This window comes from Tursiops truncatus, chromosome 15, assembly GCF_011762595.2.
Source record: "Tursiops truncatus isolate mTurTru1 chromosome 15, mTurTru1.mat.Y, whole genome shotgun sequence".
Lineage (NCBI taxonomy): Eukaryota > Metazoa > Chordata > Mammalia > Artiodactyla > Delphinidae > Tursiops > Tursiops truncatus.
In genome coordinates this window covers 9,994,573-10,571,288 of record NC_047048.1, presented here as the reverse complement: position 1 = coordinate 10,571,288, position 576,716 = coordinate 9,994,573, and the positions used below count along the sequence as shown (strand labels likewise).

Genomic DNA, 576,716 nt, shown 5'->3' with positions numbered 1-576,716 from the left:
AGAAGTACGTAAAATTGTAAAACTGAGGAGAAGGAAGGGGCATGGACTGGAGCAGTGTCCTTAGGCCCACAAGAACCCACCTTCCACGTGCAAAACAAATCATGAAGAAAGGAGTTCAAATTCCTGTGCAAAGATGTGCTTCCCTCACCCCCTTCCAGCGCACTTACTTTAGAACCCCAGTCCACCAATTTTATTAATTCCATTAAATTCATTAATTCCACCATTTTTTCATGACCTCGATTTCTCACATTTCTCAAGTTCTCACTTCCCTCTTTACACAGTTTAGGTTCTGTGTGTCTCTAACTATAACGGCCTCTTTACAAACACCTCTTCTGCACATCTCTCATGGCAAGATACTCCACTGTCAGATCCCATCCCTCACTGAGACCAATCACCTGCCTCCTCTGTGCCTGCACTCAGGAAGCCGAACACCGCTGGAAAAGAAATCCCACAATTGTGCTAACTCGTCTCTCTTTCAATTTGTGACGGTGTATCTCAAACCAACACTCACCGACAACCTGCCCTAGGACCCTGGTAATTTCACTTTCGGAGATGCTATCATGGCTTCTTCTTGTCAAACCTCCAAAATACCTCCCTACCACCTGGAATGACAGCATCATCTTGTGATTCTTTGAGAAAAATAGGAACCATCAGGGAAGAACAACTTCCCTCTCCCATTATCAAATCCAGCTGTCTCCTTGGCATTCATGTCCCTGTCCTCTGCCTCCCATCCAGTTACAGGGGATGAATTGTCCTTGATCCTATCACAAGCCACTTGAGCTGTACATTCTCTCCCCTTCATCATTCAAGGGCTTTATTACTACAACTCTCCTTTATCTTTCTATAAAGTGTTCTATTATCTTCCATGGTAAAGTTACCCTATCCTGACTCCAAATTGTCCTCCAGCTCCTGGCTCGTTCTCAGCTCCTCTTCATGGTAAAATTTATCAAAAATATTTTCTATGGGCTTCCCTGGTGGCGCAGTGGTTGAGAGTCCGCCTGCCGATGCGGGGGACACGGGTTCGTGCCCCGGTCCGGGAAGATCCCACATGCCGCGGAGCGGCTGGGCCCTTGAGCCGTGGCCGCTGAGCCGGCGCGTCCGGAGCCTGTGCTCCGCAACGAGAGAGGCCACAACAGTGAGAGGCCCGAGTACCGCAAAAAAAAAAAAAAAAAAAGCTGAGACCCATTCATATGTCTTTGTGTGAGGTTCCCACAACCTATAAGTGGCAAAATCAAGACCAGAATTCTTGTCTCTGAACTCCTGTTCCTTGCAGGATGCCCCCTCTCACACCTTTGATCTCATCCCTTATCCCGCTGACTTGACTTAAAACTGATATCAGAAGAGCTTTCCAACTGGCAGTTCCCTGAAACAGACCCGGCTGAGTCAATCACTCACGTAGATGCTCCTCCCCAAGCCACGCCCAAATTCAGACTCCGCACAGCCTCCAGGCAGGTTCCGCAGGTACCTGTGAACTCCCGAGAGGCGGAAACGTGAGTTTGCCAATCACATTATCTTCAACACCTCTTGTTTCCCCAAGCTCAAATTGAGTAAATCATATCCGCAATTTAACTCTTAATCAAGAGGCCCTCGAGTCTGACTTCGGAGACTTACTTTAGGGCTCCTCATGCGTCAGGTATGAAAATGAAGAATGTCTTATTTGCTCCGCGGCGATGCTCAGTCACGGTAAATCACAGAGGCCCAGCGGTGCAGGGAGGCTGTATTTCAGGAAGCCAAATGCGGAGGGAGGGACCTGGCACAGTGAAGGCGAGGAGAGAAGAGGGAGCAGGACGCAAAGCCAGACGCTCAGGTGTTTGGGAAACGTGCGTTCTGGAATCCAAGCTGACACAGCACAAGGAGAAGGTGTTTCACTCCCGCTGTTTTCCCAGGAGCAGTCCTGGGGCAGCTGAGTACAGCTTCCATGGGCCAGGAACTCTACCACTTCAATTCACCTCCACAAACCAGAGGGAGGAATCTGGCCAACTCCTGCCTTTCAGTCTGCTAGGTCCCCATTTATTATGCTATCATTCATACAATTACAAATACCTTGACCTTTAATATACCTGTTCCAGGTGTTTCCCCAGATGTCATCCTCTCACACTTCCATTCCTTTTTCTCTTCGTCCTCTACTTCCTGCTCCACACTTAGTGGCCTTATTTTATTTTGGTTTCCAGGATAAGTAACCCACTTTCTGGTAACAGACTACATGCTCAATCCTGAAAGCCCTTCTGATTTTATTGCTCAATCCAGAAAGCCCTTCTGTCTTTTGTAGTTCCACAGGTCCCCCACTCTCCTTTACTTTGTCAGAGAACTGGTGGGCATGGAGGTGGAGGAGAGCTCTTACAGAAGCTTCTTCAGAGAAAATTGTATTTTTAATTAACCAGATTTTCAGATAGGAATATCATAACAGAAACCCAACCTACATACACTGGCTGAACAAAATAACATTTTCTTTTTCTCATACAACACAAAGTCCAGAAGTAGGGTTTCCAAGGCTAATTCTATAACTCCATGATGCCATCAGAGACCTTAGCTTCTGCTTATCTTTCTGCTCAGCTGTCCCCTAGTGAGTGCTTCTTGCCTCATGGACACAGTATGGCTGCTCTGCCTCCCACATCACAACTAAGTTCCAGGAAGGCATCAAGAGAAGGTTCTCCTGCTGATCTTTGGTAAGCTCACTCATGCCTCTGAGATCAACTGGTCCATGATGACCTCGCTCTCATGTTTGATGGTTGGGCTGGCTGTCAGCAGAGGCAACAAGGAAAACAGTACTATGTGTCTCTCATCATCCAACAGGCTAACATGGGCTTTTTCACATGGTGGTGGTCACAGTTTATCAAGAGATGCGCAAGCACTTTTCAAGCCTCTGCTTGCATCTCATTTGCCATCATCCCATTGGCCAAAGCGAATCACAGATTCCATGTGGGGAGGGCATGGATGCAGCAATGGGAAGAATTCATAACCATTTTTGCAATCGAGCACACTACCCTGAATAAACTTACATTATAAACAACTATAACTGCTGTAACCTATTTTGTTCCAACAGAAATTAACCATTCGTGAGAAAAATCTTAACTTTAAATAATTTTATTTATTTATATACATCCTTCTTTGTAAACACATTCACCTTCGTCTTAGATAAAACATCTCATGAGAGTAATAACAGAGCTTGTAGAAAACAATATGTCATTGTCCTATTTAAATACCAATTTTGGAAGAGTTAAGGAGTTTTTGTCAAAAGCATGTCTCTAGTTGTATAATTCTTATAAACCTTTTGTGCTTCCCGTGTTGAGTTCAAAAGAGGTGACTTTAATTTTATACTTTGCAAAAATCCTAAGATTTTAGTTTTAAAAGACTAAGAATGCACTCAATTCTTATAAACAGTTGCATCCCTTTTGGCATGACTCATACACAATCACAGATGCTGCTGCTTGCCCAAGAGTTCACGCGAAAATCACGCCCATGGTATCGCTGGGGAAGTATGCACAATCCTTGGCTCAGTGGGGACTACTGAGAGAAGTTCAAGTGCTACAGGGAAGACAGTGATGGGGGGAGGGGTCAGTTAATACACCTGGCCTGGCCAGTGGCCCTGGTGCCCAGATCTGATTGGCACAGGGAAAAGTTCATGTTGTAACCGTTTAGGATTGATGGACACAGCAAGGTGAGGGTCTTGAAGCAAGTCTGGATAAGTATACAGTTGTTTGATCATTGAGCTGTTTGCCCAGATGAACAAATGATTGCCTGAACAAATTGGTTTTGAGAAATTTTCTGATCCAAGCAGTGAAGTTATTTATTGGTTTACAGCCTCTCCTTCTGGACAAGAATTTCCTGGAACAATTTAACAAAGTCATATTGACACAGAGGTAGTCTCAGTTCAGTCCAGATAGTTGAGCTCTGTGTATGTAGGTGGTCTCCATCCTCAATACTGAACCAGAGTACAGCCCTGCCCCAGTGGTGGCTAGGGACCTGCATGTGTCCTGAGAGCACAGGGCTGGTTAAGAGCCCCTTTACATTCATCGGGCTTTGAAAAAACCAGGCCAAAAGATATGCAGAGTTCACAGAGAAGCTCTTTTAGGGAAAGCTGTCCTCCAGCTGCCTGAGAGTCAGGGCTGGCATCTGAAGAGAAATGCTGCCCTGGGGGCACCCTGAAATATTCCCAGCCTTGATCCAGGACATGCAGAATATTTCCTTGGACACTTACAAGTCAGCCTGTTAAGTTCTTTAAAGATAGATGCCTTCAGACATCATCATGAAATGAAGCCAGGTAATACTGGGCAGTAGAACTCTTATGAGTTAGTAGCATTTGACAGTGTAGCAGGTGGATACTTGGGTTCTCCATTCAATGTGTATTATTGGTTGCCCCTGGCCCCAGCTATTAAATGCTAATACCTGAATGTAAAAGTTTAACCCTGAATGTACTTGGAAAACATATGGATGAGTATGTATAGTTTGTTACAGTCAATAAGACAATAAATCATAAATATAGCATTTACCTATAAATTGGCTTTCTCTTCTTGGTCTTGTTATAATTTCCTCATGCCTGATCCTGCCCTTCAAAGAACAGATGGAAGTGGGAGGAACAGAGAAGGAAGATAATACTTATCTTAAGTTGCACTGAGGGCAAGCTAAGGTGCTTGACACCTCAAATTCTGAATGCATTTTCTCCCAAAAATATGACTAATAATAGTGCTTGTAGGAAAGATCTTGTTGGAATAATTTGGGAAATTTCAATATGGAATATAAATGAATATTTCTTTTCTCAGGTGTGATTATGTAAAGAATGTAGTTGTTCCTTGGAAATGTATGCTGATTTATTGGTTGGTTAAGTTGCATGATGTCTACAATTTATATCTCATGGTTCATCAAAACAAACAAAAAGAGATATTTACATACATAAAATAAAACAAACACAACAAAATAATATCAATGTTGAATGTAGGTGAAGAATATAACATATAAGTGGTTCCTGAATTATTCTTCCAACTTTTCAGTAAATTTGAAATTTTCCTAATGAAAAGTTGGGAAAAAATATGGCTATAGGCATTACTGCAGATGGAAGGGGGTCAGCTGTGAGTGGGTCTTCTTCCCTACTACCAAGAAGCTAGAAATAAGATTACAATCTGAAAGTTAAACTATGAAATCACCCAGAATGAAACAGAGAAGAGCTTTGCAAAATCACATTAAAACAGAGTGGCTCCCAGGCCAAAGACTGGACTAAAGCTATTAAATCTAAAGAAAGCATAGGCTCATATATGGAAATGTAGAAAAGAGAGAATCAAAGAAACAAATGCTTGGGTGGCAGTGACCACCCAGGCTCTATCCAGAGGACAGGACACCTTGTCAAGTGGGCTTTGGACGTGATGGTCTCACTGGCAAGGAAGTCCCCTGTTACAGACATGGATTCAGCAAATGTCCAGCCCTAAGTCTCTTTCAAGATCACATAATTAAAAACCCCTTTACTTAGATTTCATGCTCAATAGGAAACCTTCCGATTATTATGTGGCTTCCCACAGAGATTGCCTCCAGGGAGACAATGTGCTCCAGGACATCTTAAGTGTCCATTCCTTCAGCAGTTACCAATCTCATGATAAATTATAAAATTGGCATTCTGATTTTACGTAGCAGACTGTTCTATCTGAATGAGTCCTTACCTGAGAGATAAATCCACAATTGGTGTGCAAATAAATTACATTTCTGAACCTGCAAGACTGAAAGATTTTGAATGATGGAGAATGCATCCTAAGATAGCTACCTGGGCCTCTCCTAATGAAACCCACACCTTGTAGCTCACCTGTCTTAAGAAGTAAAGCTTGCACTACTGTCATTTATCTAACCACCACACCACTCTCTTTGTATGGAAAAATATATTCTGACATCACAATTACTAACTTATAAATGCATATTTGGAGCACAACCCATGTGACTTGGAAGCTGCCAATAAAGTATTGGAAGGGATTTCAGGTCAAGGCTGTGCTCATGCATGAAGCCCGCCTCACTCTCAAAACAGAGAAATACTACATAACGTATATGGCTTTTAAAAATTCAAAATACATTGCACGTTTGGTGGGAATGTAAATTGATACAGCCACTATGGAGAACAGTATGGAGGTTCCTCAAAAAACGAAAAATAGAACTACCATATGACCCAGCAATCCCACTACTGGGCATATTCCCTGAGAAAACCATAATTCAAAAAGAGTCATGTACCAAAATGTTCATTGCAGCTCTATTTACAATAGCCAGGACATGGAAGCAACCTAAGTGTCCATCGACAGATGAATGGATAAAGAAGATGTGGTACATATATATACAATGGAATATTACTCAGCCATAAAAAGGAACGAAATTGAGTTGTTTGTAGTGAGGTGGATGGACCTAGAGTCTGTCATACAGAGTGAAATAAGTCAGAAAGAGAAAAACAAATACCGTATGCTAACACATATATATGGAATCTTAAAAAAAAATGGTTCTGAAGAACCTAGGGGCGGGATAGGAATAAAGACACAGACAACGTAGAGGATGGACTTGAGGACATGGGGAGCGGGAAAGGTAAGCTGGGACGAAGTGAGGGAGTAGCACTGATATGTATACACTACGAAATGTCAAATAGATAGCTAGTGGGAAGCAGCTGCATTGCACGGGAAAATCAGCTCGGTGCTTTGTGACCACCTAGAGGGGTGGGATAGGGAGGGTGGGAGGGAGACACAAGAGGGAGGTGATAAGGGGATATATGTATACATACAGCTGATTCACTTTGTTACCCAGCAGAAACTAACACAACACTGTAAAGCAATTATACTCCAAAAAAGATGTTAAAAAAAAAGAAAGAAATTATGTGAAAATGAGTCTTGGGTTTAAGAAACTTAAAGTGGGTCAGCAACTACAAGGAAGGAGCATTTTATCCCCCAGGTTTCAGGATTTGGTCAAGGTCAGTAATAGACACTGTATCCAAAAGCTACCCAAGCAGTTCCCAAGTCCAGTATTATATACCCAATTCTGAAGTTGTTCACAGCTCTCACCATGGCCTTTCTAGCATCTCAGACTATTCATCCCTGAGCATCAAGGCAGAAGAAGCAGCCAGAATTTCAGAATAAAAAGGCAGAATTTTAATTGCCTCTAAAATGTGACAGAAGGATCCCAGCTTGAGCCTTAGCCCCTAGACATCTGATAAGTGGAGGGTTGAATGAAGAGGGCACGTGGGAAAGAATTGCAAAATCTGATTCAAGGGCGATGATCAGCTCAGAAGAGGAGGAGATATTCCGAGTCGGGCCAGCTGCCCATCACTCTGACAAGGCTTTGGCCCAGGCCCCCGTTGGCTCTTGCCTCTGTCCTAGAAAAGGGATGTTGTAACCAAAAGGCCAATAAACACAAGACAGCCTGACTTCATCTGGAATCAGGAAAGACCGCCTCCTCCCGATGACGTCATGTTCCCCTCTCCACCTATGTGACATTATTTACTCAGCAAAGCCACTCCACCTTCCCCCCATGTTAACAGGTAAGACCTGCATGATTCTAAGTATTTGCTGACTATAGCTGCTGGGCCTGGGAAGGGTGCAAATATGCAACTGTCAAGCCGAGTGTCTCATAATCCAACAACTCGCAAGGAAAAGAGAGAGTCTTCCCAGGACAGATGTGTCTGAGCTAAAAGCGACTCTCAGTGGCAGGCTAATTTCTCCTTTCTTTCCTGATAATGGTTCATTACCTGACATAGGATGGGAGCTGTCAGCGTTGCAAGTGGCTGAAAGTGGAGAGCAATGCCTATTGAAGACAATTTTCCTTCCTTCCGTGATCTCTGTTCAGAATGTTCACTTTGCAGCCCTGTTTATGTCCTGCCTCTCACGACGCTTGGCTTGGCTTTCCAGATGAGCAAACCTACCAGTCATTTCTCAGCCAGAATGGCCTGGGTCCTCTCTGAAGTTCCCTCCAGACAACAAAGAGCCGTAGCTGCCTGCAAACAGATCCTCGCATGGGTGTGAAAACATCAGACCCTCGGCTTCAGCACAGGCAGCCTAGTGCTTCTTACGATGCGTGCGTGTGTTTCCTACGGTCAAGGCTCCGGGTTGTGAGGTAGTGGACCCCCAGCCCATTCTTTCCCCATTTCTTAGGTCAGCTTGGACCTTGGGAGGTGGCGGAGCATATGAGGAGGTACAGACTGCTGCAAACCAGCATCATACCAGTGCCGAGGACAGGATCAGAATAGGGAACCCAATTCACATTCCCGAATATGGTGGAATGCCGGGTCAAGGGCTCGGCTGCAGCATGAGACACCCCCTCCCTGCTATCCCTGGATGCTGGGGAAGTCAGAGGCTAGACCTCTGGGCCCCAAACTCTGGGGATGGACTGAGACACACTTAATAAACACAATAATGAAAGCTGGGACACGGGAAGAGGGAAGAAGGCCCTCTGTCAGTGCATAGTGTCATATATAGCCTATAGCATCAAGCCATATAATATCAGGTCTAGCATGTACAAAATGATGATTCTTTTTCATATTATTTTACCATGGACTTTTTTTAAAGTGCCTGTTGGTAGGCATTTAGGCACCATTGAACTGATGAGTTCCCTCGTTCTCTCTCCATGTTACACTATGAATCCATCACTTGGCAAGATCAGGGCTGCGTGTGGTTAAGCTAGTTTGGACTGGCTGTTTATAGTCATTGCCTAATCATCAAGATCATTTGCCCCACAGAAAGGATCATAGCCACCCATTCAACATGAGACTGTGGTCCGACATGTGCACCATTTGGGGCCAAAGCCCCCTGCAGACCTTGGCTTCATCTCCTCTCCTGCCTCCCAGGAGAATTGACAGAGGCTATGCAAGGCCCTCCCCTCCTGGCTGAGACCCTAGGAAACTACCAGATCAAAGTTTCATTGGTTAGAGGGCACAGCCCTGACTACCCCTGCAGAAACTATCTAATGATGCCACAAAAATGCCAGCCAGGCTGGGGGTCACTGCTTAACAGGTGCAGATGTGGACAGTAAAGTTCCCTGGGCTCCTAACCTGTTGCCCTCCCTGAGCCTCCCTGCCTTTGGTCCATCCCATGCACTCCCTACTTACAGTGTTGGATGACTTCCCATCCAAGCTCAAAATCTTTACAGTCTGACCCCAACCTGTCTCATCTCCCATCACTCTCTGCATCGTATCCTTTACTCCAGCCATACAGAGCTAATCTCCATTCCCCCAAATACACCACGCTTGGGTCTCATGGCCTTTGCACGTGCTGTTGCTTCTGCCTCAAATTCCCTTCCCTTTGACTGTGCCTCTCCAACCTCCGAGGCTAACTCCAAAGAGCATCCTCTGTGCCGCTTCCCCTCTGAGTTCCTACTGAACACTATTCATGCTCCTGGCACCACGCTAATCACAGTGTGTTATAAATTCACTTTCTGTCAGTTCCTGAGCTCCTCAAGGACAGGAGGATGTATGACTCACGCTTCTAGTTTCTGCAAAAAAAATTCTGGCACGAGGTCCAGTACAAATCAGTCAACAAATACTTTGGAATGAACTAGAGTTTGAGGGTCCATTATCACTTACAAAGGACTTCCCCACCCAGCCTCTAACAGGGCTGCAGATGGTACCTATCCTAGTACTTCTGGGCCTGAGATAGTCCCTTGCAGATTTCAGTGAAGTTGAGAGGCCCTAAATTATTCCACTGATCAACAAATGCTGGATTTACTTTACCCTCCTATGTATTTAGGACTGAGCTAATTAGTGTGGGAACTTCAAAAGCAAGACCTTGTTTTGAAAAGATTTGCATTCTAGGACTCACACAAGCCAAACAGTGACAGAAAGGTACTTGGCAAATGACTAGAGCTTAAAAAGGTAGCCGCAGTGCTTTGAAAATTTCAGGTCCTGATACATCAGTGGCCTGTGAAATCGATTTGTTAAAACATGATGAAAATGTTGGGATGAAATGGAATAGAATATGATGGGATAGGACAAGACAGGCTTGCCTGGCATAGCACTGCATAGACTAGACAATGTAAGACCTAGTGCATCAGTGGTAGTAAGTATCATAAGAGTGTTTTGAGTCATGATATAGTAAGTGTTTTTTACTATGGGTCATGGCCAAAACATTTGAAAGCCACTGTCTTAGATCTTGGAAATCAACAAGGAATAAGCAAGGAGTTGACCAAAGTGCCTTGTATAAGAAATTTGCTCCCAAGAAGAATGGAGAAGAAAAGGGAAAAGAGAGAGCAAAACAGGGAGTGATCTATGATCAAAGGTCAGAAAAATTTCCCTGGTGATGCGTTGTCAAACGACATTTTAAGAATGAGATGCCTAATGTTCAATTAGAGGTCATTTCTCAAAAACAAGAAAGACTTCTGAAGTCTACTAATCCTACTCTGCCCTTCCTTGACCAAAATACACACATGAACCCACTCTGCAAATAACAGGTTAATCTCTGTTTAAGCAGCATTACCACTGATTTAAGCTAATTATATGTAGAACAGAGACAGAAAAACAGCCGATAAGATGGTCCAACCACAGCATGAGGGAGAGGCACTCACAGTCAAAAGAGCATAGCTGCAAGCCCTCTAAGAATCTGTACAATCTTAGCAAGGTCTTCATAAGGCACAGGGGGCAAATGAGGATCTGGCCTTCTTCTCTAGCTCTCAAGGAGACCCCAGCCAACATCCAAGTCTTCTGTGAATAGTCACATTGCCTGGTGGTGAGAAGTGCAACAATCAGGTTGCAAGGAAAGAGAGCTAAATGACAGGTCACCCAATCCAGCCATGTATCCCTCTATCCCCTCCTCCGGAAGCCAACCAAATGCCACCATATGCATCTGCAGAGATGGAGATGGCGCTGTTCCCTGCACCCACCATCTCGCCATCAGTTATAGCCCTGAGGCCACACAGAACAAGTCTAATATAACATCTCCCCCAGATCCTGAGTGCACACTCTTTGCCCTCTGTCCCGAGCCTTTTCTCCTGACCGAATCCCCCAGGCTTTCCTTGGAGGACATGGCGTTTATTGCCCCTCACCAGCTGGTCACCGTCATCCAAACACACTTTAATTCATCCGTGGTTCCTTTACAGCCCTCTAGTTATGGGTGGCTGTGCACAGGCTCCAGAAACCTCAGCGCCCTTGTTTCAGATGCTATATTTGTATTAAAGCAACCTGAGCTCCCAAGAATGATTGCAGCTGGTGGCAATCATTGAGTTTGTCTAATTAAGCTTGTAGGAAGTAAGAAATTTATGCACATCTTATCTAGCTGCCCCTTGGCTTTTAAAGCACAAGTTCTTCTTGCTAATGCAGTATAAAGGGTCTGTATTTCCTCTACCGAGATCCAAACAACAGAAAACGCGATTTCCGGCAGCTTATTCATGATAACCAAGTTCCACCACAACAAAACAGTTCAGTGTTCCTGTGGTTATAATAGTGTTGTTATTATTTTCACCCGACAACCAGTCTCATGGAACTTTCTCCTTGCTCTGAATTTTTGAAATCATGCTTTCAGCTTTGTGTAACAGAAAGAGAATGGGGCATGAAAGAGGCTGTCTGGGCTCAAGGCTTGACTCCATCCTTTATCAGCTCCGTGACCTTGTAAGTGACTTGACCTTGACCTAACCTTGACCTCTCAGTGCCTCAGTTTTCTCACATATAAAATAAGAACAGTAAAAGAAACCATTGGCTGCAGTGAGGTTTGCGTGCAATAGTGCACGTGAAGTGCTTGGCACAGGGCCTGGTACCAGAAGAGTGTCCCATAAGCAGGGTGGCAATTTAAATCTATTGCCCCAATTGGATAATTCTGGAAGAAACACTATTAAAAGTTATGTACAGACATAGTATTAACTGGGACATAGGACCTACGTGTCCCTATGCATCCGCCATGATGATGGTGATGATATGCCTCACACCTAAGCCCTCACTTCCCAGTCCACGAAAGAAGGATCATGCTATCTATCTTCTAGGATTATTAAGAGAATTAGAGGCAATCTGCCTAAATTGCCTGGCACAGAGTAGTCGATCAATAAACAGCAACATTTAAAATATCATTTTTATAGCTTCCAGTCCAAAGTTCATTTCCTTCATGATGTACCTCCTCTGGCATCATAAACAGGAGGAAAACCCTGCATCTGGTGGCTTTATTTCCAATATAACCAGTTAATAACTGAAGAGGAAGGAACAGCCATGCAGTAAGAGTCAATCTGAGTCCTTTCTTGTCTCCAGCTGATGAATATAAACGATTTGAAAATTAAAAAGCCATTAGACTATTAAAAATAGCTTCTAGGAACAATCTCTCAATAAATTCTTTTCATGCTTAAAAACCCGACTAGAAAGAATATAAATGGTAATACAAGCCATCTGAAAAGTCAATAACCAGACATAATGGTCAATTTCTCTGATATTATTGTCTAATTAAGCAATTTTGCTATAGTCGTGATTGCATTTAACTGAGTCAGTATAGTCTAAAAGTGATGTAGAACCGATTCCTTTCAAGCTAAGGAGAAAAAAATAAAACTTGAGTACAAAGAGGAACAAATTCTGATTTATGTTTTATGCTCAACTGGCTGACTTTCCAAAGTGCAATTCAAGAGCTAAAAAGGAACCCATCAAACGAGCCAGGTGCCCAGCCCAGAGACTCAGACACCCAGGCTTCAGGAGGTGGCAGACCTCTGCAGGTCTGTGTATGTGGGAGATGGGAAATGCTCTCCCTTTATGGCCTCTTGCCTACAGAAGCAAGGGGCCCTGGATGGTTCCTTCTCAGTTCCGTGATTCTCAGGCTTTGGGAGCTTTTAAAAATCCCAATGCCCAAACCACTTCCCAGACCAATCCATTCAGAACCACTGGGAGTGGGACACCAGCTGTAGCATGTTTTAAAGCTCCCCAAGAGATTCCGATGTGTACCCAATGTGGAGAACCACTGTTCTAGATGGTTCCTGAACATCTATAAACACAAGTCAGGTGGTCAAAAAATTCCTTAAGGGCTTCCCTGGTGGCGCAGTGGTTGAGAGTCTGCCTGCCAATGCAGGGGACTCGGGTTCGTGCCCCGGGCCGGGAAGATCCCATATGCCACGGAGTGGCTGCGCCCGTGAGCCATGGCCGCTGAGCCTGCACGTCCAGAGCCTGTGCTCCACAACGGGAGAGGCCACAACAGTGAGAGGCCCGCGTACCGCAACAAAAAAAAAAAAAAAAAGAAAAAGAAATTCCGTAAGAATATGAACTTTCCAGTTTCTGGCCTCAGTGTCCTAAAGGAGAGTCAGTAGGTTCTCCCCATATCTTCACTCACACCCCTTAGGATGCTAGGGGAATCCACCCAGCAAGAAAACTGCAGCATAAAAGATGAATATTTCTTGTGCTGACAGCAAAGTCCACCTGGGCGAGTACGATGGTTACCTTATGCATCAACTTGACTGAGCCATGGGGTGCGAAGATATTTGGTCCAACACTATTCTGGGTGTTTCTGTGAGGGTGTTTTTGGATGAGATTCACATTGAAATCAGTAGACCAATCAGATTGTCCTCCCTAATGTGGGTGGGCCTTATCCAATCAGTTGAAGACATGAATAGAACAAAAAGGCTGATCCTTCCCCAGTAAAAGAGAATTTCCCCTGCCTGAGTGCCTTTAAACTGGGACGTTGGCTTTTTCCTGCTTTTGGACTTGAACTGAAACATCAGCTCTTTTTGGGTCTTGAGCCTGCCAGCCATCACACTGGAACCACACCACCAGCTCTCCTGGAGCTCCAGCTTACCTACTCACCCTGCAGATCTTGGGACTTGTCAGCCTCCATAATTGTCTGAGACAATTCCATATAATAAATCTCTTTCTATGTATATACATCCTATTGGTTTTGTTTCCCTGGAGAACCTTGGCCAATACAGTGAGTCTGCTCCTTACCGCTATTCCCCCAAGTACTCACCTGCCTAAAAACTGCATCCTGGCCCTGAACCAGTGGCATAACCAGCAATGTGTATGTGCAAAGCAGCTCCCAACATGGTCCGCATAATCTCCAACTCCTGGTGTTCACACCTGTGTAGTCCCCTTCCACACTATCTGGGTTGGTCTGTGTGACCAACAGCATAAGGCAGACCTGACAGTGTGTCACCTCCAAGGCCAGGTCCTAAAAGGCATTGTGGCTTCAACCTTGCTTTCACTTGTATCAGTCACCCTGGAAGAAGCCAGCCGCCATGTTGTGAGGACACTCAAGCAGCCCTATGGAGAGATGCATGTGGCTAAGAACCAAGGCCTCAGTCCAACAGACGGCAAGGGGTTGAGGCCTCCTGCTAATAGCCATTTAAACCTTCAGATGATCTCAGCAAGTGGCACCAACTCCTACCCCGCTCTCCAAGCTCATCTCCCATAGCAGTGACCCCTGTCAGCTCTCTGTGTACAAGGTGTCTCGGGTGCATACAGTTCTTCGCGTTTCTTCAGTCTCCTTCCCAGCTCATGCCAGTTATGCCTCATTGGGTCGACATCAAAAGTCTCCTGACTCCTCTCCCTGCTTCCACTCTTATGTCCCTCTCAGCTGTTTTCCACACAGCAGCCAAAGGGAATTTTCTAGTACAGAGGTTATATCAAAGGTTCCCAAACTTTCTCAGTTCAAGTCAATCTTAGTGACTCAGCAATTTTTTTTTTTACAGCATCCCCAGTCCAAAAGGAATAGCTAACAGTCCTGCTTGGTTAGGGTCAAGCAGCTTAGTAAGTATTTATGTTCCAACAATTTAGTTGCCGTTTGAGAAAATCATCCACATAAATTGAAAGAAAAAATGAATATTTTTGTATCTTTCTTATATAACCACAATTACTCACCAGTGGTATGGGCGCACCCGTTGGGCACTGCACAAGGCCTAAGACTTTGGAATCAGATTAGACCCTGCCATCCTCACTTCCTGTTTCATGTCGATTTTGGCTTTTTATCACAGCAACCGCCAGCCTTAATGATAGGGTTACATGTGTCTCCCTTGGGTCTAATCACACTGCTCAATTCTACAGTGAATAATATTTACATAATCACACTATTGTAAATGCTGTCTGTGAGTTCTCAGTGTTTTTCATCAGCCTATAGTCAAAGCCTTTTCTATGGTTTCAGAAGAGAATATAAGTATTATAAACCCGTAAGTGCCAAAGTGATATGGGGCAGGGGAAGGATAGGCAGCTGCATTAACCATCTAAAATTATGGATCAAAAATCAGTTGTAGGGTTTCCCTGGTGGCGCAGTGGTTGAGAGTCTGCCTGCCGATGCAGGGGACACGGGTTCGTGCCCTGGTCCGGGAAGATCCCACATGCTGCGGAGCGGCTGGGCCCGTGAGCCATGGCCGCTGAGCCTGCGCATCCGGAGCCTGTGCTCTGCAGCGGGGGAGGCCACAGCAGTGAGAGGCCCGCGTACCGCAAAAAAAAAAAACAAAAAAAAACCCCACCAAATCAGTTGTAGAGTATTTCATGCAGGGTTATGATGGAAACCAGTACAAGAACTAAAGGCTGAAAGGCCACTGAGTTTACAGTTTGAGCCAAAGATGGAGGTCGGAAAGACTTTTACCATTCACTGCTGTACACTCTTCCTTTTCTATCCTTTGGAACCACTGTTTAACCACATGAACATTAGTTTAACAAGGAAAACAAAACCACGTCTTTCCATCCAGATGGGATTTTAATACCTCCTTTCCACAAGCCTTCCTTCCATCCATCCTCCCTGCTGACAAACCAGTTTATAGTGACTTTTTACTTATGTGCCAGGCATGGTGTTTGACTGCAAGAGTTCACGAATGTCCTGTATCATATTACTTACTCTCTTCTGGTGCCGCTCTTCATGTGGTTCCTTTATATAGCCCTCTGCAAATAGGGCTTCCAACTCCTCTATCCAACTCCTCAGCTTCTAGAAAGCAGACTGTGTCTTAAGTCTTATTTATATGTAATCCCTTCTCTGTGCCCAGGGTAGAGCCATTCACAGAAGGTATTCAATAAATAGTTGTTTCCTGACCCCAAGTCCATTTGGCTACAAAAGGAGAGGTTGAATATTAGCCTCAAGGGAATGCAGCATTTTTTTAATCTGTCTTCTCCACTGGACTCTATTCTCCTTGAGGGCAAGTGCTCGATTTTTACACATTCTCAATTAGAGACTGATACATGCTAACAGACAAAAACTACTCAATACCTGAGTATGGAACGAATAAACGAATGAGTGAATTCAGCCAAGTTGGAGGGAGAATCATCTAGAATCAAAATCCTTGTTCCTGCAGAAATTATCCAGTAAGGCTCTTTCCTTTGAATTCTATTGTTCATTAACCTCTGACATTAAACACTTATCCATTTTGTCTGTATCTACTATGTGTTCAAAACCCACAGTATTTAAAGGAGGTCTTTGGTAGAGAACACAACACATGTATCAAAAGCCTCCTTCAGATCTGAGTTTGAATGAAAAAGGAGAAATTCTAGATTTGTTTTCTTTTTCATGTTTGTTTTAATTTGCCTCAGGAACAATACACAAAATTTCGGGATGCAGCCAAGACGGTGTGTTCATAATCAATCTCTCTCTCTCTCTCTCTCTCTCTCTCTCACACACACACACACACACACACACACACACACACACACACACACACATCTGTCTCTCAGCCTTTTGAATCCCATTGAAAGCCCTGAGAATATGCGAGATTTTATGAAAGGTTGTCTTTATGTGACACATAGTCAAGGTTTCCTCTGAGATGAACCCAAACTCTTGAAATACTCCAGGCTGAAAGCTATTACCTACATCAAGTGCAACTGTCTACCTCTTCAAGGTCTTTTGACTTTCCAAGAAGGAGTATTCTACATTGCCTTTGGAGCTAAGAAAACCTCCAACTACTGGTAGACAATATGACAATGAAAATATGCCAGCAGCTCCTACCATATTATCCCAGATATATTTCCTCTGCCAGGCCCAGGGCTGGCGGCAGCATCCCATCCTGTATCTGTTGGATATTGTCCTCTCATGACCTCAGCAGAAGGACCAGTGAGAAGGTCACCGGCTGCCGCCATTTATCAAACATCTGTCGTGTGTCAGAAACTGTATTGTGAATATAAAGAACCTAAGAGAGTGGCCACACTGTAAACGTCACCAAGGACCAGGGGTGACTCCTCGGTGGGTCTGTAGGTGCCCAGCAGACGCCAGCATTACTGTCAACTGGCCGCTGGCTCTTTGGTGGCTCGGCCTGCCTCCTTGTCGTCCACACTGGAAGAACCAGGCATCCAGCATCGGCACTGGAGGGCAGGGCTGGGGGCATGGAGGGGAGAAAGCCTCCCTCAGCCAGGCAAACAAACGTGTGTGAATTTGGATGAAAGATTAACCAGGTTCAGCTGTTCTCCACTGCAGTTTCAAGCAATGAGTCCATGTACAATGAGGGATCGGGGTGGGAGTCCCCACTCTTGCTGACTTGTTCTCAGGCCCCCTTCTCTGCGTGCATAGGACCACACCCCTAGACTCCCAGTGTGCTTCCAACGGCCTCCCCTCGACCAGCAAAGAGGACCCTCCCTGCCCCCCATCACCCCCATGCTTTTTTCCCCTTCCTTCTTCTCCCCCAAATCCCCCACTTCCTCATCTGCCATAGATGTCGTCATTTCTACTCCACTTGACAGAGAGAGAACATTTGAGCCCTGAGAGGAAGAGAAGACGCTCAAGGGGAGAGGTCTTTTCGGGTTAGGCCTCCAGGTTCAATACCTTACGAAAAGAAAATAGTCAGATGAGTTGCCCTGTGAAGGTTTATCCTTTGCCAGCATATCCTTGGACGGGGCAATCCAGGGAGACGGTGGGCAGAGAAATCCCACCCCAAACATAGAAGCACTGCTGCTGCTGCTGTTGTGTGCCTTGTGTGTATTACCTCATGGCAGCCACAAAACAACTCTGCGTGAACAGCCCTATTTCACAGATGAGGAAGTCATGCTCCGAGAGCTTGCTGGGTTATTCCAATGTCAATTGTGTTGATTATGTTCACCATTAGCCCTTCCCTATAGGGTTCTGAGTTAGAGATGGCCACAGGAGGAAGCTATGGAAGATTGGGGGGCAGTGTGCAGAGGGGAAGTGAAGCAGAGGCTCTCTGAAGGAGCTCAGGGTCAGGTTTGGGGACACACAGAAACAGATGCCCATCAGGTTCCGGCTTTTTCTTCCTTTCGTCCATCCCATGTCCTGCTCTTCTTCCAAAATGCTAACTCTGCTGACCAGAGTGACCCCCCCCACCCCCCCCAGATGTTTGGCCGCAGACCCACAGAGGGAGGAACTTCCTGCCACCCTCTGTATGAGCTCCCTTTTGCTGTCTCATTTTGGCAGCTGGATATGCCTGACCAACTCATCACCAGAGCTTCAGGAAGCCAGTTTGTGACTTCTCAGATCCTGCAATTCCCCTTCTAGATCTAAAGTATAATTTCTATAATTTACCCCTTCTTCCAAATACATCTAGTTCTGCTTCCCAGACTGAACTTCAACCAGTAAAGAGAAAATTAACTTATATCCAAAGGCCACAGACCTAGGAAGTAGAAGAAGCAGAAGCCAGGAAGGTATGAAGTCGGTGGTCAGCACTGAGGGTGGGACCAGAAGTGGCAAAGCTCATCTAGCCCTATAGGCTGGTTCCAAGGGAGCCCCTGGGGCTCCAGGCATGTTTTCCAAGTCACGACAAGTGCCAGTGGGCACTGAAGGCCCTGGTAGTAGAGTGTCCCATCCAGTGGTGGCATCTAGTGTCCAGAGTAAGTAGGTGAGCCCCTCAGGCTTGTGGACAACCATCCTATCCATCAGAAGACCCCATCAGTGACCAGGTAACAAGGGGCATCCTTCCTATCTCCTCCTTTCCAGGAAAGAGGACAGATCAGCTATCAGTATCCAGCCAAGCAGGGCCACCACCCCCATTTGGAACTAGAATATGAGGCTCAGGAGTTGGACTTCAGGAAGAGGAAACAGCCAAACCCCAGCTCTGATTTCCAAGCCCCACCCCAGGGCAGGCTGTGGCTGTTAGTGACCGGTCTGCCCTGATGAAGCTTGGTTCAGGAACCAAGGAGCCTTTGGAAGGAAGCCTTAGTAACACCCCCTGGAAGGGCAGGACTGGGGAAGGGTGGCAAGGGAGGTACTGACACCCTTGGATTTTCCAAAAAGAGCCTACGGAGAAACATAGCAACAGAATTGAGAGCTCAGACCCCAGAGACCAACAGAGCAGGGGGGAGAATAGGACACATGTTCCTCATGGTACCAAAACCCTCCTGTATGAGTGGTAAAGGGCTCTCAGCCTGCTGTAGACAGTGTCCTGTATTCAATGTTGAACCACAAAGTACAAGTAAAGCACATCACTACTAGAAAGTCTAAGCAAGCTGCCTGGTTTTGCAAGTGAAACCTTTGAAGGCATCTGTCTTCCTCCCTGACCATCCCTACCTAGAAAGCAACCTCCTCTCACCAGTCCTGCCTCTAGTCAATGCTCAAGATCAATTCATCTAATTTGTGGATAAGCGCATAGGCTCGGTCACCACGTCCACTGGCTTAAGGTCCCAGCCCGCTCACTTCCTCCTGAGCCGGTTTCCTCCTCTATAAAATGTGGATGAAAGGAATATCTGTCAGAGCTCGCCTGAAGATTAAGTGACTTCATAGTGTAACTGGCTAGGAATACACAGGGCTTACTATAAGGGTTTAATAAATGCTAGCTCATAATTAAGCACTTACTGTTTTCCAGGCAAAGCTGCAACTGATGTAATCTTTGACCTCATCAAGGGCTGGTGGGAACTCTGTTGTGTGTAGCAGCAGCCCCAGCTCAGAGGCCACATACCGGGTATCCTGTCTGCCCAGTCCGTGGGCAGCACCTTCCAGACAGCCACAGCTGGATTTGCATTATGGATGGAATTGTGTCCCCTGCCCCCTGCAAAAAAAAAAATAGTTGACGTTCTAACCACCAGTTATCACAGAATGTGACCTTTTGGGGAAATAAGGTCTTTACAAAGGTAATCAAGTTCAAATGAGGTCATTAGGGTGGGCTCTATTACAATATGACTGGTGTCCTTATAAAAACAGGAAGTTGGGTCACATAGGCAGACAGGCACAGAGGGAAGATGACATGAAAACACACAGAGAAGATGGCCATGTGACTGCCGGGAGGCGTCTACAAGACTAGTGCCGGCAAACACCAGAATCTAGGAGAAACAAGGAAGGATTCTCCCCTAAAGACTTCAGACAGAAATCAACACCCTGATTTTGGACTTCCAGGCTCCAGAACTGGGAAACAACGCATTTCTGTTGTTTTAATCCACTCAATGTTGGTACTTTGTTATGGCCGCCCTAGGGAACTGATATAGACTCTGTGGCCTTGACCCATGGCTAGAGCTGCCTGGACTCTGGAGTGATGGGGAGCCCACCTCCCACCTGACATGGGGATAGGGAAGCAAAAGAAGCTAATCAGCAAAGAAAATAGAATCACAAAAAAAGCAATACATAGAGAAAGCCAGTTTTGGTTGCTGTTAGATTCTGTTTGGTTGCTTTTTAAGTGTTGACTGAATTCCTTCCCTGAACTCTGAAAGCACCTAAACGTCCTCGTAATAAATTTTCCTCTAGGTCTTAATCTAGCTCAAGTGGGTTCTTATAATGTGCAACCAAAGAAACTTAAAAAACATGACATCCAAAAAAAATGCAGTGGCCACTACGGTTCAACATGGTTAATGTCACCTCCCAGATACGGCAGAGAGTGTTAGCACCAAGAATGTGTGGAGGACAGAGGTTCCCTCCATATGACAGTGGAAGGAGGTTTTCATGCCGAGACTTCACGGGATACCTAAGAGCTGGCCAGCAGAAGAAGCACTCCAGGCAGCAGGGACCACGTTTTAGATTCTTGCGTTTCTGCAAGATTAACACTGAGCTGGTTGATATCAGGAAGGTTTTTATTATTCTTGAGCTGAAAAGCAATCAACCTGGAAACAAAACCACTGCCCAGTTGCCATGTTAAATTGAGCTAGGCATCGAGAGCTGTCCTGCATCTTCCTGTTTTCAAAAGAAAGCCTCCAGGTCTCTGCCAACTGAGACCACATCTATTGATCCCACAGCAAATGGACTCCCCTGCCTGTGTATCGCAATTCAGACATGGACGTTGAAAGATGTTACCTTCTAATCACAAGAGCAGCAGTCGAGCTGCACAAATATTTGCTTTGTTCCTTGACACTCCACCAATTAAGACAAAGTAGAGAGGAAAATCTCATTATACAGCAGGTTGAATGAACGGAATGCTGTGGTTTGCAGGCACCCTCAAGGGATGCATGGACTTGGGAGACAGGTCTCATGGTCAGACAATAGATCCTTCCCTCTCATCCCAGGATGGAATAATGTAGGATGTTTCTTTAGAGTATATTGTGATCCAATTGACTCTTAGTACAAGGGTCTCTCCCATAAATAAGCATCCTTTTCTAATCCCGGCCCAGAATCTCAACCACCCATTGTGTCTTGCCCTCAAGTTCTTTTGCCTTCTCATTTCCTCTGTTTCCATTTTTCTTTCTCTGCTTTTCTGTTCTGTTTTTCTCTTACTCCATCTTAGTTGGTGGTCTAGTGGGAAAGCAGCTTCCTGCCAAAAAAGAGGGAAAGGGAAACAGTGGAAGCATTCTCCATCTGCCGGTGACATCAGGGGAAGAAAAGATGAAAAAAATAAACGTGTGATTTCATTCCATTCCGGCGTCAGGCTTACTGCTGCCGACGTCCTCTTGGTCCCAGGCCAGGGCATCCTGTGTCCACGCCAGGCTGAGCCAGGTGTAATGGGGAGATTAAGAGCCCAGCCCAGACCAGAGCAGCTCAGGCAGTCTGGCAGCTCTTATCACTGTCAAACTGCAGGAAAACAACCCAGTCCACCCGTGTGCGCCACCAGGAATCTCAAAAACCGTGTACTGGAGAGAAGGGAAGGAGAAGCCTTTTGGGAAATGACTGCTCCCTGCGGTCGGGGCACCTCAATGGGCACCACCAAAGCTGTCTGCTTATGGCAAGGTGGTCTCCAGTGAATGATTGACACTTGCTCTGTCTGGGTCTGAGAGCCGTAGAAGCAAACAACACACTCACGGGGCCTTGAGAAAGCTCCAAGTCTAGAAAGAGCCTTGCAGACCAGGTCCTCCATGCGGACACCTAACGTGAGCAGAACATACCCAGCCACAATAGAGTAAGGTCGGAAGGTGCATGGGAGGGAGGCTGATGAGGAAGGAGAGAAGAGATTCCAGCAGAGGGAACAGCAGGAGAAAGTAGGGATACAGCAGGAATACATGGAAAAAGCAGGAGGATCAGAGATGATCAGCTGGCCCAGGGCGCTGGAAATTGATTGGCCCCGAAGAGAATGGAGCCAGTCCTGTGTCCTTACACCTTGTCCCCTAGACGTTTAATATAACATGAGTAGCACTGTTCACAGTAGCCAAGACATGGAAGCAAACTAAGTGTCCATCCACAGATGAATGGATAAAGAAGATGTGGTATATATATACAATGGAATACTACTCAGCCATAAAAAAGAATGAAATAATGCCACTTGCAGCAACATGGATGGAGCTAGAGATTATCATACTAAGTGAAGTAAGTCAGACAAATACCATATGATATCACTTACATGTGGAATCTAGGAAAGTAATATACATGAACTTATTTGCAAGACAGAGAGAGACTCACAGACATGGAAGGCAAACTTGTGGTTGCCAAAGAGGAGGCGGAGGGAGGGATAAACTGAGAGTTTCGGATTAGCATATGCACATACACGCACTGGGACCTATTGTAGAGCACAGAAAACTATTTTCAGTGTCCTGTAATAACCTATAATGAGAAAGAATCTGGAAAAAAATAGATATTAATAGAGGTATATGTATGGCTGAATCACTTTTTTGTACATCTGAAAGTAGCACAGCATTGGGGATCAGTTGTACCTAAGTTAAAAAAAAAGAAAGAAAAACTATACATATATACATAACACAAAGCGCACCACCTTAACCATTTCTAAGTGCACACTTCAGCGGCACTAAGTACATTCATGTTGTTGTGCGACCATCACCGCCATCCGTCTCCAGAATTCTCTTCCTCTTCTCCAACTAAAACTATATCCGCTAAACACTAACTCCCCTTCTGCCTCACCCCGCCAGGCCTTGGCCACTATCCTGCTTTCTGTCTCTGTGAATTTGACTACCCCAGGGACCTCACATAAGTGGAATTGTGCAACATCTGTCTTTCTGTGAGTGGCTATTCCACTTAGCATAATGTCCTCAAGGTTCACGCATGTTGTCACGCTGACAGAATGTCCTTCCTTTTTCAAGGCTGAATAATAATCGTAAGAATGTTTGTACCGTGAGCATGGAACTTGTACAATTAAAATAAGTTGAACTAAATAAAATAGGCATGAAAAATGCAAACAATTAAAATTAGAAAAGGAAATCTTTTGCTCTCCAGGACAGAAAACCCAGCCCAAGCTGACTGAAGCAGAGAAAAGGGCTTGGTTGGCTCAGGGACTGAGGAATCCAGGGCAGGGCTGGCCTCAGTCACGGCTAGGTACAAGGGCTCACTGTTAACACCACCTGGACTGGCAGGGGCCAAGCGCTGGGCAGGATACTAGGAATAGAGGGGGGATTAAAGCAAGCACAGCCCCAGCCCTAACAGAGCCAGGGCCTTACTTGTCACCTCTCCTAACAGCTGCACCCATGGCAGACATCTCTAATTGATCCCTGTACTCTCTAGCCTGAGATCAGCTGGGCCTTTGGGTCTGCCTTCACACAGAGCTCCAGAAAAGCATCACTCATGGATTGGAATTGGCTCATGACATAAACCCACCTGCCATTCTTCCCCTAGAGCTCAGTGATGATAAATACAGCCAACACTTATTCAGGGCTCACTGTGTGTTCCAGGGGGTCTAGCTATAGTAACTCGTTTAACCCTCAGAATAGCCCCATGCAGTAGGGACTCTGTCACTAATCCCATTTTACAGATGAGGAAACAGAGGCGCAGAGAGATTGTGTAACCTCTCCACGGTTACAAAAACCAACAGATTATTGAATCCAGATCTGAACCTAGGCTTGCTGGCTACCCTGCAGGGTGTCACCTTGGGAGCCAGCCAACCCCCAACACTCTGCTGAATCCTCGACCCTTCTTCAAACCATCATGGAAACATGGAACACAACGACAGGATTCTAGAGGAAATGACACGATTTTCTAAACTGCTTTCGCTTTTTATCCAAACTCAAAGAGAGGAGCTCAAATGAATTAAATTATAATTGGACAATATGAGGTTTGGGCTTGTAATTGTTGTAATTAATTTACCATCAATATAATCCAAGGAGTTAAAAATAATGGATTGAAAATGATTGAAAACCCATTGAAAATGTAATACGTACAAGTGAAATACTCGTCTTACATAGAAAGTACTTAACCGAATATGACACAAGCTAATAAATCTCTTTCTTATTCATTACGTGCTGCCTATGTTACAGTTCGCAGGCAGCTTATCAGTGGGGGATAAGGAGTGGCACAATTGCTCTTTAAATCCTTCTCAAGACCCCCTTTTGGCATCAGAATAAATTTCGCAACAGCCTTCTTTTAACGCCTCTGCTTCTCATGCTTGGATACATATTCTCACGGGAGCCCTCGGCTCAGGGCCCCATGCAAGGGAATCAGAGCATCAGAAGCTCTGGAAACATGGGCTGAGGTAGCAGAGGAGGGAGTCAGTGTGGTGAAGGGCACTGTTCTGACATCGGCCAGAGCTGGGTTCCAATCTCTCAGCTTGGCCACCGATAGATAGCTGGGGGACTTTCAACCTCTCTAAACCTTGGTTTCTTGATTTTTAAAAACTGCACAAGTAAAGTGCCTTCTCAAAGGGTTGTCATGAGAATTTAGAGAGATAATTATATCTGGGAATGAGTCCAAGCTTCCTTTCCTCCCCAGAGGCCACAGTTCAAAGGCCAGCATATAAATAGGGATAGTCATGTGGGTCTCATAGGATTGGTGTTAGGATGAAAATTATCATCCAGGATTCACTGGTACCCTTTGAGGTGCCAGGAACACTGCTGAGACCCACACAAAGCAATGAACAAGAACCCTCTTACCTTCAGAGAGCTCATAAGCTAGCACGGGATGAAAAACTGACAGTGCGTAAGGGCCACAGTGAGGTGTGTCCTCTGGGAAATCCTGAGGTGCTTTAATCGCTCAGAGCGCCCTGCCTTATACCTCCTCAGTGATGTCCTGTGTCTGACATTCCAGCCCCGAGGGACAACAGGAGAAAGCTGGAAGGATGGGGCTGAGGGTAGAAAGAACAAAGGCAAAGCTTTAGAGAAACCTTCGAGCAGGCTGGTTGAGGAAGTAGAGAGCTTACTGGAACACCAGGGGGTTGGATGGACTGGACCCTGGGCCAACTGAAATCAACATCTGCTGGGAAAAAGAAAGTCAGAACTGGAAGAAAAATCCATTCCTGACTTCCAGGCACTCCAAACACAAGGCTGGTGGCAGCCACCTAGTCACAGGCCCACCTGCTGGAGCACTGAATACAGCTCAGACAGTACCTGCTAAGTCCCCAGATGGCGGCCACAGCAAGAGACACTCTCTGTGGCCAATGACCTCAAATAAATTCACCTTCCCCAGACCAGAACTGCCAAAGGGGAAGCCCCATTCTGTGCACAGTCCTTAAAAAGGGAAGGGAGGGAGAGAGGGAGGGAGGGAGGGAGGAAGGAAGGAAGGGAGGGAGGGAGGGAGGGAGGGAGGACAAATTCGCGTGAGAACCACAGGTCCAGGCAGCTGTACAGATGAGGCTGTTGGAGAGTGACAGCCGCTGCTTTTTACTTCAGTTTTACCACCAGTCAGGGAGATCCTCCTTTGCTCTGAATAAATCCGCATTTAGATGAGAGAGATGTCTAGACACCTCTAATCCAGAAAATCCCTCCTTCTGAAAGGAAATCATTCTCTACTTGGTAGGGATATCAAAAGGCAGTTGTAAGGTGATATAAAAAGCATGGATTTGGGCATCAGACAGATCCATGCTCCAAACCCAAGTCTGGCACTTACTAAATACCTTTGTTCCGGGAAAGTCAGAACGTCCCTGAGTCAGATTTTCTAATTACAAATGGGGTGTTGTTAGGATTCCAATTTCATTCAGTATTCACTGAGACCCTCCCAGGAGCCAAAAACTGTGCTCGGACACACACAAAGCAATGAATGAGATGAGGCTCTTGCCTTGGGAGAGCCCGTATTCTAGCATGGGATGGATAGCAGAGAGCCGCAGTGCAGCTGTCTGGCTTGTGCAGTAGAATCTGCATCGCAGAATCATTAAGCATGGGGCAAAACAGCTGTGCTGGAGAGCAGGGGAGGGAGGGAGAGTTCACGGAGGAACAGTGTTGAGCTTGTCTCAAAGGACGACTTAGGGCCTTCTGGTAGACCAGATGCCACTGGTATTCCAGGCAGTGGCACCTGCAAGGGCAAAGCCATGTACGTACAGGGGGAAGAAATGGTAAAAACAGTGGGAGGTGACAGCAGAGGGGGAGGGGTGGGCACACAAGGAGATGAGGAGGGTCTCATTCGTTGGACTCAAGCATCTGTTGGTGCTTTCCTGCTCCAACATGATGCTTTCGCTCTATCTTGTCTTATTCACAAAGGCTTTGAGGGAGCCAAGTGTGAACTCTATTCAAAGGTCATTGAAGAGTGACATTGGTATCCAGAGAAACTCGAATTCTAAAAGGTACATGCACCCCAATGTTCAAAGCAGCACTATTTACAATAGACAAGACACGGAAGCAACCTAAGTGTTCATGGACAGATGAATGGATAAAGAAGATGTGGTATGTATATAGAGTGGAATACTATTCAGCCATAAAAAAGAATGAAACAATGCCATTTGCAGCAACATGGATGGACCTAGAGATTATCATACTAAGTGAAGTAAGTCAGACAGAGAAAGACAAATATCATATGATATCACTCATATGTGGAATCTAAAAGAAAATGATACAAATGAACTTATTTACAAAACAGAAACACTCTCAGACATAGAAAACAAACTTATGGCTACTAAAGGGGAAAGGAGGAAGGGATAAATTAGGAGCTTGGGATTAAAATATACACTACTATATATAAAATAGATAAACAACAAGGACCTACTGTATAGCACAGGGAACTATATTCAATATCTTGTAATAACCTATAATAGAAAAGAATCTTTAAAAAGAATATATATATATATATATATATGAATCACTTTGCTGTACACCAGAAACAAACACAATATTGTAAATCAACTATACTTCAATAAAAAAATTTTTAAATTTTTTTAAAGAGTAATATTGAAGTAACACAATTAGTCATGAAGTTTAGTAAAGTGTCTGAAATTAGTAAGTGCTTAACACATCCTGGTTTCCTCCTATGCACTGAGATGGCAAGCATTTCATTTTCTGGATGTTTCCATCTTTTCAGAATTTCATGTGATTGACTGTCTCAACATTGCCTGTAGGGGGCAGGAGTAGAGAGAGGGGTCACGTCAAAGAAGGTCATCAAGCTTGAATGGAGCCATCGCCACAGGCAGGGGAGGGGTAAGGGAAATGACCAAGCAAGCTGCTGCACAAGAAACCCCTGGATCCTGTGGCTTTGACGAGATAGAAGGGCATTTTTCTTCCATGTAACAGTCCAGGAAGGGTGGATAGGATCTGTGCCACGAGGTTCCTCAGGGACCCAAGCCCTTATCTTCAATCTTGGGCCTGAAGCTGCTGCATTTCCACATATGCATTTAACCAAAGAACAGGGAAATTGAGGAAGTTTGGGGCAAACTGCTTGAGCTTGGAGGTACTTCCACTCACGTCCTATTGGCCTGAACTTAGTTGCATGAGCACATGTATGTTGAGTTGGATGCCACCAGGCTGTCCAAGCAACAGCTAGGAAAGTAAGACTCAAGTTCAAAAACTTGCAGGGGGTAGGGGTGGGGTCCTCTGGTTCTTACGGAGCCTGGAACCTCCCCCCGCCCCCCCCCCCCACCCCGTCTTCTCACAAAATGCCCCGGAGGTTAATGAAGGCGTTGTTGTCAAATCATAATAACACGGCCCTGGGGTGCAGTCACTGCTTAGCTGCTTGCCAGACCTTGTACACGTCGCTCACTTGACCTCTCTGAGACTTTCCTCCTCTGTAAAAATAGGTTATGACGACGATGCCGGCAATTTAAATAAAATACAAAAAGCACCTGGCTGATGGTAAGTCTAATGAATGCTGCCTCCCCTTCCTTGTCAAGAGAGGTGATTGAGTCTCTGAGTGAGACTAGGATTCACTGAAAAAGTCTGGGGGGGTCACTAGAGTCTTTCCATCAGGGGGACCTCACTGGAGCTGGGAGTTACAGTACATGGTCACAATCATAAGCAGACAGAAGTCACAGAAGCAAATAAAACACTCCATCTTTCAAGCAACATCACTGAGCACCCAGGGACCTGGGCTCAGCTTAGGACACAGTGAGGCCTGGAGGGAAAAGGACCAGCGTCGGAGGTGGAAAGTTTGGGTTCAGTTCGAATTCTGCCACCCAATGGTTAAGTGGCCTCAGGAGAGTCCCTGGAGCTCTCTAAACTTCAATTACTTTATTAATAGGTGACAATAATGATACTTACTGCTATGGAGGATGGAGCCGCCAAAACAAGATTAGCGCCCTTATAAGAAGAGACCAGAGAACTTGCTCTCTCTCTCTCTCTCTCTCTCCCTCCCAAGTGAGGACACAGAAAGAATGCAGCTGCCTGTATGCCAGGAAGAGGGCTCTCACAATGAAAGGAATCTGCCAGCACCCTGATCTTGGACTTGCAGCCTCCAGAACTGTGAGAAATAAATGTCTGTTATCTAAGCCTGCCAGCCTGTGGTATTTTGTTGTAGCAGCCCAGGCAGACTAAGGCAACTTACTCTGTTGGGATAGTGGATGAGCTGCTGAAAAGGTAAGTAAGGTGCCTAAATCAGAGCTGGCCCATGGTAGGTGCTCAATATATAGGAACGATGGTATCATCATCGCAATTATTTCCATCATCATTTTTATCAGGTAACCCCTGCCCTCAAGGAGCTCACTGTCTGGTAGGGGAAACAGATATGGAAAACAATGCCTGGCATAATAACAGAAGCATGTGCAGGCACTGCGGCAGCCCTGGGGGTTTCAGAAATAAGGGGATCTTCCCCCAGGAATAAAGTTGGACTCACACCAAAAGGCATGTAGGCTCTTCTGCTGCACCAGGCGCTCTGGTACAGCTGAGCCTGGAGCAGGGGCTCCCAGGCAGGTGAGTGGAGCTGCCAAATGCATCCGGCCCCTTGGCCTCGCAACTAGCCGGGTACCGCTCTCCGCAGACACAGCAGGCACGGAAAAGCCGGCCATCTCCCGAGTTGTGGTACACGATGGCACCCTTCTGGGTGCACAAGCTGTCCCCGTTCTCATGCCAGAAACATAGCTGTGGCAATGTCATATGGAGATGGGTTTCGTCCCCCGCCCTCCCTCTCCACTATGCCTGGCAAAAAGTTAACTGTGCTTTATTTCACTTCAGGTCCATATGGCGTCTCAATTTCTGATCAGAGGTATTACAAATTACAGTCTGTCTCTGCAGAACATTAAAGTAGGCTCATTTCTTTTTCTGTGTCAACACGTTTGTTTCAATTGTTTGAGAGAATAGGCTAGATGGCGTTCTCGTCCTTCGAAGATCATTTCTTTTCTCTGCTCCCCAGTGACAGGACCTCGGTTAAGATGTTCACCTCCCCTCCCTACTCCACGTCCTTCCCATCATTTAATCTGCCCAGGGCAGGCAGGTTGTTTTGCAATTAAAGTTTGCCATCTACCCATCGGAAGAGAGATTAATTAAGGAAGAAAGGATTTTCTCTCTTTCTTGTGTATTCAAATGCTTCTTTAATAAGAGGAATCAATGGAAATCAAAATAAAGGATTGGAAACTGGGTCCCTTGAACCTCCCCCCGCCCCGCCACTCCCCAGGTCTCGGCAGTCAAGCCCTAAGGCACGTGGGTCTTTGGCAGTCTTTCCCCCGTAGCCCCCGTCAGATACCCTCAGAGAAATCAATTGGGCGCCCGTGGGGATGAGATGGACAGAAGGAAACTTAAACAGGATTTTTATAAATTTCAATACTAGCACAAAACAGAAGCAGGACAGCTTTATTGATTTAAACGTTAAAATAACATGTGCTTTCTTTGCATTTTCCCAGAGGTGATAATGTTTCTTATTTTTAATCTAGATTGAAATCTCGGAGACTTTCCACAAGCCTCTTGTGGTGATTACCAAAGATTAGTAATAACATGTCTAATTAGTGTAGGAAGACATAAAAATCAATGGCAGTGTGAAATGTTATACTGACTGGCAACGCTCAGAGGAGAGCTGGCATGTGTCTCCAGAGATGGGGCAGCACCTGGCAGCCCCCATCTCAGCTCCAAGCCCCAGGAGTGGGCTTACGCCCATCCCGAAGGAAGCTGAGGCCTTTGCAGAGGCTTTCCACGTTCCCAGGTCCCCTTTGTGTGAGCTTCTGATGTCTTTGTTGGAGGAAACAATAAAAAGGGAGCATGATTCATTGGCAGGGGGGCCAGCCAATTCAGTGAGCGCCCTGATTCCCAGTTCTGCCTCTCAGCGCAATTCAACAATATTTACCAAGCACCCTACCCTTCACCATGCCCAGGGAGCAACGGAGGAAAGACCCAGCCCCTGTTCTCCACAAGGCTCTGATCCACTGAGCAAAGGAGGGTCCTATGGATGGTGGAGCCCCGTGTGCCCCATCTCAGGCTCAGAACTCAGGAAGAAATTCCCAGGTTTGTTCAGTTCCATCTGGGCAGGAGGTAAGGGTCCCCTTTCCATCCCACAAAAGACAGCCATACCTCCACCCACTGTCCATCTCATCCTCTAAGACCCTTTCCCTCTTCATCTCATGGCCTCCCATGCTCTCTTCCCCAAGGCCCAGGGTCACCCAGGCCAGACAACAGGAAACAGCCCTGCAAACTCTCCAGGGAGAATCTTCCTTCCACACCCAAGAAGGTATTTTCTCAGAGTCTCTGTTTTTGCTTCACCATATGTCTCTGAGTGGGGGAGACAGAGGGAGGGAAAGACACCTAGGATGTACAGATACAAATACCTGGATTATAGATTACAGGTACAGCTCACCATTCAAGCCATGCTAATAACTTAACACACTGTCCTAAGATGTAGAATGAAGGGCCTCAGAAACGGGGATGAAAGAGGGGTTAAGAGGTTGGAGATGGGCCTCGAAGGATGCAGGGGTGGGAAATGGTGGTAAGGCTCATGAGAAGCACATGTACAGGGGCAGAAGCATCAGAATGAGTGGGGAGGGAGAGTGAGGGATCCATGTGGTTGAGGAGTGATGGCCTCCCCTCCCCTCACGCCTCATCCCACCACCATCTCCCTCTGACCCCAAGACCAGGGCATCTCTCTACCAGGACCACCAAAAGCCAACCAAGGGGCAGATATTCCCAGGGGTCTCTCCCAGCCTGGGAGATTATGCAGGACAGAGTGACAATGAGGACACCATGTGGCCCTAAGAAGCAACAGCAGTCTCTGACGATCCTGAATGTGGATGTGGGGTTAAACCAACTCCATTTTGGATTGTGACGCTCAAAAAAGTCAAGACTGGGACAAGCTTCAGAGAGAGATACAGACTTCCTGGAAATAAGGCATGTTGGCTCTTAAGCCGTTGCATGGGAAAATAAGACCTACGTCTTCACTTGCACTTGGAGTTTGGGAAGCTATTCATGCTGGTTCACGAAGGGTAGGGGTGTGGAGTCTGGGCAAGGTGCAAAGGGCAGTGAATGTCACTATGGAAAGTTCACCGTTTAAATTTTAATTTATTTTTTAACTTTGAAATAAATTCAGACATTTTAAAAAAGCTTCAGCAATAGTACACATAATCCCCATATACCTTCATCTGCCCTCCCCTAATATTAATATCTTATGCAACCACAGTACAATGATCTAAATCAGGGAATCCAAACTGACACATGCTAGGAATTAAGCTACAGACCTTATTCAAACATGTCCAAGTGTTTTGTTCATGTTCTTTTTCTGATCCAGGACCCTGTGCAGGATCCCATATTGTATTTAGTTGTTGTGTCTCCCCCAGTTGAGACTGTTCTCAGGCTTTGTCTTTTCTGACCTTGGTATTTTTGAAGAGTATTGACTAGTTATTTTGTAGAACGTCCCCAAATTTGGATTTTTCTGAGGCCCCCTCATGTCTAAATTCAGTATCTTTCAGCAAAAGGACCACAGATGTGAATGAGGATGCCCTAGTTGGTACATCGGATCAGAACACACCTGATGTCATTATGTATCTCAGCCCAGTCAGTTTAACTTTGGTCACTTGATAAATTGGAACCTGCTGGCTTCACTGTAAAGTTACTGCTCTTCCCTCTGTAATTAGTAAGTATCTTGGAAGGAGATACATTGAGATTATGTGAATACCCTGTTTCTCATCATGCATTTTCCCCATTCATTTTACCATCCTTTGGTTATTTTTGCCTGAAGTAATTATTACTGTGGAGTGTGCCTGCGTTCCTTCCTTCTACCTTTGATAATTAGAATTCTACTGTAAGAATTCACTTTCCCTCCTCTTCAGTTTGTGTATTTAATGATCAACTAATGGATGCCGGTGTGGACTCCTGGGTTTTGGTTTTACTCCATGTATTATAATGCATTTCTAGCATTTCTTCCATTGCTCAGCCTGTTTCAGATTTGGTCCCTGGGAGCTCCTTCACGCTGGTTCCTGTGTCCTTTCGACATGACCCTGTGGTTTTATTTAAAGCAATTGCTTACTTGTTGGCACCAAGGTATTCTGGGCTCATCTTGTGCTTTTCCTACCCCAGCCTTGAACCAGCCACTCGCTGATGCTCTTACATCCGATAACAAGACATCACTAGTAGTGTGGAAGCACTCTGAAAACACACCCTGTGGTATATGTTATAATATCTCCCTCTGCACCAGCATAGAGCCCAGGCTCTGATCATTTATTTGCTCAATAAATTACTGGTTATTGAGAGAAATAGAATTTGTCGCACCTCTTCCTTGGTCCGGCAAGAACGCACCAGCCCTTACCAGGCGCTAGGCCCTGTGATGGTTGTTAAGATAGAGGTTAACCAAGCCCAAATCCCCCTTCCAAGAGCTCAGAAGCAAGTGGGGAAACAGGAAGCCATTATAGCCAGAGGACAGCATGTGCTCAAACAAGGCACCAAAGACCACAGATATCACATCCCAAAGGAGATCCAAGGCACATGCAGAATTTACCAAAGAGCGATCTAAATTTTAGGAGTTTAACAGCTCCTAAACCTCTCACTCAAACCAAGGGTTAAGAGTTGGAGATAAGGGAGGACTTTTGAAGACAGCTTCTTGGGAGAAAGCTATGCTAAGTCCCAACCCCAGCCCTACCTCCAAGGGGAAGGGACACTATCTCCTAACCCAAGCCTGATGTCAGAGACTTCAAGGAAAGGAGATTAAGAAAGGACTTGTAGAACCAGCTGCTGTGTTGTTAATCCCAGCCCCTACCAAGGGCGAGGGTTGGGGCTGGGGGGGTTGTCTATACTTCACCTTGAGCTTCAAGAAGGGGGCTATGGGGTTTCATCAGAAGCCAACAAAGCACTTAATACATATCCCCTAAATTGGGAGACATAAAGGGCTGGTGTCTGTTTCCTACCTGAGAAACACAAAGGGTGAGAGATGAGTGAGCCAGTCCCTGATAGACAAACCCTAGGAAACGTGGTGACAGTCGGGTTCTTTCTCTGCCGAAAAAGCATACAGGACAAAACATACAGGCATCTCCCACGGACCAGGTAGGGTTTTAGATCCTATCCTGCAGAGCCACTTAGAGACGCAATGGACCTCCACAGAAAGACCTAGAGGTACCCCTGGAAGTATAGCGGTCACGTAAAGAGTAAGCAACAGGAAGATGCATCACTCACATCAAAGGAACTATAGCTGAGAGGGCCTCAGAAATCAGATTAGGGTCTCTGAAGACGCGAAAACCCCACAAAAGTGCCCCCAAGAGAAAGACCCCCTTAAACCTCTTCAGGGACGGAAAGTGTGACATCACAGCCCTCAAGTTCCAGGCACACAGGCTGTGCGGCTCCCTCGTTACCTCTTCTTCCTCAGACCCCAACCATGCAGGGGTCAGGAGATGGTAGTAGAAGGATCAGGAGGGCTAGAAGGAAAAGCAAGAAGAGGGGAAAGAGACAAGACGACACCCACCCCGTCCCCGGATTTCCTGTCTGCACCAGGCTCAACATAGAAGCGTGGGTTTGATCGACCTTAATTCAGGTTGTGACCTTTTATTATCATGTGGGACTGGGATTCTGTTTTATAACTTAGAGTGACCACGAGAGTGTTTCTTCCCTACCTGGCCCAGAGGTCGACTGGCAGGGAAAGACCTAGCCCCACAGAACAGGGAGGCAAACATAAAGTTGCGTTAGGATCACAGCCCATGGTCTGTATGATTTATTTTTATTATTGAGCGCAGTGACTTTATGAGGTAGGCGCTATTGTCCCTGGTTTACAGCTGAGGAGACTATTACTTTTTTTTTTTTTTAGAAGATGTTGGGGGTAGGAGTTTATTAATTAATTTATTTATTTTTGCTGTGTTGGGTCTTCGTTTCTGTGCGAGGCCTTTCTCTAGTTGCAGCAAGTGGGGGTCACTCTTCATCGCGGTGCGCGGGCCTCTCACTATCGCGGCCTCTCTTGTTGCGGAGCACAGGCTCCAGATGCGCAGGCTCAGTAGTTGTGGCTCACGGGCCCAGTTGCTCTGCGGCACGTGGGATCCTCCCAGACCAGTGCTCGAACCCGTGTCCCCTGCATTAGCAGGCGGATTCTCAGCCACTGCGCCACCAGGGAAGCCCTGATCTGTATGATTTAAACAAATCCTTCAAAGGATGCAGGAACAAAGCACCGTTAACAGCCCAAAAGGAGAACTTTAAACAAACCATTAATTTCTGGGTGCCTCAGTGTCCTCGTCCAAAAGCAAAAAGAAAGGAAGAAATTAGGGTCCTAAGAGCCATCGGAAGATACCAAGGAGGAAGGGGCATCCATGCTCTGGGTGAGGCCTCTTACCTACATCACCTTATTTAATCTGTGCCTAAACACAGAGAAGTGTGGTTGGATGACAAATAAAGCTGGATAAAAGGAAACCATCTGTCTCGGAGGACGCCTCCACACCAGAAATCTTCACATGTGGCTCGGCTGATAGAAAAAGAGAAACAGCTTTCCAACGGTGACGACCTCCCCACGAGAACATGCCTCTCACAAAGGATCTCCTTCATCCCTTTCCAGAAGAGGAGAGGAAACATAAGAAGAAGCGCCTGGTGCAGAGCCCCAGTGCCTATTTCATGGATGTGAAATGCCCAGGACGCTATAAAATCACCACCGTCTCTGGCCGTGCACAGGCAGTAGCTTTGTGTGTTGGCTGCTCCACCGTCCTCTGCCAGCCTACAGGAGGAAAAGCAAGGCTTACAGAAGGGGCTCCTTCAGACGGAAGCAGCGCTAAAAGCCCCTGGAATCAAGATGAACAGGAAACCATCCCAATAAACACATTTTGGATTTAAAACAAAAAAAAAGAAAAAGAGAAACAAAAACTCAAACCTCCTGGATTCAATCAGATTTCTCTCTCCCTCTCTCTCTCTCTCTCTCCCTCTCTCTCCCTCTCTTTCTCTCTCCCTCTCTCTCTCTCTCTCTCCCTCTCTCTCTCTCTCTCTCTCTCTCTCTCTCTCTCTCTCTCTCTCTCCATCTCCCTCTCTCTCTCTCTCCCTCTCTCTCCCTCTCTCTCTCTCTCCATCTCCCTCTCTCTCTCCCTCTCTCTCTCCCTCTCTCTCTCTCTCCATCTCCCTCTCTCTCTCCCTCTCTCTCTCCCTCTCTCTCCCTCTCTCTCCCTCTCCCTCTCTCTCTCTCCCTCCCTCTCTCTCTCCCTCTCTCTCCCTCTCTCTCTCTCTCTCTCCCTCTCTCTCCCTCTCTCTCTCTCTCCCTCTCTCTCTCCCTCCCTCTCTCTCTCCCTCTCTCTCCCTCTCTCTCTCTCTCCCTCTCTCTCCCTCTCTCTCTCTCTCTCCCTCTCTCTCCCTCTCTCTCCCTCTCTCTCTCTCTCTCTCCATCTCCCTCTCTCTCTCCCTCTCTCTCTCTCTCTCTCCATCTCCCTCTCCCTCTCCCTCTCTCTCTCTCTCCCTCTCTCTCTTCTTGCAGGAGCACTTTTCACCACCAGGCAATATTTTAAGTCCAGATATGTGCTTTTAAAGCTTTACAAAACGTGTGGTGGGAGCTTCCTTTTCCTGGCAGGTGGACTATTCCCAGGGCCCACAGTCCCCTGCAGCGGGCAGTTCCCTCTGGCCAGCGTCACCGGGGCGGGGAGACAGTGCTTTCGCCCATCCCCAGAACGCATTCCCTGAAAACCGAGCCAGCAAGAGGCTCCCGAGGAGCAGATGTTTCTGTTTAAGGCTGATAGGAACTGCAGGGACCACTTTTCTCCCCATCAGTTTTCAAGTGCAAGAGGCAGCTGTTTGCCAGGAACACAGACCTGGATTCTAATGAGGTTCGTGGCTGAGCCAGGCCTGCGAGAAGTGGGCCTGACCAATACCAGGATGAGGTTATTAACGAACCCACAGAAAGCTGGCAAAGGGCCATTTCAAAACAGTCTGGAGGAGAAATGTCTTGTTTCCTAAAATGGAGTTTGATATTTTTAAAAGCATAATCAATGGGAATTGTCGATTTGGTCTAATTTCTGCCAGGGATTATTGCTCAATTTAAAGAAAGAGCTGTCGATTTTTCAGGGTATTGGTTTTCCCCCAAGGTGCATGATGCAACAGTCACACACTACATCCCCAGAAACCTGACCTACAGGCTCCTTGTGAAGCTGGGCAGGTGGATTGGTGTCAGTCCGGCTAATGACCACCCCCAGGGTGGGTACCTGCTCCATTCTCTTATAACTTTGGAGAAACCAGGAGCTTTCACATCTCCACCTAGGAGAGAACGCTCCTTCCAATGAAGCGTTTCCCATACTGATTTCATCCACAGCGTCAGCATCTGCTTTGCAGACACCCTGCTCTGTTCAAATAACCAAATGTGACTTTGCTAATACAGATTCTCATTCATGGGAGTTTCTGCTATGACCATTTTGGGAGCAAGAGACAAATGTTTAAGGACAAGTTTCTGATGTGGTTTTGGAGTGGAAAAATGAAAATTGAAAAAATTCCTAGGCACTGACTTCAATTTTTCTGCAAACTGGAAAACGGCTGCAATTATTCTTTAAATAGAAAGTTATAGAAACAAACCTTTTCATTTTACAATGAAAACCCCACAGACTTAGAATAAAATCCATCTGGAGAAAAAAAGACATTAATTTAAAGTCACTGTAAAATAGAACAGCTTAATATCAGAACCTCTCCTGTGCACACGTTTAGATAAGGGAGAGAGAATATCCCTGAGAAAATAAGGGGCATTGCGTTTATTGAGTGATTAATATGGATCAGGAGTTTTCATATATATGATCCCACTTTTTCTGCACCACAGTTTTAAGAGATTGATACTATTATGCAAATTTTGCCGATGCGAAACTGAGGCTCAGAGAGGTGAAGTAATTTGCCTAAGATAACACAGTTAATAAATAGTTAAGTTCAGGGTTTTTTTTTTAAATTAAATATTTGTTTCTAAATCTGCATACATGAGTGAAAGCTGTATATGAAAAACACTGAAACTTACTGAGAAGTCACCCACAATACCCGAAGATAACTACCTTTCTTTCTGCGTATACTCGTGTGCACACACACACACACACTCATATACACACTTAAATGGAATCATACACACTATTATACATCTGCTTTTTCCCTTTCTAATGTGTTCTAATGTATTCTAATCATGATTCCCTGTGTTCCACACTATTTTTCATTGTCCCATAATTCTCCATTGCATTGCTGTACCAAATTCTATTTAACCATTGGATAATTAGGTTGTTTCTAATTTCTTTCTATTATGAACAATGATGTAATGAATATCCTTGCAAATAAATCTTTGCCTGCATCCAGAATTGTTCTTTAGGGTAAATTCCTACAGATGGAATTTCTGACTCAAAAAATAAGAATATTTTTAGGCATATATATATATATATATATACAAATATATACACACACACATATATATACACACACACACATATATACATATATATACACGCACACGTATATATTGTAAAATCACACTCCAAAAAGGTTGCACTAGGTTAAATCAGTGTATGCAAATGCCCCTTTCCTCAAACTCTAACACTGGCATTGTCTTTTTCAAAAATGCCAATTTTTGAAAATTGTAAAAGTGCAAAAAATGACCTCCTGTCTAAACTTTTATTTCCTTAGTCAGTAGTGATAATGACCTGTTTTCCTGTTTCCCTACCATTTGCATTTCTTCTTTTGCGAATTGTTAAGTTTTTTTTGCCCATTTTATAACCAGGGCAATCATTCTTTATTTTAATGATTTGTTAACACTCAATATATTTAGTTGATCACACCTTTTTCTGTAATATATGTTGCAGATAGATGCCCCAGCTCATATTAAGCTCTTTTTCTAGCTTATGGTGGTAATTTGCCAAACTACAACTTTAAAATTTTAGGTTGTCAAATGCACCAATCAATCTTTAAAATTCCGCCTTTGACCGGAACTTAAAAATCAACATATATATTATTCTAACATTCTTATGAGTTTTTAAAATAACGCCTTTAAGGCATCCTGAAGTCTAATTTCCAAACTGTTAATAATTCATTGACTAAAATCATTCCCTTCACTTTACCGTACACTCAGTTGTTACATATACTGAGCCTGTCCTGCACTTCATACTCTGCTCCTTTGATTGACTTGGCTTCGAGCCAGGGCCACCTGCTTGAATCATCATAGGTTTGCAATGGGCTTTCAAATCCAGTCACTGGAAGCTACTGCTTTCTGACCACAGAGCCTGTGTTTTTCCGCAGTAACCCATCTGGGGGATCAAGGAGGGAATCGTCACCATGCTGAGAAAAGCTCTTACAGAAACACAGCTCTGCTTTCCACTTGTCACCAGAGCTGGTCTTGCCGAGGAAAGTGAAATGAACAGAAGACTGGACTGTGGATGCCGGGTTGAGACTATGTTTATGGAGAGTCAAAAGATTCATCTCATCTTAAAAACATGAATGGATGTTAACGGAGGGCTACTATGTGCTGAGAGTCGTGCTAGGCTCTGGGGAAATGGAGATGAATAAGATGCGATACTTGGCTTCAAGAAGGTCACAGAGTAAGTACGTATAGGAAATCAGACACACTGACCGCATCTCGTGGCTGAGTCTCCTCAGCGTCTCTTCGCTGGGGCCACCAGCCCCGAGCTCAGGATTCTTTCTGCCCTGGCTTCTGAGGAGGCAGGAATTACCCAAGCAGTCCATCTTCCCTTCCTCCAGTGACTATGCTGCTAAATCAGTTCCCTACTTTCCACTAAGTGCTAAAGGATTTTAGTTTGTGTTCTAATTGTTAACGTGGACCAAACACAACAAATTAAAAACACAATTGCAAACCCAAATTTAAAATTTTTTGAAATCAATAAATCAAGTTCCCTCTGAGACTTCCCCAGGGAAAAACAGTGCCCCTTCCCTGAAGACTGAAGCTCTGAATAATGCTGACCTTTCCTGAAGTCAAAGTTCACCACTGCCAACCCTGCCATGGCAAGATCCAGGCTCCTGCAGATGAGGACCTCCAGGTCACTCCCACTCCGTGTGGTTCAAGCTCTAGGTTTCTTCTTCCATCTTTGTATAGATGTCATTAGTTCACCAAACCAACCCCCTATGCTTCTGGCTTTTTCCCAAGTCACCTTCTTTGATGGATCTATGGGAAACCACCTGACCCAATTCTGTTGTTGATGAAGAAGCCTCCAAGAAAGCTTATTTTAAAAGTCTGACTCTTGGACTCAGACTGGAATGCCCCTTTGACTCTTTGCAACTTCTTCCTCCTGCTCTTCCATGGATGTAATGGCTGGGATGGCAGCAGCCATTTTGTGATCATGAGGCAACAAGCATGAATACAAAAAAGAAAAAAAAACCCTGCATATTAAGAAGAGTGGAGCAGAAGAATGAGAGCGTGGGTTCACGATGTCACCATTGAGCCATCATATCATTCCTGGGCCACCTATCCTACCCCAGACTTCTGAGTGAGAAATATAAACACTCATTTATTTAAGCTACTGTTAATACGATTTTTGTTATCTGCATAGCCAAACCCATTCCTAGTCTGATCCTCATTCTGGGTTCTCATTTCAGTAACATAACTAGTCTCTCAGTGCATCTTTTTTTTTTTTTTTTGAGGTAAAATCATCATGGCATAAAATTAACCATTAACTGTTTTAAATGGCATAATTCAGTGTTGTTTAGTACATTCATAACATTGTACTACCATCATTTCTATATAGTTCGAAGACAAAAAACAAACAAACAAACCAAACTCCATACCCATCAGCAGTCACTTCTTACTCCTCTCTCCCTCCAGCCCCTGGAAACCACTAATCTACTTTCTGTCTCTATAGATTTACCTCTTCTGGACATTTGATACAAATAGAATCGTATAATATGTGTCCTTTTGCATCTAGCTTTTTTCATTAAGCATAATGTTTTCAAGGTTCATCTGTGTTGTAGCATGTGTCAGGGCTTCACTTCTTTTCATGGCTAAATAATACTCCATTGCATGAATATACCACATTGCATTATCCATTCATCCATTGATAGACACTTGGGTTGTCTTCACCTTTTGGTTATTTGCTGCCATTCATGTACAAGTTTTTGTTTGAACATCTGTTTTCAGTTATTCTGAGTATTTACTAGGAGTGGAATTGCTGAGTCATGTGATCATTCCATGTCTAACCTTTTTTTTTAATCTAAATTCTTTTATATATTTTATTGATGTGGACCATTTTTAGAGTCTTTATTGAATTTGTTAACAACATTGCTTCTGTTTTATGTTTTGGTTTTTTGGCCGTGAGGCATGTGGGATCTTAGCTCCACGACCAGGGATCGAACTCGCACCCCCTGCATTGGAAGGCAAAGTCTTAACCACTGGACCACCAGGGAAGTCCCACATGTCTAACTTTTTAAGGAGACATAACCTAACACAGCTCTTTTCCTTAGAATCCTGGAGGATGCCCCCTGAAGGTCAAACTGAGACCAGAGTTCTGCTCCCCAGAGACCAGTCTGCCCAAGGCTATGCATGCTGTCCAATTGGAGATATTCCCCCATCACCATGTTTCCCCTACAAATGGTCCACCCAGTACTTCAGCTTCAGCCCTGGTCTAACCACAGGCCACTCTCTTGACCAGTGGCCCTATTACTCTGGAGCCCAGTGTCCGCTGGACTAGACTGCCTACCCAACCCCAGGTATTGGAAAGAGAGCACTTCAGGCATGAGAGAAAAATGAGATGACTGAACGCTCCCAGCTCTCCTGGGTAAGCGGACTCTGGTGGAGGTTTCCGGAGTTAGAGTGAGGGCTGGAGAGGGCAGGACTGGACAAAGGGGAGCAAGGGAGGTGAAAGACGGGTCCAGGGAAAAGCTGAGCCACAGAGGAGAGAATTATGTGTCAGACACCGGACAGATTCCCCAAATGCTGAGATATCTTAGGGTGTCTGAGGGTCCCAGAGTGGGGTCTATAGCACTCAGATAGCAAGCCTTTGTCATGCCCCAAAATGTAAGTCTGGACCTGAGACGATTCTGCAATCCTCCACGGGCACCCACTCCTTACTAAATCGTGTTATAGTCTCTAAAAGAGTCCAAATCCCAGTCAATCTTTTCAGTGAAAGGTCCACATAAGAGCGGTAATATGTTTCTGCTGTGAGTGGATATACCCCTGCATTTTTCATATTACAGAGACAAGAGTTTCGGGCATAGATCTTTGCTTTATGTAATCCGTAAGTGCTAGGAAAGAGTGTCAAATTTTAGAAAAGATTACACACATTTGTGTATTAACTCAAAATGATGAAAAATGAAGAACTCAAAATTTCATCTTCTCTGTTTCCAAGGATACTAGCAGTTTCGTTTCACCGCATTCTACTACTCTTTAAGTAAGAGAAATACACACACTTCCCCCTCCCCCATAAAGAAATAAAGCTCATCACTCATAGGGAAGGGGGGGTTGGAGCCGTGTTCTCTATTTCACGGAGTAACAGAATCACAGACGAGAAGGGTCCTGGGAGGCCACCTGGTCCTATCAACCCATTTTGCAAATGGGGAAGCCGGCCCCTGTAATGTTAGGTAACATCAAGGGCATACGCAGGTCGGCAGCTGAGCAAAGGCAACACAACAGCTTGGGTCTTTCCCATCATACTGCCTCCCTTCTTACAGTTCAAGACGAAATTCCAAACAAAGCTAGGAATTCACCATTGCACGGCAGCAAACCAGCGGCCCCTGATTTCGCCGTTGTTCACGGTACAACTGCCAAAACAGTGTGACAGCTCCAGACACAGTTCGTGTTCCAAATCATGCCTTCCCATTAGAGCTCTGATTTTCTTCCTCCCGGTGTAATTACCCATCTTATTCAGAGATGTCAAACCGTGGGTGCTTGTGAGGCTAAAAGACAGGCCACTCCCAGGAGTCTGAAGCTCTAGGTTGATGGGTTGAGACTGTCATAACGTACAAATGAGAGCTACTATTTTGAGAGCACTGACCTCCTATCCGGCACAGACACAAACTGATTCCTGTAAATCACTGCAAAACACTACAAGTGGCTGTGATCGTTATCCGCACTCTTCATCTGACAAAACGAGGCACAGAGGCAAACGCTTGTCCGAGGCTGTATAATGAATAAGCAAAGAGCTGGGATCCCTATGCGAGGCATTTGCCCCCTGGCTGAAACACAAGGGAGTGGGGTGGGACCACTTGCTGATTTGTCCAGTTCCCACTACATAGTTTCCATGACAACAGAGCTGTTTCACCAAGGTCAGACACACACTTCACAACCCTGAGGGGTCCTTTGACTTAGGACTTTTTAAAGAAGAGAGAAAGTTTGACTGAGAAGGGTTGAACCCACGTGTGGAATGGAAACTACATTTAATGCTAAGTTAAAGGTAGAATCACACGGAAACCAAGCTAAAGATGGGAGCACAAGTCTCCAGATTAATCTTCCCCTCCTCCTCTCCCCTTTCCAGTTCTCAAGTGCCTGGTTTAGTGGAAGGAAGAGTCAGACAAACCTAGACTTAAATCCAGCCCCAGCTACAAAGATACGGAGCATGGTAGCCTGACAATCATTTCCAATCCATCTCTCCAGCGAGAAGACATGGCGACCCCCAGCTAATTGGGGATGCGAGAGTCACCTTTTTACTCCCTTGCCTCTTTCATTGTGTCGCCCGCATCCGTGGCTCCTTTATAAGATGTCCCATGCTTTCCTTGTTCCAAGCCGGTGCAGGCTAGGAGCCCCTCTCTTCATCTAGGGGTTTGTGACGCTTTGCAGAATCACCTTACCCCTATGCTTATTTGCAGGCTCAGAAGGCACCTTGAGTACTGACTCTTTACCCAAAGCGTACCTAAGGGAACTGCTTCTGCCCAAGGCAGCCTGTGACGTGGCCTCCACTGATGACTGTTTCTACAAGAGTGGCTTTGCTCTGGGTGTGGAGCACTGCCCTGCTGCCTTCCTTCTGCAGCTCTGTGCTCTGTCCCTGCGTGCCGGAGGGTGTTTCCACTGGATATCCCGACGTGGTCATGTTTAACGTCTCTACCACCACGCACGCCTCACCCTATGAGCCCTGGAGGTGTAAATATTGAAGGACTTCGTGCCCCTACTCTGGCTGCCGTGTAGCATGGGCGTACACACTTGCATTCGTGTATGGAAAGGCTCTCTTAGCTTCTGTGGTTGACAGCCCATGGGAGCCTACACAGCCTTTCTCTGGATGTGTCTGCAGAGACAAATACAGTTTTCATATGCCATACAAGTGTTGCAGTGAAGAAACGGTGACCGGGCAGAGGAACTCAAATGAATGGTTTGGGACGTGGTCCCTCTGTGTGCCGACAATAATGGGTCAGATATCCTGCCTGAGGCTCTGTAAGTACAGTGGAGGTATTGCAAGTGCAATTCCTGGTTATTATTGTTTCCATTTACAGACATTTAAGTATTAAGGAAATGCACACCTGCAATTCCATTTCCCCCTGGAAGGACAGACGGTTACCATCCTTGCCCTTTGTATCACCCCTCCCTCCCCCACGTCACCACTCTCTCCCTCTCTGCAATATCTTTCTCTTTCAGAATATTAACATGCTCTCTATTTCTTAAATATAAATAATCCCTCCCTAATCTTCAGTAACTGTTAAATTTAACTAACATGGAACCATCTAGACTCAGTAAAATAGGGGCAGAAACAAGCTTCACACATTCTCCCATGGCTGGGCTCTTCCAGCCCACTCCCTAGAGTAGCACTTTCCAATAAGGTTTTCTGTGGTGGTGGAAATGTTCTAGGTCTACACTGCTCAGTAGTGTAGACGCCAGCCACGGGTGACCATTGAGCACTTGAAATGTGGCCCATATGACCAAGGAACTGAGTTTTTTCTTTTATTTAATTTTCACTAATTTAAATGGAAATAGCCCCATGTGGCTGGTGGCTACCGCGTTGGGTGGTCCCTGCCACCCCTGGATCTCACTGCAGTGCTCTGCCATCGCCTTCCAAGTCACTTTCAGTGAGAGGAAGTCTCATCTCAGTATTGAAACCGTCTTGCCTGGTGTAATAATCACATTATTACAGTCAAGTCTAGGCTAATAACAATACTCCATACTTCATACTTTGATCCACTTAGAACCCCTCCTCTCTGCCCACCAGGCCAGCTTTCTAGAGTGTATGGTGTGTGTTTGGCGTGGTGGGGAGGGGTAGTCTCTTACTTCTTCACTCCACCCCCTCCTCTATTCCCCAGCTGCACTTCCCTCCAGGGTCAGAGCAGGGGATAGAGGAGAGGGGAAGTGTAGACAGGATCCCATGGGTCCCTGCAGAGGTGGTCCAGTCCCAGGGCCCTCTGGATGGGGGGACCCACAGGTGTGACCCTCCCTCTTCTAGGACATATTTGTGGAGGTTTTGCACATCCCCAGTGGGGTTCTCTTGCTGTACTTTCTCGACCTGGGCAATGCCTCACCTCCTCGGTGGACCAGTTAGTTCAGTGCCCACCTCTCATGCAGGCCTCTTAAGACTCCTTTTTAGACAACCCCAGGTGGGCTGTATTCCTCTGAGCCTATAGCTGAACCCCAGAAGCGCAGCCCTCAGTGGAGAAGCAGCTTGCTTTCAAGGTCTCCCAGCTTCTACCCTTGTCCCTGGCAATCTATTCTCAACTCAGCAAACCTAAGGATCCCATCAAATGTAAGTCACATAAGGCCACCCCTCTGTGCCATACTCCCTGCTGGTTGAAAGCAGAACCCTCACAGCGGCCCAAATTCTGGTTCTCAATCTTGGCTGCACAGAACTGGGATCTCTTGGGAGACCTTTAAAATACTGATTCCTGGATCCCACCCCCAGGGATTCAGATTTACTGGGATTCTGGTATGAGGTGGGGCCTCAGCATCAGGATTTTTCAAACTCCCCAGGTGGTTTTAATGCACATCCAAGGTTAAGAACCATTGGTCTGCCTACACAGCCTGGACCCTGTCTCCTCTCTGTCCTCATCCCGCACTGCTCTTCCCTGCATCCTCTCTGCTCCGTCCACAAGGGCCTCCTTGCTCTTCTCAATCACCCTGGGCTTGCTGCAGCCCCAGGGCCTTTGCACTTGCTATCCACTCTTCCTGGAACGCTCCTCCCTTACCTCCTTCAGGTCCTTGCTGAAATGTCCCCTTTTCAGTGACATGTTATTAAAAAACGGAGCCCACCCCATGCATCTACTAACACCTGCCTTTTCTCTGCTTTCTTTTCCCCATTGTAACTAACACAATTTAGTATACAATGTATTTTGCTTGTTTATTATTGCCCTCCATTAGAACTCAAGCTCTGCCAGGTGAAGGATTTTTGTCTATTTTGCTCACAGCTGTAGTCCCTGGACCTAGAACAGTGATGACACATGATAGGTGCTGCATAAAGTTTTCTCAGATGAATGACAGAGACTCTGTCATATTCATGATAGAATCGTCAAAGTGAATGAATGAATTCATGAATACAGACTGGGCCTGGCCTGAGCTTGTCAGAGACTGTCTTGGACGTGAGGAGATGCTAGAGGGAAAGAGCAGCCCACTGTGAGTCTCTGGAGAGTCCAGGTGAGTTCTGATCCCCGTCCATCTTCCATCCCAACAGACGAGTACTTCAGGCAACATCCCAGGCAGCAGCTGGTCAGCCTTCAGCCAATGAGTCTCGTTAAGTCCTGTCTGTGGTCCACACCACGTGTCCTCTCGTGTCCCTGAGAGACATCCTTCAACTGGCCCAAGACCACGGGAAGGAAGTAGGAGGATCCGGATTTGAAGCGGGCTCCTGCCTCTGTCCTTTCCAAACACTGTGCCATTTCCTTGCGCTCTGGCAGCTCAAGGACCTGCTTTATTATGATTGTCACCATGTGCTGCTCCTGGTTTATTTCACATCTCCCACCATAAGAAAATGAGATCAGCCTTAGTACTCACAATTGCTGTGACTCTTGGGAACCTGTTTGTACTGAAACAGTATAGATCCTGTCGCAACACTGGGATTTAGTGCCGGTCACAGCATCACTCACGACACTGCATCCATCCTCCACGGGGCTGCCCATGAACACTGCTTCCCATGACTCTTTCAAATGTGGTTCTGTACTTTGCTGAAGGATCACAAATATGAGTGTTGCCCAGAGGATGCAGGGAGATGTGAGCAATGATTCTTTTCTGGTCATGTTAAGTGCACTGTTCTGAATTTTTTTTTCAGCCTTTTTGAGGTAGAATTGACAATAGGGATCAGATATATTTAAGGTGTACATCACCATATTTTGTATACATCATCAAAGGGTCACACAATCAAGCTCATTAACATGTCTGTCACCTCACATAGTTACCATTTTCTTTCTTTGTTCTTTTTTTAATGATAAGAACACTTAAAATCTACCATCTTAGCAAATTTCAAATACATAATATAGTGTCGTTAACTATAGTCCCCATGCTGTATGTTAGATTTCCAAGGTTTCTTTACCTTCCGTAACTAAACTTTGTACCCTTTGACCAACATCTTCCCATTTCCCCCTCCCCACCCTAGCAGCCACCATTCTACTCGCTGCTTCTATGAGTTTGACTATTTTTAATTTCACACATAAGTGAGGTCATGCAATATTTATCTCTCTGGCTTATTTCACTTAGCACATGTCCTCCAGATTCATCCATATTGTCACAAATGGCAAGATTTCCTTCCTTTTTAAGGCTGAATAATATTCTATCATTCCATTATGTGATATTCATATATATGTATATATGTGTATATATATATATATATATATATATACACACACACACACATTTGACCCTTGAACAACACAGGTTTGAAACGTGCAGGTCCACTTATACACAGACTTTTTTCCAATGGTAAATACTATAGTGCCACACGATCCACAGTTGGTTGAATCCACAGACATGGAACCACAGATACAGAGGACCAACTATGAATTATACGTGAATTTCCAACTACATGGAGGGTCAGCGCCCCTAACTCCCAAGCTGTCCAAGGGTCAACTGTGTGTGTGTGTCTGTGTGTGTATATGTCACATTTTCTTTATCCATTTATCAGAAATTTAAGTTGTTTCCATATCTCGGCTGTTGTGAATAATGCTGCAGTGAACATGGGTGTGCATATATCTCTTCAAGATCTAGATTTCATTTCCTTTGGCTATATACCCAGAAATAGGATTGCTGGATAATACAAAAATCAACTCAAAATGGATGAAAGACTTAACTGTAAGACCTGAAACTGTACAACTACAAGAAAACATAGAGGAAAAGCTTCTTGACATTGATCTTGACAATGATCGTTTGGATATGACAACAGAAGCACAGGCAACAAAAGCAAAAATAGATAAACAGATTGCATCAAACTAAAAAGCTTCCACACGGTAAAGAAAACAACCAACAGAGTGAAAGGCAGCCTACAAAATTGGAGAAAATATTTGAAAACCGTATCTGACAATGGGTTAATATTCAAAATATATAAGGAACTCATACAATTTCACCCTTCACTGATGGGGGCCATGCACTTTCCTGCCAGCCCCTCAGCCTGTACCCTAGCAGGACTCTCAACTCTTGTAGCTCTTTTCCCTGGGGTCTCTTTGCCCAGGCAGGTGGTCCTCTTACCTGAGGTCCTTTCAAGACGACACCAGCCCAGCTATCCTCCCCAAGTCTACTCAGCTCGTGGGGAACACGGACCCTTGCCCAGCAGCTGGTGGACGGGCAGCTTGCCCCAACTTGAGCCTTTCCTCCTCACTACACTTTCCACTTCCTCTTAGTAAGTTGCCCCACACCTTACACTTAGTAAGTTTCCCCACACCCTGCTGCTCTGTTCTTGAAGCAGCATAAGCTCTCAGCCAGATCATCAGGTGGTAGTCTCCCCATCTGGCAAGTACCCCACTCCCCACATGGGGGTATCCTAGGTTATCCCTCAGATGACTTAAGTTTAAGCATGGGGATGAGAGGAGCACACCCCATAACAACAGAGCACTGTTCTCCAAGACTGGTGATATGGCTTCAGAGTCCCAGGACCACTCTTGGGCCACCTGCTCACTGGTCCTGCAGAAGTGGCTCTAGCACCTCTATTTGGAGATGTTGTTTGAGGTCCGAACGGACTCCCCCAGACTTTTAATAATTGCTGACCCTTATAAGCGCCTACTAAGTGAATGTACCGTGCAGTCCCATCAATTGGGTGTCATTGCTGCCAACTCCTTCACAGATGAAGACATGGAGTCTTCGAGATGCCACAGAATGTTCCCAGGGGTTACACAGCTGATAAGAATTGAAACTTCAGTCCATACTGGGCAGTTGGACCCCAGCATCTGTGCTCTCAAACCACTGCCCTTAGCCTCCTGAACTAGGTACCCTGTGTCCCACAGAAGTCAAATAATTAATTGTATTAGTAAATGGTTTAATGTCTATCTTTCCTTCCTTCCCCTTAAGGTCAAGGGCCTCTGATTCACTGCTGAATTTTTAATGTTTAATAGTCAACTGTTTATATAGTGAGGGCTCAGTAAGTAGCTATTCAATGAATGACTGTACTCGAAGACAAATGGGAGAGAAGTTGGTTACGCCTAAGACCCCCAGAGATAAAGGAGCTGATTATCCCAGCCATAAGGATTTATAGCCTGAGTCAAGTGGACGCAATACCAAAAAAAGAGGAAGTTCAGGAGAATGAAACACAAAGGCCCCTGTCTTTCAGATGGCATCAACTAGGCTCATTAGCTCTGGGAGCTAAGGATTGCAGCCTCAGTCCCCAGTTCTGTTTTCTTGTTGGGGACCTGTGAGCTCCTGGGGTAGTCAGGCGGGTCCCTGGACAGGCAAGTGGAGTCATGGTGTCAGGGTATTGAGAGGGCCTTTGGAAGTGTAGGAAGAGACACGGCTCGTGAGGAATGGGGTTTTGTCCCCTTTGTTCTTCCTGCTTCTTTCCCAGAAAGGTAGTGCTTTTCCAGCGTCTCAGAATATGTCTTTCATAGGAAAACAATCTGTCTGATAATGTGCTACTTTTATTGGAAAATATCACCGCTAAAGGCAACAGCAGCAACCTAATATGTTTTTTATGAATATAGTTGAAAACTAGAAAGTCAATGCCAAGTCAATCCCGTCTGTGAACCTGAAGATGTTGCCATGTATTCCGCAAATTAGTGAGAAAGTAGCAGTTTAGAAGGTGAATACGCAGAGACTGGTCGTCCTTGCTAAGACTCAGGGGCTCTGGCTAATCTGAGACGTGCCGCTGTCTGCTGGATGCGCCACATGCCTCCCCTTTATTTCCAGCGAGGTGTTCGGCTCCCCTCTCAGATTGCAACAGGCTTCCTGTGCTGCTGCAAGAAAATAATCACAGGCTTGCTCCACGGCTCACGGCCTGATGGCAGCAAATGCCTCCTTTTACTTTCCCCATTGTCGCCGTGGCTTCTTCTAAGGAAAATCGTGTTCAGTCGCTATGTCTCACTTATGTCAGGACTCATAATAAGGAATTATCACCCAGTTCTTCCCTTAGGTCTGCTATAAACTTGGTCTTGGGATCACAAAGGTCAACCAAGTTGTCCCCAGAGTTAGACATGCTCACAAAAGTTGCAATGTCACTCAAGATGAGCTGTAATAACCACTTTGACACAGTGTTGCAGGAACACGGGAGAGTTAAGGAACTAACTCTGCCTTGAGGAAAACAGAGAAGGCTCCCTGTAGGAGGTGTCATCTGAGCAGTGTCCTGCCATAGACAAGGTCAGGAAAGTGCGTCCAAGGAAGAGGAAACAGCTGAGGCGAAGGCACAGAGGCACAACAGCATGGGATTTATCAGAGAAGATGCAAGTGGTTCCTGTGTGGCTAGATCATAAAGAAATGGAAAAGGATAGATATAGATTTTTAAGGGGTGGGCATGTCATGTGACTGAGTAACATTGGTCACATAGGTGGTTACCAATTTGCCTACATGTCAGACTAGCCGTGAATCTGATTCTTATTAGAATCACACTGTTACACATTCATAACATCTTTAGGGCTGAGTCTTGATAGAATCAGAATAACCCGTGCATTTTACAGATTAAGAAATTTAGGAACAGAGAGGGTAAGTGCCTTGCCAAGAAGTCACACAGCAATTTAGGATGGTGCCAAAGACCTTGAGTTGGTGTCTATCAACTCAAGGTTCATATAGGAGGAACACGTGTAGGTTCTAGAGGTGACATCACCAATTACGAGTGTGTTGTTAGACATGAAAGTTCTGCTCCCAAATATAAACTGTGGTATGATTTTGAGTGGTTCTTATTACATTTTTATATTTTTCTCTATTTGCCAAGAAGTTCTACCATGAATATGCATTACTTCTGCAATCAAAAAAGTACATACTGGTAAGGGGAAAAACTAAGTCATTTTAGTGCTTTAGACACTAAGAGGCTTTGGCTGTGGCTCACAGCAGACCTGCCCTAAAATGGATTTCACGTAACAGGGACGAGCATTCAGAAGAGGTTCCCGCTAAGTGGGAAGAGGTGCCAGGAAGGCGAGTTTTCATGCACGTATTTATGTCCACTTGAATCTTTGCTACTTTACAGTATAAGATACATTCTTCGGCTTCTAGGTGACTTCTTTCTAAAATAAGATGCATTGCTGGCTCTTAACATAAAATGTGTGTATAGTTCTTTAAGAGAGTAAAAAACAGTGGTTGTGACAGTGTATTCACCAGAGACAATTTGGTAATAGCTCTCAGAAAACTTAAAAAGTCCCATCTGGGTATTTATGCTATTGAAATAATCAGAGATGTGCATAGAAGTTGTGTGTAGGTCACACAGAGCATTGTGCCTGGAGACCCGATTTTGGTGAAAGGAATAAAGAAGGAAGGGAAGGGGGAGGGAAAGTAAAAGATTAGAAATTGCCTAAAATAGCTAAATGTCTAATAATCAGAGGTTGGTGAAGCTAACATACATAAATATCCTGTTATAGATTATTTGTGTCTATGCATACAATATAATGAAAGCAGAATGTAAATACTCTGTGAATTTTGTTTTCAAGAATGTCTATGTGTATGTTCATGTGCTCAGACACAGGACCAGAGCACCGTACTGGCCTGGTGATTTCTGGGTACTGGAATCACAGGTGACCTTCATTTCCTCCCTCATATTTCCGTATTGCCAAAGTTTCTGCAACCAACGCCCTTCTTCTACCATCAGAACATTCACAAAATGTACTCTGAAAGAGCATTGCCTGGACTGGTTTAAAAAATGTCAACAAAAATAAAATTAACCTTTTCTGTGTGTGCCTACAATGGGCTAGGCACTGTGCTATGTGCTGGGGTTGCAGGGAAGGGTCAGATATTGTCCCTAAGTCCTTGACCCCAGAGTCCAGTGGAGGAGAAAATTTAGACAGATAAATACACTGCAACATGATTAAGTATTGCATAGGACAATAAACAAGAGGGCTTCGGGAAAGCAAAGGGAAAAGCACTCGCTCCTCCCTGGGGGAGGGTGCGGGGGTGGGGTGGGATGAGTGAAAGCATCGAAAAGGAAGGCATTTTTGAGCTGGGCTCTGAGGGGATATTTGAGCTGGGCTCTGACAAAGGAAGAGGAGTTCGTTAGGAGAGCAAGGCATTCCTCATAGCCAGAGCAGCACGAACAAGGGGAGAAGAGCAAAGTAGGATCAGTTTTGGGGAACAGGGAGGAGTACAATGGGGCAAAGTCCTGGATGGCCACTAACAATTCTGGACACCATCCTGTGGGCAAAGGGGAGCCCACGGCAGATTTTAGGAAGATCACTTCGGTAGCAATTTTGAAGACAGCTTCCACCAGACTCCACTGGAGAACACTTATTTAGCCAAATCATTTTTTAACAGTTAGTTGTCTTTGGTGTTTTCTTTTTTTTTTTTCCTTTAGGATGATGAGATTATGGGTCATTTCCTTATTTTCCTATTCTCCCCTTTTTATATATGTTACCCTGTTGCTAAATTAGTTTCATAATTTAAAATATTGGGGGAAAATAGTTTTTCTAGCTAATCAACAAAATTTTTCACTTTCCACTGCGATTTCTTCTCATGATTGAACAGTATAAATCGGATTGGAAATATCTCTTCCTGGAAAAATGTTGCCATCAACCGGCACATTAAAAACTGATTCCCCAGAGGAAGTCATTGCTTCTTCTCCATTTGCTTCTAGATGTTCAGCCATGCATCTCCTGTGTAGGTGCGAACACCCTGGGTGGACGTGTTTGGAGCCCATTCTTTTCATTTTCTGTAAGCATTTGCCCAGTGTTGTCATCCGTTCTCTGAAGCTCTACGGCAAGTGGGTCCTTAATCGCCCATGAGCAGATGCTCCATCTCTTACTTAAATATTCCCCCACCAGCAGACTGGTAGTTTGCATCAAATGTGTTAAAATAAGGCTTCCATGAACCTCTTTATATGTCAACTTATTTCCTTGGAATCGGTTACTAGAAATGAAAATCTGTGCTAAGGGGGGATAGAATCAATCCCAAAGGAGTTTAGGGAATAAGGACATTTTTTAAGACTCTGCATACATAGTGCCAAAACTGCTTTTGTGCGTGGGGTGTTTCAAATCACACTCCCTGCAGAATATGGTTTTTAGCTGCTGCTCTTTTTTGTGGCAACCGGCCTGGATTTTAGTTGTCTGTCCATCAACCAGGGGGCAAGTCCTCCTTCATTTCTGGCCCTTAGTTGCCTCAACTAAGGGAGACGGGGGCCAGGGGAGGGGAAGGTTTTGCAGCTAAAATGTTTATTTCTTCTCTCTATGACTAACAAATCTGGACTTCAAAGAGTCTGGGCCATTATTTTGAGCTACTGCACGTGTAAACAACATTTATTTTTGGCCTCCCTTATTTGGCTCCGTTTTTTCAAGGTGAAACCAGGCATGAGACAGATCTCTACAGCATCTCTCCCACACACCCACACACAAATCTCATTTTCTGCCAGATTTAAAATGCAACAGTTACAGAGTGGTGCCTATTATTCTAGTCAACATGGTGCCCTTACCCAGAAGTCTGGTCACCCTTATATATAATTTATGAATCCAACCCAGAAACAAGGCAAAGAGAAAATGAACATAGACTGAAGTGTCTGTGGTAATGAAATCACTTTTCTGTATCATGTCCCCATGAGTTCAGGCTCATTTCCATTTCTCGATTTCTTCCCAAATTTGTTACCCCAGTGACTGACACACCAATTGCAATTTCCTCCGCACGCTTGCTCCCATGTTATCCAATAAATGCCATGGCCTTTCGCTGCACTGTGCACTTATTTTCCAATTACTGTGGGTAAACAGGGTAGAGTAAAAGCAATTGAATTGAAGCTTTTAAATCATCTGATTCGGTCCCCAGCAAAATTTCAGAGATGGAGACATAAAACTTCAAGGCCATCGTCTCCAGAAATTACAAGGTTGGGAGAAACTACCATGAATACATCCTCTTTTGCAAAGAGCCATTTCCACTGGGATCTTTACCCCAAAGTGGATGGACGCCACGTACCAAAAACACATGCTTCCGAGTCTGTCAGTGTGACGCCCTCATTTGTTTAAATTCTGAGCTACTGCCCATCGGCTTCTTTCAATCTCCATTAGCAGGTTGGAAATTTGTTTAGAAAGCCGACAGGTACTATTTAGGGGATTAATGACCACTGATTTATGAATATTGAGAAGCATTTCAATAGTCGGAGGCAGAGACATCACTGGTGCTGCAGCCAGCTCTCCCTGCCAGTACAGTCTACGGCAATCACTCAAAGCCAGTTAAATGATTCTGATTTATGACCTTAACCTTCAGGGTCCACTCCATTTGCTCTCTCGGTGTGTAAATTCTAAAAATGCAATTCCCTCCACCTCCAGAGAGCCAATTTGAGTCAACATTATGCATGAACCGAGAATGCGGGAATTCTCAGATCTCTTACTTCACTCATTAAATTTGCACCGAACATCTTGCAATTAAAATTTCATATAGATTTCTTCTTATGATTGACATTTGGCCTCGATGAAATGAGTTCAAATTTGGTCTCTCAGAAGACTGAGAAGGAGAGAGATGGGTCTGGACATTGTTTCGAGAGAGATGATGACGGGGCCCTAATTCTTTGATTAGCATTTTGAACAGACTCGTCAGGGAAGGGCTGCCTCTACCACACAGTGAAAGATATTGGGGCGTCAAGCCAAGAAAGAGAAGCCAAGCCAATCTGCTCACTTAGTTTGGCAATAATGACATATGAGACTCAAGAACTCTTAGAAGAAGAAGAGGCATCACGGATCCCATAGACCAAGGCCTCCATGTTTCAGACACAGAACCTGGTATCCAGAGGGGAAAGGACTTCCCCAACATGGCACAGACGTGGCTCTTCATGAACCCCTTTCTCCTTGGGCAATGTGACCATGGGACCAAATTCTGGCCCATGGAGTAGTAAAGAAAGTGATGACTGCCACCTCCTGGCTGGCCCATAAGAACCTTTTAGACCCTGTCCTTACTCTCTTTCCCCATCCTACTGCGTGGACAGCTGTGTGAGTGAGAAATCAACATAGTGAGATAAGCCATTGAAGTTCAAGGGTTGCTTTGGCAGTTAAACAACTCTAACACATGCAAGGCACACTGTGGATCAGTAACACCCATGAAAGCACACAGTGAGCTAAGGAGTAAGAGCTGGCGGCCAAGACTCCAGAGTGAGGGCCCAGTGCATTTCTCTTCCATACAAAGTGCCTTGGACTCTTTTGCTTGACTGATTTTTGAGAAATCAACATTTCTAACGTACACATCTAACTAGGTGTCAGGACCAAGCCGGACCTAAGACTTGGGAAAGTAACTCCCCTCCCCCATGCATCTATTGAAGTGGGTATACATGCACAAGGGCCATTGTTTTGTTTCCTTGGTGTGTGCCCTTGCTTTACTTTGGGTGGGGGCATTTTGACAGGAGGATACACACTTTTATTGTTGCAGGGTTATTTGTAGGAAGGGGTCCTGAGCAAGAGAGGAAAGATGGAAGCATTGACATGGCTGCCTAACTTTGCAGAGGAGGCAAGGGGCTAAAACAGCACTGCAGCTGAAGGGGCAAGTCTGGTGGAAGGCTCCATGGGACTCCAGGCGGCCCAGGGCTGTTGCAAGGCCCAGGGCAAAAAGTGCAGCAGGAAGGGGACAGTGATGTGTAAATTTTAACTACAGGCTGGGGGAGAGGGATCCTCCATAGGTAGTATTTGCCAATTTCCACGGTGTAAGTACTTCCACCGTGGTCAATTTCAAGCTACCAACATGATGTCATTGGGAAGAAACACACACAGTAGGCTCAAGTCAGCTCTGGCACAACACTGGGATGGAGTCGAAAGAATTCAGTGTAGTTTCAGCATCCTGTAGGTTTGAGGGGGCTTTGGTGAAGAACAGCTGAGCCAGTGAGAGCAGATTCTCATGGAAGGCACAGCAGCAGAGGTGGGAGAGGCCCCTTCCCTAGATAATCTGTGTGCAGTGGGCTGCAGACAAGGAAGGGTGAGATGGCAGGAAACAGAGGGACACATCCTAGACACAGGGACTCTGTTACATGGAGATGGGAGCAGGTCAGAGGCTGTGGACCTGGGATTTCATGGGTCAGGGAGAGAAGGTACCTTAGTTTGAGCATTCATGTTAATCATCTTCATCTTTACCCCCAAGCTCCTGAGACCTGAGCCATTCTGAATACGCAAGGAAGACACTGTTGACGGTTGGAACAATAGGTTTTTCCCAGCCTAGAAGTCACTAAGGTTTGCCATATATTTAGGGGGAAAAAATCAAAAAGAAAAAGCGTACACAAATGCTGCCTGGTAGAAAGCGAGCCGGAATTTCAGTGAGAATATCTGATCCTGGTCTCAGTCCTTCCACTTTACATCTCAGATGTCGTTTCTTCCACTGTAAAATAGGAAGGGACCTCCCTGTAGTTCGTGAGTTTCCCGTAAAAGTTCAACGAGACAGGAAACAAGAAACACCTCCTGCCCAAGAACCGTCTCACCATCACTCAGAAGGTGAGCTCAATCCAGTTCTGAGCCAGAAGAGTTGTCTCTCATCCAGATTGAAGACGGTGCCCGGGATGCCTCTGCAAACCTCAGAATCAAGCTGGAGGCAGATCAGCATTTGACTTACCCGCCTTCTTCTGATTGGCCCGGGGACCCCAAACCCAACCCAAGCCCACAGCGAGCGGTCAGTTCTCAGCCAATTGGCTTCACGGATTGAGGCCAATTGTTGTTTGCCGTGTGGATTCCAAAGGCTAGGCAGAACTGCACTGGGGACATGGGCAGAACTTCAGCAGACAAGCACCCACCAGGCAGACAAACACATTAGGAAGATTCTCTGGAGCCACAGGTGGAGCCCTGCTCCCTGGGACTCAACGCCCACCTGGCACAGGAGACGGAAGCGCATCTATCCTGTCTGCTAAGCTCCGTGGACAAGACGGAAGGGAAGCAGTGCGTTCCCACGGAGCATCCTTCTCCTTGACCAATGCCGCTCTCAGGATGTCACCCCTCCTCTACCTCACCAAGCAGAAGTGGACGGAATAACAGAGTAGAGGAGGGTTGGTAAATATAAGACAGGGCATATGGCTCAGCACACAGCCTTAATTCATTTCTTTCATTTGCTTATCAGTGAGTGAGCATTTGGTGAGTGTCCAGGTCCCAGGCTCAGTGCTAGGATCTGGGGGCACGGGCTGGATGAGGCAAGGTCCCTGCCATTGTGTAACTCAGCTTGAGAGGAGCAGAGGGAAAGGGAGACACATCTGTAAACAGATCACAGCAATAAGACATTAAAGATTCCAACCCATTATACAGATGAGGCTTGGTGGGAACCCAAGGGGCGTTCAGCGGGGACAGTGGTCGACCTCACCTGATGGGGGAGGCTCAGGATGGGGTCTCTGAGACGCGCATCACGTAAGCTGAGTGTGCATCATGAAGGAGATGATGAAGGAGACGGAGGGAAGCAGTGTTTGGGGCAGAGGGACCAGGACAAGGAAAGGCACTGATACACGGAAGGGTATGGCAGTGTGGAGAGCTCCTGGAAATTCAGTAAAACCAGAGTGTTGGTGGCAAAAGGAGGGTCCCTGAGAGGCTGGAGAGGTGGGCAGAGGACAGATCTGGGTTAGCCTCATTTTGGCCCCAGCTGGCAGGTGCACCCCAAGCTCCTCTGACCAGCACAGCCGTCAGACCTTTCTCTACAACCAAAGAAAAGCATCTGTACATGACTCAGGACCCAGGATCATAGTGAAGGGAGGCAGGATGGAGAGGGGCATGCATCTTCAAGCTATGGGGGCACACAAAGCTGCCCTTGTACGGAGAGAAGGTGCAAACGCAGTGCCTACCCCTGGGAGCCAATTATCTGGGCCAATTATCCACTGTCTGGCATGATGCGAGGGGCAAATATGGGCCCAGCTCTTAGGATGCACCTACACTGGATATTGGCCCTCAGGGCGCAACATAGAGCAGATCACAACCTATCAGCTCCCACTGTCACTTGTCCATGACATCAGCTATCATGTGATGGATCTGCCAGCGTCGTCCCACTCAGCAATGCTTCTGAAATGCTGCCCTCGCATTGCATGACCCTATCCGTGCTGTGCAGTGACCGTGTGCCATCCTCCCCTGGACACTAGGAAGTGGATGGGACTATGAGAATAGTCATCATGTAACGGTGATCTCACCCTGCATCCCTACAGCACCCCAGGGCCCTGACACCCTTTTGTGCACTTTATCTCTATGGCTCCCGCCCCTGGGCCAGCAGCTCCCACGTGCTTAAGTCAGACCCTGCGCAGTCAGGGCTGGGGGCTCCCGAGTCCGCCTCTCCATCCTTCCCCACATCGGTTCAGTGCTTAGCATGGAGTGTATTGTCATTTCATGGATAAGTGCAACTCTTACAATAACCACAGCAGCAATGAGATCCAGGGCTAACAGGCACTGTGCAAATGTGTGGACAGGGTCGGCATTGTTGTTCCCATTTTACAGAAGAGGAGCCTGAGGCTGAAAGATGCAACTCGCCCAAGACTCACAGCTTGACCCAGTTTTTCTAACACTGTCTCCTAATAAGGAGGCAATCAAGTGATCGTTTGCTGTTCACAATGCTGCTGCCCTGAGACAGCAGCCCTGCCCAGCATTGCCGTAGCTGTGTGCAAGGCCTCCCTGTCAAACAATGTCCAGGCGAGAGAGCCTGGGGGGACACGCCACCCCTGTAAGTGGCTTCAGGCAGAGCCAGGCCTCTGAGAAGAAGATTGTGAAACACCTTTGTCAAAGTGCAATAATCTTCTCTATCTAAGTTCTTTATGGACTCAGAGGACCAGAGTGTGTGTGTGTGTGTGTGTGTGTGTGTGTGTGTGTGTGACAGAGAGAGAGAGAAAGAGAAAGAAAGAGACACAGGGAGCTCTGGACCAATCAAGAGAGAAAGAGGGCACCTCCATTTTCAAAGTAACATTTGGCACAAATTTTTTCAAATTGTAACAGGTCCCCTTCCATTGGAGTGAGTATACTGAGCTCTGTGCATATCCGCAACCTGGGACCGCCCCCCTCCAATCCTCATAGTGCTTTGTATCCCTGTCACAGTTCTGATCATCTTCCAGTGTCACCTCACACCACATCCATCTGCATTCCCGTGTCAGGAGGGTAGAACAATTCTAAGTGTGTTCCCAAAGGGCAGGACTTCCAGCTTACACGTCCCTTAACCCCAGTGCCCTGCAGAGTGTCAAACATACAGCAGATGCTCAACAAATATTTGTTGATGGAAAAGTTCCCATTCCAGCAGGAAAATCCAGCACACAGACAAATGGGTTTCGATATGGCCCGGTCGCCGCTGAGGAAGAAGCAGGGACAATGCACAGGAGTGGACCAGACAGATCCTTCCACACCCATGTTCGAGGCAGCATTATTCACAAGAGTCCAAAATGCCATCGATGGCTGAATGGATAAACAAAATGTGGTCTGTCTGTACAATGGACTATCATTCAGCCATAAAAAGGAATGAAATTCTGACACCTGCTACAACATGGATGAATCTTTGAGGATTCTGCTAAATGAAAGAAGTCAGACACAAAGGGACAAATGTCATATGATTACTCTTATATGAAATAATCTAGAAGAGGCAGATTCATAGAGACAGAAGGTAGATGAGAAGCTACCGAGGGCTGGGAGAAGGGAGGAATGGGGGAGTTATTGCTTTAAGGGTACAGAGTTGCTATTTGGGGCAATGAAAAACTTTGCAACTAGAGAGTTGTGATGGTTGTACAACATTGTGAATGTCATTAATGCCATTGAATTATACACTTAAAAATGGTTAAAATGTTTATGTTGGATATATCTTGCCACAATAAAAAAAATCCAAAAAAAAAAAGGAATCAGGGATTGATGGATAGATGACAGTGGCAATTGAGGCTGGGTATCAAAAAAGAAGAAGCAGAGCAGAGTATAAAAGAGTTAATTCAGTCCAAAGCATCAGAGAAGGCTTCTAGGAGGTGGATAACTGGATGTGCTATCAAAGGTATTAGCCTGTGCAGATAGGAGAGGATAGGTCATTCCACAAATAGTATGTGAAAGGTTTGCCTCCTCTAATTCGTGGTAATATGACCTGTGGAATCATAAGTTTATTCCTCCCACAAGGGCTCTCTGGGTCCCAAGAGAAGGACCATCCTCATCCCCCAGGGACACCGCTCTCTGCCCTTACCACCCACTTAGAAACTGCAAAACTCAACTCAGCTCCTCCATGAAGCCTCCCCACTTGCCCAGCCAGCACCAGCTTCCCTGCTCTGAACCCTTTTGTGCTCCCGAGCTGTTCCACACACTCTAAGAACTTAATCACACACTGCTTTGCATTACTTCCTCATCAAGTGTCCCCAGAGCCATTCTATGGTTTATCAATCCCCTGAAATGCTCTGTGAACAAGAGCTTCCATGGTCAATAATTTAGGGAAACAGCAGACCATCTCTGCCTCTTAAACACTTCAATGTACATGAGCTTTTTAAAGACTTGGAGAAGTCTTTGACTTTGTATTGTCCAGTGTGCTTTGCAAAATTATTTGGCCACACAACCCTCTCTTTATTAACACTAGTTAATATCTCGCTGGACTCATGCTCCCCAGGTCCTAGGTAGGGAAAGCCTGCCCTAAGAGATTCACAAACCACAAACTTGTCTTGCCAAGAAGAATGTAGGCTCGTGGAGGGTAGGATCTGCGTCTGCAATGTCTTTTCTCCCATCCTCTCCCGGTGCCAGGCACACACCTCGTGGTGCATCCTGAAGAATCCTGTTGCCTTGACGACCGGCGCTGATTTGCTATTTCAGTTCTCTCTCTCCATCTTTGGAGCCCCAGGAAAGCAGCAAATGCCATAAGGCATTAGTCTAAGTGTGCAGCATTTTCGGCAAAGTGGTGTTAACAATATTCAGCTCAGCTCATCAGCCAGGGCTCTCCAAGATAGGCAAGGACGAGATGCCACTGGTGACACGTCACCGAAGCCACCTCCTTGAGAGCCCACTGCTAACAGGATCACTCCATTTTATTTTTCCAGCTAATTTGGAAGGTGGGAAGTGGTGCTGCATTGTTTATGGTTCTCGGAGGTAATATGACCCCTCCGGTGAGTAACTCCAATCTCTGTCACACCATCTGTTTTGTCATTTTCAACAGCTCCACTGTGCTTATGGAGCACCTTATGGGGATGCTGAGGCCCAAGGGTGTTCTTCGTGCCTCTAATTATAAGGAGAGCATGATTTCCACCTGGTCCCAGGGAAGGAGGCTCAGATGGGGCTTCTTCCCTCCTCAGCCCAGTGCCGGTGGCAGCTCCCTCTCTCTGGACCCTCAGCTCTTTCCCCTCCATGCTGCAGTGAGCCCGTGGGCTCTGCCTGGGACAGAGAGAAGCCTAAAGCTCTTCCTAATAGCACCAATTTCCCACAAAGCTCAAAGAAACAGACTTGGCCAACAAGTGGAGGGGGTATCTACAGCCAGCTTATTAGAAATGGTCAAATAGGGACTTCCCTGGTGGTCCAGTGGTTAAGAGTATGCACTTCCACTGCAGGGGGCATGGGTTCAATCCCTGGTTGGGGAACTAAGATCCCGCATGCCATGTGGTGCGGCCAAAAAAAAAAAAAAAAAAAGGAAATGGTCAAATAGCTGTACTGCGACGGATAAGCAATATTTGTTTGCAATGGAATTTTTTAAAAAATAAATTTAGTTATTTATTTTTGGCTGTGTTGGGTCTTCATTGCTGCGCGCAGGCTTTCTCTAGTTGCGGCAAGCGGGGGCTACTCTTCATTGCGGTGCTCGGGCTTCTCACTGTGGTGGCTTCTCTGCTGCAGAGCACGGGCTCTAGGCGCGTGGGCTTCAGTAGTTGTGGGACGTGAGCTCAGTAGTTGTGGCACACTGGCTTAGTTGCTCCGTGGCATGCGGGATCTTCCCTGACCAGGGATTGAACCACGTCCCCTGCGTTGACAGGTGGATTCTTAACCACTGTGCCACCAGGGAAGTCCCTGCAATGGACTTTTATCATGGGTTATGTTTATTTCTTTGATGATCTTCCTGGTTTCTAGCACCAGAAACTGTTGGTGCCATGATGTGTGTTTGGTCCCGTTATCTTGTGACTTCATAACACATTGTCCCGCAGGACTTAGTGGCTTAAACACCAGTCATGAAGTTTGCTCACAAATCTTCAATTTGGGCAGCTCCACAGGAGCTGGAGGACCCAGTTCCGAGACAGTGCACTCACTTGCCTACAAGTTGGACCATAATACAGGTGCTGGTTGTTGGCTGGTAGCTTAGCTGGGATTCATCTGAGAACCTTGGTTCCTTTTCTCCTAGGCCTCTCTGTGGGGCTGCTCAGGCTTCCTCATAGCATGGTGGCCCAGGACAGCTCTAAGTATTCCAGGAATAAAGAATAAAGCCACAGGCCTCTTAAGATCTAGGCCTGGAAATGCACAGCATCGCTTCTACCATATTTGATTGTTCAAGCAATCCCAGAGCCCTCCCAGATATAAGGGGAGGAGCCATATACCCCCTCTCTCAATGGGAAGAGCTTCAAAGAGTATTTGGTCATCTTTCACCCACTACAGTGCTCAGCGCTCACAGGTGATTTATGAAAACACCCTCACTTTGGTCCATGTGAGCCTGTACCGAAAACAGCTGTGTTGTCCATCCTCATCACAAATTCCCACCTCAAGAGTTCAGCTGAGCTACTCCATGGTGTTGCCGCCTCGGCATCCGTTTTGTTTAACCAAATGTTTCGCGGGGGCCTTACACTGACATTAGCCCCTTATGATATTATTATATTATATATGGTACATAATAGACATTAGTATTATGTTAGCAAGCACATCCCCTAGATAACAGCCCGCAGAGTCACAAGCAAATGTACATTCCTGCTATGGCTTCTCCAACAGCCTGGCTTCTCCCCTACGTACCTGGACCTTCCCCTTGTAAGCACCTTAGATAAGAGTCACAAGAAGCTTACCAAAACCCTGCTCTTTTCGGATTGAATTGACCAAAGCAGACTTAGCCCAGGAACCCCAAAGCACTCCCCCGATGGACTCTAAAAACAGTATGTGCCCCAGATCCAGTATCTCTCTCTGCCCGCACCCCACAAGTCTGTCTTGACGTCCCCATGGGGCCCCTTGTGGCCTGCCACGTACCTCCTCCAGGACCTGTAAGTAATAAACTTCTCTGTTTCCATTCCCTCTGTTCTTTATCGAACCCAGCCTCATCATCCGACACCCCAGAGCTCTCTACTTAACAAGTGTTAGTTTAACAAGGTCACAAAACCGTCTCTCAGGAGGCGAGAGAGAGGATTATCGTTTATGAAGACCCCACTATGAGCTGCCATTCATCATGATTGGGTCTTTCCAAACTTCATCTCGCTTATTTCTCACAATGACTCTGGCTATAGAGATTTGCTCCCTCATTTTACAGAAGAGGAGAAGAAAAAGTTAAGAAAATTAAGAAAGTTAAGAAATTTCCAAGGTCCCACAGCTAGTAACGGTAGCCAGGATTCCAACCCATGTCTGCTGGGTCCCCTAGGTTCTGCTTGTCCTACCTTGTCCGGGGGACAGCATAAGTCTCACCTGAGCCGGAGCATCTTTTGGTTCATCTTGGGGGTCTCCCCCGAAACCCCTGATAGCCCTTCTGAGAGGTGGCTCGGTCCACACTGCAGGTGTTAGGGTCACTCCTTGGTCCCTCCCCTACCTCGCCCCTGCCATGGTCATTCTGGTGATGCCTGCTGCCAGTCTCCTGTGGGAGGGTAGTCCCACATTGCACTGCTGGCCTCTGGCACCCAGCAGGCTGGGAGCAGGCATTCCATGCCCTTAGGCTCCACCCCCTCCCCACGGCCTGGTACATGGGCCTGGCTTCTATGTCAAGGACCTCACTTAGCACTTCAGTTCTAGTTCTCAGGCTGGAGCCCTGCCCAGAACTCCAGGCTTCCTGGCCAGGACCCTGAGACCCGGCCCAGCTCTCCCCAGTATCCTCCTGGGTGGGATCGCTGATGCATGTTGTTCCCACTCTCAGCACTGTGCTGGAGTCCTTCCACAAGTGGACAAGGTCCTCGTAAACCCTTCGATGATGCCTGGCACGCCGATAGAAAGCTGGCACACCAGCTGCTGCTTGGAACCTCCCGCCATCAAGACTCACGTCCAGCTTACAGCCGCCCTCAGTGATCTCCACACCTGCCCCAGCCACCCCTGCCCTCCCCCTTCCACACCTCTGTCACTCCGTGACAAAAGAGCTTCTGTCCAGCCTCTTCTGCAGAGCCCAGCCAGTCCCCAGCCAATCGATCTGAGCACTCAGCCTAGTGTCGGTGTGCCTCAAGGAAGGGAGAAATGGCGGGGACGGGGGAGGGAGGGCCGGTACATCAGGACTGTCGAAGCCCCTCTGAGCTGCACACACGCCACTCGCGCCCTCACCTCACTAGAGGACCCACCCCGGATTCCCAAGAGCTGTCTTGCTCCACCCGCTGCTTCCTTCTCTCTGGGGTTTTCGCCCTCTTCCTATGGCTCATCCTCCTTGATTTACAAGCAACCACAGTCTCTCCCGTCCTACAGTCTCCCCCTCAACTGCATGTCCTCCTTACCTCTCCCTTCTGAGCCACATCTGCTTCCATCCACAGTGCCTCCGTTTCCCAGCCTTCTAGGTACTCCGTGACCCACCGAAGTCTGCTTCCCTCCACGTCACTGAAACCACTCTTGTCAAGTCACCCATGGCCATTCACTGCTAAATCCCATAAATGCTTCTGCATCCTCATCTTTCTAGAACCCGTGGGCAGTGGTGACCATCCCTCCTGCTCTTAACCCCTCCTCCTTTGGCTGCTGGAACATGACACTCTCCCCTGGCTTCCATCTCTCTTTCACTCCATCCCTCTTACCCACGCCCAACCCCAAATGCCCTGCTCCCCAGACTCCCTCCCCAGCCCCTCTCTTCTCACTCCACACACTCCCTCTTCCCCCGACCCTGCTGACAACTTGCTACTCCACACTCCCAGCCCCTAGAGCTCTGCCAAGCTGCAAACCCAGATACCCATACCCCCAGGCACCCTTAGAACCAACATGTTTCCACCTGAACTTGTCAGCTTTCCCCAGACCCCTGTCCCCAGCGATGCCCCACCATCTTTCCTGCCGCCTGAGCCAGAGCCCCTAACCCTCCCACCCCTTCACACCCACATCCCACCAGGCACCCCATCCAGCCAGTGCCACTTCCTCCCCCTGGAATCTGAACTCCAAATTCTGTCTTCATGACCACAGCCTTTGTTCTCAAGCGTTGTCATCTTTGGGGCCAGGCTCCCGTAAAAAACTGCTAACTGGTTTCTGCCTCGCAGAGTTCTCCATCCATCATTGCCACGGATCACTTTCTAAAAGACCAACATGATCATCCCGCTTCTAGCTTAAATCCATCACCGGCTCCAGGATGGGTTCCGGGAAAAATTCCAAATTCTCCATGACCTGGACCCTGAATTTTCTCTCCAGCCTCATCTTTGTCCCCCACCGTCACCCCACCCCTCACACTTGGCCTCCCTATTTGCTCAGCACATCCACCCTCCTTTACTCCTGCTGTGACTTCTGCCTGGAAAGTCTCCTCCGTCAGCCTTGCTCTTACTCATTTTCTCAGACTTGTAAGAAAAATAGTACTCCTCCAGGAAGCCTCCCCTGATTAGCACCCAAGCCATATGCATTTCCTCCATCCCGGCTCAGTCACGCTGAGCTGCCATCTGCTTTATGCGTCTCTCCAAGGAGACTGAGATCCCTGAAGGCAGAAACAGCCGAGAGCCCAGCACCGCACCTGCAAACATTCAGTAAGGGTGGGAAGCTTGGGGGAAGGGAAGCACAAGCACAGAGAATCACATGAAACCCTGTAGAACAACGAGGCGTTTGCACAGAAGGCCCAGCAGCACGTAGAATTTTCTAGTGTCTCCTCCAATTCCGGTAACCTAGCGCTAGTCCACTCTTGTCTTACTTTTGTCTCCTTGTCTTTTTTCCTGGCTGCTCTTGTTGCGGGGAGGGATGGAGGGGAAGATGCAGCAGAGAATGTGGGGCACCCCTTTCCTCTGTGATATCTGCTGCTGTGGGCCAGCACCGTCACTCCCACTTGGAGTTTGTTTGCTCTAGTTCAGCAGATCTGTGGGCAGCAGCCCCAAAGTGCAGCCGGCAGGCAGATAACTACAAATGCTTCTTCCTGGGAGATGCCCTAAACAGGAGCATCTCTCTATTTCAATCTCCCTCGCCCCGCCTCCCCTCTTCTCCCCCTCTCCCTCCTCCTCCCTACTGCAAATGGGAACCACAGATTCCCTCCCTGTCTATCAGTAGCGCTGCTGGAGACAGGAAGCCCATCTGTATTTCAGGCTTCCCTGCACAGGCACCAGGCCAGGTGCCGACCATTTATGAGACACTCATCTTCGCAGGATTCCGAAGAAGCAGGGATCCTTAGTCCCATCTACAACTGAGCTGAATTTCAGGGAGTGGCATTTCTTGTCCAAAGTCACAGGGTGAATAGATGGCAGGGCAGGAGTCCAGGGTAGTTGGACTGGAGCCCACACTCTCCAGTTTACCTCCTAAGTCATCCCTCAGCCCCAGAACCATCTCTGGTTTCCCCAACCTTTGAGTGCAATGACGACATTTTCACATGAACACCAAACTACCACCACTCTTCATCTCCACTGGCTAACTTGGAATCCCATACGTAACCCCCTCACAGTCTTTCCAAAATAATTCTGGAAGTTCCCAGGGGGTATTCTAAGAAGATCATCACCCCGATATCCAAATGCTTCAGATGCCGCCACGCCCAACTGTTTAAATATGACACCATAACTCTACAGGGCAAGGGGACCCCTGGACAAACTTCCAAATCTGGAAAGACAGGAGGCAGGGGTTGAGGTAAATCATAAATCAGGCAGGTATGTGAATTCCAACTCTAGCGTTCTCGGGTGCAAACCCCGCTCACTGGGCCTCAGTCTCCTCCTCTGCACAATGGTTGGTGTGGGTGCAGTAACAGCACCCCTTTGGGGGGCCAGCCTAAGGATGAAAACTCAGGCTCGCAAATGACTGCACTGTCTCTTGAACAAGGTGTGAAGGTATGTCCTAAGTAAATGAGAACTCTTGTTTTAAAAATTATTATTACCTTCATTGTTTTTATGAAATGACAGGAAGGAAAGCAGACAGAGCAAGGCTAGGACTTTTTTCTAATATATAAAGTAATCAGCCCAGATGTGACAATGAATTGGATATCAAGCCATGATCAAAATATCCTGCACGGACTGCTTTTTGTTAAAACAGCATTTTTCAGAAGCAGAAGGGGTGGCTCACACGTCAGTTAGGATTTGTGAATACAGTGGGCTGCTCCCACCACTCATGTGACAGAAATCCAGTGCCCAGGAGGCAACCTGTAAGTTGCTGGCCCTGCGGCCGTATCCCTGGTCTCTTCTCGTCTGCAGTGATGGCCCCCAGGTCCAGTAGCACATGACCTCCAGCTCATCTCTGCCTTTGTTTCCCCTCTAGAGCAACCAATAACCATAACTTGAAATCCTGCTTCTTCCTCCCCTCTGGAACCTTCTGCCAATCTCCTTTCATTGCTCATGCCAGCTCCCCCACCCCAGTATTTTCATTCTTCATTCTTCATCTGATTCACCTGAGGAACTTGAAAAATGAAAATTCTTGGGCTGTCTCTAACACAGAATGAATCAGTCTCATGGGATAGGGTCCAGGATCTGATCTTAGTAAGTTTCCCATGGCCTCCTTGGTCCACCAAAGTTTAGGGGTCACTTCTCTAAACCCTACACATCATTCAAGAACCAGCTTAAATCTCACTTTTTCCAGGAAGCCCTTGCTGATTGCTACAGTGGGCTGTCCTTTTTCTACATCAGAGAATAGGTAGTCTTAGCAGGAAACTGTGCCATGATTGATTATTCATGTCTACCATGAGAGGAGGAATGGGTGAATAATGTCTCCCATGCCACGCATCCATTATCTCTGGGCTAGATTATCACAACAGACGTTTCAGGCCTGATCTTCTAAGACTCGTGTGTGTGTGTGTGTGTGTGTGTGTCCACTACTTTATTTCCCCTATGGGAACACAGCATAAATCTTGCCACAAAATATGGATGCCATCACCTGTCCCTCTATCATTGCAGCATTTTTTCTCCCTGTTTCACAAACTTTTGGCCCTTTTGAATCCTATACCACCATACAAAAATCCCCAATAGGTATCATCACCTGACTTTTTCTCAGTTAATGCCAATACTAGCCAGTTAAGTGAGGGCCTCAACTCATTAGCATATAAACATAAAATGGATTTTAGTTTTTCTCATTAGTGCTACAACTCTTCTTTGAAGCCTCCCTCCCTCCTGGGCTGTAGGCTGCTCTTTTAACAAGATGTAATTCAGTTTCATCATTTCTGATTCAGCTCCATTGAATAAAACAACCTTGTTCCTGTTGCTAAGGTAGCCCTATTTGTCCTACAACGTTACCCTTGTATTTGAGGCTAAACTTCCCTTTCTCTCCCATGTCAGTGCTGGCTGACTGGACACTCAGGGGTTGGAGGGGGTGCGGTTCTGTTCTTTCATATGGGCCACCGCCCAGCAGCCTCTTGCTGCTGGGGTCCCCTTAAGCAGCACCATGATGGCTTAAGTGTGAATGTCCACTGGACCAGGGGGGAGCTTGCCACTGCCTTCTGTGTTCCCCACCCCACCTCCAGCACTCCCTCCACCCCCTCCTTTCCTTACTTCCTCTGTCCCCTGCCCCAGCCTACCGGGCAGCTCTACTGGCCAGCACCTGGGCAGGTAAGAGCCACTTTCTAGCCTCTGATGTAGACCTACAATGCTCTTCAAGCACCCCAACCACATGGGAAGGCATAGAGAAGGCCAGAAAATTTTCGAGACACATGCCCACAGGGAGTGATTGCTCTTGTCCCACAGATACCCTCTTCTCCCAAAAGGCTCCATCTTCATGGCCCTCACACAGCTTCTTCAGTGACTGCAAGTAGGATGAGGGAGTGCAGCTGGTTCTGCTGAGTTGGCAACTCTCAGCCACCCCAGGGCGTGTGGTTCTCTGAACTCAGAATTCGGGGCACTAATCGAGCACCTTGTGTTCTCATCTGTGGCCTTCATAGGCAATCTCGGGAAACAGGAGTAACACCCCAGGCCCCGCAGACCATCAGGGTCATGAGTTACCCCCCGCAGACATCACCGATGGGTGACGGTGGGGAGGGGTCGCAGGTGTGAAGGAAGCTGAGGGCAGACAAGGAGGAGGCTGTTGGCTGAAGCCAAAGGTGACCCAGCGGGGGCCCAGACATCTCAGGGTTTCCAACGCAAGCCGGTGTCCACGGCGGAGGACTGCAGGCCTGAACAGGAAGCTCATAATTCTCTCTTTCATTAATTAGCTACCTTGGATTTGCCCCTCAGTGACTCCAGTGCAGGAAGAGGAAGCAGGCAGCCCGAAAACCTGAGGCTGGGGACTTTCTGTTCACTCTCTTTCTGTTCACCGAGCTGCCCTCAGTGTTATGGGCTGAACTGTGTCCCCCCCAGAATCCACATGTTGAAACCCTAACCCGCTGGGCCTCAGAGTGTGACAATTTGGAGACAGAGACTTTAATTGAGTTAAAATGAGGCCATTAATGTGGGCTCTAATCTAATGTGACTGGTGTTCTGACAAGAAGAGGAAATTTGGACACAGAGGGAAGACCCTGGGAGGACAGAGCAAAAAGGCGGCCATCGGCAAGCCAAGGAGACAGGCCTCAGGAGAAACCGTGCCTGCCCACACCTGGATCTCGGACTTCCAGCCTACGGGACTGGGGGAAATCGATGTGTGCCGTTTCAGCCGCCCAGTCTGTGGTGCTTCGTTGTGGCAGCCCGAGCTAACCAAGCCCCTCAGGAATGGGTGGGGTTTCCATTTACTTAAATCTGACAGGCCAGCCAGCCCTAAACCAGCCTCCAGGAAGTTGGGAAGGGTCAAGAAAGTGTAAAAACAGCCATGAGAAAGGCAACGGCAGCTTCTCCAGAGGTCACCCCAAGCAGATGGCAATGGCAGCGGCTGGGGTCTCCACAAGGTCGGGAGGCCAAGGGCTCTCCTGGGGCGTTGGGGGTTGGGGGGGGCCATAGCCCTGTTCCACCCGACCCCCAACCCTGAGTGGCCAGGGTCTCGCGGCCTGTGCATCCATGAGTGTATGCATTAAAGGAGCTTAAATTCTCTCAGACTGATATCACCACCCTGGTGTGACAAACACAGAGAAAAGAGTAACCTCTCTCTTTCTTAATAATCTCGTGTTTGTTAGGAGAAATCCCAGACACGACTCGTATAGATTATCCTAAAATGTCCCAGTTGCACTGAACTCCTCCATCCGCTCACTTGTCCAGAGAGGTGACTGTAGTCAAGACAAATGAACTAAAACCAATACATTTTCTTTATTCTCACAATATTCCTTTCACTGTCGTGTCAAAAACTATAAAACAGTTACGAACACACTCACGAAGGAAGGTACAAAACACACATGAGGACAACAATAAATGATTATTAAAATGCATAAAACAAATTCCGAACAAATGGAAAAATATGATATGGTCAGTGTTCCCAAACTTTAATATATAATTTTAATGCAATTCTGCATAGAATCCTGACAAGGGCTGTTTTTTGTTTGTTTGTTTGTGTGTGCATTTTAGTTTTGGGAATTGTATAGATGTCTTGAAGAATCATCAGTCAATTTAGTTTTGACAAAGGAATGGATAAGTCAGTGGAAGATGGCAGAGAACCCAGAATTAGATGCCTCTGTATGTGAGAAATTCATTTATGACAAGGGTGGCAGTTTAATTCAAGGAAAATGGATGGATTATTCATAAAATGTGTTGGCAAACTCATTATCAACCTGGGAAAAAAAGGGAAAACAGACACCCCTTATGATCTCTTGTACAGAAAAACAAAACACAACCTTCTAAATATATTGGAAACAAAAAAGTAAAACCAAATCTCGGTGACCACATGTAAAATCTGAGAGTCAAAGTGAATTTCTTAACTAAAATTAGAAACCCAAAAACAATAAAATAAAAACACACGAATCAAACAACATAAAATCTTAAATTTTAGTGTGCAAAAAGAACCATAAACAAAGTTGAGACAAATAATAGATCTGGAAAAAGTATTTGTAGTACAGATGCTAGACAAAGGTTAATAGCTATGATATAGAAAGAACTCTTGGGAATTTAGAAGAAAAGATAAACACAACAGAATTGAAATGGAGTCAACCATGCATTCATAGACAGTTCACATAAGAGCAAACCCACATGGCTGAGAAGTGTATGAAAAGATGCTCACATCCTCAGCAAATTAAAGTCACAATGAGATATCACTTTACACTCATCAGTATGGAAAACACTGGAAACAGCTATAGCATCTATTGCTAGCTGGAAAGGAGTTTCCTTGGAGGGGAAATGTTTCCACCTTTGGGAAATGCAATCTGATAATATTTATCACGAAATTAAAAATCAGATATCCTGTGACCAAGGCTCCCACTCTGAGAAGATTTGCCCCAGAAATAAAAGCAACAATGAGTTAACTGCAGCCTACTTCCTATGGCAAAAATCTGGAAACAGAATGAATGGTCACAAATGGAATAAAAGTTGAATAAATGGTGGTCCACCCACACCATGGAGTAGAGCACATCATTTAAAAGAGAAGATGAGAGTCAGAGCAGATGATTTAGAGCAGTGCTTCCCAAGTTTTTTCTCATGATCACCCACCCCATGAATTTTAATACCACAGATACACTGTACAACTGTTTATGTTGTCAAATAGAATTGAGCTTTAGAGGGGACATAGACCATCGTAATACCTAAGTTTTTTCATGCCCCAAGAACCAATTTTTGTCCCCTTGGGGTCAATATTGCCCCTGTTAAAAATGCATGATTTAAAAGGATTTACGCAAGGTCCTACAGGGTAATGCAGAAAAACGTTTATAAAAAGATACCATTATTTGTCAAGTAAACAATATGACCTGAAACACGTCTATACATCTGTATAGAATTAGATAAATACCAGGATACGGGTTAGTAACATGGGGGTGTGGGACAGGTACAGGGGTGGAGGCAGAAGTGGAGCAGGGAAGAATTGATAAGCCTGCATGGGGGAAGCCAGGAGTGAGAAAAGGGGGGAAGAAGTATTTTAGTGAATGCATTTATGTGTTGTGCAAAACCATGCATGGATGTGAATGTACAAATAAAGGCTGGAAATAACAAGTAATGATTATTTTGAAAATTGTAAGAACTCACTTAACAGCCTTGAATGTTCCTTTAGAGAAATCCCACATGTGACCAGCCTAAGTCACCTATGATCCAGCTACATCATGTCTCTCTGTTCCCCAAATAGGCTGATCCTTTCAGAACCTCATGCCTTTGTGTAGCCCTGAACACTGTTATGGGTTGAATTGTGTCCCCTAAAAAATTCATATGTTGAAGCCCTAACTCCCATACCTTGGAATGTGACTGCATTTGGAAATGGGGTCTTTACAGAAGTAATCAAGTTAAAATAATGTCATTAGGATGGACTGTAATCCAACATGACTTGTGTCCTTAGAAAAAGGGGAAATTTGGACCCAGAGACTGACATAAATTAAGGGAAGATGATGTGGAAAAACAGGAAGAACACCATGTGAAGATCAGAATTATGCTTACCACAAGCCAAGAACTACCAGAAGCTAGGAGAGAAGCCTGGGGCAGCCCCTGCCCTAGAGCCTTCAGAGGGAGCAGGACCCTGAGGACATGCTTGATCTCCAACTTCTACCCTCCAGAGCTACTAAAAACTTCATTTCTGTTGTTTAAGCCATTTAATCTGTGGCACTTTGTTATGACAGTCCTAAGAAACTAATACCATTTCCCTCTTATCTGGTGAACATGTATGCATCCTACAGCTCTGTGTAAAATTTCATGTCCTCTGCAAAGTCTTCCCAAATTAATCGCCCCCTCCCTCTTCCGTGTTCCAATAATATTTTGTGTGTGCCCATCCTATAGTACTTCCACAGACTATTTAAATTATTTAATAATTATATTTAATTATTTAATAATGATTTAATTTAATAATTAAATTATATCTAAATTATTTTTTCTCTGCTAGATCTTGATGCCCTTGAAGACATGTCACATGTCTTTGCATCTACTTTTGCATCCTCCGTAGCCCTGCACAGTACTGAGCACAAAGTAAGTGGTTCACAAATATTTGCTACATGAATGTAAAAAATCTAAAATAAAGCTTTCCACTCTGTCACCTCAAAGCAGGAAGACACGAGTAAGAGCGGGAGGTTCCTTGGACAATAATTCTTCCATCTTGGCAAGGCTCTTCAATTCTAACAAATCGACTTAATAATGAAAATGTCTTTAATGGGGGCAATATGGCAAAAAGTAATTAACTCCCTAATTGAAATCTAGAACTTTAGAAGTAATTAATGGGAGGGCCAAATTGTCCTTCACTGCAAGAATGCAGGTGTAATCCCACCAGCGGGGGTGAAGAAGGGCCGGGGAGGGCTCCAGAAATATGTCATCTGAGCAAACCACGTCGGAGGGCAGCGCGCACGTCCACGTGATGCGTGTTCCGCTTAATCAATGCGGCGATGCCATCAGCCAGGGCTGGCAGGTGCCGCTTTGCTCCGTAAGAAGGAACACTTTTTTTAATGAGCAAAAATTTCCGTCACCGTTTCATGCTCAGGCTTGGCACTTGCAGGAAAGGTGAGGAGAGCCCCTCTTTCTGAGCCAATGAGCATTACGCAAGTGCCTGACTATTCAAGACTCAAAGAATCTTGGGACCCTGGCATCCTTCCATCATCTTGGAGGCTCTGGAGTCAGACCCGCCCGCGGGATTTTCTCTGGCTCCTCATTGGCTGAGCCCCACGCGGCGGGCGTGTGTCCCCTCGGGTTTATGCAGCCTTTCTTCCTTGCCTGTAAAGATGCCACTGTTAAGTGAGGGATCAGTGATAACATATTGCACAGCAGCAGATGGCATCTATATTTAGAGGCCCTTCAGAGGAAGGATTAATGCCATTTAGAACACACCGCAGGCCAAAAAAATGAGAGTTGAGTGTTCCAAATGAATCCTTATAAAACTTCCTTTTGTTCCCTATTATGGGTTGAGTTGTGTGCCACCCCCCACCCAAAATTCATAGGTTAAAATCTTGACCCTCAGTATCTCAGAATGTAACAGTATTTGGAGATAGGGTCTTTAAAGTGTGATTACGTTAAAATTAGGTCATTAGGTGGGCCTAAATCCAATAGGACAGGTGTCCTTATAGGAAGAGGAGATTAAGACCCAGACACACAGAGGGAAGCTGATGTGAAGACACAGGGAGAAAACAGCCATCTGCAAGCCAAGGAGAGAGGTCTCAGAAGAAACCAACCCTACGGACAACCTGATCTTGGACTTCTAGAATTCCAGAACTGAAAGAGAATAAACTTCTGCTGTTTAAGCCACCCAGTTTGTAGAACTTTGCTATGGCAGCCTGAGCAGATTAATATAGCCCACATGCACACAGGATGCAGGACCATCTCCTTAGCTTAGCACACGTGACCCTCGGTAACCTGGCCCCACTGACTCTCTTGGGTCCCCTCTCCCGCCCCTTTCCAGTCCTCCCTTCCCCAGGCAAGTGGCCCTCCTTCCCAAACACTCCATGACCTTTCATGCCACTGGGCCTTAACACATGACCGTCTCTCATTGGGGATCACTCTCCTCACCTCCACCCTCCTCTTGAAAAGTCCTGTTTACCTTCCAGATTCAATTCAAATGCCCCCTCCTCAGAGAGGACCACTCCAAACCTCTCACCTCCACCCACACTAGAATCAGCTGCTTCCTGTTCTGTGTTCCTCTTATTTTCTCTTCATGCCTCCAGTCTGGCTGGAGCTCCTTTGGGGGCCAGACTGTGTCTTTCTCACTTTGAGGTCCCATCCATAATTGTCACAGTCAGGGTCTGGTGGCATGAGGGAACTCATCGGTTAAGGCCATATCTTATGAAGGATCATGGTGGGGAGAGAGGAATCAGCATGTGGCCAGTCTTTGCCACCTGAAATGGCCCCATGGATGTGACAGATACAAAGAGAAAAACAAATGTCATGACAGAGGCTGTAACTGAGCAGGACACTGTGGGGCCTTCCTGGGACAAACCCCCTACTGCATCCCACCCCCATCCTCCACCTGCCTCTTGTGTGTAGAAAAGCTTTAGCCTCCTAGGCCTTCCCCAAGGTCCAAGGAATAAATTTAATCAGAGAAGTGAGAAAATGCAGAAACAAAGGAAAATAATCAAACGACAAAATAATAATAGTTTAGCCATTAAACAAAGTCCAGGACCTTTGGTTCCTCCTCAACGGCTGTAGATAATATTCTGAGCCATGTCGTCTGAGCTGTTTTGCAGATACTGAAACCCGTACCTGGTGGAATAAGGTAACTGTATGCTGCCCACAAGCACATAGACCCCAGACTCGTTGAAACCAGAAGGTTGATAATGTTGACTCCTAGTTGCCTCACCACCAACTCATCAGAGCTGGTCATTCACCCTGCAACCCTCTCCCCAACATGTAGCCCCTTCCTCTTTTCCCTATATAATTTCCGCACAAAACCTGGGGAGGGAGCTGTTGGTTCTTGGGGATATGAGTCCACCTTCTCCCCAGCATTACCAGCTTCCTCAGTAAAGCTATCTTTCCTTTTACCCAGCACTTGTCTCTTAGTATTGGATTCTTGCGCGAAGCAGCAGTTCGGTAGCAAAGCTACATGTCAGAAAAGAAAGAGCTTGGGACTCAGGAATGCTGTGTTGTAGACCTAGTTCCAGCACTAACTTGCCATGTAACTTTGGCCAAGTCACCTAACCTCTTTCTCAGTCTGAGCTTGGACTAGTTCATCTCTAGCTCTGAAAAAAAAAGAAAAAAAAAAACCCTAAGAGATTGTGACTCTATAGCCATGACAAAATAAAACAAAAAGATCACATTCCCTTAGACTCCCCAGATTTACTCATGCTTTAACTTACTGAACATTTATTGGGCACCTATAACTTGCCAGGAGGATTATTAGAAGTTTCCAGGGGGAAGCAATGTTTGGGCAGGAAATTGCAGAAGAGTCTTAGAAATGAGAAAATAGCATTTCCAGAAAATTAAATCTCCCAACTTCAAAGAATCCTTCCAACCCTTAACAAGATTATGCTTTGCCATTCCAGCACAGAGCATTATTTCTGTTAAGCATGAGTGGGTGGGAGGAGGACGAAATGAAACAGTTCCAGCAGTGCAAATATGGTGGACAAAGGTCAGAGGTGAGAGAGCAAAGAGCATGCTGGGGAGCATGACAGCCACGTCCTGGAAGAGTGAGGAACCCACGGGGAGTGGGGAAGAGGATGCACTTTGGTCGTGGATGGACTTTGAAGGGGTTTAAATGTTAAACTGAAGAGTCTTGATGTCAATCAGTGGCAGTGGGCAGTCCATGAAGGTTTCTGAGCAGGGGAGTAAGCAAAGCAGATTTGTGGGTTGGAAAAATCCTGTTGGAAGATGTTTGGAAGTGGGGTGGAGAGGGTGATTCTGGGTGCAGGAACCAGTTCACAAGCCAAGGTTATGGCTCAGAAGATGCATGATGGGTCCTGGGATGGGGCCTCAGGCTGGGATGCAGGGAGGGCAGCTGAGGTCTGCCCAGGATTGCTCAGCTTTCAGAGACCTGGCTTCCCCACATCTCTGCCTCTGACTGAAGTCATGGCAGGGCAGGCCCAGCAGGACTGCTCATCATTTCATTGAATCCCACATCCCTGGTAGAAATGAAAGAGCTTTAAATTCAATCATCAGTTGGAATGCATCTCTTCTCATCATCCCCAATCCATTGCTACCACCACTACACACACACACACACACACACACACACACACACACGTGCACAAGCAGAGTCTTTGTCTTTTCATGGGAAGCCTGTTATTTCATTTAGAGAAGATCTATGTGATTTAAATTGGAGGCTTCGGACAAATTGCATTTGAAATTGAAAGGGGGTGAAGTAGCCAGATGTATCATCAATTTAGGAAGATAAGTGGAGTCCTCGGCTGCTACCTTGGCCTGTTTTATCCCACTGTTACTTAAAATAAAAGACCACAAGCTGAGTAACTCTAAATTTCTCAATCTGGGCCTTTGACAGGAAACTGAAGGATTCATCTGTAGAATTCTTTATTTTCCATTAAGACCCCAGCCTTTTCTTTCCCAATGAATGAAGATGATGCTTCTGAATTGCAAGCTGAGCCTCATTCCCTTCCTCCCGTCTCAGCAGAGTCGATTCGGAAAACAGGCTGGCTAATTGGGTTTATGTAGAAGGGAAGTGAGGGCCAGGATATCTGAGAACAGCGAGTATTCAAGAGTCCAGGAGACAGCCCTGCCCTGCTTAAAGAAGGAAACTAGAGTGTGAGTCTGCGAAAAACTATATTCGGAGATCCTTGAGCAAAGCAGTCTCTTAATGTCCTAGCATATCTGCAAGAGCATCTTAAAAATGATTGACAAATGTAAATATTATTGCTATGTATATTATTATGAAAATGTTTATCAGAAAGGGACTTCTCAGAATAATGGGGCCCTAATTTTACCCAGAAGGAGAAAACTAAATTTTCCTCTCTCTGAGACATCACCCTTTAAACACTTACTTCTATATGTCATGAATTTTAGATCCTGCAATATGTTAGATGTTACAGTCAGACAACCGGGTCAGAATCCTGGGTTCAGCACTTAGAGTCCGTGTGACATTGGTCAAGGGAAGTAGCCTTTCTTAGATTTGGGTTCCTCATTTGTGAATTGGAATAATAATCGTCCTTATAATAATACTCCCACAGTTGTTTTGAGACTTAAATGAGAAGATGCCGGTAAAAATAATTTTCAGTAAAATGTTGAATATAGGGCCCAACATATAGTAAGTGCTCAACACTGTTTCCTTTTATTAAATTTGGAAAAAACCAACTTGGCATCTCACGCTAGTCTCTAAAAAAAGCTAGAGCTAGCCCTGCTCTCAGTTCTAAGTGTTTAAAAATATTTCAAATGAAAGGCAGACTGGTTGGAGGGGGGAGAGAGGACTGAGGTATCTGGGAAGGAAAGACATCACAGATGGCCCATCAGGAACTTCACAGAGTGTCACATCCAGAGGTACCTGCCAGCTCAACCAGGGATGAATCTTCTATGAGGACCAGATGCTACTAATTGGCGAGGAATCCTGTGGCTGCCACCCAAAGAAGAGAACAAATTCTTTGCCACCACATGGTTGTTTTTTCATTCCAAGTGGAATGCATTAACTCTTCAAACAGGCATACCAGCTTCAGTCTCCAAAAGCCCATGTCCACATTTAGGAAATACTTAAGCAAGATACTGGGGCATTTCTAGTTCACTGATCCTGATTCTCTGCTCAACCAGCAATCCTTGGACCTATATGACCTTTGGGAGGACCACTGATGACGCACCCTCCACGTGGGACTTCAACTGAATGTCCCATGTAGGACCTAGGAGCTCAGTGTTTCCACTCTCTGCCCATTCCTCCTCTTACATCATTTTTCTCCATGTCTCTCTCTCTCCCTTCCAAACTGTCATCTCTTTCAAAGACAAGGTCTGGTTCTCATCCCCTCTACTGGGGGCTCCCAGAGCCCAGCAAAGGACTGGCCACATGGTAGAGATTTGCTCAACAAGCAGGTAAATATGGCCTGGGCCCCAGTTCCATTTTCAGCATTTCCCAACTCCTCAATTCCCATACCTCAAATTAACACCATCTGCTCCTGTCTCATCAAATTATTTTCCACCTCTTGAATACATCATGCCCTCCCACACATCCATACCTTCCCACACGCTTGACTTGCTGTCTCGAGTCCCCTGCAAGGAGGAGGCCAAACCCCATAAAAGGAGAATATTATAGAGCAGAAGTCATCAAAACTACAGCCTGTGACACCATCCCACTGCCTGTTTTTTGTCAATAATGTTTTATTGGAAACATCCATGCCTATTTGTTTACATATTGTTGACAGAGGCTTCCACGCTACAATGGCAAGAGTTGAGTAGTTGCTCTAGAGATCGTATGACCTGTCAAGCCTAGAATAATCACTTTCTGGCCCTTTTGCAGAAAACATTGCTAACCCAGGCATGGGCTGCAGAGTGAGACAGACTTCAGTTTTAATTCTGGTTCTGCCAATGATCAATAAGTAGCCATGGGAAAGTTTCTTTACCCCTCCGAATTGTGGTTATTTCCCTCAAAAAAGAAGAAAAAACCTATTTGACAAGACGATTATAAAGACAGGATAAAATAATATGAGTAAAAGGTCCCAGAGTGGTCTCTGGCAAAGGGTACAGGCAGACCTTGTTTTATTGCATTTTGCAGGTACGGCATTTTTGTTTTTACAGATTGAAGGTTGGTGGTGACCCTGCGTCAAGCAAGTCTATCGGCACCATTTTTCCAATGACATTTGCTCATTTCATGTCTTTGGGTGACATTTTGGTAATTCTCGCAATATTTCAAAATGTCGTTATTATATTTATTATGGTGATCTCTGACGTTACTATTCACAAAAAGATTACGAATCACTGAAGGCTCAGGTGATGGTTAGCATTTTTAGCAATAAAGTGTTTTTTAATTAAGGTGTATATATTGTTTTTTTAGACATAATGCTACTGCACACTTAATAGACTACAGTATAGTGTAAGTGTAACTTTTTTTTTTTTTTTTTTTTTTTTTTGCGGTACGCAGGCCTCTCACCGTTGTGGCCTCTCCTGTTGCAGAGCACAGGCTCCGGACGCGCAGGCTCAGCGGCCATGGCTCACGGGCCCAGCCGCTCCGCGGCATGTGGGATCTTCCTGGACCGGGACACGAACCCGTGTCCTCTGCATCGGCAGGCAGACTCTCAACCACTGCGCCACCAGGGAAGCCCTAAGCATAACTTTTATACACAATGAAAAACCAAAAAATTCTTGCAACTCACTTTATTGGGATATTCACTTTATTGCGGTGGTCTGGAACCGAACTCACATCTCCGAGGTCTGTCTGTATATGCTCAACAAATACTTTCTTCTCTCTCCCCTTTCCTTTTTCCTCTATGTATTATTCTGCTCAGGCTGAATCGCAAAATACCACAGGTGCGGGGGGAGCTTAAGCAACAGAAACTTATTTTCCCACGTTCTGGAAGTTGGAAGTCCAAGATCAAGGTGCCTCCCTTCTCTGCTTACAGATCACCAGCTTCTCAGGTGTCCTCACATGGCCTTTCCTCTGCACACATGTGGGAGCAGGGAAAGAGCTCTCTGGTGTCTCTTCCTCTTCTTATAAGGACCCCAGTTCTACAGGATTAGGGCCCCACTCTTACGACTTCATTTCATCTTAATTCCCTTCTGAAAAGCCCTATCTCTATATACAGCCACATGGGGGATTAGGGCTTCATCATATTAATTGCCAGGGGGTTACAAGTCAATCCATAACACTCTACTTGATTCCCTTTCCTTTTTCTCCTCTAAACGTGTTAGAAATCTACCTGGGCTAGTTTGTATTACTGGCCTCAATTCTTCACCCTCCTTTTTTATATCCATACCCTTTGCCTGTGATTTTGCATCTCCCCTCATTGAAGTAGCAGCGTCCATTTCCTTACCCCTTGACTTTGGGTTCAACCATGTGGCTTGCTTTGGCCAACAGAATGAGGTAGAAGTGGAAGTGCCACGGCTCCAAGCCTAGGGTTTAAGAGACCTCACATATTTCCCCTTGCCCTCCTGAGTCTTCGTCATCACCAGGAGAATGGCATTCCCCAGGCCAACCTGCTGGTCCCGGCAAGGCAGCCACTTAATTATAGTAAGATCAGTCTTTCTTATACAATGTCTGGCTCTCTAGGGGCTACACTTTCAACGCGGCAAGAACAAGAGGAAATCTCCCCTTGCAAGGGAAGATGAAGAGGTAACTTGCCATCTAAGTCTTCCTTAGAAGGAAGGAGGTAGTGGGTGGGAGGTGGGGATTATTTCTTAATCTCTCTTGAGAATTCTCAACCACAAGTGTGCACTCGAAGGGGTTTGGGGACTGAGTTTACACTGCTTGATTTTTTTTAAAAAAGCCCAATGTGAGAATTTAGTTTAAGGTGGTCCTGAGTTGGTAGCACCCAAGCAACTGGCACATAACCGAAGCAAATGTGCAATCTCTGAATATACCCTCAAAGAATGATCACAGATACGTATTTCAATAAATATGAGTTTACAATTAAAACTCAAAAAGCTTATAAGGAAAAACCATGAGACTCAAAAACAGCAACAAAAACCTAGCAGACTCAGAGCCACAAATGACGGCTTTGCTATACATACAGAATGTCCTGTATGGACATCACAAACATGGCAACCCCAGAAGACAGTGAGGAGGCCCAGTCCAAGAAGAGGGCGAGGGGTGGAAAGGAAGTACCAAAAATGGGCCAGGGGTCTGGAGTGGTGTCTCTAGCAGTAGTCTCAAGAGAAGTGTCCCCTGTTGTGAAAGAAAACCTGAGAGTGATTAGAGGGTCGTAGCAGTTTCTGGAAGAGTGGTCCCATAGCAAAGGAGGCAGAGGTCACCCACAGGTTCACAGGACATGAAAAGCTGGTCAGGGAAGTCAACACCTGTGCCCATCCATGGTCATGAGTCTAGTCCACAGTGGTGTGGGCTTCTCCAGTTGGCACTGGTCTGTCCCACCCTCCCCTATGTCAGCAAAAGTAGGCAGGGTAAAGAAATGCAGCCCACCAGCAACTAACAAACCCACTGGCTTAGTCCAGGCTGCCATGATAAAGTACTATAGACTGGGTGGCTTATAGACAACAGAAAGGGAAGTTATTTCTCACAGTTCTGGAGGCTGGAATTCCAAGATCAGGATGCTAGCCCGGCCGGATTCTGGTGAGATCTCTCTTCTGGGTTACAGACTGCTGACTTCTTGTACCCTCACATGGTGGGCTGAGAGAGATCTCTGGGGTCCCTTCCTTAAGGGCACTGGTCCCATTCGTGAGAGCTCCACTCTCATGACCTAATCACCCCCCAAAGGCACTGCCTCCAAATACCATTACACTGAGGTTTAGGATTTCAACATATGAATTCGAGGGAGAAGTAAATATTCAGTTCATAACACTGATTTATTTGACTATGGGTAGAACACAAAAACTCAGAACTGTGAAAGCAAGCAAGTTGGTGAATAATGTAAATGAATTAGCCCAACTCTTTCAAAATGAAAAGGCAGAGAGAGACAAAGAGATATCTGAGTTCAGAAGCGGCTAAGATCCAGAGTAAATAGTCAGCTTCACAAAATTACCCCTTTCAGTTTCAATCTTTTATACTTTAATCATCTCCAGCCACAGACACAGTTCTTACCATGAAGACAAGGGCTCAGAATGAACACAAGGATAATGAAAGTGAAATACTATTATATTTAATACTATAATATCATTAATGCAACTGCAGTCAGAGATCAAGGACTTTTCAAATTAATTATTTCTTGTTCCAACACACACCATGAAATGGGCTTTCTAAATCAGAATGACACATCCCAATCTTTTCTTTATTAAGATAATTCTATTTTATTTCTTGGATCTTTGCAGCCTGGGCAAGTTTTATAAATATTTAAGAGAAAAATTAGGCGGGAAAATGCTGGGTAATGCATGCGTAGCCACCAGTTTGCTTCGAGACAGAGGTACACTGAGAACTTGCTGTAGAATCTTCCTAACTTTAGTACACAAAGTCTGCAAATATGGACAGTCTTTTCCCTACGTGGGAAGATTAGCAGTCCCTGTGAGTACACTGAGAGTCTGTTTGTCCTTCTGAATTTGCATTTTCCATTTTATTGCCAGAGTAAGGAGGAAAGTCACTGCTTGAAATTTGCTCATTATGACTGAATTGAGGCTTTACGGTCAGCTGTAAAGATTAGGCAACATGTTGATAACTTGCCTATTAATGGTCTCTCCTAGGTGGACCTCTAACTGCTTGAATGACGGATCATCCATAGAAACCACTTTCACCCCTTATCTTGGTTTCCAAAGAAATCTCAATGTGCACAAAGACCATGATCCTTGGAAATATCTGAGGAGCTTGTTACCGGTCCACTGAGAGCCACTCGTGTGGAGTGGCTGGGGATCCTGTCCATGGTGAGTGTGACGGTCACCTCCATGGCTGGCACAGCATTCTATAGGAACACAGTTGCGATTTCCAGGAAGGGACCATCAACTTCCCCCACACTGAGGTACTTCTGGTCTCCGGACAGTTGGACAGCTTCTTCAAAGCAGACGTTTTCTGTGAAATGCCTCCCCAGTTGATGCTTCAGAGTTGACTAATTGCCAGGATAATCGCTTCTCACCATTTACCTTCTGAAAGCATCACTCTTGACTCGATCATGTAATTCTCACAGCACTTTCGACTGACGGGAAAGTACGCTATTTTACTTGCAAAGCTGTTTGCAAATTATTTTCTGATTGCAGATTTATTTTGTTTGTGACAAATGTTTGCCGCTAATTGCTAAAATAATCTTGTAGGAACCTACAGTTGAACGCCTAATTTATTAACCCACTATAGTTTCTCCCTAACCCCTATTTTTATCCTTTTATTTATTTTAAACATACCTGTTTACAGGATGACTAATCCTCACCAATATTGTCTGAAATCCTTGAGCAACTACCAGGGCTGTTTCTACAAAGAAAACCATACAGTCACTGAAACTCGACACTCAAAAATCTGCCCTGCTCACCAAGCTTTCCTTTGGGGGGAATGAGGATAAGAAAAGGAAAGCCCTCTTAGCTTGATCCATGACAGAAATGGAAAGCAACAGAAGTGAATCTTGTTGGCCTATAAAGAAATATCCATTCTTCATTAGTGTCTGGACGGCCAGAAAATTAAAGGTTGCCAGATTCTATTTTTGAATAGTCACAGGTAGACAGAGCAGTAAGACAGTGTTTCAACAATATCCATATCTGGATAACATTTTTTTTAAGACCTTTTGACCTAATATTAAGCAGGATGAAGATAAATACAGACTCATCAGACCAAAAAACACTAGTGACAGAAGTGAGCAGGTACAGCTCACTTATGACACAAGTGAAGAAGCGAGGAAGGGGCAGTCAAGGGACTTGAGCTGAGATCCTGTGCTAATTAAGATTGAGTTGGGACTGCTGATTGGAAGCTCGCTGCAGCTCCAATATTTGAAGTTAGCTTCCATACTCAAGATTTCCTCAGTTATTTTGCATTTGCGATGGAAGGAAATAGTATTGCATATAAATGTTCATTTTTCTAGGGGCTTGTGCACAATTACAGAAGATAACTGACTTGTCCTAAATACCTTGGAGATGAGAGCTTTATTTCTTTAAATGTTGCTGAAGGTTAAAACACGTCACATCTGAACCCAAAGACCTATCTTGGCAGTGTCTTGACAAACGTCAGTCCGTGCCAAGCACCAGAAAGCCTTCTCAACACTGCCTGCCCCCTACTCAAAGCCCAGCAGAGAGAAGGAACTCAAGCTTTTGGTTGAACAAACAAGTGTATGACAATTTCTCTGAGCTTTGTTAGGAGGCAGTAATGCTCAAGAAAGGACTTTTATCTGACACTAATTTTCCCAGCTCTGCTTGACCAAAGTTGATGACAAGTTGACCTTAATTCATTTACTTTCTTGGATATGCTTCAAGCTTATCTACATTAACTCTCCCTTCCTGGTGGCTTTCTGTGCTCATTGCAAACCCCTTTTCTGGATCTGGTAGGGAATTGCCTATAATTACCCTTAATGCACTCCTGGAGCAAAGATATGCATGTTAAGAGCCAAAATAGTAGGTTAACTACGAACTGTGCAGTAATGCAATTACCTCCCAATTATCCCTTTCAATGCTTAGGGAATGAATAGGAGACATTAAGCCCAATTTTGTGGCAGAATCCCTGGTTATTGGAGGTCGGGGTGGAGGTAGAGAGGAGCAGAAGAAGGGAGAAAAAGAAGTAAGGCTGCTATGGGTAATGAATGCCAGGGAATACTGGTGACACCTTACTGGAATCATTCCTATTGGTATTGGATTTCTTTCAGATTCTTCTGGTTGCTATACCCTGCAGAAGGTGGATTGGATTAGCAGAGTATCCATATCTATTTGACCAAGATTCTCTGCACAGCATTGACCTAGTGTGAAAGTTTCTGTCTAGAGGGGTGCATTACCCCAAGAAGTGCCTACCTGGGGGTTAGCTTTCGGAGACAAGCAGTTCGACAGACATTAGCTAGTCATTAATTTTTGGCTGGAAAAATAAGGTACATACCCTGTCTGCCCAGGTTGAGTTATACCACAGAATAGGAGTGCTGCAAAACAGGGGAGACCTGAAAAAGGCGTTTAGCCAAGGCAGCCTAATTTTAAAGCAAAAAGGAAGGACCCTGGTTCTGAGAGATGGAGGCAAGCATTTCAGAACTACGTCCATCCAGAGAATGCTGGCATTCCTCTTTGGCTAGAGCATGGTGCAGGACTTTGGAGATGACTTAAAGGAACAATTAGAGCGGGGGAATTAAGGCCGCTTGTGTGCCAGCTTCCCCAGCATCCACATTCCCCTGATGTCACACGTGAGATCAACTACTCCTATCAACAGGACTTTACTGTTGGTCCCTGCAGCAAGCGAACCAGTATTTAAGACACGACCTTTACCTCTTAAATTTCCTCTTGTTCTTTTTTATCCAATTAACAGAGATGATTTGTAATCTTCTGTGATCATATTGGCTGCTATGGTTATCTATTGCCATGCAATAAGCCGTCCCAAAACTTAGTGGCTTCAAATAGTAACTGATCATTGTATCTGGTGGCTCTGCAGATGGACTGGGATCAAGTGGGTGGCTCACGCGGATGGCAGCTGAGAGTGCAGTCATCTGAAAGGCCACCCAAGTTCAATGTCTAAGGTGGCTCATTCACAGGCCCGGCTATTGATTAGGAGTTTAGCTGGGGCTGTTGCCCAAGATACCGATGTGTGGCCTCGTCACTTACCTTGGGCTTATTACAGCCTGGCAGCTGGGTTCTGAGAGAGAAGAACGTCCCAAGGACAAACGTTCCAAAAGACCCAGGTAAAAGCCACAAGGCTGCTGATGACATAGTGTCAGAAATCCTAGAATGTCACTTCAGTACATTCTGTTGATCAAATGAGTCACTGAGGCCAGCCCAGATTCAAGAGGAGGAAAATATTCTCCAGCTCTTGATGTCAGAATCACCACTTCTAGGGAGGGAAAGAATTAGTGATGGCCATCTTCAGGGACTATCTACCACATTAGCAAGAATCCCAACTTCAAGTCACCTGAAAATCTGATATAAACCGCTTCTTTCTTCAGAGCCATCATTGAGATAAATCAGTGACAATGCAGGATCAAGGGAAAAGTCCAATGGCACATTGTTGGAGTCCTTCTTCCAGGCTAAGGTTTCTCAAATTAATTTGAATCCTTTATTAGAGGGAGTTAGGTTTACCTATGAGTCACAGGAAAACCCAAAATCACAGTGGTTTTAAAATAATAGTAGCTGTGATGACTCATGTAAATCTGTCCAGTGGGGAATACCCATCTATAGGCTTTGCGCCACAATGTCCCAAAGGACCCTGGATCCTTCCAGTTCAACACTCAGCCATGCTTAGGACATGGCCCTCATCCTGAAAGTCCAAGATTGCTTGGCATTGCGCCAAGCAGCAAGATGAAAGTGGGGCTAAAGAAAAGCCAAGAGCTAATGCCAGCTTCTCTTAAAGGAAGTTCCTAGAATCTGCCATGCAATACTTCTGCTTACAGCTACAAAGGGAAGCTGGGAACGTAACCTTTATTCTGCGCCTCCATTTTCCTGTTGAAAACTCAGAGGTTTAGATTCAAAGGTAGCGTGAAATGTTGGCTATGGGGGGTTCACTAGCACTCATTGGTATATCCACCCCCTTGTGAGTAATCACGGAATTCACACACATGATCTTCCCTGTAAGATACCCTTACAGCCCCTGGAGAGAGGTGGCTCCCTCTTCCTCAAGAATCTCTGCTCTTCCCATATCTCCATCCAAGACGTTTCGGCAGAACTTTACTATCTACAGTCTCTATTAAAGTAAGTAAGTAACAGGCGTTTTGTGTTTCCGACCATAAAATTATATCGTAATATTTAATGTACCCTTTCAAATAGTCCTCCTCTCTCAGGTATTCTCTTTCACCTGGCCACTGTTACCTAGACACAGGCTTTCGTGATTGAGAGCCAATCCTTCAGGCCAAATACAGCAACAGACTTCACTCAGTGCCAACTCAGATTGGAAGGGGTTTCCTGGAGGATGGCATCTGGGCTTAAAGGGATGCCTTGGGTTCATGTGTAATACCCAGTTCCTCCCACTGAGAGGGTCTCCATCCCGAATCCCCACTAAGTGGGCTGGGGCCATAACATTCTACTTCAACTGTCAACTTCTCCCCCACCTCGTATCGACCCACATTTACCAAGTCATACTGGCATCGTGCATCAGACTTCTGCCCACTTCCTTTGAAGGTCAGTTTGAGTAGTTTCCCAGCCTCTAACCTGCCTGATCCCCAAGCTTCTGCCTCTTCACTTCCTCCCGAGAAGTTGAGGTTTCAGTATACTTGATACTCAGTACCCAGGAGTCATGGCATCCAAGGGCTAGGGTCTATGGATAATAATAATTAATAATAATGACTGGGACTTTCCTGGTGGTGCAGTGGTTAAGTACCTGCCTGCCAATGCAGGGGACACGGGTTCGAGCCTTGGTCTGGGAAGATCCCACATGCCTCAGAGCAACTAAGCCTGTGCGCCACAACTACTGAGGCCGAGTGCCACAACTACTGAAGCCGGCGTGCCTAAAGCCTGTGCTCTGCAACAAGAGAAGCCACCGCAATGAGAAGCCCGCGCACCACAACAAAGAGTAGCCCCCGCTCCCAGCAACTAGAGAAAGCCCGCGTGCAGTAACGAAGACCCAACGCAGCCAAAGATAAATAAATAAATTTAATTTTAAATAATAATAATAATGATTAAAACAGAAATCCCGAAAAGGGGGTTGGTGTGGTTGAGATGTCTCAACTCTCACTGGAGGGACGACTGACAATGGATAGACGTAGGATGATTACTCAAAGATCAGCCATCAACAGACAGGAAGTGAACGCAAACTGGATCCAAATAAGAACCCGGAAAAACTGTATCAATCATCAGGGACCAGAAATAGGAGACAAAACCTGTAGGTTAGGGGCCAGATGAGCACCAGACCGAGTTGCGGATAAAGAGTGTGAAGGGGAGAATAAAGAACAGAGTCCAGGATGCCTGATGTAAACAGGGCTAAGGGACCAAAATGCCATCTCACCGGGCACGGAACATGTGATAAGGGGATTGTCAGCCTAGCCGAGGGGTCTGGGGTCGGTACAGCCAGTGCAGGCGGATGAGAAAATATTCAGTCGGGGCCAAATTGAGAAGGGAAGGAAAAGAGCTTATTCCAAGCAGGTCTTGACTCACTTCGAAGAGACAAGAGAGCCAGCAGCCACTTCAGATGGAAAGCTGCCCGGGCAGCATCGAGCGTTTTTCCAAATGCAGCCCTGGGAAGCCACGGCCGCGGCTGTAACAAAGCCAGCCGGGCCCCAGATAAGCCTTTTGTAAGGCTGGTTGCTCCATTTTGTTTCACATAATTTATTGCTCAGTACATATCGATAATACAATTGTCAGCCCAGCAGACATTTTCCATTTTAATAGTACGCATGAGATACCACATTATTGATCCTGCACCACTAAATAAAAAACTCGTTTGTCAGGGGAGCACGGAATGGCGTTTAATGGACACAGCCAAACACCTGCTACTAGTTAGGGAAGAAAAAGAACCATCCTGCTGCAAGGACATTTGGAAGCAGCATCGAAATGTTCCATTTTAGGGATTAGCAGGGCTCTCCGAAAACAGAGGGTGCTTTCTCCAAAGGTCCAAAGGCTGACTTTCTCATTGATAACAGGAAAAGCTGCCATTGACCGGGACTCTATTACGTGCCAAGCATTTTTAGTTTCTGTGCTCTATCTTGTGTGGTCCTCACAGCGACGCTGCAGATGCACGTATTGCCACATTGCACAGGATGCTCTGGGAAGCGAGGCACAGATGCACAGCAAATGGAGCCAGTCATCACGGCTGTGTGTTTCTCACTAAGCGGAGGTGTGATGGTTGATGCTCCCAGGGCTGGCACTGCTCATTCATTACAGGGCTGTACCATCCTCTCTATTTTCCCACAGGACAGCTGCGAGGCAAGCACCCTACAGTGCCTGCCACTTTCAGATGAGGGAACTGGAGGGTCCACGAGTAACTTAAGTGACTTGGCCGATAGTCCGTGACTAAGAAGGAGCAAAAAAGCTGGAATCTTTATCTGCTTGATTTTAAGATGAGTTTCCTTGCCGTGCAAGACACTGTTGCTTTCTCATATACACCACGTTATGGGCTGAATTGTGTCCCCCCCCCCCCCCGCAAAATTCATATGTTGAAGTTCAACTCCTAGTGCCTCAGATGAGACTGCATTTGGCAGTAGAATCTTTAAAGTGGTAATTAAGTTGAAATGAGGTGATTGCAGCGGGTCCTAATCCAATATGACTGGTGTCTTTATAAGAAGAGGAGATTAGGACACAGACACGCATAGAGGCCAGACCATGTGAGGACACAAGGAGAAGACAGCCATCTACAAGCCAAGGAGAGAGACCTCAGAAAAAACCAACTCTGTGGACACCTTGATCTCATACTTCTAGCCTCCAGAATCATGAGAAAATAAATTTCCCTTTATCTGCTAAATCTCTTCTCTCTTTAGGAATTTCCCCCACCCAATGAATGTGTGTTTTTTCCTCAGTCACTAATTAATCTTTAACAGCGGGTGTATGTCTAACTTTTGAAGAAACTACCAAACTACTTTACGAAGTGGCTGTATCATTTACATCCCCACCAGCTGGGTATGACGATCAGTTCCTCATCAATATTTGGTGTGGTCAACCTTTTATTATTTTAGCCGTTTGAATAGGCATGCAGGGGTATCTCACCATTTTTTTTTTGACATCTTTATTGGAGCATAATTGCTTTACAATGGTGTGTTAGTTTCTGCTTTATAACAAAATGAATCAGTTATACATATACATATGTTCCCATATCTCTTTCCTCTTGAGTCTCCCTCTCTCCCACCCTCCCTATCCCACCCCTCTAGGTAGTCACAAAGCACCGAGCTGATCTCCCTTGCTACGCGGCTGCTTCCCACTAGCTATCTATTTTACGTTTGGTAGTGTATATATGTCCATGCCACTCTCTCACTTTGTCACAGCTTACCCTTCCCCCTCCCCATATCCTCAAGTCCATTCTCTAGTAGGTCTGTGTCTTTATTCCCATCTTACCCCTAGGTTCTTCATGACTTTTTTTTCCTTAAATTCCATATATATGTGTTAGCATACGGTATTTGTCTTTCTCCTTCTGACTTACTTCACTCTGTATGACAGACTCTAGGTCCATCCACCTCACTACAAATAACTCAATTTCGTTTCTTTTTATGGCTGAGTAATATTCCATTGTATATATGTGCCACATCTTCTTTATCCATTCATCTGTCGATGGACACTTAGGTTGCTTCCTGGCTGTTGTAAATAGTGCTGCAATGAACACTGTGGTACATGACTCTTTTTGAATTATGGTTTTCTCAGGATATATGCCCAGTAGTGGGATTGCTGGGTCATATGGTAGTTCTATTTGTAGTTTTTTAAGGAACCTCCATACTGTTCTCCACAGTGGCTGTATCAATTTACATTCCCACCAGCAGTGCAAGAGTGTTCCCTTTTCTCCACACCCTCTCCAGCATTTATCGTTTCTAGATTTTTTGATGATGGCCATCCTGACCGGTTCTCACCGTAGTTTTAATTTGCATTTCCTAAGTGACAAATGACGTTGAGCATCTTTTCATGTGCTTATTTGCCATCCATACATCTTCCTCGATCAAATGTCTATTCTGGACACAATTTGGTGATTCTGGCCAAGCGCCTGCCTGCTCAGCTGGTGCAGAAATGGATACAAAGCATTGCCAGCACATTCCTGTGAGATGGGTGAGTTGAAGGTCAACTGTCCTGACAGAACATGCCCCTGGGGGTCCACCCTGGTCCTTTTCCCTTGTCTGAAGTGTCTGCTGGCTCCAGGCCCCTCCTGCCTCGGTATCCATGTTGACACCTTCCCCTGGAAAATCTGCTTTTAGATGATCAAAGCTTTCCATGGGGAAGAGCTAATAAAGGGTGATTTGGTGATATATCTTCTCCAGTCTGTGGCTTATCTTTTCATTCTCTTAGTATTTTTGAAAGACCCAAAGATTTTAATTTTGATGAAATTCAACTTAGCAATTTTTTCTCTTAAAAATCGTACTTACAACATTGTATCTAAGAACTCATTGCAAACCCAAGGTCAACTCTGATACCAAAAAGCCCTCCCTTCACTGTCCTTCACTACCTTCCAAGCCTGTGAGCATCCTCCCAAAATCCAGACATGAGGCTTAAGTAACCTTTTGAGCTCAGATGGGAACACAAAGTGTGATGCTCTCGCGCTGGCCCACGTGATGGGTGCAGAGGCCACAGCTTAGGATCTGAGTGAAGGAAGCGAGGAAAGAGTTAAAGGAACTATGGGAGATGAACGGTGCCTGCAAGGCCTGACTAATGACAGCCAGGACTGGCCTCCAAAAGAAGAAAGCCCGGGGCAGAGGCAGGTCAATCCTCCTGGGGCCAGATGGCTGCTGCCACTGGGAAGAGGCATTCCTCCCAGCGACACAGAGTCAGGGGCTTCCTGATGCGGCTGGTTTGGAAGGATACTCAGAACAATAGGGATTTCTCTCCCGCTCTCTCTTTCTCTCTCTTCCTGTTTTTTTCTCTCCATCCTCCAGTTTCTACCTGTGCCCATATAGAAAATAAAAGTCCTGCCCTAACTTATTATCTGTGCAAAAGAATGCAATGTTTAAGGGGGCACATCTGGCCCCCTCCCCACCCTTTATTAGCTCCTTCCCATGGAAAGCTCTGATCATCTAAAAGCAGATTTTCCTGGGGAAGGTGTCAACATGGACACCGAGGCAGGAGGGGCCCGGAGCCAGCAGACACTTCAGACAAGGGAAAAGGACCAGGGTGGACCCACGGAGGCATGTTCCGCCAGGAAAGTTGACCTTCAACTCACCCATCTCACAGGAATGTGCTGGCAATGCTTTGTATCTATTTCTGCACCAGCTGAGCAGGCGGGCGCTCGGCCAGAATCACCAAAATGTGCACATGGGGAAGTTGTGCCAAAACGGAACGGAAACCTCTCTGGGCCGGTCAGGCAAAGGCTGCTCCGGGAAGCGAGGCACAGATGCACCAGCTGTGTAAAGATCTGTGTAAGATCTTCACACCACGCAGATGGCATCAGCAGCGGCTGCATGTCTTCGTGGGGGTTGGGCGGCTGGGAAGTTCAAGCCACCACCTGGGCGCTTGCAATGTTGTCTCCCGCTTTACGTAAGTGTCTCCATAAGTTCTCACAGTCTTTGCCATTAAAGAAATAGCACGTCCTCTAATTGTGTCTGTTGGCACCTTTCCATCAATCATGTCACCACCCCCATTGTAGCAATGACATGGTGACAGAGGGCACCAATGTCTCAGCTTGTTCGCTCTCCCAAGCAGCCCATTAACAGGCATGGATTGCAGGTCGTAGATTCCTCCCAGTTGGAAGCCATTAATTCATATGAGCAAGGCCTTGGTTCACGGGGCAGACATACGCTTGCAAGAGTAGGGATCAGTCTGTGAAACTGTCTGATGGCCTGGAGGCTATGCCTATCGTGGTCTTGATCAGAGGTTCTCAAGGACTGGTCCCCCAAACAGCGGCATCAGTAGTTTAAAAATTGCAGATTCTCAGGTCCTGCTCAGAACAACTGAATCAGAAACTCTGGGTGTGGGGCCTGGCAATCAGCATTCTCACGAGCCCTCCAGGTCATTCTGATGCTCTCTGAAGGGTGAGAACCACTGGTCTGCGTATCGAGGGAGAAGCCTGTCCCTAAGTTCCCCTCAAGGCTTCAGAGAAAGTCCTTATCCCCAGGGGCTGAGTGTGGTGAAAACACAGGACAGTCCCACCAGGTTCACCCACTGTCAGCTGGGCAGGTCCGCGTTGGCAAAGGTCACACTGCTTGTGCATAGCCTTCCCCACGGCAGCCCCTGGATGAGGAGTCATGACCATTCAAGCTAGAGAGGGAGAAGCAGAGTCCCTGGAGCTCTGGCTGGTCCATCAGAACTTCCATGGGGCTTTTCTGGAATTGACCTGAAAACTTAGATCGTTCTATTCTAGCACTAAAGTCAGATGAGCAAACTTAGAAGTCACCGTGGGCCACCAACACTCATCCCTTGCTGGAGCCTGGACCTCCCAAACTCCTGACCAGCCAGCACATCAGGAGAGCTGAGCAGTGTCTGGGGAGGAGAATGGCCCATCAGCCTTCAGTCTGTAATTTTGTAGCTGGAGAAAATTAAATGAAGTGGCACAGAGGCTGCTTAGAAAAGGGAGAGATGTACAGGGTTTCATAGTTTATCCAGACACAGTAAGAGCTAGTATTTACTGCGTACCCACTCTGTGTGAGCACCAAGCCTCCCACATTCTCTCCTGGTATCCCTACAACAGCTTAATGAGCACCATCTATCCTCATCCCATTGTACAGACAAAGTAACCAAGGCACAGCAAGGTTAAAGGATTTGTCCAAAGTCACACAAATGAAAAGGTAGAAACCAAAATTTGAACTGAAGTGTGTCTGACAGTATAGTCTGCAACTCTCATGGCTCTTAAAAAAAAAAAAAAAAAAAAGGTGAAGTTGAATATATATATTTGAGTGGGTATGTGTATATGTGGTGTGGGGGATGGGTTAGAGATTACAGTTCTTCACAAATAACCCTTGTGGTTGCCTCTTTATAATCTTGGTGTAAACACTCCCCAAGGGAGTACAAAGAAACAATAAGTGAGGCACGGTTGTGCCTGAGATGGAGCGTAAATGGGGCTGGTTCAGACCAGGTAGACCAGATGACCAACACAGGGTCGTGGGCAAATGGGGCCTGGACCTATTTGAGTGAGACGGGTAAGCAGCCCTTACATGCAGAGCATGCACAGCACAAGGACAAGCCCTGGCAAAGGAGCACACCCACCTCCTTTACCATTTCAAGCATAATGACGTTCAGCGTGAAACTAGAGAAGTAAGCGCTGCCCCTCCATGCAATTCTGGGCTCTTGACAGTGATGAAATGTTCAACCTGTGAGCAATGATTTAAGTAGTCAGCACTTTGCGTGCATGACTGGACCAGCACTGTGATCAGCAGCACAGGAACATGGAATTTTGGAATGGAACAAACCTTAGAGGCCATATAAAGCAATACCTTGGGCTTCCCTGGTGGCGCAGTGGTTGAGAGTCCGCCTGCCGATGCAGGGGACGCGGGTTCGTGCCCCGATCCGGGAGGATCCCACATGCCGCGGAGCAGCTGGCCCTGTGAGCCACGGCCGCTGAGCCTGCGCGTCCGGAGCCTCTGCTCCGCAATGGGAGGGGCCAAAACAGTGAGAGGCCCGCGTACCGCAAAAACAAAACAAAACAAAAAGCAATACCTTGATTTTTGCAGATGAGGAAATGGAGGTCCAGAGAGGTCCTGTTATTCTCCTAAAGTCTCTGGGACAGGAGCCCAACCCCTCTGACTCCTGATCTTGTATCATTTTAGAGAACAGGACAGGGAGAGCTGAAACCTTGCTGCTGGATCAGTTTTGATCTGATGCAATCATCTTATAACTGAATGCAAACACACGTTTGCCAAATAGATATCCAATTTACAAGTTAGACAGCTATGACTCTATTCTCAAGAATTTATGACATACCCCAAGTGTAGAATAGTATAACCATGGAGCCATATAATGCTTAATTTTTACTAAAAACCTATTGATGGAACCAATGAATTAATTTTTACAAAATCTTAGCTACCTGGAATACATAATAAAATATAAACAGTTTATATGTCTTTTCATTTCACAAAAATCTATGTCTTCATATATTAATAAATTGTTCCTTTTCATCTCTCTCTATTTCTAGTCTTGCAAATTCTGGTTTCTGCGTATTAGAACACTCGTTGAAATTCAACAGATCCCAGCATGAAGAAGAAGAGGAAAAAGAAAGCTGATCATTTCTCAGTGTTTCTTAGCTCATATACACACAAAATTTTCATCGGAGGGGTTGTATGTATGTTCAAACATAGACACATGGACTTGTTAATTAAGTTAGTGAAGACAAGAATGTTGATTTATTTCAGCAGATGTGCCTCAGCTCTACCTTAAAAGGTGCCACAAAGAATTTTGAAATAAGAATACACTGTGTTGTGCAGGGTGTGGCCAAGTGGACATGCTCATATGCAGCTAATGGAAGTCTAAGTTGACATACCCATTTCATACTACTGCTGAAGTGAAATTAATCAAGGAAGACCTGCTGGAAGAGGTGGGCTTTAAGCCAGGTCTCAAAGAAGGTTATGGACTTGGAAGAGAGGTGGAGGGCACAAAGTCAAAATGGAGGGAGGTCGAGACCAAAGGGAGGTTGCTACATTTCTTGGCTCGTGGCCCCTTCCCCCATCTTCAAAGTCAGCAGTGTAGCAGCTTCAGATCTCTCTTGGACTTTGACCTTCTGCCTCCCTCTACCATCTTTTGAGGACCCACAGGATTACATTGGGCCCACCTACATAATCCAGAATAGTGTCCCCATCTCCAGAGCCTTAACTTAATCACATCTGCAGTCATTTTGCCATGCAAGGTAACATTCCCAGGTTTGGGGCATTAGGACATGCACATCTCTGGGGGCTACTATTCTACCTCCCATGGTTCTTAACCTACCATACCTCTATTTCCTCAACTGTAACATGGGTTTAGTAATATGGTATCTACTTCATAGGGTTGTTGTGAGAATTAAATGACTTAATACCTCTCAAGTGCTTAGACCAGTGCCTGGCACATGGTAAAAATTCAGAGTTGTGGCTATTTCTATCTGCCCAACTGAACAGATCGGTAGGACTCTTCCTTTACCCCTGGATTCCTTAAGCCAGTGGTTTTAAAATCTTCTTGACAATTACCCCCAGTAAAAAGCACACTTTACCTCCTGACCCAGGACACCCAAAGATTTACACATTTACATAACTGAAATAAAAGTTTCACAAACAAAACTTAATCCCACTCTGTGCAATGGATTCTGATTATTCCTTTTCATTCCATTTCATTTTCATGCAAAGAAATAAGCTTGAGGAGGCCTAGTCAAGACAAACGCTGGCATCCAAACTCAACACCTTTTCTTCTTCCACCTGGTGCAACTGACAACTGGCAGAAGCTGTGTGAGGCTGGGGAGATCCTGGTGCTTCTTCCAGTGGTCCTGCTTGACTGAGGTAAGTTTGATGAACTGAAGGAAGGAGACACTGGAACATAGGATCCACAACGAACACTGCAGATTCCTGCCTTCGTACGTCCACTTCCAAAATCGTATGATCACTGAGTGGCTTTCAGGAAACCGACAAGCTTTAATTTGTCAACTTTCTTATGTTAACGCTGGAGAGCACCTAATTGCCCTGTCCTCCTTATTCACACCGCATGACGGATGAGGTGCCGCTGGCTCATTGAGTCGACAAGGTTTCTGTGACAGCTTCTCTTGTCCACGCAGAACCAAATCTGGAGAGGCTGTCATTCGATGTGACAAACTGACAAGACAGTGTTGTCTGTCTCCCAGATGGGCGAGGGCCTGTAGTGACTGTCAGCATCTAAGGGTCACTGTGAAGCTGATCGTGACTGTGTTCGGCGGCTGACAGCTGATGAAGCATTCCTCCAATGGTTCAAAGCCTACACGTTTTTCACCTCAACTGGCCTGAGCAGTACATAACTGTGACCAACACATGAATGTAATTTCACTTGGGCTGTGACAAGCCCTGCCAAGGCTTGTGAAGAGTCTTCCTGCTACCACCAGCAAAGCAGCCAGCCTGGTTCCCCTTCATCCTTGCCTCTGACTCCCAGGTCACTTGAGATTGTGAGCTTCCCTGACTCACAGATGCCTGGGATGTTAGGTTTCAGGGGACTTAGAACCCCAACCTAACTCCACAGAGGGGAGGTAACACCCAAGGACACTCAAGAGGAGAGACCTAAGGGTGCACAGATATAATTAATAATAATCATGGACGTGGGTCTCACTTGCAGTTACATTATATCAACAGACATCCAACACATAACTAGTCGGTCGTTCTCAATCCTAGATGCCCGCTAGAATCCTCTGGGAGCTTTTAAGAGGTATCCCCATCTGGATCCAACCCCCAGAGACTCTGATTCTCTTGATGTGGGGTGAGATCTGGCTTTCAATGTTGTCATAGCTCCCAGAGGATTTGGTTGCACAGCCAGGGTTAAGAAGCCCCTGGAACCTGACCACCTGGGTTCAAATCCAGATGCTACCACTTACCAGCTGTGCAATCTTGGGCAAGTTACTTAATTTTTCTGGGCCTCGGTTTCCTCATCTGTAAAAATAGGAGTGATGATAATAATACCTCCTAGGATTGTTCCAGGGCCAAATGAGTTATTAGATATAAGGCCTTTGTACACTGCCTGATGGAGAGGACCTGATCAATAGATGTTAGCTATTCCTGTTATTTAAGGATTTCCTATATTTAAAAAGGCTCAAAGAGGAGACTTGACCAAACCATACAACACTGAGCTTCTCTTTATGGGCTTTTTCTAGTACAGGATGTGTCTGAGAGAGATAAGTAAAGAGCAACTCGAATGCTTTTGGCCTAAGCAATGGGAAGAATGTCTTGTTTTGCTTCATTTTGCCTTGTTCAATCCTTGCAACATTCCCATTAAATAGATGAAAACACTAAAGCTCAGAGAGGCTCAATAACTTGTACCAGATCAGAAGATCTTCAGGACTTCCCTGGAGGTCCAGTGCTTAAGACTCCGCACTTCCAATGCAGGGGGCGCAGGTTCAATCCCTGGTCAGGGAACTAAGATCTCACATGCTGTGTAGCACAGCACCCCCCCCACCCCCCAAAAAAAGAAAGAACAGCCCTCAAAAGAAACTATTAAAAAAAAAAAAACAGAAGATATTGGGGAGTAGCCAACCCAAGAGTCTGACTCCAATATTTCTAGCTCCAAAGTCCAGGCTTTCTTCCCACTCTCTCATACTGAGTTCTCAGGTGCATCTGAGTCTGGTCTTTAAGAAGGTGATGAATATGTATGAGAGGCGGTGAAAGGAAGGACACTGCAGTTGGATGGGAATCACGGATACGAGATTGACTCTAGGTCCTTTGCGCCTTAACCGTCTGTGATTTTGTGAAGGAGGTGGTGCTATACCAGGATGACAAGCAGGCTGGCCTAGCTAGAGAGAAGTACCCTCAAGCAGAGAGGTGTGTGAGCCCTGCTGGAGAGCACACCCACGAAGGGGCCCAATGCCACAGACCTAGGAGACTGGATGATACACTCTAGGGAAATAAATGTGGATCTCTGTTGAAAATCCTTATTAAGTTCTGTTTAAATGTTATGCTAAATCATGCAAACTGCAAAAACCACAATGTGAGAAATTACATAGCTTGGATGACCCATTTTTCTTCAACAAGTAAATTGCAAGAAAAACGAAAAGAAGGCGGGAGAAACTGTAGACCAAAATACTAAATGTAATGGGTGGGCTTTGATTAAATCCTGGTTCAAACAAACTCACACACACACACTTAAATAATCATGGAAATGTGGATGCTGACTGGATATTTGGGGATCTAATGAATCCTTCCTTCAAGTACATTACAGACCAGTAAGCAGATATAAGGAGGTAAGTCATATATCTGAATTATTATATGATACAAGGAAGGAGTAATAAGAGTTCCAGAGAGAAACCATAGAATGCTGTGACAGTTCTGAGTAAGGAGTTTAATGTCAGAGCAAGAGAACGGGAGCTCCTTTTGACTGAGCATCTTCTGAGCACAGTCTGAGCCAGGTCCTGCCCTAAGGTCTTTCATAACCAGCGGTGGCTTTCAAACTATGCTTGGCCAAATCCAGGGGGCTTCTTGGGAGCCCTGCCCAGGGCCACATTGCTGGCAGATTTGCCAAGGTCAATGGAAGGGCTTCTTTAACTAGAATATCTCAGTTCTTTGTCTCTCCTGGGGTGATTTCAGCCTGTAAAAGTATATAACTGGAAAGAAGCTTGAAACTCCCTGGTCTATGGGCTTCCTGGTTATCTCCCCTCAGCAAGCTGCCCTTAGCTCTTTCAGATGATCAAGTTTACCATTAAGGGCTTGGCTGAAGGTAGAAGAAAGCCTGCTTTTCCATGAGCACAGACAACAGTCAACTACAGTTCAGCTGAAATCCCTGACTTAACTCACACAAAGCACATTTAACTAGAGTCGCACTATCTACTTTGCCTTATTAGAAAGGACACTGGAGCGCATAAATTTTATTGCGATAAATCTCATCATTAGCAAATGGCATATATCTGCACAGTAAATCTGATGATTAAAAATTGTTTCTACTACGCAGTGGGCCAATGAGAAAGACATAATTCACAGCCAAAAGCTGCAACCAGACATGTGGATCCTGGAGGGAAGGTCCTGGTATCTTGTCTCCAGATGGAAGAGACCTGCTAGAGAAACTGGAATTTTAGAAACACAGATAGGTCCTTCCAGGGTACAGCTGTTGCTTTGGAGCAACAATATGGCAACGCAGGGGGGAGGCAGCAGAAGGCTCTACCCTACAACCATCACCACTACTGTGAACTCCTACTTCAGAGACCCAGAGCCCAAGCCACCAGCCAGAAACCAAGGCAGTGAGTCCCTCTCTAGTGTAAGATCTGCTCCCTTAGCTAGCCTCCACTTCCCCATGCCCACCCCACTACCTTCTCCACCTCTCCTTCCATGTCCTTTACAACATCACCCCCAAAAGGCATTCCTCACAATGCCAATTCCCAGGATGCACCTCCAAAATAAACACCTGTGGTAAAAATATCTGGGGAAAAGTTGCACATAACAGGCTCCCTTTTTGGAAATCCATGTCACATTTACTCTGTATAGCGGGCACACTCCTTTGCCTCTCCGGTCCCCTTGGCTCTTCTGGAAAGTGCTTTTCCTCCCCCATTTCTCCCCTTCATGTAGCTACTCAGGGAGCAGCCATTTTGTTCAGTGTGATCAGCTGCACTCTTGGCTGCAGTTGGTTGGTCCAAAAGTAAGCACCTGACCTAAGTTTAGGCAATCACAGTTTCTTTCCCAGACCCCCCCTACTAGCCACATTTGACTGGTCCCAGGATGGATGATTGATTCAAGTTAGGCCAGTTTTATTTCTTGGAAATTCTGGAAGGAAACTGAGAAGTCAGTGTTTTTCTAGTGTTCGAAGCTGTAAGATACAAAGCTCTGAAACCTGTCATCAGTACATTCCCCACCATGATGACTAGAGAGGGGAAGGAGGCTAGGATGTGAGGGGAAGAAGGGGAAGAATGCCCAGTAAGGAGCAGAGATGCGAGACAGAGTCTGTGAGCTTTTGAGTGCAGGTTAAGTACTTTTGGAAGCCCACTGCATTGCCATCCTGAGTGCTGTGAAGTACCCCATGTCCTTGTGATGAATTTCCCTTTCACAAGTTTGGTTTCTCCACTTTGACCAAAGGGGTTCAGAACAACTTACTGCAGTAAATAAGCCCATTTAGCATTAATGAATCCAATATTTCCATAAGTATTTGGCCACTGAACCCTTTTTCAGATTAACTAGTTATCTAGTTAATTGAATGTTCTCTTCTATCATTCTCCCTTAGAGTTTCTAGCCCTTTCCACAAAACACCCTTTGAGAAATGCTGTCTTACAGAGAAAACTCCCCAAAACACAACACAGGCAAAAGTGAGATGTGTCTGTGAAAGTTTATTTCATGAATGTGAACTGGGAACAACAGACTCTGTGGACTATAGATTTTTTTCCGAGCTTACTTGTAGCAGAAGAACTATTGACTATTTCAATTATCTGGAAATACAATCACTTTCTGTCACTTAAGGGACCAGATGAAATTCTGTGAGTTATAAAGAGCTGTACTAGGTAAATGTTTGCCATTAACCATAAATGTGGCTATGGGCTGGGCACATCAATCTGCCTCTGGCCTGAGATCCAAAAAGGAAATTCTGGCAGAAGGCAGGCAGCCTATGAAGGGGATGAAAGAGATAGATACGCTCTATCAGCTAGCAAACACTGACCTGGAAAACATCTCTCTTTGCTCAAGGATATCCTTGAGCAAAGAGAAATTATATATATATATATATATATATATATATATATATGAAATATATATATATACAGATATATATATATATGGAAGGATACATATGCAGAGGGGAAAAGTTGGGTCTATAAAAAGATTGTATAATACACACATGAAAACTTTGCCCTAGGTGTACAGAGGAAAAGCTTACCTGGGAAATCAACTGATTACAGGAAACAGAAGAAATGTTTAGAATACATCTGTTTTATGTCCTTAACTTTTAAAAAATTAAAAAAGCTCATAAAGTAAGTTTTGAATGATGAAATGAAAAATCAGAACTGTAGGCTCAAATAAAAAAGAAGCTGGCAGAGACAGGAAGAGCGCCAGGAAGCTAAAAACAGTAAGAAAATTAAAATCCACGTTGGAGGCACTAAAAAGCAAACATCAACGATGGGGGAAAAAATAGGTTGGTGGTGGAGATGATTAACCAGGTAAATGCAATAAGACTGAGGGGGTGGGAGTGAGAAGAAGCACAGAAAGATAAATATAATAAGAAAGAAGATAATATGCAAGTAGGCTAGAAATCCAATATTTAATCTCTGGATTAGCCGTATTCCTAAATAAGAAAGCAGAATAAGTGGAGGAAGCAAAAATCAATGATTTAGTAGGAGACGATGTTTCTGTGCTTGAAAAAATGTCTGAGCATATAAATCAAAAGGATTCACTGTTTGAAGGAAAGTTATGAAAAGAGACAAAGTAGGCATATTTTAGTGACATTTTTCAGTATCAAGGTTGGAGGGAAAATGCCACTAAACTAAGCAAAAAATAAATATAATGACAGGTCGCTTACAAAGAACCAAAACTAGGCTGACCCCAGATCCTACCAACACCAATATAGAAAGCAAAGCAATGTCTGTAGAATGTTAAGGGGGAATTCTGTGACCCAAGAGTTCTTTGCCTAGCCCGGATGCTGTTCACGTATATGCCTTTGTTCAAGACAAAGGAAAGATAGTCTGAGAGAGGTAATGCCACAGAAAATTCTGTTACTGACTCATTTCTCCTGAAAACATTAACCGAAGTTATAATCCCTAAATCTACCTGAGGAATCAAAACGAAGGACTCATCTGAAAAGTTATAAAATGATTGTCTAAATAATTGACAAAAATATGGTACATAAATGAACGTCCAAGTCTACAGGGATGCCTGAAAAACAAGTTATATATTGTAAAAAAAAAAGTCAATATGAATAAGCACCTGCGTCCTACAATGTACCCAAGGTGACACTGGCACATCTAGGGAGTTGAGTGAAGAGAGCTACAACACATCATTCACTCCTCATTTCAAAAAGAGGAGTCCAAGTTTCTTATACTATTCCTCCATTTAATAATTATAGGAGATGTAAAAGCAAAGATTTTTTTTTTAAGATTTTTATTTATTTATTTATTTTTTGGCTGTTCTGGGTCTTTGTTGCTATGCACAGGACTTCTCTAGTTGAGGTGAGCGGGGGCTACTCTTCGTTGCAGTGCACAGGCTTCTCATTGCGGTGGCTTCTCTTGTTGCGGAGCACAGGCTCTAGGTGCAGGCTTCAGTAGTTGTGGCATGTGGGCTCAGTAGCTGTGGCTCGTGGGCTCTAGAGCACAGGCTCAGTAGTTGTGGCGCACGGGCTTAGCTGCTCCACGGCATGTGGGATCTTCCCGGACCAGGGATCGAACCGGTGTCCCCTGCATTGGCAGGCGGATTCGTAACGACTGCGCCACCAGGGAAGCCCAAAGATGTTTTTGAGAAGTGTAAAATGAACAACTTATTAAAACTAAATATTTGCGCAAACCATCAACTATCACAAGAGAAAATAAAAGCAAAGAAAAAAATTACCCATAAAGCAAAATAATGGAATGTGAATGAGTGAATGCATGAAATAATATGATAAATAAAACAAAACATATTTATTAGTTATGATAATAAGCAAAAATGGGTTCTATTCGCCAATGAAGAAGTTCAAATCCAATTTAATTAGCATTACGCTGAGGGTCCCCGAGAATATATGCATCAACAAACCTCCAATATACCTTTTCTTTCCAGATTATTACAGTCCAGAATACATATGTCTAAACTGTATGTTTGTAATTATCTATTTATTTTGATTCTTAGATATCAAAGATACAGATGTGTATATAAAATATATATGACGGGTCACTTTTAAAGAAAAAGATCATTCGAACTCCCAGGTAAGCAAAACCACATTAAAAAATATATGTACATTGCCAGTGTTTATTAATAAACACTCACAAATATTTAGATATCAAAAAGAAAACAGGGACATTTCCGAACATATGTAAATGTCAGATTGAAACTGACATAATATTGTACATCAACTATACCTCATAAATAATTAAATAAATAAATGAATAGAAAGCAGGGGCAGCTTGTATGCAATGTACATAAAATTTATTTTAAATACCCTGTAATTTTCTAGTCAACCTGTCTTTATGGCCGCTGAGTGTTTAGCTAATCTCCAACCTTCAAGCTCTTTCTTCAAGTGCCTACCAGCTTGAAGGTAAGTGATTCTCCATTCCAGGCCACTCTAACTGGACTAGGGATTCTACCCATTCATGCCTAGGGGTAAAACAAGCAACAGAGTGGGGTAGAGAGACACAACAGGATCTCTCCTTCTCCAAATTTTGGTTGAGTTAATGGTATCCACCTGAGTTGTCCTTTGTTGGTCTGTCAGTGGCCAGTCTCCCAGTGTGCAAACCTTGAACACAGCTCTTAAATTACATGTTAACCCATCTGCATGAATCTACTCCAATCAGTTTCCCCGAAAAGAAAAACTGTACCTTGTTTAGATTGAACGTCCTAAGATATATAAAGACTCATAAACATTTCAGTTTGGAGGTTGAAAAAAAAAGGAAAGGATTAAGAGGACAAATGGTTGCTGTCCTTGGAATGCTGTGTTGTCAGTGGGACTCCTGGCATCCAAAAGTGAGAAAATGCAGACAAAACGCCAGGCGGTATGCAAACACACTTGTCAAATTCACAGAGCCAGAAAAAGCTATTCCTGCAGTTTATCTGCCCCAAGTGGCTTGGATACTAGCAGAGACGTGGAGATTTTGTTGAGCTTACAATTTTCATTTTTAAATTTGAAAAAAGGAGAAACATGGGGAAAATAAAATGAAGAGAGGAAACTGGCACGTCAGAGCTGGAAAAGAGCTGAAAGATTTAGTCCAACTCCTCCTTTGACAGATGAGGAGGCTGGAGACCAAATAAGTAGCTTGACTTATCCCAAGTCCTTAAAAAAATTTAAAAAAAAAAGACCTTACATGCATATGACTAATAACAGACACTGATAACAGGAAATGGGAAAATTAACCAAAGTTCGACCTCATGGGCTGTTTCTCCCCACCTGCACTGTGGACCACAGTGGTCAGGGGTGAAATAGACAAAGGGTGAAAGTTTATTCCAAAATACATCTCTCCCCATATCTGCCAATGCCCTCTTTTGACTTTGATTCCAGTTACTGTTGCTATGTACAAACCCACCCCAAAATGTAGAGACTTATCAACAATCACTTATTTTCTCGTGGTCCTGCAATTTGGGCAGGACTCAGTGGGGACAATTCATCTCCACTCCAGGATGTCTGGGGCATAGCTGATAAACCACTGGGGGCTCTGAAGGCCCATTCACGCCTTGTTGGTAGCTGATGCTGGCTGTCGGCGGGGACCTCAACTGGAGCTGTTGGCTGGAGTACCTACACGCGGTCTCTCCTTGTGGCCTGGGCTTCCTGGCTGCATGGTGGCTGGGCTCCAAGAATAAAGTCCCAACAGGACCACATGGGAACTGCATGGCTTGTTATGACCTAGCAGCAAAAGTCACACAGTGCCTCTTTTTCCATAGTCACAGGTGACCCAGATTCCAGTGGAGGGGACATAGACCTTGCCTCTCAGTGGGAAGAGTTATGTTACATTGTTACAGTGTTTAAAGAACATGCGGAATGGGAGAGCTTATTGATGCCACCTTGGAAAATATATTCTGTATAATTTGAGACAAGGATCTTCAACTGATGGTTGGGTGGGGAGAGAAATCTGCGCTTTTTTAGGCTACTTTGGGGTTTCAGGGGCCGAGGCAGTGGCGAGGGGAGGGTTGAAAAAGCATAAGCAAATGTTGTAATTCGTGTTTTATTTTATTTATTTATTCATTCATTTGGCTGCGTCAGGTCTTAGTTGCGGCACGCGGGATCTTTGTTGAGGCATGTGGGCTTCTCTCTGGTTGTGGCGTGCGGGTTTTCTCTTCTCTAGTTGTGGCACTCAGGCCCCAGGGCACATGGGCTCTGTAGTTGTGGCGCGTGGGCTCCTGAGCACATGGGCTCTGTAGTTTGCGGCACGCGGGCTCTCTCACTGAGGCATGCGAGCTCAGTAGTTGTGGCACGAGGGCTTAGTCACCCCGTGGTATGTGGGATCTTAGTTCCCTGACCAGGGATGGGACCCGCGTTCCCTGCATTGTAAGGCGGCTTCTTTACCACTGGACCACCAGGGAAGTCCCAAGGACGTTCTTAAGTGAAACTGACGTTTTATTTTTACTGCGAGTATGTGGTAGTAAAGAATACAATGATATTAGCATGGTTTGATGCCACTGCTAAGGCACCATTGCTTTGGCACCATCAGTGCAAATGGCAAATAGATAACAGTCATAATACTGTGAAAGTAGTTTTGTCCTGAGAGTATTTCGGGCACCCTCAGGGTTCCACGGACCACACTTTGAGAACCTCCACCTGGTGTACCATTTTCATTTTGCAAATGCAGAAACTGGGGACTGGAGAGGAAACAACTAACTCCAGCCTTCAGCATTTTATCGCCACTTGTCACAGGTTGGGTTTCCCAGGAAGCAGACTCCAAGATGGAATTCCTTGTTCAGGAAAGTCTAACATGGGGGTCCTTACCTGTGGATTCTGGCTTCCCCGAGGTCACATATTTTCTCGTTCCAGGTCCCCCGCCTGCCAGTCACTTTCCCTCTCTATTTTGCCTTTGCCCCGTGCACAATGCCCTTGATAATGAGACTGAAAATAAAAAGCTCTGTGTTCACCAGGCAGGCCTCTGATTCAAGGCTTTGCCTAAGAATATTCTGCCTTCAAAATCGACAGGCTAGGGCTTCCCTGGTGGCACAGTGGTTGAGAGTCCGCCTGCTGATGCAGGGGACACGGGTTCATGCCCCGGTCTGGGAAGATCCCACGTGCCACGGAGCGGCTGGGCCCGTGAGCCATGGCCGCTGAGCCTGCGCGTCCGGAGCCTGTGCTCCGCAACGGGAGAGGCCACAACAGTAAGAGGCCCGCGTACCGCAAAAAAAAAAAAAAAAAAACCGACAGGCTCTAACTTGTGAACGGGTCCATAGACACAGAGGCTTAAGGATTTCATTTGACCCCACTTCAAAGCCATCTCCTGCTTTCCAAGGTGTCCCTGGGTTCCCTGGGACCTGGATAAATATTCTATTTGCTTGCACAAAAACCTCAGAGAATGACTCCTAAGATACTCCCAGAAGGTCAGATCCACCTGACACTTTCTGCATCTCACTATAGTCCCCTGCATTGAGTTCAAACTCCTGCTCCCTTCTCAAGGCCCTCCATCACCCTCTAACCTCTAATACACACATTCTGCTCCAAAGAAACTGTGCCCTCTGCTCTCCCCACACCACACTGTGGTCACTCAGGCCCCTGCCATGATGCACACTGCTGCCCCACCCAGACCCCATCCCTATTTCCCAATGACCTTTTCAAAGCAGGCTCAGTCCAGATCACCTCCTCCAAAAAGCTCCACCTGTCATCTGGACTCTTCCTGTTCAAATTATGTGCACCATACGACGTGGGACTTCATTATACACCATCTTGAAAGTTCACCTTTGTTTCTTGTGTGATAGGCGACTCAAAGCAACTCACAGAGCTGTTATCATGTTCCAATGGCTGAGCTGAACAGGAGGGGCAAAGATGAACCAAGCAACGCTTCTGTCCTAAAGGGGCTGGTGGTGAACCCACACACACACCACAGTCATGCTCCCGAGCAGGCTGTCACTCTCTTCAGAAGAGGCCACCCCTCCAACGCCTGGCCTGAGAGGCAGTGTGGACAGTGAATGCCTCACCTTGGGAGCCCAGTCCATCTAGGGTGCACCCGCTGTCCTTCCACCTGCCAGCCTCAAACTACTCACTATCCAGCAGGCATTATACAGGTCTGGACACCAAAAGGCAGCCACCTCCTCCACCTATGGATAAACTCACAGCTGAACACGAAGATAGATAATAAATATACTATGGGCCAGGCACTACGCTGAGAGCATTAAATGTATTAGGACTCTTAATCTTCTTAATTCTCCAAACTAGGTAAATCTATTATCCTCATCTTATACATAAGGAGACTGAGCCTTGGGAGGTATCAACTAGCCCAAGACCACACAACCAATAAACAGGAGAGCCAAGAGCCGACCCACTCACGTGGTCTTATTCCAGAGACTCAGCTCTCAATAATAATTATTATCATACTTAAATAGCAGCTAATGTTTCTAAACATCATATATGTGAGCACTGTGCCAAGTGTACTATGTGGATTAGTTCATTAATTCCCCCAGAACCCTATGAGATAGGGTTACTAACCCATTTTACAGATGAGAAATTGAGTCTTAGAGAGGTTACCTGGCTCAAGGTCTCAGCTATCCAGAAATCAGATGCTGGCATAGCTGCCTCTTTTAGCCAACTCACCAGTAACCCAAGGGTCATGACCAGTGGCTGGGTCTGAATTGGTTTCCGGCCTTGTCCACATGCACCTTCTGTGTTCATAGGAAATGACCACCTTGCTCTGATGACAGTCAATGTCTGTGGCTGGTGGGCCACCTGGCTACACAGCCCCAGATAGAGCCAAAGGATGGTTGTCCACAAAGTCCTGTACTATAGCCTGAATGTCTGTCTGTGTCCTCCCAAAATGCATATGTGGAAAACCAATGCCCAGTGTGAAGGTATTAGGAGTGTATCTGGAATGTGGTGAGTTCATGAGGGTGGAACCCTCATGAATGGGATTAGTGCCCTTATAAAAGAGGCTCCAGAGAGCTCCCTTGCCCCCTCCACCATGTGAGGACACAAGGAAAAGGCTGCAGCCTGGAAGATGCTGCACCTGACCATGCTCACCTGACCATGTTCCACTCTGATCTCAGACTTTCAGCCTCCAGAACTGTGAGAAATAGATGTCTGTTGTTTATGGACCACCCAGTCTGTGATATTCTGTTAAAGCAGCCCAAACAGACTAAGATACCCTGGCTGGGAACTTGCAGGCTGCCCTACACATCCCAGGCCCGTAGGCTCAGCAAGACCTCAGGGCCAGACACTAAGGCATCAGACTTCAGTCATGCAAACCTAGACTTCAAGTTCCTTCCTAGACAGAAGTGCTGTTCTGAGAGGCTGGGAGACCTTGGGACAATCCCTTCCTTCCCTGGCCCCTGTTGCTCTGTCACTGAAATGAGGATTAAGTGAGAATGTCCACAAAGGGCTTGTCCTCTCTAGAAGCTCAGCCAACAGTGCTATAATTATTTTAAATTGATGTTATCGGCTAAGTGCCAGGTTACCTGGAAAATTCCTTCAGTATCCTCTGGGGTCCAGGGAACTGACATCAGGGAGGACCTGGATGGATCCAGTCCCTTCCACCCAACACTCGGCCCTTCCAGGCTGCCCTCTTCTTCACCGCCTGCAACCTCAGACTGAATTTCCATCTCGAAAGAAAGCTCTCAGCCTCAGCCTGCCCCTCCCCTTCGTCTCTGGGGTGGGCTCTGAAGATCTCATCTGGACAGAATCAATTTGCTAAGTGCAGGCAGAGACTAATGCTCTGTTACAATTTTTCTACGTACCTCATTTATCCTAATGGAAATATCCTAAATTTTAAATATCCTAATACGATATTTTTTTAAATTTATTTATTTATTTATTTGGCTGCATTGGGTCTTTGTTGCTGTGTGTGGGCTTTCTCTAGTTGCAGTGAGTGGGGGCTACTCTTTGTTGCTGTGTGCGGACTTTCTCTAGTTGTAGTGAGTGGGGGCTACTCTTTGTTGCAGTGTGCGGGCTTCTCATTATGGTGGCTTCTCCTGTTGCAGAGCACGGGCTCTAGGCACGCGGGCTCAGTAGTTGTGGCTCGTGGGCTCTAGAGCACAGGCTCAGTAGTTGTGGCCCACAGGCTTAGATTCTCCACTGCATGTGGGATCTTCCTGGAGCAGGACTTGAACCTGTGTCCCCTGCATTGACAGGTGGATTCTTAACCACTGTGCCACCAAGGAAGTCCCCTAATACGATATTTTAAAAGTTAATATTGTAATATGTATCTCAATTAGCTTAGCGCAGCCCCTCTCAAGCAGAGGCTGCAGGCTCCATGCCGAGGGACAGGGCCCTGCGGACATCATAGGAGGTGGGCCAGGGCCAGAAGGAAGCCCAGATCTGGCATGAAGTGTTGAGGAGAGCTGCTCGAGAACTTTCACACTTAGAAGACCCCTGGGCTTCATTACGTTAACAACGTGGCCTCAAGGTCCTTCCATCCATAGAAGAAATGCATTTCTCAGCAAATTATTCTACAGCCAGTATTTCTCGAAATTGCATTATAATATCAGAAATGTCGTGAACAGGACAGAGAACAGAGCGATGCGTACTTGGGGTCCATGGTGGGTTCTGAGTGAGTTTCTGGTTTTGCATTAGGGAGATGGGAAAGGGAGCAGATTGCTTTGAGGGGGGAGGGGCATGAGGGTGTTTTTTGCCTCTTTAAATGCACACACATATTATTGGCTTTTCTTTTCCACCATCACTTTACTCTAAGCAAAGCCTCATTACTTAAAAAAAAAAAAAAAAAGCTGGAGCATCCTAACAATAGTCCATAATTACTTTGCAAATGGTTCTGTGGAGTAATTATGCCATTAGTCCAAGTGCCTTCTACATCAAAGATTTCTCTCTCTCTGCAGTGCCTTATCTATTTGGGTTAGGGAATGAGAAGAAGCTCCCAGGAGCCTGAGTGATGGGGACCCAGGCTGTGGGCACGGGGATTTAGAGATGCCCATCTTAGCACGTCTATTGTCAAACCAACAATTCCTACAAATGACACCTCCCCGCGGGAAGGCAGGATGCTAAGGCAGAGTTCCCAAGGAAAAGAGATTAACCATCAGCCTTTGGAGAAAGCGTATTCGGGCAGCTGCCTCAAAGGATTTCTGGCCACACTAGATAGAGAAGGGAACCTCACAGCCATCTTTGGCTTTACTCACCAGTTCGTTACAACAGGCTGTGGCCATGTGAAGGTCGCCCGTCCTGCAGTTAATAGATCCAAGTAGGAAAACTTTCTGTGGTTCCCATACATCCTAAGGAGAGAGGAAAAAAAGCATAGACCGCATTTAGTTGAGGACCTGCTCCATGTCAGCTGCTGTACTTGGCATTTCACTCCTAGTATCTAGTAATTCACACTATATTTATTGCTTCTATTCTACAGATGAGGAACTGAAGCTCAAAAAGATCACCAATGCCCAGCCTTCTCCAATGTTTCTATCCCAGTATCCTAAGCGAAGTGGCTTTTATCCTCAAGGTCACTCCCATAGTCAGAAATGGCTGCAGGAGCTCCAGCCATCACATCCATAGCTCAGACAGAAAGAAAGAGAATGTGGGGTAGGGGAGAAGGCAAAAGGGCACTTCAAGGAGATTTTCCAAATCCCCACCCGATGGCTTCTGCTTCAATCTCATTGGTCATCCCATTGCAAAGGAGATTGAGAAAAAGAGTTTTTAGCCAAGCAAGAACTACCTTTAAAAATATAGGGCTCTGTTACTAAGAAAGCAGAAGAGATTGGGACAATGGGTAGGTAAGCCACAATCACTATTCTGCTTTACACACTTTATTTTGTTTAAACACTCACAGTAATCCTGCAAGGTGGATGGTGTTACACCCATTCTGTCAATTAGGCTCAAAATGTGTAAATCCCTTGCCCAGCACAGAGCAGTTAGTAAGTGGGCCTGACCCAAAGCAGGGTTCAACCACAGTGCCCACTGCCCATCACTGCAACTCCCTGGCAGAGGCCTGACAACAAAGGGCAGGGCAGCAAGTGGGACAAAGCAGGGCTATACAGTGATGGGAAACGAATGCACACTGGTGGCGAGGCATCTCACCGTGTGCACCGGTGCAGGTTCCTGTGGGGAAAGAGGGGACAGCACGGAGCTGGTGAGACACATGGAGAAGGGCAGGTGCTACACACCTTCTGTGCAGCCTACAGTCCTGGGAGCCCCACAGGAGCCACCTCCAGGAAGGGAAAGGCTACAAGGGTCTGTCTGTTTCATTGCTCTATCCCTAGTTCTCAGTAGAATCGTTAGATCAGTGAATGAATGAATAAACAAATGATTAAATTAAGAAGATACTTTGCAGCCTACTGCCTTCTTCCGGTTTAGATGGATTTCAGAAAAAAAGCTATTCTGAAACAGACATTCCAGACTCAGATTCTGGTTGCCTCAAAGCACAGACCACACGTGTTGTGATAAAATGTAGAGGCACACAGCAGATCCACCCCCTCTGAACAACCGGTGATGCTTTTTGTAATTTTGGTAGCTATTTAAAACTGCATCGTGCAATACATAATTTTTTATTGATCTGTAATTATAAATGTATCTGATCAATTAAATAAGATGATGAATCCATTCGCAGGCTTCTAAGGCATGTGATTCATTTTGATTGATTGATGATTGATTGATTTTGGTTGGTTGCCCTCCCAGATTTGGGTAGGTAGGTAGGAGGTACCCAAATGTCAGTAGAGAAGACCCCCTGAGTCTCCCAAAATCCTTGACCCTGGCGCCAAATATTCTACTTCATTACACCCTCCAACCTCTACCGTTTTTTAGGAAGTTGCCAATTAAAGATTCACCTGGCACAGTCTGGGAAGGCTAACCCTTGAGTTTTCTGACATCCCCACCAAAGAGGAAGAATTCCTCAGATCTCCAGGGTCCTTTCCATCTCGTGAAAAGCCAGGGGCTCTCAAGCACTGAGGGACTGGGTGTTTCTGACAGGGGCAGGAGGGGCGACCTCGGAGCCTGCAGCTCTCAAAGTAAAGCAACCTAAATGGTGAGCGACACCTAGGACAGAGGGTGCCTAAGGGCACTAGGCAGGAGAGCAGCAATGCTTCCCTTTTTCCTCATCAATTACACCTTGACCTCGGGCTCAAATCCCAGGGTTAAACAACGCATCTGAATCAGCTCATTCATATTCAGATTTCTGTTACTCACCACCCCAGAGATTCTGATTCAGTGGGTCTGAAGGGTCCCCAATGTACATTTTTAACAAGGAGGTGGTGACTCTATTGCAAATGAGAAAAACTGCCTTACTCTCCGGGCTACTCCTTGTGACTTGTTAACTTTTCAACCTTTCCACTACCTCTAAGAGTTCAAGGCCATTCAGAAAACATTTACTTATAGGAAGGCAGTGACATAGACACAGTCTGAGATTTACAGGCAGACGGAGGTAGGAGGCGGCATCACGGGCCCCCAGGACCCCAGCCCTAGAAGGAGAGGCAGGCCTGGAGCAAGTACCCCGTGAGCACGGAGGAGGTGGCAGCCGCACCCTGCTGCCGAAGAGGGAAGTGCAGCTCCAGCGGGAAGAAGCAGGGGTGGCTTCACAGGAGACAGAATTTGAACTTGTGCCCGAAGGGTGCAGAGTTTTAAAATCAAGGGCAGGCGGGATGGGTCCTGGGGGAATCCCGCAGTGGCTGCTCTTGTGTGGAGTTGAAATCTACTTCTCTAAGTAAGTCCTTCTGACAGGTCCCAGCTCTACCCAGTTTTTCTCCTGCTGCAGCAAGAGCTCTGCATCTCCACCCCAGGGCCACGCAGTCCGGCTTCCCTGCTCTACTCGAGGCTGGGAGCACAGCTGGAGAAACCCTCCCAGCTCCACGGACTGGGGCCCTCAGGGCTGCACCCCCTGCTGGCTCTTGATCAGCTCCCTTTCCCCTTGGTAGCTGCTCAGCCTCCTGTCCTCTCTGCAACATCCCTACATCCATCGCAGCCCCACCCGTAACTCCATATAGAAAGTGGGACGGCCACTTGGGCAAGAGGGAACACCGGGGATTCACCTTCCAGCCTCGTTCCCCCCTGCTTGTCCCCCAGCGCCGGTACCCACAGCTTCACAGCTGGACTCTGACTTCCAGTGGCGTCCGCAGGGCTAGGGAAGGCCTGGCTTATGATGGACATGGCAAACCAATAGGATTTGGTGAACTTCAATCTGAAAGAAGCCTCCGTCACCACCCCCACCCCCACCCCCAAACCCACCTACCCTATCTGCACTCTCACCTGATCCCACTCAACGCCATTTCCAGGGAAAACACAGTCCATTCCACATGGAAAATCCCTCCCTTCTGCCCTTGCCTCCCCAGCTCCCCCTCGTCCCCATGACCTGTCCCTGTGGATTTGTCTAAACCAGCAGCTGCCCTCACCTCCCGTCTCCCGGAAAGAGGTGAGCTGCCTCCTTGGTAAAGCTCATCCCCACCGCAGGCTCCCTGTCTCCGGCTTTCCACCGTCTTATCCACCCTCCCTCCACACCGCTGCTTCTCAAAGTGTGGTCTGAGAACCGCCACACCTGAATCGGCGGGGATGCTTGTTAACCATGCAGATCCCAGGCCACCCACTCGATCTACTGAACTAAACTCTCTGCAGCTGAGGCCCAGGAGTCTGGATTTTAACAAGCATCCTGGTAATATTTTTTCAAATCATAAACATCCCCCCCCCATGACTCCCACACACATACACTTCCCATCCTCCTAGGGACAGCAGGGTAAATACCAGCTATCGCAGCCTCATCACTGCCTCGCGGCCACATCCCCCGGCAGCCATTAGAATCTGCGGTACTGAGCCCTGAGCGACCAGAGGGCTGCCAGCTTCCTAAACCCACACTGTTTGTCGTACCCCTGTGTCTTCATCCCTCCTTTCCCCTCTCCAGAGCATTTTTCCCACCCACTCCCATACTCCAACTCGAAACTCCTGAGTCCCCTCCCCAAACATGCTAAGCCCCCATGCTTCCCACTTCAGTGAATGGCATCCACCCAGTTGCTCAAGCCTCAAACCTAAAAGTCCTGTTTGGTTCCTCCCCGGCCCTACAGCCCAGTCTCAGGAAGCCATTTGGTCCTACCATCACGATGCAGCCCAAATCCACGCAACCTGGACCACGCCCACCATTGCTCAGCTGGCCTGCGCTCGGCACATTCTACCCCACGACCTCCTCTTGACCAGTTCATCCCCATCTCTGGCAAATAGCATCTCAGAGAGGCGTTCTCCAACCTCTTGTCCCAAAAGAACTATGTAAAATGAAATCACTTCCTCTTTCTGCACGGGAAATAGCACTCCCTGAAGTTGTAAGAAATACCTGTGTTTACTTGTCCATCTTCCAGCTCTTTCACTATAAGGTAAATAACATGAGGGCAGGGACCCACTTCAGGCAAGTCACCTCTCAGCCCAGCATCCCCTAAGTGCCCTACCATAGACACCCAGTAAATATTCATTGAATGTGAAATGAACTCTTTAAAGTCTTTACAAAAGTTAACTTAATCCACACAGGACCCCCATTACTGTTCCTTTTATTATAGAGGAAGAAACCAAAGTAAGGTGAATTGCAGAGACAGCACAGCAAGTGAAGGACATTGCTGGGATTCGAACCCAGGACAGCCAGAAGTCAGAGCCCAAGCTTCCTTAATCAAACTGCCTCTTCTCAAGGCCAGGACCTGGGGCTTAGGACAGTGTCCAGTCTACTCTACAGATGGTATCAGCTAGCTATGGCTGCATAACAAAATGCCCCACAGCGTATTAGCTTAAAACAACATTTATCATCTCAGTTTCTGTGAGTTAAGAATCCAGGCTGGTTCCTCTGGCTCTGGGTCCCTCAGAAGACTGTAGCCAAGCTGCCAGCTGGAAGGAATTTGCTTCCAAGCTCACTCCCATGGTTACTGGCAGAATTCTGTTCCTTAAAGGCTGTTGGGTGGAGGGCCTCAGTTTCTCCCTGGCTATTAGCCCAGAGGCCACCTGCAGGTCCTTGTCACATGAGCCCCACCGTGGCACAAGTCACAACATGGCAGCTGGCTTCACTGGAGCAAGTGAGAATGACCAGAGAGGGTGAGAGTGAGGCAGAAATCACAGCCTTTTTGTAACTAGATTAGACTGCTTGGGCTGCCAAAACAAATACCACAGACTTGGGGGAGACAACAGAAATGGACTGTCTCACAGTTCTGGAGGCTGGAAGGCCAAGTTCAAGGTGTTGGCAGGGATGGTGTCTTCTGAGAGCAATGGGGGAGACTCTGTTCCATGCCTGTCCCCCAGCTTCTGGTGGTTTGCTGGTGATTTTTGGTATCCCTCAGCTCGGGGATACATCATCCTTCTCTTTGCCTTCCCCTTGGCATTCTCCCTGTGTGTGTGTCTGTCTCTGTGTCCATATTTCCCCTTTTTATAAGGACTCCAGTCACACTGGACTAGAGCTCACTTGACTGACCTCATCTTAACTTGACTGCACGTGCAAAGACCCTGTTTCCAAATGCAATCATATTCAGCAGTACTGGGGGTTAAGATATAATCTTTTGGGGGGAGGACACGATTCAACCCATCACAGTAACCTAATCTTAAATGTGACATCCCATCGTTTTTCCAGAGCCTCTTGATTAGAAGTGAGTCTCCAGGTCCAACCCACACCCGAGGGAGGGGATTATACATGAGCCTGGATGTCAGGAAGTAACCATCATTAGAGCCATTTTAGAAGCGTCTCCCCTACATGTATCCATAAAAATTACTTGAATAAGTAATCTAGCATCTATCATAGTTGTACTGTCATTGTTTATACATTTATTTCTCCCCCCACCCTGGGCTGTGGGCTTCCTGGAAGCAGGGACCATGTCAGATTCACCACTAGAACATTCCTGGCACCTAAAACTGGACCTGCCACATGACAAGATAGGTGCCCAGTCAATATTTATTGAATAAATGAATATATAAGTAAATGAATGAGAAACAGATAATGTTTCTCTCTGTCCAAGGGAGCAATTACTTCTAAACTCTATACTAGGAGAGCATCACAATAGGACATTGCCTTTATGTGTCTGGGATTAAACGGATTCTACTCCAGCCAGCCCAATCTTAACTATTGATCAGGAAACTAAACACTTGTTTATTTAAGGGGGAAAAGGCAGCACTGGCTGCATACAAAGAATTTGTGAGACAAGTCAGATGTCTGATGAGTAATTTTCTCTGCCATTTTGATAAGACCCACGAGGTACATCTGTTTCATTCACTTTGATCAGAACTAAAAACAACCTCAAACATACTGCCTAATGCAGCATCTACCTGACAGGTGTGTAGGGAGTGATTATATTGTCTCTTTCCATCCCCGGAAGCTATTAATGAGAGCCAACATGACTGGCAGCCTAAGACACGAATTCTGGAAGGGGTGGGGAAAAGACCCAATCAGAGCAAACAGACTCCACAGAGAAGCTATGGGGTGGAGAGCACAGAGCCCACATGGAGCTCTTGATAGGATGAGAAATGAGGGTCAAAGCCAGAGCCTTCACTGGAACCTTGTCCAAACCACAGGCCAGGTTCTCAGAACAGGAATCGGGCAATTGGGTCTGCTCTTGACACTCACAGGAAATCTGGCGGATCAATTTTAGAGAGCCGATGTGTCAAAATAAAATACTCATCGACAGAGCATGCGTGGGAAGCGGTGTCTGTATTATTCTGGAAAGAAGTGGACCGGGACTCAGGAGGTATGTGTTGGAACCCTGTCCCTGTCCCTCGCTAGCTCTGTGATCTGGAGAGACCTTCCTGAGCCTCAGTCTCTCCGGCTGTAAAATGGGGATAACAGTCCTCAGAACACACTTGGTCATCAGCTTCCTGTTACAGGACTCAAGCTTAGCGTTGGTTTGGGAAGTAGCTCGGCAATGATTTCTAAAAACTAATTTTTTGGCTGAATGACTAGGGAGAAATCAGTGTGTCTGTTCTGCAGAGCTGTGTCACGAACCGTTGCTTCTGTGGCTTCTTGAGTTATGTCCTCTTGTCGTGTGTGTGTGTGTGTGTGCACATGTGTGTACGTGTATATGCCTGTGTGCATGTATATGTGTACGTGCACACTCACACCTGCACATATGCATGGATGTGCTCAGTTCCTGGGCCTCCAGCGATTTCTTGTGCTGTCAGACTTTGACAAAATCCTAATAAAAGCAGGGTGATTGCTAATCAACTTCTAGGGGCTCCACTCAGTCCACTGGATGGAAAATCATCTATATTCATCCACCACCCTTGAGGGATATAGTGCGAGGCTTAGAAGCACAGACTCTTTCCAAACGGCCTGAGTTCTAATCTCTGCTCTGCCCCTCTCCTCGTGTGACCTTGGGCAAGTTACTTATCTGCTGTGCCTTTGTTTCCACATCTGCAAACTAGAGATAGTCATGGAGTTGTCATAAGGATTAAATGAATCAGGCTTTAGTGCAGAGTCACAGCCCGCAGGAGGCCTCCTGGTCCTAACACGGCCATGTTCTGCTTTGCTTGGATGACTCTGGGAGGTGGAACATTGTCAGTCCTTTCAACATGCCTTCCAGGGCGAGCAAATTCATCCAGCACCCAGTGCACAATCAATGCAAGCTTGGCAGATGAAAACGAATTCATGAGTAAATGCAAAGACTCATACTTGCTGTCATAGAGTCCACTGAGAAAGAAAAACCAGTCTGTGTGTTCAATCTTTTAAAGGACATGTGCCATCTAAGAGTATTTGGTATGGTGGAAACTACTGGAAATCAATCCCTTCTATCTTTTGCTGGGGCTTTGGATGTTCTCATGCCGAGCAGGACTGAACATCGTATGGGGAGAAGGGAAAAGGGGTGTCCTGGGCAGCCCCCCAGAAACCCAACCACAAGCCAGCTTCCCCATCACGGCCAAGACATGGCTACTCTCAACGGGACACCGCAGGGCCCGAAGCCCTGGGGCAGCCATTCGCTTCTGGCCACCCCCAACACAAAACTCTCTGAAAACGTCTCCTCCCTCATCTTGTCAAAATCCCCCTCCTGCATGACTGAGAAGCTGTCGGTGTGATCTACAACCCCCAGGCAGGCCTGGAGAATGAGCTAAATTGCCTGAGTCACTAGCAATGATAGAATCATTCTACAGGAAATTGGAAATCAATTCTTGTCATCACTGTACAGAACTCCTTTATCAAGAGTTCCAGCTCACCCTGTAATGCAACCATGAAGGACTTGAAGGCCAATATGGTAACAACAGGAAGAGAAAGGGCCGTGTGTGTGTGTGTGTGTGTGTGTGTGTGTGTGTGTGTTTATGTGTGTATGTGTGTTTATCCAAAAACACATCGACGTCCAAAGACAGTGCCAAACCGCTCAGGCTGGCGGAAGACCTCGGCATCCGGCATATGGAGATATTGCATCCTAGGAAGCTGAGAACTAAGTTGTGCATCCGCTATGGAGTTTAATTGAAAATGAGATGCTCTTCCTGGAACCTGGTGCATGCCCTCCTCAGCAGAGCACCTCTGCCTCCGCTGGGCTAGTGCACAACGAAGAACAGTAATAGCCATGGTCCCCCCTTCACAGAGCACGTGGACATCCTCGAGGAATCTTCAGGTATGTTGTCCCAACCGACATCACAAAGAGTTTTGGTTTGCTTTTGATTTTCCATGGGCTTGGCTTGCATGGTTGGATTGTTTTGTATCTTGAGAAGCAGCAAGGCCATAAAAGTTATCCAAAAGATCTGTGTTCAAGTCCTGACTCTTTTACTTACATATACTCACATAGAGAGTATTAGAAAAAATGCTGAATTTCTCCGAATCCCACTTTTCTACATTGTCCATAAAATATAGAAAGTAGCACACATAGAGTTGTGATGAATGAAGTAAATAAGTTTGTACATGGAGAAATGCCATGTAAATTTACAATGATACATAATGATGAGTTATAATATTGGTGTAGGCATTTACACATTAGGTCACTGGGCAAACTGAGCCCCAAAGATGTAGAATGACTTGCCTAAAACTCGTTCATGTGAAAATAAGAGTAATCACTGGGACTTCTCTGGTGGTGCAGCGGTTAAGACTCCAAACTCCCGGTGCAGGGCACCTGGATTCGATCCCTGGTCAGGGAACTAGATCCCACATGCATGTCGCAACTAAGAGTTCTCATGCCACAACTAAGGAGGCAGCGAGCTGCAACTAAGGAGCCTGCTGGCCACAACTAAGGAACACACTGCCACAACAAAGAAGCAGGCGAGCCACAACTAAGGATGCTGTGAGCTGCAACTAAGACCTGGCACAACCTAAATAAATAAATAAATATTTTTTTTTAAAAAAGAGTAATCACCAAGATTTATGCTAGACTGTAAAACATTTGCTTGTTCATTATGGATTTTGGAATAAGGATGTAATAGGGAGGATCATTCTCCTCCTTCTCATAAGGAAGACATTTGGAGAGCATCAGGGAAGAGTTCACAGACTGAGGATCAGGGACCTTGGTCCTTTTCTCCACTGGACTCACTCTTGCTTTAGAGACCTCTGGGACCCCAAACCTCACCCTTCTTAGTGGTTCTAATAAGCTCCCCCATAAGAATCATCATCCTAGAGAATTCTGAATATCATAGGCTCACACTATCAAATTCCCCTCAATGATCACTGACAGGAGAACATAGATTGGAAGAGGGGCAGCGGATGGCTGCTCCCATACCTATGCTTATCACAGGCACCCTCCCATGGCTTGGCTCAAGTGCCCATCTCCCCCAGGAAGCCTCCCTGATTGCACCAACCCTCAATGAGCTCTTGAAATCATTGCCTTGTCTATCCCATTATTTGCACCTATTTCTTCTTTTTTCTTTCTTTCAATGTGTAAATCTTGCCTCCCAATCTGACTGCAAGTCCCTACAGGAAGGAGGCCACACCTCTATCCTTGAGTGTCCAAGTGCTATGCTATGGATTAGGGCCACCAGGAGATGCCTAAGAAATCTTTGATGAAGAGGAAGAGGATGAAGGATTTTCATTCCTCACTGGATGCAAATAGTTGTAGGTCTAGTGGAGAGGCCAGGGCTGAAAATCACAAATTTCGCAGACTTCACGGCATGATTTTAGTACACCACATAGGTACTCACCCCAAAAGCTGCGACCACATGGTTCTGTGTGATACCTGGGTCTTAGCAACTCAGCTGGCAGAAAAAGAGAAGAACCAAACCAACCAGCTGCAGACCAAATGGCCCTGGGAGGGTTAACCAGGGTCTATCTAGTAGATGAAGTCTGGACTGTGGTGAACTAAAATGTGGTTCATGGGAGTTCCCTGGCAGTCCAGTGGTTAGGAGTAGGCGCTCTCACTGCTGGGGCCTGGGTTCAATCCCTGGTCAGGGAACTACGATCCCACAAGCTGCGTGGTACAGCCAAAAAAATTTTTTGAATAAATAAGTAAATAGAATGTGGATCAGGAGCACGTGGAGAGTCAAGGGAATGCATTCAGGGGGCAGGGTGTTGCTGAGGAAGGTCAGGCAGCAAGTGATACCCAAAGTCAGGAGGAAGCATCTTCCCTGTCCTGGGCATCAGGTCACAGCCCAAGGACCATGTACATGAGGGAAGCCCAAGGCAGTCAATGTAATAAAGAATCTGACTCCATTTTGGACGTTTGACTGCTGCCAGCTTCCAAATCCCACCACTCTCCTTCTCCACCTGCCCCACAGCTAGGCAAGATGATGGGAAAGCCAAGGCATAGGTAGGAAGATCAAACCACATGTGCACGGGAACACTCACTTTGGCCCCACCCCCTGGCCACCTACTGTGGACTGAATTGTTTTGTCCCCCCAAAATTCACCTGCTAAAGCCCCACCCCCCAAAGTGATGGTATTGGGAGATGGGGCCTTAGGGAGGTGATTAGGTCATGAGGGTGGAGCCCTCAGGAATTAGATTAATGCACTTATAAAAGGGATCCCAGAGAGCTCCCTTGCCCCTTCTGCCATGCGAGGACACAGTGAAAAGATCACCATCTATGAACCAGGAAGCAGGTTCTCTCCAGACACTGAATCTGCCAGCACCTTGATCTTGGACTTCCCAGCCTCCAAAACCTTGAGAACAAATTTCTGTTGTTGAAGCCACCCAGACTATGGTATTCTGTTATGGCTGCCCAAGCTCACTAAGACACCACCATAAAACCCCAAGCCAGGGAGATCCTTTCCCTGTGTTCTCATGCCATTGTCAGAGCAGCCTGGGGCCCTAGCCTCCTCTCTCCAGAAAGCCTCATTATGTGAATAATAAATCCTTTCCTATTCTCTTAGTGCATCTGTGGCATCATGAGCCTCGATATCTGAGCCACATTTTTTAGGAGGAGGGGTTGATCCCACCTTGGTGGGGTAACTGTAACAGCCAGCAAGCCTCAGGGAGGATTTCCAAACCCCAACAGTCAAACAAGCTGGGGCTTGGGGCTTGGAGCAGGGAAACTGGAATTCAACTCAGTGGTTCTAATTGGGCTGACATGGAGCAGAGGTGAGGAAAGACTAAACTTGAGAAACCCTGGGTTCCCACAAGACCAATGCCACAGCCCACCCTCTGGTGCTGACTCGGGCAACTGCAGGGCTGAGCCTGCAAGTAGAGGCACGCACACTGCTACCCAGGAAGGACAAAGGAAAGCAAGGGCTGACTTGGCACAGCGTGTTAATGTAAAGAAATTCTCACTCTAAGGAAAACATTGGCTCTGCCCCAGCCATGCCCATCAGTAACTTTTGGAGCAAAGCATTCAAGGTGTAAGCTGAGAAGAAACTATAGATTGGCTCCTTCTAACTACTCCCAGCCCTGTGTTTCTTGCCTTCCTTTATTTTAGAGGTGAGAAAGCTGAAATATTCCATCTTTAGTCTCCTTTTCAGCTAGCGATGACACTGACATAGTTTTGGACAAGGAGCTATAGAAAGAAATTTTCTAAGGAAACCAGCTCCCCCAAGTTAAAAAGATGACGCCCAACAAGGAAAAATCCCTTTGTCTCTTCCTACTTCCTTCTGCCTGGAATGCAGGTGCAAAGCAGCGAAGCGCAGCAGCCACACTGTGACCATGAGGGTGGAGGAGACATGCTAAGGATGATGGGACAGAAAGATAGAAGGGCCTGAATCAGCCCTGAACTGCTCTCCTGTGAGCTTCTGATTACGTGGGGAAAATAAACTGTTGCTTGGTTAAGGCACTATAGTTGATTTTCTCCTACGCACAGGCAAACTGTGGGTAAAACAACTGGCACATCAGCAAAGCTAGAGGAGGTACCCATTGGTGGCTGATCAAGAGCATTTACTTTAGTGTCAGATCCGACAGACCTGAATCAGTGTCCCATCTCTGACTTCCTATAAGCTAGGTGAACTTGGGCAAGTTACTTAATCTCTCCAACCTTTAGTCTCTTCATCTGAAGAATGAATATGATAATAGTACCCACTTCAAAGAGTGACTTAAATGCAAACTTCAATGCAAAGCACTTAGCCCAGGGCCTGGCACAGAGTGAGTCCTCAGCAAATGCGGGTTATTTTTCAGTTAAACTGGTTCTTTCCACAAGGTCAATGCTCCATTTTCCTTGAAGGAACAATTATGAATAAGCTAATTATACCTTTTTTCTTTCTTTTACTTTTCAACCACTTAAGGGCATTTATGCTGCCATGATATTCATGTTCGGAGGCCAGTGGGTCACATAAATGAGTCTCTAGAGGCTCACTCAGAGAGACACTGGAGTTGTCGACTGTTGCCCCTTCCCTGACATGAAGAGTGGAGACAGGTCTTTAGAAGGGCTTTGAGTGTGTCCCAACAGGAGTGTCAGGATCGAGCCCCTGTGTTCTTAGGGACAGTGGACTGGGCCAGTTTTCCAATTAGGAAGCAGAGAGGGAAATCTAGGGGGCAGAATATCAAAGAACCCCTTCCCTGACCCCTCTGTATGAAATCTTTCTAACAGATGATGGAAGCTTTCCTTCCATAATGAGCACTGATTCTCCAATGCAAATCCACTGGGGACAGAGGACACACGAACCTCAATTCTCTTTAAAGTATGGATGACTGTCATTGGGGTCTTTCTGGAAAGCAGGGTTTCAATGCATTGAGGTCTTTGCAGAAATCAGTGGAGGAAGTGAGAAAACTCAAGTGCAGAAAGAGGGGGTCACGGCCCAGTGACGTACTTTGCAACGTTCACAGTTTTGCCAGAAGTCACTCTTCCCTGTTGGCCCAATAACAATCCCCGAGTAACGTGTTCTGTCCATGTAGGGTTTTCCAGGCCTTAAACTCACCCCTTCCTCTCCTTCCAGAGATCCCTAGCCATTGGGAGCCAAAATAGCCGCTGGACTCATGCCGGGGAAGTGCCCAGTCACCACCAAAACATAGGGCACAGTGGAACTCCCACCTCCCACCTCAGGACCATCACAGTAAGGCTTGTCCAGGGATGTGCTGTGACCTGCAGACCCTGCATCCAATGCTGCCCACAACCGGCTGAGTGATGAGGTCCGCTGAGGCCAGCTGGCTCCATCAGGCAGTCAGGGCTGGAGCAGAAAGGGCTTGCCGAGAACCTGGGGACTCAATAAACCTCAGCCAATGGATTCCAAGTTCTGACCCATGAGACAAGCCTCTCCCCTCCCGTGGAAAAGGAGTAAAAACACAGGAAAAGCAGAAATCCTCTCTCTCAAGCAGGAATGGGGGGGGTGCGCGCGCACACACACACACACACACACACATTTAAACACAACCTCATTTGATCTTCTCAACAGGCCTGTGAAACAGTCTGGGCAAATATTATTATCTCAATCAATAGGTGATCAAATTGAGACTCAGCAAGTTTAAACAACTCGGCCAAACCCAATCCCACCAATAAACGCAGGCCCAGGCTCTGGGGCCGACCACTCTCTGCCTTTCTGCGTAATTGCCCTAAATAACTCCCATATGCTCCACAGGGAGGATCGAGAGGCCACCTTTCCCCTCAACGGCAGCAAGGAGGTTTTAAATTTTTATTTTTTGAAAGTGCAGAGATGTTTTCAATAGTTCCTGCCTCGGTAAGCCTTCTCCTCTGGATGAAAAAGAATCCGGTTGGCGAGCCTGCCCTACAGATGGCCACAGCTAAATGCCTAACAGCTTGGGTCCTGCATCTGATTGCAAGTGATGAAGAAAAACAAAGGAGGTCTTAAACCGTGGCAAGGCCTGCCTGGCTTCGGCACATTCTTTTGCGACGATATTCAAGATGTGTGCGATGGCCGCCTTTCAGTAATTTTTAGTGTGTTATTCTCTCGAATCTTTGAAGTTTCTCTTATGGAGAAAACATTTTCTTTCTTGGCTTTTTAAAAATGCAAAATATGGGAGCCTTACGATCTTAACTCTCACAGCTCATAAAGACTCGCCCAGAAGCGGTAGCCAGGCCCGTAAGGCCTATTTCCTGTTCTCCAGGAGAAATAAAACCCCCTCTCCATGTGACCCAGCTACCACGGCCTCTTTGTCACAGGGAGAAGGAAACGCTTGCTGTCTACTGGAGCCTCCAGGCCTCTCTTGGAGACCAGAAAGGGGCTGAGGATGAAGCCACTTTCCAGGAGGCAATAAAGTCTAGATTCATCTGAGAATCAAGGCGACGCACAGAATTCCTCTTAATGTGTCTCCCTAATTCCTCCTTTCCTTGAAATACTGCCTTGCACCCAATTACACCAACAATCTTTTTTAAATACCATTTCTGACCCCGTACTCCCTTTTCAGGAAACTTCTGAGGCTCTCTACGGCCCATTATGTCAACACAAAACTCTCTGACCCCAGGCCCGAGCATCCTGCTACGTGTTACCCACAGTGTCAGCTCTGCAAGGGTCCCTTCTCACCCAGCCTCTGCCCCTTTGCCTAAGCAGTCTCTGCCATCTGTTATCTGCTCTGTTACTGAATCCCCAGCCCAGCTTGTCCCTGGGCCTTCAAGGGTTTCCTCCACCACTGTGTTTATCCAGATGATGCCTTTGGCCTGGGAGTCAGGCAAACCTGAGTTCAAATCCTCTGCCACTTAAAGACAGGTCATACCTTCTGGACAAGTTTATGAGAGTTAAAACCGGTAGGATGATACAGGTATGCCTTCATGCCTGGCACAGAAGAGGCATTTTACCACATCTGGGGGAAGACGCCCAAACAATTCCATCCATCCACGTGGAGAGAGGCATGGAAGTGTTGTATGACATTTGTTGGCTCTTCTTTATCGTAAAGATGCTTCAGTGCATGTAATGTATGTAATTTTAAGGTTCACCAGCAACGCTTTCCTCCAAGCAGCCTGTCCTAACTCACCTGACATTTGTCTACACCCCCTTCCTTTCTTCCTAATGAGACTACCAACTTGGGGGTTGCATATGCTTGCTAACCAGTCCTTCCCTAGGTAAGTCTTCACTCCTTTGCTTTGTGCTAATAATCCCTGCCCTACATCAGGGCAGTTCGGCATCAGAGCGCACGGGACTGAGGCCACACTGATCAAGGAGAGAAAGAGGAATGTTAGGGTGTGAGGAGGGGGCACTAGCGTGGGCCCCAGGTTCAGGAACCTCATCACAAAGGCTGGTCCCAGGGTTGGAGCAGCACAGGAGCTAGGATCCAAAAGATCATGATGAAGTCTAGCCTGTCCCCAGTGGGCACATGCCATCTGGCAGGCTGGTAGGGCCCATGGAAAATCCCCACCTGGGAAAATAAGTAAATAAATGAGAAAGAAATGGACTGCCAAAGTCTGGATCTTCCAGATCAGAGTAGCCACTTTCTACTTCTAAGCAACACGGAGATATGTCCAACCCACCAGATATTACTCAGGTACCTGAAAATGTGAAGCCAAGTTCCTTCAACGACCTTCTCCCTAAGAATGCATGTCTGGAGGTGGGCTCACAGGGGATAGTGGGGTCTTGGGAGGGCTACAGGGTGGAAGGAAGAGCCACTAAGGGCACCTTGAGGAGAAGCCAGGAAGCCAGAGGGTTAAGACACATGTCCCTGCCCCACCAGAAGCCAGCAGTCCATGTGATCAGCTCTAAGGGGTACAGTGAGCTCAGATTCCACGGGTGAGGCAGGTGCTGGCTTCCAGAGGATATATAATGTAGTTAGGAGGTTAAACAGGGAGCTGATATTCAAAAAACCATGCAGAATTGGAATAACACATACAGCAGCCTAATTCCAGGCCACTCAGTTAGCAGAGAAGGTGCCTTCAGTTCACTGTGTAGACCAAGCTAGCAGATGGCAGTAGTGGTAGGGGTTTTTTTAACGCTTTCTCTGGTAACAGAATATATCCTACTTTCAAAGACACCCACAGACAAGACAGATCCCATCTTCAGAAGTAGTTATAAGTCTCAGATCTGTATAATTAGACTCCCGGATCCCCCTCACTGCAGTGATTGGTTGGTGAAGGGTCACATGACCAGAGCTGAACCAATGGGAGTCATCCCTGGAACTCTGGCTGGAGTTGTGGCTGGCGGGCCGTGCTTTCTTTTCACTGGGATTCCCCAGCTTTAAGGACAATGTGGATCTACAGCTGTTGAAGGCCGTCCTTGCCAGCACATGGGGAGAGCCTGCCTGAGAATGAAACTCGTCCAGAGAAAAAGAAGCAGGAAATGGAAAAGAGACAGACTCCCAATGATTAATAGTTTAAAACCCTGGATCCAAATGTACCTGAAGACCATATTCTTCTCCCTTGAACACATCTTCCCTGGGACACAGCCAGTAACTCTCTTTTTTCTTCTAAGTCAGGTTTCTGTTACTTGTAACTAAAATCATTCTGCCTTATACACCTGGCTCATTGGCTCAGGGCCAGGCTGATTCATTCTTCAGGTGTCTGGTCTTCACTCCTGGATGCTAAGCAAGATGGAGGCAGGCAAAAGCGGGACTGGGGAGCTCATGGCACCCCTGAGGTTACCCGCCTTGGCACAATGAAAAGGACCCAGAATTTGGCATCAGGCCGACTGTATTCAAATCTCTATCCTTCCATTTACAAGCCGTGTGACCCAGGTTGGTTATTTAATCACTCTAGGCCTTCATTTTCCCAACTAAAAAATGGTAACAATAACGTTTCCCTCGTAGGCTTTCTGTGAAGTTTTAATGAGATTGGGAATATAAAGGACTTGATCCCGCGTCTGGCTCACAGCGGGAGTTTGATAAATGGCGCAATTTTATGTCACCGTGGTGGGTTTGTCCCAGCATGTTCAGCACTGGGAACAAGAACGGCAGAGATTATTGAAATTTATAAATAAGGTCCTCAAAATAGCATTGCCGCCAATGATTTCAATCTTCTCCCGTGTCTTTTTTTCTCTCTCTTTTTTAACCAGAGCTGCTAAATACCAACCAAGTTGCCCTGAGGGATATGAAAGGAGAAAAATCACAGTGCTGTAGCCTCCGGGTGGTGACAACTGGAGCCAGGGGTGGCATCCCGAGCTGCCTCCTCTTTTCGGCTACAGAATGGAGCATGCGGGGCCCCGCGTCACCCACAGTCTGTGTCCCGGCCACTTTCCTCCTCCAGCTCGGGCGCAGGGGCACATGGAGCAAAGGCACCCACTCTGGACTAGGAATCTGGAAACCTGGGTTCTATGCTTGGTGTCATGTGGCACCTTTCACAGCCAACTGTGCTTGGCTAGGCCTCAGTTTCCCCATCTGTAAACTGGGAGTGCAAATCAGATGATCTCTGAAGTCCCTCTCAGATAGGAACCTTTGAGTTTGTAGAGGCCAGCCTTCACTAGGGATCCCCTCTAGGAGTTTCGAAATAACACTCCCGCCTAAACTTCCCACAAGCTCTCCCTCGATGGGACGCAGTTTGCATGCCATCAGGGGTAAGGTCGAATCAAATCATAACATTGGTGCGGCGTATAGCCTTTGGTCTTACTGCAGGCAGCATCCAGAGGTGCTCAGGGATGGAGATTAGTGGGTGGCGTCATTCTCAGAGTGCTGTCCCCGACCCACAGAATCAGCATCATCTGGGAACCTGTGAGAGATGCAAACCCCGAGACTCCCAATCCACAGCAACGGCAGCGGGGGCGGGGGACAGCAATTTGTGCTCTCACAAGGCTTCTGGGGAATTCTGATACACTCTACAGTACATTCTAGAGCTGTGCTGTCCAATATGATAGCCGCTAACTATGTGTGCCTGTTTAAATTTAAACTGGTGGAAATTAAATTTTTTTTGAAAGTCAATTCCTCAATCACACTAGCCACATATCAAGAGCTCAAGAGCCACATGGCTAGTGGATACCATGCTGGACAGTGCAGGAATAGAATATCTCCATCATTGCAGAGAATTCTGTTGCATACTGCTTCTCCGAGTGTGGTCCGTAGACCAGCAGCACTGCCTTTTGCTGGGAGCTTGTTAGATGCAGACTCTCTAGCCCTGCCCCAGATCTGCTGGATCAGAACCTGCATCTTCACAAAGCACCTTAAAGTCTGCAAAGCACTGGGTTGAACCATCCGGAACAGAAGAACTGGGTGGCTGCCACACACGGCCAAGTAGAACAGCACAGAACGCACCAGCATTAGGACACGGCGACGTCGCAGCCTCCATGAACCAGCACGGCCATGACTGCACAGCCCAACACCACAGTGGCTTCCAAACAGCTCAACTTTGCAACTGCCATGAGTCACAGGCATCGTGGCCTCCACAAATGACAACCACGTTGCTGTTACTATACAAACAAGGTCATGGCTACATTCGATACCCCGTCACAGTTGCCAGAAGCTACATTATTGCCCTCTATATCATAGTATCCAATTGTCAGCTACCCCGCAATGGGGGTTCCAAATTGGACTTGGGAAAGAGGGCTTCTCCAGAAACCTATGAGGGGCAGAGACCCTTCAGGACTCATTGCCACAAAGCTCTCGATGGCTGTGGGGTTTGCCAAGTCAGCCTGTGGTGTCTGATTCCTGCCGATGCTGAAACTTACATTCAGCAACAGGCTTCCTGTGTTGCCATGGAAAGGCTCCTTATCAACAACCCCCAAGCCCAGAGTGAGGCTTCGCTGCTCATCCCAGAGAAAGAAGCCCACCAGCTTGTTATCCAGACTCATTGATAGACTGTGGCCCTCCCACCAGGAAGAGCTGGTCGTACCCAAATCTGGCTCTGATGAGAACATCCACTGACAAGACCATCTCAAGGTTGCTTCACCACAAGATTATTAATCGATCTAAGGGAGATTCCTGAAAGGGGTGTTAATGGCCAAGACGAACGGATAGCAATTATGTCTTCATAGCGATGTGTGGTTTGCTGGATTTTCCCTGCTCCCGTGGCCTCTTGGGTGCCCCCTCAAATACGGCCCATTGTGATAATAACATCAACTAACCCCTACACTGGAGTTGTGACTCTTCACGAGCCAACTGCTGGTAGGTTTGCAGGGCTGTGTGGGCAGCAGCCTTTAAAGGGTCCCAACACTGGCCGATGTTCCTGAGGCCACTAGTCTCAAGACCAGTAACTGTAAGTTGCCCTGGACCAGAAACCCCAAACTGCAAGCTGCACTTTCATTCACTAGACCCCAGACAGATCTCAAACCCTGCATTCCCACTTTGCTGACCTACGAAGAAAACCAAAGGCTTCCCCCAGCCTCAGGCGACCTTGAGCTGAGTCCGTGACTCTTCTTCAGCTCCACCCTGGCCGTGAAAGCCGACATCAGGAAAGATGCTCTGGGGGCCAAGAGAGCAGGGTCCAAGTGTCAGCTCATCTGCTTGTTAGACTAAAGTTATCTCGCCTGAAAAGGGGAGGAGGGGAGGAGACTGTTCTATTGCTATGGTTGTATTATGAATCAGTCCAAAACAGTGCAGCATGAAACAGCCATTTGTTACATTCATGGATTCAGGGGGTCAGGAATTAGGACAGAGCGTCATAGGATGTCTCATCTCTGTCCCATGGTGTCTGAGGCCTCAGCTGGAAGATTCAAACAGCTGGAGCTAGAACAGCTGAGGCTCCTCCAGCTGCACTCTCTGTCCCTTTGTGTTCTCACCTTCTGATCTGTTCTGCGTGGAGGTTCCAGGGTAACTGGATTTCTTCCATGTCAGTTCAGGGTTCCCAAGACATGTCTTGATTGGTGGTGTGGTGGGAACCCTCCCCCTCCACACATTGGAATTGTGGGCGGAACCCCTTTTAATTGGTGTGGCCATCTTTAAAAATACAATCTGCCCCAATAATATCTTCCTTGAAGAGGTGATGAGAGGATTAAATGCCATGATGATCAAGATCGCCTGGAAAAAGTGCTTCACATGGGCTCATGCATCCCACAAACATTGACCAAGCACCTGCCTTGTCCTAGACACCACAGGATGCCCTCAAATACTCCCGTCCAGTTGGGAGGTAGAGCCTGTACCTCAATGGGTCTAATTCAAGGGGGAATGACAGAGTGTTAGAGAGGAGACAGAAATAAGGAGGTAGGGGAAGCAGGACAGAGCAAGGGATGAACAGATGGGCAGGCAGGTGGACAGATACGGATAACATGAGCGAAACCCCTTTGCAAAACCACAAAGGGCTGACGTCTTGGTGGCAGCAGTAATGATGGCAGAAAAATCCTAGAAAGGCTGGAAGATACTTGAACTCACTCTTTTTTTTTTTTTTTTTTTTTGCTTGTTTCTCTCAAAGAGCCTTACTCTGTTCTTCCCCCAAGTCTAAGATGCATGCATTCAATCAGTCAATCATTTATTTCTAACAATCATTTATGGCGTGTCTATTACATGCCAGGTATCATGGAAAACCCAAAGATGAAGGAGTCTTGGTCTGGGCCCGCCAGGGGGACTGAAACTCACACTTTGAATAACTGTCACAAAATGGGCACGGAAGGAGGGAAGCAGGAAAGGCCCCACCACCACCCCTGCTGTCCCCTCCCATTTTTCTGCTGTTGAATCCGACTCTGGAAGACCAGATCCCACCGACTGGGGCTGGTGATCCCTGTCGAAAGCCCCGAAAAGCCCTGGGTCAGCAGAGCCCTCAGCCGCCAGCCAGGAGGACGCCAGCCCCCAGCAGCTTGGCGTTCTTGCAGCTCCCTTTCCTCACTCCATTCTGGCCCCTCTCCCGGCCCCTGCCTTCTTCCAGGCCTGGCCTCCACTGTCAAGGTCCCCACGTCTACCTCCAGCCCAGGTTTCCCACCATTTGGGGGTTAACTTTTTCTGAGGTTCCCAGCAGGGTTTGAAAGCACAGCTGTTATTGCCATTTGGAAATTGCTTTTTCAGATTGATTGGCTCCTCTTGGAAACAACCACAGTGCCATCCTCTGGCCAAAGTCTGGATTCTGCTTGCGGCGGGCTTCCCTATGTAGGTGGAGGATGGCTTTCAAATCACTCCTGGGGCTCCATCTGAAGGACACCCCTGCTCCCTGGGGGACATCCCTACCCTCCTGTAGCAGGGGTTCCGCAAGGAGAATTCTGGAAATGCAGAACAAGTCACCAGGAAAGTTGGGGTGACTCAAAGCAAAAAGAGAAAAAAAGAATTCTTGGGCAAGGGAATAGAACTCTGCGGCCACACTTTCGCTTGGCAGGAAACTTCGCTGCGGAGTGCAAGTGACATGGGCTGGAACTTCTCTCCTGAGACATGGATTCACTGGCAGGGCAGCCATACTTGGAAGGGCAAAAGGTAGTGTAGCCAGGGGTCCAGACTGGAAGCCAACAGTCTGCCCTCAAGCTTCCTGCTGGGGAAAAAATTAAAACATCAACAGCTGTTTACCTATATATGTCACATATATTTGTGTCTGGCATTTTGTCAACGAGTGAATGTTATTATTGTGTTAGAATATGAGGGTGATGAGTTTCTCGATTCATTTATTCATTTCTCTAGATTCATTCATCTGTTCATTCAATGCATCTTTTATAGTGCCGGGCACCGATCTAAGTGCTACGAATATAAAATCCACAAAAATGCCTGCCTTCGTGGGGTTTGCTTTCTAGCATGAAGAGACAGACAAATAAAATATGTAAGTAAAACGCACAGTGTATTAGAAGATGCTGAGGAAGGTGATGACAGCCATGAAAGGTGATAAGGAGTGGTGGGGGCGATGTCATTGCAAAAAGGGGTTCAGGGAAGGCCTGAAGGTGATACATAAGGAAAGACCTAATGATGGAGAGAAAATAAACCACTGGCTTCTGGAGGAAGGGACTTCGAGGCAGAGGGAACAGCAAACGCTAAAGCCTGGAGATAAGAGTATGCCTCCCATGTTTAAGGACATTGAGGAGGCAATATGGTGGGAAGAAAGCAAGTGAGGAGAAGCGAAGACAGAGAAGAAGAGGGGGTCAACGGGGCCCAAACTCTATAGCAACTTAAAGGCCATTGAGTAGCCCTTAGCTTTCACTCTGATGCAAGGAGAGGTCCTTGTAGGGCTTGAGGACGTGACCTGACTAATGTGAACCTCCAAGCACATTCTGGAGGCTTATTGAGGTTGGAAAGAAGGGGGACAATAGTAGAAAGAGGTGGAGTAGTTGGGAGGCTATTGCAATGATCTGAGCAAAAGAAGAACATGAATTGGAGCAAGGTGGTGGCAGTAAGGGGCATGAGAAGTGGCCAGATTCAAGATACAGAGGGGAGGGATGGCCGAGCCAAGTACTGATACTGCTGAGAGATCAGATAGCATATGAAAAGAGAAAGAGTTAATAGGAGGACTCCAAGATTTTTAGACTGAGAAGTGACAAGGCTTGAGCCAGGTACCAATCAAATTCTTCCTCCCCAAGAATCTGAAATAAGAGATAGAAACTTTTGACTATCAGTGGCAGGTGCTGGAATGGAAGGATCGGTCAAGCGGGGAGAAAGCCTGATGGGCAGTCATGTTGGGCCACAGGCAAGAGGAATAAACAAAAGACAGATGAAAGAGAAGAATGGGGCAGACACACAAAGAAGAGCAGAACTGAAAGGCATCACCTTAAACCTGATAGATGGAGAAAAAGGCCCCGCTCCCCGACTCTCCAGATCTGCTCCAACGCAAGGCCACCATGTCATACAACTCCAAAGATTACCATGTACATCACAGTCCATGCAAATGGTGCCTCTGGGATTGTGCAGTGCACAGCTTGTGCAACGCAACATGGCAGTCCTGTCCCCAGCTATATTTTACGCCTGTAACAAGACATCCATGTCATTGCCTGTTGTACTGATATCGTCATCGTAATCCTTTCCCTTGAGCTAGCACAGTGAGTTTCTGTTTCTTTCCAGCAAAAGAGTTTGACAAAAAACAGGCTCAGGAGGCAAAGACCATTATGTTGACCCCTCACTCCCTTGACTCACTGACTCACTCCCAGCCCATCAGTATCTCTATGTTGCACGTCTCCAAGGAGCATCATTCATCCCGAGACGCTGGACCTAACTGTTTGAGGATCTGAAAAACAAATGCACATTATGTGCTGCTGTTGGGGGGACTGTTCATCCTCTTCTTTAGTGGAATTTATGATCATGGTCTGTCTCTTCTATATGTTTGCAGTGTTTTGGCATTATAGACTTCTAAGGATAAGACCATGAAAGACAGTGCCCTAAGGCTCTCACTAGACAACTAGGAAACTGGTTTGGTGGGGGAGCTGAGTTCTCCCACACCAGGGATTTTGATTCAGTGCTGAGTGGCTGATGGGTTCCACACCTCGGATTATCTAAAACCTGCATGAACTGCCCATCACTTTTAAGCAGACTCATCTGTATACATCTCACCATCTTTTCTCTGGTCCCTGCCGTCTTTGCCTGGGAGAGGAGCAGTGCGATACAGAAGAAAAGCTATCGCCAGGCAGTCATCTACAATTAGCACCTACACAGAGAGAGGTCGCTGGTCAAGGATATTGAAAAATCATTTCCCTTTTCCCATCTTCTTCCCTCACCAGCTGCATAGAGCCTGAGGTCCCCCACACTTAAATCTCCAATTTATCTATGTTGCAGCTCATAAAAAGGAATTTTTTAACAGCAATCTTACGTTTATTCACATTTTACGTACCTTCTGGGTTTTGGATGAAATACATCCCCGCAAAGAAATCCCTCCGTGTATTCTAAGCACATTGGAAAGCCCACTATCTGCATGCTTGCTGGTTTTCTGAACATCAGAGTGTCCTCCTCCTCTCTGGGCTGCCACTAGCACGTCAAATAATTTAATGCTGTTTTTAATAAATAGATCAGAGCACAATTCGAATGCCTGGTACTAGGCATTTGTTTGATCGAGGTACCATTTTTCACAACAAGACATTTCTCTTTCCTAGGGTTATTAAAAACAGAAACTGAGCCATGCGTTGACGGAATCAAACTGCAGCACATACATTTTGTGGATTCTAAAAACAAGAGAAAAAAATGAATACTCTCAAGGCCTGAGTGTTGCCCAGCTTCCTGGTACATGAAGTCTCAGGCAAAGGTTCTCAGGGAGGTCCCAGACCAGCCACAGCTACATCACCTGGAAGCTTGTGGGAGATGAACATTCTCAAACCCTCTCCACGCCTCCTGCCTCAGAAACACTGGGATCTGTGGTTTCACTAGCCCTCCATTCTGGTGAACGCTCAAGTTGGAGAACCAAAGAGTTCTAGAGATTGGGACTCTTTAAAGAGTGGCAATAAATTATTACTCGAGGAAAGCATAACGAGTTGAGATTTTAAAAGTGTATAGACACAGTCTCTGAAGAGAGGTGATGTCCCCAAGCAGGGGTATGTGATAGCAGGAAAATCCTAACCGTATTGTGCTTTGGGGAGGGTCATTCATCTAAAAACATGGATGACGGTCCCACAGTGTGCCAGGAAGTGGGGATTTGGGCCAGAATGAGCAGTGGGTGTCCAGTTTTGAGGGAGAACAAGAGCATCCTAAGGAGAGTTAGATGTTGTTAAGTGTTAACTCAAGAGATGTGGGCTAAACCATGGGGCCAGCACAGCAGGAGGCCTAGCTCTGGCTGGGGCAATGCAAGAAGTATGCACAGGGAAGGGGACCCTTGAACTCAGCCTTGAAAGAGTAGGAGGGGTTGTCAAGGAAGAAGTGAGAATTACCTGTAACGCAAGGAAAACTGAGACGTGATAAAAGGACCTCCAGGGCTTCCCTGGTGGCGCAGTGTTTGAGAGTCTGCCTGCCGATGCAGGGGACGCAGGTTTGTGCCCCAGTCTGGGAAGATCCCACATGCCGCGGAGAGGCTGGGCCCATGAGCCATGGCCGCTGAGCCTGCGCGTCCGGAGCTCCAGGACCTAGGGGAGCACTGAAAAGTATGTGGTAGGCTTGGCTGCTTTAAAATCATGCTCTAGGCCCAGCAAAGGGTGTCATTTTATGTGGAAGAGGTATGTCAGGGGGTTCAGAATCATGTCCCAGAACCAGTAGTCAGACCAGCTATAACCCTACTTTCTGCCCAGGCAGGATTTTCAAAAGTCGCCTCCTCATCAGATGCCTGCACTTGCTTTTATAATATTCCTGCTAGTTATATGCCGCCTTCAGGCTAACCGCTAGCACTTCTGAATTCAGAAGGCCAGACGCATGCTGAGCAGGACCCCTCACAGGAGACAAAAGTACTAACACAAGGGAAAGAATGAAAACCAAAGACCATAGGGTCAACATGGTATACTGGTCAGGAAGTCTTCCTTGCACACCCACTAGATGGCCATCCAGCTCCACCATCTACTGGCTGATCAGCTTTGAGTCCATTATGTAACCTCTCTCTGCCTCAGTTTCTTCATCTGTAAAATGGGCATAATAACAATCTCTACAGGATCATTAGGAGGATTAAATGGTTTAATATATATAAAGTACATAGGATAGTGCCGCAAATAGTAAGTGTTATACATGTGTCAGCTATTATCATCACCACCACCACCATCATCATGACCATCATCTTCATCATCATAAGCATCACCATCACCACCACCATGATCATCACCATCATCATCATCATCACCATCACCATCACCATTACCACCATCAGCACCATTACCACCATCAGCACCAGCATCATCAGCACTACTATCGTCATCATCAAGTCTGCTCAATCCCAGAGCCTGACGCTGGGGCAGGGAACACCAGGCTAATAGTATGACAATAGCTGATCACACCAAACTGATAAATATAACTAAATATATTTCCTTCACCTCAATCCACTCCCATTCCTCATTGGCAGCTTGACTGCTCTCTACAACATCTCTCCAGAGCAGCTGCTGATCCATGTTTGAATTCCTCCCCTAGTAGAGAGCTGACTACCTTCCCAGGAAGCTCATCCAACTGCCAGATGCAGCAACTTGACTCTGGGGCTTTAATATTTCTGTGATTCAAGAGCATCCGTGCTATACCGCTGTGGAATTACTTCTGTTGGGAGAATAAAACTAGAAAATAGGCCATTATTTGTGCCACCTCCATCCTTGTTTTTTTAAATTTTTATTGGAGTACAGTTGCTTTACAAAGTCGTGTTAGTTTCTGCTGTACAGCAAAGGGAATCAGCTACGTGTATACATAGAGCCCCTCTTTTTCCATACTTTTTTATACCCAGGGCAAAATTTTTGGTACTCTCCCCAATGAGAGGTGGAGTCTAATTCCACCCCCACCTTTGGATCTGGGCTGGCCTTCATAACTTGCTTGATGGGTAAAATATAACAGAAGTGGCTTTCACCCAGCTTTCTTGAAACCCCCCGGGAACCCAGCCATCACCTCGTGAGAAAGCCCAAGAGGCCACGTGGAGATGCCCATGTGCAAAGGAACCGAGGCCCCTGACCAACAGCACCAGCTGAACTCTAGCTGGCAGCCAGTGCCAGCTTGCCAGCCATGTCAGTGCACCATCTTGGAAGTGAATCCTTCAGCTGGCCTACACAGTCCCTCCGCCCAGCCGATGCCACTCGAAGCAGATGTAGCCATCTCTACCAAGTCCTGCTCAGATTCCACATCAGTGAGCCAAAGAATAATCATCATCGTCTTAAGCTTCTAAATCTGGAGGTGATCTGTTAAACTGCAATAAATAACTGACACGTCCTGAAAGAACTGAAACATCTTATGCCTTACTGAGAAGCACCCTTAAACTCCTTCAGAACAAGTAAGGGAGCCACTTCCAGCTGATCTGAGTTGGCGCTGGGAATTAAATACTATAATCCTAGTGTTGGGAGTAGCATTGACATATATGCAATACCAAATGTAAAATAGATAGCTAGTGGGAAGCAGCCGCAGAGCACAGGGAGATCAGCCCGGTGCTTTGTGACCACCTAGAGGGGTGGGATGGGGAGGGTGGGAGGGAGACGCAAGAGGGAGGAGATATGGGGATATATGTATACATATAGCTGATTCACTTTGTTATACAGCAGAAACTAACACAACATTGTAAAGCAATTATACTCCAATAAAGATGTTAAAAAAAAAAAAAGACTTCTTTATGATGAGGCACAACCTTGCTCTCCTTAACTTCATTCATCCATTCAACAAACACTCATAAATACCCACCACCCACCAGGCACTATGCTCAAGACTATGGAGGAGGGGCTTCCCTGGTGGCGCAGTGGTTGGGAGTCCACCTGTCAATGCAGGGGACACGGGTTCGAGCCCTGGTTCGGGAGGATCCCACGTGCCGCGGAGCAACTAAGCCCGTGAGCCACAACTACTGAGCCTGCGCTCTGGAGCCTGTGCGCCACAACTACTGAGCCCACGTGCCACAACTACTGAGGCCCATGTGCCTGGAGCCTGCGCTCCACAACAAGAGAAGCCACTGCAACGAGAGGCCCATGCACTGCAGTGAGGGGTGGCCCCCGCTCGCCGCAACTAGAGAGGGCCGCGCACGGCAACGAAGACCCAATGCAGCCCAAAAAAAAAGACTATGGAAGAGAAAGATGGACCAGCCATTGTCTTAAGAACTTTATGCTCTGGTGGAGGATGAGATCTGAACCCTCCCAAATGAGGCAATGTGTCAATTGAGAAGTATCACGCAGTTCTAAGGAAACTCAGAGAAGGGAGAAATGTGTTCTGCCTGGTGGCGGATGACAGTGAACTGACTCCAGAGGGGTGAAAAGGATTTCCCAGATGGAGAAGAGAAGAAAGGGGTAGAAGGAATGAGGGTCCATGAAAGGACCTGGCACTTTCAGGGTCAGTTAGGAGGCTGAAGTGATGGGGGCAGCAAAGAGTGTGAAGCAAAAACTAGAAAGATGAGGCTGTGAAACTAGGCTGGGGTCAGATCAAGAAGGACTTTGTAAACGAAGAGTTTGGGTTTTACCTCGAACACAATAGAGAGCTATGGAGGGAGTTTAAGCAAGGGCACAGCAGACCCAGATTTGCATTTCCGAAAGAACAGTCTGGATGTGGTGATAAGAGGCAACTGAAAGAGGGCAAGCTGGGAATCTTTCCAGTAGCCTGGTCGGGAGGTGAGGGGATCCTGAAATAGGACAGTGGAGATGTGGAAGACATTTCTTCGGAAAGTTTACAAAACCCAGTTGGAGATCAATTGGGTGGGGCAGAGAAATCTGGCGAGGATGACTTCAGATTTCTGGCTGGGGGGGTGCCACTCAACCAGCTGCCAACGGCAGCAAGAGCAGCCATGATGGAGGGGCAGACAAACGTCCCCTTTTGTTCTTTTTAGGCAGCTCTCACCTGGCCCTTGGGACATCCCAAGGCCTGATTCCATTTCAAATGCTTGAAGACAGTCATAACGTCTCAAGCTTCTTGCCTGGTATTGGCTTGAGCCTCTTCATTCCCATAGTCCTCTGGTTTCCTCATTTCCGATGGGATCAGAACGTACATCTGACCAGTGGGGAGGGTCTGTTCTCCTAAACCCCACGCCAAGAGAAGATGGACGCTGTTAAGGTTTTTTCTATTTTTTAAATGTCTTTTTTAAGGATTACAACATCAGCATATCATGTACACGTAAAAGTACAAAGAATAACACAGAAATCACCCATAATCCCATTTCTCGGAGAGATTATTAATATTTGGGGATATTCCTGTCCACTGTTTCTTCTGTTTATACATATTTGTTTTATCTGATTAATTTGTAGCCTAAGCATTTGTCTAGGTCTCTCATATTTCCTGGAAAATATGCTTTTTTAAATGGCTGAAGAGAGCCCAACATGGGTATACCTAAATTAATTAATCTAATCCCTATCATTAGATATTTAAGCTGTTTTCATGCATGTGTGTGTTTTGTTTTCTATTTGGTTGTTTCTGCTATTATAAAAACCTTATGTCAAGCATGTTTGTATATAAATCTTGGGTATTCTTTTATAATTATTTCTTTAAGACAAATTACCAGGGGCTTCCCTGGTGGTGCAGTGGTTGAGAGTCCGCCTGCGATGCAGGGGACACGGGTTCGTGCCCCGGTCTGGGAAGATCCCACATGCCGCGGAGCGGCTGGGCCCGTGAGCCATGGCCGCTGAGCCTGCGCATCCGGAGCCTGTGCTCCGCAATGGGAGAGGCCACAACAGTGAGAGGCCCGCGTACCGCAAAAAATAAATTAATTAATTAATTAACAAATTACTGGAATGGTCCAAGGATTAAAAGATTTGAACACGTCCAAGGTTTTTGGTGCTTATGACCAAGTTCCTCTCAAGAGAGAAAAGGATGGTTTTGTCAGGTCCTCTTGCCGAATGTGGAGGACTATACGTGGCCACACTTTTTGGAGCCTAAAGTTTGTGGAAGACATTTACTGACTCTTTCTTGGTGGAAATTTGAAACTCTTTCCTCCCCCTACCCTGTGATTTACAACTGGCCTGAGCCGGCTCAGCTGTCATAAACACTGTCATCACACGCTATCAACCAAATGGAACAAAACCTCCAGGGTCATTGGACCTCTGAGCAAACACCGGGGAACAGTGGCTGGTCTCTTCTGCTTCCAAAGGAACATGATGTTTTAATAACGCCCGAGAATGCTTTTGTGAAGTCCTGCTCCCCAGAACTTTCCCATCAGGCCCGGGGCCCATCCAGCTTATGGTCTGGGCCTGTCTTTCCTGAAATGTAATGACCGGCCAGCCAAGTCCCTGGCCACCTCCCCTGCAAGGCCCCCAAGCCCTGTGCAAGGACCATAGCGTATGCTAACCAACTGGCATCCAAGGAGCATTAAGAGTGTGCCTTGGCCCAGACCGTGGACTCCCTGTCCAAGGGCTGGATGAGTTTCAGCTGGCTGTGTGCAAACCAGCCCTTTCTAGTTCTTTCTACACGATGTATGGAATGTCCTCCTCGAAATCAGACTCACTGCTTAGTGGGGGCCCAGGAGGGAAGATGTAGGATGATTTCAATCCCAAGTGAGTACAGATCACAGCAGAAGAGTCTAGTCCAGACCTGGAGAGAAGGGCTCCACTCCAGGCATGCTCAGACTGCACCACGGCTCAGCCAGCAGGGGAAGGTGCTGGTATGGGGAGGGGCCACACATTCTCTGGACAGGAACACCCACCACTTTTTAGAGGTAACCCCAGAAGGGGTGGCTGGTAGAAAATGGCACAACAAAGTGGAAGCAGGCGGTGCAGTAGTGGCAGGCCGCATGGCTGTGTTCAGGATAAAAGGACAAAGACAAGGGAAAATACCTTCATCTCAAACTTCAGTCCAAGCCAGACAGACATAATAGTATTTGTTTTTAGGAAGATCACTCAGTGCACTGAGAAGACTTGCAGAAGGCAAAACCTCGAGGCTGTAGGATGTTAGGAAGATGCTGCTGTTGTCAAGGAGAGAGATGCTGAAGGCCAAACGAGAGAAGGGCGAGGAGGTGGAAGGAAGAAGAACTCAGGAGATATCAAGGGGGCAAACCTTACAGAACTTGAATACTATGGGACATTCCGGTGGGAGAGCTAAGAGACTCCAATTTCCTCAACTGTCAGTGACAGTCACAGGACCTATTGCAAAGGGACTTTGTGGATCAAGCTAAATGACATGTGCAAAGTGCTTAGAAAAGTGTCTGGCTTAGTCTAATGCCTTAAAGATTAGGTCCTAAATCACTATTCACAGTAGCCAAGAGATGGAAGCAACCTAAGTGCCCATCCACAGAGGAATGGATAAAGAAGATGTGGTACATATATATATAATGGAATACTACTCAGCCATAAAAAAGAATGAAATAATGCCATTTGCAGCAACATGGATGGACCTAGAGATAATCATACTAAGCAAAGTAAATCAGACAGAGGAAGACAAATACTACATGATATCACTTGCATGTGGAATCTAAAAACAAAATAGTGCAAATGAACTTATTTACAAAACAGAAACAGACTCACAGACATAGAAAACAAACTGATGGTTACAGAAGGAAAAGGCGGGGAGGGATAAATTGGGAGTATGGGATTAACGGATGCACACTACTGCTACATATAAAATAGATAAACAACAAGGATTTACTGTATAGCACAGGGAACTGTATTCAACACCTGTAATAAACTATAATGGAAAAGAATCAAAAAAAGAATATAGATATACACATATATATGTATAAGAGAATCCCTTTGCTGTACACCTAAAACTAACACAATATTGTAAATCAACAATACTTCGATTAAAAAAAAAAAAGATTAGGTCCTAAAATAGGTATGACTTGTAACAAGATCATTGTTTTATAAGTCTGCAGGTCAAGACCAAACATACAGAATCAGGAATCAACATGTAGATGGCAGGTGAAGCCACAGGAATGGACAGACTACCCAAGGCAAACATACACAGGAAGGAAACAGAGGAACAGACACAAATGCTGGGGGCACCAATGCTAAGGAACTGCTTGGGTGGTATTTGTGGAAAAAGAAGAGTGAAGAAGAGCGGCTCCAGTTGAACCAGGAGAGAATGTGTCACAAGAGCCAGGTAGGAAAAAGCGTGTTGAGAAGAAGTTGCCCAGTGCAGCTGACATGTCAAGTAAGCCAAAGATGCATGAGGGTCCATTGGATTTGGCCACAAAGAATTCACTGGGCAGGACGTTTTCAGTGGTGAAAGTGAGGTTTCAGTAAATGGAAAGAACAAGAGCGTGCATGGGAGATGTTCATCGCCATATTAGATATCATGGAGAAAAGGGGGCACAACCTATGTGCCCAACAATAGGGGATTATGTATATCATGGTACATCTATTCTGTACTTTTCTTCCTAACATTGTATAACAATCATAAAACAATTATTATTACGTAGCAAAGTTAATAGACACAGATTAACAGTGAACAAAAGAAGCCAAAAGACACAAGTGTCAAGGTAACACGGACTACATTTTTTTCAAAGTCCTATGATGATATAAGGAAAAAAACAGGCAAGTAGAAAATGGTTACTTCATGCCCTAGCTTGAGAGACATGTTGAGACTGGAGAGTTCAAGAAAGGCAACAAAGATGACTCAAGAACTGGCAAATATAATGGAAAACAAGTAACAATAGAACATGGTCCAAAATATTACATGGTGTAGAATGCATTTTTGTGACTGTATCAAGGGTAATGGAAAAACCTAGGAAATGCAAATTCTCATGAGGACTCTATACTATAAATGTGTGCAATTCTCCACTAGCCAGAAAGCTCCATGAGGACTGGGGCCTCACTCTCCTGTTCTCTTTGGGATTCCCGGTGCCTAGTACATTGCAGGGCAGACCTAAAGTAGAGTGTCAGAATTCATGGAAGATTATTACAACACAATGTGAAGTGAACAAATCAAGATACATAAATATAGCATCTAAGTTAGAACTGCAATCATTAAAACATGTACACGAGGGAGAAAAAGACAAAAATTTTAAAAGTGTACTAGGGTGAGGGATTGTGAATGTGGACTTTTTTTCTTTTTATTTCCCTAATTTTCCATAGTGGGTTTATGCTACTTTTATAATGTTAAAGCATATGCAGTGAAAGAGAGAGAGAAGAAGGAGAAAGAAAGAAAGAAAGAAAGAAAGAAAGAAAGAAAGAAAGAAAGAAAGAAAGAAAGAAAGAAAGAAAGAAAGAAAGAAAGAAAGAAAGAAAGAAAGAAAGAAAGAAAGAAAGAAAGAAAGAAAGAAAGAAAGAAAGAAAGAAAGAAAGAAGGAGAGAAAGAAAGAAAGAAAGAAAGAAAGATAAGAAAGAAGGAAGGAAGGAAAGAAAGAAGGAAGGAAAGAAAGAAAGAAAGAAGGAAGGAAGGAAAGAAAGAAGGAAAGAAAGAAGGAAGGAAAGAAAGAAAGAAAGAAAGAAAGAAAGGGAAAGAAAGAGAGAGAGAGAGAAAGAAAGAAAGAAAGCGAGAAGAAGCGAAGGAGAGAGGGAGGGAGGGAGGGAGGGCAGAAGAGGATAGAGCCAGCAAGCGTGGACCTTGAAGCCAAAGACTTGGCTTAGACCCCAACCATGCCACCCACTAGCTGTATAACCTTGAGTGAGCTCCTTAACCACTCTGTGCCTCAGTTTCCTCATCTACAAAATGGATCCACAGAGTTTTCTGAGGAAGAAAGCCAGCAAAATACTGTTTGTCCATCCTTTCTCACTGTGGGTTCCTGGGCCCCAGTCTGTGCCATCAGCACATTGATGCTGTGGGGGCCGAATGGTGCCAAACTCATCCTCAAGCTCTGAGAATGGGTTGGAGCTCTCCTTTTTTGTAGAAACGTCCAGCCTGGGGAGTTTTTTTTCCCCAAAGCTCCAGGAAGCCTTGCTCGGCTTCCTCAAGTCTGACCCAAAAGACCTGCTTTCTATACGAACGGCTTCCCTATGGAATAGGAAAAGCCAGGGACAACCTGGGCCCCCAAGAGCAGCTCTTTTCTGGCAGAGGCTGGAGGTATGTAATCCTGCACCCGGCTGAGCTAGGTGTTCAGCTTTGACCTCCGGACTCTGCACACATTGGCAAACGGTGAACAGTTTCTTCTTCCTAACATCCCACAACAACACTGTTTTACTGCTAGAAAGCCTAAAAAATCCTGACAGAGTCAGCTCAGTTTTTCCCAGTCACCCCGTGGAGAAAAGCATGATGGGGTAATACGTCAAGGTCCAAAACAGCCCAAGAGGAAGTCTCATGGCACGATTCCCCTGCACCATGTGTGGGTATCAGAGGTCACCTCTTTCCCCTTTCACAGTAGTGGGGATGCATGCTCCGTGACCCATGTTCCCCAGGCCCTCCAAAAGGGAGTGGATCCAGGCAGATTCTCCACCCCTGGACTCAATCCTGAATGCCTCTCCTCAACCCTCACACTTCACCCTGCTGACTCCCAAAAATCCCAGCCACCACCTCCAACTACTGCCCTTTCTTCTTGCTTCTCATCCTCCATCTACAACACATGGGCTGCACTCCCAGAGCCCTTGGCTCAAGTGATGTCTCTGCTCTGTGGGACATGGGGACAGGCAGAGAGTTGATCCCACCCAGGCATCTTGTCCTTACAGAGTATGGAAACCCCCTGCTTGGGCACTACCAGCTCTGCCCCACCCCCAAGCCTTCCTTTTGCAAGGGTCTCTGCTGACCTTTCCCCCGAGCACTCCAGTCAGATCCCCCAGCTGACCTTCTCTCCGACTCTCCCTTTGGACTCCACTCCTACTGTAGAGGGATCCCACATCACAGCCAGCAGCCTCGTTTCTGAATGTACAGTGGGACTTCCCATCAGATCCTCCCAACTCAGCGTCCTGGGCACTCAGGTGTCCAAGGTACCAGGCTTTGCCCATGGACTCTCTGCGGGCTGCCTCAGACCAAGCCTCAGCTGGGAGGTAACAGTTGGTAATCTCCCTTATCTTCCATTTGGCTTTATCTTTAAAACTAACTTCTCACCTGACCTTGCTCCCCTTGGAGAGTCTATAAAAATAAGCTGGGAAATGAGGTGCAGAGAATTTGGTATATAATACCATGCCCTCTGGTCTCCAAACAAGTTTTTGAAACACTTTGACATCCATTTGGTCACTAAACCTTCAAAATCACCCTGTGAGGTGAGTACTATCCCCAGTTTTTGGATGAGGAAACTGAAACCCACAGAGATGAAGTGTATTTCCCAAAGGCACAGAGCCAGCACGTGGCAAAGTTGACATCAAGAGCTAAGTTTTCTGATTCAAAACTCAGTGTTTCTCTCCCACACCATACTCTCCCTTTGCAGGTAGCAGGGACCAAGCCCTGGGCTGTCCCCAAGACCTGAGGCCCCAACTTGGTGTTACTGGCTTCCAAGTGCAGATATCACGGCAGTGACAGTTCAGTGACTTTATTGCTTCCGTGGGGCACTGACTGCCCACCCTTCCAGACATTCCTCCCCAACCTGGCATCTCACCTGGATGGAATGAATCATGTTGAGGCCTTACTGCCTGAAAACAGCTCCAAGGCCCTCCTTCTCATGTTTGCATTTTACATGAGGGAGCTAGAAGACACCGTCTTAGCCTGGATCCCCGCAAAAGCAGAGTCTGAGACAAGGAGCTGGGTGCAGGGAGTTTGTTTGGCAGGTGATCCCAGGTAAAGAAGAAAAAGGCAGGGGGGAGAGTGAGAGCAGAAGGGAGGAAAGAATAATAAAGGATGAGTTACAGAGGTCACCACTATATATAGTACAGCAGTTAACACGTGTTCTGCTGTCCCTAGGAGAACTCAGTGATAAAACACAGCTGTCACCACACTCCAGCACAGCTGAAAACAGTCTGCCACATATAGACAGACTCTGTTCCACTCAACCTCTGATAGATATTCAGAATGTCCTCAGAATTACCATTCAGGACAGGGGGCTGGGGCGTTTATCCACAAGTCCCTACCCCATTGGCCATATTACATCATCTAATCAAGAGAATGACATCCCATTATCTTTGCCACATGCTATTGGTTAGAAGCTAGTCACAGGTTTCATCTGCTCTCAGGGGAGGGGATGGTACAGGGCATGACTCAAGCAGGTCACCTTAGGGTGTGTCTACCACACCTGGTCAGCAGTTCGCCACCTGACTGCACATTAGAATCACCTGGGAAGCATTTGCCAATAACCAGTACTTGGGCCATGCTCCAGAGATCCTGCTTTAATTGTCCTGAAACGGGCCTGGGCATCAGCATTTTTAAGGTCTCCAGATGATTCTAATGGGCAGCCAGGGATGCACTGGCCTGGATGTGGGAGAGCAAATGGAGTTCCCAGAAGAAAGCAGTCTCAGCCTAATCTAGGAGTCCCAGCCATGACCTTCACAGGTCAAAAGCAATCTATTTTTCATCCCCAGTAAAACTAGCCACCCCCACCTGATTCTGCACACAGTCTCTGCCTTTGCTGATAGAGCTGATTGCCGTCCAGCTCCTCACCTCTGTCTCTCCCAGTCCTTTTGCCCCTGCCCATACCTCTCAGTAGTTACACACCACCCTGGCTTCATACTCTTTTCTTCTACAATTATTCTCACTCCTGGCATTTTCTTTTCTTACTCTCTTTCCCTTTCACCTCCTGTATCAGTCAGGGTTTGCTCATAGAATCAGAACTACCAGGAGAGTATATAGTATGGAATGTATTATGGGGAGTTGACCTTGGGCACCTGTGGGAGCTGGTTTCACGGGCTATGTAAGGCTGTTGTTTCCGTATCTTGTGAAGGAGCCTGAAGCCCACAGGGTGAGTGGTGAGGAAGGAAAGATGGACATGAAGCAAGGAAAAACAAAGACAACCTGCAAGCCGTAAGGATGGGCCAGAACTTGCACTGGTCTCTCACCACCTCTGAGCCTCCACCTTCGATGATGGGGCTGATTTGCAGGAAAAGCTGGTGGCCTTCCTTACAGAGCCAAACACACACCTGGCCCAGGAATCAGAGAAGCCGAAGCCAATTAGGTGAGCCAGAGACCAGCACATGGGAGCTGCAACAGGGCCCAGGGCCTGCTCCCACCTCCCAAGTGAATAAAGAATGTGGCTGCTGTTCCACGCCCACCTTCCAAATATCATGCACCACGTCCCTTGTGCCCTGGCTAACCCAGAACTAAGCAGGGAAGGGGATTGTGGGAAATGTAGTTCTGGCTCAGATAAGTTGATGTGGCACAAACCCACCATACTTCCCCTCTTTCTTTCTCTTTCTCATTCTCTCCTTCGCTCACTTGTCTTTTTTCCCTGCATGTATCCAAAGGCACTTTCAGTCATGAGAATTCACTCCTATGTGAACCTAAATATTTAATAAGAACCTATAGGGTTCAACTTTATGCTAATACTATCGGCGATGGCTATCTGGCAAAGGTAGTAGGGGAAACTATCTTCACCTTCTCACCCAGGCCAGAGGTGTTACAGGGACCCACACTGATCTAGCCCTGTTTGTTGCCTCCCTGAAACCCCCCAGGGTCAGGGCCAGGGCCAGGACCCCTTATTTCCACTTATTATATCTAGGCCTATGCAGTCCCTTGGGTTTTGCAAAACTGAGACATTGTCCCTGGCCTGGGGCCTGAGGATATTTGCCACCGTACTTCTCTATGCTTATACCTTTTGCTAAAGAAGTTCAGGCTGGCGCCCACTGCTCTCAATCACTGAGAAAACTGTAAATTATATACGCAATGAGCAGCAGACCTTGAAAAGATACGATCCTCACAGGTCACAAAGGAGGAAACCTAAATGTCCGTCAACAGAGGAATGGATAAAGAAGATGTGGTACATATATACAATGGAATACTACTCAGCCATAAAAAGGAACAAAATAGTACCATTTGCAGAGATGTGGATGGACCTAGAGAATGCCATACAGAGTGAAGTAAGTCAGAAAGAGAAAAAAATATATTGTATAATATCGTTTATATGTGGAATCTAGAAAAATGGTAGAAATGAACTTATTTGCAAAGCAGACATAGAGTTACAGATGTAGAGAACAAACTTCTGGTTACCAAGGGGGGAAATGGGGGTGGCATGAATTGGGAGATTGGGATGGATGTATATACACTACTATGTATGCAATAGATAGCTAATGAGAACCTACTGTATAGCACAGGGAACTCTACTCAGTGCTCTGTGGTGACCTAAATGGGAAGGAAATCTAAAAAAGAGTGGATATATGTATATATAGGACTGACTGACTTTGCTGTACAGCAGAAACTAACACAACATTGTAAGGCAACTATACTCCAATAAAAATTAATTTTTTTAAAAAAGTTACAAATGAGGAAATTGAGGTCTGGAGAATCAAATGTGTTGTCCAAGACCACTCAGCCAGGAAGCAATAGATTTCACGTTTCCAATTCAAGTGTCCCGACTCCTGGCCAGTGATCTTTCTCCTGTGCCAAGCTTCTCTGTGAAATAAAGAATCAGAAGTAATGCAGTTTGTTCCCCGAGGGGAGGGCCAAGCCAGGCAGCCCTCCTTCAGATCTAGGGCAGACATCTCTTTGAAATGAGGGTAACACCTCAGGGAATAAAAGTCTGTCTGCTCAGAAGCAATCATTTGGAACTTGGGGCCCTCCTGTAGAATCCGCTGGCCTCTTAGCTCAGGCAGTTAATGTGTGCTGCTGTCTCTTAGAGGGCTCTGAGATGAAACACAGACAGCTGCCACACTTCCTAGCACAGCTGACAACAGTCTGCAGAGGCCTATCTGCAGCAAATCAGTCTCACTGGAGTGAAAACTAGCAGACGTCAGAGTTAGCCAGCAGCCCCGGGAAACCCAAGCCCGGCTGCCCTCAGCTCTGCCCTCAGAAATCATCCTCAGTCAAGTCGCTCACTCACACAAGGCAGCCTCTTGGCTTCTGCCTTCCCTTCTGCCCCCGAGGCCCATCTGTGGCTGCCAAACAAGTTGGAAAGCTGGAAAGAAGCCCTAGAATCTCCTCAGGGGGGCTGTAATCCAAGAGGTTTCCTGGCTCCAGGTCAAAGACTCATAGACTCATAGGACACTTAAGCTTGCAGGGACTGTTGGGGGGTGTCTTACAGATGAGGAGACTAAGACCCTGACTCAGGAAGTCGGCTCTGAGGCTTTGACAATGACCTTCACCAAAGCCAACCTTGGCAAAACTCAAACACCAGTGAGGTTTGTGTCAACTCTGAATACTTTCTGCTAGGGCCAGGGATGCGTGGATAGAAAGGATGGATGATGGCTGGATGGGTACTGTGATGGATGGATAGAAGGATGCATGAATGGATAATTGGATGGGTAAATGGATGGGGGAGTGGATGGATGGATGGATGGATAGACCGACAGACGGATGGGCAGAAAGGGGGAGAGAGAGACAGAGGTAAACAGAGATAGATGGAAAGAAAGGAGGGAGAAAGGGACAGAGAAAGGAGGGAGGAACAGACCAGGGCGCTCACCTAGAATCTTTGACCCATGGGAAATAGTCTCAACTCCTTGGGTGGCCTCCACTGTGGGTCCTTCCACCTTGTCTCCCAGGCCAAAAGTGTTACAGGGGCCTGGATTGACCTATCCTCCTTGGTCGCCTCCCTGAGCCACCAGTGTCAAAGCCCAGGACCCCTTACTACCTCTCACTGTCCCTAGGGATTGCCTAGGCAACGGCCCACACCAAAAAGTTCTCCTTGTGATTTCGCCTTGTCTTTGGAATTTGCCAGAGCTTGCTTTCCAAACAGACGTACTCTTCTTCACTTATTTCCATGACAAATGATGCCAACTTGACCATGTCAGCCAAGGCCAGGTCTCTCTGAAGTTCTGCCCCCACCCCATTCACTGCCACCATCCCAGAGCATGGCTTATCAGAAAGTGCTCACTCCCAGTGCAGGTCAGAGTGGCAGCCTGGCATCGGGACAGGTCCATGGGATCCCGCCCTGACTCTCTTATTCACCAGCAGGGTAATTTTAGGGGAGCCATGTGATTCCTCGCCTATTAATGGGGGATATAACACCCAGTGTTGTTGGGAAGATAAAATGAGATTAGTATTTAGCACAGAACTGGGCACATACAAAAAGGCCCGACAAACAGAAGACACTGTTACAAAAGCATCAGGCACAAAGCCCAACAGAGCAGATTCACGGCACCTACAAGTATTACGGGACGCGGCAGACCCTTTCTGATGGATTGGCTATTGGCTGATTTGCTATTTTCTCCAGCAGGCACCAGCGAAGGAAAGGAAAAACTGGCTTTAATCTCTTTGCAGCAAAATGGCCAACTCTGCAAAGCCCATGGGCTATATATTTTTCCAAGGGGACATGGTTTTGGTCTCCAGTCCAAATCCCTGCAAATCATTATGTTCTCATCCACACTCCACCTCCTGTGACCCTTTAGCACAACTCCAAGAGCAGAATGTCGAGCAGGAGAAGCCGGGACATGTGACGTGGATGGCTGTGCCCTCTGCACTGGCATCTGGGGCATGCGGGTAGTGGGCACTTCATCAAAATGGTACCTAGGGGCTTCCCTGGTGGTGCAGTGGTTGAGAGTCTGCCTGCCGATGCAGGGGACACGGGTTCGTGCCCCGGTCCGGGAGGATCCCACATGCCGCGGAGCGGCTGGGCCCGTGAGCCATGGCCGCTGAGCCTGCGCGTCCGGAGCCTGTGCTCTGCAACGGGAGAGGCCACAGCAGTGAGAGGCCCGCGTACCGCAAAAAAAAAAAAAAAATGGTACCTAGGGTTGTGGTGGGCGGAGTAGTTTGTGTCCACCAAAATTTAGGTACTCCATCTATAAGCTGGAGCTTTCAGGAATGGGGAGGGGGGAAGGCAATTGAGAAGAACTAAGAGAACCTCAAGCGGGAATGTGATTTCTTTCAACAAGTATGTCTTGAGCCCCTACTGTATGCTGGGCCCAGAGGCACCCTAAAGGGTCCAGAGATACAGACGCACCCAGATCATTTCTCTCTCTGGTCAGTTCTGAGAAAGGGGGCTAAGGAAGGAAAGGGAGGCGGGGGCACTTAGCACATCCTGGGATTCAGGGCCCTAAACAAATCACCTGGGCTGACGTGGAACCGCCAGGTTAAGCCACAGCACACACAGGTGCAAGGAAGCACCAAGTGCTTTTCCATGAGGAGCAGCCAGGTCTTCCAGCCAAAGTCTCCGTCCAGATTCTGGTCCCCACATCCTCTTGGTAGCATCTTTTCCTCGGGGCCCCTGGACGACCAGGACCGGCACCTTCTTAAGGCAATCATGTCTCTGGAGGCGGGACCCCCAGATCCCCACATTCCCCTGGGCTCACTGTCTAAGGTGTAAGGGTTTCTGTGTGACCTGCTGCAGCTGCCCGTCACAGACACGTCTATGTCCACCTCTGCATTTTCACATCTGTGCTCTGCTTCAGGCTGCTGAGTGGGGGGTTATCCCTCATCAGGAAGTCCTGCTCTCCTTTTCTACTATTGCACTTGGCTTTGGGACCCCCTGTTATCTGTCCTGAGCTCCGTTTTCCTGGGATCCTTTAGATTCCACTTCTCAAAGCTACTCTTTTTCCTCGGTCACCTGCCTTAAAGGGTAAATTTCAAAAAGACATCACGCAGACCTCAAGAGTGACCTCCCTGATGGCACGTGCCTGTAGACCCCCTCCATCCCTACTGGGGCCGTGTTGGTCCATGGTCAGTCCTGGGCTCACCCTGGCTGTCTCATCACTCTGAGTCCCCCAGCTCTGAGGTCTTCAGCACGTTGGCCCTCAAGAAATTGTATCCCTATAGCCTTTCCTTGTTCACTTCATGCAGAAACACTCTCTTCCAGTCCCTCTGTTGTCCCAGTCATGTGAAGATTCTCTCTCTGCCTTTCTACTTCTCCTTCAAGAAGTGCTGAATTCTGACACTCCACTGAGGATAGGAACTTAGACACGAACATCCCAGATGGTCACCAAACCCATACCCGGCTTACTACCTACCTGCCTAGAGCTATGACTGGTCAGTTTCAGGCAGGTCAGGGAGGCAAGGGGCACAAGGGTGTGGGTGGTACCCATGAGGACTGGAAGGAGGCAGCAGATTAACTTATTCAATAGCCATTTATTACACACTTTGTCTATACCCGGGGACCAGACCAGACGCTGGGGATTCCTGGTAATCAGGACAGATGGACTCTCTGCCATGGGAAATATTTTAGTTAAGTAGAGGGAAACACATATAAATAAATACAATTATAATTTCAGATCACAGCAAGGTTTATGAAGAAGAAACAGGATAGCAGACTGGAAAGTGATGGGGGCCAGGGAGATGTGCTACAAAGATAATGTGACATAAGCCGAAGCCTAGGTGGTGAGAAGGAGGCAACTGGGCAAAGATTTGAGGGCAGAGATTTCCTGGAGGCGGGAACAGCATGTGAAAAGGCCCTGGGGTTGAGGGGGTTCAGGGAGGAGAGATCAAGTTAAAGTGTAGCAGAAACAGAAATAAGGCCAGAGAACTGTAGCTAGAGGAGAGTAAAACAGGGAAAAGTGGAGAAAAGGCTTCAGTGGGAGGATGAGGGGCTCAAAGGGACTGGAATTGTATTGCCAGTGTTTGCACTTTGGGGTTGCTTCAGGCTCTGAGATGGATGCCTTGCAATTGGTGTGGTCCCTGGAGTGGGACAACCTGCGTGGCTTCTTGTGGCCCTAATCATTCATAAGTCAGTCCCACAGCTATAGATCTGCTCAGCCACCAAGGGGCCAGCCAGGCCAGAGGGGAGTGCTGACCTCTGTAATGTCCCCTCCCAGGGGCTAGATGACGCTTAGCACTGGCCCAAAACAAAAACAAACCAGCCTGCCAGGGCCCTGGGCATTCTCGTCACAGGCTCTGGTAGTAGATCCTTGGCAAGAGGGAAGGGGATCAGTGCACAGAGGCCTCACCCAAACACCCGCATCCTCAACCTGGCCAAGGTAATTAACGCATCTCATTCTGGAGGAACGTTCTCCGTTCCCATCCTCAGAAGGATTCCTATCTTATTTTGCCTTATCAGATGTTCTTGTTTCCGATTTCACATCTAATATGCATTCATTGTAGAAGATGGAAAAGTCAGAGAGTGTAACAAAGAAGATAGCGATTAAGCACAAGTCTAACACCAAAAGAAGCCTCTAACCTTTAGCACAGTGGTCCTCCAACTGGCAGCATCAGCATAGCTTATCAGAAATGCAAATTCTCGGGGCCCCCCTCCACCCTAGGAACTCTGGGGTGACGCTCAGTCTTTCAGGTAATTCACACTCGAGTTTGAGAACCGCTGCTTTAGAATACATCCTGTCTTTCTTCTATGCTTTTTCACATCATTGAGTTCATTCTATGAATATAATGGCACACTCTGATTATTTTCTGCCACCATTATATCAAAGGACGCTCCCAGGACACTGAAAACTGTTCAAAAACTCCTAATGAACATCGTTCCGATGTCTGTATGACAACGTGTCCTGTGGTTCTGCCATCACTGACTTCACCAGAATTCTTTTCTAAACACGTTCTAGGGAGTTTAATAAGTCCTACCTGCCCAGCTGGATCCTGCAAAGTCAGGATGATAAGGGACAGAAGTAGGAAAGAGCAGCTGCTGACCCTGAAGAGCCACACCTGGATTTTGCTAGAGAGGAATCCTGACCAACACCAACAAAGGTCCATGTGGTTCCAGAGAGGGTGCTGACCAGGATCTGGGAGGTGTGGGTTCCAGCAGGGCTCTGTGGCCTTGAAAAAGCCCTGTGCCCTCCCTGAGCGCAGGTCTGACCGCCGAGAGGCTTGACCTCCACACCACCAGAGTCTCCCAAATGTCTCTTTCTACGGATTCTGGGCACTTCCAGCCGGCTGCCCTCCCAGACGGTCCCGTAGCTCTCAGCATCCCAGAAGCACAGCTGCTGCCGGCAACAAGACTGTTGGGTGGTTCTCCCACCCAACCTCCCCCTGCTTTCCTGCCTACCTGCCACTTACTCTGGTCATCTCTGTCACCAACAAGAGAGGTCTGTGACCTGACTGTCAGACACCTGTGACCTGTTCCAGGGTCTGCCCAAATCCCACCCACTACTGGCCGAGAGAGGACGATGACCAATGGCCAGGGCCACGTCCTCAGGGTCAGCACTGAGTCGTGTTTCCTCCCCCCAAAAAACCCAGCAGCTGTGGGGCAGTTGACTTTGTCTCAAAGTCTTTGAACACTGAGACTCCATCCACGCTTTACAATGCTGCCTAGTGGCCGTTGTCCACCGAACTGGGAAATAAGCAGCAGAGGCCCTGCTAGGCCTCTCCCAGAGGATAGTTTAGAAGAAGGTTGGATAATCCTTGCCCGATCCCCAGCCCCCCTCCCTCCATCTACAACCACCACCCTCCAGCCAGGACCCCTTCCCCCACTTCAACCTGTGCACCCAAGCTCTGCCCCTTCCCTGACCCTCTCCCCCAGCAAGTCCCTTCAGCAGCCACTGCCCTTAATTAAGAAACTTCTTGGGACTTCCCTAGAGGTCCAGTGGTTAAGACTCCATGCTTCCACTGCAGCGGGCACGGGTTTGATCCTTGGCTGGGGAACTAAAGATCCTGCAGGCCGCGCCGCCAGAAAGACAAATAAATAAATAAAACTTCTTTATTTCCATAAACACTTCCTGGAATTCTTCCCCCCCGCCCTCAACTTCACCAAAACCCCAGATCCCACTTGCCTCAAGAGTCTTCCAAGTGGAGGCTACCCAACCTTCTGCCCTCCAGCTCCACGTATTTTGGGGCCATCAGCACATCACCAACTCACCACTTCTGCATCAGGGCCACGGTTCCCACTCAACCACTCGTACCAGCCGGCAACACCCACACCTCTCTATGGCCACAGACTCTGCGTCCACCCCGGTCCTGCTCTCCTCCTGCACGAGGTCTACCAGGCCTTCTTCAGGTCAGTCACTGCCTTTTCTCTCTGTTCCCACCACCCACAGCCAAGGGCACTTTCCAAGCCTATCACTGGCCACCTCTGAAATCCTGAGCTCTGAAACTGCCTTCAGTCTGTCTTCTGTCCCTCCACCTCTGGCTGAATCCCCTCCTGTAACCCAGTGCCCCTAACACCTCCCTCCTCACCCAGTCTGACCGCCCCTCCAGGCTGGGCCTCCCCACATCTTTCACTTCAGCTCTTCTCGAACCGACCCCCCAAGTCTCCCCATCCCTGGCCTTCTGCTCCCACCTAGTCGCCCCTAACACAGAATCAAACCCAGTATCGCCCATTCTCCGTGCACTCCAGGGCTGCAGTGCCTGGCCTAGGAGAAATGCCAAAAGTAGGCCGACTGGCTCCTTCAGACACTCGGATGTCCGGCTGCCTCTGGAACGTCAACCCCACCACTCTGAAAGCAGCTCTTTTGCCCCCTTTCCTGTTTGCCCATTTCTGTTCCCCTCTAAAGCAATTGAAACTAACTCCTGACTCTCGCTCTCTCTAATGCACACCATGTCTTGTCTGACCTGTTGATTCTTCTCCTAGATAAAAAGGAGCAAGATTAGCTCCCCCCACCCACCCCCCACCCCCCCACCCCGCCAGTAGCCGCCTAAGCAATCCTGCAGGCAGATCGCCCAGGCGAGATAACATCTGAAGACACAGCCAGCCAGTCTGTGCTCAAGGAGAAGGATACAGAACCCAACCTCCTGCCTCGATGATTCACTGAGATTCTTCCCCACTCCATTATTCCCTTTGAAAATGTCATGGCTGAGCAGAATCTTTGGAGTTGGTCTCCGGACACGAGTCCACCATCTCCCCAGATTGCTGGCTTTTCTGATGAAAAAAACTTTCCTATCTACTGAAACCTGCCTCTCAAATTATTGGCTTAGGAGTGGCTAGCAGCCGAACCCGGGTTCGGTTACAGTTCCACGGGCTTTGCGCACCCTCATGAATTCCCTTGGCTTCATCCCTAATACCACATCTAGAATTTCATTTCTCTTCTAAATCCCAGCCCCATCCCAGCCCTCGCCCTCATGGAAGGGCCTGGCTCTGGTGGCCGTCCCTCCCCATCCCTCCCATTCAACTCCAGACACATCTATTTCCTCATCTGCTATCACCTCCTCTGTCCCCCTTGGGCAAGCAACCCTCCTTCTATGGGACAGAGACTCTCTCACCTGACCAGGAATCCACACTGGCAGATCATATTTCCCAAAAGTGGCCACAATGATGTTTCTGCTCCACCACACTCTTCCAGACCATTGCCAACCCCCTTGAACTTGAGCAGGCCTGCATGACTCTCTCACTGCACGAGAGGATACAGAGGAACGTCCCTCAGTGACTTTTGAGGCGAGGCAGCTCTTGCCCAGCTCCCCGAGAGCATGCACTTTGGAGCCCGTGCTAATCCAGCTACCCTGAAGTCTCCAGGCTGAAGGGACCACGTGGAGACAGAGAGAGAGATGCCCAAGAAGCATTCCCAGCCCAGGGGTTAGGTACAGGAGAGAGAAAGCCTTCGGGGTGGCCTCAGCTCAACTACTGCTGCTGCTGAATGAGAAATGCTGCAAGAGGACCGCTGAGCTCAAGCCCATCCAGCCCCCAGGACTACAAGAGGAAAGAGCAAAACGATTCTGGCATTTGAGGTAATTCGTTATGCAGCATCACCAGCTGGACTCCCACCTGTGCATTCCCCACAGGCCCCATTCCGTCGCCAACAGCAGTGGCCCTGGTGGCTGCAGCCTCTCATTTTCCACTGGCTCCTGCCTCTCCCCAGCTTTCTAACGTTTTGTCCCCTGACCCCTCGTGCCATCCAGGTGGGGCCCCTCCTCTCTTCTCACTGACGTCACCAGGCACCTTGTAATGCACATCACAGCTTTTACATCTTCACTGCTTACTCAGTCTGGCCTCGTGGTGTAGGTAGGACAGCGTGCTGGGAGCTGGGCGTTGGGGGCGGGGGGGACATTAAAATGATGCTGCAATGGTCCAGGGGATAAAGGTGGGCATGTGGGGACAGAGAAGGGTGGAGGAGAGAAGTTCTATCAGAAGCCACTGATTACTGCTAGGGATGGGGCCCAGGAGAGAGAGAGAGGAGCTCAGCATGACTGCCAAGTTTGTGCCTCCAAGGATTAGTGCCATTTTTCAAGGGTATCCAGGAAGATGATCAGGCTCTGGGGATGCAGAAGGAACATTCATTTGACCTTACCGCAAGGCATCTGCCTCTTCTCGGACCCCTCCTTCAGGTCTGCTCCTGGTCTCCCCAAACCCCAAACCCAACGTCCCCCCACCCCACCCCCAGCCACTCATTCTAGGGGTGCCTAGCTGACAACCAGCTCTTTCTCAGGGCTTCACGTGCTCCTGCTCTGCCTGGCTTCACAGAGGCCAATGAGGATTCAAGCAGCCCGATTTTCAGGGCTGGGGACAGCTGGAAGGATGGGAAGGGGACAAGCCTTATGGAGCAGGGGCATGTGATCCGCCGCCACGTTCCCTCCACACGAGAGGCTGGCTTCGGGGTCTGCATTTTAATCTGGAAGCTCCGGGACAGGACAGGAAGATGTAAGACACTGGTTCTCAAACTATAAAGGTGCACCAGCATCACCAGGAGGGCTGTTTAGCACAGATCGCTGTACCCCGCAGCCCCAGAGCTCCTGACTCAATAGCTCTGTGAGTGGAGCCTGAGAATTTGCATTCGTAACAAATTCCAGCTGCTGTACTGCTCCCGGCACTTAAAGAAAGAGGGAGAGAAAGGATGGTTGCCCTGGGCAGGGAGTCCCTCTCCAACTTCAGGGAGAATGAATCCCATCTTGTTCACTGCTCTCTCCCCAGTGTCAGACGCAGAGTAAATCTTCAATGAAGATCTGTTGAGCTGACAACCCTAAATCAGAAAATAATGGCCCCAAAGCCCAAGACCAACCTCCTCTCCTTTTGGGTGGAAAAGGCAGCTCTGAGACAGACGGCCAGTTCCTCCCTGCATCTGTACTGCTCAGCTCCCGTCCCTGGTGTTCAGCTCAAAGAATATACATCCCCACCCCATCCCTTCTGCCTGCCTTTCCCCTGAGCTGGGAGCTGCCTCATTGACATGCAGCCCACACAACTGCAGGGCTCACTTCTGGATCACTGAGAAATGGGTCCGATTTGAAAATGTCAGGATCTCGTTAGCAATTCCAATGGCCACCGCGGTAATTATGCCCTTTCATGTTCCAGCGTGTTCCACCGCATCAGAACTGACACAAACACCTGCTTTTATAATATCACTGCCTGGAAATAAATGTCCAAAATGATATGAAAATGTACTAGGAAGAGATTAATAACTGTTCTTCCAGGAAGAAAGATAGCCCTTTTCAACCAGTATATTATATATTTTTTCCTCTTAAAAAAGCCTCTCTGATAGCATCTCCCCTTGAGGGAAACTGAATTATATTATCACTCACCGGCAGTAATCAGTTCTGTCAGCTGCTAGGCTGAGCTGCTGAAGGCAGGAGGTGGGCAGGAGACATTGGAGAGAGGCAGTTCCCAGGGGTGGGCCCTGGAAGCGACACCCCAATGCCCTCACCCCGCTCCCAGTCCAGAGTGTTTCTTCTCAGAGCAGATAGAACCCGGATCTGCTGATTGATGAGCAACTTGTTACAAAGCTAGGAGGCTGGATAGGAGAAGAGTGGCATCTGTCCACCTAGAAAGACCCTGTCTGGCCACCTGGGAGAGCTTCCCTGTCCAGTCCCAGCAAGGACTGTCTCCTTTAAGGCTCAGTTCACGAGCAGGAGCTAAGAGACGCCCAAAAAGGAGCCCAAATCCCATTTCCCGAGCCCCCTGCCAGAAGTTCCCACAGTCCAGCTGAGCAGTCAGAAAAGATGGGTCCGCCACATGCCCAGGAGGGGCTGGGTGCTTTTTTTTTCAGGGTTCAAGCCAATTTTCATTGGAATCCCCAAAAGATACTGAACCTCAGTTGAGGTTCATCTGGGTTTCACAATAAATTCCACCTCCTTTGCCCTTCTCTTAAATTAGTAAGACTGACTTCTGTTTCAATAAAAGTAGGGTTTTCTCTAGAAGCGTAATTTGATTTTTTTTAATTGGAGTAAAATTGCTTTACAATGTTGTGTTAGTTTCTGCTGTACAACAAAGTGAATCAGCTATAGGTATACATATAGCCCCTCCCTCTTAGACCTCCCTCCCAGCCCCCATCCCACCCATCTAGGTCCTCACAGATCACCGAGCTGAGCTCCCTGTGCTATATAGCAGGTTCCCACTAGCTATTTTACACATGGTAGTGTATTTATGTCAAACCTAATCTCCCAGTTCATCCCACCCTCCCCTTCACCCCCCCCCACCACGTGTCCACATGTTCGTTCTCTACATCTGCATCTCTATTCCTGCCCTGGAACTAGGTTCACCTGTACCATTTTTCTAGATTCCACATATATGCATTAATATATGATATTTGCTTTTCTCTTTCTGGCTTACTTCATTCTGTATGACAGACTCTAGGTCCATCCACATCTCTACAAATGACCCAATTTTATGCCTTTTTATGGCTGAGTAATATCCCATTGTATATACGTACCACATCTTCTTTGAACAAATGGGACCTACTTAAACTCAGAAGTTTTTGCACAGCAAAGGAAACTGTAAACAAGACGAAAAGACAACTCTCAGAATAAGAGAAAATATATGCAAACAAAGCAATGGGCAAAGGATTATATACAAAATATAAAAACAGCTCGTGCAGCTTAATATCAAAAAAACAAACAACCCAACCAAAAACAAATGAGTGGAAGACCTAAATAGACATTCCTCCAAAGAAGACATACAGATGGCCAAGAGGCACATGAAAAGATGGTAAACATCACTAATTATTAGAGAAATGCAAATCAAAACTACAAATGAGGTATCACCTCGCACTGGTTAGAATGGCCATCATCAAAAAATCTACAAACAATAAATGCAGGGGCTGGGTACTTTATGTGCATTTCCTCGTTTAATTATCTCAACAGCCTTAGGAGGTTGGCATAATTATACCCATTTTATTGATAAGGAAACTGAGGCACCGTGATGTAATAGTCACGTTCCTAAGGCCACACAGGTAAAAGAGTTGCAGCACCTGGAATCTAAACAGGTCGCTCTGACTTTGAAGGCCTCTCTCTTCCAGTATTCCATGTTGCCTCCAAGACAGCAAATGCTAAAGGCCACACAGGGACCCAGACAGAGAGCTGATGTCTGAGCTGGAGGGGGCAAACTTCAAAGAGGCAACCCAGCCAGGGCTGGGCTAGGTAAAAGATCAAGATTAAGATGAAACGGGGGTGGGTGGGAGCTGGGTGTGGTTGCAAAAGGGCCACACGAGGGATCCTTGTGGTGATGGAACTCTTCTATATCTTGACTAAGGTGATGGATACTCGAACTTACCCATGATAACGTTGCATAGAAGTAAACACACACACACCTGCACACACACGAGTACATGTAAAACTGGGAATAGTTAAATAAGGTCAATGTCCATTTCCTGGTTGGGAGACTGCACAACAGTTTTGCAGGATGTCACCGTTGGGGGAAATGTGGAAAAGGGTATACCAGATGTCCATATTATTTCTTCCACTTGCATGTGAATCTACAATTATCTCTAAATAAAATGACTTTTTTTTTAGAAATTAAATGAGGAAAGTATGCCAGGTAAGGGGTATCCCACGACCAAAAGGGCATGGGCTAGGAGTTGAGAATGGACAGTCTGGATTGGGAACTGTTTTTTTCTAATGGAAACAGAAACTTCACGTGGTAATAGGTGATATGATTAGCCGTCTGCGAAGGCAGGGACCATGCCTTCTTCCTATAACCCCTCCAGCTCCTGATACAAAGACAGGCAGGTTTGCTTATTTGTGGTTTACCTCCTGGTATATATCAGTGCCAAGCCAGCCATTTACTTGGTAGATGGTACGACATAATGGAAAGGTAAAGCTTTAGTCACACAAACTTGATTCAATTCTTGGCTCCGTTGGGACTTCCTTGGTGGTCCAGTGGTTAAGAATCCATCTTGCAGTGCAGGGGACATGGGTTCTATCCCTGGCCAGGGAACTAAGATCCCACATGTCTCTGGGCAACTGAACCCACACCACAACTAGAGAGTCCACGTGCCACAACTACTGAGCCTGCTCACTCTGGAGCCCACACGCCCACCACAACTAATGAGCCCACACTCTGGAGCCCGCACGCCACAACTAGAGAGAAGCCTGCATACCACAACAAAAGATCCTGCGTGCCACAACTAAGAACTGATGCAGCCAAAAATTAAATAAATAATTTTTTTTTTTAATTCTTGCCTCTGTCACTTAATCATGTTGGCCCTTAGAAAAAATGTTTAACCTCTTTGAGACGTTACTCACCTGTAAAATGGAACTAGTACTGCCTACCCCATTGATTTGGAGGATTCAAGGAGAAAATGTCTATAAAGTGAGATGCCCAGCACATGGTGGATACTCAGTAAATGGCAGCTATTGGTAGTACCACGTGGTGATTTACCTGTACAGGGGAAGGGAACACTGAAAGAAGCTTCTCATGCAACCCTTAGTGGGGACTCGGTCTGGAGCCCACCAGGAGCTGTCAAAATGGAACATCAAGAACTCACTTTGCTAAAGACACAGACCTACTGGAGAACGGACTTGAGGATATGGGGAGGGGGAAGGGTGAGCTGTGACAAAGCGAGAGAGTGGCATGGGTATATATACACTACCAAACGTAAGGTAGATAGCTAGTGGGAAGCAGCCGCATAGCACAGGGATATCAGCTCGGTGCTTTGTGACCACCTGGAGGGGTGGGATAGGGAGGGTGGGAGGGAGGGAGATGCAAGAGGGAAGAGATATAGGAACATATGTATATGTATAACTGATTCACTTTGTCATAAAGCAGAAACTAACACACCATTGTAAAGCAATTATACCCCAATAAAGATGTTAAAATAAATAAATTAATTAATTAATTTAAAAAAAAATAACTCACTTTGCATGAAGGGCTCTCAACCTCTTGAGATGGATCATAAAAGAGATCTGAGACCAGGAGTTTATAACGTCAAATGGAAAAGGCGGAAAGAAGGGGAGGCCCAACCTCTCCAGGAGCAGCAGGGAGCTCTGCCTGGGACAATGGTTTGAGGTCCAGAAGGAAGGGTTGAGCACGATGATGACCAATGTCCAATGTCAGCCCAGCCCCCGGGGAACATATTCTCGTGACCGCCTTGGATTTTTAACTGTCTCTGTGCATCTACCAGTCTCCACAGGAAAGAAACTCCAATGTTCCTTCACTCTTTGCAGCCCTGGTTCTGCACTCAGCTCTGTACAAATATATGCAAATGAGACTTCATATATATATATATATATATATATATATATATATACACACACACATATATATATATACATACAGACTCACACACATACACATGCAAACACTTACACACATGCATATGCATACGCACACATACAGACAAACATGCACACACATATGAATATACATAACACACATATACACATGCAACCACATACACACATGCCTCTGCATATATACATACATACATAAACATGCACACATACATACACATGTATGCATGTATATACGCACACACACATGCTCACACACACTTCGTGCTGCTCCCAGCGTCCTTGCTCACACCGTATTTCCAGCCTCAACTTATCCCACAGTGGACTCTCAGCACCGAGTCTCCATCCAAGACCACAGCCTCCCTCATCTGTATACTGATTCTCACCCTTTCCTCTACATTGCCTTAGTCTACCCTCAGCAAACACTACCCAAGTCATCCTGGTTCCAGGACTTGTTATCTTAGCACCTGAACCGCATAGATGCGCCTGCTGGCCCCATTACCACAGACCCTATAGAGAGGAGGTCAAATCCTTGGAGCCCAGGTGGGAAGGAGATATTGGACAGCTTGGAATCCCAGTTGCAAAATCCCCCAGTGGTGGGAGAGCAGAGTGGAGAGAACACCCAACATTAAAGATTTCATTGATTGTACCTGCAGGGGCCTTGACTCTCTCCCAAGGCCGGGGGGAGACGAGATGCTCCAGGCAGAACTGGGTGACACCCTATGCCCCATCTTCATGTTCCGTGACCTCAGAGCGAGGCCTCCCAGCCACTCGCAGGGAGAGGCACCTGCCCCCACCCCAGACCTCGGATCAAGTGAGAGGCACCAGGAGCGGTGGGGAGGTGTTGACGAGCTCCCAGGCGCTTGGCCACGTTTTCACTGCAGAACTGGGACAGGTGATGGAGAGGTGGGAAACGGCGCTGAACAGAGCATCGTTTCTAAAGCAAACCAGCAGTCTTCAAAAGATGGGAATCAGCAAGATTAATGAGGCCGATTACTGCCAGCTGCTTAAAGGGATTTGAAGGCTTTCGATGTCAGTACATTTATGATGACAGAGTAATTAGAGCTAATTAAGAAAAAATGAAGCTGAGAACACTGCAGTTGGTTCATACCGGCTGAGTCTCAAGGTGCCTCAGACCCTCTCCAGAGCCTCCAGAAATGCTCTCAGGGGAGCAGCCTACAGCCAGTGGCCCCCTCTATTTGCCCTCTGGAAATACCGGATCAACCGAGCAGGGACAGAGCTGCGGGTGAGGTCCCCTCAGGCTGGCTTGACCAACCCAACAAGTTTGATAGGATGCACTGAGGGGAAGGAGGTCCCGTTTAACCCAACATCAAGACTGTCTTGTCTAGGTGAAAACCAGTAACCATTTTAAAGAATTTCTCTTTCAACCAGACGTGTTGAGGACATACAAGGTTAGCTAAGAAAGAGAGCCCTCAGTCAGATTTTGTCCCACCAAGATTGACAGAAAAGCTGCATCCTCTGTGGACAGTGTATCCCAAGGCAAAAATGGACGCAGCAGCCCGCTATCAATTACGGTCACATGACAAGCAGCTTTTCTAATGGGAGGGTGGACCGTCCCGAACCACCAGCACCCCTTCGCTCCAGCTTCCATCTCCAACCACAGACACAGATTTGCAAGGAGGCCAGTGGGACTGGGCTGAGCTGGGGGTCTGGACTGCTCTACCCCAAAATTCAAAATGCAGAAAAGCAGATGGATTGACAGCTCAGTGAGGCTCATGACCCTTGGTTTGTCTGCCACCCTCTACCCTGATCTTCCCAGGGTCATTTGAGAAAGCTATTCCCTCGGCCTTTTTCATAGACTGACATAGGGAACGTTGACATAAGAAGATCAGGGGAGCCCTGGAGAGCTCCCAGACGCCCTGCCACCATTGGCTTTGCGATCCCCAAAACTTGCTACCAAGAACTGAACCCCTTACCCCAGCAGGGGGAAACCCAGCCTCAACGCAAATCCCCCCAGGTATGGGGCATGAGAACCAAAATTCTAACTCAATTGGCTGCTACGCCCCATCCAGCCAACATGCAGTAAACCCAGCCCCTGGGTCCTGTCATGGCCTTCACCTCCCCACCACACGGGCTCGGGTGGACCAGGGGCAGGGTAGAGATCAACGGGGCTGCAAGCGGGGCAGACTTTCATCACAATCGAAACAAAAACAAAGAGTAAACTCCAAAGACCGACCTCACCAGATGGAAGTAATATGCGCGTCTCAACCATTTAGTTATGGTCCACCTTTGTGCTCAGAGCTCTTTATGGCAAGAGCAGAGTGAAAAATAAACACAAGCTCACAAATGTCAAAGGCAGATTCTTTTCCAACAGACTGAGGAAACCAAAGCACATGTGCTAATCCCACTGCTTGCCCTTACAAACTGCTTCCGCGGGTGGGTCCCTCTGCCTCCCTGGGCCAATCACTCATCCGTAAAGTGCCAGGGCACGTGATTTTAAGCTCCACCCACCACCATGAGTCCACGGCTCTGCACCCATCTCTCATTCGTAAGGACTTTCACTTAAGTGGAGTCACGGGTGGGGTGGGGGGAACCCTGCAAGAACCAATGGATATATTTCTTGGCTAAAAAGAACCATTTATTCTGGAAAATGAACTACATCCCTGATGTGGGCATTAAATCAAGCAGCATCCTGAAAGCATATGTTCAGGGCCACAAGAGGCATGTGAGTCCAATTAAAATATTTAAGCTCGTTTTCCTTCTTCAGAGAATCACTAAGTCTAACTAGGTACATATGTCTGGCATTTTCTGAAACTCATGATGAGGTCTTTGCATGAGTTGTTTGGAGTTTGAATTGTATTGGATCAATACCAGGTGCGGGTGGCGTAATGAAAAAAAATTTTTTTGGAAAAAAAAAAATCTGGTGTGCTATTCTTTCCTTATGGTTTCTATGCCTTCTTTTTATTCCTTGAGCAATTTAAAGCACGTAGGACTTGTTCTGTAGTTTCCTTCAGCCGTTTGCCCTGTTACTTCAAGTGTTCTTATTCTCATGATCAGAGCTGGCTTTACTGGGTATCAAGTCTGATGCTTTATCTGCATGGTACCAGGGTAGGCAACCAGGAATGCTATCGTATGAGGGGCTGCTGGGCTATCCAGGAGAATCATGAAGAGGCCCCTGCATGAGGGTAACTACCTTAATGTTGATGATCCAGGGCATCCTATTTCTGAAGAGTGTCCTGAGTAAGGAGACCAAATTGAGGTATAAGAGAGCTAAAGACTGGATTCTCTGCCAGCTAACTGGTTCATCAGTGGCAGGAATATATCTGCTAAGGGACAGTCTGAGCTGCTGTAACAAAGAGACCCAAAGACACAACGGCCTCACCAACTTAGAATCATATTTAGTTCTCACTTAACAATCCAGAGAAGTCATCCCAGGACTAGGAGAGCAGCTCTGCCATCCCCAACATACCTTCCCAATCTGGGTCCAAAGTGGCTGCTTCAGCTCCTGCCATTACATCTGCCTCTTAGCCAGTAGGGTGGGAGAAGGAGCAAGGCAAGTTCATGCATACTTTTTTTAAGATTATATGATAAAGACTGCTAACTATTCAAGAAAATCTGCGGTCCCTTCTTCAGTTGGTTATGGCCATGTGACCAAAATATATATATATATATATATATCTGATAGAATGTAAGCAGAAGGGAGGATTCAGAAAGAGGACCTTAAGGACCGTGTATAGAAATGACCTGCATTAATTCTGCCCCATTCCATTGGTGGGAGCTCAGTCACATGGCCCCACCTACCTGCAAGGTAGTGTGTCCTGCTTCTGTACCCTGCCACTCCCTCTGCCTCTGTCACTCAAATGTCCCCTATGCAAAAGAAAAAGAACCAATGCTTGGGAACCATGCACATGCCATGAGTCAGTAGCTAGGTTAGGTCATTTGTAGATATTAGCTTCATTAATTCTGTACAGTAAGAATAATAGTTTCCACTTTGTAAATGAGGCTCAGAGAGCTTGAGAAATTTGTCCAAAATCACACAGCTAAGCAGGGCTGTGATACAGCCCTTGCAATGTCTTCCACACCAGGATGTCTCCAGGTTCTTCCTACGCAAAGCACCTTTTCCTGGCACCACAGAAGGGGCTGCTTTGACCCTCTACATTGACTCACACACGGTCTCATGGGGACTGGGACCATTGCTGATAACATAAAAGTATTCCCTTGGGGCTTCCCTGGTGGCGCAGTGGTTGAGAGTCCGCCTGCCGATGCAGGGGACACGGGTTCGTGCCCCGGTCCGGGAAGAGCCCACATGCCGCGGAGCGGCTGGGCCCGTGAGCCATGGCCGCTGAGCCTGCGCGTCCGGAGCCTGTGCTCCGCAACGGGAGAGGCCGCAACAGTGAGAGGCCCACGTACTGCCAAAAAAAAAAAAAAAAAGTACTCCCATGAAAGATATTTGTCCTCATATGAAGGCAGAAAGTGATCCAGGAAGGGGCCCTGGGCTTTATGGGTCACTGCCTGCAGGGAACATTCCAGAACCCCTCAGGAGACTATGAACCTGGGCTTGTCATCACAAAGGCCTGGAAGGGAAGGGGACAGAGGCGAGGTGTGTTTACAACAGGAGGATTATGGGGATGGAGATGGTGAGACTAGTCTCACCCACAGGTGCCCAAAACAATCCCTTCCTTGTCTTCCCCAGTCTACACACATGCAGACACACCCCAACCTCCCTTGCCAGGCCCTGGGGCTACCACGGAACATTCCAAGAAGAGCATGCTGAGTTTTGGGCTGTATGAATGGAACAGCTCCCTGATTTTGAGATGTGTGTGCCTTATTTTGGCATCACCTAATGGTCCTCCCTGAAGCCCGGGATGAGAAAGCATGAAATGGGATCATTTATTCGGTCATTTTGTTAGGAGGTAGAATAGCACAGACTCTGGAGACAGACTGAGTTCAAAACTCAGCTCCAGGGCTTCCCTGGTGGCGCAGTGGTTGAGAGTCCGCCTGCCGATGCAGGGGACGCGGGTTCATGCCCCGGTCCGGGAAGGGCTGGGCCCATGAGCCATGGCCGCTGGGCCTGCGCATCCGGAGCCTGTGCTCCGCAACAGGAGAGGCCACAACAGTGAGGGGTCTGTGGACCGCAAAAAATAAAAAAATAAAAAATAAGACACCTGGGAGTTAGCAGTGCTAGATTTGGTACAGTGGCTCAACATATCTTCAAAGACACAGGCTCCTTCTATCTTCCTGCCCTGCCATCCCCAGGACACTGTTGGCTTTGTGTCCTTGAGCTTGTCACCTCACGGTCACAAAAGAGCTGCTGACACACCACACAACCTCATTTAAAGCAGAGAGATGAGAAAGGGCAGGAAAGGAGCCTGGCCCCTATAGAATCCTCTTTTACTAGAGGAAAACATCTTTCCCAGAAGCCCCAGCAACTTGCTTCATGTCTTATTGGCCAGAATTAGTCTCATGTTCACTCCTAGACCAATACTATGACTGATCTAGGGAAGTTGAGGTCCATTCTCTGGGTTGGGGGAAGGTTTACCTTCCCTCAGCACATTGCTGCCTGCCTGAATGTGGAATAAAACTGGGACCTGTTAGCACAAAAGGAGAGGGTAGGAATGGCTGCAGAGTGGGCCACATCCTGGCATGGATTGTTCCTGCCTGGAGTTAATGCTTCTACTCCCCAGGCAATGAGGGGATTAGAAGAGCCATCTCCAGGGAATCAGGAGGTGTCCCCCAAGAGATCAAAGGGGGCCAGAGTAGGGATGGGACTTGCCGGGGGTTATTCATCGAGAGCCTGGCAGAGGACTCCCAGCCAGCTCAACCTCCCAAGACTACATTTGGTTTGGGTTTTTTTTTAATTTTTAATTGTGGTAAAATACACATAAAGTAAAATTTACCATCTTAACTATTTCTAAGTGTACAATTCAATAGGGTTAAGTACAATCTCAAAATGGTCTCAGTTTTTAAAAAGCCAAGAGGATTTTCCAGCAGATCCCAGCTAGACATGTAAGGAAAATGGTGGATAAAATCAAAAGCTTCTGCTTGGTGGTAGTTAAGATTGGTGCTAATTATGGTCTTAGGATGGGTGTTAATTATTCAGAAGGAGACAGCATGGTGCAGAGGCCAGAGCACGGCTTGGAGACAGACATCAAAAGGCCTGTGGTCTCTGGTCCCCATCTGGCCAATGCTCAGTTGCTCACAGCAGGGCCGGGGGAGAGAGACACGTTGCGAAAACACTGTCATCTCTCGCTCTAGAGGTGGAACCAGCCTCCGGGCACAGCCAGACCCCTCCAGACATACTGTCTTGTTCACCAGCTGACAGCAATGCCTGAAACACCACCATACAAGTTTCACGCATGGTGACACATTACACTGGGGCCAGCCCTTGTGTGTTCCTAAAGCAAAAACCTTCTCTCCCAGAGAGTTTATCCTATAGTGGGCTGTTAAGGCATAACTACTTTTCTTCTCACACCACTTTCTGTATAATGCACCGCCTTCTGAGCTGAGCACACAGTAGGCACACAGGAGAGACTTGTGGTTTGGTAAAGGAAAAAGGACCGGGCTGCGAGAATAGCAGAACACAAACAAAAGGCCTTTGCCATCATCTCTCCCAGCTCAGATAAGCCTAACAAGTCTTATAGCTTCAGAAAAAGAAATCTTTAACCCAATTATGTCAAACCCCACTGGATACATTTGATCCGGGAAAAATATCATCTCTGGCAATCATAAAGAATATTAAGGTATTAGCAGCCGTCATTTTAGAATTGCATTGGAAGGGGAGCTGGAAATAATTGCACATCAGTTGCTCAAAAATCAGCAGAAAAAGAAATTTACATTAGTGTATAAATTACCCCCCCCCCCAGAAATATAAATTAGGATTTTATACCTCCTAATGACAACAGCACGGGCCCTGGCTGTGCTAAGTAGAGATTTCTTGAAGGAAAGAGTGGCTGTGTTCTGAATCCAGCATCTGGGCCTCAGTGCTGAGCTGGGGAGCAGAAGTGATTTGAATCTGATGGTCACCCGACTGGAAGCCGGCCCTGCTGGAAGATTCTCCAGTCAGCAGAGCACCGGGGAGGTGGGCAAACCCGGAAGAGGCTCTGCAGTGAACAAAAGTAATTTGCTCTCTCTCCCCACAGCACATGTGGCCCTCCCCAATTATGCCTTGGAAACAGAAGGCTCTGGATTTACTTGGAAAGCTGTTATGTTATCAACACTTTTGTTAAGAACATTTGGTGGCTTGAGTTGCAATTCCTCAGCTTTGTGGCAGGAGAGACAAAGCAATTTAGAAGCGTGGACCGTCTTTGCTGGAAGGACCAGCAGAAAACATCTAGAAACCCCTTATTGTCAGGAGGCCAAGGCCCAGGGCAGGGAGGGTGAGTGGATGGGGTACGGTGGGAAGAATGGAGGGCTTTTCCTGTGAAAAGAGTCAAAGCCAAGCTCACTTCACAGAGCAGATGGCCAGAGCACGAAAGGCAGCCTCTGGCTTTAGGGACAGAAGACCCAGGAGCTCAAATAATGGGGCCAGAGTTCTATCATCTATCATCATCTTTTCTCTTTCAGGTGCATATGCCTCTGTGTGTTGCCTTCTTTCTCTCCTGTTATATAGTCTGACTTTTCCCATTCAGCCAAGCCAGATGATTGCCAAGCAAAAAGAAAACCAAAACAAACACACAAACAGAGCTGCGATCCCCTCTCTGCCTGAGGGAGGGACTCGGACTGGCTCTCCTTGGGGAAATGCCCAGCCCCTGGGCCAATCACTATTAAGAATGGATGGAATATTATGATTGGCTAGGCTTGGGTCACAGGTTCGCCAGTGCTGATTGGGTGGGCCTTGGTGGAGGTGGCAATGATGCGTCTGGGATCCTACCAAAAACCACAGGGAAAGGGTGAGGAGCGGTTCTCCCAGAGGAAACAGGGGTGCTGGGCCCTCTAAAAAGTGGCTCTTTCAAAGGGCCTAAAGAAATCAGTGATGGGGCTTCCCTGGTGGCGCAGTGGTTGAGAGTCTGCCTGCCGATGCAGGGGACACGGGTTCGTGCCCCTGTCCGGGAAGATCCCACATGCTGCGGAGCGGCTGGGCCCGTGAGCCATGGCCGCTGAGCCTGCGCGTCCGGAGCCTGTGCTCCGCAACGGGAGAGGCCGCAACAGTGAGAGGCCCGCGTACCGCAAAAAAAAAAAAAAAAAAATCAGTGATGGAGCCAGAACCTGGCCCTCCATCCTCTCCCCGTGGTCCTGAGCATTTTCTCCCTGGCAGTGTGCCCAGTGAGGGACCCTGGTTTGGGGCTGATCTAAGGAAGAGGAAGCCCCAGGATGCTCCACCTCTTGACTATTTAGACACCACAGTCCACGTACTACTCTGCAGGAGAGAGAAAATGGAGCACAGTGGGCCACGAAATACAGTCCCGGACTCAGGCAGACCTGTGCACCTATGATTTTAAACCATGCCCCAAGCACTCTGGATGCCCAGCCAGCATCAAAAGCTCTGGGCTAAGGCACTGGGGTCTCCTGAATGGCCCCATTCAAGTTGCAAACAGGGTGAAGGAACAGAGTGGGATGTCAAAGCCACATCACACAAGCACGGGACACAGACATGTCTAGAGACTGGGATTGTGCAGTGTCATTTCCGATGGGGTCAGTATTACTAATGGGTTAAAATGAATCCCTAGAATAGCAGATTCCCAGCCTCTCCCAGGAAGAGGACGCTTGGTGGTGAATCGTTTCAGAGGCTCTGAGATGAGGAGGGGGTCCAGTCAAGGTCATACCAAGGTTATGGGACTAGAACCCACATCTCTAGCCTCCCTCCCCTGTGCCTTTCTAGACACTCATCTACAAAAAAAGAGTGGAAGCAAAGTAACATCTGACCCTCTGTCCTGCCCTCATTTAAATCCTTCCTGATTTAACCTGCAGTTTCCCTGCCCCTTCCCTGTGGGGCCTGAGGAACCTGGGGGAAGGGGTCCCTGAATCAAGGAATCAGAGCCAATAAAATCTGGGGCCATAACTGCTTGTTTCTGCTGCATTGGGGTCTTACATCCCCAGCTAGATCAGAAACCCTTTGAGGAACCCAGGGTGATGGTGATATTGTGGGTATTACAGGGAAATGTGCCCCCCTGGGAAGCAAGAAGAAGCAGGGTTGGTGCCTGCTTTGCTGTTTACAGGCTGTGTGTGAGTATTCTAATCACTGAGAATTCTGGAGCCTCAGTCTTCCCCTCTGCAAAATGGGGATACTGGTACCCCTCTCCCAGGGCAGAGGTGAGGCATAAGGAGACCTGTACAAGGATCTAGGCCCTGAGCACATGGGAAGCCTCTTGCTTCCTGCCCTCCTGGAGGCTCAGGCCAACTCTTGTCTTCTCTGTATCCCCCATGGGCCGAGAACCAGGCCCTGATTGACTGGTTGGTTAATTAATGTGGAGACCAGGTCTCTACGAGGACATTTTCTGATGGTAAAAGATCCCTGGAGAATGAAATGTTACATGTCACTTGTCAACAAGTCCCAGCACTTCTCAGTGAAATAAGCATCTGATTCTGGAAAAAACTTAATTAAAACTGCTGTTGGCACTCAAGTGATTTACACCATAACTCCCAGCCTGCGCCTGGTGATTCCCTGGGGAGACACCAATTATCTCCTGGGGAGGTTGTGAAATTCTCAAAATACTCTTCTAAACAATATGAATCTTTAATTCACTTTAACTATTAAAAAAAAAAGTGAAAAGGAAAGAAAAGCAAATCATGCAGTACTTTTTCCAGAAAAAGCTCCAAAGTTTGGAGCCAAGTGAAACCTAAAAGAAATGGGAGGTTCTTGCAAACAGGCACAGGATGATGGGTCAAACTCCAGTGTTCCCTGTTTCAGTGCTGGCTGAAGGCCCACTATGTGTTGATCACTGGGCAAAATCCCAGGCCTACTCTTTTCCCCTCTGACTTGAAAGGAAATGGACTTTGTAAACAGAGGTGGTCAGCCTCTTGGTTTCTCTGCCCGCAGCAGCAAAGCCTGGATTATCAACTTCTTGCATGGACCCAGAACTGGCAAATATCCTCAGGGAAATAGCAGCTAGAGATCATTAGCTCCCTGCCATCACCCCGACTCCAAAGTCTTAGCCCCGCTGGTTCCTGTTGCTTCCACGGTTTTCTTGCCTTTAAACAGAAGTTTCTGTATTTTTCTAACTTTTGTGATTGTTCTTAGCAAGACTGTTGACCTGCCCTTACTATTCCATCCTCCCCAGAAGTGAAGGTTCAAAATTATATATTTGTACCCATGAAATACAGGCCTGAGTTTGTAGGGAATAAATTCATTCATGCATTCATTCAACAAACATGTAGTATGTGAGAGTTGATGTCTCTGAGCCAATCACTTTGTGGGAAAGAGGACACCTCCCCATCAGAGAGTGAATGTTGGCCCTGAGTTGTTACAAAAGGCTGAGCATCCACCACTCTGGGCTGCTGTAGAATCGGACGTTCCACCTTCTTTCAGCTGTTAGGGTAGTATTTGGCTCTTTGTGACCCTATTTCTTTTCTAAGCTGCCTTCAAGGCTCTTTGTGACCTGTCTTCATCTGGAAAAATAAAGTGTTATGTAGGAATGGAAAATACCTGGCATATGTGTCACCTTATCCATTTCTGTACCCATGACAGGCATCACTAATCAATCATGAAAATTTTCTCTCTGAACTAAGATATGGCCTCAGAATCACATTCCTCACAGTGCTCCAGGTAGCCACTACCAATCGATTACAGAAAACAAGCAAGACTAAATACTTTTGCCAACCCTGGGTGAAAGAAATAGTCTTATCCCTCTCTACACCTTAAGGTTCTTCCCAGATTCCACACCTGACCTTGACTCCTGGCACCTGGTGCTTGAACTTCAGTCCCCAGCTCAGTCTCCAACTGCTCTGACCTTCCACGTGATTTACCCTACAGCTGCAGACAGCCCCCTGGATTTCAAACCTTCAGCTCACTTCAATCACTTGTTTCCCAGTCTTAGTCCATGTTCACCTGCCCTGGTGACAGACTGCTTCTTGTAACCCTGGCCAAGCTCAGCACCAGCTTCTCACCCTTTATCCAGAGCCCCTCCACGCTCTTCCTAACAGCCTGGGTACCACTCGACTCAATGCACTGCCTTGAAGATTATAAGCCAGGGCTTCAGACTGGCTGCTTTTGAACCACGGATCAGGAGGCCTGACTTCTAGGCCCAGCTTTGCCTCTAGCCAGGGGACCTCAGATGAGCACTGTCCCTTTCCAAGCCTGTTTATCTTCATGGGGAAATTGAAAGGTCTGAACTACAGTCAGGATAACATGCTGCCCCCTTCTATTTCCAAGTCCATGGCAGACATTGCTAATCAGTCTTGAGACTCTTTCCCACTAAGTTCAGAGACACTAACCCAGAGCTCCAGGAAACCACTCCAAACAGCTGGAGGAGGCCCACAGGAGAAAATTTATTTGCCATCCCTGTGCTATTAATACCCTAATCGTTTGTCCTGCAGCAGCCCTTTGAAACTTTCTCCAGCCTCTCTAACTCTCAGTTCTAGCCATTCCATGTGTGGGAGGCCGAATAATGGTCCTACAAAGATGCCCCATTCTAATCCCCAGAGCCTATGAAAATGTCACCTTACATGGCAAACGGGACTTTGCAGGCGTGATTAAGTTAAGGATCTTGCAATGGGGGATTATCCTGGATTATCCAGTGGGTCCAGTTTAATCACAGTGTCGTTATAAGAGGGGGGCAAGAAGAACAGAGTCAGAGAGAGAGAGAGAAGAGGTAAGGACAGAACAAAGATCAGAAAGGAGAGAGAATGTTTCATGGCTGTGAAGATGGAAGAAGCAGCCACAAGCCAAGGAATGGAGGTGGCCTCTAGAAGCTAGAAAAGGCAAGAAAATTTCAGGGAAGCCTCCGAAAGGAATGCAGCCCTGCCCACAGCTTGACTTTAGACTTCTGACCTCCAGAATGGCAAGAGAACAAATCTGTGTTATTTTAAGCCACTAGGTTTGTGGCACTTTGTTACAACAGCCACAGGAAACTAATCCAGCATCCCTACCGCCAGCTCCCCATCTCTGGATCTCTGGGCTGTGACCCTGCCTTCCCTCCACCAGGCCCCAGTGCATCTGTCTGGAGAGCACGTGTTCTCTTGCCTTGTTCCATAGTTATCCAGGTTTGTGCTTTGCCACGACTACTAGCAGACTGTAACCACAGGGGAAGAGCTGTGTCTTACACCCTCGTGCATCCGCGGTGCCCGGCAGCGGAAGAAACCCACAGAGACCGGCTTTGAACATATCTGGGTTTGAGTCCTGGCTCTGCCCCTTACTAACTGTGTCACTTTGGAGATGCTGCCTCCTCATCTGTAAAACGGGTGAAGGAACAGTATCCACTGGGATGCCTTGAGGGTTTAGTGAATGATATTCAGCAGTAGTCCCAAGGATCAATAACACAAGGAAAGCTGAAAACTTCCTGGCCTCCTGATCTGAATCATGATGATCAGAGGCCCAGGGTGCAGCCCAGCACTGCCTCAAAGCCTCACTACTCCATCTGGTTGCTCTTTTGATCCTTAATCCTCATGACAACCCTGTAAGGTAGACACTGGCAATTCCATTTGAAGGTGTAAAAACTGAGGAAATTATTCATGACCTTGATTATGTAGTGTTGAAACTGTACAAGGAAGTGGTTACAACCCCAGATACTAAAGCCACACCATTTGAGTTCAAATCCCAGCTGCATATTAGTCATAGAACCTTGGGCAAATTAATAAACTCTCTGAGCCTCGGTTTCCCCTTCTGTAAAATAGGAATAACAAGAGTGTCTACCTCATAGGGTTGTAGTGAAAATTTGGTGACCAGTGACAGATAGGAGGCCCTCTTCCTTCTCTACTCCTACACAGGTTCTCAATTTTCTCAAAGTCTTAAAAAACTAAAAATAGAATTACCATACAACCCAGCAATCCCACTACTGGGCATATACCCAGAGAAAACCATAATTCAAAAAGACGCATTCACCCCAATGTTCATTGCAGCACTATTTACAAAAGCCAGGTCATGGAAGCAACCTAAATGCCCATCAACAGACCAATGGATAAAGAAGATGTGGTACATACATACAATGGAATATTACTCAGCCATAAAAAGGAATGAAATTGGGTCATTTGTAGAGATGTGGATGGACTTAGAGACTGTCATACAGAGAGAAGTAAGTCAGAAAGAGAAAAATAAATATTGTGTAATAATGTATATATGTGGAATCTAGAAAAATGGCACAGATGAACCGGTTTGCAAGGCAGAAGTAGAGACACAGATGTAGAGAACAAACGTATGGACACCAAGGGGAGAAAGCGGGGGGTGGAGTGGTGGTGGGATGAATTGGGAGATTGGGATTGACATATATACACTAATATGTATAATAAAATAGATAACTAATAAGAACTTGCTGTATAAAAAAATATTAAATTTAACTTAAAGAAAATTTTTTGCCCAGAGTCAACTGATTCCTACAGGCCTCCTCCCGCCCTAAATCCTGGGGTTCTGTGCACATCCTGATCTCTTTAATGCCCAGCCACCTTCTAACGGTGATGGACATGGGGTTAGCTGAGGTCCACAGACTCATCAAAGTCCACTCTGTACTCAGCTGCCAGGAAGACAAGAGGCCTGTGCCTCCTCTTCCTCCCCACCCTCCTTGGCCCCAGCTGCTGTCCTCATCTGTTGGGTCATATTCCCTCCATTGTTCAAGATGTCATCTTGGAGTCAGCTTCCAGGTCCAGAAAGCTAACAGAATCCTCCCTGGTGTGCAGCAGCATCCCTTTGCTGAGGTTTCACATACCAGCTGAGGCCGCAGCTCTCAGAACTGACCTCGGGGAGCTCCAGCCACCACGGCTCCTTGCCTGGCTCCCCTGGAGCCTGGAATCATTGGAGGCCAGAGCAAGCCTCTTCCACAGTTGCCTCCTGTGACCCCGGGTGTGATGGACAGGAACGGAGACCCAGGGACACATGGAGCAGTGGCCCTTCATTGCAGGACCCAGAGGTCCCAAGTGTGAAACTGTGCAGCAGGGACCTGCAGTGAACTGATAAGGTCTTACCTCCCCTCCTGAGCTTTGATCTCTGAGAAAGCAGGTACCCTTCTGCTGCTCCATGTCACCACAAACATGGGGCCTGCTGTGCACAAGAAGCCCAATAAATCCTAGTGGGATGACTGGCTGGGTGGATGGATAGATGATGGATGGGTGGATGGATGGATGGATGGATGGATGGATGGATGGATGAGTTTGTGAGTGAGTGAGCAAATAAATGAGGGAATGGATGAAACATCTGTTTCCAGGCAAGTGTCCTTGAGTACGATTGGGTTTCCTGCCCTCTTTCCACCTAAACTCCTAGGGGATAAAACATCTCATCCCCAGATAAAAGGTGTTTGAGGCTTCAAGGGACTGGCGTGTAAGATACTGGGGCTTGGAGAGGGGGGACGCAAACCACATCGTGAGACCCACGCTGTCCCCAAAGATGGTAAGGGACCTGGGTCTGACCCTGCCCAGCTGTTAACTCAGATTGTTAACCAGAGACCTCGTGGCTATCCCCCAGATCCTTAGAGAAAAGGGCCCGAGTCCCCAGAAACAGGGGCCTCAAAGCCATGGCTCACTCAGAGCCCTAGGCAGGCCCCAGAGAAGGGCTTCCAAAGGGCATCCACCAAAACAACTTGAAGAGGCAGGAACACTCTGTGCCACCACTTGAAGAGACCTTCCAGGGCATCTCCAGTCCTGTCGTACCCATGGCTCAGCCAGCTCTGTGGGATTAAGGGTGTGAATCCAGGAAAACTCATGTAAAGTGTCCTTTTAAAGGACTCCAATCACCCTTGAAAGGAAAAGATAAGAAGCAGGAATATACAGAGATGAAGAATTAAGACTCTGGACTCAAAATGGTTTGGCCCAGCTCCACCGCTCACTGGCTGTATGACTTTGGAAAAGTCACTAAACTATAAATCAGTTTCCCTAACTAACTACAGCATGAGTGTAATTCTCATCTCATGAGGCCATTTCGGGAATTAACTGGCATAGGGTCTGGAAAGCCCCACATGGAAGCACCTGCATGTAGCCAGTCTCCAGCGGTGGCCGCGGTGACCATGGTGGTGGCGATGATGACAGTGTGGTTTCTGGCAGGGACAACAAGCCTGAACCCAAACCACCAGAATGAAAGGAAGAATGTGATCTGTAACTGTGGCTTAATAAAAAATATCTTTGATCCTTTGTTTTTTGTTCTCGGCTCCTTGCACAAAACTTCAAAAACGCTTGGAATTTCTTACATGATTAGAAGTGTCTTTTATTATTTATAACAAGTCCCCTTTGACCCATGGCTGAGTCCCTTAGACAACTTCAGGATTGGGGCTTGAGCTCTAGAAAAACCGATTTGATTAGAGGGTTGTAACTTTCAACCCCACTCCCTGACCTTTGGGGAGGGAAGAGGGGCTGAAGATTAAGTTCAATCCTGTGGTCAGTGATTTATTCAATCGTGCCTAGAGGATGGAAACTCTGATAAAAACTCCGAGACACAGGTTTCCCTGGTGACGCAGTGGTTGAGAGTCCACCTGCCGATGCAGAGGACATGGGTTCGTGCCCTGGTCCGGGAGGATCCCACATGCCATGGAGCGGCTGGGCCCGTGAGTCATGGCCACTGAGCCTGCGGGTCCGGAGCCTGTGCTCCGCAACGGGAGAGGCCACAACAGTGAGAGGCCCGCGTACCGCAAAAAGAAACACAAACAAAAACAACAAAAAAACTCCGAGACAATGACACTGAGTGAGCTTTCAGAATGGTGAATAGATCCCCATGCTGGGGAGGTGGCACCGTGGGAGAGGGCGCCAAGGCTCTGGGCCCCTCCCACCCCCCTCCCACCCCCGGCCCTATGCATCTCTTCCATGTGGCTGTTCCTGAGCTGTATTCTTTCTAATAAAACTATCCTCACAAGTATAGGGCTTTCCTGAGTTCTGAGAGCTGTTCTAGCAAATTCTCAAACCTGAGAGGGGCATGGGAACCCAAGAATTGTAGTCAGCCAGGCAGAAGGATGCGTGGCCTGGGGATACCTGCAGACTTGCAGATGGTGTCTGAAGTAGGGGGCAGTCTTTCAGGCGGAGCCCTTACCCTGAGGGGTCTGTGCTAACTGCAGGTAATCAGTGTCAGAATTGAACTAACTTGCAGGACACCCAGTTAGTTTCAGAAAGCTGGCGTCGGAGCAGAGTGACATGAGTGGGGGGCAGACGAAGAGTTTGGGGGGTCGGGGACAGGTCCAGAGGAGGAACAAGGAGAGGAGAGCTCGCAGTTCAAGGTGTTCAAAGCCTCCTCCCCCTTCCCCTTCCCCCTGCTTCTCTCCTCCAGCCTCCCCTTGCCCCACCTTCCCTAAGTCCCAGGAGACAGAAAGACGGGTGTGAAAAGAAAATAGGGCCAAAGCCAGGGCTGATGTGAGAGGGAGAACATCAGGCCCCGCTTGCCCATCCCAAGCTGAAGACAAGTCCCCTGCCATTTTTCTGCACCATTCACAGTGGTCCTTTGTTCAATCTGCAGACTAGTGATTCCATGGAAAGAGGGGGTGGGGCCCCAGACAGATGAGGAGAGCCAGGCCGGGGAAGACAGATGCCCGAGGAATGGCAGGCATCCTCCCAGGACGTGACAGAGCTCAGAAAGAAGATCTATCCCAAGGAAGATCTGTTCCATGACAAATTCCCCCACAGAGTAAAACTCGCCTTAAGTGTTAACAGCAGAATCCGTAAGAAAAAAGTTTCCTGTGAACAGAACATATTCCTGAGGGGCTACTTTGCTTCTTGCTGTGTAGTTACGACCCTCCAAGGAAGGCTGTCTTCCCATCCGTTGCTTTTTTCCAGAGAGAGGGAGGCCCGAGTTTGACAGAACAGGACAAACATCTTTTAGCCAGGCAGGCAACAGGGAAAGGGGGCAGGGGAGTGGGGGGGAGCCAGTGGCCAAAACGGTGCAGTGAGTCTGGAAGACCTGGGTGTAAAACACCAATCTGTCCCCTACCAGTGATGTGACCCTAAGCAAGTCAACCCTTCCCTCTGCCTTGGTCACCTATTGGAAATCAAATGAAACAATGGGAGGGAACAAGGGAGATAAAATGAAATGAGGGAAGCCCGGATATGAGGATTTTTAAAAGCTCCCTAAGTACTTCTCATTCCTGATAATATGGAGTAGACACACTTCTGCCTGCCCCTCCCATTAAGTACAGCTACATAGTACAAAAAGAGAAAACTACAGGCCAATATTCCTCAGCAACATAGACGCAAAAATTCTTAACAAAATATTAGCAAATAGAATTCAGCAATATATAAAAAGAATTATATATTGTGACCAAGTCGGCTTTTTCCAGGGATAAGAGGCTGGTTCAATATTTAAAAATCAATGTAGGGCTTCCCTGGTGGCGCAGTGGTTGAGAGTCTGCCTGCCGATGCAGGGGACGCAGGTTCGTGCCCTGGTCCAGGAAGATCCCACGTGCCACGGAGCGGCTGGGCCCGTGAGCCATGGCCGCTGAGCCTGCACGTCCGGAGCCTGTGCTCTGCAACGGGGGAGGCCACAACGGTGAGAGGCCCACGTACCGCAAAAAAAAAAAAAAAATCAATGTACTTCACTGTATTAATAGGCTAAAGAAGAAAAATCATATGATGATATAAATAAGTACAGAAAGTCATTTGACAAAATCCAACACCCATTTGTGATAAAGACCCTCAGCAAACTAGGAATGGAGGGGAACTTCCTCAACTTGATAAAGAACATCTACGAAAAACCTACAGCTAGCATCTCACTTAATGGTAAAAGACTGAATACCCGCTTCTAAAACCGAGAACAAAGAGAGGACAGTTACTCTCACCACTCTTATTCAACAAAGGGCTAGAAGAGTTAGCCAGTACAACAAGGCAAGAGAAGAAAATAAACAACATACTGATCAAGAAGGAAGAAATGCAACTGTCCCTATCTGGAGATGACAAGATTCTCTATGAAGAAAATCCCAGGGAATCTACCCAAAAAATCCCTCCTAGAACTAATAAGTGACCTCAGCAAGGACACAGGATACAAGATCAGTGCACAAAAAATCAATTGTTTTTCTATATACTAACAACACATGGAAACCAAAATTAAACACACAATACCATTTACAATTGCTCCCCCAAAGTGGTATACTTACCTGTATATCTAACAAAAGATATATAGGACTTGTATGCTGAAAACTACAAAATGTTAATAGAAGAAATCAAAGAATATATAAATAAACAGAAAGACTTGTGTTCACCGGCTGAAGGCTCAACCTAGTAAAGATGTCAGTTCTTCCCAAATTGATCTGGTGGTTTAATGCAATGCCTGTCAAAACCCAGCAAGACTTCTTATAGACATAGACAAACTTATTCTAAAGTATATGGAAAGGCAAAGGAATTAGAATAAAGTCACTTTGAAAAAGAAAAAGAAAGTGGAAGGAATCAGTCTATGCACACTTTGTTTCTCTATAGCTACAGCATTCAAGACTGGGTGACATTGGCAGAGGTACAGACGCATAAATCGATGGAACAGAATAGAGAATCCAGAAATAGACCCACAGAACTACAACTACTACTACTTGATTTTTTACAAAGGTGTAAAAGTAATTCAATGGAAGAAAGATAATCTTTTCAACCAATGGTGCTAGGGCAACTGGATATCCGTAGGCAAAAAAATAAAACTCAACCTAAGACTCATATCTGATACAAAAAAATAACTCAAAATAGATCATAGACTTGAACGTAAAACACCAAGCTCTCCAACTTTTAGAAGAAAACATAGAAAATCTTCAGGACCTAGGGCTTGGTGAAAAGGTTTTGGACATGACATAAAAGCACACTCCATTAAAAAAAAAACTGATAAATTAGACTTCATCAAAATTAAAAGCACTTGCTCTGTGAAAGACCCTGTCAAGAAGCTGAAAACACAAGTTACAAATGGAGAGTGGGGAGGACTTGGTAGGTCAGAGGGCAGGGGCAGGACCAGGACCTGAGTGGTGGGGAGAGGCGCCCAGGAGGAAACAAGAGAACCCTAAAGACAAACCCCCACTACTGCAGCTTCGCCAGGTGTGAGTCCTGTGCCCCTAACAGGGTTTACGGTTGAAAAGGTGGCTTCTGCCCGCCTTGCCCTCTCTTCCATAGGTGTTGAAAACTTTGACATTTGTTCACTTGGAAGGACCTGCAACATGTAAAAACTTCAGCACCTACAAAAGATGCTTCCAGTCTGTTGAGAGGCACAAGTGTCCTTATAAATACTTGAATCGATAAGGACATTGTGGGGCAAGGTCTGGAGCATAGGATTCCAGCTCAGCTCCCCTGCAAGGGTGGGGTCTAGGGCGAATCCATGAGCCTCTGTAAGCTTCAGTTCCACCAAATGAAAGATGGAGGCCAATATCTCTCCCACGAAGTTGTTATGAAGATTCAGGGAGTTCAGAGATGAGGGTGTCAAGAGGGCTGTCCAAATCTGTCGTTATTATCCCCAGGAGCAGGATAATATTTATTACAACATTCAGGCAGGACTCACTATGTACTTTTCTATACATTCTACACATAGTAACTCACTGAATTTTCACAAGCAAACCACAAGGTAGAGACTATTCTTAATTCCATTTTACAGATGAGAAGGTAGAGACACTTCGCCAAGTTCACACAGGTGAGAAGGGGCAAGACCAGGACTGGAACTCAGTTAGTCTGGCTCCGAAAACCAGTGAGTTTTGAAAGCCACAGACTCAAGGCTGCTCCTTGCTTCACTGAACGCAGACCCACAGACACACATAAACAGTGCAGAGCTTGCTTTTCCATCTCAACTATCTACAAGGCAGTAGGCAGCAAAGCAGTAGCCTCTGATCTTAACTTCATCATCAAGTGACTGTGTGACCCTGAGGTCAAGGTCACCATGTGCAGTTGTGCAGGCTGTTCACTGCACAAAGTCAGCTATCCCAGTGGGCAAGTAGGGCCTGAGAGCCAGCTTGCATTCCGCTCATCAACCGTTGCCCCCTAGCTTGGGGCTGTGTCTGCCTGGAGCGGGTACATTTTTCTAACTCTCACAGATGATTGAATCAATTCTACTTAAATCAGTTTCTCCTCCTTCCTAGATCTCAGTTTCCCACATACAAAGTGATAGCATTCTATTGAGATGACCTCTAGGCCCCTTACAGCTATGAAATTCTCCGACCTGACAATGAATCACGCAGTGGGCTCAGGAAGGGGCCGTTCCGAGCCCTCTTGGCCATAGGCAGCTTTTCAAAGCACTCAAGCTGGACTTTCTTGGACTAAATCCCCAATGATCTGCTCCCTCTTGCTCCTGAGAGCTCCGACTACAGCCGCGGATTCTGATCACACAACTTCCTCCTGGCCATTTCTCCCTGGCATTCATTATATTGCTCAGCGCCGCAGACGTGCAGGGAGGAAAAGCACACCAAATCTCCCACTGGCATAGAAAACAGAAGCATCTGCCAGTGTCTGTGGGCAGCTGGCTGTGGGTATCCAGTGGCAGAGATGTTTGCACCGAATCAGCTCCAACTCAGATCTGCACACAGCTCTGCAAGCAATAAACCTTCCAGATGGGATGGCTGCATGCAGTAGGAGAGTGTTGGCCGGGCTTCAAAGGACGCTGTGGAAAGTGCAGGAGAAAATGACATGAAGTGGGAACGCCCCGGGAAGCATTATTGTGCTCCCTCCTCTGACCACTGCCGAATATCTCCAGTTTCTAGCTGTCACGGCTTCTTTTAGCCATTCCTTTTTCCCACAAACATTTACCCAGCACCTCCCCCATCCAGGCACTGTGTCAGGCTACACGTGCCACTGGGAATCCGGGTCCCATTCTAGAGAGGCTCGCACAGCAGTGGGGGAAATGGGAGGGTTGCTGTAGCTTTAGCAACCACCATGTGGTACATTGTTGAACACACGGTCCCCAAGAGGCTGGATGGATGTATCAGGAAGAACGTGGGTCATGGAATCCAGCAAAACTGGCTTTAGACACCCACTCCATCATCACCATTTCTCATTTCTAAAATTACAAGGGCAAGTCAGGCCCCCGCCCAGGAACTTGCCCCACTGCCCTCTCCTTTCTCTGAGTACCACACAGGGGAGCCCTCACGTGGTCTCTTGCTTTGATGGTGTGCCCCCTCCCCTGCCATCTGACAGGCCTCAAGAAGGCCGGCACACCCCCCTCTGCCCCTGGCACAGGGCCTGGCATCAAGGACCCCTCATGAGCCTGCAAGGATCCAGCTCTGACCATACCACCTGCTCCACTGGGCCAAGCAAAGGGGCCCAGTCAAAACAAACAGGCTCAGTGAGGAAGAAGTTGTGAGTCCCCATGGAGGCCTTCTACCCTCCTCAGGTGGCACAAAGAAGACTAGGGGTCCCATAGCCACCAGGTGTGATGTCAGATCCTGGTCCACACCCTGCCAGGACAAGAAGTAGAGCTTCCATGAAACTGTCAGGGTCTGCGTCACTTCCTCTTGTGTTTTCTTTCCCAACCTGGCTGTTATAGGCTGAAGAGTATCCCCCCAAAATGCATATGTTAGAATGCTAACCCCCCAGTAGCCCAGGATATGACTATATTTGGAGATAGGGTCTTTACAGAGGTAATTAAGTTAAAATGAGGTCACTAGGGTGGGCCCTAGCCCACTATGACTGGTGTCCCTATAAGAAGAGAAAATTTGAACACAGACACATACAGAAGGAAGACCATGTGGGGACACAGAAAGAAGGTGGCCACCTGCAAACCGAGGAGATCAGCCTCAGAACAAACCAACCCCACCAACACCTTGATCTCAGACTTCCAGCCTCCAGAACTGGGAGAACAGAAATGTCAGTTGTTTAAGCAGCCCGGGCTGTAGCGTTTGATTACGGTGGCGGAGCTGACTGATATGTCGGTTGTGTTGCCTTTGAGTGGCGTTTCCATTCCAGGTCATAAATGAAAACAGCTGTTCACAAAATGGCTCTATCCCCTCTCCTGCTCTCGGTCCCAGAACAGGAGCATTGATTTCCCAGTTGGGATCTTTACTGTTGAAGGTATACAACATTCTCAGGCTCCCTGAATACCTGGGCTGAGAAAAGCAATGGTAAGACTGGGGATGTGAAACTGCAGGTCCCATCCCACCCTACCCCTGAGAGTCGTGCATCCAGCCAGCCGGCCTCTCCTGTCTGCTCCACCTGCTGTGGGCTCCACCTGGACCAGAGAACCTAAAATCACAAGCCTTCCTTCTTCTCGCCTGCATCTCCCAGCCTCTCTCTGTCGCATTTCAAATTCTCTCAGGGCTCCTGAGTACAAACAGAGGAAGGATCAAGGGCCATTCAGCAGGAGGTCTACAAAGGGTTCTCTAAATGTTGATGAAGCTGCAGCTCATCCACAGTGTTGAATTTTGACTTATCATCACTTTAATATCTTAGCAAGTGAAGGGCACCCTCGTAAAGCATCATCGCCGCCTTTAAATAGAGAGAAATCATTTCCCCTGTGCCAGGGCAATGAAACTCCACTCGCGTGAGCTGCAGTCCAAGAGGAAATCTTCAGCAGAGGTTGAGAGCGTTAATACAAATTAAGTAAAGGTGCTTTCATATCCGAAGGAGCAAAAACCACTTCACGGCCATAAACAGGCTGATATGTAAACACACTCGCCTCCCATTAAGAGAGGTGGCTGGAGAGAGCGGCTGCTTTGCACCAGGTGGGTAGAGAGGATTGTGGAATAAGGTAGCACCGTCCAGGACCTACTTCCAGGGAGCCCCTGATACCTAGCTGAGGGGAGCATGGGCAGTGGGCAGCCTTCAGCTATTCAGTTCTTCAAGATCTGCCAAGAACCAAGGTCACGTCCTTCCCAGGTAGCCCGTGCCCAGTGACCAAGTGAGGCGGAGATATAAAGATCCAGCCATTTGGGTCCAACACGGGACACCTCTGAAGGATGATGCTTTCTCCAGAGCCCCCCACCAGGGTGTCTGCAGCTTTGTCAGGCCTCCATCGCCACTCAGCTTCTGCCTCTGCCCAAAGCTGCTTCTTTCCCCCTTCCTTCCATTGATATGAGTCCTAATAAACACCTTGAACCCCAAACTCCATCTCAGCTTCTGCTTCTGCAGCATAAGACAGATTGGGGATACCAATGGGAGCTGGAGCCACAACTGGCCCAGCCCAGCAGAGGCCTGGGTACAGGGGAGTGTGCAGGGATGGTGAACCTGATCTACCCTGGAGGTGATACCATCCTGCCTAAACTTTCATGACACTGAGAAATGCATGAGACATATAGGCAATACCAGAGGAGAGAAAGGAAGTCTGGAGCCCAGGTGCTGTTGGCCAACTCCCATCCCATATTGGGAGAGAGAAGGAGGAATGACACATTGGAACTGCAAGAAGAGGAGCTGGTTGGGAGAGGAAGGAAGTGAATTCAGTTCCGATGAGATTGATTCTGGTGGGATCTGGAGTGGAGGGGTCGGGGAGGAGGGAAAGTCTAGGAGGTAGAGGATAAAGGGGCCTGGAGCTCTGAGCAGCAACCTGCCCAGGAGGTATAGATCTGGACGGTATCAGCATTTTGATGATTCAGCTGGGAGCGTCTGAACATAGGAGCCTGCCCAGGGAGTGTGCAATGTGAAAGAAGGGGAGGCCCTGGGACAGCCACCAAGAATAAGGATAAATTGTGTCAAGCATGAGGCTATGGGAATCTAGAGAAGAAAGAATTCCTATAGGTGGACGTGGTCATCCAAGAGTTCCCACAAAAGCAGCTGCATAGCACAGGGAGATCGGCTCGGTGCTTTGTGACTGCCTGGAGGGGTGGGATAGGGAGGGTGGGAGGGAGGGAGACGCAAGAGGGAAGAGATATGGGAACATATGTATATGTATAACTGATTCATTTTGTTATAAAGCAGAAACTAACACACCATTGTAAAACAATTATACCCCAATAAAGATGTTAAAAAAAAAAAAGAGTTCCCACAAAGACAGGGGTCTTGAGCTGAGCCTGGAGGAACAAGTAGGATGAGGCCATATTTAAATCCTAATGGAGAAGGTGTGATTAAGAGGTGACCTGGGGCGTTCTGGAGATGGAAGGTAGTGATTGTAGCACATTGTGAATGTATTGAATATCTCTGAAGTTTACATTCTAAAATGGTTGTGATGATAAATTCTATGTTTGTATATATGTATCACAATTTTAAAATTTGGGAAAAAATAATTGAGAATACATGGCATGATACAATGAAACAGACATAGGCCAAAGAAGCTTTGAGACCTTATGTGGGGATGCTGGGAGGTAAGAAAAACAATAAACACCATAGCATCTTTTAAACTGTGAATCCGTCAAAACTCCAAGCTGTAATTACTTACAGTGGACCCTTGAACAAGACAGGTTTGAACTGCATGGGTCCACCTATATGGGGATTTTTTTTTCACTAAATATATACCACGGAACTACACCCCCCATGGTAGGTTGAATCTGGGGATGCAGAATTGCAGATTTGGAGGGCTGCGAAGTTATATGTGGATTTTCCACTGCACGGAGAGTTGGCACCCCTAACCTCCACATTGTTCAGCTGCTACAACCTAGCTCTTGAGAGTAACAAAGATGAGCTAAGAAATACAGACGAATTTATTTCAAAATGGAGTTTCAAGAATTAGGGGATCAAATTCCCATCCTTAAGTGGATTCAACTTGTCCCAAATCAAGACATGAATGGGAAGCCAAGAGTTCCAAGAAAATTCTTGCAAAGCCCCTTATCTCTAGCCTATCATACACTCAGCAGGAAACAAGGATTGGTCTCTCTTCCTTTTTGTGAGCTACCCTGGCCCTCATGAGAGACCTGGAAAGTAAAGTCGAGAATCAGCCATATATGGCGGTAATTTAAAATCCTAGGAATTGGGACTTCCCTGGTGGCACAGTGGTTAAGAACCTGCCTGCCAATGCAGGGGACACGGGTTCGAGCCCTGGTCCAGGAAGATCCCACATGCCGTGGAGCAACTAAGCCCACGTGCCACAACTACTGAGCCTGCACTCTAGAGCCCACGAGCCACAACTACTGAGCCCGTGCACCTAGAGCCCGTGCTCCGCAACAAAAGAAGTCACCACAATGAGAAGCCTGTGCACCAAAACAAAGAGTAGCCCCCGCTCGCTGCAACTAGAGAAAAACCAATGCAACCAAAAATTAATTAATTAATTTTTTTTTAATCCTAGGAGTTGTTTTTCCTATAAAGACAATCTTGCAGAAAATGTTTCCTTCCTTCTAAACAAAAATGCTAACAATAGTTATTGTTTAAAGAACAAGAAGTTCAACCATGTTAAACAATGGGTTTTTAATGCAAAAAAAAAAAAAAGAGGTGAGGATGGAAAACACAGGAGAGAACAGGATATTCAGTGATGGTAGCCACTCTCTGCTCAGTGTCCTTGGACCTTATATCACCAAGCCTCATTCTTCATCTATAAAATAAAGCCACAAATGCCTGCCTTGCCAATTGTTGTAAGGATTCGAGAGGATACAAGGAAAGCACTTGACACAGTGCCTGTCACTTGTTAGGTTCCAAACAAGTCGTAGCCAGTTTTATGATGGGAGAAATCTTGCTTTTTAACATGCAGCAGCAGACACGGGGGCTTCCTTTTAAAATCATTCTCCAGGAACAGAACTATTACTCCTCATATCAACAGAAACCTTTGGGGCTGGAGATCTATCAAATACACTTCAGCGGACTGTGGGCCAATGATTTGATCCTGAGACACAGAGAAAGATGACCCGAGCAATGGCAGTGTAAAGGGGCTGCTCCAGAGTGGCCGTCTTACAAACACCACCCCTACCTGCAGTCCGCAGAGGAAGCCCGACATCTCAGAAGGCAAGATCACTTTTCGTAGTATGGAAGGGCATGAGGCGCCAGATGCCTCATTTTTGTGCTCCATTTTGTCCCCAAGATAACCTTGCTCAGTCGTTGCTATCATCTCCCTTTTCACAGCTTGAGGAAATTGAAGCTCAGAGGCATTAAGACCCTTGCCCGAGGTCACACAGCAGTAAGCGGTGGGACTTGGATTTGAACTCATCTGCCTGAAGCTGGGATTCTGAGCATTCCGCTATACTACAGGGCTTTCCACGTTCTTTCCAGTTGTCCTGCAATGACCTCACTGCTCTGTATCCCTTCCCCTCTCTTGGTTTCCTTTCCAGAAACGCATCTTTACTCATATCCCTCCTCCGTGAATCAGTCCTGGTGACACTGCAGGTTAAGCCCAGGCCCCGGGGTCTCAGGCAACTCAGATGTGTCCATTTTCCAATCAAACTGTTGCCTTTTTGAGTCATTTCTATTTAGCAGCTGAAAACTTAATCTTGTTGCTTCTAGACATCCTGGTTATTTCTGATTTAAGCCAAGTCTTGGGGGCATAACTCTCCCAGCAAAGACAAAGGTCATCACCTTTGACACCATTCCCTACCTCTCTGAAGGTCCCTTCTCATGGACCTTCCCCCACCTGTCCTGCTTCTGATTTCCCACAGCTTCCTGTGTGCGTACCACCCAGCAGTGCAGGGAGGGAGGGGGCTCTGCTCTGAGGCGGAAGCAGAAGCCATTGGGCTTTCTGGGCTGGTCTACTTCTCAGGCTTCGGTCAGTGCCCAGTATCCTCATGACTCATTCTCTTGGTGAAGGAGGGTCCAGAGTCCACTCTGTGAGGTAGCAGAGTCAGTGGGCAATGGATCCGCACTGGGCCACACTCACTGCCACCATGTGGGAGACCAGTAGAGTGTGGTAAAAGTTAGATCCTCCTGTCCTCTCAGCACAGGCAAGTGTCTTCCACCCCACAACCCCACGAGTGAGGTCCTTTTGCCCCTCCGTGTAACTTCTTAGAGGGCTGGCAAGCCAGGTCATGCTCCTAGCCATCCCCTTGCTTCACTCGCTGCCCAGGGGATGCTGCCTCCCGTTCTTTGGCCCCTCCTGCTTGGCTGTGCTTTTTGGCTTCACCATCCTAAGTGTCTCCGTGACCAACAGTGCTGGATGTAGCTCTCGGTTCAGTCATGTGGCACATTCCCTATTTGATGTGCACCCCAAGCCCCTGTGATCGGAGCCTCCCCAGAGATGAAAGAAGATTCTCTTGGGTGGCTCCTGCCCACCCAGCTTCTCTGCACGGAGTGGAAAGGACTAGACCATCATTAGGACTTTCCTTCTTGATCACTGCTCCCAGGTTCCCCCACCCCACCCCCTGCCTTCCCGTGGGGGAGCGGAGGCTGGGAAAACAAGTTCTACTGGCGCGCATCACTTTCAAACTCTAGGGACTCTGAGGTCAGGACAAAGCCAAAGGCCAGCCCGACCCCCCTCCCACAGAGCCCCCGGTCACCTGTAGGTTGGGGTTATTTCCGTCCCCCACATGGCAGTGTTTCTCACACTCAGCACATACACATCACCGGGGGCTCCTGTCAAAATGCAGATTCTGCGTACGTAGGTGGGGCAGAGGGCAGCCTGAGGATCTGCATTTCTAACAAGCCCCTGGGTGAGGCGCTGCTGTGGGTCCATAGGCCACACGAACATCAGGGTGCTGCCAGGACAGGACCTCACACAGGATGCACACACTTGCCACCTGACTCCTGCCACCGGGCAGGAGGGGTGGGAGGGACGGTAGGGATGGTGGGGCAGATTGCCACCGTCAACTCCACAGACACCCACAGCCCCGCTACGGTGAAGCTTGGCGGGGCTTGTCCCCTCCCTCGTACAGCGATCAGAGAGGCGGACCCCCAACACCAGCTGTTAGCCGCAGCCGTGAAATATGAGTCACACCAGCAAATGTCGGGCCCGCCTCCCAGCTCTGCGCCCTTTATCATCCACTCCTTCCTCCCGTTGCGGTAGGGGGAGTGCTCTGACCCATTAAAACACACACACGCATGCATAAGGTACACACGCGCGGGCCACATTTGCTGCATGTTTCCTCAGCCTTGCTCTTGGCCTGCAGTCAACTCACCGATCGCCTGCTTGCTGTAAGGATGCACAGCCCCACTCGGCCCCGAGGCCTGACCAGACGGGCTCAAAGGGCTTCATCAGCCCCTCTTCCCACACCCCGTCCTTTAGAGGTTCCAGTCAGACACCCCAAAACACCATCTCCAGGAAGGAAAGGTAAGATTTGGGGGAGGAGGTTAACAAGCTTAAAATCCTAAGTGCTAGGCAGTCAAGCAGAAAAACTAAGAAGGAAAAGATTAAACTTCGGGCGAGAAAAATATTCATCAGCACCAGAAAAGGAACTGCTTCTCTGAAGCCCCAGTGGGCAAGGAAGTGGAGCAAAAGAGAGCCAGCCCGCAGCTGCAGGGAGCGCTGCACACATCCCACGTAGGAGCTGGCCGGCATGAAGGCTAAGACGCATTTACGGCCAGAGAATCAGAAAGACTCTTTCACTTTGGGAAATCAACTTCTCCCTGGAACATCTTGATGACGGGAACTCCAGGCAACTGGGTGCCCAGCCAGGCTCACCTAGCTGCTTTCTCATAGGTTGGCAGCTCAAAGAACCCTCCTCCATCTCCCTCTCTCTCAGGGCAATGTCTTATTGGCCCATTCCCTCTGGCACCCCCAGACTCACACTTTGTGATTATTGAAAGGAGCTGAGGGGGCACCGTATTGAAAGGGGAGTGTGGACACGTAAATCTCTTTTGCAGGGTCATTCCCAAAGTTCTGGCGTGGAGAGTGTATTAGTCAGGGGAGGTTAGGTGATGCTGCGGTAACAAACAACCTCGAAGTCTCCGTGGCCTGGAACAGCAAATGTTTACTATCTTTCTCACTGCACGTCCAGCGTGGGTTGGTTGGAGGTTTTGCTCTGTGTCATGCTCATTCCAGGGCCCAGCTGATGGAGCAGCCAGCATCTCAAACGACACTAGTCACCACAATAGGGAAAGAGAAACAGGCAGCAAGGCACTGGCTCTTAAAGCTTCTGCCCTAAAGCGACGCACACATGTTCACTCACACTTCACTGGCCGGAGCAAGTCGTGTAGCCAAACCTCACTTCGAATGAGAGAGGAAATGCAGTCTTGTCAGGCTCCCAGAGGAGAGAGTCAGAACATTCGTGAACAGCCCGGATAACTACCATGGGAGGGGTGGGGAGTGGGGAATGTCAGAAAGAGATGGGAAGAAAAGGTAGAGGGAGATGAGGGGATGGGGGAGAAAAAGGGGGTGGAAAGAAACCGAAGGGGAGAGGAAAGGGATGTCCAGTTGACCAAGGCTAAGATGTCTCCTGAAAAATTTCCTGAATAATTGAGAACTTGCTTGGCTACATGGATCTGTAGGGAACCTGAGCATTTTGACCTTTTTCTGGCTCTGTGGTAAGAGGCCCAGGGCCCCAAGAAGGCTCTGCTGCTTCCCCCACTCCCGGAGGAGGGATGCCTGGCCACCGCAGGCTGCCGCCCAGATCATTCCATCTGAGTCACCTTGCCTGTTATCCTCCTCGGTCCCCAGAGGCCCCTTCAGCCCACTGAACTCCTTCTGGGAAATCTCATTTCTCACCCTAGCAGCGACCTCAATTCCTCCTGTCAGATCCTCAAGGCTGCCTATAAATAAGGCCCAAATTCTTTATCGCTGGAGTCAGCAGAGGATTGCATGTGGGATGCTCTGACCCACACTATAGTCATATTTTCATAAAACCTGCGCATAGAGCTTCACATGAAAAGGAACATGGCGGGGGGGGCGGGGGTGATGAACCAGGTCTCTCTCTGAAGCCAGGGCCCCTCCCCTTTTTGGGGAAGGTCTCAGGCTAGCACTGAAGTCTAGAAATAAAAAACATTGTCAGTCACCTTGTCCACTTTCAGACAGAAGGCACGACTACGGATGATTCACAGGGACTGCTCTGACAACCCTGCCCTGTCTCCCGGCGAGCCAGGCCCTGCCACAGTGTTCCTGTTTAAGCTGGGCCACCTGAGCCCAGCCTAACTCATTCTCAACCCCCCACCTTCTCTGACCTGGGATCATCTCCCACCTACTTCCAAAGAGGCAGGCAAAGTACCAGTGAAGGCTTCATATATTCAAAGTCAAGGTCTCGGGAAAAGAAGAGTATAGTCCCCCAGACTGGACTCTAACAGTGGAGCGAGAACTGGGCATCACAGACCAAGCAGAGCACAGAGCAGGGAGAGGAGCCTGCAGGCAGGTGGCTGCAGGCAGCAGGGACGGGAGGGAGGTCTGTGAACTGGAGGATCTCCAGCACCTTCCCTGGGCCCCAAATACATCATCAGCTGTAACCCTCCCAGCAGCTCTTTGATGGGGTCTTGTCTTTCTCATGTTAGAGATGAAGAAACTGAGGCCCAGAAAGGTCATTTATCCCAGATCACACAAGCTGGGATTAGCAGCGCTGGAATCTGAATCCTCTGTCTAGCTTTCCGCTGCCCTCGGGCCAACCTACGAAAGACTAATTTCTCTGATGCTCAGGCGTTAGCAGGTTTGCTGCAATTTTATTTCTTACTCAATATCATAGACACTCTCAGGATCCTATAAATAAGAATAGCTCCTAGGCTCTCAGCTCTGCAGATAAACAGACTTTTGATAGCCTCTCCTTCACCGTGGTAAAGAAGTTTATGAGACTAGGATAAAAATCCTTGGAAGAAAGCCACCACCTGCCTCCCAGCTACAGTTGTGATTCACAGGAAAATGTCCCCATGCTCTCTCGAACCCCCCTGTGTGTGAAAATAAGAGGTGGCCCGGCAGGAAAGTAAACAAGAGAGACTACAGGTGAAGCACAGAGAAAGAATGAAAAGAAGGTAAAAGAAATAAAAGGTAGTACAAGAAAAGACCCACAGGAAGTGGGTCAGCATCTTAGGGAAGGATTATTATGTGGTGTTGGGTCCAGTTCAGTGATTTACCAAAAGGATGTGTTTCCCTGAGTAGGTTAACAATTTCCTTCAGTGCAAACCAGTATTATCTAATAAGTTTCAACTCCGTCTGTCTTTTTTTTTTTTAATTTTTATTTTTTTAATTTTTTTTAATTTTAAAAAATTAAATTTTTTTTAATTTAGCTTACGGGATCTTAGTTCCCTGACCAGGGATTGAACCCACAATCTCGGCAGTGAAAGTGTGGAGTCCTAACTACGGGAGCACCAGGGAATTCCCCCTGTCTGTCTTGTATGAGAAGACATATGCTTAGTCAAGGAGGATTTGGATACAAGCCTCTTGGGTGGGGTCCAGAATGTCTGGACAGAATCCATGGCACAGGCTGCCAAGAGCTGATGGGAGTGTGGCTCAGGGGTCACGCAGGGGGAGAAGACCCCAGGAACGGAGCCCAACTGGAAAGTGCGTCAATCTTGGGGGCTTGGAATCAGAAGGAAACTAGGAACCACAGTTGTCTTCGTGTGGGTCCTCCAGAAGCAGAGCCTGAGACAAGGTTTGGAAAGCAAATCGCTTATTGGGGACATGGTCCTAGGAAACTCTGATAGGAGGTGGGGCAGGCAGATGATAAAGGGTGAGCTATCAAGCAGGTTAGCGGTGAGCTACACAGGCAGCTGCAAGAACAAAAGATTTGACCAAGAAGTTTGCAACAACCAACAACACTCCCTCCCCTTTTAGTAAAAAAGAAGCCTGAATTCTAACTCAGGGAAATGGTTCTTTGGGACACGAGTCCACCATCTTCTCCATCTGCTGGCTTGCAGAATAAAGTCACTATTCCTTGCCCCAGCAGCTTGTCTGCCGATTTACTGGCCTGTTGTGCAGCGAGCAGTACCAGCTTGGACTCGGTAACAAGGGTGAATACATATATATATTCATTATGTCGTATACCTAAAACTATACAATGTTACATGCCAGTTTTATCTAAATTTTTTTAATTTTTAAATAAAACATAAGAAAGAGTGAGCATCAGATTTGAAAGTGAGCAGCTGACTTACTTCACTTAGTAAGATAATCCATCCATGTTGCTGCAAATGGCATTATTTCATTCTTTTTTATGGCTGAGTAATACAGAGAAAGACAAAATCATATGATATCACTTATATGTGGAATCTTAAAAAGTGATACAAATGAACTTATTTACTAAATAGAAACAGACTTAGAAAACAAACTTACGGTTACCAAAGCAGAAAGGTATGGGGGAGGGATAAATTAGGAGGTTTGGGATATACACACAACTATATATAAAATAGATAATTAACAAGGAACCTCTGTATAGCCCAAGGAACTCTACTCAATACTCCGTAATAACCTATGTGGGAAAAGAATCTGAAAAAGAATAGATACATGTATATGTATAACTGAATCACTTTGCTGTATGCCTGAAACTAATACAACATTGTAAATCAACTATATTCCAATATAAAATTAAAAAATGTTTTTAATAAAAAATTTTAAAAATGAAGAAAGTGAGCAGCTATAACAGAACATGACACAAGCCACAACCCAGAAGGCAGGCTGGGATTCACGTCAGTTATGATAAGACCTGTGGAGGATGAGATGGTGCTGGAGGGCTGCATGGGGAGGGCGCTGCTGTGTGCTCTCGGGGTCAGCAGCAGCTCTCCGACTCCTTGGGCTTCCAGGACGGCAAGTGGTGGATCCCAGGCCCCACTGGCCCCCTGCACTGCACAGGCTTATCAGCTAGTGAAGGGACAGGTCGCTTTGTACTAATGATCTAATGGTACAGGAAGGTCCACAGAGCACAGACCCTAAGGTTAAGGCAGCCTGAGCTCAGATTTCCTCCTTGCCATTTGCTTGCTCTGGGACATCAGACAGGTCAGATCCCCTCACCCAACTCAGCCTCTGTCCTCTGATGTGTAAAATGAGAAGAATGACACCTGCAGTGATCACAGAGCCCCCAGCCCAGCCCCCGGCACGTGCTCAGCATCAATAAATGTGCGTTCCATCTCACACACTGCTGGTGGGAGTGAGAATTGGTGCAACTCCTTTTCAAAACTATTGGACATTATCAACCACAGCTAAAAATACTCCTACCCTATGACCCAGCACTACCCTATGACCCAGCACTACCACTCCTAGGTGTAGGACCCACAAAAATGACTGCACACATCCCCCAAAAAAGTTAGGCACCAACTGTATTCACCATAACCAAAAATGGGCAACAGCCAATGTCCATCCACAAGAGAACAGGTGCATAAAGTGTGGTATAACTATACACCAGAATACCGCCACCCATGGCAACATGGGTGAAAAGCACAGAGAGTTCATTACACATATGTTGAGATCCCTGAAGAATATGAAGCTTTCAAGGCCAGGGTCCAGGCACTATTCCTCCCTATATCCCAGCACCATGTACAGAATAGGTGCCCACAAAGTAAATGGTTTGTGTTTTTTTTTTTTTTTTTTTTTTTTGTGGCACATGGGCCTCTCACTGTTGTGGCCTCTCCTGTTGTGGAGCACAGTCTCTGGATGCACAGGCTCAGCGGCCATGGCTCACAGGCCCAGCTGCTCCGCGGCATGAGGGATCTTCCCGGACCAGGGCACGAACCCGTGTCCCCTGCATCGGCAGGCGGACTCTCAACCACCACGCCACCAGGGAAGCCCGTAAATGGTTTTTTGAATCAACCTTTGTGTGTGTGTGTGTGTGTGTGTGTGTGTGTGTGTGTGTGTGTGTCTACATCCCCAGCCTTCTGATAATCAAGCAAGATGACTGCCAGCTGCCACCATGACCCACGTCCCAGGAAAGGGCCACAGGCTGTCCATGCAACCAGTAAGCCAACATGAAGAGTTTGTCTGTTTTTAAATCTTTCCTGTTTGACTTATTCTTTTCCTTTTTTTTTTTGAGGTATAGTTGATGTAAAATACAAACATAAGGGGGTTTGAATGGGCTCATCCCATCTCAGCCTGCCTGCTGCAGCCGGTGAACCCTCATTAACCTCACACACCCAGGCGGCTAAGAGGCCCCAGAGGTGCACTTGGCTGGGGTGGCAGCAAGAAGCTTCTGGGTCCCTTCACTTCTCCGTTAGGTTCACGACTCACCAAGCTCTAATTCACCCACCAGTCGCTAGAGGTTGAACCAGCTTGTAACAGATTTGTTCACAGATCAAAGTCATCTGGCGGAGCATCTGGAGGCTGACCCCAAGCCCAGCACGCGTGCTTCTGAGTCTCTGCACTCAGCCTGCGTCCTGGCAGATGGATTAGCAGAGAGGGAGAACCCGTGAGAAAGCCTGATGACCCCACTCTCCCCGCGACCACCGGAGCACTGTGTTTGGACTTCTCATATGTACGAGCCTTTTCACGCGTTGCCACAGATTATAGTGTGACAGGAGCAAGATTTATTAGCAGGTGAGATTTCCTCCACCTCCCCATTTCAATGCCTCTCTCCCTCATCCTGCTGGGAAAAAAAAAACCTCTTTCCAACTGGTTCCAGGACAGTCGGTGATGCCAAACGAAAAGGAGCTACACTGATCCACAAAGTGAAAAGCGGTGAGAAGGAAAAGGGGCTTGGGGTGGGGGCGGGGACACATACACCAGGGCTAAGAAGGAGAGAGCTTGGATCCGGCAGGTGATGGTTCTGGAACTGCCGTGCAAAATGAAAACGGGGGCAGGAACGGCAATTCGGAAAGTATGACTCAAGATTATATAAATTGGGACCTCGCTGGTATTCTTCAAGACACTTAAGTGGGAATTTCGCTTCATTGCCATGTAAGGGGCTGGATTCTACAAAAAGTCTGAGTCCCACGAACCCCTGCTTTCACTTCCGTTAGATGGTATTGGTGTCACTGATTCTCACACTAGACAGTGAGTTCCCGCCCAATTGTAAACCAAGTCGCATCTGCTTCGTCTCTGAGGGCAGCCAGGTCAGGATGGTGTGTGCCCACAACTGAGTTCAAGGGCAGGGCTCAAGACCTCCCTGACAACTTGTACACATCTACATGCAGCATAGGAAGCACCAGAAGGACAAAACAGCCCACTCCGTCCACCTCTCCTTGACGGCAGCCTACGGACACCTTAGGATTGTCAAATAAAAACAAATCCATGTAAAGCAATTATACCCCAATAAAGATGTTAAAAAAAAAAAAAACAAACAAATCCAGACCTAGTAAGGAAAGATTTATTCAAAAGGATTATGGGGCATGGCGGGGAGAGGGGGTGGGAAGTATTGCATCAGGAGGAGAGAGATCTGTTACAAAAGGGAGAAACTCTGACCATAAGGTCTGCAAGCTTCTCAAGAGTTAGGCAAAAAAAGTTTTCCTCTTATAATGAGGGCTTAGCAAGGCTAGAAAGAACTATATGTGGGGAAATAGGATGAAAGGGTGGAGTGATCGGAGAGTAGATCGGAGAGTGTTTGACCCTGAAGCCACTCTACTCTCAGGAGGAGCTGTCTGCTGCCAAAGTTCAGGAGCCTTGGAGAAGAAAAGAAGCTTGACCAAAGTTTGGTTGACAAACAGTTTGTTCCAAATGATCAGTGGGGACAGCATTTCAGCTAATCATCTACGAAGAAAAAAATGGGAGTTTGGAGAGTGTGTATGTGCCTATCATTGGTAACCAATGGGGACATCGGTAAGTCTTATCTAACGCATACAAAGAGGAGTGGTTCTTTGCAGTAAGCCATCTTTCCAGAACACAAGGGGGGGATTTCTTAGCCATCAGATAAAATTCAACATTGTCAGGATGGACTTGAGTTTTGAGTCTGTGCTCTTTTCCTAAAGGAGGCCTGTTGTGGAACCAAATGTGCCCTGCCGGTGGAGGGACTCAGAGGAGGTTCTTCGCCAACAAGCATCCAGGAACCACATGCTACAGCAGAGCCTGCTCACCTGAAAGGGATGGCTGTGCTCAGGACATGTCCCCAGTCCAGTGCCCCACATGTGCTTAAGATGACAGATGAGACCCATGTTAGGAGGAGCTCTCAGGCCAGTCTTCAGCTTCCCAACAGCCTTCTCCAGCCACTCTCCAGCCCTCCATCCTGCTACCTGGTGACCCATGCTCTCTGCTTCACTTCCGTTGGCCTAAAACAGACTGCCAGTTATTTCTTCAGGGGAAAAAAAAAAAAGGTTAATTTGGGATCAACAGAGAATTTCAGTTTGGGTTCCGCAACCGTGGTGAGCAACTTGCAAGTCCCCAGCAAAAGCAGAGAGGAAAACTCTTTTATAGAGGAGAAAAGGAAGTTGGGAGGCTTATAGTAAGCAGAGGCCATGGCTTTTCATTGGCTGAGTTGTGACTGTCTCTCATTGGCTGAGCTCTTGCTGGGCAAGAATAGGGAGTCTTTCTTCTTCCTGTTGGTCTCTGAGATCATCACAGGGTGTGAGAGCTCCACCTTCTGGTCTCCTGACTATTTAATTGAAGTTTCTGTTTATTAATTTTTTACATTTTCCCCTTTTGTTCAAGATCTTTCTCTGAAACCATCTTTGAGCAAGAGTCAGGCTCCCTGGTTTCAGTGGCTTTTTGTCTCTCAATGTCAGGAAGGACCCTCCTGGGTGTTGTGTCTTACAATGGAGGGAAAATGCACAGATCAGAAGCCTAATAGGCTCACATTCGCGTAACAAGGAGGGGTAGGAGGGAGAGTTCTCAGGCACTTTTTATCTAAAGGCCATTTTATCAAGACCATAGATATACAAGGAGATCATCTGAAGCATTATGTCATCATCAAAGGTTTGGGGACAAAATTCCAACAGGACTGGTCCAGATATCTTGAGAAAGCTGTCTCATCAGATGTCGTCTGCTTCAGTTCTGGGAAATCTTTACTTTCAGGTCACCAGATGATGTGAAATTCTGGTCAGGGTTTGGCCCTCTCTTTAGGTGTGTCACATGAATCCAAGAGTCTGTTCCCTAGAGTTTCATGGCGCAAAGGTTGGCTAGCATTACCTGATAGGGCCACTTCCAAAAAGGTTGAAAGAGCATCCTTCTGGAGGTGTCTTTTCCAACAGACAAAAATCCCACATCACACGTCACAAGGTGTGATGCTCAAGGTCTTCGTCTCCCAAGAGCACACTGTGAAAAAATTGCTCTACCAAAACGTGGGTATTTTTATTAGACCCATTTAGACCTTAGCAACACTGGAGTACCTCTCCTTTTATCAGTTGTGGGTCAAAAGAGGCAGCAGCCAAGTGCATTGGGCATCCTGTGACTATCTTAGAGAGTAAGAGTTTATGAGTTCCAAAAGGGGTGGATCTGAAATTTAGAAGGACCAATGACAATGCTTTTGGCCAAGGTATTTTGAGGACCTCTACAAATTTTTCCTGTTGAGTCTTAATAATGCTGTTGGTGCATTCGACTAACCCAGAGGATTGAAGGTGGTCAGCCCAATGGAAGTGTTGTAAAACCAGCCACACAGCACAGACTTGTCAAAGTATTTGACCAGTAAAATGGGTTCCTTGATCACTGTGAAGTTCGAGAGGAGTTCCCCAGATAGGGATAATCTTTTTCCAAAGGGACGTTAGCCACAGAAGAGGCAGGAGTCTGTCTGCAAGGGGAAGCTAAAGGAGTTTCCTGCAGATTTTCACAAGGAGTCAAGAGTGTTAAGCAGGGGACTTCATCAGAGACAGAGGGAAGAGTGGTAGCAGGGTTAAGGTTACTGCAGTGCGGAAAGAATTCTGTGAGGAGCAACCAACAAAAGAACTTCGTCAGAGAGGAAGCAGCTGTCAGAAATGTTGAGCGTGATGAGAATTCAGGGGATCTTCTACTGCATGAGGTACAAAACTGATTCAAGAGAATCCCACAGTGGTTTTCTTGGTGGTCTTAACCAAAAGAGCAGTGGCAATAATGGCTCTAAGGCAAGGGGATGTCCCCATGCCACAGGGTCCAGTTCTGGCTATATGGCTCCATGGTGGTCCCTGTGTTCTTTGGGTGAGTACCCCGAGGGTATTCCCTTCATTTTCACATACAAAATGGAAAAAGGGAATCTGATCTTTGAGATGCTCAAGGACAAGTGTGTTCATCAAACTCTCCTTTAAGGCCTTGAAGGCTATGTTGTCTGGTTCTTCTCATAAAATTGGGTCAAGGTTGTTATTCTCCAGTAAAACGTACAGAGGTTTGGCCATAAGAGAGAAATTTGCAATCCAATTTTAGCAATAACAAACTAGCCCAAGAAAACCTCACAGTTGGTGCTTAGTTTTGGGTTTCGGGAAATTTAGGACACCATGAAGCCTGTTTGAGTTGAGATGTAGCACTTATTCTGATATCAGATGCCTTAAATATCAAACCTGGGTTTGGGCAAACTGCAGTTTTTTTCTTGGTGACCTTAAGGCTAAAATCTTTAGCAGGTGGATGCTGTCCTCCTGTGAGGAGGTTTGAGAAGGAGAGCAAAGAAGTAAATCATCCCCATATTGCAACAAAGTAGGACCTCTAGGGAGCTTTATATCATCCAGATAAGCCTTCAGGATTTGTGAGAAGTCAGAAGGACTCTCAGTAAAACCCTGAGGCTTTACTGTCCAGGTGAATTGTTTTTCTTCCCAAGTGAAGGAAAAAAGGCATTTCTTAGCTTCAACAACCGGAATACTAAAGAATGCACAGTGTAAATCCATTATTACAGGCTGGTCTCCTGGTTGCAATTCTAGAGCCCTTTCAGAATTTTCCCAGTTAGTGGTTTTTGTCCAATGCTGGGTCTTCACTGACAAGCATATAAACTAGCTGACATGAGCGGGAGAAACCAGGTTGGTAAGTCTGAATGACTATATTAAATTCCTCAGCAAATCCGTGGGGATCTTCGGTTACTTTGGGAAAATCTTTGACCATGGCTCACAGGTTAGCTTGAGTCCAGAGAGCATAGGAAATTAAGGGTTTAGTTTGTGGATCCTCAAAAGGCTTAATTTTAAAGGGCCGACTCTGCTAAGTTCAGAGAAAAGGGGAAGTTTGGAGAGAGAATTAGTAAGGGGGAACTGAGGGTGGAGCAGAGGCATAGGAGGCATAGAAGGGAAGGAGGAAGATGGTGCTGGAGGTGGGGCCTGACATAAGCCAAGGGAGAGAGACAAGATGGTGCTAGAGGCAGAGCCTGAGACAAAGAAGCCAAGGAAGAAGAGCCTGAGCATTCGGAAGCCAGTTTTTCTTTCTTTAACCATTTATTTGCCTGAGTTAATCTTAAAATCTTATTTTGCAGAGAGGCAATTTCAGGCCCCTGATAACATTTGGAAGTTTCAAAACACCGATCAAAATAGGCATTCCATTCAATTTGGGAAATTTTAGAGCTGTGGTTGTCCAATTCGGTTTTAAGAAAAGTAAGTTTGGGGATTTCAAAAGTTCCCCATAATGACCATTGATGTTCTAAATTGCCTTTGGTCAGCTCAGTCCACTTAGTTAGAAATGCACATGAGGAAGGACTGTGGTTTTCAAACATAAGACCAGCCAGGGTTCCTACGGCAGGGGTCACCCTCAAAATATTTAGATAACTGGGATCCCATTTCTCAGAGGTTTTTCTCTAGAGTACAAGGACAATTTTCAAACAGCCTAAACAGCTCAAACAGCTCAAATAGCCTGAAGGCCTAACACCATCCAGTTCTAAGGGAACAGTCTGGCCCCAGAAGAGTCAGGCGGAAAACTGCTCAACACAGTTCCAGTAGAACAGCCCCTATTCCGAACAAATTGGGCCAAGGCTGAGCCGGCACAGTTCCAACAAAACAACCCCTGTCCCCAAAGGAATGGGCCAAAGGCTGGCCAGATCCAGTTGGGACAGTCTGATTTCAAAATCAGGCCAAAACTTACATTCAGAGCAAGCCCTTAACCAGAAGGGATGAAACCTTAAAATAAATCCCAAATAAAACCTGGAGAGCTTCAAAATGCAAGGAGGGCAGAAGCTCGGATCCAAAAGAAAAACTTACCCTCCAAGTCCAGGGTCAGCGAGCAAAGCAGTGAGCAGCAGCAGGCTGAGTGCCGGTACTGCACCTGTTTGCTCGCTGGCCTCAGAATCCTGGGGCGTCTTGTCTGGATCCCTGTATGGGTCGCCAAAATGTTGATCTTAAACAAATAGACTGCCAGTTATTTCTCCAGAAAAAGGAAAAAAAAAAAAAAACTTTATTTGGGATCGACAAAGAGTTGTAATTCAGGGTCTGCAACCCTAGTGAGTCACGTTCAAGTTCCCAGCAAAAATGGAGAGAAGCACTCTTTTATAAAGGGGAAGGGAAGTTGGGAGGGCTACAGTGAGCGAAGAGTCCATGGCATTTCCTTGGCTGAGTTGTGACTGTCTCTCATTGGCTGCGCTCTTGCCAGGCAAGAAAAGGGAGTATTTCCTCCTCCTGTTGGGCTCTGCTATTGTCACGGTGCGAGAGCTCCCCCTTCTGGTCTCCTAACTCTATCTAATTAAGGTTTCTGTTAATTAATTTTTTACACTTCCTGCCTTCTGGGTTTCGTTTCCCCCTTTTATGACTCCTCGGAGAACCCCTAACAGCTCCCTCCAACACATGGATGAGCCACTAGGCCACTTATTTCAAAAGTCTTTCATAGAGAAAGGCCCATTCTTGCTGTCAAAGTTTTGCCAAAGCTCAATCACAAGGTAATGGTATTAAGATGGTAAATTTTATGTTTTTAGCCCCATTAAATTTTTTTTCATTTTTAATTACCAGTATTTCATCCCCAAAGAACAGCATGACATACCAGAAAGCCAGAGACCCCAAAACGAGTTTGGTGGTCATTCAAGACAGCCATGATGCTGTCTTGGAAAAGGAGCATCATTGCTGTCTCAGGGGAGCAGTGCGTCATCTGGGTCCTGGGGTGTGGACTGTCTCACCCTTGTCTCCCAGTGTTCAAGAACTTTGGCCCACATGGCAGAACCCTACCAACCAATACAACATCCTTGTGCAAATTAGATAAGCACACTCCTTCTTGTTAGAACCAGCACTCTCTACACGTAGCCTGCTTGTAGAAGGAACCATCATGCAAAGAAAAAGCTACCCTTCCTCTGGGTAGAAGGAGGCCTGTGTCAGGGTGCATGACTTGGCCAGCAAAATGCATGCTGGAATTCACCCACCCCTCTGCCTGCTGCCTTTGTTCAACGCACAAACCTCATAACCATATTTGGCAGGCCTGCCCATGCCTTCCTCCAACCAGCACCTCCAAAACCTGATTTGACTCTCTAGGACCTAACCACCCAACAAGTAATTTCCTATTTGGCCTTTCTTGGGTCTCAGCTGGGCCTTCCTCTATTTCTGGCATTTCCTCCTGCTAAATCCATTGGCTCAAATTGCCGGGACCCTCTAGGAGGAGCCACCATTACCATCGACACCATCCAAACTTCCCACCACTAACCCCACCACTACCATCATCGACCACTACCATCATCACCATCCAAAATTCTTCCCCAGCTTATAGTGCATGAAAGAATCAACCAATGTGTTTACAGCCAAGCCTAACGTACAGAAGTTCAAGTACATTTGCTTTCAGATCCAGGCCTTCTTTGTCTTCAGAGCTTTTCTTCCTTGTGGAACACCTGGCAAGGGGTGAAGTGATTTCCCTCTTTCCAGGTGGCCCTCCACCCACATCATCAGCCAGGTTTATTGGAAAATGCCTCATTCCCTAGGCCTTGTATATTACTTCTTATGTTGTATAAAGTGTTTAGAGCAACAAAAACTGAGACCCATTTCCCAGCCCAAAATAGAGGAGAGTCGTTTTAGCTGGTTATTGAACTGTTATGAAGGGTCTATTCTAGCTGACCCCACCAGGGTCAGCCTCCTTTATCCATTTCTTATCTCAGCGGAAACATCATTTTCATGGAGCAAGATAAACACTTTCCCATTTCTTTTAAGAACGGGAGTAGAGAAAGAAAGTAAATAACTGCTGACATCCAACCTGTTAATGACTTTGTGGCTCCCCATAAAAGCCTCTTACAGAATTTGACTTTTCCTCTCTGGCTCTTAAAGATTAAACTAAAATTAGTCTGGTATGAAATGCTGTAGCCCTGTCATTGCTTATGAAAGGGAAGCCATCTCCCTGCTCCCGTGCTCCTTTCTCTGCTCTTGCAGGAATAGGATCAATGTCACCGCCAAGGCTGGCATGTCATCAGTGTTGGCAGGTACCACCGTGAGCGTGGCAGAGAGGCGGCTGTCCCACTGACAGCATCAGCTGTTGTTTCACGTGTTCCCAGTCGGGATGTCACATCTAACAGAAGGAGACAGCAGGGAAGAGCCCCAATGAGGAATGAGTGTCACATGGAGAACTATCCCGAGCCATCCCCCTGGCCTCTCCCTCCTGTTTACAGTGGAGATGCCCAGACCCCCTTCACTCGGTCCCTCAGCACACAAAAATGAACATCTAAATCTGCCTAGGACTCACCTCACTCATTCATTCACTATTTATTGAGCCCTACTGTTATGGGCTGAATTGTGTCCCCCTCCAAATTCATATGTTTAAGTTCTAACCCTCCAGTAACTCAGAATGTGATTGCATTTGGAGACAAGGTTTTAAAGAGTGATTAAGTTAAAATTAGGCTCTTAGGGTGGCCCCTAATCCAGTACTAATCCTCACCTGATAATATATGATACATTTCTTGTTCAGCCTTCTGTTGTCTGTTTCCCTACTAGACAGGGATCTCCATAATGCAGGTACTTGGACTGTCTGGTCCATCGCTATATTCCTAGCACTTCAAACAGCGCTGAGCTCATATTAGGGCCAACAAATATCTGTAGAATGGTTGAATCTTATCTGCAAACTGACCGTAAAAGGTGCTTAGTAAAGTTAGAGATGATGATGATGGTGATGGTGATGATGATCAAAATTCAATGAAAACTAAATGATCTGGGGCATCCCCAAAGGATGGTGCCTTTCCTGCAGGTGCGTAAGGAGGAGGTCTTTAAATCCCGCTCCTTAAACTAGCCCAACTGAGGGGTTGGGTTGCCAAAGGTGTCCAAGTTCAGGACTTAAGAGCAACAGTCGGGAACAAATTGAATCCTTAGAGGTGGAACCAGCAGAGAATACACACTGGGTTTGGCTAAATCTCAGGGTGACAGGTCATCAAGCTGGAACCGTGTGGGGACACCCCAGCCAGCTTCCTTTCTCCCCTGGGTCTGGGCCTCCACCAGCCACCACTTCTGGTCCAGGGGCCAAACTTTCACCCTACTTCTGCTAAGTGTCCTTCCACAGGCACTGAAGTCCTCTCAACCACCAGGCACACACACCTGGTGACTCTTCTTTCTTGCTTTGACCGCGAGGACACTTAGGGCCAATTAGCAGTGCCCTCCCCTTGGCTCCCACCTTAGTAAAACTATCGGACTTTATAGTTTGTATCCCTACATATCATAATTTGCATTCTGGCCTCTCTTTCTCTTCTACTTTTATTCTCCCTTTATCCTGATGCAGTCTTCTCTTTACTTTCTATTGTAAGGTGTTGTTTTTGTTCGCTAAGCTGCCTCAGGTATTTTGGGAACGAGATGGGAAATGAATAAATCAGTAAAAAAGTAAGAGCTCATGAGAATAGCCAGCATTCACAGAGCCTTCACCATGGGATGACACTACACTAAGCCCTTCTCTTTTCATGCACTAACTCATTTACTCTTCACAAGGCCTATTCAACAGAAATAACAGAAGACTTGTGATTAGATCCATTTTATAGATCAAAGAAACATAGACTAGTGAGACTACAGAATTTAAGCAAGATCAGACAGTGCACGACAGGCCCTGGGCTTACCCCCGGGCAAGCAGCTCCAAGTTGGGCTCAGTGCCATCGGGAGACTCTGCCAACTCCACCCTCCCGCAGACACGTGCAAACACCAGCAGCTACTGGGCTCCTGCCTCTTGACTCCGCTGTTTATTGAGACTACTTCTGAGAAACCATTTTGCAAGTTCTCAGAGCAGATAGTTGGGAGAATTGGTCACTAATGAAAGTATGCAGCTCGCAAATGTCACATTAGCCATAGATGGAAGTACACTGGTGAGATTCAGCCGTTGCAAGATTAATCACCCTGAGTGGGCATATTAACATTTACTATCACAAGCATCTTGCACTTAGCTGTATCCTGTTTTCCACGCCATCATGTTTGCATCATCCCAGCTGCACGCTACGGCCTTGTCTCTGGCAGGCCAAGCTCTCCTAGTCTTGCTGATGTGAAATGCCTCTAGCTGCCTCCAGAAGCCCCTTTGGCAGCAACCTCTGCACTTACGGGCCCCTGCCCTCCACATACCGTGCCAGCCAGGGCCTCAAAGCCTGCAGAGCCGGCTCTGAACAGGGATGGGGGCTACTGAGGAAGAGCCGGAACCCAGGCCTTCTGCACTTCCTAACTGGGAGCCTGGAGATCGTGTTCCACTCATCCCAGACACACAAAACCTCCTGAATCCCTAAGAAAATGTCAAGTGCCTCCCAAGTGTCTGATTTCAAGGGCCAAGCTCTATGTTCCCCACAGAGCCAGCTTCCCTTCCACCCAAACATGAAGCCCCCTAGGGGCTGGTTGCAAGTACTAACATCAATAGGATCTGCCTAGAGACAGTCAAGGGAGACATACTGAGTTTGCAGGTGCCCTCCCCCTGCCCTCCCAGGAGGCCCACCCCACCTCCATCTCACATGCACGTATGCCCGTGCATGTGTACACACACGCACAGAGCACACACACACACATGCCTGCACACACCATGCCCCACACGCACACGTGCCTGCACACGCCATTCACACACATATTCCCTTAGACTCCCTCCCAGGAGCTGAAGCATCAGTCCACAAAGACCCTGGAAAATACAAGATACTAACTGATCTGCCCAAATTTGCATGAAGAGCTCAGGCCACATGGAAGTCAGATGTGCGGAAAACGTACGTCAGCCTTGGAAGACGTGCGTGGAAAATACACATAGGTCCTGTCTACACAGTACCGGAAACCACTCTCCCTGGCACATGGAATCCTTAGCTGGAAATAGATCAGAAAATGAACAGTGCTGGTGGGAGAGAGTTCCAGATAGGCTCAAATTTCTTCTGGCTGGTATGCAGACATGAGTAGTAGACAAGCCAACAGAAAAGTGGGGTTCCTTTACTCCAGAGTGGATGGCGATTCTGGATCAAAGAAGCGCAGGGAGTGAACCAGAGGGAGGAGGGCCTCCACTATTTTCCAGGCCAACTGGCTTCTTTTACAGACAAGGAAACTGAGGCTCGGAGGCCTGTCATCTGCTGACTGCCAGCTTGGCAGGCTGCCGTCTCCCTGCAGTCCAGCCAGCCTGGAGCCTTCCCCACACCCAGAATGCCATACTCGGAGGGCTCCCAGAAGCTTCTTTCAGTCTGAGGGATCCTAGGTTCATTCCTTACCCTGCTTCCCAGTATATCCAAGCACAGAGCCTGACAGCCCCATAGGAGCAGGGAAGAGGCACAACTCAAGGGAGAAGAGTCCTGACCTAAGCAATTTGCACCCATCTCTGGTCCTCGGTTTCTCATCTGTAAAATGGGAGGATTGGATAAGCCCCCTTCCAGCTCTACTTCTCCCTGACCCGATACCATTCCAGGGAGCCAGCAAAACTGGGATGCTCATGAACTTTGCCCTCTGCTTGCCATTAAGTACCCCCTTTCCAGGACATGCTTCCCTCATTTGCTCCTGCCCCCGCAGAAAAGCCCAAAGTTCTCTTACTATCCTAGTTTCTTGAGTCATGGAGAAAATATCATTAGGAAGAATAATTTACAATGAAGGATTTAAAAAAAACAGATTCTGAAGAGGGCAGCGCTGAACCCAACAGAGTGGCAGGAAAGCTGAGCCCAAGCCTAAAACTGGGTCATCTGACCCCCAGCTCGGCGCCCTCCCGGGGTCACCTTGGCTGCCTCCGGGGTGCATCCCTCAGGGCTGGGATGACCCCACACTCAGCTTGTCCTGCCCATGTCTCAGCATCCTGGGACCGCGTCTCTGGCACACACACACAGTCCTGAATGTTCACTAAATGAAGATAAGTTGCCTTGTGTGGGAGACACCCACTGTGCGCAGAGTCTTTGCCAAGCCTCGGCCAACCCTCGGTGCCATTCCTGCCCCAGCAGTGACCCTCACACGGGGACTGAGACCACCTTCGAGGGGCCCCATCCACTGTGTCTCAGCTCATGGCATCACACTCCTCTCACCTCCTCACCAGGGCTGCCCTCTTGCTACGTGGCATAAGATTCTTGAGAACCAGACCCGCTCCAGGCCCACACGTGTGTCCCCTGGAAGGAGGGGTAGTGAGTGCCCCCCTTGCCCACAGCTTTCCAGGGAAAGGGCAGAATCACCAATCTGGCACACAGAGCCCTTCACTGCTGGGGCCCAGGTCACCCCTTCAGAGCGTCTCCCCATGTCCCCACTGGCGATCGACGCCCCACTGTCCTGAGTCACTGTTCCCACCACCAGGCCTTTGCACAGGCGATGACCTCTGCCAGGAATGCCCTCTCCCTGCTTCTAGAAAGCCTCCCCCAGCCCCAGTATGAGTTGGTTGCTCTACCCCCTCAGCCCCCATAGCACTCGGCATGTGCTGTCTCAGAGGGTTGTTTGGTAACCCCCGGCTTCTCTGGGTCCCTGCAGGACCATGAGATCCTCTTCTGGGCTAAGTGGGACCCCTGCCTTGGTCCCCACAGCAGCCTGGGACGCCCTCCATGCCAGCCCTGTCATCATCGATTTACTTCTCAGTGTCCCCTGCTCCACCCTGAGACCCCGAGGACAGGGACGTCTCCCCAGTGCCCAGCACAGAGCCTGACCAAATGTTGCCAATAGATCATGCCCTTTATTTTGATTAGGATCATTATTGTCTCATCTCAAGAAAAGGGGAAGAACTCAGCACTTCCTCCGGCAGAGCATGTTTTGCTCATTTTTCTCCTGTCTGTCTCGAGGCTAAGGGAAGGCATTTGCCAACCATCCCCCAGGGATAAGCGGAAGGTTCTGACCTCAGAAAGAAAGAGTCATCCAAGTCAAACATTGCATAGAAGAGGGTGGCGACTGAAGTTCTCAATCAAACGGGGACACAGCTGAAAGGGAAGGGGACACTGTGAATAAGTAACTCCACAGGGACAGCAGTTGTACACAGGGACTGGCCTGAGCAAACCTGCCTGTGCAGACACCCCACCTCAAAGCCAGCCGAGGGGGCGGGTCCCCCACTGAGGACGAGCGGGTCACCCAGAGCTAACCTGGCCACCAGGGCCCTTGTCTCAGAGGAAATGACACAGATCAGAGCCCAAGCCCTGTTCTCCCGGCATCTCCACGTTGCAGCTCAGAAGGGATGGGTCTCGCCCACAGAGCTGCTTTCTAAAAACAAAAGAGACCATCCAGGAGCATTGAGGCCTCCCTGTGGGAGGCAAAGGATTTCAAGAGACCAGCGGTCTCCCCAAAACGATGCTCAGAAGTCCTACAGGCGTGAGCCAACCTGGTTCTCGGCAGGTGGGGATCTCCGTCCTGGAAGCCTACCAGCGGGGAGCGCTGGTGTCCTCAGGCTGGAATGGTGGCCCTGCAGGGTCCCTCCAGGAACATCTATTCACCCACGGTGTGAGGCCTATGACCATGAGACCCTGATTATCGTCAACAGTTTAGAAGGAACATGCTGTCCCCATCTGAAAAACACGGGTCCATTTATTGGTCTACTGGTTTAATCTCGGCTACAAACTCCTTGTGAGCTGATCCTGTGTCTGTCTGGTTTACTGCTGGGTTCCCAACACTTAGAAGGGTGCCTGGCACACAGTACGCCCTCAGTGAATGTGGGTTGAATACACAGACAGACAAAGTGCTGCTGGGCTATTCTGTCTTGCACAGTGGGGCAGACTAATAGTGCGTCTTTCTAGAACAGAAAGGAACAGACACCACCTCCCTGTCTGCCCTCCCAAGCTGATCTGCTGGGGTAGGGGGAGGAGACACGAGGGGAAACGGGAAGGGCCTGGGTCTCCGACATTCTCCCCACTGGTTCCTTGAGACCTGGAATCCGGACCTAGGAGCTGAGCCTTCCTGATGAGGGCAGGCAGGGGGAGAAGGGCTCTGGAGGGGCCATCCCAGCCCCTTCCAGGAAGATACAGACCAAAAAACCAGTGACCCACCCTCTGCCCAGCTGCACCGCAACGCTCCTGCAGAGTTGGTCACTTTTTCTTTTAACTGTGGACGTACCAGAAAGATCCGCACCTTCCAAAGCTCATGTTCCCAGCTGAGGCCGGATGTGTCACTCCGGCCCTCTCTGCTTTAGGATCCCCTGATGCTCACTGTTCCCCGGACACCCACAACCTGAGCCTTGACCTGTGCCAGCCCCGGGCTCCGCAGTCTGCACGTGCAATCCCCTTTAATCCTCCCCACACTGCAGGCACCAAAGCAAGGGATGTAGTGCCAGCCGCCCAGACTACCAGCCCAAACCGAGCCAGGCGGGAAATGGTGACGCTGATGGGGGCCGCCCTGCTCAGGGTCCCGAGATACGGGGTGTGGGGGGGAGGGGCCCCATCAGGCATGGCTGCCGAGCTCTCATTCCCACCCCACCACCAAGGCGCCAAAGACCACGCATTCTGAGGCCTCCCCCAGCTGCAGACAGGCTGAGCACAGGGAGCCTGCAAACGTCTTCCACGAATCAAGAGAGACACCTGGTGGCTGTCAGGAGCGCTCCCACTTCAGGCCACCAGTGCCTGTCCAGCCTGGACCCCCGGCTCTGCCGCCCGGCTCAGCCAGTGCGCCCCCCCCGAGGCCAGCCGTCCTCCCAGAGGATTTCAGGCGTCCTACCATGCAGGGGGATCTCAGCCCTGCATCCCCGCTCTTGTGGAGCCCTGGGGTCCTCCAGCTGAAATCGTGGCACTGCCCCCGGGAGGAACTCTTCCTAGTCAAATGAGATAGATAAACCTCTTGTTAGTAGAATTTCCCCGGTCAGGGACCCCTCAGAATCCCTGCTCGCGGCCCAGGAGGCCCTGCACACCCCTCTGTCCGGCTTTCAACCACCTCCTCTTCAAGGTGCAGCTACAGGGCCACCTCCCCTGAAGCTTTCTAAGGTCCCCCACGTCCCAGAAATGCATCTCCCTGCAGGGATCACACCCTCCAACTGAATCTCGGGACTCCAGGTCTGATAAGGCACTTGGTTCTTCATCTCTAACTGGACTGGAACTTTCTTAATTTTCTCCCAGCATCATCCGAAACTGTATATTTTTTTCAGTGAATGATTTTGAACGCATCGATGTGAATGGTGGGTTCTGTGGAGGCAGTTTTATTTAGAAACAGGGGATTTTTTTGACTTGCGGCAAAATACACATAACATAAAATTTATCATCTTAACCATTTTTTTAATTAATTTATTTATTTTTGGCTGCGTTGGGTCTTCATTGCTGCACGCGGGCTTTCTCTAGTTGCGGCGAGCAGGGGCTACTCTTCTTTGCGGTGTGCGGGCGTCTCATTGCGGCAGCTTCTCTTGTTGCGGAGCACGGGCTCTAGGCACGCGGGCTTCAGTAGTTGTGGCACGTGGGCTCAGTAGTTGTGGCTCGTGGGCTCTAGAGCGCAGGCTCAGCGGCCATGGCGCACGGGCTTAGTTGCTCCGCGGCATGTGGGATCTTCCCGGACCAGGGCTCAAACCCACGTCCCCTGCATTGGCAGGCAGACTCCCAACCACTCTGCCACCAGGGAAGCCCCTACCATCTTAATCATTTTTAGTGCACAGTTCAGTGGCATTAAGTACAGTCACGTTGTTGTGTGACCATCTCCACCATCTGTCTCCAGAACTTTTTCATCTTCCCAAACTGAAACTCTGTCCCCATTAAACACAAACTCCCCATCCCCCTCCCCCAGCCCCTGGCACCTACCACTCCACTTTCTGTCTCTGTGGATTTGACTACTGAAACTGTGAATTAACAGTTTTCTGTATTTTATGTTATTCTCCCCCTTCCACTACGAGTGGGAGAGGGGGCGTGGCTGGGTGATCTCCTCACACAGATACACTTCATTTTCAGCCGGCAAGGCCTGGCCCGCGGTAAGAGTAGATACAGTGGAAGTTAGTTTATTTCCGCATTTCACAAACATTCTCTGAGCCTCTGTGGAGTCCAGCTGATGTGTTCAGTGCTGAGACCCATCGGTGAAGAAGACGGTCACGACCCCTTGGAGCTGAGACTGGAACCAGCGAGAAAACATTAACCAGTCTTGACGCAAAGGTTTACATAATTTTACAGCTGTGACATTGCTCTTTGAAATCATCCACGGAGCTACGAGGGGTATCCGGTGGGGGAGATCAGAGAGGCTTCCCTAAGGAAGTGACATTTCAACAGAGACTTCCAGAAAGAGAATGAACATTGGATGGAGGTGGGAGAACAGAGGGAATGAGAGGTTTCCCTTCCTGCTGTTGCTGTAACAAATAACTACCGAGGGAGTGTAAACCGATACAAAGCTGTTCTCTGACAGTTCTGGAGGCCAGACACCAAGACATCAGCAGGGCTGGCTCCTTCTGGAGGCTCTAGAAGAGAACTTGTCTCCTTGGTTTTACAACTTCTAGAAGCCACCTGCATTCCTGGGCTCATGGCCCCCTCCTCCATCTTCAAAGCCAGCAGCATAGCATCTTCAAATCCCACCCCCCCCCCCATCCCTCTCTCTGGCTCTGAATCTGCTTCTGTCATCACACCTCTTTCTCTGTCTCCAATTCCTCTGCCTCCTTCTTTCCGTTATAAGAGACGTATGACTACGTTGAGCCCACGTGAATAATTCAAGACAATCTCTCCATCTCAGTCTCACATCTGCGAAGTCCCTTCTGCCACACAAGCTACCGTATCCACAGGTTCTGGGGATTAGAGCAAGGACATCTCTGGAAGCCATCATTTTGCCTTCTACAGAAGGTAACGGCACAGAGCTAGACACCTCCTTTCTCGGGGGGGAAGGAAACGCTTAGGAATGGCCTGTGCCCCCGTGATGCCACGGTTCTTATTTGTTGTTCATTCTGCCACTTGTTAAGTATATTATCCTAGCTGCAGAGTCACACTTAATCCTCCTGGGGACCCTGGGAGGTAAGCAGTGCAATGACCACCACCCCCAGTTTTCAAATGGGTGCACAGGAGCCCCACAGGTCACATCAAGGGTGCGCTTAGCACTGTGCCTGGCCAATGGCAAGACCTCAGCAGATGGTAATGGTCATGGCGACGCTGGCAGCCGTGCTGGTCACCTGTTGTAGGTGCCCCGCCCCTTCCATACACTGGCCCCCACAGGCAGCAGTGGGATATGACCATGTTGCCCACCATCCCTGCCCCGACCACTCACCCTTCCTTTCTCCCCAACCCCAGCCCAGCTCACTTCTGAGCCTCCAGCCTCAGATCGTCTAATCCAGGGGCCCTCAAATGTGCTCCTCGGCCCAGCAGCACCAGCCCCAGCTGGAAACATACTGAAAATGCAATCAATTCCTGGCACCCCCCCCAAGACCCACTGAATCAGAAACTCTGGGGTGGAACCAGCATTTCTAGTTTTAACAAGCTCTCCGGGTGATTCTGACGCAGCTCAAACGTTAGGCTGCTTCCTCGTCTGGCCCTCTTCTCACTAAAACTAAAACAGAATGGTTTACAGTGTGCAAATATACTTTGTAACCTCCACCATTCAACCTAGAGACAGCTACGTACAGTGAAATACAGGTAGACTAAAGTGAGTTTCGCTTTGTAGCTGACGCTCCTTGTACCAGTTCTCTCGTTAGTAAGTCACTGTTTAAATTCTGCCAAAGTCAGACAAGGCTCTCTGGTTAGTGCAAGCGAGGGTCTCCATCCCGGGCTGCAGTCTGACCCGTCAGTGCTCAGAAGGCGTGCTCGTGACAAACTCGCACACTTTCCAGTTCCCCACCTCCAACGGCGGCCAGGGTCTCCAGCCTACTTAAGCGCTCCAGGCTTCTGGAGCTCAGCTGGGCTCCTTCAGAGTCGACTGCGTTTCTGTGCTGGACCGCAGTCAGGATTCTCCCCGTACCAGGCCTGCAGGGACCCCCACCACCCCACCTCACAGGGACTGGGTGCAGGCCTCATACGGGGTGGGTGATGTCTCCCCAGGGCCCCTCTAGCCCAGGAGCGGGACCTAGACCCCAGACTAGCACTTTACTCACCACTCTGTGTTTGTCCCTTTGTGTGCGTGTGTGTGTGTGTGCGTGTGTGTGTGTGTGTGTGTGTGTGTATGTGTGTGTGTGTGCAAGTTTCTCTACCTTCCCCGTCCCAAGCTCTAAATTCCTCTGGGGCAGGGAATGAGTCTTAGCAGAAGATCCAAGAAACAGACAGAAAGCAGATGTTAGTCACCCAGATGTTAAGTGCAGGCGACTCGACCTATGTGACTTGGATGTCGCTGATTCACTAATGGTGGGATTCCAGCATCAGCTCTAGGGATGGAGGGGGGCATTGACCTCGGTCACAGCCATCCTGACACCTTCCTCTGTGGCTTTGGAGGACATGGCACAGCTGGTGGGTGGAGAGAGAGGCTTGGCTTCATCCGTCCTCGGCGCTTGGATCCCCAAGGCCGTTGGGCACCATCTGACACGGAAGCCGTGATGCTGCCTTGGTGTGAGCTTCCTGGACAGTGAGGGAGGTGGGATTCTTCAGCGCTTTTCAAACCATGCTCCACAGAGTCCGCGAGCACCCTCAGAGGGGCCTCAGGCCGCAGCATGCGAGGCAAGGAGAGGGCCACAGACGGGGGCTCCACGCCTCCACGCCACCCCGGCCTTGCTCCCTCCAGATCATCTTCGTGTGGCCTGGGAGCCTGTCTAAGAAATACAAGGAGTGTCCCATCGAGGAGAGGCAACAAACATGGAACAGCCTCCTTTGTCTCCAGTTGCCACCCTGGCCATGCTCCATGGGATAATCTCCCTTTCCTGCCCTTCAAGGACTTCCCGGAGGATCCCAGTGTTCCAGGCACTTCCGGTTACCAGAAACCCAGTTCAGTCCAAAGTTCAATCACATATCACAGTTAATATGTCTTTTCTGCTTCCCCGGGTGAGAACAGGCTTCCTCCCAAGGGTCTTGAAGTGGGGAGAGAAGGTGGTCTTCCAGGCCCTGGGGCTCTGCCCCTCTGCCGTGTTGGAGGCGGGGAGGAGAGACAGTGAGAGGAAGAAGGGGGGTGTTGTCTTGGAAACGGCCTACCCCAGGTGGTGCATCCTGCTCTGCCCTGCGCTTGGGTCCACCGTGGGGGTCCCTGCATAGATGCTGGGGATGTTGGTCAGGGTAAGGAGTGACCGCAGCCGCAGGAGGCCAGCCCCACCATCGGAGGTGGTACCCAGCAAGGAGCACTTCCCCTCACATCACAGGTCGAAGGGCTGGGGCCATCCTCCTCCGATGGGGAGCTGCCCAGTCTGGATGTTACTCAAGCAGAAGAGAGAGGGAGAGAGCAGGCACCCCCATCTTCACTGCCTTGGCCCAGAAGTGGCCATCACTTGGCCAGAACTAGTCAATGCCCCAACTAAGCTCGGAGGGAACGCTGGGACCAGCGCACGAACTGTTGAGTGAACATTAACTGCGTTCGTCCGGCGTGCATGGTTTGCTTGGGGTGGTATAAACCTTCACCCAGTTTCCTCCATCCTTGGAGACTAACTAACTCTTAGAGAGGGGCAGCCAATGGGCTATGCTGCCAGCCCCTTTCTGACCATGATGGCCTTTGGCCTGCTTGCTCTGGGTCCAACTTCTCCTCTGTGCCCAGCATTTCTCCCTCATGGAGCTACAGAAACCTTGAGATCTCCTCCCAGAGCTGCAGAGAACTGGGGGGAAGGGGGGCAGAGTGGAGAGGAGAGGGGGTGTCTCCAGCCAGGCTGGCACCTGCGGAATTCTCCAGAACACAGACAACAGTCACGCCAGACTCTCCCAACAAGCCCACCGGCCCCTTGCACCCCGACCCGATGGCAAGGCCAGAGCACAAGTGCTGACTTAATGGCCTAGCAAGGGTGGGGGCAGGGAGTAAACCAGAAAACCCTACCAACCTCCTCCAGAGATTCTTTCTCACTGTCTCACTTGCTCTGGGCGCAGAGGGAGGAAATGCCACAGGGAGAAGCTGGAGAAAGCCCTTTACCTCAAGTTCCCCTCCTTCCCCTCCATCATCAGATGCTAGAAACCCGGGGAGAGGTGGAGAGCAAATACCGTTTGGCTCTAAGAGGCAGACTGGCCCCGAATTCACAGCTCTCTGTGCCAGGTGGGCTATACAAGAGCTTTTTGCCCCAGTCAAAGCCTTCCATATACCATCTCATCAGAATGAAAATGTCTGGAATTCAATAATGGTGATGGTTTCACAACCTTATGAATATACTAAAACCCACTGAGTTATACACTTAAAAGAGGGGAATTTTATGGTATGTGAATTCTATCCCAATTTTTTTTAAGTGTGTGTGGGGCGTGGAGGGGAGATCTCATCACAAGGAAGGATTTCAAGGCTGAAAAGAGCACACAGCCACTGGGCTGGCTGACATCCAGGTCTTTGCCGCCTGGGCAGCCTGTGCTGGGGCGCGGGGGGTCAGCGTCCTGAGCGCTGGGATTCTCTGGGTTATTAACGGGGGACAACTGCCACCTAGCGTTCACCTAGTGGGATAAACAGCAAGGAAACGAGAAGGCCGGGGGCGGGAGAAGCCGCATAGGGAGAGAGGTGGGCTGGAAAGGGACTGAGACACCCCATCCTACCCAGGGACATTCTCACCTTCCCCCCTCCCAGAATTACACACCAGCAGGGGTGCCATTGTTCAAAAAGAGCCAATGCCCCATTCCTGTGTTAGTAAAATTTGACGAGTAAAATCTGAACCCACCCACTTGTCATTACACTAACAAAATGGGGGCCGCTGAAGGCCCAGAGGGCCCCCGGACCAGCTGTGAGACCATAGATCACTCACTGGCCCTCTACAGGCCTCTACAGGGTCCCATCAGGAGTTACACACCGGGGCTACCTGGCCAGGTGGGCTCACCCAGGTGAGGGGCTGACACCCTAGGGCACCCACCAAACCAGCTCCAGTAGGATCCCAGGCCCAGGGGCCCAGAATACAGCTATTTGTCCATAAGAGGATCCAGAAATGGAGACAATATATCTAAAATCTCTCAGGTTTTTATTTGCAACTGGTTCCATTGTTTTCAAAGACTATGGGCAGAAGACAAAATGTCAGTTACTAATCACTCCTGCCAGAGACGCAGTAACCTACCTGGAGAACAGCAGACGACCCCAAATCAAGGGATATTCTACCAAATAACTGGCTTGTGCTTCGCAAAAATATCAAGATGAAGAAAGACAAAGGCTGTGCTCCAGATGAAAGCAAAGGAAAGAGACAGGACAACTCAAGGCAGCACATGGTCTTGGATTAAATACTCGGCAAAATTTAAATACGTCTGTATATTAGATAATAGGATTGTATCAGAGTGGAATCGGATAAGGGTACTTTGGTAGGGGATGTCTGAAATATTTAGGGGTGAAGAGTATGATGTCTACAACTAACTCTCAAGTGGTTAAGGAAAAAAATATGTACATATTGAAAGTAAAATGTGGCAAAATGTTAATCGCTGGCCTTTATATGATCGTTGCAACTCTTGGTCTTTGTACAATTGTATACTTTGTACTACTGTTGTTATACTATTGTTTGTACTACCCGTTGCAACAAGTCTGAAATTATCTCAATTTTTTTAAAAGACAGCAAGAGCTAGCCTAGGACCACCAGTTGCCACCCTCAGAGCTGGGCACCTCCCAGGGGCTTGCAGGTCTGACTGGTGTGGAAGGGGCCGGCTGGCAAAGCCGGGGTGCAGGGAAAGCCCCGGCCCCCAGCTCAGCTCAGCCTTCTCTCTGCTCATTGCTGTCCCTTCCCCTCTTTCATGGGGAGGGTGGCCTCCTCCTGTCGTTCCCCAACTCACTGGCATGTCCTGTGTGGCGGCCAAGAGTGGTGTCAGGGACAGTCCCAGACCACGGTCAGGTGTGGTTCTGGTTGCATCCCAGTCCCAGCAGGGCCTCCAAGTCCCCGGGTGACCTTGGGTAACTGGCTCAGCCTCCCTGAGCTCTGGTTTGCTTAGTGATAAGATACAGCAGCTATGACAAGATGCTGTCCAGGGACGGGCAGGGGACCAGGCCAGGGCAGGCAGAACCTTGGAGGAGCCAGTGGCCCAGGAGCCAACATGGAGAGCGGGGGTCACTGGAGAGGGGCACCTTGGTCACCTCGACAGGGTGTGCTGACTCAGAAGATAATGTTGATTAAGCACCCGCCTTACTCCGTCCCCAGGCCATCTCCTCACTACCTGCCATGCTGTAGTCACCCCAAATCTCTGCTTCCAAGACCCAAAACCCTGCAGCCTCAACTCCATGAGTTTTCTTCGGCTGCACTGAGTTTCAAAAGCATCTGAACATGAACAGTTCCTCATGGGCCTGCCCCTCCCTCACATCCTGTACCAGCCACTTGTTCACACTTCCTGCTGACGCTGAGGCCGCTGGAGTTGGGAGTCCTGGCTCTAAGTCCTTGCACTTCAGTTTTTAGTGCCCCGAGCTAGGAACCAGGTCAGCCCAAGAACCTCTCCCTCGTGCCGCCCCACACCCCATCAGTCTCTCCAACTCTTCTCCAGTCCCGCTCTCTTCTGCATCCCCGCTGCACTGTCCTCGTGCAAATCTTTCACAGCCATTTCAGCATCACCCTTCTGCTCACTGGCCTCCTGCCCCCAGCTGCCTTCCGCAACGCATCACGATCCATTTAAAAGCACGTGTCTGACCCTGTCATTCTTTTCCTTAGATACGTTCAACATTGCTCCCGGCACTGGGCTCCCCCACGCCACCCGGAGTGCTCCAGATGGTCTCATGGGAGGAGAGAAAAGACTACAAATTCTATCTATGTTTAGTTTATGTCTCACTCCTTATTAATTGCTTTTGTGGGTATTTTATCTTGAGGGATACGTGTATCACTTATAAATCACCAATATACCTACTATGGGGGAGCCTGTCCAAAGTTTTTTACCCATCGGGATGCACCATCAGAAAAATCAATTGATCACAGCCACGGGATGAAGGCGAGGGTCCTCAGGCAGCAGGAAGGGCGCCCCCTGCCAGACCCAAGCCCACTCTTCAGCGCTTTTGCCTCATTTCTCTACCCCGCCCCCCTCCTCACTCTTGATGCTCCCTCTTTCCCAAATAGTGTTGATTCTGCCTGAAATTTTGCTGATTCTGCCTAATTTAGCATCTCAGCAGCTCACAGAGCTGTAGCACCTCCACCCATTGGTAAAGCATCCTCACACTCGTTATCTTATCTCACAGTCCTACAGCTAGACCACTCAGGAGTTATTGTCTCCATTCTCCAGAGGAAGAAACTAAGAGTAGAAGAAAACAGATGGTAAGCCCCTTGACATCGGTCTTGGTGATGATTTTTTGGATTTGATGACAAAAGCAAAGGCAACAGCAACAACGAGAATAACAACAAAAATAAACAAGTGGGACTACACCAAACTAAAAAGCAAAGGAAACCATCAACAAAATGAAAAGGCAACCTACAGAACGGGAGAAAATATTTACAAATCATACATCTGATAAGCAGTTCATATCAAAAAATATATAAAGAACCCATATGACTCAGTAGCAAAAAAAAAAAACAATTTGATTGAAAAACAGGCAGAGGATCTGAATAGACATCTTTCCAAAGACATACAGATGGCCAACAGGTGCTCAACGTCACTAATCATCAGGGAAATGCAAATTAAAACCACAAGGAGATATCACCTCACACCTTTTAGAATGGCTATTCTCAAAAAATAAATAAAGAGATAACAAGCGTTGGGGAGGGTGTGGAGAAAAGGGAACCCTCGTGCACTGTTGGCGAATGTAAATGGTGCAGCCACTGTGGAGAACAGTATGGAGGTTCCTCAAAAACTAAAAATTGAAATATCATAGGACCCAGCAGTCCCACTTCTAAGTATTCAACCAAAGGAAACAAAAACACTAAATTGAAAAGATATCTGCATCCCCATATTCACTGCAGCATTATTTACAATAGCCAAGATATGGAAACAATCTAATGGATGTCTCCACAATGGAAAAGGTAAAGAAACTGTGGCATAAATACACAAGGGAATATTTTTCAGCCGTAAGAAAAGGAGGAAATCTTGCTATTTGCAATAACATGGATGGACCTTGAAGGCATTATGCTAAGTGAAATTAGTCAAACAGAGAAATACTAATACTGTACGATCTCACTTATTGGTGAATCCTTAAAAAAAAAACAACTAAGAGTGTAAAATATTGTCCAAGGTCACACCCACATTGGCAATAGAGCCAGGACGAGAACTCTTATCTCCTGACGGGTGATCCCAGCTTTTCCCATGAGCTACGATGTCCCTTAAGGACCCTCTGGAATGTCTCCAAAGAGAGAAGAGTGGGTGTGTCTAGCGCGATGGTGAACTTTGGGGAGGAGAGCTGGCTTCACCCTCAAGGAACTTTTCCTTTCTTGCCACAGGGAGCCTCCCGAGGCAGCCCTGCAGCTGGCCGCTGCCCCTGGAGACCATGAGGGAAAGAAGGACCATGCCTGGGCAGTCTCTCCAGACCAGGCCAAGCGCTAGGTGAGGGACTGAGGCAGCGTGGAGGGGTGCTGCTCAGACCTCCCTGTGCAGAAGGACAAGCCGGCTGCCCAAGGAGAGCAGGCAGCTGACAGCCTCCAGCTGCAACCCCCTTGGGACCTGCTATGTATGGCATTCAGGTCAAGGCCACTCTCTTCCCGGGCAGCACCCATCACGTGCCCAGCCATTTCTGCCCACATGGGGCTCCTCTATGGGGAATGTTTACTCCACAGCGTCCCACTGGGGTGGCCAAGACTGCACCTGTGTCTCGTCAGAGGCACTCCCTGCTCCCTTCTGCTTTCTTCCATCTTTCCTTTTACACGTGTCAGACCCTCATCTGGCCAGAAGGCATTCCTTACCCGATGCTGCTTTCCCTACCCCTCTGTCTTTCTCAGCCATCCTCCCCCTGTGAACCTCTTGCATGTCTAACTCCATCTCAGTGTCTGCCTCCTGGAAATCCCGACCCAGCACCGGGAAGCGTGATCATTCTCTCCTTAGAGATAGAAACACCAAGACGCCGCTTTGCCCAAAGTCATCCAGTGATGGAGCCAGATGTCAAACTCAGGACTGTCTGACTCCAATGTCAGCAGGTGATTCAGGAACAACCTGAATGCTTAACGGATTCAGATAATGCCCATTGTGAAGGGGGCAGCCCAGTCTAGAGGAGGGCTGCCTGCCTCCACCAAGGACAGGGCGTAACTCAGGCCTCTGACCTCACTGTGGCTAAAATCCACACCACCTAGGTTCACCACGGCCAGCCACTGCCCCCGGCCCATTAGCACCACTCCCCGGGGCCACAGGGAAGAGGAAGGAGAGAAAATGGGGCTGGAGATCAGGAAAGCTGGGTTTGAGTCCCAACATAGCCACCAATTTTCTGTGTGACCCTGGGCCTCCCTTTTCCCACTGACACGAGAGGAGATTGGTTAGGAGGTGCTGTGTCCGTTTCCAGCTCTCAAATGCTAACTCTCCCTGGATGGTCAATCAGCCTCATCCCTCCTGACCTGCCCTGACTCACCTCCCAGCGTGACAGCAAAAATATGTGACCAGACCCTTCACCCATGTCACCTCATCTTCCATATGGCAGAAACTATTTCTAAAATCAAGACAGTTTTATTTTCAAATGCCTGTATTTATTTCTATGAGGGAAAGTAATAAGAATAAAGTCCATGGAGCTGTGTATTATCATCTATTATTCTTTGTTGAAAGAATAAAGTCATCTAAATTTTGGCCTTTCTAGAAAATCCTAGGTCTACCCACCATCTTCAGCCTTTAAACAAGCACAAGTCCTATGGACCCCTTAGCTCCATCCATCCCCCCAAAACATCAGAAATTAAAACCAAGAATATTTTTTTAAATGTATGTATGTGTATAACTGAGTCACTTCGCTGTACAGCAGAGATTGACACAACATTGTAAATCAACTGTACTTCAATAAAAGATATATATAGTTAAAAAAAAACACCTGAGAGGGCTCTGGGTAGGCACAGTTGTGAATGCATTGGGGGTACTTTTTAAAGTGGTTTCAATCCACCATGGAAAGTAGTTTATTACGTCACCGATGTCTGTTTATACACACTGACATTTGCATGTAAATGACCTGTGCACATCATTTCAGCTTGGCTTCCGTTTTGTACCTTAATTCATGGGCCATGTGGAATAAACCAAAAAAAAAAAAAAAGATAAATTTTAATTTTAAATGATTTATTAATTCTTCCTTCCCAGAGACAACACACAAATAAAGCCTGATCGAAAAACCCAGCACAGGGCCACCCCTGGTGCTGCCTTGAGGGGAACAGAGTAAGCTGGGGCCTGGGGGCTATTCCAGGAGGGCTCTCATGTCTGGTTCTTGTCCACCCCCACCTGGGCTTCCTTAGTTCAGAACTCCAGCCTGGGGGCTTCCATGCCCTGTTCTAACAGGTAGGGGTGCTGCCCAGATGAAGGCCAGAGGCCTGGAGAAGCATAAAAGCCTGTGCCAATTTTTTTCTGCAGCATATACTGTTCGTGGCCACTACACCCTGGGTCTGTGCAGTCTCTGATGGTTAGAGCTCTGTGCAGGCGTTGGGACTTGGGCAGGGAGGTGTGACACCAGTGACTATGGGCGGGTCTCTCAGGACAGAAAGGACAAGACCCTGCCTTCTCTCATCACATCAGCTCTGTGGCCCACCTCGGAAGAAGTGTTTGAGTAAGATGGGTCCCTTTGCCACCACAGACCTGTATCCCAGCACTCAGAGACTCAGAGGCAGATGGGCAGACAGATATATGCATGCACACATGACTCCTACCCAGCCAACGTCCATCCTGGAGGGAGGTTCTATTTATTCCCATCTTACAGATGAGGCAAGTGGGGGCACAGAGGGGTTGAATAACTGGCCCGAGTTCACACAGGTAGAAGTAGAAGGTCCAGCTCAACAAGCCTGCTTATCAGCTCCCAACTGACCCCCCCGCCTTCGGCAGGCAGGAGGCCATTGACCCCTCCCACCTCCTTCCTCACTTGGTCAAGGATCTGGGTAGCCCTATTCTTCCCGAGAGGAGGCAACAGCGTGGGATGGTCCCCAAAGATCTCATAAGGTATTTTATGGCCAGATGAGACTGTTCCACCTTACCTGGGGCACAGTGTTTACACATGAACCTAAGCCCTTGATTTCTGGAGCTCAGTGGAAAATATCTCCCAGTCCAGGCTGGAAATCAGTCTGAGCCCAGAAGTCATCTCTGCTCAGGAAAGAGATCACAACGGTGCAGCCATCACTAGCCAAGCCCCACTCCCTGCCCAACCCAGCCCAAGACAGATCAGGAGGCCAGCTCATCCGCAGTCGTGTAGGACTAGTCCTCCCAGTCCTGCCAGGCCAGAGCCATCCAGGGTAGCCCACACAAAGCCCAGAGCTCAGCCTGGCCTGTCAACCAGCCCATCCCAACAGCTACAGAAGTTTGGTATGGAGCCTTCCAGATCCCAGCCCTATGCTTAGCACAGCCCAAAGAAGGGTTCAGCCAGGAGTCAGAGCCCACGACCAGGCCAGCCAGCCATAAAACCGGAGCTCAGCGCTTGATCTTAGCCGCTGCCCAGCAGACAGCACGTTCACCCCAGCCTGGGGCCACCACCTCCTCCCAGGACTCCAAGCAGCTCAAATTCTCACCAAGGTCCCTCGCTGTGTAGCCCAGCCCAGAGGCTCCCACCCGGACAACCTAACAAAATACCCCGGCAGAACGCAGCACCCCTCCGCCCAGCCAGCCTGGCCGACAGAGCACAGGGAACTCCTCAGGAGACAAGCAGGAGGCCGGGGCCCTGGAGGGAGAGCCAGCTGAGCAAAGCTCCCTCCAGGCTTCCGCCACGGCCCCCAGCAGGCTGTGCCGCACTGGTACCACATGCCCATCAAAGCAGAGAGGGTGTCCCCTCTTCCTCCCCACATTTGTGCAGGTTCCCAAGAAGAAGCTAAGAATGTCAGAGACATCCAAGAAGACCAGATCTCTGGACATCAAGGTTTTCTGAGTAAGGACTGAGTGTCCAGCGGCTTCTCTGAGTGGGGAACAGCCAGTGGGGCGGCGGTCCAGCAACTCAGAAACACAGCAAGATCCTGCCTCAAGATACTTAGCTCATCCCTGCTCTAACTAAAGCTATGAGACCCCAATTCCAGAACACCCCGAGGTGGCTGAAAGCCCAGCCAAGTGGATTCAAGAACGACCACCAGTGACCACGCTGTTGAGTTCCTCCTCCTGAGTCTGGGGAGTGGACGGTTAACAGAACTGCCTCTGGAGCCAGATTACCTGAATGTGAATCCTGGACCTCCTGCGTCTACCTGTGTGACCTTGGACCAGTGTCCCAAACTCTCTGTGCCCTCACTTCTCTCCGCTGTAAGGTGGGAATGAATAGTGTCTCCATCCAAGGGAGCAATTCAAGGTATTTAACCACCAGTGTTGCCCAGCCACCGACCATGTGAGACAAACCTATGCTGGGACAGGGTCCCCCGAAGGGCTCTTGTGGGCCAGGAGCTGACCATTCCGGTGGTGGACTATGGGAAAGTCCAGTGGCCGGGAGGGCTGCAGCCACACAACCCCAGTGTGAATGGAGCTATATGATACAGAGGCCTGGTCAGCTAGGACTATTGTTTACCAAGGAATCTACCAAATTTATTTCTAATCCAAAATTAGGTGTTCTCTCTGATGCATAGAGAAGTATTATTAGCATGAGATTACAGCTGAGCAAAATCAAGGCTCAGAGAGGATAAAGGCTCCAGGAAGAGGTGAAGCCACAATTTGAACCCAGAACTACCCAAGGCCATGCTGACTGTGGAAGGTCAGACTTGAGCCCAGACTGGGTGCTGGAAAAGGGGGGTTTTCTCTTGCTGTAAGGTGGGAGATGCTCTGGTGAAGGTGTAGAGAGGCAGGTACTGACCTATATAAAGAGGACTCACCCAGGAAGAGCCAGGTCCCTCTGAGGTAGAATACCTTGATTTTAGTCTGATGAGACCCATTCAAAACTCCCGACCCGGGCTTCCCTGGTGGCGCAGTGGTTGAGAGTCCGCCTGTCGATGCAGGGGACACGGGTTCATGCCCCGGTCCGGGAAGATCCCACATGCCGCGGAGCAGCTGGGCCCGTGAGCCATGGCCGCTGAGCCTGTGCGCCCGGAGCCTGTGCTCCGCAACGGGAGAGGCCACAACAGTGAGAGGCCCACGTACCGCAAAAAATAAATTAATTAATTAATTAAAAAAAAAAAACTCCCGACCCATATAACTGTGAGATAATAAATTTGTGTTGTTTAAGCCACTAAACTTGGGGTGATCTATGGTAGCATCAATTGAGAGCTAATATAGTAGAGATGATGGAGACAGAGATGATGTAGTGGGGATGCTAAGACAGGTGATAGAGACGGAGGCTAGAAACGTTACAGATACACCCACACCCTGAGATTTATCCTTCGAGTGTCCTGGGGACTTGCTCAGACTTCCTTGAAAGCTATGGTCACAAAAATGCCAGAACAAGATTCGTCCTAAGTAGGGGAAAGGACAATTCCTACAACTTCCTAAATCCCCACTTTAGAAATCCCCAGCAGGGAAAGAATAGAAAGATAAATCACATATGGTAGGTGTCGATTATATGCCAGGCACTGTGCTGGGTTCTTTACCCACGTTGTCTCATTTTATGTACAGGAACCCTACGGGATAGGCATTCTTATATGCATTTTATACATGAAGAAAGATAAAGCCACTTGCCCCAATTTACAGAGAAGGGCTTGAGTCCAGAGTCCACTGGGACTTTCCGTGGCCTAAGAAAACAGGTCCCCATGGCAGGGCCTGGGGAACTACAGAGAGGGACAGAAGCAATGGAAGCAGCAGGACTGTTGCCTGAAGCCCAGGTGGTGGGACAGAAACACTGGGGATAGAAAAGCTGTGGATCCCCTGGGCTGGAGGACACACAGGCTGGAGGCCAGGCAGCATCACAGGGTGAGTGCTATGGGCTGAACTCTGTCCCCACAAAAAACTCATGTTGAAGTCCTAACCTCCAGTACCTCAGAATGTGACTGTATTTGGAGTTAAGTTATTTAAAGAAATAAAACGAGCTTGTCAATGTGGGCCTAATCCAATATGACTGGTGCCCTTATAAGAAAAGGCAATTTGGACATAGATACACACAGGGGGATGAACATGTGAAGCCACAGGGAGAAGGCGGCCATCTGCAAGCCAAAGAGAGAGGCTTCAAAAGAAACCAACCCTGCCCACACCTTGATCTCAGACTTCTAGCCTCTGGAACCGTGAGAAAATAAAATCCTGTCGTTTAAGTCCCCCAGTCTATGGTATTTGTAAAGGCAGCGCCAGTAGACTAATGCAATGGGGATAGCTTAGGGTAAATGACCACTGATTTTGCTGCCCACATCCACAGAGAGACCGGGCTGGTGTAGCCTAAGGAACAAGGCACATGTTTTAAGAGGCTTGTCTGGAATTACCATGTCCCTAAACAAATATGCTTCCCTCATGTCAGGACCATCACGGGGGCCAAGATGGAGAAAACTGGTATTTGGGGGCGGGAGGGGTGCTTGATATAGTTTAATTTGCACCCAGCATCCACTTGCAATACCTTTTATATTTCTACATCCCCCAACGCAAAGGGAGAGAAAGCTAAAATTTACATTTCCAAGACCCCCCTGCTGCAAAGCTTCTGCATGCAATTGAGGTTCAGTTAATGAGACACAAATGCATGAGATTTGGAAGGGAGGCAAGAGGAAGTTTCAACAACCTGACACACAAGCTCCAACAGATAGGGATTTGTGCCATGTCTGGACCCCAAGCATCACTGTCTCCTCCAGCTTCCTGACCCTGAAGACAGAAGCTGCCTGACCTCTGAGACATCACAGATGCAGTGGCAGCCCCTCAGTCTCATTCCTCCAGCCCTTCCAACAATTTTGTAAGCACTTAATAATGGTATTAAATGCCTTTCTGCTTATAATACCGAGAGTGTGGAGATACCAGTCAACCATAGTGAGAAAAATGGCTGTGAGGACCCTCAGCCTGAATGAAATACTTGGGATAATGTTCAGACCAGAAATAAATGTGATTTTGGATTTGATGCCATTTTTCTGAATAAATAGACTCCTCCAGAGCTCCTTGGAAAATACCAGGGAGGAAAAACAGTGCCCAGAAAATAATCTTTAATTGTCTTCTCCGGAGGGACATAAAATGCTTCAAAAGGTTAAACCTTTTCCTAAAGAGGAAAGGAGAAAAAACTCTAATGCTTGTCCAAAACACATTTATTGAGTGCTTACTGGTCATGCCATAAATATTTATTACATATCTACTATGTGCTAAATGTTGTACTAGGAAAATTACAAAAAAATATGTTAGTGATAAAAGAACCCTAATACTCATTTCAGAGTTTTTCCTTAAGGTATTTTTTGTTATAGGGCGTAAATATGTACCTAATATTTTTCCAAAACGGTAATCAGCTCTTCAATACTATAAATTATGTAGTCCTTTTCTCATTATTTGTGATGTCTGCTTTCGCATAGAGTATATTCTACTAATTGGCTCTGATCTGAGTTCAACTATTGGGTCTACTATGTTCAACAGCTTCCAATGCTCTTCTTTGCTTATGTGGGAGGAAAATAAAAATGAAGTCAGTATTGATAAGAGAGCTCTCCAAAACGAAGTCAGGAGGCCACTGAGGAAGTGTGACATATGCATGTCTCAGCCTGGATGGATTCTGACCTTCTGACCACTTATTGTCCTAAGAAAGCATCCAGAAGATCTTTCAGAAACTCAAGATACTTATCCTAAAATTACTCACGATAGTCTACCTTCTTATCAGACCCCTGTCCTAAAATAAGCCTTGATTCCTTAAGGACAAATATTTCCTGACTTAGGTGAAAGTCGATCACAATTCTAACTGGGCAACTTTAACAACCTGGTGGCTTTATGTCATTATAAGCCCCAGACTCTTTCTCTTCTCTGGAACACTCTGTTTTACCCAAATCTGGATCTCCTGAGTTGCAATTCTTAAGACCCCATATAAAGCTCTTTGCTCTTTGCAGCCTCAAGATTGCTTATTGCTCGACACTTAAAATATTATTTTATATTCTAGCCTTTTTGTTCACTGTATTAGTCAGCTTTTGCTAGACGGCGCTACAATAACAAACAGGCCCCACATCTCGGTGGCTTACAATTGCAAAGGTCAGCTGTGATGGTTCTTGTGGCATTGCTCCATGAGTCTTCTCAGTCCAGGACCCAAACTGAAGAAGCAGCCCCCATCATGCTCTGCTCGCAGCAGAGGGAAAGGAGCAAGAGGATATTAGGAACTCACAACTCCTTGTAAAGCTTCTGCTCACATGCCATTGGCCAAAGCAAGTCACATGACCAGGCCCAATGCTAATGGCTATGGGATGTATATTCCTCCCACAGGAAGGCAGGCAAGCCCCACGGCAATGCACAGGATGTATGGTTCTCTCACAGAAAGAGGGAATGCTTTTCTGGGAACAAAATTATAATCTACCACATTCCTCCAGGTGAATTGTAACATCCTTTTGACACAAATCCACTAAAAATGCCTTTGGGACTTTTTAAATTTACATGATATTGGGGATGAAATGGACAGCTTGGTGACTCTAGATAATAATGCTGTATTGTACACTTGAAAGTTGCTGAGAGAGTAGATCTCAAAAGTTCTCATCACAAGAAAAAAATTTATGTGTTTTGATGGATGTTAACTAGACTCATTGTGGTGATTATTTTGCAATATATGCAAATATCAAACCATTATGTTTCTACCTGAAACTAACATAATGTATGTCAATTATATCTCCATTTAAAAATTGCATTTAGATTTTTTTTTAATTCACATGATATTAAGTATTTACACTAACTTGGAAATAATATACTTCTTACAGTCTTTAATTTCCCAACCAGAAACATGGCATTTCCCCCATTCATTCAAGACCTGTGGTCTTTTCATAAAATATCCTGCCTCTCATTCTGTGTGTGTGTGCGTGTGTGTGTGAGAGAGAGAGAGAGAGAGACTACCAGAAATACTGTCATTTTTCCCATGTAGATTAAAGAGCTAAATATTAAAATATCATATGATAGAACTTAAAAAAAATAAAACTGGGTAATTATCACTTCTTTGATGGCATTATTACTTTCCAAGCTTTGAAGCAATTGAAGAAATCACAGATGAAGAGAACATCGGTGTAAAACACATAAAAGGCCTGAAAGTAGTACAATTAAAATTAAAAGGGAACTACTGGAGTACACAATTGCTTGAAATACAACCAACAAAGTGTTAATTTCCAAGTCTTGGGTGTATGTTTGTCCGTGGGCAGTGCACTGGGGAAAGGAATGCTCCTCAAAAGAGGAAACTCAATTTGCAGAAAAGGGAATGCCTATTTTTAAATGGTTCAACCTCATGGCAATCAAAGAAATGCAAATTAAACTACCATAAAAAATCACGTATACATTGCAAATGAGCTCAGAATCCTTTTCATTGTAATATCCAATGTTAGTGAGGAGGCAGTAAAAAAAAAAAAAAAAAAAAAGAATCTCACATAGGTTCCTGGAACAATGTACAGGAGAACTGCTTGAAACCCCTTTGCAAAACATTTTGACTATGCACAGGGAGAACCTCAAAAGACGTTCATACCCTTTGACCCAGCAATCCCACTTCCGGGAACTTGACCTCAGGAAATTATTCGAAAGAAGAGAAAAGGCTATTTTAAAATATTCACTGCAGTTTTATTTGTAAAATCTGAAAAAGCAATATAGTATTGTGGACAGAGTAAAGGGTTTGGTTTCCAAAAGAATGGACTCAAATTCTGTTTGGCCTCCTTCCTTCCTTCCTTTGTCACCTACAGTCTCATAAGCTGTTGGAAGGATTGAATGAGATGTATGTGCCTGTTTTGTAACTGAATATAAAAGACAGTTTTAGGGACTTCCCTGGTGGTCCAGTGGTAAAGAATCCACCTTACAATGCAGGGGACACGGGTTCTATCGACCAGGGGAACTAGGATACCACATGCCATGGGGCAGCTAAGCCCACATGCCACAACTGCTGAGCTCGCATGCCTCAACTGGAGCCTGCCTGCCGCAAACTACAGAGCCCACGTGCTCTGGAACCCCCGCGCCACAACTACAGAGCTCACACGCCCTGGAGTCTGCACGCCACAACTAGAGAGAAGCCCGCACGCCTCAACGAAGATCCCATGTGTCACAACTAAGACCTGATGCAGCCAAAAAATAAATATAAATAAATAAATAATAAATAAATAAATCTTTTTTTAAAAATTGTAATATGCCAATGGCCAATCTTTTTTTAAAAACACAGTTTTATTATTTCTAATCATCAAAATGAAGACTTGGAAACAGCCTACGCTGACAGCTATAGGGAAAACGTTAAGTAAATTAGGATACCTCCAGCCCATGGAGAATGGTGCAGCCATTAGGGACTGTAATTATGAAGATAATGGAGAAAACTGAAAAAAACACTACTGATTTTTTTCAAAAAAAAAGACCAGGCCTCTGGTCCCAGTTCCTTCCTCCTGGAAAGTGTGCTAGAAAAAGGCCCTACCGGTCCCCTAAAGTCCTCCAGATCTTTTATATTCAATAGATGAAAATTCTAGACCTGAGGAATACTGACAAAGAACACTCGCTGATTTGCAGTCATTTGTTGAAAAAAAGGGGGGAAAGAATTCCTGCAGAGAAACGAGAAATGATCACATTTGGGTTTAGATTTAATGAACCACTTTTCTTGAAAAGGACAAAACTACACATGTAGAGAAGACTCTAAGATTCCAGGGAATAAACAGCAATTGTGTCTGCCTGGTCTCCTTTGTCGCCTGTCCTCTGCAGAAGCTGAAGTTGCATCATCCCCCACCTGTTTGTGTGAAGGGCCCATTGTGATCAATAATCGCTTATTCCTCTTAATGTTTTCAAGTAGTACCTCTTGAGAAGCCACCTAACAATTTATTTGGCCAATCAGTGGACATTTTCCAGCCTGCTCTGGGGAGCAGTGCTATCCCACTATCACACTGTATGGAAACGTTTGCCTGGGGGTGGTCACCTTTCTTTTTTTTTTTTTTTTTTTTTGTGGTATGTGGGCCTCTCACTGTTGTGGCCTCTCCTGTCGCGGAGCACAGGTTCCGTACGCGCAGGGTCAGCGGCCATGGCTCAAGGGCCCAGCCGCTTCCCAGCATGTGGGATCCTCCCAGACCGGATCCCGAACCCACGTGCCCTGCATCGGCAGGCGGACTCCCAACCACTGCGCCACCAGGGAAGTCCGGTCACCTTTCTTTAAAAAACAAAATTCCTCTTGCACAGGTAGACTGGCAATAGGTTTCTTTTCCCTGACCTTGTTATTCATTTTTATGCTGAAATAAAATTTTATAGCAATTTCAAACACACTTCAAGCCATGTCATATCACCAGGTAAAGTCAGGGAACAACCCACTGGGAAGATGGACCATTGGGGTCCCTCTCAAACTTGGTGGCCACAAGCCCTATTCCTCAATTGTCAGTGCTTTTAACACCAGAGCCGAATTCCTGACTTTCCTCCTCAAAAATGCACCCTGTGTGCTCATATCCAGGGGTGGGCCTCTGGGAGTCATTGATGTGTGAGTCTAGATTTTACTTATAATGCTTTATTCATTGAGGTATGCATTCTCCAAAGCATTACAACTTCCGGGGCATGTTGATGGTGTTGCAAAGCCAAGAGAGAGAACATGTGAAATCAGGAAGACTGTTCAGAAGACTCGGTGTGTAGGGAGTTGTAAACACAGTGTCCTTGCTCTCATCTTGGGCACGAGGGACACCTGGGGACAAAATGGTACCTGGAACTGAAGTCCATCCACCCATTTCTACATTAAGGGAGAGGCATTGGTTGGAAGAGTAAAATACAATTCCATAGAACTGGACCCTTCTTTGCTCTCTCCTGGGGTTTAAAATGATTCCACAGGGTGGAAGGTCCTTTCCCCATAAGAACAAAGCTGGGGGTCAGAGAGAGACCCAGGAGAGGGAATCAGAGAGAAGCTGGCTCCTCAGGGCTTGTTTCAGCTGGCTACTGCTGCATAACAAACCACCCCCAAACTTAGGCTTAAAACAATTTCTTTTTCATAATGAACCTGCAGTTTGGGCAGGGCTTGGCCAGGGTACCTCATCTCTGCTTCATTCGGTGTAGAGAAAGGACTAAGACGAGTACTGCCCAGATCCTGGTTCCAGTCTCTTCCTGATGCCCAGTTAGTCACTTTTCTGGCCTTCTTGGGTTCTGGGAGACACTTCCATAATTTTAGAACAAATTCCAGTTTTCCAGTGTAAGAGGGCTATGCATTGCCCAGCTCCAGGGGAGACCACTCACATAGTGTTTCAATGCAAATGCTGTTCATACGTAATGCAAAATGAAGAGCGCCCCTGGAGTTGTGCAATGGAGATGTGCATAAGAGCATCCCTAGAGATGGCTGGACCTAACATTTGGCCTGATCATCCCTCCTGACAAATAGTGGAAGCCGGCATTGTCAGGGAAACAGAGACTGGGTCTCCAGTCCCCCCAGTGACCTCGGGCATCACTGAGATCCCCTCTCTAGGACTCAGTCTCCACCTGTCAAAAGAGGAGCCGCCAGGGATGGCCCTTCCAGCCCTGACGCTCATGATCTTGGTGCCTGTTTTGAGAGTGTGTCCTGGTAAAAACACCGTGCGCCCTTATCTCAGGAAAGACTCCATTTAGATTCCTTGTTAGAAAACCTGTCGGCCTTCTTGTGGACAGTTTGTGCTGAAAGTCGCCTCTGCAGCAGGATGCTGAGGTTCCCTCTCTGCCCCGTTTTTTCCAACTCCTCTGGGCTCATTTGGCCTGGGACCAACAGAATGGAATAGGGACGTTTAATATCAGCCTCCCCAGGCTCATTTTTCAATGCCCACTTAGAGTTAGCCTTAGGGTTAGGGTTAGGGTTAAGGTTACTTTTAGGATTGAGGTTAAGGTTTAGTTTAGGGTTAAGGATAGGCCTAGGCTAGGGGTAGGCTAGAATTAGGTGAGAGCTAAGGCCAGGACTCAGGCTAGGTTTAGGGTTACAATTAGGGTTAGTCTTCGGGTTCGGGTTAGGGTAGGACTAGTGCTAGGTTTAGGGTTATGTATAGGTTTACTGTTAGGGTTACGCTCAGGCTCTGTGACCTTGCCTTTATTTCTACCTATCTCACTACTTTCCCAGTCTCCTTTGCCTGTCTCTTCTTCTTCCCAGTCTTGAAATACTGGTGTTCCTAGAGCCTCCATCCACCCTGATCGCTTTTTTAAAAGCCTCTAGCCTGTATCATGCCTTTGCACAAATTAGAAATAGTGGCTATCATTCAAGTTCCTTCACTTCCTTCCACCTTCCAGAAAAGTATCTTAGTATACGACATTTCTCTTTAGAAGTTATTTACTTACAGCTAAATACACAGATCTTAAATTTACAACCCAATCATCTTCGACAAATGCACATTCCCAGGTAACCTGCACCTCCATCGAGCCCCAGGACATTCCATCACCCCAGAAAGTCATCTGTATTGCTTACCCCAGAAGCAGCCATTCATCTGATTCCTATCACTATCTATTTGTTTCACCTGTTCTAGAACTTCAGCTAAATGAAATTATACATAGTATACTCTTTGGCGTAAGTCTTCTTTCAAACAACAACTGTTTTTCCGATTTACTCATGTTGTATTATACTGACTTTTTTAGGACAAGACTTATATTCTGAGTTTTTAGCATGAAGCAATTTATCACTATCTGACTAAGGCTTGTCACGGTAAATGAACAGATCTATCCTGCCTACAGGGTTTGCTCTGACCTCAGCTCTTAGGCAAAGTGCTCTGCTGAACAACCTCAAGTCTTAGATGATGCCTGCCCTTAAATTTACTTTGATTGAATACAAGGGGGACTCATCATTTATTCCAACCATGGTTTGTAAGAAGAGACCAGATGTCAGCTCCTTCTGCATCAGCCTGTTCAAGAGAAATTGGAATAGGATGTGACAGGGAAGGGTGGGGAGAAAGCTCTTCTGCAGGAAGGGTGGGGTGCAGTATCTTTCTGGAAGCAGAGAAGCTAATCAGAGATGGCTTGGCATGGTGGAGAGATTAGCCGATATGAAGCTGGGAAAAACAAGTTTTAGACCCAGCTTGATCACTTGGCTTCACAATTTTAGGCTAATCACTTAACCTCCCCTCATTCATAAAATGTGGAGAACACACTTGTCATAATAATAATAACTGGTGCTTGGCTATTGCCACGGTGAGCAGATGAGACTCTGGAAAACTGTAGGTACCTGGTAAAAGTGAAATGAATGTAATCAGGAGTGCATTGTAAACTGTAAAGTGCTTGTTGAAGCGTCTGCCCATGGTCTGCAGGGACCTGGACAGGTTGCACCGTCACTTCTTAGGAATCTTGCAAGGTGGCCCCGCAGAATGATTCACCCACAGACCTTCCCTTGTCTGCACTGTCAGCCCGAGAGTGCAGACCCACCCACTAGAATCTCCAGGCCAGGGCTCCACAGCCAACTGTTTTTCAGTTTCTCAAGTGATTCTCGTGACCCATCTTGGGACAGTACCGTGGAGCCACTGCTCCTTTGGGGAGGATGGATTTTATGTAGTCAGTAGGAGACAGAAGCCCCTCGGTCTGCACATGGATTAGTGCATCTCATTACCTTCCACAGGCGGGCTGACTCCTAGGGGCCAGCTGGTGGCTACCACCCTACAGTGAGGTGTCAATGGAGGGGTTCCCACCATTGCCAACAAGAACTGCTGTGACAGAGACATAAGTGCTCACCAAATATGCCACGTGTGCCCCTGTGTTTCCCAGCCTCGCTTCCAAATAGTTTGGGAGCGTGTAAACGGCTTTGACCAATGGCCTGTGAGTAAAAGTGACACGTATCACTTCCAAGCCAAGGCAGCTAAAGCCAGCATGCCTCATCCACCTCTCCCTTCTCCTTCCATAGAAACCTCAGGGATGACAGGACCTCAAAGACATCTCTTTTCAGCCTGGGTCCCTGAGTGCCTGTGTGGAGCGCAGGCTCCTGTTGGCTCTCACTGGAGATGTAACAGGAGTCAGGAATGAACCTTTGTTGTCCAAGCCACTGAGATTCAAGTTTCTTTTGTGGCAGCAGTTAGCAATAATTATCCTGACCAATGCAACTACATGTCAAGTGGCAAGCTCCCCCGTTATCCATGGGGAAACGTTCCAAGACCCCCAGGGGACCCTGAAACTGCAGATAATACCAAACCCTACGTATAACATGTTTTTCCTACACGCACATACCTATGATAAAGTTCAATTTATAAATCAGGCACAGTGAGAGAATATCTGAATTGCCAGCATCACTACTCTTACTCTTTGGGACCACCATTAAGTACAATAAGGGTCACTTGAACACAAGCACTGTGATACTGCAACAGTCGATCTGATAACTCAGACGGCTACTAAATGACTGATGGGCAGGATACGCTGGACAAAGGGATGATTCACGTCCCAGGCGGGGCAGGGCAGATGGCATAAGATTTCATCACGCTACTCAGAATGGGATGCAATTAAAACTTATGAATTGTTTATTTCTGGAATTTTCCATTTAATACTTTGATGCTGCAGTTGACTGTCGGTAACTGAAGCCGCAGACAGCGAAACCATGGACAACAAAACCACGGACAAGGAGGAGAAGACTGTATTTCCAAATATCTCTCAGAAACTGAAATGCTCTGCCTCAAAAAAGCTAAAAATAGAACTACCATACGATCCAGCAATTCCACTCCTGGGTATTTATCCAAAGGAAATGAAAACGCCAATTCAAAAAGATACATGCACCCTAACGTTCATAGCAGCATTACTTACAGTAGCCAAGATATGGAGCAAACTAAGTGTCCACCAACAAATGAATGGGTAAAGATGTGGTACATATATACAATGGAATACTATTCAGCCATAAAAAAGAATAAAATTCTGCCACTTGCAACAACGTGGATGGAACTAGAGGGTATTATGCTTAGTGAAATAAGTCAGACAGAGAAAGACAAATACTGTATATTATCACTTATATGTGGAATCTAAAAACACAACAAACTACTGTATATAACAAAATAGAAACAAACTCACAGATATAGAGAACAAACTAGTGGTTACCAGTGGGGAGAGGGAAGAGGGGAGGGGCAAGATAGGGGCAGGGGACTAAGCAATACAAACTACTATGTATAAAATAAATAAGCTACAAGGATATATTATACAGCACAAGGAATATAGCCAATATTTTATAATAACTTTAAATGGAGTATAATCTACAAAAATATTGAATCACTATGTTGTACACCTGAAATTAATATCATATTATAAATCAACTACACTTCCATTTTTTAAATACAGCCAAAAAAAAAAAAAGAAAGCAAGAAACTGAAACGCTCTCAATGTTAGCAGAAGAAACTGAGGACTTTTAGCAGCCTCAATAACCACCAAAAAGAATTCCCTAGTAAATAACCAAGTTTATCTCCTAAAAGCTTTGGAACAGTTCCCAAAAAAAAGGCCATCAGAATGCTCAATGTCAGCAATGTTTAAGACACCTCCCTGCCTAGGACCCACCACCCCACACAGATGTGAACCACAGCCCAAAACCAAGAGACTGGCCGCCCATTCAGTCCCAGCGATTGCACCTAATAAACATTTTATGGACCTGTTCAATTGCAGAGCGATGCAGGCAATTAACTTCCATCATGGTTTTATTGTGGAAAGATGTTACAAGCTTGGGCCATGAAAGTGGAGCCATGCGTCAGTTCAGGAAACACGGCTGCCAAAGCCCAGAGGGGTCCATCGTCAGAGCAGGTGCAGAGATCAGAGGGGCTGCTCGTGGCTAACGGGCCACTCCCGATCTTGCCCACAGTCGGCTGGCACTGAGCCTGAGGCTTCATTCTCCCAGCAAAGCTCCTGGAAAATGCTGGACCAAACCAGCTCCCCACATAGTATGGGGTGATGTTGAATTCACCCCAGAGGGCTGCGTGGATCATAAAAATCTGGTATGTCAGCCTTGCTGGCCTATTCCTGTGCCTACTACAGACTCACTTCCTATGACTACTGATGCAATGTCACAGAAGACATCTGTGGGGTAACATCTATTAAAGAATGGCAGAGAGAGAGAGAGAGAGAAACAGGACTTGGGCCACTGAGAGGCCAAGAAGAGGGGTAAGAAGAGGGCAGGCTGACTGATGCCCCCTCCCCAGTCCAGAGGAATGTGCATAGAGCAGTGTTTCCCTAGCAACAGTCTCTGATTGGTCCCCATCTGTCCACCAGCTGAGTTGGGTCCTGACCAGTCTGTTCTCAGTCCCCTTGCTGGGCAGAAACATGCAGAAGAGGATGGGAGATCCAGCTCAGGCTCTCTCTGGCCCCTTGAGTCCCCGGGACCAGATTAGATCTTTAGAGGCTCTAAACACTGAAGATGGTAATGCCCTATCCACTCCACAATTCACGACAATATGGTACTTTTAGGAATGACATGAACTTACGTTACTACCAGAATTAAAATAGGTTTTTTTCTTGATTTTCTGATAGCAAAATTCTAGATAAGCTTGTCAAAAGTGAAGTCTTCTCTGCCTCTTCGTGTGTGTGCTTTTATGAGTGGATGTGTCTGCGTCTGGGTGTGAGTGTGAGTGAATGTATACGTGTGTGTGCGTATGTGTATGCGTGTGTGTGACTGTGTGCTCTTGCTTTGCTGGGCTCCTAAATCTGTTCCCTCATCCCTCCTGCAGGCTTCCTCTCCGTCAGAGTGTCCTCTCTAAGGAGGGCCCCAGACAGGCTCTGCCTCCCCAGGAAACCAGGTAAAGCCATTTGGTTTGAGGATGTGGCCGGAGGGCCAGGAAAAGCTGCAGGGCAGGAGCATGCCAGGGGGAGAGAGTGGAAGGGTGGGGCATGGAGGCAGGATGCTCGCAGGAGGAAGGAGGTCCTGAGGTCTGTCGCGTGATGACACTTTCCTGGATGCCTGCCCAGCCCCATCAGCCCCCACCAGACAGGTAGGCTGAGACCAAGGGCCCGGAGCCACCACCACTGTTACTCCACCACCCCCATCACCATGACGAGCTCCTACTATGTGCCTGGCGGTTTGCATACACTGTCCTTTTAATCCACACAATTCCTGTGTACTCTTGTCCCCCATTTTACAGATGAGGACTGAAAGCTCAGAGAGGTTAAGTGACTTTCCAGGAGTCACACAGCTAGTAAGTGGGGGAGCCAGGATTCCAACCTAGTCCACCTCACTCTGAAGGTGCCCCTTCCACTATGTCATGCTCCCTCCAGGGAGTAACAAATCAGGGGTCAGAGTGGCAGGACTGAGCAGAGGCCAGTGCCAAGGAATTCACGTGCGCGGACAATGAAGATGCAGGGAAGCAGGAAAGTTCAGGATAAAGACCCTACAGGCTCTTCCCAGGTCAGACCAAGGAGCATCTTGGAAGGAATGCTGGGACTCAAGCCAGAGACCCCTGTCCCTGGGCTCTGCTTTGAGGTAGGGTGGGCAACTGGACCACGATCTCTAGTTTGAAAAACTAAATTCCAGCAAAACAGGATCCTCTTTTAACTGTGTGCCGGGAAGCAAACAGTTGACATTGATGACCATCCATTTTCTCCATCGGCAAAATGGCGGCAATGGTCAACCAACCCCAGAGATGGAGATCTGCAGCAAGAGAGTGATGTATTTCCAAAGTCCTTGGAGCTCCTTGGGTGCTCTGAAAATACAGCTGCTGAAATGGCCAGAGCAGTGAAAGCCTTGCATGTGTCCCAGGTTTCCATCCACATCCACACTTGGGAAAAAAAACATGGAACTCTCCTTGGAGAACATGGCCAGAGGGCGGGACTGATGCTATGTCAGCTGTGGGTGGCTTGTCTCTCCTGCAGCTCATCGTAGGCAAACCTTACATTCTCTTTTATTGACAGTTTGCAGTCATTCTTCTTCATTACCTGTCGTGCTGACATTTGGCACTGCCTTGATTTACTTTGCTTTCAAACCCTTCACTTCTCTCCCTGCCCTGACCACCCCTGTCCCAGGAGGGAAGGACATTTGTTGAGGCGCTCCTCTACCGTGGTCAGAGTTAGCTCATTCAATTCTCAGAGTAATGCTGTGATGTAGGTAGAGAATATCTCTCTCTGACAAAGGAAGTTGCGGCCCACAGAGGTAAAGGTAACTTACCTAGGTCCCAAAATGAAGGCGAGCTGAGAACCCACATCTGTGTGCCTGGTTATGTGATTTTTCCACCCCACAGAACGAAATTTGCTTAGGTGAGCTGCAGGGTGGACAATCCACCCACAGAGATCTTTCCTCTCTACTTGTCCTCTCAAAAGTAGAGGAGAATCTGGTCATGAGGAGCAACTGGGAAAGGGCCATTTGCTCACCCTTCCCGAGTCAGGCCTCACAGTGTGGCTTCATTTGGGGTGTGAAGTTCTCATGGTCTCTGACCCATTCAGACTCAAATATACGCATGGTGATCTCAACTATCAGAGGTTTTTGGAGAAGCAGTACAGGGTGGGACAAGAGCTCTGATGAGCTGGATTCCTCCATTAATCATCTGTGAGCAAGCCCCCTCCCTGCTCCTGGTTTCAGTTTTCCCAGGTATAAAACAAAGGTGCTGCGCTAGGTCAATGGTTCTCAAACTCTATCTAGCAGGCATCAGAATCCCCTGGAGAACTTGTAAAAACACAGATCTACCCCCAGAGAGCTGGGCTTCAGGGGAAGGGATGACAGGACATTCCTGATGAGTTCCCAGGTGGCGCTGCTGTCACCGGTCCTGGTACAGGCTTTGAGAACCACTGTCCTAGACCGTCCCTAAGTGCCCTTTCATGTGGTCTCCTCCTCCATGTGGGACCACCACCCCGCTTCTTTCCAAACATGAGGGATTGGTTGTGATGAGGGCGGGTAGGCTAGAGCTTGGAAACTAAGATGACTACCCACTGACAGCCCTCCCGGGTGCTCTCTGCCTGACTGTGTGTGGCTCTGCCATCTCCTAGCTCTGTGATGTGGCCAAGTTCTCTCTGCAAATGCCAGTTTCCTCTTCTGCAATATGGGTCTCACGTGAAGATTAAAGGAGCTACATATGGAAAGCGCTTAGCGCCTGGTACGTGCTATGCCTTAGTAAGTGTTAGCAATTATTAGTTTCGGGTGCCTAAACACTAATCCTGGGAGGCCAACCAAAAGAGAATGTCCCCACATTCCCTGCATGTTATGGAGTAGGAAGCTTCGTATGAGTCTCAAATTGGAGTATGTGAACCCCAAGGGCCTGGTACCAACAGGGTAAAGAGAGTACCTCTTCCAGGATCACACTCAGTGATAAGCCATTTCAAAGTGCTTCTCAAACTTTAATTCACAGGGACATTTGGTAAACCAAAAGAACAGGCCACAAGAGCCCTTGTAGAAGACAACTCCTCCCAAGGGGAAAGGAACCAGTATGACCCAGGAGCTAAGCCTGCTGCACTTCTGATTCAGTAGGTTGGGTATAGGGCCCAAAGTTCTGCATTTCTAACGAGCTCCCAAGTATGACCAAGTTCCTGGTCCATAGGCCATACTTTCAACAGTACAGTTCAAAGAGTATTTTCTTATAAAGCAAGTGTAAATATATTATGAAATGGAATACAACATGTTTGTGGATTTTTAGCATTGCTTTAAAACTAAATTCAACTGAGTACATTTTAAAGATATTAATGGCTTTATTCAACTTCATGAATCAGTCAGCATGCAATCTAGCAGATAGAAAAGAGCTCCAAAGAGCTGCACCAGAAAAGAGATTTTGTAGGCAGAAGGGCGTAGGAACAAGGAAATCATGCTAGGCAAAAAAAAAAAAAAAAAAAAAAGCAGATTGGTTATTGCAAGGTTTACTTTCTTTTCAGGGGATGGAGGGATCTATCGGGCAGATTACCTAACCAATGCTGATCAGGAGATTCCTGGTTGGCTAGTTTAAGATTCCATTTCCAGGAGAGCTGAAACTGTAATTAAGTTAAGTCTTGGTTTGGTGACATGGGGATCAGCATAAGTGATTCCATTTTGGGCCTGTTGTCTTGTTTTTAACAGTATAAAACACCAAACACCCAGTAAATATCACTGTGATAGCCCATTTCAGATTATACCACCACCATCACCCCCAGTCCTCTCAGGATACAAATTCTCTGCCCTAAGGTCTACTTTGGGGAAAAAACCTAATGAGCCTTATCTGAAGCCACAGTGCTCTACAAACTCACATGGATAGACTGAAAGGATGGGCCAAAAGAGCCCTCCCAGAGGACAACTCGTCCTAAGAGGAAAGAAACCTGGTTGCTTGCTTGTCCCAGCAGCAACGCTTTAAATGACAGAGAGTGTGTGGATCCCAAGTACACTGCAGTATCTGCTGGTTAAATCTGTCCCTCACCAGCCCCCAGACTCATACCAGTGTCCAAGAGAGAGGAAAGGCTGCAGGTTAAAAGTAAACTAGTTCTTTCAAAGAATGCAGCATCCCATAAGGGCCCAGGTCATACTGCAGTGGGACCCTCTCAGAAAGAGGAATCCAAGTGAAGGGAGCCTTTCTCCCTAACCCCATCATTGGCCTTGGATGGCCTGGAGTCCTGGAGTGGCCACCAGCAGAGCAGAGCTAGAGCAAATGTGGAGCACTTTTGGTGGCCCCAGGAAAGGATCAAACACCCACTCATTAAAACCCTTCAAAGAGAATGCACCTAGAATGTACTGGGCACATAGAGATAGATGAATCAGCAACCTCATGGGGGTCCTCAGGCAAGGATATACTCGATACAGAAAACCACAGGCTCCTAGAACAAGAGCGTCTACCCCAAGGGGGTCTGGAGGGCATCCCACCCTGAGGATGCAGCAGCAAGAGTAAATGCTGCAGAACTAAGGAGAACTCCGCAGCCCCGTAAGAGGAGAGAAGAGCAGCTGGGGGAAGAGACGTGTGGCGAGAAAGAGGGGCTTTAAGAGGCTGACACCCCACAAAGCCAGCGAGTACTCAGTGAGGCTATGGCTTGGGGAGGAACTGGAGAAAGATGGAGCCAAGTTCGGAGAAGGGATCCAAAGCCCAGTCATGATAGACTTTCACATCGCGAGACAGAGTTTGGACTGCGTCCCGGGGACGATGGGGAGCCATGGAAGGTTTTAAGAAGTGACATGGTCAGCCTCGTGGTTTAGACAGATCACTCTAGAGGCTACGTAAAGACTCAGGGAGGGAGTCGTCATGGCAAAGCCAAGGAGTCCAGGTGGGAAATGAGGGCCTGAACTGAAGCAGTAACATTAGAAGTTTTTTTTGTTTGTTTTTTTGAGGTACGCGGGCCTCTCACTGTTGTGGCCTCTCCCGTTGGCGGAGCACAGGCTCCGGACGCACAGGCCCAGCGGCCATGGCCCACGGGCCCAGCCGCTCCACGGCATGGGGGATCCCCCTGGACCAGGGCACGAATCCGCGTCCCCTGCATCAGCAGGCGGACTCTCAACCACTGCGCCACCAGGGAAGCCCAACATTAGAAGTTTGAAGAGAGATCGTTTGATCCACTGGTTCTCAAAGTGTGCTCCCCAGAGCAGCAGCAGCACTTAGGAACTTGTTGGAAATGCAGATTCTCAGGCCCCACCCCAGACCTACTGGAGTGGAGTGCTGCCATCAGGGTTTTAATAAGCCCTCCAAAGGATGTTAGTACATGCTAAAGTTTGAGAACCACTGGCTTAGAAGGAAGAACAACTCAATTAAACTTGGAGATCAGTGACCCATGAGAGAGATGCAAGGGTCAAGGCTGACTCCCAGGTGTCTGGTTTAAGGAACTCAGCGAAAAGTGGTACCTTCTCTGAGAGATGAAACACAGGTAAGAATGCAGGTTTATCAGGGAGGGAAGGAGATCAATATAGGATATGTCGAGTTGGAAAAACCAATAAATTATCACATTGAGACGCCTAGTAAGTAGAGGCTATGTAGCTCCAGAGACAAAGCTGGGGTCATCAATCTGGGGATGCATCATTTGCAATGCTTGTGCTACAAATATAAAAAAAAATAAAAACAGCAAAGCATGGTTTTAACAATAAAGACATTTAGAGTGACTTCACCTCCAGTTGTCTGGAGGTAGGTAATCCCAAGGCTAGTGCAGCAGCTGGGCAACATCACCAAGGATTCAGGCTCTTTCTCTCTTTTAACTCCACTGCGTAGGAAAGAATCTAACCTTGTCAAGAAAGAGGTCTTGGCACTGTCCTCAGTTTCTGGAAGGTAGTCTCTAAACTCTTAGAATGTCTTGCCTAATAAGAGAGTATTCATTTATCTGGGAGCCTCAGGCCAACCAGATAGTTACAGCAGGATTTAGGGTGGGGAGTTTGGGTCACAGAGTATCAACTGACCTCCAGAGGGAGTGGAGACTGTGACCACAAGCAATCTATGCCTACGTGATGGAGCCTCAACAAAAACTCTTGGACACCAAGACTTGGGTGAGCTTCCCAGGTTGGCAATACTCCATGTGTATTGTCCCACATCAATTCTGGGAGAATAATGCTGTCCTGACTCCACAAGGAGAGGACAACTGGACGCTCCACGTGTGAAACACTTTTGGACTCTGCCCCATTCATCTCTTTCATTGGCTGAAGTTAATCTGTATCTATTCTTTTTTTTTTTTTTTTTTTTGATGTGGACCATTTTTAAAGTTACTGAATTTGTTACAGTATTGCTTCTGTTTTAGGTTTTGGTTTTTTTGGCCATGAGGCATGTGGGATCTCAGGTCCCCAGCCAGGGATTAGACCCACACCCCCTGCATTGGAAGGCAAAGTCTTAACCACTGGACCTCCAGGGAAGTCCCTGCGTTGTTATTTTCATCTGTATCATTTCACTGTAATAAACCACAACTGTGAGTACAACAGCTTTCAGTGAGTTCTGCTGAATCATCAAAGCTGAGGGTGATTTTGCGGACCCCCTCAAATGTGCAATTAGTGTCAAAAGTGAGGGCACTCATGTGTGAACTCTCCCCTCTAACTTTACAGTTGGCCAGAGTTGCATATCCACCATCCTCATTACATTGGCTTTTAATCCCAGGCTAGTTACCTCATGGTCACAAGATGGCTGCCACTGCAGATGATATCACATCCTTACACAACCAGATCCGACGGGTGGGGCAGGAAAAAAAGGACTCACAAACATCCCTCTTTTACCAGGGAGGAAAATCTCTCCTCAAAGCCCCAGGAGATCTCCCCTTACTTAACACTGCACTGAACTGGATCACATGGCACCCTGAGCCGCATGGGAGGCTGGAGCAGCAAATGTCTGCAATTTTTATCTTTTATTATAGAATAGAGGCAAGGAGGAAAGCAGAGGGAAGGTGATGGATGTTGGTAAGCAACCAGCAGCATCTGCCATCAGGAGTCACTAGTGTTTGGTGCCACTTGTAGCCAGGGAAGGAGGAGGTCACCAGGGGAGAGAGTACACAACAGGAAGAGGAGAGAGCTGAGGACTAGGACTTAACGACAAATGTGTGAGAATCAACAGCAAAGGAATTTCACCAGAGATGAAAAGAACCATCAGAGGGCTTCCCTGGTGGCGCAGTGGTTGAGAGTCCGCCTGCCGATGCAGGGGACGCGGGTTCGTGCCCCGGTTCCGGGAAGATCCCACGTGCCGCGGAGCGGCTGGACCCGTGAGCCATGGCCGCTGAGCCTGCGCGTCCGGAGCCCGTGCTCCGCAGCGGGAGAGGCCACAGCAGTGAGAGGCCCGCGTACCGCAAAAACAAAAAGAACCATCAGAAAAGTAGGAGGAAGTTATTAAGGAGTGGTGAGCATATGCTGAGAGAGGGGAATTTCTAGAAGGATGGAATGGCCCTCAGGATGAAGTGCCGCTGAGAGGTCTTACACTGGAAAGGCTCAGGAGGTTCAGCAAAAAGGAGGCCTTTCATGACATCCATGGGGATGCTCTCAGGGCAGAGAGGGAGCAAACGCCAGACCTCAATGGGCTGAGGAGTGGCTGGGTGGCAAGCCGCGGCGGGGGCCTTGCACAGAGACACCTCTCCCAAGTCCATGGTTAGGGAAGAAAGAAAAAGAGGCAGTAAGGGAGTCTCTCCTCTCTCGAGGGAGACCTGGGAGTAAGGGGAGTAATTTTATTTTTTAATACAGGAAGCATTTGAGACTGTTCAAATGATGAGAGGAAGGGTGAGTAGAGTATGAGAAGTTGACAAAACAGGAGGGCAACCACATATACATCTAAAACCCACTCCAAGAAAAGCTTGAAATATTCAGGAATCCACTTGATTATTTATCAGAAAAAAAGTATTATTTACTTTTCATAAATGCTGCCTTTGCCTAGGCATAGAGCAGCTCCTGGGGGCCAAGAAATATTGTTTGTGTGCCTTGTAAGGGCTTTCTGGCTTCTCACAGAGCAAACCGTTCCAAGATTCTAGACGAATGTACGAGGACTCAGATGGTATCGGCACAGAGGGCATGTTCTATCAGGAGGCTGAGCAAACGGCTGCTAGGAATGCGACGTTAGAGACTGGAAGAGCCGCTTTCCTCTCTCCTCTAGCCAGAAAACTCTCGGAGCACCTGGAGCCCCACTCTCAGCTCTTTTTTTATTGTTATGTTTAAACAGCTTCATTGAGGTATAATTAACATATCATAAGCTGCACATATTTAAGATATATTATTTGGCTGGTTTTGACACATGGAGGCACCCGTGAAACCATCATCACGATCAAGATCGTGCATTTATCCGCCAACCCCAAAGGTTCCTCAAGTCCTTTGCAATCCCTCCTTCCTGTCCCTCCCTGCCGTCCATCCCTGTCCCCTGACAACCACGGCTGTTTTCTGATGCTGTATGAGTTTGTAATTTCTAGAGTTTTATATTAAAGGACACTTACTGCATTACTCTCCTTCACGTGGCTTCTTTCACTCAGCATCATCATTTTAGGATTCATCCATGTTGTTGCCTGTATCACTAGTTCATTTCTTTTTCCTCCTCCGTAGTGCTCCTTTGTATGATTATACTACTATGTGTTTATCAGTTCACCAGCTGCTGAACATTTGAGCTGTTTCTAGTTGTGGGCTATTACAAATAAAGCTGCTGTAAACATCTGCTTACAGGTTTTCGTATGGACACATATTTCTCTTTCTCTTGGGTAAATGCCTAGGAGTGAGACGGCTGGCTTCAATGGTAGGAATGTGTTTATGTTTTAGGACACTGCTAACCTGATTGCCAGAGTAGTTATACCAATTCACATTCCCACCTGCAGTTCCGGTTTCTCCGTATCTCGACAACATGTATTTTATCCGTTAGCTCTTAACCACTCTGCAGCTAGATGCTTGTCTATCTCCAAGAGAAATCTAGAAATACCTTAGTAGTTTTTCACAAGCGCTGAGGGTGAAGCCCCAGGGTTGAAAGGTTCTGGAAAGGTGTTTAGAATTCGGAGGATGGGGACGGGGGTGCCTATGTCACAGGATTCTTAAACCAGCAGAACCCACCTCTCATATCACACACACACAGTCCAGCACAGCTGAACCTCAGATACGTAAGACAGTTCAGCCAGGACCCTCCCCGATCACTCCTTTCCTGCTCCAGCTCAGCCCATGTCCTCCCAGCTTTGACGCTTCATCCACAACCCCAACGTGCCCCTGTCTTGGACCCTTTGGACTTGATCTCTGCAGGCTCCCACCCACCCCCAGGACTCCCCCTCTCTCCCCTCTGGTTTTGTTCTCACTGGGGTCCTTGCTGACCTGTGCTACCTCGAGAGGACCAGCTCTACCTCAGCCTGTCAGCACCCCAAGTGGACATGGTCCCTGGCCAGTGCCAGCAGGTCCAGAGCTGCTTGCCCTGTGCCCCTGGACCTACCTGGAAGAGAGAGACAGAGAAAGGCAAAGGGGGGTAACAGAAGCCCACCTTCATGCAGCTCTGAGGTGGGCCCAGAAAAAGCTCCTTTCAGGCAGAGCTAATCCCTTGCCTCTTGAATAATGAAATGATTTGGGAAGCACATGCCAACCAGGGAGGTAGCAGCAGATTTGACCAACCTTCCCAATAGCTTGGAGATGTGGTCAGGTGCAGCAGGGGTCCTCCGGGACCCGCAGCCTGGGTTCAAACCCAGACTCCCCTACCTAGTACTTAGTGAAGCTACTTAACCTCTATGTGCCTTAGTTTTCTTATCTATTAAAAGGGGATAATAATAGAACTTACCTCCCAAACTTGCCTCAGTGATCAAATGACACATATCTATAATATATTTTACTTCAATTAAGTGAGATTAAGTTAATTTCATTAAATGATATATATTTTAATAACAATGCCAGTTACATAGCAGCAAGAGCTCAGTAAAAGTGAACCATTATTACTGAGGCAGAGACCTTGCTGAGCGTTTACGTGTTTCACTTCATTTAATCCTCATAATAACCCCATGAGAGGATCACCATTATTATCCCCATTTCACAGAGAGGATGCTGGGGCACAGAGAAGTTCAATGCCTTGCCCAAAGTCACACAGCTAGCAGATAGAGGTACAGGGTCTCAACCAGGTAACCTGACTTCAGGCTACACTGCTAACCCCTTCATCATTCCACCTGTCACCAAGCACCAGTCAAGATGACAGGTCCCTGAGCTGGCCCCACACCTCACATGCAGAAGGCCAGCGCCTCTCCTCCAGGGATGCCCTGGACCGACACAACTCATAAATTCACCAAGCACGGGAGCATCTCAGAAACCTTCCACTTTAAAGGCTTTGAGGAAGGGAGTTGGTGACATTTTAGCTGGGTCTTGAAGGATTAGTCAGCATTTTCTGATCAGACAGGTGAGAAAACATTCCAAGCTGAGTGAATCCCATAAGCAAAGGTTCAGAGATGTGGAATCCATGAGAAAGAGTTGGCTGTGAGGTGCAGGAATCCCTTAAGCTTAAGCAGCAGGGACATAATTTAAGACGTCTAGAGGTAAGTGATTTCAGACTAAGAGGAGCCAATGGGTGCTGTCACCAATGCCCTAGGATCTTTCTCTCTGCCCTCTCACCTTGGGACCTTTTGTCTTTCAACTCTTGACCTCACGGTTCCGAGATGGCTGCCACAGCTCCAAACATCATGTCCTCACACAACTGTGTTAGAAATATGAAGCAGGAGGCAGCCAGAGCCTAAGAGAGATCTCCTTACAAGACTTTCTCCTTTTATTAGGAAAGAAAATCTTTTTCCAGACGCCCCAGCCAACTTTCTCTGACATTGGCCAGCACTGTATTAAAATCCAACCTTAGACCAATCACTGGCAAAGAGAAATGAGATTGCCAATTACAAATCATCGCTTGGGCCCGGAGGGGGCTCCCAAGTTCCCTGAGCACACTGTGCTCCCTTGATTCTGGGGTAACCTTAGTAATAGGATGGTCAGTTGAGCAGGGCGGAAGTGATGAACATTCAAGCTGCAGCCCTGAGCTGCCATGTAAACAGTCTGAGTGCCCTGAGGCCACCAGGCTGTAAGGAAGCTCAGACTAACCCTGTGATGTGCCTACATGAAGCGGCATCCCCAGACGGCCCCCAGCGACCCCATCCCCCCTCCTTCCTGCCCCTCCCACCCCTCAACCTCTCCTGCCCCGCACCTGCCTAAAACAGCATGAGAGTCTTTTCCTGCCCAGCACAGCCCAGCCAAGCACTTCCAGAATTCCTGACCCATACAAGTCACGACAGGCATGAGGTTTAGGGTGATCCGTTTTATTCCAGTCCATTTTGGGGTGGTTTGTTCAAGCAGCAATAGATAACGGAACACTCCTCAAGGTCATACAGTGGCCAAGCTGTGATTTGAACCTGACCCCACAGTGCCTCTCAGATTCACAAGCAGGAGAGGAGAAATCTCTCTTTGAAATGTCAGAAAGAATTTTTAAATCATCACGGATCGTGGGGTCATGTGCCTCAGAGAGGAAAAAAAAAGCCCTGTTAGGGAAAGAGAGGAGGAAAAAAAAAAGTCAGTGGGAAGACAAAGGAGGGTGGACACAGGACGTGCAGTGCACTGTGCGGGGACGGGTTACTCGGGATGAAATGCTGGGAAAGGCCATGTGGCTCTGGAATAAAAAGCAGGTTAATAATGCTGGTAGATGCGAGGTGAGTCTGAATGCCTTACCCCGTGAAGGATGGCTGCTTTAATGAGGAGAGAGGCGGGCAGAAACCCCACTGTCAGGCCCCAAGCGCTGCCTCAGCGTCCACGCTGCTGCCGTCTTTGGAGGAAACCATGGCAGGGTCGAGGTCTCTGACCCGTGTGTTAATAATCCGTGCCTTCTGCTGGGAAGGCGCCACATGCTGCCAGGTCAATGGGAGGTGGGTGGCAGGCCTAGTTGGGAGAAGGGGGACATGGCCAGGCTCGCAGGCTGTGTCATGACAGAAGGCACATTGATCGCTCTCCGACGACAAAGGGGAGTCCCATGGGGTCAAAACCTGCTGAGGGCTGAGGAGTTCCCGAGCTCCCCATGAAGCCAGCCCCATGGAGGGCAAAGGAGGGATGAAGGAGGCCAGGGGGCCCTCAGCGCACTGAAGCCGCCCCTCAACTCACCCCTGGCCTCAGCTTTCTCCTTCTTTCCTTGAGTCTCAGACTCGGCCTTTCTGGTAGGGTCCGGGGGCCGGCCAGCTGGAATAATGTCTGCAAGCCCGAGCAGGCTTTGTCAGCTCTGACCGAGCGAGTGACCGTGGAATTCGGCCACACTCAAGCCTCGGACTCGGTCTGGGGTGGGAGGGGGTCTCTTTCTGGTTAGTTTAGTGTCTGTATCCGTTTCTTGTTGCTGCTGTAACAAATTACCACAAACTTCATGACTTAATATAACACACATTAGAATTGAAAACAGATCAGCAAATGCTTATACCCAAATGTCACAGCCGCACTGTTCACAATAGCCAAAAGGTGGAGACCACCCAGATGGGTATCAACCGATGAATGGACTGACGAAATGCGGTCAATCCATACGATGAAATATTATTCAGCCCTAAAAAGGAATGAAGTTATGATACAGGCTACAACACGGATGAACCTCAAAGCATTATGCTAAGTGAAAGAAGCCAGACATAAAAGGTCACAGGTTGCATGATTCCCTTTATATGAAGCGTCCTGAATAGATAAATCCATAGAGACACAAAGCAGAATCCTGGTTGCCAGGGGCTAGGGGGAGAGGGGAGTGAGGGTTTACTTTGGAGATGATGAAAATATTTTGGAACTAGATAGAGCTGGTGTTTGCACAACATCATGAATGTACTAAATGTCCCTGAATTGTTCACTTTAACATGGCTAAATTTATGTTCCATGAATTTTGCCTCAATAAATATATAAATAAGTAAACAGTATTTTTTTTAATCTTAGAGTTCTGGAAGCCAGAAGTCCAAAATCAGTCTCATTGGGCCAAAGTCAAGGTGTTGGCAGGGCTGGTTCCTTCCGGAGGCTCTGGGTAGAGGCGGTGGGGGGATCTATTTCTTTGTCTCTTTCAGCTTCTAGATGCCACATGCATTCCATCTCCACGTCCTGCAATCTGGCAATCTCCCTCTCCCTCCACTTCACATCACTTTCTCTTGACTTTGACCCTCTTACCTCCCTCTTCTTAGGACCCTCGTGATTATATCAGATCCACTTGGATAATCCCGGGTAATTGCTCCATCCCTGGATCCTTAATCACATATGCGAACCTCTTCTGCCATGGAAGGTGATATTCACCAACCCCAGGGATCAGGAAGCAATCATCTTTAGGGGCCATTATTCTGCCGACCATGGTATCAGAGCCTTGTTTCCTTGCCTCTTAGATTCCCTAGGAGCAGGGATCCTGCCGGTGTTTGGGCAACAGCCTGTGCCAGCTTTGTCCCAGGCAGCACCCTGGACCCTCCTCCCAAGACACTAAGGAGAGGCCTGCAGGGCTAGGTAGGAACTGCTTGGTCTCCCCTCCTGGGGTTTAGCCCAGTGACCAGCACAGAGACTTCAGACCCTGGGCTGGGTGTGTTGAGGGCTGGCAGTGGGTGTCAGCTGCTGGCAGGAGTGTGGTGATAAACCAACTTTCAGGGGGAGAAGCTCTGATCTGTACTGTGTGCCAAGGTGTAAATAACCCCACTGTGGCCAATGTCATGCTACTAGTGCAAGGTGACTGCAGATGGCTTTGGGACGAGACAAGTATCGTCATGAGCTGTCAGAGGGGCTGCCGCCCACCACTGCCCACAGGGACACCAGTGCTGGCCAAGGTCCAGCTGCAGAGACACAACTGAAATGTGTCGTCAAAGCCACGGACCCCAAGTGAGTGACGGGTGTTTGGACACAAAGCCAGACAGCTTCAGAGAACAGAGCAAGCCATGCCCGGGGAGTGTCTTATCCAAGGGGGCTGATGAGCGTTCACATCGTGGGTCTGGCCTATTTAAAAGGGCAGACTTACTGTGCTGACTATTATTTAGACCCCAAAACTACTCCTCTGAACCTGTGGGCTCTCCATAGCTCCTTTCTGAGGGCGGGAATGGAGTTGAATCAGGGGCATCTTTGAGATGCTATATTAGTTTGCTCGGGCTGCCGTAACAAAGGACCATGGACCAGGTGGCTTAAACAACCAAAATTCATTGTCTCACGGTTCTGGAAGTTGGAAGTCCAAGATCAAGGTGTGGGCAGGGTTGGTTTCTCTTGAGGCCTCTCTCCTTGGCTTACAGATAGCCGCCTTCTTGCTGTGTGCTCACATGGTCTTTCATCTGTGTGCACACGTCTGTGTCCTAATCTGCTCTTCTTATAGGAACACCAGTCAAATTGCTTTAGGGTTCACCCTAACAACTTCATTTTAACTTATTTACCTCTTTAAATGCCCTGTCTCCAAATTCAATCACATTCTAAGGTACTGGGGGTTAGGACTTGAACGTATGGATTTGGGGAGGACCGTAACAGATGCTTACAATAGGCTTGATGTTGTGACTACACACAAGTCAATCTGAGACTGCCCTGCCAGCCCCTTCTTCCCACATCCTTGTTACTTCTGCAGCTCCTTTTAATTGGGCTTCACCCCTTCCCCTTCCCTCCCCTCTGAGAATCAAAGCAAAGGGTGGCCCTAGGAGGAGCCCATATCTGGTGTAACCGAGCCTGGTGTGTGGCTCTGAAGCTAGATTAGAACCAGATGCTTTTTCAAGTTTGTGATATGGTCTGGAATCGAGAGACCACAAACAAAGAGGTCTGTCCATGGGTGGGGCCGGTCGGGGGGGACCATGGTGAGAATTTGCAGACATGTTGTCAGCGGGTTAGGATGTAGCAGTCGACAGCAGGAAGCCATTGCCTTTGGTTTTGCCATTTCCTCTGTTACTGGACACCAGTGCAAGGGCCTGGGTTCCTCTTTGAGCAGGAAGAGCCTTGGAGCCCAGCTCTGAGCCTCAGTTTCCAAACATGAAAATGGGCCAGTGCAGACCCACTATGCCTTAACCAAAACCTCAGGGTCAAATGTGTTTCAGAAGTCAAAATATTTTTTATTTTAGAAAGATGATACAGTACACATACCATCTGTTGCACAGGGCGCCTGGCAGGGTCTAGAATTGCATTCCATAATCCAATACTGATAGCCCTGCAGCAAAGTGGATGAATAGCCACATGACGTAGGATGTATAAGGACTACAAACGGCCTCACATCGGCCCCACTCGGATTTTACAGCCAAATGAGTAAGGAGAAATCATTGTATTTAAGGAGCTTTATGGATTTCAGAATTGAAAAGTGATTTTAAACCTGTAATGTACATTTTAGAGAACTGCTTAGAGATTCAGTGGAAAATGGCAGTGGGGAGAGGGGAGTTCACATAATACTTGCTAGGAGAAGACAAAGGAAGCCTCTCTGTGCAGCCACTATGGAAAACAGTACGGAGGTCCCTCCAAAAATTAAAGCTCCCATATGATCCAGTAATTCCACTTCTGGGTATAAAACCAAAGGAAATGAAAACAGGATACCAAAGAAATATCTGCACTCCCACGTTCATTACAGGATTATTTACAGTTGCCAAGATGTGCAAACAACCTAAGTATCCACCAACAGATAAATAGATAAAGAAGAAGTGGTGCATATATACAATGGAATATCATTCATGAAAAAGAAGGAAACCCTCCCATTTGTGACACCATGGATGCACCTCAAGGACACTATGCTAAGTGAGATAAGCCAGATAGAGACAAATACTACAAGTTATCACTTATAGCTAAAAAAAAAAAGATTTTTGTCCATACTACATGGCTTCCAGGATCTTAGTTCCCTGACCAGGGATTGAACCTGGGCCCACAGCACTGAAAGCACAGAGTACTAACCACTGGACCACCAGGGAACTCCCTTAAAAAAATACTGAAAAAAAAGTCACACTCATAGAGACAGAGTAGAAAAGTGGTTGGGGGCTGGGGGCAGAGGGCAAATAAGGAGAGGTTGGTAAAAGGGTACAAACCGTCACCTGTAAGATGAATAAGTTCTGAGGATCTAATGTATGACATGGTGGTTATACCTGATAACACTGTACTGTATAATTAAAATTTGCTAAGAGAGTAGAACTTAAATGTTCTCATTAAAAAAAAGATAAATATGAGGTGATAGGTGTGTTAATTAACTGGATGTTGGGAATCCTTTCACAATATATATGTGTATCAAATCACCACGATGTACACTTTTTTTTTTTTTTTTGCGGTACGCAGGCCTCTCAGTGTTGTGGCCTCTCCTGTTGCGGAGCACAGGCTCCGGACGCGCAGGCTCAGCAGCCATGGCTCACGGGCCCAGCCGCCCTGCGGCATATGGGATCTTCCCGGACTGGGGCACGAATCCGTGTCCCCTGCATCGGCAGGCGGACCCTCAACCACTGCGCCACCAGGGAAGCCCGATGTACACTTTTAAGATGTATATCTTAAAATTTTATTTGTCAATTATACCTTAATAAAGCTGGGGGGAAACCTCTCTTGCTTCTATCTCGTTCTAGCGCAAAGGTGGGTTCTGGGGACCATCTGCTGCCTCCCTGGTCCCCATCCCATCCCAAGGAGTCTCCCCATGATCCACCGGCACCTGCCGTGGAGGCTGCAGACTCAGGAGGTCTGGTCAGTGATGTGAGGTCACAGAGCGCTGCCCACCAAGGCCACGGCCCTCCTGTGTGCTGGCCCCTGGCCATATCAGCCAAATAGTCACCTCCTCTGCCTCTGACTCCCACAGACCCTTTCTTTCCCCATCTGAGTGGTTGCTGGGGAAACTCTCAACCATCTGGTCAGAGTTTGGGTGTGGACCTGGCCTCTGAGGAGCTGTCTGAGCCCCAGGGAGCCCCCAGAGAGCCTGTGAGTCAAATATTGAGATACAATCAGACCAAAGCCCGAAGTCCAGAGAAGTCAGGCAGAATCTGCTGTGGTCCGCCCCTCACCTCCCAAGCCAACCTGGGGACAGGCTGGGGACAATGCTGATTGTATTCCAACACAAGGACATTAGGAAAAATCAGCAAACACCATTATATCCAGGCTGTGTGATATTTTGCCTCTAAAAATAAAAATGTCAACAATAGATAATTCACTGGACTTTATTAAAAGTTAGAGAGGTTGGGAATTTGGGGGTTTCTGTTTAGTCTGATTTAGACACAAAAGAGTTGTGTGGTCTTGGGCAAGTCCTTTTATTTCTCTTACCTCTGTCTGCTCACCTCTAAAATGGGGGGCAACGATGCTCGCCCTCCCCCCAAGGTACACAAGGATTAAATGAAACATTGAATGTGAGGGATACACTCGGCACCCACCCCTCTATGCAACTGTTGACCCCCAGGCAGGGCGGTGACACAGTTCCCAAGGCCCCGTGTGGCCTGGGTGAGGGCACCTTCCTGCCACCCCTGCCTCACCACCTCCCCCCTACCTCTCCTTGTTCCAGCCTCACCAGGCTCCTCTTGAGGCTCTGGAAAACACCAAGCTCTTTCCTGCCTCAAAGCCTTTACAGAACCTCTCCATGGCTCCTTCATATCGTCCAGGTCTCTACCCTCATGTTCCACCATCAGCCAAGCCTTCCCTGACCCCATCTCAATTAGCACTCCCACCACAGTCACCCCCTGGCCACAGTTCACAAGCCTGATCTAGCCTCACGATGATGCCCAATTAACCAGGTAGAATTTCTGTGCACAACTCCATGCAGACATCATCAGAGCCAAGGCCAAAGACAGGGGTGAGGGGGGCTGTAATACACACAAGGGGGTCGACAAACTTTTCCTGCCAAAGGTAGATTAATAAATATTTGGGGCTTTATGGCCACATGGTCTCTGTCACAGCTACTCACCTCTGCTACTGAGGCGCAAAGGCAGCCACAGGCAACACATAAGCAAATGAGTGTGGCTGTGTCCCAGCAATATTTTATTTACAAAAACAGACAGCGGGCTGGGCTTGGCCCAGGGGCCACTGTTTGCCAATCCTGATCTAGGAATCTAGTCGAGGAATTAGATCATCCTCAAGTACAGGATTCCCAAAATCCAGGCACATGGAGAAACAATGGAAAAAGAGGAGACAAGAGGAGAAGGGATAGAGGGAGTCAGGAAAGTACTACAAAGATCTAAATGTGCTTTAAATACACATTCAGGCCGGTGCCTTGGATTCGCTCACAAGCATTTCCTCTTGGTCTGCTGGACGATTTATTTTACAGTAACTTAAATCTTATTTTACAATTACATTCTAAAATGTAATAGAAAGATACGACTCAATTTCCAGAAACTTACTTTACGGTCGACTTTGTTAAGAGCCACCATAGAATTGAATTTCCAGCCACCTTCAAAATCAATCAGTGTTTGAATTCCTCCTTCCGACTCCTCTAAGTGATCTGTCTGCCTGTGCTTGAACATTTAGCAACGGGAAACTTATATCCTCGCAGTCGGGTGCTTCCGCAGTGGCAAAGCTCTCCTTTTCACCGAACCGTCCCCCTGCATCTCTTATAGATTGACGCTAGCTTGATGCTCCATTGCCTGTGGTTTGGGGCACGATAAAGGAGTCTCTTCAAGGCCTGAAAGACCTTCTCCCATTGCCTAAAAGGTTATTCTTCCCTCTGCTGGAAACACCTCAACAGCATCAAGCAAACCCTGCTACCTGGCTTGAACTGACCGTTCGTGGCGAGCTGTTGATCAGACATTTCATGTCCAAACAGTGGGCTCCACCATCGGTTAAAGGCATGTGGATGACAGAAGCAGACACTAAGACGTTCTGGAGCCCTTCCATAAAGGGGATCAGTGATGAACATTTCCAAATTCCCGTCCAGAAGTTACAGGAGTTGCCGAGTAAAGCAGTAAGCTTAGTGCTCCCAGAAGCATTGAAGCAGAGGATGCTTCTCCCGCCTACCAGAAAAATGCTGAACAAACTGAAAATTGACAGCTCTTCATAATGCATCGGAGTACTGAGGTCACAGGGCAAACCGCTGCCCCCAAAGCTGGAGAGGCAGGCAGAGAATCGCAACTTACCAGAACAGAAGCCCGGGGGCAGAAACCTTCATGTGAACCAGGGGCAGGAAAACCTAAACAGCAGTTGACCGATTGCTGGAGGCTCAGCATGGACAAATCTGAGAGTTAAAAACTCCCAGGGGGCCCAGTCATGAGACAGTACCCCCAGTTTTGCAAGTGTTACCCCGAGGAGCCCAATCAGGTTCTCATAGGGAAGAGCACCGGCTTCATGCTCTCAGCACTGGGAGGGAGAAAGTGGGCCTCCTGATACACCCAGAGCGCTCTGTTCTTCTTAACAAGGATGGCCATCAAGAGAAACTATTTTATCAGCTAGGGTTTTGCCAGAGTTTAAATGGCCTGGGAGAAAGAAATACCCAACCCAGACCGCTCTAGCCTTCCACATGGGGGAAAAAAATACCTTACTCCAGCCCCCGCCACCGGCTAGGCTTCTTGTCCCACCTAAGTGGGGGAGGGGTGGAACTGAGAAGCACATGTGACGGTCACAGCCCAGGGTCACAGACTCACTAAAACTGAGACCTCATCACAGACTACTCAATGCCTCCTCTCCCCCCAAATATCACCACCACATCAATCAGACTCCTGTATAATAACAGAGGAATACAACTCATATCTCAGACCTTATTTAACAATCTATCTCTAGGGAATCTCAGAGACAGTGGGGGAGACAAGAATAAGGACATCAGAGGAAATTTTAGCCTCTGACAGCTACAGTAACAGCAAGCAGTAAACAGGGCCTACCTCCTAGCCAGACGAGCATAAAAGTTCACACTAACGGCCTACTTACCCCCGTGCCTTTACCCAGTACCTCCAAATTATAAGGCATACGAAAAAACAAAACACTTGGTTTGAATAAACAGAGCAAGCATCAGAACCTGACTCAGATATGGCAGAAATGTGGGGATTTAAAGTCAAGGACAATCACTCATAAAAAGAAGTATATTTAGGGACTTCCCTGGTGGTGCAGTGGTTGGGAGTCTGCCTGCCGGCGCAGGGGATGCAGGTTCGGGCCCTGGTCCGGGAGGATCTCACATGCCGAGGAGCAAATAGGCCCGTGCGCCACAGCTGCTAAGCCTGCGCTCTAGAGCCCGCAGGCCACAGCTGCTGAGCCCACGCACCGCGACTGCTGAAGCCCATGCGCCTGGAGCCCGCGCTCTACAACAGGAGAGGCTGCGGCAGTGAGAGGCCCGCGCACCACAATGAAGGGTAGCCCCTGCTCGCTGCAGCGAGGACCCAACACAGCCAAAAATAAAATATAAATAAATAAATAAAGTTATAAAATAAAAAAGTATATTTAATAGACAAAGAGAAGGGAAAAAATGAAATTACACAAAGTGCTCAATTAAAACCAGAGAAGTCCGAAAAAGAGTGGAGAACAAAATAAAACAAAACAAAAAAGAGTAAGGGCAACACATAGAAAACAATAACAAATATGGTAGATAATTTTAAACATCACTTTAAACATCAATGGTCTAATACACCAACTGAAAACAGAGACTGAGTGGATTTTTTTTAAAAACCCAACTATATGTCTATAAGAAATCCACTTTAAAGACACAGATAGATTAAAAATAAAGGGAAGACTACCCAATGTAATCTACATATTCAATGCAATCTCTATCAAAATCCCAACAGTGTTTTCTACAGAAACAGAAAATTCTATCCTAAAATTCATATGGAATCTCAAAGGACTCCAAATAGAGAAGATGATCTTGAAAAAAAGAACAAAGTTGGAGGTCTCATACTTCCTGATTTCAAACTTACTATAAATCTACAGTAGTAAAAACAGTGTGCTACTGGCATAAAGACAGACATATAGACAAATGGAATAGAATAGACAGCCCAGAAATAAACCCTCACATATGTGGTCAAATGGTTTTGACAAGGGTACCAAGACGATTCAATGGGGAAAGAACAGTCTTTTCAACAAATGGCTCTAGGAAAGTGGCTATCCACATGCAAAAGAATGAAGTTGGACCCTTACCTCACAACTGTATAAACATTAACTCAAAATGGATCAGAGACCTAAATGTAAGACCAAAAACTCTAAAACTCTTAGAAGAAAACGTACAAGAAAAGCTTCATAACATTGGCTTTGGCAATGATTTCTTGGATATGACACCAAAAGCAAAAATAGGCATGTTGAACTACATCAAAATTAAAAACTTCTGTGCATCAAAGGACATGATTAACAGAGTAAAAAGGCAACTGACAAATGGGAGAAAATAAGTTACAAATCATATATCTGATAAGGAATTGATATTCAGAATACATAAATAATTCCTACAACACAACAACAACAACAAAAGTCCTATTTAAAAGGGGCAAAGGACTTAAATAGACATTTCTCCAAAGAAGATATACAAATGGCCAACAAGTACGTGAAAAGTTGCTTAACATCACTAATCATTAAGCAAATGTAAATCAAAACTACAATGAGATACCACCTCATACCCTTAGGATGATTATTGTCAAAACAAAACCAGAAAATAACTAGTGTTGACACGGATGTGAGAAATCCAAACCCTGTGCATTATTGTCAGGAATGCAAAGTGGTGCAGCCACTATGGAAAACAGTATGGCAGTTCCTCAACAAATTAAAAGTAGAATTATCATATGATCCCGCAATTCCACCTCTGGGTATATACTCAAAACAGTTGAAACCAGGGTCTTAAAGAGATATTTTCACAAGCATGTTCATAGAAGCAATTCATAATAGCCAAGAAATGGAAACAATGAAACTTTCCATTGACAGATGATGGATCAACAAATGCAGGATATGCATACAATGGAATATCATTCAGCCTTAAGAAGGAAGGAAATTCTGACACATGCTACAACACAGATGAGCCTTGAGGACATTATAGCAATTGAAATAAGCCAGTCGCAAAAGGACAAATACCATATGATTCCACTTACATGAGGAACCTAGACTAGTCAATTTCATAGAGACAGAAAGTCGAGTGGTGGTTGCCAGGGATGGTGAGCAGGGAAATTGTTGTTTAATGGGTATAGAGTTTCTGTTTTACAAGATGAAAAGAGTTCTGGAGACTGATTATACACCAATGTGGATATATATAACATTAGTGAACTGTACACATAAAATTGATTAAGATGGTAAATTTAATGCTATGTGTATTTTACCACAATTAAAATCTTTTTTAATAACAAGTTTTTAAAAGTAAAGGGATGGAGAAAGCTATAGCACACTAACACTAGTCAAAAGAAAGCTGAGGGCTTCCCTGGTGGCGCAGTGGTTGAGAGTCCGCCTGCCGATGCAGGGGACGCAGGTTCGTGCCCCAGTCCGGGAGGATCCCACATGCCGCGGAGTGGCTGGGCCCATGAGCCATGGCCGCTGAGCCTGCACGTCCGGAGGCTGTGCTCCGCAATGGGAGAGGCCACAGCAGTGAGAGGCCCACGTACCGCAAAAAAAAAGAAAAAGAAAAGAAAAAAAACGAAAGAAAGCTGAGTGCCTCTATTAATCTCAGACCAAACAGACTTCAGAAGATGGAAAATTATCAGGGATAAAGCGGAGCACTACCTAATGACAAAAAGGTCAGTTCTCCAAGAAAACGTAACAATCCTTAATGTGTTTGCACCTAACAACAGAGCATCGAAATACATGAGGCAAAAACTAATAGAACTTCAAGGAAAAATAAAGGAATACACTATTATAGTTGGAGACTTCAAAACCCCTCTGTCAGTAATTGACAGATCTAGCAAGGAGAAAATCAGAAAAGACACAGTTGAACTGAACAGCACCATCAATCACCTGGATCTAATTGGCATCTATAGAATATTTAATCCAACCAAAGGAGAACATACATTCATCTCTAACTCATATGGACCATTCGCCAAAATAGACCATATTCTGAGCCATAAAACACACTTTACCAAATTTAAAAGAATGAAATCATACAAATTATGCTGTGAGACTACAGTGGAATTAAACTAAAAATCAGTAATTGATAAATAGCTAGAAACTTCCAAGTTGTGTGTTTAACACTTGGGGATTAAACAGCACACTTCTAAATAACATGTGGATCAAAGAGGAAGGCTCAAAAGAAATTTTAAAATATTTTGAACCAAATGAAAATGAAAATACAACAATCAAAATTTGTGGAATGCAGCAAAAGCAGGGCTTAAAGGCAATATAGCATTGAATTCACATATTAAAAACTATCTAAAATCAATAACCTAAGTTTCCACCTTAGGAAACTAGAAAAAGAAGAACCAATGAAGCCCAGATTTCTGGCAAACAACATTTGTCAACCCTTGGTGAGGTCTGCATTGCCTGGGGAGGAAGATGAAGAGCTCTGTATTTTTTGACCAGAGTTGAAGTGACAAATTTTCAATGGGGTTACTCACTAAAGTTGTATCTTGATGAGAATTCTCTTGGAAATAGAGTGCCCTCCACAGAGTTTCATCTAAGAATGGTGCGCTATCATCAAAGTCAACTGAAATCTGTGGAAATCTAGGAGGAACTTGGCCAAGCGTCCAGGCAGGGGCTGAAGATGCCAGGCAGAAGAGACAGCACGAGCAGAAGCGTCTTCCTTTGCCTGCTGAAGCAGGTTCAGGTGAGTTAGGACAAGCCATCAAAGACGGTATCTGGCCAAACCCCCTGCAGAACTGGTATGGAAGATGTGGAAGACTGCATTATCCAAAGACAGCCACAGCAATCTCTCCCATACCACATGTTCTTCCTCAATGTGGCCTTGCCACTCCCCGCATCAAGAGGTGGGGTCCAGGTCCCCTCCCTTTGAATCTCGGAGGGCTTGTGACTGCGTCTACCAATAGAGTATGGCAGAATTGACTGTGACAACCCCCCCCGCCCAAGGTTTAGTCAGAAGGAGCCATGCAGCCTCCACCTGGCTTTCTTGGGACGCTCACCTTGGAGGAAGCTGGCTCTTACGTGAGAAATCAGCCCCCCAGAGGCTGCCACACTGGAGAGGCCACTTGGAGCAGCCAACAGCGAGTGAGTGCGCCATCTTGGATGGCCAGCCTAGTCATGCCTTCAGATGACTGCATTCCCAGCCAGTAGAGACCTTAACCAAGTGGGAAGCCCGAATCAAGAGCTGCCCGGTCAAGCTCTTTCACAATTCCTGACCTACCAAATAGAGAGCAAAATAAAAGAGTTATTTTAAGGTGCTCCATGTAGGGGGAATTCGTTATGCAGCAGTAATAACCAGAACCAGGAGAGAAGGGGAAGGTACAGTGGACAGGGAGGCATGGAAAGGGAGGGAGTGTTGGCCATGGCAGCTTGGAGGACATTGAAGAAGGAGGAGGTGAAGATGAAAGCGAAAGAAGATGAAGATGATGGGGAGCGAGAAGAGAGAAAGACAAATAAATCACTGATGGAGTCCAACCTTCCTTTTCCAACTAGCCTTTCTAATTTTCTCAGGACCCTGGCAGCAAGGGAATAGTCTGCCCTCTCCTCTGATGTTTCATCCCCTGGCGCTCCTGAAGTCTCTCTTGACCTCTTTACACCTTGATACACAGTTTATTTGGGGCAGGGAGGAGAGGAGCTGTTTTCTGTTCCAACTCCCTTTTTATCCCTTCCTTTCTCAACAAAACCCTTACAGAATGCATACACCACTGTGCTCCATGAGAAAAAGGACAAGGTGCACCCCTGTGGCCCTGGAGGCTGCCAGGCACCTGTGGGGAGGCAGGCAGAGCCCCAGTGCTCTTCTTTCTTTCCCTGTAACTGTATCCATGTGAATATGGACATCAAGCAAATACCAGTATTTAGATCTCTACTCTTTCTGTGTAAAACCAGAAAAGCAGGATTAAAGAAAATCATCGGAAGGTGATTTGAGATGTTTGGGAGGGTTAAGCGGGCATGTTGACAATATAGCTTCTTCTTGGGTGATGCTTAACGGATGTTCTCACCACTGAAACTGTTGCTTTAAAAATAAAATCCTCTCCTAATGATGACTGGAGCCCTGCCACTTGATGGAGAATCAGCCGAACATAAAGGATCTTATTTGGAAATGACATTCTGTATTGTAATTTTTGTTCTGTTTTATTTTTAAATTTTCTTTTTATGACACGTCTACATGTGCTTTAAAATATTCCAACCAAGAAAAAGAGGGGATGGGGAGAAGGGATGAAGCAAGTTTGGCAATATGGTGATCATTACTTAAGCTGGGCAATGGGTCTATGGGGGTTCATTGTACTACTTACTTTACTTTTGCAAATGCTTAACATTTTTCCATTATAAAAAGTTTGGGGGCTTCCCTGGTGGCGCAGTGGTTAAGAACCCACCTGCCAATGCAGGGGACACGGGTTCAAGCCCTGGTCTGGGAAGATCCCACATGCTGTGGACAACTAAGCCCGTGCACCACAACTACTGAGCCTGAGCTCTAGAGCCCGCAAGCCACGTCTACTGAGCCCGCGTGCTGCAACTGCTGAAGCCCGCACGCCTAGAGCCCGTGCTCCACAATAAGAGAAGCCACCGCAATGAGAAGCCTGTACTGCAACCAAGAGTAGCCCCCACTCACCACAACTAGAGAAAGCCCAGCAATGAAGACCCAATGCAGCCAAAAATAAATAAATTTTTAAAAAATTGTTTAAAAAAAAAGTTTGTTGTTTTTCTTTTAGTTCCACTGGAAAGGAAAAAAAGATGTTCTGTTTTAAATGTTAAAATGTGCACATTGCCTTGTTACAGTAAAACCAGTGTGTACACAACGATTTCCATGCCTCTCTCTCAGAACATATTATACTTCAGACCTTCCCTTTTTGAGTCACTTAATAAATATAGTCAAACGTAGTGTCTCTAAATTCTAGCACAATTTTGCACTGTGCACATTGCAGGGCCATAAGGATTGATCTAATTCAACCTCTCAGTGGGTGTAATTCACCAGCAATTATGTCATCAGTACAACCCTGGGGACACCGCATTGCTCAACATTTAGTCCTTGGTTTTTGTATTTAATTTTTATCTCAAATTGGTTGTTTTTCAAAAGGGGCAATTATATCCACTGAGATGCTAAGATCTGTAGCCCCTAGATGGCTCTTAGGTGCTCTAACGCCTAGGGATAATCGGGGTGTTTGTTGGCAGGTCTTCCTCTATAAACTGTGTCCGAGGAGAAAAAGAGGCTCTCAAGAGCAAGGAATCAGTGTTGGTGGAAAGAATTTGGGTAGATAGTACTTATTTTCCTTTACTTAGGTGCCACTTGTCAAGCGCAAAGCAAACCCAAATGGAATTAACTCCTGTGACTTGGTTGAGGTGAAGGCCCTGCTTGGTCTGCTAAATGCCATTGTGCGTACATGAAACGTTTTAAGAGATGTTACCAAGGGCATGAGCTTTGCAAGCTATACAATTAAGTAGCTGAAGTTCAATGCCACAATGTTTTTGAAGATGTGCTTATGAGCTTAGCTGTATCTCCTCAAAACTCATATGTTGAAGTCCTAACCCCCAGTACCTCAGAACGTGATTCTATTTGGAGACAGGCTCTTTTTTTTTTTTTGATATTTATTTATTTAGCCTGCACTGGGTCTTAGTTGCGGCACGTGGGATCTTTGTTGCAGCATGTGGGATCTTTAGTTGCGGCATACCGACTTCTTAGTTGCGGAATGAAGACTTCTTAGTCGCGACATGCATATGGGATCTAGTTCCCCGGCCAGGGATCGAACTCGGGCCCCCTGCATTGGGAGCGCAGAGTCTTACCCATTGGAGCACCAGGGAAGTCCCTGGAGACAGGATCTTTAAAGGATGATTAAGTTAAAATGAGCCCTTAGTGTGGTCCCTAGCCCAATATGATTGGTGTCCTTATAAGAAGAAGAGATTAAGACTCGGATACACGTGGAAAAGAGACCACGTGAGGACACAAGGAGAAGACAGCCATCTTCAAGCCAAAGACAGAGGCCTCCGGAGAAACCAACCCTGCCTACACCTTGATCTTGGACTTCCAGCCTCCAGAACTATGAGAAAATATATTTTTGTTTTTAAGTTCCCCAGTCTGTGCCTTTGTTACGGCCGCCAGAACAGACTAACACAAAGGCAAAGCCTTTTGATGTATAAAATGTAATTAACGTGGATTATATCAAATTTCTTACATGTCCAAAAATATTTTCTCTAGTAATCTGTTGATTAAATTATGTTGATTAACTTCTTGAACCACATTTGCATTTCTGTAATAAACCCTGCTTGCTAATAGTGGATTATTTTTGATATATTGTTAAATTCTATTTGTTACTATTTAGAAATTTTGCATCTCTATGTATACGTAGAATTGGTATATATTTTTCTTTTCTGATAATATCAAGTTTTGCTATTAAGTCGCTATGAATTCCATAATAAATCAGGGAGCTGTTCATCATTTTCTTTGCCTTGGAATAACTTATGTAACTGAAATTATGTGCTATGTAAAGCTTAAATAAAGCTTATTCACGAAGCAAAAAATAATAATAATAACAAACAGGACTAGTCCATCAAGAGACAAAACAATATAACAGAACCTACTTAAATGGAATTTCTCTTCATGGATCAGGAATTTTTGAAATAGTGAACATTTTTGAAAATAAAGGAAAGGGAATCATTTCGTCCAATAAAGGAAATAAAGATTTTAAAAAAAGAAAGCAAGTACACTCTTGCTTTAGCGCTTGAGGGTGCTCTGGGGTTGTCTGCGTCCCTTGTCACTGTCTGAATTGCCTTATTTATTTATTTAACTTTTCCTGTCACCATGACAGCAAGGCCCTTGCCTGTATTGTCCACTGTTGAAATCCCAGCACCTCAACGGGCAGCGAGTTGGCTCTCAATAAATATTTGTCTGTTGAATGAACCAGGCCAGTGTTCCTTTTGAAGGCTGTGCTGTCCCATTCAGTAGCCCCTGTTCACATGCAGCTATTTACATTTAAATTAATTTAAATTTAATTTTTAAAAACTGTTTTTTCACTGGCCACATTTCAAGAGGGCCTGCCAGCATATTGGTCAGCTTAGACAGAGAACATTTCCACGACTGCAGAAAGTTCTACTGGGCAGCACTGCTCTCGGGGGTCCAAATGTGAGCCTCACGCAGCAGCACCTCCCGGAGTCAGGTGGAAGCCAGAGAGATGGAGAAGGTTGTTAACACCAGGAACGATCATGGCCGCCTTTCACAGAGCACTTGCTCTATGCCAGAGACTTTGTTACATGCACCAGAAACGTTTTCATTGTCCTTTCCGACAAAACTGCAGGGCAGCTGACATCACCCCTATGAATGATAAGGAAACTGAGTCTCCCAGTAAGTGACCTTAGAGAAGGGATAGTCCCCGATTCAGGGGCTGGCAGGAGCTGGAGAGGGGCATCAGGGGCCCAGCCAAGGTGGCTAGACCTCAGGGACAAACAACGGGCCGAGAGGGGGTTCTAGAGCATGGGATGGGAAACTAAGGCAGGAGCTGCACCTGTCACTGGGGAGACTTGACAAGAGAATGGGGGGGTCTCACACAGGGGACCCACAAGTGCCCAGGGCTCCCCCACCCACTGGGTACCAGGCTTGAGGCCATGAGACCAGTGCCAGCCCCAGCTGCTGGAGGAGCTGAGGCTGCGATCCATGCTCTGCCCTGGCCAGGACGGGGCCCAGAGCCCCCAGCCCCCGTGGGGAGGCCTCGGTGACCCTGGATAAAGATAACAGAGTGGCCAGAGTGACAGGGCACCCTTGAGACCCCAGGGTAGCAATGCCCGGGCCATTCCTGGCCTGCTGCCATGCTTCACAATTGGTTTGTAAAGTGCCTGGGGCAGGCAGCCTCCTGGAAGCAGAGCAGGGAGCGTGTCTGGATTCCATGTCTCTGCCGCGGAGGGCCTCCATCTGAGGGTGGAGTCACCCTGCTCTGGACAGGAAGTGCCTAACCTCAAGGGTATGCTCTGGATGGTCACTCAAAGCAGCCAAGGGGCTAGAGGGGCAAAGGATGAAGCAACATCGTCAGACTCCCGCAGTATCAGCAAACCATTGCAGGGGCTCCAAGACACATGGAGCTCTGACTCCTGGCACCTCCGCTTTCCAGAGGGGTGAGGGGTGGGGTCAGGCACCACGCTGCTCTCTGGGCAGCCCCCTTGGCCTGATCCTCACCTCTACCCCCCGGACTCTGGGGAGCCAGGCAGAAAGGAGGAGGCCCTTTATGTGCCAGACAAGACTGCTGCCAAGGGACTGCAAATCTGCTTGAGGTGCTACATGTCTGTTTTTAGAACAAGAATGTCACATCAGCAGGAACCGGTGGCCAGAGATGGAGGGGGGACAAAGCAAAAGAGATTACCGTCTGTCTCAGAGCTTTGGGTCTGCTGCCCACATATCTAGGGCACATTTGCACAGCACAGAGAGCTACTCGCCCTCCTTAGCCTTGTCAGGCTGCTCTACACCCAGCAATGTTGGGCCCTTTCCGTGTGTTAAGTCACAGTGTGCTCACAGCAAGGCGAAAGGCAAGTAGCATTGCCCCTGCTCTGCAGGTGATGGAACAGGAACTCCAGCTTCTGGGTTAGGATAAGAGGGTGTCCCAGGCTCCCCATTCCAGGGCCAGGATCCAGCATCTGCACCTCTTTGCTGAGGCTTTCTCCAGCTTCTGTGTCTGCTCTGCCCAAGCAGGACAGGCGCAAAAACTGGGGAATGAAATGCCCCCGTGGCTGCCCTTCACCAGTGACCGATGGGAGTTGGTTCACATACACCTGAATGACCTCACCCCACAGGTGGAACAGCTCCGAGTCCCTGCATTTACACGGTCTCCTGGAGGTCCCCACTGGATTCAGCTCAGCTGCCTCTGTGGAGACTTGTTTGATAGCGTCCTGTGCTGGCTGCCTTCCCTTCCCTATATTGACACAACCCTACCTGGGTTTCTGGGACGACTTGCCCTTGAATCCTTGTCTCAGGGCCTGCTTCTGAGGGAACTCAAACTGAGCAGATAAGGAGGAGAAAGCTGAGAACCAGTGGGGCCACTTGCGGCCACCTCATTGCAAAGCCTGGGTGGAGGTGGTCCAGGGGTGGGGGAGCCAGGCGGGACGTGACGTCCAGGCTGGCCACTGGGATGTGTGGCCCAGCAGCAGAATCTCCAGGGAGAAAAGATGTTCGAATTGATGCTGGATCAGGACTCTATTCCGAGTAGCCTGTCTAGATTAGAGAAGGACCTGAAGACGTATAATCAGCGTCCAGCCCTGGGAAAGGGGTCTGGCCAGGAGCTGGACCAGGGCTCAAGGTATAACCACAGTGTCCATCCCAGCTGAGGCAGAAGCCCAGAAGGATCATTCAACACATCCAGTGGATCAGAGGAGAGGCTAGTACTGGGTGGACACAGGATTCCTGGGACCCACAGCACATCTGACCCACTCAAGACCCCATCCCCAGGAGCCAGTCTAAAATGGCTCAGGCAAAGAGCAGGTGAATTCTGTGCAGGAGGGTCTCACCTGGACAAGAATAAGCCAGACAAGGATTTACACCCAAACCTCCGTGCCCTCCTGTTGGCGGCTGGGCTCTGGACTCCCCTCGTCACCACCAGCCTACTCCCATGCAGTCCATCACATCCAGCTTGTGTCCTAAATATCTCATCATTCATCCTCTCTCTCCATCCCCACTGCCATCTGCTGGTCCCAGTTACCACCCGTCTGTAACTCAGGCTGCAGTAGCCTCCAGGCTGGTCTCCCTGCTCCTGCCCTGCCCTTCACCTGTCCTCTGCTCCACAAGACAGCCAGAAAGGTCTGCCAGTGGATCAAGTCTTTTCTTGGCTTAAAAGTTTTGGTGCCTTCCAATTTCCAACCCTCTCTTGCTCTTCGTGCCATGCACCTTCTCACCTTGGGACCTTTACAAATCCCGCTCCCTCTGCCTGGAGGAATCTCCCCTACCTCACTTTTCTCCGTTCCCACATGACATTCTTCCATCCCCTTCAAATCTCAACTCAAACACCACTTTTTGAGCGCTACCTTCCACGCACCCCGTCCAGATGACAGTTCTGTTACCGGAGGTGTCCTGACCATTGTGAGAGCACCAAGAGTCAAAGGGACAAAATAGACAAAGGAGCAGTTAAGAGACCTAGAGGAGAGTTGGAGGGACTTCAAAATATGTCTAACAAAACTTACAAAAAAAAGAGTAGGGCTTCCCTGGTGGCGCAGTGGTTGAGAGTCCACCTGCCGATGCAGGGGACACGGGTTCGTGCCCCGGTCCGGGAAGATCCCACATGCCGCGGAGCGGCTGGGCCCGTAAGCCATGGCCGCTGAGCCTGCGCGTCCGGAGCCTGTGCTCCGCAATGGGAGAGGCCACAACAGCGAGAGGCTCGCGTACCGCAAAAAAAAAAAAAAAAAAAAAAAGAGTAAAGAGGAAACGATGGAGAAGCAGTGTGTAATGGGACGATAAGGATTTTCAAGAGTTAAAGAACAACATGAAACCTCAAATCAAAAATATATCCCAAGAATAGATAGCATAAATTAAGTCCATATATGGCTCTACCATAAATAAACCACATAAGATCAAGGATAAAAAGGAAATTTTTAAAATTATTGAACATTAAGCATAACCATGAAAAAAGGAAAGAAATATAATTTCAAACTTCCAAACCAGCAAAGTTTTATACCTCAAAATATGTCTGTATATACATGTTATGTATACATATAGAGCCCACAGAAGACAAAAAGGAAAAGATAAAGTAAAAAACATACATACAATGAGGTGGTATAATAAATCCAAATATATTATTAATCATACTGCATGTCACTTGGACAACACAAATAAGAAGTTTATACATGAGAGATGATAGATAGATACTATGCCACCCAACAAATTGAGAACCCAATAAACTGAGAATACTCATAATTTTCACAAAAAAATTATAAAATGTTATCATTTATTAAGTCATAAAGAGAGCTTTGCCAAAATTTTTACAAAGATGCTTACCATCCAGACCACACTCTCTGACCATAATTTAATTTAAGTGGGACTCAAGAATAAAGAGATTTTCTTTAAAACCTTGGAAATCTAAAACTTCATCCTAAATACCTCCTGGGTAAAAGAGGAAATGGTACTTAAAATTACAAATGTTTTGTAACTAAGTGACAATTAGAGTAGCACTTATATAATGCAACTAATATCGTTTTTAGAGGTAAATGTGTATCCTTATATTCATGAATTTAAACATCAACAAAGATTAAAATGAATGAGTTATGTGATCAAATAAAGGAGCTAGAAAAAGGACACCAGAGCAAACATAAAGAAAGTACAAAGATGGAAATAACAAAAATAGGTCAGACATAATGAGCTAGAAAACAAAGAAGAAATAGAAAGGAACTTTTAAAAAAACATATAGCAGAAATGGCCCTTGCTCCCCACTTTCCATTCTTGTTTTCCTATGATGTAATAGACTCTTTAGGAGGTGCGTGGCAACCCAGTAACCTTTGCAGCCAGATACAAAACATGGAAGTGGGCAAAAGTACTGGGTCATATCTGTAAAATGAAGTCGTTTGCTCTCCCTTCCCCTTTTTCTCTTCCAGCTGGCTGGGATGCAGGCATGAAGGCAGGTCATGTTGAAGAGGGCAGAGCAAAAAGATCGAAAGAGCCTGGGCCCTCAACTCCATAAAAGCTGGGACTTTATGTGAGATAGTGTGTTAGTTTGCTTGGGCTGCCATACTAAAATATCACAGTCTGGGTAGCTTGAACAACAGAAATTTATTGTCTCACAGTTCTGGAGGCTAGAAGTCCAAGACGAAGGTGTTAGCAGGGTTGGTTTTTTCTGAGGGCTCTCTCCTTGGCTTATAGATGGCCCACTTCTCTCTATATCTTCACATGGTCTTTTCTCTGGGCACACTTATGTCTGGTTTCTCTCTAGGTGTACAAATTTCCTCTTCTTATAAGGACACCAATCAGATTGAATTAGGGCCCATCTACCCTAATGGTGCCTCATTTTAACTTAATTACCTCTTTAAAGGTGCTATCGCCAAATACAGTCACATTCAAAGGGCTTCAACATGTGAATTTGCAGGGAGCAAGGGGGTGGGGTACACAATTCAGCACATAACAGGTAATAATGCATGACTTGTTTAAGTCATTAATCATTTCAGGTTTCTGTTGTAGCAGTCAAATTTATATCCTGTCCAAATACAAAACCAAAAGCTGGTTCTTTGGGGGGAAAATGATCATATAAAGACACTACTAGTTAGCCTATGCAAGAAGGAGGAGGGAGGAGGAGGAAGAGGGTATAAATAAGCAAAGCAAGTAATGAAAAGAAAGATACTCATTCGAACAGTAACTACACTAGTAAATACGTTTAATCCATCCAGAAGTTGACCTCCACCATCCCAAGCTCGGAAAAGCTTAGAGGCAAATTTGTTGAAAATTCTGAGGACCAGAAAATATATAAATATTTATAATGTTATTATATAAATGTTTTATAAAAACATTTCAAAGGACAGAAAGAATGAAAGCTACCTATTTCATTTTCTGAAGCCAGTATAACCTTGATGGCAAAACCAGACAAGGATAATTTTTTAAAAGGCAATTACAGATCCATTATACACTTATGAACATGTATTTCAAAATCTTAAATAAAATATCAGCAAATTAAATTTAGCAGCTAATTTAATTTAATTTCAGTGAAATATATATATAAAATAGTTGCTGGCCAGGTGGGATTTCTCTCATGAATAATAAGTAAATCTATTAATGTAATATGCCACACTATAGAATTAAAAGAAAAAAAGAGCATATGATCATCTCAATACCTGCAGGAAAACCATTTGATAAAAGTCTGTACTAATTCATACTTTTTAAAAGATTTTTAAAAAGCAATCTAGAAATAGAATATAATGTCATAGATGTGATAAAAAGTAATTGTTCAAAACTCACTGCATATATTATATTTAAGGGTAAAATTTCAGAGGCAATTCAATTAGGCTCAAAGCAATAAAGGATGTCCTCTGTCATTGCTTCCTCTTAGCACTACATTAAAGTACCCGGCCAATGAAATAAGGTGATTAAACAAAATAAAAAGGCATTAAGTGAAAAGGAAAAGTATATCTGGAGAAAGTATAATTGTCTACACAGTGAATCCAAAAGAATCTATACACAAACTTGTAATCAGCAAGATTGCTATACATGAGATTGACATATAAACATCAACAACATTCCTATGTACCACAAACAAGTAGAATATATTACTTTTAATTCTGTTTACCATATCAAAAAAATTAAAACCATAATGTGCTTAAAATAAATGGAGCAGAAAGTTGTGCAAGAACCTAATGGTCTAAATTACAAAACATTATTGAAAGACTCAAAAGAGTATCTGGTAAGTAAAGAAATATATACCCCAGACATGGCCAGAAAGATTCAGTATCATAAAGGTACCAATTCTACCTAAATTTATGTATTAAATATTATAGAATTTCAAAAACATCCAAAACTCTCTTTGGGAACTTGGCAAGATGCTTCTAAAATTTATAGAGAAGAGCAAAGGGCCAAGAATAGCCCCAGACAGATTTATTAGATAGAAAGGTTTATTACATAATTAAGATGGTGTTGTAAGGATAGACAGCTATACCAATAAAATAGAATAGAGAGCACAAAAGCCTATATAAATCAGTGGGGAAAGGGTGGACTCTTCAATAAATGGTGTAGGGTTATGTATAAAAAATAAAACTAGATCTCCACATCACACAAAAAGATCAATTCCAAGGGAACTAAAGACATACATGGGGAAAGCAAAACTTTTTAAAGTTTACAGGAAAATATCTCTTGACCTTGAAGTAGAGATGGATTTCTTAGAAAGGGCACAAAAAGCATGCACAACAACAAAAAAAGACTAAGAAATTTACAAATTTCTATCAACAAAAGTTATTATTAAAATTTTTAAAAGACAAACTGCAGACTGAGAAGATATCTGCTACCCAACAGGGATTACAATCAGGAAGAGGTTAGGGGGAAAACAAAAAAAAGGGTACAAATCAAGAAGAAAAAGATGTGCAACACAGTCGGGGAAGAAAAAAAAAAAAAGACAAAGAATATGAAGAGGCAATTCACAGAAGAAAAAACCCAAATGACCAACAAACATATAAATCAACCTCACTAGTAATCAGGGAAATTGTGAAATAAAACAACAATGAGATACCATTTTATATTCATCAGCTAAGCAGAGTTAAAGTCTGATAATACAATTTTTGACGGAGATATAGAAGAAAGAAATTCTCATATGCTGTTGGTAGAGTCAGTTGCATAAGCCCTTGGAGAGCAAAGTGAAGATGCTCACGGTTTTTGTCCCTATTCAATTTACTCTTTTCAGTAAACATCCAAGAGAGAAATCTCAGCACCTGTACTCCAGAATACATTTACAGGAATGTTTATTGCAACATTGTTTAAAACAGAAGGAAAAAAACAGGCACAAAGGGGCTTCCCTGGTGGCGCAGTGGTTTAGAATCCACCTGCCAATGCAGGGGACACAGGTTCGATCCCTGTATCGGGAAGATGCCACATGCGGCGGAGCAACTAAGCCCGTGCACCACAACTACTGAGCCTGCACTTTAGAGCCTGCGAGCCACAACTACTGAGCCGGCGTGCTGGAACTACTGAAGCCCCCCACGCCCAGAGCTTGTGCTCCACAACAAGAGAAGCCACCGCGATGAGAATCCCGCGCACCGCAACAAAGAGTAGCCCCCACTCGCCGCAACTAGAGAAAGCCCGTGCACAGCAACGAAGACAGAACAACGAAGAATGCAGCCAAAAATAAATAAATAAATTTATTTATTAAAAAAAAATGTCCACCAGAAGAAGAACGAATAGATAAATTAAGGTATAATGTATACTAGAATGTGATGTAGCAGTTAAAATGAATGAACAAGAGCTACACGTATCATTATTACATACATAGTGTCAACTTGTATAAATCATTAATGGTAAGCAAAAAAAAAAGCAACTGAGGAAGGATACCTGCAGTATGATACTACTTATATAAAATGCTTTTTGGTTCAATACTTTTAGTACAGTTTATTTGCATACAGTAAATTTTACTCTTCTTAGTGTACAGTTCTGAGTTGTGGTAAGTGTGTGGTCACTATCACAATCAAAATATGGAACAGTTCTATCACCTCCCAAAATTCCTTGGTGCCCCTTGATAGGCACCAAATCCCTTACCCGACTCCCAACCCTTGTAATCATATAGCATGTAGCCTTTTGAGTTTGGTTTCATCCACTTAGCATAACATGTGTGAGGTTCATCTATGTTATTGAGTGTATCAACAGTTTTTTATTGCTGAATCATATTCTATTGTATGGATGTATCAATTTATTCATCCATTCCCCAATTACAGGGCATTTGGGTTGTTTCCAGGAAGGAAAATTATGAATCAATCTGCTGTAAACATATGTGGGCTGGTTTTTGTGGGAACACAAGTTTTTATTTCTGCTCGGTAAACAGCTAGGAGTGGGATTGCTGGGTCATATGGTGAGTGTATGTTTACTTTTATAAGGAACTGCCAACCATTTTCCAAGTTTTCTGTACAATTTTGTATGAGTTCTAGTTGCTCTGCACCTTCACCAGCACTTGGTATTGTCAAGTTTGTTTGTTTGTTTGTTTATGAAATCATTGTAAGAGGTGTCTACTAGTAACTCATTTGGGTTTTAATTTGCATTCCTCTAATAGCTCATGATGCTCAACATCCTTTCATGTGTTCATCTGCCATCCACATATCTTCTTGTCTGCAGGGTTTGTTCAATTTTTTGGACCATTTTTAATTGGATTATTTGTTTTCTTATTCAGTTTCCAGGATTCTTTATATTCTGGATCCAAGTTCTTTATCACATGTGTTCTGTAAATATTTTCTCCCAGTCTGTAGCTTGTCTTTTCATTTTCATAAGAATGTCTTTTGAAAATCAGATGTTTTTAATTTTGATGAAATCTAACTTAGCATATTTTTCTTTTACAGCTCATGGATATAGAAGCTATAACTAAGAAAATTTTGTCTAACCTGAAGTCACAAAGATTTTCTCCTATGTTTCCTCCTGGGGAGTATTTTAATTCTAGGTTTTACTTTTAGGTCTATGATCCATTTTGAGTTAATTTTTGTATAAGTTGTGATAGGTAATCAAGAGTCCTTTTTTTTTTTTTTGCTTGCTTGCTTTTTTTTTTTTTCCATATGGGTGTCCAGTTGTTCCAGCACCATTTGTTGAAATGATTATCCTTTCTCCATTGAATTGCCTTTGCACCTTTGTCAAAAATCAACTGGCCATATATGTGTGGGTCTGTTTCCAGTTTATAATGTTTCAAAATGTGAAAAACAGGATAAATTTTTTTCAAAATATTTCAGCCATTCTAGTGGATGTGTAGTTGTCACTGGTGAGGTTCCCCTGGACACAAAGATAGAGTTTAGCATGCAGGACATTTATTAAGAAGTGCTCTTGAGATCAACACCTGTGGTCAGGAAGGAAGCAGGTACAAGAAGAGGGAGAAGGTGAGCCTCCACTGACCCCAGAGGGAGCACTAAAGAGGGAATGGCCTGAGTTGGCAAAAAGGCTGGTGGGGTCACATGGAAGGTGGTCTGAGAGAGGCACTTTTGCATTCAATCACAGTAGGGGTGTGCTTGGCGTTGTTTGTTTGTTTGTTGTTTTGTTTTGTTCATTTGGCCACGCCACATGGCTCGTGGGATCTTAGTTCCCCGACCAGGGGTCGAACCCAGGCCCTTGGCAGTGAGAGGGCAGAGTCCTAACCAGTGGACTGCCAGGGAATTCCCACTTGGGGTTTTAATTTGCATCTCGTGGCTACTAATGAGGTTGAGTGCCTTTTCATATGCTTATTAGCCATTTAAACGTATATCTTTTTTTGAGGGGAATCTGTGAGAGGATGATGAAGTGGCTTATGGCCTTAGTGAGACACAAGGGGAGCCCTCTGGATCATCAGCCTCTGCTCATAACACAGAGAAGCAGCCCTCAGGGTAGTGGAAAGGCAGACAGACGTGGATCCAAATCTCAGTCTTCCACTTCCTAGCTGTATTCCCTGGGAGAGTGATTCAATTTCTCTGAGCCTCAGTTTCCCCCTCATAAAATAACTGAGATTGTGACTAGGGGAGGATAAGAAGGAAGGAAAGGAGATGTCCCAGCTTTAATCTAAACTCTGGTCCTCCAGGATTTAAGGATGTCCAGTCAATTCCAGAGGACCAGTGAAGTTGCCCCCATGGGTCAGTTTGCGAGAGGTACCCAAGAGCTTCCCAGGAAGAGGCTCAGCCTGAGGGAAGGGAAATGTAATTCCCAAGTGGATGGAGCCAGATCATTCTTTTAGGTTGGCCCTGGGCTCAGTCCCACAGCTCCAGGTCTGAGTCCCAGGGAGGGAGAATACAAAAGAAAACTGGAGGAATTCTGTATCCATTGTCCATTGCAGTGAAACAAACCAAACTTGGCGGCTTCAAACAACAACAAACATTTATTCTACTCATGAACCCATAGTCTGGGCAAGGCTCAGTGGGGACAGCTCATCTCTGCTACAGTTGGCATTAGCTAGGGTGGCTGACTAAGGCTGGACCGTTCACTTTTTAAGATGGCGTACTCACATGGCTGGAAGGTGGGCGCAAGCCATGGGAAGGGAACCTGAGTTCCTCTCCGAGTGGACCTCTCCATGCACTGTTTGGGCTTTGTCATAGCATGGCGGCTGGGTCCCCTGAGCCAGCATCCCAAGCAAACCAGTGCAAGCTACATCACTCTTTACGACCCATTGTGTCACTTCTGCCACAGTCACAAATCCATCCGTATCCGAGGAGAAGGAGTGTCAGAGTCACATCGTAGGAAGACCACGTGGGATGGGAGACATCATTGCTTCCATTTTTGGGAGAATACAGTCTGTGGCCAGCCCTTTCCCTAAGATATCTGCACAATACTGAGAGCTGACATGGCACATTTTGCAGCTGTGTGACCATGGAGAGCAAGCCTGAAGGGACAAGTGCGGAGAGGAAACTCCCTTTTAGGCTCAGAGGCCTGGGCTGTGGCGGAACCAAACTTCACCCTTCTGAGGAGCCAGGGCCACAGCAAGGGGGAAGGAGACAGCAGAAAGCTTGAGAGCAGCCATCCCAGCTTGAAAGTCAATCATAGGAGGAGGAAAATGGCAATAAGAAGTGATGGAAGAATGTTAGTGAGCACTAGTGAGACACCCCCCCGCCCCCCGCAGGGCTCCTGGAAACTTTGAAAGGCAAACAGGTCCCATTAGAGCAGGAAGGAAATAAGCCAGAGGAATACTTTTTTTTTTTTTACCAGTTTTATCCCCAGACTGGAGAAAGGTAATAGAAGAGACAATGTATATCAAGCACCCATCATATAGTTCGCACAAGGTAGGACCTCAGCCAATGCTCTTCTGAACTGTCTGATCTGCTCCCCACCTATAATGAGCCTTGATTATTCCACAGGGGAGGAGGGATAAGCTTAAGGTTCTCTTGGAGGGCCTACCACCCAGTGGGTCCTGGGGTTGATCGCCAGCAGATAACACCTATGCAGCTGATTCTAAGGTCCCCAAAGCCCCTGTCAGGAGTGGGATCTGGCACTGCGGCATCAAGTGTCCAGGCCCATCCGAAGAGCTAGGGAGCTCCCTTCAGGGCCAGGACCATGGGGACCAAAACAGAGTCAGGGCCTAGAGCTAAGCTGGACCGGGCAAAGGATCTCCCCAGAGAGGATGAACACTGATCTAGTTTCCCATGGCTGCTGTCACAAATGACCATCAATTTGGTCTTAAAGCAACAGAAATTTATTCTCACACAGGTCTGGAAGGCAGAAATCCAACATCTGTATTACTGGGCAGAAATCAAGGTGTCATCAAGGCTGTGCTCCCTCCAGAAGCTCAGGGGAGAATGCTGGTGGCTGGATTCTGATGGTGGTCAGCATTCCTTGGCTTGCAGGCACATCACTCCAATCTCTGCCTCTGTGTTCATGTCACCTTCTCCTGCCTGTGTCGAATATCCCTCTGTCTCTCTCTTGTAAAGATGCTGTGATTACATTGGACCCACCTGGATAATCCAGGGTGAACTCCCCATCTCAAAAGCCTTAACTTAATCACATCTGCAAAGACCCCTTTTCCATATAAGGCACCATTTGCAGGTTCCAGGGATCTTTAAGGGCCATCATCAGCCACCACAGGTACCGACACAGGGTGAGTCTGGATGCTGATCAGGAGGGAGGCAGCAGGAGCAGGTGAAGAGCTATGTATACAGAGTGAGGGGAGGAGGGGGTGTTGACAGGAATCAGTCTGGGCTGGAGACAAGAGCCGGTCAGAAAGCCAGCCAGAGATGAGACCAACAGTGCGCGTCCTGGCTGGTCCCCCCAGGCCAGAGAAGGAAACAGAGGACAAATGCCAGAATCCTACTGTAAGGGGAGTGTGAGGTTGAGCTGGCGAAGGCCACTGGGGCAGGGGGGAAAAGAAGGGTAAACCGTTCATCTATAATGACCTCTGGGCAAATTAGAAAGTACATCCCTTTCTCAGAATGCTTTACTTGCATCCTTGGAAAAGTATCATAACATACTGATATTGTAAGAGCAATCAACTTGACTGCTTTGTGGGGAAAGTATTGTGATCAACACAAATCTGACGAGGCCCCTTAGACGTACCCAGGGCTTGCACCATCATGTATGTGAGAACTAGGGTGGGTGAGGTCAAGGAGCTCCCAGGCCCAAACGAGAGGCTGGAGAAGGCTTGGGCAAGGTCCAGCATGGGCTCTGACGCTGCCCACGGCTGAGTTTTTACAGCTATCCATCCATCATCTATTTGTCTGGGTGGGCGAGATCCACTGAAATGGTCAGGATGGGATGGGCGGATAAGCAGGAGGTGAAGGCCTTGAAGGCTGTTTCATTTGGTGCTGATGGTGTGATTCCAGGGCAGAGCCATGGATGTGAACGTTCCCCAGGACCAGCAGCAAGAACGACTTCCTCTGAGGTCTCAGGGCTCGACTTCACTACCCAATGACAATTGTCATTTATTGAGCATCTACCCAGTGCCAGGCACTGGCCTCTTAGCCATATCATCCCTAATCATTACTACAACCCTGCCGCACCAGTGTTACCATCCATCCCCATTCTACAGATGATGAAACCGAGGCTTCAAGAGAGTAAGTGACTGGCTTGGGGACACACAGGAAGGAAACTGCAAGACTGGGATTTACCCTGGGCTGCCTGGGGCTCCATGCCACCTCCCAACAGGAGATGGGCAGCTCCAGGCTGAGAAGGCCATGACGACACACCAGGTGCACTGGGCCTCCTGAGCCTGGGTCCAGCCTTCTATCCCCTCGGGCCTGACCAGTTCACTCTGTCTGGGAGTTGAACAGTAAATTAAAGGGCTTCATTATCTCATTTGAGGGTGGAATAAAATACTTTGGAAAGGCTGGTACATTAAGTGCAATCAAGTTCTGAAAGGTTCTCTGTCACTGGAAGGAACGTCCTCTGATAAATTGCTCTTTTCACCGAGATGTGGCTAATATCTCATGAGCAATCCCAGCAGTCTCCACTGCAGATGTTTCTGCATCTTCACAAAGGATATTAAAGAGACCAGATTCCTTCCCAAGAGAGCAAATCACCTTTGCAATGTGCAAAAAGATGTCCTGAGTACAGCTCTCTCTCCTGTGACCTGCCAAGAAGGAACTCTGGGGCTACTTTGGATCTAGGGTCACTCGGGACCCTCAGGCCACCCCTACTCGCCAGTTACCACATGTGCATCCTGAGTCACTCCACAGGCCTTGAATGAACACCACCCCAGGGAAGGCCACACATCACCCCAGCCCTGCCCTCCCTGAGCTTACAATCCAAACTAGGCTGTGTGTTAGTGCCACAGGACTCAGCTGTCATTTTCCCAACAACTTAATGACCAGCGGCTCACCACTTTCCTGGGAAGCAGCCATCCAGACACTTGCATTTAAGTGATCACGAAATTGATGCACAATTTACCCCAAATCATACCTTCAGAATCTCAGACCTTGATGCTCTCCAGAATCAGTTCCCACGACATTAAAGAGCTGCAGTGAGGCCTGCCTTAGGCACAGGTGAAATAACACCAGCAACACTTCACACCCATCAGGCTCTTCCCATCGGTCAGGCCTGTACTCAGCACCTACACATACCACCCCAAGTCCTTAAAACAAACCAATTTACAGATGAGGAAACTGAGGTGCTAGGGTGTGAATGGTAGGGGTGTGGAGGCCCCTCAGCCTCTATATTCCAGCATGTCAACCTTTTGGTTCTTAGACGCTATGCAGTCTGGTCCTCAGTCACAGATTATAACAAAAGGTCGGGGGGGTGGGGGGAGAAGGAGGGAAGTAGGGAGTAAGGAAGAATGAAAGAAGGAAGAAAAGGAAAGGGATGGGAAAGGAAAGGAGAAAGGAAGAAAGAAAGGAAGGAAGGAAGAAAGGAAGAAGGAAAGGAAGAAAGGAAGGACGGAAGGAAGGAAAGAAAGAAAGAAAGAAAGAAAGAAAGAAAGAAAGAAAGAAAGGAAGGAAGGAAGAAAGAAGGAAACAAAAACAAAGAAAGAGAAAGAAAGGAAGGAAGGAAGGGAGGAAGGAAGAAAGAGAAAGGTAGGAAGGAAGAAAGAGAGAAAGAAAGGAAGAAAGGAAGGAAGAAAGGGAAAGAAAGGAGAAAATACTGCTGAAAGGGCACAGGCTAAGGAGTAGAAGGGGAGGAGGCAGGAGGAAGGTATGAAAGGAAATAATCCAAGACAGAGAGAGAGAGAAGACAGACTCTGGTGCCTCTTGTCCTGCCCTAGCCCTGCCCAAGGATGTCACAACAAAGGGGATGGGGCTCCCAGTGTCATCACGGTGCCTGATGTTCATGCATTGACTCAACCCGTGGGCCTTCCTTTAGTAGCACTGTGTTCTCAGCCCTGGTGCAGGCCCTTGGGAGACCCAAGAAAAGCTGTGTCCTCAGGTCCTCTCCTCCTGACCTTCCCCCAGCTTCAGTTCCCCATGTGTAAAATGAGCATATGAATCCCTACCTCTCCAGGGAATCAGATGCAATGAGGCACACGCAGGCAGAAGCCCTAGACACACCCATTTCCTTACTTTCTTCCTTCACTGCGGGGAGCCGCAAGCCGGGAAGGGGTAGAATAGAAACCACGGAGGGGGCCTGCCCTTGAGGACAGACTGCCAAAGAGCTGCCCATCCACACATTGATTCATTAATTCATTCAACAAATATCTACTGAGCATCTACTGAGTGCCAGGAGCAGCACTGGAGCCTACACATGAATGCCCTATGAGAGAGGCACCATTATGCCCATTTTGCAGATGAGGAAACCAAAGCAGAGAAAGATGTAATTTGCACAGCACTGAATGGGATAGAGGCCAAATTCAGACTAGGCCTGGTTCTCTAGGATGCAGTATTGGTTGGTTGGTTGGTTGGTTGGTTGGTTGGTTGGCTGATTGGTTTCCCATACCACACACTCTCTCCCTTGGGGGGGCTGAGTGACGCCTGGTGTCTAAGTGTGGATTTGCAGCAGAGAGCCGGGACCTGGTCTCTGGGGGCTCCTGGCAAGGCTGGGCAGGCCTGGGAGCACCAAAGAAGGGCCTCTGCCCGAGACCAGGATGATGGCTGACGGGGATTAAGCTGTGACAGTTTATAGTATAGTAATTCAGCCCACTGCACTTTGGGGACCAGTAATCCTTTCCTGTGGGAGTGCAGGTGAGCATGTGGGAGCGCCCATCTCTAGCAAAGAATCTGAGGAATCGCTTCTTCCTGCAGTCCTGTGGAAAAGTGTGAGAAAGGGAGGTGGCTGAGGCTCCCTCAGAATAGGCCAACAGGGCGTCCATTTCATCGGGCTCCTCCCTACTCAGAACTTTCAGTGACGCCCCACGGCCCTCAGTGTTGTTTGTCAAACCCAGGGAAAGATATTTGAGGTCAGCTTACCTAGGGACTAGGGAAGGATCCAGAAAGAATCAGAGCCCCAGAAAAAGATGCCCCTTCGTTCTCCTGGCCGTCTCCTCCGTCTCTTCTTTTTCCATTCCTATGCCATCTGAGCAGCCCACGCTGGTAAAACCCATGCTAGGCCTTAGCCAGGCAGAGAGAGAAGTCCTGCCGGTTCTTGGGCATTGTTTCCTTAGGTCCAGAGACCCCAGACTTAAGAGGAAAGGGGTTGCTGGCATCTACATTCCCACACACTACCCCACCACAGCAGGGTGATTGAGGCCTGGAGACCTGATGAAGAACAGAGACCCAGGCTCCTCAAAGCAGGACAGGGCCTGGGCCTCAGCATCTTTACGAAGTGCCCCTGTGATTCTGACACCAGCCACAGTTTAAGAACCACTGCTCCAGAGCACGGCTGCCTAATAAAAATATAATGCAAGCTATACGTGACTTTAAATTTTAAAAAGTAAAGAAGAAACAGATGGAATTAATTTTAATAATATATTCTATTTAACCAAATATCCAAAATACTATCGTTTTAACATGTAATCAATATATGAAATTTTTAATGAGATATTTTACATTTTTTTTTCATACCAAGTCTTTGAAAGCCAGAATATATTTGACATTTACGGCACATCTCCATTCAGATGCTTAATTCTCATCCACAACACTTGATCTGTATTTGGATTTCATAGATTTCCATAACCAAGTTGTTTCAAAGTAGTGTCACCAACTCATCCCTGTTTACCCAAGTCCTGGTTTTAAAACTCCCAGTTCCACATCCTGAAAGCTCAGTCCCAGGAAAACCAGGACAGTTGGCAGTTCTTTCCAAACATCCTTGAATGTTTTCCAATAACTGAATTGAGTATCAGTTTTTAATTTTAAATTAATTAAAATGAAGTAAAATTAAAGTATCTGCTTCTCATGGCATTAGCTCCATTTCAAATGCTCAAGAGCCATGTTTGGCCAATGACTACCATGTTGGAGAGGGTGGGTCTAGGAGCCAGGAAGCCTCCTTCCCTTCACATTAAGACCATCTATGGAGGATCCGAACTTGGTTTTCTTAAGAGAGCCATGGTCGCTGCAAGAGTTACAGGTGGTAGGGCCACAGCATAGAACAGCTACCTTGGCAACACGAGGAGGATGGAATGGACATTAGGCGGCCACTGTAACAATCTAGGACATGGGAACATGATGGTCAAGGTGAAGAGACAGGCTGGATTACAGAGGTGTACAGTAAACAAAATCATTAAGACTTGGTGACTGATTAGATGGCAGAGCGGGGAAGAAAGAGGTATCAATTATCTGACCAGGATAATTCCCAGGTCAGCTCTCCCCTGTCCCCCAGCCCCTCGTCACCACCACCAACCGGGTTGATTCTAGAATATTCCAATAATCTATTGCTATTTAAATGCAGTGGTTTAGAACAACAATAATTATTTTATTATCTCTCATGAGAGGCTGATTGGGCTCAGCTGGGTGGGTCTTGCTCAGGGTCTCTCATTTGTGTCAGGTGAAGGCTTCTTCCCAGGTCTGGTGATGCTGGCTGTCAACTGAAACCTCAGCTGGGGCTGCTGGCTGGAATACTGCTATGGGCCAAACTGTGCCCACCACTCCTCAAAATTCATATGTTGAAGTCCTAACCCCCACTGCCTCAGAATATGATTGTATTTGGCAATAGGGTCTTTAAAGAGGTAGTTAAGTTAAAATGAGGTCATTAGGCTGGGCTCTAATCATTATTACTGGTGTCCTCATAAGAGGAGGAGATTAGGACACTGATACACACACAGAGGGAAGACCACATGAGGACACAGGGAGAAGGTGGCCATCTACAAGCCAAGGAGAGGGGTTTCAGAAGGAACCAACCCTGCCAACACCTGGATCTTGAACTTCTAGCTCCCGGAATTGTGAGACAATAAGTTTCTGTTTTTTAATTCCCCAGTCTGTGTTACTTTGTTACGCAGCCCTAACAAACCAAACCAAATTTCCACTTGTGATCTGTCCATGTGGCCCATGCTTCCTCACAGCATGACAGAGGCGTTCAGAGAGTGAGTGCCCCAAGAGGACCAGATGGAAACAGGATCAGCAGCTATGACTGAGTTTCAGAAGTCACAGGTGTCGTTTTCTCTGTGGTCACAGGCCTGCTCAGATTCAAGAGGCAGGAACATTGAGCCACCACCTAATGGGTTGATGGTCAATGTCATGTTGCCAGGAGAGCATGCAGAATAAAAAATCTTGTTGCGACCATCTTGGAAATCACAACATGCCATATCAGGCTGGTAACTTTAGGGATTGGCGATGATGTCATCAACCAAGACAGAGACTACAGGAGGAAGAGGAAAAGGGCTGGGGCGGGTTAGATGATGAGGTAAGGTGTGAACAGGTTGGGCTGGTCAAGCCTGTGAACATTTAGGTGGATGTAACCAACGACTAGGAAGTTAGATATGTGAATCAGGGCCTCCGGAACATGTTCTGAGCTAGAACTGTCAATTTGCGGGCCCTCAAAATATTAGAAGCCAGAGACTGAGTCCACCCACAGAGTGAGAGAAGATGAGGGTTGAGGGAATGTATCAGCTAGGTATTTCTGCATAACAAACCATTCCAAATCTTAGCGGCTAAAAACAACTACAGTTGACCCTTGAGCAAGGAGAGGATTAGGAATGATGACCCTCCTTGCAGTTGAAAATCTGCTTATAATTTACAGATGGCCCTTCATATACGTGGCTGCATATCCACGGCTCCACAACCACAGATGCAACCGATCATGGATCTTGCAGCACTGCATTATCCACTATCAAAAACAACGGTGTATAAGTGGACCCGAGGAGTTTAAACCCATGTTGTTCAAGGGTCAGCTGTATTTATTCTTTTTCTATAGGTTGGTTGGGTAGTTCCTCTTCTGCTTTCACCTGGCTCATTCATGGGGCTGCATTCATCTGGACAGTGAGCTAGAAGGTCCAAGACTCACATGTCTGGTTGATGCCAGCTGTCGGCAGGGGACAGGGCTCAACTGGAACAGCTGGAACACTTGGGCCTCTCTTTCCATGTTAACTTTCACTGGGGCTTCTTTACAGCATAGTGGCCTCAAGGGAGTATCCAAGTGGGTGAGTCTCAATGCACAGGACTTACCAAGTACATGTGCTACCAAGGTAAGACTTCACTGGCCAAAGAAATTCACGTGGCCAAACCCAAAGTCAGTGTGGGATGGCTTACCGGGAGGCATGATTCACTGGCAGCCATTGCTGTAAAAACACACTATAGGAAGGAACACCAGGTGGGCCTCTGCTCATTTTAGGGTTGGGCGGAGGAGAAACCAAAGCGGGAAAACCAGAAGAACCAGGATAGGACCAGAAGAGTACAGTGCTAGGAATCAAGAGAGGAGTGAATTCCATGAGAACACGCCACGCCAGTACTTGCATGACCTTCAGAGTCAATGTCTCACCCTAGCCCCAGCCTGAAACCATCCTCTGGATTTGGCGACCTAGAGGTCAGTTTCCTCAACATCCCAACATTCATTTCAGGTGTCAGTGTCACAGAAATCTTAAGCACCAGATATAGCTCAGTGAAAGCAATTCTATAAATCCAACCAACGTGGTCTAAATTTGCAAACGTGACAATAGTCTGGCTTGATTAACTAGAAAGCCCAGTGTTTTCAAATGTTTTTGACCAAGACGCACAAAAAGAAATACCTTTGCATAAAGATCCAGTGCATGCACACACAGAGACGCACACACACGCCTGCGTGCCCACACGTTCACGTGTGGCCAAAACGAAAGTTTCCTGGAACACAGAAAAGATAATAGTAACCTACCCATACCACGTGCAAAGCTCTGTGTCATTTTCTATTCAATATAATTTATTTTTTAATCCTAGTCATGCCCGGCTAAATTGATTTCACCACCCACTCATGGGTCATGGCTTGCAGATTAAAAACAACTGACTTAGGCCATCTAAGGCAGAAGTCAGAAAACTGACCAAATCCTGCCTTTAGCCTTGTTTATTTGGTTTCACCTGTTGGTTTTTTGTTTGGGGGGGGTTTTGTTTTAATAAATTTTATGCCTTCAGGTTGGCCTCCCTTCTCCTGTACCATTTCCACCTGTCTGATACCCAGCTGCTTCACACATCTTCACACTTGCCTGGCCCCTGAATGCATTTCTTTTTGGGCCTTCTAGGCCTCTAGATGCTAAAGGAATAGATGTATGCCTTTATGCATTCCATGAATACTGAATGCATGTCTCTCACCTGCCAACCACATTTCAGGCACTGGAAATACAGCAGAGAACAGACAAAAACCACTGCCTTCGTGGAGCTGAGATGCTAGAAGAGGGAGACAGACAAGCAAAACAAAGAAGAATATTCTTTATTAGATGGTGATAAATTCTTTAGTGAAAGTAAACCGGGAAGGGGGTCAACACACTTTAAGAGCCACCAGATTGCGGGCTTCAAGCCCCTTTGTGGAAATGAGGTAGCCTGATGTGTCCCTACTTCACAGAGGTGGGCTGAGAGAGGAATGTGAGAGGGCATGACCAGAATCTTCCTCCAAGAGAGTTCCCAGACAGGCCCAGCAGGTAAACCTGACCCATCACGTCCCCAAATTACTCTGCCAAGGAGCAGAGCACCAGTAACTTTAACCTAGAAAATTTCAAAATTCCAGTCAGCCATTAAGGGGGAGCCGTTGCGGGACGTAGTCACGGGCACACCGGCCCTGGGGTGGGAAGCCCTTCGGGTGTATTTCGGACTTTTCCCTAATTCGCAGTCCCCAGCACCCTCTCCCCCGCCGGATAAACGGCCACCTCATTAGCTCTGCACACATGACCCTCTCGACCGGACTCCTGGTGACTGCGCCTGCCTTATCTCTTGCCTCTCCTCCCTCACATTTTCCGCTCCAACAAAGCCAAACACAGCACCGTGGGGGCTTTCACGCTTCTGTGCCTTTGGACACGCTGTTCCTTCTGCCTGGAAGGCTGCTGGCCTCCAAGCCCGCGCGCCCCCTCCCCCTCCTCAGCGAGGTCCCGTTCATCCCTCAGAACCCAGCCTGGATGTCCCCGCCTCCAGAAAACCCCCCAAGGCCCCGTCTCTGTCCCCCGCACCCCTCTCTGTTTTGCTTCTCTGCACTGTAATTACCGGTTTCTCCAAATCTCTCCCCTCCCAGACTCAGGTCTCCTCCAGCGCGCGAGTTCTGTGGGCGACTCGCTTTGCGCCCAAAAGCGCCTAGTCCTGAGCTTGAGGGACAGAGCTTGCACTCAGGCTCAGCCTGGCTCGAAAGGCCCCCGCTTCTGCCCTTCGCCTCCCCGTGGGCCCGTGGGGGCCCGCGCTCCAGCATTTTCCCTCAGCGCATCGGGCGGGCCCCTAGGGCGGCCGCCCAGCCCCTGACATCAGCGGCCGCCGGCGCCCGGGCCGCGCGACTACAAGTCCCGGCACGCCCCGCGGCGGCCGCGCATGCCCAGCGGGTCGACGTTTGAGTGGCAAGTTGTTTGTTACAGCGAACACCAGCTGCTCTCCGCGCCGGGCGCCGCGCGCTGCTGCTCCGCCAGCGCTGCCGCCCTCGCCCGCCGCCCGCGGCCCCTCGCGGCTTGGCGGGCCTCCCCTTTGTCCGCCCCGGCCCGCCCGGCGCCGAGCTCCTGGTCACCGGGCCGGCTGCCCGCGGCGCTTGGTGCCGGCTGGGCGTGCAGGGGGCGGGGGCCGCGGCTCGCCCCCCGCGGATGAGCTGCCGCGGAGCGCGGGCGGACGATGGAACTCCACATACTGGAGCACCGGCTGCAAGTTGCCAGCGTCGCCAAGGAGAGTATCCCGCTCTTCACCTACGGCCTGATCAAACTTGCCTTCTTGTCCTCCAAGACCAGGTGAGCGCGCGGGGACGCGGCGCCGGCCGGGGAGAGACAAAGAGGCGCACCCGGGCGGCTGTCCTCGCCGCCGCGGCTCGGAAAACAACTTCGAGCCCCGGGGAGCGCCCCCGCCCCGCCCCCGCCGCATCGCTCGTCTTGTGTTTGACAAAGCCACCCAAAATGCCCTCCAACGGGGTCCTTCCCCCCTGACCCTCCCTACAAGATGCACCCCTGCCGCTGTCTCCCCCACCCTAGCCCCCTCCCATCCTCTCCCCGAGATCCAGAGGGCCGGGGAGGCAGCTGTGACGAATCCGCTAATGAATGAATGAACGAACGAATGAATGAATGAAAAACAGGTGTGGAGACGCGGCAGTGTAAAAAACAAACTAACGCCCCCCCATCCCCCAATCCCTCCGTTGGGCCGGCCCCCGTCGCCTGGGCGGGGGAAGGGATTCTGCTGAGCGCGGCTACCCAGAGCAGAAAATCATAAAATCATTAGTGGGTGTTTATCTCAAGGTGCCTACGAGGATTGCGGCCGGCGCGGGCGGCTGGGGGAGGGCAGAGGAGGGGGCTGCGGGTGAGGGTCGCTGTGGTTCTTTCTCCTCTGGGTCCGGAAAGGTTGGGGGGGGGGCGGGGGGGCGGTTGCCGAACCGTGGAAGGGGGAGGAGCAGGCGTGTTTATGGCTCTGCCTTGAGGCTGGGCTTGGATGCTGCAGGAGGAAAAATAGTTGAAGGCCTTGGGAGGTTGAAAAAAAAAAAAAAAACCAAGTTGGATTTTTCCCACTGCCGGTCAGGTTCTGACTTTTGTGAGCCCCAGTGGGTGCTTGGATTAGAGTGGTGTTTTTTTAAGGAGCCCTAGCCCAGTGGAGTGTGAGTGCAAGCTAGCCGCTGTAACTTAAATCCCTTGTTTGTCCACCATTGTGACTGTTGAAAGGGATGAAGTTGTTGCTGGCTGGGTTTTCCGGGCGCTGAGGCGGAGGTAGTTCTCCTTCTCTGCAAAATGAATGAATAAATCACAGGTCAAGGTTAATGTTAAAATGCCGGAACCCTAGGCTAACACCTCTTGGGTGCTGAGTTCAGGGGAGCTCCTGGGATGTGGGGAAATAATTCAGTCCGAGCCTCTTATCTGCCTGTTAAAGTTCTTCCCTGGAAATCTCACTTCGATGTGTGTGTGTGAGCGGGCAGCTCAGTCCCGCCATTGTTTGCGAGATGGAATGAGAGCCAGTGGCATCTTGTTTACTTTCTTCTCTGGCTGCTTGCTGGGGTATGGAGGGTTGGAATCCTCACCTTCTCTGGGCCCTGGCTCCTTTGATTGCAAAGGTAATTATTAAACAGGTCATTTGAAAACAAAAGCCAACAGCTCAGATTCTGAACCTCCCCCTCCTCATCGCCCCCCACCCCAGCCCCATCTGGTTGTTGACACCCACCCATTCTGCATTTACCTGCCCTCTGCTCCCCACCCCCTAGCCTGTCTTGAGATTCCAAGGCTGGAGTTAAGAGAAAATGGCCTTGTTTTTCCAACCCTTGGCCGTCAGCCCCAGGCAGCCCCCTGGCTGATTTCTCGGCTACCATTCAAACCACCGGGATGATGACTCAGGCTGCTGCTGTGCGGGGCCTGGGTGCTGGGAGGAGGGGGCATTTGGGGGCTTCTTAGAAAGGCAGCAAAGGGCCACTCCCTCTGCCCCTTTCCCTTTACAGAGGGATTGGCCCTCTTCCAGCCCCCAGCCCAGGGTCCAGTTTGGAGGACTCATAGATAGGCCTGTCCTGGGGGTGAGCTCCTGCTGACCTGTCTGACCACAGAAACCGCACCCCTCAGTGGGTCCTGCTTCTCCCACTCTTGCAAGAGGCAGCTGGTCTGAGGCCCAGGTGACCAGTCCAGTCTCAAGATGGCTCAGAGGTCAAAGGTCATCTCCATGTCTGCAGGGTCTAGCCCTAGAAGGTGCTGAGCACATTTGTCAAGTGGCCAAAGGCCTGCCTCCCCAGCACTCTGGGCCAGGACACTGGCTTCAGGTTGTGACTAGCCCCCTCATTGCCTGTGTGACCGTGGCAAGGTCCTTTCCTTCTCTGGCTCTGCCTTTGTCCATCTGTAATGAAGACAGCACCACTTGGCCCCCTAGGTTTCACACAGCTGTTGTGTGTGTATAGCATGGAATGATTGTGGAAATTGGCTTTTCTGCAAGTATAAGGGGTAGCGGGCTGTGGATATATTATTTAAGCAATTTTCAATGATCAGTCATCCAGGTAGAACTTTTGGTCCTTTTTTTGATCCTTCCATCAGTTCCTGCCCCCAAGTGGTGGCCCATAGCCCTGTCATTTTTGTCACTGTGCCTTGTTTACAAGTTTTCAGTTACTCCCTGTAGGGGTGAATCCTCAGCATGGCATTTGAGACCCTTTGGGATCTGAAGCCAGAATTCTCATCTTTAGTCACTCTGGCAAATACCGTGTGACCCACAATTTACTTCCCTTCACACCTCCCTGCTTTAGTTCTCTCCCTCCCTCTCTCTCTCTCTCTCTCTCCCTCTCTCTCTCTCTCTCTCTCTCTCTCTCTCTCTCTCTCTCTCCCTCTCTCCCTCTCCCTCTCTCTCTCTCTCTCTCTCTCTCTCTCTCTCTCTCTCTCTCTCTCCCCCTCTCCCCCTCCCCCTCCCCCTCCCTCTCCCTCTCCCTCTCCTCTCTCTCCCTCTCTCCCTCTCCCCCCCCCCGCCTCCCTCCCTCCCTGGAACCTCCTCCTCCCACCCCCCAGCAGTAAATTCCTATTCAACACTCAAGATCTAGTGCTATCACCCAAAACTTTCCTGAACCCCTCTTGCCTCCACCCCCAGCAGACTTAGTCACTTCCTCCCTCTCATGTCTACCTGGGTGGAGGCTTGGGGAGGGATGTGGCATCAGTAGATGCCCACTCCGTGTGCGGGTGCAGCTAGGTTCAAGAGATGCTGAGATACCCTGCCTCTTCCTCTTTGAAGCCCAGAACCTGGTGGGAAAGGAAGAAGAGGCGATCACAATACAGCAGGGAAGGGAGTACCTAGGGGGTAGGAGCAGGATCTGGGGGACCGCCTGAGGGAGCCTGGGAGGCTTCCTGCAGGAGGTGGCACTGTATCTTAGGACTTTAAAATAGGATTTAGTTCAGTATCCTGCATATGCCACGGTACAACTCTGTGAATTAGATGGAATGAAGGAATCTGCAGTGAAGGAATCTGAGGCTCAAATGTTAAGTGACTCATTCAAGGTCATGCTGTAAGTGGTAGAGCCCAGATTTGAATCAGCATCTTTCTGGCTCAGGCTCAGAGATTTGCTATTACAGGTTCATCGACACCCATATTCAACAGTTATGTCCACCCCTTGTATTTGCAGCGTACTGTTCTAAAGCTTTAGGAGCACAGGATGGAACCTGTAGATCTTTCTGCCCTGCCTCTGTGGCCCTTATCTTCTGCCAGGAATGCATGTCCCTCATCACTTCCCATCTAGACTTACTACTTCCTCCCCTTAACCTTTCATCACTTCTCAACTTTTTTCCATAACAGTATATCGTTTGCTTGTCTTATTCTCCCACCACCTAGATTACAAACCTTACTTTCAGGAAGTTTTTTGTGCATCTTTTTATCTTTTCCTTCTCCCCCCACCCCACTTCCAGTACCAGAGATAATAGAGCTACCACTGATTTCACCATCTGTTCCAAAGAGATGAAGACACTGGGTTTGGAGAAGTAAAGTGGCCTGCTCAAGGTCACACAGCTGGGAAGAAACAGGATTGGGATTTGAACCAGGTCCTTTCTCTGCTGTGCTTAGCACACTGCTTTGTAGGCACTTAGTAACTGCCTATCTGATGGATGTCTGACTCGTGCAGAGTGACCCAGATTCCAGCCAGAGTCTTTTCTGAGTGCCTTGGGGGCTGGAAGAGGCTCGGCAGGCTGAATCACACCTGGAGAAACAAGGCCCAGTGCCCCTGCCCCAACTCTCAGGGTAGCATCTGAGTGTAGCTGGAATAGGGGGCAGAAGGCAGGCTGAGTACACTTATTCTAGACACAAAGCTGGAGGCGGAGACCCTGGCTGAGCAAAATCAAGGCTACCGCAGCGCTTCGCCCTATGATAGCCTGAGGTTCTGTAGCCTGGCCGAGGCCCCGCCGCAGCCCACCCCACCGTTCCAGTCTCATCTCACATGGCTCCCAGCCACAGAGAGTATTTGCGTGCATACACACACGCTATAGTGTCTCTAGCCTCAGGCCTTTGTCTGTCTGCCTGGAATGTTGCTCTTTGCCCTACCCCCCTTGTCCACCTGCTCCTTCTTTTAGATTCCATTTTAGCCTCACCTCCTCCAGGAAGTCTTCCCTGAGAGCACAGCTGAGCTCAGACCCTTCCTCTGGTATGATGGGCTTAATCTCAAAAAGATGTAACGTGGCCAACCGTGGACTATCAGCAGGCTCCTTTGGGCTGCAAATAAGCTGGCCCAAACAATAAGAAGTATGAACTTTGCACGATGAGGTCATGAATCGGGCTGTTTGAGGGTTGGTAACTTAAAGGCTTGATGATGTCATCAAGGGCCCGGTCTTTCTCTTTGGCTCTGTGGAATGGCTGGGGCAGCTCCAGGCATTATGGGCAGTCACAGGACAGGGTGGCAAGGACTCAGGGAAGCGAAAGGGCTGTTGCCTCCCAGGGTCTATGAGAAAACCTGTCTGGGAACACACCCCCTCACACACAGACTCTCATCTCATTGGTCAGAACTAGGCCCATGAGCATTCCTCCACCAGTCACAGTTACAGGAAATGAGACTGTCACGAACTCTTCAGGATCCACCACTGCAGCTGGGGCCGGCTGCCTGGAAGCTCGTGGCCTCTGGGAGGTGGGGCTTCCTGGGGACCCCAGTTTGCTGTCGCAACCCCGGAAGGGAAAACTGGGAATAATTAATAAGTGTACGGTAAAAACAACAATGACAACAATAATAGCTGACACTTATAAAGCATTTACTACATTCCAGGCACTGTTCCAAGCACCATATATCTGTTAGTTCATTTAATCCTCACAGCAGCCCTCTAAAGTTGGAGCTGGATTGTCCCCATTTTTCAGATGAGGAAACTGAGGACCTTGAGTACCCAAGGACACACAGAAGTGGCAGAGCTGGGATTTGAACCCAGGAAGTGTGGTCGCAGACCCTGTCCTGAGACCACTCAGCCAGGTCTAAAATCACACCGGTTTGGACACCCACTCCCCAGGGGCCACTAAGCAGAGGTGTCACTGAGAGTCCATGGCAATGAAGCGGGGGCAGGGGCAAGATCATTATCCTGAAATGCAAGTTCAGGTGACAGGAAGCTGCAGCACCGTCTTTTTTTTGCCTGTGAAATGCTTGTGTCCAGAAAGTCCATCTCATTTGATTGGCAAGAAAAAGCACCGAAGTGATATGCAGTAAGCACGTGCTCACAGCAACCCACACTGCCCACTCGGGCCAGACCCGCAGTCTGCAAGTCTCGGGTAGAGGCATTTACAGGAGAAAAGCTCAAAGTTGCAAAAAGTCCATTCAGAGTCCACTGTTTTCTTGAGTGCATGGGGCTGAAGCCACTGTTTGATTGCATTAGAGAAAGACAGGCTGGCAGGGGAGTTAAGGCCTGGGACCCGGCACCTGGGATGGAATCCCAGCACCCCTACATCCTGGCGGTGTGACCTTGGGCAAGATGCTTGACCTGTCTGTGTGCTCAGTTTCTAAAACAGGGATAGTGATCATGTCCACTGCTTAGGTTGTTGTGAGGACTTAGACAAACCATGACCAGCACTTCAAATGGAGCCTGGTCCACTGTAAACTCCAGTAAGTATTAGCTGAGAGAGAAAATGCCCTTTAAGCTGGTCAGTGACAGTCTGCGGAGGCAGAGTTTGAAAAGCCCAGGGTTAGGGGATTTTTCTAAGGCTTCTCATGCGCATACAGTCACACTCTGGACGTGGAGATTCTGTCACTGCCCTCCAGGTACCTCACCAAGGACGCCAGGCATTTAGGGCTCTGAAAGGGGCAGCCAAAATGCTGTAGCATGCCACAGCTGCAAGCAAGTAAGGCTTCCTAGAAGAGGTGGCACTGGGAGCTGAGTCTGGGTGGAATAGGGAGATGTCAGGCGGTAGAGGTGCTGGGGATGAAAGAAGACAGGCCAGGCAGGGAGCAGGATGGAGGAGGTGGGGAGGGCACAGGGTGAGCCCCAGAGCCAATTCCCACGCCCGCCTGGGGTATCCATGACCTGTTGCTGCCCCAGAGAAAAGGGCTGGCTCAGCCCCAGCTCCCAAGCACCAGGTGTGGAAAGCACAGAGTTGTCCTTGGCCTGCCCCACACCCAACTGCTTAGCGAGGTCCGCCCCTCCTCACCCGAGCCCCCTGCTTCTGCCGGCGCCAGTCCTTCTCATCTCCCCCCTGAATTATCCAAACAGCTTTGCCACCAGTCCCATCTGCCTCCAGGACAGTGCAAATGGTTAGCACAGCCAGAGCCCTCTGGGCAGGAGGAACCACAGGAGCAAAGGCCTGGAGGCTGGAAAGAGAAAGGTGTATGCAGAGTGCAGGCTGGGACTTGTGGCCCGTGTGACCACAGCTTGGGGTTGGTGCAAATTGGTATGTTTTGTTCACGCAGAAACCCTGCAACGTGCACCTGCTACGTGCAGGGCCCAGTGGAAGACACAAAAGGAGCTTTGGTCCAGTGGGAAGAAAAGGTGTGTTCTCTGCCGAAGGTAGAGGGTGAGAGGCCCAAAGACCCAGAAGGAGGGGACAGCTGGTACTGCGGGGGCTGAGTGGAGGCCCTGTGGCCTCTCCAGAGGTGGTGCTGGGGTAGATGTCATGGTTCACTCTGAATCTCTGACTGTATCTCTGCCTTGCTCAAAACCGTTCTCAGACTGCCCCCCGATCCTTATCTGGCGTTGTGAATATTCTTTGGTCTGACTTCTGTCCTCTCTGGCTTTGCCGCATCTCTCCACCACACATGCCCTAGCTTTAGAGTAACCGTGGTAGTTTTTAAATACCCCAAATTCTTTGACACTGTTCCCTTCAAAAGCTGGACCTCCCTTGCCTTTAAGTGTGGGGTCTGGATTAGTGACTTTCTTCTAATGAGCAGAAGGGAATAGAAGCAATACTGTGAGGCTTCTGGGGCTAGGGCTTAAAAAGATAGCTTCTGCCTGGCACTGCTTTGCTCTGTGGGAAGCCGGCTGCCATGTTGTAAGGACACTCAAGCATCCCTGTGGAGAGGCCCACAGTGGAGTGGAACTGAGGCCTCCCACCAACAGCCAGCCTGTGAGTGAGTCACCTTGACAACAGATCCTCCTGCCCCAGGCAAGCCTTCCAATGCCCGCAGCCCCAGCTAGCACCTGGGCTGCAACCTCATAAGAAACCCTCAGCCAGAAGTGCCCAGGTGTGCCATGCCCACATTCCTAGCCCATAGGAGCTGTGAGGGATACACAAGTTTGTTGTTTCAAGCGACTAGGTTTTCAGGTAACTTGTTATGCAATGGATAACTGATACGGTGACTATGTAATTTATCATCCAAATGGGGACACTTCTGAGAATAACAGGGAGCACTAAAAATAATTACCCTGGACAACAGGGCAAACCAGAATGTGTGATCGCCCTAGCCAGCTTTCATCCAGCCAGATAGCTCTTGAAGCCACCCTGGGGCTGGGTAAGTGGCTTTCTGGGATCACCTGTGCCTCAGGGTATAGGGTGGGAGAGCTAGTCTCCCTCTGTCCTCACGCCGGGTGCATGTCCAGGCCTCCTCAGGACCAGTGCTTCACTGCACTGACTCGTCTTCTGTTGCAAAGGACTGAGCTTGCGCTTCCTGGCAAATGTTTTTCTTATAACAGACCTCCGGTCTGAGGAACCAGCCCTGAATAAACCAGCCTAGCCCCACCGGTGCTGGAGCAGTCAGGTTCTGGTTGTCCAAGACCCAGTGTTGCACCTTGGCACAAGCAGACAGGCCTACCGGCATCACCCCCAGCTGCCAGTTCCCCCAAACCTTTAGCCACTCAGTTTGTGGTGAGTGTGTTAAATTACACCTTCTAAGGGGAAGCTCACCTCTGGATGCCTTACACTCTTCCTTGCCTTGATTGTAATATATTGGACACACTCGGACCTCTGAGATCTCTAGGCTTACAAGCTTGGGGTCTCATCTGCCCACCCATGTTCCTGGCAGCATCATTCACAATAGCCAAAAGATGGGAGCAACCCGAGTACCCATAGACAGATGCACGGATAAGCAAAATGTGGTCTGTACCTATAATGAAGTATCATCCAGTCTTAAAAAGGAAGGAAATTGTGACACATGCTACAACATGGATGAGCCTCGAGGACATTATGCTAAGTGAAATAAGCCAGCCACAGAAAGACAAATAGCATTTGATTCCCCTTACATGAGGTACCTAGAGAAGTCAATTCATAGAGACAGAAAGTCAAGTGGTGGTTGCCAGGGGCTGGCGAGGGGGGGTGAGTGGGGACTTGTTATTCAGTGAGTATAGAGTTTCAGTTTTGCAAGATGAAGAGTTCTGGAGATCAGTTACAAAACAATACGAATGCACTTACTACTGAACAGTAAACTTTAAAATGATCAAGATGATAAGTTTGATAGCATGTATGTTTTACGGAAATTTGGGGGACAAGAGAAAAAGGTAGGAGCCTGGCGAGTGTGCAGAACCAGAGGGCAGTGTGGTGGGTGAGTGGATGGCAGTGAGCCACGGCAGCGTGGGCAGCAGAGTCAGACCGAGGGAAAGAGCTGGCACCCAGTGAGACAGCGGCTTGGAGCACGTCATGCATTAACTCGCTTGATCCTCACAGTAACCCTTAGCACGTAGGTACAATTACTGGCCCCGTTTTGCAGATGGGGGAACTGAGACACGCACTTTGCTCAAGATCACAAAACCAACAAGTGAAGAGTAGGGTTTTTTTTTTTAATAACAGCTTTATTGAGAGATAACTCACATACCACACACTTCACCCTCTTCAAGTGTACAACTCAGTAGCCTCTTGTGTATTCAGAGCTGTGCAGCCGTCACCACGGTCTAATTCCAAAACTCGTCCATCGTCACCCAAAAGAAACCATAAGCAGACATTCCCTAGCCCCTGGCAGCACTCATCTACTTTCTGTCTCTAGGGATTTGCCTGTTCTGGACATTTCTTATCAATGGAATCATACAGTATGTGGTTCTGTGTGACTGGCTTCTTTCACGGAGCATCATGTTTTCAAGGTTCATCTGTGTTGTAGCCTGTGTGTCAATACGTCATTCCTTTTTATGATAGAATAGTATTCCATTGTATTGGATAGACCACATTTTGTTTATTCATCCATTGATGTATGTTTGGATTGTTTCCACATTTTTGTTATAAAGATCACTGCTGTGAACATCTGTGTACAAGTGTTGGTGTGAATGTGTGTTTTCATCTCTCTTGGGTAGATCCCTAGGGATGGAATTGCCGGGTCACGTGGTAACTCTGTGTTTAACATTTTGAGGATCTGCCAAGCTGTTTCCCACAGCGGCTGCACCATGTGACACACCTGAGGAGTAGGGATTTGAACCCAGGACCTCTGGCTGCAGAGTCCATGTTCGTAAACCACCACACTAGCTTAATATGGGCAGGAGCCTGGAGTCCCTTACCGGCTAGGTGACCACAGTCTGGGCTACTGAACCTCTGGGAGACTCGTTGTCTTTGTGGGCAAACAGGATTATGGGGAAGGGATAGCCCAGGTTAAGCACCCGGCCACAGCAGGCTTTGCCCATGGTCTTCCTGGTACAGCGCTCGCTGGAGCTTGGTGTCACCTAAGCAGACGCATCAGTGGAGGCAAGGGGGCCTGGGCAGCTGTCAGTGGAGAGGGGGCCTCCCCAGCTGACCCAGCCTAGGCTGTGGCCACCTGATCTGAGCCTAGGCTGCCGGGAGGTATACAGTTCTGGCAGGAAGGGAGTGGGGGGCAGTCAAGTCAGGCCTCCCTCCTCCCGCACAGGCCTCGGACCCTGGGCAGTACCAGGTGCATACGTTCAAGGTAGGGTTAGTTTTCCCTCCAAGGTGGGCCTCCTGGACGCTCCCCTGGACTTTCCTCTCCACCCTCAGGACCTCTCCACCAGGCCCACCTTCCTTGAGCCCCTCCCCACCCCACAATTTACTCCCTTTCTTGAGCAGGAAAGGCAGTGGGTGGAAATTTGTTCTCAAAGTTCAATCTTTTTCCTTCAGAGTTCAAAAATCACTGAGGCAGTGACTGATAGGATGGATTTAGAACAAACAAAGCTTTTAGCCTCGGCGATCTTTCTTGAGAGCCTACTACGTGTCAGGCTGCAGTAGGGTTTTCCATCCTTTTCCCTCACCAGGCTCCATAGGAAGGAGGGCTCCCACCCGACGGTGGAGTCAGCGGCTCGTAACTCACCCCAATTCACACAGCAGACACCTAGCAGACTGGGGCTCAGGCCTGTGCTAAGGCCCATTTCTCAGGGGGCGTACACACTTGTAAGAGTCAAGAAAACGTGTTTTTAATCCAACGTCCACCATTTACCAGCTCTGTGACCTTGGACAGCTTGTTGAGAGCCTCAAAGGAGGCTCAGTTTCCCCATCTTTCAAATAGGCACCATGTTATCGAGCTCTTTGGGTTCCACTGAAGATTAAGTGGGAAATTTTACATCAAGGGCTTAGGCGTCTGACCCACAGTGAGCTGATCATTCATATGAATTCGACGGATAGCTTTTGAGGACCGAAGTGCCCTGGGCTGGACTGCACCCCTTGGCGAAGGGCCTCTGTCCCCGAGGTGCTGATGGTCTGTTCTGCTTTGAAATTGTTGGAAGGGCTGAGCTGGCGGTTGCAGGATAGAATGACTAATTCTGATTTTTATTTGACCAGGGGTGTTTTTTTTTTAATTGAGTGAGCTGTGGGGACTGACAGACTGGCCCAGGGGGCCGGGGATGGGGAGGCTAAAAGCAGAAGAGGAGTCTGCAGGCATGTGGACCCGAGAACCTTTGTGGTTAGGCCGGCGGCCCACCGTAAGGGCAGCTTGTCAGAGCCGAGAGTGCTGGTGTCCTTTCAAAGGCATGAGCTCTCCGCTCCCAGCAAGGTCCTGGGAGCCCTTCTCAGATGGTGGCGATCGCGAGACCCCTCAGTGCCCACCTGTACTGCCGGCCTCGCTTGGGCACGAGCTGTGTTGTTAAAACGCCCCGTAAAAAATCAAACCATTGGAAGGTTGCCCTGAGTTAATGCCCCGAGGAGCACTTGTTCTCAGAAGCCAGGACCCCTGAGTCCTCCTGCAGAATGAAGGTTCTTGCATCACCCCCACCCCTACCCCGCACACACACCTCTGTCCCATGAAGGCAGGTGTCCTCCGCAGACTCATCCCTTCACCCACCAAGGGCAGGGACCGGCCAAGGGGGATCCCCGTGGGAGCAGTTAGGTGCCTGTGAGGTCTGGAAGCCTGTGCCTCCAGCCTCCGAGGGCTTGTCTGCCACCCCAGGGGGAATCAAGCCCACGGGGCAGTGGCTCGGGAAGGCAGAGGCTGCACCGTGGAGAGGGTTCATTCTTGCCTTCTGGGGTTTCCTTACACCTGGCGTGGATTCTTGGCCCTTGAGGCTTCCTTCATCTCCACTAGTTCCCAAGTGTGTCTCTATACCCATTCTGTACCACATGCTGGCCCTTTGAGGGCTTGGACACCAACCCTGGACTCGTTGTGGACAGCACGGTGGGGAAAACGGCTCTCCAAGATCTTGATTACACTAATCTGGTGAGAGGAAAGTCCTCAAGGCTCGGGGGAGCTCGAGGTACAGGGGAGGAAGTACAGTTGAGTCCAGGTGGGTCGGGGAGGGCTTCCGGGAGAGGTGGCATTGAGCCAGGCTTGAAGCATTGAGGTAGAGAAGGGACTTCCAAGAAGGTGGCACAGCATGTGCAAAAGCACAGAGCCCTGGCCAGTGTGGCCCATGGTGAGCTGGAGCAGCGTGGGAGCTGGAGGGGATGGCCCTGTTATGAGGGGAGAGAGGGCTCTGTCCAGCCTCCTCGGTCAGGACCTGGTCACTGGTGTAATCCCAGGGCCGAAGAAGGCTCGTGGGAGAGGGGAGGGCAGGGCAGGTAAGGAAGAGGACAGCTGGGGGAAATGGCCCAGTGGAAAAGGAAATGAGAGAGAATGTGGTGTGGGAAATCTAGGCTAGCGAAATGCCACTTCTGGGTGTATACCCGAAAGGATTGGAAGCAGGGTCTCAAATATTTGTACACCCATGTTCACAGCAGCGTTATTCACAACAACAAAAACATGGAAGCAACCCAAGTATCCATTGACTGATGAACTGATAAGCAAAATGTGGTGTATGCGTACAGTAGAATACTGTTCAGCCTTAAAAAGGAAGGAAATTCTGACACCTGCTACAACACGGATGAACCTTGGGGACTGAGTGGTATAAGCCAGTCACAAAGGATAAATACTGTACAAATTCATAGAGACAGAAAGTAGAATGGTGACGCACAGGGGCTGGTGATGGGGAGAATGGGGAGTTATCGTTTAATAGAGACAGAGTTTCAGTTTTACAAGACGAAAAGAGTTATGGGGATGGGTGGTGGTGACGGTTGCACAACAGTGTAAATGTAGTTAATACCACTGAGCTGTATACCTTAAAGTCATTAAGATGGTAAGTTTTTTGTGTATTTAATATAATAAAATGCATGCTGAACAACAGACAACAAATCCAGGCTAGTGAGAATGAGAAGAAAGTTGAGAGGTGGAGGTGTTGCAGGGTGTCACGGGGGTGTGGAGAGGATTGTCACTGACAGAGCATGAGTCTTGATGGATCTGAGTTTGAACCCTCACTGTGCCGCCTGTATTAGTCAGCTTGCGCTGCAATAACAAAATACCACAGCCTGGGTGGCTTAAACAACAGAAATTTATTTCTCAGTTTTGGAAGTTGGTAATCCAAGATTAGGACGCCAGTAGATTCACTTCCTGATGAGGGCTCTCTTCTTGGCTTGCAGATGGCCGCCTTCTCCCTGTGCCCTCACATGGTCTTTTCTCGGTGCAGGTGCATGGACAGAGAAAGCAAGCGATATCTCTCTCTTCCTCTCTTAGGGCACTAGCCCCATCACGGGGCCCCATCCTCATGACCTTATCCAAACCTGATCACCTCCCAGAGTCCCCACCTCCAAATACCATCCACTCGGGGGTTAGGCCTTCAACATATGAATTTGTGGCGGACACAGACATTCAGTCCATATGCCCCATTTGGAGTCATTTCACTTCAGTAAGTCTCAGTTTTCATATCTGGAAAGTGCTGATGAGCCTCTGGAGTCCTGTTGGAGCCTCATGTGCTCTTGTGCATCCAATGCCTGGCCTCTAGGAGTTGCTCATCAGGCCTTGGCTGTCATCAGCTAGGCTTCCCTGAGCATCTGCCATTCTCCATAACCCCTCGATGTCCCCAGATGGTCGGGGGCTCTGGGAGATGCTCATTTCCCCCCTTGCAGGCTGTGCTTTGGGCCTCTCTGACTGGGTCTGGTGCTGGGGTCTCTAAGCAGGAGGGTGAGCACAGACCAGGTCTCAGGAAGGCTTAGGTGGGCTGTTTGTCTTCACGTTGAGGCTGGAGATCTTGGGATACCTTCCCCATTCTTTGTTTACCCACCCCTGAAGGACCTAGGCTTACTTGGGTAGTGGGGGCGGTGACCAAGCAGCTTCTAGCTGGAGAGAATGCAGAGTGCCAGGGTCTGCTCTAAGATGACAGGTCACCTGGCTTCTTAGGTGGGTCAGGGTCAGGCCCCCTCCCAAACAGAGGGTTGCAGGTGGGCAAGAGAGGTTGTACCCCAGCCTGGGGGAGGCAGAGAGCCCCATCATCCTCTGATCCTCCTCCATTCTTGTGGCATCAGGCTATGTCGGGGCTGTCGCCTGGGTCCTGGGCAGGAAGGAGGAGAGGATTGTGACTGCCAGGGTCACAGCACAAGTGAACAGCAGGGCTGGGGTTTGATCCCCGGGATAGTCTGGCCCCCAACGCCATGACCCTGGCCATGACACCCTCCTTCCTGCACCCTCTCAGTGGCCCCTGCTGGCATGCCACTCTTACCTGGCTCCCCTGCCTTGGCAGTCCACCTTGGCCCTATCGCCTCCTTGCCTCTGTTTTTTTTTTCCTTCGTTTTAAATGTTTGGATAGATAGCAAATTCACAATTTATTAGAATTCCAAAGTTACACAAAGGTGCCCAGTAAAAGCTTCCTCCCACCCTTGTTCTTCAGCCAACCAATTCCCGCCCCCACGGACAAGGAGATCAGTGGGGATCTCAGTGATATTTCCTGTGTGTGCGTGTGTATATATATGTGTGTGTGTGTGTGTGTGTGTGTGTGTGTGTGTGTGTGTGTGTATATGCAAATACGCATATGTAGTATTTTCTCTCTCTCTCTCTCTCTTTTTTTTTTAACATAAATTGGTGTTAAACCTTGCTCACTATTCCCATTCTGCACCGTGGTATTCTTCAGCTGAAGTTCGTCTTAGTGGTGATTCACATCCTTCATTTTAACTGTTGCACAGTTTCCCAAGGACCAGGTGACCATCATATCTTTAAACTTACTCCACAGGTGGACCTTTGTTCCCAACCTTTTTTGTCAGTATTTACAATTAATGCCATAACGTGTAACTTGGGGCACAGGCCTTATTTTTCATGCGTAAGAATGTGCCTACAGGCAAATGCCTAGAAGCAGAACCCGGGGTCAGAGCACGTGTGTTGGAAAAGTCCTCACGTAGTGGCTGCGGGAAGGGGTTCCCATTGACAGCCCTGTCTGGGGGTCCTGGGCCTGCTTCCCACCACCCAGTGTGTCATCAGATAGCCCGGTAGGTAAAGGACCCCTCTACGTCCCCTTCCATTCTGGGGGTGTGTGTTTATGCACATACATGCCGGCCCTGAGGCATTTGCTTGTCTGCTTGTTTGGGGCCCTCTGTCACCGTTCATCTTGTTTCCCCCAGCCAGCTCACAGGACCCCAGTGGGCTGTGGCAGGTCTTAAGCCTTTCACCTCCAGAGCACCCAGCCTCTAGTCGGCCCACCATAGTTAAAGCCCTGATTTTATTTGCTCTCGTATCAGGGTATTTGCCCATCTCTGTGGCCAGCTCCCCCGCTCTCCCCCTCCATGTGCAGGTGAAGACATCTGTCTGCAAGGCCCTGGGGCCCAGGTAGCCACACCTACATTCAAGCATCCCCAGTGTGCCCAGCCCTTGAAGCTGAGTCCACACCTCCAGGGGCTGCCCCCTCACAGGTCCAGAGCTCTCTCACCTCCACAAATGTTGGAAACTGGCCCAGGTCCCAGCACCCGCAGGCCTTTCCACCTTCCTGCCAGATTTAGCTGATGGAGAGGCTCCAGGCTCTGGGAGCAGCTGGGCCTGAGCAGTGCCCTCCCTGGGGCTTCACAGCTGTCCCAGAGGTAAAGTGTGCCAGACCCCATAAAGATACCCACCCGCCCCAGGGCGGTGGGTAGGCAGCTTCTGGCCCCTGTTGCCCTCAGAGAGCTCTGGAAGAGCCTTCTTGCCGCTGCCAAAGATGCAGCAAGAAGCTCACCCCCCTCCTGTGCAGGTGGAGGATGCTATCATCACAGAGGCCCAGGCCTACCCGCTTACCAGTCACATGTAGCATGTTCTGCCCACTTAACTCACGGCCTTTGGTGGAGTGTTAGCCTTTCCAGTCCTCAGTTTCTTCATCTGCAAAATGGGGTGATAACACTGACTTGGCCAGCTCATCAGAAATTCCTTTTAACATCATTATGTTCTGATTACTTGAACGGCACTGTCTCCCTTTCTCTCCCTCCACGACTTTGGCAAATTGGATGTGGCCCTGGGATATAGGCCACAGCCAAGTGAGAATTTTAATAAAAGTGAAATATTTGGCCCAGAGCCCATGGAAGGCCCTTGGGGCCTGGCCCTTCTCATTGTGGGGCAGGGCCACTAGACTGTCATTGAGCTGCTCCAGGCAGCTCAGAGAGGTAATGACAGGTACAAACCCAGCAAAAGAAAACACCGCATCCCTCAGGAGAGGTTGGGTAATAAGGAGCTGACAGTGGGTGCCTGTGTTGATTTTCGGCCCATCCTGACTCTGGGAAGTTGGTGTCACCATCAGCCAGGAGTGCAGGACAACGCGACAGCTTGGGCCGGGGCTTCCCTTGCAGGCATGTCTCAGCCATAGCTGGACCCCCAGGCCAGGCGCACTTTGGAGGCAGCAGGGGCTGACGACCCCTGTCCAGGAAGTAAGCGTAGCTCTGCTGCTGACTGAGCCTGCCCCAGCCTGGGACAGCTAGGGAGAGTAGACCGACCAGAGGGTTCTTTGCCCCAGGGCAGGTAGGTGCAGGGCTGGAGGCTGGCCACAAAGGGGTCCCTTCCAGCCCTCTCCTGCCCCAGCCTAAGGTCTGGGACGGCACCATTTGGGTGTAAGCGCTGCCCTCCCTGGTGGAGAATGTTAGCACACTGAATATCTAGTTCTCGGCCACTCTGGGCTGGACCCAGCCTGACATCTTTAGTTCAGCTCTTTTATTTCATGGATTTGGAACTGAGTCCATAAAGGAGAGGACTTGCCAAGGCACGTGGCGGTCACGCTGATTCCCCCAGGTGCAGACAGGCCCTGGGGAGCTAGGCTGTGGCTCAGCTCAGAGCCCCTTCCCTTCAGCTTGGGAACCATTCTGTACCGTTTCTCATGGGCTTATGTTCATTGCAGCCCTTTTCCCATCATCTCTGGTCATTTGTCCAGTTGTTTCACGAGTCTCTTCTCAGTAGCCGGCAGCGTCTTTAAGGGTATTGTGGACTGAATGTTTGTGTCCCCCCAAAACTCATATGCTAAAGCCCTAACCCCTAGTGGGAATGTATTTGGAGATGGGCCTTTAGGAAGTAATTAAAAGAGGTCATAACGGTGGGGCCCTGATCCAATAGGATTAGTGTCCTTAGGAGAAGAGGCACCAGAGAGCTCGCTTGCTTTCTCCCCACGTGTGCACAGAAGGAAGGCCAGGCAAGGATGCAGCCTTCATCAAGCCAGGAGGGAGCCCTCTCCAGAAACGCTGCCAGCACTCCGTTCTACTTCCATCCTCCAGAACTGTGAGAAAATAAACTTCTGTTGCTTAAGGCCCCCAGTGCTTTGTTCTGGCAGCCCTGGCGGTTGTTGCCCTATGTGTCCCCCATGCCACCCTAGCCCTCCTGGACTGCTGAGATTGAGGACCAGTGGAAAAAGCCCCGACAAGACTGTCCCAAAGCCTCAGTGAGCCCATCTTGGTAACGGGAGGGTGAAGAGAGAGGCAGGTAGGTCAGGTACTTGTGGGCACAATAGCAATTTTCCTGCCCTTTCTCCCTGGCTCAAGGTTGAGCTCATTAAAAGAGCTAAGTGTCGGGAATTCCGTGGTGGTCCAGTGGTTAGGACTGTGCGCTATCACCAGGTTCGATCCCTGGTCTGGGAACTAAGATCCTGCAAGCTGTGCAGCGTAACCAAAAAAAAAAACCAAAAACAAACAAAAAAAAGAGCTAAATGTCAGTGCTAAACATTTTACCCCCTGAGCTAAGTGAACAACCGGGGGGCTTTTCCTGGGGGAAAGTAGTGGTAAACTCGAGACCCTGCCTCATGCCAGCAGCTAGTCCTTCACTCCTGAGGACCTCAGTGAGGTTCCGGACATCATGGAGACAGATGGAATCTGGACCTGGAATGGTCCCAGGGCCTGTGGCTTGGGGGGTTAACCGCAGCCGAATGACCTGGAGCTGCAGGCCCCGGAGGCGACGTGGACATTGTTTCAGGTGTTGGGGGGTTAACCGCAGCCGAATGACCTGGAGCTGCAGGCCCCGGAGGCGACGTGGACATTGTTTCAGGTGTTGGGGGGTTAACCGCAGCCGAATGACCTGGAGCTGCAGGCCCCGGAGGCGATGTGGACATTGTTTCAGGTGGAGGCTGCTTGCTCTTGAATGAGTGATGGGTAGAAAAGTTCTAGAACTGTACTGTCCAAGTTGGTAGCCTCTAGTTCACATTTAATTGATATGAACTCTAGCTAAGTTCATATTAATTAAAATCAAGTCAGATTTTTTTAAGAATTCAATTCTTTAGCCACACTAGCCTCATTTCATAGCACTCAGTAGCCACACGTGGCTGATGGCTAACCCAACTGGACAACGCAGGTGTAGACCATTTTCATCATTCCAGGAAGCTCTCCTGGATAGCACTGTTCTAGGTTTGTTTGGACTCAGTAGAGAGAATGCCAGGTTCATTTCAACAATGGCTGTCCTGACTTAGGGTTGGGCGGAGTGGGGTCGCACCTGGCTGTATGTGCCACCCTTTGCAGGCAGATGCCGGGGGTACACCCCGTGGGCTCCTGGTCAGAGCAGTTGGGTACACTGTAGTGGGGTGTGGTTGAACCTAGGCTGGCCTGGCCAGCAGGAATTGGCTCCGTCTGGGGATCTCAGGGCTCCTTTCTGACATCCTAGCCGCCCCCACACTTAGCTCTGCTTCAGCTTTCTGCTCCGGCGCCACCACCTCCAGGGTGCCCTCCCTGAGCCCCAGACCCCCAGCACTCCCTCGCTTCCCCTTCTCTGCTTATTCCCTGCATCCACCCCGCTTATGTAAACACATCATCACGTCTGCATCCCCAGCTAGCGCAGCGCTGGGCCCGTGGAACTGCGGTGGACAGGGCAGCGGCTTGGCGAAGCTGGAGCCGCAGTCCTTCCGACGTAGGCCCTGTGTTCTGACTCTGGGGGTGACAAGGCACCAGCCCAAAGCACGGGGAGACGCAGGGCATGCCCAGGGTCACCCAGCTTGCTAGGAGTCGAGGCTGAACAGGCCCAGCTGGAGGTGCTGAAGCCCCGTTGGAGCAGGGAGCAGCTGAGATGCCCAGGTCAGCATCCAGAGCGGGCAGGTGGTCACAGGCCATCTTCTGCTTCACCTGGTTTACATGTCGCTTAACCTACTCCTGACCCCACCTCAGAGGCAGCCCAGTGAGCTCTAAGGGGTCCCAGGGGCCGTTAGCTCGGGACCCCGCCACCTTACTCCAGGCACCGATCCCATGAGTGGTCACACACACAGACACCCCTTCATCCAGGAAATTGACTGCCCCTCAATCCCAAGACATTTGAGAACTTCAGGGGGACTAGGAAGGGAAAAATGGGGAATCTGTAGGCCAGACATGTGTTCTTTGGCCCACGCGGTGTGTTTTTTGAAAAGTACACCAACATTTAGCTCTCTCCTCCTCGCTTCCAAGATGACCAAGAAAAGAAGGAATAACGGTCGTGCCAAAAAGGGCCGCGGCCTCATGCAGCCTGTTCGCTGCACCAGCTGTGCCCGACGCATGCCCGAGGACGAGGCCATTAAGGAGTTCGTCATTCGGAACATCGTAGAGGCCGCAGCTGTCAGGGACATTTCCGAAGCGAGGGTTTTCTGTGCCTGTGTGCTTCCCAAGCTGTGTGTGAACCTGCATTACTGCATGAGTTGTGCCGTTCACTGCACGGTAGTCAGGAGTCATTCTCGGGAAGCCCGGAAGGACCGAACACCTCCACCCCGATTTAGGCCTGCGGGTGCTGCCCCACAACCTCCGCCAAAGCCCATGGAAGGAGCTAAGTCCTTAAAGACTGAAGCATACTGTCCCCTGGAAAGAAAATAAAGTGGAAATTATACTTAAAAAAAAAATAGGGACTTCCCTCATGGCGCAGTGGTTAAGAATCCGCCTGCCAATGCAGGGGACACGGTTCAAGCCCTGGTCCGGGAAGATCCCACATGCTGCGGAGCAGCTAAGCCCGTGCGCCACAACTACTGAGCCTGTGCTCTAGAGCCCGTGAGCCACAACTACTGAGCCTGTGCTCTAGAGCCCGTGAGCCACAACTACTGAGCCCACGTGGCACAACTACTGAAGCCCGCGTGCCTAGAGCCTGTGCTCCGCAGCAAGAGAAGCCACCACAGTGAGAAGCCTGCGCACCGCAACGAAGAGTAGCTCCCGCTCACTGCAAGTAAAGAAAGCCTGCGCGCAGCAACGAAGACCTGATGCAGCCCAAAATAAATTTAAAAAGCACACCAACATTTAAATATTGAGAGAGATCACCAAAATCTGGATTTCCAGCTTTTCTGGAAAAATTGGAAAATCTTGCAACCCAGGGCCCACGTTTAACAGTACATCGGAGCTGAGTGGCAGCTGCCCCTCTTTGGTAGGAAAGGAGCCGCCGCACCCGCCCCCAGGCAGCCTCAGTCCCTTCCATACCCTGGTGTCCCCCACCGCCCCACCTCCACTGAGACCAGGTGCCAGGCCCATTTGTCATCGTGCTGTTACTGGCCTGTTTCTTGGGTACAGAAAAATATGTCTCTGCTATTCTGCCCCAAAAGTGCTAGGAAGAAAAAGAGGCTGAGAGGGCCATGGGCTTCTTGGTACAAGTGAAGAATGTTCCTGGGTATGGAATATGCAAAGCGTGTCTGACCCCTGGTTCTCTTCACCTGAGTATCTTGCACACCTTTGAGCTGTAACCCCCTGTTAAGGCATTTCCAAGCTCTTCCTTGATGTCCTCCTCCCATCCTCCGTCCACCCCCTTTGGTTTCTTGTCCCTGAAACCCCTGCAGAAACACATGTGCGTCTGTGTCCGACTCCCTATCTTGGGGGGCTCGGCTGACACTGCTGACTTGGTAAAGTTGGTAGCAGCTGAGCAGACCTCCTCTTGGGGCTCCTGACCGTCCTCCCAGGCTCCCAGCTGGAGGGGCACAGGGGCCAGGGGTCTGATTGGGCAGGCTCACGGGCTTCGGTTTCTGGGTCCTGCATCCCCTGGGCGGCCCCCCGGTGGTCCACGGTGAATGGAGTATGAAGCCAGCTCCCCCCACCTAAGAGAAGATGGGACTCAAGCAGATACAGAGAGGCAGGTGCAGAGATAGAACAGCGAGATTGCCAGTGAGATGTGGGAACTGCTCTCCATGCAGCCAAAGTGAGCTGCTTAAGACACAGACCCTCAAACATTTCAAAGCCTTCTTTTTCCTTTTTTTTAATGGACCTCAGGTGCACAGAACGCAATTACTCATGATCCTTGTTCTGTGACATACTTATCGATCCTAGCTTTCAAGTTACGTTTGTTTATTGTTTGAATAAGAATACCCCCCACTGCGACCATGACATGATGGTAACTGCTGTCCACCCACACTTATCTTTCCCTTGACTTTTACAAACAGTTTTGTCCTGTGTATACACCTGACAAGGGCATCTGACTGTATTTTCTGGGGCTTGCCTTTTTCCACTCAACGATGTATTACAAAGTATAGATGATATTCCATGTTTCCCTGGCTGTACACAATTGGACCAGAGCGCCGTAGAATATTTCTCTTCCGCGAGTTAGGGGTCTTTCCTTCTGGGGTCCGCTGCGTCTGCTGCTTCCCCTGCCTGGATCTCATCCTCTCTGAGCCCTTCCCAGACACCCCATCCAAAGGAAACCCTCACAGCTGCTCTGTTTTTAAAACAAAACAAAACAAAACAAAACAAAACAAAAAAACAAACCCTCCTTGGGGACTTCCCCGGCAGTCCAGTGGTTAAGACTCAGAGCTTCCAATGCAGGGGGCACAGGTTCGATCCCTGGTTGGGGAACTAAGATCCCACATGCCTCGGGGTGCGGCCAAAAAGTTAAAAAAAAATTTTTTTTCTTTTTAAATAAATAAATAAGACGCTTCCTTGTTCCACAGCCCTTCCCGCAGTCAAACTATGGTAATGCTTGGTGTGCTTGTTTTTGCCTGGCCCCATGTCAGCGGGGTCCTTCCCCATCTCAGCAGATGCTTGACTGCTGGTGCTCTAGAACCCACCCCGTGGAGAGGGTGGGACTCAGGCGCGCTTGGGTGGGAGTTCTTGGGGGCAAACCTGAGCTGCTTTTGTGGAATTACGGGAATTTGGGGCAGAGGAAGCCAGCCAGGAAATCTTTTTTTTTTTTAATAGGATGTTTATAGCAGCTTTATTCATAATAGCCAAAAACTGGAAACAACCAAATGTCATCAACAAGAGAAGGGATAAGTTAAACTATATTATAATACATTATAAATATATATAAACGTACACATATATTCAGCAATAAAAGTGGCTACAAAACGATGTAAAGTAAAACAGATGAATCTCAAAAACAATACACTGAACAAAAGAGGCCAGACACAAGATAGTACACACCGTATGACCTCACGACTGTGAGGCACACAAGCCGGCAAATGATCTGTGATGATAGAAACTGGCACAGGGGTTGCCTCTGGGTGGTCTTAGGGACCCACAGGCAAGGGACAGAAGGCTTTCTGCAGTGATGGGAATGTTCCATATCTTTTTTTTTTAATTGGAGTATAGTTGATTTACAGTGTCGTGTTAGTTTCAGGTGTACAGCAAAGTGAATCAGTTATACATATATCCACTCTTTTTTTTTTTTTAGATTCTTTTCCCATATAGGCCATTACTGAGTATTGAGTAGCATTTCCTGTACTATACAGTAGGCCCTTATTATCTATTTTATATATAGTAGGGTGGATGTCATTCCCAATGTCCCAGTTTTTCCCTCTCGATTGGGGTGGTGGCTAAATGGGAGTATACAATTGTCAGACTTCGTCTGACGTTACACCTAAAATCTGCACATTTCATTATGGTAAATTACGCCATAGTTCAGAGAAAGGCTTTGAGTAAAAAAAAAAAAAAAAAAAAATTACCTGTACGAAACTGTGCTCCAGGCCCAGGTTGACCTCATTAGAAACATTTGTCGCCTAAAGCGATGAGTGCCATTGAGGAGCTGCTCGGCCCTGGCCCAGTGAGGGGGGGGGTGTCACCAAGGGGACTTTTTTTTTTTTGGCAACACCACGTGGCATGCGGGATCTTAGTTCCCTGATCAGGGATCGAACCTGTGTCCCCTGCAGTGGAAGCGTGGAGTCTTAACCACTGGAACACCAGGGAAGTCCCAAAAGGGATGTCTTAGAGTCCTTTTCCCCATCCATCTTCAGGTCACCCCCTCACTGCCTCTGCCCCCTCAAACCTTTGTTCTGAGGACCCTAGAGGTACACCCTGGCATGTGAGCCATGTAGAAAGGCAAGAACTTGAACCTTTGGCCTCCACCCAGCCTGCCCTCTGGGATTTTTCTTCTCTGGTAGTGAAGTAGCAGCCACGTGGGGCGGGCACAGATCTTATGCGTGTGGCTCTGTGAATTCCCACAGACTGACCACACCTGGGGAACCAGCTCCCAGGAAAAACCCATAGAGAACGTTCCCAGGATCCTGGAAGTCTCCCCACTACCCCCTTCTGGTCACCACTCCCCTCTCCTGCCCTGTCACCTGTCTTCTGTCGCCTCTGTGTGATTCTGCCCATTTTCGAAGCATTGTTGGTGCCCAAACTGGGACAGTCCAGGCAAACCAACAGGTCGTTCCCGTCCATCACCTCCCTGCTGGCATTGCGGTGAACGGGTACTATTGGAACCAGCTTAAACCCCCGGCCCTGGGTCCTGACATTCAGGGAGCAGTGGTGCTTCTGGTTTAGGGAGCAGTGTGCTCCATGGGGTGTAACAGGTGTTCTCAGTCTTGTCTCGGAGAGCCCAGAAGTGCCAGGCCCACAGCGGCCGGGGGGGTCTGCAGGCATAGAGATAGCAGAGCCGGGTATGAGGCAGCCCCAGGAGCAGCAAGCAGGGGCTCCTTAAAGGGACACTGCCTTGCAGCTAGGCCCCCGCCCAGGGTGGTCCCCCCACCCCAGCACTTGGTGGCGGATGTGCCACGCTCAAGCCCCTGGTTAGGCAGCTTGCCAGCGACCTCTCCCGGCCAGGAAGGCCCAGGCATCCGGCAAGGGAGGCGGGCCCCCGGCCACTCTGGTTTTCCAACTTCAGCTGTGCACCCACCCTCAGCAGGCCCCCTCGGTACTTTTCAGGGTTCACCAGGTGAGTGCAACGTGTAGCCAAGGTTGAGAACCAGTGCTTTCAGCAAACAGCTGAGGTTTATGCAGCGTTTTAGCCCGTAAGCCCTGTTCTCACTGTGCGAAGAGGTGATGATCCTACTGGGCTCCTTTCCTGCCATTTTCCCAGCTGGAGCAAACATCCCTGCGTCTCTGAAGGGCAGAATTAAGACTAGCTGGGTATCGGTTATTAAAGAGGCCACCTTGATAGAGGTTTCTAGAAATAAGCTACCCCAGGATGGAATGAATTGCTGCGCAAAGGAGTGAGCTCCCCCTCCCCAGAGGTATGCAAATGGAGGCTCGGTCTCCGGGATCCCCTTACTGAAGGAGGCAGCACACAGTGGCCTTCCCAGCCTGATTCTGTACCTGTGCTCCATCTTCCTGTCTGAGTGATTCCAGGAAGATCCCTCCCCCCGCCCATTGCAGTTTTAATGGGGAACTTGTGGTAAATGATTCCACCAATTAAACCAACCCTCGCAAATCTCTTCCCTCTGCTAATTTATCTGGTTTGTAAATCTGAAATCTCAGCGTGGATCTGCTGGACGAGTTTACCTGGAAAGGGCCCTCCTCCTCTCCCCCCTCTGTCTCCCCCTCCCCCTCCTGGCTTAAGGTCCACAGGGCTCTGAGCGGCCCGGGCTCCTTGCCCAGGATGCCCAGGAGAGGCCCCTGTGAGGGCCTCGCTCTGCTGGGTTCGGAATCCGAGAGTAAACAGATCGAGTGTCAGCCAGGCTGCCCATAACAGGCAGCCACAGCCATTGAAAATGAGAACTGTACTCAGATGACTCAGCCTTCGGCCCCAGGGTCAGGGCAGCCCCAGGCCCTGGCTCTGCCCTGGTGGTCGGCTGTCGACCACGCCCAAGGGGAACAGCAGTGGGTTTTGAGAGTCGACTGGTGTGTGATTCCGTTTTGTCCCATCAGGATGAGGGCACGCGCAGCAGCCTTGGTTGTCTGGCGGGTCACTGTCCTCAGCTTCCTTATCTGTGAAATGGGCATCAACACTTCCTGTCTTAGTGGGCAGATGTGAGACATGAGTCTGAGACCAGTCCAGCCGGCGTAGGCAGAGAAGTGCGAGTCTGAGGCTTGGGGAGAAAGCCTGGGCCACAGGGGCTGGGACCCTGGGAGGGAGAGAATTGGCAGAGAGGGTGTAATGAGAGAAGAGCACTGGGGAGGCTTGGAAGAGAAGACACTGCAGGAAGCAAAAGGAGAGTGTCGATACTGGAAGACCCTGCTGTGGTCGGTATAAGTGTCCAGGCTGAGGCCTTGGCCCACCATGTAAGGTCCAGCCGAAAGGTCCAAGGACAGGAGGGTGTGAGGGAAGAGGCCATCAGCTTTGGCTGGTGGAGGTCACTGGTGAGCTGAGGAGGATCCATTGGAGGGTTGAGTCAGGCCAGCGGCAGTGGCTGGAGGACTGGTGGTGGCGGAGGGAAGAAGGTGACGGGCACGAGGGAGCCTTTTTTTAGGACGGAGGAAACTTGAGCCTGTTTGTCACCAAGACAAGGAAGCCAAGTATGAGATTCCTGAGGAAGAGGCGCCAGTGGGAACAGAGGCTTAAAGATAGGTTGCCACAGTGGTACCGCTTTTCTGAGGCCAGAGAAAGGGGATGAGATGGATGGAAAGGCAGAGATGTTTTGAGAGGGCGGCCTAAGTCTTAGGAACTTGGAAATGCAGGTTGGAGTGCAGAGCGTGGGAATGGGGAGACGAGGGAGACGGAGGGTTGAGCTGCTCCCGAGAGGGGTGGAGGGACAAGATCCAGGCCCTGGGGGATTTCCAAGCTGGAGGTCAGTGCTGATGGGGGGCCATCTAAGGATGGGGTCGGCCAAGGGGCCCACCCAGGACACCCTGCCCCCGAGCCAGCAGCAGACGGTACAGAATTGGAGGGGCCACAGGAGGTGAGAGAGGCGCAGAGTGACCTGGGAGCTGAGGCATCTCAGAGTTGCCAGGCAACAGGATGGCAGCTCCATCCAGGCAGTACCTCAGTGTGGGTCCAAAGTCTTATAATGGCGAATCTTCTGGGGACCGTTGGTTCCCAATTAATAGTGTCAGGAGCTTGGTGGGGCGGGGCTGGGGGGACGAGGACCACAGATTGCTTTAGGGTCGGGTCTTTTGATTATTTTCAGCCTGCTGACCGAACATCCTTGGAGGGTGTGTGTGTGTGTGTGTGTGTGTGTGTGTGTATGTGTGTGTGTGTGTGTGTGTGTCTGTGTGTGTCTGTGTGTGTCTGTGTGTGTGTCTGTGTGTGTCTCCTCAGCTGCAGTATGAGGAACAGGGGAGGTTGAATAAGCTTCCAGTTCCAGAGAAAACCAGGGGAACATGAGGGCCATTATCCGAACTGAAAGGAGAGAAAGAAACCAGTGCTGCTGGATCAGCCGTTCGTGCTTTTATCTACAGAGGGATGCCGACCTCGAACCCTGGCCCCGTGATCGGTGGGGTTATCCCCCTGTTTATGAGAGAGGACACAGGCTCAGGGGCTGCATAAATGTCTAAGGCCACCAGGGCTTACCAAAGGGGAAAGGTGATGGGGAGGGATCAATTAGGAGTGTGCAATTAACATATACACACTTATATATATAAAACCAACAAGGATCTGCTGTAGAGCACAGAGAACTATACTCCATATCTTGTAATAACCTATAATGGAAGATGTAAAAAAAAAAGAATATATACATATATAGATGTATCATTGAATCACTTTGTTGTACACCTGAAACTAACACAACGTTGTAAATCAACTATACTCCAATATAAAATTTAAATTATTTTTAAGTTTTTAAACGAAAAAAATAAGACCATCGGGGCTGGTGCTGTAACGGAGACCCAGAGCATTAGCCCTTTACACACAGCACCATCAGACTATTAAATAGAGACTGGACTGTGGGGACCAAGTTGGGGATCGAATATACATCTCTTGAGCCCAAGTGAGCCCCCAAATCACTGACCAGCCAAGACCAAATACAGTGACCCAAATGGGAGTGAGTTGTCGCCCTGGGACCAGTCCTGTCCGTTCATCTAGGACTCTAGGCTGACTCTGGCTCCTGGACCCTTCTCAGGCCACCTCCTCTGGGTAGCCCTTGAACTGCAGCGTTTCCTGCACCTTTTTACAGCCTAGCAGCCTACCCTGCCTCCTGTTCTGTGGCTGTGTCCCTTCTGCCAGACCCCAGTCCCAATCACCTGCAGCCCCTCATCCTTGCACCGGTGACCTCAGCTCAGGTTCGTAACCCTCACCCATCGTGTGTCTTTGCACGGCTCACCTTTATGCATTTAACTAACTAGCTAATGTCAGTAGTGTAATCAGCACATGCAAAGCCAGAGCAAAAGTAGGATGGAGACGATACCCTCCATGTAACCAGAGGTCTTCCCCGCCCGTCCCCAAACCCCAGGTAATGTGTTCTATTCCCTGGCTTCCTTTCTATGTAGTAACATTGCAACTCCGTGGAGTCTTAAAGGTGTTGGGTTTTGTTGTCGTTGTTGTTGTTGTTTCGTCATAGCTGCTTTTAACTGTAAAAAGAATACCATGCTGGACATAACAGTTGGGGACTTATTTTTCCATCTGCTGTTATATTGCTGAGACTCATTCGGAGTTTTGCAAGTCCCTGTGGAGTGTTCATTTTGACTGTTGGGTAATATTCTTCTGTCATCATTTTCCTCCTCATCCAGTGATGGGAATCTGGGTTGCAGCCAGGTGTTTGTTACCAAGGACGGGCTGTTACCAATTCTCTCGTCTGTGTCTCCGGTTACCCATGTTTAAGACAGTGGATAGCTTCCAGGGGAAGAGCTGAGTCATAGGGAATATACCACAGGCCACACCTGCGCCCGGGCTGCCCCCCACCTTAGAGACCACACAGCACAGTGGTCCCAAGGTCATAACTGCCTTAACCTAACTGAGCGTCAGTGTTCCCGTCTATGAAACGGCAATCATTAATTACACTCCATGTTCATTCAGTTAACACAGATGACGCACAGACCCTCTTTCCTGTTCAAGGCATGGGGGATCTGGATGAGATAGACTCAGCTGTCTCCCAGGAGCAGGTGTCTCACCAGCAGAGATAGACCAGGAAGGGAAGCATCTCAGCACCTCAGTGGATGTGATCATTCGCTGGGGAGGTGATGGGCAGGTGAGGGTGAGCGTGCGCTGGGACAGGGGGCTTTGGCCCGCCCGGGGGACCTGGGCTGGGTTCGTGGGCCGCTGCGCGAGACTTGACTGTGCTGCTGGTAAGGGTTGGGGTGGAGGCCATGAGGAATGGGGAGATCCGAAGTCAGGCAGAGACCCAGAGCCCACTGCAAGACCAAGCACTGCCTGGACAGGAATGCTGCCTTGGACATCCACTCAGTCCCTGGGCCAGCGCACTTCATCCAGTGGCCACACGTGCTGAGGCAGGGTCTTGAGCACTTGCACGTTTGTTCCACACCTCCTTAAATCCTAAATGACCCTGCAGGACACGTATCTTCAAACCTCTCTCACAGATAAGGAACCTGGCGTGATTTGAGGACCAGTGAGTTGTTCCAGCCTCATCTTGGATAGGTGGCAAAAACCAGGACGCCCACTTGGGCCTTTTTCCATCTCAGTCCCTCCCAAGGAAGAAAGGGAACCACCAGCCAGCACCTCGTATACGCCCTGCACTTGGGAATGTGTTCACGCAGCAGGACGCTGCCCTTCCACAGACGGTGTTCCTACCCTGGCACGACCCTCTTGATGCCACCTGTCTTCCTCCAGGATGACCATCCTGAAGGAAGAGCCGTCCTGAAGTTCTCTGGGGCTTGTGCTTGGGCCTTCGGAGCAGGGCCAGGGAGCACCACAGTCCCTCACCAGGCACAGGTCTCCATGGAGGAAAGGACCAAAGCCCTGGGTCCGGGCCAGATTCAGAGGCGAGTAAATTCTGCCAGTGCAAGGCACCCCTTCTGCCCACTGACCTCTCTCCTGGTGCCGCTGATGAGAACGTGCCACAGAAGGCAACGGTTCCCTGCCTTGGCCTTGTGTTTCTCAGTGACCTCACCAGCCCCGATTTGTTGACTATTATTTCCTGGCCGTAAATGGAGGCATGCCCACCACTGCCGGCCTGGCCCAAGTCACCATTAGCTCTCACCAGCCTCCTTGGAGACGACGACTAGCCTCGTCACTGGTCTCTCGGCCCCACCCAGTCCTTACAGGGGCCACAGGCATCATCCCTCCCCCATGACGTCTGACGTCACCACCTGTCATTCCCCCTCCCCCACCACGTGGCCACTCTGGTGGCCCACTCCCAGCATGTACCCAGCATGTACCCACCTCAGGGCTTTGGGACAGCAACACGCCCGCTCTTCCAGCTTCTACAGGTCTCACAGGGAGCTTTCCTGCTCTTTTTTGTGTGTGTGTGGACACATGTACATAACACCAAGTACACCGTTTGAACCATTTCTAAGTGTATATCTCAGTGGTGTTAAATGCTCACATTCCCATTGTTCTGCACCCTTCACCACCATCACCATCCACTTCCAGAACTTTGCATCATCTCAGACTGAAAGTCTGCACCCTTTTACCAGTTGCTCCCCGTTCCCCTACCGCGCAACCCCTGGCAGCCACTCCCTGCTCTGCCTTAGATCACAGATCCGCCTTTTTTAGTGGCTCTGCAGCCACACCACCGTCTGACTCACTACTTTATCCAGCCCCCATGGAAGTTCTAACTGTCCAGTTATTTAAGGTGTGTCTCCGGCACCTGAAGCAGCGCCTTTGTACATTAAAGGCACTTAACGATTTGTGATGACCGAGTGATCCAGCCGCTTTCGCCTGGGTCACAGGGGCTTTATCCAGACCTTAGCGATTCCTTTTGCCCTACCCAGCCCCTTTTTACAGTCCCGTCTGTGCGTGCCACCCTAGAATTTGCAAACACTGTTGCCCACGCTGTCCAATTCTCCTGGCCACCCAAGACATCAGCAGATTTTTTTCCATCTTAACAGAAAAAAGACATTCTTCGGGGTTGCCCTTCAAATCACAGAACGTGACGCAGGTTTTTTTTTCCTAACTAAAACTTGAAATGGCAGCTTCCAGTTGTTAAAAGATAGTAGAAATGAAATGTAGGTAACACGAAAGACCTATTGAAGATCCAGGAGAAGACCCAGCTGAAAAGGCAACGGCTGGCTAAGAGAAGAAAGCCTGACGCACACCCTCCTCCTGGTTGTCCTTGGGGAAGAAGAAGAGCCCAGGAAGGCGGGAGGCCACCACGCTCGCCCCAGAGCGCGTCTGCCACTCGCTGTATATTGTTCAAGGCTCCTGTGCTCTGCTGCAGGAACGCATCGGCGGGGCTGACAGAGGCAGGGGCGGGTGGTCCCCAAAAGTGGGTCAAACCCTGGCCCTTCCATCTCCTCACTGTGACACGCTGCAGAGGAAGATGTGGCTGAACCTCCCTCGTTGTAGACCGAGCAGGCTGCGCTCGGTGAGAAACACGCGTGGGTTTCCAGGCGCTGAAATTCAGAATGGGCATTCAGGGGCCCTGCTGGAACAAAGGAATAACGGGTTGCAAATAGCAACTGGAACATGCTGGAAACCTGTTCTCAGTCCTGTCTGCAAGGCCTGTCAGGTGTGTGTGAAGGCTCTGCGCTCATTTCATAGCCCGGCTGACCAGGCTCTAATTGCAAAGGGCTGCACTTGTTCTGTGGCCAGGCAACAGGGGACCTCAGCAGGGTCTGGCTGACACAGGGCACATTGTGACCCCACAGAAAACAGGGCCAGTCCCAGATGGGGTCCGGCCCACAAAGCTAGCTCCCACCTCCCAGAGACCCCGGTCTTCTGCACAAAGAGACTCCACATAAAGCCAACTTCTGCTGAGCCCTGACTATGTAAAGGGGTCCTTGTGGTGTCTGGGAAACAAGGAAGGGAGCGCAGGACAGCCTTGCGGGACCATCACCCAGCCAGCAGGTGAGTGGAGAAGGCGAGACGGATGCAGATAGGAGCTCCCACCCGATGGTGATGTGTCAGGACACCTCCCTGGCTCCCCCGATCTGGACAGTCCCTGTGCTCAGACGTGTCAAGTATCTGTGAAGATTCCTGAGGTCCCAGCGTGGCATGTCGGGGAGCTGAGACCAGGGAGTTGAGACCAGGGAGCAGGTTTGGCTCCAACAGATGCACTGGGAATTTCAGGCTGAGTCAATGTCTTCCATCATAAACCATCATCTCGTCACTGGCTACCTGGTGGGAGCTGGGCTCCTGGGAAGATGCATGGAGACTCTTCAGCCAAAGCTTGTTGCTTGGCGTCAATGTGTAAGAACCAGTGTTTCAAGGAATCAGAGACCAGCGCTCCACAGAACCTTGGAGGTGGCTTAATCTATCCTCTCCATTGAGGCAGCATCACCGCTGCAGCCCACCTGCCTGGGGCTCAGCCCCTCAGACAACTGACGTCTCACCACCTCCCAAGACAGCCCGTTGGTCTCTGTAGCCCGTTTGGCTTTAGAGCTTTTCTTACTGGGAATGCAAGCCGGCCTCCCCATGGTCCTCCACTTCAGCTGCCTCTGTCCTCCAAGAAGGAAAAATAGCCAACATATTGAGTGCTTACCGTAGTCATGCTGGGCATTTATTCTTCAACCACAACCCTATGAAGGAGATATTAAATATTTTCATCTCATTGTACACATGAGAAAACCGAGGCACAGAGAGGTTAAGTAACTTGCCTAAGGTCACACAGCCATAAGCAGCAGCATTACTTCCATCCCATGGTCCACAACAGCCATAGAGGTTTAAAGATGGTGGCTGGAATCTTCCCCCAGGCTGAAGGGATTTCAGTGTAAAGTCCCCTCGCTTTCCTCTGGGCATGTGTGGGCCGTGAGGATCTGAACAGGCGCAGACTTTCTGGTATGGCCTCCAGTACTATCCAGCACCCGTACTCTGTGCACAGGGCCCAAGGATGCATTGGCGCCCCCTGGACAGGGGACTTGGATGATTCTTTTATTTATTTATTTATTTTATTTTATTTTATTTTATTTTATTTATGCTGAGGCTCCAGAGCGCAGGCTCAGTAGTTGTGGCGCACAGGCTTAGTTGCTCCACAGCATGTGGGATCCTCCCGGACCAGGGATCGAACCCATGTCGCCTGCATTGGCAGGCAGACTCTCAACCACTGCGCCACCAGGGAAGTCGGACTTGCATGACTCTTGGGGTATGTCCTGAACCACAGTGAACTGGGGCTCTCCCAGAGCTGCTGTTCCCCAGTCTCCCTACTTCATTGTCCAGGACTCTAGAGTTTTGTATCCTGTCTATCTGATTGCGCCAGCAGGACCTGCTGGTCAGCCATCACACACAGTTGCACAGGTTGTGCACTGCCCAACTCTAAGGCCACTCTTTACACAGACTGTGCAATGAATGAGCCCTCCCCACCAGAGTTGTGATGTACCACCTGCCCAGCTGCCTGGGCAGCAGATGTGTCTTGGGTTCTGATCAGAGCTAGTTGGGATTTTTGCCTGCCCTTGAAAAGCATTTTCCAAACAGACTCAATGGTTCTGGGATCATCTCTCCGTGCCTTGTCAGCCAGGCCCCTTGAGGTCCACCTCGCTATGGCGCTGACAGGGTTCCATGTGGCCTGTGCCCTCCCTGCCCAAACCGGAGCTGGATGGAAACTAGTCCACCTTGAACCTGTCGCTCATTGTACAGAGGAATGAAGCAGCCCAGGGTTCACCACCCCCAGGTGCCAGGTTGGGACTGGAACCCAGGTCTCTTGACCCCAGGCTCTTGGTCCTCTTCCCGCACTCCCAGACTGCTTTCTCTAACCCTGTTGTTTCATCCTGTTTCTAAGCACCATGCGGGCGTCTAGAGGGCAAACACTTCTCCTCTTCCCCGGGTTTCCCAACAGCACTCAGCAGCAGGCTGGGTAATTGCTGGGTTTCGGTCCTCTCTCCAGCTCCTTGTAGACAAAGTACAGAGAGGCCACGAACACTGGGGCCCGGCATCTGGGGTGTTGATCTAGCCACGGCTCATTAGAGAGCGTGAAGTTGGGACTGGAGACTTGAGCGCCTCCTGGAGAGGGGGCAAGTCAAGGCAGTGCCACACAGGGGCAAGCAGTGTTTGCTCTGATTGGGGCTCCTCTGGCTTTGGGGGTAGGCATGTGGCCACAGTTCACTCTTTTGCTCATCAGACTTTGAGTGTTGTTTCTCTGTCCAGCCAGTGTCAGGTACAAGGTGTGTGTACAGAGAACCCACCGTCCTTGCCTGTGAGAGTTTATGGTCCACTGGGGGAAACAAGTATTACTTGTAATAGCGTGTGGAAAGCACTCAGGACCATCATGTGCAGTTGTTCAGGTTGTACACAGCCCAACTCTAAGGGCATCTTACACATACACTGTGAGATAAATGAACTGTCCCTTTGAGGTGTGATGTACCACCAAGCCCAGCTGTCCACAGTGGCTTTAACATCCAGACAGGATCACCCGTGTGGTAGGAAGTGAGAGAGAAGAGGTGGTGGGGCCAATCAGAAAAGGTTTCACCCCGAAGAAAACGCTTAAACTGGGTCTTGAAGGATGAGTGGCATGTCTCCAGCCAAAGAAGAGGGAAGGGGGTGCCGGGCAGTGGAAAGAGTATTTGTCCACCTTTGGGGGCGTGAGACAAGGAGGCAGGCAAGAGTGGGGGAGTGAGGCAAGGGGAGGCTTCTAGGCAAGCGCTCACGTGGAGGGGGTGATGGAGAGAGGGGAAAACAGATCTCAGAGCGACTTGGGAGGTAAGATGGGGTGAGCTCAGAGATGTGTAGGACTTGAGGGGGTCAAGTTAGGAGAGCAGGAGGCCCGCTCCCGAGTGTGTGACCAGAGCAGTAGCTGCAGGTCCCTCAGACTGACTCGCCCTCCTGGAGGCCTGCCCACGCCAAGGCGCACATTCCGAGATAATAGCTGGCACTCGGCCCCTGGAGACGGTCACATCAACAGCGTAGTCATACCCCATCGGCAGCAGAGGCCGATGTTGCCTTCTGCCGGTGTTTATGCCCTCCAGGGCCATTTATATGGTCTATTTCTGGAGCATCCCTCACCCCCGAGAGGGCACAGGGAGCAAGTACCACATCTGTTTGCCTTCTCAAGGCTCTGGGATGACTGGGTGGCCACTCCCCCCACCCAGGGAGTCCTTGCTTGTGGCAATCTGGTGATTGGCGGTGGGGGTGGGGTGGGGGCGGGCTTCTGAGGCTCGCTCTTAGCACACAGGGGTCCCCAAGGAGGAGCTAGGCCAGACCAGTGGTTGCCATTCACTAAGTGATAATTTGCCATTGTCGCCCAGCAGTTATAGATTTCATTTGTCCGGGCAGGAGTTGCAAATTGGATATGGGACAGGCAGGGACAGAGATGTAATTTGAAAACCAAAGAGCTGGAGGGAAATTGAAGAGTGTGTTGCTGCTGGTTGAGCAGAGTGTTGTGGGGGGGGGGGGCGTGGCGGGGGAACGCCACCTTGTTCACAATTCCGGCGAAGCGTTTTCCTTGAAGTCGGGTTCACCGAGGTATAAGTCACATATACAGCAGAAGCCGCCCCTTTTAGGGTACAGTCCTTCGGGTCGTGACAAATGTATATCATCTTGTCACCACCACCGTCAAGAACCAAACACCTCCTTCACCCCAGAAGTTCCCCGGTGGCCCTCAAATGTCAGCCCCAACCCAACCCCTGGCAACCAGGAATCTGTTCTCCATCCTTACAGTGTAGCCTCTTCCAGCATGTCACATAAATGGCATCACATAGTACGTCTCCTGTTGAGTCTGGCTGTAACTTAGCAAAATGCCCCTGAGATTCGTCCACATGGTTGCAAGAATCAGTAATTCAGTCCTTTCCGTTGCTGACCAGTATTCCCTGGTGTGGATGTGCCACAGTTTACCCAGTTCTCCGGCTGAAGGGAGGACGTTTGGGTTGTTTCTAGTTCGGGGCGATTACAGATAAAAGCTGTAACCATTTGCCTACCGGCCTTTGTGGGGCCGCATGTTTTCATTTCCCTTTTGACTAAATACCCAGGAGCAGGGTTGCCAGTGGGCATGTAGGTTTCACTCTGTAGAAACCTGACAAACCATCTTCCAAAGGGCTGCACCCTTTTGCAGTCCTACCGGTTCCAGCTGATCTCACTACTTGTGGAAATCTAAAGAATAAAGTGAAAAGGGTGCTGCGGGGCTTCTGTGGATAAGGCTTCCGTGTGGCAGGATGGCTGCCAGGAGAGGGGAGCCGGGGGGCAGAGATCCGCGGACATTCCGGCCACCCCCATCCCCGGCAACACTGCATCCTCTTCAGGATCGCTTTCCCATTTTAATCTTCGTAGAAGTGCTGTTCGGGCCCTTGCCAGGCTTACTCGTTGGGCCTCCTTCTGTCACGGCTTCCTGTGATGGATGGGTTTTACACAGCGGGCATGGAGCCCGAGCTGAGCCCCGTACTTGAGATCAGCGACACCAGATAAATCAATGACCGTGGGCAGTTCCCTGCCCGCCGCTGCCTGTGCGTGCCGTCTCTCCCTGCAGCTGCGCCTGGGGTGTTCTGGGGGCCAGTCTAGCTGGATGGGGGACAGGGAGACGGGCGTTGAGGGGGTGGTAAGCCCCTCAGCTGGAGACAGCCTCAAAGCCCAGCCCAAGGGCTGTCTGGACACGTAGCCCAGCGTGTCTGCCAGGTACCAAGAGCGTGCTCAGGGCTGAGACCGGCAGGGATGAGTTACAGGCGGACCCAGTGATTGCCAGACCCTCCCTGGCCTTGGGAAATTGATGGTCCCATTTGGGGGAGGAAATGAGCAACTTACACCCCAGGCTAAGCAGTATTACCAAAGGCAGCATGTGGCAGTTCAGGGATCCCTGCCACACAATGGCACAGACAGCCACGCCCCTCTCTCCTGCAAGGGAAAAAAGTACCCTAAAGGCTGGGCTGTCGGTTGGGTGATGCGAATTAGGCCGTAAATGACTGTGGGAGCTCTCGAGTTGGTGAGGAGAGGGGCCAGGACCATGGGCCGGGGACACGACACGGCGACAGAGGCCTCAAGGTCAGAATGTGTGTGGGGAGCGGAGGACACGGTAAACACAGTTCATCTGCATGCGCCCTGCCAGAGCTGCCCTTGGGCCTGTAGGGGACCCTGGAGGCTGGCCGGCTCAGGGGTCCTCAAAGATCGGGGGGTGCAGAGGAAACCATCAGCGTCCCTAGGCCTCTCTGAGTCCTCCTGAGTCAAAACTGAGGCAGTGGAGGGAGAAATACGTAGCCCCCAAGCAGGCTGGGGCAGAGCTCTGGGTAAACCGGGTCACGGCGTTGGGAGAGGGGGCGGGGGCTGAGGCGGGCGGCTGCCACAGGGTCTGCTGGGACTTACAATACCCCGTGTCTGTCTGTCCGTCCACCCAGGTGCAAGTTCTTCAGTCTGACCGAGACCCCGGAGGATTATACCATCATTGTCGATGAGGAGGGCTTCCTGGGTAAGTGCTTCTCTCCCCAGGGGCTTGGCTGGACTGGGGCCGGCAGTCGGTGCCGGCTGCCCGCCCCCCTCCCCTTATTTCTGTCCCCACCTGCTGGTGGCAGAGCTTCCTCCTGTCCTGTGTTCTGGCTGATCCCCTCCCTTTCTGCTCTCGAGACTTTTTCCCAGGAAAGGCCCCAGAGCTGAAAGGGGGCGGTGCCTCCCCAGCCAGGAGCTAAAGCAACCAGGAAGGCAGGGGGCATGTTCTCTGGGACTCCTGCCGCGAGGGAGGCGCTTTCAAAACATCTTCAGTCCTTGTTCGAACAGGAACTTGCCCCAGTCACCATCCTTTTATGATTTTATCTTCCTTCCATCTTTTAAATCGAGATAGAATTCACGTACCAGAGAGTGCGTCATTTTAAAATGTACAGCAGTTCCGTGGTCTTTGATATTCCCAAGGTTGTGCAGCCGTCACCCCTATCCGGTTCCAGAACACTTCCGTCACCCCAGAAAGAAGCCCTGTCCCCTCATCCTCCACATCCTTTTAGTTTTATGATTGAAGTTCGTTACGTTTGTCCGGCTCTAAAGTAACAGTGAGTGTTCATTGGTGGCGAGTGCTGACCGATACGTATTACTTGATGCGAAGGTGTTGTGCTTCTCCTGTGATTATCAATGAGGAACTGAGAGTGGAGGCGGGGAGTCGTGGGTCCAGACTCACCAGCAGAGGAGCTGGGCCCCCTGAGAGCTGGTGGTCATTCAGAACTGCTAAGTTAGAGTCTTCCGAACATGTAGAGAGGGCAACAAATCCAACAGTTTTTAAAACCCTAGCCCTACCCACAAGACAGCTACTGGTCACTTTTTTTGTGGTTTTCTTTCCAACTTTTCTCAGGCGGTCTGTTTAATTTATAGAAATGTTTTCACTTCACATAACAACAAAATATGCTGTGATATCACAGCCTTTCAGCAGCAGCCCTGGTTCCTTGCCCAGGCCCCTACGGTTGGAGCTGAAGTTATTTTCATTGTCCTCCAATGAGAAATTTATAAACTCTGTCAGTGCATAACATGTATTCTTAGGCAGGTTGATTCCCAAAACAGAGTCTGAGAAATGGCATTGTGGAGTCAGGAGTTGACTATTTTGTGGTTCCCGATGCGTATCGACCCTCTTTACTTTTACTGGTGAGAGAGTGAAGCCCCAGGAAGCGGCTTCCCAGCTACGCCCTGTTGTCCTCGCACGCACGTGGTCTAGGGCACCGAGTCAGTATTGGGGACTGGGCTCGGCGCCCCACATCCTACGGGCCCCCATGCCTCCAAGGGGGGGCGGCTGTGTGGCCAGAGCAGGAATGGGGCAGACCCCACTGGAGGCCCTGCCCCTTCGCCAAGGACACCTGTGTCGTCAGTCACTCATTCATTCATTCATTCATTCATCAGAATTTTCTTTTCTTTTTTTTTTAGTATTTATTCAGTTGCGCCAGGTCTTAGTTGCAGCAGTGGGGCTCATTAGTTGCAGCAGGCGGGCTCCTCAGTTGTGGCTTGAGGGCTCCTTAGTTGTGGCATGCCAACTGTTAGTTGCCGCACACATGTGGGATCTAGTGCCCTGACCATTGGGAGTGTGGAGTCTTAGCCACTGCGCCACCAGGGAAGTCCCCCATCAGACATTTCCTGAGCCCAGGAACCACAGACCGGAATGTTGCCTTAGCCACAACTCACATGAAGAATGTCTGCTCAGGCAACCCAAGCACATGTTTATTTTCTCATGGGCATTCAGGCCTTTACACAGAACTGCTGAGAATCAGGGCGCCTCGGATGTAGAAGGAACACCCCCAGAGTGTCTGTTCTCTGGGAAGGGATATTCTATCTAATCCACCTCCCCAGACCAGTATCTCTGACTAACTGTCTACCTCTGAAGGCAGCAGGTAAGAAAACTCCTTGAGCAGGGAGAGCGGGAGGCTGCGGGACCTGGGGAGCCAGTTTTGCTGGTCCTGGAAGGCTGTGTTTGCAGGAACTGTCTGTAACCAGGGAGCTGTCCTTTGGCTGAGCTTAGTGTCGGGTTATTCTGAGCCAGCCCCGAGGTGGGGGGTGGGGCAGTATTTACTGAGCACCTGCTGCGTGCCATGCCGGCATCTTGCTGAGCCCCGGAATGAGAGACCCCACCTCCGACCTTGGGGCTTGGTGCCATGATTGGTCGAAAGATGGAGGGAGGAGGATGTCGAGAGGTAACTCCTGGCCTCACCCAGGGCTGAGGGGAAGACCCAGCTTCTATCCAGCCTCTGCTACCTTCTGGGCAAGTGGCTCACTGACCTGGGGCCTCCGTGGCCTCGTCCCTAACACAGGATCACCTCCTTCCCTCCCTCCCAGTTCTGTAAGGTGTGTGTGTGGCCATATGACAGGCATCAGGGAGTCACGTGCCACCTCCACTTTGCGTGTCCACCAGGGCAAACAGTGCAGTGCCCATCAGCACTCCCTGCATCTCCCGCCTAGCTCTGAGCTCCCAACTTACTAATTCAGTAGTACCCCCAGCAGGGGTCCCCTCTGCATGAGGTCCAGGTCAGTGAAGGAGCTGGGATCCCAGTCGGGGCCAGTTCTTCACTGTGCCCTGAAGCCGACCCCTCCCTCCCGGTGAGCACTGATGGAGGATGACGCACACCTGCCTCTGGAGCGTCTCCCGCGTTGTGTAGAATAACAGACTGGCAGCTCAGCCTGGAGCTGAGATTACATCTCCCGGGATGGGAGGAGGGGTGGACCTTGAGGATGGGGTGCCTGCTGCAGGGAGGGCTGCTTCCCTGGAGAGTCCCCCGCATCACTCCCATGACACCTCAGCTCCTGCCCGCCCACCCGCTTCCCTCGACCTCTCCAGGGCTGCCTCGTGGCAAAGTCCTTCCCACGAGGTCTCCACATTCTACACCCCCAGGTGTGGATATCTCGCCGTGTTGACCTGTAGTGCACATGCTTCTTATCTTTTCATTCCACTCAGTATAATTTCCCAGGATCAGATAGCCTTCAAAAGTGTGTTTTCCCGATACCCTTTGTATTTTGACAGTTTTCAGACTTGTACAACCGTTGAGAGCCTACAATTAACACCCCTGTTCCCTCCACCTGAAACTAGACTTGCCGGCTGGTCACCTTTGAGGACAACTGTTTTCACTTCTTGTCCATAAACAGTGCACACATACATTTATTATTTAATGGACCACTTGAAACTAAGACCTCAGGACAGCTCACCCTGAATACCTGAGCCTGTATCAGCTGAGAATAAAAGCCCTCTCCTACTTACCACACCTACAGAATGAGACGTTAATTGCAGAATTCATACCTACCATAAATTTTATATTCTGATTTCCTTCATGACTGGGAAATGTGTTTCATAGCTGAAAAACCTGTTTTTTAAACAGACGCATCGTATTCTGTCGCAGATGAACTGTGGTTCGTCTGCCCGGCCCTGGCGTTGACTTTTTTGGTAGCTCCCAGGTCTTTGTCTTAAATCCTTTTGGGTTGAACGTTCATACCCATAACTCTTTCTTTGTCCCATGTGTAACTACTCCTTTACAGTGAAACTGTACATGTTTAAACTCTTGATACATTTTTCCCCAACTTCTGTCCAGAAACCAACAAAACTCCCAGCAGCAGCGTTATAACAGAAAGGCTTTGGCACTTGGCAAGCCCTCGGACGCCAGGCACTTAGCTACGCACTCGATGGGGATTATCCCATTAAATCCTCCAAGCGTCTTCTGGAGTCTATCCTGATTTCATCAGCCCAACATTTGAAAACTAAGAAACCAAGAGGTGGTGATTTCGTTCAGAGTCACACAGCCAGGACACAACCCGCCCACCTGACCCCAGGACTCGTGACCCCGCTGCAGGCAGGGTGGGAGAAGCCTGACAAACTCTGTCAGAGGACGTGACCACTTAGCACAGGGAACCACAGGGCCTGCAGCCGGAAACGGGGGACTCCTGGGGAGGTAGGGTGGGCTCCCAGCAACAGAGCTGCCGACTTGCTTTCTGGGAGGTGGCAGGCGTCCTCAGCGACCCGCCAGGGAGCGTCCTCAGCTCTGATGGGCTATCTTTAGGGTCTTGGACGATGGGCAGTGACAGTATTAATAACCCCTTTCAGTCTTGGAATGTGTCTACTTTTCCTCTAGGGAAGAGCAAGCTGGCTCCCTCCTGGCAGCTCCTGGCAGCCCAGCCCCCAGCCCCGCAGCGGCACCTCGGGCACCCTGAGGCTTGGCCTGGGTGACGATGGGACCAGGCAGGCCTTCCCTTGCCCCCGAGTGCCAGGGCAGCATTTGGGGTCCCTGGGGCCAGAAGCAGCGAGCACTGTGGTCTCCAGCTGCTTTGCTGCTCTGACAAAGCTCACCCTTCTGGAAGCTTCAGAGAGGTGACCACTGACCCAGGGCTGACCTCCCTCTCAGTCCAGGCCTGCTGCTTGAAGCACCTCAGTGGGTTCCATCCAGGACTGAGAGCCGGGACCGGCGGGCAGACCCACCCCCGCTCACCGGCCGCCCAAACCCTGAGTAGCGTTTGGATGGAGCTGAACTCCTCTGGGCAGTGGCAGCCTGCAGGCTGCCCACCATCCCCCACCCGCCCACTTCTGTCCCCATTTCCGGTCGGCCTCAGGCCTGGGCTTCTCCGCGGGACCCGTCCAAACCCGCTGAGAGACTCCTCGGAGCAGAGCCTTGGTACCCTAGCACCCCCTAAAAATGCACATACCCCAGCGCTTTGCAGACTTGGAGGGAATGGCCTTCACCACTGTATCAGCAGCAGCTTCCCAGCAGCCTCTGCTGCAGAGGACGGAGCCAGGGTTAGAGTTTGTCACTGTCTGAGCCCAAAGCCTGCGTTCTTTGCCACCACCCTCACGTGCTCGCCGAGGACCCCACTGCTAAAGATCAGGCCCCACTGGATTGTGGAACTCAGGCGGGGGACAGAGGGCAGGCCTGAGGCTGGGGCAGCAGAGGCTCCACCTGCCAGGTGAAGGCCTTACAGGGCCAGTGGAACCACGGTGCCAGAATTGGGACATTGGAACCTCAGCTGCCCGGACCCCCCCGCCAACTTTACAGTCCTGAAGCTAATCCCGGCAAGAGGGGTTCTCGCGACACCCCACCACGGGCTGGTGGCGGGACGGGTCTGGACAGACGTGCCACGGTGCCAGAATGAGGTGCCCTCCCCATTTACTGCACTGTGACCTTGAGTCAGTCAGCTTCCCTCTCCGGGCCTCAGTTTCCTATTCTGTGAAATGGGGCAGGGACTGACTTCTGAGCCAGGTCTATAAGCAAATGGACAGCGTTCTGCACTGCTGGACTAAGAATTCAGAGAAGTTGGCAGTGTCTGGGGGTGACACTGGCTCCCCCGGGGCCCTCTGCCTGATCCTGGGAAGCCGGGTACAGGAGCGTGGGATGATGTCGAAGGCCGCCCTCCACCTGGGGTCTGGCAGTGTGACCAAGCCCTGACCACAGAGACTGAGCTGGGGTGGGGGCGCGCGGCGGGAGCAGAGAAGGTCGATGGGTGGGAACAGGGGCCCGGGCAGAGCAGAGGGGCGGGGACAGCTGCCACGTCCCTCCTCATCCATTCTTCTGGAGCCTCCGTGTGCCAGGCGCTGAGAATAGCAGAAAACAAAGCCCCAGGGCGCTGGCGTGCCAGTGAGGCCAATTGTAGACTTGAACTGGCCGCTCACCCCCACGCGGCCATGGGAATTTAAAGGAACCAAAATTAAATGCAACTTAAAATTGTATTTCTTCTGTAGCACTGACCACATTTCAAGTGCTCCGTTACCACATGGGGTAAGTGGCTTTGGACAGCGGAGGTATAGACCATATCTATCATCCCAGAAAGCCCTCTGGGGCAATGCTGGTTCCCAGCGGCACGAGGACTTTGGCTTTTACTCCAGAGAACGTGGAAAGCCACTGGGCAGTTTTGAGTTGTGAGGAGCTTGGAACAGGCAGGCAGAGGCAGGTTCACAAACGCGGACATGGTCCTGATGTGTTAGCGTGCGGTGATGGAAAGGACCCCTCCAGAATTTTCCTAAGATGGCTTTTGGGGTTCTGCCCTACTGAAAAGTGAAATTAAAATTTTTTATTAAGTAATTTTATTTATTAGTATATTAAAATGGTGCTTCAGATGACAGACCATCAAGGCACCCTGGCCCTCGGTGGCTCCTGGGGCTGTCTTTGCTTAAGATGGCAGGGTTGGGGGCTCACAGCACTGCCCCCAGGAAATCCCCTCCATGGCCAGTTCCAGACCCCTTGGAATTTCAGAATTGAACTGGGACACTCAGTTCTGGGGAGCGTGTTTCCTCTGGCGGTCCTGGGGCTGAGAAGTCTCTCTTCTGACACCCCAGATGACAAGCGGAGAGACTAGATGTGGAAGCCTGAGATCAGGCTTTCCTCCTGCCTCCCCCACTCCCAAACCCCTTCCCTTCTCTGGGAAGCAGCCTACCTCTCCAGCCAGCCTGGCGGAGGACTGGCCCCTCTCAGCCAGCAGGGCCAATGGGCTCCGTAGGCTGTGGTTGCCATGACGACCTTAGCTGGGCAGGTAGGAGCCTGGTTGAGGCTTCCGAAGCCATCTTGCTGAGGCCAGCACAGCCCAACCCAGCTTCCCTCGGGCAGCATCATGATCATCGCAGCCCCCTTAACTCACCAGTGTCCGGCCCCCTCTTCTTAGCGGCCCCCTTGCTGGGGACCTGGCCCTTCTTCCCATGTGGTGCCCAGCATCGAGCATAAGGGTCTGTTTGTAAGTCAGATCTGGGTTTGAATCCTGGCTCTGTTATTCCCTGTCTAAGTGATCTTGGGTAAGTCACCAGCCCCTCAGAGCTCTGGTTTGTCACATGTATGGGGTGAAATGACAGTCCTGGTACGGGGTGGGTTCGAGCAGGCGACTGTGATGCGTGGAGAGTTCCATGTGCAGCCTGTGCTCTGTTCTGTGGCTGCCTGTCCATGCAGCCGTGCACATGTGTGTACCATGTCCCGTGCACAGTCTCCCCTGGGTACTCTTTCTGCAGGACGGGGTGGAAGGATGGTCTTTGTGAGCTAGTCAAGGAGACTGGGCGATCACTGCCGCTCTGAACCTCCCCGACCCTGCCCCTGCCGGTGCCCCCGCCCCCAGGATCCCCAGGCTCTCAGGAGGGACTTGGGTGACAGTCACTGCCCACTGGAAGGTGGCAACCTCAGGAGGCCTTCTGGAGCTGAATGTGCTTCCAGAGGAGCCTGAAGTACAGGTCTAACTGAAGCAGGGAGGAAAATCCCGGGCCCCCCACCCTGTCTTCTCCTGGCCTCCCCTCTACCCCCCAGCCCCTGGGAGGTTCCTGGGAACCCAGTTTGAGAACCATGGGACCCGGTCCACCGGTATAAGGTGGTGATGGCAGCACCTGGTACCCAGAAAGGTAGTGAAAACCAGAAATAACAGAACTGTTACTGCTGAGTACGCATCACTTCACAGCTGGGGAAACTGAGGCCCAGCACAGATAAACCCCTTGTTCCCATGGTCCCTGCCCTACTGAGCTGCTGGGCACATCCAGAGTCCTATGAGAGCCTTCCCTGCTCGGTCCTCCCCGGATGGGACCTTTAAGGACGATCTCGGCCTCCTTTGACAGATGAGGGCGCTGAGGCCCAGAGGGCGGGCTGGCTGAGGTCACACATCTGGGGCCCATCAGTCATAAGCCGGCCTTCTGTGTCCCCCTCCAGAGCTGCCCTCCTCGGAACACCTGAGTGTGGCCGACGCCACCTGGCTGGCCCTCAACGTGGTGTCGGGTGGTGGCAGCTTCTCCAGCTCCCAGCCCATCGGTGTGACCAAGATCGCCAAGTCGGTCATCGCCCCGCTGGCCGACCAGAACATCTCTGTGTTCATGCTGTCCACCTACCAGACGGACTTCATCCTGGTGAGCAAGCTGCAGCCCACGCCCAGGCAACGTGGGCGCCCCCTCGGATGTGGTCTGCAGAGTTTGTGCCTCTCCCCGCCGGTTTCGTGATCAGCTCAGAGAGAGGTCAAGCGTACCTTAGGGTCATCAGTCCAGTGTCAGCATGGCCCTGGCTGGTCTAGTCCCACCCACTGCCTGCCCTTTGTGTGCACCATGCTGGGTTTAAGCTGGAGGCCAGGAAGTGAGTGCTGGGGGTGCGTGTGGGTGGGATGCCCCCCTCGCTGGATGTCTGGCTCCCCCAATCCCATACCCCTCCCCTGGGGTGGCAAGTGTGTCTGGCCATGGAGCCAGCGGCATTTCCTGGCTACCGTGTTATTCATGCTCTTCTCCCATAGGGCGTGGCCACCCTGGAGAGTCCTCCCAGGCCAGGGACAGGTGTGGCCACCACACACAAGAGGGAGTGGGGGAGTGGACCTGCACCTCCTAGCCCTCGGCACGGTGTCTGCTCCCCTCTGCATCCTCCCTGCTGCCCCTGGGGAGGCATGTGCCCCTGGTCCCAGGCTCCCGTCCCCAACCAGGACAGCGGGAGGCAAGGACAGGGGAAGCTCGTTCTGGGGACAGAATCTCAGAGTAAAGGGGCTGGTGGCCCCAGGCCCACTCCATCCGGGGACTATGGTACACTCCCTCTTTGACTCCCCGTCCCCAGGTGCGTGAGCGGGACCTGCCCTTCGTTACCCACACCTTGTCATCAGAGTTCACCATCCTGCGGGTCGTCAATGGCGAGACAGTGGCAGCCGAGAACCTCGGCATCACCAACGGCTTCGTGAAGCCCAAGATGGGTGAGTTGCGGGAGGGGGAGGGTTGTGCAGAGAGACCTCAAGAAATTACCAGGTCCTACCCAGGGCAGCCCCATTCTCAGAGCATCAGTTGAGGGCCAGGCATAACACGGTACCACAGTCCTGATCAGACTCTGTTCCCAAGGTCTAGCCAGGGCAGTGGATGTGGATGCAGCCAGCAATGGCCAGAGACCACTTCTGACCCAGTCCAGGCTATCAGGCCAGGCCTCCCAGAGGCAGTGACTCTCAAGCTGAAGCTTGGAGCACAAGTAGGAGCTAAGCCCGGTGGTGAAGGTTGGGAAGGGCGTTCCAGGCAGGCGGCGTGGCATGTGCAAAGGCCCGGGGGCCTGGGGGTGGGGCTGGAGGCTGGAGAAGCGCCGGGCCAGGTCTTGCAGGGCCTGCAGCCAGCCTCCCCAGAGCAGCTGCTGGCTGACCCCACCCCTCTTCCTGGGCCCTCTCCTGCCCCACGATGCTCCTCTCCTCCCGGCCTCAGCGCCCCTTGTCTTTGTGCTCTCACAGTCCAGAGGCCCGTCATCCACCCACTGTCCAGCCCGAGCAACAGGTTCTGTGTCACCAGCCTGGACCCGGACACACTGCCCGCTGTTGCCACACTCCTCATGGATGTCATGTTCTACTCCAACGGGTAGGGCCTCCTCGGGTGTGAGGGGCTGCTGGGTGGCCAAGGGGAGACACGACTCTGTCTAGTAGCCCCAGTCTGAGGTGGGAGGCACAGACCTGCCCTGGGAGCTCGTTTGAGAAGCGAGACATGGCTGTACCCCAGATCCCCATTCTAAGAGGGGAGAATGGCATTCCTTGGGAACCCCAAAACCTGGTGAAGCCCTAGGCCCACATGTGGATATAATAAACACCCCACTGTCACCTGAGCCCCTAGGGGAAGCCCAGTCATCTGGAGAGCTGGGAACTCAGGTTTTTTCATTTGGTGGGCGACAGCTTTGCATTTTTCCACAGGGCAGATTGTAAGTTTTGGCCAGCACCAAGTGGAGCGGGGCCAGGGGCCAGTGAGCTGACAGTGACCATAGACTGTGCCCTGAGATGTGGGCCATCCCAGGGACAGAGAAGCCACCCCCAGGAAAGGGCAAGTGTATCCTGTGCCGAGGGCGGGCTGGGACTCCAGAAACGCAAAGTGCGGTGCTCATCTCTGTGAGTGCCGTGGAATCGTCCACACCTCACAGATGCAGAGGCCGACGCAGGTAGTGCCTCAGGGTCCACCAGCAAGGCAGGATCAGAGCCAGGACTTGGCCCGTGCTCTTCCCAACACCCCCAGACTGATGGGCGGGGCAGGGGGGCCTGATGGGGCTTGGGGTGCAGTGGGGGCCCCACTCCACCCCTCACCAGCTGCCCCGGCCCCCAGAGTGAAGGACCCCATGGCGGCCGGCGATGACTGTGGCCACATCCGCTTCTTCTCCTTCTCCCTCATCGAGGGCTACATCTCCCTGGTGATGGACGTGCAGACCCAGCAGAGGTGAGCCGGGCCCCGGCCTGGAGGCTTGTGATGGGCTTATCACCCACTCGGTCCTAATATGTCCCTACCCCAGCCCTTCATTGCAGGTGAGTGGCCCCGGCTCACAGATGACAGGCCACTCAGAGACAAAGGCCCCGGGTCATCCAGCGCCATCCAGTGCTGTTTGTCCCTCACCCCCCCACCCCTGTCTGGAGCTGGGGTGGGGGGGTGTACCCTGCCCAGCCTGAGCAAAGGGGGCAGTTGTTCCAAAGCCCGGTCCCAACCTTGCCTTCCTGCTCCCCCTACCCGCCCCCAGATGAGGAAGATGCAGAGTGAGTGCGCTGAGGGCTTGGGAGAGTCCTTGGGGCCCCTGAGCTCAGGCCAGACACCCCCTTGCTCTGGCCCTACATCAGTGCCCAAGGACAGGGAATGCTCCAGGGAGGGCTGGCAGAGGGAGCACCGTTAATATCTGGGGATTAACTTCACTCGCTCCCTTTCAAGGTTTCCTAGTAATTTGTTGTTCACGAGCGCATCTGGAGAGCTCTGGAAGATGGTGCGGATTGGAGGACAGCCCCTAGGATTCGGTGAGCCCCGGGGGGCCGGGGCCGGCATTGCCGAGCGCCGGTATAGATGGGGAGACTGAGGTCCCCACAGCCCACGCGGTCCCTTGTCCAGTGAGTGACGGGAGGCATTGGCCTCGGAGGACGGAAGAGCAGCTTCAAGCAAAGCACTCTTCTCCGTCCCCTCCCCAATGAAAAATTAAAACCTGCTTCTTATTAGAATATTGGGAACATGATAAAAATAGAAGAGGAAAAAAAATCTCTCCTTAGTCCCACTGTTGACAGGGAATGACTGTTGTCATTTTTAATGAGGTTTTTTTTTTTTTTTTAACACAGTTGCCAAACAGCTCACAGTAAAACTCAAGACATCCCAGCCCCGCACCCTTTTCCCTGTGTGGTCACAGTGACCTGATCCCCCGGGAGAAAATTCACAGGAATCCCCCAAGACTCAGTCTAGCTTCAGTTTCCACAATTGTCCAAGCTGTCTTTGGTAGACAGTTTTTCCCATCAGCATATTCCAAGGGGCCACGGGTCTCAGACCCCTCGGTTAGAAGGGCCACACGGTACCGATTCTCCCGGCGCTGAGTGTAGGCTGCTGACCCCCTTGTGATGACTGCAGCGCGCTTTGTCTTGATGAGACATGATTTCTCTGGGCTAGACTTGTCAGACCCAAGACGTTGAACCCAGAAGAGGCTCTTGGTAAGTCACAGGACGTTTGTTTCGGGGAGCGCCCCTCAGCTGGCCCTGATGGGATCAGTAAATCCTGATTTCCCATAGACAGAGTGCAGAATGTTCCAGATGAAGCTCAGACTGCTCCAGGGGCCGTGGGGTCAGCCCAGGGGGCTCTGCTTCTGGGACGGGACGTGAAGGTGGCAGGGCATTTTGACCTGAGGGCCACAGGTCGGAGAGGGAACCCGGTTCTGCCACCTGCCTGTGGCTTTCTCTGGACAAGGTCGCAGATACACAGTAACTAGCAGGACTGGACAGCACCCCCTAACTTTGCTCACATCAAGGCCAAAGCCAGAGCCATCCCAGGGGCAGGACAGGGGGCTGCTTTCTGCAGTGCTAGGAAATGTACACTGAAGGCTCCTGGTCCAACCCTGGGCTCCAGCCTGTCTCTCGGGGCCACCTTCTCCACCGACCCCAGCATCTCTCCCACCCACATTTGCTGCCCAGTTTGGGGCCGTGGGGATATGGAGACCCAGTAGCCTAGAGGCAAGTTTGCCAGTGAAGGAGGCTGAAGGAAACCAGGGTGACCTTGGCGCTTAACCTCTGAGCCTCAGTTTCCTAGTCTGTAAAACAAGGATGATGGTACATCCTGCTTCAGGGTGGTGCGAAGTCCTCCATGACGTGTCAGTTACACCGGGTGCTCAGCAAGCAGCGGTTGCTGTCACTACCACATGTAAGGACGTGTAAGGCTTGGAGAGGGTTGAGGAAGGGAAGGCTTCCCAGAGGAGGTGGCCCCAGAGGTGACCAGTGGATGTTAACCCGGCTGACGGGGAGGAGAGGGCGGCACCAGCAGAGGTGGGTGTGACGCAGCGGTGCCTCTCCACAGTAGAAACAGTGGAAAAGAGCCTCACCAGGTCATCACAGGCAAAGGGGCAGGCGTCACTGGAGACTCAGAAGCAGGAAGTTGTGCATATCAGTTTATCTTTTTTTTTTCTTTTTTTACTGAAGTAGAGTTGATTTACAATGTTACGTTAATTTCTGCTGTACAGCAAAGTGATTCAGTTATATATACATATATATGTATTCTTTTTCATATTCTTTTCCATTTTAGTTTATCACAGGATATTGACTATAGTTCCCTATGCTCTACAGTAGGACCTTGTTTATCCATTCTGTATGTAATAGTGTGCATCTGCTAACCCAAACCTCCCACTCCGTCCCTCCTCCAGCCCCCTCCCCCTTGGCAACCACAAGTCTGATCTCTATGTCTGAGAGTCTGTTTCTGTTTTGTAGATAGGTTCATCTGTGTCATATTTTAGATTCCACATATAAGTAATATCATATGGTGTTTGTCTTTCTCTGTCTGACTTACTTCGCTTAGTATGATCATCTCTAGGTCCGTCCATGTCGCTGCAAATGGCATTATTTCATTCTTTTTTATGGCTGAGTAGTATTCCATTGTGTATATGTACCACGTCTTCTTTATCCATTCATCTGTCAGTGGACATTTAGGTTGTTTCCATGTCTTGGCTGTTGTGAATAGTGCTGCTGTGAACATAGGGGTGCATGTATCTTTTCGAATTAGAGTTTTGTCTGCGTATATGCCCAGGAGTGGGATTGCTGGATCCTATGGTAATTCTATTTTTAGTTTTTTGAGGGACCTCCATACTGTTTTTCACAGTGGCTGCACCAACCGTGTGGGAGGGTTCCCTTCTCTCCACACCCTCTCCAGCATTTGTTATTTGCAGATTTTTTAGTGACGGCCATTCTGACCCGTGTGAGGTGGTGCCTCATTGCAGTTTTATTTGCCTTTCTCTGATAATTAGTGATGCATTTCAGCTTATCTTTTTATCCCCAGCTTTGCTTCAAAGTTTACCAAAATACACTCAGTATAATAATATTACAGAAAAAAGAAAGTCAGGTTGAAGGGAGAATCGAGGTGGGATAGTAGATGAGACTTGAATCGTCCTACCATCTGCAGTTGCCCTGGGCTGTTTTGAGTGGCCTCACGGGCGGGCGACAGGGGACACAGTGTGTGATCTAGCAGGCAGCAGCTGGATCTACCTTCCCGGGATGTGGAGGGTTTTAGCGCCAGGCTAATAGCTATAAATAGCCCTGCAAGAAAAATAACTTGAGAATCTGAAAGATTCTAGACTGGCGAATTCCATATGTTTTAGACCACGGTTTGCAGGAAATATGTTTTCCATCACAGCCCAGCACACGCATACACAAACAACTCTACGGTTTCACAAAACTGCACTCGCTCTGGTGCTGAGCTGTTTGCCCTTCCCTTTTCTGTTGTCATTTCATAAAACACTGGTTACCAGCCTTCTAAATTGATGTCCCCAGTGGGTCACCACCCACGGTTTGAAAGGCACCATTCTAGACCCTAATCTCCTACCCACACCCCCCATCCCCTTTACAGAACTGCAAATGAATGTGTCTGTAGCGAAAGAATCTTAGGACACAACCGGTCTCCACCACATAACAGCACAGACGGTCACCAGAAGTGCAAGCACGAGGCCTGTGCAGCCACCAAAGGGGCCCATGGGTCCAGCCAGGAGCCCCAGGAGACCAAGCAGGAGACAGGAGCTTGAGAGACCTGCAGGGTCATGTCTAGGTCCCAGGGTGGGCTGACAAGCAGGACCAGGGCCAGGGAGTGGAAGGGTGCCAGGGAGGCTGGGGGTGGGGGAAGGGTGAAGCCCAGGTTGCTGATGCCCAGGCTGTGGCCCCAGAATCCCATGGGGAGCTGGCGGCCATATCTGTACTCTCCCACCCAATCGGGACAGCGCTGGGGAAAGGCATCATCGCCAGAATCAGAACAGTAGCTTTGAGGGGTTGTGCTGATGGAGAGAAGAGTGGTCCTCAGATCCTGGAGGTCTTCCTGTAGGAGGAAGCTTTGCATGGTGCCTTCAAAGAGGGGAGGAGGGTGGAGGAGAGGGGAGAACCATCCCCAGGCAACCCAAAGACCACCTTATTGGCTGAGGTTTGGAGGAGGCCAGAAGGCCACTGCTTTGGAGATCCAGAAGGAGAAGGAAATGACATTCCTCATGATCAGATGCCTGACACTGCCTTTAGGACAGGCAGGGACCTTTACCCAGTGGGGACTCCGATGAGGAAACGGAGGCTCAGAGAGAGGAAGTGACTTGGCCACGTCATCTGACTAGAAAAGGGCGACAAAAAAGAGGGCCTGAACCCACGTCCTCTTATTGCCACGCTACCTCCAGCTCTGTTTAGGGAACTCGCAAGATGGCCAGGAAGATGAGTCCAAACTACGAGGCACGGAAACAGGCAGAGGGTGGTCACAGTTAGACAGAAGTGCCTTCTGTGGAGCCCTGAGGATGGAGAGCTCACTGCTGGCCAAAGAGATCAGAGAAGCCTGCTGGATGGAGGGGCGGGGAGTCTCTGGGAAGCTTGCGGGTACAGGGCGGGCACTGCCAGCAGAGGGAGGGGAGAGGCCAAGGCTGTGCTGGGTGGCCGGGTGGGGAGGACGCTAAACGTGGTCCCCGCCTCTGTCCCCAGATGAGTGCGGCATCGTGGCCCAGATCTCCGAGCCCTTAGCTGCTGCTGACATCCCCGCTTACTACATCAGTACCTTCAAGTTCGACCACGCACTGGTGAGTGTCCGGCACCGGCCCCCGGGCAGGGCAGGCCCGGCTCCAGGGGCTCACGGGTGTCTGCTTCCCGCCCTCGCAGGTACCAGAAGAAAACATCAATGGCGTCATCGGCGCCCTGAAAGTCAGCCAAGCAGAGAAGCATTAGGAGGGCCTCTTCCGCTCCTCCCCGTCTGCCCCCCAGGCCTGGGCCCAGCCCCACCCTGAAGATTCTTCTCGCAGTATTTCTCAACAGACTGGAAAATCGGCCCCGGGGCCCCCAAGGAAGGGATCCCTAGGACACGCCCCTGATGGCTGACCCCGCCAGGCCTGTGGCCCAAGCCAAGCCCTCCCCGTGCCCTCCTGCCTTCCTGGAGCCCCCAGACCCTCCAGAGAACCCCCCCCGCCTCCTTCCCCCACCCGCACCCCAGAAAATGATGTCTGAGGCCCAGGGAGCTCGTGAGCTGACCCACCTTCTCCTCCTGCCTCGCCCACGGCCGGGGGCAGACGCCAAAGGAAGCTGGCACCTTCTACAGGACACTGGGAGGACCAGTTCTCGGGTCATCTTGGGGGGCTGGCTGAGCAGGGCTGAGTTCATGGGGCCCTGGAAGGCCCTTGTGAGGGTAGGGGTTCTGGCCCCTGTGGTCACTGGTCTCTGGTTCCATTGGCTCTGGGCTGGTTCCTGCAGAGTAGAGGCCAGTGGGCAGCCCTCTGGTCGTGTGCTGGTGAGGCTCCAAGGGAGCTCGGGTGGGGCCCTGAGCTGGAGGGGGACCCCAGTCCCCCAGAACCTGGCCTGCCAGCCACAGGGCGTGTGCCCCAACTCCCAGCAAGACTGCCAAAGGGGCCTTTCCAGACCCTCCCCACCACGAGCGCTCAGTCCCGGGGGGAGGGGGTTCCCAGGAGACCCACCAGCCTGGGGCACGAGCTCCTGTCCCCTCTGCTTTCCCTGGACCCTCCTGGGGCTGGCAGAGCCTCGGGTTCCCCTAAATGGGGGCAGCCCCAGCGTTCTGGGCCTGGGGTGTCTTAGGTCACCCCCACCTCCCCAGCAGTTAACTAGACCAGCACAGGGCTCCCCCGTTTTCCTGCCCCGCCCCCTCGCCCCACTTTTGGGGGAAAGTGGAAGGCCTCTGCCCCCAACTCACCTGCCCACCCACCCCTCGGTCCAGGGGCCGTGGTGTTCATGAGTACTTGACCTGGGAGGCAGCTTATCTGAGCCTTAATAGAGAAAACCGTACCTTGTTCTAGTTTCTTATTTAATGTATTTGCACCCAGGCTGCAGCTGGCAGTAGTTTCAGGGGATGGCCCGCTGAGTCTGCCGGGGCTCAGAGTGTGACGTCGCTTGGTTGGCACCCTGTGGCTCCAGGGAGCTGCTTCCAGAGGTCTCGGCCCTCCCTTTGGAGCAGAAAGCTGGGAGCAGAGGTCTGTTACGATACAGGGGTCCCCGGGGCATCCCCCCACGGAGCTGCCAAGGCAGAGTGGCTCTGAGCATCAGAGGGGACTCGAGGGCCGCAGGGTGGTGGACAGCCAGGTGGCAAGCCAGCCCCCTCGGAGAATGGGGTGGCCCCCGTGCCTCCTCTCCAGCTGGGAGTGTTTTCCAAGCAAGCAGGACCTGCAGGGTCCTCCTCGGTGCCCGGGCAGCAGCTGACACGTGCTGTCCCTGAGAAGCTCGGAGGAGAAGGGACGTTCTCTTGGGCTGGTGAAGCCCCACCCACCCCCATTCTCTGTGCCGCGTGGGACCCTCTGAGCCATGGACACCCACCAGGTGGGGAAGCTGTCTGTCTGGATCCTTGCAGATGTTCGGGGCCCAAGTACTGATTCGGAACCCACGTGTTTTTTTTTTTAAGTTAATTCATTTTGCACAAAACACCAAAACGTCAATTGTTTGCTGGTTCCAAAATGGGGGTGTCCACGTGGGCAGGGCAGCACTTCACGCCCCGAGAGTCCCCTTACTGTCCCTGGAAGGCCTTGATTTTTCCGTGGCACGCCCTCCAGACCCCTTCCTGTCTGTCCCCCCCTCACCGTGTCACTCCCCCGCCTCTCCTCCCTGCCGAGCAAGTGTGTCGGCCCCTTGACCCCCAGAAACGTGTGCTCCCTAGACCCCCTAGGACGTATATTGTACACACATATAAATACCTGTGTTTTATGTTGATATAGATATATACTGTAAATAGCATATATACTTGAGCAATATATATGTTAATATATACTGTGTGAGCGTGCACACGCGTGTGTGCGTGTGTGTGTGTGGGGGCGTGAGGGCTTCCGCCCCGCGGTGTCTGCCGTGCACACAGGCACGTTTTGAGCCACCATATATTTTTAATTCAAGTATATAGGCAATACGATTATTAGAGAAGCCGGCTGGCTGCCTCGGCCCTGACTTGAGAGAAAAACTAAACCAACGGCCCAGGAACTGAGCTCCGGGGCAGGTGTTGAGGGTCCCTAACCCCTCCTGCCCAATCTCCCTTGAAAGCTGGATTCGGCCCCTTCCTGTAATCCCGTTGGCACGACCAAGGCCCCTGGACACCCTTATTTTATTTGGGGGACAGTGGCACAGAGGGAGGAACAGCTGGAACAGAAGAGCCCCCTTGCCGGTGCTCTCAGCCCGAAGACCTGGCCCAGCGGGACGGGCGCCCTCCGGCTTTCCGCCCAGGTCTGCTCCCACAGCCCCATCACCTGATTTCTTTCGCTGTAGAAGCCTCAGGTTCTTTCCCCAGGTCGCCTCCTGGGGACTGGCCCCATCCGACTGAGAAAGGGACGGATGGACTCCGCTCTCTGGGCTACCCAGGTGTGTATCCAGCTGACAGGGCGGGAGCCGACACCCTGAAAACCTGCCCCCTCTATTCCGCACACCCCCATCCTCCCACTGTGTGCAGAGACCGGCACATCCTCGGTGCCTCTGTGTGCCCGTGAGTCAGCGGCTGGGTCTCCAGCGATCTGGGGGAAGAATGAGTGGTCTCCCCGGTGGCTGGCTGCCCCCAGCCATCTCTGGCTTTGCTGTGTGCAGGGGTCCCCAGACCCCCAGAGAGGTGGCCTGAAGAGGGTGCCCTGTCAGGCTGAGGCACTCTAGGCTCTGGCTTGGGGGTGAGCGGGTGGCCCAGGAGCTGCCACCTGGGCTCCAGGTGTGTCTTTTGAGTCTGTGCTGTTCGCTGGTCAGAAAAGCTCAAACCATCTAAGTGCTGCGCTCTCTCTTCACCCGCCCGGTCCCTGCGCACTGCAGAGCGGCGCGAGGTTAAGGGAGACCAGGGGCCGCGATCGCCCACTTCACCCCTGCCCCCAATTATCAAAATCTGCCTCTTGGGCTCAGCTCTCAACATGGGCGCCCCTGGTTCCTAAGAAACCCCATTCTCCCTCGGCCCTAGTCCTGACCCAGCAAAGAGTTGGGCAGTGCCCGCTCTGCACCTCTTTCCTCCACAGGGGTTTCCAGAGCCCCCCAGGAGGCGGTGCCTATACCACTGACCTCAGCCCAGGGCACCCATCCAAGCAGGAGAGGCACATAAGACCTCCCTTCCCCAGGATTCCGGGGGTCCAGAACCCCCCAAGCACCAGCATTCTCCCCCTCCCATCAACTCCGGGCCACAGGCCCCTGGTGGGAAGGGAGGGACCGGGTGACCCGGAGCTGGCCGCTGTGGCCTCCCCATGCGGGCAGCATGGCCTCGGTGGCCAGTGTGGTGTCCAGAAGCATGGTCGGTTGGGGCTTGTCCCCTCTGTGGTGACAGAGGACGCCACGGAGCTCAGGAGAGGAGGCTGTGGGGGGGATAGGAAGGGCCAGGCCCCTACCCCAAGCCAGCGGTACCATTTGCCTGATAATCCAAGATGAACCTGCCCACCCACCTCCTGCCCCTTCTGGCCACACTTCCCAGCCACCCTGGGCCAGCTTTCTGGGCCTCTGGATCTGGATGTGGGCACAAGCAGGGCCCTTCCCAGCCCCAGCTAAGAGAGGGGACCTTGGGGACCTTCCAGGTGGTAGCGCTACGGCTCTGGGCCAGGAGTTTTTGACGCTCCTTCCTGAGGGAAAATTGTGGCAGGGCGGCGGGTAGGAAGGAGGCACCCCCAGTGTATGTGTCTGTGGCCAGTGCAGGCCATGGCTGGGGAGCAGCCCCCCGGGCACTGCCGTCACGGCCGCCGAGAAGCAGAGTCAGTGGTTGGCTTGGCACACAGAGCTTGGGGGAGGACGACGGGGTCTCCCAGCGGTGGAAAGACAGGGGCTTGGGCTCTTCAGGTTTCCTGGGTACTGTGCTGAGGCAGGGGCTAGGCCTGGAGGGGGCAGTGGCCCTCTATTCAAGGAGGCCGCCTGGGAAGGGAGCCACCAAGATGGCGCATGTTGGTCAACCAAGATGGCAGACGGTGGTCAGCCCAGCAGAGGGTGGGCTTGGGAAGAGTGGACGGGACTTGTGAGGGGAGATGAGCCCTGGTATAGCTAGATACCTTTTCTCACATGCCAGCTCTTTTCCATGCTTTCATTTTCAAATTAGAGGCAGCAAAAGGACCCTTTTCCATTGACCGAGGGAGAGAGAAAGCTGCGGGGTGGGCTATGGCCTTCAGCTTTGAAACCCACGCCCTCCTGGGACGCCTACTTTCTTGGGATGGAAGGCTGGGAGCTGTTGGCCGAGGCAGCCTGCTGTCCTTGGGGCTGAGGGCACCAGGAGTGGCCTGGAGTACAGGTAGAAAGAAGCCTGCGGGCGGCCTGGCCCCTGCTTTCGTGGGCAGCCTGGTGGGGAGGGAGCTCGTGGCTCTCGGTTCTCGGTGCGGGAGGCTGTGAACGCGGCAAGTGCTGGGCGTCAGAGCAGTGTTCTGAGCAGGACCACACGTGTGTGTATACGCACACGTGAGTGTGCGCTGTGACACGCACTGTAGTGTGGACTCGAGCACACACGTGCAGAGCCCAGATCCGAGTGGAGGGACTGGCTAGTCCAGTATTTCGAGGCCTGGGTACGTTCTTACCCCAGGGCCACATGTAGAGTTGAAGGGGTGCGGGCAGCAGACCTCGAACGCAAGGCAGCCCCACCCCCCTTGACTTGCTAAAACTGCTCTGCGGACAGACGGGGCAGAGGTGTCCCTGCAGGGGCTGTGCTCTGCCCTGCAGAGGCCCGGAGGTCCTTGCAGCCAAGGGCTAGACCTGCTGGGCGGACTCCTCAGAAGCAGCCAATCCTGAAGACAGTATTTACAGGGAGGGGTTCTGGGGGCTGGTGCCCCTTTGCCTACTGGGGCTCGTCCATGCAGAGCATCCAACAAAGTTGGAAACCGGAGTGGAGGGCCGGTGGGGTGGGTGAAAAACAGGCCAAATTCAGGTCCCAAGGCAGAGGCCAAGCCCAGTGCATTTTCCTGTCCACTGCTTCAGTTTACCTGTTCAGAAAATGGTCCAGGAAGAGCTGAGCAGGGTTGGCTCCAAAACTGGGGGTGGGGAGGTGTAACAGCAAACAAAACCCCGAGCCCTCCACTTGCTCTTTGCCAAAATCATTTCCGTTATCCTGAGATGGGGGTGAGTGGATGCTGGCTGCACAGCAGGGCTCAGAGGGGCCTCTGCCCTGCCCAGGGTTTCGCCTTGGGGGTCTGGCCCTCCCCTGGCATACGCCCCGGGTCACCAGCAGTAGCAGCGGCACATGCATCTGTCCCAAGGTCTGGGCGAGGGGAGAACAGGGCAGCCCCGTACCCCAGGCCCTCACACTTTCTTTCTTTCTTGAAAAAACACAAAACCCTTGAGATTCATGTACTGTATGACAGAGAGAAAAAAAGTACCTAATGTTCCCCCCAAAAAAGACAGTATATTTTGTACTTTGTAAAGTGTTCATTAAAATGGAAGAAAAAAATGATGTTGGCTGACGGCTGTCTGATTTTGTGCTGATCCAGGGCTATGTCTCATCTCTCTCCCTTCTCATACCGTGGGTGGGGGAACATTAGGCCAGGAGCTGGGAGGAGCCAAAGCAAGAATCCGAGAGAGGAAATAAATAGCCCTGAGAACGCGAGGGGCTGTATTAGTTACCCAGTGCTGCATAACAAGTGGCCCCAAAATGTAAGGCTTAAAATGATTATTTGTGTGTCCTGGTTTTGGTGGGTTAGGAATTTGGGAGCCGTGTGAGCAGCTTGGGCTCAGAGTCTCTCAAGAGGCTGCAGGCATCTGAAGCTCGGCTGGGGCTAGAGGGTCTATTTCCAAGGTGCTTAATCCACATGACTGGCGAGGTGGGCCTGGCTGTCGGCAGGAAGCCTGTTCCTCTCCACGTGGGTCTCTGCTGCTTGAGTGTCCTCGTCATATGGCGCCTGGCTTCCCCTAGAGCAAGGGATTCAAGGACCGAGGTAGGACCTAAAAAAAAAAAAAAGTTTTTCTTCTAGCTTCAGAATTCATGTTCCGTCATCTCCATCATGTTCTATCGTCATGCAGCCCAGCTCTGATTTGACCGTGGAGGAGACCACACAGGGGTGTGAAAACCAAGAGGTCAAGGTAACCTTGGGGGCCACTTTGGAAACTGGCTTCTACACTCACCATTCCTCCCCAAATCTGTGGCAGAGGTGGGCCTGGGGGACCGGGGTCCCCTGGAGCAGGATAGGACCTTGGTGGTGGCAGGGGAAGGATCAGGGGCTGGAACCCTGCTGTGAATGTCACACCCCCGGGAAAGGTTTCTTGGTGCTGGACGCCCAGGAGCTGATGCCTCCAGATAAGACACCCTGGGGGCAGGAGGGAGGGCACGGTGCTTGGCGTCCCTCCCACAAGCGCTCTGGGGTTGAGCTCCTGCCCCCTTGGCAGGTGGATGCTGGAAATGCCCAGGCAAGAAAGAGGCCTGAGACCAGCAGGTCCTGGACCTTGGATGCCCTTCACCCTGCCCCTCTTTGATGTTTTCCATGGAGGGCAGGTGTGAGCAGGGCAGGGTTCTGCCTACATTGGGCCCCACCATCCCCTCACCCCTGCCTCACAGAAGCAGCAGCCCTGGAGATGGAAGGGAGGGAAGATGGGAGCTAAAGCACTCACTCACCACCCCGAGTCCAAGAAATTCTGGCTGCTGTGAAGGCTTGCCGTTCTGGGGTTTGCAACCCTTCACATATCGCACTGGAGCCACAACATGGGTGGGCACTCTTTTGCTACCAAAACAGTAGCAAAGCCCTCCTTTTCCCACCACTCACTCATGTTCACTGTCTCTAGGATGGTGCCAGACCTTGTGCCCGGGGCTGGAGACCCAGATGACGCTGCTGTGGCCCCTGCGCCTGAGTTGCTCCAGGAGGTGTAAAGATGTGAAAACAGGCTCTCCCAGGGATTGCAGTGCCAGGCTCCACCACAAGGGGATGCTGTGCCCTGGGGCCATGACCACTGTCCGGCAGTAGGAGGAACAAGAAGCCAGGACGTTAGGGTTGAGCTTGGTAAGCTTAGCAGGGAGACCCAAACAGAGGGAACAGCAAAGGCGCAGAAGGCCTAGAGGGGAGCGTAGCTGGGATGGAGAAGCAAAGTGGGAGAGGGAGGAAATGGACGGGGCTGGTAGAAATGAGGCTGAAATGCAAGGTGGGTTCTCAGGCCAGCTGGGGGCCTCACAGTCTGCTACAGACCATGGGGAGCGACGGAGGACTTCATGCAGGAGACCAAACTTAGCATCTGAATGGTGAGTCTGGGTTATTGAACATGGCTGATAGAAGGAGGAAAGGGGGCAGCCAGGATCCTGGCCTCATTTCTCAGGAGAGATGACCCTGGCCAACTCAAGGGCCTTCACAGTGCAGTCAGGAAGGCGGGGGGCATCACAGATGTAGAGGACTGGCTGGCATCCCACCTTCCGAACCATGCATGTGCCCTTCCCCCAGCCAGGGCGTAATTCCTCGTGGGAGCAGCTTTGGCTGCATCTTGGCAGGGTTTTTACCCCAGCACATTGGACTCCCCTGGAGAGTGGGGAGAGTTACCTATGCCGGGACTCTACCCCAAAGAGTCTGATTCAACTCATCTTGGCTTCAGTATAGTTTTTAAAGCTCCTCAACCCGCTCTTAAAAAGTAATAAAAAGGGAACTTCCCTGGCAGTCCAGTGGTTAAAGACCCCATGCTTCCAATTCAGGGATGCAGGGGGGGTGAGGGTTCGATACCTGGTCAGGGAACTAAGATTCCACATGCTGTGTGGTGTGGCAAAAAATAATAGAAGTTTTTTAAAGAGTAATAAAAGGAATGCAGGGCCACAGAAGGAAAGAGCACACTCTGTAGTCACTTTGCCTCCCCTTGGTTTTTATTCAGCTGGTGGGGAAGCAGGGGCTCACGATGGTGAACACTAGCTCTCCAAAGGGAGTGTGGAATGAGATCGTGGTGACGGTTGCACCACACAGATAATAGGCTAAAACCACTGAATTGTACACTTTAAAATGGTTTTACGGTATGTGACTCACATCTCAATTTTTTTTAAAAAATGAATGTGGTAGAGAAGGCAAGAGGTGTGAATGCACAGCAGGAAGGACGGCCAAGAAAATGTGAGTTAGTCTAACATCCCCTGATGGTTAAAGAAAGTTCCTGTAAACACAGTGGAGGGCAGCATAAAGGGGTAGAAAGACCACAGAGGTCTTTCCCTTGCAAAAGCTGGTCTTGGAGCATCTCGTTGGAGATGTTTTCCAGGAGCTGTCCACCTGAGCTGGACCAGCGGGAAGCTCTGGCAGCCATCAGCTGGACCGCAGCCCATCTCCCCACACTAATGAGCACCGGGCACTGAGAGGGTCCTGAGTAGAGAGAGCTGAGGGGAAGTGAGCAGAGACCCCCTAACAGGCCTGTAGGCAGCAGCTCAAGTTGTATTCCGGGAAATAGATAATCAGTGTCTGGGAACTCAGTGTTGCAGTGTGTTGTGGATTCCACAATACAGGTGTCAAAACTTAAAAATTTAAATGAAGGACCCAGCAATCCCAATCCGAGGTCTCTACCCAAGAAAACTGAAAACATACTCACCCAAAACCTTGTATGGGAATGTTCCGAAAAACTCAAAGTCTGGGCTAATGTCAAATGTGTACATGAATGTTTTGGCATTCTCCACAGTAGCCCCAAAGTGGAGCCAACACAAATATCCATCAACTGATGAATGAATAAACAAAATGTTTATCAGGAACAAAACAAAAACATCCCCAGATGATTCTGTTACACAGGCGAGGTTGAGAAGGCCACGGTTAAGGGGCAGAAGCTGCCTAAAGGAACCCCAGAGTCCCCATGGAGAACACCGCCTCCTTCGGCTGCTCCATGGGGCAGTGGCCTCAGCCTGCTTTCCTCCATTCTGAGGCCAGAGTGATCAGGGGCAGTCAGCCCCAGTGTACCTGCAAGGATGATGCATCCTTATTGCCACACCCCAAACACTGGCAGGTCCTGGCATATGGAGGGTGCTCCGGAGAATGTACCCAATCAGCCTTTGCTTCTTCAACGTTCCCCCACTGGAATGAAGGTCAACTGCAGCTACGGAGCAGCTTACGGTCAGTTTTTGTCTGCACGGGTAGACTCAAATGGGGCATTTTCTTTTTTCCTAATTGAAGTATAGTTGATTTACAATATTGTGTTCGTTTCAGGTGTACAGGGAAGTGATTAACTTGTATATGTTTTTTCAGATTCTTTTCCATTATAGGTTATTTTAAGATATTGAATATAGTTCCCTGTGTTATACAGTAAATCCTTGTTGCTTATCTATTTTATGTGTAGTAGGGTGTATCTGTTAATCCCATCCTAATTTATCCCTCCCTCCCCCGCTTTCCCCTTTGGTAACCATGAGTTTGTTCTCTATGTCTGAGTCTGTTTCTGTTTTGTATATAGCTTCACTTGTATTATTTTTTAGATTCCACATATAAGTGATATCATACTGCTTTTGTCATTCTCTGACTTATTTCCCTTAGCATAATACCCTCCAAGTCCATCCATGTTGCTGCAATATTTCATTCTTTTTTATGGCTGAGTAATATTCCATTGTGTGTGTGTGTGTGTGTGTGTGTGTGTGTGTGTGTGTGTGTGTGTGTACACACACCACATCTTCTTAAACCAATCATCTGTTGACAGACACTTGGGTCATTTTCATGTCTGGGCTATTGTAAATAGTGCTGCTATGAACACCGGGGTGCATATATCTTTTCAAATTAGCGTTTTTGTTTTTTCTGGACATTTTCCCAGGAGTGGAGTGGAATTGCTGGATCATGTGGTAGTTCTGCTTTTAGTATTTTTGTTTTTGTTTGGTTTTTTGGGGGTGGGGTGGGCTGCATTGCGTCTTCATTGCTGTGCATGGGCTTTCTCTAATTGCGGCAAGCTGGGGCTACTTTTCGTTGTGGTGCACAGGCTTCTCATTGTGGTGGCTTCTCTTGTTGCAGAGCATGGGCTTCTAGGCACACGAGCTTCAGTAGTTGTGGCTCGCGAGCTCTAAAGCACAGGCTCAATAGTTGTGGTGCACAGGCTCAGTTGCTCCACAGCATGTGGGATCTACCTGGACCAGGACTCAAACCCGTGTCCCCTGCAATGGCAGGCGGATTCCTAACCACTGCGCCACCAGGGAAGCCCCTACTTTTAGTTTTTTAAGGAACCTCCATACTGTTCCCCATAGTGGCTGCACCAATTTACATTCCTACCAACAGTATACGAGGATTTCCTTTCTTCCACATCCTCTCCAGCGTTAATTATTTGTAGAGATTTTGATGCTGGCCATTTTGACCGGGGTGAGATGATACCTTATTGTGGTTTTGATTTGCATTTCTTTAATAATTGGCGATGTTAAGCAGCTGTTCATGTGCCTGATGGCCATCTGTATGTCTTCTTTGGAGAAACATCTATCTAGGTCTTCTGCTCATTTTTTGATTGGGTGGTGGTTGTTTTTTTATTATTATTGAGTTGTATGAGCTGTCTGTATATTTTAGCTATTAACCCCGTCAGTCCCATCGTTTGCAAATATCTTCTCCCATTCCGTAGGCTGTCTTTTTGTTTTGCGGATGGTTTCCTTTGCTGTGCAAAAGCTTTTAAGTCTGACGAGGTCTCGTTTGTCAGACAGGGCATTTTCTGATGGGCATGGCTTCATGTCCTCTACTCTCTGGTCTCCTGGCACTTGTGCTGCCACCAGGCTACCAGAGCGATGGCAAGACTAAGCTACTCTACCCTCCAGCCCCGTGGGCCAGCCCCGCCCCCACCAGCTACATCTCACCTGTTTGCCTCCTTGGCAAGACAGTGGACTCCTGGTTTGAGGAGGTGAGCACGGTATCTGGATTTATCCTTGTAAATGTGACTGCTGAGCACGCACCTCAGTGTGGCCCCAAATCTGAGAAAAGACATCTTAGAAGGACTCCAAGCATTGTCTCAGCTCAAGCTTAATCTATCCAGCTGTTGCTCCAGGTTAAATAGCAAGGTTCGTGTGGAAGAAAGGCCGGGATTTCTTGATCAATGCAATCTGAGTCTCTGGGGGTGGCTGGTAATGCATCCTGGGAGACAGAAAGGCAGGTATGGGGCTTTTGGGGGAGGGGATAAGTTCTTGGGGGTCAGTCCTGGGCTGGGCGGGCGCTGGGACGATGGCTGTCTCACAGGGCCGGGCCTGTGCTGGGTGCTGCCCCCAAAGTCTGTCTGTACGTCACACCACACGAGGCAGCTCATCAGTTCTGATAAAAAAGAATAGCCCACGAGACAGTTTGAGTCCCTCTTGTTGCCGGTCGGGAGGTGCTGGGACCGGGCGTCACACAGGAGAACAGTGTCGATCTTCACGGACGCAGCCCAAGCTTTTGCCCTGGGCCTGGTTGGCCGGACGCACGGCCAGGCCGTCACCTGCTGGGCCAAGTCAGCACCGTTTCGATGTTCTCGGCATCTGACTGTCGCACAGAACACAGCAAGTGCATGAGTGTTTGGGCACTTATTATGGGCGACCATCTATTCAGGGGACAAGCGTGGTCATGACAGGATTCTGAGTGTGTCAGCACTGACCTGACGAGAGTGGTGAGCCGCGTCTTCTATTAGCTGATTTAAGGTGTTGCGCACAGTGAGAGCCGTCCCTCCCCCAGAACCGTTATGAAGTGGCAGCCTGCACGTCTGCCGGGGGCTCAGGGGACGGAAGGCAGAGACCCGAGTGCCTTGGAAGGGGCTGTCCACTCACCCAAACGGCGGTGGAGTCCCTACGCCTTCTCAGGGCTCTGCACTGGCCCCAACATCTGTGAATGGACGGAGTCTGAGTGTGAGAAGAGAGATCACGTCAGAGGTGGCCCATGGTCGCTTCACCCAGGGTGTCATCCATGCACTCGATAATGTGAGAGGAGCCCGGAGCCTGAAACACTGAGCCTTCACAGGAACAAGATGAGAAATCACAGCAGCTGAGCCAATGGTGTAGCAGGCCTCTGTTAAATGCTGGGAGAGGCTGGAACAACAGGACCAAAGCTGAGAAGGGACAGGAGCACAGAGGACAGCCATGGGAAGGGCCTGGCAGATGCGCTCCAGCTGGGAACCCCTGTCGCCACAAAGGGCACAGACCCCACTGGGAGACACTGGGTTTTGGGGGGTTTTTTAGATTTTTTTTTTTTTATGTGGACCATTTTTAAAGTCTTCATTGACTTTGTTACAATGCTGCATGTTTTATGTTTTGGTTTTTTGGCCATGAGGCATGTGGGATCTTAGCTCCCCGACCAGGGATCTAACCCGCACCCCCTGCATTGGAAGGCGAAGTCTCAACCACTGGACCGCCAGGAAAGTCCCGACACTGGGTTTTAAGACAAATCCAAAGACATCCCTTAATATACCCTGGGTGCTGTGTCCAAGGTGGAAGTAGTTACTGGACCTGAGTCATGGTTGCCACTTGAGGGGACGAGGGGAGGCTAAAAACCATTCCCACCTTCGACAGAGACCCTCCATCACCACCATCCCCCACGGTCCCTGAACATCACTAGGGGGACCCCGGCCTGCCCTTCGGGGACATCGCCCTCCTCAAATCAGCATGTGCTTCAAGGCGTGTATCTCCCTGAGGACGGATTACTGCCGTTCACCACTGGGGTGACGTGGTCCTCAGCCCAACTAGAAGCTCCAGGAAGGAAAATGACAGATGGTTTTCAACTTCTGTTTCAAGTTTATGGAAAAACTTTGCTGTAATAAACATAAGAACTGGTCCCCCTACAGAGAAGTGGAGGTGATAGGAGCCCAGGTGAGGGGTCCCAGGGCCGCTGCCCCAGACACCGCCTGGCCGGTTTGAGCTGCCTCAGGTCGCAGCGAGGATGTCGGGTCAGTGACGCCTCCGCTTTAAACCGCCGCGCCCGGCACCACCTGTCCCTCTCCGGCTTTTCCTCCACAGCCCACGCAACCACCTAATGCACTTTGCATTTTGCTTGTCTGTTTTGCCTCCTCGAATGTAAGTGTCATGAGACCTGCTTACAGGGATTCTGTTTGCCACCACGTGACCCAGTGGGATCAACAGTACCTGACAAGTATGGGGTACAACAGTAAGTGTTTGTTGAGTGAATGAATAAAAGATGGGGGATGTAGGCAAACCGTGAGTGAGAGCCTGCTTTGTGACATGATTGCCCAGTTGGTTTTATACTTCATCATTTTCTCCCAACTGCACTGTGGGAGCAGACTCTGGTCAGAAAACAAACAGTTTTCAAGTGGGGCTGTCTTCTAGAGTATTTTTCACTGGTTTCTAGTTGCCTCTTTACCAAAAGCCTTGTTTTTGAAAGCTAATCTCTAAATGATCAGGTTAAAATAAAAAGGCCTCTCCAGTTCTTAAAAACGAAAAAGCAGAAAATAGACTTTATTCCAAGAGAGATTTTTAAAAGAAGTTTTTAAAGAAAAAGACAAGTTACACTACTAATGCAAATGTTTGTCACTGTTTCTGAATTTTCCTTCTCCAAGACTAGTACTCCAGCCAAGCTTTTGCAGGATGTGTTCAGAGCCCTTGGCCCACAAGAATTTGGCCTCGCTCTTCCTCCCGTGGGGGCTTCTCAAGTCTTCTAAGCCAGGCAGTAAGGATGGTTACAAGGCTGCTGAGAGCCATGGGCCCACAGGGTCCTGGGCTGGCGCCCACTGGCATTTCCAGGGAGACCTCCAGTGCAAGGGGTTTCGGCTGGTGTCCCAGCAGCAAGCAGAGACGGCTGAGCGGGCTAAGCTTTCCAAAGACCAGACGTGACACCAGAAGCCGTCGTGTGTTCCCCAGAAGGAGCCAAGATGAGCAGATCATCCTCGCCCTGCCAGGGCCACACACCCCTGGGGCTCGGCCGATAACGGCGGCATCTGTGCTGAGTGCAGCACGTCTCACCCTCGGCAGGAGGGGGGACCCCGTCCCGGAACCTCCGGTCACACCGCTCCGGGCTGCCGGGGAGTGCGGCTTACCACACGGAGGGCCCCGACCCTCTCGGGCCCCAACCAGAGCCCCAGCGGCTGCCTCTGCTGTGCAGTCCAAGCGGTCCTGAGGCCGAGGCCTGGCTCGAGCGGGCCGGGGAGGACGTTCAGATGAAGGACCTGGCCAGGGTCACCATGTGGTCCACACCGCACGCCACATCCACAGGCTCCCCAGGCATCGTCACCTGAGCAAACAAGAACCAGCACACCGTGAGGAGAGATGGCCTGGCGGTGGCCGATCAAGGGCCTGACCCCGGCTCTGCTCTGGGTAGGTGACCTAACTGCTCTGAGCCTCGGCTCCCTCACCTGGAAATGGGGTGCTTACACCCACCCGGCAGGTCTGCTGGGAAGGGTGATGCACCCACCGTGGGAAGGGCCGTCCTGACTCCCCACCCAGACCCGGGCAGCACCCCCCGAGAGGCCGCTCTGGACACGCGCACGGACCCTGCCTGCACCGTCCTGGGACGTGCACACCCCACAGAGGCCGTTCCCCGTGAGTGTGACTCCCCAGAGGCCAAACCTGCGCTCAAGCCAGCTGTTCAGAGACCCTTCCCAGGGGTCACCAGACAGCTCCCTGGAGCAGCTCCAGAAACCCTCCTGCCCTGCCCTGCCCTCAGGGTCCACTGTGGGAAGGAAGCCTCCCAGCCTAGTGCCTTCACCCGCTCTACACGTCAGCTCCAGACCCAGGCAGGCTGCTCCCAGGTCCTGCGCACCCCGGAGGAGGGGTATTTACTTCGTCTCAGAAGGTGCCAGAGGCCTGGCTGGCAGCCCTGCCGACACTGTCACCCACACTGACATCACTTCATCACAGGCAGGCCCAACCCTCCAGGTGAAGTGCAGGCAGCCTCGTGTGTGTGGAGGCTCCAGCCTGCTGGCCTTGACGGGGACTCACTGCCCCACAGCTGGGCCGTGGAGATGGACCCCCTCCCTCCAAACTCCATGGTGCCCACAACACAGGAGGGATCTCCAGGTGCACACAGCCACCCAGTTCTCCAGGAGAGGGGCACTTTGCTTTCTCCTCTTGTTGTATTATTATTATAAATGTTATTATTATTATTACTTTGAATAGGTGATAGCCATGTGGCTACGATATAAAATGACATTCAGTAGAAAAGAAGAAAAGGTATTAAATACCCTTGGACACCACCCTGTCATCATGTGCCCTGCTCCCCACCTTCCCTCTGAGCTGGAAACTACTTTTAACTGGTTTTTTGTCTTTCCAGAGCTTCTAGACGCAGAAAGCCAGTGCGAGTGTAGTGTCTTCTTAGGGGGCAATTTCTAAGACAGAGCACCTGCACCACCTCCCCCTCAGCCCTGCCAGGACGCCGATGCTGCTCTTCTGACCGGATCCGAATCCTGCCATCCCTCCCCCGTGGCAGCGCTCAGCGGGGCAGCGTGACAGCTGGACAGGGATCTGTAACAGCCTGCGGAGTTTACTGAGCTTCAGAGGGAAAGGCCTCGTCCAGATGGCCTGCCCTAAAAGCCCAGAGGCAGCAACATCAACCGTTCAGAGACAAGTCCATTAGGGTCTCCCGGCCACAAGGCAAATGGATGCTAGCAACCAAGTCGTGCTACTCACCCGTCCCTAAACAAACGCCTCCAGCAAAACCTGTTACAGAAATCACTGAACAAACATGCGGCGGTGCCCTCAGCTCATCGCAAAGGCCCAGAGCTGCAGAAAGCGTTCCAGGCTGGCCACAGAAGCAGAAGAAAACATGCTGCCTGGGGTGACCAGGCCAGGTGAGCTCCTAGCAACCTCCCCGGGCCACGAGAGCACCTTTATTGACCTTCCCCAGGAAAGGGCCGCTCTCCGCGCTGACCTGCGGCCGAGCTGTCACACTGGGGCACCTCTGTCCTTGTTCCCCAAGGGCTGTGACCGTCAGAACCCAAAGCAGAGGGAGCCACCTCACCTTGGCTGACTTGCCGGGACGATGGTCACGGCTGCCGCTGGCCCCAGGAGCCTCTCTGGGGAGCAGCAGGTGGCTCCCGGGGCCCCAGCTCCCCCCGGCCAACTGCCTCTCACTGTCTGCCTCTGAACTGAGTCCAAGAGAAGGCTGCCCTCAGGCACGTTTTATTTGTGGCCTCATCAGGGTTAAAAGGAGTTTCTATTCTAAACCAATTTATACTCAAATTGTTGCAAAGGCAAACAGTTCCAGAAAACGAACCATATTTGGCCTGAGTGACTCTGAAAAGTTTGAGCAGAATCAGTGTAGGAACAGCTCTCTGGACGAGGACAAGTTCCCAAGACACACACCCACCAGGTGAAGGGCAGAGGAAGGCAGAGAGGAGCGCTGGACCAGCTGTGATCCGGCCACCAGACTTGCCGTGTCCCTACTCGGCTGTACCCGGGATGCCCTGACCCGCGCCCAGAAGCCAGGCCACACCCGGGAGGGGAGCCGGCTCAGCCTGCGAGGAGGCCCAGCCCCTGCGGCGTGCCCTCCCCTGGGGCGTCAGAACTGCCGGGGCCTGTGGCTCCTGAAGCAGCCAGGTAAGAAAGAGGCCCAGGAAGCAGAGGGTTCCCAGCTTGTGCTCCAACCCAAGCCCCACCAGAGAGGCGCACGGCGAGGGGGAAGCGTAGTCTGCGCTCAGAGCACCGAGGTCACGTCGCAGCCCACCCACTGCGCGGCTGAGAGACTGGGCCAGCGGCTTCGAATCCTGAGGTCAGTGTGCACGGGGGCAGGCTGGGGGGCAGCCCAACCTTCACAGGCTGTTCTGAGGATTAGAGAGACGGTGCAAAGCACCGGCCCCCGGGACAGCTCCGGGCCCTGAGAATGGCGGTCATGTGCGATGGAAAGTTAGGGCCTGGGTGGGGGTGGGGGTGGCACCGCTCGAAAGCTCTCCCCAGTGTCCTGTTCCCAGGCCCGCAGGGCTGCCATCGGGCAGAGGGTCCCCACCTCCACCTCGCCCTCCCTCCACCGCGGGGACTCCAGGGGAACCCAGCTCAGGCCCTCAAAGAGGAGGGGGACCATGGTGACGGAGGGGGACCATGGTGACGTCTTAAAGTCAGAAATTCTCAGTCTGATTCTTGGCGCCACTTTTTTTAAAATATATATCTATTTATTTATTTATTTTTGGCTGTGTTGGGTCTTTGTTGCTGCACACGGGCTTTCTCTAGTCGTGGCGAGCGGGGCCTACTCTTCCTTGCAGTGCGCAGGCTTCTCATTGTGGTGGCTTCTCTTGTTGTGGAGCACGGGCTCTAGGCGCACGGGTTTCAGTAGTTGTGGCACATGAGCTCAGTAGTTGTGGCTCGTGGGCTCTAGAGCACAGGCTCAGTAGTTGTGGCCCACGGGCTTAGTTGCTCCGCAGCATGTGGGATCTTCCCGAACCAGGGCTCGAACCCATGTCCCCTGCATGGGCAGGCAGATTCTTAACCACTGAGCCACCAGGGAAGTCCTCCGCTTCTTACTAGGTGTGTGACCTTAGAGAAATCACTGAACCTCTCTGAGCTCTGAGCATCAATGTGGAGGAGGAAAACCTCCTGGACAGCTTCCGGAAGGAGAGGTTTCAATCAGGTGACTCAGATGTCACTTCCTAGGCCTACGAATCATCAGAAAAGCCCAGGCTCTGTAAGGAAGTCTAAGAATAACTAGTTAATAGCACTGTAGGACCTACAAATATGGCTTTACTCTTTTTTTTCTTTCTTGGAATACTTTTTAAATGATGTAACATATCCCCTACTTAAGATTAATAAGAAAATAGTGTTTAAAGAATAAAAATCACCTGCAATTTTTTTTTTTTAAGCAACAACAGAACAGACTGGAGAAAGGTCCAACTACCCAACAAGAGACTAACCTTTAAGGAATCCAACCTAGTTGATTGAAAACCTGGTTCCTGTCACCACCACCCTCCCAGAGCCCCAGCCTCGCATCTTGGAGCCGGCATGGACCTCAGCACCACGCTCCCAACCCCGACCAAAAGGTGACACGGGGGGCGAAGGAGCTCTACAGACACACAAGGGGAGACAATGGTGTGGGGCATGAAAGCAGCCGTCACAGGAACAGACCTGAGTGACCTTTCCCTGATGGCATGGAGGCCGGGAACAACACTTCAGAGGGACGTTCGGCGCAGGGGTCCGGCTTGAACAACGGGGCATCTGCCCCCAGGCCTGGCACTCCACCACAGAGGCCAAGCCTGGCCCGGCCACTTGGACAACGAAAACGCTCTCAAACCTGATTTCACAGCTGATCTTCGCTCTAATTGGGAGGACACGAGGCAGGTGGGGAGCCCCTAGTCACAACGGTCATTCATTCAAAACCCACTTGCTTGGCCATTTCCCCAGCTGCCCCTCAGAAGGAAGTCCCTTGCGGGGGGAGGGGGGGCTGTTAAAGAGAGGGCTGCGAGTGGCTCCCAAGAGAAGCAGCAGGATTCTAACTGCTCCGTATCCCTGAGCTGCTGGCCACGGTCCAGCCGCCGCCATGCCTTTCCTCACCCGGGGTGGGGTCCCCGGGAACAAGCGGGTCAGCACCGGCCAGGCTGGGGACAGCTCTGGGCCACAGCCATTTCTTTCTAACAAGTTTAAAGTCTCCCTTTTGACCTGTTCTCTTAGAGAAAGCACCGGAGTCAGGGCCTGCCGAGCTCAGGGGAGCCAGCAGCCAGGGGGAGCTGAGAGAAAGAGCCCCTAAAACACCACAGTGAGTGCCTTGAAACACTGACCGATAAATCCTTTCTTCCTTCCTTCCTTTCTTTCTTTCTCCATCTCCCTCTCCCTCTCTCCCCCTCCCTCCCTCTCCCTCTCTCTCCCTCCCCTTCCCTCTCTCTCTCCGCCTCTCCCCCTCCCTCCCTCTCCCTCCCCTTCCCTCTCTCTCCGCCTCTCCCACTCCCTCCCTCCCCCTCTCTCCCTCCCTCCCCCTCTCTCTCTCCGCCTCTCCCCCTCCCTCCCTCTCCCTCTCCCTCCTTCCCTCCGCCTCTCCCCCTCCCTCTCCCTCCCCACTTCCCTCTCTCTGCCTCTCCCCCTCTCCCCTTCCCTCTCTCTCTCCCTCTCCCTCCCCCTCTCCACCTCTCCCCTCCCCTTCCCTCTCTCTCTCCCTCTCTCTGCCTCTCCCCCTGCTCTCTCTCTCCCCCTCTCCTTCCCTCTCTCTGCCTCTCCCCCTGCTCTCTCTCTCCCCCTCTCCCTCCCCTCTCTCTCTCTGCCTCTCCCTCCCTCTCCACTTCCCTCTCCCTCCCTCTCTCCCTCCCCTCCCTCTCTCCCTCCCCTCTCTCCGCCTCTCCCTCTCTCTCCCCCTCCCTCTCCCCCTTCCCTCTCCCCCTCCCTCACTCCCTTCCCTTTCCTCTCTCCCTCCCTCCCCCACTCTCCACTTCCCTCTCCCTCCTTCCCTTTCCTCCCTCGCTCCCTTCCCTTTCCCCTTTCCTCCCTCGCTCCCTTCCCTTTCCTCTCTCCCTCCCTCTCCTTCCCTCTCCCTGCCTCTCTGCCTCTCCCCCCCTGCTCTCTCTCCCTCCCCTCTCTCTCTCTCCCCCTCTCCCTCCCTCTCTCTGCCTCTCCCTCTCCACTTCCATCTCCCTCCCTCTCCCCTTCCCTCTCTCTCCCCCCTCTCCCTACCTCTCCCCCTCCCTCCCCCTCTCCCCTTCCCTCTCTCTCTCCCCCCTCTCCCTACCTCTCCCCCTCCCTCCCCCTCTCCCCTCCCTCTCTCTGCCTCTCCCCCCACTCTCTCTCCCCCTCCCTCCACTTCCCTCTCCCTCCCTCTCTCTGCCTCTCCCCCCACTCTCTCTCCCCCTCCCTCCACTTCCCTCTCCCTCCCTCTCCCCTTCCCTCTCTCCCTCCCTCTCTCCACTTCCCTCCCCCTCCCCCTCTCCACTTCCCTCTCCCCCTCTCCCTCTCCACCCCTCTCTCCCTCTCCCCTTCCCTTTCTCCCCACCTCTCCCCTTCCCTTTCTCTCTCCCTCCCTCCCCCTCCTCTCCCTCCCTGCCTCTCCCTCCCTCTCTCTGCCTCTCCCCTTCCCTTTCTCCCCACCTCTCCCCTTCCCTTTCTCTCTCCCTCCCTCCCCCTCCTCTCCCTCCCCCTCTCTTCCTCCCTCAATCTCTCCCTCCCTCTCTCCGCCTCTCCCCTTCCCTCTCCCTCTCCTCCTTCCTTCCTCTTTCCTTTCTCCTCCTTACCTCCTTCCTTTCTTTCATTCCTTCTTTCTGTTCTTCTTTCTTTCCTTCTCTCTCTTCCTCTCTCCCTCCCTCTCCTCCTTCCTTTCTCTTTCTTTCCTTTCTCTCTCTCCTCCTTACCTCCTTCCTTTCTTTCCTTCTTTCTTTCTTTCTGTTCTTCTTCTTTCTTTCCTTCTTTCTCTGTCTCTCTTCCTCCCTCCCCCTCTCTCTTTCTCCTCCTTCCTTCCTTTATGGCTGCGTTGGGTCTTCGTTGCTGCACATGGGCTTTCTCTAGTTGCAGCGAGCAGGGGCTACTCTTCGTTGCAATGTGCAGGCTTCTCATTGTGGTGGCTTCCCTCATTGCGGAGCACGGGCTCTAGGTGCGTGGGCGTCAGTAGTTGTTGTGGTTCATGGGTTCTAGAGTGCAGGCTCAGTAGTTGTGGCACACGGGCTTAGTTGCTCCGTGGCGTGTGGGATCTTTCCGGACCAGGGCACGAACCCGTGTCCCATGCTTTGGCAGGCAGATTCTTAACCACTGCGCCACCAGGGAAGTCCCCCTTATTATATTTTTTATTACACATTTCTTTTGCACTTTTACATGTGTTTTTTAAAAAATGCTTTACACAACCTCAAAACACGTTAAAACCTAACCTTCAAAGAAAACACTTAGGCACGTACACACACGCGAACACACGCAAGTGCACACACACAGGCGTTCACGCACACAAGCGCCTGCTCCTCTACACAGAGCCTATCTCTGGAAGGGAACAATGAAACCAGAACCAGTGGCTGCCTCTGGGACAAGAGACGGGAGACTTATCTTTCATAATACATTTTGTACCACGTCCATATGTTCTGTATTCAAAAAAATAGATAGCCTCTTTTTTCCTGAAGAACTTAAAGAACTGACTTAGTAAACGACACTAAGATAGACTACAACTTAAGAAGGAACCCTCTTCCCCTTTAATTCTGAAATGAGCCTTTTTGTGTAGCTGCATCCTCCCCTCAGAAGAGCCTTCATGTTTCACTCTGATGGCTGTGGTAAGGCACTCTGAACATTAAACATCCCGCTTTCTTTTAAATCCGCTGTAAAATAGTCCTCTCCACTGGCCTCTGTAAACAGCTCCTGGCACGTCAACTTCTTCATCTCAACCCTCTCCCTCTCGGAGCCCCGAGGCACCCGGCCTGCAGCTCGCTCCTCCCTGAGGCACCCGTGTGCCCGAGGCCAGCCTCCAAGGAGGCTTCTTACAGGCACCACAGGGACTGGAAGCCCGGGGACCCTGTGCCGGCCGGGCTGCTGCATCAGGTGAGTGTGCTCTGCGGGCACGCCGCCCTCACGCCCGCCCGGCCCAGCCTTACCCTCCACGGGAAGTACTGGTCTTCCAGGCGACCGATTCCCAGGCACCCTCGGATGTTCTTGCCCCACACAAACAGCTCTCCTCTGTCTGCAAATAAAGAAAAACGGCTTGGTTGGGGCTTGAGGCCAAGGGCAAGTCTCCAAGAGGAGGAAGGGTCATGAGAATAGGCTTTCTAGAACCAGGTACAAAAAGATCGAAGTTAAACTTCAATTTCTCCCAGGCATTAATGCTTTCCCGTACCAAAAACATGTCCCGGCCCAGAGTCATGCTGTGTCCCTCTCATGGGAGATGAACACATGCCTGGAGGTGGGCCCAGGGGCTCCTGTACACGGCCCGGGCCCGCTCTGTGCGGCCCTTACACACACACCCTCATCGCCCACTTATGTCTAACCAAACCCTGCCCTCCACAAATCCTGAAATCTCAGCATCCTCAAATCCTGGTCACGCCCTGACAGAGTGAGAAGTAGGACAATTTGTCATTTCTTGTCTGGGTCTCCACATTTCAGGAGCATTTGGTCAAGTGACACACGGTGACTGGGTGCCTCTTTGGGTCGAGTGTACATCTGTGTGCTAGGAGCTGGGACAGCATGGGGACCGACACGCATGTTCCTGTCCTCACAGGGCTGGAGCTAGTTGAAGAGCGAAAACTAAACAAATGATTAAACCAACAAATGCATGTTTTCAAATTGTAAACAGTGCCATGAAGGAAAAGGACAGGCAGGGTGCTGGAGGGGCAGGCCAGGAGGCTGAGTCCAGACTGGGGCTCTGGGAACGCCAGCTCCAGGATGGACCCTCAGGCTGGGCAGGGCCCTCAGTGCAGACTTCCGTCCACACCAGCCGGGGGAACCTCGGCGCGGAGGCCCCATTTACCAGCCCCCTCTGGCAGAGGCGCTGGTCATGGAAGAAGGGAAGCCATGGGGGCGCCGGCACTGACACAACCGGCTGATGAAGTAAGGGGTCCTTCTGGGACAGAAGGCCTCTGGTCCTGCTGCCGTCCGTGGTCTTCCACCTCAGAGGTCGTGTTTAACAGAACAATTCAGTCTGGCCCCCAACATGTTAGCAGACCTCAGGGCAAACCAGAGGAAGCCAGGCTCTGAGGCTCCCCCTACTGAGGCTCTGAGGCTCCCCCTACTGAGGGACAGTCACTGGCACTTGGAGGGTGGCTGTTGGGTCTTGGGGGAAATCTAGGTAGGATTTCATTCCAGTGTGACCCCAAATGGCCGCATGGCACGACAGCAGACAAAGCAATCTACCCTAGTCAAAGGCTTCGTCCGGGTTTCTAAGTACATGACTTTGCATGTAGTTTAAGCCTTAAACATTGGGGAAATAGGTTACTGTTACCTCCAGAATTCGCCCACGCTGACTCTATCTGCTACATCAAAATAGCTTTAAAACGCCAACGTGACACAGACGCACTTGCAGATGAAGGTGGCTGACCCTGCGTGAGGGGTGTGAGGGGTCCTCCACCGCGGGCGCCACTGCTGCCACCCAGTGCCTCAGCGCACAGACAACACTCCCCCCACCTCCACAGCGGCCCACGCTGCAGCTGCTGCCGCTCAAGCCCCAGACCCTGAGACGCAGACACTGACTGAACGGCAGCGAGGACTCTGCAACAGCGTGCTCGCCTGCAGCAGTCCTCACAGCAGCGCGAGGCCGGGGAACACAGACGAGGACCACCCAAACTGCCTGTCCCGGCCCAGATGTTTCCAAAGGAAACAACAGCTTGCCGTGAGATAAAACGGTCTTTAAATTGCAAGGAAAAAGTGAATTTACTTGAGAATCACAAAATGAAATTTAGTTCCGTCTTACTATTCAAGTCAACTAACGAGGAGCAAATTGAGCCGACAGCCGCGGCGGGGGGATGAGAGCTGTAATCAAGAAGCGCAGACACGCGGGAGGGCTGCAGAGTAACTTTGTGTGTCGTGGCTTTGTAACTGGGCAACCCTCTGAGGAAACCTCCATTTCAGCCCCCCTTCGATCACTCCCCCCAGCACTTTGGAGAAACCGGGCACATCTACCCTGTCAAAACCACAGGACGGTCTTATAAATACGCCTCTTGCCACCCCACGCTCCTGGCTCGGATGAGGGTCGGGCTTGGCCAGGGACCGGGATGAAGCCCCCCACGCTCATTTCCTCCTCACCCACCGCAATGTACCAAACCTCCGCGGGTCTCCCCCAGCAGCCCGGCCCACTCGAGGGTCCCCTCTCCCACCACCGACTGCGTCCACTTAAGAAAAGTCACTGCAACGCCAGCCTAACCACAAACCAAATGAACTGAAAACACACCTCCCGGGTGAAAAGGAGACACACATTAGACCACCTCAAGCCAGACAACTTCTGGATTAGCTGCTCTCTCTAATTATCCACACAAGGGTGCCACTCCACTGGATGGATGGAAACTGAGAGCAGCCCAGGGTTTGGGGCTGAACCTGAGAGGGTGAAGCTCGGTACGGCCTTGGGGCCACACGGGCTTGGTCACTTACTGGTGAGGGCGGCGAAGTGGCTGAGTCCACAGCAAATGCGGGAAACCTGGACTCCTGGATTGAACTCCGTCAAGCCAAAGAGAGTGGGTGGAATCATTTCTGGAAGGGCAGTTTCCATGAGGTTTGGTCCTTTCCCAAGAATTCCATAGCCCCAGACGAAAACATGTCCTTCTCCTGGATTACAGGAAAAACAACGGTCAGGAAGTCAAACCAAGTGCAGCCCTCCCTCGCTAGAAATTCAAACCGCACCACCAAGATGCATTATATCCACATGAACTTTTTTTTCCCCTCTTCTTGCTTGGCAAGAACATGTTGATATTTAAAATAATGTTTCTTTTCTCCTCTTTCAAATTCTTGCTTGTGGAGTGTGTCTAGCCAGCTAACCAATCTCACAATACAAATGTCCTACATCTTGAGTGTGCTGGACGGGGCCACTCCATAAATCAGCCACAACCCCCACGTGAACACAGGAGAGCCTTAGAACGGCAGCTTTTCCTAACAGCGCTATGTCTCACATGGATCAGAGACCAAGCCAAGTACACACACAACTTCTGGCTAGATTCTAAAATTCGTAATGATTTTCAGGTCATAAAAAGTTTACTACTCATCAGTGGTGCCAGACGTTTAATCCCAGGGGCTTGGCTCCCAGTACCTGAACCCTAAGGCTCTTCTCCTATGTGCCCGTGGCTCTTAGCACGGCCTTTCTGGAGAAGGCAGGCCTGGGGGCTTTGGCCCAGGCTTCGGGAGGGAGCAGTACTTCATCCTCCACTCCAGAGGTTTGCGATAGTTACTCAGCTCTATGCTGGCTGTTCGTCAACCTATAAATCATGGCTGTTATCCTTCTGTCAGGAATGTCACCCTCACCCTCTATTAACTGAACTAAACTAACTAGATCTTCCCACAACCGTGCTCCCCGCACTGAAAACCACAGCCTGAATCCAGCGGACACCAACCCTTCCTCACCCAAGCCACCCACAGCTTCCCAGCAAACTGCCTGCGAGAGGGTCTCACCGTTTAGTACAGCACAGCCTGTGCCCCCACTCGCAGCCTGCTTCACCTGCCCGACTCCTGAGAAGGGCAGGCACCGGGGGACGTTCACCTGAATCAAAGGAAGGGACCACACTGCTAGGAAGACAAACCAGCGAGAACTTGGAAATACTGTTTCACGTACAGAGTAGGTAAGTCCCGGTTCACTCATTCCCTCCCCATATATCTCCTGAACATCGTACACATGCTAAGCTTCTAACTGCATGCTGGGAAGATGACAGGCAGCAGGAGAAGCAGTCCCGCTCTCAGACTGTAGTCCAATGGGGGAGGCAGATGTCAGCCAAACCTAACACGGCATGAATCTGTGCTGAATGCAATGAAGGAGAGTACAGGGGTCCCTGGCGTGAGTGTCAGGGGACCTGATCTGGTGTGCGGGGAGGGGCAATCAGGAGTACGCGGGCCAGGGGAGAAGAGAAGGAAATCCTGAGGCAGCGAGATGGACGTGCAAAGGGAGCAAGGTGAGTGTGGCCCGTTCAGGAGCTTACACAAGGTCAGAGTGGTTGACGCAGGGGCACAAGGGGGAGTATCTGTAAGATGCCGGTGGGCAGAAGGGAAACCAGATCACGCAGGACGTTGTTGATCATGGCAAGGGTTTGGTCTCTATCCTAAGCACAACAGGGAGGTAGTAAGGGAGAGGGACGTGATTTCTAGAGGGAAACGTGAGTGGACGTGGGTAACAAGGGAGAAGGGCCAGGATGCCGGGCTGAGCATGAACTCACTCCGGGATGCACTGAACTTGCGGTGCCTAGAGACGGCCGTGGCACTTCTGCTCAGAGTGACAGACGGAGGCTCACGGCCTGGGAGAACGAAATGTGGCCAACTTAGCTGTCCAGCAGGATTTGGTCTTGGCACCCCTACTGAGAAATAACTTTGCAAGATAGATTTTAAGTGCTTCTGTGACAGCCATGAATCTTTTCAGTCACTTGCAAATGGAGACAGCTGGAGGGTAGCAATCCCTCAGATGACTCCAAGGGAATAAAGGGGCTTCACTGATCCGAGATGGCCTGGTGTCTGCCGCCCGGCTCTCACAGCTTCTCTACCCAACTGGGCTCTGGCACAGGGCCCTCGGCAAAGGCTGAGAAACCCTCCAGCAAAGAGCCACTGGAAACGCACCACTGTTGTCACTGACAGGATGAGGCTCGGACCACGTAAAGAATCATGGATGCGGTGGGCTGCTTCCAAAACAAGTGACCCGTCTGTGCTAGTCACACCGTGGATAATCTGTGCCCTTGTGTGTGGGAGTTAGGCCTAGCGACTTGCTTCTAAAGAACAGAATTCCAGCAAACGTGGCGGAAGGCACTGCCAAGATGAACTTACGAGGCACTGGCTTCCGTCTCACCGACACGCGCTCTCGCCCTCTCATTGGCTCACTCGGCCGAAGCCACGCTGTGAGCCACCACTTGGAGAAGCCTGCATGGCAAGGAGCCGAGGAAGGCTTGGACAACCACTGTGAGCTGGCCAAGCGCCAGCGAAGACCTGGGGCCCCAGGGCCAACAGTCCACGAGGACCTATACCCTGCTGCCAACAACCAGAACGGGCCCGGAGGCAGGGCCTTCCCAAGGTGAACCCCAAGGTGACACGAGCCTTTGAGAGACTCAGAGCCAGAGACCCAGCTAAGCCACCCCTAGGTTCCTGACCCACAGAAACGGTGAGACAATAAATGTGTGTTGTTTTAAGCCGCTACGTGTTGGGGTCCTCTGTCATGCAGCACAGATAATGATGACATGACCCTAGATCTGCCCTCACAGCAAGGCCGTGGGAGACACTGATCTCAGGCCTTGCTATCCGGAAGGCCAGGCCCTCTTCTATTTGCTGTTTATCTTATGGAAACAATGAATCACTTCAATGACCACGTTTTCGTCTCTGTTTTGGCTACTAGAGAGCTCAGAGCCAAATCCGCAGCCACTTCAAGCTACTGTGTCAGACCGCAGAGGATGAACTGTTTCATCCAGTTAGCTGATCTTATCCATTTGCGCATATCTCTTTATCTATTAATATGTATTTCAAACCCTTCTGTATGTTGTCAGAAGCTTGATGACATTCAGTCCTTATCACTTAGAGATCCATGCTGACTTATGGATATGATGTCTAGGATTTGCTTCAGAATAACGCAGGACAGAGAAGCAGATGGAATTACAGATGCAGCGAGATTGGCCATTAGGTGTATGGGGCTCTTTGGAGAGCAGGGTGGGGAGGGTGAATGAAGATGTTCTAGAATTAGTGGGGACAGTTGCATAACCTTGAGAATATACTAAAAACCACTAAGTCACACAATTTAAAACAGTAAATTACCTATTTTTTTGAACGGGCCATTAGTTGGTAATTGTTGAACACGGATGATGGATACACAGATTAATTATGCAGTGAGGTCTACTTTTGCTTACGTTTGGAATTTTCCTTAATAAAACGTTGAAAGCCCTACTGTACTGTACTGACGGTGTGACAGAGAGAGGCCGGCAGCAGGACTGCCAATGCCCTACTGCATGATCTAGGGGCCGCACAGGTGTCTTCACCAAGGTGCACACCTCAGATCTGTATATTTGGGGGTACACACACTAGACGGCAACTAGAGGCCGACTGTGACATCACAGGACCTTATGTAAACAGCCTCACATCCCTTTCAGAACAAGACAGGGCATGCAGACATACCTAAACTACTGCTCTAAACCAGGACTATCTCATCGAAGTATTGATAATGATGGCTTTTGCATCTAAGCTTTCTTTCCAGGCTCCAATGAGATTGCCAAGAACTCGGCCCCTTGAAGAGGCAGCCGTAGCACAGGTGAGGCCTACACGGCACTCTATACATCACCCCTTCGTGAAGGATCTCTTCTAAACATCCTTAACACTCTATCTCCAAACCCCCAGCCCCAGGCTGCAGAGGACCTCGTGGGGTCTTACCTGTGTGGAGTCCGTGACAGAGGCCAGCTGCAGGTACTCAGAGTTCCCCCACCCGAAGAGGCTGCCATCGACCGACACAGCCAGGCAGCAGTCCCCGTAGGTGGCCACCTGGACAACGTTCACTCCGGCAAGGTCTCCAGCCAGCTTGGTGGGTGCGCTGGTGATATTGTAGTGACCCAGACCTGGAACAATGGAAAACTGTGTTACTTACTTTTAATTGTTTATTCTTTTAACAAACACTTGCATTGACCTACTATGTGTCAAACACGGTTTTAAGCACTTTGCAAACATCAACTCAAAATCCTAATCTGTTATTCTACATGCTGTACAACTTCCTTCTCCATGTTCTCTCAGAAAAGGAAAAACCATCATAGTAATTGTTTACTTTTAAAACCCTTGATGGGACTTCCCTGGTGTTCCAGTGGTTAAGACTCTACGCTCCTAATGCAGGGGGCCAGGGTTTGACCCCTGGTCAGGGAACTAAGATCCCACATGCCATAACTAAAAGATCCCGCGTGCAGCAACGAAGATCCCTCGTGCCGCAGCTAAGACCCGGCACAGCCAAAATAAATAAATAAATAGAATTTCAATAAACAAACAAACAAATAAATAAAACCCTTGATATTTTCTAAGTCTGATTCAAGTTACATACCTTTCAGGATGAAACACCCACACGCAATGAACCTATCAGACCTTGTATATTACATACAGCCACACCTCGTTCTATTGCACTTCACAGATACCGCATTTTTTACAAATTGAAGGTTTGTGGCAACCCTGTATTGTCAAATGATGGTTGGCACTTGGGAGGCAGTATTTTTTAATTAAGATACGTACATTTTTTTAGACATAATGCTATTGCACACTTAATAGACTACAGTGTAGTGTAAACATAACTTCCATAAGCACTGGGAAACCAAAGTTACAACAAGCAATTCCTAATGCACTGCTGGGCTCGCTAGAACGTAAAAGAAATCTCTAAGAGCCCATCCCACCTCAGCCCCACACCCCACACCATCCCCCAACTACAACAAATCAAAACTGGCAAACTGGTGTGGTACACAGTGACCAGAGGAAAAGACGGGGCTTGCCCAGAGGACAAATGTCACCATCAGCACTGCAATGGAGAGTAACCCCTGGGCAGCAGACCAAGGTAGAACCCTGAACCACAGACTCGTGCTTGTACCAGGCTTTCTCAAAGGAGCCCAAAGCAGTGTCAGACTGGCAGCACCCCTCAGCAACAGGCAAAAAGCCTGTTATTATGTACTCCATATATAATAAAAAAGATTTTTAAAAAGTAATTCAAAATGTTGAAGGGTTATGAAAGAAATAGGATGCTGAGATAGAAACTGCTTTAGACAGAATGGTCAGGGGAGCCTTCACTGAAGAGACAACCTGAAGCTGAGGCCTACAGGATGAAAAGGAGAGCATAAAAGAGCATTCTAGGCTACAGGAACAGCATGTACAAAGGCACGGTGGCAGCACAAAGGAGGACAGGCTCAAGAACAGGCTGCAGGGGGCTCGTGGGGCTGGACTCAGAGCCTGGCAAGCAAGGGCAGTGGGGCCATGTGACAGTGGAGCTTCTGGAATGGCACCACGAAACTGTTAACCACAGTTATCTCCAGCGAGTGGGACTTTCACTTTTCACCATATTCCTTGGTCTATGCTATCAAAATGTATCAACAATTTCATTCTTTTCATGAAAAGCTGATTTTTAAAAGTTACCCACACCAAGATTTTAGAAAATAAAAAGAAGCTTCCACTTTATAGATAAAAAAAGGCACATTTTAAAAACTGGCATTGTAATTAAATTAGGACACTTAAATTGACAATACTCACTGCTAGAGAGGTTATGATTAAATTGCTACTTCTATACATTGCTGATGGCAATATAAACTAGTAAAACTTTTGGAAAGCAATTTAACAACACATTCTGAAAACAATAAAAATATTCTAATCCTCTGACCCACTCCTGGGAATTTATCTAGGGCAACACTCCAAATGAAAGGAAAAGCTAGATAGATGTCTATACATGACAAATGTCATATCTCCATTGGCTACTGCAGCCCCCAAAAAGTATGCCTCCTGACAACAGGGTAATGAGTAATCACCTGACAAAATGATGAACTCACCTTATGGTACATTAGTTTGATGCTGTACCATACAAATATTAAAAATTGCAACTGAAAATTATACTAACATGTAAAAATGTTTCAGGTAAATTTAATGATAAAACAAGCATATAAAATCACACCTCTGCTATGATTACCATAAAAGATGTTCACATATGAACAAGGACTTGGGAGAAAACATGAGTCAAGGAACAAAGATGATGTGATGAGGTAGCAGGGTTATAGAGGATTTACACAAGATTTAAATCTTAAATTTAAGGTCCTCCCTTCAGACAAATATCAAACACAGAAAAATAAAATATACAAGGATGATAAAGCTTATCCCTCATTCCTCCTCCCTTAATCACATTCTTCTCAAATGAGTTAAAATTGAGCTCCCTTTAGGTGGCATTTGTCTCTTAAAAGACTCAGACTTGTTGCGGGACTCTCCAATCCTCTATCCGATCAGGGGAGCCAGTGAGGGGGACAGGAGGGGACACAACAGAACAGCATTCCCAGGAAGTGACAGGAGAGGGAAGAGTCAGATGAAGGCAGCGGCACCATCCCACAGGGAGGGGGGCGGGGGTGGGAGGGACGCTACCTGTTTGCCCATCCGCGCCCCATCCACAAGAATACACTTCTCCTTTATCCGTCAGGAACAGACTATGGTCCTGACCGCAGGCGACCTATCACACAAACAGAGGTGAGGTTGGTGAGAAGGAATCCTTAGAAGCCGGTGTCCTGATCCAAGTGCCCAAAGCCGGGCACCACTCCCCACGGCTCCTGAGTGCCAAGGGGGCTGGGCTGGTAAGCTGTCCCGCTCTGCTCCGCATCTGACTCTTTCTCATTCCAGCACAGCCCAGCTTGTGTCTCCTACTCCCCTGAAACTGCTCTTGCTAATAAAAAAAGAACAGTGCCAGGTGTCCTAAGGAGCGAAGCCAGGAGCTCCCCACCCTCCTCCCTCCTCCATAAGCCTCTCTCCCACACCCCCCAACAGTGTCCCGTCTTTGTCACTAGCTCAGTCTCCACTTCGGACCCTACAGGGCTGGAATCCTCCTCTGAGGTCTGCCCTTCTCGCTCTGCGCGCTTCCTGGGAGATGGCACCCACCCCCACGGCTTCTGCTGCCACCGCCACTGCCACCGATTGGTCATCTCCAGTCTCAACCACTCTGCTGAGTCCCAGACCTATTCTGCTAACTGCCTAATGAAAAGCACCATTTAGCAAACATTCCTTACGCCAGGCACTGTGCTAAGTCAATGACCAAGGCCACCCAGTAAGAAACCGAATCTCAGAGAAGTTTGGTAACTTGCCCCAAGTCACCGAGTTAACATGTGGACAAGCAGGGACTTGAACCCGCATCAAGGTGGCTCTGAAGCCTGGGCAAGATGCACACTCCACTCCACCGCCACCTTGGAAACAAGTTCCCTCTCCACCTGCTCCTCACCTCCCCTGCTCCGGGACTCTGCCACCTGGGCCAAGAACGTCAGCGCCACCCATCTGCCTGTGGAGTCACACTTGGCTCCTTCTAGCTCCCTCCCCGCCCATCTAATCAAGCCTCGAACCTGGTCAATTCTCCTTACGTCTCCTCACCTGTCCCTTCTCCCCACAGCTTCCCACCTGGACTTCACCTCCTCCCTCAACTTTATTCCATGGCCAAAGTTATCTTCTTAAACAGATCGTGACTTGGCTGTCACTCACCCTGCTCAGAACCTCCGGCAGCCCCTGACCACCAAGAGGACGAAGTCTAAACTCCTTAATGAGGTGTACAAGACCCTGCATCATCCCCTCAACCCGTCTTCCAGCCGATTCCACCCCGCCCCACCGCAGGCAGGCACACCACACTCCAGCCACACTGCATGCTCTCGGCACCATCGAGCCTTCAGGCTGCTCCTTCTGTCGTAACACCTCTCCTACCACCCACCCCGGCCCAGCTGGTCAGTTCCTCGGCTACCTCCTCCATGACGCTGTCTCTCCTTCCAGTCCACGCCTGGTAGACGTAACTATTCTCCTTCTGGTGCTTTCATAAGTGCTTTCGGTAGACACTCATTTACATATTTAAGCATTTAAGTATCTACCATATGCCAGGCACTGTACCCAAGCATGGGTACAAGATAAAGCAGCCTGGGACACACACAGCCTTAATATACTCTGAAACAGCTAGTTTTTATAACCTGCCTCCCCCACTAGAGTGTTACCGCCCTCCCCAATTTTTACTAAACTTTGTATCCCCACAAGCTAGCGTAAATCCTGGCCTATAGTAGGCAGGCAATATTTACTAAAATAATTTATTAATTCAGAAAATCCCCCTAACAATTTGCCATCACCTCACCCAACTTCCACCCTTTCAAAATCACCCCCCGGGGTGGGACCAGTGGTTCTCAGCCCACGTCTCTTACCTGGACCACCTGTCCATCGAAGTCCTGCATCCTATGGACTTTGTGACTTTCACTACAGCCAGGAGCAATTTGGGGAGAACCAAAAGATACGGTCATGATAAGCACTGTGCGATTCTGGCCCCTCCCGTCACCCCAACTAGCAGCCTCCCCACACACATAGCAACGTTAGGGAAACTCTCAAGGTCAAATATAAGGAAGAGGTAGGTCTGGGCATGAAAGGAAAATGAAACAAAATCCTTTGGTGATTTTAATATGCTGCAGATTTCTGACTGGTGTTTAGACCTACCAGCATAATGTGAGGAACTAGAGGGAAATTTTTTTTAAAGACTAGAGGAATTTTTAAGTTAATCAATTTGGTGAAAATAACAAACAAAATCAAAGAAGTTCCACGCATCACAGTCAACGCTCACACGCCCTCCCTCCCACCTGCACCGGAAAGATACTCTCCACAGCCTTCCAGTGAGTTCTCACTGCTCCTCTCCAGCATGAGGAACCTCGAGTTTCACTGCTCTGTGGGTCCATCACATCATAATCACTCAGGGGGTGTTTAATGCTTGACACAATTTGGGGAAGGGGTAGTCCTTTTGGGAACTCACCTGTAAACTTCATTTTCGACCACTTTTCTTCCACACTGCCCGTAAGAATTGTTCCCCATGCTGAAGACTACAGGATAACACCGCCAATTAAATCAGCTCTGCAGGTTCATGGAACCCTCAAATGTCAGGACCGGAAGGGGGTCTCAAAAGTGGCCCTATTCTGACCACTCACCCTAGCTGCCCCTTGGCTTCCTTCTCCAACATTCCCAGCCTCTGCAGGCACCCCCCACAGGTGTGCTGGGGTCCAGGCTGGCCGCGAAGGCCTGGGCCACTGTTACCGTGCCTTCCATCTCCCCGCCCGGGCCCTGGTTGCGCTTCTCAGGAATTCCACAGTGTGAGGCGAGCACACTCCATGAAAGGCCTCAGCAGCCCCCATTCCCTGTACCTGTCACTAGGCTGCCCTCAATGCCAAGCCCCCTCTTGAAAGAATTCCTAACACCACCTTTGCCTTTTCCTACAAAGCACACTTAGCCAAAAAAAATGAAATTTGAAAACGTTAATCAAGTTGACCTTCCCCTGGAAACAACTGCTCTTCTAGAGAGCGCCGGGGTGAGCCAGGAGCCTGGACCGTGGAAGCCCCCCACCTGGAAGCAGTGTGAGCAAACAGGCTGCTTTCAGTACAAGGGAAAAAGCCGTCTACACACATGGTCGGCTTGGTGGCTCCATGGCTAAGGAGCAGGGGGCCAAAATAAGGCTGCCTGCTGTGCGCCATCACACTTATAAATACCTGAGATTTTCCAAGAACCACAGAGGGCAGAGAACACAGAAGAGTTAACAAGGGCTGCCCAACACAGCTCTCCTGAAACCATCCTACTGACTTGCTTGGGAAATGCCAACAGCTTCACTAACTAGATGTGGCTCAACTGAACGAGCCGCTTCAGGCCCAACAGCGGAAAAGCGGTCCCCACTCTCCCATCACCTCCTTCGCTGTCTGTCAGAACCAGAGAGTGGGCTCTGCCGCAGGAGACTTGCAGCACCTGCGTCTCCTGAGGTCTGTCCAGTGGCAGTGCGACGGGCGAGGGCTCCAAAACATACTCATATCCCCTCACTGAAACGAAAAGGACAAGGTGCACATACATTACACTGCCTGAGAGACTACATTAGTGGCAGAGCTAAGACGAGAACTCCAGCCCCACTCCCAGCCCTTGGCCTCCATCACATGCTGGGTTATTGAAAAGCAGACTTATTAAAGAAATCTCTTCCCACGTCGTTTAACACCTTCTGGATTTTTTTTCACACCCTCTGCAGTGGAAGGGCAGAGTCACCACCACTGGACCACCAGGGAAGTGCCACCTTCTGGATTTTTAAGGAAAGGAAAAGCATTTTCTTCCTGCAATACCCACTAGAATTTAGTAAAGTGAAGAACAGCATATACGGTATGATACCACTTAGATTAAAAGGAAGTAAAAAGAATACATAGATGCATGTGCTTGCATATACATAAAATCTCTCTAGAAACTGTTGACACAGGTTGTCTTCAGGGAGAAGAACTGTGCGGCTGGGAGGACAGAGGTGGAAAGCAGACTTTTCTCCATATATTTAACTGCGTCTTTAGGATTCTGAGGTATGCAAGTATGTTATCTATTTTAAAAAGAAAATTCTAATATTTAAATAAGCAAGAAAGGGGGAAGTGTTTTAGAAGGCACTCTAAAGAACGTTATTGCTCTTCATAATCCTACTGGAGAAGCCAGAATGGTCTATATAGGGAATTCCTATGGTAGGTTTTAAACGATGAGCTTTGGAATATTTATAATGGAGGCTGGAGTTAATGAGAATAACTGCAAATACACTGGTTCTCAACCCACTCCCCACTAATGAGCCCTCTCTTTTCTCCTATGAACCTCATGTTTAAAAACATTCTGTCCTGGGGACTTCCCTGGCGTTCCAGTGGTTAAGACTCCGTGCTTCCACTGCAGGGGGCGCAGGTTCGACCCCTGGCTGGGGAACTAAGATCCCTCATGCAGCATGGCGCAGCCAAAAATTTTAAAAATTAAAAAAATGAAAATGAAAACATTTTGTCTACCAAATATATGGCCTTATTATTATAGTTGCCTGTTAGTATTTTTTTTTTTTTTTTTGCGGTATGTGGGCCTCTCACTGTTGTGGCCTCTCCCGTTGCAGAGCACAGGCTCTGGACGCGCAGGCTCAGCAGCCATGGCTCACGGGCCCAGCCGCTCCGCGGCATGTGGGATCTTCCCGGACCGGGGCACGGACCCGCGTCCCCTGCATCGGCAGGCGGACTCTCAACCACTGCGCCACCAGGGAAGCCCCCACCTGTTAGTATTTTTAGTGACTGATATAATTTTCAAACAGAGTTTTTGATCAGCATGAAATAACAAATTTATCACAATAAGATGATGTAATTCTAAGCAAAACCAAAGACGCTGGACAATGCTGTTAGTGTATAGTGCCTTATTAGCTGCGAAAATACAGTACTTTAAAATACTAAAACGTTACATCTCCTTTTACTATCTTCACTGACCCCCTAAGGGCCTGGGAAGCAGTAAATACATAAATTTAAAGGGAATCTGAAGTGTTACAGCTCCTTTTTAAAATAAATAAATAAATAAGTAAATAAATAAATGGAATCTGGCTCCACATCCAACTACCAATTGACAGGAAATATAGAGGACAGAAGGTCACGTTAAACAGTACCACAGGGGTACATTCAGCAAACTCCAGACTGGAAACTTCTACAGGATAATCAACATGATTTCTTCAATAAATAAATATCAAGGAGAAAAAGACTGACACAAACTCAAAAGTCTTTTAAAAGTCTTATCAACCAGGGCTTCCCTGGTTGTGCAGTGGTTAAGAATCTGCCTGCCGATGCAGGGGACACGGGTTCAAGCCCTGGTCCAGGAAGATCCCACATGTTGCAGAGCAACAAAGCCCGTGCGCCACAACTACTGAGCCTGCACTCCAGAGCCCGCAAGCCACAACTCCTGAAGCCCGGGCGCCTAGAGCCCGTGCTCTGCAACATGAGAAGCCACCGCAATGAGAAGCCCGCACAACACAACAAAGAGTAGCCCCCACTCACCGCAACTAGAGAAAGCCCACACACAGCAACGAAGACCCAATGCAGCCAAAAATAAATAAATAAAATAAATACATTAAAAAAAAAAATCAAAGGGTGCTTTTTCAGACCAATCACAGCAGAGAGAAACCAAGGTGAGAACGCTCACTTTTATCTTTCCGGCTCCTGTGAAATCCAAGCTGAGAATCTTTGTTGAGTCCCATACCCCAAACTTTTGTAACATCCTTGGTTTTAGAGGACAGCAATGTGAATCCATAACCACAGGCAGCAGATGAAATCTGAAAAAAAATTCCCATAAAGCATTGACTGATTTGTGACATCAAGTTTTCCCAGCAATAAATGGCAGGTTGTTTATCCATTCCAAGAACACACACTATTACAGCAACTAACATTTATTGGACGTTTACTATGTGTTAAGGGCTTGATATGTACTATTTCATTTAATCTTCACAATCACCCAATGGTCTAAGTATCAAATCATCCCCATTCACCAAGACACAGTCTCGCAGAGTAGTTAAGTTGAAAACTACCTTATTTTGAATCTTGGCAAGACCACAGGGTTTACAACTGGTAGACCCTTACCAGCTGTGTGACCTGAGATAGGCTGCTTAACTTCTGTGTCTGTTTCCCTCTATTATAAAAGAGATAACAACAGTGTCTCTCTTATTGGGTAGCTGTGAGGACTAAATGAGTTAACATAGTTAAAACCCTTAAAGTAGGGACTTCCCTGGTGGTCCAGTGGCTAAGACTCAGTGTTCCCAATGCAGAGGGCCTGGGTTCGAGCCCTGGTCAGAGAACTAGATCCCACATGCCGCAAAGATCCCACACACTGCAGTGAAGATCCTGCGTGCCACAACTGAGACCCAGTGCAGCCAAATAGATAAATAAATAAATATTTTTTTTAAAAAAACCTTAAATAGTACCTGACCTAATGTAAGAGCTATATAAAGTATTTGTTATTAGTGGTGGTGGTAGCAGCAGTATTTGGTAGATAAGGAAATCAAGGCTCCTAGAAGAATAAGTAGCTTGCCTAATACAGTCTCACAGCTAGTAAGTGGAGGCTGTCTGATTGCAGAGTGCATGTTCTTAACCCTTATGCTACACTGTTATACTCTCAAACCACCACTGCCATGAAGAAGAATTAGTATTACAGCTACCGTGAATATAACACATTGCCAGGGCCAGTGTGTTTGCTGGGTGTTTTACCCACACTGTTATCAATCCCCACATTCACTGATCAGATGAGGAAACTGAGGCTTCAGTGGGGCTGGAAGCACACCAAAGGCAGCCTGGTTTTAGGGTCAACCCCCTTTCCATAATACCCAGAGTGGCCTGAGGCAGTCCTGCTTTACACCTGATGGCCCAAGGTTCACTCTCAAGCAAATGATGAGAAATTACACGGTCACCCTGATGATTCCCCACTGTCTCTTGGTTGTTTACCGTTTACCAAAGGCCTATGTAGTCAGTCTCAGAGACATGGAAATCTAACCTAATCCTGATGAAAATGCCAGCTTTCCACTGATAATGAACAAACGTGAGGTTTTTCTTTTTTTTTTTTAACTCCAGCATTTCTTGAAGAAAGCGAGCTAAATACTTCTTTTAAATTTGATGACTTGTTTAATCAAGTCATCCAAAAGCTATATATCCCTCCTTCTGTCTTGTGACATTTTCCCTCGTAACATTCACATGGAAGGTACATACATGTACACTTGTATTAGGAAACAAACAAACAAAAAAACCCTCAGTTCTCCGGCCTTCTGAAATGGCTCCATCTCCACAGAAATGACCCACTGGGGAGGGAGGAGCCAGCCCCTGACCACACAGCAGGAAACATAAAAAAGTGAGTCCAAAACTGATGCCCAGCACACTACGATTATTCTCATCTGTTTACTCAACATTCAACAAATATTTGGGAAGCACCTACTGTATTATTAAATCTAATATGTGAAAAGGCTTTGAACAATACCTGACACGGAGTCAGCATTAAGCAATGTTTTTTACAATAATATGCTAGAAGGGGACTTTCCAACTATGGTGGTGTGAAGAGGTTAGTGAATCTCTCCCCAAACAACAAGTATAAAACTGGAGAAAACTGCAAAAAACAAACCCACAACCATTTCAGGGCTCCGGAAGTCAATCAAAGACAAGTAAATGGAGAAGTTACTCATGAAGGGATGCTAGAACTACAGGCAAGAATATCAGGGCTTTGTAGACCTCTTGTCCTGGGCTGCTCCATCTACCGCAGCTCAGGCAGCACAGAAGGTAGAAAAGGGCAGAGCTGGCCATGAAAACCATCAGCTTTGTTACCAGAAAGGACAAACTTAATTTGGGGTAGAGGGTGAAAAGTCATGCTCCACAGCAAACTCAGCAGGAAACAAAAAAGGAAGACCCACAACTCAGCGAGCCTGAGGTTGCAATCCTGACTAGGGTAAGAGGAGAGGCAGACCAGCCAGAAATTTAATGGGAAGATCCTAGAAATGAGAGAGCCATGGAAGGCTCTCCACACAAGCATGGTTGACTGGGAAACTGCACAAAGGAGCTCCCAGCGGAAAGAAAAGCTAAGGCAGACTTGAGATCAGGCTGAACTTTCAATGTGGTCCCCAAACCACACACAGAATCAAAAGTGAAGGAGAGAAACCTTATAAGCTCAAGGTGTCTGAGCACAGCCTCTGCCCAACTCACTGGCTGACCACAAAGGTATGCAAATAAGGGGCAACCCTGAAGAAGCCTGGCTAAAAAAAAAAAAAAAAAAGGCAGTGCGGGGAGGGGAAGGGAGCTAGGACGGGGAACAAAACAAAAACCCCAAGCAAAGACACTGGTGTCACTGGCCATGCAGAGCAGAGGAGACTGACTCCCTAAAGTACAGAAAAGTTACCCCACCTCCAAAAAAAACAAAAACAAAGAACTCAAGGAAGATAATATCAGAATCCAAAGTTGTTATATCCAAGAGCCCAGTTTTCAATAAACAAGTACAAGACATGCAAAGAAAAAAGAAAGTGTGACCTATATTGAGGGAGGAAAGCAGCCAAGAGAAACTAAATGGACCAAGATGTTGGATTTGTGAACTATTGTTTGAACTATCATTCAAAGAATATTTTAAAATCATATTTAAAGAACTAAAGAAAAATATGACAACAATGGCCCAACAAATATGGAATTTGAATACAGAAATAAAAACATTAAAAGCCTAATTCTAGAGTTGTAAAGTATAATAACCAAATTTTAAAATTCACTATATAGGCTCAACAGCACATTTGAGATGGCAGAAGAAAGAATCAGTTAAGTTGAAAAAAATATCAATAGAAATTATTCATTCTGAAGAACAGGAAAAAAAAGAAACATTGGGAAAAAAAAGAACAGTGCCTGAGATCTGAAACATAACATCAAGTATATCAACACCTACATAACAAGAGTTCCAGAAGGGCAAGAGAGAAAGAAAGAAGCAGAAAAAAATACTCAAGTAATGGCAGAAAACTTACCAAATTTTATTAAAAAACCCATAAGTCTCACAGATTAAACTTGCTCAACAAATCACAGTTAAACTTTTGAAATACAAAGAGAAAATTTTGAAAGCATCAAAAGAAAATGGATTCATCAAGTACAAGGGAACAACAATAAGATTAACAGTTAACTTCTCATTAGAAACAATGGAGACCAGAGTAGAAGGACACACTCAAAGTGCTGAAGGACAAAAACTGTCAACCAAGAATTCTATATCCAGCAAAACTATCGTTTAAAAAAAATATGCAGATGAAATAAAGACATTCCCAAAGACTGAGAGAATTCACTGCTAGCAGACCTGCTTTAAGAAGTACTAAGAGGGCTTCCCTGGTGGCGCAGTGGTTAAGAATCCACCTGCCTATGCAGGGAGCATGGGTTTGAGCGCTGGTCTGGGAAGATCCCACATGCCGCAGCGCAACTAAGACCGTGAGCCACAACTACTGAGCCCGTGTGCTATAACTACTGAGCCTGCGCTCTAGAGCCCGTGCTCCACAACGAGAAGCCACCTCAATGAGAAGCCCGTGCACCGCAACGAAGAGTAGCCCCCGCTCTCCGCAACTAGAGAAAGCCCACGCACAGCAACAAAGACCCAATACAGCCAAAGATAAATAAATAAAATAAATAAATTTAAAAAAAAACAGAAGTACTAAGAAATTCTTCAGGCTAAAAGGAAATGACAGCAGATGGTAACTAAAAGTCACAAGAAATGAAGAACATCAGTGGAAATAATTATAAAGATAAATATAAAACACTGCATAGGGCTTCCCTGGTGGCGCAGTGGTTGAGAGTCTGCCTGCCGATGCAGGGGACACGGGTTCGTGCCCTGGTCCAGGAAGATCCCACATGCCGCGGAGCGCCTGGGCCCGTGAGCCATGGCCACTGAGCCTGCGCATCCAGAGCCTGTGCTCCGCAACGGGAGAGGCCACAACAGTGAGAGGCCCGCGTACCGCAAAAAAAAGAAAAAAGAAAACTGCATAAAATAATAATTATAAAATTGTATTGTTGGGCTTAAAATGTATAAAGATGTAATATATATCACAATAACCACACAAAGGAGAGAAGAGGAAATGGGGCTATGTTGCAACAAAGTTGCTATAGTCTTTCAGAATTAGGTCACTATTAACCTAAAATAGATTATGATAAATTATATATTATAATCCCAAGACCAACCACTAAAAAAACAAAAACTCAAAAAACGTATTAAAACACCTGACAAAGGAATTTAAAGGGTCCAACAGAAAAATACCTATTTAACACAAAAGAAGGCAGCAAAGGAAAAATCGACAAACAAAAAAGACATACAAAAACAAATAGGGAAATGGCAGATGCAATCCAACCGTGTTAGTAATTACATTAAAAGGACATGGTGCTTCCCTGGTGGCGCAGTGGTTAAGAATCCGCCTGCCAATGCAGGGGACACGGGTTCGAGCCCTGGTCCGGGAAGATCCCACATGCCGTGGAGCAACTAAGCCCGTGCGCCACAACTACTGAGCCTGCGCTCTAGAGCCCACGAGGCACAACTACTGAAGCCCGTGCGCCTAGAGCCCGTGCTCCGCAACAAGAGAAGCCACCGCAATGAGAAGCCTGCGCACCGCAATGAAGAGTAGCCCCCACTCACTGCAACTAGAGAAAAGCCCGCACGCAGCAACAAAGACCCAACACAGCCAAAAATAAAAAATAAATTAATTAATTTTAAAAAAAGGACATGGATTGACAATCAAAAAATAGGCAGAAGCCCTAAACAGACATTTCTCCAAAGAAGACATACAGATGGCCAATGAGCACATGAAAAGATGCTCATCATCGCTAATTATTAGAGAAATGCAAATTTAAACTATTGATACAATGAGGTCACACTGGTCAGAATGGCTATCCTTAAAGAGTCTACAAATAATAAATGTTGGAGAGGGTGTGGAGAAAAGGGAACCCTCTTATACTGTTGGTGGGAATGTAAATTGGTGCAGCCATTATGGAAAACAGTATGAAGGTTCCTCAAAAAAAACTAAAAATAGAGTTGCCATATGATCCAGCAATCCCACTCCTGGGCATATACCTAGACAAAGCTATAATTTGAAAAGATACATGCACCCCTATGTTCACAGCAGCACTATTCACAATAGCCAAGACATGGAAACAACCTAAATGTCCATCAACAGATGGATAGATAAAGAAGATGTGGTAAATATACACAAAGGAATATTCTCAACTATAAAAAAGAGTGAAATAATGCCATTTGCAGCAACATGGATGGACCTTGAGATTATCATACTAAGTAAAGTAAGTCAGAAAGAGAAAGACAAATACCATATGATATCACTTATATATGAACTCTAAAATATGACACAAATGAACTTATCTAGGAAAAAGAAACAGACTCACAGACATAGAGAACAGATTTGTTGTTGCCAGTTGGGGGGTTGGGGAGGGAAGGATTGGGAGTTTAGGATTAGTAAATGCAAACTAGTATATACAGGATGAATAAACAACAAGGTCCTACTGTATAGCACAAGGAACTATCTTGAATATCCTGTGATAAACCATAATGGAAAAAAATATGAAGAAGAATATAGGGGCTTCCCTGGTGGCACAGTGGTTAAGAATCCGCCTGCCCATGCTGGGGACATGGGTTCGAGCCCTGGTCCAGGAAGATCCCACATGCCACGAAGCAACTAAGCCCGTGCGCCACAACTACTGAGCCTGCGCTCTGTAGCCCGCGAGCCAAAACTACTGAAGCCCGCGGGCCTAGAACCCGTGCTCCAAACAAGAGAAGCCATCGCAGTGAGAAGCCCACGCACCGGGACGAACAGCTGCCCCTGCTTGACACTAGAGAAAGCCTGCACGCAGCAATGAAGACAAACAACACAGCCAAAAATAAACAAAATAAATTTATTTTTTTTAAAAGGATATATATGTATAACTGAGCCACTTTGTGCTGTACAGCAGTAATTAACACAACATTGTAAATCTACTATACTTCAATTTAAAAAAAAAGGACATGGATTTAGGGACAGCAGTGAAAATGGTGGAGCAATAAGAACACTGACTAACATTCTCAGAAACAATTCTTTCAGAACTCTGGAAATTAACCAAGGACTTAAAGCAATCTGGGGAATGTTTACTTAAGAAAAGCAGCTGAATCTCAGAACAGCAAGCTTTGCAGCATTTTAACTTGACCTATTCCCATCCACCTCTTCTCAGCTCCTGAAAACCAACAGCTCACAATTATAGTGAAAACCAGCAGTCTGGAAGCCATTGGAGGAGGCAAAATGGGATTGGAGAAATTTCAAAGCCCCATTCCCAGGGAATTCTCATTTGATCTATCTAGTGGTTCCCTGTAAGACCCCAAGCACAATGCTCTATTTTTCTGATCTGACCCAGATATCATCCAGGGTAAACAGCCTTTTCCCCAGGGATGTTTGTTGAAAACTGTCAGAGACCAATGGTGAATACTGCAGCTGCCTAGATACTGGTGGCTAACAGCTGGAGCAAACAACAGGTTAACCAAGAAGCTATCAACCAACTTGACCTTGACATCTATAGAACACTCCACCCAAACAACAGAATACACATACTTTTCAAACACACATGGAACATTCTCCAGGAGAGACCATATGCTAGGCTATAAAACAAAGTCACAATACATTTAAAAGGACTGAAATTAAAGTATGTTCTGTAACCACAACAGAATTAAATTGGCTATCAATGAAAAAAGAAATTAGGGAAAACATAAATATTTGGAAATTAAACACTTCCAAATAACTCGTGGGTCAAAGAAGTAATCACATAGGAAATCGAAAAATAAGGTGAATAAAGGTTAAAATACAACATAACAGAATTTATGGGCTGCAGCTAAACAGTGTTTAAAGAAAAAATTATAGCTATAAACACCTACATTACAAAAGAAGAAAGACCTCAACAATAGCCTAACCTTCCAGCAAAAGAAACTAGAAAAGAAAAGCAAACTAAACCCAAAGCAAGCAGAGGAATAAAATTATAAAAATTCAACTGAAAATCAATGAAACAGAAAACAGGAAAACAATACCAAAAAATGAATTAAACTAAATGTTGGTTCTTTCAAAAGATTAACAAAGCTGACAAGTCTTTAGCTAGACTGACCAAGGTAAAAAGAGGAAATATAAATTACCAAAATCAGCAGTGAAAGAGGGGACATCACCAACCTGCCAACCCTACAGAAACTTAGATCATAAGCGAATACTATCAACAACTGATGCCAAAGAATTAGATAACTGGCACAAAACAAATTCTCAGAAAGACACAAAGTACCAACGCTGACTCAAGAAGAAATAAAAAATTTAATATACCTGTAACAAGTTTTTAAATATTGAATTAGTAATAAAAAAAAAACTTTTCCTATAAAGAAAAGCCCAGGTCCAGATGACTTACTTCATTGGCGAACTCTACCAAACATTAAAACAAGAAATAATACCAATTCTTTACAAACCTTTCCAGAAACTCATTTTATGAGGCCAGTAATACCCTGATACCATAAGCAGACAAGGAGGACATCACAAGAAAAAAACAACAAAAAAGTCCTTAACAAAATATTAGCAACCAAATCCAGCAATGTACAAAAGGGATTATTCACCACAATCCAGTGGAATTTATCCTAGGAATGCAAGGCTGGTTTAATATCCAAAGATCAGTTAATGTAATGTATCCAATTAATAGAATAAAAGACAAAAAATACATGATCACAGAAACAGACATAGAAAAATTGTTTGACAAAAATCTAATCCCTAGTCATGATTTTTTTTAAAAAGAAAAAGAAAAGAAAAACTCTGAACAAAACAGGACAAAAAGGGAACTTCCTCAACTTGACAAAAGGTATCTATGAAAAACTTATAGCTAATGTCATAATTATAGATGAAAGACTAAATACTATCTCCGTAATATCAGGAACAGGCAAGGATGTCACTTCAATCCACTGCTACACTGAAGGTTCTATCCAATGCAGTCAGGCAAGAAAAAGAAATCAAAAGTTTCAAATTGGAAATGAAGATGTAAAACTGTCTTTATTCAGACAACCAGACAATATGATCCTGTATGTATAAAACCCTAAGGAACACACGAAAATCTATATAACTAATAAGCAAGGTCAGTAAAGTCACAAAACATTAAGTCAATATACAAAAACCAATTGTATTGCTATGTAAAAGCAATTAACACTCTAAAAATGAACTTAAGAATACAATTCTATTCAAAAGAACATCAAAAAGAAAAAAACACTTAGGAATAAATTTAACAAAAGACGTGCAAGACTTGTATACTGAAAACTACAAAAACATAGTTGAAAGAAATTAAATTCCCAAGTAAATGGGGAGACATTTCATGTTTATAGATTGAAAGACTCAAAATTACTTAGATGGCATTTGTGCCCAAATTGATCTACAGATTCAGTGTAATCATTACCAAAATCCCAGCAGGTAGTTTGCAGAAATTGACAAGCTAATACTAAAATTTGTATGGAAAAGCAAAAGACCCTGAAGAGCCAAAACTTAACATCTCCCAATTTAAAAACCAATTATAAAGCTACAGTAATCAAGAGGATAAACATATAGATCAATGGAACAGAACTGAGAGTTCAGAAATAAAGCCTTACATTTACCATCAACCGATTTTCACAAAGGTGCTAAGACTATTCAATAAAAAAAGAATAGTGTTTTCAACTAGTGACAGGACAATTGGATAGCCACATCCAAAAAACCCCTTACCCCACACCATACACAAAAATCAATTCAAATGACTGTCTCACAGACATAAATATGAGAATTCAAACTATGAAGTTCCCAGGCAAAAACAGAGGAAAATTATCTTTGTGATCTTGGGTTAGGCAAAGATTTCTTAGATATACCAAAACTACAATCCACAGCAGAAAAACTGATCAACTGAACTTCATTAAAATTAAAACCTTTTTCTCTCCAAAGGACACTATGAAAAAAATAAAAAGAAAATCCATGGACTGGCAGAGAACATTTGCACATATCATATATGTGATAAAGTACCTATATCCAGAATACATAAATAACTCTCACAACTCAATATTAAGAAGTCAAACCCAACTTTTCATTCCTCTGGAGCTTAAATTCCCTGGCTCTCTCGATCTCCCCTTTTAGGGCAAAAGATCATTTGTTATCCTTGACAGAGAAATCAGAAGCCAAACTGGTCAAATCTGCTTCTTTTTCACCACCCACCAAGACGTCCACAACCACGCCGAGCAAGAACCTATCCTTAACATCCGTTTTTGCTTTTCTGGATGTTAGCTGCCGAGATAAGCCGCCCTCCGGTAGCTGTTCTTTGCTGCATCTTTTCAAATCTGAGTCAACTCAGGGGACTCCTGTGCAACCATTCCACTGTGTTTAGACCTTTCATCCTTCCTCTCATTCCTGTTACTGCTCCAGTTAACATTTCCTTTCCGAATTGTTCACCGACCTCAGCCGGCCCACGCTTTCTCTGACCTTTTGAAGTCGGCTTTCCTAACAGCAGAACTTCTGGGGTCTGATTGGCCCGAAGGCGAATCCCAAAGTACGAACACCTGCCTGCTGGGGGGCCGTGGGCCTGTCTCATAACTTCTCCGAGCCTCCCTTTCCTCCCCCGTAACTGTGGCAACAACCCCGACTCCCGAATGACGCGAGCCGGGCGCAACACCTGGCACGTTTCGGCCACTCGGTACATGCTGGCAGCGCCCTAACGCACTCCCCTCCGGCAGCCCGCTCGAGGGTCATGCTCTCTTAAGTTTGGCCACCCAGCGTCGCCAACCTCTCCGAGAGGGCCGAGTGCCTCGGGAGGCGCGGCCGAGACCGGAGGCCAGCACAGAGGGAGGAAGAGAGGGAGCCGAAGTCCTCACCTTTTGGTCCAGCTTCAGGCGGTAGGGCACGGCCTGGATCCTGCGGCGCGGCCGCGAGCCGGCGCGGGGCTGGGGCCCGGAGCCGGGCAGCACGAAGGTGGGCACGCCCAGCGCCCCGGAGAAGCTGAAGCCCCACACGAAAATGCGGTCGGCGCGGGTCGCGCGCTCGCCCACGTACTGGAACACGGGCGCGTCCGCCTCGGCCTCCGCCGTCTCGCGCCGGCTCCGCGAGCGCCCGACTGCCGTCCAGTGTCCGCGCCACGGCCCCGGCCCGCTCAGCCGGCGCCCCAGCCGAGCCCCCGCCACCAGCGCCATCCTCCGCTACACGCCTCAGCCGTTCCTGGGCGCCGCCATATTGGCGACCTTTGACCTCCCCCGGCGGAAGAGCCTGCGGCCACGTTTACTATTGGCTGAAAGCAAAGGCCTTGAGGTCAGCCAATGGCTCAGGGAGGCTGGAGGGCTGGGCTGGACTGGGCGGAGCCTGGTATCGCCCGTTCCTGAGTGACTCGACCTAGAGGACCCGTCCCGGCCCTACCGACATAGTCCGCGAACTTTCTCCGAGCTCCGGCAGCCGGCCTGAACTCACTCGCCTTCCCGCAGAGCGCGTGTTTGCTGAGCACCTTCCCGGCTCTGGTGGGCGCTCTCAGTTTGCAAAGGCCCTTTGCTTTTTGGTAATCAGCAGGAGTAAAATTTAAGAGGTTGCCCACTCTGCGCGACTCCAGCGTAGTGCTCTCCCCTATCCTCTGTCCCTCGACACTTTTTACCTGGCCCTGTTGCCTCTGTTCCCGCTCCCACGCCGCTCAGTCGGCGCTCCAGCCACAGAGAGCTGCCTGCTGTCTTCGACAGTGCATCCTCCTCCCAGCGTCACCTCGCCCCTCAGCCCATCACTCCACTTAAGGCAGGTGGCTCTGCTTGTAATTTCTGAATCCCAGGGATGTTTCAGGCCTTCCTTTGCACACAGCGCCTTGAATGCCCTTCCCACTGCCCTCTTCTCCCTGCAGGTGTCTAGCAAACTCCTCGCCTTCTAACATCCAGCTGGAGCACCTCCTTTGAAGTTCCACGAAGGCAAGAACTTCATTCACATTGTCCTCACCAGTTTTGTACTAGAGTTTAGCATGCAGCCAGGAACAAGGCATGCCCTCATGAATGATTTGCGAGTCTGGGGACCTGGGTTCCTGTCCTGGCTCTGCTACTGACTTGTCCCGTGATGTTGGGGAGTTGTCTCCCTTCTCTGGATCTCACCTCTAAAATGAGGAGATATTAAAAAAAAATCAATACATGAAAGGAATTTTTGAACTTCATGGCCTGTAGGATCTCTTGCAGCCCATTATGATCTATGACAGTCATTCCTGAATATTAGTCCCAAATGCTGAGAGCAAACTGTCTCTTTTTCCTCCTCTTGCTTTTCTCTCCTCTTTATATGCTCGATACCTGTATCAACTTTAATAATGTAATAGCCAGTATTTTGCCGGCAAAAGTGAGCTTATTTAGGAATAAGAAGAGAAACTGCAAATTGAGAAGTACAAACTATGACAGACCACAGGCAAATCCGGAGAACAACGAAAGGGAACTTGCTTTTATATGGAAAAGTGGGTAATTGGGAGGTGCTGTGATAACCAAAGAGTCCACTGGAGGAAGCTAGGAGTCCAAAGTATAGTGGCTTCTCATTGGTTGGGTAGAGGCATCTTCCCGTCCCAGATGTGGGCATTTGTCTCTTCCTGTTTTGAACTGGTCTTGACAGTACGCTAAAACTGGATTCCTTCCAGGTGTGGAATTAATTCAAGAAACTCAGCTAAAATTGGAATCAGGACAGGCCTGTAGGGGGAGCGCTGGTGCCCCACCATGCATCTTCAATTACTCCAAACCGGAGGAGACAAATGCCTACATCTGGGACCGGAAAGTGCCGCTACTTTAGCAGCCCAACCAGTGGTGACAACCACCGGCAGCCAGCTCCTGCCGCAGGCAGTGGCGAGCAGCACAGAGCGGACCACAGCTTATTCCCCCAGCAGCCCCCTCGGGCACTGTCATAGCCAAGTGCCTCCTATGAAGCACCTCCCGATGGAAGACCTTCCTTGGCCCCCAAGAGAGTGGATTTCTGTAAAGTTCCAGAGTGCACATTTCCTGTGACCTCTGCTACCTCTCAGTGAGACCCCTACCATTCAGTGAGCCATGGGTGAGCCTTTCCCACCGAGGTCTGGGTCTCAGCTCTGGGGGGCGGCCTCTTTCTGGGGTAGCCTGGCTCAGCCCTAGTGGCGGGGGCTCCTCCCTCTACCAGTCCTGTATTCTTCAGAGTTCTCTTCATACCAGCCAAGCCCTTGTTATCATTAATAATTCTTCACATTAAACCTTCTCTGTTCAAATCACAAGGTGGTTTCTGTCTCACTGGACTTTGATACACCAACTAACAAGCCACTAATTTCACTAAACCCATTTCTAACATTCATTAAGCTAATCAGCAACCCCTCCCGTGTTGATGGAAAGAGAGCTGCCTGGAGGTTCCTGGGAGCTGCCTCTGGTGCGTGGCTACTCCGATTAAATGCTAACTGACCACACCGGGAGTGTGTCTGGGAGCCCCCCCCCCCCCAACACACACACGGAGGGGAGGGTGGTTAGAGCTGAGTGAGGCGGTGGACAGAGGTAGGAGACGAGGTTGGAAGGATGGAGGAAGAAGGGCAGCAGTCACCTTTGGCCTTTGGGCCATGGTAAAGTTTGGGGCTTTTACCTGAATTTGTGACTCTATAGATATGTATGGGAGCAGGTGCATCCAGGGTCCTCAGTCACCCCGCTCGTCCTTAGTCTGACATCTCTGACATGGGAGGATGAGCAGATCCACGCAAGCTTTGATTCTCTTCAAGCTTCTTGGCCCATGTGCATGCCAGGCATTTTAAATTTTCTACCAAAAACTCCACAGATGCCTCAGACACAGAAAGGAGCTCGCAGGGCCCATACACACATGCAATGTGGAAAAGAGAGGGAATTAACATCCTAGACGCAAACTGCAACCAATGGGCTTAGGAGCCAAGGGATAAATGCCACCACTGAGGTGCATTCGGGGAGGCCTTCTGTGCACTGCTCAGGATCCTGGCAGAATGAGGACCCCGCTGACCACAGCGGCAGCCTCAATGGTGACCCTTACGTCTGCTTTTCCTGTGTGACTCTTGCCACCCCCTCTCTCCTTCCCTACGACCGCCTCCCAAGTAAGCCACCAGGGAGCAAGTCTTTATGTAAGGCTGTTTGGGGAAGGACACAAGCTAAAACAATTGGCACCTGAAGTAGGGCGGTGATAACCCCTGGCTTGCTGTAGCATCATGATTACTAAGGCTCTTTTTACTTCAGGTGGAGGGATAAGGTGCAGGTAGACTCAGAGCATTTGGTTAAGCTGTATCTCTATGATACGAATAGTATGGGGGTAATAGTAAGTTTGTGGAGTTAGCTGGCTTGGTTAACTGTGTAGGAAGCCTTGAAGAAAGAATGACAGGTTTAGATCAGCCAGCTATTCACTTGGGGCATGCTGAGAAAACCAACAGGCCTCCATGATGCTGTTTAAAAAGACTTTCATGTGCTGCAGGCAAAAAGGAGCCAGGGGCCTGGGATTTCAGGGTGACAGAGCTGCAGAGGAGGCCAGATGTACAGCCTTAGCAGGTCTCCTAGGCTGAAGTCAAACCCCGATAGCACAGGGGTGGGAACTTGAGATTGGGATGGGGCACCGGGACCGTGCACCTGAGAATATTACAACACAGACGCCGCCCCCACTCTAATTTCCAGTCCAGCAGAAACGGCCCCCTCTCCTTGATATAGGGGAGCAGCCTCCCCTGGCCTAGATACCATGCTAAGACTCCAGCTGAGTAGACGCCTCACGAGATGACGCTTATCCTCCTCAAGGTGCGACCCACTTCACCTCATTGCTGCCAGACTGGTATTCAGTCAGGTCTCAGCAGAACCTGAGTGAGGAAGAGCAGTCCCTATTGTAAGAGGAAACAGCTTACTCACTGACAGAATCGCAGCACTGGGCTCAGCAGGACTAGGGAATATGTGTGGGTGCATGTGTACCTTTAGGGTGTTGGACCAGAAGCACAGAATAAAAGAATGGATGGAGAGAGTTTGTTGACACAGGGCCAGCTCCTTCAGGATTTAACATCCTGGCAAGGAGCCAATTCTAATGCTGCTGGGATGGCTCTGTGAAGCTTACATATAACAACAGTATCAATAAATGAGGTGGAGATGCTGGAACTCCCTGGAAGAGAAAAGAGTCAAAAGGCTCGGGGAGGTGGGAATGTTAAAGCAGATTAATCCACCCTGCAAGGGTCCAGAGGACTCTTAAGACCGTCACTAAGGCAATAAGAGATGTCCCGGTGAGGAAGCTCTAGCATCTTTGAGAAGCTCGGAGTGCCTAGGCTAGGGTGACAGTAGCAGATGGTGCTCTAAAACTAGACTCCCAAAGACAATGGTAGGTTCCAGAGCAGCAGAGCCAGGTGGCTGGACTTTGCCATCAGAAGCAAGGTGGATGGACTTGGTAGAACAAGAGGCAAGGGCGGAATGGCAACTGTAGTGTCTGGCACCGGTAATCTGCGGTGTGGCTATCTGACCACGGTATTCCAAGGGATAAGATGGAAGCACAGACAGCTAAGGTGCTTTCTTGCCTTGTATAACTGGAAAAAAATCTGGTGAGCAGAAGGCTGACATTGGTTAGTACAATGAAAATCAATCTCTCACCCGGTTTTAGGACCTAACCCAGTTCTCAGACCACAGTCCAGCAATTATAGAGGAGGCTGGGTCCACTTGAGGAAGGACCCTGCAGAGCCACTGCAGTAGCATCAATAAATATTCTCTTTATCATTTCCCAAAGGCACCTGTGGTTACTTACCAGAGTTACCATCCACTGGAGAAACGAGAATCAGATCTCCCAAGAGCTGGATAGAGGGTCTGAGCTGACACTGACACCACAGGACGTGAAACACCAACAAGGCCCCAGTTAGAGTGAGGGCACCTGGAGCCAGGTACAAGTATGTCCCACAGGGGGTCAAATGTGTCCACACACCCACCCTGTGGCTATTTCCCTGGTTCCCAGTTACACAGTTGGGACAGACATTCTTAGCAGCTCACATTGGTTCCCTCACCCTGTCTTGACCCAGGAAGTATTAAAGGAGAAGACATACTGCATCCCAGGTGGAATTGCAGACTTGAGCACCAACTTCTAAGAGGTGAAGGACTCAGAAGTGGTGGTTCCCATCACGTCTCCATTTAGTTCACATGTTTGACTCCTGCAAACACCAGATGGGTTATGGAAGACAGCTGAAAACTACTATAAACTTAGCTAAGTGCTTAGTCCAGTCATAGCTGCTGAGTCACGGGTAGTATTTTACTGGAACAGATCAATATGGTTTCTGAACTTCCCAGGGGATACTGATCTGGTGAATGGGTTGTTTTCAATCCCAGTGGTAAAGGGGATCAAAGGCAGTTTGCCTCTATATGGAAAGGACAATACTACTCATTGACGCTCCCTGCTCTCACTCCTGATACCTCCAGAATTAAGGTTCTGTGTACAAGACTTTGTCTCCAGCTCTGCTTTTACTGATAAAGCTGAGACATATACCGATGAAGGAGAATCATGTAATTATTATTGTATGAGGGTTCTCCAGAGAAATAGAACCAATAGGAAAATAGGAAACTCCTTATCTGCCATCTGCAAGCTGGAGACTCAGAAAAGCTGCTGCTGTAGTTCCGGTCAGAGCCCAAAGGCCTGAGAACCAGAGCAACAGTGGCGTTAAATCCCAGTTCGAGGGCAGGGCAAGATGGATGTCCTGGGTCAAACAGGCAGAAAGAGAAAGAGAACATTCAATCTTCCTCTACCTTTTTGTCCTATTGGGGCCCTCCATGGGCTGGATGAAGCCCACGGACATTGGAGAGGGCCATCTTCTGTACTCAGGCCACCAATACAAATGCTCATCTCTTTTAGAAACATCATCACAGGCACACTCAGAAATGATGTTTAACCACATCTGATTATTAATATAGTTATAATATACATGTATGAAATGCATATAAATTTTCAACTGTTCTTTCATAAGCAGGACTGTCCTGTTATCTAGTGTATGGCCTCTCCGATTTTTTGGTTTTAAATATCTGTTCTTTTACAAAACTGGTAATGCTGGTATTTAGTAGGCTTTTTAAAAATCTTTACTTGCCAGAATTAAAAAGTTGATAACCCTATATGGGTTTCTTGAATTTCTAGAACATTTTTCTTTTAAGGGATATCTGAAAGCACTATTGGTTTGAGATTTAGGAACAAAAGGGCACAGTAAGAAACTCTGCAAATGTGAACCATAGCCACTGGGTGGCGATGCTCGCCCATCAATTTTGTGGCTCACACTAATAGAGAAACAGGATAAAACAGCCTAAAAGCCAGGTTTGGCGAAAGGAGACCTGGATTTACAGTCACTACTGGGCTTTTATATTTTACTATCAAAGCCTGGTTGATTTTATATACTGGCTGTATGCTGGCAAGTACTTACATTTTTGTCCAAATTGCTATTCAGAAAGATGGTTCTACAGCAAAATACCAGCTACCCCAAAGTATTAAAATGTCTGTGAACTGTTAGCCAAACTAAATCTTCCCCCAACCCATAAGGACATTTTCCTGTAGACGTTCTAATTTCTTTGTTACTTGGGGTAGCTGATATGATAGTCCCTAGTTTAGGAAAGAGTGAACTTAATTATTAGTCTTATATATTTTAATTTTTATTATTAATGTTTAATTATACAATTAATCTATGACTTTTACCTTTGTAGAAAAATTAATAAATAAAACACTATACATGGCTACAAGTAAAGGCTCCTTTAACCACAGCACCACATATACCTGGTGCCATGGAAAACCATTATTTTATTTTTGTTAGTTGTGTTTTTAAAAATTGGGATAATATGTATTTCATTCTGCAACTTCATCTTTTCACTCAAAAGTATATTGGAGATACTTTTTTTAAAAAATAAATTTATTTTGTTTATTTATTTTTGGTTGCATTGGGTCTTTGTTGCTGTGCGCGGGCTTTTCTCTAGTTGCAGTGAGTGGGGGGGGGCGCTACTCTTCACTGCAGTGCGCAGGCTTCTCACTGCGATGGCTTCTCTTGTAGTGGAGCATGGGCTCTAGGCGCGCAGGCTTCAGTAGTTGTGGCTCGCGGGCTCTAGAGCACAGGCTCAGTAGTTGTGGCGCACAGGCTTAGTTGCTCCGTGGCATGTGGGATCTTCCCGGACCAGGGCTCAAACCCATGTCCCCTGCATTGGCAGGCGGATTCTTAACCACTGCGCCACCAGGGAAGCCCTGGAGATACTTTTACAACAGTTTGTTTGGACTTACCCCATTCTTTTCCACTCTTGGATATTACTGTGAATAAACTACATCTTGTTTAACCATTCTCCTTTTTTCATGGACATTTGAGTTGTTTCTATTTTTTTCTATTACAGTGAATATTCTTGTACATGTTCCTTTTGCACTTAATTAAGGGTATAACCTGGGTAGATACTGATAACTGGAACTGCTGGGTCACAGAAAATGCTCATTTAAAAAATTTAATAGATGTTTTTAATTTGTTCTCTAAAAGTTGTGCTACCATAGTATATGGGTGGATTCATTTTTCCATATACCAAACACCTGATACAAACTTTTAAAATGTTTGTCAATCTAATACCTAAAGCATATCTCATTACTGATTCACTTTGTATTCTGTAATCTCTAGGAAGGTTGAACATCTATGGTTACTAGCATTTCATGTGTCTTTTACTGAGAATTGTTTGTTTATTCATATTCTTGGCCACATTTCTATTGGGTTGTTTGTCTTATTAATTTATAGAAGTAATCGATATATTATGCATAGAAACCCTTATGTGTTGAAATATTTTATCCTTTTTTCTTAATTTATGGTGTCTTCTGTCCTACACAATTTTATTTTCTTGTAGTCAGTTTTACTAACTTTATTGTTTAGAGCTTCTGCTTTCTGTGTCTAGTTTAGGAAAACTACTACCCAAGATAATAAGGATATTCTGTAATATCTGTATAACACTTAATCTAATTTTTTACTTTTTCTATGTAGATTTGGAGTTGATTTTTGAGTGGTATGAGACAATATTGTATATTTCTTGATATTTTTTCAAACAGATATCTGATTGTCCCCAAATTATTGGCTATTAACAGACTTTATCTGAAGATTTGAAATGCCATTTATAACATATGATAAATTTCCACATACATGGATCAATTTCTGAATTCAATTTTTGTTTCTACTGATTTATTCTCAAACTAATATGACAAGATTTCACCTGCTACAGCTTTATAATATGCTTTGATTTTTATTCAAATGTCTCTTCTTTGTTCTTTTACAAAATTGCCTTTGCTATTCATAACATTTACTTTCAAATAAATTTTAAAATCATCTTGCCAAGTTGCATTAAAAAATCCCACTGGGATTTTTTTTATTGGAATTGCATTAAATTCATGAGCTAATTGAGAGAAACTAACTAGGAGAAATGACATTTTACAATCTTGAGTCTTCCCGTGGCACGTAAATGTGGTATACTCTAATATTACCATTGGTTTCAGCCATCTGCTTGATGAATTCAGCTCGCTGCTTCCAGGTAAATTCTTCTTTCAGTTTTCTGAGAAAAGGGATCTTCCAACTTTCTAGGGCAGTAGTCTCCAAATTATTTTGATTATGTATCTCTATGGGTAAAATTTGTGAGCATGAAAAAATATATATAAATCATTTGCACATATTATTATACTAATATGTACTTTATGAAATATACAAAGAAATTATTTAAATAATGAGATAAAGATTAAATAAACAATAATTTTTAAACAAACATCTTATTGTGTTTTTTAAACTCTTTGCTCTCATTAAAAATAGTAGTGGTAGGAAAATACCAGTAGGTAAGATGATTTTTGCAAAAACAATGTGACTACGTATGTTTAATTTAAAATAATTTTAAATTGTTTTTCATGAAACAGGAATGTGAGGGCTGGCTTTTTAAGCAATATGGGGGTATAATTTATGTAAAATAAATTGCATTCATCCAAACTATAGTTTGAAAATTTTTGAAAAACGTATTCAGCTGTGTGAGCACCACCACAATTGAGATACAGCATAATTCCTTCCCCACCAAAATCATCCTCATGTCCTTTGCAGTCCACCCCTTTCTCCACCCCGGTACTAGGAAATTGACATGGTTTTTGCCACTATAAAATAGTTTGTCCTTTCTAGAATTATATATATGAACAATAATAAAATATGGGCTCTGATGTGTGTCTTCATTGACTAAGCATGATGAATTTGGAGATTCCACGTACCCGTAATTCGTTCCTTTTTTACTGCTGAGTACCATTCCATTATATGGACGTACCACAATTTGTTTATTGATTCACCTGTTGATTGACATTTGGCCTTTTCCCTGCATTCAGATATTATGAATACAACTGTTAAGAACATTTGTGTACAAGTCTTTGTGTTCACATATATTCCTTTTATCTTGAAAAAACAGTTCATTGAGAATGTTTACATCTGTGTTCATGAGGGATATTGGCCTGTGCCTTTCTCTTCTTGTGATGTCTTTGTGTGGTTTTGGTATCATGGCAATGCTGTCCCCATAGAATGAGTTAGAATGTATCTCCTTCTCTTCAAGTTTTGGGAAGAGTTTGCGTAAATTTATTTTTACCTTAAATGTTCAGTAGAAATTACCAGTGAGGCCATCTGGGCCTGAAATTTTCTTTATGGGAAGATTTTTAACTAAATTTCCAATTCTTTTATAGATATAGGGCTATTCAAATTATCTATTTCCCTTGAGGAAGCTTTGGTAATTTGTGTCTTTCAAAGAATTTGTCCATTTCTCTTAAATTGGCAAATTTAGTGCCAAAAACCTGCTCATAATTTTCCCTCATTATGTATTTTGCTCGTTTATTTTTGAGTCATTTCAGGCAACAGGAAAATCCAATCCTTGTTACTTTACCTTGGCCAGAAGCCTAAGTCTGGACATTTACACTTAACTCTGAGGTGGAGAGTTACTGGACAACTTTTGTTGTTGTTGTTGTTACGCGGGCCTCTCACTGTTGTGGCCTCTCCCGTTGCGGAGCACAGGTTCCGGACGCGCAGGCTCAGCGGCCATGGCTCACGGGCCAAGCTGCTCCGCAGCATGTGGGATCTTCCCGGACCGGGGCACGAACCCGTGTCCCCTGCATCGGCAGGCGGACTCTCAACTACTGCGCCACCAGGGAAACCCCATATAGAAGATTTTAAAGCAGATTAGAAAATTGTTTCCAAGTTAAGTTTTCAAGTATGACAGTTTTGTACTCCCATTGTTTTGGGCAACAAAATTCAATCAATCCTTATTATTCACTAACTCCATACTTGTGAATTCACCTACAATTTATAGGTAAATTTAAAAGCAATACTCACCCTGCTTTCCCTGCTTATTAGCAGACACAGTACAGTGGCAAAAAAAGTTGTTTTGCCTGCCGTGCACGTTCCCAGCTGAGGTAGAACAAGGTGACACCAGCTCTCCCACTGTAAACAAGTGTCCTTTTCCTGGTCTATTTAATGCTACACTTTCCACATTTTGTGGGTTTTCTTTTTTTTCTTTTTTTTTTTTTTTTTGATGATTTTGCTGTTTAAAATGGTCCTCAAACATAGCATTGTCTAGTATTCCCAAGCACAAGGGAGCGATGTGCCTTACGTAGAAAATACTTGTGTTAGCTAAGCTTCCTTCACACAAGAGTTATAGAGCTGTTGGCCATGAGTTCAACTAATGAATCAACAATATACATTAAATAAGGTGTCTTTAAACAGACACACACATAAAACAAGGTTATGTATTGATAGTTTTACCAAAATGTGAAGAGGCTGGCAGAAACCTAATCCTGTATTTCTCCTAGGAGCAGTATTCAGTTTTGCTCAGTGTTTGCTAAGAATTTATAGACCATAACTCTTCCGAACAGAAAGAATCAACTATAACATAATGGAAATATTTTCAAACATCTCCTTTAAAAATGATGTCAAAAAAAGCAGGTACCATCTCAACTAACTGCTGGATGGTTATCTTTACCTTGAAATAACATCTTTTTTAGCAGCTTCTGCTAGGAAGCATATCTTTGTGAGCCACTTACAGAAAAAAATGTCAGCGAATCGTGACACTTGTCTTTTTGCAAAAGAAAATGTGTATTAGAACAAGAATGAGAACGCTGCCTTCAACTGCGTCTGAATATTCCTTTAAAACGAGAAACAAGGCAGCTATGTTAAATCGGAGCAATGGGTAAAAGGTTTCTATTCTCCTTTTGGCATATATAAAATATGTAACTTTGCTTAAACAACACTATAGTAACATTCGACTACTTGCCGGAGTGCCATCACCATCTGATGGACAGCTCATGGTTGGGTTGGTTATGTCACTGACCCCCATCAAAAGGTGAGGACACGTTGTTACAGTATTATAACAACTCGTTGGCTTTAAGGCAGATTCACCGGTCACTGGAGTTGTGACCTCACCGCTTTAAACGTACAAACTGCAATCATACGAAACTATCAAATTAAATAACAGCAAGAAAGTAGTCCACGTTCGGGGGCGGTGTCAGGGGCGCGACCAGACACATGCAGCCACTCATCTAAGACTGAAGATGGACGAGCACTTCTGGCCTTGAACAGAGCGAGACTAAGGGACTTCCAAACAAGCTCACTGTGAAGCTGAACTATTCCACGGCACCGGAAACGGCAACTCCCACTTGGGGCGCTGCGGACACACGAGTCTAGGCTGCCTTCCAGGAAGCCAAAAAAAAAAAAAAAAAAAGGAAAAGAAAGAGAAAAAGAAGGGATAGTGGAGAGCAGGGCTTCGGCCGCCGCCCACACGCCGCGCCCTCGCCTCTTCGCGGTTGCGGCCGCCGCCCTCGGCCCCCGGGCCACTCCCAGGTGGCTCAGCCCTCGGACCCCGCGGCCGGCCGGGCGCTGCCCGCCGGCGGGGACCTCAGGTGCGTACCCCGCCCCCGCCGCAGCCGCCATTAAGAGCGGGTGCTTTGCTTGGAACTTTCTCGTCCCGCGGGCCTGACGGAGGGGAGGCCTGGGGAGACCGCCCGCCCAGGCGCGCGGGCTACAAGCAGCCCCTTCGCAGCCAGCCCGACCGGCCCCCGAACCGGCGCCCCGCGAGCAAGGCCCGAGGAGTGGGGGTGGGGCGGGGAAGCCCTGGCGCGGGGGCAACGGTAGCACGCACGGAACGCGCATGCCTCTTCCTTCTGATTGGCTGAGCGGAGGCGGTGGGGGTGGGTGCTGCAGACTCTGGGCTCTCTAAGGCCCGATGTACGTGAGGTCACGCTCCAGCTGGCGTACGTGGGGATACCGCGCTGCGTGCGGACGCGCTTGATTGGTTAGTGGGGGGGCGGGTCAGACGCTGTTGCCTGGTAACTGCGCCCGGCTCCACGGCGGTGTCCCGACACCGCCCCTCACGTCGCTCACGTTGCCGAGTGGCGCGCGGTGTGGGGTTTGTCGTGGGTGTGGTCACTGGGGCGGCCACCAGTGGCCGGTTTGTTGGCAGAAAACCAACCTAGAGGTCAGAAGGCGGCTCTGGTCCTAGACTACAGTCCCTCACGATTATGATTTAGAGATAAAGGAGAAAAAAGGTTTGTAGGGCTATATTCCCCGTGCTTCGAACCCAAGCTTTGCTGTTTAATAACAGCTTTATTGACATAACGCCATGAAATTCACCTTTAAAAGTGTATAATTCAGTGGTTTTTGTTTATTCACAGAGCTGTGCAACCATCACCAGTAATTCTAGAACGTTTTCATCACCCCCAAAGAAACCCATATCGATTAGGCAGTCATTCCCCTTTCCCATCCCCACCCTGGACACCGCCAATGTGCTTTGCATCCCTGTGTGTCTGCCTATTCCAGGTATTTCCTAAGGATAGAATCATCAAAGGGAGTGTTTTGGGTCTGGCTTCTTTCATTCCTTCTTATGGCTGAATAATAATTCATTGTATGGATATACCACATTTTCATCTTCCATCAGTTGACGAATGTTTTTGGATTATTTCCACTTTGGGGCCATTATGAATACTGCTGTTGAACATCAGTGTTCAAGTTTTTGTGTGGACATTTGTTTTCAACTCTTGGGTACATACCAAGGAATGGAATGGCTGAGCCAAAAATGCCGCCGTTTAGTTTCCTGCTGGTAATTTGAAGTAAGCAGATGTCTAAATACAGGATTGGAAATTGGCAAATTGGATATTGCTCATAGCTGCAGTCGAAGAGTTGAGCAGCCTTGTCTCTTCTTTTCTTCCACCTGGAGAGGAAGGCTTGATCTGTGTGACCAGCCACCTTGCCTTCAGTGGACACAGGGCTTGGCGCCAGGCTACTGCAGGTGATAATGCATTTGGAGCGGGTCAACTTTCTTTCTGCCTTCCTGTTGTTTAGTGCCCCACAGCTCTGGGTCTTTGCCCACACCTGCTGCCTGGAAGATCTCTTCGCAAGCAGAACTTGCTAACATGCTTTCAGTCTCATCCCCCAGGTTGTTGACTCAGAACCATTTCGGGGGGTTCTGGCTTTCATTTTGCCTTCATTACCTGCTATTCTGTATCTATGCAGGTTTGTCTAACTCGAGACCGCAGGACGTGGATTTTATTCACATAAAAATCACTTTGTTTCCCCCTTGTCTTTCCTGCCAGCAGTGTATATTTTCATATAGCACGTGCTCATTACATTTTTTTAAATTTTAAACATTTGTTTGGCTAAGCTAAAGTTCTTGATTATTTGTTAAGCTTTTTTTTTTTTTTTTCATTTAATTTGGCCGCACTGCACGGCTTGTGGAATCTTAGTTCCCCGACCAGGGACTGAACCCGTGGAGTCCTAACCACTGGACCCCCAGGGAATTCCCAAGCATTTAATTTTGACTTTTTTTTTTCATTTTTTGACATTGAAAATACATATTATGTCTAGTTCTTTTCCATACTCCTTGGTCATTCCAGAAGAGTCCTTGGTTGTCTTGAATTTGTTATTATTCTTTTTTTAGGATATTTTTTCCCAGCTTGAGATGTAATTGACATATAACACTGTATAGTTTTAGGAGTACAGCATAGTGATTTGACATATGTATGTATTGTGAAATGACTACCACAATAAGTTTAGTCAACATCCATCACATCACATAATTACAATTTTTTTTTCTTGTGGTAAGATCTACTCTCTAAGCAACTTTCAAATATACAGTACAGTATTGTTAACTATAGTCACCATGCCCCAGGACTAGTTTATTTTATAACTGGGGGTTTGTACCTCTTGACCACTTCAATACATTTCTGTTGAATGTTGAATAGGTACACCTGCATTTGTAGTTTCCACTTACTGTAGGCCTGGGCTGAGTCAGGGAGAAGGTGGCACCTTGGGAACTTGCTAATTAAAATCAAGGCCTCAGGGACCTGAAAAACTAACCTTTGAAAAGGTAAATTTAGAAACAGTTTAAAAAATAAAGCAGGTGTCTATTTCAAGATTTCAGAGGTTTGATAAATGGAGTGGATGACATTCCAAAATTTAAGTGGTGGAAATGAATTCTAGAACAGGGATGGGCAAATTTTTTTTGTAAAGGGTCAGATAATAAATATTTCCAGCTCTGAGGACATGTGGTCTCTGTCACATGCAACCCTGCCTTTGCAGGAAAGCAGTCAATGGACAAGATGCAAGCCAGTGAGTGTGGCTTATGTTCCAATAAAACTTTATTTATAAAAATAGGTGGTAGTCTGGTTTTGATGTTTGCTTTTCATTAGTAAAATATAACATTGAAAAGGAGAGAAAGTCCTCAAAGTTAATTGGGAAAACTGTGAGATTTGAGAGTTGTTTCAGTTTACATCTCCAGTTTTAAAAAAGCAAAAAGTTAAGCACTATATAAAATCTGTGATCTAAATGAACAAAGTTGGTGCTTTAGATTTCAGTAGAGAAGTTAATCACCATATAGGCTTTGGGGGGTTGAACTCTGGTACAAGCTCTCATTGTCAAGGATTTTTAACTATTAGAATGCAATGATTTTGTTTCTCAGGGAAATGTCCTCAAGGTGGGAAACCACGTGATTAGCTTATAACCATGGTTCATTAGTTTGGATGTGGTATTGACACATGGTGTGTTCTAAATCATAAAATGTAAAAGACAAAGTTCCTGCCTCCATTTGCTGTTAAGTAAAGGGTGCAAACAAAGCAATAATTATGAAACATACGTTTTTAAAATTATTGCTGGTAGCACAGTTGACACCAACCGATAATAGCTTTTTTGAGTTCCACCTAGTTTCATTCTGCCTGTTATTTTATTCTCTGTTAAAGTTTTGGCATCACAGTCCTCTCAGAGATTACTGTGGTGTAATTACAGATTAGGTGCAAGCATAAGAGCCTGGAATACGCCAGTCCCTTAAGTGGGCTCAGATCTCTGGTGGCTCTCAGTGTGAGCATCTCACAACAGTGTGTCTGGTTCTACTGTTTAAAAATGCGTATTTTTCATACATCATGGCCCCTACACTACATCATTGGATGATTAATGGAAGAAACAATGACCCATGTCAACACTGCGGGGAAAACTGGCTCTGCAGGATTTAGCAAGAGGTCACAGAGAGGTCACGATGAATCCACTATTCATGTCATCAACATGAGAGTCACCATACTGTGGCTTTGAGGGTTCCAGTAGCTGCTAAGTGACCAGCCAAGTATGTGATAAGGCTTTAGAGAGACTGCAAAGTATTAAAGTTATGGCTAGACGACGTGAAATCTAAAGACATACCTATCGATGGCAAAGCTCTAAGAAAAAAGGGAAACCACCACCAAAGAGGGGATGGACTTGTGATAGACAACGCAGAGCCCGCTAGGGGAGGTTGACAGATTTCAGAAGCACTTACCTGAAAAAATGTGTGGTGTCGGCAAAGTTGCATCTGCTGATTAAGAGCTAGAAAAGCCTGTCCCCTAAACAATGAAAGAAATCATGGAAGAAAAATGTTCTCTCTGGGAAAGATACGTACTGCTTCCTCGGATAATGTTGACCACGCTTGAATTTGCCTTTTGGTATACCTACTTCCATTGTAAGACTCGACTCCGCTGAATGAGACATAGTCTTTTTTTTTTTTTAACAGTGTTTGAATTAGTTAACTCTGAAAGATAATGGTCAAGAATATATTTCTTCATCACAGTTTTAAAAAACAGTGTAAGGTATTAAAGAGCTTGGTTCCAGGTTTATCTTTAGAACAGTGCAAATTTACCCACGTGAGTCCTTTTTTAAAACAAATATTTTCTTTATTTTAGATAAAAATTGAACACATGTTCACTATATTTGAAAGCTTATTTAAAAATCTTTGTGAGATTTCTGTAACTTCCAATGGGAAAATTATTTTAATATTTCAACAAGTAACGCAGCTGACATGTAAAGATAAAGAAATTGGAGTGAAACTCTAGCTTTGCCAATATTTTGCATAAATAAAAATTATTTCAAGTTGGACCTTTTAATATGAAGTAATTTAATCAGAATTCTTTTTTTTTTTATAAATTTATTTATTTATTTTTGGCTGAGTTGGGTCATCGTTGCTGCGCGCGGGCTTTCTCTAGTTGCGGTGAGCGGGGGCTACTCTTCGTTGCGGTGCACGGGCTTCTCATTGCGGTGGCTTCTCTTTTTGCGGAGCACGGGCTCTACGTGCGAGGGCTTCAGTAGTTGTGGCACGTGGGCTCAGTAGTTGCGGCTTGCAGGCTCTAGAGCACAGGCTCAGTAGTTGTGGTGTGTGGGCTTAGCTGCTCCGCGGCATGTGGGATCTTCCCGGCCCAGGGCTCAAACCCGTGTCTCCTGCATTGGCAGGCGGAGTCTTAACCACTGTGCCACCAGGGAAACCCCCAATTCAGTGAGTTTTTTTTTAATATATGCATGGAGTTGGGCAGTCATCACCACAGTCAAAGTTAGAACATTTTCATCACCCTGAATAGAAACCCTGTACCCTTTAGCTACCCCACCTCCCAGCCCTAAGCAACCACTAATCTACTTTCTGTCTCTATAGATGTCCCTATTCTGGACATTTCATATGCATAGACTCATGTAATATGTGGTTCCCTTGATTTTAAAACGAGGGGGCCCATAGAAGTTCAGAGGTGAAAGGAACCTTCATAGTAAGTGATTGATTTAGTCATAGAGGAGGAACCTGAGGGCCGCTGCCCACTGGGGTCCCGGAACAGGTTGGTGGTCTGGGGAACCCACAACCTGGCTTTCCTGGCCCCTGCTTCTGTGAGGACCAGCCCATCATGCCTCATGCCCTGTAAGCTTGCGTCACCAGCCTAACTTGGTGTGTCCTCTGGTGTTCACTGTTAATGCCACTGTGTGATAGCAGTTTCTTTCTGGCAAAGGGAGCAGGAGAGGATGCAGCCACCGGGTTAGGGGTGCAGGGAATGTTCCATGAACAGCGTTGACTAAGGACTATCCAGGGAGGACTTTGCTGGTGATCCAGTGTCTAAGACTCTGCGCTCCCAATGCAGGGGGCCTGGGTTCGATCCCTGGTCAGGGAACTAGATCCCACATGCCACAACTGAAGATTCTGCATGCTGCAACTAAAAAGAGATCCTGCACGTGGCAACAAAGATCCCGTGTGCCGCAACTAAGACCTGGCACAGCCAAATAAATAAATTTTTTTTTTTAAAAAAAGGACTATTCAGGGAAATGACCTCTTGGGACAGGCAAAGAACAGTTCAGTGAATTTCTGTTGTAATCCAGATACAGCCGTTTCTAGAGAGCAGAAAGCCCCAAATGAAATGCATCCTTCCCCATCAAGCCTGAGGGGACTCAGTCCCCTCCAGCGTTCTTACCATCAAAAAGTACTAAAATGCTCTTGAAAAGTTCTGGTAATGAATAGGACCTCTCCTCGCCTGTGGCATCCCCACGGGCTGTTGGTATGGTGTCCCTCCCATTTCTTAACACACACTGAATGTGATTGACATAACAGATCTACAGCCATTGAAGGTGAGAAGTGGAAACAGCAGTAGGCAGGAAGTTGCCCAGCGTCTAGCTTTTCATGGACAAATCAACATGTTTGTAACCTGAGAATACATCTGCTCCTTTTTCTCTGTCTGGGATAATAAAGGGAAAATAAGAATTATGAATGAAAATATTCTGCGCTCCCAAAGAATCAGGATAGGGCATAATCTAAGTGCATAGTCTGGTAAGTGGCAAAAATAGCGTGCCTTTGCTGTTTCATGCTTTGTGATACCCATTTCTTCGGCCTGCTGTACTAAGTGATGATCATGGAATCGAGATGCTAGAGGAAAGAGTTTCTAAGACTTAACACGTGTCCTTCGTGGTGCTGCTTTTGCTGCTTTTTCTGACTCCAGCTCTGTGGGAATAGAGTCCTTGTTATGACAAACAACATTCACAGACTTCTATCTGTTCTCAAATATGGGTGTGATAACAAGTGTCAAGGAGTGTCAAAGTCTTGATATTAAGATAATTATTTAAAAGCTTCAAATTGGGACTGCCCTGGCAGTCCAGTGGTTAGGACTCCGCGCTTCCACTGCAGGGGGCAGGGGTTCGATCCCTGGTCGGGGAACTAAGATCCTGCAAGCCTCGCAGCGTGCCTAAGTAAATAAATATTTTTAAAAATAAATAAATAAAATAAAGTCCTCAAATTGAAGTATATTTCCTCACCTGTTCATGCCCAGGTCTTGCCTGTTAATTTATGTTCCTGGTATGATGTCACACTCTCATGTTCTATTTCATAATAGGGAAAGTTATAAAAAAATTCTAAGTCAAACAATTTGCATCCTAATGGCTCTGTACATGCTAGTCTACGTTCTTTCTTTCTCAGGAAGACCTCAGCTCTAACTTAAGAGATCCTCAAGGATCCTCAAGTGTCTTCAGAAGATCTAGATAGATGAGTAGTTATATTTTTAGAATTCCTTTTCAGCCTGCTATATCCCTCCAGATTGGCTAGGGTAGGCGATGGTTAAAAACACCACCAGATTTTGGTGCGCTCAAGGAGCAAGAATTTATTCCTTGCTTGCCCTAGAGGTCTCTTGTGATTGGCTGTGGGTCTGATCCACAGTTTCCCCAATCTGGAACCCAACCATATGGAACGTGGCAGATCCATTGCAGAGCAAGGAGTGTGGCAGGAACCTCTGCGTGGAAGTGACGTCATTTCCCTGACATCCTCGGCCAAGGCAAGGCACGCAGCCACATACCTTCAAGTGGGCAAGGAATTGAACCACAGGCTCTGAAAGAAACGTTTGCGAATATTTCTGAATAGCCTTATAGGACCACCGTACTTCACCCCCGTAGATCTTTAGGCTTCCTCCCACATACATATTTATGTTGATCTGTTTATCTTTTGCTTACAAACATAATTAAGCCAGATATTGCAGGGGCAGGACACGATGACAAGTGCTTACATTGTATGCTCTAGTTCAAAGAACTCTTTTTATGATGTTAAAGAAATTTTGCAAAGAAACTTTTTAATGCTCACTTGATTTAGAGTCTGGGGAAAATTAGAATGAGCTTTCATGGAGAAGTCCTAGCAGGAAAAGGAAGGAAGGGATCTTCTCTTCCCATCTGTAATGCCACAAAGCCACTTCTCTCCTTTTCCTGTGTATGTGGACCAGAATGTGGTGCCCGACATGGTCGTGCTGAAATCTGACAACACAACACGGGATCAGTAAAGGACCTTCCTTACCTTCCTTCCTCCTCGTCTGGGAAATAGTTAACATGCCTCTCTAGCATACCTGAATTTATTTTATGAGAAGGTGATATCTAGGTTTAGTGGAAAATACACTATGGAAAGTTAGCATTGCTCTACAGAGATCTTAGGCAAAGCACTTACTGTCTCTAAGTGTCGGTTTCTTCACCTTTAAAGGAAGGGTTGAACTAGGTCACCTCTGAGGACCCTCACAGCTCTAAACATGTCGAGCAGGACACTGAATTTCTACCACTCACTTTCCTAATACTTCTCTTTCCTAGGGATCATGGCCCAAGTAGCAATGTCCACCCTGCCCATCACAAATGAGGAGTCCTCGGAGAGCAGGATGGTGGTGACGTTCCTCGTGTCTGCCCTTGAGTCCATGGTGAGATGGCTTCGCAGTTCTATAAAATGTCACGTGGTTGGATCCCTGCCGAGCAGAACGGTGGAGCACTTCACCGACACTTTTGATGTTCAGCTTCAGTGTTACATCCTATCTGTGTGCACATATCCTTTTTTATAGGGGATGATGGGCTTGTCAGATAATTAAGAAATTTTTTTCTTACATTATGGATGGAATTGTATAAATGTAATCTCTCTAGATCTGAAAATTTAATGAAGGCCCCTCCGTTACCTTGTTTGAGAATACTTTTTGTTTAAAGTCAAAGGTAAATTAATAATCCAGGGGCTTCCCTGGTGGTGCAGTGGTTGAGAATCCACCTGCCAATGCAGGGGACATGGGTTCAAGCCCTGGTGCAGGAGGATCCCACACGCCACGGAGCAACTAAGCCCGTGCGCCACAGCTACTGAGCCCGCGTGCCACAACTACTGAAGCCCGTGCGCCTAGAGCCCATGCTCCGCAACAAGAGAAGCCACAACAATGAGAAGCCCGCACACCACAGTGAAGAGTAGCCCCCGCTCACCGCAACGAAGACCCAACGCAGCCAAAAATAAATAAATAAAATAAATTTTTTAAAAAATTAATAATCCATCGATATGCATCTATTTACATCCAAAGTGTAAAACTTACCTTGTGGGTGAAAATTTGAGGGGAGATTTACGTAACCTCAAAGCATCTGATCACAACATATTGATTAAAAAACGGAACATCAGTAACTATATAAAAGTAGAGAAACCTGACAGCCACCCCCTTAATCAAGTGACCAAGGGGAACATCAGCAGTAATGGGACGGAGGGACCTCCCGAGCTGCCTGGTGGGAGGAACTGAGGAGGGGCAGTGCCGCGTCCTGGCATTCCTGCCTCCGAGGAGGAAGCATAGGACAAACCCACATTTACGGACATCCTACAGAGTAACTGGGCTGCACTTCCATGAATGTCAGTCTCACGAAAGACAAAGATGGAGATCTGTCTGTTCCAGATGGAAGGAGACTGGAGAGACAGGACAGCCAATACAAAGTGCGACCCTGGACTGGATCCTGGACCAGAAAAAAATCTAGAGAGAGATTTACGTTTTCTATAAAGAACACTATTGGGTCCATTGGCAAAATACCAAACACACAGGTAACTCACTCACATACACACACGCATACCTAGACCCATCATATTTAAACTGTAGAAAACCAACTATAAAGAGAAAATTTTAAAGCAACTTAGGGTAAACTGAATAACGGCCCCCAAAGATGTCCTGTCCTCATCCCCAGAGCCTGTGAACGTTACCTTATTTGGCAAAAGAAAGTTTACAGATGTGACTAAGCTAAGGATCTTGAGATGGGAGATTATCCTAGATTATCTGAGGGTAAATAAAATGTTAAAAAAAAAACAACAACCCTGGAATGAATTTCTTTAAAAGCATCAGACCTATTTGAAGAGAACTAGAAATATCTTACCCCAGAACTGACCACATTCCTTCTTTTGATAAATATTCATGAAGCAGCTCCTATATGTCAAGGTCTTCTAGGTGCTGGGGCCAGAAGACTTGAGAAGACAGATAAGGTCCCCCTCACATAGATTTCATGTTCTACTTGGGGAGACAGACAATAAACAAAGTCTGTGTGTGTGTATCAGTAAATATAATATTATTTTAAAATGAGGGTCAGGGGGACTTCCCTTGTGGTCCAGTGGCTAAGACTCTGTACTCCCAATGCAGGGGGCCTGGGTTCGATCCCTGCTCGGGGAACTAGATCCCACACACATGCCGCAACTAAAGATCCCACATGCCACAACTAAGACCTGCACAGCCAAGTAAATAAATAAATATATTTTTTTAAATAATTACTAAAACAAGGGTCAGAAAACAGAGGTTTAAGGGAGAGAACAGATGGTTAAGGGGGGTGGTCTGGGAGAAGGTCTCTGGGCAGCTGCCCTTTATGCAAAGACCTAGATGAAGTGAGGAAGTGAGTCAGACCAGTATCTGGGGGCAGAGTGTTCAAAGCACCAAGAACAGCTTGTGCAAAGGCCCCTTGGCAGGAACAAGTTTGGTGTTTTCAAGGAGTACCAAGAAGTCCAGTAACACTGGAGCAGAGTGAGGAAAGAAGATGTGGTCAGAGGTCAAGTACAAGAGGCTGCTACTTCCCTGGCAGTCCACTGGTTAAGACGCTGTGCTCCCAATGCCAGGGGTCACGGGCTCAGTCCCCGGTCGGGGTAACTAAGATTCCCGCATGTCACACGGTGCAGCCAAAAAAAAAAGAGGCAGCTAGTGACCAGATCATATCAAGACTGGGACTGTTTCCCTCAGGTAGTGGGAAGGCATTGGAAGGTTTTGAGCAAAGGAGTGATGGCAGTGGCGGGGGGTGTTTGTGTCAACAGTCGATGACTGTGGAACACGAGTGGAAGCAGGGAGACCAGTTTGCAGGCCATGGTTCACGTGGGAGGTTTTGGTGGCCTGGACTAGGTTGGGAGTGGCGGAGATAAGAAGCGATGGGACCACAAAGATCTGATGAAGGTAGAGTTGCTAGGACTTACCGATGGATTGGATGGGAGCCATGACATTTTCTTGAGAAAATCAAGTTTTGTGTGTGTGGTAGGATATGTGTATATATATATAATATATATATATATATATTATATATATATATATATACACATGACGTAAAATTTACCATCTTCACCATTTTTAAGTGCACAGTTCAGTGGCATTAAGCACATTCACACTGTTGTGTGACCCTCACCACTGCCCATCTCCAGAACTTTTTCATCTTCTTAAACTGAAACTCTGCCCTCATTAAACAGTTATTCTCACTCACCCCTTCCTCAAGCTTTCAGAAACCGAGGTGTGTGTGTGTGTGTGTGTTTTAATAAAATGTTATCGTACTTAGGAATACTTTTACTATTTACAGAAAAGCTGGAGACTTCCCTGGTGGTCCAGTGGTTAGGACTCTGTGCTTTCACTGCAGGGGGCCAGGGTTCGATCCCTGGTTGGGGAAATAAGATCCCACAAGCCACGTGGCCTGGCCCAAAACATAAATAAATAAAAGCTGTAAAGATCATACAGAGAGCCCCCACATACTCCTCACCCACAACTTACCTAACTGTGGTACGTTATATGTAACTATGGTACATTTGCCAAAACTAATAGATCAATACCGTACATCACTATTAACCAACTCCAGACTTCACTCGAATTTCATCAGCTTTTCCACTGATGTCCTTTTTCTGCTCCAGGCTCCACCCTGTGATCCCACATGGCATTTATTCATCCTGTCCCGTTAGGCTCCGCTGATCTGCGACAGTTTCTCAATCTCTTTTTTTTTTTTTTTTTTTTTTGCGGTACGCGGGCCTCTCACTGTTGTGGTCTCTCCTGTTGCGGAGCACAGGCTCCGGACGCGCAGGCTCAGCGGCCATGGCTCACGGGCCCAGCCGCTCCGCGGCATGTGGGATCTTCCCGGACAGGGGCACGAACCCGTGTCCCCTGCATCGGCAGGCGGACTCTCAACTACTGCACCACCAGGGAAGCCCTCCTCTTATTTTTGATGACTTTGACAGTTCTGCAGAGTTCCGGTCAGGTATTTTATCGAATCTCCTTCCGTTTGGGTTTCTCTGATGTAGCCCTCCTGTTTAGACCAGGGTTATGGAGTTTTGGAAAGAAGACCGGAGAGGTGAGATGCCTCATCTTCTCATCACATCGCATCAGGGGTGCGTGGCACCAACGCGTCACTGGTGAGGCTCACCTGGATCACTGGGTCAGGGTGGCACGATGGTATAAAAGAATTTATACCCTTTGAGTCAGGTGTGCCACTGACATGATTCCAGCCCATGGAAATAAACGTGTACGGAAATGTTTACATCCTCGGAATTTTTTTTTGAGGTATAATTGACATACAACTCAGATGTTTATTGTAGTGTCATTTGTAACAGGAAAATAACTTCAGTAATGTAATGGTTAACCTATGGCATATACATAGGATAGAATATTATATATTCATTCAAAAATCATGTTTTTCAGGATTATAAATGCTCAGAAATAATGAAAAGTGAATAAAGCAGGATGCCAACCTATATACAGTAGAATGTTTCTAATTTTGTTTTTAAAAATTGTGTGTGCATATTTTAAAATGTGAATAGTGGGTAATTTTAGGTAATGGAATTAGAGGTGATTTCTTTTTCTGTGTACTTTTCTGTATCTGCTAAAATTTTTGTAACAGCATATATCATAATGAGAAAAAAATGCTTTTAAAAAGATATTTTCTACCAATGATGACCTAAGTAAGACTAAAGATTGATAACTTCACCTAACACCAGATTCTATACTTTAGATAAAGAGCTGAATTTTTGGTTCATTTGACACAGAGATAGATTTGCCATGAAGTTAATGGAGCTTAAAAGCTTCTGGGCACCTGCCTTGCACTGGCCACTTCCATGGCCTTGGGGGATCCTAGCAACACATGCACATATGTTTTTGTAAAATTTGCTGAAGTGAGATCTTTTCACCACATCAGTTAAGGTTGCTGTCTCCTGTTCTGCCTTCCTCTTTCTGTCACAGCCCTGTGTTAACTTCCTCTTGCTCCTATAACAAATTACACAAACTTAGAGGCTTTAAATGCCACACATTTATCTGACGACGGTTCTGGAGTTCAGAAGGCAGAAAGTGGGTTTTACAGAGCTAAAATCAAGGTGTCAACAGGCTGTGCTCCTTCTGGAGGCTCCCAGGGAGAAACTGTGCCTTGCCCTTCCCAGCTCCTCGGGCTGGAATTCCTTGACCTGTGGTTCCTTCCAGCAAGGGCACCAATGTGCCCTTGGATTCCCTTGTCATCCCCTTCTGCCTCCTTCTTTTTATACTAGGATCCTTGTGGTTTCATTAGGGGACCCCTGTGGCCCCACCCAGATAATCAAGATTATCTCATCTCGGGCTTCCCTGGTGGTGCAGTGGTTAAGAATGCGCCTGCCGATGCAGGGGACACGGGTTCGAGCCCTGGTCCAGGAAGATCCCACATGCTGCAGAGCAACTAAGCCCGTGGGCCACAACTACTGAAGCCTGCGTGCCTAGAGCCCATGTTCTGCAACAAGAGAAGCCACTGCAATGAGAAGCCTGCACACAGCAACGAAGACCCAAGGCAGCCAAAAATAAATAAATTAATTAAATTTTGAAAACCTTTAATTAAAAAAAAAAAGACAATCTCATCTCAAGATCCTAACTGTAATCACATCTGCAAAGTCCCTTTTGCCTGTAAGGTAACATAACAGGCTCTGGGGATTAGGACGTAGACATCTTTAGGGGCCATTATTCTGCCCCCCATAAGCCACTGTGTCAGGTGATGTTTGAGTGGAGATGGGCATTTTGGGAGTCTCAAGAAGGGGAAGCTGGGTTGGAGATTACATTTAGTTTTAGTTTAGTGGTAAGTATTACGTGGCTTGATGTTATTTCTGTGTCTGGGTAAATTATTGCTAGATGTCCTGGTATAGGAACGGTTTCCAGGAATAATCCGATGGTTGACTGTCAACTCTTCCGGTAACTCGACATCAAGGGACAAGACCCGAGGTCATATTGTGGTGTGAACATGTTCCCAACTCCAAAAGTATGTGGGTAGTTGAGGGGAAACAAGGTTTTAAATGTACAGAGCCAGCAGCTAGTCTGTGGAAAATTCTTCCAGTCATTAAATGGGTGTAATTGTCAACAGAGGATTTGTTTTTCATCGATGCATTGTCAAAACGGAAGTTCCCTCTGGTCAGGAAGATACTCAGTAACATAGCGTATTCAGTTATAAATACACCAAACATTCTTTTAAATTGGTGAAAGGAACTACATAAAGTAGAATTTATCAGAATTCTTGTCTGTAGCACCACGAAGAACAGCAAGTGTGTCTGTGGTATGAATTTTCATGTTTCATTCATCCTTATCATCAATAATAAAAAGGTAATCAATCACGTTGGAGGAAACATTAAATTATCTCTATTCTCTCCATAGAAAATGATATTATGAAATTTTTGTCACAGGAAGAGGCAAAGAGTCTGCAGCCAAAGATGTAGGGAAAAAAGGCACATGAGACAGGCATGTCAGGTGTCAGGCGGTCAAGATTCTGCACTCAGTTCCAACATGGGTGTTTTCCCCACACTAACAAGCAATTCTTAGACACCAGCTGGGTGTCCTACCATTCACCTCACTCCTGACACTATTTACCTAGAGAGAGCATCAGATTCCACAGGTTAAGGGCTCAGTCCTACAAGACTGTCTTCCCTACCCCTCCCCCAACTTCAGATGCCATTGTCAAGTCCGCATCGTCACCTGTGCTTCTGACCAACCCGCTATAGATTGGAGGGTCCCACATGCCCCTCTTCGGGTTCGATTAATTTGCTAGAGCTGCTCACAGAACTCAGAGAAGCATTTGATTTACTAGACTGTTATAAAAGGATCTATATAACTCAAGGACAGAAAGATGGGAGAGATGCACAAGGCAAGGTGTGGCGAAAGGGGAACAGAGCTTCCATGCCCTCTCCAGGTGCACCACTCTCCCTAAATCTCCACTTGTTCATCAATCCTTTTGTCTTTTCCTTCATTACCTAGGGATGATGGATTAAACCACTGGCCATTGATTCAATCTACAGTCCGTCTCCCCTCCCCAGAGGTCAGGGGGGTGGGACTGAAAGTTCCCACCTTCTAATCACCTGGTTGGTTTTCCCAGCAGCCAGCCCCCATCCTTAGGCTGGTCCCAAAGTCACCTCATTAACAAAGCAAAAGACACCTTTATCTTGCTCTTAGAAAATTCCAAGGGTTTTAGGAGCTTTGTGCCAGAAACAGTGGAAGATAACCAAATATATACATTTCTTATTATAAATTACAAACATCATCACAGGTGCTGAATAAAAATCTTCTTCTCGCGGTTTTATGATGTTAATGGTATTTGCTTGATAAAATTTGTTTTTGTTTTTTTTTTCTTGGTGGTTTTTCTCATTCTAAAGAAATATTTGTTTTGTACCTAATTTTGTACTTTTTTTCTTAAGGCAGACCTCACAGGCCCCACAAAAATCCAGATCTGCCCTTGCAGATAACATTTTATTCTTTTTTTTCCATTTCAGTGTAAAGAACTGGCCAAGTCCAAGGCAGAAGTGGCCTGCATTGCAATGTATGAAACAGACGTGTTTGTCGTTGGAACAGAGAAAGGACGTGCTTTTATCAATGCCAGAACGGATTTGCAGAAGGATTTCGCAAAATACTGTAGGTGTTAACAATTTTATCCTTTGTATTCATAAATCTTAGAATTTTGGCAGGCAAGACTTATGTATTATTTTCTTCTAAGATGTCATAAGCATTATCCTAAAAATGGTTCTGACACATCCCTTTGACTTAGCAAAACACTGAGTCCAAGAAACATGGTCAATGTATTTTACACTGTATCCTCAGCAGGGCCCTGGTTTTGTAGAATACATTTGAAGAACATAGAGGAAACTGTCTCTCATTCCTAAAATAAAACCAAATGGAACAAAAATACTCTTATTTTACTCCTTCCCAAAGGAAAGGGAAAAACTCCTTCAAGGCCTATTCGGTTTTTCTTTCAGCTAATAGCCATTATACTCCTTTGTCTTTTTTTTTTTTTTTTTATGTGGGACTTTCAGAGCCTTCAATGTGCCAATATGTGTTACAAGGAACATTAGTGAGCATATGTGGTCATCTGTGAGCTAAACTAGTCTAGTGTGTTAAAACCTACATGCTGTATAATGATTATCTCTACCACTGTAGGTCATCTGCCAGGTATTGAATTAGCAATTTTGTATTCCCTGGAACCAAGAAAGGAAAAAAAAAAAAAGTTTATCGTGTTGTGTGGGGGGGGGGGGGGGGGGGGGGGGGGGGGGGGGATATGGATATAGATATATAGATGTCTCCAAGGGTTGGCAAAGGACGTATACCTGCTCTGAATTATGTCATAGAGTTTTCTGCATAGGAAGTCCTCTCAGAGTTTTAAATTGTCTGGCACTCTATATATATCCTCTCTATATATGTATACAGTTGACCCTTGAACAACATGGGTTTGAATTGCACAGGTCCATATATATTTGGAATTTTTTCAATAGTAAATACTACAGTACTACAACATCTGTGGTTAGTTGAATCCACAAATGAGGAACCGTGGATACGGAGGAAACGTGGATACTGAAGGCCGACACTAAATTATACACAGATTTTCACCAGTACCCCTAACCCTCATGTTGTTCAAGGGCCAAGTGTATACCATTTTACTACAAAACAAACCTATATCTATGAAAGATCATACATATATATATATACAGGAGAGAGGATGATTGATTCAGATTGACTTTTAAGACCAAACTTAGGGTCTCTACTATCAAGAAGATTAAAAAACTGAAGCAATCTTTAAATAAGATGGTGAGTATGTAATTGATGAACAAGAAAGGTATGCTCAGATCAGTGTCAACTGCCAACTGGATTTCTAATCGTTGAAATTGAATCACAGATTTTTAAAAAATTTTCACAGTGCATGCTAATTTTTCATATATAAAGTTATTCATATTTCTCTGAATGTGTTTTCTCTCTGTTTTCCTTGATAAATCTTGTAAGGCATTCATCTCTTTTAATTAAATTTCCAATGAGGCAACTTTTGGCTTTGTGATTTTGTCTATTGTTTCTTTGTTTTCTTTGTCATTTATTTCTGCTCTTTATTATTTCCTTATTTAATTGAATTTAATTGCTTTTCTTTACTAGCTTCTTGATTTGGTAGCTTAGGTCATTGAGTTTTTTAAAAAATATTTAAAGTTATAATTTTTCCTTTAGATTCTGCTTTAGCTGTAATCCTCAGACTTTGATATGTTGTGTTTTATTACGATTTTGTTCAAAGTATTTTCTAAGAACCCTAGTAATTTCTTTTTGACCCATGGTTACTGAGAAGCATGTTGCTTAATTTCCTAATATTTGGAAATTTGGGGATTATTGATTTCTCGTTAAATCCCATTGTGGTCCAAAAACATACTCTGTATGATTTTAATCCTTTTGAGTTTATCAAGACCTAATTTATCACTTAGCACATCATTTATGTTGGTGACTAGTCCATGTACCCTTGAAAAGAATTTAGATTCTGCAGTTAACAGACCAATCAGGTCAAGTTGTTAAATGTTATTCAGTTCATCTGTATCATTTCCAATTTTCGCCTATTATTTTATCCATCATTGATAGAGGATTGTTAAAATAGCCAACTATATTGCATATCTGTTCCTCCTTTTGGTTAGTACATTTTGCTTCACACATGTTGAAGATATGAATATGAACGTTATTAGACATAAATTTAGGATTGTAATGTTTTCCTGCTGCATTGACCCTTGCTTTCCTCACAAAATATTCCTCTTGCTTTCCTTTATCCTCCTGATCTTGAAGTCTCCTTTGTCTTGTATTAATATAGCCTCACCAGCTTTCTTATGACTAATATTTGCATAGCACAGCCTTTTCTATTCATTTACTTTCAGCTCTCTGTACTTTATATTTAAACTATGTCTCTTGTAAACACGCAGTTAGGTCTTTTTTGTAAAAACCAGTCTGAAAATCTGACTCTTACTTGGATTGTTTCATCCATTTACATTTCATGTCATTATTTATATGGTTTAGTTTAAGGCTTCTATGTTGCTGTTTCTTTTCTGTTCATCTCATATGTTCTTTGTTCCTTTGAGACTACTTTCCTGCGTTATTTTATTTCTTATTTATTTTTTTAATAAATTTTATTTATTTATTTATTTATTTTGGCTGCATTGGCTCCTCGTTGCTGCATGCCTGCTTTCTCTAGTTGTGGCCAGCGGGGGCTACTCTTCATCGTGGTACACGGGCTTCTCATTCTGGTGGCTTCTTTTGTTGCGGAGCACGGGCTCTAGGCACGTGGGCTTCAGTAGTTGTGGCATGCGGACTCAGTAGCTGTGGCTCGTGGGCTCTAGAGCACAGGCTCAGTAGTTGTGGCACATGGGCTTAGTTGCTCTGTGGCATGTGGGATCTTCCCGGACCAGGGATCGAACCCATGTACCCTGCACTGGCAGGCGGATTCTTAACCACTGTGCCACCAGGGAAACTCCCTGTGTTATTTTAGATCGAGAATTTTTTTGTATTATATTTTATCTCCTCTATTGACATTTTAGCTCTTTTAGGTTTTTTTTTTTTTTTTGGTTATTCTTGGGATTATAATATGCCCTCCTAATTTGTCACAGTGAACCTAAAATTACGATTTTTCTACTACACCTACAATGTAAGAACCTTAAACAGTATAATTCTGTTTACTTCTGTCTAGCCCTAATATGTTATAAATCTTGCAGTGCCTTATGATGTTTGTTTTAAGTAATCACTTTCCAAAATTTTTTTAAATAATCTTTTATATTTACCTACATATGTACCCTTTCTACTACCCTTTTTTCCTTCTTGTAGCTCTGGATTTCCATCTGGAATTATTTCCCTTCAGCCTGAAGAACTTTCTTTAGCATTTCCTTTAGTGTGGGTCTAATAGTAAGAAACCCTCTCTGATTTTGTTTATCAGAAAATGTATTTACCTTGCCTTCATTTGTGTGTGTGTGTGTGTGTGTGTGTGTGGTTTAAAAAAAACCATAAAGTTTACCATGAAACCACATTTATGGGTATGGTAGTTCAGTAGTGTTGAGTATATTCACATTGTTGTGAAACAGATCTCCAGAACTCTTTCATCTTGCAAACCTGAAGCTCTATATCCACTAAATAAACAATTCCCTTTCCCCCACTACCTTGGCCCCTGATAACCACCATTCTCCTTTGTTTCTATGAGTGTGACCATTTCACATACCTCGTCTAAGTGGAATCACAGAGTACTTACACTACTAACGCCTGGATTATTTTACTTTGGGCGGGCATAACATCCTGAGGTTTCATCCATGTTATAGCATGGAACAGGACTCAGTCTGCCTTCAAACACCTCTAATGAATTTTTCAGTTCAGTTATCGGATTTTTCAGCCCCAGAGGGCCGTTTGGTATTTTTATAGCTCCTCTTTGTCAGTGCCCTCCTTTTGTCCATGTATCATTTAGTTGTCTTTCTATACTCTCTCTTAGTGCATTGAGCATCTTTATTTTAAATTCTTTGTCAGGTAGTTCATAGATCTACATTTCTTTAGAATTGGTGTCTGGAGTTTTATTTTGTTCCTTTGAGTGGGCCTTGTTTCCCTGCTTCTCTGTATGCCTTGTAATTTTTTTCCCCCCCTGGGATTTTTCCTGGGCATTTGAAAAGACAACCACCTCTCCCAGTCTTGGCTTACTGGCTCCGTGCGGGGGAAGACCACCCATCAGCCCTGCTGGCTGTTCTAGAACCTCTCAAACCTTTTTGAATCTCTTTCGCCCCCTGGTGTCTCCCACAGAACTGCAGCTCTGAGTTAAGTCAGTGCTCTGAGTCAGGCAAGATACAAATCAGTTCCTCCAGTAACCCCCAGACAAGCCAGAATGTTGGACACACAGTCCACTCTTGTTTCCACGTCAAGGGAGGAGCCCCAGTCCGGGGGTTCCTTCGCAGCTGCTCTGCACTATGCCACATAGAGGGAGAAGCATGAATAGGCACAGCAAATGCTGCAACCCTTCCTACCCCTGTGCTACAATCTCTTCTTGGTTTTCCAGTGGCTGGTCTGCAGAGTTCTCACAGAGGTGTTCTGGTCCGTATATTGTTAATTTGGTGTATCTGTGGAGGAAGGAAGGCCCATTGCTTCCTAGTCTGCCATCTTGCCAACATCATTCTCCTTGCTTTCGTTTCTGAAGATTTTTTTTTTTTTGAAGTATAGTTGATTTACAACATTATGTTAGTTTCAGGTGTACGGTAAAATGATTCAGTTATACATATATTTATATATTCTTTTTGAGATTCTTTTCCATTATGGGTTATTACAAGATATTGAATATAATTCCCTGTGCCATACAGTAGGTCCTTATTGTTTTTTGAAGACTGCTTTTACTCGATATAGAATCTGGCTTGACAGTTTTTTTCCTCCAGCCCTTTTTTTTCTCTTTTGGCCGCATCGCGTGGCTTGCGGGATCTTAGTTCCCCGACTAGGGATTGAACCTGCGCCTTAAGCAGTGCAAGCATGGAGTCCCAACCACTGGACCGCCAGGGAATTCTCTTCCTCCAGTCCTTTCAAAGTTTCATTCCATTTCCTCCTGGTTGCCACTGTTTTAGATAACAAAGTCAGGTTTGAATTCTTATTTTTGTTCCCCTGAAGGTAATGTATCTTTTTCCCTAGCTCTGTCTCATCTTTGGTTTTCAGCAGTTTGGCCATGAAATGCCTATTTATAGCCTTCTTTGTTTTTACCCTACTTGGTCTGTGGAGCTTACTGAATCTGCATGTTGACGTCTTCATCAATGTTGGACATTTTTGGCCATTCATATCTCTTCAAATATTTATTCTGATTCTCTTCTTAATTTACACAGAGAAGGAAATTTGCTATTTAATGTTTTTTTATTTTTTTAATTATCTTTGGCTGCATTGGGTCTTCGTTGCTGCACGCGGGCTTTCTCTAGTTGCGGTGCGGTGGCTTCTCTTGCCATGGAGCACAGGCTCTAGGCGTGCAGGCTTCAGTAGTTGCAGCACGTGGGCTCTAGGGTGCGCGGGTTTCAGTGGTTGTGGCTCATGGGCTCTAGAGCACAGGCTCAGTAGTTGTGGCACATGGGCTTAGTTGCTCCACGGCACGTGGGATCTTCCAGGACCAGGGTTTTAACCCGTGTCCCCTGCATTGGCAGGCGGATTCTTAACCACTGTGCCACCAGGGAAGTCTGGCAGGTGGATTCTTAACCACTGCATCACCAGGGAAGTCCAGAAATTTGCTATTTATTGTCTCACAAGTCATTAAGGCTCTGTTCCTTTCCCCCCCACTTTTTCTTTCTGTATTCAAGTTTCAGATTGGATAGTTTCTATTGGCATTTCTTTGAGGGCACTGATTCTTCCTTCAGCCGTATCCAGGGTGCTGTTAAGTCCATCTGGTGAAATTTTCATTTCTGATTATTTTCCATTTCTAAAATTGCATTTTCTTTCTTCCTTCTGTGGTTAACATTTTCATTTCTCTGTTGCAATTTCCCTTATATTAATTTGTTGTGTTCACCACCCCTATAAAAAGTCTTTCATGTGTTTATAGCAGTTGTTTTAGTCCTTATCTGGTAATTTCAACATCTGGGTCATTTCTGGTTCTGCGTCTATAGATTTTTTTTTTCTGTCTTGGTCACGGGTCACATTTTCCTGCTTCTTCACATTCCTACTAATCTTTCATTTTATACTGGGTATTATGCGTGATATGTTGTAAAAACCTGCTAAGTTAAATTGCATTTTCTTCTGGCAGGCAGTTGAGTTACTGGCAGGTCACCCTGTCCCCATGCGGATGAGAGTTGCCCTTGGCCCTAGAGCATCCCTCTTGGTCTCAGAAGGCGGCCCCTCCTCCTAAGATGTGCCCCTTAGTTTCACAAGGTGTTAAACAAGCTTCTCGAGCTTGGTGCATCTTGAATACCAACCCCTGTCTTTCTGGCACCACACAGCTGTTTAAATCTCTTCTCAGCAATTTACCTTCCAGATGTTGCTTTTCCTTAAAGCCTCACCCTGTGCTTGCAGAGTTTGGAGACGAAGCAAGCATTTGAGGGAAGATGCTATGATGATACTGGGTCTCCTACCTCTGTGACTCATTTTCTCCAGAATTTCCCTTTCAGTGTTTAACCACAATGGCAGTCCTGATATGTGACATAGATTTCCTCGTTTCACTAAGACGGCTGCTTTTTGGTTAAGCTCTATTTCTTCCTGAGTCCCACAGGAAGTCAGGAGTTCCCATGGGGGAAAAGCCAGGTCAATGTGCATCTCATCCCATATGTGTGCTTCCCTTCTTTCGAGGATAGCATTCCTTCCTGCTTTCGCCTGTTTCTGGTTGTTCTTCAGTGCTTTCAAGTAGTTATCTTCTCATTTTGTCCAGAGCTTATCGTTCATTGTTCCTGGCAAATACACACTTCTCTGCCATCGCTGGAACAGTAATACTGGGTGTCATTCTTGAACGTGTGATGGTTATTTCTCTAGAAGTTGTCTTGAAAGTTAGGAAAAATTACCATGGAATTGCATCAAAAACACATTTACCTGCCTTCTGAAGTTAGGAACCAACTCCCTGCTGTATAAGCATTCACAAATTTAATCCTCAAAACAGAAGGAATTTAGAATCAACCTGGGTCAGGGTTATAGGTGCTTAATATTAAAGCAATATAAAGTAAACCAGGGACTGGCGAGCTTTCTCTGTAATGGGAGTGATAGTAGCTGTTTTAGTCTCTGGGTCATTACAGCCTCTGTCGCAGCCACTCACCTTGCTTTGTAGCACGAAAGTAGAAGCAGGTGATATGGCGATGAATGCACCTGGTCAATAAAACTTTATCGACAGCACTGACATGTGAATTTCGTGTTATTTTCTCAGGTTATGAAGTAAGTCCTTTTGAACTTATTTAACCATTTCAAAATATGAAAAACCATTCTTAGCTCACAGGTCATACAAAACACAGGCCGCGGGCAGGATGTGGCCCCAGGCTGTAGTTCACTGACCCCTGGACTAAACCTGCAGGCAGTACTGTCAATTATTCTCTTTACCTCTTATTTTACCTGTGGGCCAAAATTGTTTGAATGACCAAACACACATAGGTTTTCACCTGCTTCCTTCTTTTAGCCTAATTGGTTCTGATATGTGAACATGCCTAGGAATTGCTTTGCAGAATTGTTTACACAGAACTATATATATCCTGTACTTCCTGGATGTCTGAGGGTTTTCAAGTATAATTCTGTCTGTGCATGATTTTTGCCTTACATTTGACCCTAGAACGTAACTCCATGGTACAAGCCTCTCTGGCCCAAGAAATCACTTTGACGGTTTTCAAGTTACTGCCTCTCTACTCCAAGTCCACCCTTCTTTGTCCTGCCTTGTGATACTGGAACTGGACCCTGTAAACATTTCTCCCTTGGCAGCTGGCCTAGGACCTACCTTGGAGGCTTTTTCAGGAGGTCCCTGGAGGAGGAAGACACTCCTCTTCCCGTTTCCAGTGGGCTCGCACCTGCTCGTACCTGTAGCACACGGTGACCAATTGCACTTGGGATTCCCAGGGGCACCCCTGCCGCACACAGCATCCAGTTGGCTCCCCTGCATCCCGGCCAGCTGCCCAGCAAGTCACACAGAAGTCCCAGAAAGTTCCAGAAGGAAGCTTCCCAGAGAAATCTCAGGGGCACCACACCCACCGGCAGTTTCCCAGGGAGTTAGTTCCACCAGTGCCTGAGAGAGAGGCCTCCTAGAAAGTTCTGCAGGCATCACCCCATGGGTGGTTTCCAGAGTTCTGCCACCGCCCCAGGGAACAGCTTCCCTGCAACAGCGAATCTGGCGGCACCCCGGGGGCCACTTGCCAGTGGTTTCCACTAGCACCTCTAGAGGACGGGTCCCTGCTTGCCAGCCCCAGTTTACGGCACCCCTGCAGACTCTGCCTCCTCCCCAGAGAGGCCTGGACCTCAGCCTCGGGGGGACTCTCTTCCAGGATTAGTTTCTCCCTCAGCCCTTGTGGTGGTCGATGCTCCTGCTGCCTGTTACTTTGTGTTGTTTAGAGTTCTCATTACCCCTTAGCAGTTCATCCTTGTTACTACGATTCTGTTTTGGTTCTTTTTTTTTGGCTGCACCAAGTCTTAGTTGTAGCATGCAGGCTCTTAGTTATGGCTCGTGGGATCTAGGTCCCTCACCAGGGATCGAACCCGGGCCCCTCACATTGGGAGCACAGAGTCTTAACCTTGGGACCACCAGAGAAGTCCCACTAATGATTCTTTTATTAAACTTTCCCTGTTCAAATTAATGTGTGGTTTCTGTGTCCTGACTAACCCTGATGAAAACAAACAGTTTCAAAACTTTTGCAGTAGCAGCTGACAGGGGGGCTGTTCCCGAACCTGCCCAGTGCTGAGGGTCTTCCTACACAGTGACTGTCACTTGCAGACTGGATAGCAAATAATTTTCTTTTTTCTTTTTTTTTTTGGCTTCCCTACTTGGCCTGCGGGATCTTGGTTCTCCAACCAGGGATGGAACCCGAGTCTTCTGCAGTGGAAGCGCAGAGTCCTAACCACTGGACCGGCAGGGAATTCCCAGCAAACAATTTTCTGTTACCATTTCCTCTGAACTACTAATATTTCCTTATATGTTGAATTATTTATTGTTTATCAGTAGATTCATTTCACAGGTGATCACTATGTTATTTTATCCTGTTCATCAGAAATAGCCTGTTCTTTGTTGTGTATTTTTTTTTAAATTAAAAGGTCTTGTTTTGGACTTCCCTGGTAGCGCAGTGGTTAAGAATCCGCCTGCCAATGCAGGGGACACGGGTTCAAGCCCTGGTCCGGGAAGATCCCACATGTCCCAGAGCAGCTGGGCCTGTGCGCCACAGCTGCTGAGCCTGCGCTCTGGAGCCCGTGAGCCACAACTACTGAGTCTGCACGCCACAACTACTGAGCCCACGCGCCTAGAGCCTGTGCTCCGCAACAAGAGAAGCCACCACAGTGAGAAGCCCGCGCACTGCAACGAACAGTAGCCCCTGCCCGCTGCAACTAGAGAAAGCCCGCGCGCAGCAACAAAGACCCAACGCAGCCAAAAATAAATAAATAAATTTATTAAAAAAAAAAAAAGATCTTGTTTTATGTCTATTCCTTTTTCCTTTCAGTACCAGAAGCATGGACGTTAAGAAAACGCACAGTACAGATACTTGGATACTGACTTTGTACTGATCACTCGTTTACAGGCATTGCCGAAGGGCTGCAGGAGGTGAAACCCCCAGGCCCTGCCAACGGGATGCAGATTGATTCAGGAGAAACGGAAATACTCAGAAAAGCCGTCGAGGACTATTTCTGCTTTTGTTACGGTAAAGCTCACTTTAAGCATTAATTCTCTGAATAGTTCACTACAGAAGATGGTTTTAGAAATCATTTTATCAGCGTGACTATTTAGACCGTCTCTAACATTGGAAAAATCCACATTCACATCAAGGGAAGAGCCAGTAAAGTACCAGATCAAGTCTTCTTAAGGAAGACCACTTGGTCTCTTCTGGTCCATTGGAACCTCTGAATTCATCAGCCTTCAGTCTTTGCAGAGCCCCCTCCCCATGGCCATGCAGTTATTAGATGTTCATGGTTGGTTCACACACCAGCCTCATCCTCATTGGTCTCCCCACCTACCCACATCTTCCCACAGGCATGGAGACAGGGATTTTTTTTTTTTAATACCTACACAGTGCTTAAAAAAGCTAGATAACAAGGAAGTCTGCAGGTGTTGTACTTGTGATAGAAGCACCTTAGCATCTTAGGGCCTGGGTCATCATTCCTAGACAGCTGCAAACATCTGTGTGACCTGCAGGTCCCTGTGACCATTTGGATTTGGGGGACTCCTCCAGCACAGGGGATCTTAGGGTCTCAGGCTACACTTCCATATGAGAAATGGAGCTCCAGCACCTCGGGGCTGGTCAGCCAGTGCAGAGACACCGACATATCCCCAGGTGGACTCAGCTTTCTACAGGCAAGTTGGCCCAATCTGTACAGTGTGACACAGGGACAGCTAAGATTTGGGCAGGGCTCTCATCCTCTTTGGCTGCAGCCTGAGTAACCTCAGGCTGTTCCCTGCAGCCCTGGGTGCACCAGGGTGAGCACCCTGAATTGTGCAACCTCCAAGAGAATGGAGAAAAAGACCTATTATTTTCTTTCTTTTGGAAATAGATTATTTTTAGTTAATTAATTTACTTATTGAAATATAGTTGACTTACAATATTATATTAGTTTCAGGTGTACAACATAGTAATTCAATATTTTTTTAAATACATTTATTTATTTTATTTATTTATTTTTGGCTGTGTTGGGTCTTCGTTGCTGCGCGCTGGCTTTCTCTAGTTACGGCGAGCAGGGGCTACTCTTCGTTGCGGTGCACGGGCTTCTTATTGTGGTGGCTTCTCTTGTTGCGGAGCACGGGCTCTAGGCATGAGGGCTTCAGTAGTTATGGCACGCGGGCTCAGTAGTTGTGGCTCACGGGCTTAGTTGCTCCGCAGCATGTGGGATCTTCCCGGACCAGGGCTCAAACCCATGTCCCTGCATTGGCAGGCGGATTCTTAACCACTGCGCCACCAGGGAAGCCCCTGTGATTCAATATTTTTATAGATTATGCAACCTATTATATTCTCTTATGTGAAGATTTAAAGGAAAACATTTTATACTTTTTCTTTTGGCCTTTTGGTCGGAAATTTTATTAACTTGAGATATAGAGGCATAGGACACTTTAAGCTTTTAATAAATTTCAGAACCAAATATCACCACCTGTGTTTATGACACTAAGTGAAACTGACTATCAGGGATTTATGCTCCTATTATTTAAAGACATCCTGCTGCTTCTTCTAGGCAAAGCCTTGGGGACGACAGCGATGGTGCCTGTTCCTTACGAGAAGATGCTGAGGGACCAGGCAGCCGTAGTGGTGCAGGGGCTCCCAGAAGGGGTCCCCTTTCAACACCCTGAGAACTATGACCTTGCAACCCTGAAGTGGATTTTGGAGAACAAAGCGGGGATTTCATTCCTTATCAACAGGTGATAGGCTCTACCCCCTCCTAACAGCTGATACACTGACTTAATTTCAGTTAGTTAATTCTGTCCCGTTATGTTTAGAAGTTGGTTATTCAGATGTTTAATCTGTCCGTCTTGTGTGTTCATGTCAGGTAACAGTATTGGTTTTCTTGCAGACCCTTCCTGAGTCCCGTGAGTCAGCTTGGTAAGTGACAGCTTCTCATACTTGGTGACTGCCCTTGACTGCTAAACCGGTTCTGCTTCTTAATTAAAATGCAAGTTTGGCACATTCTAAAGCTTGTTTATGCTTTGTCTTTCCTGCCTTGAGGAGGCCACCTCTGATCCCGGGGCCAGGGGTGGTGGGGATGTTTGCAGGGACTACAGCTCAGGGAAACACACATACCCAGCCTAAGAGCCGGGACGCCACCCTCCCGTCAGCTCGCATGCCGGCGAGCGTCTGCGTCCAGCCCTCGGAGGGCAGGAGATCTACCTTGTCCATGTGCACAGGAGTGTGAGGATGCTGGAGTGACTTCCTGGTCTCTGAGCACCAACCACAGGCCAGGCGTTGTGGGATTCAGGAGTGGTCTGGGCTGTGTGACCGTTCCCGTGCTTCTGAGATACATGATCTGTGAGGAGGAAAGAGACTGTTCAGAGAACCAGGGGTGACCCGTGGAGGAAATCCCTGAAAGCCCCCAGAAGGGGTTAGAATTGTGTGGTCAGAAGAGCTTCCTGGAGGAGCTGGCCCCCAAGATAAGCAGGATCTCAATAGCTTGGTTCCCCCAGGATGCCCATTCCATGTGGTCAGGCAGAAAGTTATGTGCAGGGTGTTTGAGACCATGTTTGGGAAACCAGGACCCCTCATAAGCTCCTTAACTGATGAAGGGACCAAAAAAGAAAATAGTAAGTTTACCAGGAACATTTAGAGATCCATCTATGCCCACTTCCTTATTTTCTCAGATTATTATTCTGGATCATAGCTGGAAACCTTGGGCCATAGCTGTTCATGAAAGACCAGGTCTAAAGAGGGTGTTATGCTGAGCCTATATAGGTACAGAAGCCAGGTGGCAGGGGTGGGTGGAGGGTCTGTCCACATGGACTACCTTGGGGTATAGAGGGCAATGAGACACTCCTGTGCATGGACTACTCACAGAGCAGGTATTTCTGGAGCAGTTGTGAGTTCCTGGGGTCCCCCAGTTCACATTAAAGGAGGGACTGGAGGGTGAGGGGTGGCAGGTGACCAGGTAACTGTTGTCCCAGGTGGCTTGTATTGTCATTATAGAAATAACGGTAATAGCTGCTGCTGACACTTATTTTGTGATAGGCACTGTTCTAAGCACTTTGCATGTATTAATTAATCCTCACCCAACCACCATTTTGAGATGAGGAAACTGAGGCACGAGGAGGCTTAGTAACCTGCCAGAGGTCGCTCCGGCACAGGTCTGCTCCTTGGCCCCCATTGTGCCCACACAGATGGCCCAGGCCCTGGGGGCTGCTTTGAGTTGGTCTCTCCTCCGCTGCTATTCCATGATGACCTAGAGCCAGGAATTCTGTTCTCTTTGTATTCGCTTTCCCTTTATATGCCTTTGAATGTTGTCATATTTCAAGGTGCAGACAGAGGCTAGCGTGCGTCTTTTTACTCATGCACAGGTGGGCCTGGGTTGGTAACAGATGCTGAGAGATCAGTGACATCACCAAGTGAAAGGTAAGGGATAAATAAAAAATTAAGTCCCCATCTAACCCAAATGTATTAGTTTTTAGGCTATGGAATGTCTTATTTTGTTACATATTCTTTATTCAAAAGGATGTTTGGGATTATGAGAATATATTCATTGACACCTTTAACTTTCTTAATAATTTGTTACAACATTAAAGTTGAGGTAGCTTTGCATTCAGTTTGATGGGGGGAGGGGAACCTATGATGGTATGGAGAGCTGGGGATTAGATTCAGTGTGTCCAGATGCCTTTGGGCAGTTCTCACCCTGCCCATCTTGACCAGCATTCCCTTCTCCTTTTAGCTGTGCCCCCATCAGTGTGAAGACTGAACCCATGGAAGATTCTGGTATGTACACTGATGCTTGTAGAATCAGGTGTTCAGCAGGTCATTATTTGACTCCTTTCTTTTGTTTTACTTAAAAATGGGACTTTCAGTAAACCAGGAATAGAGGGGAATTTCCTCAACTTGATTAAAAAAAAATTTACAAAAAACCTACAGCTAACATCATATTTCATGCTGAGAAACTAGAATCTTTCCCACTAAGATCAGGAGCAAAGCAAGGATGTCCCCTCTCATCACTCCCTTTCAACATCATACCGAAAGTCCTAGCTAATGCAGTAAGACAAGAAAAGGAAATATAAGGTATATGGATTGGGAATGACAAACGAAAACTGTCTTTAATTTGCAGATGATATATTGGTCCATATTTGGGTAGAAAATCCCAAAGAATCAACAAGATAATGGGGATAGGTCACTAATGAACCTCAACGGGGGCCTTATTTGCAGAATAATCATATTTTACTCAAATATCTAGGGAAAAAAAGCCTTCTAATTCAATAAATATTAGGTACTAAGATGTTATTAAGTAGATATATTTGTAGACAAAGTTATTATTTTAATTATATGGAAATTAGAACTTGACTGCTAAATGAGTAAAAAGTCTTGAATACACATTTGGAATATGAATTTGATTTATGAATAAAGCAGTGTTTTTATTTTTGGACATAGCTTATTTTATTGCTTTCTTACACTCTGTCATTTCTAAATGTTCTACAATAGACGTACATTACTATGACAATGTATATTGGGAAAAAAATCCCTCTTTGATGGTGAGAGTAGTTAACCCCCATCCCTGCTCTTCCACGCCTCAAAAAAAAAAAAAAAGGCATTAGAAGGAAAAATGTTAAAGGTTAAAAATAGAAAAAAAATTTTTTAACTCAAATGTTTAATCAAGGGATGGAAAAGTATTGAAAGCGTTAGAAGTAGAAACATTAGAAAACCTAAAATAAGTACATAAAACTGAAACTCAAACCTCAAAAAGATAAAGATGAACACAAGCTGACTGTACGGGGTAAAACGAGAAGTTAATAATGTTTAGAAAAGCAACATAGAAATAAGAAATAAACAGTTCCAAATGTAAAGTTAAAGTTAAATCTGAGATAATGTAAAAGAAAAATATTCAATATTAAGAAAAGATGGAGAGAGGAGGCGAAGAGAGATGTTACCTCCAGTGAGATGGAGGTCAGAGCACGAGCTTTGCTGAAGGTGGGAGATGTGGTTTATGCTCAGCTGCCTCCCCAGTCCCTTGGGGCAGGAGTAGCCTGAATCCACCCTTGTCATACCCCAGGGTCACTCCTATCCACAGATAACATGTGCTTGGTAGAAGCTGCACCTTCAACGTCAGCCTGAAAAGAGCGCCTGTCCATTGTAGGTATTCTAGGTCAAACCAACACAAGTCAACAAAAAGGAGCCAGATATTTCAGCCAACAGAATTCAGCTGTGGCGTCTTCATCCCACTTACACGTGACACGCCTTACACGCTTGCCCTTTAATCTTAGCCTTGGATGCGTTTCCAAGCTCAGATACATTCTGCCTGCATCTCTGTTGGTAACAGAGAATTTAAAACCCCCAAGCCACAGTCTCCTCTCAGAAACCCAGAAAACAAATGGGGTGGGAGTGAGGGGTTGTCGGCTCTCCCCGGGGGGCCCTTTCAAGGATCCGCGGCCCTACTGCCTTCCCTTCCGCCCTCACCAGCTATCGGGTGGATGAGCGTTTCCCGCCAGCCTTAAAATAGGCCTCTTTTGTTGAGGCCTCTCTTTGGAGATGTGATTCCCTATAAACAATCCTTAATAATGTGACTTTCTACCATGGATTTCGTGATATGAATTGCTTCCAGGTGCCTGCAGGCTTCTGTGAGCTGACCATCCATTGGCCTTATTTCCTGTGATGTTTGTGTAGCACTTGCTGCACAGAACGTTTAAATGGTTTTAACTTCTGAATTTCCCCCTCCCCCCTCATATTTTGAGGAAAGGCTGAAGCGATTCTGCATTCTGCACCGGCAAACCTGCTTTCAGTTGCCTGCATTGAAAAGAAATTTTTCTTTGACAGCCCAGCTGTCAAATATTTATCAAATCTTTGTACTTTAAAGTTTTACTATAAATTACAAAAGTTATACATGTTTTAAATAAAAATTCAGTGTAGGAAGTGGTAATAAGTAGTGTAATAAGTAGTAATAAGTAAAATTCCTCTTCATTCCTCCCCTCTCAAAACTCCATCTCTCTTAAATCTCACTGCACCTCAAATTCCATCCCCGTTTTAAGGGCAACAGCTCTTTCAGATTCTTTCAGATCACTTACAAACATGTAAAAAGCTTTTTTCTTTTTTATGCACAAGTAGACCTCCATTTGTGAGCTCTCCTTTAATCTTTCCATCAGACTACCTTTCTGTCCCACTTCTGAGCAATTTCCTCAACTTGCTCAAGGGCAGTATCCATTTCACTGATATGGCCATCGGCCGTGTCCATTCTGTTCCTCAGTTTAACAAATTTTTCTTTTTGACAGTCACATTCGTTAATACCCAATCTTACTATCCCTATGCCAACAGAGCTGTTAAAGGTTTTCAGAAGACCTCCTCCCCCAACTTGTAAATTAACACTGAACAGTGAAATCCCAAGCTTGTCACAATTTTTGTTTTTGCTTCTATTAACTTTCACAGTTAAATTATATGTATACTTCAGTATCAGTTATCTATTGCGGTATAAAAGAGCACCCCAGAACTTAGTGGCTTCAAACAATAATTTAGTCTTTCTTACAATTCTGTGTGTTGGCCAGGCCGTCCTTCTGGTCTGGGCTGGCCTCACTCCTGGGGCCGAGGCCTCAGCTGCCAGAGTTGGGCCTACCTCTCCTCTTGGTCTCACATCCTCCAGGCTCATTCACGTGGCAACTCTGCTCCAAAAACAGCAGACGCTGATGCACGAGCACTTTTCAAGCCTCTCCCTGCATCCCACTGGCCAAAGCAAGTCACATGGCCAGGCCCAGATTCAAAAGGTGGAGTAGTTTTCCACTTCTAGAAAATAGGAGTGGGAAAGTTACATTGCAAACAGGTGTATATACTGGGATGGAAGACATCTGTGGCTAATTTTTGCCATCCACTACACCTTTCCCTGATAAAGCCTTTTGGTTTAACCAATGTAGTTTCCCCAGGTTTTGATATTCATTTTGTTGTAGTAAGTAAATTAAGATTATCTGTGCCAATTTGGGCCCCATTACAGCAGAATATTTGCAATACTTATATTGCATATAAATGCATGTACATATTCATCCATCTTGAAAGGGAAACTTTTCCCAAACTGGGAATTAGACCTCTTTCTCCTTCCCTTCTTTTCCTCCTTCCTTCCATCCATCTCTCCTCCCTTCCTTCTTTGCTTTATGTTGTTTTATTATTATTTTATATTTATATTTTTATATGGATAAACCATTTGTTCCTACTGCATGAGCTACAAGTTCTTTTGCTGATTGCCGTGTTGCTGTGTTGATCCAAACAGAACCTGGAAGATATACTAACCAGTCATATCTCTGTTCGTAAGTCTAGCCTAACACATAATTTTATAATTTCCATTGCGTTCAAAGGCATTTCACCGAAAGCAACAGTTATGTCAGTCAAGGAAGAATCAGAAGATCCTAATTACTATGAATATAGTATGCAAGGTAATATCATTTTATAATAATTTTCTTCTTTAGAAGTTATCTGTGATGGAAAATTTTAATTAGCACCCATCTGGAAAACAGGAAAAGAGTCGTAAAGATCCATGTACACTTACCCAGGATCTAACACACGGCCATTACGGGAAACAACTTTACAGTCATAAAATAGATTGTATTGATACTTAGCCTGAATCCGCATGATTCTGGGCATCCGTGAATGTAAAGACATTTCAGGCTGCATTTTACTAGAGTTTGTCTGTTAAATATTATTTTGTGTGATCTAAAATATTCCCGCCTTAATTCTCTTCTGTCCAGTGTGTCCCCTAGGTTGCTGAGAAAATAGTAAGTGTTAAAAGAGATGGAGATGAGTTAAGAAATTCAAGTGCCTTTTCTTTTTTTTTTTTTTAATTAATTAATTAATTTATTTTTGGCTGCGTTGGGTCTTTGTTGCTGTGCGCGGGCTTTCTCTAGTTGCAGCGAGTGGGGGCTACTCTTCATTGCCGTGCGTGGGCTTCTCATTTCAGTGGCTTCTCTTGTTGTGAAGCACGAGCTCTAGGCACACACACTTCAGTAGTGGTAGCACGCAGGCTCAGTAGTTGTTGCTCACGGGCTCTAGAGCACAGGCTCAGTAGTTGTGGCACATGGGCTTAGTTGCTCCGCGGCATGTGGGATCTTCCCGGACCAGGGCTCAAACCCATGTTCCCTGCATTGGAGGTGGATTCATAACCACTGAGCCACCAGGGAAGTCCATCAAGTGCCTTTTCTTCATAGTTGTTTCATTGACAGCATACAAGTTCAACGGGGAGAAGACAATTGTTACCAAATACACAAACTTTCCAAACATGGCACAGGTGGGTGCTGTGTGCAGTTAGGTGGCTTGGTTCTCTACCCAAAGACCAAAATCCCGCTGGACCCCAGCGTGATGCCAGTTTGACGATATGGTACCATCATGTCGCTGTGACTGCCGTACGGTGTTCAGAGTCTTTCTCCATCTTCCAGCTCCACTGGGAATGGAGACAGAGTGCAGGACGATTTGCAGTCACATCCTCAAACATTATCGGATCAGAAATGTTTCCTACAAAATCTTAACTTTGAAAAATTTTCTGCAGCATTACGTAGCTCTGAAACTTTTGCTAAAAAAATTGTTTCAAAATATCTAAAGGCAGAGACCAGTGGAAGTTCTGTGGTAATTGCTCTGTCCTGGGCCAACCCCACCCCACCCTCGTCCGCCCCCGCCTGGCCTGTCCCTTGTGACCAGTCTCCTTCCCTCTGAGCAGAGGATCTCTTTTCAATCCATCCCACACACCCCACCCCAATCACTTGTTCTCTGAAAACTGGGATCTGTCCACCTCTGTCCCCCACTCACACTGTCTGTGACTCCTTACCACCCGTAAAGTCCCAGTTTCCTTCCACGTTCCTACTGCTCTTTCTGGTCTCCCCTCCTATTTCATCTGCCCCCATCACCCTCCCTGGGCTCTTCAGACACACAGCCCTGTCTGTGATTCCTTGAACGTGCCCTGAATCCACCTTCCACGGGGCTTTTATATAAGCTGATCCCTCCCTGTGACTCCCTTCCCACCCTGCAGACCGCTGAGGAGTTCCCCTGCTTCTTTCTGGGCACAGTCAGAATCTCAACTCCTGCAGGGAGCTTCCAGCGTTCAGTGTGCCCTGCTGTGTTCTATCTATGCTTTTGCCAGGACTCCCTCAGCTAGTGGCAGGAAACACAGCATCTTACTCCTGCCCTGGAGCCCCAAGCCTGGGCTTTCTACATACTGAGCACTCGAATGTGCTTGCTGAGTTGAATGTGACCCTTATGAAGAATCAGTGTAACATTTGTTTCTAAATTACTGTTGTTTTGAACAAACTACTTTTAATTAAATTACGTCTTGGCTCCCAAGAATATATTTTTGAACTTAAATGACCTTGGTGTTGATCAAATCGTGTACAGTCAGGGATAGGATACTTACAGATTCTGCTCCAAAAGGCATCAGTGGAATGAACAAGTTAGATGTACCTGCAGTTGATCTATTTTAATTTTTCAGAAAGAAGTACATTATTTGAAGAAAAACATTTACGTTAAATGTGTGAATTTATAATCTTTCTCCTGCTTTTGGAAATGACAGAACTCTTCAAGAGATCTTTGTAGAACAGCTTCCTTCTTGATGCCAGAAAGTTCCAAACTGCCTAACATCGTGGACTCTATTCCATAGCACTGAATGTTTTTGTAACCATTTAGGTTAAATGCTCACATGCTGAAGTATTGATGTCTATATCCTTTAAGTAAGGGAGATATTTTTAAATCCAAAAAGACAATCAGTGTGACTTGCTCAGAACGGCGATTGGCCCTCGGGGAACCCCAGTGAACACGGCCCCACCAGTGCTCGGAAGCTACCCCCACCAGGACCTCACGATCCATCTGCAACACAGATCTCTCGGAAGACCTCCGACACACATTTACACGTGCACACATAACATCTTGGCCCACGGAAATCCCATAGGTCTTCTACATGTGCAGGGACCCCATCTCCAGGGTCCCCAGAAATGAAGAATGCACAGTACAAGCTGTGCTGAGACATAGTGCACCCAGGCTTCCTTGATGCTGATGGATGTCAGAGCATCAGTACCATTCTGTTTTCTTCCTGGCTGACACTGCATGATATGGGAGAGAAGCCTTCCAGGCCCAAGGGAACATGGATACAAAAGCCCAAGATCAAGGAATTAACAGTCTTTCTCGAATCACACCACTCCAACACTGACTCTTCTGCTTCCCTTTTTCACATTTAAATACCCCGTACATCGATTACATGGAGCCCAGCTGGATAATGCAAAATAATCTTTTCTGAAGGTTAGCGATGAGCACACTTAATCCCATCTGCAACCTAATTGCCCCTTGCCATGTAACATCATCTGTTCACAGGTTTTTGGATATCTTTGTGGGGGGCAATCAGCCTATCGCAAACAAATCGAGTAACCTAGATGAAATGGACAAACTACTGAAACTGACTAAGGATAAAACACAAAATTTGAATAGTCATATAACAAGAATTTGAATTAGTAATTCAAAACCTTCCTACAAACAAAAGCACAGGACCAGGTGCCTTCACTGGTGAATTCTACCAAGTGTTTAAAGCCCTTCACGGGACTTCCCTGGTGGCGCAGTGGTTCAGATTCTGCCTGCCAAGGCAGGGGACATGGGTTCGATCCCTGGTCTGGGAAAATCCCACACATCGCAGAGTAAATAAGCCTGTGCACCACAACTACTGAAGCCTGCATGCCTAGAGCCCGTGCTCTGCAACAAAAGAAGCCACCCCAATGAGAAGCCCGGGCACCGCAACGAAGAGTGGACCCTGCTCACCGCAACTAGAGAAAGCCCTCACGCAGCAATGAAGACCCAACGCAGCCAAAAATAAAATAAATAAATTTAAAAAAATAACAAATAAAAAAATAATAAAGTCCCTCACAAACTCTTACAAAAGATAGAGGAGGGAACACTTCTAAACTCATTCTGTTAGGCCAGTATCATCCTGATACCAAAACCAGACAAAAACAACACAAGAAAACTACAGAAAAATATCGCTTATTCATAGACGTACAAACTTTTTCAATAAAATGCTAGCAAATGAATCCAGGAACATATAAAAAGGATTATACATCATGACTGTTGGGCTGCACCCCACAGGCCTGCAAGCCTTGTAGTTGCCCAGCCTCGAGACCAAAGAAAGCCCAGCGACGGAGACATCAGTGGCTTATTGGACAGGGGGAATCTTACACATCTGAAGCAAAGTCCTGGAGCAACACCCCACCGTGCGGCAAACAGTAGGCAGCACGTAACCGCAACCTTTACTGCTTGGAGGAGAAGGAGCCTACCATTTATAAAGGGAATCGACATCAGGTTGGCTCATCAGTTACCAGGAACACAGCGCTGGGGCAGGGGGCAAACATGTACCAGTTACTAACTAAGCCCTATAATTAGGAGGACTGGGTAGTCATGTGAGTGAAGCAGGGACTTGTCGAGCTGGGCATGTACAGAGAACAGAAGAACAGCCATCTTGAATGGCCTGACCATACAATGATCAAGTGGGATTGATCCTAGGAAGGAAAGATTAGTTCAACATATGAAAATCTATCAGTGGAATAACAACATCATGAATAAAGGACAAGACCCACATGATTATGCCCATAGATGTAGGAAAAAGGCATTTGACAAAATCTAATACCCTTTCGTGATTAAAAAAAAGAAAAAAAAACACTCAAATTAGGAATCCAAGGGAACTTTCTCAACATAATTAAGAGCATCTACAGAAAACCTACATAGCTCATGTCATACTTAATAAGACGGAAGGCTTTCCCCCTAAGACCAGGGACAAGACACTTGCCACTTCTTTTCAACATTGTACTGGAGGTCCTAGGCAGGGCAATTAGGTAAGATAAAAAAGGCATCCAGATTGGAAAGGAAGATGTAAAACTATTTGTTTGCAGATGACATGATCTTGTATATAAAAAATCCTAAGGAATACACACACAAATTAGAGCTAATAAATAAGTTTAGCAAGGTTGCAGGATACAAGGTCAATATACAAAAATCAATTGTATATCCATATGTTAGCAATGAACAATCAAAAACTGAAATTTTAAAAAAGTCCATGTACCACAGCATCAAAAAGAATGCAATACTTAGGAATAAATTTAACCAAAGAAGTGTAAGACTTGGACACTGAAAACTACACAACAGGGACTTCTCTGGTGGTCCAGTGGCTAAGACTCCATGCTCCCAATCCAGGGGGCCCGGGTTCGATCCCTGGTCAGGGAACTAGATCCCACATGCTGCAACTAAGAGTTCGCATGCCACAACTAAAGATCCCGCATGCCGCAACAAAGACCCAGCGCAGCCAAATAAATAAATAAATATTTTTTTAAAAGTGGCTGCACTATTTTATAAAACAAACAAAAACAAAAAACTACAAAACAGTGTTGAAAGAAATTAAGGAACTAAATAAATGTAAAGACATCCTGTGTTCATGGATTGGAAAACTTTCCTACGATTTATATGGAAATGCAAGGGACCCTGAAGAGCCAAAACAATCTTGAAAAAGAACGAAGTTGGAAGATGTGTACTTCCTGATTTCAAAACCTACTACAAAGCTGTCATTATCAGTATTCCGTGGTACTGGCATGAGGATAGACACATGAATCAATGGAATAGAATGGAGAGTACAGAAATAAACCAATATTTTTATATTCAGTTGATTTTCAACAAGGGTTCCCAAGACTAGTCAATGGGGAAAGAATAGTCTTTTCAAAAAATGGTGCTGGAACAACTGGATATCCACCTGCAAAAAGATCAATTTGGACCTCTACCTCACACAATATTAAAAAAGATGAACTCAGGACTTCCCTGGTGGCTCAGTGGTTGGGAATCCACCTGCCAGTGCAGGGGACATGGGTTCGAGCCCTGGTCCAGGAAGATCCCACATGCTGTGGAGCAACTAAGCCCGTGTGCCAAAACTACTGAGCCGGTGCTCTAGAGCCCACAAGCGACAACTACTGAAGCCCAGGAGCCACAACTACTGAGGCACGTGCGCCTAGAGCCTGTGCTCTGCAACAAGAGAGGCCACTGCAATGAGAAGCACACACACTGCAACAAAGAGTAGCCCCCGCTCGCCGCAACTAGAGAAAGCCCTGCGTGCAGCAACAAGGACCCAATGCAGCCAAAAATAATGAATAAATTTTTTTTAAAAAACTCAAAATGGATCAAAGACCTAAGTATAAGAGCTAAAACTACAGTGCTCTTAGGAGAAACACAGACATATATCTTTGTGACCTTGGATTAAACAATGGTCTCTTAGATATAAAATCTAAAGCACGAGCAGCCGAAGAAGAAAAAAGACAAATTGAACTTCGGCAAAATTAAAAACTCTTGTGCTTCAAGGAATATTATCCAAAAAGTGAAAAGACCACAAACAGAATGAGAGAAAACATGTGCAAATTATATATCTGATCAAGACCTAGCATCCAGAATATATAAGAACTCTTTCAACACAATAATAAAAATACAAACTACCCAATTTAAAAATGGGTGGGGCTTCCCTGGTGGCGCAGTGGTTGAGAGTCCGCCTGCCGATGCAGGGGACACGGGTTCGTGCCCCGGTCTGGGAAGATCCCACATGCCGCGCAGTGGCTGGGCCCATGAGCCATGGCCGCTGAGCCTGCGTGTCCGGAGCCTGTGCTCCACAACGGGAGAGGCCACAGCAGTGAGAGGCCCGCGTACCTCAAAAAAAATAAAAAATAAAAAAAATAAAAAAAAGCAGACAGTAGCAAGTGTTGGTGAAGATGCGGAGAAATTAGAATCCTCGTACATTGCTGCTGGGAATGTAAAACGGTACCGCTCCTTTTCAGAATAGTTTGGCAGTTCCTCAAAATGCTAAATGAGGAGCACATGATCCAGCAGTTCCACTCTTAGATACATATCCAATTCTACATTTTCCCAAGAGAAAATGTATGTCCACACAAAAACGTATACATTATTCTTAATAGCCAAAAGGTGGACACAACCCAAGTATCCATAAGCTGATGAATGGAGAAACAAAATGTGATCGATCCATACAACGGAATATTATTCAGCCATTAAAAATAATGAAGTGCCGATACACACTGTAACATGAATGAACCTTGAACTCACAATGCTGAGTGAAAGAAGCCAGACACAAAAAGGTACATATTGTATGATTCCATTTATATGAAATGTCCAGAACAGACAACTCCATAGAGACAGAAAGTCCATTAGTGGTTACAGAGTCTGAAGAGAGCAGGGAGTGAGGAGTGACCCCCAGTGGGCACAGGGATTCTTTTGGGGGTGATGGAAATGTTCTAGAAATAGTGATGATGGTTGTACTACCTTGTGAATATATGGAAAACCACTGAACTGTACACTTTAAAAGGATGAATTTTATGGTATGTGAATTATATCTCAGTTTTTAGAAAGCAAATTCAATGTAAGATTAACCTGTATAATCTGTATAAAATAAAATTTGTGATTAATTTTGACTTTTGACTTGAAAGCACTGATTATCAGATCATTTTGAACACATCTGATACCCATTCAGTACATAGGACTTTTCTTGTCAAAACTCTAGACCAGGAATATTTTTGCTATAACTGTGAATAAATTTACCTGAGAGCCCTTGTCCTCTTGGTAAATCGATACTGGTCATCTTAGCACTCATTTCCTTTTTAAAAAATTATTATTGTGGAAATTCCCTGGCAGTCCAGTGGTTGGGACTCAGTGCTCTCACTGGCGAGGCCCCTCATTCGATCCCTGGTCAGGGAATGAAGATCCCGCAACCCATACGGTGCAGCCAAAAAAAAAAAAAAAAAAAAAAAAATTATTATTGTGGTAGAATATACGTAACATAAAATTTGCAATTTTAACCATTTTTAAATGCACAGGTCAGTGACAAGTACATTCACAGTGTTGTGTGACCATTACTACCATCCATCTCCAGAACTTTTTCATCATCACAAACAGAAACTGTCCCCACTAAGCACTAACTCCCCATTCCCTTCCTCTCAGCCCCTGGCAACCCCCATTCTACTTTCTGTCTCTATGAATTTGCCTATTCTTGGTGCCTCATATAACTGGAATCAGACAGTATTTATCCTTTTGTGACTGGATTATTTCACTAGGTGTAATGTCTTCAAGTTTCTTCCATGTTGTAGCAGGTGTCAGAATTTCATTGCCATTCACTATTTGTAATTTTGCCTTTTTTCTTTATGGAATGGCTATGAATCCATATCTCTAACCCAAATTTGATGATGAAATTTGTGCTCCAAAGCAGGTCCTTCAAAAAATTCCTCATTTGAAGTATTTCAAAGGTCTGTTCCTCCACGCCCACTTTCCAGAGCATGTCAGTATTTTAAGTTAATCTACACTGAATTTACTGTGTGTGATATTTAGTTCTGGGTTGTTTTTTTTTTTTTTTTTTTTTACTTTTTGGAATGGAAGAGGAGGAAAAGAATGTAATCTTGATCTTACTTAGGCTTGAACCTAACACGAGGCAATTTGTTTTTGTTTTTTTAAATTACTTACCTCAACTTCTGTTTGGTAAAGTCACGTAATGAGATTCAACATGGGTGCGTGACTTGCTTTTATATGTAAGTGATTTGATCTTTGTCACATTCGTGACTGTGTGTTACACAGCCTGACCAGTTTGATGATGCAACGTTGAAGTTACATCGTTTTCTAGAAATGAACCAAAGATGGCCTCCGTATATTGGCCCCCAGGTGGTTTATTTTTTCACAGCAGGATGAGACCTGTCAACTCAAAATCCTGCCAGCCCCCAATTCCAGGTGCCTGTATATGTGATATGCTGAGAAGGACACACCGCCATCTAGGCAGTGTTCTGGCTGAGAATGCAAGACCTGAGTCTTAACCATGAGGAAACATCAGACAGACTCAAAATGGGGAACATTCTAGTGGGGAGGGGAAGAGGGGGAAGGAGGAGGCTCAAATCTTCAGAAATGGAATGCCATAAAAAACGAAGACAGACTGTGGAACCATTCAAGGTTAAAGGAGACGTGGCAGCTAAAAACAAGACCTGACCCCCCAAACCGGATCCCCTACTGAAAGGGAAAGGCTATAATGAACATTTGGGCAACTGACAAAGTTGGAATACGAACAGTAGAATAAATAAAATTGTCTCACATGTTAAATTCTGTGAGTTTATACTGTGATCATATAAGAGAATATCCCTATTCTAAGGAAATAGTCACAGAAGTGTTCAGAGATAAAGGTCCATAATGTATGTACCTTTCCCTCAAATGCTTCAGGAAAAAAAAGTGTGTGTATATACATCTATATCTCTATATAGATTGGGGGTGGGGGGAGGGAGAGACAAAGATTACCAACAGGGTAAATTGTTAACATCATGTTATCTGAGTAAAGGGTAGATGGATCTTCTTTGTACTATTTTATTTTTGCAACTTTTCTGTGTTTAAAACTATTTCCAAATATAAAGGTTTTTTTTAAGAGAAGACATTTATGAGACAACTGAGGAAATTTGAACAATGCCTAGCTATGAGATGATGATAAAGAATAATTGTTCATTTGGAGGGGTCATCGCAATATCATGGTAATGTTAAAGGAAGAGACTTTACTTACGTACCTGCCTGTAGTTATGCAATATTTGCACACTGAATTCTGGGATTTACTTTAAACTACCAGTGCTGGGTGGGGTGGGCACGGATAAAACGGGATGACGTGAGTTGATGACTGTTGGCGCTGAGGGACGGGCACATGGCTTCATGATGCCATCTCTCTGCTTTTCTGTACTTGAAATTTTTCCAAAGCACAGATAAAAACAAAGGAAAAAACGTAAAGAAAGGATCGTTTGTGTGAATTTGATATTAGGGAGTCGAAGTATTGCATGTATATTCCTGTGGGGGTCTTGAATTATTTGCATTCTTCTTAAATGATTTCTTTTTTAAAATTTGTATTTCTGCCTTGTTTGCTTTCCTTTCAGAGAGCCATCATTCTTCTGCCAGCACTGAAGTAATAGAAATGGAATTACCAGTGGAAGGTTAGAAAAATAAGGCATTTTCTCTCTCTCTCTCTCTCTTTTTTTTTTTTTTTAGTTTACAGTATTTTGAAGAAAATATACCCTTTTTTTTTTTTATTTGCGGTACGCGGGCCTCTCACTGTTGTGGCCTCTCCCGTTGCGGAGCACGGGCTCCGGACGCGCAGGCTCAGCGGCTATGGCTCACGGGCCCAGCCGCTCTGCGGCATGTGGGATCTTCCCGGACAGGGGCACAAACCCGTGTCCCCTGCATCGGCAGGCGGACTCTCAACCACTGCACCACCAGGGAAGCCAAGAATATACTCTTTTAAACACACATTTGAAAATACAGAAGACAGCATGCCTTCTTAGAGAACTGGCCGAGTCCTCATCCTAAGATGTCATATTAAGAACTCTGTCACTCTCTTACTCTTTTGATTTGTAAATGATTCTACTTTAAGGGCCTGGATATAGAGGTTAAGTGGTAAGAAAACTTTGCATTGATGACCTTTGTTACTTTATTTCATTTTGTCTTCTTGATGGGCTTGCCAAAATCTTTTGAGCAAAGTTGAATAGAATTTTAGGAAATTCTTGAATTAGAGGTAGAACTTGATATATACTTCCCTCCATTCATATATAAACCCTGAGCATCATATTTAAGGCCTAAACTCTTAAAGTGGTTTATGTAAGATAAAATTAATAAAGGAGATTTCCTCTGCAAACATAGAAGTATGAATGTCTTTGTCAGTTTACAGGCAAATTGATCTTGTTTTTAGGGGTTGTACATCTGTCTCAGTACCAAAATGATTTGTGTTTTTCTTTTACATCAAAAACTTTCTCCAAGGAGCCGGTTGCAGTCATTTTCGATAGCTTTCCTGATTTAGGGAGTCTGGAGTTTTTTGTTGTAGAGGATGGTTCTTCTAGTCTCTGACCTAGAAGAATTTTGGTAGATTTTGCCAGAGAACATACTATGATAGAGTCCAGTCTTAGAATTGTTCATTCACTCATAAAATTAAATTCAAATTCATTTTGAACTTCATTGCTTTAGAACCAAGAAGACAAGCGGACTCTGTCATTATTTAACTCCTGTTTATTTTTCTAAATTATGTCTTTTCATTGTGGTTAAAAAAACCCACATAACATACAATTTACCATCTTAACCACTGTGAAGCGTGCAGTTTGGTAGTGCTGAGTATATTTACATTGTTGGGAAGAAGATCTCCAGAACTTTTCATCTTGCAAATCTATCCGTATTAAACAACAACTCCCCCATTTTCCCTTCTGGCAACCCCTATTCTACTTTCTGTCTCTATGAATTTGACTACTTTGGTATCTCATATAAGTGGAATCATACGGTATTTGTCTTTTTGTGACTAGCTTATTTCACTGAGCATAATGTTCTCAGGATTCATCCATGTTGTAGCGTGTGTCAGGATTCTTCCATTAATTTTTTGTTTCTTTTCTTTAACTCAATCTCTGACCTTCTCTGGATGTGAAGGAGGACAATTATTTTGAATTGAGTTTAAATCTGTTCCTCCCTTATGTCATTTTACTCTCCTTTGTAAAAGCCTGTTAAGGTACTGTTTGGTCATTTTTTAAATGGATGGATAGTACAATATTTGGAAAGAAGAAGACCTGTGTAGGGGTCAGTTGTAGAACGGGTGCTGAATTAGAATCAGAAAGTTTTCGTGGGATGTTGGCCCTCGAAATAGTTCATATCTAAACAGATTTTTTTATTATCACGATATTGTGGGAAGCCCATTACAATAGAGCTGAATTTGTTTGATTTTTAAAACCTTTTTATTTTATGTCAGTCCTTTTATTTTTTTTATTATTTATTTATTTATCTGGGGCAGGATGGGGCCACACTGCACAGCCTGTGGGATCTCAGTTCCCCAACCAGAGATTATACCCTAGGCCACGGCAGTGAGAGCCCAGAATTCTAACCACGAGGCCACCAGGGAACTCCCTAAAACCTTTTTATTTTAAAATAATTATAGATTCACAAGAAACTGCAAGAATAGTACAGAGCAGTCCAATGTACCTTCACCTGTTTTTCCCCAAAGGTTACATCCTACGTAACGATGGTACAATATCAAAACAGTTTGCCTTCTAGTCTTTTGCTAACAATTAATGTAAGATTTGACAAATCTTTCTAAAATGAGCTAGAGTTAGGCGAGGTAAGCTAGCCAGGCTTTTGTCTATATGTAGACCTTAATGTATATGTCTAATATACATATATTGTCTATATATGACAATATATTGACAATATATTGACAATATATAGACAATATATATGACAATTGTATATTAGACATATACAATATATGTCTAATATATATGTATAATTCTTATCCACCAGAAAACTCAATTAGGTACTTTAGGTGCCGCATATAAGTGAAATCATATGATATTTGCTTTTTTGTGATTGGCGTATTTCACTGAGCATGTATATGTCGTGTACATTACATGCGTCCATGTAATAATAGACCACGAATCACCTGGGGGCTGCTGGCAGGATAAGAAAGGAGCAAATGGCTTTTTTTGAATCCTAGTAATTCCCGATGACAACCACAAAACACTAGGACCACCGTATTCCATTAGCTCAAATAGAAGGATATTCTGTGTCCATTACTGCGAGTAACTTCATATTATTTGATAATATCTGAAAGTTTCTTATCTCCTCTTATCCCTTTTAAGATTATCCTTTATTACCCTATTATCCTTTTTAAAATTAAAATTGCCTTTATGTTTATACCTCTATGTTTAGTAAATATAAAATGTACTTAAAATGCCAGGATAAGCGACTTTTTGGGTATAGGAGCAGTAAAATGTTGGAACATGAGAATACATAAACAATGAATGTCATTTTAGAAATCTTTTTTTTCAAGATTCTACTCAGCTTGCCCCTTCAGAAATGAGTGAGGACCCTGAAGCTGAGGTGAAAATTGAAGGTTGGTTGCCAAAAACCTCGCCACATTCACACGGCTAAGTACGGTTTTCATTTTTTCTGAAAGGGAAAAGGTTGAACTCAATGTGTGTGTACCTATGACCAGAGCAGCCCATATTCCCATCAGGTACCCAGTGCTCTAGGCTTGTCAGACAACAGAATTAGGCTGTGCAAATTAGCCCTGGCCAGAGTAGGGTCAAACTGTGCTTGGTCCAATGAGGAAAGAATGAAGCCAGAAGGAGGGGAATGAAGTGGGGAGGAGGAAACTGAAAGGGAGAGGGTAGAGGGGGAGGATGAAGGGGGAGGGGGAAATGAAGGGGGCAGGGAGGGAAGAATGAAGGCAGGGAGAATGAAGGGGGGAGAGGGGAAGAACGATGGTGTGTCTCCTTGTGTCCCTTTGAGGTCTTGCTCTTCAGATGCAGAATCTCAAACACCCAAATGGTTGATCTTTCACAGAACACAGGGATTGAACTTCGAGTCCCTCGGAAAGGACTAGATAGGCTCATTTACATTCGCCATTTAAGGGAGCATCGTGTGTATATTTGACCAGAAATCGTGATAACGTCAACTGTGCTTTTACTATTTAACCCCATCTGAACCTTTCCCTGACTGTCTGTTACCTCATTTCTCATAGGACATCTGCTTCCTAAGTGTCCTCTTGGACACATTCGTATGTCTTCTTTCCTACCCCCCACCTGTAAGCCGAGAATAACAACAAAGGAAACATTTTTTCCTTTTTTTTTTTTTGGCTGAGTGCCATGCAGGATCTTAGTTCCCTGACTAGGGATCCAACCCATGCCCCCTGCACTGGGAGCTTAAAGTCTTAACCACTGGACGGCCAGGGAAGTCCCAGGAAATATATTTTTAAACACCCTTCTTTTTAAATCAAATTAGACTGAAGTATCAGGGGCTATGAACTAAATAAAAGCCATGGTGCCCTTTCTCCTTTGACATCGACACTAAACTACAGAGACTCAAACATCAATTATTGCCAAGCCAGCTAAGTGTTCTCTGGAGTTTTAAAAATTTAGCCTGGCCTTCTTTTTTTTTGGCCATGCCTCCTGGCATGCACAATCTTAATTCCCCAACCAGGGATTGAACCCAGGCCCTGGCAATGAAAGCGCCAAGTCCTAGTCACTAGACCGCCAGGGAATTCCCTAGTCTGGTCTTCTGATCAAAGTGGCAATTTGATAGTTTTAGAGGAGAAGTAGCCTAATGTTCTATAAGTTCTAAATTTCAATTTCTGTTTAAGGAAACACCAATTCATCCAATATTACAAATTCTGCAGCAGGTGTTGAAGATCTTAACATCGTTCAGGTGACGATTCCAGGTATGGAATTCTATCTGACTTTATCATAATTTAGATTATGTTTTTCATTTTGTTATATTTTAACCACTTTGTGACATGGGTTAGTCTCTTGGAGCTATTTTTTTGCTAAGTTCACCCTGTCAACTAAGGAAAGACAATTCAGGAATATAAAATATGCTTCCAATTGCCGCACACTGAATATCTTGCTATATTGTGCATTGTTTATCAGATATATTGCTTCTCACAGCCCTGCCCTGGTGCATTACCTGGAAAATACCCCTTAGGGCGGCCAACTCCAAGCACTGGCTACCATTGGGTTGGAACTGGCCACAGAGGTGAAATGTATTTGCTGCCCATCAATTTATCTTCTTTTCTGAATAGGTGTATATAAAACATATCTGGAGAGATACAAAAGAATCTAATAGCATAGATTCCTCCAAAGAAGGAAACTTGAGAGCTAAGATAGGGATAGAAGGGAGACATTTCATGATGTACTGTTTTATATCACCTGAATTTTGAACCACATAATCACTTTTCATTATTCAAAATTAAATAGAATAAAAATTTCAAGTATTAAAAAATTTTCCCCCCTAATCCTAGTACATACATCTTATTCATTTTACTTGCTGTATTGCACTGGCTAGGCTCTCTATTATAATGTTGAAGAGTAGGGGTGAAAGTGGACATCCTTATCTTGCATGATATTGAAAATGTTCTCTAAAGTAGTATGTCTTATATTTACATAGTCATAATTTGGAAAATTCTCTGTCATCTATAATGCCTTAAATTTACAAATTTCCAAAATGCTTAATTATTGCTAAAACTAAACTGAATGATAAGCCAGGTAAAGTGCTTTCACATGTGCTAACAGGTGTTTCCTCCAACAGATTTTCAGGGGAGCAAATACATGAATAAACCTGGTTTGCTTGTTTTTTTAATTTTTTTAGATAATGAGAAGGAAAGATTATCAAGCATTGAAAAAATAAAACAACTAAGAGAACAAGTCAATGACCTCTTTAGCCGAAAATTTGGTACGTTTTTATATTGTTACATAACCAAATTTTATACATTTGAAATATTTCCTTCTAATTGATTACTTTATCTAAGAAATTGATCTTTCTGTGAAGGAGATGTGATCAAAATTAGTGTGTATTTTTACTGAAGAAGAACTTTTACATGGAAACACTAATTTCATAATAATAATAGCTATCTTTTGGCCAATAGGCACATGAAAAGATGCTCAACATTGCTAATTATTAGAGAAATGCAAATCAAAACCACAGTGAGGTACCACCTCACACCAGTCAGAATGGCCATCATTAAAAAGTCTACAAATAATAAATGCTGGAGAGGGTGTGGAGAAAAGGGAACCTTCCTACAGTGTTGGTGGGAATATAAGTTGGTGCAGCCACTATGGAGGACAGTATGGGGGTTCCTTAGAAAACTAAAAATAGAACTACCATATGATCGTGCAATCCCACTCCTGGGCAAATATCCAGACAAAACTATAATTCAGAAAGATACATGCACCCCTATGTATCCTATCATAGCAGCGCTACTCACAATAGCCAAGACATGGAAACAACCTAGATGTCCATCGACAGATGAATGGATAAAGAAGATGTGGCATATATATATATATATATATATATATAATGGAATACTACTCAGCCGTAAAAAAAGAATGAAATAATGCCATTTGCAGCAATATGGATGCTAGAGATTATCATACTAAGTGAAGTAAGTCAGAAAGAGAAAGACAAATACTATATGATATCACTTATGTGGAATCTAAAATATGACACAAATGAACCTATCTACGAAACAGAAACAGAATTACGGACATAGAGAACAGACTGCTGGTTGCCAAGGGGGAGGGGGTTGGGGGAGTGATGGAGTGGGAGTTTGGAGTTAGCAGATGTAAGCTTTTATATATAGAATGGATAAACAACGTCCTACTGTATAGCATAGAGAATTATATTCAATATCCTATGATAAACCATAATGGAAAAGAATATTAAAAAAAGAATGTAGGGCTTCCCTGGTGGTGCAGTGGTTGAGAGTCCGCCTGCCGATGCAGGGGACACGGGTTCGTGCCCCGGTCCGGGAAGATCCCATATGCCGTGGAGCAGCTAGGCCCGTGAGCCATGGCCACTGAGCCTGCGCGTCCAGAGCCTGTGCTCTGCAACAGGAGAGGCCACAACAGTGAGAGGCCCGCGTACCACAAAAAAAATAAAAATAAAAAATAAAATAAATGAAAAAAGAATGTATATATATGCATAACTGAATCACTTTGCTGTACAGCAGAAATTAACACGACATTGTAAATCAACTATACTTCAATAAAAAAAATGTTTAAATAGCTATCTTTATCAAATCATTATGTTGTACACCTAAAACTAATACAATGTTATGTCAATTATATCTCAATTAAAAATAAATTTAAAATATTTTTTAAATAATTATAATAGCTCTCTTTCACTTACTGACTTTTTACCATAGCTGAGTATTGTTTTTAGTGTTTGACTTGTGATTCATCATTTAATCCTCACGAAACCCTTTTCAGGTAGGTACTATGAAAATGCCTATTTCATGGGGAGAGAAACAGTCTGCTACACTACCTGTTACCAATTTCAAAATCAATAAAATTATTCATACACCCTAGCATGGCTGGAAAATAAAGTAATGGCTGATCACCAATGTTGTTACTTGATGCGATTAATTTTAAAATCTTGACATTAAAGATAAAGCATGGTTTGGGAAAAGCAAGTGACACACAACTGGTTTTACACTCTTTGTGTCATCACAGGTGAAGCAATTGGAGTGGATTTCCCTGTTAAAGTTCCCTACAGGAAGATCACCTTCAACCCTGGCTGTGTGGTCATCGATGGCATGCCCCCGGGGGTGGTATTCAAAGCCCCTGGCTACCTGGAAATCAGCTCCATGAGAAGGATCTTGGATGCCGCAGAATTTATCAAATTCACAGTCATCAGGTACATGAGAGTCCCCTGCCTGGTCAGGAGAATGAGCTGCTGATCGTAGCTTGCTCGAGGTGGAGAAGCTGGGGGGCACAGGGATTCTAACCCCAGGACGTGGGCTGTGGGCCCCTGCAGTCAAGTGCTATGTCCTGCTGCCCGTCACACTCAGTTCATCGTATTCTGCTTCTGGGAGCTGTGTGTCCTCGCTCCCTTTTCTTGGTGATCGTGGGCAGCCTGTTTTAGTTTAGCCTCGCACTGACACTCACAAAAGTTTGTCAAATAGAACTAAATGGACAAGAGAGGAAGAGTGACCTCTGTTGCACTCACCAATGTCTCTTTCTCTTCAGACCACTTCCCGGCCTTGAACTCAGCAATGGTGAGTATCCTGGGGGAGAGAAGATGGTCCTAGCCCCTGCTGTGCCACGTGCGCTGTCTCAGTGGACACTCACCACCAGAAAGAGCAAAGCATGCCGCTCTTTATGTGCATTTTGTTTTCCTGCTTCTTTTAAAGCCCTCTAATTCTGTGACTCGAGTTCCAGGCACTTTTTTCTCATATAACAATTCGATGGCGCTTGCTGTGTGTGATAACATACCACATTCTTATTCAAGAGTCCTTTATGGGGGCGGCTCGTATCATAATACTGAACTACTATACTACTCTACCTTATTTGGTAAATAGTACCTGCCTGGCCACCCCTGACCTCCCCACAGTTCAGAACCAACAGGGCCTGGCACAGCAGGGCTCCCAGAACCCACTCCAGTTGACTTCTGTTCTGATTGGGCAATGTCCCAGCCACTCTACTTGTTAAATATTTTTAATGTCTCCCCTAAAGTCCTTGCAAGCAAGTCAAAATCCTATTGGATATTAAAGCAGAAGGCGTAACCAACAAGGACCTCCTGTATAGCACAGGGAACTATACTCATCTTGCAATAACCTATAATGGAAAAGAATCTAAAAAAGAATATATATATTTATATATATATGCATATGTATATATAACTGAATCACTTTGCTGTACACCTGAAACTAACACAACATTGTAAATAAGTATATTTCAATAAAATTCTAAAAAAGTAAAGTACCTATAGAAAGAAAAAAAAGCATGACATGTAACAGTGTTCCCAAGAGTCATCTAGGGAACCTCCTCATTTAAATTTGGAAACTAAAGTGTTCTTTTAAAATCCACAATTATTATTCCTAAACTCCTCTGGTTGTTAAATAGCTTTTTACGTTTTTAATAGCTTTATTGTGGCATAACTTTACATACCGTAAAATTCACTTGTGCAAACTGTACACAATTCAGTGATTTTTAGTATGTTTACAGAGTTGTGCAACTATCACCACAATCTAATATTAGAACATTTCCATCCCCCCACCTGAAAGATTCCTCCTACCCATTTCTGGTCATTTCCCATTCCCACCCCCAGCCCCAGGCAGCCATTAAATTGACTGCTTGTCTCTGCCTACATTTTCTTAAAGTGAATTTTTATACCTATGTTCTTTCAAAGTAAAGCTCACCTGCATCGTGGCCCATTTCTTTACCTTGAAAACAAGTAAGTTCTGTGAGGGTCTGTGGCTATCACCGGTGTCTTTTGGGACTCACAGCAGTTAAATCATACGTCTTCTGTGCTCATTCCCTTCTCTGTTATTTCAAACTTCTCTTGAAAATCAAATGAAAAAATATATGTTAAAATGCAGATACACTTTCAAATCATTCTCATTTAAACCAGATGGGCAAGCATAGCCACTTGCTGAACCTCACCAAAGTTGTCTTTCTTTTGGCTTATCTACCTTTTAATTTTATCTATTTATTTATTTATTCATTCATTCATTTATTTATTTATTTATGGCTGCATCGGGTCTGTGTTACTGCACACGGGCTTCCTCTAGTTGCAGCGAGCGGGGGCTACTCTTTGTTGCGGTGTGGTGGCTTCTCTTGTTGCGGAGCACGGGCTCTAGGTGCGCAGGCTTCAGTAGTTGTGGCACGCAGGCTCAGTAGTTGTGGCTCACGGGCTCTAGAGCGCAGGCTCAGTAGTTGTGGCGCACGGGCTTAGTTGCTCCATGGCATGTGCGATCTTCCTGGACCAGGACTCGAACCCGTGTTCCCTGCATTGGCAGGCGGATTCTTAACCATTGAGCCACCAGGGAAGCCCCTTGCCTCATCTACCTTTTAAAAAAGGGAATTAGTGGCCAACATTGAAAAACCGGGGACTTTTTCATAAAAGTCCATTTCCAGGTTTTCTTTAGCAATATGAAGATCTGGGCAGGCCAGGGCCATGCTCCCTCTGGCAGTAGTTCGCTTGCCCCGAGTGTCCCCCGTCCTCACCCCACACCTCTGCAGGGCTGGGGTGCTCTCCAGTTAACCACGCCCCACCCCGCCACCTTATCCCTTGCATTTGTCATCATGCTCTTGCTGGTGTTAGACTAACAGTCGATTTAAGAGAAAACTGAACTGTTTCTTGTCTCCATGTTTCTATCAAAAGTGGGAAAAAGAAAGATAGACCAAGAGGGCCGTGTATTTCAAGAAAAGTGGGAGAGAGCATATTTCTTCGTGGAGGTGCAGAATATCCCTACGTGTTTAATATGCAAACAGAGCATGTCTGTGTCCAAAGAATACAACCTGAGACGCCATTATCAAACCAACCACAGCAAGCACTATGACCAGTACACAGAGAAGATGCGCGACGAGAAGCTCCAGGAGCTGAAGAAAGGGCTCAGAAAGTATCTCTTAGGGTCATCAGACATCGTGTGTCCCGAGCAAAAACGAGTGTTTGCAAATGTGAGTCCAAAGGAAAACCCTGCCGTCCAGCCCATAGAAGACGTGGCTGGGAACTTATGGGAGAAATTACGTGAAAAAATCAGATCATTTGTGGCCTATTCTATTGCCATCGATGAGATCACAGATATAAATAACACCACCCAGTTGGCCATATTCATCCGCGGCGTTGATGAGAATTTTGATGTATCGGAAGAACTTTTGGATACGGTGCCCATGACGGGGACAAAATCTGGAAATGAGATCTTTTTGCGTGTTGAGAAAAGTCTTAAAAAGTTTAATATCGACTGGTCGAAATTAGTAAGTGTGGCCTCAACTGGCACTCCTGCAATGGTAGATGCCAACGACGGGCTGGTCACAAAACTCAAGTCCAAGGTGGCGATGGCTTGCAAGGGCTCAGATCTGAAGTCCGTTTGTTGCATTATTCACCCGGAATCGCTCTGTGCTCAAAAGTTAAAGATGGACCACATCATGAGCGTGGTAGTTAATGCCGTGAACTGGATCTGCTCCCGCGGACTGAACCACAGCGAGTTCACGACTTTGCTCTATGAGCTGGACAGCCAGTACGGCAGCCTTCTGTACTACACGGAGATTAAGTGGCTCAGCCGCGGGCTGGTGCTGAAGAGGTTCTTTGACTCGTTGGAAGAAATTGACTCCTTCATGTCTTCCAGAGGCAAGCCCCTGCCTCAGCTGAGCTCTCAAGATTGGATCAAAGACTTGGCCTTCCTGGTGGACATGACTATGCATCTGAACACGTTGAATATCTCTCTCCAAGGGCATTCCCAAATCGTGACACAGATGTATGACTTGATTCGGGCGTTCTTGGCTAAACTGTGCCTCTGGGAGACTCATTTGGCCAGGAATAACCTGGCCCACTTTCCCACCCTGAAATCGGTTTCCAGAAACGAAAGCGATGGGCTGAACTACATTCCCAAAATCGTGGAGCTAAAGACGGAATTCCAGAAAAGGCTGTCTGATTTCAAACTCTACGAAAGTGAACTGACCCTGTTCAGCTCCCCTTTCTCCATGAAGATCGAGAGCGTCCAGGAAGCGCTCCAGATGGAGGTAATTGATCTGCAGTGCAACACGGTCCTGAAAACCAAATACGACAAGGTGGGAATACCAGAATTCTATAAATACCTCTGGAGCAGCTACCCCAAGTACAAAACCCACTGTGCCAAGATTCTCTCCATGTTCGGGAGTACCTACATTTGTGAACAGCTCTTTTCCATTATGAAACTGAGTAAAACTGAGTACTGCTCCCAGTTGAAGGACTCCCAGTGGGATTCTGTACTCCACATCGCGACGTGATGAAACACACTCCCGCAGGATCCCGTGGGCTGGAAGCCTAGAATCCTCTAGGCCCGAGGGGTTGCAAGATGAGAAAATGAGTTATTAAATATATCTGGTTTTCTGTTTTTTCCCACTTTGACTCAGAAATGTCATTTGCAGTTATCATACTTGTTTGTATGACATTTTATGTTTCCCCATAGCCCAGTAAAAATCAAGAAAGTTTTATTGTATTTCTAGTAGTTGACTCTTCTTATGCCTGGCCTGTTTCACTCACTCACATACTAGCTTGACCCTTGTGGGCATTGGGGCTGCATCCCAAAATTTAAATCAGTCCACAGAGAAATGGAGAGACAGATGCATATATGCACTGGGGGTCTATGTGCACACACATCTATCTCCCCGCCATTGGCATGGAATTCCGTGTGACCTCACGTGTTTCCAAGTTGAAGGAGAATCAGTTAGAGACGTGTTCACATACTGTGGTGTCTCTGCCTTAGCTGTCCCTGCCTCCACATGAACGTGGAGAGGTAGGACTTAAAATGGAAAATCCCAAAACAAATAACGTAGGTTTTCAAAGCCTAAGTTGAGGTTTGGGGGCTGTCTTTTTTTTTATATTATCCTTTATTTTGAAATCATTTCAAATGTATAGAAAAGTTGCAGAAATGAAAAGAGCCTGAAGAACACTTAATGCCCTTTTGCCAGATTCCCATATTATTAATATTTTACCCCATTTTATCATTCGTTTGCTTTCTCTCCCCCTCTCTGTCTCCCGTGTGTGTGTATAACATTGCCTGTGTGTATAAATGACTGTATGATTATCTGTAATAATGTATATAAACTTATGTGCATAGTTTCTTTCTGAACCATTTGAGGGAAAGTTGCTTACCTCATTTATCCCTAAATACTTTAGGGAGTATTTTCTAAGAAGAGGGTTTCTATAGCCATGACTTAGTTACCAACTCCAGTAAATTGAACACGGATGCAATACTTTTGTCTGGTTTACCATTCATATTCCAGTTTTGTCAGTTGACCAAATAATGTCCTTTCCTTTATAGAATTTTTCTTCTGGAGGGTTGTCACTTAAAAACATATAGATGCACCTGAAACTAACATGACACTGTAAATTAACTATACTTCAATTGCAAAAAAAAATCACACAAAGTCACAAAAATTTATCAACTCAAAAAAAGCATATAGATACAGATACAGGTATAGACATAAACTTAGAGATATCTGTGTTCTTAATATCTATTAGTTGCTGGAATTAGTGACCCAAAATTGTGAATACTTTCCAGATTTGGAGGAATTAATCTGATTAGGGTACAAAAAGGTTGAAGATGCTACCTGATGACCCATTCAGGAAGCAGTGGAGGAAAAGGCATTTATAGAAATGAAGGGAAGCTGCCGGGGGGAGAGACCAACCTCTAGGTGATCACCTGGGCAGCGGACCCAGCCGCAGCTGGGGCCTGGATGTATGTCCTCAGACACAGGAATGACCCAACCTGGGCAGTTCCTGACCTTGGGAGGTAGACTGCAGGTCCAGCTGGGTCTGGCTGGCTCAGAGGCTCACTTCCTGGGAAGTGAATGAAGGATGGACTGGTTCACAGCGGAAGTCAGGGGAGGCCAGCTTCTGGTGTACCTGAGCAGATGTTGACTCTGAACACGAGAGGCGTGGTCCTGCAAACCCTGCGGGGAAAGACCAGCCCCCACGTTTTTAGACAGGCAACTGGGGCTCAGAGTGATTAAATGGCCTGCCTGAGGCCACGCAGCCAGGAGAGGATTCAGACCCAGGTTCATGTGACTCCAAGGTCCATGTTCTTCCTTTTCTAAGCAGCCACCATGCTTACGTGGAGACCTGGCAGGCATCTGTCATAGAGCCCCCGCTCATCATTGTCACGTGTGGCTCCCGGTGGTTAGCCCATCAGGTAACAGGGAGGTGACCTCAGCGTTCAGTCTGGGCTGCCTTCTGTTGGCTGGACCATTCATGGGGCTGTTCTGCTTTGATTCAACTCCCGGAGTTCCCAGGTTCCTTCTCTACCTGTAGTGTGTGCTGGGCCAAGTGGCTTGACCAGCATGGTCACCCATATGACTGAGCCAAGACTGGGAGAAACCCATTTCCTCTTATCTCTAAGTGACCAGCTTTGTCCAGCCTCATATGCTGCTTCCCACACAGGAAGAGAAGCTCTCCATGCTACCCATGGCCTTCGAGACAAGCTGCATCTTTTATGAGATTTGCAGCTCCTGTTTGCATCATGGTATCTTTGCATCTGGGGACAGACCCACCAGCAAAGACTTGGAGGCCATGGGCTAGCAGCAGTGCTGGTGTGGGTGGTGAATAATCGCTTTCTGGTACAACCTCCTAACTGGGCAGGCTCTCAGTGAATAATCAGAGGCGCCCCTCCCTATAGCTAAATTATAATTCTTTGTGTGTGTGATAAACTATTGTCCTTCACTGAATATTCACAGCTCTATTAGCCAAGACCCCCACTATGTCTCAGGGAGTGAAAACTGGGTAGACGTCTAAATTTCTGTGCCCTTTCTGTGCCTTAGCAATGGCCCCAGGATGGCTATTTTCAACTGAATCTGGAATGAGAGATCAATTATACTCTCCTGTTTATATTTGCCAGTTAAAAAAAAGGTTTATTCAATTTATATAAACTAAAATAAAGAAATAAGTAAATAACAATTCACCCATTTCTTCCACCCCCCACCCACCCTCCACTTATTGCAACCACCAATCTATTTAATGTATCCAAGAGCTTGGTTGTTTTTTGTTTCTTTCTTTGTCTTTTGGACTCCACATATAAGAGAGATAATACAGTATTTGTCTTTCTCTGTCTGACTTATTTCACTTAGCATAATGCCCTCAAAGTCCATCCATTTTGTTGCAAGTGGCAAGATTTTATTATTTTTTATGGCTGAATAATATTCCACTGTGTATTTATGCCACAATTTCTTTATCTGGTCATCCATTGATGGTCGCTTAAGTTGTTTCCATATCTTGGCTACCGTAAATGATGCTGCAATGAACATCAAGGTGCAGTTATCTTTAGTGTTTTCATTTTCTTCTCATAATACCCAGATTCTAATGGAATAACTGGATCATATGATAGTTCTATTTTTAATTTTTTTGAGGAAACTTCATACTGTTTTCCATAGTGGCTGAGCCAATTTACATTCCCACTAACGGTGCACAAGTCTTCCCTTTTCTCCACATCCTTGCCAACACTTGTTATTTTTTTGTCTTTTTGATAATAGCCATTCTAACAGGTATGAGGTGCTGTGTCATTGTGGTTTTTATTTGTATTTCCCTGAATGAATGATGTTCAGCATCTTTTCATGTACCTGTTGGCCATCTGTATGTCTTCCTTGGAGAAATGTCCATTCAGATCTTCTGTCCATTTTTTAATTGGATTGTTTGTTTTTGATATTGAGTTATATGAGTTCTTCATATATTTTGGATATTAACCCCTTATCAAATATATGATTTGCAGTTATTTTCTCTCATTCTATAGGCTGCCTTTTCATTTTGTTTATTGTTTATTTTGCTGTGCAGGAGCCTTTAGTTTGATGTAGTCCCACTTGTTTATTTTTGCATTTGTTGCTTTTGCTTTTGGTGCAGATTCAAAAACTCATCGCCAAGACCTATACTAGTAGTTTACTGTCTATGTTGTCTTCTAGGAGCTTTATGTTTTCAGGTATTACACTTAAGTTGGTCATCAGTTTTTGTGTATTGTGTAAGATAGTGGTCCGGTTTCATTCCTTTGCATGTGGCTGTCCAATTTTCCCAGACAGTATTTACTGAAGACTGTTCTGTCCCCATTACATATTCTTGGCTCCTTTGTTGTAAATTAACTGACCATATATGCATGAGTTTATTTCTGGGTTCTCTACTCTGTTCCATTGATCTATGCACATGTTTTAATGCCAATACCATACTGTTTTAATTACTATAGCTTTGTAACATAGTTTGAAATTGGGGTGTGTGATGCCTCAAGCTTTGTTCTTTTTTTCTCAAGATTGCTTTGGCCATTTGGGGTCTTTTGTGGTTTCATACAAATTTTAGGATTGTTTGTACTATTTCTGTGAAATTTCTGTGAAAAATACCATTCAATTTTGATAGGGATTGCATTGAATCTGTATATTGCTTTGGGTAGTATGGATATTTTAACAAAATTAATTTTTACAATCCATGAGCACAGAATATCTTTCTATTTTTTGAGTCTTCTTCAATTTCTTTCATTAATGTCTCACAGTTTTCAATATACAGGTCTTTCACCTCCTTGGTTAAATTTATTCCTAGGTGTTTTATTCTTTTTGATTCAATTGTTAATGGGATTGTCTTCTGATAGTTTCTCACCCTGATAGTTCATTATAAGCATAAAGGAATGCAGCAGATGTTTGTGTTGATTTTGTATCCTCCAACTTTACTAAAGTTGTTTATTAGTACTAAGAGTTTTTAATGGAGTCTTTAGGGTTTTCTACATATATCATGTCATCTGCAAATAGTGACAGTTCTACTTCTTCCTTTCTAATTTGGATGTCTTTTATTTCGTTGTTTTTTTTCCCTGATTGCTCTGGCTAAGACTTCCAATACTATGTTGAATAAAATTGGGGAGAGTGTGCAACCTTGTCTTGTTCCTGGTCTTAGAGGAAAAGCTTTTAGCTTTTCACCATTGAGTGTGATGTTAGTTATGAACTTGTCATATGTGGCCTTTACTATGTTGAGGTATGTTCCCTCTATACCTGCTTTGAGTGTTTTCATTCTAAATGGGTGTTGAATTTTGTCACATGCTTCTTCTGCAACTACTGAAATGATCATATGATTCTTATCCTTTGTTTTGTTAATGTGGTGTATCATTGACTGATTTGTGAATATTGAACCATCACTGCATGCCTGGAATAAATCCTACTTGATCATGGTGTGTTATCCTTTTAAGGTATTGTTGAATTCTATTTGCTAATACTTTTTTGAAGATTTTTGCATCTATGGTAATCAGGGATACTGGCCTGCAATTTTCTTTTTTTGTGGCATCCTTGTCTGGTTTTGGTATCAGGGTAATGCTGGCCTCATAAAATATGAAAGAGTTTCCCTCATATTTTTTGGAAGAGTTTGAGAAGAATGTTTGGTAGAATTCACCAGTGAAGTCATCTGGTCCTGGACTTTTGTTTTGGGGGACTTTTTTTATTGCTGATTCAGTCTCCTTGCTAATAATTGGTCCATTCAGATTTTGTTTCATCACAGTCTTTGTAGGTTGTATGTTTCTAGCAATTTATCCATTTTTTCTTGGTTGTCCAATCTATCCATTTCTTCTAGTTTGGCATATAATTGTTCACAGTAGTCATTTATTTATTTATTTATTTTGATTTTTCAAGAATAGTAAACTTAAAAAATAATAAATTTATTTATTTTGGCTGTGTTTGGTCTTCGTTGCTGCACGTTGCTGGGCTTTCTCTAGTTGCGGCGAGGGGGGGCTACTCTTCGTTACAGTACACAGGCTTCTCATTGCGGTGGTTTCTCCTGTTGCACGGCATGGGCTCTAGGCGCGCAGGCTTCAGTAGTTGCAGCGTGTGGGCTCAGTAGCTGTGGCTCGTGGGCTTAGTTGCTCCGTGGCATGTGGGATCTTCCCAGACCAGGGCTCGAACCCATGTCCCCTGCATTGGCAGGCGGATTCTTAACCACTACGCCACCAGGGAAGTCCCCACGGTAGTCATTTATGATCCTTTGTATTTCTTTGGTATCAGTTGTAACATCTCCTCTTTTATTTCTGATTTTGAGTCCTCTCTCTTTTTTTTTTGCTGAGTCCAGCTAAAAGTTTGTCAGTTTTGTTTATCTTTTCTAAGAACCGGCTCTTAGTTTCACTGATGTTTTCTATTCTTTTCAGTCTTTATTTCATTTATTTCTGCTCTAATTTTTGTTCCTTCCTTCCTTCTACCAACTCTGGGCTTCATTAGTTCTTCTTTTTCTAGTTCCTTGGGGTGTTGAGTTAGGTTGTTTGAGACTTTTCTTGTTTCTTGAGGTAAGCATTTATTGCTATGAACTTCCCTCTTAGAACTGTGTTTACTACATCTGATAAATTTTGGTATGTTACATTTCCATTTTCTCAAGGTATTTTGTTGTTGCTGTTGTTTCTCTTTTTGATTTCTTCTTTGACCCACTGGTTGTTCATAACTTGTTTAATCTCCACATGTTTGTGAGTCTTCCACTTTTCTTCATGTAATTAATTTCTAGTTTCATACCATCGTGGCTAGAAAAAATATGCTTGATATAACTTCAGTCCTCTTAAATTTGTTAAAATTTGTTTTATGGCCTAACATATGATTTATCTTGGAAAATCCTTATTGATTTTCTGTCTGGATGACCTATCCATTGATGTAAATGAGGTATTAAAGTCCCCTACTATTATTGTATTGCTGTCTATTCCTCCCTTTAGGTCTGTAAATATTTGCTTTATATATGTTAGTGCTCCTATGTTGGGTGCATAAATATTTACAAATGTTATACCCTCTTATTGGATTGACCCCTTTATTGTTATGTAGTGCCAATGTCTCTTATTACAGTCTTTGTTCTATCTAAGTATAGCTACTCCAGCTGTCTTTCGGTTTCCATTTGCATGAAGTATCTTTTTCCATCCCTTCACTTTCACTTTGTGTTATGTCCTTACATCTAAGGTGTGTCTCCCTATACCTAAATTACATTTTTTTTGGTAATCGGGGTGCACACACAAGGTCACCTAGGGCCCTGGCTCCCCTCCCCTCCCAACTATGCACTGTGTCTACTCTTCTTTAGAACTCTTCTGCAGTGAGGCCAGAGTTCAAGCAGGCAGTCTGTCAGACAAACAGTCAGAGGGGACTGGGGTTTCCTCTTGCACTTGGCCTTGTGCAAACTTGGTCTTGGGCAAGGCCAGTAAAGTATGCAACCGGACCTCAGTTCTTGCACCTTCCCCCAATAGAGCTCACAGCCTTCAGTCCTATTTCTAGAAATACCAAGGGTGTTGCCCAGCCCGCAGCGCGACTTTGCAAACCATCAGTCCACTCCAAGCAACATTTATTAAGGGTGGCGAATAGCTAGGTGGGGCGGGGCCAAGGGCTGCCTTCTGCCGCCAAACCTCAGGCTCTATACATGTATATACAGGGATAGGGGCTGGAGGTGGGAAGAGCGTCATGTGGGGGCGGCCTCAGACGGCGGAGGCCAGCTTCCGCTTGGTGCTCTCGCTGCAGCGGTGCAGGATGAGGTCTGCGCTGGGCCTCGGGGGCACGGCCGGCTGCGGCTTGGGGCGCTCAGTCTTGAGCGATTCCTCCTCCTCTGCTGGAGGACAGCGCCAGCTGAGGCCCGCCCCGCCTGCTCGGCCCCGCCTCTCTTCACTTTTCAGGCCCCACCCCTCAAGGCCCCGCCTCTCATCACCCTCGATGCTGGCCACATCCCTCCTCACCTCCGGCCCGCCCCGGGGCCCGCCCCCCAGACTCAGGCCCTGCCCCCAGGCCCCCGCCCTCACTCACTCAGCACGCTCCCTGGGCCTCGGGGCCCCGGCCGCGCCCCGCGGGGGCGCTGCTGCAAAAAACGGACACTGTTGCGCCGATAGGTGTCCTGGCTGAGGCGCTTCCGTGACTGTTGGTGGATGCTGTGCGCGTTGCGGATGGACGACCTGGGCACAGCAGGACAGGGGCTTTGGTCAGCGCCCCACGTCCCTGCCCTTCCCGCGTTCCTGCCCGAGGGGACTCTCATGGCCACCCCTGGAGTCCAAAGACTAGCCCGGGGAGGTTGAGAGTGGGAAGGAGGCGGGGTGGGGGGGGGTCCAGCACAGCCTGGGCGGGGCATGAAGGCGACTGTCCCTCACCGACGCGGACCCCTGCCCTGACTCAGAGCCCAGGCCCATTTCCCACACCCCTCACCAGCCTCCAGCCTACCCCCTCCCCAGGAAAGCCCTCCGAACTGCCGCAGCCCTCACGGGCCATCCCGAGGACTCTAGGCATCGGAGCTGCCACCTCCGTCTCACACCTCTGCTTTCCCACCGCCCCCGTGCCAGCCCCAGAGAGGGAGCGGGGTGGGAGGGGGCCTCCATCCAGTGAGGGTGCTGCCTACCCCGCCAGGCTGAGCGCCCCTGCACCATCTCCCCTGCCCCAGCACTGCCTATCCAGGGCCTGGACAGACAGACGGAAGCCGTGGTATACCCTCCTCAGCCCCGCCCCGGGGGCTCTTGCTCACCTGCGGGGCGGCGCTCCCCTCTTGATCCGGCTTTGGGCCTGGTCTGTGTCCTGCCCTGCCTGTTGCAGGTACATGGATGGGAAGTAACCTGTGACATCTTCTTTCCTGCAACAGAGGCAGCCCTTGAGGCCTGAGCAGCTGCAGGGGCGGGGCCTCAGACATGGGGTCAAGGCTCCCTCTAAACAGTTGGGGGTCAAGGCAGCTGGGAGGTTGCAGACACGGCAGCCAACACTAGACCCTGCACCTGTATGCCTCAGTTTCCTCATCAATGCCACACAGGCCTTCCCAGTTGTGACGCTGGGAGGGGGAAGAAGTTAGCAGATCCATCTCCCCAGGGACAGGTGTTTGCTATAAAACATCTGCAATATTGTATTTGTCAGTTTTTTCTTTCATGGTGATTGCCTTCTGTGTCCTAAGAAACTTCTGCGTACCTCCAGGTCACCAAGTTCCCTTATGCTTTCTTCCAAAAGCTTCTTAGTTTTGGGTTTTGTGCTTGGTAAAATCTGTGAAATGTTCCAAATAAAGATGTATGGTGTGAGGCAGGGGTCTAGGTTCATTTTTTTCCCCCCATAGGGATATCCAGTTGTTCCAGCACCATTTGTTGAGAAGCTTTTTCTTTCCATTCTCACTACTGCATTTGGTAGTAAAAAAACAACAACCTTTGCATAATACAAACCTCACTCTGTAAAACTCTGATTCTTCTTGGCTGGTGGGAGACTCACAAACATTGTCTCAGGGCTGCATAATGGGGGTTAACTGAGGTTGGGTCAAAAAACTAATTCACTTTGCTGTACAGCAGAAACTAACACAACACTGTAAAGCAACTATATGCCAATAAAATTTTAAAAATAAAAGGTTGAGAAATCCTGCCTCAAAGTCCCCAGCCAAGGGCTACGCTGATGGGGGGTTGTTGTGGTCACAAGCTCACTGGGGTCACGGATGGGCCCTGTGACTCAGGGCTCTGAAATCGTGTGCAAGACCCTGGGATTCTGCTTTCCCCAGAACCAGGAAAGCAAGTTAGTATTCCTACGTTCACTTGGAGGAATAAACAGATGGAAATTGCAATGAAGGATTTTAAAAGGAAAAGGGATGACAGGGTCTGCTCTAGCAGCTATCAAATATAATAATTAATACAATTAATTGTGTTGCTGGAGAATGAATAGATGGACTGGTCAGGGGACGTGACCCCAAGTCACAAAGGAAAGGTGTGCCCACTCAGACAAGGACACTGAACCCTGAGACACGGGCAGGCTGGGATTATCACGAATCTGCTTCCAAAATGGAAACAGCCCAGAGAGAGGCAGTGACCTACCCAGAGTCACACAGTCAAGTCGGCACTGAGCCTACGCAGGCCCAACCCCAGGCCAGGCTGACTCTCAGGGCAGGTGCAGTGGGAGGGAGGGCACAGCTCTCCTACCTGATGACCCACCAGCCATCCAGGAGCTTATGAATGACCTCGATGGTTTCGCCCTGCTCCAAAGATATCTCATCCTCCAATACGGCAGTGTAGGCTTCGATGGTGATGTAGGGCTCACCTGGAGAGGGGAGGGGCAGAGTGTGAAGCCCCCCACCAGCACGGGGCTCGCCACCCCGCCCCTCCTCTCTGGGCCTGGGGCTTCCTCCAGCTGGAGCCCAGGACCTCTCTCCTCCAGCCCTCCCCCCTCCTCGTGGAGACACTCTGGACTTGTGCCTTCTGCCTACTCTACCCAGGGGAGCTCGCCCGCTCCTACCCACCATCACCCACACCAGAGGCCAGGAGCACCCATGACTGCAGAGACCTGGCCAGGCACCTGCACACGAGGAGTGGCTAGGCAGAAAGTGCAGAGGTAGAGCACCCATCCAGTGGCACCTGAGCTACTCAACTCCAGTCCACTATTGGCATGTGGGGCTGCAGGCCCAATACACACGCCTTTCCCAATTTTTAAAGAGGAGTCATAAATCCATATAAAATTGTAAGATCTTTCTATTGCAAATTACGGGCAACCAATACTAAATTTTTTCAAACCCCACGTGGGACCCATCCAGCCCAGGGGCTGCCAGTTTTTCCATTCTAGTCAGCCATAATGCCCCCACCTCCAGGCAGCCCTCCTTCCTGAGCCTCAGTTTGGCTCATCATGCAGCTTCCCACTGGACCCAGCCCCAGGCTGGCTGCCACACTGTGTCCCAGGCTGACCTTATCCCCCTCACCTCTATTCTACCTCCTGGTTCCCCCTGTCCTGACCAAGGGCACCACCTCCTACCCCACCTAGACCCAACCTAGGGTCTCAGCCCTGCCTCCCCTCCTGCCCAGCCCACAGTCATGTCTGACCCCAAAGCAGTCACTTCTGGCTCTTCAATCCTGCCCCTCTCTCCCACCCCTGAGGCCAAGGAGGGGAGGGGCACCTTCATAGTTGGGTTCTGGGTCTTCTGCCTCATCGGGACTGTCCAGGGGCTCCAAGTAGGACGCCGGGACCCAGCCGCGCTTTGTCTTCATTTGGCAGAACCACCAGCCTGTGCCAGGGATACGGGGCGGTAGGTCTGGGCGGGCCTGGGAGCCTCCCTCAGCCATCGGCGGGGGGTAGGGGTGGGTGAGAGCACTCAGACACAGACACACAGGTGTCCAACACTCAGATCCAGAAATGTCACCTTCACCACACTCTACACCAAAATCACACACACCAGTACCCACAGGGTCACAGAACTACAGCTCAGAACCCACATCACACACATGGTGAGAAGTTCACCTGTCCACCCGGATATAACCCCCAGAGACGCACAGTCACAGCCCAGAATGTGTGCAGATCCCCAGAGCTGCCCTGGGGCACACTCTCAGAGAGAGGGTGACCCACAGTGTGGGGAGAACAGTCAGGGCCCCTGAAGGAGCCAGAGCCCCCCAGTGGGCCAGGCGGGGAGGAGGCCTGGGGCTGCCTGGGGGGCAGAGCCTTGGTGGGGGCCTGTAGCCATGGGCCCAGGCACCAGGGGAGGGCGGTCCAGGCTGGGCGGGGAGGCTGACCACTCTGGCTCTTCTCCACGACATCCACCACGTCGCCTGTGGCCAGAGCCATCTCGGAGCCTGAGCTCTTCTCATAGTCAGCGATGGCGCGGTACGTCTGCAGGATGATGGGGCCCGTGATGTCTGGGTAGAGGGAGGGCAGGGTGAGTGGACATTGTTGGCGCCTCGTCCTGGCTCTCCCCTGTGGGCCCTGTGTAGGCCACCTGAACAGGCACTGGCATCCCGTCCCCACCCAGCTCCGGACAGGCCAGGGGTAGACACGCCCTGTATACTGGAAAGCAGCAAAGACAAGCTAGTCTTCGCAGCCCTGCACGTATTGAGCACCCAGTGTGTTCCAGACACTGGTCACACACTTTACACACGGTCTCTTTCTCATTTGATGTGGGTAGCGAGCAGCCCTTCTCAGCTTCAAGGTGCACACAAATCACCCGGGGATCTTGCGGAAGCACAGGTGCTGATTCCACAGGCCTCTGGTGGGACCTGAGGGGCTACATGTCTAACCAGCCCCCAGGCAGTACTGCTGCCGCCTGTTATGGGCTGAATTGTGTCCCTCCACCCCCAAATTCATATGTTGAAGCCCTAACCCCCAGTACCTTAGAATATGAGTGTATTTGGAGATAAAACTTTCAAGGAGGTGATTAAGGTTAAATGAGGTCATAAGGGTGGGACCCTGATCCAATAGGACTGGTGTCCTTATAGGAAGAGGAAAAGACACCAGGGAGCTGCATGCACAGAGGAAAGGCCATGTGAGGACAAAGCAACAAGGCAGCCGTCTGCAAGCCAAGGAGAGAGGCCTCAGCGGAACCCAAACCTGCCCACAACTTGATCTCAGCCTTCCAGCCTCCAAAACTATGAGAAAATTCATTTCTCCTATTTAAGCCACCCACTCTATGACACTTTGTTATGGCAGCCCGACCTAAGACACTGCTGGTCACTGGACCACACTTTGAGTGGCCCAGAGGACTTGACCGTGTGTCCCACCGACTGGCTGAGATCATGCTCCACATTTAGTAGCTGTGTGTCCCTTGTCAAGAATCTCAACTTAAATCAAGCCTCAGTGTTGTCCAGTTGCAAAATGGGGATAATAGCACAGTTGTACCTATTTCATACTATTATAGAGATGATTACATGAGTTAATACGTGGAAAACATTTAAAACAGCACCTGGCACAGGGTACGTGCTCGATAAATGTTAGGTAATGTTATTAATAATTATCGTGCAATAAAGACTAGATACTGTCATGCCCCTGAGTCACCCCTAAAAGCCACTTCTGCCCCTAAATCTGTTCATTCATTCAGCCAGAACATCCTGTAGGCTGTTGGGAGCCAGGGTCTGTGCTGGGCGCTGCAGCCATGGAGGTGAGCCCCCTTTACTGACCAGTGACCCTCAAAGACCCCAACACTTCAGTGCAGCCACCAAGACCCTTCACAGCTGCTCTCAACTCCAGCTCTTTTCCCTGCACACACCGAGCTCAGGGTCCCTGATGGTGTCAGCAGTCCCTTAGGGTGACCCTCCCTTGGCTGATCCCGGCCTCTCACCTGCAGCATTACTCTTGCCATCTCTGGGCATCAGGTATGTCTCTGGCTTTTTCACCCTGCATCAGAGAACAGTCTGGGTTAGATGCTTAGCTTCCCCTGGAGAACAGCATGCTCCGGGCAGACCTACGGAAGGACTTGCCAAGAAAGTTCCCAGAAGGAACGTGGGAAATGGGGGCCGCCGCAGAGAGAAGGTAGCAACTGGACTAGAAGGACAGGGCTTTGAGGAGGACAGGCTCTGCTCAGCCAGCCCGAGGAGGGGCCCCAGCCTCCTGCAGACCCAAAGGAGAAGGTTCGTGGGCCAGCTCCCTTCTGCTGGAGCCTCAAGAGGGAAGCCAACAGGAGTGGGCGCCCCTAACCCCAGGGCCAGTGGGAACTGCCCCGCCCAGGACCGGGGATGTGTTCAAGGGTCCAGAAGCACTGGCTGGAGCCCTGCTGTCTCTACGGCAGCCCTGTCCTCCAGGCCTCCCCCAGCACTCAGTACCAGAGGGGGACAGAGAGAAGGACCTTCCGCAGCACATTCCCGCGAGATCTCATCAGCATCTCCGATGCTGTCCACGCAGGGCCCTGAGCACAGGAGATCCCTGGGGCGAGGGCAGGCAGAGAATGAGGTGACAAAGGATAGGCAGGGGCCTGAGACAGGCTCAGGAAGGAACAGAGGCCATCGGCCCCCCATGTCCTCTCGGGGGCTCCACACTTCACAGTTTGTAAGCATTCTTCCCAGCACCCACTACTGCATCTGGCCCTCACCACCCGGTCACAGAAGGGGAAGCTGCTTTCAGAAGGCTCCAGGTCCCACGGCCAGGCAGCCTCAGAGTCAGGACAAGGACTTAGGACCTTAGACCCCCAGCCCACAGTGCCTCCCCCCCGGCCCCCAGCACCCTGAGGCTCAGAGGGGTCCAGGTAGAAACTTGGCAGGGATGCTGGGGGTGTCCAGAGTTGGAATCCTGCCTCCTTGGCTTTCCCTGCTGTGTGACTTTGGGCAAGTCACTTCCCCTCTCTGAGCCTCAGGCTCCTCCTGTGTAACATGGGGATAGTCCCACCCGCTCCAGGCAAGGGTCTGACCACCACCTTTCCTCCTCCCGCCACTCACTGGCTGTCCGTGGGGAGCTTGAGGTCGTCAGGGCGCACCTTGAAGAAGTTGAGGAGGTGGGAGCAGCGGGAGATCTTGACAGGCAGGTTCATGAGTGAGTTGCAGTACTCGGTGAGGGTGCCCTGGCGGCTCTCAGCCACCCGCTGCCCATCAAACCACCGCGGGGCTGGGCGGACCAGGGAGGGGCACCAGAGGACCAGTGAGCACACTCGAAAGGTCAAGTCCGGAGAGGGTGGGAGTGGAAGGGTCAATTGGAGGGCAGGTGAGGGGAGCTGGGACAGGTGAGCCTGCCCAGGTGACTCAGGCCTGCTCCTCACCTGGCAGGTGGGGTATGATCCTGTTCTCTGACTTGATGTCCCCTGCCTCGATAGGAAACATCTCCTTTAAGGTTTTCTAGACAGAAAAGCAGATGTGAAGGAATCTGTTTTATTACAGCACTGTAAAACACAAAATTGGACATGACCTAAATACCCTTCCAATTGCTCAGGCTAGAAGCTCCTGGTGGCAGCCTGGATTCTTCTTTCTCTTCCACCTCACATCCAATCCATCAGCAAATTCTTTCGGTTCTGCTCCCCAAATCTATTCAGAATCTGATTCTTCTCACTACACTTGCTGCCACCACCCTGGTCTGAGCTTCCACCGGGTCTGGTTATTATAACTTTCTTAGGTCACTCACCCCTCCCCCTCCCTTGTCTGTCCTCAATCCAGCATCCAGAGGGATCCTCTGCAAACCTAAGTTGCATCCTGTCCCTCCTCTGCTCAGAACCCTCCCTGCCTCTCAGCTCACTCAGAATGGAAGCCAAAGGCTCCGCATTGGTCTACAAGGCACCATGTGACCTGCCTCTGCCTGCCTTGCTCACCTCTCCTGCCCCACTCTCCCGCTGTTCACTCTGCTCCAGCCACCCTTGAATGCTCCAGGCCCACTCCTGCCCCAGGGCCTTTGCATGTGCGATTCCCATTCTTCCCCCACACAGATCCATAGCTCAGTCTCTCTCTCTCTTTCTCCTTCTTCAAGTCCTTGCTCAGATATCTCCCACTTCAGTGAGGCCTCCTCCCTGACAACTGTCCTTCCTTGTCCCACCCTTCCCACCTCCCCTCCCTGCTTTATTTTTCTCTGTAATTCTAAGGACCATCTAACGTACTATATAAGTTACTTATTTTTTTGTTTGTCTGTTATCCTGACTCCTCCACTAGAACATAAGGTCTACTAGGGTGGGCAAGGATTTGCATCTGTCTTTTATGCCTTTCAGCAGCATTTCCTTCTCACTAAGTAGAAAGTGCCTGGTACTTAGTTGGTGCTCAATAAATAGTGGTTGGATGAATGAATGAGTTGACCAATTAATAAAAGAAGCTAATCCTACAATGGAATAACCCAGAACAGTTTAAAGAGGTGAGATGAAGCCCCACAAAGTATCAGCATGGACTAGTCTCAAAAAATGTAACCTAGTGGGCTTCCCTGGTGGCGCAGTGGTAGAGAGTCCGCCTGCCGATGCAGGGGACACAGGTTAGTGCCCTGGTCCGGGAATATCCCACATGCAGCAGAGCGGCTGGGCCCGTGAACCATGGCCGCTGAGCCTGCGCGTCCGGAACCTGTGCTCCGCAGCGGGTGGGGCCGCAACAGTGAGAAGCCCGCGTACAGCAAAAAAAAAAAAAAAGTAACCTAGTGACAGTAATAAGATTGAGAAAGAGGCAAAAAGCACACTGATGGCATTTATATGCACTACAGAAAATGCAGGCTCCACACTACTGCATGTTGTTTCTGTGCTGTGCGTGTGTGTGTGTGTGTGTGTGTGCGTGTGCGTGTGTGTGTGTGTGTGTGTGTGGCCACCCAGGGTAGGAGCTGGGACGGGATGTGAGATGAAGGGCGACTTCCACTGCTTTTGTAATGTTTTATCTCCTTTATCTTAAAAACACCTTAGGGCTTCCCTGGTGGCACAGTGGTTAAGAACCCGCCTGCCAATGCAGGGGACACAGGTTCGAGCCCTGGTCTGGGAAGATCCCACAAGCCGCGAAGCAACTAAGCCCATGTGCCACAACTACTGAGCCTGTGCTCTCAAGCCCTCGAGCCACAACTACTGAGCTGACGTGCCTAGAGCCCGTGCTCTGCAACGAGAAGCCACCGCAGTGAGAAGCCTGCGTACTGCAACGAAGAGTAGACCCCGTTCCCACAACTAGAGAAAGCCTGCGCGAAGCAATGAAGACCCAACGTAGCCAAAAATAAAATGAATTTTAAAACAAACAAACAAAAAAACGCCTTATAGCAAACGGCCCAGTGTTATCAGCTGTGACTCCAGGTGCTGGGTGTACAAGGCTGGTTACAGTTTTCTTTGCATTTATCTGCATTTCACTTTAAATAATTCACACAAGAGAAGTGCAGGAACCTGCACGCTTCCTGAAGCCCCTTCCCTGGTTAAGGAGGGCCCTGCGTGTGGAGTGGGCCCTGGGGGAACCCATCTGGCTTTTGTGGCCCCTCCATCCATATGACCCTGTCTTAGACCAGGACCCAGCACTGTGTGCACTGTGACCCCCGATGACCACCCCCAATTTTGTCCAACCAGCCACTGGTGTTGGGAACCCTGAGGGATTCTCTCATGTAAACCTTGGTGATAACAGGCACCCACAAAGCAAGAGGACCCGGTTTCTTGGGTGTCGGGATCATCCGCCCTCCTTCTAATCCACCAGGGGTCCTCATCAGGCCAGTGACGGTGAGTGAAAGAGCAAGCTCCTAGGATGACACCTGCGGTGGTGACACTGGCAGGCTGTCCCCTGCAGGGACAGAGCAAGCAGGGCCCTTGAGACGGCCCCCTTGAGATCCTATGGAATGGGTGCAGAGTTTTGGTTTGGGAAGACAGACGTATTCAGAAATGGGTGGTGGTGTTGGCTGTGTGACATTGTGAATGTACTTGACGCCACTGGCTTGTACACTTAAAATGGGTAAAGTGGTAAATGTATGTTACGTATACTTCACCAAAATAAAAATTGCTTTAGTGCTTTTTAAAGTTAAAAAAAATAATGCCCCCTTATCTGTGGGCTGGAGGGGACGGGGGGACTCTGGGTTCCTCAGCTCCTGGTCAGCACCTAGGCCGCTCCCCTCCCCAAAGGGCAGAGCTGGGACTGGGTGTGGCATCCCCTCCCTGGACCCCCAACACAGGGCACTCACATGGAATTCGTAGATCTCAGTGAAACGCCGGTAGACCACCTTCTCAGACAGGTCCTGCCATTTCACCAGGAACATGTAGACCTGGGGGGCGGTAGAGGTGGGGCATCTCGTTCAGCCATGCACCTGGGCAGCCCCCCACCCCATGGTGGAAGCCCACAGGACTGGGGGTGGGAGGGAGAATGCTCTTTGGGGTAACCTGGGCCATAGAAAGAGCACCAAGTTCGTGGTCCCCAGGGTAAGAGGAATGACTTCTCTCAAATTAACTCAAATTCATCTGTAAACTGGAGGTAAAAGTAGGACCTCACTGCTAAGGCTGGTATGAGAGTTAACAGAAGGTAAGATACAGAAAGGGCTGGCCTCAGACAACACAAGAACTCAGTAAGCTGTTGTATGGTTCCATTTCTATGAAATGTCCAGGGAGTTCCCTGGTGGTTCAGTGGTCGGGACTCTGCACTTTCACTGCCAAGGTCCCAGGTTCAGTCCCGGGTCGGAAAACTGCGATCCCACAAGCCACGCATGTGGCCACACACACACACACAAAAAAAATGTCCAAAAGAGACAAATCTATTGAGACAGAAAGTAGATTAGTGGTTGCCAGGGGCTGGGTGGGGCTGGGGGTAAGGGGGCTGAGGTTTGACTGCTAACGCGTATGGGTGATGAAGAAAATCTTCTAGAATCAATTGTAGTGATGGTTGTGCAACTCTGTGAGTATCCTAAAAACCACTGAATTGTACAATTCACATAGGTTAATCGTATGGCATGGGAATTATATCTCAAAAAAGCCATTATTTAAAAACAAACAAGAAAAAAACAAAACAAAAAACCTCAGGAAGGAAAAATAGGCCTGCAAAAATAGTTAGGAGAATACCACTCAGCCGTAAAAAAGAACAAATTACTGCTATGTGCAACCATGTGGATGAATCTCAAAATCATTAAATTATGCTGAGTGAAATAAGCCAGGCGTGAAAGGCTACATATGATTCCATATCTATGACATTCTAGAGCAAGCACAACTAAACTAAGGTGGAAAAAACCTGGGGATGGGGAGGAACGACTGGGGTGTGAGATGGGGTGATGGTCACGGTCTACATCTTTTTCTTTTTATTATTTTTTATTTTTTACAGTCTACGTCTTGATGAGAGTTTGGGTTACGTAGGCAGATGTACTGTCAGATCTCAGCAAATGTATCTCTGAGATTTGTGGGTTTCATTTTACACAAATTTTCCATCAAAAGAGAAAAAAAACTACAGAAAAATACTGAACTCTAGTTGTGATACGCATGCTGAAGTACTGGGTTGGCCAAAAAGTTCGTTCAGGTTTTTCTGTAAGGTCTTAAGGGAAAACCGGAATGAACTTTTTGGCCAACCCAACATTTAGGACAGTGTACTGATGTTTGTAATTTGCCTTGAAATGCACCAAAAATAAGATAGATTGATGGGTGGATGGATGGATGGAGGCATACATGATAAAGCAAGTACTATAGGAAATGTTAATGGTATAATCAAGATAGTAAGCATATGTCTGGTTGGGTTTGGTTTTTTTTTTTTTAATTAATTATTTATTTTTGGCTGCGTTGAGTCTTCGTTGCTGTGCACAGGTTTTCTCTAGTTGTGGCACATGGGGGCTACTCTTTGTTGCAGTGCACAGGCTTCTCATTGCGGTGGCTTCTCTTGTTGTGGAGCATGGGCTCTAGACGCTTCGGTAGTTGCAGTACACGGGCTCAGTAGTTGTGGCTCGCGGGCTCTAGAGGGCAGGCTCAGTTAGTTGTGGTGCACAGGCTTAGTTGCTCTGCAGCATGTGGGATCTTCCAGGACCAGGGCTTGAACCTGTGTCCCCTGCATTGGCACATTCTTAACTACTGCACCACCAGGGAGGTCCCTGGTTGGGTTTTTTGTTTGGTTTTGTTTTGCTGTAAAATTTTTTTCAACTTTGCTGTATATTTGAAGTTTCTCAGAATAAAATCTTGGGGAATAAAAAGAATAGCTATCAACGGGGATGATAAAAATGTTCTAAAAATTTAGATGGTTGTGATAGTTGAAGAACTTTAAATATACCCAAAGCCATAGTGCACTTTAAATGGGTGAACTTGCTAATATTTTACATATTTAGAAGTAAAATTAAATCAACAAGGATTTTTTTAACTTTAAAGTTGGAAACAAACAGAAACAAATGAACTTAACTATATATAAAATGGGTAATAACCTAAATATTAAAGGAAAATGGAAAAGAATCCAAGTAGCTTTTAGTTGCAGCACTTTCAGTATTCTCAGTCCAAAAGGACCAAAAGAACTGCAAAGAAAACTTAAATTTGACTTAATAGGTTAGTAGGTTTATTGTTAATAGTGGCGTGGGTGTAATTATTCTGAAACAAGTTTATGTGTATTTTAGAATTGAGCAGAAGAGTGAATATACTGATCTCATTGGGAGCCAGGGTTCCTGCAGTGAGAAAAAGGAGCTACATACATAAAGTGATGAGAAGCACGGATGATATGAAATAGCTATTTCCTCCAGTCTGTCCACTGGAAAGGCAGTCATGAGCCATGACACCTTGGTGGCAATGAGCACACCTAGCTTCCAGATCTTGGGTTCTAATATCACTCCCACTAAAAAGAACCAGGGCTCTTTAGTGAAATGCTTGAGTCCAGGACTAGGGCTGGGAAAGTCCAAGTTAAGCTGGCCCACTTTGTGCCATGAGAATGTACCCAGGTACCCTGTCCCCCACCGCCCCCGCCGCAAAAAAAAAGAATGACAGGATATATTAAAAAAAAAAAAAAAAGTACAGAAGCCAGCCTGAAGGAGCTGCAGTCACCAAATCTGGGACATTCTGAGCATCAAAATAAGTAATGATGGTATTGGATTATAACTCACTGAATAAAACAGGAATCCATGGATCTATACTGACATAAATAAGGAAGAAGGGAAGACACAGGAAAGTGTTAACTAATAAATGCAGAAGGACCAATAGAGTTTAAAAATCATTATTTGGCAATCATTATAGTAATGTGATTCAGGAAAGAGTCATACAGATACTATAAGGCACAGGATATTCACACAGCTTTACATAACCTCCCCATAGTTTAGTTATTAATTACAAAGGGGAAAAGAGTAACTTTACAGCAGAGAAACTTGGAGGACACGTCCAGGACTCAGTGATCAAAGTTAACATCACCAATAAAGGAACAAATCAAAATCACCTGCCACCTGATACGATCCATGAAAAGAACGTATCAATACTTCTGGGGTGTTCCTGCATTACTAAGATCTAACAAAGTATCAGACACACCCGAATCAAGGGGTGTTCTGCAAGATAACTGGTCCCAACTCTTCAAAAAGTCAAAGTTGAGAAGGACAAAGACCCATTAAGACTGATCCGGATTTAAAGACGCCAAAGAGACATGACAACTCAGATGCAACAGGTGATCCTGGATAGTTTTTGTTCGTTTGTTTTAATTTGTGTGATCCTGGATTGGATCCTTGACCTGAAAAAATTTTCCTACGGAGGGACAAGAGGACAATTGGCAAAATCCGAATAAAGTCTGTGGGTTGCATAACAGTGTTTTATCAGTGTTAATTTCCTCATTTTGACACCTTTGGTTATGTAAAAGAACGTCCTTGATTTTAAGAAATCCACACCTGAAATAAATACTTAGAGGTAAAGAAACACAGTATCTCCAAATAACTCTCAAATGATTCAGAAAATGTATATTCAGAGAGAGAGAAAGCAGGAGGGACAAAGGGACGGAGGGGGAGAGACAGAGAGTGAGAGAAGGAGAGAGGAAATGTGGGTGAAGGAATATTGGAGTTATTGGTGTTTTGGGGGACATTTCTGTAAATTTGAAATTATTTCAAAATTAAAAGTTAAAAAAGCAGGGTCTTGGCACATACACTCCAAGTGCCAATTTACTAATTGGATCCCTCCCTGGCCTTCCTCTGGGTTTGGGGACCCCGTGATGGGATGGCCATGTCTGGGCCTGCACTCCTCCAGCTCCCCCAGGGCAGGAGGGGGGACTCCTCTGGTCCCTGTGGTGGTGTCACCCTACAGGAGGGGTCACGACTCTAATGTAACTGATCGCCACCAGGGCGCTCTCCCGAGGACCCTTCCCAGAGGGGCCGCGGGGACACTCGCCGGGCGCGGAGAGGGGACGCCGGGCTGCGGCGGGAAGCAGGGCGTGGGGTGGGCGGGCGGGGGCCGGGGGCCAAGCCGCTGTCCTCGCACCGAGGGCCCGGGTGGCGGCGCGCACCTTTTGAAGGGCGCACATTGACTGCGGCCCCGGCGGGCGGCCTGAGGCCAAGAGCCGGGGAGCCTTGGCCGCGGCCCCGCCCCCTCACCCCTCGGCCGCCCGCGTCTCGGGCCGGGAGTCCCGGGGCTGCGCGGGGACCGGCACCTGCGCCCCGCCAGTCCTGTCCCCACGCGCAGGGCGCCTCAGGCCGGTACTCACGTAGTGCTGGCTGGGGACGTAGCGCTTCTCGAAGCCCAGGAGGGCGATGTGGCGAATGAAGGGGTCCCCCATGGCTGGGCTGCGTGCGGCCCCCTCTTCTCCGGGGCGCTGCGGGCTGAGACTTAAATAGGCTGGAAAAAGGAAGGAAGTCGCCTCTGTCGCGGCGGGGCCGCCGGCAGGAGGGGGCAGGGAACGTGCAGATAGGGTTTTGCTTCTTCTTTCAGTTTCTGGGCTTCCTCGGGTTCCCGTGGTGCGGACATGGGTGGCCTCACGCACGCAGTTGTGCGGGGACACGCCCATCATTGTCTCCTCCGTGGCCCACAGGGCCCCGCAGGAGGGTTGCCTGACTCCCTGCTCTCTCCTCCTGGCTCCTCTGAACCAGCCACGCTGGCCCCTCTGTTCCAGGTGCTCCCATCTCAGGGCTTTTGCACAAGCCATTCCACCTGGCCCGTCTCCCACACACCTGTAACTCCCACCCTCCTCTTCTACAGGTTTCTACTCAAAGGGCACCTCCTCTGAGAGGCCTTCCTTGATATAAACGTCACATAAAATAGCAAAACTTCATGCGGACCCCACCCCTCTTTCCTGCTTTTTTTTTTTTCCAGATCACTCATCACATTTTTGTTTTTACAGTGTCTTTCCCTACCAGAATGTGAGCCCCATGAGAGAAGGGTTTGGCCTGTTTTGACAAGGGCTCTGGCCCCAACCCCTAGAGCTGGTGCCTGGCACACAGTGGGCCCTCTGTAAGTATTCGGGTAGTAACTGCATCACTCACGAAGTGATTGATGGAATGAATCCTCCAGGGGAGCGTGTGCAAGCCTCAGGTGTACATCCCGGGTGACTGTGGCTGAGGGCAGGGGCAGCGGGGCAGACTGAGTGAGAACCGTGTTCAAATCCTGATCAGAGAATGGCCGCTCAGAGCAGATGTGGTTTCCTCTTGAGTGAAAGGGGGCTCCCAGCTCTGATGAGAAGGGGGAGAAGGAGATTTGGGATGGAGGGGTGAGGAGGACAGCAGCTTGCTGGGGGAGAGGCTGGGGCCTCTCTCACTAAAGCCTGGGGTGCTTGGCCAGGTAGATGGGGAGCCTGGGGGGCTCAGAGGTTATAGAGCTGGTTCAAGGTCACGCAGCAAGTGGCCTTAGACCCAGGCAGTTCAGCTGCAGGCTCAGGTGGGCAGGGCCAGTTTGTGGCCCAGATCCCCAGATTCCAAGATGGAGAGATGATGGCAAAGCCCATCAGCACTGGGAACACTCTGAGAGCCACAGGTCCCCCTGGACCGCCAGGGGTGAGGGTTGCTCTCTGGCAGGGGATTTTATCTAGGAAGCCTGGCGTCCATCTCCTCTGCTCTGAAAGGTCTGCTTGGCAGGTCCCCTCTGGTCACTGCTGCTCCCCGATCACCCTGAGGTCACCAGCCCTGGGTGTGACCAGCCTTGCAAGTCCTTCCTCTGATCATTTCCATTTACACATCTAGGATCTTCCTGCACAGAAGGATGATGCACTACTCGGCAATGGGCAGGAACTACCGGACACAACACGGGTGAACCTTCCAGACACAATGCGGGGATAGAGAAGGCAGACACAAAGCACACCTGCTGCAGCATGCCATCGACACCAAGCTCAAAAACTGCCCATGCCAGTCAGCGGGGTTGGAAGCCAGGGTGACCTCCAGCGCGGGGGTGGGTGGGTGGGGGCAGCAGTGAGTGGAGGCAAGTAGGAGGTGGCAGGTGATTTGCTCTGTTGATAAGGATGCCATTTCCACAAGTGCACTCACTTTCTGAAAATTAACCCAGCCCCAGGCACGTCAGTTTCATGCACGGCCCTTTTTCGTGGGTGTGTTGTACCTCAAAAGAAAGTTGAAAGCAAAGAACATTGAGTGGGATCACATGATGGATGGCAGTCCTCACTTAATTCCACATCAGTGGCCCCTGCAGCACAAGGCCCTTGGCTCACAGCTGAGCAGCTGTCCTTTCATTACTCACTAAATGCCCCCTCCCTGAGGGACGCTCAGCTTGTCTCTGGTCTTCCCCGTCCCATGTGGTGCTGCCTTGGGGTCCCCACACAGAGGTCAGACTTGCAGCACTGGCTCACCTGGGAAGGGTAGAGGAAGTGGCTGGTGGGGCTGGCTGCAGTGGTACCCACCCCCCACCCCACCCCACCCCACCCCCGGCGCCGGGTCTGGTCGTGGCCCGGGCACTTCCTTCCCTTCTTCTCAGCGGTCTTTCCACTCTTGCATAATTGCCCGGCCAGGCTGCTCTGTCCTGCAGACACCAGGCACAACTCAGCGGCCCAAGCCATCAGCTGCTACCTCTCCACTTCCCTCCTATGGTCTCCCCAAACGTCGCCTTGCTCCTTACCGCGCCCAGGCAGAGCGCAGGTGTACAAACCATGAAGTGCTAAGAACTCATGCTTACCTTGTAAGGACCTCCGTGAGCAGGCTCACAGCCTTTTGTTGGGATGAGATAGATTTACTTGAATGCATGGGTGAAACAAGTGAGTGACCAAATGCTTAATTTTAAAAAATGAACAAAACTGGAGGTAATTAATAAATAAGTTTGTTTTAGCGGGGGAGATACCAACTTAAAAAGTTTAGAACTTTCAAATTGTGAAATTATAGAAAACTGCAGAAAAATGAAGTTTAACTAAACATAAAATTTTAGCTAACATTATAGATATCTTGTTATCCATCACCCAGGTATTAGGTGAATACCAGAGCCCCCAGAATCACCCACCCCGCTTCCCACTGAGCGCTAACAAAGGACTTAGCCTGGGTCAGGAGTGCTTTATCTTTAGGATCACATCTTATCCTCACAATGAGACTATCAGGTAGGTACTGTTATTCCCCCTACTTTATAGATGGGAAAACTGAGGCACAGAGAGGTAAATAGGTTGCCAGCACTGGGAAGCAAAAAGCTGGGTCTTGACCTAGACAGTCTGGACCCTGGACCCACGCTCTTTTTTTTTTGGCTGCGTTGGGTCTTTGTTGCTACGCGCAGGACTTCTCTAGTTGCGGCGAGCGGGGGATACTCTTCATTGCGGTGCACAGGCTTCTCATTGCGGTGGCTTCTCTTGTGGCGGAGCACGGGCTCTAGGCGCGCGGGCCTCAGTATTTGTGGCGTGTGGGCTCAGTAGTTGTGGCACATGGGCTTAGATGCTCCGCGGCATGTGGGATCTTCCCGGACCAGGGCTTGAACCCGTGTCCCCTGCATTGGCAGGCGGATTCTTAACCACTGCGCCACCAGGGGAGCCCTGGACCCACGCTCTTAACCACTGGCTCCCCTGAGTGAGTGAATGATGACTGGGGTTCACGAAGGAGCCAGACTGTGCAAACGCCCCAAAGAGGAAGATTCTCACAACAGGCCAGACTGGACAGGAAGCAGGGCTTCCCAGTCTGGCCCAAAGACCTTGGCCTCTCCAGATGCCGCCTTCCCCAGATGGACGGGGCTGGGCAGTTCCTCAACCAGGAGATCCCCTAGGCTGGGCCTTGGAGACAGGCTACATGGAGAAAGGTTTGGCCTGAGGGCCTGAGGCCCAGGCAGTGCCCTCTGGGATCTCCTGTCAGGCTTCCCAAGATGGGTACAAAGCAGCCCTGGCTACGGGACACTTCTTCCCAAGTCTAAATTAAGCCCCTCCCACTGGCCCCCAGCTAGGCAGTTCTCACCTGGCGCCCGGAGGAGGACGGGCCCTGGGCCGCTGCTGGCCTGTAGGCTGAGGGCGCCCTCGGCGGCGAGGCTGGCTGTGCGGGGGCTCTGAGGGCAAGCAGGGGTCTGCGTGGAAATGCCGGCCACGCACAACCTGCCTCCCAAGGGACCCTGAGCCTTCCTTTCTCAGCAAATCAGACCAGGAGTGGGCTCGGGCTGGGTCAGGGATGGACCTCGAGGCCTCATCAGAAGAACCGGGAGCCTGCACTCAGGACCGGGGCTTAGGACACACCTGAGCCACACGTGGGAATTCCTTCTCCCCTGGGCCTGATGACACTGCTGTCCAGTCCTTGGCCTAGGGACACAGGAGTGAGGGCTCCAGAGCTGGACACGCACAGGAATCAGACTGAGCCTTTGGTCTGTAGGAGGCCACGTACACGCCAACCGCTGGTTATGAGCACATGGCCCGGAACCCAGCCCACGCTGACCTCCTCCCACACAGGACTGTGTGCCCTTGGGCAAGCTCCGGGCCTGTTTTTTCATCTGTAAAATGGCATTAGCAACCGTACCTACTCCATGGACTGTTGGGAGGATTTAGGGAGGTCCGAGGCAGTTTCTTGCCGTTTAAACCGGGCCTTGGAGGAGGGAAGTGTCTCACGGATGAGAGGTGGCACTCCAGGCTGCTGGGGCAAACTGCAAGCCTCAGACCCCAGGGCAGGCTTGTGCTCTCTGCCGCAACCGCCACGGGAGCCGTCAGTGCGTGGCGCAGCCAGTGGCCTGGCCCTGGGAGAGCTCAGCAGTGCCTGGGGCCGTGGGCATGGGATGGGGACTTCCCAGACCAGGCTGGGGAGGACAGCAGTTTGTTCTGGGGGGCAGGGCTGGGCCTGTCCCCTCTGTACTCTGGCGTCTGGCAGGGGTCCTGACACCAAGAGGGCCCTTAACAAATACCAGGTGGACAGGAACTCTGCAAGCCGGTCCCACTCCAAAGCCAGGAGCCCAACGCCGGCCCCCAGGGACTGCCTGTGCCCACCCTCCCGCCCCACTTCCTCCCGGGGGCCTGATGTGTCACACGGCGAGAGCTATTTGAAGCTCACCTACCGACCATCAAGGCTAAATCCAGCAGCGTGCTGCCGCCTCAGGGGGTTTTGTGGTGATTTGTCTGGAGCTTGAAGCTAATTCCAGTCACGAGAACTCCCGCCTAAATCCAGTCACCAGGGCTGGGCTGCCATTTCCACATCTCCCCAGCCCAGACACAGCGCAGAGGAGCAAGCTGGTGGCGTGATGAAGCCCATCTGGGACCTGCCCAGGGCTCGGTACCTCTGCTACTGCCCAGCGGTGCAGAACAGTAAAGACGCACAGGCCTGGGGTGACAGGCTTGTCACCTGTAGACAGATGGCTTGCTTACAGAGGTTCCTGGCAGGGTCCCATCTTGCCTCAAGCACCAGGGGTAATGATGCCGCTCCCGAGACAGAAAGCTCCTCTTCTGAAGGCCAAGAGCCAACACTTGCTCCGGCTTTTCGACCACATGCCACACGGTGCCTGCTCTGACCTTGCCTTTCTGGAAACCTGCACTTGCTATTTTTCATTAGGGATTATTTTTCCTAGAGGATATACTGATAGATGGGTCGTTGTCAGGGAGAAGACAGTTTGTCTACATTACAGAGCATGCAGATCTATAGATCCTTTCAGGATTTATCTAAATCTTAGGAGCCTTGGTGGTGGGCTTTCGCTTCTGCTGCCTCTGGTTGGCGATCGTTCAGTGAATGAGTCGGGGCTACTCGTTTACTGAAACGAGTGGGAACAGCTCTCACTAGGTTCCCCCAGGCACTGCCAAGCACATGGTCTTTGGTGAGGGTCATTATTGCTTTCTACAACTTGAGGCACTGTGGGTTTTAAACAGGCATCCTGAGATCATGCATGAAGTTGATGCTACAAAAGGCCCATCAACCACCTGCTCTTGCTTCTGAGAAGGAAACCCGGCAGGAAACACTGTTACAAATGGGCATTGTATCATAGCTTGTTTTCAGTGCTACCTTTCCTGATACTTCCTCAAAATAAAACCACAAGGTACGGGGTGGGGTGGGGGTTGGGGGGTGGGACAGGACAGGAGGGAGGTGACACACAAGACCATTGTTGACCAGAGCAGGGGAGCTGGGAAGCCAAGGGGCTTTGCCGTTTTTCACCCAGCATCCGGGGTTACAAAGCCCCTCTGGAGCAGCAGCTAGGTCCACCTGTTGTGACTCGTCAACGGGCCACCATACCCTGAGGAACTTGTGATTTCAACAACCTGCTACAAGCTGCTTTCCTATCTGCCTTCTGAGCCAAGAAAGCTGGCAGCCGTGAGGGGAAGTACAGAGAGCTAACCATCCCTTTAGTAGGTAGTGGAGTAAAACAGAACCCAAACTGCAGAGGTTGGAGAGCAACTCTACGGGGGTCTAACCAGAAGGCTACACAGCCCCACTTGCGCTCATCCTACTGGACTCAAGAGCTGCGTAGAACAGGGACCTCAGAGACTGCCTCAATTCCCCAAATCCTGTCTCCCTCTTCTTCCCTATCATAGGGAAACCGAGGCATCCCTGGGAGACCACCACATCTTTCAAAATACATAGTCCAGAAAGTGGGGCTTCCACTTAGCAAGGCGAGACCAGACTGTGACAGTTACCTGTCCACTAACGGTTAAGCCAACCAGGATCTTGAGTTTATTTAGACTGGGGCCTGGGGTGTGGAAACTGGAGAGGTCTGGTCTCTCAATCTCCCTCTCCAACGGACCTTTCCGGTTCCTGGTGGGGAGGAAAGAGAAAAGGCAGAAATGAAGCTAGAGGATGCTCACGTAGCCAGCCTACTTCAAAGGGGCACTGGCTGCCTGCCATAGTAGGCAGCTCTGTCCTGGCGACACTGGGCGCTACAGACCCGGGCCCAGTCTCGTCCCTCAGTCTCGGAGGTGACTTCATTTCTTGTCTTTATTTCCTCATCTCTCAAATCCCAAGGTGACCTGGGCATAGGGCGTGAATGCACAGTGAATAAGCCGAACCTCACCTCCCGCATCGCAGATGATTCAGATCAATGAAAAGATAAAGAGGTCTCTTGGGACGTGCAGACTGCTCAGCAGGGTTAGCTTATGTGCACTCGCACAGTCTGAGTGCTGGCAGGCTGCAAATGCAGAGATTTCTCTCAGCACTGCCGACAGCCGTGCCCACAGCAGCTCCGCCCACTGCCCGAGGGCAGAGGCTGCCCCATGAACAGAGCTCAGCTCTCCCCGCCACCCAAGGCCCAGAGCTGGGCACGGGGTCGTTAGCACTTGGCCCAACTCCACCAAGCGGGGTTTAACGCATACAATCCTGCGATGGACACACTTCTTCGGTTCCACCGTTTTTCTGTTGGCAATCTTACTTAATCTTAACAGCTGTCCAAAAGCAGAGCTTGGGTTTGGTCACAAGGCCTATGTTCCCAGTCGTTCTGCTGCATTTCCTGGTAAAATAAGGTTTAACCATCAACTATCATGGAATCAGGACGTGTTCCAGAAACACATTAGAATTACTGATGAGACCTGTGTGGACTGTCGTTTGTTTTTTCAGTCCGGTCCTTACTGATCTAATGAAGACCTTGCTGGCCAAGTTTTAACACCCCTCACCCCGTGAGGAATCACGTTATCTATCCACTGTCTCATTTCTGCATGCACCACCTGTTCACTAACACAGGCGGTGGAAGGCTCGTCTTGTAGGTGGTTCCTGGGCTCCGAATGAGCAAGCCAGGGCAACACTCCAGCCATCTTTAAACAAGCCCACGGTGCTGAAACCAGGGCTCATCTGACCATCGCAGGTAAGGAGGCAAATTGCTAAGCCAGTCACCTCGCCAGGAAACAATGCTGTCCTACGGAAGGCTTTGCTTAGACGCCCGACTGTGGGAAGCAGGGTTAATGAGGTGTGTTAAAACGACAGTGAGTTAATAAATAAAAATGACTTATTCCACCTCCAGGCTCTTCCACTCAAAGACAGATGCAGGAACAGCACCTCTTGCCTGAGGTTCAACATTTCTTAAAGGAACCAATAAGCCTGTTTAGAGGAGAGGCAGAACGGGACAGGACAGCATTCTTAAACCTTTTGCGTGTCACCACGAGGAGGACGCAGCACTGGTTCTGTGCTGTTGTCCGCAGTTAAGAAACTTATATATATATATATATATATATATATATATATATATATATATAGAAGCAGCTTTCTAGTAGTATATATAAAAACAAAAGACGTGTGTATGCACATATACAGAATTTTCATACTGGATGTAATACACTTGCACTGGGAAACAGATCTCCTTGTAAGTCTGTGCTCCCGCAAACTTTCTGTTAAAGAGTTACATGTACAAGCTTAACTCCTTTTAAAAGCAGCCTTTGGATGACTACGGTTCTCCAGTGGCTGGGATGGGAAGCGTGGGTGGAGGCAGCAAGGTTGTGAACACCTTAAGAACACGGGAAAGGAACCCTGAGATTCTACTGCAGCAGCTGTCTCCTCCTAATGTCGGTTGGTAAGTTAGGAACAAACCAGTTTGGCTTTCCCTGAGGTCACACTTGTAAAAGAGAGGCAGAGGGTGATGGTGGAGAGGGACAGAGAAGACCTGGAGCCAGTGTGTGGTTTTCATGGGGGAGGGGCTGACATAGGGCTCTACCCGGGGAGGGACCCTGACCTCCAACATCATGCGTTTGCTGCATACAGTTGGCATGTCACAGATAAAAAGCTAGGGGGCTCCAGCCCCAGCTCAGCCCAGAGGCACAGCAGTCTCAGACACACCGTGAGCAGTGGTGTCCTGACAAGGGACTGAGCCTCTGGACCGTGCCCACCTAAGCTCGCCTTGCATTCCGCCGAGCCACCCCAGGTTTCCCCACACAGTCATGAAAACACCTTAGAAAGAAATGAATTAGTGTGTGAAAGGCATGGATGGATTTTATTTATTACCCTATATCTACAATTTAATTTGAGGTAAAATATAAGCAACACATAAAAATGCCTATTTCTGCTACCATGTAATATAATTCTCCATCGTGAATATTGCGATAAAGCTAATGAAAACTCTATGCCATCACATACTCTAGCTTTTCATATAGCTGGTATTTTACAACTCTTACTGTTTGTGAAATCTCAACACATGTAAGATTCTCCTACAAATGGCGCAGAATATCCGAGGGTGCCTAGTCAGCTTGCTGACCCCTCACTCCCCACACTGGAGCCTCAGTGTTACAAGCAGAACTGTAAAGTAATGAAGGCAATGAGACGCCCTTGAGTCTGATCCGAGCTGGAATAGTGTTCCAAAGAATTCCACACCACAACGGGTTACACGACTGTGAGGCTTTAGTGTCATTCGGCTTGCCCAAACACTTATACCTCATCTGGAACTTCTGCTACACCATGCATTTTATTTGGATGAAAAGTAAATGTGGATGGAAGAGGTTCTCTGTACTCCATCTATAAGCCACACGCTGAGATACTGACCTCTTACTGGCTGTTAGGTGATCCAGATGGTTGGTTTTTAATTACGATAAAAAACATATGAACCATGATAGAGAGCTTAGGAAAAGGTTTAGTCAAATATACAGATACTAACTGTTCACTCAGTCATTAAGGAGAACCGTGAACAAAAGGATCAATTAAGTGACTTTTCAAATAGAAAAACTAAAGAGCTGAACTATCACAGGTTATTTTCTTCACTGCAGAAGCTGAGATGTTCCAGTAGGAGAGATCTTCACTTGATTGGGAAACAAACACCACAGCTGAAGGCTCTGCTGAATACGTAAAAAATCTGATGAGATTCATCCCTGTCATTTTCCCTGTCGTTTTTCCAGCACTGCTGTAAAATCCTTATAATACATTCCAAAGTAAACCAGCCATTCCAAATCTACAGTCACTCTGCTCTTTAATTCAATTCACAGAACTGCTGAAAAAGTAGACATTTCTATCTAAAAGTAGAAAAAAAGGTTTGTATAGAAGGTATTTCTGTTATACAAGTATATTACACAGCTTGGGGCAGTAACAGGTCCGAAAAGCTCTTCTCACCCACTGATACTTTAAGCTAAAATAGGAGAGAAAACAAACAAGCAAGAAAACAGGTTAATCTGATTATAGGAATTTGTGACTCACTAATATCTCAACTTAATTACCACTTAAATCCATGGACTGACAGTACATGGCCAATTCCATGACCAAAAAAGTCTCTGGAGTGTCAGGTACAGATGAGAGCTAACTGTATCCTCTAACTATCATGAAAACATTCAACAGCTGGGGCTTATGTGGTTCAATATGACATGAAAACCACGTTTCACTGACTCCTGGTCTAGAGCTGCCCCTCCTGGCTAGTAACCTGGCCAAGTTTAAGATGTTCGGAAGAACTGGATCAGGCTTATAACTTAATTATGCAAGATGCACGATGGATTGTGTAGCTCAGGCAGTCTCTGCAAATACTGTTATTACGATTAGGGGGAAAAGTCAGTCTGTTCACACTGACTCACAGTGAACTCCAACGGCAAGGACAAGATTTAACCTATAGATTAGAAACAAAACATTTTCCATTTGAGGCAAAGCGCTTTACCTTCTCTGCCTGACATACATTGATCCAAGGAAAATCTCTCTGCTTGAATCTTCTAGCTCAAACCACCCAGTATGCTTGTACTTTGTCCTCACGTGCCCTGAAGGCGGGGCCGCCATTTATGGCTGAAGCAGGGGAAACACTTCAGCTTATGAATATGCAGGTGGGTTCAGATAGATACCACATGGCATCCTGGACACAGAAGGTGATTTACCCTAGGAGGGAAGAGGTCTACCACGTAGGGTCTGGTTCTTGCTTGATTTGAGAGCTTCCATCAGTCTCCTTTATTTCTATCAAGTGAAACAAAAGGGAACCGATTGACTGCACTATTAATACAAATCTGTCCAATTATAAATCTACTCATACCAAACTATTCATTACAATGACTTAACAGGAATTGTAAGATACCAAAACTGATAAGACTGTTCTCTAGCAGTAAGTTCTAAATTTTGTTACTTAAGATTTTCAAAGTAACAAACATTTTATTAATTATGCATGTAAAGGACCCACAATAGCTGTATCTAGGTTATATAGCAGTCATTCAACTATTTCAGAATTCATTAAGAGTCACTGGGGAAAATGGAGGAAAAGAACCCATGAGTCACCTCTAAACACAATGTTTCTGGGCATAAACTACAAATCCAGTTCACCCAGAAACAAAACAACCACACAGGTCCAGTTAAACAGCTTTAGAAACACAATTAATCCTTTGTCTTTGGCACTTTATTTGTGCCAAAGACAAAGGATTTTTTTACCTTCTGTTGCAGGAACCTCCAACTGGCTCGGCTCAGCTGATTCTGAAGAGAAATACATAAAGATTTTACTTTAACATTTTTCCAAAGTTGCTCTCAGTTATTTAAAGAGCCTAGAGGGAGAAAGCTCTCTAGACGTTGTACACAAAGCCCAGGTCTAGGTGAGACAGCAGCCACAGATTCTTGGGATTAAATACACTGCTACGCAACCAGACTCTCAAAAACCTGCTTTTCTGAAACCTGTTAAATTTGCCTACACAACCGAAATCCTAAATAACAATCTTAATTAACATAGCTCTAACATGAAAGTAGGAGTTTCTTTCTCTATGTCTTTCCACCCTTTCTTCTGTGGGCTCCCTTCTAATAAAAGCCTTTTGTTACTTTCAATGAATCACACAGCAGGTCTCAACACTTTGTTTCTAAGGAGTTTTTAAAACTACAATGCATGCATTTCCGCCCAACATAATTTTGGTTTATACCACTGGAAACAAATGGCATAAGAAGCCAAGTTAAAAAACAACCTTCTCCCCCCCATCACCCCACAACTGCATTCTTCGCCACTGGTCTCAGGGTTCCTGACCTGGGACGGTGGGAACAAATGGCATGTGGTCCAGTTCTCAGTGAGGACCTATGGCTTGAGCTTATATAGGCTTTCAGACAAAGGAGTCTAAGCAAACAAGTCTGCATGTGCACGAGTGTGTGCATATGTGTGTACGTGTGTGCTGTGGAATTAACTTCCCTTGAAGTTAGGTAAATGTAAGCATGTGAGGCCACACAATTTATGTGACCTGTTTTATTGACTAAGTAGGAATCCTTCTGTATTGTACCATGCTTAATTTACCTTGGATCACTGGGCTTTCTGACTCACTCTGATCAACCAACTCTGAAAAGAAAGCAGATTCATTTAAGTAATAATTTAATGATATGTTGTTATATTTGAAAAGCATTTTTTACATACATTCTCTAATCTGATGCTCCAACTTTGCTATAACAGGCACTATCTTCCTTATGACAAGAAGGGAACAAATATTAAAAATTCTAGTATGTCCCATCAAAGTAACTAATTCAGAGTAATTACCATAAAATTCTATAATAGACTAGGGCGCAAGGAAAAGAACAAAACTGAACATTTTAAACATAAGGTAAAGGAGCAGGGAGGCATAAAATACAGTGTCTTTTGAAATTAAAAATTACACAGAAGGTAGATGAATTGGGATCAATAAATTTTTCCCCCCAAAGAAACCCCACACCTTATCATGGGGTTTCTTTAAATGACAAAGTTCCCAGGTGTAGTTAAAGCTGAATGCCAAAGATGACCGAAAATCTATGAAGCAAGGTTTACCTCTCTTTCATTCATTACTGACATCCCCAGATACTAACATACTTGGCCAAGATAGACAGTATAATATATAAAAACAGATTCTATAAAAAAAGAACTCATGGTTTGGGGGAAAAAGCAAATAAATATATTTTGTGATAAAGTGAAACTCGAAACTTGGAGGCAGAAGAGGTATAACCAAATCCGTGACACTGAAGGAGTGGTGGCCACAAAACAGCATCAATAGTGTGAAGCAGAACAGGGGGCTGGGGGCAGGCACAACAGCGGCCCAATTCTCAGCTCAGGGGGCAAACCAGCAATTCACGAGGCTCAGCTGCTCAGTGACCACTGAAAACTCCTGAATACTTTCCCAACAAATAAAGTATACAATTGAATACTCAATACAGATGGATTTTAAAGAGATGGAATAATACCAGTTGGAAAAAAGACAAACGCTAATGGTATTAGTTAAGGATAATTCTCACTTTTGAAATTTTTTAACAAAGTTAACAGAAGAACATAAAACATACTAGCATAATTAAGTTTTGCTAGGAAAAAAAAACACTGTTTAAACTGATATGAACATCAGGGAGCTGGAAGAACACTTACACTTGTTCATGCAACAGTATGTGAGGGCCCAGTGGCTGCCAGACACTAGGCCTAAATATCAACGGAAGTAGCTAAATCACATTAAAAGACTTACTTTTTCCAGCCCAGTAATTACAAACTAATAGTAAAAGTAATAACAGTAGTAGTAAAAACAGTAACAAATATAGATTTTGCTTACTGAGCACATACTAGGGTCAGGGGTCAACAAGCTTTATTACAAAGAGGCAGTAAGTATTTCAGGCTTTGCAGGTCAGTCCAGTTTGCCATTAACAAATGGGCCTGGCAGTGCTGTAATAAAACTTTATTTACACGGCGGCCGCTTGCTGGTCCCTGTTTTAGAGGCCTGACACACAATGTGTCATTTAAAATGCTCTAAAATTCCCAGAATGGGTACTAATATCATTACCATTTTCCTGATAAGTAAACTGAGATTTAAAAAAGGTGAAGCAACTCGCCCAGTTTTACATCTAGAAAGTGCCTGGTGCCTCGCACACTGAGGGCTAAAACGATGACTTTCAATGATTACTGCTGTAGGCGAAGTAATAAAATGTTACACTCTCAGGTAAGTGTACGTGCAAGTGCACACACCCACACACCCACCCCCTTCTCACATCCCAGAAAAGAGCAAAACCAAGAAGACTTCAAGAAATACTCACGGTTATTAATCACAAGTCCTGGAAATGGTCTAAAGAGAGAAACAAATTGCACAAGTTTTTTTTCTACTCTACAAGAGTTCACATGTATATTCAGTGTATTCAACTAACATTTAGCCCATGTCGCTTACGTGCTAGAATGAGAAAAGCTGTCCACTACTGTTTAATCTTATAGTTTTTAAGCTACAGACAGACAGATATACGAATAACTAATATGGCACATTATTAGAAAATGCTACACCAAGATGGTGGGAAAAGAATAGGAACAATGCAAAGGGAATAGAGTAATTTTAGTGAAATGAGGAAAAGGCCTTGGGAAGGTAATACATTAGCTCTGTCTGAGTGTTGGTCCTATGCAGACAGTGGGAACTTGACAATGAACGGGTGTTATTTAGTAACAGCTAAGTTTGGGGAGGTGGAAGAAAAGAGTGAAGGGCACTTGGGACTTCTGCTTAGGTGGATGACAAAAGGATACCGTAAGACTTACTGTGACAAGCACACATCAAAGACTGTAATTCGCACAATGCCGTTAGAGGGCAGGTGTAACCACCATTCCTACCCTGTGGATAAGGAGCTAACACTCTCAAAGGAAACAACTACAATCTCACCAGACAGACAAGGAAACAGAAGTGACTTAGTGTCGAATCCCTGTCTGATCCAAAGCCTGTGACGAGATGCTGAGGCAGAGGCTGGCAACATTTTTCTGTAAAGGGCCAGACAGTAATATTCCCAGCTCTGTAGACCACACTGTCTCTGTCCCAACTACTTAATTTTACCACTGCAATATGAAAGCAGCCACAGACGATATGTAAACAAACGGATGTGACTGGGTTATAATAAGACATAAAACTAAAATAAAAGCAGATGGCAGGCTGGAGCTGGTCCACAGGCCATGGTGTGCTAACAATCTCCTGCCTTAAAAACCAGAGAACTGAGTCAGCACAAGGAAGAAAGAATCTAATAGTACAGTAACTAAAGAATTTCACTATAGTTCATTTCATTACACAGTAAACTTACTACATATGACTACATTTTGGAAGATGACTCAGCCTCAATGATCTGCAGGTTCATTCTTATGACCAAGCAAGGAACTCTCACGTACCTAATGACTGTGAATTTAATGAACTCAGCAGAATCTAAGATCCTTCTCATGGAGCTGATTTCCAGATAGCTGGGGGCTTTGAATGACACTCCAGGAGGCATGCCATCAACCACCACACAGCCAGGGTTAATTGTGATTTTCCTGTAGGGAACTTTCACAGGGAAACCCATACCAATGGCTTCACCTATAGCAAGACAAACGGCATAAAAGCACAGATGAACCTGGCGCCTTAGCTGAGTGTTGTAAAAGCACAGATTAAAACCACCTGAGCGTGATTTACGTTTAAGATCTTATTGAGACAAAATTTCCTTGCTTACTGCAAGCTATACTATGCAAATGCAAAACTTACCAAATTTTCGACTGAAGAGGTCATTAACTTGTTCTCTTAGCTGTCTAGCTTTTTCAACTTTTGACAGTCTTTCATTATCGTCATCTAAAAAGGTTAAGAGAAAGTTGTAACTTAATAATAATGCGATTTTAATACCAGATAAATTTTTAAGTGCTTTATGTAACTTCACTTTCTGTTTTTGGAATGTTTTAAAAAACGAATCAAGATTGAAATGATTTAACCAAACAATTCAATAATAACACCAAACTGACAATGCTGCAGTTATGAAGAGCTTTGCTTGCCGACTTATACAAATTTTTTAAACAACACCCCAGGCATCTGGGTGGCCTACAGGTTTTAGCTCATACCGAGTCTAATAACTGCCAAGAGCTGTTTAGCGATAAACTGACAAGCTGATGTATTTGGTTAATAACTTCCGCAGGGGCTGGTGGGGACAGCATACAATGTGCAGTGCATTCAACATCCATGAAGCCCCACAAACTATGATTAAGGCAGAGAGATCATACCTGGAATTGTCACCTGAATGATGTTAAGATCTTCAACACCTGATGCAGTAGTATTAACATTGGGCGATGAATTTATTTTTCCTTAAAACAGAGAATTGAGATTAGAACATATACAGATGTAATTAAATCTTCCCTAATAAAGTGCTTACGATTCAGACTACAAAAGATAGTATTTTAACCCAACTTTGTTCCTTTTCATGTCATGTTTTGTTGTTCTGTGATATTAGGCTTCCTGAAAGACGTTTTTCACTTTTTTCTCTTCCTTGTGGTGCTTCCTTCGTAGAGCATCAGATATGTGGAGATCCTTAGGTATTAAAGAACTTAAAAATCGTAAACTAGTCCAAACCCCAACCTTGAATGAGCTTTCCTGGTTTTGTCTCAGTAGCCACTCTTTCAACAGTTTTCTAAATTAGTGCTGCAAAGTAAGTGTCTAACAGCATGTTTTCTGCAGCAAATGCTTACTTGGAGGGCTCTTAGAGGAGGAGGTGCTCTCTTTAATTGCCGTCTCAAACATTTCAGGCCTAAGAACAAGAAAAGAGAAAAGACTTTTGGGCTAACATTCCAATAGTAAAACATTAAAAATGAAACAAGTAAGAGATTTAAAAAGCCAGCAACTTTCTATAAATACACATTCTTAGTAATGGAAGAACAGAAGTAACATGGATCTCTAAAGGAACACACATATAAAGACTAATTATAATTGTGATTTTAACATCCACCCCAGCCCCATCTAGTATAAACAGCTTCTTCCTGTGGTTTCAATATATCCTGGAAAGAGTGTATGCTAGACTGGAGAAGGAAACAGGAAGAGACTCAAATGCAGGTAGCATGGAAACAAGACAGGCAGTAAAAACCTGAACACAAGAGACTGTCTCTCTTAGGAAGCAGAAGCAGGGGCCTTAGCCTCTACAGACCTGGCTGAAGGTACAGAGGGAGGCCATTATGGTTGGCAATGTCAGCTTTGATTATTTGACAGCATCCTTAGGGAACTCAGAAGTAACCTTTAATAAATAAAACCTAAAATTCCTTTCAATTCATTTCAAACGTATTTTGTTAACTCTAATTATTTCCATTTACTTCAATTGTGTTGGCATAATTCACAGATGTCCAAGCAAACAGCAGAGAAATTTAAAATATTCTGTAAGCTGGAGAAATAAACGGGCTTTATAAAACTGAACCACTGGGCTTCCCTGGTGGCGCAGTGGTTGAGAGTCCGCCTGCCAATGCAGGGGACACGGGTTCGTGCCCCGGTCCGGGAAGATCCCACATGCTGGGGAGCAGCTAGGCCCGTGAGCCATGGCCGCTGAGCCTGTGCGTCCGGAGCCTGTGCTCCGCAGCGGGAGAGGCCACAACAGTGAGAGGCCAACGTACCGCAAAAAAAAAAAAACCAACTGAACCACTGCCTAGACTCCAGTAGTATTAACCATTAAGATATCACTGTGAGGCTTCCCTGGTGGCACAGTGGTTAGGAATCCACCTGCCAGTGTAGGGGACACGGGTTCCAGCCCTGGTCCGGGAAGATCCCACATGCCACAGAGCAACTAAGCCCATGCGCCACAACTACTGAGCCTATGCTCTAGAGTCCACACGCCAGAACTACTGAAGCCCTCACACCTAGAGCCCGTGCTCCGCAACAACAGAAGCCACCACAATGAGAAGCCCGCGCACCGCAACGAAGAGTAGCCCCTGCTTGCTGCAACTAGAGAAAGCCCGCGCGCAGCAATGAAGACCCAACACAGCCAAAAATAAATTTAAAAATTTATATTAAAAAATATATATGTCACTGTGCATAGACTTCACTAAACCAAGTTGTTATCCCCCTGATAAGCCACAGCCCTCTCTCTCTTGACCAGTTACAAAAAATTTAAAATATATACAAAGGTACAGCTTAAAGAGCTTCTTTGACCCTAAGGTTTGGCTGAGCTCCAAAGTAGAATCCATGTGCCATCTCCCGGCATCAAACTGTATCAACTCATGGCAATCTTGTTTCATCTCATTTCCTTACTTTTTAATGATGAACTTAATTTTGGCTTTGTTTCTGAGTATCTTCTCCAGCCTTGGAATGCCAAAAGTAGATGGTCGTCGGAATGGCACACCCTCGGGTAAGCCTTCCACATAAAAGTCTTCAGGGAAAGACTCAAATAACGCAAACGGCACTTTCACAGCTTGTTTAAGGCCAAGAGCTTCACCTAAAAAAACAAAAACAAAACACATTTACTGGTTCTCGTATCTATAACTTTAAAAAAAACTAAGTCTTTTTAAAAAAACGCATTTTAAATTACATTTTGCAGCTACTAAAACCTTTCTTTTTAAAAAATCACATTAATTTTAGAAAAATTTCTTCAATTTCTTGGTGCTCAGAAATGTGGAAGAAATTATAAAATTCATGCCTGCAAAACCCACACACTTCTGATGACAGTAATATTTAAATGCTGAACAATCTTACTATGCTCACATTTTTCTATTTTATAAAAAAGCTACCTCATATTTTAATAACAGTATTTCAAAATAAACTTACCACATTTTTCATTGAAAAGATTTTCAACTTTCTGTTTTAGGTCAGTGATTTTGGCATTCCAGGCCTCTGCATATTAAAAAAAAAAAAAAACGAGCGATTAAGATGTTAGTAACAGTTACTAGTATACATCCAATGGCAGGAACTTCTTCATCTTTTATTGTGCATCTTTAAGCAATACAAAATAAAAAATATATAGGTTTTAAACACAGGCATGTCTTGATAACTACTCTAATCCTGATGCATTATTTAACTGTTTTATTATATTACTAATATGTTGGCTACGAATAAATAAAAAAACAAATGAAAACCGAAATACCCCCCCAAAAAACAATTACAGTATCTACTACGTGCCAGATACGGTTTTACCCTTTAAATGATCTGGTATTTATAATCTTCATAATAACCCTATGGAACAGGAAGTAATGTTATCCCCACTCATAGATAAGGAAACTGAGGCACAGAGAGGTTAAGCAGCCTGCTCAACGTCAAACAATTATAAAGTCCTGGCACCAGATTTGAATTCAGTCTGGCTCTAATCTGTGCCTTGAATTGCTAATATATACTAACTCACCAAATAAAAAAAAGAAAACAATTCAACTAGTAAAATATTTTACTAACTCCTTTTATTTAAAATAATGAAATAAAGAAAAACATAACACGTATTTACCAAAGGAAAACTCTCTCCCTCGAGGCTTGAAGGGAACATTAGAACCATTAGTCTGGGTAGGGGTTCGAACAGCTGAGGTTTGAGGGTTGCTGTTATTAGGGCCTAAAGAATTAAACAAAAAACATAATCAGCACATATATTCAGTCATCCTTACGTACTGCTCGTGATTTCTCTAGGACATGCTCTTGAGGTCCAACCTGTGCTGGAGAAGTTCAGTTCAGTGTGTATACAAGCACTCTGCAATGAAAACAGCCACTGCTGTCAGTGTTACAGACCTCCATCCATCTTCCTACTTCCATCCCTATAATCAGGCATTTCCCCCCAAAACACATCTAGCTTTCTGGCTGATCTGAGGAACTTTCAATTCACTTAATGATTCATTACGCCATTTTGAAGCCACTGGTTACCTATCTTGCCTTTTATGTTTTTCTTTTGGCCTTTGAACATAAACACGACTTTAGATACAACTATATCATCTCCCCTATATGAAGCTTTCCTTTGGATTCTCTAGCTGACACTGACATATCCTTTCTTTGAATTCTTAGTAATATACAGAAACAATGTTATGGGTTATCAGTTGTTTTCCATTAAAAGCCTGACTATGGCCTCAGAATCGAAAAAAATATCAAGATTCAACATTCTAATCTTTAATTACTTCAAACTCCCGAATAAAAAACACAGCTTCCTTAAAGAGCATAGTGATAAAAGCAAAGTATTTCTGGACCAGCTGGATCTAGCAGCCTGGTTGACCTGGCAGGTATAATAACCAGACAGAGGAACTCAGTACATCCTATTACCATACTTCTTTAACAGGCTACTATAAGATCACTCAACTAACATCTCTTTTTATACTCCATGTTCATAAAGCAGCCTTTTAATAATCACAGGGAAAGACAGGAAGAGACTTGTGATCACCTGATAGAATTAAGCTGACTGAAATATCTACCTGCGATTCAAAAATCAATAAACTGGCATTCTGGTTTATGCTTAAGTGAATGACACTACACACCCACTAGAACGGCTAAAATAAAAAGAATGACAATATCAAGTACTGTGAGGATGTGCAGCAACTGGAATTCTCATACATTCCTGGCAGAAGTGTAAAGCGATACAATCAGTTTGGTAAACTGTTTCTTAGAAAGTTAAAAACCCAGTAATTCCACTCTAAATATCTATTCAAGAGAAGGAAAGCATATGCCATGTTTCGTACACAAATGTTCATATAGCATCTTTACTAGACAAAGACAGGAAATAAACCCAAATGCCCACTGACAAATGCATAAATTAATTCTGGTGAATCCATACAATGGAGTAATACTCAGCAATAAAAAATACTGAAACATGCAGCAAGTATAAATCTAACAACATTGTGCTAAGCAAAAGAAGGCAACCATAAAAAGAAAAGATACAACATGATTCCATTTATATGAAATTCTACAACAGGCAGAAGTGTTCCATGGTGACAAAAGGCAGATCAATGGTTGCCTGTGGCCTGGCCTGTGAGGGAGTGACTGCCAAGGAGCGTGTGTGAGACGTTTTAGGGTGAGGGAGATGTTCTATCCATTGACTAAAGCAGTGTTACAAGCATTTTTCAAAACTCAAACTGTACAATTAAAATGCGTGCATTTTATCGCATATAAAGTGTACTCAATAAATTTGATTTTTAAAGTAATAAAAAAATCCATTTACAAGCATGATGTATAATTTAAAAGAAAACACTAGTATGGTGGGAAAAAAAAAAAGTCCCTCCTTGCTATCACACTCTTGACAAAAAGTCCCTGAACATGGACACAGCTCTTTACTACTCAAATTAGTTAGTGTTAAACCACTAACAACTATTTTGTGGTATTTTAACAAATATAAATTAAATTTGGGGTCTATTTATAGCCCTGGTTAAGCAAAAGAAAGCTACTGTGGGACAAGGTCCTCCGTGGCTTGGGTAAGACAACAGAAAGAGATTCTCTGTTAATCTGAAGGCAGGTCAAAACCATTTTTCATTAACCCATCACTGCCCTTGTACACGAATGTTCAGAGCAGCATTACTCATAAATAGCCAAAAAGTAGTACAAACCAATGTCCATCAATCGATGAATAAACAAAATATGGTATATCCACACGATGAAATACTAGTCATCAAGAAAAAGGAACGGACACCCATTAGGATGGATATTATCTAAAAAGCAGAAAGTAACACGTGGTGGCGAGGCTGTGGAGAAATACCACCTTGTAATTGAAATCGTTAATTAGAAACATTTAGAAAATCTAACTTTGGGACTACCCCGGTGGCGCAGTGGTTAAGAATCCGCCTGCCAACACAGGGGACACGGGTTCGAGCCCTGATCCGGGAAGATCCCACATGCCCCGAAGCAACTAAGCCCGTGCGCCACAACTACTGAGCCTGCGCTCTAGAGCCTGCGAGCCACAACTACTGAAGCACGCGCACCTAGAGCCCGTGCGCCGCAACAAGAGGAGCCACTGCACTGCAATGAAGAGCAGCCCCCACTCGCTGCAACTAGAGAAAGCCCGCACACAGCAACGAAGACCCAATGCACCCAAAAATAAATTAATTAATTAAAAAAAAAGAAATCTAGCTTTATCGCAGTTAAGTGTTCTGCGCCTAAAACACGTTTTATAAAAACTCATTTGCATAAAAATATAAATAGTAAAGTGAAGAAGCAACAGATTAACTAGTGAATTGTAGAACGGACAGGAACGGGCCACAGAGCAACCTCACCTTCAACAGTGACCTCAATTTCAGGAACTTTTGAATTACTCCCAGGGCTTCGTGGTCTTTTCGGGGACTGCAAAGCTGTAAAGTAAGCATATAATTTCTTTTGCATGTTGTAAAAAATCCAGAAGGAGATGCTTTATAAAAGCAGAGTATTAAAATTCATACAGTTTGGCTCTTTTCAAAGAAACCTGAAGAATTAAACTGGTAGTGTAATCGTCCACATGAGTCTCAACAAAGCTGTGGAAACATGAATGAAGGAGGATTGCAAACGTGAAACTGCCAATGAAATGTTTACTTTTAAGAGACAGAGAGGAGGGAGGGAGGGAGGGAGGGAGAGGGAGGAGGGGGGTTCATTAAACAAAATACCTTAAAAAGCAAAGAAACAAACCGAAAGCCCCCAAAAGATATGTGCCAACGACTCAGTATGTTTTAATGCACTGAAGTATAATGAAGGTATACGTAATCTCTTACCTTTAGTGTTTATTTTACTAGCCATTCCAGGAGGCAAGTAGGAAATAACTAGTTCAGGTCTAGAGAAAAAACCAAGAAACATTACAGTGGCCAGTATAATATTGGTCTTCACAGCTAGTAAAAATTGTGATGACCAATGATAACTCTGTAATGTAACAATAGTTTCTTTCGTTATGGACCAAAAAAATTCACTTTTCCTTCCTACAAATGCCTGCTAAATGATTTTATGAAGAGTAAATGACCTCTTTCATGAAAATGAAAATTAACTATCACTAGTTTAGTTTCTTCAACTACTGAAATTCTGCAGACATATAAATGAGAAACTTAATCACTGAAATTCAGTTGCCCATAAGTTTAAGCAGGAATAACAGAGCACATAAGAATCAGCACTTTCATCCTGCCCTCAAGTATCTATCAATAGTAAGAGACAACATAGCATCTCTTAACGAACTTCACCTCCACCAATGTGAGGCAGGTACAACTCTCCTTGTCCCGATGAAGAAAATCAAGGACAAGTTAAAGGATGGGAGGCAATGGACAAGGCCAGGACTGCAGCTCAATGCTACGCTTTCCATCGTGGACTTCAAAGCCTTAGCCGTAACCTGAAGCTAGAAAAAAATTTAAATAGAAATATGCCTTGATTGTTCTAATCCCAGAAAGGGCTACATTGGCAAAGAGAACTTACTTTTTAACAACAAACTTGATTTTATTACTTCCACGGACAATCCTTTCAAGTCGTGGAATTCCAAACCAGGTAGGGCTTCGAAAGGGAATTCCTTCTGGCAAGCCTTCTACATAAAGGAACTCGGGGTTTGATTCAAACACCGGGTATGGTACTTTTACTGCCTCTGTGAGTCCAAGAGCTTGAGCTGAAAGTGTAAGAGAACATAACTTATGGAAGGTAAAATTTTATAGTCTTTTAGTTTTGTCTGATAGCAGTCTCTGTTTATGTTTTTAATATATATATATTTTTTTTTAAATTGTGATATAATGAACATATAACATTATATTAGTTTCAAGTGTATAGTATAATGATTTGCTATTTGTATGTATTGTCAAATGATCGCCATACTAAGTGTAGTTGACATCTGGGCATTCTCAAATACGTTGTGCAAAAGTTCCCAACAATCTAGCAATTTCCACTTAGTAATATAGGTATTTTGCTTAGTATATTGTGTAAAGTTGACGAAGAAGCCTAAAATATAAGAGGAACATTTTACCACTTCAAAGCAAAGGGATAATTAATCAAAATTGTCTCTGTGCTCTGGGCAGAAATGAACTACAGCCATTTCACTGCCATACTACCGAAATGGCAACTATCCAGCCCTTGTGTTATCATCTAGGTGCAAGTTTGCTGTTTAAAAGATCAGAGGGAATTCCCCGGTGGTCCAGTGGTTAGGACTCTGTGCCTTCACTGCCGAGGGGCAGGGTGCGATCCCTGGTCGGGAACTAAGATCCCACAAGCTGCGCGGGGCATGGCCCCCCCAAAAAAAACAAAAAAGAAAGAAAGAAAAAGAAAAAAGATAAGAGGTGCATAAGATGCATCTGAGCAGAACTGGTCAAGAGTACTGAAGATTCCTGATCCAGGACACAAACGTCAATACCAGTTATTAAAACGACGATGGCAACGCCCCAGGAATATTGATATCACTCCACTCCTTACTTCCTTCTCCATGACAGACACACCCAATCAACTGAAACACTCTTGCTGAGCCTCCTCAGAATCCTCAAGACAGCGCTCCAGGAAACCGCTGTCAACAAATCTACGTTGAAACAGACGATGAAACCTATTTGCCACAGGTGTTAGCCAGGTTACAAGTACAGACAGCGGAACTGAGACTCCTCCCCAACTCCTCCCTTCCTTTCCCACTCTGACACACGAGAAAACGGAGTCCAGGAGACAGAAAGTAACTCGCTCAGTTTAAGTAGTGAATGTAGTAGCAGAAAGTCAAACCCAGTTTCTGGGACCTTCTTTCTTTAGGTCCTGAACTGCTATAATATTCATTCAAAACACTGTCTTTCATTAATGTTTTTAAATTAAGACATAATCACTGTGTTTTACTTACCAAATTTCAAATTAAAAATCTCTTCCACTTGCTTCCGTAGCTTGGTAATTCTGACATTCCAATCTTCTTTGACTAGAAAGGAAAAATAAACCTAATCAACAATGTCCCTTATGGATGCTGACACAAAATCAGACTGGACGCTGTTCTTTCCAGTGATGCTATTTTTTAAAAACTTGAGAGATAATCGGCATATAACACTGTATTAGTTTTAGATGTACAATCCAGTGACACTCTTAATAAAATTTTGCTTAAAAGCAAAAACTTCAGATAAGGAAAAGAAGGATTTCCTGCACTTGTCAAATATCAGAAGTACAGGGAGATAGAATTCAAATTTAAGTTTACATTGTAAATAAAGAAGAACTTGTTCGTAAGTTATTTAGAATGAATGGTTTTCAAACACTTTTTCTTGGAGGTACATCAAAGAACCCTCAGGGTTGGGAGGACCAGCTATATAAAGATCCAGGCCTCCTATACCAGGTTCAACCAGAGGAGCTTCACTTGTATTTGCTTTCTAAACAGGCATTCCTTGTTTTATCGAACACGTGTGCCTACAGATTTACACAAAGGAAAACTTCACTAATCACAGCAAGAAATAAATGATAAAGTGATTAGGGAGCTGTCACTCAGCACTACTCACATCCACAATCCAGTTTATTTCCTTACCCCTCATTTATAAGATAACCATCCCCTTTTAAATACAACATAAAAATAAAGAAAAAATAAGCTATTATAAAAGACACGTAGGGTGGCACTTACTTGGACAGATAATCGGGGCTTGTTTGTTGGAGCTGAGGATGGAGAGGACGGAGGTAGACTTGGAGACAATGGAAGATGGTTGGAGGTATTGGATAAGGAAAGGAGGGAAAGAGAGAGTAAGAGGAAAGGGTAGAGAGTGCAAGAATCGCACCACGTGTGAAAGCCATTTGTGTCTGTGGACAAGGCGACAGGAAATGTTGGAGAAGTTCTGAAAATACTGCTAAAGGTTGGGAGCCTCAGAAAATCTTTCATTTCCACTTTACTTTTACTGTGAAAGTACTTTAAAACCTTTTCTTTAAAAGAAAACGCAGCATCTCAAGGGTTTAATATGGTAACTCGGCCATTCGACCAGACGAAGTCAGTCTGGTATAAACCAAATTTGAATATTACTATAACAATATCTAGACTCTCCTTCTCCGAGGTAAAGGGCTTCTGTTAACCTGGTGCTCAGTCAGCCCTTCTGCCTCACCCTGCACTTCCTTCTCTGGTATTTGCTGCTCTAATACAAAAAGATCTCTGTACCATTCTACACAAGAACCAAGTACCTTCTCATTCTTCCCCTTCAAAGCTCAGCTATCTGGCTAGTGCCCCAACTTTCTCACATGTGACATCTACCTTTTACCAAATTGAGAACAAAGTGCACCCACGTGTGTTTAAGCATACAACTGTTACCTCAGAGTTAAGCAGACGTCTCTGATGGCAAGGACTAATACAATTCTTCTGTCAGGTATGCTGGGACTTGAACTGGCCCAGCAAGACTAACGCCTAGGTGACTGGCAGACCCAGTAACATTTTGTTGCAATGAAGAAGGACAACCTTTGATTCTTTCCAAGGTCTTCTACGAATGGTAGAAGGCCAAGCATTGTTAATAATTGGGAGAATGGAGAGTCTTTTGATAATAGGCCCGTAACCATCTATGCTAGAAAACAGCAGATCAAGTACTACTGAAAATATTACTAAATCCTCGGAGTAACTTGTATGGTGCCTACAGATCGTTCCAATAATACATGTTTCACATCCTCAATTTGCAGTCATTATTAGAATTGCTCCTAATAAAAGCAGTGATCACATTAATCACAAGCTTGAACTTGAGGTCTGCCTTGCGAAACAAAGACTCCTACATAGACTTTCATCATACTCAGACTAATGCATGTTAAAGCACTACCTTTGGGAATAGTTTTCTTTGCATTATTTTGCTTAGCAAAGTCTGTCATGTCCAATCTTCAATTTGTCGCCAATATTTTGTTTCTTTGCCTAGATCAAAAGCACTCTGGGGAGTTTGCTGGGTTAATGTTGCTGCTCAGCCTGAGAAGTTAAGCCTCAACTCTGTCTTCTCCCCGGCAGGATTCTGGGCACAAGATAGTCTGTTTCCCTAGTACAGTATTTCTCAAATACTTCTCATGCCATGATAAACAAAAGATTATATACAATCTATTTGGCATACTGGTGACCTTCACCGGTTGCCTCCAGGTACCCTAAAAGCTCAAGAATCAGTATTACAGTTCAGACAAATAACCCCTCCTGTATAGTAGTTCACCTTAGCATTTACAAAACTGATTAACTGCAAAAAATGAAAGAAAAGGAAGGAAGGAAGGAGGGAGGGAGGGAGGGAGGGAGGGAGCAGGGGAGAGAGGGAGGGAAAAGATTAACTGCAACAATTCAGAAACACCCACTGGTTCTTAGCAATAGAAGTTCCTAAGGTTGTAGAAGATCTACAAGTTGTGGTCACTTTTTCTGACATTATGGAATGGAAAACAAAAAGATGGGAAAGAAATAAAGGCACACGTATACCTCAAAGAAAATAAAACCATTCAGACAACTGAGACCGAGACTTTTAAAAAGTTCTTTTCTATTGGGCATGATGTCAGCACAGCTGCTGCAATCACAGCATTTGCCATTTTAAAAGCAAGGTCCTTGTGAATAGATTAAGGCCTACATCTGCATGGTCTGGCACATTAGCCACATGTGGGCAACCTGAAATGTCGCTACTTGAATTAAGATGTGCTGTAAGTGTATAATACACACCAGAGTTTCAAATAAAGAATGTAGATAAATGAAATGAAAAATGTAAACTAACTCATCATGTATTTATGTTGATTACAGGATGAAAAACAGATTTGGCTACTAGAAAATTTTACATGACATATATGGCTTGCATTTGTGACGCACGTTCTATCTCTACTAAATACCACCGGTCTCAATCCGAAGCTCGAGCTCCCCCCAGACTGCTTATGTTCATGTGGATAAATCAAGGAGTGCCTGTATTGACCTTCCACAAAAGACTTTTTGGGTGGAAGGGAGAAAAAAGAGGAATTCCATGGCTTTAAAAGATTAATAAAAGCTTAGAAACTACTTACTTAAGCTTTTAAGAAGGATTTCACAACTATCTTACCTGGTGTATTCGTTCTTGGCTGAGTAACTTCAGTAGTGCTGTGAGTCAGGAGCTCTGGTCTGTAAAAATACAATTGACATCAGGATGAGAGCATTTAAGCCCACTTTAATTTCCAGTGTGGTTCACTCCACCTTCATTTGCAGTGACAATATCATTTTGGTGACTTTAATTATTCTTAAAGTAGCAATTTACAAAGATTCAGGTGGAACCACCTGTATGTCCTCAAAGGAATTTTAAGCTTAACTTGTGCAAAACAGTTGTGTTTTGCCCCAAAGCAGTTCGACCTCCTGTTTCTGAAACTTCAGATGAACTAGAGCACAATACAGGTAGATATATCTAGCTATGTCACCCTAAAGCATGTCCCAACAAACAGACACACAAATGCACAACCCCCAAACAGCAAACAAATTCTGTCCCAACGATAATTCTTCTTTATTAAATGGGCCTTCTGTTCCCACTCCCTGCCCTCAAATTACCCATTCTGCTAGCCTTCAAACTCAAGCCAAAATAACCCTCTTAAGGTCCAATTCAAATTATTTTAAGAGGAATCAGCTTTAAAACCCCTTCAATACTCTGCTGATTGCAAAGGACAGAAAGCCTTCCTCCACTGGGCCACCTCAGTCTGTCTATCATGCTATACCCTCAAGGTCATCAATCCTTCCATACAGAATGGTGTGGTTAGCCGAACATTCGAGTACATCTGACACCTCCCTGCGCCTACCTACCTATGTTACTTCCTTTATTTGAACCCCCTTCTTGCGTTCTCTATGCACAAGTGACCAAACTGCATGCCACCCTTGCCTTCTCCCCTAAAGTGTTCAAGTAGCACTTTACTGCACTGATCTATATAATAAGCCTCCCAAGGACAGGATTCCTGGTGCACCCAATTTTGTACATCTGGTGCCTGGCACTGCATAGACACTTGCTCAAAAAATGAATCTAAATGTAATACCTTAATCTTAAATATGGAGAGTAAGTCCAACTGGGAAGGGGAAAAGCCCATTTTTATAAAATTAATTTTTTCTTAATGACAACATTAAATTTGTTTCTGCAAATTATAATCCTACCTTTTAATAACAAATTTAATTCGATTGCCCACTTGAATAATTTTTTCCAGCCTTGGGATTCCATACCACGAGGGACTTCTAAAAGGAATGTTTTCTGGTAGTCCTTCCACATAGAGGTCATGAGGATGTGCTTCAAACTTCTGGTAAGGTACAGCCTTGGCTTCGGTGCTCCCTAAGGCTTCAGCTTTACAGAAGAAAAGCAATACAAAAGACTGGAGATTAAGTTTCTGCTGAAATCGTATTTTATTACAATCCATAGCAAAGTATATGTCAACTTTTTAAAAAGCAAAGTATACTCTGAAAATATCAACAGCAACTACTGAAATAGACTTAATACAGCAAATGCAAATATTAAATGACCCATGATCAAGAAGTAACTTTTGGTGAATTTAAGTTTCCTGATACTAAGGCCATTGTAATAGCTCTAAGATCTTATTTTTATGTATTCTTTTTTAAAAGATATTTATTTGGCTGCGCTGGGTCTCAGTTGCGGCATGCGGGATCTTTAGTTGCAGCATGCATGTGGGACCTAGTTCCCTGACCAGGGATCGAACCCGGGCCCCATGCATTGGGAGCGTGGAGTCTTAGCCACTGGACCACCAGGGAAGTCCCTCTAAGATCTTATTTTTAAAATTCTCAGTATCTTTGAGAATAAATAAAAAGAAGAAAATCATGACCAACAATAAAGAGTGCAACTTAAATACTACTTTTTCAAATATCCGGAGGCAGAATTTTGCTACTTCATGCTTCATGAGTACAATAAACTTTTTATGGCTCTTGCACACTAACTTACTTCAGGCTATACTTCTACCTGTATTGCAACCATAAGATTACTGTTCTTTACCCCTCAAACCTCATCAGTGTACCATTTTCCAAGGAAATAATTCATGGAATGACAAATAAAAATAGTAAGCAGAGGCTGGTTTAGATTAAAAGAGACATATCAAGCAAAATTAAGGCACGAAACTTTATTGTTTAAATCCAGGTTCGAAGCAAAAACTTAGAAGATACTTTTCAGATAAATGAGGAAACTCAATGAAGGACTGGATAAGAGCAAAGAGACTGTTAATTCTGTCAAGTGTGTGATGAGGACACTGTGACTGTATTTAAAACGTTAATGTTGGGACTTCTCTGGTGGCGCAGTGGCTGGGAATCCACCTGCCAAAGCAGGGGACACGGGTTCGATCCCTGGTCTAGGAAGATCCCACATGCTGTGAAGCAACTAAGCCCGTGCACCACAACTACTGAGCCCGTGTGCCACAACTACTGAAGCCCGTGCACCTAGAGCCCATGCTCTGCAACAAGAGAAGCCACCACAGTGAGAAGCCTGTGCACCATAACGAAGAGTAGCCCCTGCTTGCCACAACCAATGAAAGCGCACACGCAGCAACGAAGACCCAACACAGCCAAAAATAAAATAATATAAATAAAAGTGTTGTTCAATGGCGCACACTGAACAAGGAAAATGACACCATGCCTGTGATATGCTTTATTAAATTCCTACAAGGGGAATGAAAGAGGAAAGGATGAACAAAATGTGGAAAATCTTAAACATCACTGATTATAAAAATCGGTATATGGGAATGCATTGTACTATTTTTCTACTTTTGAATAGGTGTGGCATTGAAATTTTAAAATGTAAAAATGTAATTACTAACCCCCACTATGAAGCCACATCCAAACAGAGCTTGTAAGAAGAAAGATCCAAACAATTTACAAAGTATCAGCACTTATGGTCTCCCTCGTATTCTGAGTTACATTTAAACATTTTACAATCTGATGGTTGAAAAAAGAGTGGCTCCTTGAAGCATCTGCATTTCTTTGATTGTTAGTTTGACTTTCCTCTCAAATTCAAAGGCCTTCTGTCTTAATTTCTTCCTTCATTTCATTAGCACCAAATCTGAAGGGCTCAAGTATAGGATCTCTTTGATAATAGTAAGGAGTGTGTATTTGAAAAAACAAATACAATGTAATTTAGATCATGGCTGTGAAAAGAAATATTCTCTTTTAAAATATGTAAAGGCTTTCACACTCACACCTGGGAGTAATATTAATTGTAATTATTCTGTTAAATATAACAAAAAAGAACAAAATCCTAATTCTAACAAACTTTCTATAAAATAAAAAAGAACCAAACTGTTGGAATTGAGAGGGAAACAGCACAAGTTACAGAAAAGAGGAAGGCCAAGTGCATTAGTGTTCATCACATCATCTACGAGGTCTCCCCTATATTAAGTAACCAACCCTCTGTCTCCCTATCCCCCTCATTTGCTTAATTTTTTCCTGAACACTTAACACCTTCTAATATACTGCATATTTACTGGTTGCTTTGCTATGCATATTTCCCCAAGTTATAAATGAATGCTTCCCAGGGGAAGCATTCACCATCCTCTGTGCTGCTGAGTTCTTAGCACCTGACACTTAGGGGGTTCACAGGTGCTGAATGACTCTGCTGCTGCTGCTATACAACTTTCAAGACTTGTGTCTGATATGACAGACAATCTTATGTTTTCTTCTTTCCCTTTCAGTAACCTTAAAGAAAGCACCAATCTGCTGGCTTCTCACTCTCTAAAGTGACTCCAGTCCCAAATGACCCACCTGAGGCCACAAGCAGGATTTTGCTGTTTGTAACGTAACAATACATAGGAGTTATCTATTTTCTTAGCTCTGATACAATGAGAAAATACTTTCTACAGGCCAATTTTTCTCTCTATGAGTACACTATCTCACACACAGCTTTCTCCTTCCATGAGGGAAAAGTCATGGGTGCCATGGCTGGCTGGCAGGCACCCATGATCTAATAGGATTGGCTGCTTCTTACCCCAGGCTGAATTTCTAGAACTAAATGTGAGGCCAAAGTTTAAGCCTGTTAATGCAGATGCACATTATCCTATGTCAGCTACTCATGAATTACGATTATGATGACACTATGGTGGCATCTCAAATGACAAATAAGGTTCATAATCTTATTTCACTAAATGTCTTGGAAATATAATGATTTTTAAAGTGGTGAAGATTCTCTAGTTTATTGTTCATTAGCTGATTTCTGACCAGATGTACGAGGAGATACATTTTCATTAAGGTCCTACATTCATGTTCGGTGGTCAAGGATATTGATGAGGAAAAACTTACACTCTGACTTCTTCTCAAGGCTCAGGAATTTCTCAGTAATTTTTAAAAACTGTTCCATGTATTTTTATTTAATTAAAAAAAATTTTTTTGAGTCACACTTTTATTTATTTGTTTGTTTGCCGAGGGGCATGTGTGATCTTAGTTCCCTGACCAGGGATCTAACCCGTGCCCCCTGCTTTGGAAGGGCACAGTCTTAACCACTGGCCCTCCAGGGAAGTCCTTCTGAGTAATTTTTTTTTTTTTGCGGTATGCGGGCCTCTCACTGCTGTGGCCTCTCCCGTTGCGGAGCACAGGCTCCGGACGCGCAGGCTCAGCAGCCATGGCTCACGGGCCCAGCCGCTCTGCGGCATGTGGGATCCTCCCGGACCGGGGCACGAACCCGCGTCCCCTGCATCGGCAGGCGGACTCTCAACCACTGCGCCACCAGGGAAGCCCCCTTCTGAGTAATTTTTAATGACACTGGTCCATTCAGTATTTGTTGAGTATCTGCCCAAGCACTGTTCTACTAATAGCCAAGAGAGACAAGATCTGGGCTGCTGTTTGAACTGTGTTGTAGTGGAAGGAAAAAGGTAGCCATTAGTGCTTTAAGAAAAATTAAAGGGTGATGACATACAGTGTGCTTCGTGGTTTATGTTAGAAGGGTAGGCAGTAAAATCTGGCTGCTTTGGGGCATTGACTTTGACTACAGTGACAGACAGCAGTGAAGAAGAAAAAGATATGGATTTGCAGTGTGTTTTAAATGTAGAGTCAGCAGGAGGCCTTGTGGAAATGAAGAAATCAAGCGTGACCGCTAGGGGGTCTGGCTTGGAAGACTACGTAGAGTGTGGTGCCACTGGGAGGACTGGGAAAGGAACATGCTGGAGGGGGAATCAAGGACTCTATCTAGGACCCGTGAAGTCTGAAGAGCTGTCAAACGGCTGGGTGAATATAAAGGTGTGGTGTGAGAGGGCTAGAAACTTGAATGTGAAAGTCATCGGGAATATAGACAACACTCTATTTTTAAGACAGAGTGGGACTATCTGTGGAGGGCTCAGGACTGAGCTGTAGAGTAGCACCCCAAGATTTAAAGAATGGACTCAAGGGAGGTACCAACAAGAGAATGAAGAGGACAGCCAATAAGACATGAAGAAACCCAGGAACAAACCAAGAGTCAATAACGTTTGCAACTTCCCGTAAGAATAGTTTAAAATGCTTAAGAAAAAAAAAAAAAAGCTTAAGAAAGAAAAAAAATAAGACAACTATGTTGAACACTGCTGAAAAGTACAATAAAGCAAGGGAGTTACTTCTGGTAACAAAAGATGTTGCAATGATAAACCAAACCTGAGTATTTTAAGTGTTTAGGGATGCAAGCACAGCAAGCACTACAAACAAGACAACCGAAACACTGCTAAGCAGCAGCCTGCCTTCCAGGGACACACTGCTACTGGTGGTCCCCTAGATGCCACTGTGGTACACCATTAAAAGGTACGAAGACAAAAGGATTCCCAAACTGTGAAATGCCCTGTGCCGAATAACCTGTACACGGTATAAATAACTTAGTCAAGAGTACGTGGGTTTTCATTACAATATTCTCTTCCCTTCTGTACAGATTTAAAACTTTTCATAGTATACGTTAAAAAAGCAACAATAAAGGAAACTGGAAATGAGTCATCCATTGTATTTACTTTCTTAAAGCAAAATCTGGAAAAGTTATTCTGTAATATACTTTAGCTAGGGGGGAAAATTAAACTTACCAAATTTTTTGCAGAAAAGCTGATCTACCATCTTTCGTAACTTAGTGATTCTGGCATACCACTCTTCTTTTACTGTAAGGGTAATATACACAAATTCTTCAATTTGATGACATTAATAAATTATTAAATGTTACTAAATAGGTGGTATTGTTTTTCTGTTCTAACTAAAATTACTTCTAAGATTTTAGAATGTGTTTATTAAAACAGTGCTGACATTGAATAAAATGTGTAAGAACAAAACAATAACAAAATGAAAATTCACAATAGTGATTTTACAGAGATAAATTGAAAGTGTCACCACTGAAGCTAGGAAATAGAATTCATTTTACTCAAGATCAGCTAGCAGGTGATTTTTGTGATGATAAATTTGGGGCCACAATAATGCTGGCAATCCTTTCATTACACCAACTCTAAGTGATGCAATTTCCATTTTATATCCCCACCCTACTCCCTCCACTCCAGAGCAAAAGCAACTAAGAGAACAGATCATGATTGGATTTCCTTCAAAATACATCTAACCAACAAGTGATGATGCCCATGGCTACGTACTCTAAGAAATAAGTCTTTTTAACTCCTGGGTATAATGATGGATGATCATTCAACTGATACTAATACAGACTAGGATACTACAGACTAGGATAATAAACTGTTCAATACATTATGCCAGAAAAATTTTGTATCTCAAACATAGAACAGACATGGTCCTTTTATAGTTTATCCAGAAATGTGATGTTTACATTTATTTATAATGGGTTATTAAAAACAAAATGGGTTTATTATTCTAGAGAATCCTGGACAATATTCCTTGTACATCATGTTCTGATTTGACATACTATTTGACACAAGTCTGGAGACCTACCTCCTGAAGCTGGTTTATCAAGCTGTAAGTCTTCACGTGTTGAATTCAAAAGTTCATGTCTGAAAGGTGAGAAAAATTACTAAATATTTACCAGATAATATTCAGCAAAAGTAATAACTACTAGTACTTATGTCATATTCAGTCATCAAAGCCAGTTTTTAAAAGACAGCCTGAACTCTTGAGCACAACTAAATCCTAATTTCTTGAGATTTCCAGAGTAATAAAACCAAATGGTAACTGCAAATGGCTTCATAATGTGCTTCACGGAGTGTGTGTATACGTGCGCGCGTACACACAGACACATACACACACACACTCACACACACAGAGTAAACTTTGTAAATCAAAGATATTTCTTAAAAGCATAACACCAGGGCTTCCCTGGTGGCGCGGTGGTTGAGAGTCAGCCTGCCGATGCAGGGGACACAGGTTCATGCCCCGGTCCGGGAAGATCTCACATGCCGCGGAGTGGCTGGGCCCATGAGCCATGGCCGCTGAGCCTGCGCGTCCGGAGCCTGTGCTCCGCAACGGGAGAGGCCACAACAGTAAGAGGCCTGCGTACCGCAAAAAAAAAAAAAAAAAAAAGCATAATACCAAAGGAAGCAAACTGCAAAAATTTTAACTGGGAGTCTTCAATTTTACATAACATTCAAGACCACCTTACTTAAAAACATCTATAGGGGCTTCCCTGGTGGCGCAATGGTTGAGAGTCCGCCTGCCGAGGCAGGGGACACGGGTTCGTGCCCCGGTCCGGGAAGATCCCACATGCCGCGGAGCGGCTGGGCCCGTGAGCCATGGCCGCTGAGCCTGTGCTCCGCAACACGAGAGGCCACAACAGTGAGAGGCCCACGTACCGCAAAAAAAAAAAAAAAAAAAAACAACAACAACAAAAACCCATCTATAATCTGGTTATAAAAACCATATATATTTCAAAATTAACATTTGCAGGACGGTATACATGCTTTTAAAAACTTCTTCGGAATACACAAACACCCCACAGAATTTTTACAATCTAACGTATGTATCCCGCCTCACTCTATTTTGTTGTAATATCCTGAAGTAACAGGGAAGGCGGGGGAGACTGAGATCACAGAGAATCATGGCCATATATTAACCATAATCTTGAAAATGTTAGAAACTAATATAGGGTTAAGTCAATGGAAGAGCTGTGAAATAAAACATTTGCTGAAGTACAGCGTTACCCTTCTAAGTAAACATCCTAGTTTCTGTTTATCAAGACTAACCACATTAACCTTTGGGGAAAGGCTTACAAAGTCCCTTCCAAATGTGAGAGATGGCTTCCCATAAATAAGGACATCGAAAGGACTTGAACAGAACCTGCACAGCATGAGTACCTTGTGGTGAGCTTGCACAAACATTTAAATACACAAAGATAGAGTTTTATATGCTTTAAGATGAGCAACCATGAGCAAAATCTATAAAATTATTTGTATGTTTTCCTTAGTCATTCAAAAATTTTTTTCAAAACTTCTAACAAATTTAAATGCAAGCACTGTAAGAAAATGACAGTACAAGAGTTCTTAGAACAGGCTTATTAATATATCAATATGTAGGGAGGAAGGAGTGGTTATTTGATTCCTGACTAGGACTGGTGTCAGGGTTTTATAACAAGCCTCTCTTGTTTACCATTCAATTTCATGAGAGACTACAAAATATTCATTCATTCTTTCTTTCTTTCCTTCTTTCTTCCTTCCTTCCTTCTCATTGCCTTGTTTCCTCATCTGTTAAAAAAAAGTGTGGGTGATTTATAAAGTGCTTGACTGTACTGGACACATCGGGCTGAATTGCCATTATTATTATTCTGACTTCAAAGCTTGTTCTCCACACCAGGGTGTCTCAAACTTTAATGAGCACTGGAATCATCTGGGATCCTCATCACATGCAGGATGGGTCCAGTAGATCTAGGTAGGATCTAAGATGTGGTGTCTCTGAAAGCTCCCGGGTGATGCCAATGCTGCTAGTCTGCATGGCTGCCTACCACGTTGTCTTGTGTAAGGAGAGTTTCACTTGAATTGCTCACAGAAAAATGGAGGACAAAATCTTTCAAACTACAATTTATTTGAAAGAAAAATATCTCTTAGCAGCAAGTTTCTCTGTGGAGGACAGCTCACCTATTACCTATGGTATTTCTTGGGTCCTTTTTATCCTTAGTTAAGTCCTATCATTCCCTTATTTGATACCAATACAGAGGCAAGTCTGCTTGGTTATAATCTTTGATCAAGGTGTTTGTTAATTTCCCCACTTTCTCAACAGTATCAGAGCACTGCCAGAAAAATGAACACGAATACTTCTGCAAATGACTATCATTCTGCTGTTATTGACTTTACTATTTATAGCCCAAAGATATGTGGGAAAAAATTAAATCAGTTATAAGATGCACGTGACTCAAAAAGATCCATTCATATTAGAACTTAAAATGAAAGCCACGTAATTCAGGGGAAGTGAACCCCGCCCCCACTCACTGAAAGGTGAGTACTACGTGGTCTACACCCATCATGGTGCTATCTTTCCCATGCCTGTGCCTGGCTGAGGAATAAGCACTTGACATAATCCTAACCAAAGAGAAGTAAGGCCATATTCCAAGGTTTCCTTCTCTCAGAGAAACACAGGTAGCTACTGTCCCTCCTAGTAGACATGTCCGGCTGTGAGTTCTGGAACTATGGCATCCAGCTCACTAGTCTAAGGAAACTATCAACACAAGGAAGGAAGAATCTGGAAAGGAGCAGAAGCAGAGCCCCAAGTATCACTGTTTTATTTATTTTCTAATTTTTTTAACTTTTTTTTTTTGGCCGCGGCATGCGGGATCTTAGTTCCTGACGGGGGATCAAGCCTGTGCCCCCTGCAGTGAAAGCGCACAGTCTTAACCACTGGACTGCCAAGTATCACTGTTTTAATCATCCTATCTCTGACCCCCTTGCTACGTGAGATAAGAATCTTACTGTAACAAGCCAATTTGAATAAGGGTTTTTGTTACTTGTGCTGGAGACATCCCAACTGCTACCCAACCTCTTTCATGCTGCAATCTCTATTTGCTTTCAAGCGTGTTTGGCTACAGAATTCAAGGTTCAAATCATTTTCAATTCGAACTTGGAAAGAATGACTTAATAGCGTTACATCCATTACTACTCAAATCAAGTATATGATATCTGCGTGATTTTCATTCTTTATGATGACATGGTCTTATTCTCTAGAACCTAATGATTTCTACCTTTATCCTTAGGACACTGAAACTTTATGAAATGTGACCAGGCATATATCTTTGTTTTCTTCTCATATCCTTTCTCATGTCTCATATACACAATCATCTTTACAATTTATAATACTAACAATCTTTTAGCCCTTGCATTGAAAATTTTAGTTTAGCAATTATATTTGATAATTTCCTAGACAACTATTCTCCAATTGTTCCTGTTTACAAATGCATCTTGCTTCATGCATCTAATTAGAAAGTTTTCATATATCAACATTTGCTGAAATGTTGTTATATGCCCTCTTAGTTTTTTTAAACTTTTATTGTAATCTTAATAGAATTTTAGTCAGTAGAAATTATGGAAATGTGTGATGTGGCTGCCATTTTTAAATGCAAGCATTTACACTTCCAATTGCTGCACATAAATTTTTGTTTAAAGCTCCTTGTTACAACCCTTACGTCAGTGCTAAAGAATTTATAGCATTCTGCTATTTTTTTCTTTTCATTCTTACTTCTATTGTTTATTTTTATTTTATAATCGACTTTATTTCCACCTATGGTTTTTAAAATTCAGGCCTAAAACAATAAGACACTGATACTTCAGTATTTTCTTTAGCACACGTAGAGAAAAATTGTAAAAGAAAATAACAGTGGTACGCCAGTCAGGCATGGACAGGTGTTCATACTCCAAAAGCCAACCCTGGCATAACTGACATAGACACATTGAAAAGTAGAAATAAAACAACATATAATAACTCAAACTTAATTTAAATATAGCCCTAGTGGTTAGTGAATATTTGTCAACAACATAAAAAGATGCACTAATCAAGAACAAAGACCAAAGTCCAAGAGTCTTACTTCTTTATCACAAAACGAATCCTTTCCTTTGCAAGTAATATCCTCTCAAGGCGAGGAATTCCGTAAGTAGATGGCCTTCTAAAAGGGATTCCTTCCGGAAGTCCTTCTACATAAAGATCTTCCACGTGGGACTGGAAAAGAGGGTACGGGATCGTCACAGGACCTTTGGCTTTTATAGCTTGAGCTTTAAGGGTAAAAAGAGAAAGGGAAAATTATGAAATGACAAGGATTAAGCACAGTTTGTAGAATAGAATAATAATCGAATACATACATATTGCTTTGTAACTTTTATTATCACTGCATCAGAAGCAAAATAGTACAGAAGAACTAAGAGGAAAATACCACCAAAGATGCCAGCACTCTACTTAGTCAAAACTGCAATGAAATAATATATTATTTTGAAATAATGTAGATATAGGCAGACTTTCTACTCAAATTTGAACCATAAATGACCCCAGAAAAATATACCAGCTAATTTCAGCTAATACATACAGCATATAATGAGAAGTAATATTTTAAAAACATAAATGTTCATGTAAAAAGGATTTTTTAATAAAATAACTGAAGCAGAACATTTTTCTGAACTGTAAAAATTCTAAGATTCATTTACCGAGAGTAAAATAATACAACAACTGCAACAAGCCAAATGCACAAGGAATCTTAAGAATCGAATACAATGAACAGACTTTGATAGTTTTATTAAACAAACTACAAAGAGTCAGTTTTTCTAAACAATAGGGGACATTTAAATATCACTGGGTATTAAACAGTATAATGTTTTTAGGTGTGACAATGGAACTGAGATTAAGACAATGCATTCCTCTCACCCAACTTGGAATTTTACAATTTAGAGTTTTGAGAGGTGAAATGACATGATGTCTTGGACATCAGAGTTTTAAAATGTTCTTGTATCACAAAGAGGACAGGAAAGGACAAGAAAGAAAATATTATAAAATATTAAACACTGTTGAACTTGGGTGATGGATATTTAAATAGAGGGTCTTTGGAAGTATGAATTTCATAATAAAAAGTTTCAAAAAGCATCAATTTACGTTCATCTACAACACAAGCACATTTTTAGCTAGCATTAAAAATTGCAAACATTTTGATACTAAGTAAAGCCATGCCAAATTCTCCATGACTACATAGCAAACACCACTAATTCTTTCAAAGGTTTCTAGTTCATGTAATTAACATATAGCACAGTTATATAAACTGCTTTCCAGTGAACAGAACAGCACAGATGCTACTGACCTTGCCAGAAAGGTTCCAAAGCAAAAATGACTACGGTGGACTCCCCTCAGCCCCTGCTCCCTCAGGAATCACCTCTCAGAACAGGTCCACTTTTTTGCTGGTATTTTATGTAGAAGTTTATTTGCTAAACATTAATCTTTGTATTCAAGTTTCAAGTGTACCATATTACACATTAATTCTGAGTTAGATTTAATATCCTTCATTGATATACTACATCTGAAAATCATATTCACATTTAACAATGAAAATACCTTCCCCAAAGGCAATTACCATTAAAGATGCTTTGAAATTATGAAATGTGAATATTGTTATTATAATTTCACAATGATTGGTAAACATTATTCTCTTATATGCAAAATAATCAAATAAATATATCATCATCACAACAGAAGTAAAAACATAACCTTTGCTTCTCTCTATGAGAAACACAGAAATTTATAAAACTGTGATAAGTAAATTACTTTTATTCATAATAGTACTAAATTAAGAATACAATAACAAAAATATAAACAGCAAGCATTTCTTACGTACTTACATCCCAAGTATTATAGGAAGCACTTCACAAGCACTATCTCATCTATCTCATCAAATCTTCAGAGTAGAGCTATAGTTCTCATGCCTTTCACAAACGGCTCAGAGAGGACTAAGAGAACATGGCCAGACAGTCTGTCCCCATAGCCTGTAATCTTAACCACCACGTTATATAGTGCTTCCATGTAGAAAGAATATGTTGTGAGTTTTTACTTTGAAATGGTCTAAATAAAATCACAGGCAATAGGACTTCCCTAGTGGCACTGTGGTTAAGAATCCACCTGCCAATGCAGGGGACATGGGTTCGAGGCCTGGTCCGGGAAGATCCACATGCCGCGGAGCAACTAAGCCCATGCGCCACAACTACTGAGCCTGCACTCTAGAGCCCGCGAGCCACAACTACTGAAGCCCACATGCCTAGAGCCCGCGCACTGCAATGAAGAGTACCGCTCACCACAACTAGAGGAAGCCCGCACGCAGCAACGAAGACCCAACGCAGCCAAAAATAAAATATAAATAAATTTATACAAACAAAAAAAAAATAAAACAAAATCACAGGCAGTAGACTCTGACTACTGAAACATGGGAAAAATACTGAGAACCTTAAGAAAATAACTGAAAATATTAAAGAAGGGTTCCCTGGTGGCGCAGTGGTTGAGAGTCCGCCTGCTGATGCAGGGGACACGGGTTCGTGCCCCGGTCCGGGAAGATCCCACGTGCCATGGAGCAGCTAGGCCCATGACCCATGGCCACTGAGCGTGCGCGTCCGGAGCCTGTGCTCCGCAGCGGGAGAGGCCACAACAGTGAAAGGCCCAAGTACCGCAAAAAAAAATAAAGAAATAAAAAAATAAAGAAAAAGTTACTGAATTCCTCATGAAGTCTACTCTAATTCTAGATCTTCACTGAGGACTGTTATAATCCGTGATAGGGAACTGTTCAAATTACTTAAAGTAAATAAGCCCAATGTGGTTTATCATTTAAAAACTTCACTTAGAGGGGCTTCCCTGGTGGTGCAGTGGTTGGGAGTCCGCCTGCCAATGCAGGGGACACGGGTTAGAACCCTGGTCCGGGAGGATCCCACATGCCACAGAGCAGCTGGGACCGTGCGCCACAACTACTGAGCCTGCGCTCTAGAGCCGTGAGCCACAGCTACTGAGCCCACGCACCACAACTGCTGAAGCCCGCTCACCTAGAGCCCGTGCTCCGCAACAGGGGAGGCTGCCGCGGTGAGGGGCCAGCGCACCGCGGCGAGGAGTGGCCCCCCGCTTGCCGCAGCTAGGGAGAGCCTGCGCGCAGTGGTAAAGACCCAATGCAGCCAAAAGTAAAAATGGATAAAACAGATTTATAAAAAATAAAATTAAATTAAAAATTCACTTAGAGAAGCTCAGTAATGCAGGATAGTACTACAGACTTTCAAGTTACAATTCATTGTATTATACAATTTTACAGCTTCGCCAGTCATTTGCAAAGAATTCTCCACATTTAAAAAACCCAACAAAACAGATATTTTTAAACAATTTTTGCTATTTCTAGGTGAGCATTTGATACCAGGTGATAATAAATCTTGTTTCTCTGATTACTACATAAAGGTAGCTATAGGACGGAATACTAAAATAAAAGGAAAAGAGAATTTGAGATCTAACAAACTCAGGTATCTATCGAGAGTAGGGAAAATAAGGGCATCTAGATGAATACAAGATTTAACACATCAGGTTTAATGAAGACTATTGCTTAAGAAAACACTCTTCAGTTAAATCTCCAAGATTCAAGATTTTGCAACAAATATATAAATAAACTCCCAAACATGCATGCTGGAAGTTTAACGGAAATATTAATTGATAATTAAAGAAAGGAAACTTCTAAAGCTTTGTTGTGATCTGGAAAGAGAATTTCTAATATTTGGACAGACACTATCCACTACCTTTCCAGCGACAGATAAGGAAGGAACGCACAAACACTGGTAGAATGGGACTTGCTCACATTAGATGAACAGTAATTCCATTGTTAAAAAGCTTACCAACAAAACCTTACAGGAATTTTTGAGTTTAGACTTACCATACTTTCTTTCAAACAACTCTTCAACTTGTTTACGCAGGTCAGTAATTCGAGCATTCCATTTCTCTGAAAATTGAGAGAAAGTTAAAACTCAATGATAAATCCCTGTTTGGAGGCACTAATAACGTTCTTAAGATGACCCAACATCTAACGACTTATTTTCTACATAACATATCCTGATTTTTAATAATCCACCTGTCTATATAATTTTACTGTTTTCCTAAGGACTTTATCTTTTTTTGCGGTTCTTATAACTGGTTCAATGAGAGATTATAGGGTTGTTTAAAAATTATTTTCAGAACACTTCACACTGAGTACCTCTTTTTAAACTTATAAATTCCGAAAAGCAGGAGGGCAGAAAAGACCCGTCAATTAAACACCTCAAAGTGAGGCGAAAAAGAGAAAGGTCCCTAAAAAAAAAAAAAAAAAAAAAAAAGAGAAAGGTCCCCAAGACTGTGCAGGAAACCTTCTAAAACATGTCTAAGTTGCATGGAAATAAGACTTTATATACAGTTGCAACTTATAATAGCATGCTAAAGAATATATATAAACTTACTATATATGTAACTTCAATTTATATTTAGTAATTATGACTAGGACAACTTAAAATATTAAAGTACTATTTAAAAAACGTATAAAGCTAAATGTTCTATTTATTCAAAATATGGATCACAAACACATCTTGCCACTAACATTTTACTTAGTCCCTTCAAAAGGATACCACTGTGGTTTGATTAGATTAGAGGCCAGCAGTTACACAAAGCAAGAAAAATTAATATAAAAATTGTATCTGAAATAAAGAAGTGATCCAAATCTCAGACAAATAACTGAATTACTAAGTCATTAACACTGATTTTTAAGTCTACCTTTTTTTTTTTTTTTTTGGCCACATTACGGCTTGTGGGATCTTACTTCCCTGACCAGGGACGGAAGCTGGGCCCCAGCAGTGAAAGCATCGAGTCCTAATGACTGGACTGCCAGGAAATTCCCTTAAGTCTACCAATTCTAGTCAACAACAGAAGATACAATGTCTTATGCTTTGGTATACACAAACGTGTAAGCAGTGTCTTTAAGGTTACTTCAAACTGTCCATGGCTTTCCTCAGCTTAGATTATAAGGTAGTAATATATTTAAGGCATCCTCCCCAAAGAATGCTGTAACTCTTCAGTAACAGAAAAAGTTCGGAAGGAAAAAAAAGAAAAGAGGACCACATTTCACTGACAACTTACCAAAGTTGAACTCCCTCACTTTCCGTTTGCCGGCATTGGCAGGTTCTGTGACTGGCGGCTGGGGAGGTTCATTGCTCTTTGGTCTCTTGGTAGGCGGAGAATAATCATCATCTTGAAAAAAAAAACTATCATCACTGGAGGAACAGTCTAAATGAGTGAGTCTAAAAGCCACTGCCTGTAAAATTCTCAGCATTCAAAAGACGTGGGGGGATTTAAATGCGACTGGGACAGCAACCGCTATTTCTGTGTTGACATTTTCAGCGTATTTTTTCCCAGTTACATCTCCAGCTTTCCTACTCTTTTCGGAGGTGCTCAAGTGAATAACCCTCGTTTTCCTATGTCTTGCTCCTTTTTTTTCAGTTTGCTTAATTTGAATTAAGTCATACAAATTTCCCCTTCTCCTAACTCCTCTCAGACAGCTGTCTAGAATTATAGTGTATTTTAAGTCTTCCAAGAAAAAGGTTTTAATGGAGACAGCTACCAACAACTATACAAATATATAAGAAAATGGGGAGAAAATATATCTTGAATGGAAAAATATTTAAGCTTATACAAAATTCAAGCATACATAAAGGAGGTTGGATAACTGTATGTTAAAAACTTTTAACCAACAAAACTAAAAGCAGTAAGATTATATTATCTGTGAAACAGGTATTGTTGATTCATCCATGTATGGAGAAAATGAGCGATCATATATTTAATCACAGAATATAGACTACCCAAGAGTTTGTAGTAAGAGTTCTTTGCGGCTGTGCCTGCAATTCAACTCTGCCGTGATACTTCAATACATCTGGTGCTAGAATAAAGGACACTGGATCAAGTAAGAAAAGCTATCGACTGTCATCTTCTTCTGGTCCCTGAAAATATCAGTTGGCACATTACTGAGATTTCTGCTCAAACACCATCTATAAATTATTGAAAATACCATTTTCAGATATCTATACTTTAAAAAAATGTGGGATGAAGAAGAAAATAATCACCGGGTTAAAGGCAACAGCAGTAACAAAAAGATACCATAAGATACACTAAGTTCCACTTTTCAGTATAATTTTCATTCTCATTTTATAGCTAAACAAACAAGACCAGAGAATGCTATATGACTTAATCATGTCATATGATAGACAGTGAAGCTGAGATGAAATTATGGGTATCATTCTTTCAGCTAAACAGGTTAACTCTCAAAAAACAATAAGAAATTCAAATTTAGCCTAATATACAATGATGCCTTGGACAGCAATGGATAACTTTTATATACTTTGTATGTTAATCAAGGGAAAATCTGACTAAAGCCTAAAATACTTAAATCTCATTCCTACATAGCATCAGAGAACACAGACATGGCTGCCCTTGTTCACTGACTTTGGGTTCTTCCTTTACAGACAAAGCCTGTGGATACCAAAATCCACGGATGCTCAAGTCACTTATATAAATTGGCATATGATTCACATACAACCTATGCACATGCTCCCTTACACTTTAAATCATCTCTAGATTACTTCTAATACCTAAGACAATGTAAGTGCTATGTAAATAGTTGTCTGGCACATGGCAAATTCAAGTTTTGCTTTTTAGAATTTTCTAAAAAACTCTTTCTGAATACCTTCCATCTGCAGTTGTTTAAAGCTTGCAGATACGGTGGGCCAACTGTAATGTCAACAGATATTCTGATTACCTAAAATCATTTACTGACTGACTATTCAAACCAATAAGAGAAAAAGGTATCAATGTCACTGATACCAGATAAAGTCATATTAGGACCCATTTATGTGCTGGGAAAGGGAATACTATTTCAGGAACAAGTTATCATATAAACAACTTACGACACTACAAAAACTTTCACGCGTTGAATTCCACTGTAGAAACCCATGTTCAAATCCAGAAAAAACAAAAAAAAAATTTGTAGTAAAAAACAATTTAAAAATGACAAACTACCAGTAAAATAAAACTTGACTATGTAACATGGGCTCATAATGATTAAACTACTACAAGGATTAAAAATGGTCAAAAGATTCTTAAATAGGTTATTAAATAATTAGATTCACACCTAAGTAGATACATTTTGGAAAACGTATTAGGTATTTCTCTAACGTCTGGCTTTCAATTCTGAACACAGCTGACAAAACCCCCCCTTTCCAATTTCTAAATAGATTTTTAGACGCCTGAGAGTATTTTCAGGCTAATTTGCAAAGGGTAAAATGAAATATACTCATTTCACCTATGAATATTGTCAAAGCATTTTAAATGCTTAGTATTAATATTTCTTTACAAACATTAAGCAATGACATTTAAAACAAAAGTATTTTCCTTACAGGTTAATGCAGCCTAAATATCTCTATAGATTATCATTTAAAATTATTGCTAATTGAATTATATAACATGAAAACCAAAAGAGTATAAAATAAAATATAGCTTTAGGATGGTAATGAAAAGTCAGTGCTCTATTATATCCATCCCAATTGTAATCTGAACGGTTTGAAACTGAGGCCAAGGGGAAAGGGCAAGAGAGCTTTTCTTTAGTGTCCAAGACCTCATTTGTTCAATCAGATTAACATTTTAAAACAAAAGGATTTAATAGTATAAATATATTTTATAAAAGTAACCTCATCGACCATAAATAGAAAAAAGACAAATCTAGGAGAGTGTTTTTTAACAAGATAACAAATGATTTAACAAAGACTGTAAACTATTAAAAAGTGATTATCACATTTTTCTCCAGTGACAAATAATGAAGTCAATCTATTAAATGTAAACAGAGATGAAATTAATCATGTGTGATGATAAAATACCACAACATACATTTTATTAAAAGACTAACCCATTTCATATATTTATTACCTGATTTTAGAGTGTTTTAATTCATACGAAACATAGAATTAGATCAAGAAGAGCTATGAACTCAACCACACCTTCTATTTTTTTTTGGACTCTTGCAGCAAAAAACTCTGATTTTGAAAAAGTATGAAAAACTGTTACTCTTGACCTCAAAATCTCTTTCACAAAGGATCCAAATTATTTCTCTGCAGCAGAAACCAGTCTGCCTCTAACAATCAGTCCAGCAGGCAGCACTGTTTTCTAACTATCATGGTGCTTCAACATTATAAACAACCACTTTTGTGTAAAAAGACACATATCTCTGGACACTTCCAATTTAAGCCCAAACTAAAAATATTTACATCATCAAAACTAAAAGCTTATAAAATGAATTTCAAGATATTTTAACATGCAAAAGCTGCAATTCAGTGAGGAATATGTGACAGCTATGCCTCAGTCTTAAAACCAAGCCTCTCGGGCTTCCCTGGTGGTGCAGTGGTTGAGAGTCCGCCTGCCGATGCAGGGGACACGGGTTCGTGACCCGGTCCGGGAAGATCCCACATGCTGTGGAACGGCTGGGCCCGTGAGCCATGGCCGCTGAGCCTGCGTGTCGAGAGCCTGTGCTCCGCAACGGGAGAGGCCCCAACAGTGAGAGGCCCGCGTACCGCAAAAAACCCCAAAAACAAACAAGCCTCCCACCCCTTGAAAAAGGGCAGTAACAGACCCTAACCCAAAATTACTATCTAAAAAATTCCTGTTTTCCTTTTTGCAACATACTTACAAATATGCCTATAGATAACACAGACCTCAGAGCTAAAATGTGTTACTAAACTCATCCAATTCTTGACAAATGCATTAATAGCATATAAAATTTTTTTCTGATACTCTTTTCAACATAATCAAATTGGTAATGTTTTATCAAATAATCTGACACCTATTCAAAGTAAAAGAAACAAATCAAAATAAACCAGGCACTCTTTCTCTTAATTAATTACCCCTACACATTTCAAATTAATAGATGGCATTTTCCACCCATGGACCCAGGTCCTAAATCCTCCAAAAGTCTATTTTTTACATAATAATTGGATGCTTACTAAGTGATTGTCAGCAACTATAAAGTTGAAAATACGAAGTATTCAAATGATAACCTACCCAATTACATTGATTCTATGAACTCTCATGTGACATTTATAAGATAAGCATAATAAGTAAACAGTGACAAATAGCAAAGACGATTGCTCTATCTTCAGAAATGCCCAGAACTCAGTCACTCCTTACCCTACTGTCACCATCCAGTTCTACAGCACCTCCCTCTCTGCCCTGGATAACTACAATAGCTTTGCTTCCACTATGGTCTGCTCTGAGTCTTTACAGCAGCCCTGTTTCTTCAAAAAGGAGGACAGAACTTATCACTTCTCTGTTCAAAACTCTCCAACGGACTTGCCTATCTCGTTCACACCTTAGCACCTAGCACAGCCCCCAGCACATACAAGGTGCCTGGCGTTTGTGGACTGATTAAATGAACATTTGAATAGTGTAGTCCTTAATTTTGTGCAGCAGCCAAGTATTTATGAATGTCCTAAGCATAAATTTCATGAAAAAGGATACTATCAGAGGATGAAATCCAACTATTCAAACTCTAAAACAGTGTTATCCAAAGTGGCCCTGGCATAGGGCTGTGGTGGCGTGCGGGGACCCGGTGCGGTGACAGTGGTTGCTGCGGAGCTGATGAGAAACTACTAAAGTTCCTGTGGACGCAAAGCAGAATTTCATAAGAACATAGTGGATGGAGAAGAGAAAACCTACGGTGGCTGTGAGGGCCCTGATGCCATGCATGTAAAATTGATATCTTCGGGAGGTCACGAATTTACTGTAAAAAGAGAACACGCGCTAACATCAGGAACAATAAAAGCCATGTTGAGTGGCCCAGGTCAGTTTGCTGAGAACGAAACTAATGAAGTCAATTTTAGAAAGATCCCTTCACGTGTGCTATCAAAAGTATACATGTATTTTACCTTTACCTACAAGGTTTGCTACACTGACAGCTCTATGGAGATTCCTGAATTCCAACTGCACCTGAAATTGCACTGGAACTGCTGATGGCTGCAAACTTCCTAGACTGTTAAATAAATTATTTTTAAAAACCCCAAAAAAGTACAGTCCATATATAGGTGGTATTGTGAACTGCATTCCGGTGTGTAAATATTTATGTATATTTTTCAATTTATTTAAGAAAGAAAATTTTAAATTTCAAAAAGAGTCTTACTTATTAAGAAGACACAAAATTAACCTTTTTAATCTATTTAAAATCAACTTGAAGGGACTTCCGTGGTGGTCCAGTGGTAAAGAATCCGCCTTCCAATGCAGGGGACTCGGGCTCAATCCTTGGTCGGAGAACTAAGATCCCACATGCCGCGGGGCAACTTAAGCCCACGTGCCACAACTACGGAGCCCGTGTGCCTCAACTAGAGAGGCAGCATGCCGCAAACTACGGAGCCCACGTGCCACAACTAGAGAGAGAACACCCGCACACCACAACCAGAGATAAGCCCGCGCGCGCCACAACTAAGACCCGACACAGCCAAATAAATAAATATAAATAAAGTAAAATTTAAAATCAATTTGAAGACAAATTAAGTTAAGGAACAATCAGGGGGTTAGGCCACAGCAGAATAAACATGTGTGAATGACTCAAGTTCGGGGAAAAATGCACTGAAAGTGAACTGCACTGTAAGGAGACCTCTTCTCAAGCAAAACACTTCCCGTTATTAGCACACCCATGACAGCCAGACCTCAAACAACTCTTAGGTAAGACTGTCTCTACACTTATCAAAGACATGCATGTGTCAGAGACCTGACAACAGTCTGATTTTACCCAGAAATGTAGTCATGATGTTTATGAAATTAAGGCACGCACAGCCATATTACTCCAAGGGGTATTTCCCAAACCTAAGTCACAAAAGTTATACATGTGCACCACTGTCTTCAATAACAAATTGATCATCACAAATGGAAGAGCACATCTCAGCTCAATAGACTATTTCCTGCAGTTTAACGTGTCTGCGTCAATCTCAATTAAACCCTTCATAACGTCACATAATTGCAAATAAAGATATCAAGGTTAAAGTACTGTGGAAAATCTTACAAACTTACTTGATGACAAAGTTTCTTTTTTCTTTTCTATGAACTTTTTGGGAAATGCAGAAAGATACAATATGAGAAAACAAAAGTCACCCCCAGGCAAGCAGGATTATCTTATTTCCTTCCAAGCACAAGTATTTTCCTAAACAAAACTAACATAGTTCTCTAGATACACTTTTCCTTTTGAAGGTGACTTGTTCTTGAAAGGCAGGTTTTTTTTTTTTTTCCACTAAGCATATTACACTAGGGGTCTTTTTTCAGATCGCATATTTTTTTAAAAAAGCTACCATTTCAATGCCAATATATTTTTTCTAATATGAGAATGTATCAAAATTTAATTTTCTAACTATGGATATTTTCCTAGTTTCTAGGATTTTATAATCATCTTTCCAGAAAAAAATACAATATACTTATCAAAAAGATGTGCATGTGAGTTCTCATTTGACCTGCCTTGTTAGTATCACAGATTACATTTTACCTTCCTTTAATGTATGGATAACAATTAATTAGCAATTTAATTAGTTGGTATATAATAGTTTGTTCATAAACACATATCCCACAGAAAATGCTACCCTGAAAAGTAATTACGTTACACAGACCTGGTACTTCACTGGTCTTCTGAACATAAGGCAGCAGCCTAAATAGCAAAATTCTACTTGTTGACAAATTTGGATGATGTATCAAACTTCTGGTACTATGTCTCAGTTTAAAAGAAATGGATCTATCACTCCCTCCAAAGAGTTAAAACTGAAAAGATTGACACACATTTCAAGTTTATAAGCCATTTATTTCATAATTATCTTGACATCCCTTTAAAGGTCTTATACTATTAAAAACAAGTGTTTATTTTCTAAACAGTTCTAACATAGCCTTTATCTGTTTTAAGATTTGTTTTCAGATAAATCCATGTGGTTATCAGTCCTATTTAAAAGCTTTATGCTAATAATTTTAATCATCAATTTTTCTTATCTCTATAGGAAGGAAAAGGTTCTTAGTGTTCATAATATAATATTTATAGATTTTCTTCTCATAGTTGAGTTACAAATTAAAATGCAATTGAATTCAATTATTGTGGACTTCCCTAGCAGTCCAGCGGTTAAGACTGCAACAGGCTGGGGTTCGATCCCTGGTTGGGGAACTAAGATCCCACATGCCGTCCGGTGTGGACAAATTAGTTAATTACTTACTTACTTGACTAGAAACAATTCAAAACTGCTTTTAGGTTAGTAAAATTATGTTAGTGATAAAATATGTATATTAAATTGAGATGTTAACACACAAAGTATGAGAAAATTTCTGATATTAGGTAAAAGCCACCAATCAACTTATAATTTAGAAGCAATGAAGACAAACACTTTGAATAGCTTGAAGTAGCCAAACACCATAAATAACCAAGTGGACACCAGTAGGAGACAGGTTATTTTTAAAAAAAAAAAAAGGAAAGACAAAGATAGCAAACCAAGAAAGGTTATTTAGCAGTTAAAAAAAATAATAATGATGAAGTACCAAGATGTAAAGTTATGGGGAAAAAAACTACGGAAAATGTGATATGTGTGTATTTTATTTGTTCATTATAATGCTGTATGCTGAAAACACCCATATATTTTCGCAAAACGAAATATGCATGGGTGTATATATACATCAAATTCTTTTTAGATGTATAAACAATAAAGTGCCATCTACCACTGAGTCGAGGGTCACTGGAGTAGGGCGGGGGTTAACAGAGCTGTATTTTTACCTTAGAGAAACCTACTTTGAGGAAAAAGAACTTATAGAGGAATAGTGTGAGATAACTTCAAAGGAAAAAAAAATCAATACACATTTAATAATTATTAAATATAAAGCATGATACTGTTAATAATTAGCTGAATCTTTAAATAATTCAGGACAAACTGGCTCATCTGCATTCATGCATTATCTTTGAAGAAAAAACTACATTTGAAGCAACTTTAACTATATAGAGAGATTAGTTTCGAATATTTTTGTAGCTGCTGCTTCCAAAGTTTTGAAGGACAGATTATATGCCAGCCTCTAACTGCATTTTATGGGGGAAAACTATCAACACCTTCTCCTCCACTTCACTAAGGTAGACACAGGGGTTCCAGTACTAATTAAGTCTCTTGTATCACACCCAATAAACAGGTTATAAATCTGTTTTTGTGTGCATCCAGTCTGGTCATAGTTTTCGCTTTTTAAAAATTCTCTATTCCCAATGATAGAAAGTATATAGGTTGGCCCACTGCTCATTTTCACGGCTTACTTTTGTTGTCTAAAACTCCCAAAGCACTGGGTGTGCTGGTGGGATATGGGCTGCTTTGGTCACACATACACATATATGCTTCAGTTTTTTTTCACAAGTTTCCTTTAAAAATGAATGAAATGCATACTTAGCAATGTGAATGTGACAAATATTTTTATGACCAGAAGTAAACTTTTGGAATCAATGCTTTTAGATAACTAACCTTCAATAGTCACCTCAACTTCGGGGTCCTCACTTGTTTCTGAAGGGACATGTTGAGTAGAATCTTGAAAAAAATAAAATTCTAAAATGACATTCATTATAAAGCACTTTCTATTATGTTCCAACATTTTACTGATTTGATATTCCAAAAGCAGCCTACTATAAAATTTTACTGGCATTTTAATTCATCTCATATTTGTTAAGTTAAAATATCTGACCCTTTTCATTGTAAGTAGGGATAAAAGAAAATAAAAAGTAGAGAAACTCTGGAAAACTATTAGATAATACCAAATTACCTGCATTAATGGACTCAAAAAACTTTTATTTTTAGAGGAATAAAATTATAATGAAGTCACAATTATTTTCCTGCTGTAACTAGAAGACAGTAGGATAAAAACAAAGGTTTTATTATTCTTTTTAAACTATTTCTCCTCTCCTTTCAGAAATCCTAGGAGTGGCTTATAATGTTAAATAAAACCACAATCAAATTTTTTGCAATGGGGACCTTCATATCAAAACAGTGACTATAACAAATGCACACAGGACTGTATCACCTAACTTTATATGCAACATACTTTACAAAATTGAATATTTGTGTTACTACACAAAACAAATGTACATCAGAATGTTAGTGCTGGAAGCTCAGCTAGAGAGTATCTTCATCAACTCTCTTTTCATTTTGCAAAGGTTGAGAGATTAATTGATTTGCCAAAGATTATGTTTACTTGTTAGTAAAGGAATAAAGAACAGAACCGAACTTCAATTCGACTCTATTAACACTGCAATATGACAATAAAAATTTCCTCAAAAATAAAGTAGTTCAAAGCCTAATATCTAATTCACATTGCCCAATGAACCCCAGTACAATTTGTCTTGTATACAGGTATCTCCTTGCTGTAAATACTGCCTATCCAAAACAGAGGATTTTGTTACAGAGGAAATATCTAATTACCTATACACAGTAAAAGAAAACAAAAAAATTTCATCCACACCATCGTCTATTAAAAAAACTCAACAAGAAATTTAAAATATTATTTAAAATGAGCATTTTAATACTTCTGCAAGAAATGTATTCCAATTAGAATACTCTAATTCTACAACTGAATTCGGAAAGATCAGTCAACTTTCCAGGGACCTTCAGAACTCCCTCCACTCGAAGAAAGTAAACGATCAAATTACTGATTTTAAAAAAATAAAACAAAAAAGCAAATATAAGGAATAAAAAGGTACAGAATAGAGTTCCTTTTTATTCTTAAAAAAATAAGGCTTGACACAACCAGTTTATGTGAGAAATAATAATTCTAAAACAATGTCCAGTTACCTTAACCAGTTATTTTCCTTGGGAGAAATCTACAAAAATTCTTTTGGAACTATCTAAACGGCTTAGCAACAGGAAGCCATTCTGCATGGTAACCGTTTAACTCAAGATTCCAATAACTAAAAAAGCTGTACCATAGTTGAATATCCATTCAATCCTACAATCAAAGGAGGATGGCTGGCTAAGAGACAAGCAGTCCACGGAGTGGCTGTGGATATAAAAATGAGCCGAGAGGAGATCTTTCTTTCATTAATCGTATGGAGAATACATTACCCTACTTAAAAAAATGGTAGTAATAGTATGTTTTAAAATGAAATATGAACAGAGCCAGTAATAATTTTAATTCTAACTATTAAAACCATTCTTTCAAAATATGGCAAAAAATGACCAAGAAAAAATGGGCAGCATTTTGCATCACGAAGAGTTGTACTTACCACTTAAGTTTTCCTCCCCATATGCTCTACTATTCAGTATAGTAAAAGAGGTATATTAAATATCATCTTAGGACTAAAAAAACAACCTGTTGGCTAAGAAGGCATACCATAACAATCATCATTTCATTTCCAAATAAGGTGTTTTAAGGATAATATTCTCTACAGTACAGAACAACATAATACAAATACAGCAAAGTAAAAATCCCTGTATCTAACCTTCTGCTGGTACTTCCATTTCTGTTCCTTCATTGCCCTCTGAAGAATGATGGCTTCCTAAAAAGAAAATATACCACATATAATAAACCAATAAACACTGATATTGGAAGAAGAGATACTAGGTAACAATGCAAATAATAACACGAATACAAACTGATTCCTTAACTCCTTAGCAGTTAATACAAACAATGTTATCTAATTCAGAAAAACATGTAACACTTCTGTATGAAAGCTCAAAAAATTATTTTAAAACGTAAATATATAGATTAAACCGAAGTAGGTTTGGGGATTTACTATTAGTTACTGGAACTACACAATATAATTACTGATAGATGTTAGAATTTGAGAAGTAGAATAGTATGTTTCAAAGTGCCATGCTCATCTGTCAATGACACACACACAAAAACACACACCAGAGTAAATTTCTTCTTTGCTCATAGACTCTATCAAGGCTAGATAAACAAGTTCAGGTTGGGCTGTGAAATGTTTCCTGCTTTCCATTTTTACTATGGTGGAAGCTATGGAAACTCAATCCCCATTATTTAATCAAAGTTGCACTTAAAGGAAACTCATAAGTTAAAACTTAAGATACTACCTTTAGTCTCAAAAGCATTTTAATTCAGGTAATATAATCTGCCTGCTTCTAAAAACTGGAACATAAAGCAATGTATCAGGTTAGGCAGTCAAAAGGTAAACAGGCTCATCCTACCAGAGAAGAAGCTTTACTCATAAATAGGAAAGAAGTAATCTAAAACCCAAGAGAGCCAATTAGGACAAGTGCCCAAACTGCCCCAGAATATTTATCCTCTGTCCTTAAATATCTGACCTACTAACATAGAAAAGATTGAAAATCACTGCATTCGTGTATAAATTAAAATATATTACCTATAAGGAAGAATAAAGCACAAAGCGGGAGGGGAAGCAAAATCAGGTCTATTTTGTCATCCATTGGTAACTAATTAAAGAAACTATACTAAAGGTACAATTCCCAGACACAGGTTTCAAATACACTTTATCTTGATTTTTAAAGAGCACTGACTACAAACACTGTCACTCAGTGCCTAGCACCTTTGAATTTAAAGTGCCATGCAAAGACAAAATGTTTTTGGTTTTCAATGTCTAACTTTATGCTGCTATAATTATCTTGGGATTCTTTTCCACTTATTTCATGTTCTGAAAACTCACCTGAGCTCAAAACACTAGATATATCTATAAATCTGTAGCCATGAATTATTTCTTTATTTAACTTCTTAAATACACTTTATCAACACACAGCCCCCACCCCCCAATTAAACGTTAACATTTGAATTTATGGAGCATTGGGTTCTTTGACTATAATGCCAAAGAAAACAAAAATGTGAGGTCAAAACAATGAGAGATAACGGAGAAGAGGCCAGTACTTAAAAAGGCAAGATTGGGTAAGAATAAGAAAAATTAAGGTGATTGTCCCACCCGGTCAGAATATTACAAGAGTACATGTAAACAATGATTCTACGTGTACTTTTTGTTCTTTAAAAATCTGAAATAAGCAATTACATTTATATTAAAAGTATAGCTAAATAAAATAAATCTTATGAGCTAAAAGCCAGAATAGACAGAAGTAAAGTAAAAGCCAGCACAAACAGCCTATGATCATCAAGTTAGGGAACACTACACAGAAATTCCCAAAGAGGTATTCAATCAATAAACTTAGGGATTTACAAATGATATCTTACAACCTTTCTAAAAACTAAGTATCAACATGACCTTATTGATATTTACATTACTAACTATGCAATATAAGCCTTATTTCTGACTATTCTGATATAAGGTATAAATGTGTACTTTACCTTAAATATGAAAGTGTGTCATGTACCCATTTCGAGATTCATTACTAGATTCACAAAAGGGAAAATTGGTTTTGAAAAATTGTTGCTTGTGAAGTTCATTTATATGTTTAAAAAAAAAAAGGCCAATACATTTCTTTTTCCTTTTCCATTTAGAAAAGTAATAATACAGATATAAATACTAAAACACAGTCTGTCCAATATAAAGAAACATTAAATAAGAACAGTATGTGGGAAAATGGAAGTGAAAAAGTTATACCTTGCAAAGACTTCGAAAGGGGGAGTTTGTCATCAACATCATCAGTTTCAGAAGGGCCTGCTTTGGGATACAAAGATAATACTTCAAAAGTAATCCCAAAAATGTATTTTGGGTCACTTCAGCAAACAAATTTGGGCGAGAGATATGGAATAATACAGCCTTTTCATGAACAAAAAAGGCAAAAAAAAAAAGAAAAGAAAAGAAAAAATAAAGACTGACAAAATGAATGGTGTCAATTTATGGTCTTAGTGAATGGAAAAGGTGTATTCAGATAAACTCATATATAGACAGTCAAAAGAAATTTTGAAAATGACTAACTCGACATGAATTGAATGGGAACAATATGTCTAAAATGGTGGATATGGGTAATGTTCATGACAGCAAACTGCAACTTTTACTTCATACAGATTATAAGGGCAGATATATCTTACAAGGTGCATTTGTTTCTTCCTTGCCAAATATTTGGCTTAATGTTTTGTCATACTAAACAAAAATGCAGAATCAAATTGTTACACCTTCCTCAGAATCTCTAAAATAACGCAATTAACCTATCAATAAGCTTGAATCTCCACTGAAATAGAAACATGACAAACAATTAATTCAGAATCCTCCCTTCCTGAAGATCCATAGACGCTTTTTAATAACTTAACGTGGTTTTTCCGAATTATTAACATACAAGGTATTTTGTGTTAATTAAACCTTCACAGAATACTATAGATTTTGACAACACACCTGCATGTATTATGCTTTTAGTGAAAGTAATAGATTTAAAAGAGAACAAAACATTGTGTTTTCAATGACTACTTAACATAAACATGTCCTTGCATTAATATGAATACAAACCACTTCACTACCTCTGAATATTTTTTGGAAAATAAGACTTTTGAAAAGCTTTGCAAATGCATGACGGATTTCACGAAGAGGCACAAAACTACACATTATAAATAAAGGACACGGCATAGAAGAAAACAATTTCATAGAAAATAGAAAAATTATTTGTATTTGGAATCTCAACTAAGAGCAAGATGATAAATGAAAGACACCTGAATTCAAATGCCAGATTCACTGCCTCCTAGTCATGTGATCCTGGGTAAAAATATACAGAAGAAATAAATTAAATGATAGCTAATGTACTAACTGACTTCTAAATACTGCTTTAGCTGCTTTTCCACAAGTCTAGCTATGTATCATTATCGATATTGTTCTGTTCTAAATTATTTTAATTAGGTCCTCTTTAAGTCAATAAAAGTGTATTTCTTAGGATTCCCACTGTATAGAATTTCTATTTTAAATAACATGCTTATTATTGACTTCTAATTTAACTAATTACATTATATTCGGGGAATTCTTTAAGGCTACCTGTGAACAAATATAAAGTCAACTTTTGTAAAAGATCCATGTTTTGTAAATAAACATTTATTTGCTGGGTAAAGAGTTGTGGATATACAACAACTAGCTTATGTTTGTAAATTTCAGAGTTCAAATACTCTATTTACCATTTATAAGCATTCATCATTTGTTAAAATCTCCCACATGACTCCATTTACAAATTTATCAATTGTATCAAATTATATCAATTCTTTATTTAGACTTTTGAGGCTACATTGTTAGGTATATACAAATTAATGATTATCCTATTAACTTAATGACTTATTAGTATATAAATTATATAGTCTTACTCTTCATATTTGTTATCTTTTTCTTTTTTGGCCTCAAATTAATATTACTAAACTTGGTTTCTTTTGGTTAATATTTGCCCAGCATACCTTCACATATCACTATACTACCAAATTATGTTGTTTACTTTTAACCATACATGTTATAATAGCAAATGACTTGGACTCTGTCGTAAGATCAGCAGCACACTTCACCCGCACAACTCCGGGAGTGTCTAACAGTCACTGCAGACAAATCACTTTCCCAACGCTCACATCTGAGAACATCTTAGAGGAAAACTGACAGGTACACAGAGATGTGTCCAAGCCTATTTTGGAATACCGAAAGTTTTGGAAGAAAACATAAATGATTTTAAGTGCGAGAATGGACACATGAACTTCAGTATAATCACACAGGTAATTGTCGCAATGATAGTACTAAATCTGTACGTGACAAAAATAGGTCAATCTCAAAAACTTGTACTGAATGACATACAAGAACATATACGAAACACATATACAGTATGATACCATTTGAGTCAAGCTTAAAAACAGAAAATGTAACACATAAAATGTAGGTGCCTGGATACACATACAAAGATACTTCCGTGGGAATGTATATGCATTTAAAATATAAAATCGTTATCAGGAAGGACAACCCTCAATTTCAAGAAAATGGTTAACTCAGGAGGAACAGAGAAAAAAATGGGAATTGGAAGGGCCTAAAGAAGGGTGTCAATAACATAGTTAACATGTTATATCATGTAAGATTCAGTAAACCTGGACAGATGTATATTATGTTTGTGGGTTTTAAACATTTTAAAAAAGCATTTTAGAAATACAGCCAGCCATCTGTATCCCTGCATTCAGCATCTGCAGATTCAACCAACCATGGATCAAAAATATTGGGAACAAAAAATCCCAGAAAGTTCCAAAATGCAAAATTTGAATTTGCAGCATGCTGGCAACTATTTAGCATTTACATTGTATCAGGTATTTAAGTTATCTAGAGATGATTTAAATAAAGTATAGGGGTGGGCGTTTGTAGGTTATATTCAAATACTACACCGTTTTATATAAGGGACTTGATCATCTGTGGGTTTTGATACTGGGGGGTGGCCCTGGAACCAATCCCCCTGTGGATACCAAAGGATGACTGTACGATACAGCAATGCAAATAATGGACCTACAAGTACACCCAACAAAATGTCTCACAAATTACATGTTTACAGAAGAAGCCTGATACATGCTGACGGATTCTATTTATATGAACTACAAAAACAAACAAAACTAACCTAGGTTATTACAAATCAGGACAACGGTCTGCACTGCAAAGAGGCTGCCAGGAAAGGAGTCCAAGGGAAAAGGAGCTTCTAGCATAGTGATCCCTAACAACAGATCTTCAGAATGCATGAAGCAAAGTGAAAGAACTGGAAGGAGAAATAGACAGAGGCAGTTGGAGATTTCAATACTTTTGTAGTGGATAGAAGTAAAGAGAAATGCCAGTGCAGATATAGCAGGCCTGAATGACCATCAAGCAACCTTAACAAAGCTGAAATAACTGAAATTATACAAAGAATGTTCTCCAACCATAATGGAAATAAACTAAAAATCAGTAACAAAGCTACCTGACAAGTCCACAGGTATGTGGAGATTAAGACTACACTTCTACAGGGAATTCCCAGGCTGTCCAGTGGTTAGGGCTCTGCACTTTCACTGCCGAGGGCCTGGGTTCGATCCCTGGACAGGGAACTAGGATCCCACAAGCCATGTGGTGCTGCCAAAAAAAAAAAAAAAGAAAAGAAAAGACAAGACAAGACTACACTTCTATGTAAACCAGAGGACAAAGGGGAAATTAGAAAATGTTTTGAAATGAATGAAAATAACCAAAGTTTATAGGGTGCAGTTAACTAATGCTTAAGAGGGAAGTTTACGGCATTAAGTACTTATATTGGAAAATATTTCAATGATTTAAGCTCCCATCTTAAGAAACATAAAATAATACCAAATTAAAATTAAAGCAACCAAAAAGAAAGAAAGAAAGAAACATAAGAGCAAAAAATCACTGAAATTTTGTAAAAGCTAGATCTTTGAGGAAAAAAGAAAAAAATTGAGAAAGTTCTAGAGCAAGAGCAATGGTTCTCCACTGGAAGATGTTGTGGATTGTTACAACTAGGGAGATGCTACTGGTATACATCTAGCAGGAAGAGGCCAGGGAGGATACTAAACATTCTACAATGCAGACCATAAGACAGATACTGACAACAATTAATTGTTTGATCAAAATGTCAATATTGCCAAGTTTTACGACAAAGCCTTGAGCTAGAATGACCGATAAGAAACAAACAAAAAGACACAAATCACTATAATTAAATTACTACAGACCCTGCAAACGTTAAAATTTAAAAAAAGAAAGAAAACTTAAGACAAAGTAGACAAATTCCTTAAAAGACACAAACTGCCGACTCTTAATCAAGAAGAAATCCGTAACCCGAGCAGACCTACAATGATTAAAAGAAATTTTAAAATTAAAAAATGGAGCAAATTTTTAAACTTTCCATTAGAGAAACTTCAAGGTTCAGGTGGATTCATTGGCAAATTTTACCAAAAATATACAGAAATGGAATAATATCAATTCTACAAAAAAATTCTTCAAATATATCATTTCCCAATTCACTTAGGCCAGTATTACCAAAACCAAATAAGGACATTTACAAGAAAAGAAACTTCTAACTAATATCTCTTAAGAACATTTGAAAATGTTCTTAAGAGATATGAGTCAGAACCAACATTTGAAGATTAATGTTGATGACCATTTTAACAGACTAAACGAGAAAAATGATGTAATCATCTCCAGAGATACAGAAAAGACCTTTCACAAAATTCAACAACCAATCACCATAAAAGCTCTTTACAAACTCTGAACTGAAGAAAATTTCTTCAATCTGATGAAGGGCAACTACAAAAAACCTACAGCTTTCACAGAGAAAAGATTTCCTTCTAAAACTGCAAACAAGGTAAGGATGCCTACTCTCACTACTATTCAACGTAACACTGGAATGTTGAAGAGCTGGTGCAATTAACACAAGAAAATGAAAGGGAAGAAATAATACTGTCTACTTACAAAATCCCAAAGATTTTTTTCCCAAATAGTTGCTACACTAATAAATGAATTTTAACTAGGTCACAAGATACAAGGTCCGTATGTAAAAGTCAACTGTAGTTCTACATATCAGCAATAAAGTTGGAAGCTGAAACTGTAAAAGAACAGTACTCCATTTACAATAACACTGAAAAACATTACTTAGATATAAATCTTACAAAATATGTACAAGACCTGTATGCTGAAAACAAAGCACTGATGAAAGGAATCAAGAAAGAGCTAAATAGATAAGATACATATATCATGCTCATGAATCAGAAGATTCAATATTAAGATATTCAACCTAAATTAGTCTATAGATTCAGCACAATCTCCATCAAAATCCCCACGGTGGTGGTGTGGGGGGAAGGTGGAAGGACTTCCCTGGTGGTCCAGTGGTTAAGACTTCGCCTTCCAATGCAGGGGGTGCGGGTTTGATCCCTGGCTAGGGAGGTAAGAAGATCCCACATGCCTCCGGCCAAAAAAACAAAACATAAAACTGAAGCAATATTATAACAAATTCAGTAAAGACTTTAAAAATGGTCCACATCAAAAAAAATAAAAATAAAAATCTTGGGCTTCCCTGGGGGCGCAGTGGTTAAGAATCCGCCTGCCTTGCATTGGCAAGGGACACGGGTTTGAGCCCGGGTCCGGGAAGATCCCACATGCCGTGGAGCAACTAAGCCCATGTGCCACAACTATTGAAGCCTGCATGCCTAGAGCCCATGCTCCACAACAAGAGAAGCCACCGCAGTGAGAAGCCCACGCACTGCAACAAAGAGTAGCCCTACTTGCTGCAACTAGAGAAGCCCACGCGCAGCAACGAAGACCCAACTCAGCCAAAAATAAAATAATTAAAAAAAAAAAAACTCTTAAAAAAAAGAAGCCGGGCTTCCCTGGTGGCTCAGTGGTTGAGAGTCTGCCTGCCGATGCAGGGGACATGGGTTCGTGTCCCGGTCGGAGAAGATCCCACATGCCAGGGAGCGGCTAGGCCCGTGAGCCATGGCCGCTGAGCCTGCGCGTCCAGAGCCTGTGTTCCGCAACGGGAGAGGCCACAACAGTGAGAGGCCCACATACCGAAAAAAAAAAAAGTCCCCACAGGGCTTTTTGAACAAATCAATAAGCTGATTTAAAAAATTTATATGAAAAGGAAAAGGAGCTAAAATAGGCAAAATAATGTTGAAAAAGAAGGATAATTTTGGTGGACTCTCACAATCTGATTTTAAGACTTATTATATAAACTATAGTCCTCAAGACAATGTAATTTTGAAAGAAGATAGAAACAGGTCAATGTAACAGAATATTCTCGAGAAAACTGACAGAGATGTAAAGGTAATAAAATAGAAAAAGAACAGTCGTTGGGCTTCCCTGGTGGCGCAGTGGTTAAGAATCTGCCTGCCAATGCAGGGGCCGCGGGTTTGAGCCCTGGTCCAAGAAGATCCCACGTGCCGCAGAGCAACTAAGCCTGTGCACCACAACTACTGAGCCTGTGCGCCACAACTACTGAGCCTATGCTCTAGAGCCTGCAAGCCACAACTACTGAAACCTGTGCACCACAACTACTGAAGCCCACGTGCCTAGAGCCCGTGCTCTGCAACAAAGAGAAGCCACCCCAATGAGAAGCCTGCAGACCGCAACGAAGAGTAGCCCTCACTCGCCACAACTAGAGAAAGCCTGCCAACGCAGCCAAAAATAAACAAAACAAAACAAAAAAAAGAACAGTCATTTCAACAAAAGGTACTGGAAAAACTGGATATCTGTATGCCTTAAGTTTGAACCTGGTATTCTGCACACTATACAAAAATTAGGTCTAAACCAATCACAGACCTAAATGTAAAACTATGAAAACTTTTATATGACACAGAAGAAAATCTCTGTGACACTGGGTCAGACCAAGATTTCTTAGCTATGATACTTAAGCACAACTCATATAAGGGGGAAAAAAAAAAAGCACTAAGTTGGACACCATCAAATTAACCTATTTGCAGGACTTTTATTCAGAATATACAAAGAATTGCCAAAGCTTAATTATTAAGAGAAGTACCCAAACTGCATGGACTGTATCTCTCAGCCTAGATGAAAAACTAATATTCTGGCTCCCACCTTCTTCAGCTGCACTTAAAATATTCTCATTTCAGCAATCTTTTCCTCTATAAACATGTGATTTCCACTCATTACTTAAATCACTCACACTCCCTATTTCAAAAGGGGAAAAAAAGCGCTTCTATAATCCTGCCTAGTAACAGCAAAGTTAAAAAAGGCAATACCAAGGATAAAGGCAGACATCTTATTTTAAAAATTAAATATAATGTGCTAAAAAGATTTGATTAAACAGTATTTATTAAATATATGTTAGTAAGGTACCAACAACTGCTATAAAGGCTAAATATTTCCCAAATTTTTAACTTTTTAATTAAAAATCCTCAGAATTAACCCAACCTTTCAGCCATGTGATTACTAACATCACAAGCAATAAAATATTCAAATCTGACATAAAAATTATGAAATTCAAATATCTGTATACAGATATTCACATGATTACAAACAGAACAAATTTATTCATAACTTTTTTATAATACTCCAGAACTGATAAAGCCTTATCTTTTTAAATAAACTAAACCTATTAAGCAAAGGCAAATTAAAACCAAAAAGAGGTATCATAAGACATCCACTGAAGTGGCTAAAAATAGTAATGCGGACCATACAAGTGCTGATAAGGATGTGGAGCCACTAGAACTATTGTCCCCGCTTATGGAAATGTACAATAGTAAAAGCACAGTGGAAAACAGCTTAAATACCTACCATATATCTCAGCTATTCCAGTTCTAGGGATCTACTCAAGAGAAAGGAAGGCGTATTTCCAAACAAATGTTTCAGCACCTTTACTTTTAATAGCCCCAAACTGGAAACAACCAAAATGTCCATCAATAGACAGAGGGATAAACAAATTGTGGTACAGCCGAGCAATGGAATAACAGCAATAAAATGGAATTAGCCATCGATAAATGCCACACTATGGATGAAATTTCAAAACAATTATGTGGAATTTAAGAAGTCATAGCTCCCCACCCCAAGAAAACAGTACATACTTTATGTTGATTCCATTTACATAAATTTCTTAAAAATGCAAACTAATCTAAAATGAAAGAAAACAGATCGGTGGTTGGCTGGGGAGGGCTGTGAATTACAAAGAGACTCAAGGGAACTTGAGGGTGATGGACATTTCTTTATCTTGACTGCAGTGAAGATAGTTTTATGGGTATATACATAAAACCAATCAGATCTTATACTTTATGCATCTATAAAAATTAAACTTACCATGAACTATAGATGTTCTTCTAAACTAAAACCCATCAAAGCATAAAAAGCATAAAAGCAAACTGCACTGTGAAATTATGACCTTTAATTCCCCCTTGATAATCAAGCAGCTACAGAACAAGATGATAAATACCTAAAATTAATGTCTTATCTTTTATAGATTTTTAACATAGTGATAATGCAAAGTTATTTTTATTGCACAGAGATATTAAACGTTTAGAAGACCTCTTATGCCTTGCAAATAACTGAAAATTCAAATTGAATTCTAAATTGTGCCACAACTTTTGCTTGTCCTTTTAAGAATATGAATGACTATTTAACATTTCCCCTGTAAACTGAGTTTATTTTAGTGCCCCATTTTTGAAATCTATTTTATTTCAGTGATAAATTACAAGTATACATGCTAGTCAAGGACCAAAGGACCAATCAATAAAATAGTATCTAAGGAATTCGGGCAATTAAATAATTTTACTTTTAACCACCAATAACTTCTGGAAAGAAAAACTGTATTAAACAGTATTACCTTGAATGTTATATTGATAGTAATCAGGATCTTCTGATTCTTCCTTTACTGTCACAGCTGCCATTTCCAGAGAAATGCCTGTAAAAACAAATTATTTTTTTAAATTAAATTATATAATTACACTTCAGGGCATTCAGACAGTATAGGGAAATCCCTTCTGCCCTCCTAATAATGCAGAATAATGCATACATATTTTAAAGGCTTTCAAAAGACAAAAGTTTGCTAGGCTTCGTCAGGAGGACAAAAATAACCTAAAACCCAACCTAGACTACTATTACTAGTAGTACTAGTGGTAGTACTAATAGTACTACCAACTACTAGTGTAGTAGTTTTAACCACACTACTAATATTCTGGGATTATTTAACGCTAAATTTGTTCTCCAACAAGTTCTGATCTTCGCAATTAAAGAAAATTAGTCACATCCTATTTTCACTCAATATTAAAAATATTTTTATAAATCACTGAAAATCACCTGCAAACATAAATTTTAATAACTCGCTATTCCAGAGTAAATATGGCATAACCATTTTAACAATGAGACACGTTAATTTTTCCCCCCTCTTAATATATCCCTTTTTTAACAAGGGTAACAAACCATACCTTTCAGCATAACACTTTGCCCACAATGAGGATAAATAATTTGACATACACCTTTGTGGCCAGATATAAATGAGTGCGTATTTTACAATTCCATGTAGAGGAAGGTCAAAATTAGAGAAAAGAAATTTATGTTGTTAAAACTCAAGTAATGTCAATTATCCCTCAAGAAACCTGAAGAAAAATTAAAATGCACAAGCCTTAGGTTAAAAAAAAAACACTCAGGCAAGCAGTTGATTTTGGGAGGAGAGTAATGAGAGGGGGAAAACCTTCTTGGGTGTTATTAATGTTCTGTATCAATGAATGTTAGGTTACAGGCGTGTGTACTTTTTATTTATTGAGCATATATACACTTATACTTTGCATACATTATACTTCAATTAAAAGTTTTAAGAAAGAAGATTCTTAACCAATTCTTTAATGAATTCTTAATAAAGACATATTCCCCATATATTCAAAAACAAAGAGCCCTTGGCTGGGGAGCCTCAAAGGGTTACACAGGAGGGGCTTTCATAAATGAAAGGCTGATTTCACCAAATGGTTGCAGTTCCTACTCTCTCTCTTTCTCATCTGCAATGTCAGGAGTAGATGATACTCTCAGACAAGTTTAAGAAATCAACAGTGGATGGGTGTATGTACACAGTTCAGACTAAGATATCAGCTATAATCATACCAGTCCCATCATGGACTTAATATTGAGCTGGTGCCATGTGACTTTAGAAGGTTTGTACAGAGTATTTTCAACTGAAGAAATACTTCAAAAAGAGAGTTAGTTTGATATACTAATAAAGGACATTTCTCCCTGAAGCCACAAGCAAAGAAGGGGGTTACTCTATGGACAGCAATCACCAATGGAAGGTTGGTTTGCTGCCAGAAGATGGTGGTAGGGAACTTGTCTGGAAACCCTGGGATTCTGTGGGGTGTCTAGTACTTCCATGCTCATTAGCAGAAGTTAATAGAAAATCAAAGCAAACAAAAAAGGCAGATCCATTGTGGAGTGAAGGTTTGGGTCACCTCAACCAGGTAAAGAATCTTACCGGATAGGGTCCTGGCTGAAGGCAAAGAAAACATAATATAATGGGTAATGAATTAAGAAAGGTATGAATTTTTGTGACAAGCTGCAGAAATGGGGACACTGCATGTTTTCTTCCTTGTTATGAGTATGTGTGTTTCTATAAATATTATATATTTGGTTATATTAACTGTTCTCTCTTCTCCTTCCCATTATTATTTTACAAAAATTTTGTTGGAGGTTTCCTTTGCCGGTTAGCCTTTAGATAAGAGAATAAATAGGCTGGGGGTATATTTGAGGAGTAATTAACATAGCCCATGACTGGGCAGTAAATTAGTCTCCCAGAGACGGTACAATGACTATTAGAACAAGGGCGAAAACGGTTCCCTCTGTAGGAAGGGAAAGTTGCATCCCGTCAGATGGGACCGTTGTTTAGCTGTTACATGAAGGTTTAAATATGCGGAGGTGTGTGTGGATGCCATGTAGCCAAAGGGGTAGCCTGCGTGAGTCATTAAGCTGCTGCCTCAGGTCCAGACCTGCCCTCTTAGACTCTTCTGACGCATGGACTGCAAGACAGTTGGTTCCTTGAGAATCTCTGCCACAAGGGAATAGAGTAGGGAGGCTACAGGCTAGAAGAGGGAAAAGGGACTTGCATCTTTCTTTTGGCTTGCTGCATCCTGTTCCCATCAGGGTCACTCACTCCTTGGTATACTCCTTTAATCTAGTGAAAGCAGACCCTTCCCATAGCAACATCTGGATCCACCTTACAAGTTTCCCAACACAACCAGAACCAGTTTCAACATGTCCCCCACATAACACCAGTACCATCCAAATAGCATCCCACCTTAGAAATCAGAAGCGAAGTTTTAGGGGTGGCAGCCAATTCCTTGAGTCATTACTTACATGATACCTTAGTATATAGTCCTTTTTATTACAACTAATTAATCTGTAAATTTTTTCCATAATAATAACTGGTATGGTTCAAATAACTGGTATGGCTGTTTTCTCCTAAATAGACCACAACTGTTATGCCCAAGAAATATAAAAAATAAAATAAAATGTAAATTTTAAAAGAAACTGCAAGAAAAGTTAAGACACACACACACACAAAGGAATATAAAGACAAAGTGTAAGGCAGAAAAAATAAACCTCTATGATAGTGATGTGTACTATTATATCTATAATTAAGATGGATAAAGAATTCCAAAAATATGATTTTTCTCCAGTCAGCATGTTTTTTTTGGATGCAAACTATTCAGGAAAGGAATATATAAATAAAGGGGAGAAGATCTGCGAAACGGTGATTTCAGCACAATAAACTAAAAACTAAACCGAAAATCGAAATTTCCTGTGACATGGAAAAAGGGGGGGAAAGAAAAAAACTTCTGTAAAACAAACAGAGTAATAGATTCAAATACTTATTCCCAAAAAGGAGAATTCAACAATGCCTGTCTTGCAGATCTCCCTAAAAATAACATACATAAAAAGGTCTCATTCATTCACTCACATATACTCATACACACAGAGTTCTCTTTCTCCTTACCCCACCAATTCATTCCAAATGCCATTAGATTACGCTGACCAAAATAGGCAGCTGCATCGGGGAGGTTTGATGGTCCAAAGCAGGATAGCAGAATGAGACTATTTATATGAGGGGGGAGAGGAAACTGAGTAACAGGTCTGGGAGACTGAGACAAATGGGGGACAAGCATGAGTGGAGTGGTGACAGCCCAACAAAGAGTGTCAAAGTGTCAGCAAGGCAAGGAGGCTGGCAATAAGACATGGCTTAAACGAAGTACGTAAACATACTGAGAATATCTGGTTGCTATGATTCTAAGTGCGACAAAGAATACTCTCTAGGAAAGGGAGGGAAAAAACCTTGGGGTGTCAAGAGTGGAACTGAAGATATGGGCATGAAAAAAACATAGATGTAAATGGATGTACGTATGTATATAATTATGTGTATGTAAATACAAATAAACAGATACCCTAGCTTTGTCCACTTAGAAGCAATGACATCCCAACTGCAGTAAGAACATCTAACACCTAGGTTATGGTTTCTTAATAAATAACACTCTCCACGGTGAGGAACCAGGGCTGACTCTAGTGCTGGATTAGGGAAAGAATAAGATGAACCCTAACAACCTTGCTTAGCAAAAAATTAACAGTTCTCTAAAAACAATGGGGATATTTACAAACAAGGAAGGACACGGGGGACATCTTGAAGTGGTTCCCAATGGCCAAAGCAAGGACTATTTGCAAATCAAAATAAATAATGATAATAATGAATTGTAATATACTGAATAAGACAGAAATATACTATAAAATAGAAAGAGTGTACTCTAATATACATGAATTAATTTTAAGTGGAAGTTTGATGAGTGGTATATATTTCCATAGTCTCAGAGAAACTCCCATGAATATAATAATTACAAAGGAAATACAATTAATATAAAGAAATTACAGTGGAGAAGCCTAGAAAAACTAACTCTGGTCACATAAATAATATCTTCAGTAAAGGGATAAATAGAAAACAACTTCCATCTGATATGAAAGGAGAAAAAAAAACACGGCATCGTTTCCATGCTATTTTTGCAAAAAACGCATTACATGAATCTAATCATGAGGAACTATCAGATACTTCCTTCAAAAGTGTCATGGTCATAGAAGACCAGAAAAGCCTGAGAAAGCTGAAGAAGCCATTAATGCGAAAACAAACAAACCAACAAACCCAAAACTTGAAAAGGGTTTGAGAATTAGGAGTAATTTATCTTCCTTATTTTGATGATTATATTGTAGTAATGTGGGACAATATCCTTGCTTCTAAGAATCACACGCTGAATTAGTTAAAAGAGTGACAGGGGAGACACTGCTTTGGGAAAGATCCCTGGTGTTCTTGCTGCACACTAAACACACCTGGTGTTCTTGCTTTTCCCTCCCCACCAAAAAAAAAAAAAAAGATAGGGTATCACATTGGCACAGGAAAAAGGTCCTTATATTATACATGCAGGTTTTTTATTAGCTTGCAATAATTTCAAAATGTAACATTTTTAAATACAAAGTTTAAGGCATTACAATATTGTTCATTTCTTTCATCACATCTAACTTTTCTCTAGCTAACAAGTAGTCTGTCTTATAGATACTTGTGCATCAGTGGATACAGACCTATTGCCTCACTGTGTTCAAAGACAATACAGAATTCACTAATGGAGTTGCGGGTTAATTGCTCTTTTTGCAAAGCAGCAATGGGTCAAAGAACATGTGCATCTCCAAATGAGAGATATTACCAAAGTATCCTCCATAAGACAGCAATAATTATTACACACATCAAGAATTTTAAAAACTGCCTGTTTCTCTACACCCTTACTGAGACTGGGTATAAGCAGAATTTAATGTCTGCCAATCTGCTGAGTGCAAAACTTTATCTTTCTTGGACTTTTATCTCCATTTCTTTAACTAAACTGAGCATTTTCTCTTGAATCTTTGGTCATTTATTTCTTGGATTAGCTCTTTGTAAGTCAAGTAAAACAACCCTTTGTCATTTGTCTTGCAAATAGCCATTCCCTGTTTCTTACATGTCCTTTGATACATTTTGGCTGATTCTGCCATACAAAATTTTTAGAATTTTTCCCTAGTCAAATTTTATTGCTTAGAAAGCTTTCAAAGGATTATTAAACTTTTTTCAATCACTTTTAATCTAAGTTGTTATTATCTTTTTAACACTTTAACACAGACTTTTTAACACTTCTTGAAGTAGAATAGATTATGGATGTTTTGTTTTTAGGAGTTTTCTAGTTGATTCTCTTTAGTGTTCTGTATACATAATCATATCACCTGTAAAAGTTAATGGTACCCTGCATTTTCTAATTACTTACTCTTATTTGTAATGGTTTGGTCATCTGGAACACTGGTAAGAAACATGAGAATGTGCTAGTGTCTTACGAGGAGTGCTTCCTGTGGTTCACTATTAAACACGAGGGGGTGGCGTTTACAATTATACATAATATTCCACCCAATCATGTTAAGAATTTCTGCTGCCTTTCATCATCTACCTAAATGATATATTATTTGTAATTAGTTCAATAACGTAAGTGAATTAAGAGATTTTTCTAATAAAATCATCCTCGTGTTCCTAGATGAACTCTAAATCTGAAATTCACTGTATAAGATAATTTCTGAAGTAATCCAAGAGTACAGCAAAAGCCCCACAGTGACAGGCCCTGCAACAGTGAGAATTCAGATGTAACACAACGTAATCCCAATTGGCATCCATCCTCTGCAAGAGGTCGAACAGGAGACATCATAGTTTATATGTGCCTTTAGTAAGAAAAAACTGTAAAAATCCATTTTTTCCTTACCAATCACCAAGACTAATTTAAAAATATATCCCTAGTAATAATATGATGACCTTTAAAAATGATATATTTTTAAAAGATGAAGTTGCTTTCATTCTGACTCTTATCATAGAAACACAGTAACAATAAATTATCACAATGAAATTGTAATCAAGTCAGGAAGACCTGTATGTTTTTAAAATAAGCAAAAATACTCTGCCCTAGAAATGGAACATGGCAAGAAAGCAAACATTAAATGTCCAAGACAATGCTCAGTTCTAAAAGAACCTGAATAGTAAAAATCAATTTACCTCTATGATAAAAGTGGGAAAAAGGGAAGAAGTATTGGAAACAAGTGGTAAAGTAAGTATATTCTCATTTTCCACGTTAATAGGCAACAAATTAAACCAAACCTTAAAACTACATGAAGGGCTTCCCTGGTGGCACAGTGGTTAAGAATCAGCCTGCCAATGCAGGGGACACGGGTTCAAGCCCTGGTCTGGGAAGATCCCACATGCCACGAAGCGACTAAGCCTGTGCGCCACAACTACTGAGCCTGCGCTCTAGAGCCTACATGCCACAACTACCGAAGCCCGCGTGCCTAGAGCTCCGTGTTCCGCAACAAGAGAAGCCACCGCAATGAGGAGACCGTGCACCACAACAAAGAATGGCTCCCACTCGCCGCGACTACAGAAAGCCCGTGTGCAGCAACGAAGACCCAATGCAGCCAAAAATAAATAAAATACAAAATAAATAATTTTTTTTAAAAAACCTACATGAAATACAGTATGGTACTGGCCTAAGAATAGGCATTAGAGTTCAGGGGAATAGAGTTGAACGTGCAGAAGTAAACTTGGTCAATTGATTTTTGACAAACATGCCAATAAGGCAATCCAATGGAGAAAGGGTATCTTTTCAACAAATGATGCTCGGACAACAGGATATTCACATGATAAATGTGATAAATGATAGATAAATTTAGACCCTTACATCACAACATGCACAGAAATTAACTTAAAATGGCTCTTAGACCGAAATATAAGAGTTAAAACTATATATTCAGGAAGAAAGCATAAGTATAAAAATCGTTATGACTTTAGGTTGGGCAAAGATTTTCTAGATGTAACACCAAAGGCAAAAGTGACAGAAGAGGGCTTCCCTGGTGGCACAGTGGTTGAGAGTCCGCCTGCCGATGCAGGGGACACGGGTTCGTGTCCCGGTCCGGAAGGATCCCACATGCCGCGGAGCGGCTGGGCCCGTGAGCCATGGCCACTGAGCCTGCGCGTCCGGAGCCTGTGCTCCGCAACGGGAGACGCCACGGCGGTAAGAAGCCCGCGTACCACAAAAAAAAAAAGTGACAGAAGAAAAACTTGGAAAACTGGATCAAAATTAAAAACTTCTAGGCTTCGAAGGACATCATTAAGAAAAGAAAAGCCACAGGACTTCCCTGGTGGCGCAGTGGTTAAGAATCCGCCTGCCAGTGCAGGGGACACGGGTTCGAGCCCCGGTCCGGGAAGATCCCACATGCCGCGGAGCAACCAAGCCCGTGCGCTACAACTACTGAGCCTGCACTCTAGAGCCCGCGAGCCACAACTACTGAGTCTGCTCGCCACAACTACCGAAGCCCACGCGCCTAGAGCCCATGCTCCACAACAAGAAAAGCCACCACAATGAGAATACCGCGCACCACAATGAAGAGTAGCCCCCGCTCACCGCAACTAGAGAAAGCCCGCACACAGCAACAAAGACCCAATGTAGCCAAAAATAAATAAATTTATAAAAAGAAAAGTATATGAAATAGTATGAGAATGACATATAAAAATAAAGAATTACTAAGCAATACTCTGTAATGGGAACGGATCTAAATATGGGAAAAGAATCTAAAAAAAGGGATTTCCCTGGTGGTCCAGTGGTAAAGAATCTGCCTTCCAATGCAGGGGATGCGGGTTCCATCCCTGGTTGGGCAACTAAGGCCACGTGCAACAACTACCGAGCTCGCGTGAAGCAGACTAGAGCCCACACACAACTAGAGAGAGACAGGAAAAAAAAAAAAACCCGCACACCACAACTAGAAAGAAGCCTGCACGCCACAATGAAGAGCCTGCACACCTCAACAAAAAAGATCCTGCATGCCGCAACTAAGACCCAACACAGCCATAAAAAAAAAAAAAAAAAAAAAAAAACTGAAAAAGAGTGGATATATGTGTATGTTATAACTGATTCACTTTGCTGTACACCTACAACTAACATTGTAAATCAACTATACGCTAATAAAATTTTTTAAAATAAATAATAAAAATGAAAATAAAGAATTAAATACCAAAAACAGCTTAGAGTTAAAGACAGTTTCCCTGGGGAGTAAAAAAAAAAAAGGGAATGCAATGGGAAAAGGCAGAGTCAAGACGATATTATATTGATTATTGTAAAAAGCACTATAGGACTAGATGACATTTATTATTATTATTCCTGTGTAATTGGAAAAAACTGTTAATAAATTTTGTCTATAAATGTGTAATTAGCAATGAATTTCTAGCTACCACTTTGTCAAACAAATTACTATCTTGGGGTTTTAGTATAATACAGTAACATTAACGACGTCACCTTTGGAATAAATTTGTTCTGTCTACTTCTCACCAAAGCAATAAGTAATGAGTCAAAATACAACCTTCTACATTAAGGAAAAGGCTTCTTACATTTCATAATTGAGTCTAAAAGCACAAGTACATACCAGAATCTTCTGTGGGTTCAGTTTTCACTTTGATGGGGCCACAACTGAAAGGAAAAGAAGCCCTGATGAAGCTCTGCATTGTGAGGGCCACTCACACAGTGCTCACATGTCCTGGAACTCACTGTATAAACTCATTCACCTGACCAAGCTCAATGCAAAACTGACTCACTTTAAAATTTACATATTTATTTCTTGCATAAATAACCTGTCAACTGAATTTAGTACTTTAATTCCAATCAACCATATGGGAGGGAAAAGTATAATAAAACAACAAAGCAAATCCCGTCTTTTTACTATAAGGCCTTCCTACTCACAACGTGGCCCTCAGACCAATCACATCAACTTCACCCAGGAACTATTACCATTCAAAACTAAGTCAAAAAGTACATTTTCACAGGACCTCCAAAGGATTCGACTGCATTATTAAACATTGAGATGTGTGACACAGTGTTTTTTAATATTCTAATACCTCAATAATCTAAACACTAAAACTTGCTGAGGTGTAGAGGTTCATTAGTACTGATGAGATATGCTTTACCTTCCACCTGGAGATAGCATTGACCTTTCAGCATCTGTTACCGTCACTCGAGCACCTATGTACAAAGAAAATTAGATTTAGATTCTTCCAGTACTTGAAGTATGACTAATATTTTCAAAGGTCCTAAATACAGAATGAGCTGGGGAAGGGAGTTCACAGCTCTGGGTCATCAGAATGAGTATGGTGGTAGTTTAAGAGTGTCCTTCGTTCTCCCCTATAAGGAAGGTAAATAGGGATGATAACCATCTAACAGCTTTTATCCCCTCAACCCTCCAGAACCCTCCCTTTAATGAGAAAGCTCTTATTCTTATCAGTGAAACAAATACACCAATACACTATTACTGAATAAGACAATACCGATGTATAAATGATGCCATATTTCTATTAAGAGTAGATCTGGATCAGAAGAACTGGAAAACAGTAACTGCTAACAGATACAGTGTTCTTGAGGTGATGAGACAGGGTGATAGTTGTACGTCTTATAAATATCCTAAAACCCACTGAATTACACAACATAAAATAGGGAATTTTATGTTTGTGAAAATAAAAGAGGAAAGACTGACCCCCCCCCACCTCGCCCAAATGATGACAAAGATGTAGAACAACTAGAATTCACACACTGCTGGTGGGAGCGTAAACTGGAACAACCACATTGAAAACCAGTTTGTCAGTGTCTTAAAAAGGTAAATATGTAACTAACTACCATATGATCTCACTATTCCCTTTCAGGTATTTACCCAAGAGAAATGAAAATATATATCCACATAAAAACCTGCCCTCAAATATCATAGTGGCTTTCTTTGTAACTGCCAAGAAATGGAAACCCAAATATTCATGGGCAAGTGAATGAGTAAACAAATTGTAGTACATCTATACAGTGAACACTAATCAGCAATAAAAAAAAATAACTACCGATACATGAAACATGGATAAATCGCAAAACAGGAAGCAAAACAAACAAAAAAGAGTACATACTGTAAGATTCCATTTCTATTAAAAAAAAATCTAGAAAATGCAGACACATCTATGCTGATGACAAGAAGATGAGTGATTGCCTGGGGACGAGGCAGAGAGAAGAAAAGAAGAATTACCAAGGGGTGTGGTGTGAGGAAGCCTGTGGGTGAAGGATGTTTCATTACCCTGATTGCAGTGATGGTTTTCACAGAATATTCATGTGTCAAAACTTAACTGTACACTTTAAATAAGTGTAGTTTACTGTATGTCAATTGTATCTCAATAAGCCTGCTAAAAAATTTTTACACTGGAAAATACAATCCCATTACAATTGCAACTTTTCAATTACTTTGAAAGTTGGTAAGGCAAAAGACCTGAGTCATACAAACCCACCCACTTGGACAACTCATTATTATAAAACACCCTATAGAAATATTCTTTAATTAACCACCAGACCCCAATGTTTCAGAACAAGTTTCTAGAATCAAAGACCTCATAAAATACAAATAGCAAACTAAGGATACTTAGTTTACTTAGTATACTTAGAGTACTTCAGGGAAAAAAATACTGATCATGAAAAAGTGAATTTTAATTTAAATATGACAAATAAATCTACGCTTTTTCAATCTTAAAACGGGCATATACAAAAACCAACAGCTAACATCAGAATGGTGAAAGCCTGAATGCCTTCCACCTAGTATCAAGAACAAGGCAATATATGCTATGGCCACTTCTACTCAATACTGCATTGGACATCCTTGCCAGAGCAACAAAATTGAAAAATAAAAAGCATTCAGATTGCAAAGTGAACTATCTTGATTTACATACAACATGACTCACTGTGTAGAAAGTCCAGAAATAAACAGGGTCAACTAAGTTGCCAAAGCAATTCCATATACTACAGGGACTATATACTTAAAATGTGTGAATTTTATGGCATGTCAACTATACCTCAACAAAGCTTCTAAAATATTAATCCTTTCAGGCTTCCCTGGTGGCGCAGTGGTTAAGAATCCGCCTGCCAATGCAGGGGACATGGGTTCGAGCCCTGGTCTGGGAAGATCCCACATGCCACAGAGCAACTAAGCCCGTGTGCCACAACTACTGAGCCTGTGCTCTAGAGCCCGCGAGCCACAACTACTGAAGCCCGTGTGCCATAACTACTGAAGCCCGCGCGCCTAGAGCCTGTGCTCTGCAACAAGAGAAGCCACCACAATAAGCCTGCACACCGCAACAAAGAGTAGCCCTCGCTCACTGCAACTAGAGAAAGCCCACGTGCAGTAGCGAAGACCCAATGCAGCCAAAAATTAAATAAATTTATTAAAAAAAAATATATATATATATAAATCTTTCCATCATGGTGAAAATAACAAAGGTTACTTATCAGAAAACAATATACACTTGGGTGTTTATATATTATTTTGCCCTTTCATGTTTACGTTGCTTAAGGGGTTGCCAATGACAACGGTTATTTCCTTTTAAAAGTCTCAAATAACCCTGGCTCCAAAGGGTACTAGTCTTCTAAATATCCCTTTTCCCTTCAAATGGAATGTCTGGCCTTCCCAGAAGGAAGTCCTATTGAAATTCTCTTCTTTCTTCAAGGACCCATCTTAAGTGCACTCTTCCCCATAAACATCTTCCTGGGCTTCCTCCAACGAACTTCCACTAACCATTCCTACAATGTGTACGCTGTGCTCTCCTTGTGGTGACTTTACAGGTTTTTATCTCCACCACTAGACTACCAGCACTAAAAAGCTTTAATGCTTATACATGGTTTTGTATCCCCTCTTCACCCAATCTTATCCCCAATATTTCCATGCCTGCTCAGTGAACACTATGTAAATTAAATCACTCATAATTCTGGGAAATGAGGGCAGATCCAGGATATGACCTTACACATTGCAAACATAAAACCTTGAATACATCATAAAGCAAGCAGCTGAGTTGAAAACAAAAAACAAGTCTCTGGTTTTTCAGCTCAATGACTTTTCACTGGTTTTATATAAACACCATAACACTCCACTCCAAAACGCCTTACAACATATTCTCAAAGAAAATAAAGGAGGGTTTCCCTGGTGGCGCAGTGGTTGAGAGTCCGCCTGCCGATGCAGGGGACACGGGTTCGTGCCCCGGTCCGGGAAGATCCCACATGCCGCGGAGCGGCTGGGCCCGTGAGCCATAGCCGCTGAGCCTGCGCGTCCGGAGCCTGTGCTCCGCAACGGGAGAGGCCACAATAGTGAGAGGCCCGCGTACCGCAAAAAAAAAAAAAAAAAAAAAAAAAAGAAAATAAAGGAGAAATCATTAAAATGTATTAAATTTGACACAACAGGTTTAGGAACCCATCCTGTTATCATGTAAGCAAAACAATCACTTACCTAGGAGCTTCTTTGGCTCTAGGAAAGGTCTGCATTGAAACAAAACAAAAAACTATACGTAAATATACAAAATTATCATAAAGCATAAATTTAAATGGCTTCTATAGTAAAGAAGAATTTTTAAAACATATTAACATAACTTAAATATTCAACTTTATAGGAATAAACTGTTGAGGGCAAGGGAAAAAGTACTTCACCTCTTAATGATAAATGAAATCCCTGCTTTGTTCTCCAAAATCCACTTCAGGGTTGCAAGATCATAGTTTTCAGGATGTTTAAAGGATACTCCTTCTGGAAGCCCCTGCACCACCACAGCTGACTGATCTCGTAGCATCTTTTCATATGGAACAGGTACCACTGTCGATTTGCCTAAAGCTTTCCCTGAGGTCAAGAGACAGGGATGAGGTAAAAAATAAAAGGATAATCATTAAATGGTTAAGATTTGAAAAAACTAAACCAACATTAGTTATCATGGCTTAATAGATGGCATTCGTGGGTTTTGTTTTTGGTTTTTTGGGGTTTTTTGGCCACGTGGCTTACAAGATCTCAGTTCCCCAACCAGGAATTGAACCCAGGCCACGACGGTGAAAGCCCGAAGTCCTGACCACTAGGCCACCAGGGAATTCCCCGGCATTCATATTTTTGTAATATCTGATTTCAAAACTACATTCAAATACTATAGGGCCCTATTCCCATGTTAGCAGAAGTCTAAACCTGAAATGAATTCAAAAGGCCAAAATGAAAATGATATAAAACACTTACATAAAATCCATGCAAAAGGAAAGGAACAACGGCCCCACCCTGGTATAACACAATCTTTTCATATGCAATTCAGCCTCAGAACATGCAACCCTGACAAACCCAAGTGTTACCATAACATACCAGGCAGTTTTTGGCTAATATTCTCATTGAAAACTTATTAGATAAACACATGCTACATTCACAAATGAATATATCCTGTCAGCTGTCTGTATCAGTGAGCCCACACACGCTAGAAACTCCGTTCCCCAGAGTTGAGTTTTACCTACAATCTCACAGTGCAACCTATATCCTCCCCCTCTTTCCCTTATTCTTAAAAAGAGCTGTTTACTGCATAATTAGACTAACAAAAGGTGGTTTTTCCCAGGGATTTGGTAAGACCAGCACGCATGTCAAACATAAACCACCGTCTTTAGGTGACTGTGATGTGTCCTGTAGTTTCTCTGGTGGGGATGCTGACAGTGGGGAAGCTATGCATGTGCCGGGCAGGGTCATGTGGGAAATCTCTGTACCCTCCTCTTAATTTTGCTATGAACCTTAAAACTGCTCTTTAATTAAAAACAAAACAAAAAAAAAAAAAAGAAAAAAAAAGAAAAAAAATAAAAAACAAAACAAAACAAAACCTCTAACAGCTACATTTATTTCTGGGCTCCCACAAACTGGAACTAGAAAGTAAGGTCATTTCCATGAAATCTACTTTATCCAAAAAAAAAAAAAAGGAAGAAAGGTCATTTGTAATGTTAACCAAATATTTGGGAATTAACCCATTCATTTGTAAAAGTATGTTACATGAATGTTAAGTCAATTATGTGATCTGCCCTTTAGAAAAGTCAACTGTATAACATATCTTTTAGAAAATTCAAGTGTATAACCCTACCATAGCAAAAGCAGAAATAGTCCTCAACTGTTTTTCTGAGTGTTTCAATCTCTACAGCATCGACATTCATCCGATTCGCCTGGGTTGTTGATTTCATTTTATGCATCTCTGCAGCCTTTTCTTCTTCTTCAACACCTGTAAAATATTAATGATATATAAGGTCCATATCCATTATCTCAATATTTGATTTTTTACTAAAAATATTTTTTCCTAATACTAACATTTATGATTTGACAGAAAGGAAAGGGAGGAGGAAGAACTTTAAAAATAAACACCAAGGGCTTCCCTGGTGGCGCAGTGGTTGAGAGTCCGCCTGCCGATGCAGGGGACACGGGTTCGAGCCCCGGTCCGGGAAGATCCCACATGCCACGGAGCGGCTAGGCTCGTGAGCCATGGCCGCTGAGCCAGCGCGTCCGGAGCCTGTGCTCCACAATGGGAGAGGCCACAACAGTGAGAGGCCCGCATACCGCAAAATAAATAAATAAATAAATTAAATAAACACCTAGGGGCTTCCCTGGTGGCGCAGTGGGTGGGAGCTCACCTGCCAATGCAGGGGAAACGCGTTCGATCCCTGGTCTGAGAAGATCCCACGTACCACGGAGCAACTAAGCCCATGCGCCACAACTACTGAGCCTGCACTCTGGAGCCCACCTGCAAGCAACTGCTGAGGCCCGCACACCTTGAGCCTGTGCTCCGAAGCGGGAGAGGCCACCGCAATGAGAAGCCCATGCACCACAACGAAGAGTAGCCCCCACTCGCCGCAACTAGAAAAAGCCCGCACACAGCAACGAAGACCCAACGCAGCCAAAACAAAAATAAATAAAATTTAAAAAAAATTAAAATATAAAACATAAATAAACACCTAAAAGACATAAATGACTTGAATGGAAATAATAAGAAACGGTGATTATCTCTGAAATAAGAGTAGCTATAACCATTCTACAAAGTAAAAATTAGGTAACAGTAGTTTTAAAATAGAAAGATACCTTAAGACTAACTACAAACTTAAATATGGGAAGATTATCACCACAAAAAACATTCTTGTTGCAAAGTTTAACACAATAGCCACTAAACACCTGTGGTTACTGAGCACTTGAAATGTGACCAGTCCGAATTAAGATGTGTTGTAAGTTTACAATATACACTAGATTTTGAAGACTCAGTACAAAAAATAGTGTGCAAAATACCCCACTGATAATTTTTTTATATTGATTACACGTTGAATGATGTTTTAGACACCAGTTTAAAATACAACGACTAAAATGAATTATTTGTTTCTCCTTACTTTTTATTAGAAAATTTTAAATTACCTAAGTGATTTACATTACATTATTTCTATTGGACAGTGCTTTTCAAAACTCTGAAAGAGAGCTTAGAATTTTCTTCCAAGAATTTCTAAAACTGACTCATAGGGACTTCCCTGGTGGTACAGTAGTTAAGAATCCGCCTGCCAATGCAGGGGACACGGGTTTGAGCCCTGGTCCGGGAAGATCCCACATGCCACGGAGCAACTAAGCCCGTGTGCCACAACTACAGAGCCTGCGCTCTAGAGCCCGCGAGCCACAACTACTGAGCCCACGTGCCACAACTACTGAAGCCCACGTGCCTAGAGCCCAGGCTCCACAACAAGAGAAGCCACTGCAACGAGAAGCCTGCGCACTGCAATGAAGAGTAGCCCCCCTGCTCACCACAACTAGAGAAAGCCTGCGTGCAGCAACGAAGACCCAATGCAGCCAAAAATAAATAAATAAATTTAAAAAAAAAACAACTGACTTATACACCTATTGATTTAGTTGCAGGAGACAACTACTGATCCTTGTCTGCAGAATAATTTATAGAAACAAATATTAGGAACTTAAGAATTATATCCAAAGATTATTCTCTGTGGCATCAAATTATTGGTAACAAAAAAAAGAATGAATACTAATAGGCAGGGACTACAATTTGCAACTGAGGACAATTCCCCTAATGCTTAGTTCTAACCACTGAAGAACCACATTAGCAAGACAGTATAGGGAACTGAAATGTAAACACAGCTGCCAGTTGGATTACAGTATTCATAGGACAGATGGCAACTGATATACACATAATCAAAGCAACATTATTAATATAAATTTAAATACATAAACATAATCAAAGTCTTAAAAATTCTCAAAATGATAAGAAATAATGCAAAAATTTAAACAGATTGCTACCATAAAGCTTAAAAGATTATAGCGGGGGGGGGGGGCGGGGAGGAGGGATGTTTCACAGTGGAGGGAATATGTTTTTTAAAAATACAATTGAGGGCTTCCCTGGTGGCGCAGTGGTTGAGAGTCCGCCTGCCGATGCAGGGGACACGGGTTCGTGCCCCGGTTCGGGAAAATCCCACATATCGCAGAGCGGCTGGGCCCGTGAGCCATGGCCGCTGAGCCTGCGCTCTGCAACGGGAGAGGCCACAACAGTGAGAGGCCCGCGTACCGCAAAAAAAAAAAAAAAAAAAAAAAAAAAAAAAACAATTGAAGGGCTTCCCTGGTGGCGCAGTGGTTGGGAGTCCGCCTGCTGATGCAGGGGACACTGGTTCGTGCCCTGGTCTGGGAAGATCCCACATGCCGCGGAGCGGCTGCGCCCTTGAGCCATGGCCGCTGAGCCTGCACATCTGGAGCCTGTGCTCCGCAACGGGAGAGGCCACAACAGTGAGAGGCCCGCGTACCATAAAAAAAAAAAAAATTGAAAAAAAATACAATTGAGAATTGAAATTAATGAATTAAGTAAACTATTTTTATTTTTATTCACCCATTATCTGCTTGTTGTATTATGAATTGGATCTAACTGGATAATGGAAATTTAAGTTTCGATCTTAAAGACATACATATTATATGCTGATAGACATGTTTAAGAAAATGCTGTATCACTGAGTTAACATAAAACCTATGGAGAGTGTTAGGTTAAACACAGATACGAAAACTGTCACACTGCGAGAAGTCCTAGGTATTAACACCCTACAGTAAATTTCTCTACTGCATTTGTTCTGGTATCAAATAAGTACACTACTTGGATGAACTCCTGATGGAGGATCACAAAACTGACTGAGGACAGAGGATAAGATGATTCCACTGAGGGAGTCAAGAAGACCTGTTTAACTTTGCTTCATGCTTACTCAAATTTAATGCACAGACAAAAACTTTTTTTTTTCCCAACCCACCAAACATCTATCAGGGAAAGACCTGCTTATCTGAATAAGAAATTTTAATAAGTTTGACATTTCTCTACCTTCTAACATGTTTCACTAATCCAGAGTAATGTCAAGCTAAGAGCACAGTACAATAAACATTTACCATTTTTCTTAAGCTCTTCAGTATTTCCCCTAATATGTTACCATGTCAGTGATTCACTTTGAGCATTCTGAAATGTCTCCATGGACTTCAGAGAGTCTTTTTGGGTATAAATCTCATTCAGCTTTAGAAGAAAATACGATGTGCTATCTATAAATATTTAGGTTTAATATTTATGAAATACCAAAGATAAAAATACAATACTTACAGTATTTTACGAAATCTTTCTGAAAATCCTTTCTGGTGTTGACAAAAGCGCGTCCTCTCTCTGTTCCAACAACAAATACGTCTGTTTCATACACTGCGATGCAGGCCACTTCCGCCTTGGACTTGGCCAGTTCTTTACACTGAAATACACAAATAGGAAATCTTATGTTATGTACACATGTTTAAAAGCACTGTTTCTGCTGGATGAATAAAAAATCTTATCACTTGACCTGCATTAATACCTAATGTGGACGAGGTGAAGTTCCTAGTTTTGACCTTAAGTTATCATATACACAACAGAGTCCCCATTTTTCTTAAGGGACCTCTCTTTTCTAACAGATAGTTTACAACCCTGATTTTATTTTATTTTTTGATATTTATTATTTAGTTATTTTGGCTGCACCGGGTCTTAGTTGCGGCACGCATGATCTTCGTTGCAGCATCTGGGATTCTTTAGTTGCGGCATGAGGGCTTTTAGTTGTGGTATGTGGGGCTTCTTAGTTGTGGCATGCGTGCTGGATCTAGTTCCCCAACCAGGGATCGAACCCAGGCCACCTGCATTGGGAGCATGGAGTCTTACCCACTGGATGACCAGGGAAGTCCCAACAACCCTGATTTTAAACAGAAGAAATCACACAATTTATAAGAAAAAAGGCAGAACTCCTTCGTAATCTGTTATAGGTCAAATACCTAAGAAACAGACTCAGAGTTGCACACAGGCTTACTGGCAAGCACTCCCAATAACAACAGCTGTGCGCTGTGAGGGGGCAGGATTCTGCAAAGGGGGAATCAACAGCTGCCACAGATGCACCGCAGAAATTCTGGAGCTGGGACAGGCCTCCCCAAGGAAAGGGAAAGACCCTGGGCAAGGGAGCCTCTGACACTCATAGAAACTGGGGGATTAGTGCCATCAGTCCTGAATGGGGGAGGTGGGGTCTGGAAGACACACTACAACTTCCATCACATAATCCCACCTCCAGAAGTATCTCCATATGTACACACCAGGAATTCCATTTAGACAACTATACTTTTACTGAGTATATTCCTATGAGATTAAATATTCTTTAAACTCTTAATAGAGTATATACCATTCCATTTCATAGATAAACAATAATTCATTTAGTGCAAACCTTACTGAAAATGTTGCTGATTCTAATTATCACTCCTAAGAATAACAATGAAATACTAATCTGGGAACAACGTGTATCTTGAGTGACTTTCTCAGAACAGAGTCAGAGACATGAAACAACATAGCCAAAAAACTCTGACTCTGAAAGTAAATACTTTTAGGGTTCTCAAAACCTACTAAAAATTGCTTTCTAAGAAGTTTCTATCAGTTGATAGTCCCATCTGCACTTCTAGAAGAGCTAACTCACAATATCCTAGCAAATGTTATTGTGCAACTTTCCCAGAACCATTTAAAAAGGATACTTTAGGACTTCCCTGGTGGCGCAGTAGTTAAGAATCCACCCGCAAGCCGCAGAGCAACTAAGCCCGTGCGCCACAACTACTGAGGCTGTACTCTAGAGCCCGCGAGCCACAACTACTGAGCCCGCGTGCCACAATTACTGAAACCCACGTGCCTAGAGCCCATGCTCTGCAACAAGAGAAGCCACTGCAATGAGAAGCCCGCGCACTGCAACGAAGAGTAGCCCCTGCTCGCCACGACTAGAGAAAGCCTGTGTGCAGCAACGAAGACCCAACACAGCCATAAATAAAAATAAATAAAATAAATTAGAGTGTTGTACTTTGGACAGTTTTTTGTAAATTAGGCTAACTTTAGCTTATTTTTCTACTATGTTAAGTGTTTCTCTATTAATGCATAACAGTGCCTCACTGATTTTAGGCATAGAAAAGCTGTTTATGGAATACATAATTAAATACATAATTATACATATTTTCTTCTGGTCTTTTAGTTTATCTTAATATGACAATTTTAAAAAATGTTTACTCATCTAGAGTTTAACTTGCACAATAAAGACTTTTCCCCCCCAAAGAACCTATGTTCTCAGCATCATTTGTTGAAAACTACAGCTTCCTCCATTTGTTTTTTGTTTTTTTAATTTATTTAATTTATTTATTTTTGGCTGCGTTGGGTCTTGGTTGCTGTGCGCGGGCTTTCTCTAGCTGCGGTGGGCGGGAGCTACTGTTCATTGCGGTGCGTGGGCTCCTCATTGCGGTGGCTTCTCTTGTTGCAGAGCACGGGCTCTAGGCACGTGGGCCTCAGTAGTTGTGGCTCGTGGGTTCTAGAGCGCAGGCTCAGCAGTTGTGGCTCATGGGCTCTAGAGCGCAGGCTTAGTGGTTGTGGCGCACGGGCTTAGTTGCTCCGCGGCATGTAGGATCTTCCCGGACCAGGGCTCGAACCCGTGTCCCCTGCATTGGAAGGCAGATTCTTAACCACTGCGCCACCCAGGGAAGCCCCCTCCATTTGTTTTTGATTTGTACAATTACCACCCTCTAATTTCTTTTTTTTTTTTTTTTTTTGCGGTACGCGTAAAGAGGCCTGTTGTGGCCTCTCCCGTTGCAGAGCACAGGCTCTGGACGCGCAGGCTCAGCGGCATGGCTCACGGGCCCAGCCGCTGTGCGGCATGTGGGATCTTCCCGGACCGGGGCACAAACCCGTGTCCCCTGCATCGGCAGGTGGACTCTCAACCACTGCGCCACCAGGGAAGCCCCTAATTTCTTAAATGGAAATTACTTGAATAATATCGCTTAAAAACAGTATCTCAAATAAATAATTTTATACCTACTGTCACGATCAGAAATCTTTTGAACTGTAATAAAGCCACAGTAGAAAACTCGTGACCGAGGTGAGCCAACAATCGTTCCCAGCACGGCAAACGATGCTGTACTGTAATTTTGTTATATGACGTTTCTATGATATGCTATATGGTACATACCTTTGAGATGTACCATGGCTGCTCACTTGTAAGGAACTATTATTTACTTACCTTGTGATAAATGACGGTGCATTCTTGCTGCACTATCCACACTCTTAGTTGGACAACCCTGTCTCCAAAGGCAGTATTTACGAAACAGTAAAGCAAGATTCATGTACTGTCTAAGGATTAGATCAAAGAAATCTATGGGCCAAAGGAAGAAGGATGAAGCTGACCTATACACCTATGAATTATACTTCACAGTATACAACTGGGAACAGGAGGAGAGATCCTCTTACTTCTGCCAAAGATGAGAAAACTATAAAGACATTCTAAGGAAGGGAATGGGTCCTATGTGACCCTATTTCATTCTACATAGAGAGTAGTATTAAAGAAAATTATTTAATATCAACAGAATAGGATTTAATCTCTTAATTATTTAACGTTACAGCCACAAATTTTGGCTAACTTTATGACCAAAAGCAAGAAATAAGTGACAGTCAGAAAGTTATAGTAGGAAAAAAAAAAAAAAAAAAAAAGAAAGAAAGTAATAGTAGGGACTTCCCTGGTCGTCCAGTGGTTAAGACTCCATGCTCCCAATGCAGGGGGCCTGGGTTCGATCCCTGGTCGGGGAACTAGATCCCACATGCCGCAACTAAGAGCCCACATGATGAAACTAAGACTTGGTGCAGCCAAATAAACAAATACTTAAAAAAAAAAAAAAAAGTAATAGTATATATAGCCACTAACCATTCTAAAATTTCTTTCTTTAAGGAGATAATTTTTTTAATTCTTATACAGCAGAAAGAAGAAAAAAAATGCCCTAACAGAAAAACAAAAAAGATTCCACGAACTATGTCATATTGAGAACTGTGAGGTTAGATGCTATATAATACTAGTCAATGCTTAAGACAGGAAATACACAGCATCCTCCTGCTTAGAATATATAATTTCATTGTGTCAGAAAATACTTAAGTCTGATGTTTCTTAAAGCTATGAGTTCAAATACATATTCAGAAAAACATGATAAGCCAACTGAATTGCTACCATGATAGTAATATAAAAGTACAGCAAAAGAATACTACTTAATATTTTGCAATTATGTGTATAAGTTTTTTTAAAAATAAAGAGTTAACACACTACATATTGGGTAGAAGGTCACAGAATTCAGACAACTGTGAAGCACAGCACAATAAAATAAAGAATAGATGTAAAATAGTGAATGTGCTCTTATGGCCCAAAATTGTGGTAATGTTCTTTACAGAGATACAATAAGACACCAGCACCACACTATAACATACAAACTCATTCTGAGTAACTTCAAATATTACACTTAAATTCAAAGTTAATGCTTATAAAACAAGGGATTGCCTAAGATACTGGGAGGTAAAAAATTGAAATTAAATGTAAAAAATTACACATTCGGATAAGTTAAGAACATTCTGAAACATGCAATAAAATTTGAAAGGCTTAAATCCATAACTATTACTCAAGCAAAAACAGTATGTATTTATTAAAAATAATAGACACAGTGTATGTTTTCCAAAAACAAATCAATCTCATTCACAAGCCCAATCTTATCCAACTACGGAAAACTTTATAGAACTGAAAAACCATCTCACCATGGACTCAAGAGCAGACATAAGGAATGTCACCACCATCCTGCTCTCCGAGGACTCCTCATCTTCGACGGGCAGGGTAGACATTGCTACTTGGGCCATGATCCCTAGGAAAGAGAAGTATTAGGAAAGTGAGTGGTAGAAATTCAGTGTCTTGCTCAACGTATGTTTAGAGCTGTGAGGGTCCTCCATAAATTGCCTAATTTACAGTTTTCTTGCTTAAGAGAAAAAATAAGACTTAAAAACCAAGTAATCTATCAATATTTGCCCCAAACTCCTGTTATCCTATAAGATAGAGAATCTAACCCCCAACTTTCCATCTAGTTTTAGTTCCATAAAACTAGGTCAGCATCACCTCCCAAAATAAATTTAGGTGTCACCCAGAACCAGTTTAAAAATTTCCCAATGAGGAAGAGGTGATGCACTTCACAATCCAGTGATAGTTTATCACAGTTCCACATAGGAATTAGACACAACCTCCCCTTTCTCCCATGTGCACACTGATTACTCAAGAGTGGGTTAAGTAGACTGAGGTTGGGTGAAGAGAATTCCTCCTTTCTTATTAAGAAGTAAATAGGCTGCAGGACAAATAAGAGCTAAGATTCCTTTATAATACATTCTCTTTGGAAAACACTGTCTGATACTTTTGCATCAGCAAAGAGGCTCAGTTGAATTTCAAGCACTATAAAAATACAAACACATAGACCATTCAATAGTAAGTGCTGGCAAGGATGTGGAGAAATGAGAACCCCTGTGCATTGCTCTTAGGAGTGTAAAATGGTACATCCACTGTGGAAAACAGTTTGGTAGCTCTCTAAAAAATTAAACAGATTTACCATGATGCAGCAATTCTACTTCCGGGTATATACTCAAGAGAACTGAAAGCAGGGACTTGAACAGATATTTGAACACTCAAGTTCACAGTAGCATTATTCATAACAGCCAAAAGGTAGAAACCAAAGTGTCCACTGTCAGATGAATAAACAAAATATATTATCCATACAATGGAATGTAATTCAGCCTTAAAAAGGAATGAAGTTCTGATACATACTACAATATAGATGAACCTTAAAAATATTATTCTAAATGAGATAATCCAGACACAAATGGATAAATGCTGTGTAATCCACTCACATGAGATTACCTATAATAATCAAATTCATAGAGACAGAAAGTAGAATGATGGTTGCCAGGGTCTAGAAGGAGGGAGCAATGACAATTTATTATTTAACGTATACAGAGTTTTAGTTTGGGATGACAAAAAAGTTCCGGAGATAGATAGTGATGATGGTCACACAACAATGTGAATGTCAAAAAGAGACATGTACCACAATGTTCACTGCAGCACGATTTATGGTGGCCAGGACATGGAAACAACCTAAACGTCCACTGACAGATGAATGGATAAAGAAGATGCGGCATATATATATACAATGGAATATTACTCAGATATAAAAAGAAACGAAATTGAGTTACTTGTAGTGAGGTGGATGGACCTAGAGTCTGTCATACAGAGTGAAGTCAGAAAGAGAAAAACAAATACCGTATGCTAACGCATATATATGGAGTCTAAAAAAAAATGGTACTGATGAACCTAGTGGCAGGGCAGGAATAAAGACACAGACATACAGAATGGACTTGAGGACAAGGGGTGGGGGGGAAGCTGGGGTGAAGTGAGAGTAGCATTGATGTATATACACTACCAAATGTAAAAGAGCTAGCTAGTGGGAAGCAGCAGCATAGCACAGGGAGATCTGCTCGGTGCTTTTCGATGACCTAGAGGGGTAGGACAGGGAGTGTGGGAGGAAGGCTCAAGAGGGAGGGGATATGGGGATATATGTATGCATATGGCTGATCCACTTTGTTGTACAACAGAAACTAAGACTGCATTGTGAAGCAATTATACTCCAATAAAGATGTATAAAAATTTTTTTAATAGAATAAAAAAAACTCACAATGTGAATGTACTCAATGCCAGGGGGACTGTACATTTTTAAATGGTTAAAATGGTAAATTTTATGTCATATATATTTCATCAAAATTTAAAAATTAAAAGGCAAAAATACATCCCATAAAGACATTCTAAGAAGCCAAAACCTAAAGCAAATTTTTTGTTTGTTTGTTTGCGGTACGCGGGCCCCTCACTGTTGTGGCCTTTCCCATTGCGGAGCACAGGCTCCAGACGCGCAGGCCCAGCGGCCATGGCCCACGGGCCCAGCCGCTCCACGGCACGTGGGATCCTCCCGGACCAGGGCAAGAACCCGCGTCCCCTGCATCGGCAGGCAGACTCTCAACCACTGCGCCAACAGGGAAGCCCCTAAAGCAAATTTTTAAAAATTCTAATACTAAAAGAATTGTCTTTCTATAAATAGCATGCAAATTAGATGCCTATTAAAAAGTACCCCTTTTCAATTTGGTTAATTCTAGGTTTTAGCAAGAGACCAAATAATCAAATGAAACTAATATGAAAGGATGACTAAAAAATTAATGACTGGAAGCATAAATAGAAATTCTAAAAATAAATCTGTGTATATAAGTTAATTTACTAAAGACATCTGGGTGTTCCTTAACTGAAGGCCCAATATTAGAGAACATGCTGAGCTGTTAGCATGAAAAATCGTTTTGGCTAAAAATGTATGTAAATCTTTTCCCTATTATTATTTTTTGTGTGTGTGGTACGCGGGCCTTTCACTATTGTGGCCTCTCCCGCTGCGGAGCACAGGCTCCAGACATGCAGGCCCAGCGGCCATGGTCCACGGGCTCAGCCGCGCCACGGCACATGGGATCCTCCCGGACCGGGGCAAGAACCCGCATCCCCCGCATCGGCAGGTGGACTCCCAACCACTGCACCACCAGGGAAGCCCCCTTTTCCCTATTATTAAAGATCATCAGGGAAAGGAGGAGGGGCAAGATACGGATAAGGGATTATAAGGTACCAACTACTATATTAAATAAGCTACAAGGATATATTGTACAGCGCAGGAGAATATTGTCAATATTTTATAATAACTTTACATGGAGTACAGCTATAAAAATACTGAATCACTATGTTGTACACCTGAAATTAATATAGTATTGTAAATCAACTAAATTTCAATTAAAAAAAAAAGAGGATGATTTCCCTATTATTAAAAACTGTGGGGCTTCCCTGGTGGCACAGTGGTTGAGAATCTGCCTGCCAATGCAGGGGACACGGGTTCGAGCCCTGGTCTGGTAAGATCCCACACGCCGCGGAACAACTGGGCCCGTGAGTCACAACTACTGAGCCTGCGCGTCTGGAGCCTGTGCTCCGCAACAAGAGAAGCCGCGATAGTGAGAGGCCGGCACACCGAGATGAAGAGTGTTCCCCGCTTCCCACAACTAGAGAAAGCCCTCGCGCAGAAACGAAGACCCAACACAGCCATAAATAAATAAATAGATAGATAGATAGATAGATAGATAGATAAATAAATAAATAAATGAAACTGTGATCTAGCTCCACCATGTGTTAGCATGTGAATTAACTGCTAGGCTAGATTTGGGCATCAAAAACTAATGAAGTGGGCTTCCCTGGTGGTACAGTGGTTGAGAGTCCACCTGCCAATACAGTGGACACGGGTTCATGCCCCGGTCCGGGAAGATCTCACATGCCGCAGAGCTTGCGCGTTCGAAGCCTGTGCTCTGCAACGGGAGAGGCCACAACAGTGAGAGGCCCGTGTACCGCAAAAAACTAATGAAGTATACATACTTAGGAAATAAAATTTTATAATAAAAAAAATTGACACATCCCCGTATCTGTTAACAAAAAGAATTTTGTTTCCCAAAACAGAAAAGGCAGTATCAAGCAAGAGAATGGTTAGATGATAGAAATTATTTTCCGTAACAGCCTAGGTCCTATTCTTTTCTCTTGGATAAATAAGTTTTAAGTAAACTTATAGTAAAATGTGGCTCAGTCAAAATGGACAAGGCGTATTATTTTTCCATAATAACCTTCACTTCCACAACTACTGAGCTCGCGGGCCTCGACTAGAGCCCGCGTGCCACAACAGAGAGCCCACATGCGCCTCAATGAAAGATCCCACCTGCCTCAATGAAAATCCTACGTGCCACAACTGAGACCCAATGCAGTGACAGATAGATAGGCAGGTAGGTAGAAAGAAAGAAAAAAAAGAAAGAAAGAAAAGAAGGAAAAGTAAGAAAAGAAAAGAAAAGAGAAGAGAAAAGAAAAGAAAGATCATGGGGAACTCCCTGGCAGTCCAGTGGTTAGGACTCCACGCTTTCACTGCCCAGGGTCCGGGTTCAATCCCTGGTTGGGGAACTAAGATCCCGCACGCCACGCGGCACAGCCCTAAAAATAAAATAAAATAAAATAAAAATAAAGTGACCATGAAACAAAAATGTAAAGTACCTAAAATGGGACAGTTAGTTCTTTAGAACAAAAAGGAAAATGACAAAAATGATCATGTCCTTCATAAAACAGTAAATATAAAAATGGTAGATCCCTTTTAATCTTTTTAAACACAGAGAAGGAAGAAAAACTGAACTGAGACAATTCAGAAGGTGAACCCAGGGACTTCCCTGGCGGTCCAGTGGGTAAGACTCCGCACTCCCAATGCAGGAAGCCCGGGTTTGATCCCTGTTTGGGGAACTAGATCCCACATGCATGCCTCAACTAAGAGTCTGCATGCCGCAACTAAGAGTCCGCATGCCACAGTTAAAAAAAAAAAGACCCCACGTGCTGCAACAAAGATCCTGCGTGCCCCAACAAAGATCCTGTGTGCCGCAACTAAGATCTACTGCAGCCAAAACAAATAAAAATGAACAAATAAGTAAATACTAAAGAAACACACACACGCACTACAGGAAACTAACTTAAAAAAAAAAAAAGATGAGCCCAATGTTAGACAAGAAAACGACTTCTGGGATTTGTACCACAATGTATTTATTCCCGATTTTCTTATCTCTGATGCTGTCTTGGTAAAGGAGGGGTGGTGTGGAAAGAAATGGGGATCTCTCTTTGTAAGGAAGGAGGCCATAATCCAAGGCAGAAAATCCGCAGTCAAGGAAACAGCTGGAAGGTATCCCTCCAGAATGTGCTATCCAACATGGTAGCCAATAACCACAGGTAGTTACTTAAATTGAAATTAATCGAGATTAAGTAAAATTGAAAATTCAGTTCCTCAGTAGTCTTAGCCACAGTTCAAGTGTTTAGCAACCACATGTAGTTAGCGACTTTTGTAGTGAAGAATCACAGATACAGAACTTTTCCATTATCACAAAAACTATATTGCTATAGAAATTAAACTATGTTGAGTAAACTTTTAAATTCTCATGACCTCTTGAGCCACCACGGTAGTAGCTATAGCAAAAGAATGAACTAATAAATGGAAAAGAAACTTAAGGGAACATGAGCCAGGATACAAAGGCCAATCCCAACTGTGTGCGTATTCTTCACTGCCACTCTCCAAGGATTCTTTTTTTTAATTAATTTATTCATTTGGCTGCGTTGGGTCTTCGTTGTTGTGCGCAGGCTTTCTCTAGTTACTGCGAGCAGGGGCTACTCTTCATTGCGGGGTGCAGCCTTCTCATTGCGGTGGCTTCTCTTGTTGCGGAGGAGTACGGGCTCTAGGCACGCAGGCTTCAGTAGTTGTGGCGCGCAGGGTCCAGTAGTTGTGGCGCGCGGGCTCCAGAGCACAGGCTCAGTAGTGTGGCGCACAGGCCCAGTTGCTCCGCGGCATGTGGGATCCAACCGGACCACATGGGCTTGAACCCGTGTCCCCCACACTGGCAGACAGATTCCTAACCACTGCACCACCAGGGAAGTCCCAATCTCCAAGGATTATTGCTACAAGAGTATCCCCATAGAACAGAGTACCAATGTAGCCTGCCTGAGAAAAAGAACACAGAAAAGGAACAGAGAAGTACAGTTTTATGATACAGTAAAGTTAAAATGCATACACAAGACATCTGGGATGCAGATTCTCAGAATAAATTAGTAAAATTACAAAGAGCCTAACCCACTATGAGTACAGTGACCTTGCCTTAATGATCAACTAGCATCATCTACCTGTCATGTTACATATTCTTACAGAACAAGTTCTTTAAATAGCTGCATAATAGCCCACCGAAATGGAATCATACAATTTCTCTCATCTTCATAAAATTGGCTTTTGCCTTTTTATTTCTGTATTTTAAAAATTTAATACTGAAACATAGCATGAAAATCTTTATACCTCTTAATACATAATGCTAAAATTTTCCCATTGCTACCAGAAATGTTTAAAAACACTAAATTCATCAGTCTCACCAACATATTGGAGAACTATGACCTAATCACTATGAATACCTCATTATTACTAAAACAGCTGAAATTCTTTGCTTACTAAAGAAACACTTTTCATAGTTTTATCATCTGTATTTCTTCCTGAGTGACTCATCTGCTTAGGGTCCTATGCCCATTACTAAACTGACCTCTGATGATGACTACACATTGCATAAACTGTCCGAATTCTGATAATTATTATGTGGATATAGCTCCTTAATTATTCAGCTTTTGTGTATGTGTATTTTAATTCTGTATTCTTAAATGCAATATTATTTGTTTCGAACAATTTAATTTTCATTTTGATTTAACCACATACATATTTATGAAATTCTTTGCTCATTCTTTCTTGCATCTCAGATTTTCCTTCTGCCTAAAGTTAATCCTTTACAGTTTCTTTCTAATGGCAAACTTACTGTTTGCTAAAAATTCTTTATTCTTGAAAGATACTTTCAACTAGGATAAGAATCTGGGTTGACAAATACTTCCTGTCAGCACACTGAGGTTATTTCATTATCTTTTGGCTTCCATTGTTGCTAGTCAGAAGTCATCTAGAATCTCTTTTAAAGGTAATCCCAATCCTCATCCCTGCTGTTTTTAAGATGTTTTCTTTGTCTATGGTTTTCTACAGTTTCACTCTGTATAGTGTGTGTGTAGTGTACATTTCCTTTTATTCAGTACATTTATCATTCACTGGGCTAAGGATTGTCATCTTTCAGTAGTGGCAAATTCTCAGCTATTATCTCTTCAGGTATTGTCTCTGTCCCATTGTCTACCTCCTATCCTACACAGAGACGCAGACTAAATGTATGCTAATCCTTAAATCTCTTACCCTCTTCTGAATTTTTCTCATTTTTCCTTTCTGGCTTATCTTTCTTCTGACTTATCTTCCATTTCACTAATTCCTTCTTCACTTATACTTATTCTGTGGTTAAAACCACCCATCAGGTTTTTTATTTTGTTTATAATTTTCATTTATACAATTTCTATTTGTTGCCATGTCACATTTAAAGTTTCCTACTCCCTAAAGATTTTCAAGCTTGACATATTTCTTTAAACATAGTACGGGTAGTTGTTTTACAGTCTATGATAATTCAAAAATCTCAAGTCTTTGCAGGTGTATTTCTGATGTTTCTCATAGTTCTAGCTCAAACTCACGGTTCTCGTTCCAATGTATGCCTGATTGTCTTTTACTGTATGCTGGTCGTTTTACATCAAAACACTGTTTTAAATATGAGACCTATTATCTGGGAACAATACCTGCCTGGGACCACCATAATCCAAAGCTTCAGTTTCCTCGAATCACCCAGAGATGGTAACCCAGACCACAAATAGGGATGCAAGCTGGCTTATTTCTTAATCAGCCTTAACCAATTTGAGGTCTCAACTTATTGAGGGGAAGGGTCTATCTGTCCCCTGAATTTTGTGCAGATTCTGGGCTTTGATTTCAGCCTCTCATCTCACATGGTTTTCAAAACTCAAGTTCATATGGTGAAATTGGCAGATGCCCTTAGGGCAAAAGAGATTCCCACTTCTACCATTAGTTCTCATTTTCCTTTTTTTTTTTTTTTAATTTTGCCTGCGCCGCAGGACTTGCAGGATCTTAGTTCCTGGTCAAAGCCATGCCCCCTGCAGCAGAAAAGTGAGGCGTCCTAACCACAGGACCACCAGGGAACTCCCTCATTTTCCTTTTAATATTAGCTTCTCATAATAGCTCTTCAAAATTCCTATCTTATCAACTTTTTGGTATTTTTACAAAAGTTTTGTTTTATAATTCTAGAACATTCTTATTAGTCCCACCAACTCTGGGAACCACAACTGACTTATAATAGTCTTCTATTTTCAAGAACAATTTATGAATTAGCCAGAACTATCTTACACTGCAAGGTTACAAATACCCAATTCAAACCACCACAAGTGAACAAAGGAATTTTTATTGTTTTATTTAACTATTCAGCCTAAACATTGCACTGATTCTATACACAGCTAGATCAAGGAACACGAGATATCATTAGAGTTCTCTCTATTCCCTCCCTGCAGGCCTCACTTCTTGAGCAGGTGGGTTTCTTTCCTAAGACAATGATGGCCACACGCATCTTTATGCTTACCACACACCTATACTGTGATCCTAGAGGCAGCGTACTATCATATCTTCCTGCTATTTTTTGCACAAAAGTTCTGGGGATTTGTGTCACGAGCCTATCCCAAGCCCATCCCAAGCCCACGTGGCTAGTCAGAACAAGATTACCTGGGATACACTGTTATTGGCAGTCTAGCCAGAACCACGTGGAATAGGAAGGTAAGCAGTTAAAAGGCAAAGCAGGACACTGTTATCAGGAGAAAAGGGTTGATAAAGTGTGCCAGTACACAAAAATAATAGCTACCAGAGTCCGTTCCATTTTCTTTCCCATTTTTTCAATTTCCTTAATTCTTCAATTCTGAACTTTTTTTTGACTTCATCTTTTGTCTCCCTGATTTGATTTTAATTCTCCTTTAAGTTCAAAGCTGAACTTAATTGGCCTGTTGCTGTTTCATCTTCTTATCTTTTATCCTGTCAGCTACTGTTTAATAGAAGCAATGCCTTCTTTTATGTCTCTGAAAACAGACTCCAGCCATTCTTTAAAATCCTCTTGTGTTTCTTATTGGAGATCCATTTCAGGAATTAGGTTTATCTGTGTCCTTACTGCACTGATCCATTCTACCTCAAAATAAGCCCATAATTAATTCCACGTAAGTGTTTTTATTTGACCACACTTTTGCTTTTAATTTATTGATCCTTGCCGTTAATGCTGAACAGCAAAACAATAAAAAGAAATTTTACAGTGAGTCAAACAGAACTCTAAAATACTTTCAGGGACCTTCCTGGTGGCGCAGTTGTTAAGAATCCGCCTGCCAATGCAGGGGGGCACAGGTTCGAGCCCCAGTCCGGGAAGATCCCACATGCTGCAGAGCAACTAAGCCCATGCGCCACAACTACAGGGCCTGCACTCTAGAGCCCCCAAGCCACAACTACTGAAGCCCGCGCACCTAGAGCCCGTGCTCCGCAACAAGAGAAGGCACCGCAAGGAGAAGCCCATGCACCACAATGAAGAGTAGCCCTGGCTCGCCACAACTAGAGAAAGCCCACGTGCAGCAACGAAGACCCAAGGGAGCCAAAAATAGATAAATAAATTAGAACACTTTCACACAGGCCATCATCACTCTAACAAAAAATTGAGATTCTCAATATTTCTGATTATGTTGATTTCTAAAATATTCTAAATTTTCAACGTGTTTCTGCTTCAAATTAAGGTTCAGGTCAGACTTCAGTCCGTGGGAGGTGGGGGTGGGTGGGGACCCATAACACTGATCTTGTTTCTTTTATTCCATTTATGTCTTATTTCTTTTTTGTGTTATTATTTTGTTATTTGCAACAAACATTTCTCCATTTCAATCTCAAAACTTACAATCTTAAATAAAGAAGAAAATTCAAGGGACTTCCCTGGTGGCACAGTGGTTAAGCCTCCACGCTCCCAATGCAGGGGGCTGGGTTCGATCCCTGGTCAGGGAAACAGATCCCACATGCATGCCAAAACCAAGAGTTCGCATGCCACAACTAAGAAGCCTGCATGTCGCACCTAAAGAGCCCACCTGAAGCAACTAAGCCCCGGTGCAACCAAATAAATAAATATTAAAAACAAACAAACAAATCTGTCTCAGCCACTGCTGCCTCCTAAAAGAGCCTTCTTCTACAAAAGAGCCCTTTCAATGCATCGTGCTCCATAATTCTCTTCTCCAAACCAAGCATCCCCAGTTTGTCCTGTGCTTTACCTGTAACATGATTTCCAAAATATTCCTCAGTGGCACCATTCTCAAGATATTCTCTAGTTTGTCCAGGCAATGTCCCAGAAGTGGACAGAACATTTTGGATAAGATCAGTTTGCCAGAGACTACACTAGAACCTGTAACTCCCAGAATTTCCTTATTCCTTGCCTATTAACACAGAGGAATATTTTAATACGCATCTCTAAGAGTTTATCTCTATAGGTTTAATAGGTATTTTCAAAGGGAATAAATTAGGTTGGTGTTTCGTCAGAGGTTCCATTTTACAAACATTTAATAAAAGAATACAAAGTATCACAATTTATATTAATATGGTAACACATATATTTAACATATACACCTCAGCAAACAAGAGAAATAGAGCCAAAGAGACCATTTAGAAAGAAAATTAGAAATCCCTAAAACAAACCTTTGATCAAGATTGATTTTTAAAAGTCAAGGCTTTTAAGTTTTCATAGCAGGCTATGCTTACATTTTAAGATACTAAAATTTTTCTTTCTGCTGAAATAAAGCTGGTAATTTTATCAGTAAACACCAAGTGATCTCTCGAGAAGAAACAAAATACATTTGAAAGGTTAAGATTTGAAATGATCTCCAAGTGTGTTTATTTTTATACTTAAAACTTTATATACCCTCTCCACCCCATTTCCAAAATACTGTTGAGACAGCTAACAAAAATAGCTAAATTTTATCTTTTTTTAAAAAGCCAGGTGAAGGGAAGAATGATAAAATTTTAAAAATGAAGGCATGGAAAGAGAATCTGCCCAAAGGTGGATCAAAGAAGTTCAATACTGAGTGTCACAGTAGCCAAAACACTGTCTCTGAAACAAACAAACAAACAAACACCTTGTCAACTATTCAGGAAGACCCACAACTTTTCTTGGCACTAGTTTGAAATTTTTCACAAATGTGTAAGTTATACTTTTAAATTGATAGTGCAGATTTTTTAAAAGTAGCAGCTTTCTCTGCCAATACACAAAGAATGTGCCCCTTTGTCCTTACTTCAAATTTAAAAAACATTTGGTAGTTGATAAGCTGGCTCACTTGTTCTTTTTCTAACTTTGTATGAATTGGAAGAGGAAATGAAAATCAAGTAACTGTGACCTAAAAGTTCCATCTTTATCTTTTTAATGTACTGTGTACAGAAAGCAGGCAACAGAGCAAAGCTATTATGAATGGCAGCTTTGGAATCATGCCAAATTCTGAATTCAAGTCCTAGCTCCAATATTAGATATGGCTGACTGTGGGATTCTTTAATCCCAAATATACTAATCCGGAAAATGACAATAATATGTGTACTTACCTCACAAGGTTGGTATGAGACGCTATTAAGTACCTGACAGAGCGCTTAACACAAGCATTCAATAAATTGAGTAAGCATTTAATTTTGTTTTTTTAAATATTTATTTATTTGGCTGCGTCGGGTCTTAGTTGAGGCACACGGGATCTTCGTTGCAGCATGCAGGATCTTTAGTTGATCCATGCGGGATCCACAGTTGCAGCATTGGGATTTTTAGTTGCAGTATGCAAACTCTTAGTTGCGGCATGTGGGATCTAATTCCCTGACCAGAGATTGAACCTGGGCCCCCTGCACTGGGAGCGTGGAGTCTTAGCCACTGAACCACCCGGGAAGTCCCAGCACTTAACTTTAAATTTAATTAGGGATTTCCCTGGTGGCAGAGTGGTTAAGAATCCACCTGCCAGAGCAGGGGACATGGGCTCGATCCCTGGTCCAGGAAGATCCCACATGCCACGGAGCAACTAAGCCTGTGCGCCACAACTGCTGAGCTTGTGCTCTAGAGCCTGCAGGCCACAACTACCGAGCCCATGCGCCACAACTACTGAAGCCTGTGCGCCTAGAGCCTGTGCTCCGCCACAAAGAGTAGCCCCCACTCACCGCAACTAGAGAAATCCCACGCACAGCAACAAAGACCTGACGCAGCCAAAAATTTAAATAAAGTAAATTTTAAAAATTTTTAGTTACTTATTTTTAAAATACACATATATGTAATACCTATTTATCTACCAATAAACTCTCCAAATCCAAGCCTGACAAATGAAAATTTCCCAACTAACTGCTTTAATTAATACTGCTAAATAAAATAATCTATTTTCTGACGGGGCAGGAAAAATAATAAGTTGTCAAAATAAATCACTGCTTTTTTTTAACCATTTATTTTTATTTTTTTCCCAGCTATTTTTGAGATATAATTGACCTATAATATTGTGTAACTTTAAGATAAACAACAAATCACTGCTTTGAAATATAGTATGTGCACCTTTTAAAGCATACATCCAACAAGCATGAAAATTTGCTGGTATCAAACCTACTCCTCAAAGATTGCTTTACAATTTAAGTATAAAAGTCACCTTGCGCTAAATACCAAAAAAAGTAAACTAGACTGAATATACAAACTGAACTAAGGAGTCTTTATTGTGAAGCTCTCAACAAACAACAGAATTTGCCCATACCAGCATTCTCCTAGAAATAGACTGTGTTCTGGGGGTTGTGTTCTGAGGGCATCACACAATACCTAACCCACCCATAAGGCCTTCAATATGTTGGGTAAGTAGATAAATGAGTACTGTTCCACATGTGGTAAGGGATCTCTTCTTTTCCAAAGCTTAAAACATAGACAATGAATAGTGAACAATAGTTCAAACACTCATTTTGTTATTATAAAGAAAACTAATTTTCCTATAGGTAAGACTACAAATAAAGAAAAAAATTATGAAGTGAGTATCTAGTTGGGTAAAGTGACTACCCCACTTACAACATACCCTAAGAAAAAGTACTCTAAAAGCTTTACAGAAGCAATCAACACAACAAAAATACATAATCAGAAAATAATTTTTAACATATAATAAAAATACTATGGTCTCTAGAGACAGTGTATGCAAATGGAATCAAAACACACATCAATTTTCAAAAGTATGGGACCTATACAATCAGAAACCTTCACAGGCTCAGTCTAACCAGGGCTGATTTTAACCAAATACCGTAAATAGGATCAAACTCTTCATTACTCTCCACTTCTATAATTATACCATGATATAGTCATATACAGTACTTTAAAAAAATTACCTCCTTTGCCATACTATAAAAACAAAAACTTTAAAAATCACTATAACAATCAAAAAGGATGGAAATTCTGACACATCCTAAAATGTGGATGAACCATGAGGACATTACGCTAAATGAAATAAACCAATCACAAAACGACAAATACTGTCCAAATAATTCCACTTGTATGAGGTATCTAAAACAGTCAAATTTGGGACTTCCCTGGTGGTCCAGTGGTTAAGACTTCACACTTGCAGTGTAAGGGGCACCAGTTCCATCCCTGGTCAGGGAACTAAGATCCCACATGCCTCACAGCAGGTGCCAGGGGCTGGAGGGAAGAGGGAATGGGAATTACTCTTTAACGGGCAATTTCAGTTTAGGAATATGAAAAAGTCCTGGAGATGGATGGTGGGATGGCTGCTCAACAATGTGACTGTACAAACTGTGCACTTAACACTGTGTGTTAAGTTTTGTGTTATGTATATTTTACCAATTTTTTGCTACTTTTTTTTTTTTTTGACCGTGCCACATGGTGTGCGCGGCCCCTGCAGTGAAAGCGCGAGTGTTAACCACTGGACTACCAGGGAAGTCCCTACCACAATTTTTAAAAAATCACTATAAAGGGACTTCCCTGGCGGCGCAGTGGATAAGAATCCACACTTCCAATGCAGGGGTCCGGGTTCAATCCCTGGTCAGGGAACTAGATCCCACACGCGTGCCGCAACTAAGGAGCCGGTGAGCGACAACTGAGGGGTCCGCCTACCGCAACTAAAACCCAGCGCAACCAAATAAATAAATATTAAAAAAAAAAGAACCTATGTCTATGCCCACTAAGCCATACTCCCTCTCTCTCAATTATAAATTCATTTTGCCTCAAGTTGCTTTTTAAATAAACCAATTCTTTTAAAATCCTCTATAATTTTTCATCAAGTTAAACCAAGGAACATGAGTCAATCCGCCATCAACTCTGACAGTCCCTGGTTATATGGAACTTTCTTACTTTCCCACTAGGTCTAAGTGTTTAAAGCAAAGGAGTAGTGCCAGAGACAGGCATGGGATATGAAGAAAAGGATTGTAGAAACAAAGAGGAAAAAAGAAAAAACAGGGAAACTGCATCATTGAGCATTCCAGTAAAGGAAAGACAAGAAAGAGGGTAAATAGTAAAGGAAGAAAGAGGAAAGGATGGAAAATTAAGAATATTAAGATAATACCTGCAGCGCTTCTGATCTATCCACGTGATTTTTTCTGTAATTTTCCCATAATTTTTAATACATCCTCTAAAATACTAATTCTTAATTTTACTCTCCCAGGCAGGTAGCCTCAGTTACACTTTGTTTAACCAAATTTTATTCTTCATATTGCTATGCTGCCATTTAAAGCCCATTGATTACAAGGAAACTCAACTCTACAATTATAATGAACAACTGATTAATTGCATTTCCTACTTTCTTTCAGTTAGTAACAATGAATAAGCTTATCCCAAATAAATGTAGACAACTTATGAAGAAAAATGGTACCAATGACCTTTGGTAAACTGCTATTTAATAAAATTCATGGTATTTATCTTTCAGGTAGATTACCTCTAATGCATTTCGGGAAAAGTGAAATAGCTCAAAGGGTATTACTTCTCAAACAACTCTTCAAAAAATGCTTTCCCTTAGATATACATAAAAATTACTTATCAGCATCTGTTTAAGCCAGTGATTAAGACAAGTTCATGTTAATTATACCACAGCAGTTATATGAAAAGGATTGCAATATTTTAAAAATTCATGTTTTCAATGAAGAAAGAAACAATTGTAGAACTGAATTAGGTAGAATGCAATGCAAATAGCTACACACCAGTAATAACAGAAAAGCTTAAGTGTTTTATTTACTGCTCCTTTAGATAATAACAACCTGGAGCCGGGACCTCGTCTTTTATATTTTATGTTTTGGAACACACCACTGATCTATGGATCATCAAAAAAATGATATGAGAGACTTCCCTGGTAGCGCAGGGGTTAAGAATCCACCTGCCAATGCAGGGGACACGGGTTCGATCCCTGGTCCAGGATCACATGCCGCGGAACAACTAAGTCCGCGTGCCACAACGACTGAAACTACGCGCGCCCTAGAGCCTGCCTACTGCAACTACTGAAGCTCGCGCACCTAGAGCCCGTGCCCCACAAGAGAAGCCACCGCAATGAGAAGCTGCGCACCACAACGAAGACCCAACGCAGCCAAAAAATAAATAAACAAAATTTTAAAAATGATAGATTACCGTAAGCTAATCCCACTCCTACCTGATTTGAGCTTACTCACTTTCCTCCGACAGAAATCCATTACACCAAAAAAACTAAAAATCATTCTCACCAAGACTTGTGCCCCAAGAAAAAGAAGCCCAAAGCCTACATTTTAATGACAAAGTCTTTGTAGCCATTTTCTTAAAAGTTAGCCAAATCCTTGGTGCATGGAACTGGCGGGAGGGTGGAGTTAGGGAGCCCCAGCTGCTCTGCCTGCCCCGGCCTGGCCCAGCCTACCTCAGTTCCAAGCTCAGGCCCTATCTTTAGACTCTGGTGGGGATAGGATGCTTTAGGCATCACTTGAAAGACATAAATGCCTGTGCCATGAAAAAATAAATGAATGAGAGAGGGGAAAAGCCGAGATTAGATTTCTAATTGTATTCTGTACTCAAATCCATGGCTCCTTTGTAAACTGGAGACCTGTTTAATTTTGTAACCAACACTATGAAAAATTCTTAACTCTCAGTTTTCCAAGCAATCTACAGTAAGCAGTACGAATTACTTTTGGTTCTTTAAGATCTCATTTTAAAGTAATGACAAGCATTCTAGAATAAACTTCCCTCAGAACTTAATTTCCTCCGGTAGTGAACAGCTCTCAAAGCGTCTGTCCTGGGAGCGGCAGCAGCACCTGGGAACTCGTTAGAAACTGAAATTTTCCGGCCCCACCCCAGACCTGCAGAATCAGAATGTCTGGGGTGGGACCCAGCTATTGTGTTTTAACAAGCCCTCCAGGGGAGGATGATGCTTGCTTGGGTTTTCAGAACCACTGGCTTAGGGGTGAAGAGTCATACTGCCTAGGTTCAAATCTTCGATTCAAGGTTTACTTGCTGGGTAACCAAGAGATAATTACACAGCTTCTCTAGTCCTGTTCCTCATCTATAGGAACGGGGTTGTTATGAATATTAAATAAGAAAAACATACCTTAAGTGCTTAAGAGCGATGCCAGGCATATAAACATTATTCAAGCGTTAGCTGTCGCTAGTAATATAAACAAAGCACTTTGGCGGCTGTAGACTGGAAGGGGGAGAAAGACAAAGACGGAAAAGGCTTAATCCCTACCCGCTCCAGGAGTTTAATACCTAGTGTCTAGGTCAGACACGTGTTTCCAAAGCATAACCGAACACACTCCAAGAGGAAATAAAGACGCCAGCCTAGGAGGGGCAAACAAGTTGATTGTATGAAGAAGCAACAAATTCTGACCCAACGTTAAAAGATATGGCTTTAAAGTAATTGCATGTGAGCAAAAGAGTTCCACAGCCTCAAGCGAAGAAAAAGTCATTCCAGCCTACAGGTGTGAGCCAAGATCCCAAGAAGCGGGAGAAACTGAAGTGCAAGGCAGTAGACTACAGTGGCTGGAAAACGGACAAAGCAAAAATATGTAGTAGGAAATAAAATCGGATATCCCAAATCCTAGGGCTTAGCCGGGAGGAGTGCGGGGGGAACACCCGGCCTCCTCAGGGCACTCTACGGCACTCTCATTTGCAAACTTCCCCTTTTGTTTCCTTAACTCCCGGAGACCACTTTTATGCAGTGGACCATCAAGCCATTGTCTGCAGCAAAGTTGAATGCAGGAAGGTGAGAAGTCTGACCGGAGCCCCGCATTCCGAAGAGTGAGCACCACACCAACAGGACCCAACATCTGAACATTCTCAGACGCAAATGAGCGCAAAACCGTAACATTAAACACAAAAAAGAAACTCGCTATTAAAAGGCAAAACTTGGATAAGCACAAGTAGCGGGGAAAGAGGGCAGTTTTGTCTTCTTCCCTGAACCCCCGACCGGGTGCTGGTAGAATCCAGACGGCTTATTTTCACAGCCTCCAGGCTGAGGTTTTCCTTCCGGTCATTGTGTTTATTTCCCCAAAAGAGCAGGCCCCGTGGGGCAGGCGCGCCGGCCGGGCCGGGGACAAAGCCCACTCCGGGCTCCACCTGGGCGCGGGTAGGGGCGGGCAGGGGCAGCGGCGAGGAGGGGCGGTGCTCCGGGGCCCGCCCGCCGGCCCGCAGTTACCAGGCAGCGCGGCACCGCCCCCGCCGCCCGCCGGCCAATCCGGCGCGTCTGCTGCCCGGGCGCACGAGCCCCGGAGACACCAGGCCGAGCGCGACCCCACGGCTCGGGCCTGGCACCGCGCGCGCACCCGCATCGCCGGAGCCGGCCAATCAGCGGCCGGGCATGCGCAGCCCGCAGGCTCGCTCGCGCGCGGGCCTCACGCGTGAGGGGCCCCCCCACGCCGCGCCGGCGCGCGCGCCCCTCCCCCACGCACCCAGGCGCGCGCGTGCAACTGTCGTCCCCCGCGACCGCGTCTGCTCCTGCCCCACCCCCAACGCCGGCGGGCCGGGATGGGGGGGACCTGTGGCCCCCAACACGGCCGCCGACGGTCCCCGGACCCCTGTCAGTGCAGGCCCCGGAGGGAGCGAGTCTCAAATAAAGACCGTGCTCGCGATGGCAACCGGGGCGGGGGACCGGAGATGAGGCGACAGGGACTCACCCGAGTGCAGCCGCCTCCAGGCAGCGCCGGGGCCGGGGGTGCTGAAGGGAAGCGAGTGTGGGCCGCGCGCGAACTGCGGCTGCGGCGGAGCACCCTCGGGCTGAGGCTGGCTGGCGAGCGGGCAGGAGGTGAGAGGGCGAGGGGCCCGAGCGTCTCGGCCGAGCTCCTGTCACCGCCGCATGGCCGCCCCGGCAGGGCCTCGCTCAGCGCCTAGATCCGCTCACAGGGGACCGAGGGATAGGCCGGGGTAACCGCGGCAGGCGGGCAGCCACGGCTAGAGAGCGCGTGCGGGAAAGCGGGGGGGCGATCGGCGGCCCCTTTCCTCTGCTCTCCGAGCTTCTCTCTCACCCTCCTCCTCTTTTTTTTTTTTTTTTTTTTTTTGTTCCTCGAAGGCGCGCTGCGCGTGCGCACCCGCAACACCGCCCAGCGGGAGTTGTAGTCTCTGATTCGTCCCCACCAACGCGACGGCGGGGGCAGTGGACTACGACTCCCAGGAAGCCTCGCGCCAACAAGCCCAGAGCCCGAAGACGCGGCGAGCGCGGCGCCCGGCCCTCTCGGGCAAGGACTGTCAATGGAGGCGCGGGTGGTGGGAGCGAGGAACATGGCTGCACCTGGGGCCTGCGCTGCTGCTCGGGTGGGGGAGGGGAGCCGGGGCGCAGGGATGAAAATCCAGGCCAGGAGAGCTCCAGCCTGCTCCCTGCCGCTCTGCAGCTGGCCTCAGCCACGGTCCAAGGCTCGCACTCACTCTTGCACCCGAGATTCCTTGCAAATTGAGAGGCCGGACCACTGCAAAGGCCGGAGAGTCCCAGGACGGCCTGCCGCCTTCCATGCTCCGCCAAGGGACCTCCTCCGCCCTGCACCACCCTCCGGAACACAAAGAACTCCTGTTAGTTTTGAAAGGTTGCCTCAAAATCGGCCAAAAGAGACTATTGCCCCAACTTTGCACGGGCGAGGGAAAGGCACCCTTCTGTTTTTATTCACCTTCCAACCCCCAGGCTTTGCTCACTTTCACTCAACATTTAGAAAGTTAAAGTGGAAAAGCCATGGAGGGGAACAGAAAACGTGGTTTGCAGCCCGTTTTGTTCTGTCAACCGCTAGGCAATTTCACGCAAGCCCCTCCCCCCGATAATTTTTTGCATCTCAACTTTCATTAGCTCGTGAATTTCGAAAATGGTGAGACGTTACTGTTCACCCAAGTTAGAAGTTCAAAAAACTCGAGCCCAGAGATTTTAGATGTTTATGTAAAGAACAAAATCGAGTGATTTTGTGATGTTTCTCCCCACCGGAGATTCGGGGCCCGCCGGCCATCCTCCCCCTCCCCCTCCTCCTCGGTAGGTGGCGACCACGGCGCTTTTTCCAGCCTTTGTCGCTCGCAAGAAAACTTTCCGAGCAGCTAGTCTTTTGATGTAGGTCCAAAACCTTTCCTTTGAATTTGGGTTCACAGATTGGCGTTCCCCATCTTCTTTCTTCCACCGACCGCACCCATAATGCCTCGTCTAGAATGTCCATGTTGGATTTCTTTAAAATAGATGGAGAATTTAAAGGTCCCTGCGAAGCAATCTGATTACAGAAGACTTCCACATTTTCCCCATTTCCCTTGCAATCTTTTACAGTAATTTTGTCTTCGCCTAAATCGATTAGAACTCTCCTTTGTCAAGTCTCTCCGCAGCGTTTAGTTTTTCCTAAGGACA

The 576,716-nt window shown here is 46.2% G+C and overlaps 6 protein-coding genes, 2 long non-coding RNA genes and 2 pseudogenes across 21 annotated transcripts; 5 read left to right on the top strand and 5 right to left on the bottom strand.

The window, feature by feature from the left end:
• The first annotated feature begins 35,155 nt into the window (after positions 1–35,155).
• On the top strand, positions 35,156–35,406 carry LOC117308194 (small ribosomal subunit protein eS27-like; annotated as a pseudogene).
• Positions 35,407–281,027: 245,621 nt separating this feature from the next.
• LOC109547735 (uncharacterized) lies at positions 281,028–286,016 on the bottom strand. Its single transcript, XR_002173690.3, has 4 exons — positions 285,668–286,016; positions 284,786–284,860; positions 284,233–284,323; positions 281,028–281,719 (listed from the first exon to the last, which is right to left on the bottom strand). It is a non-coding gene; the product is annotated as an uncharacterized lncRNA (long non-coding RNA).
• Positions 286,017–286,131: 115 nt separating this feature from the next.
• Positions 286,132–343,281, top strand: CASTOR2 (cytosolic arginine sensor for mTORC1 subunit 2). The gene is made up of 9 exons (XM_033840248.2): positions 286,132–286,386; positions 322,460–322,530; positions 330,179–330,372; positions 331,058–331,190; positions 331,707–331,830; positions 332,560–332,670; positions 333,151–333,233; positions 337,401–337,495; positions 337,575–343,281. The coding sequence occupies exons 1-9, from the start codon at positions 286,274–286,276 to the stop codon at positions 337,638–337,640; spliced, it is 990 nt and encodes a 329-aa protein (XP_033696139.1). The 5' UTR covers positions 286,132–286,273; the 3' UTR covers positions 337,641–343,281.
• On the top strand, positions 286,996–322,443 carry LOC109547734 (small ribosomal subunit protein eS26-like). The gene has a single exon (XM_073792028.1). It carries the CDS (start codon positions 305,315–305,317, stop codon positions 305,906–305,908), a length of 594 nt encoding a protein of 197 aa, XP_073648129.1. The 5' UTR covers positions 286,996–305,314; the 3' UTR covers positions 305,909–322,443.
• A 7,838-nt stretch (positions 343,282–351,119) lies between the features above and the next one.
• On the bottom strand, positions 351,120–384,471 carry RCC1L (RCC1 like). 3 transcript variants are annotated; one of them, XM_004316255.4, is made up of 11 exons: positions 384,100–384,471; positions 373,882–374,011; positions 371,616–371,744; positions 370,697–370,763; positions 370,101–370,152; positions 368,305–368,389; positions 365,593–365,774; positions 362,656–362,743; positions 361,645–361,818; positions 359,163–359,248; positions 351,698–351,922 (listed from the first exon to the last, which is right to left on the bottom strand). In XM_004316255.4, the coding sequence occupies exons 1-11, from the start codon at positions 384,412–384,414 to the stop codon at positions 351,845–351,847; spliced, it is 1,386 nt and encodes a 461-aa protein (XP_004316303.3). In that variant the 5' UTR covers positions 384,415–384,471; the 3' UTR covers positions 351,698–351,844. The 3 variants fall into 3 exon arrangements, with proteins under 3 accessions (XP_019777445.2, XP_073648128.1, XP_004316303.3); XM_019921886.3 differs by lacking the exon at positions 359,163–359,248 and having other exon boundaries at positions 351,120–351,922; XM_073792027.1 differs by lacking the exons at positions 359,163–359,248; positions 368,305–368,389; positions 370,101–370,152; positions 370,697–370,763; positions 371,616–371,744 and having other exon boundaries at positions 351,120–351,922.
• Positions 384,472–395,738: 11,267 nt separating this feature from the next.
• LOC101321123 (general transcription factor II-I repeat domain-containing protein 2) lies at positions 395,739–449,548 on the top strand. 3 transcript variants are annotated; one of them, XM_019922019.3, is made up of 16 exons: positions 395,739–396,103; positions 404,079–404,182; positions 411,268–411,406; positions 420,964–421,083; positions 422,603–422,786; positions 422,939–422,967; positions 424,410–424,464; positions 424,778–424,821; positions 428,385–428,462; positions 437,979–438,035; positions 440,903–440,965; positions 442,214–442,291; positions 443,218–443,301; positions 445,080–445,263; positions 445,596–445,624; positions 447,733–449,548. In XM_019922019.3, exons 2-16 carry the CDS (start codon positions 404,084–404,086, stop codon positions 449,334–449,336), a joined length of 2,847 nt encoding a protein of 948 aa, XP_019777578.2. In that variant the 5' UTR covers positions 395,739–396,103; positions 404,079–404,083; the 3' UTR covers positions 449,337–449,548. The 3 variants fall into 3 exon arrangements, with proteins under 3 accessions (XP_019777578.2, XP_073648124.1, XP_019777579.2); XM_073792023.1 differs by lacking the exon at positions 428,385–428,462; XM_019922020.3 differs by lacking the exon at positions 443,218–443,301.
• On the bottom strand, positions 421,058–451,917 carry LOC109547737 (uncharacterized). Of its 2 annotated transcripts, XR_004522041.2 has the most exons (9): positions 450,755–451,916; positions 449,235–450,424; positions 449,030–449,117; positions 446,792–446,909; positions 445,576–445,633; positions 435,631–435,774; positions 427,568–427,821; positions 423,253–423,388; positions 421,058–422,343 (listed from the first exon to the last, which is right to left on the bottom strand). It is a non-coding gene; the product is annotated as an uncharacterized lncRNA (long non-coding RNA). The 2 variants fall into 2 exon arrangements; XR_012326039.1 differs by lacking the exon at positions 421,058–422,343 and having other exon boundaries at positions 422,780–423,388; positions 450,837–451,917.
• A 4,432-nt stretch (positions 451,918–456,349) lies between these two features.
• On the bottom strand, positions 456,350–470,890 carry NCF1 (neutrophil cytosolic factor 1). Of its 2 annotated transcripts, NM_001280625.1 has the most exon segments (13): positions 456,351–456,624; positions 456,819–456,843; positions 456,845–456,864; positions 456,867–456,964; positions 457,525–457,629; positions 458,942–459,059; positions 459,907–460,014; positions 460,517–460,639; positions 462,055–462,110; positions 463,145–463,310; positions 463,462–463,537; positions 466,305–466,385; positions 470,744–470,842. In NM_001280625.1, coding segments are annotated over 13 exon segments (1,176 nt in total). In that variant the 5' UTR covers positions 470,816–470,842; the 3' UTR covers positions 456,351–456,496.
• An 8,407-nt stretch (positions 470,891–479,297) lies between these two features.
• GTF2I (general transcription factor IIi) lies at positions 479,298–575,160 on the bottom strand. Of its 8 annotated transcripts, XM_019921930.3 has the most exons (35): positions 575,026–575,160; positions 557,072–557,175; positions 552,572–552,710; positions 549,050–549,184; positions 547,611–547,794; positions 547,414–547,442; positions 544,085–544,139; positions 543,547–543,590; positions 534,875–534,952; positions 526,237–526,296; positions 524,152–524,208; positions 522,185–522,247; positions 513,771–513,881; positions 512,542–512,607; positions 508,702–508,885; positions 504,633–504,691; positions 503,774–503,845; positions 498,909–499,092; positions 497,842–497,900; positions 494,694–494,765; positions 493,313–493,496; positions 492,628–492,686; positions 492,160–492,234; positions 489,426–489,527; positions 488,759–488,824; positions 488,246–488,429; positions 486,703–486,761; positions 486,241–486,321; positions 485,735–485,818; positions 485,386–485,569; positions 484,287–484,315; positions 482,545–482,586; positions 481,707–481,748; positions 481,166–481,241; positions 479,298–480,438 (listed from the first exon to the last, which is right to left on the bottom strand). In XM_019921930.3, exons 2-34 carry the CDS (start codon positions 557,168–557,170, stop codon positions 481,183–481,185), a joined length of 3,000 nt encoding a protein of 999 aa, XP_019777489.1. In that variant the 5' UTR covers positions 557,171–557,175; positions 575,026–575,160; the 3' UTR covers positions 479,298–480,438; positions 481,166–481,182. The 8 variants fall into 8 exon arrangements, 7 of the variants coding, with proteins under 7 accessions (XP_019777489.1, XP_019777490.1, XP_073648119.1 ...); XM_019921931.3 differs by lacking the exon at positions 575,026–575,160 and having other exon boundaries at positions 526,237–526,293; XM_073792018.1 differs by lacking the exons at positions 481,166–481,241; positions 575,026–575,160.
• LOC117308328 (elongin-C pseudogene) lies at positions 518,379–518,707 on the top strand (annotated as a pseudogene).
• Positions 575,161–576,716: the final 1,556 nt, after the last annotated feature.

Coding starts and splice junctions, on each gene's coding strand:
- CASTOR2 (XM_033840248.2), top strand. CDS start 286,274: ATGGAACTCCACATACTGGAGCACCGGCTGCAAGTTGCCAGCGTCGCC. Junction 286,387..322,459: donor TTCTTGTCCTCCAAGACCAG/GTGAGCGCGCGG, acceptor CCGTCCACCCAG/GTGCAAGTTCTTCAGTCTGA. Junction 333,234..337,400: donor AGGACAGCCCCTAGGATTCG/GTGAGCCCCGGG, acceptor CTCTGTCCCCAG/ATGAGTGCGGCATCGTGGCC.
- LOC109547734 (XM_073792028.1), top strand. CDS start 305,315: ATGAGTGGTCACACACACAGACACCCCTTCATCCAGGAAATTGACTGC.
- RCC1L (XM_019921886.3), bottom strand. CDS start 384,414: ATGGCGCTGGTGGCGGGGGCTCGGCTGGGGCGCCGGCTGAGCGGGCCG. Junction 365,775..368,304: donor GGGCGCGGATGGGCAAACAG/GTAGCGTCCCTC, acceptor CCATTGTTCCAG/GTCTGGGTCACTACAATATC. Junction 362,744..365,592: donor CTGTCACGGACTCCACACAG/GTAAGACCCCAC, acceptor CCTTTGATTCAG/GTGAACGTCCCCCGGTGCCT.
- LOC101321123 (XM_019922019.3), top strand. CDS start 404,084: ATGGCCCAAGTAGCAATGTCCACCCTGCCCATCACAAATGAGGAGTCC. Junction 424,822..428,384: donor TGAACCCATGGAAGATTCTG/GTATGTACACTG, acceptor TTGCGTTCAAAG/GCATTTCACCGAAAGCAACA. Junction 445,625..447,732: donor CGGCCTTGAACTCAGCAATG/GTGAGTATCCTG, acceptor TTCTATCAAAAG/TGGGAAAAAGAAAGATAGAC.
- NCF1 (XM_019921660.2), bottom strand. CDS start 470,815: ATGGGGGACCCCTTCATTCGCCACATCGCCCTCCTGGGCTTCGAGAAG. Junction 466,386..470,743: donor ACGTCCCCAGCCAGCACTAC/GTGAGTACCGGC, acceptor ACCGCCCCCCAG/GTCTACATGTTCCTGGTGAA. Junction 459,060..459,906: donor CCCAGAACCCAACTATGAAG/GTGCCCCTCCCC, acceptor TCCCCTCTCCAG/GTGAGCCCTACATCACCATC.
- GTF2I (XM_019921930.3), bottom strand. CDS start 557,170: ATGGCCCAAGTAGCAATGTCTACCCTGCCCGTCGAAGATGAGGAGTCC. Junction 552,711..557,071: donor TGTCTGCTCTTGAGTCCATG/GTGAGATGGTTT, acceptor TGTGTATTTCAG/TGTAAAGAACTGGCCAAGTC. Junction 486,762..488,245: donor ATTAAGTTCATCATTAAAAA/GTAAGGAAATGA, acceptor TCTTGTTCTTAG/GCCTGAAATGTTTGAGACGG.